Source organism: Rhinolophus sinicus, chromosome 2, assembly GCF_057876585.1.
Source record: "Rhinolophus sinicus isolate RSI-liver-muscle chromosome 2, RSI-T2T, whole genome shotgun sequence".
Classification (NCBI taxonomy): Eukaryota; Metazoa; Chordata; class Mammalia; order Chiroptera; family Rhinolophidae; genus Rhinolophus; species Rhinolophus sinicus.
The window spans coordinates 44,430,030-44,961,869 of record NC_142502.1 but is presented as its reverse complement, the minus strand read 5'-3'; the positions used below and the strand labels follow the sequence as shown (position 1 = coordinate 44,961,869).

General features: G+C 39.0%; 7 protein-coding genes, 1 long non-coding RNA gene and 3 pseudogenes across 28 annotated transcripts; 7 read left to right on the top strand and 4 right to left on the bottom strand.

Annotated features, from left to right (window-relative positions):
• Window positions 1-19,275: 19,275 nt before the first annotated feature.
• GTF3C6 (general transcription factor IIIC subunit 6) lies at window positions 19,276-29,576 on the top strand. Its single transcript, XM_019735067.3, has 6 exons — window positions 19,276-19,434; window positions 19,804-19,884; window positions 21,644-21,707; window positions 21,801-21,845; window positions 23,657-23,770; window positions 27,915-29,576. The coding sequence occupies exons 1-6, from the start codon at window positions 19,381-19,383 to the stop codon at window positions 28,214-28,216; spliced, it is 660 nt and encodes a 219-aa protein (XP_019590626.3). The 5' UTR covers window positions 19,276-19,380; the 3' UTR covers window positions 28,217-29,576.
• A 10,335-nt stretch (window positions 29,577-39,911) lies between these two features.
• Window positions 39,912-74,147, top strand: RPF2 (ribosome production factor 2 homolog). 3 transcript variants are annotated; one of them, XM_019735011.3, is made up of 10 exons: window positions 39,912-40,050; window positions 42,578-42,710; window positions 45,316-45,353; window positions 48,086-48,125; window positions 50,844-50,925; window positions 51,561-51,637; window positions 54,892-54,991; window positions 63,241-63,343; window positions 70,171-70,315; window positions 71,076-74,147. In XM_019735011.3, the coding sequence occupies exons 1-10, from the start codon at window positions 40,028-40,030 to the stop codon at window positions 71,253-71,255; spliced, it is 921 nt and encodes a 306-aa protein (XP_019590570.3). In that variant the 5' UTR covers window positions 39,912-40,027; the 3' UTR covers window positions 71,256-74,147. The 3 variants fall into 3 exon arrangements, with proteins under 3 accessions (XP_019590570.3, XP_019590572.1, XP_074189548.1); XM_019735013.3 differs by having other exon boundaries at window positions 39,968-40,143; XM_074333447.2 differs by lacking the exon at window positions 39,912-40,050 and having other exon boundaries at window positions 42,601-42,710; window positions 45,276-45,353.
• LOC148758773 (POU domain, class 5, transcription factor 1 pseudogene) lies at window positions 55,013-61,067 on the top strand (annotated as a pseudogene).
• Window positions 74,148-90,665: 16,518 nt separating the features above from the next.
• On the bottom strand, window positions 90,666-97,539 carry LOC109449108 (large ribosomal subunit protein eL30 pseudogene; annotated as a pseudogene).
• Window positions 97,540-111,388: 13,849 nt separating this feature from the next.
• On the top strand, window positions 111,389-213,686 carry SLC16A10 (solute carrier family 16 member 10). 2 transcript variants are annotated; one of them, XR_012496715.2, is made up of 7 exons: window positions 111,389-112,062; window positions 168,152-168,296; window positions 171,891-172,353; window positions 194,013-194,156; window positions 202,851-203,079; window positions 205,476-205,959; window positions 206,168-213,686. XR_012496715.2 is itself a non-coding variant. In XM_019734949.3 (6 exons), exons 1-6 carry the CDS (start codon window positions 111,726-111,728, stop codon window positions 205,751-205,753), a joined length of 1,596 nt encoding a protein of 531 aa, XP_019590508.3. In that variant the 5' UTR covers window positions 111,389-111,725; the 3' UTR covers window positions 205,754-213,686. The 2 variants fall into 2 exon arrangements, 1 of the variants encoding a protein (XP_019590508.3); XM_019734949.3 differs by having other exon boundaries at window positions 205,476-213,686.
• LOC141571695 (uncharacterized) lies at window positions 164,581-226,803 on the bottom strand. The gene is made up of 4 exons (XR_012496716.2): window positions 226,609-226,803; window positions 178,608-178,733; window positions 168,119-168,577; window positions 164,581-165,891 (listed from the first exon to the last, which is right to left on the bottom strand). It is a non-coding gene; the product is annotated as an uncharacterized LOC141571695 (long non-coding RNA).
• Window positions 226,804-226,883: 80 nt separating this feature from the next.
• Window positions 226,884-238,939, top strand: SLC60A2 (solute carrier family 60 member 2). The gene is given in 6 exon segments (XM_019734950.3): window positions 226,884-227,263; window positions 228,859-229,027; window positions 230,392-230,508; window positions 231,754-232,756; window positions 232,758-232,968; window positions 232,970-238,939. Coding segments are annotated over 6 exon segments (1,830 nt in total). The 5' UTR covers window positions 226,884-227,092; the 3' UTR covers window positions 233,129-238,939.
• A 10,939-nt stretch (window positions 238,940-249,878) lies between these two features.
• REV3L (REV3 like, DNA directed polymerase zeta catalytic subunit) lies at window positions 249,879-402,663 on the bottom strand. Of its 4 annotated transcripts, none has more exons than XM_019734940.3 (33): window positions 402,007-402,663; window positions 392,494-392,621; window positions 349,315-349,504; window positions 343,712-343,786; window positions 336,349-336,509; window positions 334,368-334,464; window positions 330,218-330,312; window positions 329,342-329,446; window positions 328,241-328,325; window positions 328,007-328,158; window positions 322,847-322,966; window positions 319,780-320,017; window positions 315,173-315,315; window positions 310,310-314,474; window positions 305,518-306,431; window positions 303,714-303,793; window positions 302,276-302,401; window positions 298,110-298,302; window positions 296,572-296,683; window positions 293,349-293,464; window positions 290,948-291,066; window positions 285,207-285,325; window positions 278,388-278,529; window positions 276,720-276,964; window positions 275,628-275,736; window positions 273,622-273,828; window positions 265,984-266,093; window positions 263,587-263,701; window positions 259,936-260,073; window positions 258,370-258,560; window positions 257,488-257,734; window positions 255,839-256,048; window positions 249,879-251,012 (listed from the first exon to the last, which is right to left on the bottom strand). In XM_019734940.3, exons 3-33 carry the CDS (start codon window positions 349,407-349,409, stop codon window positions 250,872-250,874), a joined length of 9,165 nt encoding a protein of 3,054 aa, XP_019590499.3. In that variant the 5' UTR covers window positions 349,410-349,504; window positions 392,494-392,621; window positions 402,007-402,663; the 3' UTR covers window positions 249,879-250,871. The 4 variants fall into 4 exon arrangements, with proteins under 4 accessions (XP_019590499.3, XP_019590501.3, XP_088651633.1 ...); XM_019734942.3 differs by having other exon boundaries at window positions 328,007-328,155; XM_088795507.1 differs by lacking the exon at window positions 392,494-392,621.
• LOC141571891 (rRNA-processing protein FCF1 homolog pseudogene) lies at window positions 356,796-358,827 on the top strand (annotated as a pseudogene).
• On the top strand, window positions 402,649-515,576 carry LOC109449076 (uncharacterized). 12 transcript variants are annotated; one of them, XR_016020207.1, is made up of 5 exons: window positions 402,884-402,985; window positions 501,736-501,985; window positions 503,253-504,772; window positions 506,828-508,258; window positions 508,345-515,576. XR_016020207.1 is itself a non-coding variant. In XM_088795510.1 (3 exons), exons 1-3 carry the CDS (start codon window positions 402,829-402,831, stop codon window positions 413,421-413,423), a joined length of 507 nt encoding a protein of 168 aa, XP_088651636.1. In that variant the 5' UTR covers window positions 402,664-402,828; the 3' UTR covers window positions 413,424-413,759. The 12 variants fall into 12 exon arrangements, 1 of the variants encoding a protein (XP_088651636.1); XR_016020202.1 differs by lacking the exons at window positions 501,736-501,985; window positions 503,253-504,772; window positions 506,828-508,258; window positions 508,345-515,576 and adding exons at window positions 417,131-417,595; window positions 418,244-418,358; window positions 421,617-421,892 and having other exon boundaries at window positions 402,673-402,985; XR_016020200.1 differs by lacking the exons at window positions 501,736-501,985; window positions 503,253-504,772; window positions 506,828-508,258; window positions 508,345-515,576 and adding exons at window positions 417,131-417,670; window positions 418,244-418,358; window positions 421,617-421,892 and having other exon boundaries at window positions 402,675-402,985.
• Window positions 465,914-505,802, bottom strand: TRAF3IP2 (TRAF3 interacting protein 2). 4 transcript variants are annotated; one of them, XM_019734943.3, is made up of 10 exons: window positions 505,773-505,802; window positions 505,088-505,283; window positions 492,705-493,544; window positions 483,145-483,337; window positions 479,628-479,806; window positions 477,438-477,526; window positions 473,567-473,635; window positions 472,425-472,541; window positions 468,925-468,999; window positions 465,914-466,498 (listed from the first exon to the last, which is right to left on the bottom strand). In XM_019734943.3, the coding sequence occupies exons 3-10, from the start codon at window positions 493,534-493,536 to the stop codon at window positions 466,352-466,354; spliced, it is 1,701 nt and encodes a 566-aa protein (XP_019590502.3). In that variant the 5' UTR covers window positions 493,537-493,544; window positions 505,088-505,283; window positions 505,773-505,802; the 3' UTR covers window positions 465,914-466,351. The 4 variants fall into 4 exon arrangements, 3 of the variants coding, with proteins under 3 accessions (XP_019590502.3, XP_019590504.3, XP_088651635.1); XM_019734945.3 differs by lacking the exon at window positions 505,773-505,802 and having other exon boundaries at window positions 483,151-483,337; window positions 505,088-505,422; XR_016020198.1 differs by lacking the exons at window positions 465,914-466,498; window positions 505,773-505,802 and having other exon boundaries at window positions 468,969-468,999; window positions 477,400-477,526; window positions 505,088-505,424.
• Window positions 515,577-531,840: the final 16,264 nt, after the last annotated feature.

The following is a 531,840-nucleotide window of genomic DNA, read 5'->3' as shown; positions in this document are numbered from 1 at the left end:
TAAATCTGTTTTTAAAACCCTGAAAGTTAAAATATATGCAACAAAACTAAGTGTTCAAATCATGGTTTCATCAAATTGGCCATCGTACTTCTGTGAAAGAATGAGGGGGTCTCATGATCCAAATTCTGTTTGAGACTGAGTGGATCATTTCAGATTTGAAGGAGAGTACAAGCTGTCCTGTCAGGGTTAGTTAATTCTACAAGAAAGCACAAAAACCCCGAAGCTTATGGGTGGAGGCTGGCCACCACCTGAACCTGTTTCAACAGAGTGTCTATTGTATGAAGTGAAACTGCCTTGGGTGGTTTTTGAAACCTTATCTAGAGAACTTTGATAGCTGAGGAGTTTTTCCCACATCAGCCAAAAGCCAAAATATTTCAATTACCTTATTTTCACAAACACCAACATTTTTGTTGGTTCCCCTACACTGCATATATGCGGGCGTGGCAGACACACACACACACACACACACACACACTTTCTTTGAATGTTAAATTTGGTAAAAGTTACAACTTGGAGAAAGTGCACTAGTATATAAAACATTAAAAACTTGTGGGATTTTCTTTCGGTATAAAACCTCTATCCATGTGTTTCTGCTTACTATTTTCAAAGCTCAATTTTAAATGAACACTTCTGCATAATATAGTAACTGAATTCATAAAATGCAAATGGTACAAATGGGTATGCATAGGGTGAAAAGTCACTCCCCTACCTCTGTTCTCCACCCACCCAATTCCCCTCCTTAGAGGCATCCAGTTTTGCCAGTTTCTTGTATGAACTGCCAGAAAGTCTGGGCAAATACAAGCAAGTATGTGTGTTTGCATATTCAGGTAAATATATACATACAACACATATAATATGCCTTGGTATATAGCTCAGTCTTATTACTCAGTTTTTTAAAAAATAATTATAACTTTTAAATAGATAACACACCCATGCGTTAAAATCCAATACGATAATACTTGAAGTTTCCCTTATCCGTGCCCCTGCTTCCGTCTTGTTCCCCTTCTAACCAGTGTTGCCAGTTTGTTAACACAATCTTGTCCAATAAGGGCAGGCACTTTGCCTGTTTGGTTCACTGTTTCTTCCCTAGCATGTAACAGCTCCTGCCACATAGTAAATATTCAATTAACATTTTTGGGAAGAAATAATATAAACAGGTATCATCCTTCCCTAATTTCTCTCATCTCCATTTTCAAATATATCTAGCAAGACTGATTAGTTCTCCAATGGGAATTTTTCTCAGTTTCTTCCCTTTTTTGTTTCTTCTGTGGTCATATTCCAAGCTTAGGGTCTAATCATTAGATGCTTCAGACTACTACAACCTCCTAAGGAATCTTCTAGCTCTTTCATGTAGGTAAATAGCTCTGGGGAAAGAGAGGTCATGTCACATAATGGAAACACCAGGTTTAGAATCAGACTGCTCGAATTGATATTCCAGGTCTACTATTTAGAAGCAATGGGACCTTTGGGAAATATGTTTGTTTAACAGATATTTGCCTCAGTTTCGTTGCCTGTACAATAGAAATAACTCTCTTTCATAGGATCATTTTAAGATTAAGTGGGCTAATAATGTAAAGCTCTTACATATATATGTACCTGGCATATGGTAAGTGTTCAGTAAATATTAGCTGTTATCATTATGGCACAATTCATCTTCCTCAAGCACTGTTTTGAATACATCATAAGTCTTTTTTCAGAAACCTTTAAAGCAGCTCCTCATAGAAATGGTACAGTTATTTACACTGAGCCTTAAAGCCTCTTACCAATTTACTTCTTTCAGTTTCTTAACCTGTTGTGAAGTGTGAGCTGCGCTCCAATAATCCAGTCAGCTAAATAGTACTCAAGGTCATCCATACTTTGCCCCAAAAACTTCGCTTAGCACCATCCCTCCTCCCTAGTACCCATTTTCATCTTGCTTTTTCTTCCTTCTTTCCTTCCTCTTTTTGCCTCTTCCCTTCCCTCAGGCCTTCTTTGACTAGTTCTGACTCTAAGTCTAGAGATGAAATTGTTTATATACGATGTTACATTTGTATTTCTACTATATTATACATCACATATCTTCTATTGTGTGTATCCAGATTATTCCATGAAATATAATGTCCTCAAAATCTGCTTGTCTATTCTTTGGTTACCTTTTGTACAGTATGTTCACAATTAACTCATGGAGAAACCTTTTGATTTTTTTTCTTTTCTTTTTTTAACATTTGGTCTTCCTCCAAATCCCCTGACTTTCAGGGAAACGAAGACAATAAAATATGTCTTAGTTTCCTTAGAAGGCCAAGCCTGGGTTTAAGCTGAGACAAGCTGCAGGCGCCTGGAAAGGAGGCGTGTACCCAGGAGCAAAGCTGCCACACCCAAAGCACTTTCCTCATAGAAAACCTGCAGTTAAAATACTTCTGGGTCTGCTATAAGCAACTGATCTTCACAGTAAATCATCACGTAGTATTGATCATTATGATCACTATGATCATCATATATATATAAATATGTAGTTAGCACCTTTTTTGGGAAGGCACCATGCTTACAGGATACTGGAGACCCTGAACTCTTCTTCCCTGTGGTAACCTAAAAGTCTAATGTGATAGACCCAATATGTCACCCAATATGCTAAGCCATCATCATGGGCTGTAACAGCTAATTAATGCTTCATAGAGAAGGATGAACCTGATCTGACCCCTAAAGAAAGGGTCAAAAGTTGAATGAGTATAAGGAAAATCAACTATTTTAGGTGGTAGATACTATATGAATATTATATTCTTTAATGTGAAATGCCATTTAAAAACTAGGTTTCATTATTTATAGACAAAAAGATCATTCAAATAATCTTTTTGAGTGCCTGCTCTCTGCAAAGCACTATGCAAGGTAGGAGTGGGGTATAGATGTGAATGGAATGTGATCCCTGCCTCGCATTAAATTACAATATAATGGAGAACATGAACATGTAAATACCCAACTCATAACTTGCAGTATGAGGGAAGTTCAGAGAGCTGGAATCCCAAGACTCGAACAAAGATTTCCTGACTGCCACACTCTTGTGTAGTCTATCTCTAGAACACAGACAATCCATTTAATGGCAAATTCGTGCAAAATGTTATAATTGTGTATTACATCAGGTGAATAACAGAGTGCCTGGTACAGTGCTACAGAAATCCACTGATATGCATTACCAAATGGTGATACTACTGTATATTATTCTATCCTCATCCTCATCATTATTCTCACAGTAACTAGTTTTTGTTGGTTCCTTATTTCTGCCATGAGACCTTTTTATTCCTGAAAAAGCTTTAAGCAGGGACCTACAATGTTTCCCTAAAAATAAGACCAGGTCTTATATTAATTTTTGCTCCAAAAGATGCATTAGGGCTTATGTTCAGAGGATGTCACCCTGAAAAATCAAGCTAGGGCTTATTTTCTGGTTAGATCTTATTTGCAGGGAAACACAGTAGTAACATCTAGCCCCACTTTCTTGTTTTATAAATGTGGCAGCTGGGACCTGTTAAAGATCTCGCTTACAGATCATGAGGCTTTTTCTTTCACTCACTTCTTTCATGAGAAAGGCACTTATATTTAAGTTTTGTAAATTTGTCATTTGGGGACATTTCTTAAACTTCCTATCTCATGACTAGTCCAGGATGCGACATCTGTGACTGAAAGTTAGCAGTATAATGAAGTACTCAAAGAAACTTCTGCTGCCCATCTCCACATCCCCATCAGGAGATTGTAACGCCTTCTTTCCGTGCCAGTTAAAAAGGAACCTTTGTTACTTTTCCAAAGGGAATATCAATATTATCAAATGCAAAAATACATAAGAAATCCAAGAAATTACTTCTTATTGTAATTTATCTTTTTTTCCAAACTTCAACTTTAAATGACACCCAATAGGATGTGGTAATATACTTTTAAATAGAAATATATGAGGTTTTAATGTTAGGATCATTAGAAGAACTGAGGTTTCTTTGTTCCCCCAAGTCAATCCTTTTTTGCCCTTATGTACTAAACGTTTTCTGCAAACTGGAATTTTGCAATGAATTGTTCCAATTCATCAAATACATATCAATCTCCTACAATGTGTACTGTTTTATGCTTAACACCAAAGGACACAATAGTAAGTCACCCATGGTTCTGTACTCTCAAACAGTGTGTCAGATACTGGGCAGTGTTTCATGGAACACAAGTTCATGAAAGAGGAATAGACGCTGTTAATTTAGCACAATGTGAGTAAAACATTTTTTCTTCTTCCTAAAGTATATCTAAAGTTATCAGGGACTTATTATGTAAAGTCACTAATGATGCCCATTTATTTGTGTTCCTCACCTACCAGAGTAACTTCCACATAGAAAATTGTGATGAATCATTATAGGAATTCAGTGCCACTAAAGCAAGCACCTCTCTCCTTAAACAAACAAACAAAAAAACAAAAAACAAAGTTTAAATAAAACGAACCCAGATGTATGAGTTAATACCTGAGACAATAAACGTAAACTAAAAAACAGAGCATGAGCGAATTCAGTTAAGATGCTACTCAGTGATGTCCATTGCCTATAGGAAAGATGTCATTTTAAACAAAGAACGAGGTGAAAAAATAAAGAAAATACAATGACAACTACTTAATCACTTTCTTTTATTTTAAATGCTGGAAAATTTTTGCTTTATATTAGATGTTCTTATCCTTAACTAGTTGCTGTCCTGCATCATTCAAAATATGCAAAGTAACATTATCTTGTGGAAAAAAATCACAGCCTCAAAAATCATAGCACAATCTAATCAAATTGCATCATCAACTTTAAATTTATTTCCGCATTCATGAATACATAAAAGAGTATCATGTGCCAGAGGAGCTTGATAAATATTCACTGACTACATATCTACAACACGTAATAAGTTAGTTGTGATTTTTTTAAAAAACTTTTTTATGTTTTGACTCTCAGTACAACAAAAATAAAGTGCATTTTACTTGTGTTCACACTATATTTTTCTTCAAACCTTCGTTAACCCAAGCCACTTTGACACCAGAAAGGTGGCAGTGCCCTCACAATATTAGACGTTACTAAATCAGTAAGTCACGTTCTATTCACCTGATAAGAAGCTCTTTCACATCAGGGAGCACAAAATGATGAAATTATAGCTAAAGTTTAGATATGTTTCACACATTTGTCCTCTTAATATGAGAAATAAGTGTGTTCCAAATGCTTGTGCTTAAAACCAGGAATAAAGGTCTGATTGTTGCTTAAAAATTGTTGCTATAAAATTCTCTTGCTCGTAGAGAATGAGCTTGGCTTATAGCAGGCCATTTTGCTCTCTGATTATTTATGCTGATCTATACAGTGATGATAACTAACTTCCTACACAAAGGTGCATTGTTCACAAAGGATATCACTGGAAATCCAAAGTACTTAACTAGATACCAAGTATTATGATGGACACTCTGTCCGCCCCTCCCCCCCCCATTGCTACTCAGCTCTCCTGTGGTAGGTGTTGGTATAAGGGCACCGTGTTAATTGTCCACTGTACCCTTAATATGATCTCACAATATCTATGGCTATTAATGTCAGGTAATCAGGATTCATGTGGAGGTCTAGATAGAGTATGTATTCAAGGAGACAAATGAAAAGATTTCTTTAGTACCGCAAGCATCTATTGCATATTAACGTCATTTGGAGGACAATGCAGTAGAAGCAGGAAAGAAACTGCTTCGTTAAAGACCTATTTGATGACCTCCAGTTTCATTTCAATTCCACAAAAACAGAAACAGCTAATGCAATAAAGAAAGTGCAAAAAACACAACTGAATCCTTGGAGAGTTCAACATTGCTCATTTTCCATCTCTGATTAGAGTTTGTGATCCTTCATCTATGAGCAAATGCAATTTTATTTTAAATCCTCTTCTCACTCTGCAAGAAAATGCTTCAATGTATAAGGGAAAAGTAGGGCAAAGTGAAAAAAGAGAGAGAGAGAGTGAAAAAAAATTTGTTGACCTCAGCAACTCTCAAATGAGCAAAATATGGACACGTTTTATTCTTCTATCCACTAGGACACCAACATACTCTTTAGTAAATATCTATTTAATGAAAAGACTATATTAATTGTTCTTACAGCTAGATTTTTATCTACTATTGTTCAAGTCAGAAGATGCTACAATTTAAAAATGATGCTATTAACCACGATTATTATCTGTCTGAGTGGGTGTTGCTGAAAACACCGATACTGGATTACTCTTCATTTCCTGGGTGTGGTATTATTTTTCCAGTTGCGAATTAAGGTTAGAAGGGCATCATGTCTGCAACTTACTCTTAAATGGCTCGGGAAAAAAAAAGAATATGTATAAATAAATAAATAAACAAACAAACAAACATACATACATACATACATACACACATATATATATATAAAATGTTATAACACGAAGACTGGGGATTCTTTGTACTATTCTCACAACTTTAAAAGAATCAATTCATTAAACATATCAATTAAAATTACGATCCCAAATTATTGTAAAAATATGTATTCAAAGAAACTTTTAAAATTATATGTCTTCAGAGGGTAAGGTGGGTGGAGGGTGGGAGATGAGGGTAAGGGGGATCAAATATATGGCGATGGAAGGAGAACGGACTCTGGGTGGTGAACACACAATGGGATTTATAGATGATGTAATGCAGAATTGTACACCTGAAATCTATGTAATTTTGCTAACAATTGTCACCCCAATAAATTTAAAAAAAGAAAATTCTGTGTCTTACATTTAATAGCAAAGCTTTTATTCTCATTAGATGAAATACCAGAAAATAATTCTTTATGTTTTTATTCAGTAGCTAGATTATCAGAAATAATTAATACCAAAAAGTAAACTACCAGTAGCATTAAAATTTTTCATCTTCAAGCAAAATTCCCCAATTTTAGCTCTTTGTTAAGAGCGATATTAACTAAATTGCACAAGTTTTATTCCTGACCCAACTTTTTGACCTTTAAAGAAGTTTCCCAATCTCTCCGGATCTAGCCTTTTTATAAAAACTTAAGGAGTTATACATAAAATTGTCTTAGAAGTTCCTTCTAGCACTAACATTTATTGTAACTTCCTTTTTACAAATAGGGAAATAGAAATTCTAATCTTAAGTAGCTTTCCAGAAGTCACATGGTAAGAAGAAAGCTTAATTTTCAAAGTCAATGAATCATATCCAGTCTGGATACATACACCAATAAAGAACCTCCTGGAGAGAAACTGTCCTTAAACTTCCCAGGCCCACCTTGCGACAGGGATCTGTCCTCAGGGATCGGTTGCCAAAGCTCATCTCACTCCATGGGGGGGGGGGTGGGGGAGCTATAAACTCTCGGGTTTGGTCTTGGGACTGTTTTCCATCTATCAGAGTCTAGCAAACCTCCTGGAGACAAGAGCAGGAAGGAAGACTAGGCCTGGGAGTCAACACGATCTCCACAGAGACTTGGGACGGGAGATGACTTGGCCACAGGATTGTTGCTACACAGGCTTTGTGTTTTGTTACCCTTTGTAGCTACACAAACGGTTTCTGGTAAGTAAGAAAACACGTTAGACTCTTTGAATCCCTGCCCTTTTTATGTGATTTTAATTATGGGGAAGCTGTACAAGAGATTGAGTACTGATCTCTCTGGCTCATCAACGTGTGGTAAAAGATCTAAGCTTTCCCTGTGCAGGTTTACCCTGCAATAAGGCAGTCTCCTGGTTTGAAGTGTCTGTGTCTCTCAAACAGAAAAGGGGCAAGGAAGAAAGGACAAACTCTGTGGATTAGGTTTTCTATAGTACGACAGGTTTTCTACAGAAAAGTACTGTTTTTGTTGGAAAGTGGATGCTTAGAACTCTGACAATGGCAAACACTTTCTCTTCCAAGCACCTTACATGTACTGACTCATTTAATCCTCATAATAATCTTATGAGATAATTATACTGTTCTTCCCATTGTGTAGATGAGGAAACTGAGGCACAGGGAGGTTGAATAGCATGCCCAGAACATACATTTAGTAAGTTGGAGAGTTTGATAGACCCCAGCAGTCTGGCTCCAAGGTCTAAGCTTTCTGAGCCTCATTTGTTAGTCCTATCTTGTACTTCGGGCAATGTACTCTAGCTAACAGGAGCGTCAGAATCATCTGAGGCTCAGAAAGCTGTTAGAAGTGCATGTTTCTGGCCCTTTACCCACCCACCCATACTCACCCCCACAAAATTCTGATTCCAGTAGGTCTGTGGTGTGGCTGAAGAATCTATATTTTTAACAAGCATCCTAAGTGATTCTAAAACAGGCGGTCCAGTACCACACTGACTCCTAAGAAAGATTCTTCTGAGGGAAAAGCATTTCTCTTTGCAAATGTGTTCATCTACTCAAGGACCGTTTAAGTACCCACTGTAAACTCAGAATTGTGCTAATTCTAAAGTCTGTGTATGTGAGACTACTTCAAATATTGGGTCCTTGACATGAAGGAACTCCTACTCTGATTGCAAAGGCTAAACATAATGCACATGAGTTCATTTTACTAATTCAACAAGCATTTTCTGAACACTTAACTTCTGTCAGTCATTGGGTCAGTTCACTTCTATAGATCAGAAATAATGTAAACAGTCTAAGAGTAAGGGTCAAAAATGAGAGCTCCCAAGCAAAATACTTAGGGAGGAGTGCACAATGCAGAGAGAAGCCACTCAATTGAATCATCTGCAACATAATCTCCAACCCTTAAAGCTGTTTGGAATTAGAATGACTTTGAGATTCTAGTTAAGTGTTTTCCCCCAAATTCTCCTGAGTTAAACCAGTTTCACAGTATTTAATTCATCCATCCATCCATTTATTCAATAACGTTAATGAACCCACAACACTGTACAAACACCCTCAAAAGACATTAACTCAAGGCACTTAAAGTCAAGGTGAGAAAAAAAGACACATATGCAAACTAACAAATACAAAGCAGAATATGAACAATAGGAGTTCACGTTGCAGACAGAAATTCATAGAAAAAGTAGAGGGAGGGCTTGGCAATATGAAGTGCTCAATAAATGTGGGTTTGATGAATGAATGTAAGATTAGAGTAAATTAGTCAGGACAAGTTTCCTGCAGTAAGAGAAGTAATGGGCATGACTGAAAAGAAGCAAAGTTCAGCTTGGTGGAGCAAAAGACATTAGCAAAGGCCCAGTAGCAAAAAGAAAGAAAAGAAAAAAAAAAAGGCAGGATATAGCGTTTCAACAGATTGCCTTGGTTAGAACAAAAGGGTTAGTTGGTGAGTGAAAAGGAAGAGTGTGAGGTTTGATAAGTCATGGTACGTTCTGATACCAGCCAAACTGTCAGAGCCAATTAAAACATTTTGGACACCCCAAGTACAACAGTTTGTTCTTAGAACTTAGACTTCCTTTCTTGAAATGTATCGGTAATAAAACATGAATTCAACGAGACCGAGCTATATAGATACGTAATATTTCGTAAATAGAGTAAAGGGAAATGCCATGAAGAAAACAAAGCAAAATATAATGGTATAGGCAATATCAGGGATGGAAAAAATTGAGAGATGACCTCTTCTGATTTAACCCCTTCTTTACTGGATAAGATGTCAAAGATCCAGACAGGGTGGGATCCTGTCTAAGGTACTGGCATGGCCAGGTGAGTCTGCTGCGTTACCAGCAGACGACGGAACTGTAATGTTTATGACCCTACCTGACTTGCATGATTGTGATTATTCGATGATCAGTATGACAAATCGTGAAACATATAAAGATTAGAAAAATAAAAGATAACGACATCATACATAGAAGATTTTGAAAGCTAAGGGTGGGGCATTTAGACCTGGCTTAGGGCAGTAGCTGAGGGAGGTGAGAGGAGAGGTCAAGAGACCTTCCAGTGGAAAAAGTAATAGTATACGTTTTCAGAGTGGCTGGCTGCATCAGGAAATCAAGTCAACAAAACAAAATGAAACAAATAAACAAACCCAAAAACCAAACTCTTGCATATGAACCTGAACAGCAGACCTGATGGTTAAGTTTGGAAGTTGTTCAGTTGTACAGGGAAAAAGGGAACAGCATGAAAACAAATTTCATCGAAAAGTAATTCTTCAAACAGTGATTTTTTTGCGAGATGAAAGTGTTCTGGGCATTGGTTGCACAACAATGAATATACGTAACTACTGAACTGTATACTTTAAAATGGTTAAGATGGTAAATTTTATTTAAAAAATTTTTTTTTAAAGTGTCCATAATTTTTTTAGGAAAAGGGAATTCTTTCTATTAATTTAAATGTTTGCTCCATTTACTCCAGCTTTTTATGTTTTAGAAACGCAGATTCACTGAGGGCACTTCAGTTAATGGGAAGTCTATTTTAAGGATACACGTGACAATAAAACAGATAAGAATATCATAGGAACCTAAGAATAGCAATATAATTGGGCTTCACTTGGGAACATGGAACTGGACAAATTCCATTCCCACCGAAAAGACTGGGTTAGCTTGCCACGCTTGGCTGCAGCAGCAGTGCAGGTGTCACCATTCCTCTGTCTCTATGACGACCAGCCAACGACTTCACGTGGTTATAGTTTCTGCTTACTCATAATTCCAGCTTCCTCATAGTGTCTCTGTAACCAACTATTTAGCTTTTCTCCCCACCACCAACAGACTGATTCTCTCTGTGTATCCCACTTCCAATTCTTGAAAGGAAAAAAAGAAATCTAACTGACCTAGCTCAATTGTCAACTTAATTGTGCGTCAGAATCACCTGGAGAGTTTGTTAAGCTACAAATTGTTTAGGCGCCATTCCCAGCGTTTCTGATGTAGTACTCTGGATAGGGCCTGAGAATTGGCATTGTAACAGAACCCCAGGCCATTCTGACTCCGCAGGTCTGGGGGTCACACCAGAGAGCCACTGGCCTGCCTAATCACCCTTCTGTCAGTTTGGTCAGAGCAGCTGGGGCTCTACCACAAGGCACCAATAACATACTTCTAAACTGACTCTCAGGCTCATAATTGGGTGATTTTTGAAAACTTCCTTCTCTTTTTGGCCGCCTCATTTATGCAGTCACCCAAGTCCTATTGCTTTTTCAACTGCATATCTCTGACCTCTCCTTTTATTTTTCTCAGTCACTGACCTAATCAAGGGTCTCATCTCCACATACCAAAATATCTATAGAGAAGCTTGCTGTTCCGAGCCACCCTCCCTACACACACACACACACACACACACACACACACACACACACACACCAAATTACCTTTTCTACTGATAGACCTCGAATGCTTTGTGCATTGCCTCCCTTTGCCCATCTCATTAAATTAAACACTGTAACATTTCTAAACATTTTGCTTTTAAGTCAATAATATTTAAATACTTGTTGTTCCACACTGATATTTCCTTTCTGTCATGACTTCCTATTCTTTCCTTTGAGGAACCTACCAATCTGAAATCTCTCAGGACCAGATTTTAGGGAAAAGCTTCAATTTTTTAAATAAAGATGCATCTTGAATTTAACCTGTAAACATTCTCGAGTTTCATGACTACACTTCACCTATTAGCCACTAGCTCCACTTAACTGTGCTTCAAGGAGCTCAAACTCAGTGTCCAAAGCCAACCTCAACATGTATCCCCCTCATACTATTCCTTCTCATGTTTTTCTTATTCCTTTAAACAACAACACCCTTCCTCCCCTCCCCCCCACCCCGCAACCCTTCCATTTAACCAGTCATCCAGTCTCTTAATTGTAGTAATTTGGATTTTTCTCTTGTCTGCTCTTCTTCTCTTTCTTTCTCTCATCCTACTCCATTTAATTAGAAGCTGAGTTTTACAGATTCTATCACATTATCATAGGGGCTGCTGAAATCTCTAACTACAAATGTCATCATGATGTTCCAAGTTGTCATTTACATTTGATTTACACCAGTATTTCTCAAACTTTTCCATGAAAGTATCTCTAACAGCAAACAAAATGTAGACTGTGAAGAGGCGTGCCTTTAGCAACTACAGCCCCAAGCAGCTTTTAAAGCTTTCTCTACCCACTTTGGAGAAATTTCTTGGTAGACTCCTATCATTTAAAAACAATTATGCAGGGCCGGCCCGGTGGCTCAGGCGGTTAGAGCTCCATGCTCCTAACTCTGAAGGCTGCCGGTTCGATTCCCACATGGGCCAGTGGGCTCTCAACCACAAGGTTGCCAGTTCAATCCCTCAAGTCCTGCAAGGGATGGTGGGCTCCGCCCACTGCAACTAAGATTGAACACGGCACCTTGAGCTGAGCTGCCGCTGAGCTCCCGGATGGCTCAGTTGGTTGGAGTGCGTCCTCTGAACCACAAGGTTGCCGGTTCAACTCCCGCAAGAGATGGTGGGTCTGTGCCCCCTGCAACTAGCAACGGTAACTGGACCTGGAGTTGAGCTGCGCCCTCCACAACTAAGACTGAAGGGACAACAACTTGAAGCTGAATGGCACCCTCCACAACTAAGATTGAAAGGACAACAACTTGACTTGGAAAAAAGGCCTAGAAGGTACACACTGTTCCCCAATAAAGTCCTGTTCCCTTTCCCCAATAAACTCTTAAAAAAAACCCCACAATTATGCAGATTTTGCATCCCCTCCATCTATGTTTGTCTTAGCATTAAAGACATGCTTTTAGTTACGTGTCAGTGAGCCAAAATGATGCTTTGGGAGCATTTTCTATGTTTGCCAGGGGCTTCATATAGAGTAGCTGTGCCCCGGGTTGAGAAGGACCCTACAGATTCCACCTGGTCTCTCTGCCCTCAGTGTCTCTCTCCCATCCCATTAAACTTCACCCCTGACTTCACCCCTGCCTAAAACACACTCCAGTAACTTCCAATAGTGCCATGCTGCTACCAAATGATATGTAAACTGCTTTCTTTTAGATTCAAAGTCCTCCAAAAATGATCATTCCAACCTTATTTCCAACACTAACTTACTTTCTTTTTTTTTTTTTAAAGATTTTATTGGGGAAGGGGAACAGGACTTTATTGGGGAACAATGGTCAAATTGTTGTCCTTTCAATCTTAGTTGTGGGGGGTTCTGTTCAGCTTCAAGTTGTTGTTCTTTCAGTCTTAGTTGTGGAGGACGCAGCTCAGCTCCAGGTCCAGTTGCCGTTGCTAGTTGCAGGGGGAGCGGCAGCTCAGCTCAAGGTGCCGTGTTCAATCTTAGTTGCAGGGGGCAGAGCCCACCATCCCTTGCGGGACTCGAGGAATTGAACTGGCAACCTTGTGGTTGAGAGCCCACTGGCCCATGTGGGAATCGAACCGGCAGCCTTCGGAGTTAGGAGCACGGAGCTCTAACCGCCTGAGCCACCGGGCCGGCCCTAACTTACTTTCTAACAAACCGAAATACTTTAGTTAGTATGTTATCAACACTGAATTGAATCTGGTTGCTGGTGAATGGGTTACTTCTATAGTCATCTGGTACAGTGGTTCTCAAAGTGTGTTCCCTGACCAGAAGCATCAGCATTATCTGGGAACTTATTAGAAATGCAGGTTTTCTGTCCTATTCTGTACCAGACCTGCTGAATCTGAAACCCTGGGTTTGGGGCTGAGTCGTCTGCTCTTCAGGTGATTCTGGCGCATCTGAAGTTTGAGGGCCACTGTCCAGCATTTTTTAAAAAGTTTATTGGGGTGACAATTGTTAGTAAAAGTTACATAGATTTCAGGTGCACAGTTCTGTAATACATCATCTATATATCACATTGTGTGTTCACCACCCAGAGTCAGTTCTCTTTCCATCACCATATATTGGAACATTGTCTAGCATTTAGTTTTCAGATCTGAAACAGAGTATGATATGGATTTTAAAAAGACTTTCATGGATATATTGGATAAACTATTATTTAAAGGCAAAATGTTAATTTTTAAAACAAACTGTTAGTACTCACTAAAGGCTCTTGTACTAGAATTCTGCTACTAAATATATTTTTCATGACGCTCTTCTTCATTTAGAAAATGTGTTCTTAAAGGAAGAGCGGATTAAACAATTTTAAGTCGTTTGTCTCCTCCTAGTGGCAGGCTTTTAAATACTGAGCACAACACGCCATTTATATTTCTCAGAAATTATATTCCTGAATTTTTTTCATAAGATTCCACTTATTAACTACAATTAAAAGCAATTGTCCCTCCTCACCAAATTAAATAGATTTTTGTCTATTAGCTCCAACCGTGGCTGCAGAAAACCACATAATTTGTCTCTTACGTGGCTCTTTTTAATCAGACTTGTGAGTTTTCCCTCCTTCTGTTACCCATATCTTCTAAGCAGTAGAACTCCAGTGCTTAGAACGCTTTGAGGTGAGTTTTCTTCCTTTAGAGGATTGCAGGAACGTCCTTTACCCCTCTCAGACCACTCCCTTTCTTGCAATGCCTCACAAGATCGCCAGGGTATTGTCACGGGTCACAAGAGCGACACAAAAGTTCGCCAGGATACTGCCATAGTCACTGTCACCAAATCTCTTCAATGCGAAGGTTGAGCTCTCAGCTCCCAGGCTCTATTGACCTAGCGTGATTCAATTCCTTTGAATCTTGAAACCACCAAGACAAGGTTTATTTTTTTTCCAAAAGAGTTTATTGATGTAGCAGGATAATTCATGGAGATACCAGTGCCTGCCCTACATTTTCTTTTTTATTCCTTCCAAGCAGGTAGCCCAGGCCATTTGTATTCCTTTGTCTGGGATGTGTAAAGAATGGAAAGCTGAAGCTACTTGAAGGTCGTGCCTTTTCCTGTCTATTGTGGGAGCTCACTGAAGAAATTATACTAGATATTTGAGAGGAAAAAGGGGACAGGTACTTTTATTTAAAACGGGAGGAAAAATATAGAGATTTCCTCAGGTTGGGAAAGAGTGTAAACTGGGGTGTCCTCATTCCCAAACCAGCACCCTGGAGAGGTGCCAAGACCTATGGTTTGCTTAGAAAGGCTGGACCTCTAAATATCAAGGTTCCCAAACATAACAGGGATTCCCATGCTCTGTGGAAACAGTTCCTGCACTTCAAGGATCTGTGTGGCTTCAACCCCTGGAATCTCAGCAGTAACCAATGTGAGCTGAAGACTGGAGAGGTCTCTCCAAATACTATGTATGATCTGGGGCTATTAAGGGGAGGAAATTGGCAGAGAGTAAAATTTCCTGCCATTCTCATGTGACAAGGGCTCAGTCAAGTTTAATTTCATTTAAAGAAAATAAGGAAACACCCAAGTTTGTGGTTGCAAGTCACATAACTAGGAAATACAACAAAGAAGAAAGCAGAAAGAAACAGAAAATACAGCAATGGCAAGTAAGTTCGGAGAACAGGGAACCCTGATCAGAATATCACTCAAGTCTTGCAAGATAGAGTGATGTGGCTGACCTAGTCTTCTTAGGTGAGCAGCTCCCTCGTTTTCCCTAGTCTCCCATTTCAACTCTGTTAAGGTTTGCTTCTCCATCTCATTCCTCTAATCCTAGCTAGCCTGATGCAGGTGTTGGCTTCTCTAGGAGAACTGTGAAGGTAACCCTGCTTTCCCAGAAAAGATAACAGAGCGTAGAGGAGTAAGTCAGACAAGCAAGTTTGCTAATTTTCTGTCTCAGTTTCCTAATGTAAAATAGAAGTTAGACTAATGAGGGCTGATATTCAGCTTCTATGCACTGGTAAAACCATACCGGCCGTTAAATTATGGAAACTTCCCTATTAGTCAGTAAAAAAGAAACTTCCTCAAGCCTCTAGCTCGCTCTAGACCTTCTCCAGCTTTCCCACGACCTTACGCCAGTATAGCTGAATACTGTGCCCTAACTAGTCATTAAATATTTTGAACTTCACTCTTCATAGTTATTACCTCTTCAGACTGTCATGAGGCCTAATGTGGTTTCAGTTTAAACAAGCTAATGACATTTGACCCTGACCCACCCCACCCCCCCGACCCCAGACACGGGTCCTCAAGCAATTTTGAGGGGATCAAGGACCACATTATACTTCTGCTATGCAGCTGCCCTGGTATCTGGCCCTGATTTGGCCTTCAAAGATTTTTCCTTAATCAGCCAAGTAATTTTCTTTTCACTGTTCAGTTTAAAACTAGTTGCTTCTACTATTGTTTTTTTAAATAACACTATTAAGATAATTCACAGACCTTATACTTGTAATTTACTCTTAGTATACAATTCAGTGTTTTTTAGTATATTCAGAGTTGTGCAACCATCACCACTAATACTGAACATTTTCATCACCCCCAAAAGAAACCCCATACCCAGTAAGGGTCATTCCCCATGCCCCTCCCCCCCAAGCCCTGGAAAGCCCTAATCTACTTTCTCTATATATAGCCTTGTCTATTCTGGGCATTTCATATAAATGGAATCATTCAATGTGTGATCTTTTGTGTCCGGCTTCTGAATGTTTTCAAGTTGTGGTACATATCCTTTTTATTGCTGAGTAAGATTCCATTATATAGACATACCACATTTTGTTTATTGCTTCTATTTTTTTTTTATTGGGGAATATTGGGGCACAGTGTGTTTCTCCAGGCCCCATCAGCTCCAAGTCATTGTCCTTCAATCTAGTTGTGGAGGGCGCAGCTCACTGGCCCATGTGGGAATTGAACAGGCAAACCTGTTGTTCAGAGCTCACGCTCTAACCAACTGAGCCATCTCGCTGCCCTATTGCTTCTATTTTTAAGTGAACATAATAAAGATAATTTAGTCTTTTTAAGCAGGAATCTGGGCCCTATCTTTTTAAGACTGAAAGTAAAATGTATTAAAAATGGACTCCAATTATAGACCATGAAAATTCCTCCCAATCAACAAAAGACTTCTTTTTCTCCTTCTTTCAAAGATCATGGTGATGGGTTATTCTGCCCAATAAGTTCCTATTTTCTGTCTGAGAGCTATTTTCTGTCTTTCAACCTTTAAACTAATTTTCAAAGGGCATGAGCTCTAAGCCATGGAGCCAATACTGTAATATCTTCTTTCCTCCCAAGGCAATGGTTTTCTAGTCTGTGTGCTACAATATTAAAATTACTTTCCAGATTTTGTATACACACATTTTTGTGTATATAAAAATACATAGACTATTTCTGAAAAGATACATAAGAAACTGGTAAAAATGATTGCCTATGAAAAGGGGAACAAGGGGATAGGAATGGGAGGTTTACTTTTCACTCTATGTCCTTTCGCAAATCATTCAAAATAAATAAAAACAATTACTTCATAAATAGTAAACAATAATAACCTTGACTAGAAGTATGAGGCATGTTTATTTGAAAGGGAAATCTTGAGTTATTGCACTGACCTTGCAAGCACACATATATTTTCATTCCTCAAGCCTTTGCAACTGCTGTTCCCCCAACTTGGATTGTTCTTCTCCTCTTTATCCTCCCTTCACCCCAATAAAATCTGACAATTTAAGTAATTTTTCAGTTTACAAACTACTTTTAGATACATGATCTAATCTTCAAATACAGTAAGTATAAGTCTTTTTATCCTCAATTAGTTAGAACACTGAATTTGAGAAAGTGTAGCAACTTGTCCCAGATCATAATTATGCTTGTCAACGTAAGAAACATCCAAACCTGTAAAGAATTTTTATGAGTTTATTTGAACCAAACTGATGACAATTGCCGGGAAGCAAAATTTCAACAGATATAGAAAATGCTCCAGAGAAGGGCAGTTTTGCAGTTTATTTTATACATTAGAATCAAAGGAGGGGACATAAGAGAGTTACATGAAATCCACTGGTGGTAGGTTAAGGGGGTGGGAGAAAGTAAAGCAGGGAAATCTCTGGGATTGGATAAAAAGTAAAATAGAGACACATACTTCTTTTATATTTTTGAGTACATGAGAGTGAATAATTAACATTTTACAGCACATAGAGATGGTATTCAGGGAACAAGACAACAATGAGGGGTTCTGTGGTCTCGTGCTCTAGTTCTGTGGGTGTGCCCTGGGGGGCCTAGATAAAGGGGATTACTCTGACATTCCAAGGGTATGTTATCTAAAATGCAAAAAGACAACAGACAGGCTCACTTAAGGTAAAGATTAACCTTTGTTAAGGAAGCTACAGGCCTAGCAAGTGACTACCTGCTATGACCTGCTTTTAGTTAGGAATTTTTACGTTCAGACCATCCTATGTGATTACTTTCCTTCTCTGAGTTTGTAAGGCCCACCATGCTGGCCTCCGCTGAGCTTATCAGGTTTAATATGTGGCCCCATTTTTCTCTACATGCTTCAGAGCTAGAATTCAAATCTACAACTTTTAACAGGTCGAGGGCTCTTTCTCATTTAATGGGGCAACTGGGTAAAAATGTACAAAGATGTTTACTGAAGTATTGTGTAGTATCAATATTATACAATAAATACTATGTATGCAGTTACTACAAATTATGATGTAGATCTATATTATGGAAAATATGGAAGAACATCTATGATACTGCGTATCATGAGAAAAACGACTTAAAAACAGATGTACAATTTGAACATATTTTTGTTTAAAAAAGTATATAGAAAGAGCCTGGAAAGATATATATGTGTGTGTGTTGTGTGTGTGTGTATGTATATATACATATATACATATATGTGTATATATATATATATATATGAACGTTTTTTTGAAGTCATAATACTCTCAAATTTTGTGTATTACTACTAATACACATGAAATATGCTTAATATGTGCCGAATACTGGGCTGTTTTATATGTATTATCTCATTTAATCCTTACAAAACCCAACTTGCCTAAGACCTTGCTGCTAATCATGCAGCAGAACCCAAGAAGTATTAGATCCCAAAGCTCATGCTCTTTGGAGTTAGATCATCCTCTCTCACCTACAAAGATCATTTACTTTATAATTAGAAAAATCCATGAGGGTACTATGAGAAAATTCTGTCCAAAACTTCACTTCCCTGGATCTCTTTGAATTTGTATCTCTTGTAGCTCGTAATTGGTTGTGTCCTTTTATCTTCCTCTCCTAGATCCTATGCTCCTGCAGGCCTGAAACACAAACTTTCTAGCGCAAGGATGTTTGGTTGTGGGCGCTAGTTAATCTTAAATGTGCCCTTAATTTGGCTTGGGGAAAACTTGAATGGAGGGTCAGTACGCACACGAGATTAAGAATTTTTTCCAAGAAACGTAGGCTTGGGTCACCACAAGGCCTCTCCATTTATGTCGCATAAGGTGGTTTCCCTGCTTGCACATTCTTTATCCTTTCTCCCTCGCCCGTCCTCTCCTCTCAGGGCACGGAGCCCGCGGGATCTCTAAGTCACAGGACGTCGCCAGGGCGCTGGCGCCTGCTCTCAGGGAAGGAACAGACAGCGGGCCTCCAGGTGTAAGCGCGCTCGGCCATCTCACGTCCTGGCAGGAGCAGTTCGCGCGTCGGCGCCGCGGCCAGACGCCAATACTCAAGATGGCGGCCATGGGCGGGGGTAGCTCGTGACCCGGGGGCCGCGAGGAGGAGCGGGATCATGGCAGCGGCCGAGGAGCGGAGTCCAGGGGACCAGGAAGAAGAGGAAGAGGAGGTAGTCAGTGCTACGGCGGAAGCCTGCGCAACGGGCGGTGGCGGTGATGGCCGCGCGGGCTGTGTGTGGGGAAGGGAGTCGGGATGCGGCCAGGGCCACGGAGGCCTCACGGGCGCAGCGCCCACTTCTTGCCCCGGGACGCGCGGAGCCGGGGAGAGGCCGGCCTCAGCCGTATTTGCCACTCGGTGGTCAGAATGGGGGCAGTAGAGGAAGTTGCTTTAGGCAACGTCGCTTGCTTCCTCTCGTTGAAAGCAGGACCTGGTTTTCACTGAGGTGGGATGGTCGTAATGGGGATTTCTGGGTTCTCTTGTTGACTGCCTCTTCTGCACACTCCCCTGCTAGGATGTTAACCCCTCTTTCTTCCACCAGGAGCAGTTGGTTTTGGTGGAATTGTCGGGAATTATTGATTCAGACTTGCTCTTAAAATGTGAAAATAAATGCAAGATTTTGGTGAGTCTTCTAGAATTGTGGGATGGTTGTAGATTTTCTTAAATTTGGAACAAGAATGAGTGGAGAAATACCTGTCCTCAAAGACTGATATATTAATTCCACGTTACAAAGCAGTGAGTGGACTCTAAGGACAATCATAGAAGTAGAGAGGCTGTGGGAGCAGATGAGAGAAAATGCCTAATGAATGTATGGCTGGAGAGAGTTAAAGATTTGGAGGAGGTAGCGTTTTGATATGGAAATATATATATATATATATATATATATATATATATATATATATATATATATATATGCACACATATATATATGTATATATACTTATTAGTTTTAGGTGTACAAAACAATGTAATAGTTAGACATACCTCACAAAGTGATAACCCTCATCCCCCAATCTCCTACCCCTCTGACATCTTTTGTAGCTGTTACAATTCCACTGACTCTATTCCCTATGCTGTACTCCACAGCCTGTGACCACATTAAATTATAATTGACATTTATTATTATTCAGCTTTAGCTTCAGGTGTACAGTGCGGTTATCAGGCATCTACACCGTCCCTGAAGTGGTCTCCCTAATAAGACAAGTGTCCATTGGATGCTCTACAAAATCTTCACAACATTATTGATTATATTCCCCAAACTATCTTTTGTATTCCCGTGGCAATCTTGTGGTTACCAATTTGTGCTTTCTAATCCCCTGATTTTTTCCCTCATCCCCACCCCCTCCAATCTGGCAACCCTCAGTTTTTTCTCTATATTTCTGACTGTTTCTGATTAGTTTGTTCATTTATTCTATTCTTTAGATTCCACATATCACTGAGATCGTATGTTATTTGTCTTTCTCCATCTGACTTATTCACTTAGCATAATATTCTCTAGGTCCATCCATATTGTTGCAAATGATATTCCATTCTTCTTTATGGCCGAATAATATTCCATTGTATAAATGTACCACAATTTCTTAACCCAGTCATCTACCGATGGGCATTTCTGTTGTAGAACAATATATTTTGAAAAAATACATTTAGGTAGTGAGGTGGGAGAGGGAAACGTGGAGGGAAGGGAAGATAATCAGATACGCACACACAGATTAAACTGTGCAGAAGGGAGAGAAGATACCTAAGAAAAGACTTCGAAGACCTCACACGCTGCTGTTGAGTTGAGCTATGGTATCCAAAGTTACCATCTGTTTTAGCTCTCTTTAAAATCTGAGCTACCTTTGATAAAATTTCCTCTGTTCTTAACTTGAAGAGGATGTTGACTGAAGTAGACCTTGCTACTTGGGTATGAATTAAGTAGTCTTCAGGTTGTAGCTGCAGTCATCAGAGCAGTTTTAGCTTATCTTGGTCTTGCCAGGACAAGAAGCTCTAGAGGTTCTCCAGTTTTGGAGATCTGTCACCTAGGTAGCAAGGTTACATGTGGAAGGCTTTTTCTTTCTTTTTTTAATTGAGGTATAATTGATAATATTAGTTTCAGGTGTACGACATAGTGATTAAATATTGGTGTGTAATTTTAAAATGATCACCCCAATAAGTCTAGTTACCATCTGTCACCACACAGTTATAAATTTTAGCAGTCTTGTGATGAGAACTTTTAAAATTTTCTTAGCAACTTGCAAATATACAGTGCAGTATTACTAACTATAGTCATCCTTCTGTGCAGGGAGTTTGTATCTTTTGACCACCTTCACCAATTTCACCCACTCCTCACCCCGAAGGCTTTTCCTAATGATGATTTTTTATGATCCTATATTCTGATGTAGGGAATTGACACTGAGAGGCCCATTCTGCAAGTGGACAGCTATGTCTTTGCTGGAGAGTATGAAGGTAGGAGAATATCAGATACATGAGACTTTTTTTATATGCTTTTCAAAGTAGCTCTGTTAGTTCTCAACAATTTGTCTTTAAATTTTTCTGCAGACACTCTTGGGACCTGTGTTATATTTGAAGAAAATGTCGAACATGGTAAGTGATTGCTATGCTAACTCTTTTTATTGTGAAATATTTCAACCATATATATATATATATATATATATACTGAATATTAAAATTAAACATTTCATGTACCCATTGTCTAGCTGTATCAAATCCTACCATTTTGCCAGATAGTTAAAAAAAATTCTAGATACATTTGAAGCCCCTCGTATACCCCTCTCCAAATTTATTTCCTTTCTTCTATCTTCAGAGGTAATCATTCACCTGAATTTGGTGTTTGTCTTTCCTATAACTGATTTTATATTACATATGTTTGTATGCACAAAGAGTAGCATTTCTGGTATATTTTCAAACTTGATATAAAATATAGCATATTTTCCATATCATTCTATAGTCTTTTTTCGAATTAGAGATATATTTTCAGATCTATACATCTTGATATGTATAACTCTATTTTCCCTGATTCTTGCTGTTCCAGTTGTGATTCCACCACAATCTATTCTCCAGTTAATGGACATGTTGGTGCTTCCATTTTTTTGTAACCAGCAATTATTAATAACTACTAAAATTTATTGATGCCTTCTATATGTCAGACACTATGCTAGATTCTGTATGTATTAACTCATTTAATCCTCACCACAAACCTTTGAGGTAGATACCATTATCTTCATTTTATATTTGAAGAAACTGAGGCACAGAGAGGTAAACAACATTCCCAAGGTCATACACAAAGTAAGAGGCAGAGTCAGGATTTAAACCCAGGTGGCCTGCTCCAGAACCCATGTTCTTAATTATGCTTATTAACTCACCACAAAAATACTGCCATGGATAGTTTTGTCTTCTTGTGCATATATGTAAAAATGTCTAAGGTATCCCCTTAGAAATGGAATTGCTAGATCGATGATGTGTGTGTTAGGTTCAACAATATGAAATGATGTATTTGGGCTGAATATTGACAATTTCATATAGTTAAAATTACTACCATGTTTCCCAAAAATATGGCCTAGCCGGACCATCAGCTCTAATGGGTCTTTTGGAACAAAAATTAATATAAGACCTGGTATTATATTATATTGTATTATATCCGGTCTTATATAAGACCCAGGCTTATATTATATTATATAAGCCTGGGTCTTATATGATATTAAAATAAGACCGGTTCTTACATTATTTTTTGCTCCAAAAGACGCATTAGAGCTGATGGTCCGGCTAGGTCTTATTTTCGGGGAAACAGCATATGTTGTTTTCTTACGTGCAGTATCAGTTATACTCACAGTAGCAATGTATGGAAGTTTTCAGTGTGCTTCCATCTGTAGCTCAGAGCTTCATCCTTCCCTCCTGACTTTGCCCGCAGTTTTCTATAAAGCTGTAATCCCAGGAAGCAGCTTGGCAGCAGTTTTTTTTCTCAGCCTTTTTTCATGATTAGGAATGTCCTTACTCCAGTCTCTGGCTTCAAGTAGTAAATCTGACTTTGGTCCTTCATTTTGTGTGGTAGAATTTTAGACCTTCTTACCAAATCCCTGGCCCCACTTTCCTGCTTCAGGGTTGGAGCCTAGCAGGCCAATAGCTTCAATCTCACTCCTAGCTTTGTGTCGCTGTCCCCTGGAGATGTTTATCATTTTTGAGTCTCGTTGTGCCTTCAGTTGTTATGCATTTTATCTGTCATTTCTCTGTGCTTGGAGCAGGAGTTATATCTTGAACTTATTCCACTATCTAGACAGGAAGTAGTTTAGTATAATTCCCTAAACTGGCATTATTAAGGCTTAACATTATTTTATTTGCATTATATTTTATTATACTGCATCAAGCAATATAATAATTGAGTTCATTTTATGTTCTAGTGGATGCAGAAGGCAACAATAAAACAGTGCTAAAATATAAATGCCATACGATGAAGAAACTCAGTATGACAAGAACTCTTCTAACAGAAAAGAAGGAAGGAGAAGAAAACATAGGTTAGTTCACTTAGTTCTCTGAAAATAGGTGATTTAATATTGGCTTTGACAGGGACACATTGTTGCCAGGACATTTTTTTGTACTTTGTAGTAATAGCTATATGTAATATGTTAATTATATTATTGAGGGTGCTCCATGAAAGGTACCAAACATAGATTTAAAATTCAGTTGAACTCTAGGGGTGGCTGGTTAGCTCAGTTGGTTAGAGCTTGGTGCTAGTAACAGCAAGGTTGCAGGTTGAATCCCCGCATGGGCCACTGTGAGCTGCTCCCTCCTTAAAAATAAATTAAATAAATAAATAAATAGATAAACAAACGCCCTTCTTAAAAATAAAAGTAAAAAAATAAATAAAACATAGAATTCAATATGTCATTTCTTTCCTTGTATTAGGTTGTTGCAGAAGTAATTGTGGTTTAAAAGGTTAAAAATAATTGCAAAAACCGCAGTTACTTAAAAAAAAATTCAGTTGAACTCTAATATAGCAGAGGGCACTGGGGACATATAAGAAATCTCTATCTGCTTTGTACTGGGAACAGTTGTGAGGAGTTTGTCAAGAAACTTGACGTGATTTCCAACCCTTAAGGATTTCAGCAGTTTCTGTCTTTTTTAAAATTAAAATTCTTTGTAGGGGGCGGCCCGGTGGCTCAGGCGGTTAGCGCTCCATGCTCCTAACCCCGAAGGCTGCCGGTTCAATTCCCACATGGGCCAGTGGGCTCTCAACCACAAAGTTGCCAGTTCAATTCCTCGACTCCCGCAAGAGATGGTGGGCAGCACCCCCTGCAACTGAAAAAAGAAAAAAAAAAATTCTTTGTAAGTGGAGAAGATATGATGATAACAGTTTTGGATTCCCAAGGTGTAACCCCAGAGGATCTCCTGGAAACTTTTGGCAGCTGTGGCACCCTTCCCCAAGAAGTTCAGAGCTGGAAGAAGCTGGCTGTATATGTGAGGGAGGGACTCTAGGACTTCAGTTGTTAGTCCTGAGTCCAGTTCTTTTTCTTTTTCTTTTTTTTTAAATGTACTTTTTTTTTTAACTTTTTATTTATTTTAAGTGTGTTTTTCCAGTACCAATCAGCTCCAAGTCAAGTAATTATTTCAATCTACCAATTTTCCCTGAAAATAAGACCTAGCCAGACCTAGTAGTTGTCTCAATCTACCATGTTTCCCTGAAAAGAAGACCTAGCCGGATCATCAGCTCTAATGCGACTTTTGGAGTAAAAATTAATATAAGACCTGGTCTTATTTTAATATACTACAAGACTGGTCTTATATAATACAATATAATACCCAGTCTTATTTTAATATAATACCCGGACTGGGTCTTTGATATGATATTATATGATTGATATGATATGATATGATATATACAGGGTCTTATTTTAATATAAGACCGGGTATAATATAATATAATATAATATAATATAATAAAATATAATACTGGGTCTTACATTAATTTTTGCTCCACAAGACGCATTAGAGCTGATGGTCCAGCTAGGTCTTATTTTTGGGGAAACATGGTAGTGTGGAGGGCGCAACTCACAGTGGCCCATGTGGGGATGGAACTGGTAACCTTGTTGTTAAGAGCATCGCACTCTAACCAACTGAGCTAACTGGCCACCCCCTGAGTCCAGTTCTTAATTAGCATTCATTTAGCTTTCTCTAGTTGCTGATTGTCCCAGACTAGAGACTTGCACCATAGCAGGGCACATAATTGTGGAGATGAACAAATAATCACTTGATGGTTTAAAAAGTCATATTTGAAACTCTTAAAAATATGACTAGAATGAATATTCATGGCTTGATAGATTTATTGTATTTTAAGAAATAAACATTTGAAGGGACATTAATTATGTGGAAATTAATTATATCAACTACACATAACTACATAACAAATCTTTGTTCTTACCACTCTGTTACCCTGAAAATAAGACCTAGCCGGACCATCAGCTCTAATGAGTCTTTTGGAGCAAAAATTATATTAAAATAAGACCAGGTCTTATACTAATTTTTGCTCCAAAAGACACATTAGAGCTGATGGTCTGGCTAGGTCTTATTTTCGGGGAAACACGGCATGTATATCCCCAAACTATCCCCCTTTTTAGGCATTCTGTGAAAATAACAGGAACAAGGAGATACTTGAAGTTATAGAGTGAACTTGACAGGCAGATACATGTCAGATAAGCTTAGCTATCATATATACTCTATTAAAGGAAATTATAAAGTTTCCTCTCCTGTAGTCTTCAATAATCTGATAGATCTTTGGGAACATTTGGGAGTTTTGGTTAATCAAATAAATTAATAACCAGTTATTTAAGCCTGTATTAGTTATCTGTTGCTGCATTAAAAAATTACCTCTAAATCAGGGGTGTCCAAACTTTTTTCAATGGTTTTCACCAAGGGCCATATGCGGTAAAATACACCAACAGCCAGGCCACTCACTCAAGGTGAAGTACGTATTGCCTCACCTGGTTTATTTAAGTAAACTAAATATATTTTTGGAATTTGCTGCGGGCCAATAAAAAATGGATTGCGGGCCGCAGTTGGCCCGCGGGCCACAATTTGGACACCCCTGCTCTAAAGCTAACGGCTTAAAACAACAACCATAAAAACACTATCTTACACAGTTTTTGTGAATCCAGAATTTGGGAGCAGCGTAGCTAGGCGTTTCTGGCTTGGGGTCAGTTTGTTGGCTGGGCTGGCTGCAATCATCTGAAGGCTTGAGTAAGGCTGGAATGTGTCATGTAAGATGGCCCACTCACATGGCTGGCCTGTTTGTGCTGGTTGTTGGCATGAGGCCTCAGTTCCTTGCCTCCCCATACTACTGTGTGAGTGCCCCTCCTGACATGGCAGCTGGCTTCACCCAGATCAGATGATCCCTGAGAACAAGGTAGAAGCTACGATGTCTTTTATGAACTAGCCTTAGAAGTCATTCTGTCATTTCTACAATATCCTATTCAGTGTGGGAGGGGACTGCCGAGGGGCCTAATACCAGGAAGGTGAGAATTGGGGACCATCTGGAGGCTGGCTGCCAAGTTGGGCAATATGCTGGAGCCAGAACAGAATAGAAAGGAACTGTGGCCCTTACCTTCGAGGAACTTGCACTCTAATGTAAATCACATTGAAGCACATGGCTGAATGTCATGACAGCCACTTCATTCAACTTATTTTAAGTATCTCTTGTGTGACAATATTACGCTGTATGATAGTAAAGGATGGCTTCACAATTTTGAACCTGGGTGACTAGGAGGGCAGTGCTATTGCAAGAAAAAAATGAAAGAACTGGAGAGAAAAGAACTAATCAATTTTTGATGGAGACTTTATAGGAATAACGTATGAAAAGACATGGGGTCAGCAGTTAGAAGTTTTAACAAACAGCTGTATAGAATTAGTTTATGGTGGGGAAAGGAATAGATGGATATGTGAATAGGGCCAAATAGGTTGGGGTATCTTAAAAATCTAATGGAGACTAAACAGCCTGGGCTTGCTATAGAAATTAATGAGGATCCATTGGAAATAATTGGCTGAAAGGGTAACAAGAATAGAAGAAAGAGTCACTAGCATTATTGGAGCAATTCTTAATTATAGGGGTTCATTGAGGGGTTAGGGCTTTGACTATGAGTATGAAATGGAACAAACATTTTTTTCCAAGTTTCCCTTTTTAGAGATGATTTATTTCACAATTGGATCTTCCAACTCAAAATGTCATGAGTCTTGATTTGAGATGATAGAGTAGTACCACTGTCCATGATGTTATGAAAACTAAATGGGAAAGGAGAAAAATTGTAGAGAAGTGACAAAGTTTTCTTTATGGCATAAGATGGCAGTGACAGCTCAGATTATCTCAGGATGAGTTGGGAATTGAACTGTGGGAAAAGCATTGGAATAGTAACTGAAGTAGATTCCTTCTAGTGATTTTGATGATGCATAACCTATAGGCATAACAAGGGCTCCATGTAAGGTGGGAATTATGTGATTATTTATCAGTAGTTACAGGCATCATGTTCCTTGGTTCATGTTGGGGTTTTACTGTGACATATATTCACAGGATGAAAATTTAAAGACAGTGTGCTTAAATAACTAAAATTCCTTTTTCATGTTTCTTTCTTGGTCTGTCCTCCCATCCCTTCCCACCTCCATCGCCATTAGGTGGTGTGGAGTGGCTGCAAATTCAGGATAATGATTTCTCCTATAGACCCAACATGATTTGTAGCTTTCTACAAGAAAACGAAGATGAAGAAGTTGTAGCTCCAGCTCCTGATAAACCTTCGGAGTTAGAAGAGCAAGAGATTCAAATGAAAGATAATTCAGACCTGAGTTACGAACAGGAGAAACCACCGCACGTAGAAATAGAGGATTCTGGACCTAGTGTTGGTATTCCTTCTTCTGAAACAGAAAGTTCTGTTTTGATGGAGACTCAAGATGCTGCCTTAGAAATCACTCCTAGATGAAATGTTTTTCGTTATAATTAGTCATGAACTTTTAAGAGTTTTTATGTAGAATGATTCTGTAGCTTTCAGTTCACTCTTTTATTATTTTTATTGGCTATACACATTTCCAATTATTGCTACAACTTAGTATACCAGAATCATTAAAGGACCAGTTATAAATGGAATTTTTAAAAATATTGTTAAAATGACTATAGGGACCCTTCTCTGATGAGTCCTTTAAATTGGAGGTTTTACTAAGGTAAGTGTATAAGTTTTCTATTGCAGCCATCACAAATTACCACAAACTTAATGGCTTAAAATAACACAAACGTGTTACAGTTTTATAGGTCCGCAGTTTGACACGGTCTCACCTGGGCTAAAATCAAGGTATTGGCAGAACTTGGTTCCTTTCTGGAGTGGGGCGACTGGAGGGTAGAGATGGCATTTCCTTGCTCAGTCGGTTGTTGGCAGAATTCAATTCGTTGAAATTGAAGTATCACGGTCCCATTTCCATTCTGTCAGCTAAGGGCCATTTCCAGCTTCTAAAGGCTGCCTGCATTCCTTGGCTCATGGTCCCCTTCTCTTCAAGGCCAGCAACGGTGGGTCAAATTCCTCTCCTGCTCAAAGTCTATTCTTCTTCTTCCATTATCCTATCTCTGACCAACCTTTCTTGCCTTCCACCTTTAAAGGTCCGTTTGATTACATTGGGCCCACCTGGATGACCTCACTATTTTAAGGTCTATAACCTTAATTCCATCTGCAGAGTCCCTTTTGCCGTGTAACTTAAACAGGTATAAAACTGAAGAGTAGGGCATGAGAATCTTTGGGGGATCATTATCCAGTCCATCACTGTACGTGTTACATATCTGGGAACAGAAAAATAGTGCAGGACAATGGTAAAATTGGTGATATCCTAGCTGTAATTCCATTCCTTTCCCACTCGAGAAAGATTATTGGAATTTCAGCTGTGAGTAGCAGTCATTCTATTATGGTGATAACCTAGATCTGCTCTAATTTGTATTTTTTAATGTAAATTATTCACAGACTTTGATACCTTGTTATGGGTTGAGCTATATATGAAATTGCCAATATTTGATTGTTTCTGACTACAGAAAAACAGGCAATTTTAAATGGTTTAACTTGGTAGTCATAAGTTAAAACACACCTCACATTAACTATGTATCATAACTGTTGGAAGTATAACTGTATGTAATGCTAGGATGAGGATTTTTTTCTTCACTAAGTTTTTGTAACTTTTACCAAAAAAAAATTTACCTTGATTAAAAACGTTTCCAAATCATAAGCATGTATATCTTCCCAATTTTTATATGACTTCTTTAATCTCAGCTTTTGTTTAATAAAAAGCTTATTTTTCCCACCATGTGTATGTGTAGCAGAGATACCTGACCCAGTATCTGTTCTTCCTTTTTTCCCTTTGTAATAGAAGCCCAGAATTTACTCAGGTTATCAGTGTGCCCAGCTTTCCTTGCATATATATGAGTACGTGCTCATAACTTCCCATATCACTAAGTTCTGGCCAGTGACATGGAATTAGAAATGTTGACTGATGGATGATTCTGGGAAGTTTCCTTACAGCTTTAAGGTGTAAAAGGAAATGAGCCAGCTTATTTTCCCTTTCTTCCCTCTGGAACATGGATGTGGTAGCTAGAGCTCCAGAAGGCTTCTTAGACTACAAAGTAACCTTGGACATAGAAGCCATGAGTGGCAGAGCAACAAGACAGAAGATTGGGTCCTGATTTTATGATGAGGTCCTGGACTGCTACAAACAGAAGAATAAAACCCTGTCTCTTTCTCCCTAGTTAATGACCTGAGTTTACCTTTTGGCACTATTTTCTTTGGAAACCTATTAGACAAGATAGTAATAGAACATCAGTTGAGATGCCAGGCAATATTGTTTATGATTAAAAATGACCCCTTACTGGTAAACTCTGGACCAGGGAGACTGTGACAAGAGCTATAAATCGCTATTGGGAAACATGGGCTTTGGACTTATCTTAAGTGCTGTATTTCTTATTACAAAGATCCCTGGAAGCTACACTGATGGCTGTTTCAAGAGATACTGGTTTTTAGGCAGCATAAAGCTTCTAAGACAGTGTGGCTTCTGCACCCACTTAAATGATCTTGTTCCCTTACACCTGAGCTGGCAGCTGGAGTAAAGACTCCTGCTGAATCAGGCCTCATGCTGTTGTGCCACTTCCTATAAAGTTAAGTGAGCCTAGTGCCAGGCTGAGTCCCACAAGGCAATTGGGTCCTGTGAGTGTGAATTTCATTCCAAACCTGTGACTACTGCTGCTATTTATTGAAACAACTTGTTTAAGTCGCTCTGTAATAGCCACACTTAATCCTAATTGATACATTATGCATTTCAGCAAACTTGTGAAATTTAGAAAAGTATCAAGAAGTTGAGTGGAAGATTCTTGAGATTTGTAATCTTGAAAAAGAAATTGATCTAGACTATGAGGTAAGTTATACGTTAAATTGAAGAGAAAAATAAAGTCATAAATTCTGAAGAGAACATGATGTGTTTTAGCTCCTTGTTAAATAAGATTAAATGTTTGAAATTTAGTAAAATAAAATCTGATTTTTCAACTATGAAATATTTTGTAAAACTAGAATTGCTCCACCATTGATCTGCTTACTGACTTACTAGGATTACTTACAAGCTAATCTTGGAGCCAGTGTCTATGCAGCTGTCACACCAAATACTACTTTTATACTGAAGGCAGTAGGTGGATTTTGCTTAAAAATTATATTCTACTCAAAAGGACCATATTGGTAAGGTGCCTCATGGAGAAGTATTCCTTAAGGCCATTATAGAAATGCTCAAAAATCCACCCATTTGTTTATTACATAATAAGTAGCTGATCATAACAAATTTATGATATGCCAGTTTAGTGAAACTTGATATCATGTGCTTTTCAATTCCTGTAGCAGCAGTTTATCATTTTCTACAATCTACTCTTTTCATTTCCTTTTGTTTCAACAGCTCATTTGAAACTGAACGAGCCTCTTAATATAGCAATCTTGCATAGAGTAATCTTCTTGCATAGAGAAATGTTTTTATTGATTCTGGAAATGGATTGCTGTCTATCTTTTATGGCTTCCACCATTATTTTCTTGTGGAATAAGAAAATACTGTTTATAAAATTGTCTAGAAGTACACTTTATTAATACAGAGTGAATATATCTTTTTAATGATAATTTATAGTTTCTAGGTACTGGTATTTTGTATTTTTCTTAAAAAATTTTTTTTCTAATTTTTTTTTTTATATTTGGTGGGGGGCGGGGTTATGATATTTTGTATCAGGGTTTAATGTAGCCATACTTGCATATCATTAATAAGGATGTCAAGGTAGCAGAAGTTCTAGTTTTCTTAGATCCAAGATAACATTTCTTTCACACTCATGTCTTAGCAAGGTCTTATTTCCTACTCATATTTCATGCTCCCAGATTTGTGATTGTGTTAGTGTCCTGCTGCTGTAACAAATTACCACAAACTTAGTGGCTTAAAACAACATAAATTTGTTATCTTATAGTTCTGGAGGTCAAATTACAAGATTTGATCTTATGGGGATAAAATCAAGTTGTTGGTAGGGCTACATTTCTTCTGGAGGCTCCAAGGGAAAATCCATTTCCTTGTCTTTTCCAGCTTCTAGAGGCTTCCTGCATTCCTTGTCTTGAGGTCCCATCTTCCATATTCAAAGCCAGAAACCAATATCCCAATATCTTCAATGTTTCTCTTCTCTCCCTCTCTCCCTCTCTCCCTCTCTCCCTCTCTCCCTCTCTCCCTCTCTCCCTCTCTCCCTCTCTCCCTCCCTCCCTCTCTCCCTCCCTCCCTCCCTCCCTCTCTCTCTCTCTCTCTCTCTCTCTCTCTCTCTCTCTCTCTCTCTCATGCACACACACCTCTACTTCTGTCATAATTTCTCCTCTGACTATTACATGCCTGCCTTCCTCTTAAAATGTCCCTTGTAATTATGTTGGGCTCATCCAGGAAATCCAAGATAATCTTCCTATCTAAAGATCCTTAACTTAATCATATTCACAAAACCCCTTTTACATGTAAAGTAATATTCACAGGTTCTGGGGCTTAGGACATGGCTATTTTAGGGAGCCATTATTCTGTCTGTCACCCTGTCATATACTTTGCTGCGTAAATTGTCCCAGGAAACGAGGTAAGCCCTATGATTGTTTCAGCATACTGCCTGCACAGAGTTTCCAGATCACAGTGTACGGAGAGGGAATCCAGGTAGAGTCCTGCAGACTCTCTGAGTTAAGATAGAACTGATAGTCCCGGGAAACCAAAGGGGCTGGAGTTCGCAGAGCAGAGTATCAGAAAGGGCAGTGTGTACAGAGAAAGCTCCAGAGATTTGCAGAGTCTTCCTCGATTCTTCAGCAGGGTATTGATCACATGTGTATTGGAAAACCACTGGAGGCAGTGAAAAGAACCACCTGAACAATCCCTGGAGTTTACAGTTCCCAGCCAGAGTAGACAATCTCATAATTATGGGGCAAGGATAGAGTACTTAGAAGGATTTTGCCTCAGTAGTGAAGAAAAATTAAATAAGGCTATTGCCCCACTTAACAAAGTTTAAAAGCAAGACCCCCCAAAATCAAACTGTTTCCAACTGCAACCCAGAACAAGACTTAAGAATATTTTAAACATATCCAGCATCCAACAAAGTAAAATACACGATGTGTAGCATTCTATAAAATATTATCAAAGAGACTCCTGGCTTCTGGTCTGGTGTGTAACAAGCTGGAGTTGTCACTCTATCCTAACAACAAGTAAAAAGCAGAACTGAAAAGTCAACAACTCTTCTTAGATCCATCAGAGAAATGAGGTCACAAGGCAATCAGCTGTCCCCAAAATTGGAGAGGCAGACAGATAAGTAAAGAGTACCGACCTACCAGAGCAGAATCCCACGAATACAAACCTCTGCAAGAACCAATGCTAGGATAGGAGAACTTGAACTGTAATTGAATTGCTGGAGACTCAATGTGGACAACTCTGAGAGTTTAAAAACTTCAGTGATCAGGGGCTGCCACACCTTTGTGCAGTTAGACCAGGTTCTTAGTGAATATTGGAGAAAAATCCCCTCATGCTTCCAGCATGAGGAGGGGAAAAGGAATAATTTTGAAATATGTCAGAGTGTTCTATTCTTCTTAACAAGGTTTGCCCTCAGGAGAAGTTATTTAACCAGAGCCTAGCTGACCTGGGGAAAGGGAAATAACTAATTACAGGCCACTCTAGCCATCCTGTTCCACCAAAGAGAAGGAAAACAACAGAGAAGTACGTGTGAAGTCCACAGTATAGAAGTACGGCTCACTGAAAGACTGAGACCTACTCATGGGACTATGGAACATTTCCTCTCTCCACACTTCGCCACCACATTATGAACGACAGTTCCTTCTACCTAATACATCATATCCTAATCTACATTAATAGCAGTTCCTTCTACCTAATACATCATATCCAACTATTAAAAAAAATTTCTAGACATATAAAAGGCAAAAAACACAATTCAGAGAGAGCAAGCATCAGAACCAGACTCAGACATGGCAGGGATGTTGGAATTATCAGACTGGGTATTTAGAACTATGATTAAGATGCTGATGGACCTAATGGATAAAGTATTAATACACAGCATGCAAGAACAGATGGGCAATATAAGAAGAGATTCTAAAACAGAACCAAAAAAATGCTAGAGATCAAAAACACTAATAGAATTGAAGAATACCTTTGGTAAGCTTATTAGTATACTGGACATGGCTGAGGAAAGAATCTCTGAACTTGAGGATATCTCAGTAAAAACCACCAAAACTGAAAAGCAAAGAGAAAAAAGACGGGGGGGGGGGGAAAATCAAAACAAGAATATCAAGAAATGAGGCACAACTACAAAAGATCTAACACATGTGTAATGGGAATTCCAGAAAGAAAGAAAGAAATAGAAGAAATACTTGAAATAATAATGACAGAATTTCCCCAAATTAATGTCAGACACCAAGCCATAGATCCAGGAAGCTCAGAAAACACCAAGAGGAAAAATGCCCAAATCCTACACCCAGGCATATTATTTTCAAACTGCAGAAAGTTGAAGGTAAAGAATAAAATTCTGAAAGACTAGAGGGAAAAAACAGCTAACTAAAGAGGAGCAAAGATAAGAATTACATCTGATTTCTCGGTAATCATGCAGGCAAGACGAGAGTTGAAATGAAATATTTAAAGTCTTGAGAGAAAAAAACCACCTAGAATTCTGTACCCCACGAATTATCCTTTAAAAGTGAGGGAGAAATAAAGGCATTCTCAGGCAAAAAAAAATTGAGGGAATTTGTTGTCAGTAGACTTGCTTTGGAAGAAATGTTTTAAAAAGTTCTGTGAGAGAAGGGAAATGATAAGGGTCAGAAACTTGGATCTATAAAAAGAAAGGAAGAGCATCAGAGAAGAAATAAATGAAGGTAAAATAACTTATTTTTCTTAATTGATCTAACAGATAACAGTTTGTTCACATAATAGCAACAATATATTTGATTATATATGCTTCTGTATATATGGATGGCTATAGACTGAGTGTCTGGGTTTCCTCCCCAAATAGTATGTTGAAATGTTAACCCTCCATGTGATGGTATGAGAAAGTGGGGCCTTGGGAAGTGATTAGGTCATGAGGGTGGAGCCCTCATGAATGCGGTTAATGCCCGTATACACGAGACCACCAAGAGCTTCCTTGTCCCCTGTTCCATGTGCGGACACAATGAAAAGATGGTTTTCCATGAACCAGGAAACGGGCCCTCACCAGACACCACATTTTTTGGTGCCTTAATTTTAGACTTCTAGGTTGCAGAACGGTAAGAAGTACATTTCTATTGTTTATAAGCCAACAAGTACGGTATTCCATTCTAGCAGCCCAAATGGACTAAGACGTGTATGCTTATGTACCAGTGAAATGAATGACAGCAATGATACTCGGGACGGGAAGGAGGAATTAGGATTATTTTGTTATAAGGTATTCCCACAACTCATGAAGTGGTATGTTGTTATTTGAAGGTGGACTTGGATTAGTTGTAAATGTATATTGCAAACTCTAGGGCAGTGTGAAGGAGAGACTTTGCAATGACGTGACTGCTGTGTGACCTGTGAGCTGAACCCAGGCCAGAATGGAGATTGCTTAACACAAACCTCCCTTAAAGACTGATCGTAATTGTTGTTCATTCGGACTTAGATCAGCACCCCTCCCCTACCTCCTGTTATATGCTGGTTCCTGGAACAGGCCGTTGTCCTGACCTGGTCAAGCATGTAATTTCTCATATCTGGTAGCATTCACGTACTAGTAGCCATGTCTGTCTCCCCAACCCCTTTACCCTATGTAATACTTTGGCACCTGCCAAGTAGCACAGGAATCCATTTCATCTTGTAGCTGCCCAAGATGTGCCTCGTTTGTAAGTTTACCTTGATAAACTAGTAATTATCATACTGGAGTGACCAGCCTCTTTTCTTTGGTCTTTTACTGCCCTCCGCTTATGGAGGTAGATTTACAGCCTCGGAGCTTGGAGCCTTTCTCTGGGCCTGCAGAACATAAAATGCAACCACTAAAAAAAAAAAAAAAAAAAAAAGTTTAAAAAGTATCACTAAGTTAAAAAATAAAAAATTATTTAAAATAAGTATAACCAAATATGCTAAAAAGAGAAAGTGGAATCATATAAAATGTTCAATTAAACCACAAAGGACAGAAAAAGAATGGAAGACAAAAATAAGAACAAAGAACAAGCGCAACACACAGAAAATAACATAGATATTAATCCAACTATATAAAAAATCACTTTGAATGTCAATGGTGTAATTGCACCAATTAAAACACAGAGATTGTCAGAGTGAATCAAGAAACAAGACCCAACTCTGTTGTCTACAGGAAACCCTCTTTATATATAAAGACACATATAGTTTAAAAATAAATGGATGACAATTGTTAGTAAAATTACATAGATTTCAGGTGTACAATTTTGTATTACATCATCTATAAATCCCATTGTGTGTTCATCACCCAGAGTCACCCCAATAAATTTAATAAAATAAAATTAAAAAAATAAAATAAATGGATGAACAAAGATGTGCTATGTATAGAAAGTGGAAGTAATTATATTAATTTTAGACAGAACAGACTTCAGACCAAGGAAAGTTACCAGGGCTAAAGAGTGGCATTACATACTGATAAGGGTCAATTCTCCAAGGAGACAAAATGATCCTTAATGTGTGTGTGCCTAACAACAGAGTGTCAAAATACATGAGGCAAAATCTAACAGAACTGTAAGGAGAAATAGATGAATCCAGCATTATATTAGTTTCAGGTATATGACATAATGATTCAATATTTGCATAATATCCATTATATCCAAGAAGACAGCACTACCAAATGCTGGCTAAAACTACACAAAGAAAACGACAGACCAATATCTCTTGTGAACATAGATGCAAAAATCCTCATAAAAATATTAGCAAATTGAATTCAACAATGTGGAAAAAAGAATTACACACCACAACTGAGTGGGATTTATCCCAAATATGCAGTTTGTACAATATTAAAAAATTAATGTAATTTGTCACATCAACAAGCTTAAGAAGAAAAAATCACATGATCATATCAATAGAAGCAGAAAAAGCATTTGACAAAACTCCAACAACCATTCATTATAAAAACTCTTAGCAAACCAGGGATAGAGGGGAACTTTATCAACTTGATAAAGATTATCTGCAAAAAAACCTACAGCTAGTGTCATACTTAATGGTAAGAAACTTGAAGCTTTCCTGCTAAGATCAGGAACAAGACAAGGATATCCCTTTTCACCACTTCTTTTCAAAATCATACTGGAAGTTTTAGTTAAGTCAACAAAACAAGAAAAGGAAATAAAAAATATACAGATTGGGAAGGAAGAAATAAAACTGTCATTGTTCTCAGATGACATGATCGTCTATGTAGAAAATTTGAAAGCATCGACAAAAAATCTGGAACTATAAAGCAATTATAGCAGGGATGCAGGATACAGTTAATACACAAAAGTCAATTGCTTTTCTATATACCAGCAATGAACAAACAAAATTTTAAATCAAACAATACCATTTACATTACACCCCAAAAATGAAATAGTTAATGTATAACGTAACAAAATTGTACAAGAACTATGTGAGGAAAACTACAGAACTGAAGAAACAAAGAAAAGCTAATGAAATGGAGAGACATTCCATATTCATGGATTGGAAGACAATATTGTCTAGATGACAGTTCTTCCCAGCTTGAGTTATAGATTCAGTGCAATCCTAATTAAAATCCTAGCAAGTTACTTTGTGGATATTGACAAACTGATTCTAAATTTTATACGGAGGGGCAAAAGAGGGGCACCCAGAATAGCCAACACAATGTTGAATAAGAATGAGCCAGGAGGACTGACACCATCCGACTTTTAAGACTTACTATAAAACTACAGTAATAGAGACAGTGTTGACCTGGTGAAGGAATAGATAAATAGGTCAGAATAGAGAGCCCAGAAATAGACCCACATAAATATAGTCAATTGATATTAGACCAAGGAACAAAGGCAATACAATGGAGCAAATATAATCTTTTCAACAAATGGTGTTGGGACAACTGGATATCCATATGCAAAAAAATGAAGTGAACCCCTGTCTCACAACACATATAAAGATTAATTCCAAATGAACCAACAGTCTAAATGTAAGAGCTAAAATTATGAAACTGAAGAAAATATGGGTGTAAATCTTTATCATCTTGGATCAGGGAATGACCTCTTAGATACGACATCAAAAGTAAAAGCAACAAAAATGGATAAGTTTGACTTTATCAGAATTGAAAACTTTCTTGCTTCAAAGGCCACTAGAAAATGAAAAGACACAACCTACTCAATGGGAGAAAATATTTGCAAATTATGTATCAGATACAGGACATGTATCTAGAATGTATAGGAACTATTACAAATCACCAGTAAAAAACCCAATTAAAAATGGGCAAAGATTTCAATAGACATTTTCCCAAAGGTACACAAAAATGGCCAATCAGTCCTGAAAAGATGCTCAACATCATTTGCCAGCAGGGAAATGCAAATGAAAACCACAATGATATACCACTTCACACTCACGATGGTGGCTTAAAAAAAAAAAAGAAGGAAAAGGACAATAGCAAGTTTTGGTGAGGAGTAGAGAAATTGGAATCTGTGGTTGATGGATTAAAGCTCCGCCCAAAGATGTCCAGATCCTAAACTCAGCAATCTGTGAATATGTTACCATAACATGCCCCAAGAAAATTTGCTGTATGATTAAGTGAAGGATCTTGAGATGGGGTGATTATCATGGATTATTCAGGTGGGCCCCCATATAATATCACAATAGTCTTATTAAGAGTGAGTCAGTAGTGTCAAAGTCAGAAAAAAGATATGACAATGAAAACAGTTTCAATTGATGCCCTTTGAAGATGGAAGACCACCAAGGAATTCAGACAGCTTCTAGAATCTGGAAAAGGCAAACAGATTATATCCTGGGCTTCCAGGGGGGAATGCAGCCCTAATGCCATCTTAATTTTTGACCTGTAAAACTAATTTCAGACTTTTGACTTCCAGAACTGTAACATGTTAAATTTGTGTTATTTTAAGCCAGTAAATTTTTGGTAATTTGTTAGCAGCAATAGAAAAACCAATACCAAACACTCTTACATGGCTAATGGAAATATAAAATGGTGCAGGCAAAAAATAGTTTGACAGTTCCTGAGAAAGTTAAGCATAGTTACCATATGATCGAGTAATTCAACTCTTACAGAATTGAAAATAAAGTCTACACAAAAACTGTATATGAATGTTCAAAGCAGCATAATTCATAATAGTCGAAAAGTGGAAACAACCCAAATGTCCATAAACTTTTAAACGGGTGAACAAATGTGATAGAGCCATAGAATGGAATGTTATTCAGTCCTTAAAAAAGAAATAAATTATTGATACATACTACAATATATATAAACCTTAAACATGAGCCCAAATGGTCAAAGCAAATGAAACACGCCAGACCCAAAAGGCCATGTATTTTATTGTATGAGTCCATGTATAGATAACGTTCAGATTTGGCAAATCCAGGCAGATATAGATTAATGGTGTGCAGAGGATGGCAGGAGGGGAAAATGTAGAGTGACTACTACTGTATTGGAAAGTAGGTATTTCCTTTTGGTGAGAGAAAATGTTCTGGAATTAGATAGTGGTGATGGTTGCACATCCTTGTGAATTTACTAAAAACCACTGAATTGTATACTTTATGGGGTAAATTTAATGGTCTGTTAAGCATATGACAATTTTAAAATGGAAAAAGTCACAATCATCAGTGTGGTTTCCGTACACCTTTTATGTGCCCGGCACTATGGTCGTTATAAACTGTCTCACTGATCTCACAGTTCAGTCAGTAATGCACATTTCCCATTGATATTTTTAGTGACTACATGGGTACCTATCAACCCTTCTAGCATCCTGGAGTTCCCCAGAAGAATAACACCTGGCCCCTGAATACCTAACTCTGGCATACACTACAGGGCTAGAGGCGATGTTAGAGTGTCAATTTCCGGTACAGAGCCGCGGCAAAACGCCGTAACCAAGGGAACAGAGCGCGATTCCACCCAATAGGCCCACTAGCGCCTCTAGGCGTCCACAGCGCGGCGGCCCCCGGAAGTGGCGTCACGCGCAAGTTCCGGTTCGTCCTGCGCCGGGGCCCAAGCTTGTCGCATTACCGCGCGCTGCACGTGTGCTCGCTCGGTTTGGGTCGCGGTAGCGATGGACGCTTTGGATCGGGTTATGTAAGTTCGCTGGCTCCCTGCCCGGGAAAACGTTAAGAGAGGGACCCCTGTGGAGGAATGGAGTGATGTAGCCTCTGCCTCTCGCTCCTCCTGGTAACCATTCTCCTTCACACCCTTTGCCTGTTGGAGCCGAGTGGGAGCTGGTTGATCCACTGGCCTGGGTCCCCCTGGGTTGGTGCCGCCTGCCCGGAGACGGCTAGCGGGGACGCTTACAGCGGTAACCGCGGGGTGGAGGTGGCAGAGGTGTTGGTCGCTTTTTGTCTTAGCCAGTTAGAAACGTCCTCGTTTCCGAAGAAGTGTGAGGGAGGTGGGAGAGTGGGGTCTTAGGAGCACAGGCCTAGGAGTCTGACAGATCTAGGTCACAGTCCGGGCGCGTCCACCCAAAGCTATGTGACACTGGGCCATTTAGTTTTTCCAAGTCTCACTTTACTCTGTAAAATAGCATTCATAATCGAACCTCATGCAATTATGAGGATTATTTGCAAGAATGTGCCTATGTAAAGCCTTTGCTACAGTTTTTCTTTCCCTCCCAATCTTGTACACTTCTCTGAGTTATCCTTGAGTGATGTCTGTTTTAAATTCGCTCGAAAAATATTTGTTGATCTTCTAAATATTCCTGCGGTTGTTTGTGGTTTTCTTATGATTTAACTGGTTAAAACGTGAACAAATTATTTTAGTAATTAATTTAGAGATGTTTGCGCATCTGTTATATATTCCTCTAGATGGGACTGCAAAGATAAACAAGACTAGTTCACAGTCTAATTGGAGGACAGATAGCTAATAAAACATGTAAGGTGTTACTGGTATCCGTGGCTGGTTAGTGAGAAGTAACAAACCACATGGAATGCAGAGCGCACAGCATTTACATTGCTGTATGTGCACACTGAATATCTATTGATTTGATTTAATAAGTAATGTGTGTATCTTTATCAACCAGTAAATAATTAGAAGCTCTGTGTGTGCTTGATAGGTTATCTGGAGGAAAAATATGCAAGGTAAACTAAAGTATGTGTATCTTTATCAACCAATAAATGATTAGAAGCTCTGTGTGTGCTTGACATTTTATCTGGAAGAAAATTTTTTTTAAAAAATTAGTTTCAGGTGTACAAAACAATGTACTAGACATTAATACCCCTCACAAAGTGATAACCGCCTCCCTCCAGTCTACTGCCTCTGTGACATCCGCTGTTACAGTTCCACTGACTCTATTTCTTATGCTGTACTTCACATTCTGTGTGGAGGAAAATTTTTTAAATATGCGTGGTAAACTAAAGTGTGTGTTATTCTTTTCTTTCTTTTTTTTTTTGGGGGGGGGGAGTGCCCATAGGATTGGAAGAAGGAGGGAGGGAAGATCATAGTTACTTAAGAGAGGAGGAATTCTTTTAGTAGGTGGCAGAGAACTGTTTGGAAAGCAAGATGCTCACTGTAGTGGAAGCAGAGGTGAAGCCCTTTTTTTTTTTCAAATGTATAAAAACATTCTACTCCTGCTGTCATGTCATAAAATCAGAATAATGGATTTGTTTTCCCTTTATATATTGCAGAGTGATTGGTCTAGATCAGGGGTGTCCAAACTTTTTTCAATGTTTTTTACCAAGGGCCATATGCGATAAAATACACAAACAGCCGGGCTACTCACTCGAGGTGAAGTATGTATTGCCTCACCTGGTTTATTTAAGTAAACTAAATATATTTTTGGAATTTGCTGCGGGCCAATTAACAATGGATTGCGGGCTGTAGTTGGCCTGCGGGCCGCAGTTTGGACACCCCTGGTCTAGATGAATTTTTAAATCTAGCCCACTTTGAAAACTTGGCCTGCTTACAAGTTGTGTGGGCAAACTACCTCTCTGGCCTCAGTTGCCTCATCTATAAAATGGAGATAATAATTGTACTGGTCTCCTAGGGTCTTGGTGAAGATTAAGTCTTAATAGAGTGACTCTATAAAAGTGTCATTCATTATTATTCCCTTTGGTGACAATAATGTTTGACTTTCTTAGCAGTGCTGTTGGAGTGGGGTAGTGTATACCTCCTGACAGGCATTGTAGTCTTAAGCCTGGAGGAAAGAGAAGCAATAAAAAATTAGCCTCCCTGTGTTCAGTAACTGCCCATAGGTTGATCAGCAGTTGGTGTGCAATTCTTTGTGTTAGGTTGCAGAGTGCAGTTTGACTGCTCTAAGGTTGAAGGAAATGGGGTGAAAATAGCAACAGTGTTCACTTGAGTCCTTTTGTTTGTTGGTTGGTTTAATAAAAATGGTTTAGAAAGCAGTAATAAAAGAACGAGAATATTAAAATGGAAGCCTTTTTAAAAAACCAACAACTAATAAAATTAACACTTATTTAACAGTAATAATTGAATATCTTACTAATTATCTCCCTAAAAAGTGAGATTTGGTTTAATGGTGGAATCCTAACTGATAAATGTTATGTAATGTTTCTGTTGATTTATAAGATTTTGCACATTAGTCAAGTTATGATTTTGTAGTATGAGGAAAATGTTTTAAGTTGTTATAAATTATGATTTTTCTGAACAGAAAGCCCAAAACAAAAAGGGCCAAGAGATTCCTTGAGAAGAGAGAACCGAAACTCAGTGAAAATATTAAAAATGCCATGCTTATTAAAGGGGGAAATGCAAATTCAACAGTGACACAAGTTCTCAGAGATGTGGTATGTATATATACTTGTTTTTAAAATGGTATTGAAATCATTGAAGGAAATTTTCTACATACGAGTTTGGGCTGCTGGAGAAATAAATACATATGAGTAGATAAGTTTTCCTTGCATTAAGAACTGCTAGCCTTAGAGAAAAGCCGAAGTTGGCATTTATTTGCTTTGTCAAAACACTGACTACAAGTTTTCCTTAAAGCAACTGGTTTTCTTAGTAGATTTCAACTGGTTTCAATTACTAGAATTTGGTTTACTCACATTTAAGGAAATATCTAATTTGTAAAGTGAAATAACTGCACATGACTGTATATTTATTCCTTCACTAACACCAATTAGTGTGCTAGGTGCTGATGATTCATAGTTAGATGAGAGAGTCTCTCCCCTCAGTGAGCTTAGGGAGACAGACAAGGAAAAAATTACAGCATTGTGAATTAAGTGCTGCCCTGGAGGCATGCGCGGGGTGGGATAGGAGGCAGAGTTGGAGTAAGGTCCAAGAGAGGAAGAGAAGGGTATTCATGTTGAGGAAAAAGCTTGTTCTAAAGGAAGTGTGAAGGAGCATGATGCGTTTTGGGAACTACAGATAACTGGGATGGCTAAAGGAGAGTGGGCTAGATGAAACTAGAAGAACAGGCAGAGATCAGATAGTAACATGGAGTTTAAGCTTTATTCTGAAAGCTTGGTGGAACCATTGAAAGATTTTACGTGAGCGGCTTGACTAGAGAGGGTTGAAGCAAATGTAGGAAACTATTTAAGCCTTTGCTGTCAGCCAGGTAACGAGCATCTGGAGTCCAGGCGATGAAAATGAGCAGTGATCAGAGAGAGTGGATGGTGAGGGTAGAAGAGTTTGGGCATAAGTAAGAAGTATGACTTACGAGGTTTCTGGCCTGGATGACTGATGAGCAGTAATGCCAATTAAAGAATGTATCACGTGGAGCTCATTTGGAGGGTCAGTTTAGGGCATACAATTTAAGTGATGAAGGTGAAAGCTCTATGTTTCTTTCTACCTCTATGGCCTCATGTCTAGCTCAGTGTCTGGCACACAGTAGGTACTCAATAAATGTTTAATCAGTGAATGAAAGGCATAGTCTGTAGGGATATCTAATAGTTAGTTGAGTATTTAAGCCCTGAGTACAGCAGATAGAGTTAAATCAACTAAGTATTTGAATAGATTTTTAAACGATTTTTTGTTAGTGATTTTTTTACCCCCTTCTTCTACCTCCCCCCACCTCCCCACCCTGGTTCAAGCAGTGGTTTCTCAGTCTAGTTGTGTAGGACACAGCTCCCTGGCCCATGCTGGTATTATGAGCCTGCGCTCCCTCTGGATGAGGCAGTCGTCTCCAGGCGTCGGTTGTTCACACCAGCTCATGGCAGCACACGGTAGTCCGTGGTAGCACTCAGCAGCCTGCGGCAACTGCAGCCCATCGCAGCTTAAGCCAAACTCTGGCTGCTCCCGGCAGCCCAGCTCCAGGGAAAGTTGTTGTTCACAATCTTAGCTGTAGAGTGTGCAGCTCACTGGCCCACGTGGGAATCGAACCGGCGACCTCGGTGTTAGGAGCACGGCGCTCCAACCATCTGATCCACCAGGCAGGCCCTAGATTCTTAAACTTAACTAAATTCCCTGTGCTTGTTAATAGTCAATTCAGACATCTGAATGTCTAATATATGTTCATCTTTTTTGTTTGAGTGTCATTGTGTTGATGGGATGCTACCCCAGTCCTCCCAATATTCCACCAACACAGTGACTCTACATATTTAAGTAAGCTCTAACAGCAGCACAATATTATAGATTATTACAATAGTTAACATGCATATTGATAACTCTTGAGTTGTCAAGAAAAGGTGGTAATGTCTGTTCCACTGAGGTAGGGAAATATTTGGTCAAGAATCATCGTAAGTTTTAGTACTTAAAAAGATGGATTTTACTGGTTAATTTTTGTTTACCAGCTCTGATAGTTAATGAATGATCATTTCACCTTATTTTACATTGTTTTCCTTCACTTACTCCTTTCTCTAATGCAAAGTAAAGTAGTGCCTTAGATCTTTGTTATTCCCTATGGTAGACCAGTACTGATCATATAATTAATATGTGATTATTAGTCGATGGGTGAAAAGAAGTAAGAAAAAAATGAAAAGAGGGTTGAATAACAGGAATTTTTAAAAGGGCAGTATTTAAACTGGCTAGTATTATGATTGTCATCATTGTGACTTTCTCACTTCTCTTATTTCCAGACAACATTATTTCAATTCCATCAGCCTTCTCTGATAGGATTTATTTTTTCTGTTTTCTTCTCTTTTTTCTACTCTCAAACTGTCTAATTGGAAAGAATGAAATAGGTAGAATTTAAAGTAATGAAGGGAAGCATTTAAGTTGGATAGACTATTGAAAAGGCATAGAAAATTGTCATTGGTAAAGTCCAGTCTAAGTTAGAATATTAAGTTTATGTTGCAAGTTGTTATAAGTGATCAAAAGGAAGCCAAGCAGAAGACACCAGAATAGGATTTGGGGTTCAGAGTAATCTTGTATATTGATTGTTACAATGCTTTGTTTTTACCTCTGCTTTTCAGAATGTATTTTATTTTGAAAGCTATAAATTATGTTTTACAGTATGCACTGAAAAAACCATATGGCGTTCTGTATAAAAAGTAAGTCATAATTTCCTTTACTTTAAATTATATTGTTCCATTACATAAAAGTAACAAACAACCACTTTATGAAAGATTTGGAAAAATATATTTTTGAAAAAAACACTACAGTTCCTTACATAGGTATTTGTATTTTTAAATTTCTTTCTAGTCTGTTTTCATTTGTATTGAATATTCTTACCTAGTTGTAATCATAGCATATATGTTATTTTGAAATAATTATAGACTTACAGAAAAGTTGCAAAAATAGAGTTCCCATGTATCTTTCACCCAGCTTCTCTTAATATTACATCTTGCATGAGCATAATATAATTATCAAAAGTAAGAAATTAGCATTGGTACAATAGTGGTAACTAAATTACAGACTTGATTTGATTTCGATCAGTTTTTCCATTAATATCCTTTTTCTCTTCCAGGGTCCTACATTGCATTTAGTTGTCCTGTCTCCTTAGTTTCCTCCAATTTGTGACAGTTCCTCAGTCTTTCCTTGTCTTTCCTGACCTTGATACTTTTGAAAAGTACTTGCCAGTTATTTTGTAAAACATCCCTCATTTTGGATTTGTCTTAAATGTCTCTTGAATGTTATAGATTGAGGTTATGCATATTTGGCAAGAATACTACAAAAATGATGTGCTTTTCTCAGTAAATCATACCAGAGAGTATATGATGTATTATACTGGTGGCATTGGTTAAAGTGGTGTTGGCTGGGTTTCTCCACTATGAAGTTACTATTTTTCAATCAAGCCCTTCTCCATGGAACCTTGGAGAAACACAGATCTGGGCACTAAGTGTTCTCAGTTGCTCCTGGAATAGTCATTGTCTCTAGGTCTGCTCAGCAGACCGAGCTTGAAAATACATATTATATGTATTAACCTATGCATACATGCACATCTATATTTATTTATATTTATATATTTTAAAACTCTATGAGTTATTTGTATAATTTAGTATATACATAGTTTCAGAATTTCTAACCCTGTAAGAAACAAATGTAAGAGGTAACTAGAGTGTGGAATTTGTGTACAGTACTTTTTGTCTTTAGCCTTACGTTACCTGGTCAAAATACCGTTTTCCAGTGTAACTTAGATTAGGTTTGTTTTGCCCCTTCAATATGATTGTTATTTGTTTATATTATACTCAGGGTCACTTATTACAGTTTATATTCCATTTTGGGTCTTCCACTGAATCCTAGTTATTGTCTTAATGTATATATTTAAAATTTACTCCCTGTGGTATACATTTTTGTGGGTTTGGACAATCATGATATAAAAACAGTTCCATTATCCTGAAAATTCCTGCGTGAGTACTCTTTTTATAGTCCTCCCCCTTTTAACTTGGCATTTTTTATATGTTTCCAACAGATCATATGTGCTTATTTGTGAATTGCTATTAGCTGTTAATCATAAATGCTACAATAATTTTTCCTGGTTTGTTTGCCTTGCAGCATTTTTTAAATATATTTTACTGATTATAAATATATATTATATATATATATATATATATATATATATAATATATATTATTAGATTATTAGGATAATGGAATAATCGCCCATAGATAAACAATGTACATTTTAACATAATTTCTCCTTGTGCATTTTATAACTATACATCTATTTTATTCTTTAAACAAAATTGAGATCATATTGTATATGTGATGTTTTTCTCTTTAAATTCATAAAATTGATGAACTATTTTATAGATACTACATATACATGATTAAAAATCATGTACACTGAAATTACACACTTTCCCCAGAACAACCACCACCGTTAGTTTTTTATATATCTTAACCAGAATTTCTTTATGCATATTTAAGCAAATAAAAAAATACATTCTTATTTCTCTCTCTTCATGAATGATAACATGTTCTACATTTCTCTGCCTACTAATTCTCCATCTCCACTGCAACTGTTCCTGGTCCAGTCCACCATTTGTTTTCTTTCTTTCCTGGATTACTGCTCTGGCTGCTTACTGAATCCTTATTGTTGGCGTACTACATTGCATTTTCCCATAGCAGACAGAGGAATCTTTTAAGAGGAAAACTAGAAGCATAGAGTGATCACATCACTCTATGGCCTAAAATTCTTTAGTGCTTCCTATTACTCTTTTAATATTTACATTCCTTAACCTTGCCCAACAAGGTCCTACCTATCTGGCCATATCCACATCTTTGACCTAATACCGCACCATTACTCCTTTGCTCACTAAGCCCCAGTGACACTTGCCTTCTTTCAGTTTCTTGAGTAGTCTAAGCTTTTTTCCATCTCAGAATCTTTGCTTATTCTATTCCTTCTTCCTACAGTACTCTTAACTTCAAAACTTTTATGTGGCTAACTCTTTTTATCAGGTCTCAGCTCAAATAGGCATTTTTCACACTTCACATTGACACAATACCCGATATTATTTTTGTCACAACAATTATTACTTTTTGAAACTGTTTATTTTTCCACTAAAATGTAATCTCCAAGAAAGCAAGGCTGTTGTTTGACATGGTATTATAGTATCCCTAGCTCCTAGAACAGTGCCTGGCACATAATAGGCATTAAATAAATATTTGAATGAATGATTATCTTTCCAGCTTTGTTTTTTGATCATCTGAATTATATTTACTTACTATGCTGCTTAATTGTTATGGGTAAATTATTAAGATTATTAAAATCAGGCTCACGTTTTTCAGTATTCTTTCTTCATCTTTCCTTCTTGTTTTTCTACATTTTTCAATATTCTTAGGAAAAATATTACAAGACCATTTGAGGATCAGACATCACTGGTAAGTATGAAAATCTTTCTGATTTAAGAGAGCATATAAGTGATTATTCATACTAATTTATTTAGTACTCACAATTTATGATTTTTTAAAATGAGAAATCATCCTATGTGAGGGACTTTTGATGTAAAATGGAGGGGAAGTAAGATTTACACTTTGAAAATATGACTATAGATCTTACATTTCACTATGACTAGTGTGTATTACTCATTGCTTGTAAGTCTATTGGTAGAATTTTTAAAAGTTGAATTGCGTTTTAAGTACGTAATTAATGGATTGTCAAAAGGAAGCTTGTTATGGGTCTTTTTATAAAGCAAGTTTGATTTTTTAAAATCTGACTTTTCTTTCTTTGGATATTTTTACAACAAAGAACTCTACCTGAATTGATTTATTGCTAACAGTTGTCAGTTGCTTTACTAAAGTTAATCAAATTCCTGCTTAAATATGTTGGCAACCAAAATGAAATGAAAAAGCCTAAATGACTGAATTCAGAAGGCAAAAGATGGTATATAGTAATTGGTGAATGGACTTTGAGTATGTGATGATATTGGTTTCTTTCTAAAGAAAATCTTAAGGGAGTAAGTGGTTTGAACTATTTAAATTGATTTTATAAGAAGAATCAGAATGTGATTATGTTCTCTTGATAGGAACACCATTACTTGCTTTTTTTTCTTTTAGTTAGAATTTAAAAGAAGTGCTTTTGAATAAAATTTCAATAATTAATTGGAAGACTAAAATTGAACATCTTATCCTAATGTGGCAACTAACTGCAATAAAAATTATATTAAGAAAAAATACTGGCAAAATAAATATTCAGGTTATTTACAAAATTGCTTTCATTGTAGGCTTGGGTTTTTTTTGCTTTTATAGTCGTTTGTTGATGGGGTCATGAAAATAAAAATATAGGGTTTATTTAACCCAAGATTCTATCTCTTCCATGCACTACTTATCAAGGGCTGGTATTATTTTGTGGCACCATGATGCTTTTAGTTGAGTGACCACTTTATAGAATCTGTAATGTTATAGAATCTGTAACATTCTGTACTTTGTCAGTCCAGTGTTGATATGACAGCTTTTCTTACACTTGAAATTGTGACATTTCCTGTCTTTGATCTCCCATATCTGGAGGTGATATTTCATTGGCCATGATGAATCTCAGACCTCTCAAACTCAAAATGGCTATGGAAACAGTGGTCGTGTTGCATAGGTGGTTAAATTCCTCCTCTTGACCCCCTCCCCAATTTCTTACACTCTAATCTTGGAACTGCTTTAGAATAAGGGTTGGCAAATATACCTTCTATGGGCCAAATCCCTGTTTGTGGGAGGCCCACGAGCTAAGAATGGTTTTTATATTTTTAAAAGTTTTTTTTTTTAAGAAAGCATATAAAAAGCCTAAAATATTTACTATCTGGCCTTTTGCAGATAATTTGACAACCCTTGCTCTAGAATTTTAACAAATAAAAACTGGATTTATGGAGAAGAACAACAGAGATGAGTACTATATATATGTAAAAGGTAGTTTATGGAAAGTTTTGGGGTGTTAATTATAACATGAGAATGTAAAAAAAATTTAACAGAGCATTTTTATTTATTTAAAAAACATTTTCGAAAGTACCTTCGGTACTTTCACATATGAGAAATCATGTGGCCCTTGCAGATTTTTGCAGGAGTTGTTACTGTCTCTGATTTACACATGATAGAAGATTCTCAGAAAGGTTGACCAGACCCCATAGCTTTGCTAGAATTCGTGGGCTTTCTGGTGCATCCTCCACATGGGGAGTGGATAGGCAAGTAGGTAGTTGTTTCCCCACTTGCTTCTATTGAAACACTGGAATGAATGATAACCAAACCATGGCCTATACCTCAGGGAGTCTTGAAACCAATAAAGAAAAGTTGAGGAGTATAGTTGTTTCATCTATTCTTTAATGTTTGTCATTAACTTAAGAAACTTTTCCAACTAGACTAGAACACACTGAATCTAATTTTTGAGCTGAGATCAGGAATCTCAGTAAACTGAACCTATGGGAGGTAGAGAGCATGCACATCAGTATAGAAAGAGCTGTTTCCACTCCTCTCAAATCTGTAATGGAAGGCAGTAACTTGGAGAGCCAAATGGGGAGATATTTCTTATTGGTAGGAACAACATTGATCTGTCAGTCAGCCCTTGCTGGCTGTACAAAGTGGAACTAGTCACAGCTGAGTGGCATGGAGATTCTAGGGCGAGTTTCCTGTGTGGAGGAAGTTTGTAATGAAAAGTAGATATGTGCATTGTAAACTCATGAGTCCAATTTAAACATCTAAAAACACTATTGAATAATTCGTGTAGGTTCCCTATATATATTAAATGTATGCCAAGATGTACCAGTGATGATAGCAATGTTTCATGAGTAAAGGCATTTGTTTAGCAAATGAAATACTTGCTATGCTATTCCAAAATAACTGCATACATAGCTGAAAATAAATGGTCTCACTTCATTAACCCAATAGTTTTTGCATATTTTTGGTCTTGAACTTACATCTTTTCCCTATGAAGCCCGAATCAGAAAATTTAAAGTTAAAAGGTAGAAAAAAATTTCGGTTCCTCTGTTTATTCCTACTTAGTTCATTAAGTCTTCATTCTACTGGGAAAAAAAAAAAAAGAAACTTTTTTAGTTCAGAGGTACAGTTCTTAAGTTTCTTATATTTACTCATTGATTGAATGGGATTTCTTTGGTTTTACAGGAATTCTTTTCAAAGAAGTCCGATTGTTCTTTATTCATGTTTGGCTCCCATAATAAGAAGCGGCCAAATAATCTAGTAATAGGTAAGTATCATTTACTTTTTAATATTTTTACTTACAGAATCACTTCTGTGACTCAGATTAATTTATGGTGTTGAGGATTCGGGAATAACTAGTAAGTTCTAAACTAGTATTTTTATTTCTCTTGTGAGTTTGAATAAAATTTTTTATCAGTCTTCAGGTAAAGAATGAGCATGTAACTATTACCTCAAGTTGTAGATATTTTTCTAATATAAAACATATATCCTAAATCAGCATTAGAGTTAGAAAATAACAAAGTATCATTCCTACCTGCATAAATTAACCCTTCCCTAATAAATACCTGTATAATGAATACATTTGGCAGCCCTTGCCTGGTTGCGTTGAGACTTGGTCTGGCATGCTCACTGACTTAGGTAAGAAGCCCTTTACCCTCTATGGGCCTTTATTTACTTTTCTATAAAATAAGGGAGTTTGGCCAAATGATTTCTAAAATCCTTTCCAGGACCAAGATCACAATCATTTATTCTAGGTAGAGTTGAAAATTTAAGAAACAGAAAACATTTGAGGGGCATAAGGAAAAAGAAAAGAGGCAAATATTAGGACATTTTGAACATGGGTACATATAAGGCGGCTATTTTGGGAAAAATAAATGCTTAAAAAATGTATTTTTATTCTAGGTCGTATGTATGACTACCATGTGCTGGATATGATTGAATTAGGTATCGAGAAGTTTGTCTCTCTAAAAGATATTAAGGTAAGATACTGATCCTAAAAATAAAAAGCATTTTGTAATGTACTCTTGGGTTATAGTGACATCTTGTGGTGAAGAGTGGTGATACAGTTTTGTAGCTACAAGAATTATAGCAAATACGTAATTACTCCTTTTACCAGCCTCCTAAAAAAAGGGACATAACTTCCAGGTTTCCTGTGGGTTTGAAAAAAGGCTCCTATCAGAGCCCCACTAAGCTATACCAGTTTCCTCAGATACAGTGTAGAAAAGTAGCCTGAGATTGGATTTAGACACCAAGCATTTGGTTTTGAGGCTTGTATGGCCGTTTTGATGAGATTTGTGACCTGATAGATCAGTTACTTCCCTGACTCTCAATTGCAATCAAGTATTAAATAGGTATAACAACGTCAAATGAGATAATATATGTGAAAATGCTTATCAATGAATAATGTATTGGAAGGTATTTTGTAAAGTGTGTAAACTCTGATGCTTTATTATGGTGGAAGCCATCATTTTCTTAGTTTCTCTTTGGGACTGTGCACACATCCCTAGGCATGAGCAGCATACCCCCATTTCACCTTTACCACTGCTGCTAGCTGCGTCACCAGTTAGTGGGTGTGAACACTAGCTGATAACTAGCTGATACAGGCATCCCATGCCCTCTACTCTTTCTATAATACTTCACTTCCAAAGCAAAGAAATACTTCTGTCACGGTGCAGCTTGTAAGCCGGATGACAAAACCATTATTGTTTGTCAGATTTCATTCTTACCAAGAATCATTTAAACTGAATACTAAATTTTCACTCATGGAGCATAACCGTAACTATAAAATTCATTAATTGATAAATACGCTTACATTGGCTATCCCTGCATAGACTATTAGTCAGCCCTTCACTTTTTACCCCATTATTTGGTTATGAGCTTGTATTTTTAATTTGTTTTGGAGTTACATGTTTTGTTACACTTTTTCTTCATATTTATTTCCTCTTTACTCTGCCTGCTCATTTTTAAGACAGTTCCACGAGTTACTTCTTTTTTCACTTGCCTACTTTTATTGCCAAATCTCATCCATCTGTTAACTCTTAAGCAACATTAGTTTAGACTCTACCAGGGCATTGACTGATTATTCCAGAAACCTATTTTTTAAGATAGCCAAATATGTAGGGATGGTTTTTCTGCATAAAATAAACCTTAATGAATGAGATAATTAAAATTTAAGGCTAGTTGATTTATTTTAGATAGTATAAAATATATTGCAATGGCTGGCATATTTTATTTGAAAAGTTTGCATATCATTTATAAGAATTCCTGTCCTTTTTTTCTTTATTCATAAGGTTAGCTCAAGGACTTCATAATTACAATATTTTTATATATTTTTTAAAAGATTTTATTGGGGAAGGGGAACAGGACTTTATTGGGTTATTGGGGAACAGTGATGTGATGTGTATTTCCAGGACTTTATTGGGGAACAGTGTGTTTTTACCAGGACCCATCAGCTCCAAGTCAAGTTCTTGTCCTTTCAATCTTAGCTGTGGAGGGCACAGTTCAGCTCCAAGTCCAGATGTCGTTGTTTGATCTTAGTTGCAGGGGGCGCAGCCCACCATCCCTTGCAGGAGTTGAAGGAGCAACCTTGTGGTTGAGAGCACGTTCTCCAACCAACTGAGCCATCTGGCTGCCCAGGAGCTTGGTGGCAGCTCAGCAGCAGCTTGTTGTCTTCATTCCAGTTGCGGAGGGCGCAGCCTGCTGGCCCATGTGGGAATCTAACCGGCAGCCCTGTTGCCCAGTGCTCACGCTTTAACCAACTGAGCCACCCATCTGCCAATATAATATTTTTAGTATATTATAGTATTTGTATGGTATTATAAATCTTTAATGCCTTCTAGACTATTGAAATAAAACTCATCTGCTGTAGTTTCTTTTAGATCAGGGTTTTCACATTATGAAAAATATCAGTGATCTACATGTTAAGTACTGTTTCACATAAATTGTTTAATTATATTTTAATGATATTTTTACGGAGCCATGACGTAAAATAATATTTTTTATTACTATGCATTGTAGTTAGGATGGTTTAAAAGCCAAAGTTATAGTTGGTGTTACCTTCTTTATCTTACTTACTGTATGTAGTAGGTTGGTACAAAAGTAATTGCAGTTTAAAAGGTTAAAAATAATTGCAAAAACCGCAGTTACTTTTGCACGAACCTAATACTTAAAATAACCCCCATAGACCTAGGGGTAGCAGTAGGAGGGTCAGGTAGGACAGATGGAACACATTGTGTCTGGCAAGTCTATTTAGGCCCTTGATCAGACAGATCTTAGGCACGTCTTCTAAGTATAGACAGTTAAGGTTCAGGATCTGGAAGCAGAGAATGTCAACAGGGAAGTGGTCATGGTCAACAGGGAAGCAACAGGTGACCTCTGGTCCTAGAGCAAGTGGGTTTGTTTTTTCTTTCCTTCCTTCCTTCCTTCCTTCCTTCCTTCCTTCCTTCCTTCCTTCCTTCCTTCTTTCTTTCTGTTAGATTTGGACAATCCTTGATTGATGTCAGATCAGAGGCACTAGGATCAATGGGAAGCTCAGACCAACAACTTCGTTTACCTTTCTCCATAAATTAATTCTTCAGTTAAAGAATTGTTTTCCATTTGATTTTCTTTCATTTTGGTGGCTTTTGAATTTAAATCCTCTTATTATATCACATTCTTGTTGGTATAGAAAATCTAGACTGGACAAAATACTTTTTATAATAAGAGATTCAACCCTGCTGAGTGAGGATTAGCCCATACTTTCATATAGCTTGTATAAAGTTATATTGCTTCTCATGTGAATGTCTAGTTTAATTTAGCTTTCACTTAAACATACTGTTTATGTGATATGGTAGGAAAGGCACAGTGGTATAAATAATTCAAAGAAATTAAATTTATTTTGACTCTGGGATGCTGGCTATTGAAGGGCTATGTTTGTATTGTAGCAAGTTTAGCTTTTAATTTTTACTCTTTGCATAGAATAATGTTAAAACGTAGATGACGTCCTTCTTTGACCACTTATTTATTTGACAACGTGAGGGAGTGGAGCAGAAAATTATTTTTAGTGTAAAAATCTGTAAATTTAAAAATACCAACTCTGGTTTTAAGTCTAAACTCAGTATTTGTAGTCATAGTTTTAGGACGCTTAAGAAAATCTTAAAATGAATCATTACATAAATACTGAGTACTTTAAAATCAGCGTGTAAACAGTTTAGACTTGATAATTATATAATTATATATATTTTTCATTTCATAGAATAGTAAATGTCCTGAGGGAACAAAACCCATGTTAATATTTGCTGGTGATGATTTTGATGTAACAGAAGACTACAGGAGGCTGAAGAGTCTTCTCATCGGTAAGTATTTTAATGCTTATCTGCAAGGTAGCTCAGGTAGGCGATCTAAGACTGTCATTAGTGGCACTTGGCCACTTCACTCTAGGTATACAGCTTTTTCTTTTTGATCTCTTTTTTTCCTTTTCATTGTTCCCCACTAGCAGGGGTGAATTAAAAGGATGTTATACTCTGTAGATGATTATTATTTTTTGATGCTATCATAACTTTGGTATCAACTTATATAGCATTTTACACTTTATAAAATGCTTGCTCTCATCTGCCATTACCGACATCATTAAATTAAATTTAGAAAATTGAAAAGTTAAATTTTTAAGATTGTTATACATCATTCACTTCCAACTCAAAAACCTCTACGTACTAGTTTTTCTTAGTCTGATACACAAGGTTTTTTACACTATAACTTGCTTGTTTGATCTCCCCCAATTGCTTTCTTTCCTTTTCCATTAGAAGTGGCTTATTGAAAATATACCTTATGCCTATTCCTGTTATTCTTTTCTGATTTCATTCTTATTCATCTGTCTTTTTTCATTCTTGTAAATTTTCTTTCCCAGGAAACCCTCAGTGACCTTCCTAGCGCCTTGTATTTTATTCATTATCATCATCCTAAGTGCCAAGCATGTACTAGGTTCTTTATATATATTGCTTAATTCTCACAAAAACCTTGTAAGGTTGTTTTATAGATGACTTATTCTTAGTGAACTACACTAGTTCCTAATGATTTATGTAATGACTACATCCTTTTCTATGTATTTACGAGTCGCCATAAAATCCAATATACAGTTGTTGTCATTATCTGGGATTGACATTAATTTTACCAATTTTAAACCACTTTTTCTCCTCGTTTTTGAAAGGCTGGCCTTATTGTTCTCCATGATTTCTTAAATGTTATTAATACTTAATATTCTGTAATCACGTAGGCCAGCTCTTTTCTGTCTGAATAGAAATTTAGTTAGTCTCTAGAGATACGAACACTTCTGATACTCAGCAGCATTACCTGAAGTTTAGATAATTTATTCCATTTGAGCTTTTCATGCACCATTCTTACAAGCTAGGCCACACACTTTTTTGATTGCCCTCCTTTTGGATTTTTATATGCTTTGCTCTAGATCACTTTTGAAAAGCTGGTGGGGTATATGTTATAAATAAATTGTATACATGCTCTTGAGAAATCTGAGTCAACCAAAAAAGGTTTGTGGACAGACACATTGGTTTCATTTTTCCTTCTTAGGATTATTTATGGTCTTATCATTGGGATTACAATTTTCAAAACTTCTCATTTCTCTTCTTAATAATGGCTATTTAAAAAACAAAAAACAAGAAAACAACAACTAAGTACCACTATAACCTGTGTAGTCTTTTCTAAAGCTCTTGAGTTTGGTGAGCCAGAATCGGAATCCAGAGCCTGAACTTTTCTGCCTCTACTACCCATCGTGCTTGTGGTGAACAGTCCCTTGCAGAGTCTTTGCTACATGTTTTTACCTGTATTTTTCATGAATCAAAACAAAAAAATCATATATGAAAGACAGTGATCAACATTTCTTTGTTTCAACATACACACTCCAAAATATCAAAGGTGTTTTTCCTATTATTTCTACTCCATTGGCCTAGATTTCCTGCCCTTTTTTTAAAAAAATTTATTGGGGTGACAATTGTTAGTAAAAATCACATAGATTTCAGGTGTGCAATTCTGTATTACATCATCTATAAATCCCATTGTGTGTTCATCACCCAGAGTCAGTTCTCCTTCCATCACCATGTATTTGATCCCCCTTACCCTCATCTCCCACCCCCCACCCCCCGATTTCCTGCCTTTTAACCCTCAATTCTTCCAATCGATTCTTAATTGTCCGTGAGGATAGTACTGTAGTTTGTTATAACAGAGAGAGCTTTTGTTTGCTTTTGTTGAAATGGTTTTTCTAAGAACTCTCTTATTTGTGCTTCCACTAGATGGCAGAACAACCACATAATGCAGTAATGAGGGGGAGGGAGTGAAAACCATAAAGGAATCTGGGGGAAGAAGAAAAACCAGTAAATATCTATGTTCAGGTTTAGTCCACCCTAATTTTTATGGTTACTTTTTTATATGACTATTCTTTGCATATAAAGATGATGATAAATCAAGTAATAAGTCACTTTTATTAAATGTTCCTCTAAGGCCTACCTAAAATTTAATTAGGTTACTTTGCCTTTATCTACATCAGTGGTCATTGTTTTAATTTTTTTAACCTTTGTCGTTTCCTAATTCTTATTCTACTTGAAAAACACATAATAATAGAAATAACTCATAGATTAGGTCAGGTAATTTATTAAATTTAATCTTTTCTACAGCTCTACAAAGGTCATTGTATCAGTCTGCTGAAGCTTCCATAACAAAGTGTACCATACACTAGGAGGCTAAAACAACAGAAATTTATTTTCTCACAGTTTTAATGGCTAGAAGTTCAAGATCAAAGTTTCTGGTGTGGACTCTCTTTTTGGCTTCTTCCTATGTGCTCACATAGCTTTTCCTTTGTGTGTGGGGGAGGAACGGAGGGATGGAGAGAGACAGAAGAGTGTGCCAGCTTTCTGGTGTCTCTTATAAGGACACCAATCCTGTGGGATCAGGGCCCCACCCTTATAACCTCATTTAACCTTAATACTTCTTAGAGGCCCCATCTCCAAATGTAGCCACACTAGGGGTTAGGGCTTTAAGCTATGAATTTTGGAGGGACACAAACATTCAGGTCGTTACAGTAATATGATTCCTATGTTGTGGATGAAGAAATTCAGACCAGTTAACTTACTGTCCAGCGTGAAGAGCTAAAAGTGGTAGAATCAGGATCTGATCTAGTGTCTGACTCCACAACCCCCGGTCTTTCCCTTCAACACCTTGGTCAATCTCCTGTGTCCTTTGCCAGTGTATTTACTCATGGGCACAGCCACATTTGAGGTCTTATTTTTGCTTGAAATTGATCCATTGCAAAAATGTCCAAACTGGGGCTTTCCTTCTGACTATAACCAATTTATCCTCTACCTCTTCCACCTCCTTCGCTCTGTGTAACCGGGTTTTTATCCTTATTCCCATATTCATAGTATGTCCCATTTTACCTCTGCCCATTGTAAGGTCAGCCTTTTCCTCATTGTTCTGAGGTCCGATACACTTTAATCCATCGCCCCTTGTATGTTTCAGACTCCTCTTGTACTTTTATTGCTCCAATCCTTGAATCAGCTATTTCTCCAAGGAGCCCTGTGGTTTTTTTAAGTGAGAAATTATTTTAGAAAACGCAGTCTAGCCTTTTACCAGGCCTGGGGCACTGTCCTTCCCCATGGCGGGACACCTGGCTTCCGACTTTTCCTTCTTGTCCCCACCAGGTGGTGGAGGTGATGGGCCAGGAGGGTTCGAGCTGGGCTGGCTTGGCCCTCGAACCTGGTTGAGCTTCCAGGGCCCTCCGGGCCGCTCAGGAATTGGGCTGGGGCTTGGCCCTGGCTGAGGTGTGGGGGATTCCGTCGTGCCCTCCGCCGCCGTATGAGTTCTGACGGGGGGTGGCCTCATGTTGGAGTGGAACTGATGCCCCAAGTCGGCCTGGAGACCCCTCAGCCTGAGGGCAATGCAGGAACTGGAGTGGAGAGCAGTTCCTAAGGGACCTCCCCTGAGCCCTGCGCTGCCTCTCCTGGGACGGTGAAGCTGGTCCAGGAGAAGCTGGAGCAGAACCGCAAGGAGGAAGACGTGGAAGCTCTGCAGAAAGGCCTCGAGCAGTTTGCTAAGCTCCTGACCCAGAAGAGGTTCACCTTGGGGTACACCCAGGCCGCGTGGGGCTCACCCTGGGGATTCTCTTTGGGAGGGTGTTCAGCCAAATGACCATCTGCCACCTCCAGGCTCTGCCCCTCAGCTTGAAGAACACGTGTGAGGTGCGGCCCTTGCTGCAGAAGTGGGTGGAGGAAGCTGACAGCGAGAATCTGCAGGAGATATGCAAAGCAGGGACCCTGGTGTAGGCCTGAGAGAGAGTGGACGAGCATCGAGAGCTGAGTAAGGGGCAACCTGGAGAGCATGTTCCTGCAGCGCCGGAAGCCCACCCTGCAGCACGTCAGCCATATTGCCTAGCAGCTTGGGCTTGAGAAGGACCTGGTCCGAGTGTAGTTCTGTAACCGTTCCCAGGAGGGCGAACAATCAGGCAGTGACTGTTCTTAACAACAGGATTTTGAGGCTTCTGGACCTCCTTTCTCAGGGGGACCAGTGTCCTTCCTCTGGCGCAGAGCCCCTTTTTGGTACTGGAGGCTATGTGGGCCCTCACTTCACTATGTTGTACTCCTCAGTCCTTTCCCTGAGGGTGAAGCCTTTCCCTCTGTGTCTGTCACCACTCTGGGCTCTCCCATGCATTCAAACTGAGGTGCTTGCCCTTTGCTGGAAAGGGGAGAGCCAGGGAGAGAACCCTGAGGATTGTATACCAGGGCTTGGAGGTCAAGTTCTTCATTCACTAAGGAATTGGGAACTCAAAGGGTGTGGGGACAGGGAGTTTGGGGGGAACTGGTTGAGGGAAAGTGAAGTTCAGTGATGCTCTTGGTTTTAATCCCTACATCACTCATCACTTTGATCTTAAAGAAACCTGGGACACAGAAAAAAAAAAAGAAATCATAGTCTGGGTGTTATGGATTGTCTCTGGGTTGGTCATTGTTTCTAGGCTCTTTTAGTGGACAGAGCTATGAAATATGTTTGTTTGTTAAGATAAAATGTGTCCTGAGTTCATACTGAAACTTCCAACTCAAATTTAGGACAAAAGGATCTTAAATTCAATGACCTCACATATGTACCTCTTTCATCAATTACAAAAATCCAGGTTCTCAATGACTGCAACATAATTATGCATTTACTTTGTACTGTACTATGCATACAAGAGTCTTAGAATAAAATACCAGTATTACACTGATAATATGAATATTGAGTGCAGTTGAAGGTTTTTTGCTTTTTGGTGTTTTTTTTTTACAGTTATGTTTGTCTATAAGATACATCCTATTGGGAAGACATGGTGAAATTACAGTGTTTTGAAGTCACTTGAAATAGTTCTTTTCTATATGATTATGCCTGCAACTCAATACACAGTTTCATTTTGTTTTCAGTTTTTATGGGTTACTTAACCTTTTTTATCTTAAATTGTTTTTAAAACAACTTTTGAGGTATAATTTACATACAGTTAAGTACAGATATTTAAAGTTTTAAAATTTGATGGATTTTGACATATGTATACACCCATGAAAAGTCCACTGCAATCAAGATACAGATCCTTTCCATCACCTCCCCAAATTGCTCTGTGCTGCTTTACAGTCCATCCTTTTTATCTGTTCTAAACAAACATTGGTCCACGTTCTGTCGTTATAGATTAGTTTGTGTTTTCTAGAATTTTAGATAACTAGAATCATACAGTGTGTACTTTTCTTGGCCTGGCATCCTTCACCCAATTTATTTTGAGATTCAGCCATGTTGTTGTGTGTATCAGTAATCATTTCTTTTTATTGCCGAGCAGTATTCCATTTATAGTTATTCCACAATTTGTTTATCCCTTCATCTGTTGATGGACATTTAGGTTGATTTCAGCTTTTGGCTGTTACCAATAGAGCTGCTATGAACATTTGTATACAAATTTTTGTGAGGGCATTGTTTTCATTTCTAGGGGGTAAATATCTAGGAATGGAATAGTAGAGTCATTTGACGAGTATATGAGTATATTTAACCTTTTAAGAAGCTACCAGACTTCTCTCCATCGTGGTTGTCCCATTTTACGTTCCCGCCAACAGTGTATGAGAGCACCAGTTGCTCCACCCCCTTGCCAATACTCGGTAGACCATTCCTTTTAATTCTAGTTATTTTTATGGGTATTGTATACTGATAATGTGTTTCTAAAGTCAGAGTTACAGAGTAAAATAGTTGTATCATCGCAATTTTAATTTGCATTTTCTAATGACTAATGATGTTGAACATCTTTTCATGTGCTTATTGGCCATTCATACATCTTTGGTGAAGTATCTATTCAAATCTTTGCCTGATTTTTTAATTTGGTCATTTGTCTTCTTACTATTGAAGAATAAGGTGTGTGTGTGTGTGTGTGTGAAGTCCTTGTCTCTTTGTCTGATATATAGTCTTTGAATATTTCCTCCCAGTCTGGCTTGCTTTTTTGTTTTAATGATATCTTTCAAAGAGCAGAAGTATTTCATTTTTGTGAAGTCTCTTTCATCCATTTTTTCTCTAATAGTATGTTCTTACTGTGTTTTGTTTAAGAAACCTTTGCTTATCCCAACATCACAAAGATTCTTATATTTCCTTCTTGAGGTCTTAATAGTTTTAGGTTTTCCATTTAGGTTTATGATATCTTTTGAGTTAATTTTTGTGTGTGGTGTGTAAGGATTGATGTTCTTAAAACTTTCTACCTTCGTTTCTATTTTCCTTTTCATTCTTCAAAGCTTATGGAGAAAGCGCATATGCCTATAAGGTGTGCACTACAGAAACTATTTCAGGGGAGACCGGAATGTACGTATCTTGTTCCCCAGAACGACCCTGACTTCAGTAATGCCCCCACAACAATTAGTGGGGCTTTATTAACTTGGCCACTGAAAGAGAGTCAGGTTTTAGCAAAATCATAGGAAAGCTTGTCTTTAATTATGATCAAAATTTACATCAGAATGCCTTGAAGAAGTACATATTTGGTTTATAAAAATATTCCTGAGGCATTTTGTTTGGTGGAGTAGGGAAGGGTGGTGTATACATGCGCGTGCACACTTGTGTCTGTTTTATGGGTATTAGTGCTGTGATTTTCTTTTAGTTAACCACAAGAAAGAAAAAGCAAACAACAAAAGATGTGTATGTCCATGCACGTGGAGATAATTCCCATCTTATGAGCTAATGGGAAGAGGGAAGAAAAATGCTGGGTGGCTACAGATTGAGACAGAATGAGATTTCCTGTTTACTCCATCTTCTGCCTTGGGGCAGCTCTTCTTAAATATTTAAGTTGGATAAACTTATGTATAAATTTTTCTTGGCTAAGTGTTATTCGTGTTTTCATTTATCCTTCTTGGAGTTCAGTCCTCTTAGCTGTAAAATGAAGGGACCAAACTTGGTCGTAATTTTCTAAACGTCATTCATGTGCTACCTTCATAACTAGCCAAGTCCGTGTAGTAGTCAGTGTTGTACACTGGGGATTTTTCTGTAAACTAACTTCCCTTTTTAAAAGGAAACTTTACTATGTAGGGTGTCAGATTGGTACTACACTTATTGGGGGGATCACTTCATAGATATGTAAATGCCTAACCACTGTGCTGTACACCTGAAACTAATATAAAATAATATTGAATGTCAACTATAATTATATATATATATATATACATATGCATAAATATACATGTATGGTCACAGGATGTAAAATACAGCGTAGGGAATATAGTCAATGGTATTGTAATAGCTATGTGTGGTATCAGATGGGTAGTAGACTTGTTGGGGTTATCACTTTGTGAGGGTTGTGAGTGTCTAATTGTTACGTTGTTTTGTACACCTGAAACTAGTAATAAAATTAAAAAACAGAAAAAAGTAAAAGGAAACTTTATGTCCCTACCGTGAGTGAAAACTATTATTTGATAAAATTTATTATTTGATAAAATAAATAATACATAGCAAATTATATCTGCCTGTATATAATTTAAAATCATCTCATGTGGTAAGATTATTACACTGTGGGAAAACAGCCTGTTCACTGAATCATCTTTATGGTTTTCTTCTGATTTTAACAATTTAGTTTGTTATCCTTTGCTCATGTAACTGTTATTTCTTGTTAGAATTTTCTTGTTTGTGGCCTCTGCCATAAAGCAAAGGCTAATTTGGTTTAATAGTCAAAGGTTGAACAGCCACTTTTATAGAAATTTACCATCTTAACCAGCCTGTCCTAATAGATTAAAATTTTATGCTTTGATTTACATTTTTGAAAAAGCTGATATCCGTGGTAAATATGGTACAGTTCTATGGAGAGCATTGGCTTAGAGGGAGAACTTCAAAAGTGAAAAATTAAAATGTCAGTGAACTAAACACAGAAAATAGAGCCATGAGATTAGCAGGGGATCGGATGGGACAGTCAGACGTTTTTCGGGGATTAGTTTGGTGCTGCCTACCTTATCCTTTAGATAAGTATTGGTTCAAAAGGGGACATTTAGAATGTAGCTCTTCGTAACTGAACTTGAAAAGCATGCTTGTATTTTTTTTTTTTTTTTAACAGTCTAACATGTGCTTTTAGATTTCTTCAGAGGCCCCACGGTGTCAAATATCCGCCTGGCTGGTTTAGAGTACGTTCTGCACTTCACTGCCCTGAATGGGAAGATTTACTTTCGAAGCTATAAGTAAGTGCGTTTCTTAGCATGTTCTTGTTAATCCCTGTGGCTGGCATTTTAGTGTGACTGTTCTCTAGAGCTCAAACTTAGAACTGATGTCTGGCCAAAATTTTGTATGGAGTTTGCAGAATAGCAGTGATACAGCAGCTCTGTGCTACTCTCAAGTCTGTCTCTCATTCCCCTGCTACCGTCTGCGTCTGAACCCCTACTTTTCCAGGGCCCCCGAGGATGTAATGTATACCCCTTCTGAGCTTAGAACATTAATTCAGTCTTGACTCCCCCCCACATTTGTGCAGTATCTTCTTAGTTTTCTTGACTGGATTTAGAGCACCAAGCCACAAGACTTAGGCCAGCCAAAGCAAATCTCAAAATCCTGAGTGTAAAAAATAGAACCCGAGAGGAATAAAGATTCAGTGGTTAGATTCATTTTACCGTCTTCAGCCTATGCCTTCTGCCCCTACCTGCACCACAATATAAATCCTAACAGGCTATTGTTTTGTGTTAAAAAGCTTAATGGCATGCTACAATTGTGCCTTTGAGGTAAGCATGACTTTTCTTACCTAAAGTAAGGTGTTGGCACTGGTTGATACAGCCCACACTTTCCTAGAGAATACATTGACTTGGACAAACTGCCTTCCTTTGAACCTTGAATTCAGGCTGATGTTTACTTTGAGCTGTGGCACCGCCTGAGAGCCAGACAGCTCAGTGTTGAAAGCGTCTTCTGTGTAACAGTGCTGCTTCTGCAACCATTTGTGGACTTCATTTCTTCTATGGTTTTTAATTTTTTTTCTTCATAATGGAATAATACATGGTTGACCAACTTATGTCCAGTGAGCATCCAAATGAAACTAAATATTCACCTCCTTTGTGAATAATTTGCATCTTTGTCTCAACTGTATTGAGTCAGACGTACTCAGTTCTTTTTACTATATGCTAGTACCACTGCTTACGTTTTTCTGTTTTCCTCTTGTTTAATAATAGTAGAAAGCAAAATGCAATAAAAAATTCGCATGACTACAAGATGTAATTAGGGATTTTATAATCATTTTTAGCTCATTGAGATTTAAACTCCCTTAAGTCTGTTGTTTGAATTTCCCAACTTGATTTTGGGGCTTTCAAAAATAGATTTTATTCTAAAGTTGGTAACTCCTATTTAGAGAACAAGAAACAAAAGATGAATAATTGCTAACATAAGTTTGTTTGTTTTTTAAACTTGTTTTAAACAGGGAGACCCTGGGGATGCAAATGAAATGAATAATAACAATCACCTAAACTTTTATGGTGAACAATTTCAAAGAAAGTGTCAGAACTTGTATGAGAGTTAAGAAACATTAATTTGTAAAAAAAAAAAGAAAAAAGAAAGAAGCACAGAGAAAACAAAACAAAATGGACAGAAAATTAGCAAATCAGACTTTGAAACAAAGATAAATTAGCAGTATAACTATACACATCCATCCACTTAACTTTAAGAATACAAGGTATGATCAAAAAATATGGTGAATGTTTAAATTTGAAAATTATTACAGTAAAAGACACATTGCCATTAATCCCCCTCAAAATACTGCCCCTCACTCTGAACACACTTACCCATCATTCTTGCTGCTTTTTGAAGCAGGTCTGGAATTGAGTGTCTATTTCATCCTCCATCATGACAGTGCTCCGTGTCACACCTGGCTTCTGGTATGGCAATTTCTGTCAAATAAAAACATCACAGTGTGTCCTCATCCACCTTATTCACCGGATCTGACACCATGTTGACTTCTGGCCCTTCCCCAAAGTCAAAATGACCATGAAAGAAAAATACATTTTGAATTGATTCAGGACATCGAGGCAGCCACCACAGCACAACTAAAGACACTCACGAAAGAGGACTTCCAGAACTGCTTCAGAAAGTGGCAAGAACAATAGGATAAGTGTATTTGGAGTGAGGGGGATTAATGGCAGTGTGTCTTTTACTGTAGTCTTTTTTTTAAATTGAAACATTCACTGTATTTCTTGATCACACCTCGTATAATTGCTGGAGTCACCATTAGGTTAGTTTGGCAGCTCCTATAATGAAAAAAAACGTTGGAATTTTTAAAATCAGAGACACTAGTGTAGAGTTTTAAAGATGTTTCATGTATGCCTTTTAATGCCTGTTAGCTGTTGAAAGCAAACTGCTCCTAGGAACAGGTCACTAAATACGTGGATCAGCTTAGCCTCCAGGGACTTTGCCGGGCTTGGCAGGGGAAGAAGAGGTAGTCCCGGGAGCGAGCGTCATCTCTGAGCCCGGTGCCTGTCTCTGGGCTGGGGTTTGCCACATGATATGGACAGTTCACTGAGGGTGTCCGTTTTTCATTTGCAAAGTGTAAATACCATTTAGGTAATTTTGAGGTCCCTCTGAGATTGGTCCTTTGTAAGAGGGAGAGGGGAGCCGCTAGAGGTGGGAATATGACAAACTTAGAATTGGGTTGTTTTGCCTTATTCAAGTGGGTATAAATGACAGCGTTTGACTTAGTGCAGCTCCTCAGACATTTGTGCAGCCTGCACTATCGTGTCTTGCCCTCTTTCTTTTACTGTGACTCAGCCCTTAAGCAGTTGGTGAAAGGTAATAGGTAATATTCACGCACATTATTTTTGAAGGTTAGTAAGGCTTATAAAATGGTTTTGAGCTTGGATGAAAGGAATTTTGTACATGAAATTATATTAATACAACCTTTGACCTGACCTTCTAGGGGAAACCAGTGTTACTGATTTCTTTCTGTATAATTTACAATAATTAATTCCTTATATATGAATGGCAATTTGCATTCTTTGGATAACTTTATTCACTACAGGTCTAGAGCCATTAATATGAAACAAAATCTTTAATAACTATATGTCTTTGCAATGGCATTGGTTAAGTTTTAAGGGGCAGAAATATGCAAAACAAAGTTAGCGTTCTTTTAAAAGCAAACAACCTACTAGGAAAGGAGTTTAAATGAGAATAGAATGTCAGCAGAAGAAAGGAATAAGGAATGGAGAAAAATAAGGAAATTACAATTTGAACAAGAGTGGTAATGCCAGTCTTTCTCAAGAAATATGCAAATAATATTTAAAAAGTATATAGAAATTACCAATTAATATATCTAATAGCCTGAGTCCATTTGAGAGGGAAGGAACTGGGTTCTGTTCGCCTTTGTGTCCCTGCATCTGGTGCCATATTCTCTTGCAGAATTGATGAGTGTTACTTTTGATACAGAGCTTATAGGGAAAACAGAACAAATAGAACAAACAAAACAGGGCCAGCCCGATGGCTCAGGCTGTTGGAGCTCCGTGCTCCAAACGCCAAAGACTGCCACATGGACCAGTGGGCTCTCAACCACAAGGTTGCCGGTTCGATTCCTCGACTCCCTCAAGGGATGGTGGGCTCCGCCCCCTGCAGCTAAGATTGAACAGGCATCTTGAGCTGAGATGCCGCTGAGTTCCCCGGATGGCTGGGTTGGAGCACGTCCTCTCATCCACAAGGTTGCTGGTTTCGACTCCTGCAAGGGGCTGCGCCCCCTGCAACTAAAAACGGCAACTGGACCTGGAGCTGAGCTGTGCCCTCCACAACTAAGATCGAAAGGACAACAACTTGACTTGGAAAAAGTCCTGGAAGTACACACTATTCCCCAATAAAGTCCTGTAAAAAAAAAAAAAACTTTAAAAAAACCAAAACAAAACAAATTTGAAGTTAGGATCGGAGATAGAGATTAGGCATATGATGTAAAAGTTCTGGGCAGTAGATATTGGTTGGAGCTAGGAAATCCTGGAATTAAATGTGTACAGTAGTCCCCCCTTTTCCATGGGGCATGTGTTCCAAGACCCCCAGTGGGTGCCTATATCTGAGAATAGTACCAAACCCTAATCAAGTTCTTCGACTTGTCAGTTTCTTCATTGGCAGATGTAGCCTCTCCATTAATTTTTGTGTTTTCAGCCCAAGCTCATTCTTCAATCTATAACCATCCTTCACTTGTAGTAAATGGCTTGGTGTCACTTGTTTTAGTAGATCTCTTACCGAAGTCTTCATTATAGGCTCAATGCTTTCTCGTGTAACACTTTGCTGGCAGTCAGAACACATTTTCTGTTCATGACTTCCACACACAAATTAATATCTTTTTCCGTCTTAACTAAGCACTTACCGTGCACTGTGGCTGTAAATGTGCAGTTTTAGGTATGACAGCAAAACTAGCACAGATCTTTTTTCTTCTTCATAATTTCACGGATAGAAGATTTGTTCTTACCGTAGACCTTAGCAACCTCAGCTTATGATTTTTCGTTGAGAACTTTCACCTTTTCACTTAAAGGAAACACTTTACGGTTAATCTTTGGCATATCTGAATTTCCAGCATCATTACTCTTGCACTTTGGGGCCATTATTAAGTAAAATAAGGGTTACTTGAACATACACACTGTAATACCTTGAGAGTCGACCTGATAACTGAGACAGCTACTAAGTGACTAATGGGTGGGGAGTGTGTACAGTATGGAGACACTGGGCAAAGGGATCATTCATGTCCTGGGCAGGACAGAGTGGGACAGCGTGAGCTTTCATCATGCTACTCAGAACAACATTCAATTTAAAATTTATGAATTGTTTATTTCTAGAATTTTCCATTTAATATTTTTGGACCACTGTGGACCACAGGTAACTGAAACTGTGGAAAGCAATTGCATCTTTAAAAAGAAAAGTTGCGGTGTGTATAATGGGATAAAGGTGAAAGGAATGGTTTTAATTTGTTTCTAATGAGTTTGATGTTTAATAGTCTCTTCCTTTTGCTTAGCATGATCATAAATATTATTTATAAACATACTCAGTGAAGTAATTAAAACTAGACAGTTAAAACCATAGACAGTATGGCACCATAACTTAGTTCTTCGATGAATAATAGCAACATATGTTGTTATTCGAAAATAAGCTTAATTATATATACTACTAAAAAATTATTTTGTTAGGAGGACGCTTCTATAAATAAAAAGGTGCTTTAGAGGAGCTTTGCCATACAGCGGTGGGTGATCTGAATCCATCAGGCATGCTGTGATCTGTTCTGGATTGACAAGTTTCCATTTAGCTGAAAATGAACATTTTAAGCAGTAGGAAATTTTTTGATTAAAATTTTATATATAATTCCCCTGATTTCGTAAGTAGTCAACTGAACACACTTTTTATTGATGTGATCATTAAGAAACTAATCTTGCTATGAATTTAGCATTATAAATATCATTTATTTGGAGGCATTGAAAAAGTGGATGCAAATACAGAAGTATGTGCGATATGATGTAGTCAAATAAATGGTCATTGCCCCCATATGTTTTGAATAGCTCTTTGGGAAGATACCCTGAACCAGTCAACTTTAGCTTCGAAAACTATTTTCCCCCTCAGTGAGTCTGAGGCAGGCATTCTCTCTCAGGTCTCTTCTCCTGGAACCATGTGAAGAGAGTGGCCTTAGAACTCTGTTTTAGGTTCTTTTTCCCTGTGCTTGCTCCCTTCAAGTCCCATACTAATATTTGTTTTATCTTTTTTTTTTTCCATTTAACTTCTTATTTATTTTATTTTATTTAATTAATTAATTTTTTAAAGGAGGGCACAGCTCACAGTTGCCCATGCAGGGATCGAACCGGCGACCTTGGTGTTATCAGCAACACGCTCTAACCAACTGAGCTAACCGGTTACCCCTTGTTTTAGCTTTTCATAGTTTTTTTGTTTGTTAGTTTAACACTTCCGCTCTTTACATATGCTAGACTGGTGTTTTCTTCTTTTTCTTTTTTTTGCCTTGCTCAATTGGGTATAAATTACTGTGTGTGATACAGCATATTTATCACTGTGACTCTTCCTGAAAGTAAGTAAACGAACGCACCTCCTGTGGGTGGACTGTGTTGGTTGACCATCTGTGCGTGAGGCAGTGATGCGCTGCGCTTAGGGACTAATGGGCTGGCAATGAGCTTTTGCACACACACTTCTTCCTGCTGTTTGCTGCTCTCTTGGGTATTCCTTACTGTGCTTTCCTCTTTTTATTCTTCTCTCATGTCATCTATTGCCTCTCACACTCCAGCCTTTGTGTGACAAGGTTGATCTTTTATAAACATTGCTATTCAGTCAGTTGTTTTTTTCCATTTGGAGATCTGGCCACTGTCACAAATTGAGTCATCTTAGACAGTCTTCAGATCTCTCAGCTATTTTTGTGGTACCTATCACTCACAAAAAGAATTTGCCAGTTTTCCCTCTTCCCCATGCTATCCCTCATGTTTCCAGATCCAGAGCTATTTGTTTATGTGGTATCCAGAAAGTTGTGGTTTTTGTTATATTAAGGTTTTAAATTTCATTCCAGTCTGTAGAGATTAGTAAATGTTGGTGCTGTGGAGAAAAGTTGATTCTGAATGGGTCTTAGAGAAACAAGAATTTCTTTTTTTTTTTTTTTTTTTAATTAAATTTATTGAGGTGACAATTGTTAGTAAAATTACATAGATTTCAGGTGTACAATTCTGTATAAATTTCTTAATCATGTAAACATAATGCCTCAAAGACCCAATTAAAATTATTTTTATGCTTATGTAAATCTTAATGTAAGATGAAGAAGTCACATCAAAAGATTCCGTTTCTTAGAAGAATTGTCTATCTCACTTGCTGTTTCTCAATAATACTGTATACTTTGATTTTTAAAACTAAGCAAACCAAAAAATACATTTGGCCTACATGTATAAAGTATTTAAGAAGCTTCATCGTTCTAAAGATTTTTGCCATTTTATGAAACTAATTTTCTTGAACACAAATTTTTGGTGGGGGTACGATTTTGACCAAAGTCAGAGCAACATTTCTTTTTTCCTATTTCATGAAGGTTGCTGTTGAAGAAGTCTGGTTGCAGAACACCACGGATTGAATTGGAAGAGATGGGACCCTCATTGGATCTGGTTCTGAGGAGGACACATCTGGCATCAGATGACCTTTATAAATTATCCATGAAAATGCCAAAAGCCCTTAAGGTACATGACTTGTAGATTGGTGCCATATTTATTTGTATATTCCATTCTTTCCAAAAAGGATTCGCAGCATGCATTTAAAGAATGTAAAGAGATCAATAAAATAGATAAAATTTGGCTCTCAGAGCCAAGAAAAGGAAGAAGAAACAAATTAGCTAACCATGAAGGATAATAAAAGAGTTGCAGAAACCAGGCATCATGTGTGGCTGAGAGCTTTCTGGCAGCCATGACTGCTAGTTTTCAGCAAAAAAGGAGAATTGTTTTGGGCTTTGTGAAGACTGGGAATTCAGAACACAGGATATGTAACTCATACTTGCATAAACTGTATTTTGACTTCTGAATGGTTTTAAAAAACAAGTAGAGATGGCATCTCTGGAATGCCAATAAAGATTGAAATGACAGTCACAATTCCTTAATCTAAACACAGGAAATTCTCTCAGTGCATGTCAAAGGTTAGTGTGGTCTGTACTGTGTCTCAAAGCATGGTCTGACAGTTTACCTGGGAATTGTTAGAAATGCTGGATCTCAGGTCCCACCCTAGGACTACTGAATTAGATCTGCATTTTAACAAGATCCACAAGTGACTTGTATGTACACTTGAGTTTGATAAGAAAGGTCTATAAGGGCTATGTACTCTATCATTGAAGGGGTGCTCACTAGTGGAAATTATTAGTCAGGTACTTGTGCACTAGACTTCTTTCAGTTCATGGCAGTAGAGACCATTAAATACATATATACATATATATATATTCTTGTTTCACAGCCAAAGAAGAAGAAAAATATCTCCCATGATACTTTTGGTACAACTTATGGAAGGATTCATATGCAGAAGCAAGACCTAAGCAAACTACAAACCAGGAAAATGAAGGGGTTGAAGAAACGACCTGCAGAAAGGATAACAGAAGACCAGGAAAAAAAATCAAAGAGAATTAAAAAAAATTGATGGAACTTAGCCAATAACTACAGTTTTATTGTAGTTTGTTAACTTAAGAGAATTATCAAAGCATCAGTCATATCTGAGTTTTTTTACAAGATGTTATTGTATATTTTTATAACATAATTTACCTAACCTGTATGTTATACAATGAATAGTAATATACTATTATTAGGTAGAAATTAAGCCTCTTACTTGAGACATTACGCCCTGGTCTGCCATTTTTTCTCTATGATAAATTTCCCTCTGTCCACCCCTTTGCAAAATCCCCTGTCTCATTGGGTGGGTTGAGTGAGGAGGGATGTCCAGAACTACCACTGGTGTCTCGGCATTTCTCGGTTAAACTTTAGATACAATGAGGAGGCCGTGGAAAGTAGAAATGGCCCAAAGGAACTGTGTGTACACTCAGTATGACCTACCTGGAAAGTTAACCCATCTCCCAACGTAAACCTACAGCCTGGATTTATTTTTTACTTTTCAGTTATTTTGCCTGAAATTTGACTAGTTAGAGATTCATTTGATATTTTAAGCTTTTTGTCATAAAACGTAGGTCTCTAAGAGAGAGCTTCACTACTTGATCATTGACATATTACTTTACTATTGATTGTTTTAAGAGATTCTGCTAGTAAATGGAGCCCTACCCCCTTCTCTGAGAGAAAGGAAATTTTGATAGGGGTAGAAGTAGGAAAGGAGAGAATGAGTAGGTTTTAAGACAGGGCACTTTAGGCTACTGGGTAGGCAGAGGTTGCACAAAGGCCCTGGGTGTTTGCATACCGAGTAGGAGTAAGCAAAAACTTGTTTTGAAATTTTCTTGGAAGACTGGCCCTGTGCCTGGGAAAGTGGGAAGAAGCTTTCTACGTCCTCCTCCTGGTGTTGTATACTTGCTTCCCCTACATGTAAAATGTAGGTTCCTGGATTGAGTCCCTGACAAAGAAGCTCCTTTATACAAGTGCAAGCCAATTCTGTTGTAAAAGCTCAAACATACATAAACCATAATTTGTTACATGATGTAGAAATGCTTTGTTTTCAATTTCCTACCAAGGAGCCTCTCCATGCCTAGATGTGCGTGTGTTTATGGGAGGTTGCTGGCACTAAGCTCAAGTCTCAGTTTTACCTTCCATATCCTTTTCTTTCTCTTGTAAACCCTTAGTCTTCCCTCTCTCCCCATTCCTTTCCAAATGGTTAATATTCTCCTCCATAAAAACGAGGAAGCTGGTATCACTCGTTTATACTTGTTGCTTGCTTATGCATTTGACCAAAACCCACACTGTTGTAGATCTGAAGCAGGCAATTTGCGTTTTATGTCTAAATGAAGAGAAGGCTGAAATGATTCATATTGTGCCATCTGCAAGTAGATGGGCAATAGGTGGAGAGAAGGCAATAGGCCAGTTATAACAGGGGCATCAGAAATGATGGATGCTGCTTAGTCGTTTCCCAGTGCCTGACCCTTGACTGGTCCAGCTGAAGCTAATGGAGGTAGTGATTCAGGAGGCAAGGCAATGAGTCTCTCCAGGCACTTAAAGGAAGGACCCTGCTATGCCTTGACCCTTCACCAGGAAGGATCCACCCCAGCAATGCAATCTTAATGTAAAAATAGCCACATATTCTGTATGTGGGTGTTTTTTGTTGTAATCACTAGCCCTCTTGTTTGAGATTTGGTAATGGATCCTTTGCTTCCTATATAATTTCTATCTCTGATAGAGTGTCTAGTAAGTATTTGAATGCTCTTCACTAAGAGAAGTATTACGTAATGTTACTGAAATCTAATTCAATGACATTGTTGAAAAGTCTTTTTGTTATAGTTGTCAAACCATCTGGAACCCATGATCCACCATTTATATCACTGTTTTTATGGGACGTGCATTTTAAGTGCACTTGTCCTTGAACTTTAGAATACAACATATATAAATTAGAGAATATGTATTCATTTCAAGAAAAGTGATAAATTGTCTTCAGGTTTATATAACTGTGGATTTTGGTAGATGAGGAAAGCAGGTTAGGGTTTCTTTATACCAAACTCCTTGTATTGTTTCTAGGGTGTTAGTATTAATACCAAGCTGTATATGATTTCATGAAATTTGGTTCCTTTTTTTAACTTAAGTGCTGATATTTATTTTCTTGGTATTGAACATAATCCAAAGTAGAGATGTTATTACCCAAGTCAAGAAAGAAAGAAAAAAAAGAACTAACCCCAAGTCAGTTTTCATTCACCTGATTATCTAGCTGCTTCTGATCTCTCTTTTATTTGTATTTTTAGCCGTTTTGCCTCCCTTCCCCACAGTGGGTACGGCCAGGAAAGGATTCAAAGAAGCTTAAAAATGGACGAAGTTAGAACCACTGCTAAAATTTGACCAACGAGGGAAGGTTGGTTTATTTTTTAATAATGAAATTTCAGTTATCGATGCTTTGTCCATCATAAAATTAAGAGCTTGCAAAAATACAGGGTCTTCATTATGTCCTTATGCACTTTTAGTAGATCACAGAAGTGGTCAAAACATCCCATAGCTGCATTGAAGGCAAATATATCCTAGCATATATACATTATAAAATTGTATAGAATATTATTCATATCCCTGGAAATAAGCTACTGTGAACAAGATAAAATGGGTTTGCTGGCTTGAGGTTTATGCTAGCTGTGAGAAGAAAGTAAACTTGCATTTAAATGTATGTTGTTTTCCTCTCATACCAAGAATTTGAGTTCACGTTTAAAAACAGCAAAGATGTCACTGTGTTTCCTGTACCACCCAGAGTGGGCCATGTTAGGAATTTTAACTGCCTTGGTTGAATTGGAGTCATTTAGCACTTGTTCCATTTAAAAACCCTTTGGGAAGAGTTTTAGAATATGGCATAAATGTAAGATAGGCGTTTCTTTGTAGATAACCAACATGCATTTTAATTGTTTTTGTTCTGCTGCTTCCTTTAAACAACTTCCCTTCTCCTGTCCCCAACCCATCTCATCCATACCGCACCCTTCACAGACACTCTGGGCGTGTTCCAAACACTGGGAGAAAGGGCTACTAAGCAGGGATGGGGCCAACATGAAAGAAGGCAGATAAAGAGGAAATGGCACAGCTTCTAGTATTTAGCAGTTAGGGCTTTTGCCAAGCAAAGATCAAAGCTCCTGAGCTTTAGGTACTTTACTGGATTGAGATTGATCCTCCAGCTCAAAACTGGGTGTCTGAGGGCTCAGCTAGAAGCAGAGTGGCAGTTGCTGGCTCCGGGAGGTGTGCCCTCCCACTCAGCTGGAACCCAGGGCTGCAGAGGCACTTCCCCTGAACACCAGATTGGGAAGGGGCCAGCAACTAGCATTCGAGTTGAGGCTGTGTTCAGGTCATGGCTCTGTCCTCTCAAATACCTCAAGTGAGCTCAGAAAGAGGTGCCTGGAAGGCAAAGCAGAGCCTATTGAACTGGTGCATTTGAAAAGAACTTGGAAGAGGCACATTCATCAACTTGAGAGGTTTATTTTCCCAATACTTTATCTAGTTCCCCAGAGTCAAAAAACAGCAAGGTGACCTGACTGAGACATCACTTGAGGTGACAACCTGCAACAGCACCTCTGGCCCAGGCTCTCAGAGGCAGCTTGGGGTTTATGGCATTGGGGAAAAGAGCTTGAGAATTCATTACTGTCCCCACTGGACCTCATTTCCATTCATTTGGCTCACCACTTAAAGCTAGCCTATATCACAGATGTGTCTGAGTTTTACTCCCAGCACCGTCTGCCATACAGGGGGACTTGGAGAAGGGTTAGACAGAATCTTGAAAAAATCATAAACAAAGCTCAAGTGTCATGGGAGCTCCTCAAAAGTGGAATATGTGGGAGGGAGGGACAGCAGGCAGTGGGTTGGGTGGGAAGTTGTGGCATTAAACTGACATCTGATGCTCTCTTGAGAGCTCAGCTAAGATTTAAAAGGACAAGGGCCCAGTTAAAGATGGTACAAAGCCATGGGCAAGACCAGTTAGTGGTATGCTTCTCTAAGAGTAGTGTTTGAAGTGGTACTTCCCAACATTTCTCCCAGAAATGCAAAGGAAAAAAACGAAGTTTTGTTTTGTGGTGGTGGTGGTGGTGGTAGTCGTATCACAAAATTTTTTAAAGGTCCTGATAAGGCAGGTGGTGTACTCCTAGGTGGCAGAATTGTTATGTGATTGCCATGCTTAGAAAATGAGAGGAGCAGAGCCATCATGGTTGAGAAGTGGGGCTCCAGCGAGGATGCCTGTCCTAACCTCAGAGTGGCTGAGAGGTGTATGGAAAGCACCTGGCTGATTGAAATGACTTGGAACCTCAATCCTAGACAAGGACAGTCAGTTAATCTTGAAGAAATTGTGGGGAAGTAGAGTGAGGCAGAGGTAGTTATCGTCTAGATTTGGCTCTGGCAACATTTTGGGAAGAATCATTAGGTGGCTTGTGAGCTCTTAGAAATGGTGGTAGTCATCACTTCCGGCGTGAGTTCTCTGGGAGCGAAGAGTGTCACCTGATTCCCTTGTTTGAAAGGAGTACTTGTGTGGTACATAGGGGAGTAATTGTTCACTCCACATTTCTCTAGCATTATTATGTTTCAAGCATTGTGCTAGAATAATGCTTTACACTGTACATGTTTACAATTTAGAAAACATTTAAAATACAAGTTTGATTTTTCCCTAATTATAAAAAAACAAATAATTTTTCTGATTATTGAAGAGAAAGTTGCAGGGAAAAAAATAAAAATCATCTATAATCTCATCATCCAGAGATAAACACCTGTTAACATTTTGCTGTATTTCTTACCATTTCTTAAAAATGCAGGTTCTTGAGAATATCTTACTATGTTATTCAGAGTTCTGCTTTAAAAAGAATACATTTTTTAAAGTAAATATTTCTTAAATGAATTCCCACAAGCAGGGAAGTACTCAATGAGTAAATGCGATGATATTTTACAAAGTGAACAACACATTGTCTAACCGTTATCAAGATCAAAAAATAGAAATATTAAGACCCGCAGAAGCCTTTTGCACCCCTTCAGTCATTAGCCCATTAGTAGGGTTAACTACTGGGAGCCCTGCTCTTTAAAAATCAGTGTTATAAGGGCCAGCCCGGTGGCTCAGGCGGTTAGAGCTCCGTGCTCCTAACTCTGAAGGCCGGTTCGATTCCCACATGGGCCAGTGGGCTCTCAACCATAAGGTTGCCGGGTTCGATTCCTTGAGTCTCTCAAGGGATGGTGGGCTCTGCCCCCTGCAACTAAGATTGAACACGGCACCTTGAGCTGAGCTGCCGCTGAGCTCCCGGATGGCTCAGTTAGTTGGAATGCGTCCTCTCAACCAGCAGCGGAAACTGGACCTGGAGCTGAACTGCACCCTCCACAACTAAGATTGAAAGGACAACAACTTGACTTGGAAAAAAAAATCAGTGTTATACTATAAGCATTTTTCTGTCATCAATTATAATTTTGAAAATGCCATTTTTGATAGCTATGTATTTCATTATATGGATGTGTTAGATTTTATTTAATTATTCTATTGGGCATTAATGTTTCCTTTTGGCATTGTTATAAATAATGTGATCTATATTTGCACAGAAATATTTTTAGAAAGCATTTTCATGTGCTTATTTGATATTTAAAATATCTTGTAGGAGTTACAGTATAGGTGGTGTTATATATACTTTCTGGTTGATGAAACAGAGGCTCAGAGAGAGTAAGTAACTTGTCAGCAGTTACACAGCTAAAAGAAATAAAGCTGGGCCTAGAACCCGTCTTCTAATTTCTAGTCTAGTGAATTCTCAAGACATCTAAGTCTCTCAAGGTATTCTCGTGAATCAAATGGAGAAATGTGATATAATTGAAAAAGCACTTAGGCCAATTCAAAGCAATTTGAAGGACTGCTGCACCCAAAGAGTTTTGGTGAAGAATGAATAAATCTATGACACCTACAAAGGAAATCCTTATTGGCCAGCCTCAGTACTCTGTCTTTGACCTTTGTCTCCTTAAATAATTTTATTTTCTACTGAAGACAAAGAAGACATTAAATTTGTATATTACACAAAGCAATAAGAATATTAGATGTCATACATATAAAATATCTTGGTATATAAAATATCTTGGCAGGCTGGAAGGTGAACTAAAGCCAAAAGGAGAAATTTAATAAGACAAATGAAAATTTCAGTACCTAGAAGGGATACTATGAACATAGGATAAGAGAGTTGTGGTTCTACAGTTGGGAAACTAATCCAGTATCGGTCATCCGTGTGAGCAGACTTCCAGAAAGGTCTACAGAAATTTGAGCTGCACTGACAGAAGTAGAATATTCAGGTTGACTGATATAGTATACATGAGATAGACAAGAAAGTTTAAAAATAGCAAAGCCTGATAGGAATATATGGTAATAAAAAAGTGGAGGTGACAGAGCCCCAGTGTACTCAGATGTGCTCAAACCATATCTACAGCATTTGTTCCAGTTCTGGGAACCACGCTTGAGCTACCTGGAGTGTGTTCAGAAGACGGTGATAAAGGTGATGAAGCTCTCCAAACCTTGCCAGATGAGGTTATGGGGGGAAAAAGAAACTCTCTTCTACCCTCCTAAGTTCTTCTGGCTGGTCTAATAATTAAATCGACATGAGACAGACTAACAAGAGGAAGTGACCAAATTTAATTACATATATACATATGGGAAACCATATACCGGAGAGAGTCAGAGACCCCATGTGCACGAAAGGTTCAGAGACGGAAAATGGGGTAGTAATTACATTCAGAGCTAAGGATGAGGTAGGATATCTTGGGGAAGGAAGGTCGTTTGCAGGGTAAGAAAAACAAATACTCAGTAATTTAGAAATTTGCTCTGCCCTATAGATAGGTCATAAAAAGTTACTTCTGGTGCTAACTCTTATTATGGGTAAGTCCCCTGATTTAAATTCTTTAAGGAGGAGCTAAAAGTTTCTTGTGAGCCCATGGGGTTCTCGATTGCCTTCAGCTCAAAATAAGTCACATGTCAAAGCGGCACATCTTGGAGAGGTGGGTTCTGAACCCCTTCAAGGCAGAAATAATTTATGGTGGAGGGGGACGGGGGCATGGAGGAAAGGCACAAAAATTTGTTTTTGCCATCTTAAGTGGAATATAATTTATGTACAATAAAGTACATCCATTTGAAGTGTATGATTTGGTGAGTTTTGACATTAAAATATGCCCACAAAAGTACTGGCACAATAAAGATGGGAACATTTTAATTACCCCAGAAAAATTCCTTATACCTCTTTGCAGTGCATTCTTCCTCTACCCCACACCCCAGGCAATCACTGATCTGCATTCTGTCACTATAGATTAATTGACATTTTCTAGAATTTTATATAAATAGAAGAGGAGGACTCTTGGGACTGGAGTCTTTCATTCAGCATGAAGATTTTGAGGTTCATACATCTTTATGCATCTTACCAGTTTATTGCTGAGTAGTATTCCATCATGGATGTACCACACTTTGTTTATTCATCTGTTTGTGGACATTTGGGTTGTTTCCAGATTTGGGCTATTATGAAAGAAAGCTGCTGTGAACATTCATGTTACTAGTTTTTGTGTGGACAAATACTTTTATTTCTTTTGGGTAGATACCTAGGAGTGGAATGGCTGGGTCATATCAAACATGCAATTTTACTAGGAACTGAATGAACAGAGAGATAGGGTTCCAGATGCCAGGAATCTCTAATTCTAGTGGAGGGAAAGGGGCAGTAAAACATGCAAACAAAAAGGATATGTCTACAAAGGGATAAATGATAAAAGGACAATAAAACAGAGTAGATGGAGAGTGACTAAGAAGGCTCTATTTAAACAGAGTGACAAGGGAAGATCTCTCTTAAAGCTGACCTGATGGAACTGAGTCCTGAATTTTGAGCAGGCGGTGTGTGAAGATTTGGGGGAGCACATTCCAGGAACTGGGAACGGCCACTGCAGTCTTTGAAAAAGAGTTTGACTTAAGAAGGACCTAAGAGTTGTCTTCAGATATTTGGAACACAATCAGGAAGAAAAGAGATTACATTTATTCTATGAAATTTCAGAGGCGTCAAGATGACCAACGAGTGGAAGTTAGATGGAGAAAAATTTTGGTTCAGTCCAACCTTTTAGCAGTGGGACAATTAGGGATAGGAAAAATGACCAAGTTTTAAGTTCTTTTCTGTTGTTGAGGTTTTGTTTTCTTTCTCCCCCTTTTTTTGTCTATTTGTTAAGGTATTTCCTACTAATAATGGATAACAACTACAACTAGATAGACCAGGAACCAAACCTCTGACCAACTGCAGTAATATGCACTAATTTTTAAGGCAATTCATAGAGAAATATTTCCTTATCCTACTAAGCCTAGGTTTCACCGTAGGCACTTAGAAAGGCTGGAAAGGAAGGGTTGTCTTCTTTCTTTCAAATAATATCTTCTATAGTTAATGTACAAAGAAGTGTACAAGGAAGTGCGAGAATAGAATAGCAATGGGGATGATCCTTTAAAATTTGTGTACATCTGTCCATTTAAAAATAATAGTGATTTGAAATTAATACCTACCAAAGTATTAGCCCAGATGAAAGATGCAATTACACAATTGAAAATGTATTAGAGACTATATAATTATCATAATTAATGTGCAAACTTATGAACAATAAAGGAGCAAAAGGAGGAGGAGGAAGGAATGGGGAGAGGAGAGGAGGAGAAGGAGGAACTCATCTCACTGTTGTAAGAACTCTGCTGTTTTCATCCTTCCATGATCTCCTTCAGGCCTTGATTATATGCTTCTGTAATCATGAGGTAAGAGTGCAGGTGTATTGTTAGCAGTATATAACTTTGTTGCATGTTAATTCAATAAAGCATATTGTTAATTCTCAATTTCTTATGTAAAACAGCAATAAATTTAGGGTCATCAGCAGGAGGAACTTATTGGCAGCTTTGCCGTGGGAAGGGTACAGAGTAGATAGAAGTAAGATACAAACCCCCAAGCAGGGCTCGCCACGCAGGTCCTAGTTGCCTCCAGGGAGTGTGGTATGGCCTACTTTTGCAGCCCTCGTCATCCTCAGCATCCTCAGTTTGCTCATTTACCAGTGGCAGCAAATAGCTGTTTCTCCACTAACTTGTCAAGGAATATAATCTTGTTTTTACTCTTTACTGAGATATAATTCATATATCAAAATTCACCCTTTTAAAGTGTACCATTCAGTGGTTTTAGTATTTTCATAGTTGTGCAACCATCACCATTATCTAATTTTAGAACATTTTTATCATCCCTCCTCTGACGGATTCACTTCTGTCGCTATGGATTAACCTATTCTGGAAATTTCATGGAGTGGAATGGAATGATACAATATGTGGTCTTTTGTGATTGACCTCTTTCACTTAGCATAAGGTTCTCAAGGTTCATCTATGTTGTAGCATGTGTCAGTATTTTACTGCTTTTTATGCCTGAAGAATATTCCATTTTATAGATATGCCACCTTCCATCCATTCATCTATTGATAGACGTTTGGGTTGTTTTCACCATTTGGCTATTACAAATAGTGCTGCTATGAACATTCATGTACCTATGTTTGTTTGAATACTTGTTTTTAATTCTTTTTGGCATATACCTGTGAGCAGAATAAATGAATGCAGATCATATGGTAATTCTGTTTAACTTTTTGAGGAAAAACGAAAAGTACTTTCCACAACAGCTGTACTATTTTACATTCCCACCAGCAATGTATGAGGGTTCTAATTTCTCTCACCAATACTTTTTATTATAGCCATCATAATGGATGTGAAAATGGCATCTTATGTGTTTTTTTAATGCTATTTAATTTATTTCTCCTGACCAAAAAAGAGATACTTCTTTGTCAGTAAATAACAGGATGTCATAAGCTGTTTTCAGTCAGATTTGTTTTTCATTTGCATTTCTCTGATGACCAGTTATGTTAAGCATCTTTTCATGTGCTTAGTAGCTATTTGTATTATCTTCCTTGGAGAAATGTCTATTTAGATCATTTCTTCATTTTTAATTGGGTTATTTGTCTTTTTATTATTGTTGTAAGTGTTCTTTATATTTTCTAGATACAAGTCCCTTATTACATATATGACAAATATTATCTCCTTTTCTGTGAGCTACTTTTCACTTTTTTGATGTCCTTTGAAAGCACTAAAGTTTCAAATTTTGATGATATCCAATTTGTCAATTTTTTTTTCTTTTGTATATTGTGTTTGGGCATTATGTGTAAGAAACCACTGCCTATTCCAGTGTCACAAAGACTTACTCCTATGTTTTCTTTGAAGATTTTTAGAGTTTTAGCTCTTACAATTAGCTCTTTGATCCATTTTGAGTTAATTTTTGTATATGGTGTGAAGTAGGGTGTCTAACTTTATTCTTTTACATATGGATATCCAGTGTCCCAGCAAGATTTATTGAAAAGACTATCCTTTTACAAATGGTCAAAAATAAATTCACAGCGAATATGAGCATTTATTTCTGTACTTTCAGTTCTATTCCTTTGATCTATATGTCTATCTTTATGCCAGTACCACACTGTCTTGGTTACTGTAGATTTGTAGTGAGTTCTGAAATGAAGAAATGTGAGTCCTCCAACTGTGTGTTCTTTTTTGAGATTATTCTGTTTATTCTGGGGCTCTTGAATTTCCATATGAATTTTAGGAACAACTTGCCAATTTCTGCAAAGATGTCGGCTTCTTTGTGTTGAATCTGTAGATTAATTTGAGGAATATTTCCATTTTAACAATTTTAAGTTTTCCAATCCATGAACATGGGATGTCTTTCCATTTATATAGGTCTTTCTTATTTTCTTTCAGGGATATTTTGTAGTTTTTAGTGTACAAATTTTATGCTTCTTTTGTTAAAGTTAGTCCTAAGTATTTTTTTTATGCTATTGTAAACAGAATTCTTTATTTTATTTTTAGTTGCTCATTGTAACTCGTGTAGAAATACAATTTATATTTGTATGTTGCTCATGTATTCTGCAACCTTGCTAAACTTGTTTATTAGTTCTAATAGTTTTTAGTGGATACCTTAGGATTTTCTATATGCAAGATCACATCATCAGCTAATAGGATAGATTTACTTCTTTTTTTTTTTTTTTTTAAGATTTTATTAGGGAAGGGGAACAGGACTTTATTGGGGAACACTGTGTACTTCCAGGACTTTTTCCAAGTCAAGTTGTTGTTCTTTCAATCTTAGTTGTGGCAGGCACAGCTCAGCTCCAGGTCCAGTTGCGGTTGTTAGTTGCAGGGGGTACAGCCCACCATCCCTTGTGGGAGTCAAACAGTCATCCTTGTGGTTGACAGGAAGTGCTCCAACAGACTGAGCCATCCGGGAGCTCAGCGGAAGCTCAACTCAAGGTGCTGTGTTCAATCTTAGTTGCAGGGGGTGGAGCCCACCATCCCTTGTGGGAGTCAAGGAATCCAACTGGCAACCTTGTGGTTGAGAGCCCACTGGCCCATGTGAGAATCGAACCAGCAGCCTTCGATATTAGGAGCATGGAGCTCCAACCGCCTGAGCTACCGGGCCAGCCCTACTTTTTGTACAATCTGGATGCCTTCTGTATCTTATTCTTGCCTAATTGCCCTGGCTAGAATGTCCTGCACAATGTTGAATTAAAGTGGAGACAGCAGACATCCTGGTCTTGTTCCTCATCTTAGGGAGAAAGCACCCAGTCCTTCACCATTAAGTATGGTGTTAACTATGAGTTTTCTGTAGATGTCCCATATCAGGTTGAAGAAATTACTTTCTATTCCTAGTTTGTTAAGTGTTTATATCATGAAGGGGTCTTGAATTATTGTGAAATGCATTTTCTACCTCTGTTGAGATGATCCTGTGAGATCTGACCTTAAATCTATTTGTGTGATATATTACATTAATTGACTTTTGGATGTTAAGCCAACCTTGGGGATAAATCCTACTTGGTCATGGTATGTAATCCTTTTTAAACTCTATAATACAAACAAATACGAGCCTCAAAAATCTATTTTTACAAAGGTGGAAGAATTAGAAAGTGAATGTTTTCATATTGAACATATTTATTAATATTTTAAATAAAATTCAGTATAAGGATCCCTAAGATAGTTGGCATCTTTAGATATTAGATAATTCCATTTCCAAAAATATTATTTGCACACAATCTTTCAGAAATACAATAGTCTTTTTTAATTGGGGAATATTGGGGAGCAGTGTGTTTCTCCAGGGTCTATCAGCTCCAAGTCATTGTCCTTCAATCTAGTTGTGGAGGGCGCAGCTCAGCTCCAAGTCCAGTCACAGTTTTCAATCTTTAGTTGCAGGGGGCGCAGCCCACCATCCCATGCGGGAATTGAACTGGCAACCTTGTGATGAGAGCTTGCGCTCTAACCAACTGAGCCATCCAGCCGCCCACAATAGTCTTTTAAAATAAGGCACGCTTGTGGTTATAAAATGAGAAAAATGGGAAAGCTAATATTTAGATTTCTTTTAGAGGTAGAGTCCTGATCTAATTATTAGGGTGATTAGCCAGTTCTGTCCATATTTTATTAATTTAGCAGAGATGTACAAACATAAAATTTTGCTCCCCTTAAACATGTTCATAACCCCAGAAACCTTTAGGATAGAAACTGAAAATACCTTTTGAAATAGATTTTATTAATGGAACTCAAGTAATTCAATATATCCTTATTTTTTATTAGGTGGTCTCTCTGCTTTTGCATAAACTTAGATGTTTTGAAATAATATTGCATTATTCCAGCAATCTGTCAGGCATGGATTTTTTTTTGACTAGGAGATATTTAGGGGCAGCTGAGGTAGGGCATTCAGTGCCTTGAATCTCGGTTTTACCTTAGATGTAGAGATTATAACGGACTCTTTTTACTCCTGGCTCTATGATAGAGACTTGGAGCAGATTCCAATTTCCATTTGGTAGTCCTTTGTTGAACAGTTCAGCTTTTGTGATATGTGAAGGTTGGAATAATCTTCCCCTGTACAACACTTTTAAAATACCTTGGGTTTTGATTTTTGTTGTTGGGTTGTTACAAAGGAAACTAGAGGTTAGACATTTGGATGTCTTAATTTAATGAACTAGGTGGGTTTGGAGCAGAGTTAGAAAAGAGCGCACTGAAGTTGATGAAATTCTAACCAGTTTTAAGTCACACGATTACTTCCAACCTCTTCCCTCATCACGTTGTTACTAGAACTACTAACAAGCAAATTGGTTGGAAGATTATCATTTACTCCATGACAGTGAGGTCAGTAAAAGGCATTAAGTGGCTTAAAGGAAGCAGGAGAGTGTCACCCCCCAAGCCCCAGGCATACTTGTGCATGGTGATTGTACCAGCTGTTACCATCTACCATCCATAAAGGCCAGTCTTGGTTTTCCTCCTCTTATTCAACATAGAGTTAAAAATAAATTTAACTAATGGAAAATACCAGACAATATACATCCCATTCACTCTTTCCGAAATTATTTATTGAAAATACAGGATGCGGTAGGCCATAGGGATATAAATATGCTTCTGTCCTCGTAGAGGTTGAGGTCTTCACTGGAAAAGACAAAAAACATGACAGAAGTAAACAAAATTATTACAAGTCATAATAATCTTTCATTAGATCTATGAAAGAAACTTACCAAGGCCTGGGATAGTGACTATCAGGGAGCCACTCCATTCTATGGAATGGTCGGGGAGGCATCTGAGGAAGTGATGTGTGAGCTGAGATGTGTGGGACAAGGAGTTGGGTATTTCAGAAGCATCCGAGAACAGAGCTCTGGGGAGAAGGAAGGGCACATGCAAAGGCCCAGAGACTGACACAGGGCTGTTTCAGTGAGCAAAGGAGAATGGCATCAGAGGGAGCCCAAGGTTAGTGGGGATCCAGGTCATGCTCAAGTCTTCTAAGCAACCATATTAGTTAGCTAGGACTTTGAGATATGTGGTTCCCCACCCCTGTGCCCCAACACTGCCAAACAAGTAACTCAATTCTGAAATTACCTACCTGGAGATAGCATCAGATCCCACAGGTTCAGTCTTACAAGACTGCTTCCCACCCCCCACCCCACTTCAGATGCCAGTCGCAAATCCACATCATCACCTGTGCTTCTGACCAACCCAGCTATAGATTGGAAGTTCCAAAAACCTCCTCCTTGGGTTTGATTAATTTGCTAGAGTGGCTCACAGAACACAGAAACATTTTACTTACTAGATCACTGGTTTATTATAAATGATGTAACTTAGGAATAGCCAGATGGAAGAGATGCATAGGGCAATGTATGTGGGAAGGGGGTACAGAGCTTCCATGCCCTCTGGGCACACCATTTTCCCCAAATCTCCAGATGGTCACCAATCTGGAAGCACTCTGAACTCTGTCCTTTTGAGTTTGTATGGAGGCGTCATTCTATAGGCACAATTGATTAAATCATTGGCTGTCAGTGAATTAACTCAATCTCTAGCCCCTTACCCCTCCCCAGAGATGAAGGTTGGCAGGTGGGACTGAAATTTCCAACCCTCTAAACACATTGTTGGTTCCCCTGGCAACCACCTCCCACCCTTAGGTTACCTAGGGGCTTTCCAAAAGTCTCATTAGCATAACAAAAGACACCTTTCTCAGCTCTCATCACTTTGAAAATGACAAGGGTTTTTAGGAGCTTTGTGCTAGGTATAGAAGACCAAATTTTCTTATTATAAATCACAATATCACAGGTTACCATAACAAAATAACACAGACTAGGTGGCTTAAATAACAGAAATTTATTTTCCCACAGTGGAGAAACGGAGGCTGGAAGACCAAGATGGAGGTGTCAGCAGGTGTGGTTTCTCCTGAGGCCTCCTTGGTTTGCAGATGTCTGCCTTTTCACTGATGGGCATTTCCTCTGTGCCTGTGGCTCCCTGGTATCTCTCTGTAGGTCCTAATCGCCTCTGTTTATAAGGACAGTAGTCAGATTTGAAGAGGACTCACCCTAAAGGCATCCTTTTAACTTAATTACCTCTTTGAAGGCCTTACCTCCAAATGTGGTTACATTCTGAAGAACTAGGATATTGAAAAACGACAACAGGCCCAAAATGGGGTCACTTAGGCTAAGTCCCAAGTCACCAAACTGAGACTTAATTAGTTTCAGCTCTCCCAGAAATGGAATCTTAAACCAGTTAGTCAGGAATCGCCTGATCAGCACCAGTTAAGTAATCTGCCTCATAGGCCACGGCCATCCACTAAAGGAAGTGACGATCCAATAACCAACCTGCTGTTTTGCCTAGCATAACTGCCTTGTTCCTGCTCCCTTCTGCCTATAAAAGTCTTTCATTTTGTACAGCTTCTTGGCACTCTTTTCTATCTGCTTGATTGGATGTGCCCGATTTGAATCAATTTTTGCATAAACCCTTAAAATTTTTAATATGCCTCAGTTTATCTTCTACTGGGATTAGGGCTTCAACGTATAAACTTGGTGGGGGAACCACAATTCAGTGCATACCAGCAACTTGGAGGATTTTAGATTTGCTCTTAAGAGCAGGAGAAAACCATTGAAGGGTTTGAAGCGGAGGCTGTGTTGAAGGGGATGTAGCAGATGCTTCTAGATATCAATTCTTTACTAACAAAAGCCTGTTTTTTGTTTAAGGCATCGATGTGTTCAGCCAAAAATGCAAATTGACTGGTTCCCTTGGCATGAGGGGTGGCCATGTGACAATATAAGTGGTTAATGAGATATATTTTGGAACTCTACTGAGTAGACTTCAGTAGTCGCAGGGATGGGTATTTAACTGATAAAAGGGTACGTCCCTTTGCCTTATACTCTTTCTGCTTTTTTCTATTTGGGAGAAGCTGTAATACTTGGAGGTGCAGCAGCCATCTTGCAACCATGAGGAAGGTTTCGTGCCAAGGATGTAGAGTGGGCAGATAGAAGGAGACTGGTTTTCAGATGACACCCTTGCGTAAACTTGGATCAGCCCACACTCACATTTTTTGTTACATGAGAATAGTAAATCCCTACTTGTTTAAACTACTGAGGTAGGAATTCCTGTTGCAGCTGAACATACTCCAGACTGATAGAGAAGGCTGGAGCAGAAGGAGGAATATAGTTTGGAAGCGTTTGCCAGAGTCCGGATTAGAATGGCAGCAATGGACTTGGAGCAAAGACACAAGATACATTGCCTGAGCAGCCCCCACATGGATAGCAAGAATTTCTCTTCACCTATTCAGGGCCATTGAACCCACCTGTGTTTTAGGTATTGGAGAAACTAAAGGCTGGGGAAGTTTCCTAGAGTATGTGGATTTGCCCAAGTCAGTGAATGTGAGATGGAAAACAACCTTATTTCTGGAGCAAAGTTCACTCTTCCAGTCTTGTCTTCTCTGTATTTTCTGCCTCTATTTATTAACAAGGTACATTCCTGCTTCCTGGGCTTCTGAGGGCTCCCATTCTGTGGGCAGGAGATGGAAATCTCAGACTTCACATTCTTGGTTCACATGGGCAGACCTAGCCATTTGCTTTCTGTCACTTTGGTTCAAGGGAGGGCCCAGCTGCTCCTGAGAGAGCCACTGTTTGTTGCCTCCTAAGCAACTACTTTTCCAATAACTAGAACAAGGCAGCTTTAATTTGGCAATCTGGAACAAGCTCTAAGATACACTGATGAGTGAGAAAAAGAAAATGCGGACACTGCGTTTAATATGCTACCATCAGGGGAGAGGAAGGAAGAATATTTATTTGTAAATACATGTTTGCATATATGTAGACCATCTCTGGAACTGGTATTATGTTTGAGGTGAACTGGGTGGCTGGGAGATAGGGATGGGAGAGACTTGTTTTTCATGTATACCGTTTTTGCATTTTGAATTTTTTATTGGTACATGTTATAACCTATTCAAATATTATTATTTCCAATCAAAGCAATTTATGCAGCTCCCAAAAGTTATATTTGTAAAACATGGATAATAACATATCATTTTAAATGAACCATTATATGTATATATAAGACAAGCAAAAGTAACACTAAGCAAAACCCCAGTGTAATAGAAGACTGGAAGGAGATACACACAAGTTTAATGGTGGTTTCTGAAACTATAGGCATTCTCTCCTTTTTTTTCATTATTTCCAAATTTTGTTTTTTTATTATATCTTTTTTTTTTTTCATAATGGTGAAAAATAAACAAACCTTATAACAAAGAAAATACGAATAAATTGTTTTCCTTCCTAGGTTGCAGCTGCTGAGCTGTCCACAGGGGGACTATTCTGTCCACATGGTCTTGATTCCCCTGTGATTTAAAGGGTTAGATCTGGAGTAGAGGTGAGGCTGAAAGGCAGTGGACAGAGTCAAAGAAAGAAAATCACAGAAGGAATTTCAAATGCCCTCCACCTGAGGGATTTTCAATACTTTCATCACAGATATTTGTCCAGCATCGGAGAGTCAGGTGTTCCTGGCTGGATAGACCTTAAAGCTTTCTTCATCTACTATGTTCCCATCTCTGGGATCACCAGCTTTTCTAAGTTCTTTCTAGTTTGTAGCTCCTAATTTCCTCCTTAACTCCTGTACTGTCAAGTCATGTCCATTTGCTTCTCTCCCTGTGGGTGCATATCCAGCTGTGGGTTTGTCCCTGTCTGTCCTAAAAGTCCCTACCTCCTGTTCTACACTCTTGTATTGTCAGCTGCCTCTTGGGTCTCTTCTCAAAGGCACCTAGGTGCATTACACAGGTTTGAAATGAATGTCTGGTTCCTCTGCCCGACCTGCTGCCTACGCTGTACTCCTCATCTCTGTTAACAGCAGTACCACTCACAGGGGACAAGCCAGAATCTCCCAGTTCCACTTGACTCTCTCCTCCTCTCTTCTGCCAGTTGTTCTCTTCTCTCCATCCCCTTGCCTGTCATCGTTCATCCTTAACCTCCCAGTCGTTAGTCCAATCTATTTTAAAATTAAGATCTCACCAAGCAGCCCTCCTACTGAAATACTCCCAGCAGAGCTCCATTCACATGATCAAATCTAAATGTCTAGCATGGTAGAAAAAGTTCTTCGTAGTGTATTCTCAGCCTGTTTCTCTGGCCACATCCCCTACCACTGCCTAATTTACACCAACCTTCAGTTTCTTAATGTTCCTTGAACAGAATATGTTCTTTACAACTCTGTACTTTAAAACATGCTCTTTCTAATACTTATTTCCTACTCTCCCGGTAGAATTACCTGAATCCCTGAAGCTTTCCCAACTTCTCCAGGCAGTAGCTGCAATTCTCCCCTCTGTGTGCTTTGTACCAGGCCTTAATCTCTAATCCTTGCCATTACACAAGAACAGGGATTGTATATCATTCTTTATATTCCCAGAGGCTTCCTTGCAGAATGCCCAGCACACAGAAGGTGCTCAAACACTGAATTAATAATGAAAGGTTTGCATTTCTTCTGTGCTCCTTCTGTGTTATATTGACCCATAAATGTTGTTAAATAACTGGGTGACACAGAACTGTGGACCAGAAGAGTCTTTAGTAAAGAAAACGTCCCTTTCACCTATTTCCCCGATTCTTCCCCTCCAGCCCTTTCCCCCTTATCTCTCAATCAGCAGACCTGGTCTGTGTGGGTGGTGGTATGCAGAATAAAATACCTCAGCCTTTGATTTGAGTCTGTCCTTAATTTTCACCCTACTCAAGTCTGTTCTTTCCAAAGCTTTCATCAATAAGCATAAATTCTCTCTTGGCATTAGGCTACAAGTGAAGCAAACAGATTCTGTTACAGCGAAGGATCCTCTGGGCAAACAGAGGAAAGGGGAGCATCAAAACTGTGCTGGAAAGAAAATGGCTTTCAGGCTCTTAGAAGAGAGTTGCCCACTCTGATCCTTTGGCTTTGATCTCCAGGGCTGCATTAGAACAAGGTATTATCTTTAACCAGCTCTTTGTGTCCATGCCAGGAATGTAGACCAAGGGTTGTACTTAGAAACAAAAAAAAAACACACACAAAAAAAATAACACCAATAAAATGCTGTCAGAATCAGATGCAACATTAGCAGATGGGTCCTTTCGAACATACTCAAAAAGACTCAAGTGGCTTTGGCTAGAAAAAAGTGACAATGATTTATTAAAGGGGCTTAGGGTCCTGCATTCATAGCCTCTGAATTGTTCTAAGATGCTCATCTTCAGCTATCTGGTGGTCTAAATGATGGAACAATGTCTTCTTGAGGTCATTCAGATGGTCATCTGAGGGTCTGATGTATATTCAGTCATTGACTCAGGATTGGAAAGCTCAGATGTGTAAGTTCAGGCTAATTAAGACAAGAATAGAATTGTTTCCTCATACCTCAGCCTACTTGATTTTAATCATTTAGCAGCTTGACCATAGTGACTCCATTTTATTTCTTCCATCTATTCCTCAGTCCTTATCAAGCAGAGACAAGGAGCAGGACCGGCCTCGGCTGTGACGTAGAAACAGGAGAGGAGGTAATCCCTGGCCACAGTTAACCAGCTTCCTCCAGAGCTGCAACCACTGCTGAGCAGAGGACGTTCAGGCCCACAACTTCCTGAAGGCAGCTGTTATCGCCACTCATCCATAGAGGTCACCACATGGGCAGAGTGGGGACAAAGAAGACACCAAGACTCCTGAATCTTCTCAGGCAGCATCCTCTTCTTCTCCGGGAGAATGGTCATTCCATTCACAGAGCGAGGAGATGCGGGGGTAGGTGGTCTCTCATGTACTGGCTGTGAAACCGTGAGGTCACTTTGGCCCCTTTGATGCACCTTTCCTCTCCCCCGCCACCTGTCATCTAGTCAGTTGCTAAGTGTGCCAAGTCCAGCTCACAGGCTCTCTCTGGCACCTACCAACCCTCTTCGTCCTCACGGCCACGGCAGAGTACGAAAATGGGAGAGGGGACACTGCGACTGTCAACCCCAACTCTCTCACCATGACCTTCTTCCTGTCTGTATTAGTTTTCCAGAGTTGTTGTAACAAGTATCACAAACGAAGTGCCTTACTTAAAACAACAGGAATGTATTCTCTCACAGTTCTGGAGGCTGGAAGTCCCGAATCACAGTGTCGGCAGGGTGGGTTCCTGCGTTAGGCCTTTAAAGAGCATCTGTTTCATGCCTGTCTCCTCGCTTCTGCCGGTTGCCAGCAATGCTTTGTACTGCTCGGTTCTTCCACGCATCACTCCAGTCTCTGCCCGTCTCCGTTTCTGCTCTCTGTGTGTCTCCTTGTCTCTGTTTTCTTATAAGGATGCCAATCATTGGACTTAGGGTCTCCCTAATGCAGTATGACTTCATTTTAACTAATGATGCCTGTCAAAAGCCTATTTCCAAATAAGGTCACACTCTAGGTTCCAGATAGACGTGGACTTTTGGAGGGCACTGTTCCACCCAGTATGGTTTTTCCAGCTCGCACTCTCACTCCCACACTTCCTCTTTTCCCCCATGGGGACCTCCAGTCGCACTGTCTCCCTTTCTCCAAGTGTGTCAGCCCTCTGTTGACCACCGGCATTTCTATCCAACCTTGACCATAAAGTTGATGACCTGAACCTTACCACTCCTTCCTCTGACATTCTGTCGCTCATTCCACGGGACATCAGGCTTCTGTCACTTGCTAAAGGGTACTGCCTACCTGTGGGGACTAGAGCCATAACAAAACCTCTGTCTCCAATCACAGCCGGGCCCTCCGTGCCAGTCCACAGTTTTCAATGACTCTGGCAAATCTTCACCTCCCTTCTGAGCCCCACCTGGCCAAGCCTCCTGTAGTCTCAGGAATGGACTCCCTACTGCATCGAGAAAATTAAGCCACAAAGCTTCAAGGACCTGAACAACTTGCTCCCCCTGCATTTTACCTATATATGTAACTACCTCACCTCTTCTCCCCATGTCACAGGGTGAGCTGACCCCTCTGCGAGCAGAGCTTCCACCATCTCTGCTCTGTCTCTCAACCTGCACCCATGCTCAGGTCACTTCAGTGTTAAAACATGACCACTTCTGATCCTCTGTTTCCTTCTAGCTAAGCCTCCCTCCCTCTCTCTCCCCCCCCTCCATCCCTCTCTCCTTCCGTCTTTCCCTCCTCCCCTCACTTTCTCTTTCTCTCTCTCATCAACTAAGCCACTTGAAAACTTAGCTCTGTGGTTTACATAGTCTCCCTCCCATTCACTCATAAGCCACCCACTGCATGGGGCAGCTCCTCCCTCCTTCCTCTGAATCCCAGTGATACAGAACTGTCCTGTTGGTGTTCTCGCATCTTCCAGATTCAGAGCAGAATGACATTATCTGTGTAAAGACTATAAAGTCAGCCTGTCTGGCCACACTGTGTTCTAAGCCCGTTACAGTGTCCATTTTCCTTAATGTGGCTGGATGAATGGAGTGGGCCACATAGGCTGGAGAGACAGCAACTTAACAGAACAAGGAAATAGACCCTGTCTCCGAGGGGCTCCCCCCTGTGGATGCCCCTGGCTGCCACTGCCTTCAGTGAGCAGCAACTAGTGGCAATTTGGGCAGGCAGATGGGGGAAGGGCACTGAGAGAGTGGCCCTCCCAATGGTGCCACCCTCCTGACCTGCTTACCTCCCTTCTCACCTGAAGCCTCCAGGTGTACAAGATGGCACAGGAAACATGAATTCACGTCATGTGTGGCTTTGTGGGCCCAGTCTTGGCCAGCTCATCCCCTCTCCTGCATTCCATGGTACAGCCCCAGGAGAACCTGTCCTCCCCTCCATGCACAGGTCTTCTCTGTTATTCTCTGAGGGCAATACTAGCTACCGGTTATTAAACACTTGCAATATGTCAGCCTCGGAACGAGGTGCTTTTCAGCTAGTTGCTTTCCTCTTACAGCAACCTAGCGAGGCAGGTATGATTTTTCCCATTTTGGAGGTGACAAATTAAGACTCAGAGAGGTTCAATAACTTGCCCAGAGTCGTGCTGATGGTCAGTAACAGACACTTCCCTAAGCCCTGGTTTGGCTGATGCCAAAGCACACGCGTGTGGCCACTGCCCCAGCCTCCTTCTCTTCTCCAAAGGTCAGCCTTGCTCTCAAGTTTCTCCTGATCTCATGGATAATGGTTCTGGGATGCGTTCACAAGAAGTGAGCTGCCCGAGTGATACAATACTCCCTCTTCCCCTATGGCACGCCCACTAGCTTTCTCTTCCATTCTTTATCATAGAAATACATGAGGGGGATAGGTGGAGAGGGAGTGATTGAAAAGGGAGCAACAGATAGGAGCTCGTACTAGATTCCAGATTCCATCGTACTCTACTAAGGACAAAGATTGGGGTTGCGTTATATCCGTTTTCGTATCTCTAGTGTCCTAAAATGTGTACTGAGTGAGGGAAAACAATTTTACTCCTGATAAAAATCTACAAGCACATTTTTTTGCCTTGGTGTGAAAATGTTGCAGAAGCAGATTCTCATCTTGACTCTCTTCCTGCTGCATTATCAGAATGTCATCTGAACAGCCCTGCTGAGATGAGCTGGCACAGGGACGCCTTTGATGACTGTTGTCAGAGACTTGCAGATGGTTTGGACATAAAGCTTTCACAAAGATTTAATGTGATAATTTAGGTACAACCTGGCACAATCTTCATGAAAAGGAAAGTGTTTAGTAAAGTACAAACCATGCATTGCTATAGCTAATCCTCTAAAGTAGTACCCTAATGAATGAGGCAAAGGGGGTGGTCACTTCCGTGCCACGTTAGCCGGCCATTTTACCTTCATGTTGTTCTTGCCACTGCGTGTGGTACGGATAAAAACACATCACAATCTGTTTCTCTTAGGGTCCCACTTGTCTCAGGGCTCTCCATCATACTCTGAATAAAACCCAACTGCCTCCTCTAACGTCAGGCCCTCCTTCATCTGGCGCCTGCCTCTATTTCGGATCTCATCTTATACATCCTCCCTCTCTGGTCTCTCGGCTGAGGGGGCAGCCCAGAACCTTTTGCTTTAGAAGCTCTGCCTGTGCTGTTCCCTCTCATCCTTCAGGGCTGAGTGGAAGTGCCAGCTTCTTCACTAACCACCCTGCAATGTCCTTTTTTTTAAAAATCACTATATCCCCAAGAATGCTTGACAAATAGATGTTGAATAAATAGTCGACTGAGTTGCATGAAGGAACAGGACCATTGCTCTTTTAGGTGGGACTTGTTTTCTTGGAGTCTTTATCTGTCTGCGGGGCTCTTTCAAGGTGATGCTCTGAAAGGTTTTAAACATTTTGGTTGATCTGAAGGTATTTTTAAAAAATAGGGGAAAAAACGTCTGTTTGTGAGACTAGTAGATAATTACTTGAAGTATTTTTAGCAGTTCCTGGACACCACCGTTTCTTGATTCTGCCTGCTACCCTTACCCTGAGCACTAAATGCACATCAGTGAAGTTTATTGTTTCCACCTCTGTTTTCTAGATTTCTTGATATGTTGCTTTCTTGATTTCTAATCTAACAAGGAAAACCTAGTTTCACAGCTTTTTATCCCAACTAAGTTATTCTACAATAGTAGTAAGAGGAATGACAAAATTTGTATCATTACCAATTGTCCAATTCTTCATTAAGAGTTGATCAGTTTCAAAAAGAGGCCAGAGTGTCCCCTCACCCAGAGACTGTTAGCAGGGTCCCAGCCAAGGGACAGAGGCGGCAGGTTTTGGACTTCTGGGGAGCCAAGGTATTGCCTGTGAGCATCATTAGGAGGTGCTCTCCTGGGGAGAAAGAAGTAAGTAAGGACCAGAAAGCTTTTCCAAGGGAAACAAGAGTTAAGGAGAAAAGTGAATGTTTGACAATTCTATGAAAACAAAAACTAGCACAGACCAGGGATCTGAGGTGTGATCGAAAAATACAGTGAAAGTATTTAAAAAAATACAGTGAAAGAAATAAAAAAAAATTTATTACAGTAAAAGACACATTGCCATTACTCCCCCTCAAAGTACTCCCCCCTCACTTCAAACACACGTATCCCATCATTCTTGCCACTTTCTGAAGCAGGTCTGGAAGTCCTCTTTCGTGAGTGTCTTACTTCATCCTCCATCATGACAATGCTCTGTGTCACACATCACTTCTGGTACAGCAATTTCTGTCAAATAAAAACATCACGGTGTGTCCTCATCCACCTTACTCACCGGATCTGGCACCGTGCAACTTCTGGCTCTTCCCCAAAGTCAAAATGACCATGAAAGGAAAATGTTTTGAATCAATTCAGGACATCGAGGCAGCCACGACAGTGCAACTAAAGACACTCACGAAAGAGGACTTCCAGAACTCCTTCAGAAAGTGGCAAGAATGATGGGATAAGTGTGTTTGAAGTGAAGGGGAGTATTTTGAGGGGGATTAATGTCAATGTGTCTTTTACTGTAATATTTTTTAAAAATTTAAACATTTACCATATTTTCTTATTGCACCTCATATGAGGCTTTATATATGCACTCACTCCTTTATTCTCTCCTGCATTTATGCATCTATTCGACAAACATTTGGTGCACCAAACTAATTCCCAGATGACAACGCAAGGATGAATGAGTCTCGGTTCTTGAGTTTAAATCACTCACATGACATGGCCAAATGATACAGTGTTTATAAAAGTGGCTTTTGAATGGCACCACACTACAATGTGTTGGTTAGTCTTCCAACATTTATTACAGTTGCTGGCATGGAACAGGTGCTGAAAAATGGTTGTTGAGTGAATGAATAAGAAGTGGGATGAAACAACAATAATTTACAATAATTGTGCCAAGTTAACTCCCTCAATTTTTATATCATAAACTGACCATTAATGGGTATAAAATAATAAATAGAAAGTTTTCAAATGCTATTTGACCATCAAAGCCCACATCACTCTTAATTTATACCAGGTCAGGGAAGAAATCCCATAGTGAAATGTGGCCAGAAACCACAGTGCAGAGAAGTTTAACAGTTCCCCCATTCCAGAATGAGTTGGAGAGGAGTCAAAATTTAATCTTACAATCTCATAAATGCTTTATGACTATAATTATTACTTAGAAGCTCAGGTGGTATACACATGCACTACTATTGTGGAAATTGAGTAGTGTGTATGTTTTTCAACGGAGAGATTACTTTGAAGGTAAATTCATTGTAAGTAGTAAAGATCTATTTTTCATTAAAACATTTTTATATATTTCATTGTATGATAAATAAATGTTCATTATTGAAAAATTAGAAAATGTAGATAAGTGAAAAAGAGGAAAAAACACTTAAAATCCTATCCTTTGGGAAAAACTACACACATACTTTTAAAAATTAAAAAATGGAATTATACTATTTGTTAGAGGAAAAATACTCAGAACTTAAGATCAAAACGTCTGTTTTCATGTTTCTGTACTAGAAGCAGCAGCTCCTAGAAAGTGATAAAGGTGGAGGCTGATACTTGTTTAATAAGTTATAAACACAAAGGAAAAGGAAAACTTTGAAAAAAAACGTGATGTTGAAGAAATTTTCATATGTTGCCTTATGTTATATTTGTATAGTATTACTTTAGGTTAGAGAACTTGAGTTCCTTATTTTCTCTGCTTATTCCTCATAAGTGTATATATATATATAGTTAAACCAAGTTCTGGCTAGTTTTATTAAAGAAAAATTTTGCATGATTTACTTTTCACCAGTCTGTTCTGGCCTGCTTCTAATGATATCAGAATCGCCTGGATCAGTGAGAGCCAGTGTGCATGTTTTGTTGTATTTTCCACATGCCGTGCCCAATTCAATATTATTGCCACTGTAACGATGGACACAGTCTTGGCCAACATAGCCTAGTATGCTATTGCAGATTTCTTCAAGGCTGGGCAGTTGTTGGCAAGGATGACCAGTTTCGCTTTGCCTTGTCTAATCATTTTCAGAATCTGCTTGTACCCCAGCAAGTACTTTCCACTTTTCATAACAAGTTGGAGCCTAGAGTTGATCGACTCCAGCAACTTTTTCATCTTCTTTGCGGCCACCATTTTCCTGCCTTAGGTGTGGAACAGCCCCCAACCAAGAGCAGCCACCAAGATGGCCGGGAAGCGAGAAAACTCATAAATGTTTATTGAATTGTTTGCTGACTGGTAATGATCAAGTGTTCCACTTAATTTATTAAGTATTGTAGTGTTCATTACATTCAAATACCAAGATTGCTAGGAGTCAGCCTGGCACAGTGCTTTGTACCCAGGAGGTACTCAATGAGTGTTTGTTGAATAAGTAAATATACGTACAATATTTAAACCATAGTTTCTAATATTATTTGAGAGAACAAACCTAGGATGTTGTACTCACATGAGTTCACAGGTCTTAATCTTCAGAACATTATTTTCTTAAGAGACTTGATTGCCATGCGTAAAGTGCAGACGGACATCATTACAGAGACAAAACGACCTGCTTCATAAAGTGTCCCAGAGTTTGTCTGGAAGCCTGGACCATTTGGCTACTAAGAGAAAATCTTGCTTCATAACAACAATGAATGAACCACAAACTTTTAGGAAAGATTTCTGCCCTTTATCACAAGGAAGAAAGAATAGGTCAAGAGTTCTGGTTTAACAATTCCCCATCAGAAAATGATAGAGTTTATATCATAGGCAAGAAGAATTCCATAGAAGAGGGAATGACTTGCCCAAGATTGTACAGCTAGCTAACAACAGGGATAGGACTACAACCCAGATCCCCTGAATCCTGATTCGTTGCTTGTCTACCACCATGCTCCCTAATCGCATATGTCTACAAATGCTGGGTCACTGGCTTCAATTTTGAATAGTTTCATATCATAATTCTAACTATGAAAAGCAAATGCTTACCATCCTTATGGTAGAATAATGGCCTCCCAAAGAAGTCCACATTCTAATACTCCTCAGGACCTGTGAATCTTCTACCTTACATGGTAAACGTTGATTACATTAAACATTCTAAAATAAAGAGATTATCCTGGATTGTTCTGGATGAGCCAAAAGTAATCACAAGAGTTCTTATAGGAAGAGTGAGGAATGTCAGAGTCAGGAAAGGAACCAAAGATTGGAGTGATGTAGCCATCTCACAAGGAATGCTGGCAGTCTCTAGATATTGGAAGAGGCAAGGAACAGATTTTGCCTTGGAGCCTCCAAAGGGAACCAGCCTTTGATGACACCTTGATTTTAGCCCAGTAACTCATTTCAGATTTCTGACCTTCAAAACCCTAAGAGAATCAATCTGTGTTGTTGTAAGCTACTAAATTTGTAGTAATTTGCTATAGCAACAATAGGAAACTAATACAATCTTCATTTTAATATAGTTCTAGTCTTATTTCTTATTAGAGTATTGAAGGGCTGGAGAGTTGGTAGAGGAAGTCCTTTTTGTGGGTGGTCAAATATTTTCCACTTTGTGTTTCAAAAGCTTTGTAATGTTATGTATTTATCATTTATATCTGTTTTTGTCTCTCCTTTTATCAAGCTCTGTGTTTACATATTCCATTCATGTATTTTCAACTCCTATTTAAGCAAACTGTTTTATAAGCTCTTAGTAGGTCACTTACTGAGTCAGGGAAGCTTTTTTTGTGGGTATCTTTTATCACAAACCTTCCCACACATGTCTCATTCTTTCTCCCCATCCCAATTCTTTCTTTAATTCGTCTTTTTCTCAAGATATACCTTTCCTCCTGCACTTTCTTTTCTGTCCTTCTGCTGTAATTTAATTCCAGTTAAATTGCTTAATCATTCACTTTCTCTCTTTTTCTGTGGAGCGCTTTCTCACCCTGTTATTTCTTGAGTTTCCATCTGATCTTGCTCAAAAAAATAGTCCAGACACTTTCTCTACTTCACCCACTGGCTCTCACCCAGTGGCTGAAAACCAATCAGAGGAGTCAGAGATTCTCAGTTTGAAGGGGTTTCAAAGATCATTTAGTCCAATTACCCATTCATGTTTGAATTCATACCTCCTCCCTGATATACTCAACAAATAACTTCTTTCCTTCCGCAAGTTTTTTTTTGGTTTTGTTTTAAAACCTGTATGCCAGGCATATACTCAGCCTTTGTTTGAACACCCCCAGAATGGAGAGTTCATTCATCAGGAAATTCCAGACTGGTTTAAAGTTGTACTCCTGGGAGAGGCTGGAATTGCAATTAAGTTAGTTATTAAGTTTTGGTTTGGTTACTTGGCTTAGCAAAAGTAACTCCATTTTGGGTCTGCTGTTCCTTTTTAATAGGACTTTAGTATGTGCGTTAGTTTGCTAGGGCTGCTGTAACAAAATATCACAGATTTGGTGGCTCAAACAATAGGAATTAATTTTCTCACAGTTCTGGAGGCTAGAAGTCCAAGATCAAGGTGTCATCAGGTTTGGTTTTTTATGAAGCCTCTCTCCTTGGTTTACAAATGGCTGCCTTCCTCCTGTGTCCTCACATGGCCTTTCCCTGGTCTCCTCTTCTCTTCTCTTCTCTTCTCTTCTCTTCTCTTCTCTTCTCTTCTCTTCTCTTCTCTTCTCTTCTCTTCTCTTCTCTTCTCTTTCCCCTTCCCCTTCCCCTTCCCCTTCTCCTCTTCTTCCTCTTCCTCCTCCCCCTCCTCCTTTCTCTCTGTCCTTGTCTCTTTTTATAAGGACATGAGTCAGATTGGATTAGAGCCCACTTTAATGGCCTCAATCTAACTTAATTACCTTTTTATAGGCGTATCTCCAAATATAGTCACATTCTAAGATCCTGGGCTTCATTGTAGGAATTTTCTTGGGAAAGAGGGGTACACAGTTTAGCCCATAACACTATGATTCTGATTTTATTTAAAAGTACACATTTAAAAAGAAAGAAAAGACTGTAAGGAAATGTAGTAGATTTGTGGCTTTGTGAGTAATTCTGAAGATACATAATATGTGGTAATTGGTAAAAAAAACACACAAAAAAAAACCCACAACTTTGCTGGGGCCGGCCCGGTGGCTCAGGCGGTTTGAGCACCGTGCTCCTAATGCCGAGGTCTCCAGTTCGATTCCCACATGGGCCAGTGAGCTGCACCCTCTATAGCTAAGATTGTGAACAGCTCTCCCTGGAGCTGGGCTGCCATGAGCAGCCAGAGGTCGGCGTGGGCTGCTGAGTGCTGCCGTGGGCTACCGTCTGCGTGAGTGGCCGGCAGCCGGCGAGAGCTGCGGTGAGCTGCTGTGAGCGGCCGACGGACTGCCTCAGCCAGGGGGACTGCAAGGCTTACAATACCAGCATGGGCCAGTGAGCTGTGTCCTACACAACTAGACTGAGAAACAACTTGAACCAGAGTGGGGGGGAGGGAGGTGGAAGAAGGGGGAAAAAAAAACCCAAAGAAACCAACTTTGCTGATGTACAATGTGAATCATATGGCCCAGAGAAGATGGCCTGTAGCAATACCCGCTGGACATTCTCATCTCATTGGGCTTCCTTATGTTTCTTCACTCGTCACCTTGGATGCAGCAACTTTCATTATGGGTTAAAAGAGTCACAGAATTTTTATGGTGATAGTATATCGTAATTTATAGGGGAAATATGCTACAAAAGTATTTACAAAACTGATGCTCTGTCTCCCATAAGTACATAAATAATAAAAATATTAAAGATTAAGAGAGGTTATTTGAGTGGTGTGATAAGTTTTAATTTAACTTTTTTGTGGTATTTGCTATAATGAGCATGTATTACTTTTATAACTGAGAAACAAATTTTTGTTGTTTGAAAAATTTCCACCTGAAAATATAGGCCCAAAATCGATGTGTTCAATTTCATGGTTTGTGATTCTTTACATTTTTTTTTAATCCTATTCAATTTGGTTCAACAAATATTCGTTGTGCAGCTACACTATGTTTGGTGCTATGGTTCAAAGTTTCATAAGACATCATCTGACCTGTCTGAAAATTCTCTAGTTAAGGAGACTGAAAACTACTACCCTGCTGACTGTGAAAACTGCTATGAGTGAAATATGGAAACCTAGAAGAACAATCAATAAAGGCTTCACAGAGGTGACTTCCATTTTAGAGTTAAGCCTTGAAGATAGAGTAAGATTTCACCATTCAGAAAAAGGGAAAGAATGTCATTTCAAAAGTGCAGGGAAGCAGGCGTGGAGGTGTTGATACCTGTTGCTGAAATGAGGAGCAGGCCTAAAGCCTGGAGAATCGTGTTTGGGCAGAGATTCAGTGGAGGATGAATTGGTGGAGGCAGCGTTTTTGGCAGTGAGACTAGTTAGGATGTCATTGTGATGGTCCATGAGGACTGATAAAAAATCATTAGGGAACTAGCAGCTAGACAGAGTAGGGGGGCTCAGAAGACCATCTGCAGCGAGAGTTGGCAGCATTGTATTTGGGGGAACTAGCAAAAAGGTATATCAAGGAAAAGCCCCAGTTTATTTGCCTGGACTCTGGAGGATTAGGGAGAATACTAGGGAAGGAGCAGGTTGAGGGGATTTCTGAAAGCAGTGAGGAAGTGAAAGCTAAAGAGTTAATTGAGTCATTTCTACAGAGCCCATTTTTGCAACAAATTCTTCATGTATCATTTGTACAAGTCAATCTTGAAGAACCTCTGTGCATGTAGTTTTTTTGGTCTCCTCCTTTATTTTTCTTTACTTTTTTATTTTCAATTACAGTTGACATTCAATATTATTTTATATTAGTTTCAGGTGTACAGCATAGTGGTTAGACATTTATATAATTTACAAAATAATAACCCCTTATTAGTCTAGTACCCACCTGGCACCATACATAGTTATTATAGTATCATTGACTATATTCCCAATACTGTACGTTGCATCTCCATCACTGTTTTGTAACTATCACTTTGTACTTCTTAATCCCTTTACTTTTTCACCCTGCTCCCAACCCCACTCCCATCCAGCAACCATCAGTTTGTTCCCTGTATCTAGGAGTCTGTTTCTGTTTCATTTGTTCTTGTATTTTGTTTTTTAGATTCCACATATAAATGAGATCATTTGTCTTTTTTTATTTCACTTATATCACTTAGCATAATACCTTCCAGATCCATCCATGTTGTCGCAGATGGTAAGATTTCATTGTTTTTTATGCTTCAGTAATATTCCATTGTATATACGTAGCACATCTTCATCTAATCGTCTATTGATAGGCATTTAAGTTGTTTCGATATCTTGGCTATTGTAAATAATGCTGCAGTGAACATAGGGATGCATCTTTTTTAATTAGTGCCAGATAAAAACCCAGAAGAGGAATTACTGGGTTATAAGGTAGTTCTATTTTTAATTTTTTGAGGAACCTCCATACTGTGTTACATAGTGGCTGCACCAATTTGCAATCCAACTGATGATATCTGCTTTTGATAATATCTAGTAATCGCTTGGGCCCATCTTAACTTGTGAGTGTTGTGTGTGTATGGGTGTGTGTTTAAATTTTATTTCTGTTGTAGCAATTCAGTACTACTATAGCTTTCTACCAAATAATCACCATTACAGTACTATTCCTATTTAATGATTTGGAGAATAGAGACACAGAATTATGCTTTAGAATTTTTTCCGTAGCCACTAAAGTAATAAAAAGCTATTTTTGGCTACTCGATTTAGAATGTTAATTAAAATGGCAACATAGCTGGTATCATATATTGCATTACATATAGCATACCTGGAATCTAGGCCACATAATTGATCACTTTAGTATTTGGTATATTCAGTTTAATTCAGATGTTTAATGAGCATCTATGCTGAATTGGACTAGATGGAGAAAATTGCTTAGTAGAAAAGTGGTAATATTTAGCTAAACAATGAAATTGTCCTAAGTAGGAAAGACTGGCCTTTCTGAATAGTGTAAGGAGTCACATAAGGATATTTTAGTTAATAAATAGTAAGTTTAAATAATATAAACTACAGATGAAAAGGCCTATATAGATGTGAGGTTACTGTTGGCATTTAGACTTAAAGAAAAATTTTATATTTTTATATTTTATAAATCCTTTTATTTCATTATCTCAAAGTGCTTAATAAATAAGGAACTCATTAAAGAACATACCATGACTATGAAGTAGTTATATATAAACAGTTTTATGTTTTCATATGGAGAAGGTGAGGCAAGAGGTCAATCCAGTATCACAATGTAAGTTAGTTGCAGGTATTGACATTGCTTTATTCAGTAATTTTATGGCACTTGGAAGTAAATATTTTTTTTAAATAAAACATTCAAACAAAAAAATCTGATTTAAGTTTTTCCCTTTGATATTTGCAAAATAAAAATACTAAACACAGGTTTAATACCCTACTGACATCAATGGATAGATCATCCAGACAGAAAATCAATAAGGAAGCAGTGGCCTTAAATGTCATATTTAACCAGACTGACTTAATAGATATTTACAGAACATTTTGTACAAAAGCCGCAGAATATACATTCTTTTCAAGTGTACATGGAACATTCTCCAAGATTGATCATATATTAGGCCACAAAACAAGTCTCACTAATTTGAAGAATATTGATATCATGTCAGTCATCTCTCCCAACTACAATGGCAGGGAACTGGAAATCAACTACAGGAAGAAAACTGGAAAAACACACAAACACATGGAGACTAAACAACATGCTACTTAACAACCAATGGATCAAAGAGGAAATTAAATAGGAAATAAAAAAATACTTTGAGACAAATGAAAATAAAAACACAACTTTCTGAAATTTATGGTATATAGAAAACTGTTCTAAGAGGGAACTTCATAGCTGTCCAGGCCTACCTCAAGAAAAAAAGAAAAATCCCAAATAAACAGCTTAATGTTACACCTCCAGGAACTAGGAAAAGAAGAACAAACAAAACCCAAAGTAAGTAGAAAGAGGGAAACAATAAAGATCAGAGTGGAAATAAACAAAATAGAGACTAACAAACTAGAAAAGATCAATGAAACTAAGAGCCACTTCTTTTAAAGGATAAACAAACTTGACAAAACTTTAGCCAGACTCAAGGAAGGAAAGGAGGGAAGGAGGGAGGGAGGGAGGGAGGGAGGGAGGGAGGGAGGGAGGGAGGGAGGAGGGAAGCCCAAATAAAAATCAGAAATGAATGTGAAGTTACAACTGACACCACAAATACAAAGGATCATTAAAAAATCCTATGAACAATTGTATACTAATAAATTGGAAAACCTAAGAAAAAAATGGATAATTTCTAGAAACATACAATCTTCCAAGGCTGAACCAGGAAGAAACAAAAAAATTGAACAGAATGGTTACTAGCAATGAAATTGAAGTAGTAATCAAAAAACTCCCAAGAAACAAATGTCCAGGACCAGATGGCTTCACAAGTGAATTCTATCAAACATTTAAAGAAGAATTAATTCCTATCCTTTTCAAACTATTCCAAAAAATTGAAGAGGAAGAAATGCTTCCAAACTCATTCTATGAGGCCAGCATTACCCTGATGCCAAAACCAAAGACATTACCAAAAAAAAAAGGAAAATTATAGGCCAACATACCTGAACAACAAAGATGCAAAACTTCTCAATAACATATTAGCAAATTGAATTCAACAGTAGATTAAAAGAATTATACACCAGTATCAAGTGGGATTTATTCCAGGGATACAAGATTTGTTCAACTTCTGTAAATCAATCAATGTGAAACATCAGTAAAACCAAGGATAAAAATCATATACTCATCTAAATACATGCAGATTAGGCATTTGACAAAATTCTTTTTGACCCATTTATAAAAATTCTCAACAAAGTGGGTATAGAGCAAACTTGCCTCAACATAATAAAGGCTATATATGGCAAACCCCCAGCTAACATCATACTCAATGGTGAAAAGTTGAAAGCTTTTCTTCTAAGATCAGGAATAAGACAAGGATGCCTACACTCACTATTTATTATTCAATATAGTATTGGATGTCCTAGCCACAGAAATCAGACAAGGAAAAGAAATAAAAGGTATCCGAATTGGAAAGGAAAAAGGACAACTGTCAGTATTTGCAGATGACGTGATACTATTACATATATATATATATATATATATATATATATATATATATATATATATGACCCTAAATTCTCCACCAGAAACTATTTAATAAATGAATTCAGTAAAGTTGCAGGATATGAAATTAACATAGAGAAATCTGTTGCAGTTCTATACACTAATGATGAACAATCATAAAGAGAAATTAACAAAACCAATCCCTTTTACAGTTGCATCAAAAAGCATAAAATATCTAGGAATGAATTTAACCAAGGAGGTAAAACCTGTACTCTGAAAACTCTGAGTTGCAGAAAGACATTGAAGAGGACATAAATAAATGGAAGGACATACCATGCTCATGGATTGGAAGGTTTAAAATTGTTAAAATGTCCTTATTACCCAAAGCAATATACAGGTTCAATGCAATCCCTATTAAAATACCAATGGCATTCTTCTCAGAATTAGAACAATTAATCCTAAAATTTATATGGTACCATAAAGACCCTGAATAGCCAAAGCAATTTTTTTTCTCTTTTAAAATATAGAACTTTATTTCAGTTGCTGAGATTTTCATAAGCACTTCGTTTACAGAACAAAGCAATCCTGAGAAAACAAAGTGGGTGGTATCACATTCCCTGATTTCAAACTACGTATACTACAAAAGTACAGTAATCAAAACAGTATCGTATTATCATATTGGCACAAAAACTGTTGTATAGATCAATGGGATAGAATCAGGAACTCGGAAATAAATTCTTATATGGTGTGGGGACAGAGTCAGGAGTGCAGTTTCCAGGCTCTCGGCCTCACGTGGAAAGGTGCTGGCTCAGGTAGTAAATGGCCATCAACTGTGATTGGATGGTCATCAGCTGTGGCTAGTTGGCCGTCAGCTGTGACCAGTGAGCCATTGGCCACTAATATAACTGCTGGGGCTACGCTAGCAGCAAAAATGGGGGCTAGCAAGAAGACGGTGGCTGGCAAGCGCGGACTGCAGTTAGCACGGCGGAGTGTGGGTTGCCGATTGCAGAGAAGTAGACAGCAGGTTGCAGATAGTGTGGCTCTTGTTCCCTGTGTCTCCAACCCAGCCGCCAGCGAGACTATAGTGGTATGACTCCCCTATCCATGGCTCCGTGGGAGTTCCTTTTTGGCTTCACCGTGTCCTGAGTTCTTACGTGGGGAGCGGGACCAGAGACCCCGCATGACACCCTGCAAGACAAATAGCGCAATGAGCAGGGTCCCCTGCATGACATATGGTCAATTAATCTATGACAAAGGAGGCAAGAATATGCAATGAGGGGAGGCCGGGTTGTTCAGTAGTTAGAGCGTGGTGCTCACATCACCAAGGTTGCCGGTTCGAGTCCCACATGGGCCAGTGAACTGCGCCCTCCACAACAAGATTGAAAACAATGACTTGACATAGAGCTGAGCTGCACCCCCCACAACTAGATTAAAAAACAACGACTTGACATCCTGGAAAAACACACTGTTCCCCAACATTCCTCAATTAAAAAAAAAAAATTATACAATGAGGTAAAGACAGTCTTTTCAATAAGGCCAGCATTCTGTTGGGAAAACTGGACAGATGCATGCAAAAAGAAATGTAACCGGATCACTCTCTCACACCATATACAAAATGGATTAAAGTCTTAAATGTAAGAGCTGAAACCTTAAAACTCAGAAGAAAACAGAGGCAGTACACGCTTTGATATCATTCCTAGCAGTACTTTTAGATATGTCTCCTCGGGCAAAGGAAACAAAAACAAAAATAAACAAATAGGACTATATAAAACTAAAAAGTTTCTGCACAACAAAGGAAACCATCAAGAAAACAAAAAGACAACCTACTGAGTGAGAGAAGATATTTGCAAATGATAGATCCAATAAGGGGTTAATATCCAAAATATATAAGGAACTCATACAATTCAATATCAAGAAAACAAGTCTAATTTAAAAATGGGCAGAGGACATGACATGAGTAGACATTTCTCCGAAGAAGACATACAGATTGCCCAGAGACAAATGAAAAGATGCTCAATATCACTACTCATCAGGGAAATGCAAATCAAAACCACGAGAAAGCACCTTACACTTGGCAGTATTGGCAGTATCATAAAGTCAACAAATAACAAGTGCTGGCAAGGATGTGGAGGAAAAGGAACCCTTGTACATTCTTGGTGGGTTTGTAAATTGGTGCAGCCACTATGGAAAACAGTATGGAGATGCCTCAAAAAATTAAAAATAGAACTGCCGTATGAGTCAGCCCTAAATTCCATTTCTAGGAATTTATCAGAAGAAAATGAAAACACTAATTTGAAAAGATATATGCACTCCTGTGTTTATTGCTGCACTCAAAACTATTATCTTGGCTATTATTTATAAGTGTCCATCAATAGATAAACAGACAAAGAAGATGTGGTACACACACACACACACACACACGCACGAAAATACTTAGCAATAAATAAAATGAACTCTTGCCATTTGTGACAACATGGATGGATCTAGAGAGTATTGTGCTAAGTGAAATAAGTCAGAGAAAGATAAATACCATATGATTTCATCTGTATGTGGAATCTAAAAAGACAAAAGAAGCGAACAAACAAAACAAAAACAGACTCATAGAAAGAGAACAAACTGATGGTTGCCAGAGGGGAGGGGGATGTAGGAATGGGTGAGAATGGTGAAGTGGAATAAGAGGCACAAACTTCCAATTAGAAAATAAATAAGCCACAGAGATGTAGTGGGTACATGGGGAATATAGTCAGTGATATTGTCATAACTGCACAGTGACAGGTGGGTACTAGACTTAGGGTAGTGATGACATCATGAAGTATATAAATGTCAAATCACTATGGTGTACACCTGAAACTACATAATATTGTATGGCTACTTTAATATTTTTTTTTTTCAAAATGCTAAACACAAACTTGCCTGACTTAATCAGATTTCAGGCCAGAACCCAATTCGGGGTCCAGAATATCATTTTCACGGAGCATAGGAACTTAAAGTAACACTGTTTGAGGCACTTTATAGGTTTCAAAGTGCTTTCATTTTATTATTTTGTTTCACATCATGACTTCTTTTCTTTCACTAACTTAGAAATGTGAGAAAAACAAAGGAAAGCAGTGGAGATGACAGCAAAGCCAATTCCTCGAGTAACTGGACTGGAACTTCACTTTTTATTCGTGAGTTTCAGCATACGTCCTTCGCTCAGACCATAGTCTGGAAGAATACTTTGCCCTGGAGTAATTGAGCCAAACAAATCAAGTTAGTAGTGAGTGTGATTGTTGTATCAGATTTTGTAAGTGGTGCCTTTTGTGAGTTGGGGAAATAATAACTAATGGAAAATAAGTATTTTCTCTTTAAGGAATAGATAACATAACAGTTGAGGAGAAGGATGTCTAAAATCCTAAATATGTTTTTATATCTTAATTTCCTGACCTGATATATTTGTGATTAAAGGTTGTGTTTATAAAAATGTAAACGACCATTTGAATTACTTTGATTTCAATAAAACTGGTTATGAGATGTCATTCGAAAGAAGCCCTGATGTCATCAGTAGTAACAATAAAGTAATAACTGCTAATATTTCCTAAGAGCTTGCTGTGTGCTAAGTGTTTTGTGGGTATTAACTCTTTAATCCCAGAAGTCAGAGCTGCTCCTAAATCAATCGTCCCTGAAAAGTGTCAAACTTGAACTAATCTGAAATTAGGGCACACTATATATAATGTTTAGTAATAATGTTGACACACAATAGGAAAGAATTTTGAGAATGAGTTACATATTTAAAAATAACCTTTCATAGCCACTGTGTACAAATAGGTATAGTACTTATATATGAAATGAAAGTTTAAACGTAAACTATATCGGGGCAGCTGGATGGCTCAGTTGGTTAGAGCTCAAGTTCTGAACAACAGGGTTGCCCGTTCGATTTCCACGTGGGCCAGTGAGCTGCGCCCTCCACAACTAGACTGAAGACAATGAGCTGCCGCTGAGCTTCCAGAGGGGCGGCCGGATGGCTCAGTTGGTTAGAGCCCGAGCTCTCAACAACAAGACTGCCAGTTCAAGGTTTCATGGGATGGTGGGCTGCACCCCCTGCAACTAAGATTGAAAACAGTGACTGGACTTGGAGCTGAGCTGCGCCCTCCACAACTAGATTGAAGGACAACGACTTGGAGCTGATGGGCCCTGGAGAAACACACTGTTCCCCAATATTCCCCCCCAAAAAAACTAAAACCCCCACTATATCATGTTTAATACATTATTTTGCGCACGCACACACACACACACACACACACACACACACACATGCATTTTTACAACAGTGGGATTGTGACACATATACTCTTTTAAAATATAAACTTTAGAATAGTTTTAGATTTATAGAAAAATTGCAAAGATAGTACAGAGAGATTACGTACCCATTCATCTAGTGTCTCCTATTATTCCCATCTTAATTAGTATGTCACATTTGTTGCAAAAAACAATATTAATAAATGAACTGAAGTCCTTATTTTACTTAGCTTTCCTTAGTATTTACCTAATGTCTTTATTGTGTTCCAGGATCCCATCCCAACCTTATATTTAGTCATGTCTCCGGTCCCTCTTGGCTGTGATTTTGCTTGTTTTGTATGTCCTTGACTGTTTTGAGGAGTGCTGGTCAGTTATTTTGTGGAATGTCCCTCAATTGGGATTTGTCTGACTTTTTTTTCATTGTTAGACTGGGGTTATAGGTTTTGGGTTATGCGTTTACCACAGAGGTAAAGTGCCATTTTCATCGCATCATATCAGGGATATATACATGATTATCTGGCTGAAACAGTATTTGTCAGTCTGTGCACCATAAAGGCCTGCCCCCATCCTCCCCTTTTGCATACTGTTCTCTTTGATAGAACGTATGCACGACCCAGTCTAGATGTAAATTATTGGGAATTTTTCTGCAGGAGGGATTTGTCTACTCCCCCTGCCTTTATGTACTTAATCATTTGCTTATATCAGTATTGACTCGTGGATATTTATTTTATATTTTGGCTTAGAGTCGATACTTTTTTTTGATGTGCTTTATTTTGCCAAGTAAAATGTTGTGGACAACTTTTAAAGTCTAGAGGTGAATATCATAAGTTTTAGAGATTATATAGTATGTATGTAACCAATCTACTGATGCACATTTTTGCTTCCCCTTTTTCCTTACTTCCAACAATGATGGAATAACATCCTTGTACCTTCATCCCTAAGACACATTATACTTAAGTTATATTCCCTGCTCCTCAAGCACACCCTACTTTTAAAAAATTTATTTGGGTGACTATTGTCAGTAAAATTACATAGATTTCAGGTGTACAATTCTGTATTACATCATCTATAAATCCCATTGTGTGTTCACCACCCAGAGTCAGTTCTCCTTTCATCACCATATATTTGATCCCCCTTACCCTCATCTCCCAACCCCCACTCCCCTTACGCTCTGGTAACCACTAAACCACACCCCACTTTTCTTAAGCTTACACTATTTTCTCTACCTAGAATTTGCCCACTGAAATTCCCCATTTGATTCAGGGCTCAGCTCAAAGACTACTTGCGTAGAAGCTCTTTTGTACTGTTTTGAAGATAATTTAATGTTTCCATCCCACTTCTCTTTGTTGAACATGTGTTATAACACTTATCATCTGGACCTTCTATTCATCCCAGGACTTCTTCCTACTAGTTTATGAACTGGCAGAAATATCAATCACACTCAACTGTGTGCTCCATCACCGTGGTGGGTACATAAAATAACTAGCATATTTTGACTTTCAGGTGATGAATGAATAACTGAGAAAATTAAATGTCCTCAATATTGCACAGCTGGTTAACTCTTTCTTTCTTTTACATACATTGTTGTTCCATGCTTCAGGGAGACAGGAGTTGCAGATAGTGGCGGTGCTGTATTTTAAAAGTAATGTCTTCTAGATATCCGTCAAAAAGGTTTATTAGAAGACTTTGGTATTGCAGTCTGTCTTCCAAAATGAGCATCTTCAATGTGCTAAGTATTCATAGAAAATTGTATATGAAGGCAGGAGAAATGAAGTAATTAAATAAGGCCTCTGAGCCTTCCGACTTCCTTTTTAAGTAAGCAGGTGGCATAAATGTTTCTTACATGTTATAATTAGTAATTACAAGTGAATGCCAAAAAATAAAACAGAAACAAAAGAGAGACAATGTTTATTTGGTTGTGAGGCTGTTGGTGAGCTGAGACTGAAGATCCCCTACGGTTGTCCTGCTGACCCACCCAGCCTGCACCTAGGAGGCGACGCACCCCTTCCGTTAACACTGTGAGGCGGGGTGACCTACACATCTGTGACCCCCCAGTGGGTAGCAGGAGGCCCCGCAGGAGGCGCGCGCGCAGATACAGCTGCTCGCGGGCACCTGGGTCCCCTCTCCGCTGGGGGTGGGGAGGTGGGCCCCGCCTCCGTTCTCCCGAAGTCCAATCATCTGGAGACTCGGGGCACGTCCCGCTGCCGGCCACGCCCCTAGCCGGTGGGGTGGGGGGCGCCTTTAGGAGCCGGCCACGGGCCGCGGGTTCGTAGGGGTGCGGGGCTGTGGACTGGAGGCCCGAGTGCTGAACCCTGAGACTCCTGCGCGCTCCCGCTTTCCTCGCTGCAGCCTCCGCGCCCTGCGCCGCCCGCCCAACGGGGGCTCTACAGCTCTCGCCTCGGCCTCGCTAGCCGGTCCGCCCGGCTCTAGGCAGCTCCTCCGGGAGCCTCCGAGAACTCGCACCCCTCGCGCTCCCCCGGTGCTCGACGGGGCCGCCTAGGGCATGGTGCCCTCCCCGGCTAAGCGAAACGCTGCCGAGCGGGAGACGGGCGAGACAGAGTCGCTCGACCCCGCACCCATGGGGGCCAATCCGCTGCCCGGCCTGGGCCCCTCAGACGGCCCCGAGGCGGCCGCCGAGAAGCTGGAGGTCGAGTTGGTGGGGCCCACGGGTGCCGAGCCCCCTCAGCCTCCCGAGGGCGGCTGGGGCTGGGTGGTGATGCTGGCGGCCATGTGGTGCAACGGGTCGGTGTTCGGCATCCAGAACGCCTGCGGGGTGCTCTTCGTGGCTATGCTGGACACCTTCGGGTCCCAGGACGATGACCAGATGGTCTTCAAGACAGGTGAGGCGGAGCGCCCGCCGCGGCCAGCCCCGGGGGACAGGCGCGGGCCCCCTGAGCGCATCCCGCGTGCGGAGTGGGTGTCCGCGCCCGCGTGAGCTGCCAGGGGGGCCCCTGTGTGCCGGACGGTGTGAGATGGGGGCTCTGTCCAATTGCAAACGCAGCCTGCCGCTCCCGCGGCCTCGTGAGCCTGTGCTTGTAGTGAATCCAGATGTGTGTTTGGAGACAAGTGGCAGAACTTATTTGCCCAGATCTTCCTGCTTTCCTCTCAGCAGGGCAGTGGCTAAGAGTCTAAGGTAGACGGTCCTCTTAATTTTTGAAAACAAACCTTCCAAACCCAACAACACCGCACTGTCATGTTTACGGTCTGTTTCATGACCACAAGTTGGGGTTTTGTTCCTTTGCCTCTGGCGCTGCAGAGGGGTGTGTGTGCATGCAAGCGTGTGTGTGTGTGTGTGTGTGTGTGTGTGTGTGTGTGTGTGTGTGTGTGTGTGTTGGGGGAAGGCAGGGTTGGCGAGATGAAACAGTTTTATTCTAAGGTACAGGGGAGTTCCGAAGGGAGCCCTCCAAGAGCAACGGTTTCATGTTTTGGGGGGGAAGTGGACTGGAGGGGGGCATTCTGTGCTAAATATAAAAAACATAGGAGGCAGCCAAATTAAGGACTGGGAAGAGGAAGGTAAAGGGTTGCCCTTTCCTGTTGTGTTCTTTGTCGTATTTAACAATTTACCAAACTAGATGAAAAAGATGCAGACTCAACATTTTTCCCCCTGGAGAGTGTTATTCTCTTCACTGATTAGGCAAAAAACCAGCCCAAGGCCTTCTGTATAGCTCTTTTACATACATGTTTCACTTCATCCTGCAAGCGGGTATTGTCAACCCCATGTAGGTGAGCAAACTGAAGCTTGGTGAAATAGTGCCTCGGTGAGTAGCAGAAAGGAGATAGAACACGCATCTGAGGACTGAAAGAGCTAAGTGATTTCCATTACCAAATCAGACTCCCTCCTACAATTTGGGGAACTTTATATGATTAATAGTCTTTTTTTAACCTTAATTTTCTGTTATTTATAGAGTGAATATTCCTTAAGTCTTTAGTGTACATATAATGAATATGCAAGACTGTTATAACAAATTCTAAGGCAGAAGTCATGTTGAGAGTTTTAAAACCTAACATAAATAGTATATAAATGGTATTATACTATATGTATCATTCAGCAATTTGCTTTTCTTTCACTTTTGTCTGATTTATCTGTATAGTGCCTCATTTGATCTGGTAGCTTAAATTCTTTGTTTTAACTCATGGCTTTCCATTGTATAACTATATTATACTATATTTATGCATTCTCCCTTTAGTAGACGTTTAGATTACCTCCAAACTTACTATAAATTATATTGTAATGAATATTCTTATATATTGTCTCTTTATGCATGTATTAAATAAGGTACCATATTTACCCTGGAATTTCTGTTCCATAAATAGCTCTTGAAGCTGCTGTGTTATGCAGGTCATAGGGCTAGATACAAAGTGTTAAAAATATAATATTATATATTTACTTCTTAAAGAAGGCAACCATTATAAAGTTTAGCAGGATAGATATGCATATGTAACAAAAATAATTTTGTTTCTATTCTATATGAGTATCAGGTATCTGGGAGGGAAAGCTCAAAGAGGCTGAATGGACAGAGTTACCATTTCAAGACTAGTTCCTTCAGCATTTAGGAATGCTGCCTAGGATTACAGAGTTTTAATGCAGTCAAAACAGTAAGACAACAGTCTTTCATTTACCACTGTTTTTGCACACTCAGGTAAGTAGATCCATTGGTGTCTGTGGGGTGATTTTTCCCTTCTTCCTTCCTTCTTTTGAGATAGTGAGCAACTGCTGGAGAACGATCACAGCTTTGCCAGGGACCAGAGTTTTGCAGTGTCAAAGCCTCTGCCTACCAAGTTCCTATTGGCTACAATACCCCAATACTATGCCTCACAAAGTGAGGGAAGGGGCAGGAACCTGATCTCCTGAACTTTTTGAAACTCAGTATTTTCAGTTTTGATGCATATCTTTCTCCATTTACTCAATTAAATCCTTGACAACTTTCAGTCATGTTTGAGTATGTGTGTGTGTTTATCATATAAACAGTTATACAGGTATGCCAGTTAAATGCTGAAGGTCTTTATACTTATCTGCATGACTGCAATGTTTGGTTGTGCCCTTGCACACAGGTGCCTAAATCAGGGGAAGCGGAGACTGAAAACCTGTGCCCCCAGCCTGTGCACTGGTGCCCTTTATCTAATTCCTACAAAGGGGCCCTGTGCACTTGTAATAACTATGTATAACACAGCAGCTTGATTGAACATTGGCCTTTACTTGGATGCTGTGTAATACATGTACAGCAGATCAATTTTAAGGAAGAAAACAGCTTTACCCTCATCTGTGAAAAAAAGGTAACAAGATAGTTATCGGGCCAGTTAATGTTGAGATACCTTCTCCCCCCTCCCAAACAGATATTTCATGGCAACCATCATCTATGATAGGCACTGAAGTATTTGAGAACACCTGCTTTGAAGTTTGACTGCTCAGGCTTTCCCACTAATGCTGAGTCATCTGTGGTCACACTTGAAGTTTGACTGCTCAGGCTTTTTCACTAATGCTGAGTCATCTGTGGTCAAACATAAGCAAGCTTCAAGTACAACACAGAAACATATCTGGAATTGTTGAAGGCTTTAATTTTTTAAAGTTTTGGTTCATTTTCTATTACCTTATTTATGATTGATAGTCCCAGCATTCCAGGGCAGTTAATTGTCTCCATATTTTCATTAACTTCTTCACAGCCATCAGCCCAAGGATACACAGGGAGGTGGTGGTGAAATGGAAACTGAGGTTTCTAAGTGATGGTTTACATTTCTTGAGAACTTCCTATGTGCCGGCCCAGTGCTAAGCACCGTACATACATTTCTATTGAATCGTACTGAAGCCCCATGGGATAGGCTTTATTTACTATTGTTCTTTTCAGATGTGGAAACTCAGGTTTACAGAGTTTAGCAAGCAGCGGAGCCAGAATTCAACCTCAGATTTATCTGATTCTAGAAGCTGGGTTTTTAACGATTGATCATATTGAATTGGCTAGATAACATTCTGCTAATCCACTGTTCTTTATGTTGTTGATTAATTCAAACATTAGCAATTAATTGAGTGCTAGACCAGAAATCCTGGGGTTAGAAAAGAAGTCGAAAGATCAGGGTCCCTGTTTCTTGATCTTACTTTGCTGTCAATAAACAATTGCCGATTGTTAATGTCTCCCAGAAATAGATTTTTGAAGTGTTGAGTGACTTCCATAGAGAAACAAGATAATTCCATGTGGCATTCAAGCAGAAGTCTGGGGTTTCCTTTGATCCACAGCAGGACAATGTGTCCAGGCAAAACTGAAGAGAGCCTTTTCCAGGCTCACTTCTCCTTTTCAGGGCTCTCTTAAGTCTTCGGCCTGAAGAAATTCATTGACATTAAGATAAAAGTGAATTTACACATCTTAATGTTAATTCTACATTCTACAAATGTTTACCAAGTATCTGGGCACTGGAGATGGTAACTGAGAGATAGCTGTTCCCAAGGAGCTTTTGATCTGCTGTAGGATGTGAATAAATAAAAAGACAGATAAAATAACTTCCCTGAGGCATTTGCAATATACCAGGACTCAACCTTATTTTAAAAGACTGAAATTCTAAGGAAATTCCAGTGAGTGGTGGGGGCTGGGAAAGGCATTTGATGGCCTCTTTCTCTATGGTAGTAAAAGTCACTTTGTGAAATGAAGACTTTGGAAAGGGAAAGCAAGCTGAACTCCAAGTTAGGCAGTAGAACTAATGAAAAATGTTGAGCGTATTGCAGTCCCTTTATGTATGGTGGTGCTGATGAGACGGCTGGCACTCAGAGATAATGCCTTGCACATACTGCTCTGTGAGTTATGTCCCTCAGAGGAAGCAAGCTGGGCGTGAGTTGTCTCTTTTCAGTTGTTTTTACCTATTCACATGTGCCTGCTTCTTGCCTGGGCAGAGGGACATCAGACACTTTTGGGAAAACTAAAACATACTACAATGAACTGGCATGGTGTTTTCCCTTAGAAACTGCAACTTTGCTTTAACTTTGCTGGATATTGGAAAACCCATTTTTCGTTCCTTCATGGAAGTGATAGAGTCTAGGGTTCTCTCTTTCTTTTCCTCATGCAGTGCCACGGAGGTCTCTGGGATCTAATGAGGGTATTCATCTAGTTTACTTGTCTGCTTTCTTCCTGGAGGAAGAACGATGCTTTAATGGTATATGGACTTTTAAAAAGTATCTATTTAAAACAAGTATGTGTTCAGAGTCAGGATTTAGGGTAGTTAATGACCTCCTTTTGAAGAACTTATGTCTTTGTGGTCCAGAGGTTTGGCCAAGAAGACCCCTTCGACTTTCGGTAATTCCCCAAATGTGTTCTTTAGTAGCCTTTCTTTAAAGTAAAGGTTAAATAAGTTTGGGAAGCAGGCACATTATCTTCCTGTCTTGGATATTTGAAACAACGTTTTAAAAAACTCAGTGGTTTTCAAAAGTGGACTATCAGAAAGGGCCCCCACAGGAGGCTCTCCGCTGCCATCTTCAATGGAACTCCTCCTTCCCCGTGTGGAGGTAGATTGGATTTTAGATGGTTATAATCACAAAGCAGGACTTTGAAGTATCACTTAGGGGTGAATGCATCTTGCAACGCCTCAATATAGTCTTACTAGCACCTTTGAAACTTGAAGTCAGTTAGTGCTTCCTGAAGGTTAAAAAAAAAGTTTTCATATTTACAGTTAATCTGACATCTACACACTGTGCTGTATGCTGCAGCTAAACTGATTATAGCAGGTTTTGTCTATAGTTCAGAGCTGAACTGCCTTGTGTAGGCTTTATGCTAACAGCTTTTTTTTTTTTTTTTTTTGGTGGGGAAAGCTACCTGTATAATTCTCCATTTCTGTGTCTTAGGCAAGTTTTTAGTAATGGTGCTTTGTTGAGCTGCTTACAGTGAATGAATGATTTGCTTCTTGGTCCTGTACGTCTTTTCATTATAAGTAAAATACCTGACTGTTACTTGCCCTGGAAGAGAGGTTGAAAAGCTAGGAGAACTCGCTTATGGCAGATGTTATATTTGGATTTCCTTCATTCTTCCCCATCTTAACACATTCAGTCTTATTTTCTGTGTAAATTCATCTAAACTGTCTGCTAAAATAAGTCATTAGACCACAAAAATTCCAGGATTTTGGAATAATAAAGAAATGCGTATGGTGTATTTCATACTCCATTTTCAGAATGTTCCTGAACTCAGGGCAAGACTGAATAGTATAAATGGCGTATTGTGAATTGTAACTAAATACAATAATACGAATATTGCTGGGGTATTTTTATCATGGGAATTTTATCAATAAAATTAACCACCAAAAGAACCAAATCAAGCAAAAAACAAAAGCATAATAAAATAATTTCAGGAGTGCTTTTGCGGTGTCTTGTAGCATAAATGGTACTCTGCCACGGACTTGCGTCATTTTTCCTGCTTCCCTTGGGTGTGTCACGCCAGATAGCTCTACCCACTATCTTGGGGTTATTTCCAAATCTTTCCTCTGTGTTCAAGACCCATATTTAGTATCTTTGGACAGTTCCATTTGGATGCACAGGTACATCATACTCAACTAAAATGAACTCATTTTTTAGCTACGCAATGTAATCTTCACCTACTACCAAAACCTGCAAAGAGACAAAACATTTCTTCCGAATTCTCTCAGTACGTGACACCTCTGGTTGCTTAAGTCGGAAACCTGGAATTCGTTTCAATTTCTTATTTCTCTTTCCTTACCTATTTTGTTCAATCCGACCAAGTCCTTTTGTGCCTGTCTCCTTAACGCCTCATAAAGCAATGTCTTTTCCTTCAGTGCTGTGCCTTACTTCATTCATGCCTTCACTACTTTTGGCCTCAATTATTGTCATGACCCTTTCACTGGTTTACCTGCCCTTAGTTATACACCTGAATGGTTTTTCTAAAACAGTGGACCATATAATTTTTCTGTTTAAAAGCCATCAGTGATACCCCTTAATTACAGGAAAACATCGAACTCTTTACACCAAAGGCCTTCAAGCTCTGCTCCTGTCTGACCCTCTAGCCTTGACTCTCACCCCTCTCCTTTCTTGCTTTTTATGCTCCCGCCAAGCTGAAGGTCGTGTACTTTCCCGAGTTTGTCCAGCTGCCTTCTGCCTCTCTGCCTTTATCTGTGTCCCTCCTCGCTTCAGTGCTGTTGTCAGTCCTTGTAAGATTTTTATGAAATGAATGGGCATTTTATTCCTTTTGTGACAACTGTGGGACACAACAATGATTTTGTGCAACTTGGGGTGTTATGTTACATTTTTGATCCACCTGGAATGTTTTGGGATAGCATTAATTCAAATGAGTTATTAATTAAGCTTAAAGTGAAAGACAGAGAACCTAATTTCAACCTATTTTAATCTGGCATTCTGTAAAAGGCATTTTTAAGATAATACATATACATTTATGTGATAATTTACATAGCCTTTACCAGAAAGAAAGGGCTTTCATGTACATTATTTTTTGGAGTAGCCTTGTACTGTGTCATTACCTCCATTTATAGATAAGAAAGTTGCAACTTGCACAGTTTAGTGTTGGACCACATGAGATCAAGTGTTTACACACATTAAATTGAATTTAAGAGTGTCTTTTTAGCTGGGTAAAAATATGTACTTAAAGTCTTGAAATGTAGAACCCTGCCTTTTTCCCCCCTTGAAACTATTTTCTGCATATTTACCTGTACATTCTCTAGAACCTGAGGAGTGTTTCCTACCCACATTACTAGAAATCCTGTGAAGTTGCTCTTGCTATAGAATACCAGTTAGTGTTATCACGACCTGACTAAAGATCTGATCTCATATCCAAATTAAACAAACAAACCTTAACAAAACAAACTGTATCCCAAACACTACTGCACTGTCAGCTCACCAGATCTCTGAGCACACAGGGACTGTGGGTGTTTTTATTGGCAGTGATTCAAAATGAGCAACTTCAGCATTCCCAGAGAACGGGGCACACCCACCACGCAGAGCCAGCCCTTCTGAGACTGGAGTGATGGAGGAAAGCAGTACTTTCAGACGGTCGTGCACCAGCTGTGCATCCACCACGCTTTCTTTGCTAAACTGTCTTCATTAACGACAAAAGTAAATCCCCGCTATGCGTATAGGTACTGGAACTACAGAGCTCACGGACTGACTGACTTATTCTCAAGTTGTCGTTTGTAATTTCCCCAATTTTTAATTATGGGATACATACAAAACATCGGATTTAAATAATGTATATGGATCAAAGCAGTGTTTCTAACCTCCTTTGTTCCTTCTTAACAAACTTAAAAAATCTCCTGGTCCTTGAAATGGACACACATCCCGAAAGGTAGTTTTACCTTTTGAGGAAGCAGCTGTCGTGGTCAGGAGGTTAAGCCAAGTATTTACCCACCGGCCAAGATTCTGTCACTTTTATAGTTGTATTTTGCAGATAAGGAGGACTCTATTTTTGTTTTTTAAATACAAAATTATAATGTTGAATATATTTTTTAGACTAAATGTGCCTCTCTGGAGCTTCTGCTATACGTCTTAGTGAGGGGAAACTGCTGCCTTCCTCTTCCACTCCCCTCACTTGAGAATCATTGACTAGAGTTTTAAATTCAATTCAAGGTATGTTTTTCTATCATTAGTTAGTTAAATCTCAGTGAAAAAAATCACTGGCTCAATTAATGGATAAAAGGGAAAGGTGCATTGCTCTGCAGTTCAGCTATTACCCACTTTTTTCTAGAAAGTAAATTGTGTCAACAATGTTCTGTGTATGTTCAGAAAGTCAAAATTTATTCGTGACAAACTTAGACTGGATTCGAAAACCGATTCTGAGATGTGTTTTATAAAAACAGAAAACCACTACTTGTTAAATGGAGATATCTGCTGACTTTTCTGAATGACCCTTTTCCAGAAATGCTGTGAAATGTTTAATAGAAATCTACTTGAATCTTAGTAAAAAGAAATTGTAACAAGTTCAGTTTTATTGGTTTGGAATTTGTAACTATTTGGAGAGGGATTTGGTTTATCTTCAGTTAATTGTCTTTTTCACACACTCCTACAGATATAGCCATTAAGGAGCCTTCCTGAAAGAATACACTCCTTTCAAGAACCTTTTTCTACAACACCCAGGAATACCAAACGTTAACTCTTGTACTTTACATTCATTAATACAACTAATGCACATAAATGCATATGGTGTTACATGTGTATAGATGTCATCACTACAGAGCCACAATCCATTTGAAACTCTTGGGACCATACATGTTTTGGGATTCAGATATTTTTTGGGGATTTTAAAAAAGTAATTTGGTACATACACCTGTATCTTGAACATCCCCCAGGGGAATCTGAAGCAGCATCCTATTATCAAATACGTTGCTATTTCTGCAACAAAATGTATGGCTATTCAGAGTAAGTGAGACATAGAGATCAGTAGTCTCCTGTGAGTTCACATCATGTTTGGTTTCCAACTGAGTATTGATACAATCGTACACAAAACTTTGGGTTTGGGATTTCAGAATTGTAAATACGAGCTCGTAGATGTAAATGTAAAGATTACTTTTGTTTTCTGTTTCTCAGTGAACATTCTGTTTAAGGGACATTTTTCTATATCATGTAGTGTACTTGATGTTTTCGGTAGGCGTGGTGCTCTTTGCTGGGTGTTTGAACCTCAGGCAGTGTGATGCAATGTGAGTACCATGTATGCATACATCTTTGAGCAAATTGTTTTTTCCTCTTTTGGATTGCTTCCTTTGGGTATACGAGTAAAAGTGAGATTACCGGTTCAAAGGGTATGAATGACTTTATGACATTTGTTACACATTGCCAGATCGTTCTTTAGAAAATGTGAACCAGTGTACTGAGCACCAGCAGCACGCTGGCTTCCTGAAAACCCTACCACGTTAGGTTAGGTTTAGTTTTTATCAATAGTGACTCATTTGATAAGTGCCAATGGTATTTTTAAAAATTAGTTTTAAATCATCTTTCATGATTTCAGGGCTGTGTGTTTTCCCAGCTTTTGAGCCCTTTAGAAGCAGCAAATGCCTTGGCAATTATATGTGATATCTAGAAAGACAAGAGGACACACACTAGTGAATATATTACAGTAAGTGTTTGTTACCACAGGTGGGAACACTAGCAAGGCCTGAGATTACCTTAGTCCTTGGGTTCTCACCTGACACACCTTGGCAGGTGGGGCACACCCTGCCTTCCTTTCCTGCTCTCAGCCCAGGTGTTGCTCAAGGCCTTTCTTGGGGTTAGGAGCGGGGATGGAAATGAACCATCTGGAGACTTAGCCATGAGGACTTCGTGACTCTTCCAAGTGACATCTCCTCCTTCGGAGCTCACGCCTGCAAGAGCAGCCCTGTCACATTCTCTCTCTGTCGTCTCACCTTGCATCACCCTCCCCTGGACCTGGCTAATTCTGTTGAAAATAGCTTCAGTTAACTAATCTGGGTGTGTGTGTGTGTGTGTGTGTGTGTGTGTGTGTGTGTGTTTAAAATTAGTTTTTGCTTTTATTGATTTTTAAAAGCGATACAGAGATCATTTAATTTATTGAGCACAAACTATGTACTAGGGGCCATGCAAGAAACATAAATGAATTTGATTTATTCTATACTCTTGAGAGGTTATGGGGGAGACAAAATGCTATGTACGTATATAACTCTAAGGCAGTTTGCTGCACACATGTGTTAAATGCAGTGTGAACAAGATACCGGATTTTAGAGGAAGGCAACGTGACTTCTGACTGAGCTGACCAGGGAAGGTTCATGGAGGTAGCTTTTGAGTTAGGTTTTAAAGAATTGGTTGATTTTCCTCAGGTTTAGCAGAAAAAGGTGAGGGTCCAAGGCCTGGACAAAGGCTAGGAGGCAGTCTAAAAATGAATGTTTTGCTGTGCGTGGCTGTGTATTTTGTATTATCTTGTTTTATCTATTTAACGCTCCTATGACATAACTGGTATTATGGTCCTCCTATTAATTAGATGGGCAACTGATTCCAGTAAGTGGTGGGGCTGGACTTGAACTTAAGTCTCTGGCATCAGGACCCAGGTTCTTTATACTTGACTACACACTGGGCTTATTAAGGGAATGATAAGGAATTTGGTTTGGCGAGCGCCCAGGATATGTAGAGGAAAGTCATGGAAGAGGAGTCTGGAAGAGGGTGGTGGGGCTGGGGAACGGGAGGCTTTCAATGCTGAGTGAAGCAGCTTGGACATTATTTAATAGACAGGCAATAGGGAGATAATGAGGTTTCTGAAGTGTGTCTTAGAAAGATGTGAGTGGGTTGCACAGGGAAAGAAAGAGGAGGATCATCCGTTATGAAGTCCTTGGCTGAGAGCCAGGTGAGATTTGAGGTGCAGCAGTAGAATGGGAAGGAAGGGACACGTGAGCTTTTCCGAGGCTAAACTGAGGGGATTCTGGCAAACGATGGTTGTGGACAGTGACCCAGAAACAGACAGGATGCCTGCGTCTGGAGGCTGCATCTAAATAGTTTCGGGACTGGGAGGCCCCACATTTTCATTCTGTACTGGGTCCTACAGATTATATGGACGGAGCTGGATGGTGCCACAGCTGGGACCCAGAGTCATGAGGACGAGGTGATAGGGAAAGGCTGACGCAGACGTTAGACAAGCGGGTGTTAAATGCCAGCAGAACATCAGGGCATGATGTCAGCTGGATCCCTGGAAACTAAACCTGGAGCCTCAGAGGGAGGCAGAGGTCAGGGGTGGGGCTTTGGAAAGAGTGTGTGTCCCTGAAAGGAACGTGATGTGATAAAAGAAATCTAGGTACTGTCTCAAGCAGACCTGGGATTTTAGTTTCCACCGCAGTCATCTTATCTAAAAGTAACAAAACTTTATTCCTTAAGAAGTCTTTCCAGCATTTAGATTTCTCTAATTCAGATTTGCAACTTTCCAAAGGTGGGATTGTATTTTTCCTATTACTGTCTTAAGTATTTCCAACACTTAGTCCTAAGACTTAGTCATTTTTTCCTGTTTAATTTAACACGACCTCTGAGACTATTGGCATTTATTGTTTCTTTCATGCATAAGGTAATTAATCCAGTCCGTAAATCTTATTTTCGAGATGTGCTGGACTGAGAGACCGTGAGAATAGCTTAGAATCATTTCAGTAAATTTACGTATTTCTAATTTAAATGTAGTGACGGGGTAGAAAACTTGTTCGACAGGCGGGTGATGTTATCTCGTAGACCAGCCTTCAGAGCTTAGTAACCGAGTCCGCGCCTTCATTCACCACTCGGAATGAGAACAGCGAAGTCCTAAGTGTAGGCTCATTCTTAAAAAATTGTCTAGGAAAACTACTAGAACACAAAAATAAATGAAATTAAGTTCTCTTTGGATGAGGACTCGGGCTATGTATGGTTCACTTCGGTAAGAACCATGGCTTGCTGTCGCACGCTCACCCTAGAAGACAGCGGGGGTGTGATGGAGGGGAGATTTCCTTGTGGTGCCTGCTGCCTGGGGAATGCAGTCAGTTCTAACTCGGATAGTAATGACCCGCCTGGTCACACTCGCGGTGTCTTTTGCCTTAGTTCCTTGTCACACCTTGTAAAAGTGAGACTAGAGGAAGAAAACAGAATGTTAAAGTGCTTTGGATGCATAAAGCACAACAGATAAGGCAAACACTATTGTGATTGAGCAAGCTGGCAGTGCCTACGTAGGCGTGTGTGTTGACTCACGTGCAGTGCTGTTATCTCTCAGAACTCAGGTCCCGAGTTGCTTGCTCTCTTGTGATTGAAGCCCAGCCGAAAGGGCTTCGTAGAAGTGCGGTGACCCTGGTGGAAGAACCAGTCAAAGCAGGGGGTGGATGAAAGGGAATTGATAGTTGTGCAAGAGGGTGTCTGCCTTGTTGTGTAAGCCAAGACTCCCTTACCCTTCCAGTAACTGTTTCATCTTTTAATATCATTTGGCTTCATTTACAAGGTCTGTATTAAAGCAGATGTCACGGTTTAAGGCAGTATTTCGACCCTGTTTGTCTGCTGTCCTGCTGGCTGGGACTGACTTGCTAATATGTACATTTGATGTCTAATAATTATGGGGAGAGGAGGAAAAGGGAAGTTTAACTAAAACATTTTTCCTCAGAGTTTGAGAAACAGAAGCCACATAGTTTTTTTTTAAATCCTATGCCAACACACAAGACAGAAAGAGAATCGCTAATACCAAAGGTCAGCAATCACAAAAGAGCAATGTGTGTTTTTTGGTATTCACTTCAAAACACACTGTTTTCCGTAAGTTAGTGTTCATTTGTTATGTGTATGCTGTGGTAATTAGTTTCATATATGTGGTGCTTGTTTTCTGTAACTTTGATTAGGAAACAAATATTGAGCTACTTAAGAGGCAGACTATTATTCTCTTTGGGAAAAAAAAATGGGTAAGAGTAATGCTTAATCCAATTAATCTGTCTTCTTCCTCTAATCCATTGTGATGACTTCAGGTGTCTAGTGGCAACTGAGAATGGGTTATGGAAAAATGTCAGGGCAATGTAATCCCTATTATTTATGGTCACTTAAGAGGATAAATTAATCATCGGTCACTAATCTTTGGATAATTACTCTATTTAGCTGTAAATATCCTGAGGTTTTTGGAAAGCAAGTCAGTGAGTTAGAACTGTCAAAATTGATCAGCTTTTCTAAGTCTAATAATAAGTGAATGGAAGCTAGTTGCCCTCAGCCTTTAGCACGATCATTCTATAACCCTGGAAACTGTATATGGAACAACAGGGAAAATACATTAATACACTCACTGTCTTGTGGTTTTCAGGTAGGTGTTCATACCCTTACCCCAGCTGAGGATTAACAAAGCTGCCTTCACAGGTAAAGGCTTGTGACCTGTGGATGTGTTTTTGGTTATTAAAATTAGTCAGTTAATAACCTTATAAAATGGGTTTGAATATAGATTGTTTAAGATATGACTGCAATTCCATTTATTTGTACATTAAATAAATATTTTGAAGGAGCCAACATTGTTCAAGTACTGTGTTTATTAGATTGGGCATGGCACTAAAGAAAAATACACATTTCAATCCCAAAGAAATTAAAAAAGGAGGACGTCCTTGCCTTGTAGTGACCTCGTGGGTAGAGTGTCTCAAAGGCAGACTAACGTTCATCTTTTGGAGTTTGAGGTCTTCATTCAGGAGGCCCCCAAAGAATCTGTATATTTGAGGGTAAATGAGATTACTATGCAGGTGGAATCAGAGACATACTACTTATTTATCACAATCAAAATACTGCCATTTTTAGCATAGGGAGTTTAATCAATAATGTGCTAATAACTGTATAGTGCCAGGTGGATTCTGTTGAATAACTCTGATATATACCTGAAACTAATATAATGTTGTATGTTAGCTATATTTTAATAAAAATCTTAAAGAAACAAAAACCCTGCTATTTTGATAATAGCAATTCACATGCTTATGTTGTCAACTGTTGCCTTGATACGGTTTCTGGAAATAAAACAGACTTCTGCTATGTATTGTTACCCATCAGTAGGAAGGATTGTGTCCTTATGAGCAACACCGTATTATATATGGGATTGAATTACTGTAGAACAAAAATATAAATTAGGACTTCAGAAAACAAATGCAGATTTAGAAATCTTAGCTAGGACATATTTTAAAAGACTTTAATTTTTAAAAGTCAGCTTTCTTGAGGGATAATTACATACGATAAAATTCACCAGTTTTAAGCCTGCCATTTGATGAGTCCTGACAAATGTGTACAGTCACGTAACCACCACCATGGTCACGATACAGAGTCCTTCTGTCACCCCCAGAAGTTCCCTGTGGCCCTTTGCCATCAGTCTCCTATACCTCAGCCCCTAGTCACCATTCATCTTTCTGTTGTTACCGATTTGCTTTTCTAACATTTTTTGTAAAGGGAATCATACAGTATGTTTTCTTTTGTGTCTGGCTTTCACTCAGCATGATGCTTTTGAGATTCACCCACGTTTTTGCACGTATTGGTAGTTCATTCCTTTTTATTGCTGAGTAGTATTCCACTGTGTGCCTGTACCACAATTTTTTATCCTTTCACTTGTTGGTGGATATTTGGCTTGTTTCCAGTTTTTGTCTTGTGTATATAGTACCACTGTGGACATTTGTGTGCAAGTCTTTGTGTGGACATGTGTTTTCATTTCTCTTGTGCACTTTATTATTATTTTAATTCTGTGTGCTTATCTGTATTTTTAAATTTCACAAGAGGATAATGCTACCGTGTTGCCCCAAAAATAAGACCTAGCCGGACCATTGGCTCTAATGCATCTTTTGGAGCAAAAATTAATATAAGACCTGGTCTTATTTTAATATGAAATCGGGTATAATATAATAAAATATAATACTACCGGGTCTTATATAATATAATGTAAGACCCGGTCTTATGATAATTTTTGCTCCAAAAGACACATTAGAGCTGATGGTCCGGCTAGGTCTTATTTTTGGGGAAACATGGTCTATATGTATGTATATATATATATATATATATATATATATATATATATATATTTTGTTGTTGTTGTTGTTAAAAGAAATTGTGACTGGCTGAGAAGGTGAAATATTGGAAGTGGGAGGACTCTGGAAAGACAGGTTTTTCATTTGGGTGGCGGGGTGAATAGTGGCACTGCCATTCAGTAGTCAGATATAGCTGAGATTTCCTGTTTTTAAAAAAGACTGAAGAGGGTGCATTGAAATGAGTCAGTGGGAAATCACTGATGACTTCGGCCAGTGTACGCTCATTGGCCTGGGTGTGCAGGGAGTGGGGCCTGTCTGCAGTCTGTGGAGCAGTGAATGGCAGGTAGAGATGGAGATGCAGGCTAAGAAGTGAGGACGTGATGTCAAGGGGACAAATAGGGTGGTAGCTACCGTGTTGCCCCAAAAATAAGACTGGGTCTTATATTAAGTTGTGCTCCAGAAGATGCATTAGGGCGCATGTTCGGGGATGTCATCCTGAAAAGTCATGCTAGGGCTTATTTTCTGGTTAGGTCTCATTTTCCGGGAAACATGGTAGAAGAAACACGGCAGTGGAGCAGAGAGGGTGAGGATCAGGACACTGACAGGCCCTCTCTTTTCTCTGAGGAGAGTTTCTGTAAGTGTGGCATGTGGGGTTGAGCAGCAGATGTGAAGAGTGGCAGAGGTTTGGGAGCTGATGAGTGAAAAGGAAATGGATTGATAACAATTCTGAGAACTCAATCAGATTGGAAACCATGAATTGCTGTGAAACCAGTTTCTAAGGCTGTGGCTCCCCCGTCCCACCCCCACCTGTTCTACAGCCTGATATGTGCGAGAGGAAGGGGGACGGTGAACTGAACGATTGTCGTAAAGCTAGGCGAGAACCGAAGCAAACTGACTGCGTGGTTTCTGGCTGTTTTCTGCCCTGTGCTTTACAGCTTCCTCTTCTCTCCACCTTTTGTACACCGTTCTAAGACTTGGAAGGACTCATGTGTCGTTGGTGAAGTTGATTAAACATTTAACAACTGAATGCAATTTTTCACTCTATTTTAAAAATTGTGGTAACGTATGGATAACATAAAATCTACAATTTTAACCATTATAAGTGCCCTTTTCAGTGGCATTAAGTCCATTCACCGTGTTGGCCGTCCATCACCACTAGGCTACAGTTTTAATTGGAAGCCTGCTTTGTCATCTCTTTTCCTCCGCTTGTATCACTCCTGATCTGTAAATTTGACGAAGTCCTTTACTGGCTACAGTATTTGTATTTTTGAAATTGTGGTATTGATAACAGTCTGTACTGAGCTTTAACTTTGGCAGATGCTGTGCCAGGCACAAGCTGTGGCATTAGCTTTCTCACTATTTAGTTGTAATTATTTGTCAACGTCTCTTTTCCTTACTAGACATATAAGCCCTGACGGCAGGGGCTCTCTCTGTCTGCCTTGTTTACAATTATATCTGTACTGTTCAGCGCAGCGCTTGGCACGCGGTAGGCATTCAGTGAAGCTTTTGAATAAATGAAAGTCCTTCACTGAAGAAATTTGTTTGTTGAGTAAGTTCTTTCTGAATGCTTCATATGAGGTAGGCAAAACCTGTATTTACACATTACTACAGATTGTAGGGCATAGCACATTCCGATGTCTAGTTAATTAGTAGAAATCAAAAAGGGTTTATATTTGCAATTTCATCTTGGACGGTATTAGAGCAGACTGTGCATTAAACAAATGGTTGTACAGAATCGGCAGCAGTAATCCCGAAGCTTGAAAGCTAGAGGTTAATTAGTATAACTTGACAGAAAGTGAGTTAATCAAATTTGAGAGTTGAAAGAATGTTCCAATAATTCATGTTCAAACACACTTCAAATATATCAGCAGGAAACAGGAATGTTAGCTGCAGAATACTCCGAAACACGAGCACACAGCGGACTTGATGGTTTACAGTGATGTATTGGAGAAGGAAAAACAATAAAGTGGTTTGGGGCTGTTTCGTTGTATTACCCTACATTAAATAAAATATCCGAAAGTTTAAAATGTTACCTTTGTTAAAGATAAAAAGATACAGTCTATTAATAAATTAATTTAGGAATTCTATTTCTCTTTTACAGTAACATTTATGAATGAATTCAGTAGTAGTTTTATTTGTTTAAAAACACACTTAAATGTGGACCTTTCTCTGTTAACTGGTATTAGGTAAATAAAGCAGTATCATTTTTTTTCCCAACTGGCTTATGGTTAAATAAGGCAAACGGGGAAATTACGCATGTGAGGATTAATTAACAAATAATGAATATATCCTTATAAGAATAATCACAATATGTCCTCTGATTCTGAAAGGTAAGGGCTATGTGTGTACATTTGTAGAAAAATCTATTGAGGCCCTTTAAAAAAAAAATCTGCTTCCAGCAAGGTATTTTTGGATCGTATGGAAAGAAAAAAGAAAACGCAATCAGGAGCTGTATAGTTATATCATTTTCTTGCCCTTTTTAACTCTCCTTAGCTGAAACTGGAATTTGGTTTTAGGAACCAGTAATGGAAAGTTTCTTATGTACCATCAGCAAAATCTAATAGTGGAGGGGCTACTACATATGGTGAGTGTGTGTGTGTGTGTGTGTGTGTGTGTGTGTGTAGGAGAGAGGACAGATGGTGGACCTAGGTCTTTGGAATGACTTCCTCAACTAAAGTAATAGAAAGAGGAATAGAAATGGGCAGGGAGATGGGAGTGGAGAGACGAGGTGAGGTGGAGGGGCGGGGAGAAGCTGGATCAGAGGAAACAAAGACCGAGGCCGCAGTCTTGGTTGTGCGAATGCCATTGCTTTGTCTCTCTCACACCGCGGTCGGCCCTATCGTGATGCTGGTCTTTGGCCCACTTTGCGTGAGTGAGAGGAGTTGGCTGTGTAAAGGCAGGATCTGGGGTCCTCATGCCTGCTTGGCTGACATAAGCACGTTGCACTGCGTCTCTGGCTGGGCTCTGGAGTAGCAACAGCACAGATTTCCAGGAAACAGTTCCTCCAGCCATCATTTGTATCCCTGAGTTATCAGGTCTAGTTGTTCAGATGTCTGCTGTCCCCAGCTACTCACAAATCAAGCTAGCAGCATCTTTCGTTTCTCTTCTTTCCTTCCTTTTTTCCCATCTTGCTTGTTACTCCTTCTCTTTATTTTAGCCACGTGCACATTTGAACATAACGGTTACCATTCCCACTAGTAAGCATAGGACTTCCTCCTTACCTACGTGACGCCTCATCCTGTGGTGTGTAATGGTGGTTAAGACTTTTAAAGATGTTGCATCTAGGTAACAATATTGGTATATCTCAAGAAAGCTAGTATTGAGTGAAAATACAAAGTTGAATGTCTAATATGATACCATGTGCATTTCATTGAAAAAAACTGTGTAAAACAGTGCTACCACATTTCATGGAATCTAAAATACTATGAAGCTGAGATACACCATTATGTTAATACACACTGAGAAAGGGGGAAACCTGCTGATTAAATTGTGATATAATGCTTCATTATGGATTGTAAGATGCATCCCAATTTTAGAGATGTTACAGTGTGAAGAAAATATGATCTAGAATTGAAAACATAAGGTAAATGTATTGTATTGAAACACCTATATAATAAAAATATAAAAACATGATAGAAATGTGGTTTATCTCTATGAAAGGAGGGAGGGAAATAGAGGACAGGGCCATGCCAGGGCCTCAACTCTATAATTTATTTTTAAAAATTTGAAGCAATTATTGCAAAAGCTTAAGATTAGACAAAGCTCGTTGGTGAGTTCCTATAATTTTCTATATTTTGTAAATATTTCATAATGAAAAGTGTATATTTAAAAGCTACATAAAAAGTAAGTTGCAAAAGCCTATTTTATTTTCTAGTAGTATTTGATTTTGTGTTCTTTCAGACTTTTTCTTATGTCCGTCATACCATAGCAGTGGGTTTTTTGTTGTTGGAAGGTGGGGTGCTTTCTAAGTCTCCATTTTTGTGTATGAAATAAAAGATGTATTATGTATTAGTAATGATAATAAGAGGAGAAAGTATTTGAGATCAAGATGGTCACAGAATGAATAGGATTGGCTGGCATTATTTCTTGCTGTTAATAGTAAGAAGTAAGTAACTAAGCGGTAAGAAAATGTTTCTATTATGTTTCTTTGAAGCCATTTTTCTGGTTGCTCCCTTATTCATTCTTGACTCATTCATTCATTCATTCATTCATTCATGACTAAGAGTCATATGGTGTCTAGAGAGGAGCCAGATCTTGAGAAAAATAATTATTGTGCAAGTTGAACAAAAATAAGTACTATCATGCCTAGAAAGCTGATTGACACTTTTAAAGTAGGGTCATGAAACTTACAAACTCTTTTTTTTTTTTTTCACCCTTTCACTGAAACCTCAAGAGTGTTTCAGCTTGGCCCTGGTACCACCAGATAAAAGTACTGTAGTAGAATGTTTGCTTGTTATGCCTCAAGCAATGAGGAATCGAGGGACTGAAAAGGGTATTTGTTTTATCGCACTACTTTTAGAGACCTTTCACCTTCTATATCCATGAAAAAGGAATATGTCTCATATCCCATAATATTATTTTACTATCACACTTGATGTTTTATAGTACGTAAGTTAAAAAATAAGTTGGCGAAATGTATGTAAAAATGCCAAATATAGCCACGCCATTTGACTTAGCGTATCACTCCCTAGGATCTTGCCTAATGACTCATAACAACAACAACAAAATTATATGCATGAAGATCCTCACTGTACCATTACTGTAAGAAAGTAAAGCTTTGGAGGGAATTTAAATGCCTTCCAATACAGAATGGGGACATAGATAATGAATATCTCCTTTATGGATTATGTTACAACTGTAAATGACAACTATTCCTATGTAGCACTGTGGAAAATGTTTGATGGTGAAAAGAGCAGGACGTACCTCATGACTATGAGTAAAGAGTCATGAGTGTGAATAAAGATGAAGGAAATATGGAAAAACAACAAAAAAAGTTATATTGGAATGGTAGAATTTTGCGTGAATTTCTTGCCTCACCATTTGTAAAAAAATTTGTATTTACTCTTTTGGGGAGCCAGATCCTTTAAAGAAAAACTTGAATTCCTCATTAAGAAAATGGCAGATGGTAGGATGGGGGATATTAGAAAACTAAAAGTAGTGGCTCTTTTGAAGATAAAACTAAAACATTTCAAAAGAGGATTGCTTTAGCAATGCACATATTGATTATGTAATTTTACGTTTTAGAGGAAAGTTGGCCTCACGCAGTTGTGTGGAAATCAGAATATTGAAGAGGATTGGTAAAACAAAAAGTGGGAGGATCAAAGCCACTGTGGCTGGCTTATTCTTTTGCACTACCAAATAAACCAAAATTTTGGACTGTATCTGCTTTACTCAATATTTGGTTATTTGCTTTGAAGCTATTTTTTTGCATAATCTCATTAACATCCTCAACGGAGCCAAAGTCTGACCCTGAGACGGTAGAATCTTAACTAGTTTTATTATTTCAGATTTCCCCCCTTATCCTTGGTTTCTCTTTTTATGGTTTTAGTTACCCCCAGTCAACCATGGTCCAAAAATATTGAAGAAAAACTCTGGAAATAAACAACACATAGGTTTTAAATTGTGCACCGTTTTGAGTAGCAGGATGACATCTCATGCCACCTCGTCCTGTCCCGCCTGGGACCTGAATCATCCCTGTGTCCAGCATAGCCTTGCTGGGTATGCGACCCGCCCGTTGGTCACTTAGCCGTCTTGGTTATCAGATGACGGTCAGGGTATTGCAGTATTGTGTTCAAGTAACCCATACAGTAGCTTAACACTACATTACAATGCTTACGTCTTTCACTCACTTCATCTCATCATGCAGGCATGGTATCATCTCACATCATCATAAGAAGGGTGAGTACAGTACAAGCTGAGTACAATAAGATGTCCTGAGAGAGACCACGTTCACATGACTTATTGTAATATAACATTGTTATAATATGTTATAATATAATGTAATATTGTTATAATATGTTATAATATAACATGTTGTTATAATTATTCTGTTTTATTAGTTATTGTTAATCTCTTACTATGCCTAATTTATAAATTAAACTACCTGAATTATGTATATATAGGGAAAAAACATAGTATGTGTAGGGTTCAGTATTATCTGTGATTTCAGGCATCCACTGGAGGTCTTGGAGTATATCCCCCGCGGATAGGGGGACTGCTGTATATAGAAACCAGATCTTTTGAGGACATGGGATCAATCATTTCTCCATATTTCTTTTTGATTTTCACATCACCACTGATTTATAGCTATCAAATAAAAAGTCCCATAATTAACTCATAGTTAAATCATCTTACCGTCATAGGAAGAATGGGCCTGGTAATGATTGGGAAGAAAATAGAAAAAGACTAGTAAACTGAAAGAATTTTAGACCTCTAGGCCCTTGCTGACCAATTAATCCAGCTCCTTCACTTTACGGGTAAGTCCTACCGTGTTTCCCCGAAAATAAGACTTAGCCGGACCATCAGCTCTAATGCGTCTTTTGGAGAAAAAAATTAATATAAGACCCGGTCTTATTTTAATGTAAAATAAGACCGGGTATAATATAATATAATATAATATAATATAATATAATATAATATAATATAATATACCAGGTCTTATGTAATGTAAGACCGGGCTTTATATTAATTTTTGCTCCAAAAGACGCGTTAGAGCTGATGGTCCGGCTAGGTCTTACTTTCAGGGAAACATGGTAGAGACTCAGGTAATGAATCTGTGACTTAGTACTCCAAATCTAGCCCTTTCCATTGTACTGAAAGGAGAAAAGGAAGGAAAAGGAGAGCCGAGCCAAATTATTGACATTTTAGGGGCTACTTTTTCAGGAAGGACAGAATGTTGGACTTGATGTCATTATCATCCTAAGTTACAGTTTTTATAAAGACTACCTTCCTACAACAGAAATAGGTAAAAGACATGAACAGACAATTCAAAGCAGAAATTTAATAAACATGAAAAATATGCAATGTAATTGAAGAAATGTAAATAATAAAATAAATGCATATTGCTACCTCCAAGTAAAATATTCATATACAAACTTTGTTGTTTACATTGGCCCAGTAGGGCTTCTTACTGACAATCAACTTTAATTTTAGAAAATATACTTACAATGGGAAGAAGCTGATGCAAATGGTAAAAGACAAAGTACAACCTGGTCAATAAATTTCATGAAAGTTGTGGTAGCTTTAAACAAACCTCTTTCTGTTCATTCATTCAGTCCTGTCTGGCACCCACTGATGAATGATGGATCTCAGATAGTGTTTGCTGACAATGAGCCACTACGAAGGAAGCTGTGAAGGGCTCAAAGCGATTGAGAATAGAGATCAGCGCCCAATTTTACTTTCCTCTCCTCACCCACACAACCAGAGCAGCTGGTTTAGATCTGACTAAGGAAATGTCCTCATCCCTGTTCAGAAGCTACTGCAGGGTCCCAGGAAGACAAAGTCAAGGAATGAGAATAATCCAAACAGGATGGTACCAACAGCAAGCCGTTCATGGAGGGCGTCATGCTGAAAAAGACAGGGATGGGGCTTGGCCTTGAGTCTGGAGCCAAGTGCGGTTCAGTGAAGCTAAGATACAGGGGACTGAGTGGGTTATCTGTCCTTGGAAAAAATTGCGTGTTTTTACAAACAATGTTACAGTGAATTTTTATACATAGAAATTATTAACATATGTTGATAAATTTGTAGCTACGTTCCCTAAAAGTGAAAATTCTGAGTCAAAAGGCACTTGCATTTTTTCAGTTTCAAAAACTTTTTATTCAGAAATAAAGTTGCAAGAATAAGAATAGGATAAAGAATACCTGTAAATTCTTTACCACCACTTGTTAACATTTCACTCCGTTTGCTTTCTTATACGTGCTTGTTCTTTTGTTGTGTTTGTGTGTATGCATATACACACATATATTTGAGAAAAAAAATTTTCTGAACCATTTAAGAATAAATTGAGCATACATGTATTATGGCTCTTTCCTCCAAATGCTTAAATGTGTATTTCTTGAAAATAAGAATATTCTCTTATATAACCGCAGTAAATTATCAACTTCAATGAATTGAACATGGATACATTTCTCTAATATATACTATCCATATTCCAATTTTGTTATTTAACCCAAAAGTGTCCTTTTTGGTCGATGTTTCTAATTTTAATGAAAAATTACCATATTTTCTCCATAGAAGTGGTGTTGCTTTACATTCCCAAGAGTAGTATACGAGAATGCGTGATTTACCCTCAACTTCACCAACACAGCATGTTAACACTTTTTGACAATAGCTGTTAGAAGAAGAATGATATTAATTATAACTCGAATTTCTCTTATTACGGGTAAGGTTGAAGAGTTACTTATTTGTATTTTCTTTTTGCGAGCCATGTGTTATATGCTTTGTCTCTTTTTGTACTGGAATGTTAGCTTTTAAAAAATTGATTTGTAGAGATTACTAATTTATTGAGAAACTCAACCATTCGTCAGTGATATGAGTTGCAAATATTTCCCCCAGTTTGTCATTTGCTTTTTGTCCTTGTTTATGGTGTTTCTTTGCATTTGGGGCATTTTAAAACCATGATGTGCTGACAAGATGAATTGCGAATATTTTGTGTTATAATTTAGATTTCATAATCAAATCCACAAATGTGTATAAGGTATCAGCAGAGCAATATAAGAAAGGAAGAGGCAGGTTTTCACCTCTCGGTATAAAAGGGTGAATAAACCAAATAAAACAGGACACATTTATCTTGAACTTAAATAATTGCTACTATCTCCACTGTGCCAGGGCTGTTATCTCTGGCTCTCAAAGAAAAAACAAGCAAAACAGAACAGTTACAGTGAATACATTTAATGTCTGAAACTTGATCATATCCAGGCCCTACCTAGGACTTGGAAGTTTGGAAACTCAACAATACTGCAGGAGGACACTGTAACCTTATTGGTTTGGAAACCACGTATTGGTATGATTTATGGTCTTTATTTTTATTATTTTGGATGTGTTCCTTCAATATTTTATGCATCCAAACTCATAATTTCTATGAAAAGGGAATTCCTTTTAGAGCTGATCAGCTGCAGTTTTTAAATATGAAGTTAATTTAAGCCATTAAGTAATATTAATGGGGACATCCATCATAGAAATAAACTTAAAATACTTAGATGTATAAAAAAATGTGCTCATAATTATAATGCCTATGTATTTCGGTAAAAGGTGATTTATGCGTGTATTCACATTGCTGAATCATACTGGTATTCAGAGAAGCATGCTGACATTGTTCTTCCAACATCCCTAGTTTGGGTTTCACCAAGCTTTTTTTTTTTTTTCCCTCTTCTCCTTTTCGTGTGTGTAATACTTTCTCAAAATCTCGGAAAAATAATCAAGTCATTTCCTCTGAGTCTAATTATAATCATAGGCATTTACCCAGTGTGAAAAGTGCTTATCGATATTATTTTAAAATAATACGTAAGTACACAAAAATGGGCCCCTGAATCAGAGGTTACTGTTGATAAATGGTAGTTTTCTTACATGTCACTCTTTTAGAGGTTTAATTTAGTTTATGGACTAATTTCGGGCTAAATAACTTTGGCAGCCTTTGCATTTTCAAAATATGCTTTCTGTAGTTAAGAGTTTCTACATAATATATTTTATACCTTAAATGGAAGTAAAATGCTAGTTGGAATCTATTATTGTATGCATATCTCCAGTCCAGAATTACTAAAAAAGAAAAAGCAGACATGATGAGTTTGGATTTGTATTACACATTGTTAGATTTATCAGACATAAAATTACCCTTTGAAATTGCTTATAAACATTTTGAAACACTCAGTTTCTTTGGTTATTGTGTGAACTGGCAATCAATAGTTCACAGAGCGACCCCTGTCCGTGGACCACTTTAAGCGTGGGTCTTGATGACTTTATGCTGTGAGCCAATAGATACTGTAGATTATTTGACAGCCTTTTAAAAAGAAGTTGAACATCATGTCTTTGTGCTGATTATTAGTATTTGAACAAGATATTAGGGTTGTCTCAATCACTGTAGAGTGATCAATGTGAGATTTAAAAAAGAAGAATTGATTTGATAGTATCTATTTTAGGGTGTTGGGGTCATTTTTAGTCTTCAGAACTTGTGGTATTAACTGAACAGGTCTGAAATAAAGCATATTGTGTGGGGAATAATTTTTTAAGTGTGTGTATATGGAAATGAGACAAGTAGGAATTTTATTTCCCTAATGGAAAAAAAATACAAAGTGTTTTATCAAATCTTTCTGTTGTTTATTCATTCAGCGTATATTTGGCATGTTTATTGCCAAGTGATCTTAGAGTATATAATACAACTGGCTTTTTAAAAGTCCAGTTTAAATGAGGCATGGGGTCAAATAGCGTTACCTGTAAAATATAATGACGCACATCCTTCCCACCCGTGTCGGGGATTGAGACACCCTGGTTACCCCGTAGACCTGGATTAGTTTAGTTTATGGCACCAGCATCATCAAGATTTCACCGTATTTGGAGGAACATAGTTTTCAGAGAAACTGTTATTCATCTATTTCCATGTAAACATAGTTTAAAGAAACTTTGTGGAAAGCTACAGACTAACCCTTTTCCTTTGATTTTCATGTTGTAGCAGAGAACCAGGTAGGGCCAGCTTCCTGTGCAGTCACGCAGGGCTCTGTGCTCAGAAGGGGCTCATGCTTGGTTTAGTTCCTTGCGTTCAGAATCTTGAAATCCTTAATGATTTGATATTTGATCTTGTTGTGTAAGTGAAGTCCGATGGGACCTTGGAGCGTGTGCTTGGAGTTTGGGGCCGCGGCTCACCTGCAATGCTGCCTCTATCCCTCCCCAGGCCCTGCCTCACATCCACTGCTGCCCAGCACCGAGGTGGCCACAGGGTCATGTTGGGGAGGAGGAGGCCAGTGTTGCTGTCACCCTTCACCTCCTGTTGGGACGTAGGTGCAGGCTTAGTGACGGAGGGTTGGGGTCAGGTGTCTAAGTCTTGCAGTGTTGTGGGGAGTGGTGGCAGCCGAGTCCGTTCCAGTCGGGCATGTTCGGTAGGTCAGCGTCTAGCTCACCCTCAATCCAGGGACCTACTGTGTCCAGGTGTAGAAGTTTCAAGACCCGAGAGTGTTCCTCGTTTGCTATGGATTGCGATGGCCAGCCAGCGGGCATGGAGATGCCTGGCTCTGCTTCCCCACAAGCTTGGCCTAGTGGGTGGTGAGAAGGGAAAACCCAGCAGCCATCAGGCCTGAACATAGATGTGCAGGAGAACCCCACACCCCACCCTGCCCCTGAGCATCTGCGCTTTTCTCAGGAGTGTCCTGTGTCCAAAGGAGTGCTCCACTGGGTCGGCTACCTGCAGGGGACGCCCTCTGTTCCCCCTTCCAACCTTCTTGGGTCTGGCATGAATTTGTCTCCTCTGGCTGGCTTCAGGTACCTCTGGGGATGAGCTATGAAGTACAAATTGGGTAATTTAGGTGATTCCGCATAGGAATTAAATGCTCTTATATTGGCATTTAAAACTAGCATTGCACAGTATAAAGGTGATGGTAAAGTCCAAGTCAAGTTGTTGTCCTTTCAATCTTAGTTGTGGAGGGTGCAGCTCAGCTCCAGGTCCAGTTGCCGTTTTCTAGTTGCAGGGGGCACAGCCCACCATCCCTTGCAGGAGTTGAACTGGCAACCTTGTGGTTGAGAGGACACACTCCAACCAACTGAGCCATTCGGGAGGCAACTCAGCTCAAGGTTCCATGTTCAATCTTAGTTGCAGGGGGCGGAGCCCACCATCCCTTGCGGGACTCGAGGAGTTGAACCAGCAACTTTGTGGTTGAGAGCCCACTGGCCCATGTGGGAATAGAACTGGCAGCCTTTGGAGTTAGGAGCACGGAGCTCTAACTGCCTGAGCCACTGGGCCGGACCGATTATACATTTTTTAATTGTGACTACATAGTGTCAGTGGCTTCTGCTGATTTATTTCAAACAGAAAGAAGTCTCTCTTCATAATTGGATCAAACAAACATGCATAAAATCTGACATGTGCTAAAGTAGACCTTTAAAGCGTTTTGGTTAGAAGAGTAATCCCACTGAATACACTATATTCCCACTGTATAGGGTACTTTCTGCCAGCACACATCTTTATTACACTAAGCATGTGATTTTTATGTGAGCATGTAATGCCAGGAATGATGTTTGCTCCCACCTGAGTGTCTTTTCTGTCCCTGTGTCTGTCAGCTTCCTGGTGTCTGACCTTTTGACCATGGCTTGCCCTTATTGTTGCTTGTGAGTCCCCCAACTTAGATAGCTAGGGCCCTTCATTCATTCATTCCACTCACTGACCCGGCATCCCGCCCGCGGACCTGACTCCGTCCCTTGGCTTTGGTCTAGTCCACATCTCAGCATCCCCTCAAAACCCACCTCAGCTACGTGGACAAAGAAGGGGATGCTTTGGGATTGTAACGATGGACCCCAGTGTGCTGACTGTCAGAAAGGAGTACAGATTCTGGCTGGACGGGGTCACTGATTTTCCAGGCAAGAGAAACTTGAGTACTTGTTGGACTGCCCACTAGTAAGAACTGCTTTCTCCACAGTATGCCGGCTGGAACGAACCCTGGCCTTTTATCTCACTGTGCTCTTTAAAGTTTCCAGGGTACAATTGAGATTCTTTCCGCTGCAGCTCTTCCACGTAGACTCAGCACCTGGTTTAAGTAAGGGCTCTTGTTACCCAGCTCTTATCAAGGTCTTATCACACTCAGCACAGCGCCTGCTTCCTGCTTCCCCAGAGAGAACTGCGAGGCTCTGTTTTAGGCCGTTCTGCATGAGCGGAGCCTGTCACCCATCTCCTGGGAGAGGAGTGCTCCGCGGGATCGCTAGGCACTGCTGTTTATTACTAGCTCATCATTACTGGGACCCATTCCATTTGGAAAGCAAACACTGCCTCGCCTGTTCATGGTATAATATTTTTACACTTGCCTTTCACTCACGTGTTGCATATTACCTTTCCTTCTGGAAAGAGGCGTGTGCTCCCGGAACCTGGTATGAGCTGGAAGCTCTCACCACGTATGTTTTTATCATCAGGTGCTTTTTCGGACTCTAGCTCATTCCTCCCACCTGTCATCATCAAATCAGTCCTGGTCCCACAGTAACTTTGCTTTCGATTTTCATTTCTTCTCCTTACCTCCTCTTGTTTCTCCTGTCACATGTAATTCTCTCAGGAGCCACTGTGCCTGATAATCCCAAAAGTAAAGGCCCAGGATGTTGTAATGCTTGCGAGGAAGTCTCTGCAGATTACGGCAGCGTAAACAAATCCTTTCCCTTCCAGCCTCTTGTCGCTTACTGGATCAATTATGTATTGCCTTGTGCAGTTCATGTCCATGCTCAGGTATGTGTAGTGTAGCTCTGAGACTGTGGTTCTCTCTGGAGAAGGATCTGTGTCTGGTGTTAGCCTCCTTCCTCTGGCTGAGACTTGCTGCTTCCTGTTATTTCGTTCACTGTTTGAGCCCCAGAGCCAGGAGGTGATGATAACTTTGTCTGCTTCTGTTGTGTTCCAGTACACTTACTAGCAACCAGGAAAAGTTCCTAAATATTCTGAATTAGGTCTATTGGAGCCTGAGTCTGAGCCTTTTGTCAGAGATGGTTCCCCTGCGGTAATAGATTTGAGTCTGTTCTCCTTACTAACTTGTGTGACACTCAGCTCAAGGGGTCCTTTCTCACCTAAATGCCGTCTTGAAAGAGGTGCCAATATTCATCAGAAAAAGAGCAGTAGAGTTTGCATGATATTGTCATCAGGGAGACACTGGCTTGAACCCTGTCCCCCGCCCTTTTTTCCTTTTTAAATCTCCATGAAGTCCCAGAGCTGGGGGTCAGTAGAAGCAAGGAAGTTAACCAGTCAGAGGTGAGAAAGGGCCACAGGCTCCAGTGTTCTACTCCAGGCCATGTTGGGAGGCCACAGTAAGAGCCACACAAACACTCGGAGGTCGTAAGAGAACACTGCTCTAAATCTAGGATGATTTATTTGATCCTATGTCATAAGGGGGACGGGTTCTTGATTGATTAGCAGTGGGTTTTTTAGTTGCCACAAAGTAAGTAAACTTGGGGTGACAGGATTGGCCGTAGAAATACAAAGGATCTTATGCTTTCAACTCTTCTTAAGTTAGAGACTTTAATCTGCGTATTCCAAACCTAATTATTTGGGGTTAGTTGATGGCTGAGAAATGGACTTTTGTACTTACAGTTTGAAAAAAAAATTTTTTTTAAGTTTATTTTCCCCAATAGAGTGCTTTTCCTTCATTGAATCCCTAAAACTTTATTCTGGCTTAGGTTATTGAGTAGGAATGGTAGGGAGTAATAATTTTTCAGTATGATCTTCAGTTGTGATGTAAAAATAAATCTCTGAAAATATGAAGTAGAAAATGTTCTTTACAGACTTTCTGTAGGAAAAGCAAATATTTATGAAGTGTTTATCAACTGTTTGTTTTTCCTACCTCTGCAATTTTATCCATTAATAACTGTCAGAGTTCAAGTTCAGTTCATTACACAAATTTTCCTCACTGTTAATTAGTGGGACTTTGAATCGTATGTGCTGTGCTGATGGCTAAATGGCATCAGCATTCTGCTATACTGGGAAGATAAAATACAATTAGAAAATATTTTATTAAAATATTTTAAATTTTGTTAGTAAGATTAATTTAAACCCTGAGTTAATCTTTATTTTTGTTTCTAAATTCCTCAGCTAGATCTCAACAGATTGTGAAATCTGCAGAGACTTATTTTACTCCAGAGTTCTTCCTGCTTTTAGAACTAACCCCACTAAAGCTTACATTATCAACCTTAAAAGCAGGGTTATTAAGTTACAGATAATTTATTAGTTCAACTCCAGGGCTAATGGGAGTAGTTTGGGGTCGACCTTTGTAGAAATGGTAGCGTGTTTTAAGAAAGGATGTGTATCGGCATGGAGAGGTTATCACTTACCTCCCGTGAAATTTCTGGAAAGGCCTCTTTTAGAAAACCAGGACACTTACAGTAAGATGTTAAGATTAAGACTGTTGAAAAACTGTCTGACTTGGTGAGTTCACCAAAAATCTACTGTCTCCATGTCTCATCAAATTGCCCTAGAAATCTCAGCAAATCGCCCTTGAAATCCCTTTGCCTCTGTTAACTTTTTCTAGATGGTCTGAATAAGGGAGTGTAATTTCTTGGATAGCTCTATGGTTCAATAGTATTTCTTAACAACTGTCTTCAACCCTGAATATCAATAAAAGTTTATATTCATACTTGTGTATATACGTATTGTTAGAATTGCTGTCAATTGCTGTATGAAAAATGTAAAGTCTGTTTACTGCTTTATAGTTTTTGGTGTATTTTACATAAATAGCACCCTTAATCCTAACTCAACCAACATGTAGGATGGATATAATCATTATTGTTATTCTCCGCACTGTACGGGTGAGGAAGCTGAGGCTCAGATTGATTAGATCAAACAGGAGGTACCGGGAGGACTTAGGACGCAAACCTAGATCTTTGGACTTCAAACTCCACGTTATGGCCACTGCTCTGCCCTGAATACTGTTGTATTCTGATTTACATTATAAATTCCTAGGGAAGCAGGCATGACAATGACTACTCAAATTGGTAGTGGCTTTATTCCGACACAGGCAGATGCATAGTTTATCGTATGTGCTTGTATGTATGTAGTATTCATGTTACATGTCAGCATCAATAGTGCCTGATTTTTAAATTTATAGTTGAGAACCACTCACTATTTTAGTGGGAATTATCTGAAAGTCCTAGAATAAGAGGTAGTTAAGACTATTCAAAACAGTGTTGCAGATTGGTTATTATCTCATTTTTTCCATGTTGAGTGAGCAGCCAGTGTACTGATATTTAGTTATGAAGTTGAAGCTGATGTCACAGGAGTATTTTCTTGGTTTTTGTAGGTCCTCGTTTTGACTCTCATCCTTCTTACTTATGTAGTTGCTACTGAAGGGTAGGTGCGTAAAACATGGATTGACTTCCATTGAAATATATGTAGGAGTGTCATATTTACACTAGTGATGACAGCTGTGCCAGGAATGAAGTGTTAGATTAAAGAACTTTCTTGCTTATTACATTTCTTTTTGATCTAGTTAGATTCCTGTTAGGCCGTCCGCAACTCTCTTAGGATATTGTAATAGATCTGCATAGCACTTTATAGTTTTCGATCTGTTTTTATATATTTGGTCTTCATAAGAAACTTGAACGTCAAGTAAAATGACACAGTTATTATCATATTACAAATGAAGAAATCTGAGCTGGAGACAGTATAGCCCCGTGGTTTATATTCTTATATATTCTTGTATGAATCAGACCAGAATCCTGGCTCTGCCAGTCACTACCTGAGTGAGCTTACAGCAAGTTGATCTGTCTAAGCCTTGGCATTCTAATCTGTAAAATGGGGTACCTTATGAGGTTGTTGGATGGTTTAAATGAGATAATGAGTGGAAAGTGTTTAGAACAGTGGGGGCATATAGTAGGCACTCAGTACATAGTGGTAGCATTATCATCTCCAGAGGTTGCTACTCATTTAACTCAACGAAAATGGAGAGTCCCTGCTACGTGCTAGTCACTGGAATTGGCCCAGGGACGTGATGGTGAACTAGACAGACAGGGTCCTTACTCTAATAGAATTTACATGTTAGTGGTAGAAATGGTGAATGAGTCACTGAGAAGCTCATGGAGTGAAAGGACTTTGAAGAAAGTAAAACGGGACAATGCTTGCAAAGGGGATTCTTAGTGTAGGAAGTCCTGTTGGAGAAAGTGGCATTTTATCTGAGACTCGAGTGGCCATGACCAACATGAAGATCTGGGGGAATCCCTTTCCAGGAGGAGGAAAACAGAAGTGCCAAGGCAGAGAGGCAGCATAAGGGTGGCTCAGAACCGGAAGACATGGTCCAGTGTGGAGAGACCAGATGGTTTAGGGTTTGTAGGCCAGAGTGAAGAGCTTGGGTTTCTTCCACGTGTGGGGTGTTGAGGAGGGTGGGGATAGGTCCCACTCTGGGCATGCACAAGGCCAGGTGCAGTGAAGGAAACAAAGGTACAGGTGAAACATTCCTTTCTTCCTGTCATTTAGAGGCTTCGGCGTCATAAAACCAGTGCGCGGCAGACGAGCAGTTACCGTTTTGCAGGGTTCCTGCTGGTGTACTCCTGACCTGCTAATGGATGCCGTTTGTCACGTCCACTCACAGCGGTCACCTCAGCCACGTTACAGTTCTTGTGTTCTATTGACGATCTGTTTCTCTAATAGTCTAAAGGGCGTGGTGGGTGGAGGCAGAGTGGGGGGAAAGGATAAAGAGGCTATTTCTGAACACTGGACACAAAATGGAGACTAGTGAGTAGGAGAGAAGGGAGAAAGCAAGGTCCTTTAGTGCAGAGATAAGGGATGCTCTTTAAGCTGTGGTTCCTTAAGGTGGCACGGGTGGGGCCTGCGTGGGCTGGGTCCTCTCTCTCCCAGGCTCACTGTGAATCCAGACAGTGCAACCCCACATGCTGCCACCTGGGCTCTGTCACCTCAGACTTTATTAGCAGCTTTTCTCATCTCCACCGAGGACAAAAGGGGCAGTGAAACCCTTGTGTTTTCAACTCCGAACAGGGTTCCAGTCCCTTGGAAGTCCGTTTCTTTGAATCATCCAGTCAGTTTAATGTTAACCAATTACCATTATAATAATTATATGTAATTGTTATAGTAGCTAACATTTATTGAGTGCTTATGGAGACCTACCGTGTTTCCCCAAAAATAAGACCTAGCCGGACAATCAGCTCTAATGCGTCTTTTGGAGCAAAAATTAATATAAGACCCAGTTTTATATTACATTATATAAGACCCGGTCTTAGAGTATATTATATTATATAAGACTGGGTCTTATATTATACCCGGTATTATGTATTGTATTATATTGTATTGTATTATGTTATATTAAAGGCACAGTCTTATATTATAGTAAAATAAGACCAGGTGTTATATTAATTTTTGCTCCAAAAGACGCATTAGAGCTGATTGCTATTTTCGGGGAACAGGGTGGTTACAAGCTCTTTTACCTACATTATTTTACTAATCCTTAAGTCTTCTGCGGTAAGTGCTACTATCCCTCCTATTTTACTGAGGAGGAAAATGAGGCACACAGATGTTAATCAATCTGTTCATGGTCCCAGAGCTGGTCAGAGAAGCCAGGGTTCAAACCAATGCTTTACTCTAGACTCCAGACTATGCTCTTCATTGTTTTTTCACACTCTAATGTGTTTCACAGTTACTTCTTGGTTACTTACGGTCTGATAAGAAGGGGGAGGAGTTGTGGCACTCTTTTATTGAGGAAAGTAGACTAGTGGATTGAGACAATACCAGTTGGTTTTAAGGAGAAACATGGAAGTTAATTGCATTGCACCATGCTATAAACCTTTGCGTTCTGGAGAGTTCCACCTGTATCCCATTAAGTGAAATACATTAAGGGAGGCTATTTGTTGAGGAAAGAATGAAGTGCTGTCCCTTATAGAAAGAGGCTTACCCGTGACAGGTTGTGATTAGTACCTCTTTAGCAGTATTTTATTGTGCGAACAATACAATATTAATAATAATTATTATTATTATTTATAAATCAAGAAAAACTTTACCCACTACATTAACTTTTATTTTTTCACATTCACTTCTAGTTCTTGTGTTTATTTGTGTACAATTTATACATACTTTTAGAGTATTTGTTAATTTTTCATTTAACATTATGTGAAAATAGGTTTTAAAGTTAAACGGTAAGTCTCCAGTGAAATGGAAAATATTGGACTATGAAAAGGCTACAAGGCATTAATAATCGATTGGAGGTGATGTCTACCAGGGCAGCCACATCAGTTTTGGATCTGACCTTGGAAGGAGCAGCTGTGTGTTTGGACCTTGGAAAGTCTTCATCTTTCCATGCATTCTGTCAGGTTTCCAAGAAAGTCAGGAGGGAAATGGAAAAATACAGTGATTTGGAACCGATGTGAAACTAACAAGCTGCTTGAGTTCAGCGTGGCAAAAGAGGAAAAACATTCCCTACCTGATATGGTACTTCAACTGAGGGGGAAGCTTTAGTGAATCGGCAGTACGTCATTGTTTCTCAGAATTATCAATAGTTTGCTTTTTTCAGTGATTTTAATAGTTACCTACTGGTTATAAAACCAGTTTTATCAGAGTGGAAGAACAAAGTACTTGACAAATACTATTTTAGTGATAAAGCTGTTATTCTGTATTTAAGGTGAGTTTAATTCAAAGTGGTTTTTAAGTTTCAAATTTGTGTAAGGATAGACTAGTCACATGGCACTGAAAGACCTCTGTGATCAAATACCCTGAGGATGGAATCTCACATTCAGGATCTTTACTGATAGCTCCCCCATCCCAATTGCTCTTTTCCTCTTCTGTCTCTGGGTGTGACTAGAGGTAACTTGAGTGAAAGGCAATGGGACAAAGTAGAAATCCTGTTAAACTTGTTTGGAGAAGGCCTCGTAAAACAGTTAATAGACAATTTCTTCTTCTTTTCTCCTTTATAAAATAAGCAAAATTCAATGTACTTTTTTTTTTTTTGGGGGGGGGCTTTGTCTTTGGCACATTGGATTTGATCTGATTGAGGTCATCTTACACAGCAAATCCCTGGGAAAATAATTTACACAAATTAGAATTCCAAAATCAGGTTTTATGTTAAGTTCAGGCCATCATACTTTAAATTAAGAAAACCCGCATTTGAATTATGAACTGGAATATTTAATTATGAGACACATCATTATCTCAAAATATGTAGTTTGCTCTAAAACACTTTTTTGTGTGTGCTCTAAGACCTTGCCCCCTTACTTTCATCATAACAAAAATGTGACAGCTGTTGGTACTGGAATATGAATCAATACACACGCACGCACGCATGCACGCGCGCACACACACACACACACACACACACACACACCAGGGGGAATGTGTTCTCAATAAAATGCCACTACACTGGAGTCAGCACAGTGATATTTCCGGGGGAGCAGGTCTTCCTGTTAAATTCACATAAAAGCTTTCTTCTCTACTGCGGAAACTTGTTTTTGTGACAGTCTTCAGTGAATCTGTTCACTGACTCGTGGCCATTTCCTTTGTGTTTACATATAAATAGTACATGGAACTGAGCATCTTTCCCCAAGCGGTTATTTTTATTGGTGGCCTCTACCTTTTCCGGTGTGCTCCAGTTGAATGACTATTGTGATGCTCTCAGCTCCGGACATCCTGTTGTGTGTGCAAATGTTACATCTGCTCACAGGGATGCTGCAGCCCCACCGGCAGAGAGGCCACAGGTACTTGCGGCTGCTGTTTGCCAGGTACCTGTTTCTGAGAGTGCATATCCTCCCTGCTTCCCTCCCTGGGCCCCAGATTTGGATTCCGTTCAACCGTCATCCATGCTTCCACCTGCCCACTTTGGTGCTGATGGAATGCACCTCCCCTTTACCCATGAGGAGAATCTGTTTTTTAATAAACAGGCAGCAGTGTATAGTAGGTAAGAGCCCGATTTAAACTGCCTGGCTGGGTTGCTTAATAGGTGTGTCATCTTGGGCAAGTTACTTAATCTCTCCGTGCCTTGGTTTCCTTAAGTAAAAAGGGGGAGACTAGTAATGCCCTCCTCACAGGTTGTTTTGAGGATTAAATGAGTCCATGTTTATAAAACGGAACTATGTCTGGCACGTGCTAAACATTATAGAAGGTAAACTTGGAGAATTCAGAAAAGTTGTATTACTTAGTACACGTTGGAAGTAAGAAATAAATGGGATCGTCAGGATGGCAGGGAGGTGTGTGAGGTCAGGGAGCTGGGGCTAGAGTCTGGTCTTTGAACCCCTAGCCTGGTGGTCTTGTGCATCGTCATGGTTCGTGTGTCTTTCCAATTCCTAGATCTTTCTTCCACTGTTGATAAATCAATGAATTTGTTATATTTGGTGAATGAATCTTCGGTGAGCTGGCCTTGAGCCAGCTCTCAACTAACTAGCTCTGTGGCCTTTTGGAGAGTTACTTAATCTTTGTGAGCTTCAGGTTTCCTCCCAGTGAAATGGAGTTACAGTATTCCCTCTCTGGCAGAGCTGCAAGGATTAAATGACATTTGTATGTGGAAAACTCTTGGCCCTGTGTGTAGCTGTCTGCCAGGGGTGCTGTTTGGATATTCTTTTCCCATGATTCCTTCCCAGCTCTTCTGACAGTACTGGCATTGAGATTTATAGAAGGGCCCTGGTTGCCTCCGGGAGGCGTATCCTTCAGAGTTGCATGGCTCAACTCCAGCCCTCCGAAAGTTGAATTCATATATAAACAAAGTGAGTATATTGACTCTACCTCACCCATACTTTATACCAATTTTAGTGTCCATCAGGGTTACATATTGTGACCTGAGGTGTTTTTTCCTTTTCCTTTTCTCCTTCTTTTACTGTGAAATGTAACCTATGTACAGAAAAGTGCAAAAACACGCCTGTATCCTATGAATACCCTTATGAAGAAACACAACACTGCCAACCCAGCCTGCTTTTGAAGTGTTAGGTTGGTGCAAAAGTAATTGTGGTTTAAAAGGTTAAAAATAATTGCAGAAAATGCAGTTATTTTTGCACCAACCTAATACAAATGGAGTTCTACATACCTTATGTCTAAAAACTGTTAAAATATGCTCTCTACCTGGACAAATAAACCTTCATAGCAACAAAATTAGGAAATATGTAAAGTTATAGTTTTAAATAATTAAAGATTAGCAAACTATCAAAGATGACTAAATTATTATTTCACATATCTTAGTATTCTTTTGATAGGCCTGCGATGTTTGGATAAATAATAAAGTGAAATAAAGACATATTCATAAATTACTATGTGATTGTTCTATAAAATGATTTACCTTTATTTCAGCAAAACCACTCTGTTATAATCTAGATATTTTGGTGTACTAGCAACATGGGCTAGTCACAGTAATGATTTAAGGATTTAAAAATGATGTAATTGTATTCGAACTACCATATTTGAATAATTCTCAATAAAGATTTAAATGTAAAAGTAAAAAAATGCATATTGTATGATTTCATTTGTATAAAAGTCTAGACAATGCAAACTAATCTGTAGTGACAGAAAATGAATCATTAGTTATGTGGGAGGTACAGGAGAGAGGAATTATAATGAGGAAACTTTTGGAGTGATAGAAATGTTCATTATCTTGATTGTGGCAATGGTTGCACCAATGTATACACTTGTCAAAGTGTCTCATTGAGCACTTTACGTACAGTTTATGCATAACAGTTATGTCTGTAAAACTGCAAAAAATGAATGAAAATTGTTTTTTAAATGCATTTTCTTCTAAATATTAAAAATTATTAAGATAGAAAAGCAAGCCAAGACAATTCAATGGAGGAAAGAATAGTCTTTTAAACTAGTGGTGTTGGGACAACTGAATAGCCACATGAAGAAGAATGAAGTTGGACATTTGTTTCACACCGTATACAAAAATTAACTCAAAATGGATCAAAGATTTAACTATAAGAGCTAAAACTCTAAAACTTTCAGAAGAAAACATGGGCATTAATCTTCATGACCTTGGATTAGGCATTCGTTTCTTAACTATGACAGCAGATGCACAAGCACAAAAGAGCTTCATCAAAATTAAAAACGTTTGTGTTTCAAAGGACACCATCAAAGAAATGAAAAGAGAACCTACAGAATGGGAGGAAATTTTATGCAAATCATATATCTTAAAGGACTAGTATCCAGAATATATAAAGAAGCAACTCAACAATAAAAAGACAAGTAACACAATTTGAAAATGGGCAAAGCATTTGAATAGACTCTTCTCCAAAAAAGATAAACAGATGTCCAATGAGCATCTGAAAAGATGCTCAATAATCATTAGTCATTAGGGACATACAAATAGATATCACAATGAGATACCATTTCACTGCCACCAGAATAGCTATAATAAAGGATGAACAGTAACAAATGTTGGCAAGGATGTGGAAAAATTAGAACCTTCCTACCTTACTGGTGGGAATTTTTAAATGGTGTAGCCACTTTGGAAAACAGTCTGGTAGTTCCTCAAAAAGTTACCATATGACACAGCAATTCTACCCAAGAGAATTGAAAAGATATGTGCACGCAGAGCCTTGTACACAAACATTTATAGCAGCATTATTCATAATAACTGAAAAATGAAAACAACCTAAATGTCTATCAGTGAGTGAATGGATGAACAAAACGTGGGTATCCATAAAGGGACTGCTGCTCGGCCACAAAAAGGAAGACTGACTCATACGTCCGAGGTACAACTTGGGTGAACTTTGAAAACGTTGTACTAAGTGAAAGAACCTGGACACAAAATGGAAGCATTATATAAAATGTCCAAAAGACAGAAGTAGATTAGTGGTTGCCAGTAACGGGGGCTGCGCAGGGAAGGAATAGGGGTGACTGCTAATGGGTACAGGGTTTCTTTTCGGGGTGAAGAAAATATTCTGTAATTAGATAATGATGACGGCTGCACAACTTTGTGAATATACGGAAAACCACTGGCTTGTTTTTTTTAAAGGTGAAATGGTATGGTATATGGATTAGATCTTATTAAAATAGTTACATGAGAAAAAATATCAAAAGGCAAAATACGGAATACAAATCAAGAATTTTAATTTTTTAAATACAAAGTATTTATAGCTGAACTTATTTTTGAAATTTAATAAAGTCTTTATAAAATCAAAACCATCCCAGCATTCAGTGTCTATTTGCAGTATAATCAACCAGTGTCATGTTTCACTCATATTGGGTCCACCAACATATGTATGTATTTAAGAGTAACGTGAATTGTTTAATACTGCCAGATGTTTCTCTCCCTGTGCCGTGGCTGGGGATCCAATGCCCCTTAGTGAGTGCCACCAGCACCAGGAATTGGAATAGGAAGAAAAGCAAGAAGATGAATACTCAGCTCTACTTGGAAGTGAAACTTCATTATGCAGGAACCCATAGCAGCCATGCTCTCGGAGAGCAAGGACGTACTGCCTTCATTTGTTTTTCTCTTACTTAAGTGCTTCCGCTGCTCGTGTCCTCCGCACGCAATCAATCCTCTTCGGTGCCAGCCTCTGACTTGGGCAGTGGCACAGCCACAGCTTCCTCGCCTTTAGATGAGATCCCCTTTTGTTTTTAGGATGTAGGACAGCAGATGTGGAGATGGGCTTCTCTGAGGCCTGAACAAAAACAAGTGTTCTGAGTTACCAGTCTGTGTCTGTGCTGAGCATCCAGTGTGTTCTTTCATAAGATGTGTATGAGAGTGTGCGTCTGTGATCTGCAGTGGTCCCGCCGTGGGGCTCTAAGGGGGTGCTGCTGATCACCTCACACTCCCCTGTAGGCCTTTCTTGATCGTCAGTCTGTCTTTTTACTGTTAGACTCTCAAATAATAAATACCTGTGATTTGAGATCAAACAGAATGGCAGACATAATTTTGATTTGGCTAAGATAAATCTTTCCTTTCATGCACAAGATCAAGATTTCTGGAACATAGTAGAACAGAGCAAAAGATGACTGGTTTTGTATCCTTTCTTTTAAGCTAGTCTTTTTTCCTTCTCAACGTCATCAACTCATTTTAATACGTTCTCTTACATAAAAGCTGGTCTAGATCCAGTATCCACTGTTGGGGAGAAATGTGAGACGCTTGGCTCGCAACCCAGCCGGTATATGCCACTGATGATTTATCTTGGCAGTTTAAATGTTATCTCTTAATTTTCTGCTATCCAATAGTCAGTAACTCCCTGGCAGAATTACTTGTGGCTAGGAATGCTGTAATGAGGGCATTTTTATTTAGTTGGTACTTAGGACAGGGCAAGGAGGTATTTGATTCATGGAGATAGAAATCTACCTGTTTGGTTGAAACTTATCTGTGTGGCTTGATGCTTCCTTAGAATATCAAGACTTGTTTGTATGGGATCCTTTTTAGGATCCCAGAGTGTCTGCAAAGGTTTGCTGTGGCCGTTCACAGGGGTGGGCTGCTCCTGGTACACATGGTGGATAAGAACATAGCCTCCAGACTGTCTGGGCTCCCTTCCCCCCCCTCTGTAGCCTTATGGCCTTGGGCATGTTGTTTTACCGTTCTTTGCCTCAGTTTGCTCCTCTGTAGAAGCCTAGTAAGAGTACTTCAATCAGGGTAGTTTAAAGATTAAACGAGGAATGCATATAACGCACCTAAACAGTGCCTGGCACATAGCAAGCGCTTAATGTTACTTAGCACAGAACTCAACAGGAAATACGTATAACAAAGTTCTGTGTTGGGTTACCGAAGGGTGGCAGTTTGAGATTAACTGGAATTTTCCTCTTGGAGCTTGTCCGAGACCTACCTGAATTACTTGTACCTAGATATATATCCCTTCAAATGAAGTTAAATGGAATAGAGAGTTCTTTATTCCCTCTTGAAGGGAGCGGGGATATTGTAGATGTCTAGAATGATCTTTAGTACTCTGAGCTCCGTGAAGTATAACACTCCTTTTTACTTTTTAAAACAACACGTGCTGCTCTTAAGTGTGAAATGAAATAGTAAGATAAAGCTTTATGATTTAAATCACTTTTAAGTTCTCTAAAATCTCACAAAGGATGTTTCTGAAGTACTCGCCTTCCTCTACCTGTGCTGGCCTGATGTTTACCTTCCTTGGCAGAACTGATGCCGCGAGGCAAAGCCACCTCTCACGGCTCTACCCTTCTTCTCTAGTTTGCTTTGCACCAATTACTTTAGTCTTCCATTTCCCCTTCGCGTTGTAAATATTCTCGTTGTTAAAGGAAGGGTAGTTGTCTTTATGCTTTCAAGGGTTGAATGTTCTGGCAAGTTAGTAGTTGAGCTAGGTTTCTAGCTGAGACAAAACTAGTTAGAAGCGTAATACTGTTTTTTATTGCCCCCTTCCCCGCCCAGCCCGAAATCAGGAGAAGCTGTGTTTTGACTGGGCTTGGGAATCCTACCTCTAACTTTGCTATCTGACCCACAGATTCAATCTATTCCTAGGAATTTGGGTCAGACTTCTCCGATCTTGAGCCTGGCCACACCACCATCGTGACTCTCCTGTTCCGGTGGTATCATTTGCAGCTTAGGCTCTTTGCTGCATAGTTTTAGTAAGTTATTTTATCATTATGGGGTCATATGGCTTTTAAAAGCAGGGACCTGGCATATGCCCCTGATTCATTCTTACAAAGTTGGTATCAATTTTCTTTCTACAATTAGTTTTTATGATCATCCAAGTTATGTATGCATTGAGTATAAGAGGTCAGATTTCTGTAAGGCTTGTAACCAAAGGGAGCCTTCTTCCCCTGTCCCACTCCCCTCCCACCCTGGGCGCCCTGCTCCAAAGGCAGCTGCTTTCAACTCTTATAGCTGCTGCTGCTGATTTATGTTTCTAAACAAAATGCTTACATGGCTATATTTTGAATTTTTAAACTTACCTACAGGCTTCCTTCAATGAAAGATGAAGATTTAACTCTTTTATATTACCCCTTTTCTTGTCCTCTTAATATAGGCTGTATTACAATATTTGGTTAAATCGCTTCCAAGGCAGGATAGCATAGCGGCTAAGAGAGAGGGCTCCGGGCTCAAATTCCAGCCTCACCACCCACTCACTAGATTTGTATGATTTTGAGCAAGTTTTTCATCTCAGTGCCTCAGTTGCCTCCAGAATAACCTACCTCATAGAATTGTGTGGCTATCAAATGACTTAATATATATGAAGCATCTATAGTTTCTGGCGTGCAGTGAGTTTTAAATAAATTCCAGCTATCGTCATTAACAATATCACCATGATCTATGGCCATCTAATACCTCCCTCTGCATTTTAAAGGACGAGCTGGTGTGGCAGTCACAGGTGAGCTGGTTACTGTAATCTCTCCTTCAGACGTTGCCCTGCAAACGTATACATGAATGATCAGAGAATTTGGACCTTCTGAGCACAGGCCACCACTAAGGGGGAGAGAAGCCCAGAAGGGGCCGCCTGACATGCTCAGTTCCTTCTGTCAGACGCACCAAGCAGATAGTCATCTTCCCCCAGGAGCAGTCGCTGACAGGCCTTGAGTTGTCTCCACTGGGAAGTCCCTGAATGGAAACAAGAGGCCAGGGAATGAGGAAGCTTCGCTGTGACAAGTCTCGACTCGCACAGTATTAGCACAGATGTTTTTGTCCTGTGGGTGCCTATTGGTGATCGCTACAAAACAACTGCTTACTCACTGTGCTGTTTTTTGAAATTTGTAACATCCAACCATGCCTGTGTGAGGCGTGCTCCCAGGAAAACTATAAATCCGTGTTAAATTTCTTTGCTACTTTTTAACCAATTTCATCCATCCGGTTACCTCTAGTAGCATCTAAACCTGGCAATAGTCAAGGTAGTTATTTGTCTTCCCCCAAAATAATTTGTTCAAAATATAGACATTGAGACAATACCCCATGATATGGAAGCTTCTGAAAGAGAAATGAATATCAAGCAGCTCCTTCTTCCCTGAGGAATAATTTTGGAAAAATAAACTTGCCTCACTTTCAGGCATATTGAGTAAGTTGCTGGTATTTTCAAACAAACTGATCATCTTTCCCTTTCCCCACTCCCCAGACCCAGTCATTTCTTTATTCCTAGACTCTGCCTCTCCTCCACTTTGTCACCTGCTTCTATCTTTTGAGAGTCAACCTTATTTCCTCTCCCTTCATCTTTACATAGCTAATGAATCACAAGTGCTGTTGATTTCGCTATTCGTAGCTCTCTAATCTGTTTCTTGGGCTACGCTGCTCCTTCTGAGTTTAGATCATTGTCATTTGTCAGTTGTAGCTAAGCCTTCCAACTGCCTCCCTAGCAATCGCCCCCATGAAGAGTCCACTCTCCAAACTGTTCGCAGATTGAAATTTCTTTTTTTTTTTTTTAAAGAAATGTACCCTTTCTTTTTTTTTTAAATTTGCCTTTTTTTTTCTTTTTTTTCTTTTTTTTTAAAGATTTTTATTGGGGAAGGTGAACAGGACTTTATTGGGGAACAGTGTGCACTTCCAGGACTTTTTTTCCAAGTCAAGTTGTTGTTCTTTCAATTTCAGTTGTGGAGGGTGCTGTTCAGCTTCAAGTTGTTGTTCTTTCAGTCTTAGTTGTGGAGGGCACAGCTCAGCTCCAGGTCCAGTTGCAGTTGCTAGTTGCAGGGGATGCAGCCCACCATCCCTTGCAGGAGTCGAGGAATTGAACTGGCAACCTTGTGGTTGAGAGCCCGTGCTCCAACCAACTGAGCCGTCTGGGAGGCAGCTCAGCTCAAGGTGCTGTGTTCAACCTTAGTTGCAGGGGGCGGAGCCCACCATCCCTTGTGGGACTCGAGGAGTTGAACTGGCAGCCTTGTGGTTGAGAGCCCACTGGCCCATGTGGGAATCAAACCGGCAGCCTTCGGAGTTAGGAGCATGGAGCTCTAACCGCCTGAGCCACCGGGCCGGCCCAAAATTTCTAAAATACCATCTGATCATGTACTTCCCAGGCTAAAACCCAATGATGACTCTTTACCATCTAAAGGTTAAAGTCTGTATTTCTGAGAATGACAGAGAAGGCTATGCTGTGATTCTGGCTACACCCTGTAGACAGCCTCTTACAGGCGTTAATTTCGTACATGCGGTATCCTCTACATCGAATGTTCCTGCCTCGTCTTTCCCCTGTCCTTGCCTGATTAAGGACTGTTCGTCCTTCAAGACAGTTTGGGTGTGACCTGGAGGAAAGAGTGACAGCTCCTTCCCTCCCACGTCTGAGGTGGGTACCGCTCGTGAGGGGTCGGTCCCATAGTACCCAGTTCCCACCTTGGTCAGTCAGCACCCTGTACACTGTTCTGTTCTTGTAAGTCTGCCTCTCCTTTTCTAAAATTTTATTTTTATTTATTAGTTTCAAGTTGTTTGTCTCTCTTGATTCTGAGCTTCTTGGGATGAGCAACTTGAGATCCCCAGTGCCCAGAAGAGTCTATGATTCAATACGTACTTATTGCATGAATATATATATATATATATGTATATGTATATATATGTATATATGTATGTGTGTGTGTGTGTATATATATATATATATGAAGAGAAGACTGAAAGCAGCAAAATCAAATTTAATGGAGAAAAAATATGGCATCTTACACACAGAGTCCAGGAAATTAAATGGACAAATATAAATGGGAAGAGGACATACAGCTTTATTCATGCAATAAGTACGTATTGAATCATAGACTCTTCTGGGCACTGGGGATCTCAAGTTGCTCATCCCAAGAAGCTCAGAATCAAGAGAGACAAACAACTTGAAACTAATAAATAAAAATAAAATTTTAGAAAAGGAGAGGCAGACTTACAAGAACAGAACAGTGTACAGGGTGCTGACTGACCAAGGTGGGAACTGGGTACTATGGGACCGACCCCTCACGAGCGGTACCCACCTCAGACGTGGGAGGGAAGGAGCTGTCACTCTTTCCTCCAGGTCACACCCAAACTGTCTTGAAGGACGAACAGTCCTTAATCAGGCAAGGACAGGGGAAAGACGAGGCAGGAACATTCGATGTAGAGGATACCGCATGTACGAAATTAACGCCTGTAAGAGGCTGTCTACAGGGTGTAGCCAGAATCACAGCATAGCCTTCTCTGTCATTCTCAGAAATACAGACTTTAACCTTTAGATGGTAAAGAGTCATCATTGGGTTTTAGCGTGGGAAGTATATGATCAGATGGTATTTTAGAAATTTCAATCTGCCAACAGTTTGGAGAGTGGACTCTTCATGGGGGCGATTGCTAGGGAGGCAGTTGGAAGGCTTAGCTACAACTGACAAATGACAATGATCTAAACTCAGAAGTAGCAGCGTAACCCAAGAAACAGATTAGAGAGCTACGAATAGCGAAATCAACAGCACTTGTGATTCATTAGCTATGTAAAGATGAAGGGAGAGGAAATATATATATATATATATATATATATATATATATATATATATATATATATATATATATATATATATGTCTATGTCTATGTCTATGTCTATGTCTATGTCTATGTATATATATATATGACTTTTTTTAAACTTTTATTTATTTAAGTGTGTTTTTCCAAGACCCATCAGCTCCAAGTCAAGTAGTTGTTCCAATATAGCTGTGGAGGGCGCAGCTCACTGGCCCATGTGGGAATCAAACTAGCAATCTGTTGTTAAGAGCTCACACTCTAACCAACTGAGCTAACCAGCTGCCCCTCTTTATATGGTTTTTGAGTCCTGATTTTGCCAACTGGCATATCAACCGTCTTTTCTAGATATATATATTTTTGTCACCCAGTAGGATGACAGTTCCATGAGGGCAGGGATTCCTGTCTGCTTTGTTCCCTGCTGTCTCCTCAGCACTTAGAACAGTAATGGCACATACATTATAGGCATTCAACAAATATTTGTTGAATGCAAAAATGTGTCACATACACATTTGATAAACGGAACTTATGTTTTCTTCCAGGTCTTGGTCCTTACCTTCGTTAGCTATAGTCTAGTCAACATTTTTATTAGAGTTAACTTTTAAAAAATTCCTTCATTGTTACATTGGACTTAGTTCTGTGAATCTTAGGGCAGAACAAGGCTATACTGAGAAATTCAAGGAAAACCTAATGAATCAGGGCTCTTTCATTGTGGGAGAAGTAAAGTAGTACAGAAATGGTTAATACCATGCTGTAAGTAGTTTTGGTTTTATGTGCAGGAACTCCTTTCTGGCTTCTCAGAAAGCATGTTGCCAGAGTAGGGGAGGCACATTTACTGAGGTCACAGGAGGTGGATTTGGATCCCGCCCTCTTTGAGGAAGATAGAAGGTCTGATATTATGTATCCAGCAGTAATTTCTCTTCCAAGGATAGAATGTTTCCATTCATTCATTTACTTGATACTTTTTGAGTTTTTACTATGATATGAAGATAGAAGGGGAGAAAGCAGATATAAAATATGGTGGTGACATTTTAGAAATTTAGACGTGTGTGTGTGTGTGTGTGTGTGTGTGTGTCTAAAGACAACACACAGGATGAAGAACCTTGGGTCAGTGACAATAGGTGGCATCAACAAAAAGTACTAGAGAAGTTCAGAGGAAGGGGAAAACTCTGAGGGCCAGTATGGTAGAACATTTTTAGAAGAGCTTGGTTCTGACATGCTCCATAGAAAAGGCATTTTAAGAGCTTGACTGGGTCCTTATCATCCTGTTGAAAGGGTTACTGACTTGTCCTCCTAGCTTTAAAAGGTTCCCCAGCTCAGGTGCACGGACAAGAAGTTATAAAGGCAGTATGGTGTTTACAAGGGGTGAAGGAATGGACAGAGCAGAGCTTTGGACCACAAAGTACAGAGTATAAATCCAAAGGCTTCCACTTTAATAACTGGGTACCGTCTGGCAAATTACTTAGTAGCTGCGCTTTGGCTACTTCAGACACTACAACGTAGGGATATTGTCTGTCTCCTGGGGTTGCTGTGAAGATTGAATGAAGTGGTTTATATAAAGTGCCCACATATTGTCTGCCACATGGTAGGTGCTCAATAAATGTTAGTTTTCCTTTCTCCTTACAAAGACAAGATGCTTGCTCTGAGTAAAATGGATTCTATCAGGGAGTTTCTCTAAGTGTCTCTTTTTTTGTTTATCAAATGTATTGGGGTGACATTGGTTAGTAGAATTATAAGTTTCAAGTGTACAGTTCTGTAATACATCATCTACATGTTGCATTGTGCGCTCACCACCCAAAGTCAATTCTCCTCTCGTCACCATATATTTGATCCTCTTTATCCACTTCTAAGTGTCTCCTGATGAAAGCTGAGGCTGTGACATCAAGAGCCAGCTGTGAAAGCAGTTCTACCAGGGGGCAGTGAGATCTGGCCCAGGTGCACAGGTTCCAGGTCGGGCCTCGTCCAAGGGTAACGTGGAGCGTGTACTGCACCGTTTCCCCGTCTTCTTTAAATATCATTGCTTTCAACAGGGCTTTCAGTAAGAGCTGCCCAGGCGCTTAGGACCTGTACTGTGGGTGTTTTATTGTTGAATTACACTGCATTCACCTCCTTTCAAGATCAAACTAGCGGACTATCAGGGTGTCATCCTCATGGAAACTGAGAAGCCTAATCAGGACTCACATTTAGCCACACAACACGCTGCCTTATTGACATGGGCTGGAGGATTTTATCTTCTACTTTGAACAGTTGTAAGGTTAGAAAATGTTGGGGCGGCTGGTTAGCTCAGTTGGTTGGAGCACGGTGCTCTTAACAACAAGGTTGCCGGTTTGATCCCCGCATGGGCCTCTGTGAGCTGCACCCTCCACAACTACCGTGTTTCCCTGAAAGGAAGACCTAGTCGGGCCATCAGCTCTAATGCGTCTTTTGGAGCCAAAATAAATATAAGACCCGGTCTTATATTATACCCAGTATTATATTATGTTATGTTATATTATACCAGGTATTATATTATATTGCATTATATTAATATTATTTATATTATAAGACCCGGTCTTATATTAAAATAAGACCGGGTCTTATATTAATTTTTGCTCCAAAAGACGCATTAAAGCTGATGGTCCGGCAAGGTCTTATTTTCGGGGAAAAACAGTAGATTGAAACAACTACTTGACTTGGAGCTGATGGGTCCTGGAAAAACACACTTAAATAAATAAAAGTTTAAAAGAAAAAAGAAAGAAAGAAAATATTCATTATTCTTAGTGTGAGCTTTAATAAATAAGTGAGAAGCTTTGCATTACAGGCCAGAACTGTGAATCTAAGTTAGGAGTCAAAAAAAAAATCCCCCAAACTCAAGACCAAACGTATACTACTTTGAATACCTGAGAGCTGTAAATGAAAGGTGAACCCTGGCAGTTGATATGGGTACAATGTATTGGGATTGTTTTTAACCTCAGACGGTATGTTATTGTTCATGTTTTAGGTGTAGTATAGGATACATAATTCCAGAAATCTCTGTAGTCGTTAGAGCCACGTTCCTTCAGCTCAGTGCCTCCCAAGTGAGGTGAGTGGTGACAGGTGAGCATCAGCGCTGGCCCATCAGCACTCCTGAGGCTCAAGTCTGAGCGAGTCATTGCCTCCGGCCATGAGCAAACTTGTCCATTTCACGTCAGTGGGCTGTTCCAGAGTTATTCTTCTCTATGTGTGCTGTGACCTGGAAAGTATTGGAGAGTGAAGCTTTAATTCACTTTGTATCTGGGTGATCTTAGCATTGCTTTGAAGTTCTTTATAGGTCTTGATATTATGAACAAAGCAGAAAAATATGGTTATTTGGAGACGTGACTGCCTCTCAAAGCATAAGTTCATTTCTCCTTTAACTTGTGTAATTTTCTGAGGCATAGAGTAGGAGAGTCTCAGAGTTTTTACTATAGGAATGGAAGGTTACAGACGAGCAAGGGAGAAGGCTAGAATGACCTGTGATAATGGATTAGAATTGAAGACATCAGTGTGAATTCATGTTTAGTGTAATATGGATATGGAGGCTTACATGTAGAAAATATTGATAGATATGTGTATATACATGGCTTCATGTGCGTGTATGTATTGCCTAGCTCTGTCAGCTAAGAGGGACAAACTGTCACAGTCAAGAGGAACCTAAGGGGACATGATGACTAAATGTAATGTGGTGTCCTGGATGGGATTCTAGAACAGAAAAAAGAGCATTAGGTAAAAACTAATAAAATCTGAATCAAGTATGGACTTCAGTATAGATTGAATAATGTATCAGTATAGGTTCATTAGTTGTGACCAATGTACGGCACTGACATAAGATGCCAGTACGTTAGGGGAAGCTGGATTGGAGCACGTGGGTACCACTCTCGGCATTGTCACAGTTTTTCTGTAAATCTAACACTATTCTAAAACAAAGCCGAGGGGTCTCAAGTTTTGATCTGATTGTTGAGATAAGACTTGGGTGTTTTTATCTGAGAGTGAGGTTTCTGAGAACTGTAGATACCAGTTAGCCAGGCAGCCAGTCTCCCTGAAACCACGGAATGGAACCTCACACTCCCTGTAGTGTAAGGCGGCCCTCTGCCGTGTGGAGGGTCAGCACTGTGATCCTACCTGCCAGCTCCTGGGAACGTGTAGCCAGAACAGCTGCCTTTCTCCTCGGTAAGCATCATGAAGTCCTATCAATAATATAACACACGCATGTTCTGTGTGCCCACTACTCGGTACCACTCGGATTCTAAGATTTTCTCCTTTTCAAAAGGTGTAAAACATTATAAACTCAGTTGTCGTCCTGCTGTACCTTTCTCCGTTTCTAATCTTCATGCCTTCCCAGAGGTAATAACTATCCGGAATGGCTTTTATCATTCCCATCATGTTTTCTCCTTTTCCTACATATCCCACTGTATGTAATGCCAGCGTTTCTTTATTTCTTCTAGTGCCGGTAGGCATTTGTGGTATTTCCAGTTTTCTACCGTTACAAACAGTGCTTCAGTGAACATTCTTATTTATGTCTCCTTGTGTGAGGTTTCTCTGGAGCACATACTTGGAAGTGGAAGTGCTAGAATGTGGGTTATGCACAGCTTTGGCTTTTCTAGATGTTACCAAATTGCTGTTTACAATGATTATTTCCATTTATGTGGGTATGTGGGTATGCATAAGAGTACCCATTTCCCCATAGTTTTACTAAAAGTTGATATGGTCAGATTTCTTAATTTTTGGCAAATTATGATTTATTCTTTTCAATTTGCATTTTTCTGACTTCTAATGAGCATCTTTGTAAATGTCAATTGGCCGTTGTTTTTGTTTTTTTTTTTTAGTTAAAGTGTATTGGGGTGACAATTGTTAGTAAAGTTACATAGATTTCAGGTGTACAATTCTGTAATACATCATCTATAAATCCCATTGTGTGTTCACCACCCAGAGTCAGTTCTCCTTCCATCACCATATATTTGTTCCCCTTTACCCTCACCTACCACCCCCACCTCCCTGACCCTCTGGTAACCACTGAACTATTGTCTGTGTCTATGAGTTTTTGTTTCTTCATTTGTTTGTCTCATTCTTTTGTTGTTTGTGGTTCATATACCACATATCAGTGAAATAATATGGTTCTCTGCTTTTTCTGTCTGACTTATTTCGCTTAGCATTATAATCTCCAGATCCACCCATGTTGGGGTTTTCTCTTTGTATATTTTCTCTCAACTCTTTTGCCCATTTTTCTGTTGGGTTGTCTTCCCCCCCCCCAATCTGCCATCTTGGAACTCTTGGGTTGTCTTTTTCTGATTGATTCTTAGGCTATCTTTATAAATGCTAGATGCTAATTTACTAGTTATATGCACTGCTATAATGGTCTTCCATTCTGTGGCTCATCTCTTTTTGCTTTGATTCTAGGGTCTTCTATTGCATAGAAGTTATACATTTTAATGAGGTCACATCTCATCCATATTTTCCTTCATGGTTTGTGCTTATGTCTTGAAAAACCTTTCTATCATGAGGTCAGGATATTCTCCTTTATTTTAAAATCCTGACTTTTTTTCGTATTTAGCTTTGTAATCTGTAATCTAGAATAAAGTTTTCTTCATCTATTGAATTTTTTTTATTTCAGTGACTATTTTTTCATAACCAGGCTTTCTGATGAATACTCTTTTTAATGTATTTGCCCTTGTTCTATTTTTGCTTGTTTCATAATTTTTTAAATAAAAATTGTTCTTTATTTCTTTGAAAGTTCTAAACATACTGATTTTAGAGTGGTGGTCAGACTGCTCTATAGAATTAATTTCTTCTGGAGTGACTATTTGCTAATTGGTGATTTTGTTGCTTGTCTTTCTTAGCATTGGATTGGCTTCAGCTTTTTGGAATTTGACTTTACAGGATCATTCTGAATGGGAGGCATATTGCTTTGTTTGTTTGATTCTCTCCTTCCTCATCCTCCCTATCTAAAGGTTTGCACTTTCTTCCACGTGACTCCTTGAATTATCCATTTAGAACCAGGTCTTTTAAGTTCTGTGCTCGTAGTAACACTGAAAACCTCAGACCCAGCCAGAGGGCCTGGTCATGAGGCTGAATCTGTATCTCCCTCCTCCCCTCGAGGCTGGTAGCATTCTAAATCTTTAATCTGTGTAGAAATCATTGCGTTCCCTCCAACTCACACTCCTCCAGCCTCCTGTCACAAGGTGTGGAGCTGTTCCAGCTCTGGCCTCAGTGAATGGGTTCATCTCCTTTTCTGGCCCACAGGCAGCACTTTTAGTCCTCTTTACAATCGCCAGTGCCTGCTTCCGGCCCTGGACCCTAGAAGGTAGGCCCAGCCTAGCCCATCCCTTTTTGCAGCTACTCTTAGCTGATGACCGGGTCTTTGTTTTTTTTTTTTTGTTTTTTTTTTCAAATACTTGAACTGTATTGTTACTTTGTATTTGGAACAGCGGATGATGCATGGAAGTGTGAATTCACTGTCATCTTGAGGTCTGGATTTTGTCTTAATTTAGCTGGATTGTGAGCTTCTCCAGGGAGGTATGGCTTTGTATCAACATCAAGTGTGGTGCCTGGCTGTTAATAAAGGACTCTCGGGCATGTCTTCTTATCCCTGTTTGCACCTGGAATGTTTAGTTTGAATCCCACTAAAGTTGCATAACCTTGGCAAGTTGCTTGACATCTCTAATGTTTTATCCGCCATCTTTAAAATGAAGATCGTGTACCTCACAGCGTTGCTTGACGATCTAAGACAGTTCTGTGTGGGTCCTTCCCGTGGGTTAGGAGGCATTGCAGACATGTTCTCTCTTCCATTTGTCCCCATCCCACCCTCCTCAGTGATGAACAATTTCGCTGGCAGAGCAGTTTTCTGCAATCGTTGGACATAGAGTTCTCTAATATGTCAATTAGGTTAAGATGGTTGATAGTGTCATCCAGACTTGTAAATTTTACTGATTTTTTTTGGTCTTCTGGTTCTATTAATTACTGAGAGAGATGTGCTGAAATATACAACTATGATTGTGGATTTGTCTAGTTCTCCCATTAGTTCTGTCAGTTTTGTTTGGTGTATTTGTTTTTTTAATGACATCTATTTTTGTTGTTGAAACCTTCCATATAGGTTCATTTTTTTTTAACCGGCATTATTGAGGTATAATTGGCATGTAATAAACTATATGTTTCAGGCATGTAATTTGATGAGTTTTGTCATATGTATACACATCAATGAAACGACTACTATAATTAACAAAATGAACATATCCATCACCTTCAAAAGTTTCTTTGTGCCCCTTGGTAATCCCTTTTTCCAGCTCAACCAACACTCCCCCCCACCCCCCAGGTAAACACTGATATGCTTTCTGTCACTATAGATTAATTTGTATTTTTTAAAATTTTATATAAATGGAATCATACTTTATATACTCCTTTGTGGTCTGGCTTCTTTCACTGAGCGTGATTTTTTTTTGTTTTTTGGTTTTTATCCTTGTTGTATCTTGTTGTATTTATCAATAATTCACTGCTGTTTATTGCTGGGTAGTATTCCATGGTATGAATACACAAAAATTTGTTTATGCAGTCACTTATTTATGGATGTTTGGATTCTTTCCAGTTTTTGACTTTAGCAATAAAGCAGCTATAAATGACTGTATAAGAGATTTTGTATGAAGAACATACTCTTGTTTTTCTTAGGTAAATACCTAGGAGTGGAAATACCTAGGCTGAGTCATATGGTAAAGGTATGGTAGGAATCTTTAAAAAAATTCCTGAAGTGTTTTCCAATGTGGTTGTACAATTTTATTTTATTTTATTATTATTTTTAAAAGTTTTATGGGGGAGCAGTGTGTTTTTCCAGGACCCATCAACTCCATGTCAAGTCGTTGTTTTCAATCTAGTTGTGGGGGCCACAGCTCAGCTCCAGGTCAAGTTGTTGTTGTTTTTTTTCAATCTAGTTGTGGAGGGTGCAGCTCACTGGCCCATTGTTGTGCAATTCTATATTCCCAGGGGCAGTGTATGACGGATCCCATTTCACTACATCCTTTTACCAGCACTAGGTATGATAAGTACTTTTTTTTAAAAAAAATTTTATTGGGGAATATTGGGGAACAGTGTGTTTTTCCAGGACCCATCAGCTCCAAGTCAAGTCGTTGTTTCACTCTAGTTGTAGAGGGCGCACCTCACTGGCCCATGTGGGAATCGAACCAGCCATGCTGTTGTTCAGAGCTCATGCTCTAACCAACTGAGCCATCTGGCCACCCCATGATAAGTACTTTTCATGTTAGCCATTCTAATAGGTATGGGTGGTTTTTTATTGTTATTTATTTATTTATTTATTTTTAGATTTTTTACTGGGAAAGGGGAACAGGACTTTATTGGGGAACAGTGTGTACTTCCAGGCCTTTTTTCCAAGTCAAGTTGTTGTCCTTTCAATCTTAGTTGTGGAGGGCGCAGCTCAGCTCCAGGTCCAGTTGCTGTTGCTAGTTGCAGGGGGCACAGCCCACCATCCCTTGTGGGAGTCGAACCGGCAACCTTGTGGTTGAGAGGACGCGCTCCAACCAACTGAGTCATCCGGGAGCTCAGCGGCAGCTCAGGTCAAGGTGCCGTGTTCAATTTTAGTTGCAGGGGTCGCTGCCCACCATCCCTTGCAGGAGTCAAGGAATCAAACTGGCAACCTTGTGGTTGAGAGCCCACTGGCCCATGTGAGAATCGAACCAGCCTTCAGAGTTAGGAGCATGGAGCTCTAACCACCTGAACCACCGGACAGGCCCTTATTGTTATTTTAATTCACATTTCCTTTATGACTAATGATGTTGAATATCTTTTCATATGTGTATTTTCCATTTGTATATCTTTTTTGTGAAGTGACTTTTGCCCTTTTTTAAAAAAAAATTGGGTTGCTCGGTTTTTATTGAGTTTCAAGAATTCTTTACATAATCTGGATAAAAGTTCTTTATTAGATATATAATTTGCCAATCTTTCCTCCCAATTTGTGGATTGTCTTTTCATTCTCTTAACAGTGTCTTTCAAAGAGAAGTTGTTAGTTTTGATGAAGTTTAGCTTGCTCCTATGGCAAGAGCTATCCAAGACGTGGCTGTGTTGGAATTTGCCTCCACTTCAGTGTTTGTCAGAGCAAAGGAAAGAGGAGTGTTTCAGCGGCAGGCCTAGTGGAGAAGAGGGGCAGCCTGGAGCTGTTTGACTCCTGCCCAAATAAAGCGTCTAGAAGGGCAATGAGGCTCCAACAGCAAGTCTTTTAAGTGATAGCCTGAAAGCCAGGAGGAGAATGAATTATCCATGTCAGTGGAGCTACAGCTGGAAGGAACTCTGAGGAAACCACAAAAGTGCATCTGAGAAAAAAGAGATTGAAACATCATCAGACAGTCTTTTTGGCAGGACCACTTTAGTCAGAATCTCCTTGCCTTCCTTCTCCCAGCGTACCTCTCTTGTATGCCCACTTTGGAGAGAATGACAGCTAGGGAGGGGAAGAGGAGGTCCTGGAAAAGAGACAAAGCTGATCTTCTCCCTGCTAGGGTTGGGGGAAAAAGCTTTGATTGCCAAGTGAAAGTTGGTTTGTTACCTGACATTACCGTAGGTCTGTTGTTTAACACTGGCTGGAAATCATGTGGGCCTGCTGAGTGGTCGCCCAGTGGCAGGGGAACATCTCTGTCCCCCGCATATATTGTAAGAGGATAGTAGAGACAAAAATAAAGGTGTGTTTGGTTATATCCTGCAGTTTGTGCTTGTTCAGTGCACATAGAAATCTATAAAAGTGTTCATATTTGGTATAGCAGATCAAACTCTAAATGCATAAAGAATTGCTTTTATTCTTCAAAATGCCTTGACTTACTTGTATGATCATTACATGCAATATATTGTAGGTATATGCCCTTGGGTTTCTTAATGTGGTCTCCAATTTAGTGTTGGCATTTTACTTAATTGCAAAAGTACAATTAAGTAAACATCTGTTTTATCCAAAAGTAACATCTATTTTATCCAAAATAGTCTGCCTCGGTTGTTTAGATTGTTTCATAAACATGAGAGATGACTAAAGTCATTTTCGAATGAGATTAAATTATTATAAATTGGTGTTGTCTTTATATGGGATAGCAGACTAAAAAGTTCTTCTCAAGCAGCGCCATACTGAACAGCTCTGCACATGTGGGGCAGAGGCCGTGCTAACCTGCCTGGGCCGTGCGTCTCCACTGCCCACTTCTGAATCCCCCACTAACACCTGACTCAGGATTGCATTGTTAGTATAGTCTCTTCATTGAATTTTGTTTTAAGATCACAGTCTCCCTGCTTTCTGGTAAGGGAAGCAAGGAAATAGAAATATGGCTGATTAAAATATACATAGTTAAAAAAAATAACTCAAAATGTAAGAAGGCAAATAAATAAATGAAATTGTCAGTGTGGTCAAGTTTCTTTTGGACCTCGTTATTAAGTGATCACTGCAGGGGGTCTAGACTTAGTTCCTTTTGCTGAGGAAATAGAGGAACATACTAGCCTTCCAGAGTTTGACGGAGCTCTGTGGAATACCTATTTCATTTTATAAGACAATTTGTTGTTGTTGTTAAAATTCTAAATTATTAAGTGCTTCTGTGCTAGATACTGAGGTTTAGATACATTTTCTCTAATCCTTAGTGATTCTGGAAAGGTATGTGTTTGGCTTGCTTTTGAGATAAGAAAACAGGGGAAGTGACTTGCCCATGAATGTATTATAGTTACAGAGTTGGGGGATTTGGACCCAAATCTGTTTTATAGCCCATGTCCCCTTTGGCTCCATTATTTTATACTTTTTAAGAAGAATGTATAGACTTGATATTCTATGAGTTCACTTATTTCTTTGGCACAAAATTGTGATAATTTGTACTCAGTATTTATCTCTGTCTCTTTTGGCTTTCTTTTGTTTTGGTTTTTACAGAATCAGGACAGAAAATTATGACTTATGATTCTTAATTTTTTTATTGTCAAAGATATGATACTTTCAGAAAAGAAGGTAACGTATGTATGGTTTTATAAATAAAGTGAATACCCAGTAACTATTATCCAGGTCACCAAATAGTCTACCTGTGTATGGCTTGACTCCCTTAGCCAAAGAACTAAGTCCAGACTCTAGGCAAATGTTTAGTTCTTAACCACTGGGTCCAAACGGTTATAATTCTCTTTCCTCCCTGCAATGGTTAACTACTATCCTGATTTCAGCGGTCATAATTTCTTTGCAGTTTGACCAGCTAGGCATGCATTCTTAAATGTATCATTATTTTTTTAAAATGAATTTTTCCCCATAGATTAGAAGTTGCTTAAAACCATAGAAATCAGGGTTGACATTAATAGTGTTTGCATAGAAGAATGTCTGATTTATTTAAGAACAAACTTTTCAAGAACTTGATTAAACACCAATAAATGCTATACTAATTACAATTAGTATTGGCCAATCCCTTGAGCTATAATTCAGTTTTGTTACTAATTTATTCCAACTTCCCCCCATTCATCAGTCTGGGTAATACCCTTTCTGCATTAATATCTTCCTAAATAGGTATTATGTCTTATGGAATAAGTACAAATATAATTTACCATGTCATAATGTCCCCCTTTTTCTCTTTACAGCATGGGTAGGTTCTCTCTCCATGGGGATGATTTTCTTTTGCTGCCCAATAGTCAGCGTCTTCACGGACCTATTTGGTTGTCGGAAAACAGCTGTTGTGGGAGCTGCTGTTGGATTCATTGGACTCATGTCCAGTTCTTTTGTGAGGTAAGGACTTGGTTTCTTTATGTTGTTTTTCAAGAACTGTTAGATGCCTGAAAGTTTTTCTTTCAGAAACGGCTGTTTAGAAGAAAAAAATCTTTGGGAACCCCCTTCTATTTGCAAGATGGGATGCTGCCCGATTCATGAATTGTTCAGTTAAACCAATTAGATCTTTAAGGAAAAAATCTTCCTTTTCATTGCTGACGCTGTAGGCAATCCAACTTCTACACTGTCGTCTGCAGCAGCCGATCAGAGCTTGAGAAATCGAATGCTTTCACCTGCAGAATCTAAGAGGTAGACATCGGTCAGGATATATATGTTCCCCGGAGCCAAGAAAAACGTTTCTCCTTTTGTTTTTTTCTATTCACATAAACATCCTTAAAGAACTCAAGTTATAAGTCAGTTGTCTAAAGCAACGGCATGAATTTAAGGTCAGCTCAGCCTGAGACCCAAAGAGTACATACAATAGTGGCTGAAGCAGTTGTTCGTAGGCTCCATATGAAATATTTTTATTAATGAGATCAAAACTTTACTATTTATTTCAACTCAGGTAGAGAGTTCCTATGTATTTTTTTTAAAGAACATGCTAAAATTTTAAAAGATTGTGGCAAAATAAAATGGTCAAATGCAGCTTAAAAGAAAACTTCATATCAATACACTTGCCCTGTGTCTGTTAAAAGATGGAGTGCACTGACGAGGAACTAACTGCAAAGAGCTGATGGGCACATTTCTGTGTGAAGCTCCAATTCTCCTAGTAATCTCCTTGCATTGTCAGAATAATCCCGTTAGAAAAACACTGGTTTAATGTGTATCTCTGGTTAACAGGAGGCGATTAACAAGAAAACCTCTTAAGCGATTTCCATCCTGTGTCTCTATTTTAGTGGTTTATCTTCATTTCCTGCCTCTTTCCCTTCCCTATCTTCATGCACTAGTTGAAAAGTATTATTGAAGTCATTAGGGAAAAAAACCAAACTTACGCTTCCTGCCCTGATTACTTTTAAATATTTGCGATTTAATCAACAGGATTCTTGGTTTACTCATTTTACCCCCACCCCCTCCCACCTACACGCCTTCCTCCATTCTACAGTGAGCCTTTGTTTCACCTGACTTAGACGTTTTACTTGGATTCTAAACAATTATTTTTATTTCTTGACAGAAAATATATATTCCATCTTTAAAATGTCTTTATGATTTTTTTCTTTTAAAGTTTTTTTTTAAGAAACTAAAAACAATTTTGTTTGAAATGAGATTCTGCTTAGATCATTTACTTTTAGTTCTTTTTTAGCAGTAACATAACGTTGTGCTAGTACCGCCTTGTTAGACACCTGCTTCGGCCTGGAAGCCTCCAGGTACCCATGGTCAGTACCTGTGGCCCCAGCACTTGCTGGATGGATTAACACTCAGGCTTTGGTGGAGAGAGGGTCAAGAGGTAGAAAACCCATGGAACTTACTACCTAGTCTGGTAGACAAAACACATATACAAACCTACTTATTGCAAACAGTGTTTTTCAAACTTTTTTTTACCAGTGAGAAATAAAAATTATGAAATATATTTTACATTGTGATCCAGCTCTCTCTCTCCTCTCCCTTAACGGAAACAAAATGTCTTGAAACCATATTTACCTTACTACTTGTAATGTTTTCATATTTTCTATTCAGTTTCACTATTTAACTCACTGATCAAAAGCTACCAAACATTCAAAGCAATATATAGGAGCAAGGGGGAAAGGTAGTATAAGTTCCAAGTGTTAAACAGTGGACCCACTTTTCCTAAAGCCGAGTTCTGCATCTGTAGGAAAGCCTTCTCTGGCAGCCCCAGGTCACGTCACTGTCCTTGCTGCACACGTGACTGGTATGTTATTGATTTACTTGCTGATTTACACTGCACTTAATTCAGTTGTCAAACTTCCAACAACGTGAACCACCTGTGACTGAGGTGAAACTTCAGAAGCGAAAAATGCTCAGCAGCAATGAAAATGCTGTCACGAAGTCTATGTACTTTAACCTTACCCAGCACTTGGCATTTAAAATGGTATGCAGAAGAACATTTCCAATTTATATCCGCGGCTCCCTGGTTTTCCAAATGACGGCTTTACAGTACTGTAGTGTAACTGTATAGAAATCAATGCTGCTGATGACACTGTGTTGTCAATACTACTTTAAATATACGCTTTGAAGAAGGCAGAGAAATGTATAATAGATTTAGATTTCGCCTTTAAAACTGTTAGATAAAAATGAATTAGTACCTTAAGAAGTAAGCTGCAGTTATCTGGAACACTACTTATGTGGACAAACGGATGCAAATAAATGAAGTATTATTTACAGATTGTCCTATGTCATGTGGGGTCTATGTCTTGTTTCACTAAGCAGATATGAGAATATTTTTGATATTTTTTCCACCGAGTGCCTGGAACACCGTAGCTGCTAAATATGTTTATTGAATAGAGTGGAGATTCAGTAAAAGGTAGTCAGAGTGAGCTAAAGTTAATCTGGGAAAGCCGGGGAATGACTCTTGAGCTTGCCTGAAAGACCGAGCTGTAGCAGGGAAGTAATAGAGGAGGAAGGGCCTGTGAGAGAGGGTTGCAAACATGCATTAATTTTATCAGATTCTGCAGTTCCTGTGATTACCTCAGCATATTGCTAGACGAGTGTGATTGTCCAAAATTTAATTATTAACCAACTTTGTCTGTCTTAGCTTCTAATAAATAATTTGACTTTACTCTCTTGATAAGTAGCCTCTTGAATTGCACATTTCAAAAGAAAAAACTTTCAGTTTTCTTTTACTCCTTACCTTGTTTTAAAGAATGCAATGATATGATCCTTTTATAAGAGATGTGTGATTATATGGTTAAACTATAAAATTCTTAATCCTTTATTATTCTTTTGAGATACACATGGCCATAAAGTGTACAAATGGGGGTCACTGATGAACCTACTTCATTTAGTGGTTATGCAATCAGAAATATGATTTCTTGTTATCTTGCCCAACTCTGAGAACACGGCAGTACAGGGCAAGGGTTGGTCTGCAGCCCTTAAGCTGCCAAAGTGAGACACACCTCTCTTCTGTGTGAATATTCTTGACAGAACCTTGGGGAGAAAATATAAAATGCAGACTTTTCTTTGAGTAGATTGCTTAGTATGTTCCTGGGGAAACTCCATAAAATAATGAGTTTTCTTAGAAAATTATCATTTTTAAAAACCTTTTATTGAGACTAAGTCTTTTGTTTGTTAGTTTAATCACTGTCTCTTTTACTGAGGCCCTTCCTGGCATTGTCCTGTGTGAGCTGTGGGACGCACACAGTTCTCACCCAGTGCTGCGTGGTTCATGAAATCCACGGAAAGACAAGGAGGAACAAAATCACGGATGACCGCAGGGGCCATTTTTCACATAGTTGAGGCATTTTTATTATCCATTCAGATTAAATTATTTTTAATGCTACATTTTTGGTTTATTAAGTTTTTCACCTCTGCTTTTGGTTAAATTTCATTTATAGAAAACAGACTGATTCACTAAAACCCACTTTTATGCCAAGGTTTTATTCTGCCAAGCACATGATAAAAATAATGACATTTCTTTCCCTCTTTTTCACCTTCACACAGTTCCATCGAACCCCTGTATCTCACCTATGGGATCATATTTGCCTGTGGCTGTTCCTTCGCCTACCAGCCTTCACTGGTCATTTTGGGACACTACTTCAAGAAGCGCCTCGGCCTGGTGAATGGCATCGTCACCGCCGGCAGCAGCGTCTTCACAATTCTGCTGCCTTTCCTTTTGAGGGTTCTGACTGACAGCGTGGGCCTCTTCTACACACTGAGGGTCCTCTGCATCTTCATGTTTGTTCTCTTCCTGGCCGGCTTTACTTACCGACCTCTTGCTACCAGGGCCAAAGATAAAGAGAGTGGAACCAAAGGAGGCAACAGATTCTCCCTCTTTTCCAGGAGAAAAATCAGTCCTCCAAAAAAAATTTTCAATTTTGCCATCTTCAAAGTGACAGCTTATGCCGTGTGGGCAGTTGGAATACCACTTGCGCTGTTTGGATACTTTGTGCCTTATGTTCACTTGGTGAGTGTGCTTTCTTTTCTTTGCTGGTAACAGATATTATTATTTCCTACAGGAAAACTTAGAAGAGCAAAATAGAGGAGGTTGAAATTGGCCTTAAACATTATGCTGGTTGCCATTTAGGACTCTTGAAGTTCAAGGCCTCTTAGCACAAGGTCAGCACATCCATCAGATCCTTAAACAGAGGATATGTTTCAGGGTGTGCTTTTGTGTTTTAAAAATCACAAAAGAAAGCAACTTTTAATAAAAGGAACAAATGGCATCAGTACAAGAGACTGGACAGGTTACTGCTGCTTCAAATGACTTATAAATCTTCAGGGACAAAGATGGCACAACGATTTTACCAACATCAGTAAACTCTTTTTCAACCAAAGGGTGCAGAAGTTAGGTAAGTAGTAAAAGTCAGTGGCCTTGACACAAAGAAGCATCGCGTCCACTTATGGGATACTTCGGGGAAAATGGGAATTCTGTTCCGAGATTATTTGGGAAATGTTCACAAGTTCCAAGCGAGGGGAAAGTGTAAGGGTTTCATAGGAAAAGAGGATTTCAAGTGCTCAAGCAATTTATATTGTTTATCTTTGCTTCAAAGGCAAATTTCAGCCTCTTTATACTGAATCAAGAATAAGGAGTGCCTAAAGTATTTGCCCCTGGCAGAATTTGCTCAATAGTGCTTATCATGTTTCTTCCTTTTTAATTATTATTGTGGCTGGAAATGTATGTATAGTTCAACATAGTTGATAAACAAAAATGATGCTAGGATAACTTTTTCTTTTGTATGTGTACTATGTGTGTGAACCTGGACCTTTTCTAGCTTTCAGTCTATTTTTGGCTGTTCGGGCAATTTTTCTTTAGTTAGAAGTTTTGGTGAAAGTTCGTAATGCAATTTAAAGAATTACTGGGCTCAAGCAGTCAGCTAGTAAACTGCATGAACAGTGTGGGTTCCAATGCGCAGTTCAGAGAGGAATTAGGTCAAGAAGAGAGATGGTAGGCATGTCCTGGATCTAAGAATAATCTTGATTTCTCAATTCTCCTTATTCTCTTTTTGCCAGAGGTGTTGAGGAAACATCTGGCATGATCAATGGGGAGATAAGGAGAAGGGCTGGGGTTTAGTTCTCTGATCCACTTGGCATTTTGCAGAGAATGAGGTACTAGGTAAAATTCCCTAGTGTGTGACCCCTGTCACATATGCAGTACGTGGCTACATCTTGAGCTAATAGTCCATTTTCACACTTTGTAGGAAGGCATATTGAAAGCTATTTTTTGTTGGACTATAGGAAGGATCAACTTTACCATCTACCTCTTCCGTAGCTTCGGTAGTTACGATAACGTTTGTTGTGTTCTTCTCAAAAAGAGTAGATTTTTAAAAAAATTATCTCTGGTGGGCTGGGCCGATGGCTCAGGTGGTTGGAAGAGCGCTGGGCTCCTAACGCCAAGGTCACCGGTTGGATTCCCACATGTGCCAGTGAGCTGCGCCCTCTACAGCTAAGATTGTGAACAACAGCTCTCCCTGTAGCTGGGCTGTCATGAGCAGCCGGGGGTTGGGTGAGCTGCCCTGGGCTGCCAGGAGCGGCCGGTGGCCAGCGTGAGTGGCCGCCAGCCGGCGAGAGCTGCCGTGAGCTCCTGTGAGCGACGACTGGCAACCGACTGCAAGGCTCCTAATACCAGCATGGGCCAGGGAGCTGTGTCCTACACAACTAGACTGAGAAACACCGCTTGAACCGGAGTGGTGGGGGTGTGGAAGAAGGGGGGAAATTCCCTTTGGTACTATAAAGTGAACACACCCAGAGAAATCAGTATCTCAGCTTTGCTAATACCAGACATTTACCAGAGGACAAGTAGTAGGTGATTATCTAATTATTGCTGGCAATATATTTATAATTTGTAAATTAGTTTAACATATTTCATTTGACCTTCACAATAAATCTGTGAAGTAGGCAAAATCAGTAATACTAGCCTACGTTTTTACAGACTGGAAAACTGACCCATCATAGACAAAGATGTTAAGTGACTTCCCAAGAATCACGTAACAGCAGAGCAGGGGTTGGTTCCCTTCCACTGTGCTTCCTGGTAGCAAATCTAATAGCCTTACTTTGGGGTATATCGGGCCACTTCCCTGGACATACCATCAGATACGCCCATCTTATGGAGGGAAGGGAGATGAGTATGCCTAAAGAAATTTAATAAATATGTTATGGGTCTTAGCCATGTTCATAGTAGTGCTGAGTGAGGATTATACTGTTGTCACCAGGAGGCTATAAATCAGCTAGTACACTGGACAGTAAGGTCTCTGTTAACTCTGATCACCTGGGCCTTTTTCCTGCTCTCCCTCTTTCTAGGAATGTTTTCTTACAGAAGGTGTTGGTATTTTTCATTTGGGATTTAATCTGTCGAACTGTTATGGCACTGAAAGCCACACTGAAGAGGAAACACCCATTTAAATGCCATGCAGGCTGTTCAAATCTTGTGTTTGATGGGTGCACTGAGTTTGTCACTGGGTTGTAGTTTAGGGCTTGGATTATGGGTACCTAATCCAGGCTTCATGGCCTGGGGCTCCACTTTCCTCTGTAGTGGGGGAAACGGTGTCTCCGATCTTTCCAAAGACGAGGAGATGATGTTCAATTCATATTAAACCCCTTAGTGGGTGTTGGGCAAACGCCATGTAAGGCGTAAGAACCTGCCGTGAAGGGGCAGAAAATCTAGTAATGAAATAAAAATTGTTATGGTTTATAAAGGACTTTTACGTACATTACCTTCTTTAATCTTCCCAGAGGTGCAGTACTTGCGATGTGTCGTCCCCATGTCAGGGACTGAGGCCCTGAGAGACTTGGTACCTGGCCTGGGACCCACGGAGATGGTGCCTGGCAGTGTAGGACTTCTGCACCCCAGGCGGTGTTGCATAGTGGGCAGAGGGAGAGGCTCTGAAGCAAGACAGATCTGGGTTTCAGTCCTGGTTGTGTCCCTCACTCGTCGCACCACCTTGGGTAACCTCTCTGAGCGTTAGTTTCTTCATCGATAAAATAGGGATAAACCCAGTTTTGTAAAGTAGTAAGGCTCAGAGAAAACATATAAAGCATCCATCAAGTTCTGGTAGAAAGGTGTGAGTCTTTTAAGACAATATGATTGCTGACTGAGCAGTTGTGTGTGTCTATGTGGGGGGGGGGCGGGAGGGGTACTATAGCGTCAAAGGAGAAAGATGATATCCATTTGGAAAAGTGGGTAGTAAAAGTGTCACAGGATTGGAATTGGGCCTTCACATGAGATTTAGTGTTAAAACCAGATCCTTAATCAACTAGGGAACTAATTTATCCATGTAGGTCTTTAAAGATTTGAAATGAAGTGCTCTTGTGGTTATGTTAAAAATTCTAAGATCTTTACTTGGTTATCAGACCACACAGAATGATTTGAGAGAATCCGTATGCTTTATGGCAGGCAGTCTTGCTCTCAAAGCAGGGTTAGAGGTGTTATCTTTTAGTAGTTGACTTCTAAAAATGAAGAATCATACTGCCTCTTGGAAGCTGTCAAACGATCCCTTTTAGACCCATTCACTTATATTCTCTACTGTAAGGGTATAGACCTTACAGATCAATTTAGGTGAGACCTAACTTTCTAAGTAACCATTTCTAGTAGCAGCTGCTTCCGTTTTTTTTTAGTTGCCTCTTTTCCCTGAGAGTTTTGTTTTGTTTTCTGGGTTAGGTTTTTATGGCTCCTCCTTATCCAGTTTTTCTTCATTCGCTTCCAAAAGTATAACATTCTCTTAATTTTCCTCCTACTTCTCTCCCTCACTCTTTCTTTGCTGGTTCCTTCTTTTCCACCCTGACCCCTGACTATCAGTGTGTCTCTCCTGTGTCTTGCCCCTGGATCTTCTTATCTACTCATTCCACTGGTGGTTTCACAAAAGTGATTTATTTTCTCACCATCTTAACCTTAAAAATTCTCTGCTTTGATGCCATGATCTTTCTTTCACATTTTGTACTTATAGGACACGTTGATATTCAGTCATTAAACACTTAAAAAATAAGCTTCAACTCAGCAAACCTCAGAATAATTAAATAACACGGATGCCCATCTGTTGATGGAGGAAAGAATTGATGTGTTTTGCTTTGAACCACAGCTTCATATACCTATGTTGAAATTATAACCTGATAAACAGAAGAAATTTGTGTGCCTGTCATTATTATACGTATATGGAAGGAGAGAAAAATAATTCTTGGGGCCCATCCCCGTTAACAAGCACAGCTAAGCAATGGGTGTCTGCCCTACTATGTAGCAATGGAAAACCTTTAAGAGCTGTTGGTGGTGTGTGTAATAAGATGAGGAGGCAGGAGCCGCAGCCGAAGGGGCTTTGGTAGAGCTCCGACTACAGGGCTGTGACAGTGTGATGTCACTTTTCTTAGTGGCACGAAATGCTCCATCCTCAAAGAGGATGATGATTCAGCTTGAATTGCTTCACATCTCTCCACCACTAAGCTTTGAAAACAGCTATTTAGTACCTGTGTTCTTTGACTCTATACCATAACGATAGTTGGGCAGTTTTAGTTTTTAAGCTTTAAACCCACGTAGTTCTTCAAAGACAAGATGACTGACTCATGTGTTGAAATCTGCAGGATAAGTGTTTATTAGCTTGTTTTCAAAAATCTTCATGATAAGATGATAGGATGTAAGTGTATCATGTCAGTTTTATGGCAGATAGTAATTGCCTGTTCTCAAAAGAAACTTTGACCTGGTCGGAGGATCTGATTGGCCTGATGCTATGATTAAAGACAATCATTTGCCTGCTGACAGGGCAATTAAGTGGACATAAAGTCGAGTTGTAATCGGGGAACAACTTAGTTGTATTTTTAAATTAGAAATGAAATTTTGAGGCAGACAAGCCAGTACGTGGGGCATGGAGGGCCTCGAGATATTTTATAGCTTTGATTAACGTCAAATTATCTCATGGGTCAGTGATGGACTATAGCTGTTAGACCTCACTAGCCAGGGCACCTCTGTTGTGGCCAAAGCAGGAATACTGCTTCAAGCCAGGAGCTCAGGGCCCTGAGACGGGCAAATAGGAATAGCACATATGCTTTCATCTTTGTGGCTTCATCAGAGGGAGATTCAGGTAACACTTGTGAAGACGCTATTATGTGTCAAGCATTTTCACAGAATCTTACATAACCATCACAAGGGTGAGTATAGTGAGTATAATAAATAACTACATATTTAGAGCCAAGCTACACTTGTTCAAGGTCACTCACTGAGTTATGCCCAGAGCTGGGATTTGAACTCAGGTCCCTCATTCTAAGTCTCATGTTCTTTCTATGAAAGAGTCTGCTGTTTGTCATCGGCTCACCTCAGTGACAGAATGCTGCCTATTATAAGCCACACTGGACTTAGAGCAAAGTTTTTGTTGCCTTTCAAGTTTCCCTTCTGTTCTCTCAGGGGCCCTCTGGGAAATCTCAAAGTTAGTTCGAGGTCCAAAAAGACTTCTTTTAGAATTTGATTTTGGGAGGTTTGTCAAAAATACCGAAAGATTGGGACACTTGACTAAATAAGTAAGGATCACAGGTTATTATGAGACAATGTTTAATTATTTATTTGACCAAAGAGACGAAAAGATTTTAAAGGCAAATACTGAGAAGATTGTTTTCTTAAGTAATCAAACACTTGATTTAGACAATATAAAACACAGAAAAGTCTTTTGATAAAACACAGAATTTTATCAAAACACTTGATTTAGACAATATAAAACACAGAAAATTCTTTTGATAAAACACAGAATTTTGCTTTCTTGGCAGATTAATCAAAAAGAAAAACCTTTAGCAGATGACAGGAAATTAAGTTTTGGTTTTATGTAAGTACACCATTGATATTAAAGCTTAATTTGAAAAACGCTTATAATAATTCAATTTTCAGCTAGCTTAATTACATAAGGTAAAATTCTCTTTTTCTCTTCACTCTTTGTATACATTTAGTTTGTCCTTCATAACCAGAAATTCTAGTTTAGACAAAAACTGATTCTCATGTCCCTTAACAAAAAGACATCTTCATTTCTCATACCTCCTCGTAACTGAAACATCCTACTTTCCCTGCTGTCTGAAGGCTAGAGCCGTGGCTCTGGGTAGAATCATCTGCCAACTCAACTGGCTCCAGGCAGAGCTAGCTCAGTTGGCTCCAGGTAGAATAGTCTCCTAGCTCAATCTGACCTGCCCTGTAAAGGACTGTTTAGATTGGGAGCTCATCTCACAGAGAGAAGAGTGAACATGAAAGGGACTTACCGACAGCCTGAGCGGAAATAGCGAGAAAGGCGGCGAACTCACAATGGGGTGTGCGGGCTCTGCGCCTGTTTCTCATCGTCTCGCTGCCGTCAGAAGTTCCCTTTGGTTCAGATGCTGTCACCAAACCTGGTAAAGAACAAAATTCAACTGACTAAATTAGAAGGTCAATTTGGCTTTATTAAGTGGTTCGTGAATTGTGCAGCATCCCATCCAGCAACTAGAAGGAGTTGTACAAAATGGAAGGTTTTTATAGGCAGAAAGAGGGTGGGACTAAGAAGTTAAAAGAGTGGATTATTGGGGCGGTCGGTTGGCTCTATGGTTAGAGCCCAGTGCTCATAACACTAAGATTGCCAGTTCGATCCCCACATGGGCCAGTGAGCTGCGCCCTCCACAACTAGATTGAAAATAACGACTTGACTTGGAGCTGATGGGTCCTGGAAAAATACACTGTTCCTCAACATTTCCCAATAAAAGTTTAAATAAATAAATAAATAAATAAATAAATAAATAAATAAATAAATAAATAAATAGGTTATTTCAGGGAAGTCCACTCTCCCTTAGGGGAAGGCAGGGGTAGTGTTCTTATCAGGCAGATTTCCTCACTAGTGTTGATCAGGAGATTTCAGGCTGATTGGTTTAAAATTGGGAGAGGCAGTTAGTTTTGGTTTGGTGACTTGCTTAGCAGAAGTGACTCCATTTTGGCCTGTTGTTTCTTTTTTTTTTTAGCTGGGTGGTAAGAGTACTCGCTAGGAGTTGCAAGACTGGTAACTGGTGTCTGCCAGGGCTTGAGCCTGGGTCTTCTTAAGAGTGTGACTTGTAAATAAAATATTTAAATGGCTGAAGAAAAGGTATAACAATATTTTAGGAGTTGAAAAGGACTGTACAGGTCATTCAGTTCCTTTTTTTTTTTTTTTAGACTGGTAAAGGAACTTAGGCACAGAAAGCTTAGGTTGCTTGCCAAAAGTCACATAGTTATAAAAGTGGCAGAACTGGGTATAAAATCCAAGAATATCCATGGGAAATAAATGGAAGCTTGTCGTAGCCTAAATGTAAATGTGTACATAGTAGAAACAGAATTATGTATTAGAGGAATGAAATTGTTTCCTCACTTAACATAACCCTCATAGGGTTTATTTTCCAATCAGGAGATTGATTGCTCTGTCATTTTGACAAAGTCCAGTTCTTCAAAGTTGCCAGGAGCTGTTGTACTGGCTTTGTTGTCTTTCTTTTTGTGGATATATTTGGAGCTCAGGGTCAAGAGCCCTGAGAATGCAGGGCTCACAGGGAATCCCTGTGAACCAGAAGTTGTATATTGGGCCAGGACTGAGCCACTGAGATGACCTCTCCCGCTGCTTATCTCTCTGTTCACTGTAAGATTGTGACAGGAGAAAAGCCTTGGGACCCATTACATGTCCCCAGGCTTAGGGACGATGGGTGCAGAGTTTGGAAACATTTAAAAACTGATTTATAGTGGAGCTGAATCATCTGAAGAGCTGCCCTATCTCAGTCTTCTTAGCACTACAACCAGATTAAAGAGGCAGAGTTAACAATTTTTAGTTTTTAGCCTGGAGGCTAATTTAGCCACTAGAGGCTAAATACTAGGGACTAACAGTTTCATTTTGTCCCTCCCATCTTTCCTTCTTTTTATTTTTTATTCTTGGGTTTGTCTTATTATTCTAATTATGTTTATGTTGATTGTTACTTTGATATTTATTAGCTATACATAATGTTTTGGTACAGTAGTCCCCCCATTATAATGTAGGGGTGCATTCCAAGATCCCCAGTGGATGCATGAAACCAGATAAAGTACCAAACCCTATATATACTATGTTTTTTCCTATACATAGATACCTATGATAAAGTTTAATTTGCACATTAGACACAGTAAGAGGCTAATAATAACTAATAATAAAATAGAACAATTATAACAATATGCTGTAATAAAAGTTATATGAATGTGGTCTCTCTCTCAGCAAACTAGCATGAATTTCTTTTTTCTTCACTATTTCAGAGAAGATTTGGTTTTAGCAGATCTTAGCAACCTCAGCATATCATCTACGTAAGAAACGTCCAAACTTGTAGACAATTTTTACAAGAGTTTATTTGAGCCCAAACTGACAAAAATTGACAGGAAGCAAGATCTTTATGGTTTGAGGATGACAGCTTTATAATTTCTTTTATGCATTTGAAATGAGGGAGGAAACATGAGGAAGATTAAATGAAGGTGGGAGAAAGCAAGGCAGGGATTAAACTAGTACAGGATAATTAAGAGATTATGTGCTTTCTTGAGGGTGGTTAGGGCTTATTTCAAAGGTATGTTAACCTGGATGCACAGAAACAATGGCTTAAGGCAAAGATAGACCTTTTACATATACCTGGGGCATAACTATCCACCTGACCTGCCCAGTTAGGAATTTATGATCAGATCACCCTGTGAAGTTACTTTCTGTAGAATCCCCCCCTTTTTTTTGTCCACAATATATTTTTTCCTAACTTATGAACTTTCACTACTTCACTTAAATAAGGAAGCACTTTGTGACTTCTCATTAGCATATTCAAATTGCCAGCATTACTACTTTTGCACTTTGGCGCCATTATTAAATATTGACAAAATAAGGGTTACTTGAACACAAGAACTGTGGTACCATGACCGTTCATCTGATAACTGAGATGGCTACTGACTAGCATGGAGGGTACCATACAGTGTGGATATGTTATGGGAGTCTCTGTTCTTCTTGCCCAAGCAGTGATTCTCGGAAGAGAATGGGCGTAGCCGAGGGGGGAGAGAGAGGCATAGGCCTCTGGTATTAGTGAACCAAGGAGGGAGAGAGGGAGAAAGAGAGAGCTAGAGAGAGACAGTGAGAGACCTAGGCCCCTTGTCCTGAGGACTTAGAGTTTGCTGGGTGGGGTGAGTAAGTTACATATTGATTTGGCAGGAAAAGGTGGTGCATGCTTTTCCATGGGAGGGCATGACCTCCTAGGAAGGGTGGAGGTCTGTGGACTCTATCCTTATCTTGCGCCAGACCACCTGTTGTCATCTGTTGTAAAAACAGATACGGGGCTGGAGGCAGTTAATCAAAGCTATTTGTGAGCTTTTTCTGTAGGCACCATGGACCCCCTTCCGCCCTTCCTCCTTCTACATTTTCTTAACTTCTACCTAACAGATACATTGGACAAAGCGATGATTCACGTCCCAAGCAGGATGGTGTGAGAGTTCATCACACTACTGGGAACGGCATGCAAGTTAAAACTTATGAATTCTTTTTTTCTGAAATTTTCTATGTAATATTTTTGGATCACGGTTTACGGCGGGTAATTGAAACCACAGGAAGTGAAACCGCAGACAGCGGGCCCTGCTGTACTTTACACAATAAAAAGTAATCATATTGCTTTTTCACCAAGGTTTTCCTAGGAAAGTAACTGTTGTTTTTCTATTTTTCATTCAAAAGTAGGCTTATAAAAATTTATTTGACACATGGGTATGTCTTTGTACAGTGTATTAATTTAGATAATCAGAATTTACCCATTGAGATTCACTGTGTGCTGATTGTATGCCCACGTACAACTCCTACATCATACATTTCTTTTTGTTGTTGTTGTTCTGTGGTCTGGAAGTGTTTCGTCCATTCATTCATTTCATCCATTCATTTCCTTCCCAACTAACTTCAAAAAAGGATATGAAGGCATTTACTTTACATGCACATTTTCTGATTCAATTCTCACAGCAGCCTTTTCTGAGGAAAGCAGTACTGATTGATACTGGTTCTCCCATTAATAGATAAGAACCTAGAGGATCAGAGAGGTTTCATTTTGTTCAGGGCTGCACAGTAAGTGGCAGGGTGTTATCAGAATAGAATTAGAATGGGTTATTACATTCTGTCCCTGTTTTCTTCTTGCATGTGTGTGACTTCCTCTAATTACAATTCAGTTGAACAGATTCAAGCATTCACTCAACAAATATTCACTAGCATTCCCGGTGTGGGGACACAGTGGTGAGAACAGATGTAGTCTCTGTTTTCACAGAGCTCAGTAAATAAGTAAACACATAAATAAAGTAGTTTTCAAATAGTGACCTTTTCTTTGAAGAAAATAAATGAGATAGGAGTTATGGTGGGAGGTAACTTCAATTTGGGGACTCAGGGACAACCTGTTTGAGGGGGTGACAGTTAGTGCATTGTATGCATTATATGGGTGAAGAGCAGTATTTGATATTTGGAAGACAGTTTCCTATTACCCTTGGGAAGCCTATGCCGTAGAATGTCTTTAGTTTCTATCTTTAAGACCAGCCAACAGTTGATGAATTTTTTATCCAATTTATTTTTTACCTGTTGTATTATATTAAAATTTGCATGTTGAAAATTAAAAATTCTCCCATAGGACCCCAAGCATCGCTTTTTCTTCAGATACTTTATTCGCTACTTAGATGTTCTAATAACACACTGCTGTCTCTCAGTTCTCTGTGGTTGTTACGTGAATGATTAGAAATCCTCTCTGCTTCGCTTTAGCCCCACTGTTTTCAGATTTTTTCCAGTGGTGCCCATGCTTTTCTTGCTTTTCTAACCTTGCATTTATTTCCCCGCAGATCTCAACATCTGCTGCAATTTGACTACTCAGGTTAGTGAAAATTTGTCCATTTATCAGTTTTGTCTGCAGGCAGTATTCACCAGCATTCTCCTACTTTACATGAATAAGGATCTCAACTTCTCGGCCACTTGTGACTCATTAATGGTGAAATTAAATATCTACAGGATACTTTCCTCAAAAACAGGCTAGTTTGTTTTTTTTTCCCCCCTGATTTTTTCCCCCTCCAAATTGTAATATACTATAATAGAAATTGATAGAAGGACAGGACATAATTAATGTATAAGAAATCTAGAAAACTAATCATTTACAAATAATTAAACTAAAACGGCACTGCTGCTTTCCGTAAGGCAGAGTAAGTTTGTCACGTGTTTCAAATTATATTTAGTTAGCCGAAAATAAGTACTTGTAGATAATTCAATAGTTTTAAAAAAAATGATGCATGGTTTATTCAGGCACGAAAATGATCCCTAGAATGTAGGCCCCAAACCACTACAAGATTTAAAATTTGCAGGAGAGAAAGAAATCCACCAACATTTAAAAATATCTAATTTTAACTTACTTTGAAAAGTAGCAGTAGTGTGTTTTTGTTGGGCCCTTACACTGTATTCAATATAATAATATAAGTATGGGAAAGGCTGGTGAAAACTGTGGATTTACCTACAAAACACACTGGGGAGTTTTATGTTGGAAGTGGTTTAGCACCTCAGGCAATGATGAAGAAACAGGTAAGGCAGACTGGACGCTTCATGAGGGGAGGGACAGAGCCCCTCCTCGTCGCTCCACCCCCAGCCTCTAGCATGTGCCAGGCACTCAGATTGTTGTGACCATTTTGAGGCTGAGCTTATAGCTTGGTTGAATTGCTGAAATATGAGGTCTACTAATTTTCCTGCTGATGACTACTTTCCATTCTAATAGCACTTTGTCTCTTCAAGGTCTTTCTTTCTTTGATCTTTAATATATAGAGGGCGCCAAAGAAATGTATACACATTTTAAGAAAGGAAAACTGTACTAAAATTGTAATACTCCATATATACCGATAACAAAAGATGAATACAAGTAACGTTTGACTTCTGCAAATACAAGAGGTGCTCAAAGTGGTTACCATCAGTGTGCAGACACTTCTGATTATGGCGAGATACTGCTTGAGCAACGTGGACCAAAGTGTCCACTTGTATACATTTTTGGCACCCCCAGTATAACCCTGAAAGCGAGAACAGCTTTATTTCCATCTTACCAGGAAAGGAGTTGGTTTAGAGACTTTCTCTGGTCACACACATAGTTAGTGACAGGGTGAGTTTTAAAGCAGCTTAAATGATAGAAATCAAAGTATGCTTATCTACACTGACACATACTCAGCCCTTTGCCTTGTACCTTCTCCCAGCTGCTTCCGGAAGAATGGGATGGGTGAGGGTACCCACAGCCTAGCAAGTAGGCTGACACATGCCCTGTCTTTCTTGACCCACATACACATCTGTGGAATTTAAAATGCTGCCATATATTGGTTACTGAATTTATAAAGCATTATAATAGCCACAACGTAAACCCGTGTCCCTGTCCCTACTTAATGAACTGTATCTCTGCTTCTGTGGACACGTGGTTTTCTTTCACAAGTTTCTGATGCCTCAGGAGCTAATCAGAGACTGGTCATAATTGTCTGCCAGGTGTCTCCTTGCTCCTCCTGCTCTTTGGTTCCAGGGCTGCTCTGAATCCTGGGGTTGGGATGGGCCAGTCCTAGTGTCCCTGGCCCACCTCTTTCTTGTGAGGAGCTTTCTAAGCTCTGCAGCCCTGTCATGTATCGAGAGCAGTGTGGCAGACCCAGGGGCCTCCTTTTCGCTCCTGAAATAAAATTCCTAGATCATAAAATCTATGTATACACATAAGTCTTGAAAAAGAAAAAACAATATTGCCCCACCTGTAACATAAAGGAGAATTAAAAGAAGTGATTTTTGAATCAAATATGTATTTTAAAAGGTAATGCTATATGGTGATGGAAGGAGAACTGACTCTGGGTAGTGAACACACAATGGGATTTATAGATGATATAATACAGAATTGTACACCTGAAATCTATGTAATTTCACTAAAAATTGTCACCCCAATAAATTAAAAAAAAGAAAAAGAAAAAGGTAATACTGGTAATACTTGGGACACATGCTACAATGTGGATGGACCTTGAAGAGATGCTAAGGGAACTAAGCCAGACAGTGTATGATTCCACTTAGATGAGGTACCTAAAGTACTCAGACGCATAGAGACAGAAAGTAGAATGGGGGTTGCAAGGGGCTTGGGGAAGGGAGAAAACTGGGAGTTATTGTTTAATCGGTGCAGAGGTTAAGTTTGAGAAAATGAAAAAGTTCTGGAGATGGTGGTGATGGTTGCACAAGAACTTAAATGTACTTATGACACTGAACGGTACACTTCAAAATGGTTAAAATGGTAAATGTTATATGATATAAATTTTATTAAAATAAAAAAATTTTAAAGGTAATTCTTGGCCACAACTATGTAAGAAAGATAAAAAGAGCCTCCACTAATTTCCGAAACACCCCAGGGGGATGGTACTGCCCATATTGTGAACGAATGTGCAGTATCTATGGTCAGGAAACTGATCCCCAAGATATTAGAATCAGTAAGGAGTAGAGCTCATAATTTGACTCCAAAGACATTTTTTCTCCTACGATGCCTGGGCCTTCCAACTCTCAGTCTACAAAAGTGTTCTCTGCTGTGGCAGTTGCCTTCATTCAGACCACTCAGAACTTCCACTTTTTTTTTTAAAAAATCCTCCTATAGGGGTAATGGTCTTTTTCTTACTAAACACTGTGAAAATCACAAGACAGAACTGCATATGTTTAAAATAACGTTAATCACATCTTCCTACCCTCGGACTCCAAAATAATCTTATTCTTAAGAAAGGGTGAAAGATTGGGGTAGACAATCTCAGAAGTGTGTGGAAATGACCATAGTGGAAGGAAAATTGATATCTAGGCCTAATCCTAACAATGTGTCATCTTCTACCAGACAAACATAGTTTTGAATTTGATGTAACACTAGGGAGAGTCAGCAATTAGATAACTCAACATTAATAGAAAGACTCAACACTGTATGCCTTACCAAGACTGCAGGAGGAAGGGGGTGGGAGACTTCCGTAAAGGAGTTCTCTAGTCAACGTCACAGGTCCAATGGACTCTTAGTGAGGAGAGGTTAGAAGGCAGAATATTTATAAAAGGATCAGTCTTTCTTCGCTTTACAATTAAGGGCAAAATTAAGAAGCTGAACAAGAACGAATGCTCCATTTCTCTGCTTCTTTCAGAAATCAGATCAACCTTAAAGTAAATAAATTAAAATTTCGATAAACTACCACTCTACACATCTTTCATTGTTCAAGAAGAAATAGAACCAATTTTGATCATTTAAAAAATATCTGGCATCGTGACATTCTAGCCAGAGCCATTAAATAAGTAAAGAAATCAAGTTACCCCAAATCTTTAAATAATACTTTCTGAGATTATCCCTTCCTATTTTAAGATGAAGTTTATCTTAAATTTCTAAAATTTAAGCTTAGTTGAACTAGCCTGTTGTTGGGTGCATTTGTCATTTTGGACTACTTTTCCAAATTCATGAAATTTATCTATTGATTAGAGATGCTATAGCTCATGCCTACCTATTTATTTGCATGCACATTTAGCCAATAAGTGACTTTATCTCCAGATAAATCCAGGAGGAAGTTTAACAGAGCATATCCTTTAAAAAAAAGCAAACATGGAAACACATGATGCCTCATAAGAGCGTTGATCATATCTGCAAAAGCCTTGGCAACCACCGTGTATCCTGCAAGTGTTCTGCTGCAGATTGAGTCAGTTAGGCAGGCAGGCTGCGGGCGACGGCAGAGGCCACCGGAGCCGTCTTGACCAGAGCAGACACGGTCTAACTTCTCAGATAAGACAGACCCTGGGGAATTCGTATTCCATTGTGTTCAGCTAAACTAGCCAGGAATCAAGGGGGACAGAGTGGTGACTCTGGTGTGCCAAAAATGAGACTCCAAGAAAGAAACTGTTCAGAATCAAATTTGGATTTAGGTGTATTAAAATAAAATTTAAACAAACCAACAGATTAAACACCTTTCATTGTTCAGGAAGGACTAGTATAGTTTTTGGTAATTTGTGACACAGAAATTATTGTCAGGGTCACTAAATAATTTCAAGTTACCTATAAATCCTAGTGAGTTATTTTCTGTTTTAAGATGAAGTCCATCTTACCTTCTGAAATTCGAGATTATTTGAACTGGCATCTAAATCCAAATTGGTTTTCATTGATAACGACTCTAGAACATTTTGCCAAATCTTGGCCTGATTTAAATGATGCTATGTCAAGGATGGACTATTTTGTTTTGTTTTAATCTAAGGAAAATTGTTTTTTAGAAAAGGAAAAGTAAAGGCTTTATGGAATTTTTAGAGTTAGAAAATGTTTTCAAAATTAGAACATTCTTGAACCATCAGCCATCTTTCTTCCTTCTGAACTCTTCTTTTTCTTCCCCTTGGTGGCTGTTAAATAATCTTTACTCTGGAAACTTTCCTCTTTTTTCTCAATCCTGACTTGTATGTGTCTTACCAGTGCCGTGTATGATTACACACCACGGACACCCATCTGAATGAAATGGAAAGACTGGCCATTTAAAAACACAAACAGAACCAACTACCCCTACTTCCTAGAGTCCTGTTAGGCCAAAGGTCTGCTCTCCATTTCGTCAGCTGCTGAGGAAGCAGTAGGTACCTGTACCACGAATTTAGTCACAACGGAAATATCTTATTAGTAAATAGACATTGAGCTGCCTAAAGATGTTCGTCCTTAAAAATGCTGGCAGGCAAATAAATTTTGTTTGCACTTCAGGCATACCTTATAGCTGTTTTATTCTCAGAGCACAGTTGATCAAATTTGACAAGCGAAAATGACATTTTAAGGCTGACCTAATCAACATCTTCATGGACATAAGGTCCTATTTAACATTATTTGATGTAAAGGGCTTAATTGTCTGTACCCAAATCGATGTAGTTTTCTTCTTTTAATCACCTCACGGGCTTGCTGGTGTGCGGCGCTCATGTAAAACTTCCGAAGGGAATTCCCCGCTTTTTAAAATTTACTTCCTTTTCTTAGCAACCACAGAGATAGAGAAAACACAGATGTTTAAAAAAGAAAAAAAACAAACCAAACCTTCATTCCATTCAGAAGATTTGTTCCTCCTACTTTGAAGTCAAAGGGTGGTGTAAAGTTTTGATTTGCAACCAATCCTGAGATTATTCATTAACCAAATCTAACAGGCTTTCTACTCCCTTTCAAATGTACGTCTGATTTTTAAAGGGGCCAGGCCCTTTCCCTTGAGTTTACCTTTTAAAGAGTATGTTTAGGCAGAATGCTCTTTTAGAGTTATGGAATAGCGTTTTACATGTTGAATGGATATAGTCTTAGAAATTGAACTGCAAACAAGTGAGAGGCAACAAGCTGAAGCTGCTAATCTCCGAAGTGCTCGGAACCCAGTATCCCTGTGAGAAAGTCAGAAGCTGCAGAAATCATTCTGAATTCCAAAACCACTGCAAATATTGTGTACCATTTATTACCCTGTTTTTGGATGTGCCATGCAAAGGTAAAAGATACAGGTCCCCTGCTGTGGCCATAAGCGTTTATTCCCCTAGCACAGGCTACTTGTGGTCCTCTTTTCGGTTTGATGACATGTATCTGAAGAGGAAGGGCATGGGACCAGGGAATCGCAATCACCATAGACAAGAGCAGCTGAGGGCTGTGTGTGCGCCTGGAATCTGTTTATCTCCCAGAGGGCATAGTAACTGCAACAACAATGGATGATAAATATGGCTGACTTTTTCCCCCTCCATTCTGCAAATGCAATTGTTGTTCCATTAGTTCCATAGCCTGCAGTGCTCTGTTGGGCCTGTTTTTGCCCTGCCTTCCTAGCGTCCCTAAAATACTGCCTTTGTTGGCACTTGCTACTTGAGTCAGTCAGGCTGTTCCTTCAAGTGCACTGTCAGAAGTAAAGTTATCTTTGGTTTAAGTCTCCTGTAGTTCGTTTCCCTTCTTCTTGAACTACTGTTTCCCACAAAAATATACAAGAACACCTCACTTTCTGGCACTTCACAATTGCGTTTTCTATAAACCGAAGGCAAGACCCTCCACCAGCAGAGATTTCTACTTGCTTTATTGCGGTGGTCTGGGACTGAGCCTACAATATCCGCAAGGTGTGCCTGTGGTTTAACTTGTGTGCACCAAAGATTTTAAACAATCATTTTTAATGTAATAAGTTACATAAGCATTACATAAAGGACATTAAGCAAAAACCAGCCATCCTCTTAAAGGGGGGGGGGGTGGAAGAGGGAAGTTGAGGCTAATGACTATCAGACATGACCTAATAACATTATCTTAGAAAACAATACTCCAGGGAATGAATGGGCTTTTTGACCAGTGACCTCCTTGCTTTGCAGGTGTGTACCACCACTGGGTGTCAAGGACTTCTATAAATAAAGTGATTTGGGGTTCCCATCTGCTAGGCATTCTTCTACTGTGAAACCATTTGCTAAAGAGAAAAGAAACTTGAGTTTCTGATGTACTTATGTCAGCTTTATTGGAGCTGACTTTCTACTATGGCCACCCATTTAACTTTCTTTATGGTTGACTGAGAGCTAGAAGACTCGGCCTGGATTCTCAGTGGAAGAACATTATCCGACGTCTCCAAGTGGCTGGCACTGTGGCTCCCCTGTAGGGGAGAGGTGGAGACGGGAGAAGCGGGGGCTGAGGCTAATTTAATGAGACGATCGCTTTCGCTTTCTTAGGTTGCTGCCCCCAAACTCTCAAAAGGGGTCTGCCTCTGGGCTCTAGTGAGGAGAGAGGAACCTCTTCCAAATACCAGATTTGCTCAATATTCACGCTTTTGCTAAACTGAAGTACATGCCAGTCTCCAGAGGATGAGAGATGGTCAGGGATTTGTAAAATAGTTGGCAGCAAGCACTGGAGGCCCTGGTGATCTCCCGAGTACTACCACCTCCAGGAGGAAAGACCTCTAGGACCCAGAGATCCAGCATCCCCAGGTCCCTTACTTAATGACCAAAGAAACTTAGACTTTGCAGATTTTGGCTGAAGTTGAGGATGGAGTGTTAGAAGCTGAAGTTCTTGCTTTATTTAAACAATGACAACAATAACAAAAGTCAATGAAATAGTGCCCCTTATATTTGAAGAGGTAAGTTTCCACTTAAGCATAATTTGAATTAACCAAATGTACCTTTTTTCAAAAGACCCAAAACATTTCACTGTATTCTTTTTAAGGATTATAAAGTAGAGCAGGGGAAAAAAACACAACCCACTAATAAAGGATAGCAGCTGTTTGGCAGGCAGGTGTTCTTAGTTTCATCAGAAGAATGACTCATAAATTCAGTCTTTTTTGAATACTAAAGGTGGTTTATTTAAAAGTGTTAGTAGACCTTTGGGTGCTTCCTGGAGTGGGTTAAATACATTAGAGTCTGGATTCAAATTCCAAATAAAGCTCGAGTACACATAATTATATCCCACCTGCCTTAGATCAGGTTATTCATTTTCTTCAAAATTGAGCTGGAATCCATCTCCTCCTTTATCTAATCTCACTTGATGGAGCACTAGTGATAAGGGCCTGCAGGTATAAGCCAGTTTTGAGGTCACCTTTATCGACAGCTGGCTTATCTTTGCAGCCAAAGAAACTTAGACTTTGCAGTATATTTCTTGGACCAGTACTGTTCAATAAATATAATGCAAGCCACGTGTGGAATTAAAAAGTTTGTAGTAGCCATATTTTAAAAAGTAAAAATAAATAAACAAAATGAGATTAGCTTCATAATATATTTTATTTAACCAATGTAGCCTAAAATGTTGTTTCAACATGGTGTCAATATTTAAAAATTATTAATGAGATCTTTTGTGGGGTGTTTTTTTTTACTAAGTTTTCTATATTTGCTGTGTGTCTATTTTGCTGTGTGTTTATAGCACATCTCAATTCGAAGTAGCCCTAGTACGTGCTCAGTAGCCCATGTGTAGCTCGTAGCTACCACATTGGACAACAGAATGTTAACATGGTGACTACAAGGAGGCAGCTGGAGGTGAGCTGCATTCCCAAGGCAGGAAGGCTTGATCTGTCAAACCAGGAGTTCGAGCTTTGCCCTGAAGTCTGTGAGAGCCATCAGAGGATCTTAGGCAGAGAAACGTTATTTTTAATTTTGAACTTAATCTGCTAGTCTCAGGGAATATGGGTTAGAGACTTAGGAGTGGGGGCTCGAGCAGGAAGCATGTTAGAGGGCTGTTGTGGTGGTCCAGGCGAGGAGCAGTAAGGACCTGAACTAAAACACTGTGGGGAAAGTGGACCAACAGAAGGGTGTCTGAGAGAGATTAGGAGGTAAGAAGCATCCGGATTGGGTGCTGACTGTCGGCTTTGGAGAGAGGGAGGGAATGATCTAGGATGGTTGTCAGGTTTCTACGTGGGGTTAGTTGGGCCAGTAGTAGTGTTACGTGCCATGGAGGGAGGGCAAGGTGTGGAGGGATACGAGTTCCATGGGGCATGTCCAGTCTGACATGGAAGAGTTACTCACGAGTGTGTGCAGAGTTAGAAGCTGTACAGGCTGGGTGGGAGCTCTCAGGGCTTAAGATGCCCACGGAAACTTTCGGCAGTAACAACAAGGGGGTGTAAGGCTAAGATAATCAAGGGCAGCTTTATAGAAAAGGTGGGATTTAGGCAGAGTGTTAAAGAATGGGTAGGATTTAGAAAGTCAAAGAAGGTAGAAGAGGCAGCAGAAATGCAGAGAGGTGAGAATGTTTCAGACACTGGATGAACCCATTGTGCTGGGCCAGATGGGATTTGGGCTGAGCTCCAAGCTGGCCCTAATGCAGGGTGCAGACATGGATTGTTTGGCTTGCATGGGTGAGGCTGGATCACGCAGTGCTCTAAATGTAAGTTAGGTGCCAACATCTTCACACAATCCAGATTTCTCACTTCTCCTTAAAATAAAAGGGGGCCGGGAGGTGGATTTGGCCACACTGGTGGCCCTATATGGTAATAATCAACTTAACTGTATGCTCCCCCTCTCCACTAGTCTGTTTTCCTCCATGAATGCTATTTGCCTGAATCCTGTAGACATTTGAGTTTGTGCTTCTGGGTCAAGGACCAGCAAGTAATAAAGGTACAAAGGTACACTGGTTACAGATTAAGGAGGGCTTTTAATACCAAACTAAGGAGTGGAAATGGAGGCAGTGGGCAACTGATGAAGAAGGGATTGATGAGATTAAAGCCATATTTAGGAGGATTATTCTGGACCAGTGTGAAAATACAGAAGTGAAGGAGAACCGTTAACCAGTTTTGAAAGAGGAAAGACAGATGTGATGGTGCTGGCATAACCAAGTGGGCTTTCAAATGCAAAATGGACGTGTCTTATTAGGTGTCACCTGCAACGTGCTACATGGGAACCATCTGGGCCTTTGAGCTCACTGGGAAATCTGCTTTGCAGGCTTCCAGAAGTCAGGCCGGTGTTTGGTGTAGGGGACAGTGAGGTCTGATTGCTTGAAACAACTCTTTATGTTTGTTCGAACATTTCAGTGATTTCAGAGAAAGCAGGAGGAGTGTAGACATGCTAGTTCTTGCCATGAGACGGTCAGTGATCCCAGGAAGGTGATCACTGAGAAAATGGACATGTTAAGAAAGGGTGGCAAACCGAAACCCGGACTGTGGGAACAAAGCTTGTATTAGACGATGGGTGCTGAGCTGCGTGCTGTGTCACCCAGCATAACAGCTGCCTGGTCACGCTGCCTGGTCACGCTGCCTGGTCACGCTGCCTGGTCACGCTGCCTGGTCACGCTGCCTGGTCACGCTGCCTTCTTAAACACTGTCAGGTTGTGGGTTTGCAGTCATTGTCCTACGTACGCTGTAAATTAGAGGAAAAGGCCCCTTAAAGAAAATAGGCTAAAATTAGTATCTGACCGTTATTAACGGTGTGTCGGGCACTCTTCTAAGTTCTGTATACAGATATTTAATCCTCACAACTACCCTCTTGAAGTATTAGGTTGCTGCAAAAGTAATTGTGGTTTTTGCAATTGTTTTTAACCTTTTAAACCTGCACCAACCTAATACTATTGCTACCTCCATTTGCCAACAAGGAAACTGAGGCCCTAGAAGTTCAGAACTGCCCCAGGGTCATAGGCTACTAAGGGATGGAAGCAGGGCTTGGACCCCAGCGTCTCTCAGAGGCCTTTCCTTTAACTACTACGTTAACCTGACTTGGTATCGGTATCTCTGCTGACATCATACAAATAGGCAAATTCACAGGTAGAGAAACGATGCTTTTATCCTGGAAGCGCCAGTACAACTTAATTCAGGGGTGTCCGTTTGGTTCAGGCCCTTCTAGAAGAAACTCCAGAGTGGCTTCTTAAACTGCCTCACTGGGGAGGAGATAACGTGCCGGACCCTTGGGTTTCCTGGAGAGAGCGTGGTTGTGTGGTGGGTTCACATTTCTGTGCTCTTCCGTTAGTTAATGGCTCGATGTCAACGTATTAAGTGTGTGTGGGTAGCCCTTTATTTAAAAAAAAAAAAAAGCACCTCTTGTAAAACTTCTTTCTTTCATGCAAGCTAAATCCTGTTAACTTTTCTTCATATGTTCTCACAGAGCACCTTTTATAAACAGTTGCATTTGGAAGGGGATGGGAGTCCATAACATTGTAGAGACCGAAAGGCATTCGTGCACAGCCTCAAACCTTGTCCGGGTTTCCTACCATATTCAGTGTGGCTTCTTTCTCTTCGGGCTACAGATGAAACACGTGAATGAGCGGTTTCAAGATGAGAACAACAAAGAGGTGCTGCTCATGTGCATTGGCATCACGTCAGGCGTCGGGCGGCTGCTCTTCGGGCGGATTGCAGACTACGTGCCTGGCGTGAAGAAGGTTTATCTTCAGGTACTGCTTTCAGCAAAGTTATTCTTATTGTCTAATGGCTCCTTATATGCGTATGTACGTATTTGCTTAAATTCTTCTGTAAAAATGAGAAGTATTTTCTAGAACCTAACTTCTGCAAGCAGTTTTTCAAGGGCAAGATCAGTTGAGAGTTTTGGGTTTTCAACATGAAAAACTGGCGCTCAAACAACGATCTCCTTTGTTTCATCATGGAACTCCACCAAGCCGAAGTGTTTTTTTGCCTATTGCTTTTTCTAAGCAGAATGTTTTCGTTTCAGCATAGTTCTCATAGTCACGTACCTTTGCAACATCTGTGGAACTCAGGGTGTGTGTGCCTTTCGGAGATTCTTTATTGAAATTGCCGTCTGGGTGTCGTGGAGTACACACAAATCAAATGCTCGTTCTAAGATCGTTTGGACCTCATTTGACAAGTATCGAAGTGACTCTTCCATGCCAGACCCTGTGTTAATGCTGCAGATGAAACATGGTCTGTACCCACAGTCAGTAGCTGATGGTCTCCTGGGAGATAATGTGGAAACAGTGGTATAATGGGTATGTTAGATGGGTGCCATGGCAACATGCCAGGCACCAAGCTTCTGAATCACTAGTGAGGATCTGAGCCGGCCACCTGGGCTGGCAGAGTGGTAAGAGGTGAGTAGCAGTTAGATAGATCGGAAGACAGAGGCAGGTGTTCCAAGCAGAGAAGACCTGGGCAGAGGGGTGGAGGTGTGACATAGTACGTTACGTCCAGAAAACTGAATGTTTGAATGGAATACAGAGAGAACAGATTGATTGGCTGAGCGGGTAGGCAGGAGCCAGGTTGGGAAGGGCCTTTATAAACACAAAAGAGGACGAACTCTATCTTGAAATCTACTAGGTACCATTAAAGGATTTTAAGTAAGGGACTACTCTGACATGGGTTGTATTTGATTAAGTTTAACCCAGTAACTATGAAGGGTGGAATGAGGTGGAGAGTGGGTAAGAGTTGTAACAGCCCAAAAGGCCACATGTTGAAGGTTCCATTTCTGTGAGGTCCAAATTGGGGAGCTCCACAGAGGCAGAAAGTATGTTAGTGGTTTCCAGGAGTGGAGGGGGGAGGGAATGGGGGTGACTGCTGTTAGGTATGGGGTTTCTTTTTGGGGTGATACAAATATTCTGAAATTAGACAGTAGTGATAGTTGTACAAACTTATTAATGACCTGAAAGCCACTGAATTGTCTACTTTAAATGGGTGAGTTTCATGGTACGTGAATTTATATCTCAATAAAACTGTTATTTAAAAAAAAAAAAAGTGGAGACAGAGGGACCCGTTGGAGCCCGTTGGAGTTCTCTGGGCAGGAAGAAGCAAGGCAGAGATGCTGGCATCAGACAAGGAGTAAAACAGGGGTACGGAGAATGGGAGGTCGGTGGAGTGACCCAATCTGGGTGTGAGATTTACGGCTCGGATAACAGAGCAGATGGTTTTGCTGTTTTATCAAGATCAGTAAGTCAGTAAATTGGAGGAAGATGATGAGCTCATTTTTGCCACGCTAAGTTTGTGGTGCTTGTGGGAAAGCCAGGTTGAGTTTGGAGTTCCTGAGAGACCTGGGAAAGAGACCTGAGGACCTGGCGTTCCTGGGCTGGATGGGGCAAAAACGACAGAACTGAAGCCATCCTACTTCGGGGACATCATGGGAAGGCAGGGTTCTTTGGGAAAGACGACAATGCTGGGGAAAACAGAAGGCAGCAGGAAAAGAGGAAGACCAAATATGAGGTGGAGTGACTCCATAAAGGAAGCCACGGGTATGAGCCTACGGGAGCTGAGCAGGGCTGCGAGGACAGGCCACTGCGGACGTCACTAGTCACCGGGGTCGGAGCTGACTCAATGGCACAGAACACACAAAGTAACTTCCGTTGGTTGCTGTGCAGTAGTGACGACCACCATATACTGAGCTCTTCCACATGCCGACGAATAGTGCTCTACGGGCCGTGTCTCCTTTACTCCTTGCGCCAGCACCTTGAGGGCGTTATTTCCCCATAGAGACGCAAACACTGAGGGACGGAGAGGCTCCCTCACTATGCGTGTGTGTGTCCAGGTAGACAGCTGCAGGGAGTCTGGGCGTACAGCCAGGAGGAGGTGGACATAGCTGGAGAGTGCCACTTCAATTTAAAGCATTTATTGTACTGTGATCATCCCCCCTTTTATTAATGCCTGTGGATATCGTCACACATTTAGCAGACCATTTGGTCTTTTTCCCAAGTGTCAAGGGAGCCCTCTAACGGACACTTGTTGCCTTACACACTTTCCAGCTGCCTTTCATTCCTTCAAAAAATTCTGAGCGCTTACTGGGACCCAAGTACATGCCTAGACCCTGGTGGGGTGACACAAACCAGACAGATATGGTCGCTGAGTCCCTGGAGCAAGACTGGAGGCTGGAAAAAGCTGGGTATGTTGGGAGCTCAAGAAGACAGGGGGAGTGGCACGGAAAGAGTTCGGAAAGCTAGGAGGGGCCAGATTACACAGGGCCTTGCAAGCCCAGGTGAAGAGATTTTACTTTAAATGTCATAGGTCTTTGTTGGAGAACAACATGGTCTGATTTTACATTTTAAAGGCCCTGTGTGTGGCCAAGGGATTACTGGGAGGGAAGCAAGGGGGCAGGAAGAACAGTCAGGAGATGAGCGCAGTGGTCCAGGTGAGACATGATGGCGGTCCAGACGAAGGTGCCACAATGGATGAAGTCATCGTCTATTTGATTCATCAACATTTTACTCCAAAACAGCTTTTGAAAATTTCCCCATGACATTGGGCAATGAGGTCAGTCACATTTTGGGTGGCACATTTTAGTACATAGTACATGTAATTTACAAAAGAAAAGACAGACTTTCCTAGCTTGTCCCATGTTTGGTCTGCAGTTACACAGCAGTGAGTTAATAGTAATTTCATGTTGGATGGAAGGTTCATCGCAACCTCTTAGGTCATCTTTTAAGTCTGTTTTCCTTCCTTCAAATGCGGTGCAGTGTCTGTGGCACCCAGTGGTACATGCGGAGTCACAGGTGACATGACTGCATCTCAGAGAGACCCATGAAGGAGAAGGCAGGCCTTCAGTGTGTCCTGAGCCAGCCATGGGCTCCAGCTTGTCAACACGCAGTGGCACCGGGGCCAGCGCACGCCCGGCCCACGCAGGCTACTGGACCTGCCCCTTCGCATAACTCCCCACTCTGTGCCTTTTTCCTGGCCTCCCTGCCCAACTCCCAAATGTCTGGTGTGGTTTTTCATTCTTGGCTCTTCTCTACCATGACCAACTCCAGCTCTGCCTGTTCACTCATTCGTCTTTCTCTCTACGGCTCTCCATCCCTGGCTGTCTGCCTCAGGCCCAGCCTCTAAGGGCTGGATGCTCCTGCTGCCTCCCTCTCTTCCCTTCCCTTTGTTGGGGCGTGTTCCGGGACATACCTGCTCTCTGCTTTCGTCTGTTCTATCCCAGCCTTATGGGGCTATGACAGTTCTCTTCCTTCTGTGTCCCCCTGAAGCCAGCTCTGAGCAGCAGCCGGGCACAGAATACACTTCACAACCTCCCACACGGTCTGATTTCTGGTCATGGGCATCTTGGGTATGCGAGGCTGCAGAGCGGAGAAGCCCAAGCTCTGAAAATAAGACATGAGTTCACACCAGTCCTGCCACCAATTTGTATGCAGAATTGGCAGAGGGCTATGATGAGAATTCATGGTGACAGCTTACGTCAAGTGTCGGTCCAGAGTAGACAATTGATAGTCCTTGCTTTACTATGTTTGAATATTCTATTAAATGCTGAAGCAGATCCTGATTGGGAACGCGTCTCAAGAAAGGAGACCTTGGTTATCCTGAACAAAAGACTTTGCTCATAGGTAGCAAAGAGTTTAGGAGTATGCCTCCCACTTTTGCTAAAGAGTTCTGAATTTAAACTTCCAGAAAGGTCCTGGGTTCCAGGTATTTTCAGCCCAACAATTTTAAATGCTAAGTGAAGAGATGACTGAACTTCATTATACAGAATAATAATGTAAAGAAAATCTTTGCACAGGTTCCTAGAATATGTACTTTAGTGGGAGAGGAAAGGCTGTGTCCTGGTATCTTCTTCCCATCTTTCTTCACAGGCCTGTCTTTCTACTCACCATTACATTACAACAGATTGTGTGTTTAATATGTAAGTGTTCCAGAAGTGTGAGTGTTTCAAAGGTCTGGAAGTTGCCACTCCGTGGTGAAAGAATCAGAAACTTTGGATTTAGATCACTGTCCGTTATGTCCTATTTCTGTGTGACGTGGGCATATTGAAGCATGGACATCATATCCATCTGTGTAAAGCAGACAGACCCCAACAAGCTGTGTGCGTGCCTAGGAAGGGTGTAGGAGGACGCAAACCAAACCATTGAGTGGTTATTCCACTCAATGGAAAGTGGGCATGAGTTGAGGGCTGGGAGGGGTTGAAGGGAGACTTCCATATATCACTGTATGCACTTTTATAAGGTTCAAACTTTGAAAAGAAGGTACTCATGAGTTACTTTGGTCGTGAAGCAAAGTTCACCGCTTTCATAGCCATCTTCTTGTGTCAACTTCCTCTTCTGACTGAGGTAGAACGAACTGATCAGTGTTGCCCAGTTTCCCGTTCCATTTTACATTTTCCTAAAGATACCTCGGGATAAGAGCCTATGCTTTATCAACGTAAGCTATTTCCGAAACACTCCAAGCACTGAGCAGTCCCCCCCTTGCATAAGGAATAGGGCCATGGGGCCCCTGCTGTCACCTCTGCCAGGGCACTGGGGCCCGTGCCTCCCTCAGGCAGCAATGGCCGTACTCATGTGCTGTCGGGAAAGTGGAACAGACTCCCTGTGAAGCATTTGAAAGGCCTGTGGCCTCTGTGTGCTTCAGAAGCAGCCAGCCACTTGGCTGTGGCTGGACACTCCCCTTCAGTTTGTGATGGACTGGCAGAGCTCTGCTGCCAACTGCTTTCTGCCCTGGGTTCCCAGCCAGAGACTCGAAAGTCTGGAAATGTTATATTGAAAACATTTATAGGAGGAACACTTGGCTCTTAACTGTGGGCAATTGTGTGTCTGCCTCCATCCGAAAAGGCCTTCTGCTTACCCAGGTGCAGCTCGTTTTTCCTTTTGAACTATACTTAGATTCCTGAGCAAAAAGACGGACATTTCTCCAAGAATGCTCTCTTTGTGATAGAAATGGGAAAGGTAACAGCAAAAGAAAAAAAAAATTTGTTCTTAGGTACATAAACTAACTGAAGCAGGGGGTTATTCTAGAGCCTGTAATATTATGACAGAAGATATTTCCTTGCATGAGTCTAAGAAAACAAAAGCAAGAAAGCCATCTCAACTGTCAATGCCTTATTAAATGTCAGTGGCGGAGCCCAGAAGAGAATCAGAGACCTTTGAATCCCTTACTTAAATCTAACCAGAGCTCCTATGTTTGCAGAAAGAAAAAAAGATTGCATGTAATACTACATTTATTTTCCTTTCAAACATTGGGGCCCAGTAGCTACAGATGAATCAATATGTGATGTACGGATCAGTATTTGTCCTGGGAAGTGATGACGTCCTGAACCTCCCCTACGAGCGAGCAGTTTGCTAAACCTCGACATGCGCTCCTTCTCGCTGTGTGTGAGGACGAGGTGTGTCCGCCAGCTGGCCTGCTCCCCCCAATGGAGCTCCATTTTGGGGAGTGACACCTGCCGGGAAAGAGCATCGTTTCTCACCGCTGTAGCTACAAATAAGGTCGAAACAGCTAGTTAGTTTCTGAGAAATGCTAAAGAGTAAATGTGTAAATTTCTATGTACTCAATTCTTAAAGAAAAACTGAGAAATTTTACTTTGAAATAATTTAAATTTGACAAGTTATTAAAATTTAATAAAGAAAAACTAACAATGATTGTCAAATTATGGAAAAAGAGAGAAAATATAAATCTAGTTTGAATTGAGAAAAGGAGAACTTGCAGTCAGGTTAAGTATTGAGAGGAAATATGCCCAAAATACGTAGTAATACATTTGAAACTCTTAAGTGGATTTCTTACAACACTGACCAAAGAACAAAAATTTGCAGGGGCCAAAAGTGGACAGAAAAATGAGGATAACTACTAAAAGTGAAGTGCCTGGTTATCATGCTATGTAAATTAGCCCAAAAAACCATTTTTTCATTGAGCAAAAGTTACTTTGTGCCAAATAGTATGCTAGGCTTTCAACAGTTCATTCTGGTTCTGTTATCTTGGAAGAGAACAAAATAGTAAAAGAGTAGGATGCACATTCAAAGAAGAGAATCTATTTCTGAAAGCTAACCTAGTGTAATTACAATGTGTGTTTAGGAATGTTTGGTCTGTGGCTTTCCTAACTAAGCCCATTGAATCTGGCCCCATACTGTCCTGAAAATTTATTCTGGATTCTCTGGAGTGTGTGGTGATACTTATGTTTCTAAGAGTCAAATGACTCTCCATATTTACCTCCTTTTATGTTTGTAGGTAGAGTTAATTCTATAATTGAGAATATTAGTGTTTTTCTGGTTAGTTTTTCAATTAAAAAAAAAACTCCTTAAACCTTTACTTACTTGTTAATTTCAAACCACTTTGTACATTTTGCTTTATCTTTAGATCTCTTTTGACATGGATGGGAAGCCTCAGGAAGTCTTTTTAGTTGCCTGGGGTTACAGAGAGTTAGAACCTGGTCCCTCTGAGGTTCTTTCCAACCTACCAGGCTGCAAACTCAATAATTACCCACCGCCAAGAAATTACACTTGTGCTTTCTTGGAAGTTGAGTTGGCTTGGGGAAAAAGATATTTAAGTAGAAAATTTTAAAATCAGGAGAATGGGGAGATTGTGTTCTTTAGAAGATGTGAGGTGCCAGACTTATTTTTCAAATAGCCAACTCAGTCTTAAACTAATTATCATTTCTACCATAAACCAATGTTAGTAATGAAAAATATACTCAGCTATATGGTCTGATAGTGTCAAAGAGAGACCTAACCTGGAGTGTGAAACCTTTTTCAAGAGCATGTTTTTGACCATGACTGTGGTCCAGTGACCTGGGGAGCCGGTGAAACGGCCATTCCTGGGTCTCCACGCACACGCTGCCTCTTCAGGGGCTCCTCAGGGGACCTGGGTGCACGTTAAGGTGACGGGCTGCCCTGACGCATGCCACCAAGCTCGGGGAGCCACAGCCGTGCCTAGCGGGACATGGGCAGACAGGACACATGAACTGTGATCAGCGTGGCCGCTGGACGTGGTCCCCCCCTTCCTGCCCATCGCCCGGCTCTGGAGGTCCCTCTGGGAACAGCCCCGTCAGCTCCCTGCGACCGCGCACACAGACCACGGACCAGGCTGCTCCCTCTGTGCTTCGGGCACGTTACCAAACCTCCCAGTATCACCGTCCTCTGTACAATGGGGCTACCATCAGTACCCACCTCCTAAAGTTGGCATGGGGAGCACATCGACAGCTTAGAACAATGCCTGGCATTTAATAAACGGGAAAGAAATGCAAGTTGCCATTATACTTTTTAAAAAACCAGATGCTTTTGAAGACATTCTGCTGATTAATGAATTGTCCAGTTTTTATTCTCTGACTAAAAAAGTTGTTGAACTGTCTGCTTCTTTCCTTCTTTTGTACCCACCACACTTTGAATATACAACTATGGTAGCATCTAGAACACTTCATGTAAACGTATTCACATGTTCGTCTCCCCACAACCCATGAGTAGGAACCAGGTCTTATTCACACAGCACAGTACCTACCAAATGGCAGGCAAACCAGGTGTTAGATCCTGTCTACTACTCTAACTCTAAACGGAAAGTGTTCAGTGTCTCAAAATATTTCTCAGCCTTAACTCTGGGTACTTAAGTCAAACATATCTGCACTGTGTCACCAGAAGACATAATGTTTGAAAAGACTCTTTGATGATAATAATCATACTGATTTACACTATGAGTAAAATTGGATTACCTAAATTAGTTCTTAGGGTGTAGTATAGACTACTGTTTTCATTATAGTTTATGCATCATATATTTCCTATGACAGAGTCAAAATATAATTGGAATGTGAAGAATGAGAATTCAGTACATATTTATATAACACATATCAAATCATAGTTACTTATTTTAATCTCTCTCACTTGGTCTGAATATGCTCATCAAATCTGGAATATTAGCAGGTATCACATTCTAAATTGATTATTTAAATATCTAAAACTTACATCACCACATTCCCCAAACTGGAAACTCTACCATGTGAAGATCTGATCTTGTTGGCGTATTTTCAATTTGCAAAGGACTCATACCAATAAAGTATAATTTCAAAGGTAAAATTTTAAAAATCAAATATTTGATGAATGAATTTGAGCTCATATTCACAGAACTCATATTTATTGAGCACTGGCCAGGTATAAGATCCTTAAACCTTATGAATATCTAGTCCAAAGCTGACTCGTACAGAGTCTGACCTCGAAGAGCTTACAGGCTGGAAGGGAAAGTAAGTATGTAAAAGTAATGACTTTCTTCCTGTCCCTTACTGGAAATATTGAGAAAGTGCTAGGGGAACTCCGGGGAGATGATTATGGAAATGGATTATGTGTATAAAATCAAGCTGACCTGGCCTGGGAGGCGACTAACCATTAACCACTAAAATGCCCGAGGAAAGTTGCCCAGGAGCGCACGGCTCACTCCTGACGGCAGCGCTGACGTGGTGGTGTCTGTCCTAGGTGCTGTCCTTCGTCTTCATCGGTGTGATGTCCATGATGATTCCCCTGTGCAGCGTCTTCGGGGCCCTCATCGCCGTCTGTCTCATTATGGGCCTCTTCGATGGATGCTTCATTTCCATTATGGCCCCCATTGCCTTTGAGTTAGTCGGTGCCCAGGATGTCTCCCAAGCAATTGGATTTCTGCTCGGACTCATGTCTGTACCCATGACTGTGGGCCCACCCATTGCAGGTAAATATAGTGATTCTCCAGGAATTATATTAAGTCAGAGTATTTTCTACTATAGGTCCTAGGTCTCACTTAGGTGTAAATATGTTACAATTTATTAGTGACGGGACTTTTGTTTTTGTGTGGACCTTATCTGTAATATTTCTATTGATATGACCAGCTATAGATGGCCATGTTGAAAAAGTCTGCTGAGGAGTCTCTCTTATCCTTATTGATATCTAAAACACTTAATAAAATGTGGAACGGTAAGCTTCTGGGCCTCAAGCTTTCACAATTCCTCAATTTCACTTAGTGTGAGGAATGGGAACACTGTTTCTTTTTAAAAAGAGATGAAGATTCTGAAAGATTTCAAAATATGTGTGCTTTGTGTAAGAGATCATATTCCCGAGAAATAATTAATGAAAAATAACATTTATTGGAAACAACCCAAATGTCTATTAGCAGATGAATAAACAAAATGTGGTCTATCCATACAATGGATTCAGCCATAAAAAGGAAGGAAGTACTTACTGAGACACGCTACCAGGTGGATGAACATTACACTAAGAGGCAAATACCAAGTGTCACATATTGCATGATGCCATTTATGTGAACTATCCAGAATAGGTAAATCCATAGAGATGGGCAGTAGAGTGGTGGTTGTCAGGGGCTGGAGGGAAGGGTGATTAAGGCGTAACTACTTACTGGGTATGGAGTTTCCTTCTGGTTTGATGAAAATATTTTGGAACTACATAGAGGTGGTGATTACACAACACTGGGAATGGACTAAATGCCACTAAAATGGTTAATTCTATGTTGTGTGAATTTCACCTTTAGAAATCTTCTGAATGATAGTAGAAAGATGTCTCATGTTCAGTATTACTTGGGTGCCAGTGTGCATTATTATAAGAAGATTTGATAAAATTATGATACAATTTAAAAGTATGCACTGTTATCTGCATCAGTGAAAGTTCAGCTTAACACGTTGCGTACGGATCACGAGAATCTTCACAAGGGATTTAAACCCCACCATACGCAACGTGTTAATTCATTCTCAGACCCAGAACCACACACATCTGGCAACTTTGCCAGTTGGGAACCTAGTCATGAATCAAGCAAGCAGAGTCATTACTGCACAGACCAAATACAATTTCAGTTCTGAAGGTCACAGTCTCCTTGTAGGAGAGCCCTCCAGCCCTTCCCTTCTCCCACTAGTCATACTATTTTTACACCTCACAAGCGTAGTTTCAAGGGTTTCCAAGTCTACAATAGATTATGAGCAGCACTTTAGTAGAAGTGGTACTTGCCACTACAAGTACCTGATAACAGACTAAGAATAAAGGAGGTAACAGGAAACTTGCAAAGCAGGGAGAACCACACAGCCACTGGCTGCAGAAGGCCCCCGGCTCAGCAGCAGGTCTGAGGGCGCTGCAGCTAAAGCCCAGTAATTAGTGCTCATGACAAGGAGAGGTCTGGGTGTATGTGGGACATTCTGGTCCAGCGGGAAGGAAAACCACCTCCTTAGGTAGGTACACTGTGTACTGCAGGTTTCTATCCAGAACGACTGTGCCCTTCTGTAACATATTGGTACTTAACACGTTGCGTACGGCGGGGTTTAAATCCCTCATGAAGATTCTCGTGATCCGTACGCAACATGTTAACTGGGCAAATCCTCGCCAGTCACATGTTCAGCACGGCCTGCTCCCAGGACAGTTCAGATCACTGAGGTTGTACAGGAAAAGTTACAAAAGTTTAAAAACACTACGGTAACTATGAAAATTTGGATTTTGTTAGAGAAATTAGATATAAGGAGTACTCCAAGTAACGGGTTCAGAAGCAGAGCCCGAGATCTATTAGAGTGCCACACAGATGCTCGTATTTTCCTCTCGTGTGCTGACAAACATGAGTATCTTTCCAAAATGTATTTAACAACTGTTTTCTTCCTAACTTAAGAATTACAATGTTTCATGATTTTGAATTATGATTTTAAATAGTTTCACATTATTTTATTAAAAATATACCCAAGAAAGCTTTGAAATGTAGACATGTTGAGGTAAGTGTGTACGAGAAGCTTCCGTTTGGTGGTCTGTCCACCTCTGTGTCGGGATGCCCCAGATGGCTCCTGAAGGGTTTTGAGGAAGCCAGAGCTTGGCTGCAGTATTTTCTCCAGGTAATATCTTGGTCTGAAAACCCAGTGGCCTGTAGTCTGTGACAAGATTACAGATATGAGAGCTTTTCCTTCCTCGTATCAGAAAAGGTTTGTATTTTAGACACATTTCCTAAAAAATGTCTTATAGTCTGAGATGTTTGAACTAGCGCTATGAAGTTACCAGATTGGGACTAGGTCATCACTGTGACTGATTTGAGACCCCTAAGAGCCACACTTGTTCTCTCTTGGTGACAGTTCTTTCCCTTCCCAGGGTTACTTCGTGAAAAGCTGGGCTCCTACGATGTGTCATTCTACCTCGCCGGAGTCCCTCCCCTTATTGGAGGTGCTGTCCTTTGTTTCATCCCATGGATCCATAGTAAGAAGCAAAGAGAGGTCAATAAAACCACTGGAGGAGAAAAGACAGAGAAAATGCTGGAGAACCAGAACTCTTTGCTGTCAAACTCACCTGAAATCTTTAAGAAAGAATCTGAGTCTTCTTTTAATGTCCAACATACCTCCACCAGACTGGACTTGCCTTCAGAAGTTTAAGCAAATTTTCCTTTTATATGAATTGCAAATTTCTTATTTTTTTAATCACATCCTAAAAACAATAGCACAATAATTGGGAAATAGAACACTTATTACACAAGAACCATTTTCTGCCACTTAATAGCTGTCTGATATTTCCATGAGTCTGAGGGCAGAGACTGGTACATGAAAACATGTCTGAAAGTCAAATATTGTGAGAATTTGAAGCTACTGTGTTTCCCAGAAAATAAGACCTAGCTGGACAATCAGCTCTAATGGGTCTTTTGGAGCAAAAATTAATATAAGACCTGATCTTATATTATATTATATAAGATAGGGTCTTATAGTAAAATAAGACTGGGTATTATATTAATTTTTACTCCAAAAGACGCATTAGAGCTGATTGTCTGCTAGGTCTTATTTTCGTGGAAACAGGGTATTTCAGTAAAAAGTACCTTTGGAAACTGTGAATGCTATTCAGCTTCTACAAATATTTAAAAATACCTCAAGCTGTACTGAAAGGTTTGCAGTTTGATTAGGACTGGAAATATTGTTTGTTGTCTTACGTGCTTGTTTTTAATTCTGGTATCTGTATTTTAATGTCTTCTGCTATTTGGAAACTTGTTATAAAATTTAAGTCTCAATTCTAGATAATGTGAGATCCAGCTACACCTCAAGTTTATGTTCAAGTTGCTTGCTTGCTGTTAAACAAGCTATGAAATTCAGTTGTTCGCACTTGCTCTAGTGTCAGGGCCCTTCTTGGAGCAGATGTTAACAGTGTATTCAGAATGAATACATGCGATGAGAAGGATGCTGTTCGTAAGGGCAGAGCAGTTCAAAAATCAGGCTTTTCTTCCATTTACGTGTGTTCCTTTTGGGTTTGCAGTGCATTTTGCTCAAGTAGCCAAATTCTAACAATGAAGTAAAATAGAATGAATGAAAGATATTCTAGCAATTTTAACACACAATTTTTCTAACTACTGAATTTGTTTGCACTGGGACCTGGTATTCAAACTAGTCTTATTGAGCATGTATCAAGTTGTAGTTTCAGGCATAAACGGGGGGAAAAAATTTTGTTTGTGATAATAATATCTATTTCTAATAGAAACAGTTGCTCAAATTGGTTTATGAAATTACTGGGTCGTGAAAGGTTAATAATATTTATAAAGAGAAACAACTCCTACATTTCCAAAACTTTCTGGCAGGAAATTGCATTCATATGTTTTTATCCTAGTGTGCCCCCATAACATTCCCAGTATTTTTTCTGTCTATCCATAGACAATTGTAAGAAAGCCATTAGAGTTTTAAATACCTAAAATTAAAACCAAAGTCATGTCATGACCCATACTCATGTACAAAAAATAGGAACACTTTCCTCATCCCTGAAATTATACTTTAGTACATTTTTGTTTCTTATTTAGGTCTTAAATAGTTAATAATATGTGAAGTATATTTAAATATTAAATATATTTAAATCTTAAATAGGGATGTGAAGTATATTTAAATCTTAAATATTTCAAATGTATCTTGTTCACCTGGGGAAAATGTCCTTTTCTAAAGCACCTCCAAGATCCATCTGTTTCTAAATTCTCCTTAAGGAAAGAAAGTTAGTGTGTTATCTCCCTACTTTACTTCTCAGCTTCTGTTGTTTCCGAAAGGCAAAGTCCGTCCATTCCTCGTCTCTAGCTAAGGATGGAGATACCTGGAAAGCATATGGATTTATAGTTGCTAGGGGGTGAGGAGTGGCTCGCAGGGGACTGGAGGGAAGTGAGGCTGTTAGTTAAACAGCTAGAAAACCCAGTAACTTTTCCTTTCAGTATCAGCTTTCTTATCTGCAACCTTGAAAGTTCAAAGTGGGAACACTAAATGTGGAATCTATTTTTAATAGGATTTAAATAATTTTGATTGTGAAGACATTCAGCAATTTACTATGTCATACGCACAGTTGCAACTTACTACTTCCAATACTTCCATATTTCATACTGAGGAGACTTAGGTAATTTGTTTTTTTGGAAGGGTCAATAAAAAAAACAAAACAAAACACCCCCTACATTTGACCACACTGCCCTTTCATGTTCTTATTTTAAACTTTTAGAAAATGACTTAGAAATGATAATGTAATACATTATTAGGTTCTTCATTTATTCTTGCCAAGTTATAAAAACATTATTTCCTGGTTATTATCAGTGCTTTTGAGATCAGCAAAAACATACAACTAAGACCAATCATCAAACCTGCCATTATAACATTTTTTTTTACAGTTTTAGCAGACTCCTAAGACTACCCCCTCCCCCAATTTTACAGAACGAGTAATTCTGAAATAGAATGCTTACTCTGTAAAGACCTCCAAAGTGTCTTCCCTTTCAAAATTTGGTCGATTTTAGGGGGAAAAAGGTAATAATCTGAAACTCAAAGATTTGATCTTGCTTTGTGAGTTTCCATATTAAAAGAGCAACATGACTTAAGTATTTATAATAAAACTTAGATCTCATAATATTACACAATATATTGCAAATATGTCGTTTTCAGTCTAATGGAATGAATCAAATAGGGTCTATAACATCAAAAAAGCTCCACTGTAGGAGACTCTTATGAAGAATACTGTGCTGTAATATAAAATTAAAAAGAAAAACTATAAAAGGTACAATATTAAGTTCCATAAAACGCATATTTAGTAATATGTTTGATACAAAAGTTCTGTAAGCCTAAAGTTCTAAAAGATCTACAAACTAAGAAAATGAAAAATACTAATATCCATCAAGATGTGTTGCAGACCAAGAAATATTACAGACCAATAAAATATTTTATTTTCCTCAAAGTAAATCCTTTTTAATTTCTGAACAGAGTGTTACTTTGCCATAAAGTGATCTGATAGGCCTAAATTTTGTTTGTTTAATCCAGATACTTTCTTGCGAGGAAAAGAATAGGGTCGGATCTCTGTATTCTGTTTCATTATCCTAATTCTGATAAGACTTAGCAAATTCTCACATTCAAAAGGTTGTGGTATCCGAGGCCAACAATAACATAAGAAGGGAACAATTAGTATTCCTCCTAGAAACTCTGGATCAGATACACTTGTAACTGGTGTTCAGTGGTCTTCCAGAAACACTTTGGTTACATGTCACTGCAGTGGTTATTATTGGGATCCATCCATTTCAGTAATAAACCACCCAGATTATTGATATTTTATTCAAAATTTATAAATCTCTTTGATCACAGTTGCAATGCTTAGTCTATAGCCCTACTACAAGACTTGTAATTTCCACTGGAAATTGCATAGTGATTGCATTGTTTCCAATTCTATTCATAAATAGAAACGACCTCATTTACATTTCATGCTCCATGTATTATCTGTTTATACATATTTGCAGATGATCACATGGGCTCTGCCCAAGTATGGAGACACCTTTAATGCTATTAGCTTCAACTGCTTCTTATACTTTTAAAGTAAATGTACACTTAGTTGGAAAGTAAACATGTATATTTACTCTTTTCATATTATGTTTATCCTTACCATTCTATTTCTCTTTAATTCCCCCTATCCTTCGAAAACCTGCTGGAGAGTCCAATTAACATCCTCGCATAGTTCTAAGGGCTGTCCAGCTGTCCTGCTCACTGGTCGTTATAGTTTCAGAGGATAGAACCCCATCCACTTTCGTGTATCTTGGAGAATGGTTTGTTCTCAGCCTTCAACTTCGAGTTCCAATGGTCTATATTGAGAAAGTTTTTTTAATTATATGCTGAAAATTTGGAAGGGAAGTCCTAAGTTTCATATAATTGGGTCTTTTGTGCTAACATATAAAACTTTAAATGTTTTGAGGTAAATGCTTTGAGAGAAAAAACTGTCAAGTTCTCAGCATAAATATTTTCGGAGCGTAATTTTCTTACTTTGATTTTCCTATTCCTTTAAAGTTTTGCCAAATCTTAGTCCTGAGAGCACATCATGGAGGATGGCATGGAATGTAGCGGGCCTCTTGGATGCAGCACCTAAGAACCGGCCTTAGGCTGGGTCGCACTTCATGGTGAGTCTAGAGCAGGGGTGTCCAAACTGCGGCCTGCGGGCCAACTGCGGCCCACAATCCATTGTTAATTGGCCTGCAGCAAATTCCAAAAATATGTTTAGTTTACTTAAATAAACCAGAGGAGGCAATACGTACTTCACCTCGAGTGAGTGGCCCAGCTGTTTGTGTATTTTACCGCATATGGCCCTTGGTAAAAAACATTGAAAAAAGTTTGGACACCCCTGGTCCAGAGGTACAAGTGGAAAGGATAAGCTAATTAGCTCCAATTTTTATATATGGAAGCAATTTAAATAAATATGTAAAACTTATTTAAACTCTTTAGGAAATTTTGAACACTGAAAACGTCATCATTGCTGGCATTAAACCATAAGGAGCAATTTCTATATTAGGTTAGATTGTTGCTTTTTTCCAATGTGTCAAAAGTAGGAGGAAGTTAAACTTTATTACTTTCTTCTTGCATCTATGTTATTTTTTAATTTGAAAGACAAGTGGTGTCTTGGAGAATAGAAACATGCATCATCGATAACAGTTTAACTCTTAAAAACACAAACTTTTTGCCTTGTAATCAAAACAAAAACCAATTTGCCATTCATCATGGTGAAGTGGAAGGAGAACACACTACAGAAGGAAGGCGTGCTACTTTCCTGACAATCATGAGTGCTGCTCAGATTATACTCGCTGACTTGTGTTGATGATTTAGTGGAAGGGAAATAAAAAGACCCTCCAGAGAGAAGTCTGAGAATGGTTCAGGGAACCGTAAGGCTGGAGCAGCATCAGGCAGCTCCTGGGCTCAAAATCAGCTCACAGCCACAGCCACGTTTATTGTTTATTTGTGGGTAGAGGCTAGTGCTTTGTTTTATCCATATAAAACAGAGTGATAGGTTACAGTTCTCAAGAATAAAGGGCCAAATGCCTGTAACTAAATGTGAAACCTGCATATAACTTAGAATCACAATTGTTGAACTATCCTAAACGTGGACTTTATCAGATGATTTCTGAAACAATAAAGACCCATGAAACAATTCATTGCCACATCTTGAATCACTCAAAGAAACCTTGCAATTTGGGACATATATTACTTTGTTTGTCCTTTTTAAAATTATCAATTTTTAAATAGTCAACATGGATAATCTTGACCTTTGTATATTCACAGAAATCCCCCATGGTACTATTTTCTTGACAGATATAACATAGGAGGCTACCTCATTTAGGACACAATAGACTTTAATGTTTTACTAGTATGTTGGAAAGACATTGGGAATGAAATAAAACCTTTCTAAGTACTTGATCATGACAGTCCACCTACCTCAGCTTTCAGTGTCCAACTAAAAGCCTTGCTTAATCAACTCTTGTCTAATCAGAAGGAAGCTAATGGCGCTTTGGGGATTAAAAGGCGAGGGAATGCAAGTTGTTAAGGGGTCAGAATATCAGTAGAAGTGCTGAAGTGCTTTGTTCTGGTAAATGGATAAAAAAGAACAAAAGAGAAATATTAACTTATGTGCCCTGTGGATAATCTCAAAAAAGGAAAAAAAAAACCCCTGAAGAAATGTATAATCCGTGCATAAAAATGAACACTTACTAAAATGCTTTACCAGTGGCTTTTCAAATTATACTGGCAGCTTGACGATGAGGTCTTGTTTTCATTTGTTGTCTTTGGCAAGAAGATGGAGGACCACTGACAAGAGATGGTATGCTTGTGCCTTAACCTTACAGCTTACATGTGGAACTCCTGGGAGAGGCTTCCCTTTCCTAGTGGTAATGGGTTTTCTGTCTCCCTGGAGTTTTTGAAAAGGCTGTTGTTAAGTGTGGCAACAGTACAGGAGTCAACCCACAAGTTCCCAATCTATAAAGATATTTTTAGCCTTTCAATATGAGTGCTGTAAGAAGAGTATTTTGGAGTTGAGTGTCACTAAGCATGTAAGGGATAGGAACTATCTATAACTTTTAGAAATCAAATCATATGTGATATTATTTTGGAGACTCTGATATGTATGACTTTTATTCTTTACCAGATAATACTTTTTAGTTTTATCAGAAGAGTGGACTTTAAAAATATTTTAAATGTGTATAAACACAAACCTTTTCTACTGTGATCTTCCCTAAATGTAGTCTTTTATAGTATGTTCTAATATGCTAGAAAGTAATGGGTAAATGTGTCTTTTATAATTCAGCCTATACTGGAATATTAATTCAGGGATAGAGGGCTTGTTAGCAAGGTGCTGTACTTTGACCCAAGGCTCTGAACGAGCAGACTGTGTATTTGGTGACTTGTTTCCTACCAAAGAAAGATTAGATCAAGATTGGTGCTAAATTTCATGTTCCCTTCAAAATTATTTTTTTCTTTTAAGTATATATAACACAATAGGAAATGTATAGACCCAGCAGTATTATGTATGTTGCATTTTGTATATGTATGTAAGGGGAAAAACCTCACATACAAAGCAATTATTGAGTTCAAATATTACTTAGAGGTATGTAATTTTTGTTAACATATAAGGCTTTAGAGTATACTCACAAGAAAATGATCACCAAATGAAAACTTCATGATAAACAGAGCCCCCAAGGTAAACTGTAAAGAAAAAGTCCCTGGTCAATGTTTCTAGCACGACGTTAGCTATTCCAAGTATTCTGTAAGTCTGAGGGTATGTGACAAAAAATTATATATATTTTATTATATAGTTATAGATGCACAAATTGCTTTCTGTTGTGCTTATTTAAGCAGATATTGTAAACTATTTTTCAGGCTGAAATTGGAGTTCTGGGAGTCATCAATTTTAAAACCTGGATAATGAGTTACGTACTTTAAAAAAAAAATTCACACTGAAAATATCATCGTTTATCTTTCAGATTTAACAGAAAGATTTAAATTAGTAAGGACTGTGTCTAGGTCAGTGTTGGCCAATCTCAGACTTGTGATTTATGGAGGGCTCCCAGCTTTGTGGTTGTGGTTGTGTGACACTCACCTGAAATGCCACCCAAAATTCCATGTGGGTTTCTGAGTCCCCATGTACCTGTAAGTAGGATTCAGATGAAGAGGGGACCACACGCTTTTATTTAACCCTGCTGTCTTTATAGACTTTGCCTTAACTCTATTTTCTGATGATTTTGTAAATATACATTAGGAAAATGATATACGCTATCAGACTATACATTCAGAATCTACTCCTGGATTCTCTGTTAACCGATTGATAATTCTTTTCTACTGTTAACATGGTTAACGTGGGAGGGAGAATGGGGGGCTTGTTAATCAGCAGTTACAGTAGGGTGAGATTAAATATCCCTTTAAGAATAACTTCTGATGTAACTGTTACTATAGTGTGGTTTGAGAAATGTAAGACTGGACAGGCATTGCACAATGCTTGATAAATTTGCCTTTTGTCAGTTTGTTCTCCTAACGTCTATTTTAGCCTGAGCGTTACCGCTATCACAGACTGAACCCTGCAGTATTATTAAGAGAGAGCTTGGGTATTTTAAGTAGCTCCTAGTATAATATGACCTTTTTCATGCCAACTTATTTTAATGTTTATCTGAAAAATAATATTTAAATTATTTTGCATATTTTCAAAGTTAGAAAAACATGCTTTATCTTGGACATGAAAACCAAATTATTCCACGAGCACGCTGCCCACCGCAGTGTCACGCTGCTTCTCTACCTCCCCGGGATGCCATTTTTGGCACAAGAGTTGTTTAAATATAGATCTCCATGTGAAATGATTATGCTGGATTTGATCAGTATGCAGTATTTTAGTATGTGCCTTTCAAAATTTTTATGTTTCTTTTTAAAGGGTATAATTTATAATTGATTTTTATAATGTGAAATTTAATATAGATACCCAAAAGAGCTGTGTAATCATTGGGAGGATAAGATCATTTTATGTGGAACAATGTGATATTCTCGGTAAATACAATAAAAGCATTTTAGCAAATTCCTATATGGCTTTGTGATTGTATTTATAGAATTCCTGGGGAGAAGGGGGGAAGAAAAAGTTACTAAAGTTAAGGAAAACAGTCTGTGTTGAGTAAAAGAAATAAGCTGTGTGCTTTCTAAGCGGCATATATGTACTCCAAGTGTGTTTGGGTACTGTTACACATTAATATGTTTCTGAAACAAAGAACAGGGATAGAAATGACCCACAAGCACTGGATAGTCCAAAATCTATTTCTGTTTGACACTCTTTTCTTTGTTGTTGTAGTTGACTTACACTACTGTTTCTTTTACTTACACTGATTATACTTATTAAATTCAGCGGGTACTTGGTGACCTACTCATGGACAATTTCAGGAGATGATCAAGAACCAGGCTGGAATTGTACAAAGCACTGCGTTATTATGCGTTACCCACAGTTGGAGGGTGGTTATTGTTTGATGAGCCCTGACTACAGAGCAAATCATTGTTTATGTTTAAGGGTGCTAAAGAGATTTTTTTCTATTAAACTCAAGAATTTATCATATATCATCTAATCCAATAATTATTTACATGCCTGCACGTGGGTGCCTGAATGTACAGGCCACTGGAGGGCTTTTGAAAAAACCAGGAAAGAATGGATCTGACAGATTGTTACTGATCATGAGCAAGACAAAATTCATTCTCCTGAAAAAGTAATTTTTATGGAAAAAATTAGAAGAATTCTAATCAGAAAACCTAATTTTTCTAGAGGCATAACTCAATTATCGTAAGTATCAGACTTTTAGGGTTTAAAGTTCTCGCCTCATAGTCTCCTACAGAGGAACCTAAAACTTTCAGTCCAAGAGTTCTTCTTTTAGATCCTCAACTCCAGTGTTGCCAGTGCCCTCTTGACTCCTCCCAGGGACAGGAGGCTCACGACCTCCCCAGCTGGGCCCGCGGCCTCCCACGCTCCCCCCATACAGCTCGCCCACCCTTTGCCTCCCTGGTCACTCCCACACATCCATCAGTTAGTTACTCCAGCAAATGGCTTTGGGTCCATGTGGAGCAACTTTCTTTCCACTCACACTGAACAGCGACACTTGGAACCTTGTCATCTCTGGAAATGGCTTCGTCTTTGAAATCTGAGATACTAACACCCCTCTCGCTTAGCACAGCTTCCTATCACTTTATTCCCTGCTCCTCACGTCCATTGGGTTTGCTCTTCAACTTGGAGACCACCTCCCATTGACGCCTCCATTCCCTCCCAATGCCCAGTCTGTCTTCATTGATCAGGTCTCTTCAGTCTTTACTTTGGTCCCTAACCCTTAACTCTGTGATCTACAAAACTCTGATCAGCTCTCTGACTATTCAGCTCACTAGTAGCTCCTGCATCACCTCCCCCACCCCAATTAAACACTTCCAGCTTCCTCGACTGTCTTCTCTCGCATCATCAATTTTTCCCTCTCTATTGGATCATTCCTATCAGCCTCTATACACGCTATCACTCCTCCCATTTTGAGAGGCAGTGGGGGGGCGGGGGGGGGGGGGAGAAAGGCCTCTTTTAAACCCACATGTCCCTTGCAGCTACTGCCTCATTTCCTTCCATCCATTTGAAAAAGAAAAAAAAATCTTAAATTTCTACTTACTCTCTCCTATTTTATCTGCTCCCATTCTCTCTCGAGTCTGCTCCACTGAAACTGTCCTTCCCAGGTCACCACTGACCCCACATTGCTAATCCCCGTGCTCCTCCAGTCCTCAGGTGAATGACCAGCACTGGGGACAGCGAATCAGTTCCTGATTTTCTGAGTCTGGCTCCCCACACACCTGCCTGATTTTCCTCCATTCCTTCAAGCCGCTGCCTCTCAGTCTGCTTTGCTGGGTCCTGCCCACCTCCTAACCTTTAACTATTGGGAGTACATCAGGGCTTAGTTTTTGAACCCCTTCTCTAGTCATCAGCACTCACTCCCTCTGTGATCTCATCCTATCTCATGACTTGAATTACATCCTAGATGCTGATGGAGCACGTTCCTCTCCCTTAAACGCCAGACCCCTGTATCTAACACCTCTAACTGGATGACTGAAAACAATCTCTCAGCTTAACACCCCTAAAACTGACCTCCTGACAGTCCCTCCTAAATGGGCATCCTTTGCAGCTCTCCTCATGTCAGTTAATGGCGACCTCCTCTTCTGGCTGTACGGATCCCAAACCTTGGAGTTACCCTTAACCCCTCTTCTTCTCTCACAGCCACTTCCAGTCTGCCCGCAAATCCTGCCGGCCCTGCTTCCGAATTATATCAGGATCTCTCCCCACTCCCCTCCCCCCAGCCAAGCCATCCGGATCTCTTTGTTCTCTGCCCTTCTTCCCCTCCATCTATTCTTGACAGAACAGCCAGCAGGATCCTGTCAAAACGTGTCAGATGAGATCAGTCCTCTGCTCAGAATCTTCCTGTGCCCCCCTGCCACCCCCCAAAAAAAAGTCCTCGTTGTGACCAGCCAACTTCACACGTCCTGGCACCTGTTGCGTCTCTGGCTGTACCGCCTACTCTCTTCCTGACCCACTCTGCCTTCTTTCATTTCATCCTGGCACAGCTGTCCTTTCCTGGGCTACTCTTCCCCAGCTCTCCACCGGGATTGCTCTCTTCCATCCTTTAGGGCTTTACGCAAAAGCCGCTTTCTCTGCGACCCCTTCCCTAACGTTTAAAATTTAATCCTGTTAATGCTTCATATCCCCCTTCCCACCTTAATTTTTTTCTCCTTAGCTAGCAGTTATCACTGGCATATGATATATTTCAGTTATCCTGTTTACTGTGTGGCTTCCTCACTAGACTGTAAGTTCACAAAGGTAAGCTTTTTTTTCTATCGTTTTATCTCTAACACTTAGAAAAGTGCCTGACATAGAGTAGGTGGTCAATAATTATTTGTTGACTAAATGAATGGTTCCCAAACTTGTCAGCATTAGCAATATGGACTTTCTCTATCTGGGGAACACTTCTCTAGGGAACTTAATTAGCCAGTGCAGCTGGAGCGAGTCCAGTAGCAAGGTCAGGACTGGGGCGCACTTGGCTCGCATGGCTGCTCCAGGGCTGAGGAGAGGGTCACAGAGTCAGGAGATTCATTCCATACCTGGGGCTTGAACAGAGAACTATACTGAAGGTAATGGGAACAAGTGTCCACTACTGGATTAGGGAGGTACATATAGGGAAGGTGTAAAGCTAAAATAAACACTATGGTGATGGACTGAATTGGAAAATGTGGTGTGAATATACAGACATATATATGTAGGTGTGTTCACACATACATTTCCTAGCTCTGTCCACTGAGGGCCTAGAAGCATCGACATTTCAGTAGCAATGAGTATACCTCCACATCCAACCTTGTAACAGCAGGGGATCAAATGACAGATATTTGACTAAAGAGAAGCCCCTGTATATATTTTAAATTTAAAATATAATGCTAGTATCATGAAGCTAAAGGGGACACTATTGGAAATCCTACATCTTCTAATTTTACAAAGAGAGAAAAGCTTGTCTTGAGACATTAACCACCAAGAAATAAAAAGCAACCATCATCCCATCATCCAGAGATAATTGCCTTTATCATTACAAATGTATCCCTTAAGACTATATCTTTATAAAAGTGAGGGAATGCTACACATACTATTCTGGAACATGCTTTTTCACTTAATACTTGTAAATATCGTCACATATTGTATTCATTGTGACTTTTACTGTTGTTAGTGGTAAAAAGCTTTCAAGCTTGGGAACAAAGGGAATACCTCTGAATTTCTTATCCTATATGAACTTTTATTATGAAGCAAATTAGAACGTGCCACCGTGCCCTTGTACTGGCAGCGCTGTACAAACAGCTCAGTGAGGTTTCATAACCTTGGTGTGTCAGTGTCTCACAGCTGTGTTCCTGTCAATGGGTGGCGATGTCTTGCTGAGTGGCGTTCATTATTGTTGTTACGTGTTTTTATGTGCTGTCATGAGAATGTCTGAGCTTGAATTAGAGCAACAAACATTAAATTTCTTGTTAAACTTGGCAACAGTGGAAGTGAAATCAGGGGCATGTTAGTCGAAATTTATGGGGATAATGCCATGAAGGAAATGGCAGTGTACAAATGGATTAAACGTTTTTCTGAGGGGAGAGAACACGTCACTGATAAAGAGAGGTCAGGGCGGCCAGTAAGGAGAAAACATTGCAAAAATTTGTTGAATCGTTGGCTGACTGTGAGAAGCATAGCAGACCAAGTAAACATTGAAAAGAAACAGTTAGGAAAATCTTAACTGAAAATCTTGGCATGAGAAAGGTGTGTGCAAAAGTGGTCCCGAAGGAGCTCGCCAGTGAACAAAAGCAAAGGAGCACTGAAGTTTGCCAAGAACTTTTGGCCCGTGTTATCACTGGTGATGAAACATGGTGATGAAAAACAATATGACCCTGAAACAAAGTGTCGAAGTGCACTTTGGAAGTCAGCTAATTCTCCACGACCAAAAAGTTCCATCAGTCCAAATCAAGAGTCAAAACAATGTTGCTAACCTTTTTTGATATCAAAGGGATTATTCATTATGAATTTGTACCAACTGAACAAACAGTTAACCAAGTTTACTATTTGGAAGTGCTGAAAAGGCTGTGTGAAAAAGTTAAGACGACCTGAACTTTTTGCCAAGAATTCATGGCTCTTGCATCACGACAATGCACCAGCTCACACGGCACTGTCTGTGAGGGAGTTTCTCTCCAGTAAACAAATAACTGTATTGGAACACCCTCCCTACTCACCTGATCTGGCCCCCAATGACTTCTTTCTTTACCTGAAGATATTGAAAGGAAGACCTTTTGATGACATCAAGGGTAATACGATGACAGCCCTGATGCCCATTCCAGAAAAAGAGTTCCAAAATTGCTTTGAAGGGTGGACTAGGCACTGGCATCAGTGTGTAGCTTCCCAAGGGGAGTACTTCAAAGGTGACCATAGTGATATTCAGCAATGAGGTAGGTAGCACTTTTTCTAGGATGAGTTCTCAAACTTAATTGTCAGACCTCACATGGTCAATAATGTTGTAATGACCATATATGGTGCCAGATGGATACTAGACTTGTTGAGGGATCACTTCATAAGTTATATAAATATTTAATCACTATGCTGTACACCTGAAACTATATAATATTGAATGTCAACTGTATTTGAAAAAAAGAAGAATTTTAAAATATCATAATCTTAACACGTTCAACTTGAATTCTTGATTTTCTTTAATTTCCCTGGAGAATTCATGCTCCTTCCTTTTCCATCTAAATAAATAGGACCACTAAACCAGGTGTTTAGGAGACAAATAATCTCTCCCTGACCAAACTTTAGTCAGGCTCTTCTGAATCCTCTTCCCAACAAGGCCTTGACTTTTGGACTTTCATGTCCATCTTTGTATTGCCCAATTTCAGCAAGAATCTCGCTAAGTTGATTTACCCAGAATTCCCCATCTTTGATATATGATCACACTTGAATCTGATTGGGTTCCTCTCTTCCACTATCCCTCTGGTAATGTCTGATCACTCTGGTCTGCCTTCAGCAAGAATCCTGTTAGGTTGGTTTAGCCAGAATCCCCCCTTATTTCTGATATCTCCTCTTACTAATTTTCTGGGTGGCTCAGGTGGTTGGAGCGTCATGCTTCTAACACCGAAGTCTCTGGTTCGATTCCCAGATAGGCCAGTGAGCGGCGCTCTCTACAACTAAGATTGTGAACAACAGCTCTCCTAGGAGCTGGGCTGTGGTGAGCAGCCGGAGGTTGGCGTGAGCTGCCACAGGCTGCCGTGGGCTGCAGTGTGCTGCCATGAGCGGCCAGTGGCCAGCGTGAGCGGCCGGCAGCCGGCAAGAGCGGCTGTGAGCAGCCGACCCATGACTGGCGCCCGACTGCCTCAGCCAGGGTCGGGGGGAGGGCAAGGCTCATAACACCAGCATGGGCCAGGGAGCCGTGTCCTACAAAACTAGACTGAGAAACAACGGCTTGAACCAGAGTTGGGGGTGGGGTGAGGCAGAAGAAGGGGAAAAAAATTAAAAAAAAATAATTTTCTATCCACTGCCTGCCCTGCCCTTGTCTATAAATTCCCACTTTTCCTTGTTGTTTTCAAAATTGAGCCCAGTTCTATGCTGAGGCCTCTGGTCCCCCCCTCCTTCTTCCGCCTCCCGTGTAGGACACAGCTGCCTGGCCCATGCTGCTATTATGAGCCTTGCGCTCCCCGGCTGAGGCAGTCGGTCGCCAGTCATGGGTCAGCCGCTCACGGCAGCCCTCGCACGCTGCCGGCCACTCACGCTGGCTGCCGGCCACTGAGGTCTCTTTTCCCCTATTGCAGTTCCTGAGTAAAATCTGTGTACGGTTCTGGTTTTTCTGTGACATAGGTCAAAGTCCTTGAAGTCATTTTTTATATTCTTTCTCTTATATACTCAGTCCATTAATAAATATTGTTTTTATCTTCAACATATTTCCCAAATCTGATCATTCTCACCATCTATACAAATCTGGCCTAATCAAATAACCTCCTAATTAGATCTCTGTTCTCTCTGCTCTCTAATCCCGCCCCCCTCTAGTGTATTATTCTGACATATCCAGAAAGTCTTTAACATAAGGCTGCCACAATTAGGGACCCTGTTCACTCCCGGTCCTCACTTTCTACCAACTTTCCCTTCATTCATGCTGCTCCAGCTGCTCTGGTCTTTTTTATTTCTCCAATGCACCAAGCTCGCTCCTGCTTCAGATTCTTACACCTGCTGTTCTCTCTGGAATGCTCTTCCTGCCTGAGTGGTTCCCTCACTTCAGTTAGGGTCCTGTTCAAATGTCAGTCACAGGAGCTTTCCCCAACACTACCTTAACTTAACCCCCTTCCATCACTCTATTCCCTTTATTCTGCTTTATATTTCTGTACATTTTATTATCTGACAGACTACAAATTAGTCTGTTCTTTGTCTTGTCCATGAGAGAAGGGTTGTTTTCAGTGTTAGAACAATGCCCGGCACATACTAGGTATTTCATAACTAAAAACTGAATCAAGGTAGGCTTACTTAAAAAGAAATACTGCCACTCCTGCTTGTTCCTAGTTTAGCAACACAACCATCCTTGTCGTTATGGGGATTTCTGCAAAGGTTTTGGACAGTCTCCAAGCACATAGTATCAAGTGTAGTAATAGATGGCAGTGATCAAAGAAGAATGGCTAAAAGCCATCTGTAACTTCCAGCTTTTCCTTAGTTCCAGGGCAAAGCAGGCTCTAGCTCTGGCTAAGTGGCTATCTAAGTACAACTGGAGGAAGACCATCTTGCTTACAGAGCACCTAAAGTGGTTTCCTTTTTTATGCAGATGGCTCTAATTGCTTCTGAAGCACTTAGTACTTTAAGAAATGCTAGTCTATTTTTGTACTCTGCAGAGCCTACACTAGCCAAGCTCTCACTTTTGGTTGCTTTGTTTCTATGCTCTTGATAAGCTGATTTTGGCTGATAATGGCACAGCACAACAAAGATTTTATTGATCAGTACAGCAAAGGAGACCAGTATGATGGTAGATTCAGAGTCCTGCAGTCTTCCATGTTACAATGACTACAGTTAAAGGAAATTCTAATTTTACTGTTTTTAAAAAGAAAATTTAATTTAAAAATCAGTAATTTTTTTTAATAAGATAAAAAATTTCGTCAAACAGACACTGATGTTAGATTCTTTCAATATTAGTTCTAACTTTTCAAAGTACGTAGCACAAACATAAAAGTATTCTTACTGAAATCAAATCTTTGTGAGTTGGTTTTAACAGACTGGGCTTTTAGCAATGAGGTTAAAGAATGACCGTTTAATATACTGATAAAAATAGTTATGATACACAGTTTTTCCATGATGTACTTTAAGCATTAGGCATTATCTGATAGGTAAGGAGGATGATCCCTCCAGAGAATAAAAATGAAATAGGTCCTAACAGTGACGTGCAGTCACCAAGCATCGTCCAGCTAACTTCTCACTCTCACCCAAAGTAAAATTTCAAATTGAAGGATGAAAAATCTGCTTCCTTGTTGCCATTTCACAAATATGCCAAGATATTACCATTTTAGCGACTAAGATCCAGATACTTTCTTTTGAGATTGTCATAGAGGTTGTAAAATATCCGTTTTTCAAGCTAATGTAACAGAGTGAAAGGCTCAGCCTCGCTGACTCCATCTTTGTTTCCAGGCCTTCAGGCTAATAGCTTCTGCTTATTCTTGCAGGTAGACATGCTAATCATTAGAGGAATTCTGCCCGAGGCTTGAGAAGATAAGGGACGTTTGTATTGTTTACCAAAGATTTGCAGGAACCACCTAACCCGGATTCACATCAACGAGCACCACCTTCCTCAGACCCCTGCTGGCACCCAGAAGTCTGCAGTGGCCAGTCACCTCTTGCCCCTCCCGTTTCCCCTCCCCTTGACATAAAAGAAGCCTGAACTCTGTTCTTTCTTAGGACGGACTTGAGGTACGACTGGAGTTCCCATCTTCTCAGTTGGCGCTTCCTCAATCAATAAACCTTGCCTTACTCCAAGCTGTGACGTTTTGGCCTTTTGAAGCATCAGGCACATGGACGGGCAACAGTAATCAATAAAGCTATATTTATTTTCAATTTAAAAAATGGCCCATCAACATTTTTATTTCTCCTAGATTGCCTCACGAAAAAAAAAATTATCCTCACTAATGGCCTAAAGAGAAGCCTGCATGAAATAATGCCCTGTTTTAATCAACTGGCCCCCTTTTTTAGAAGGTGGTGAGTGACCTCTGGAGGCAATTAGAAGAAGTATCCTGCTGCTTTCAGGAGTGAAGTGGGGAGAATGAGAAAGTTGGCCTTTCCATTTAGAAAAGATTTTTTTGACATTTAATCAGTGTGAATTAAAACATTTAATTTTAAAATTTGTTTATGGAACTTCAAAATTCAGTTAAATAATATGTATTAGTTTATTAATGTAATGCTACAGGGGAGACAAAAACATAAGACCTATCATTTCCATCTCATTGAGCTTACAATCTACTAGGGAACTAAACATAAGTGCAAAAATAATTATAATATAAACTAGAATATGTGAGAAAATTTAGGAGTAACATAACTACATAGGAATTCAGATTTTTAGGTTTGGATGTTCACAGAAAGTCTATTACATTCAATAAACATTTACTGAAGACACACTGTGTGCCAGGGACTAAATAAGACACAGTACCTTTCCATCTGGCACTCTCAGTATCGTAGGGAAGGTGTCACATAAATAAGAAAATTCTGTATGAAGTACTAAGTGGACTATTAGAATTATGCACAAAGGAGGGAAACTAAAACTGCTCCGAGAATGAGAAAAGGGCTGGAAAAGGCTTCCTAGAGAAGTAACACTTAGGCTGATTCTCAAAAAATAGGAATAATTCTGGTTCAGCTTTGCATGGTAAGCCTACACTAGCCCTTCTCTCCCACTGGTTACAACTAAAACTCATGACAAAATACAATTAGCAACTACCTGAGGACTCTGAAAAGTAAATAAAGCTTGTGAAGGGAGGTCAAAACTCAGAAAAGAAAGCTGCAAGGGGATAAGTTTCCTGGCTTTTTTCCTTCTTTTATTATGGTTTCGTCCGGAGGAGAGGCCCCCTTTGGGAACAGTTTGGTGGCAAGGTTAGATCTTTCTGGTCCAAGGAACCGAGAAAAGGAGCCTTTGTGAGTTGGAAAGTGAATGTGGCAGGAGGAGGAAGAGGTGAGAACTAAAGAAGGTGATCCCTAATTTTGTGTCTGAACCACACAAGTCTTGGGTTCACTCCTGAGTTGCACTTGTGTGCAACAGACCCAAAGCAGCCTAGCAAAGGTTTAAGAGTCAACCCGTGGGCCAAGTCTCAGCTTAACTCGTGAGTGGTACATGTTCAGGACAGACCCAGGGCAGCATACACAGGCTTTAAAAACTGAACTGAGATTGCAACCCTCACCCACAGAAGGCGATAGAAAACTTGCAGTGTGAACTTAACCAGCCTGATTGCCTGCTTTAAAAAACATACATTCTCCAGAGAAAGATTTTAACAGGATCCGCAGTCTGCACAATGTAACTGTCACAATGTTCAAGATAGAACAGAAAATTACCTATCATACAAAGAACCAGGAAAATGTGACCAAATCCCATTGGAAAAGACAACAAATACTAACCCTGAGATAATGCTGATGTACTTTTCCGATGAAGACTTTAGTTACTGCATATTCCAGGAGGTAAAGTTAAACACATTTGAGATGTAAAGGTAGACCTTTTCAGCAGAGAAACAGAAACTGAAAAAGAATCAAGTAGAAATTTCAAACTGACAGGTACAATATCTGAAGTAAAAAAATTCACTGGATAGGTGCAATAGCAAAATGGGGATGACAAATGAAAGAGGCAGTGAACTTGCTGAAGGCAGATAAATCAACAAATTATCCAAACTGAAGAGCAGAGGGGGGAAAAGACTGGAAACAAATAGAACATATGAACATCATGGACTCCTGCAATAATATCAAAAGGTCTAACATATATGTCATTAGAGTCCGGAAAGATAGGAGAAAGACATTGAGGCAGAAGAATCATTTGAAAAGTAATTTTGAAAAGGCCAAAAACTTCCCAAATTTGGTGAAAGACATATATTAATATTTATGGATTCCAGAAGCTTGGTGAACTTCAACAGCAAATTCAAAGAACACCATGCCTAGATACAGAAACTTTAAAATTAAACTGCTGTAAGCCAAAGATGAAGAAAACCTTGAAAGAAGCTAGAGAAAAACGAAACATCACACAGAGAGGAGCCATGACTTGAATGACCACAGTCCAGAAAAGCCAGAAGACACTGAAACAACATCTTTAAGTGCTGAAACAAAAGTACCGTGAACTCAGAAGCCTGTATTATCCAGTGAAAATATTTTCAGGTGAAATAACGACCTTCTCAGATGAAGGAAAACTTAGAAAGCTGTGGTCAGCAGACCTGCCCACAAAGAAATGCTGAAGAAAGTTCTTTATGACGAAGGGGAAGGATCCCAAAAGGAAACCTACATGTTCAGGAATGAAGGAAGAGCAACAGAAAATGTAACGGCCTAAAGACATATAAAAGACTATTATTTTCTTCAATTCTTTAAATTAGGTATGATTTTTGAAAGACAGGCAGGTGATGAGACAAAGCTACGGTAACAAAAATGTGGTGCTTTACAAAACAGATTTTTTTCAGAGGGGAGCATTCCAGGATAACAGGTAGGGCAGCTCCACTCCACACATTATTTACAGACCCCAGCTCCTTCCATATTATGGGTCTGCAGTGTCCTAGGGCTTTGTTAGCATCCATTTGACTGAAATTCTGTCACAGCCGTGTCCAGGTTCCAGCTGAGGAAGCTGTAAGATGGCAGAGGAAGAACCTCCAGTGTTATAAGGTCCCAGGCCGTTCTGCTTACATTCTGTTGACATCCCTAACTGCAAATTCAGCTTGGAGTGGGGAGGTCTTGCCTGGGGTTATAACAGTCACTTAGGAAGAAAGAGAAAATAGATTTTGATGAATAGCTAGCAGCTTCTAGAAAGGGGGCATTTTTAACAGGGGACAATATGATCAAAGGTAAAGAAGTGAGCAATAACATGTGATGTGTAAAGACCTAATAGCAATTTTAATGTTAGAATGTAAATAATGAGATAGGGATAACAAGAGATGAAGCTAGAGCGGTGGGAAGCAGCAGATGAAGTTAGCAGATTTTATTCTCAAGGAATTGAAAGGTTTTATGTAGATTTGCATTTCGGTTAGACATTTAGGGGTGGAAGTTTTAAAAATAGGCTGTGATAATAGTATAGAGGCCTGATTTTAGAAGTATGTATGGAAATAAAATTGGCAGGACTTGGTGATAAACTAAGAAGAGAGAAAGAAGGGAACATTAAGGCAGGACCTCACCTTATAGAGATGGCTGCGGCAATGGTGGTACCAGCGCGGAATATCAGAGTAAGAGCAGATTTATTGAGGAAAAAGATGAGTTCAGTTTTAGGTGATAAAGGTGAAATATTGTGAAGCTTGAATTCCCATAAAACATTTTTTATTTTATTAAATCTACGCGTGCCAGTGGAAATGTGTTGCTCAAGTCCAAACTCCATTGTACGGCATACAACGCCCTGTACAATTTGGATCTAACCTACCTCTTCCATATCATCTCCCATTTTCTTTAATATATGTACCTTTTGTTTTAACCGCATCAAACTTTTCTCAAAGAGACCTTTCCTGACTCTGAAATCTAAAACAGAGTCCCTTAAGTCACAGCATCCTACTTTCCCAGGTAAATTGTGAAAGGACTGTGGCTGGGGCTAGAGAGATGGGGCAAAGGAAATGATACTGAGACTCAGGTTTGCAATCTGGAAGCCTCAATGGACGCGAGAGAATCAGATGGAGAAGAACATGTCAGATAGACGATAAAGAAAGCTATTTATACATTTTGAGGCTGTGGTCTGTTTGGTCAAAGAGCAAAAGGAAACAAAAAGCTGGAGTTGGATAAAGAAGGCCTTTCCTTCTCGGCGGGCATAACGTTACTCAGGAATTCTGCAAATCGACGCCCTGCTCCACTTCCCTACAGCGATGGAATTATGTGCAGGGATTAGGAAGCCAGTGTGTTTGAAACCGCAGCTCTGGTTCCAGATTCTTTTCCTTGAGTTCCTGTTAACAGTGTTCACGTCCAGCCACTGATTTGCTGCCTGACCTTGGGCAACTTGCTACTTATGCTCTATGACTTGATCCTCTTATCTGTACAACGAGGATAACTTAGAATTTGCAGTGCTGTTATGACGAATAAATGAGATAATACACGTGAGAGCTTTCATGTGAGGTTCAACAACTGTTACGTGACAGATAAACGACAGATCAATAGACGACAGATCTCGAAAGAGTGAAGGAAGGAATTTCAGAAAGTTGTAGAAGGGACTCCCTTTGCTTCCCCAAAGACGCGGGGAGCGGGCGCGAAGCCATACCTTGCAATTCTTGGCCCGTATTTCCTCATAACGGTTCGGCCGCAGCTCACCTAGCGATTCATCGGATCCCAGGCTGCAGCTTCGGCTCGCTCCGCCACGGGGCGCCAGCGCGCCGGCCTCTGAGAGCTCAGCTGTGTGCGATGCTGTGGTCCGAGCGCGATGGCCAGTCTCCTAGGCAACCATATCAACTTCCGGTTTGTGAGGCGGCCTTGGTTGGCAAGAGACCATATTTCCGCTACGTGATCTGCGCAGGCGCCGTGCGCGCAGGAGGCCGAGCGTCCGCAACTTCCAATAACCTGGCGTGTCCCAAAGTTCGACTTCCCGGCCTTCACTACGGGCCGCCCCCGGGGAGGTGGCGCCAGCCGGGACGGCCAGGTCCGCAGGAGTCGCGGAGCCGGGACTCGGCTCGGAGTTACGGAATCTCAGTTGCGAAGCCGGGCGGCCTCAAGACCGCTTCTCCCGAGCCGCCGAGCTGGAGTTGGAAATGGAACTCCGTGCGGCCGGGGCTCCGGCTGCCGGACAGCGGCTCCTCCAGGCCGATGCCCCCGCAGAGAATGAGCCGAAGGCGGTGGCGGGCTCCGGGCGGAGCGGCGGGGCTGGGAATCGGCTGCGCTGGTTCACCACCGTGATCCTGTGTGCATCCTTTCTGGGGCTGGTGAGAGCCGGGGCTGGAACCCTCCCAGGCCGGGGCGTGAGCAGGCGTCCTGTAGAGAAAGAACAGTGCAAGTCTCGCCTCCCCCAGTTGCAAACTGTGTGACCTGGGGCGCGTTAATCCAACTGAGCCTCAGTTTCGTAATCTGGGAAATGGGCACAATTCGAATCTTGGAGGGTTATTGTCACGTGCGAAATTGATTTTCCTAATATATTTACCAGCTCCAGCAAACCTTCCTACCTCTCTTCCGTGGGTGGGGTGATGCAAAAGGTGTTGTCAGATCTATAGCCGCCATTGCCTACCCCCAAATTATTTACACAAAGTTGCTTTTCTGGGATTTCCTTTTCCTCTTCTCACCAAATTCATCCAACCCCTTATTTTTGCAGATAGAGAAGTAGAGTCAGAGAGGGAAAATGACTTTTCAGGATGACACAGCAGGTTAGGTTGTAGAGCCAGGAATAATATATCACTTATTCTGCCCACAGTCCTATGTAAAACAAACCTTCAGATCCTTCAGTGATTTTCTTAGAGCAGACTGGAAGGCTCCAAGCTCCTTTTGCCAAACCCTTTGCCCTCCTTGCGATTCCCTTATGTCTGGAAACCTCTGCCTCGTCACTTGTCTTGACTATTGAGGAGCTGGGGAGTAGGGAGAGTGAATCCTCTGAGGAGAGTCACGGCCGGGCATTTGGAGTATTTCTCTGAGCCACAACTAATTCTTAGAATATTTTTGATTTGAAAAAAGAAAAATTATTGAAGATGCTTGGTGAACCCTGACAGTGTGTGCCAGGTCCTGTTAAGTGTTTTGAAGGCAGGCTCAGCCTTCCTTCCACGGTGCTTGCTCCGCACCTGTGCCCCAGCTTGGGCGTGGGGCGCACCCAAGCGTTTAGAGCAGAGCAATGCAATTAGAATCAATTACTCTTGAAATGTAGACCAATTAGAAATATTTTTAAAGTGTCCAACGGATTTCCTCTGAAAACCAGCAGTAGCTCTTTAATTCTTGCTAACGCTACATTGTCTTGGAGTAGAATTTTATTTTTAAAGTCATTGCATATACGTGTGTGTAATATTTTCTAAGAAAGCCTTACATACTGTATTCCTGAGGGCTTGGGCAAGTCTTTGAAGAAAAACATAGGTTTAGAAACTTTTACATTATTTATCTCTTGTATGTTTTATATGTGTAATTCAGAGGAAGGACCCCACTTGCATCCAGAAATACTTGATAAAATGTTTAACATCTAAATTCTTGTGTTACTTGTGAATGTGGTGTATTTCAAAGTGCACAAAACAATCAAAAATTATTTTAATGTTACAAGTTCCTAACTGTTAATACAAAATAGTCTTTTACAGTATTGTTCAAAAAGGAAACAATTGTAGCAAAACACCAAAAGAAATACTTTTTTAAATATTGAGAGTTGTTAAAACTAGAACAGTAGGAGGTGGCACACCAGAACACATTGTCATCGTGAATTTTTCCTGACTGTGGAACTTAAAGTAATCCCTACGTTACATTGGAGTCCCCTCATCCCTTTGTAATAGTGAGATAGACATTATTTTAATGACTGTATTAATAAATAAAACCTTTTGTCTTAAAATTTTAGGGATTGAGTGTCGCTATACTGGGACCCACGTTTCAAGATTTGGCAACAAATGTGAACCGCAATATCAGCAGTCTTTCTCTGATTTTCGTGGGCCGTTCCTTTGGCTATTTGAGTGGCTCTGTGATTGGTGGAGTTCTTTTTGACTATATGAACCATTTTCTACTTTTGGGTAAGTAAACACTACTTTTACCTTCTTTATGACTTTTAAGGAATTTATAATTTGTTTTTAATTGGGGGAGGGGAACAGGACTTCATTGGGGAACAGTGTGTACTTCCAGGCCTTTTTTTCCAAGTCAAGATGTTGTCCTTTCAGTCTTAGTTGTGGAGGGTGCAGCTCAGCTCCAGGTCCAGTTGCTGTTGTTAGTCGCAGGGGGTGCAGCCCCCATCCCTTGCGGGAGTTGAGGAATTGAACTGGCAATCTTGTGGTTGAGAGCCCACTGGCCCATGTGGGAATCGAACCGGCAGCTTTCAGAGTTAGGAGCATGGAGCTCTAACTGCCTGAGCCACCGGGCCGGCCCTATAATTTGTTTTTAAATATGAAACGTACTAGCTAGCAGAATGGTTGACAGCTTAGTTGGGTAATGTTGGGTGTCCTAAATGGAACTCAGGTTTGCCTAGGGCCTGCTTTCATCTTGGCAGTTACAGGGAATCTATGTTGGAGCACTCTGGAAATTTAGATTAACCCTAAAGTGTGCTAGTGATCCTTAGCCTTCCCGACTGTCACTGTAATTTAGGCACCACCCCTGAATCACATACTAATTGTCCAAAGAGCTCTGCTTGTCAGAGTTCAGGGCAGATCTGGGGTCACCATAAGTCAAAATAAACTTGAACCTGCCTAAGCCAAAGCCTGGACTGAAAATGAAGGGTGGGGGTGTTGAAATGATGTAGGCTAAATGTTTGTCCCTGCTGCCCAATGTCAATGATGACCCGGACCTTTGTACCTCACCCTTGAAATTGTAAAGTAAATTGACGTGTTTAAAGAAAGTTTGGATGAATGTGATAAAACTGCTTTGGAAGTAAGGAGAATAATTTACTATTGTTGATGAATACATAAACAATCCTCTGATTTCCAAAGTGGGTTGAAAGAATATATTCCTTTCATTTCCCTCCCTATTCCCCAAACTAACTTATTTAATACATTTGTACTACTAACTACTATAGTAATTGCATTTTATTTATTTTTATCTTTTTACCTCATATCTAAAATCTCTTCTGGTTCTTAAATATGAAACATTTAAATAATTTTTGAGCTGTCTGTTTTGCTATAAAACTTTGCCTTGTGATATAATTTATAGTTTGATTCTTAGCAGTGCTATAAATGTATTCATATTAGAATAACTTTTATAGTCCATAAAGATTATAAAAGCTTTTAAGTGTAATAACCATTTGTAGAAGATGAATCTCTCATTTCCTGATTATTACTCAGTTTTAATTTGACCTGTTGTGCATTTTGGGGGAGTTTGTATGATGTCGATTCGATCCATGACTGCACGAATCCTGTTTCTTACTGCTGACTTTCACCCTTCTTCTCAGGGGTGTCATTGTTGGCTACCACGATTGGCCTTCATCTTGTTCCATTTTGTAAGACAGCAGTGTTACTGACTGTCATGATGGCCGTCTTTGGTGTTTCCATTGGCATTATGGACACAGGTTAGTGAGCCTTTCAGTGTCATCTCTGGGAGTAGGGACTTTCTACCAGAAAAAAGTAGAGCAGGTGATATTGTCATTCGCAGACACTGACCTACTGAGTTGGTTATGGGGTCACCCCATCAGAACCACCCTTCTGGCAACTACTGTTTGTCAAGTAGGGTACCTGTTGTTGAGTAGCTACAGAATGAATTTAAAGAATTTTGTTCTAGGAGAGATTGTTGATTTATAGTATCCAAACAGGGAGGGGCCCACCCCCCATGTGGGTAATTACAGTGCAGGTGAGTGGGCTTTCGTTTCAGGATAAAACTTTATCATTATCGTATGGGAAGAATTGATGAGTTAATAGGTCAAACGAAGTTTGGAACCATTTTTTGGCTGAGGAATCATAGAAGCACTCTGCCTTTTGAGCTAAGAGAAACCTGTGCTGTATATTATCTTCCTTTTCTTTCAAAAGTTCCTGCCCTCCTGTAGGACATCCTGTCCATGTATCTTGATATCTTTTAAAACCTACTAAGTAACGTACATGACATTTGTTCACCCCTAAATCCAGCTTTGTCCCCCTCTTCCCTGCTCTACTATTATTTCATAGATTGGGGAAATATTTTATAATTTACGCTTAGTTTGGTTGTGAAATTACAAGGTAAAATTGTATGCTTATCTGCAAATGTGTTAAAAAGAAAGAAAGAAAACCCAAGCCTTGCTGCTTCTTGCCCTTCACCTTGCAGGTGTATAGATAGTATAAGTGTAGAGCTAGACATATCCTTGTTTCCTGTAATGGGCGCAGCAGAATCCTGTAGCGTTCAGATTCCCGAACATGTGTTTTGCATCTGCTGTATACATACATAATTTTCCTCAAGTGGCTACCAATTGCAAGTACAGAAAGATTTGGTAATTTGGCCACTATCTGATGGTAATACATATTTAAAATATTTATAAATAAATATATAAACATCCCTCACCCCTAGCCTGGTATTAGAACTGTAGTATAAAAAGCCTTGCGTGAAGGTGCCTGGCTCGAGGAGGTAGTGGTTCACTAGCTTGTAGAATTCCATGTGAGTATTTGATGTTACAGTGCTTAGTTGTCTGGTGGGCTCCTTAGTCACAGAATTGGCTTAATTGCAACATTTAATAACTCAGAATATTATCGTCCTTGTGCCGTGTAAAACAGACTCATCTTTCTGATAGTAATGCACTTTTTTTCTAAGTTATTATGATGAAATAACTTTCCCCATCTTTCGTTGGTAGGTGGTAACGTCTTAATCTTGGCTATTTGGGGGGACAAAGGAGCCCCACATATGCAGGCCTTACACTTCAGTTTCGCCTTGGGAGCCTTTTTGGCTCCACTGCTGGCTAAGTTGGCACTGGGCACAGCGGTGTCTGCTGAAAACCACGCAGAGGCTGACTTGAACCATTCTGCCCTCCACCAGGCATCTGGAGCTGACTCAGAATCTCTATTTGGAGTACCTGACAATATGAATTTACTGTGGGCTTATGCTGTTATCGGTGCTTATATGTTTATAGTTTCTGTCTTTCTTTTTGCTCTGTTCTTAAAGAAAGGCTCAAGGCGGGAAAAAGCAAAATCATCTGCTCAGAGGTCTCGAAGAGCTAAATATCACAATGCCCTTCTTTGTCTCCTTTTTCTGTTCTTTTTTTTTTATGTTGGAGCTGAGGTAACTTACGGCTCTTACATTTTCTCATTTGCAATCACCCATGCCAGCATGACCGAAAGTGAAGCGGCTGGGTTGAACTCCCTCTTCTGGGGGACCTTTGCAGCCGTCAGAGGCCTGGCAATCTTTTTTGCTACATGTTTACAACCTGGAACCATGATTGTGTTGAGCAACATTGCCAGCGTGGCATCATCTTTATTTCTGGTGCTTTTCGATAAGAGCCCAACTTGTCTGTGGGCAGCAACGTCAGTGTACGGGGCCTCCATGGCAACCACGTTTCCCAGTGGTATCTCTTGGATTGAGCAGTACACGACCATCCATGGGAAAGCTGCAGCATTTTTTGTAGTCGGTGCTGCCCTGGGAGAAATGGCTATTCCTGCAGTGGTTGGAATTCTTCAAGGAGAATATCCTGACTTACCTGTGGTTTTGTACACCTCTTTGGGGGCAGCAGTAGCCACTGCTGTTTTATTTCCCGTGATGTATAAATTAGCCACCTTACCTCTTGGTCGTCAGCAAAAAGAACACAGAAAAAGTGAAGACCAGAAAGCTTTGCTCTCTAGCTCTGGGCTAAATGACTGTGAGGGAGAATGAAGGAGAAGATGCCAAAAAATGGAATGAAATGGATATTGAAGTGATTGAAATGAATGATACAATGAGGAATTCTGTAATAGAGACATCTAGGAATATTTTGATGGAGCCCACAGCAGAAGTCTCCAGCCAACTCCACTCAAATACGTTAGTGTTTGAGTCCTCTCCACTGAATACTGGCAAGCCCCCTGCGAATCACCTTGCGAGAAACCGGGACAAAAGGGACTAACAGAGAAGATGGATTATTCACTGACCTCCGTGAAATAATCGCCAGCTCTAAAGAGGCCGGTCAGAGGAGAGCATTAGCAGATTTTCAGCATGCTTTGGAGATCAGCATTTCTAGGTCAGAGAATAGCAAATGCTAAAGAGTTTTGCGATGTTCTGTAATTCCCAGAGTCTTTCATAAAGAACCAGCGGTCTCACAGCAGGATCTGGTGGTGATGCTCGTGTTTGGCATGTGGCAGATTAGGTAACATTTTGCGGTCTCCACGTGTCAGCATGCAAAGAAGGCGTCTGTTTTGGGTACTGCCTTAGTAGGATGAAACCATCTAATTGACTCCATTAGCTGATCAATGATCAGCCATCAGTATTCTGCCAGGGAAGTTGATGAGAGTCATTTCATAAAAGAACATTTTTGAAAATAGATAGATTTTTATAAATTGCTTGACCCCGTCTATAGCATTGGTCCAAAGAATGTTAATGTCTCATTTGGTTTCGGATTTCTATGAAGAGGACACAGAACAGGGCCCCAGAGACCTGGCTCATGCCTCCAACTGATGCTCACTGGCCTTCTGGCCCTGCACTCATGCACTGAACTTAGGCCGCTCTCGTTTGTCTCATCTGACCTGTGATTCTATGAGTAAAAATGAGATGATTTTCAAACTTGGAATCCATAAATTTTAAAGTTTGTGTAAGATGTCTGCTAGAAATGAATATGTGTCATTCCAGTCTTCATTTCAAATGAGAAGTGAAACAAAATTGATAGCTTTAAGAATGTGCTACTGATTTTGAATATGGGTCAAATTAAGAGACTTGATGTTTAATACTTTATTTGAATAATTATTGGAAGAATACATTTTTACTACTGTACTTCACTGATTCTGAGATGTACCTATTCTCATATGTTTAACATTTCTGAAATCAGAATATGTCTTAAAGTCAATCGTTTAATGTTGTGATAAAATATGATTGACAGTTTTTTCCATATACATATATAATGTTGCATTTTACAATCAGTATCTTAGATTTAGTAATTCATTCAATTATGGAGATTATTTTTACAGACATTTAAAAAGGAAAAGTTATTTTTATATGCTCATTTCCTCTATGTTCACCTGAGATTTGGAGATGCTATATTCCGACTTCCAGGGCTGTTTGGGAGTCACTTCATAAATAGTAGGGCTGTGGATGAGGTCTCTTGAGGTCCTCTGCTTCCCTCAGTGGCAGAGTCTGGGTCTGCGCCTGCTGTTCCAGGATTCGCTCCTCATTGAGTCTGCTTAGTAATCATACTTCAAGCCCTGTAAACCAGACTGCTAGTTGCATTTACAATGAGGCATAGTCTTTTTTTCAGCGACTGGTATCACATATCCAGGGCTCCTTTCTGAGTTTGAATACCTAGGAAGCCAAAGTAATGATTAGAAAGTGGCTTGGTGCCTAGGAGTCAGGGATCACAAAGGCTGCATCATCTGAGTATGGCAAAGCTGGTGTGTGCTATCCTTTGGTAAATGACTAGCACTGATGACAGATTTTCTCCACTTTTCCTTATCAGATTTTATGCTGAATAACATCTGATTTCTACCTGATTGCAGTATATCTGCTTTCTCTTATGTAATATCCAGAAATTTGCCTTTGTTTTTTCTTAAGTGAAGTACAGTACCTTTCTTGACCACTGTCCATTCACCTCATATACCTGCCACAATATTGGTTCGTAATAATTATCTAACAGTTTAGGACAGGGCTACTGGAGAAATTAACAGTAAAAAGCCTATTCTTCTTGCTCTTTTTATACTGTATTTTCTCTTAGCCAGAACTTGGAGATTACCTCTGCTTCATTTATTACGTTTCCTCAGGTTGTTGGAATTTAGGCAGTAGCAGTGTTTGGCAGCTGGGAAGTTTGCTTAGAACAGGGATTCTACCTGCAGCATCTACGTTTAAGGGGTAGAAGATGCAGCTCAGGGAGGTCAGGGTGGTAATGAGAACATGACAAAATTTAGAAATCCACACTGGAAAATCCACTAGCATTCTGCACACCAAAATGTGAATGGCCATATGAGATTATAGGCCTTGTTCAAGTTTGATCGTGTATTTCCATATTGGAAGGATAAGACTTAGTACGATTCCAAGAATTAGCATTCATCCTAATAATCAGTTTGTAAGAAAGTGTCTACTGCTATACAAGTAACCAATACGGAAGTTTTCTTATTACTGTGTAACAAATTACCACAAATTTAGCAGCTTAACATAGCAGACTTTTATTTCACAGTTTCCTTGGTCAGGAATTTGGGTACAGCTTCACTGGGGTTGTCAAGGGCTGCAGTCAAGCTGCTGGGGAGAGCTGTGCTCCTTTCTGGAGCTCAGGGCTCTCTTCAGGCCCGTGTGGTTATTATAGGATCCAGTTCCTTGCTGTGGTAGACCGACGTCCCATGTTTCGCTGGCTGTCACTTGGCACCAGTCTCATGTCCTAGGACCTCCCTCAGTTCCTTGCCATGTGGCCATCTCATGGATCCTCTCACAACCTGGCAGCTTCTCTCTTCAAAGCTAGCAGGAAAATCTCTTGCCAGGCTGGTAAGCTGGAGGCTCATAGACGATAATGTAAATACAGGAGTGACATCACCTTTGCCATATCCTGTTGGCTAGAAACAAGTCACAGGTTCTGCCTACACTCAAGGGGAGAGTGTGATTCATTGGGGGTTATCTTAGGATGTCTCTGTACTCAGGGACCTGCAAAATCAAGGTTCAGGAGAGCTAAAAAGTTTGAGCTGGGGAGAAACCCCTTCAGCAGTCACTGAAAGTGGTTGTAGGTACAGCCCACTGAGTGTACTTGTGTGGGGCTGGGGGCTCCCCATAGGCCAGGCTGACACTCCTGATAGGGGAGAATCTTTCTCATGTGTGGGTTACCTCAGAATTATACTTGTTTTTCCTTGACATTTTATTGTATGTGCTTTACCACTATGTTTTTAACCTGTTCAAATGCAGCTTAGTATGAAGCAAATAGGTAAATTTCAGTTTAATTGTATATTCATAGTAAAGTGCATAGACACTCTGAGAGCATTTTTCAATTACTGTTGTTTTTCCAAGAAAGATCTTTTTAAAAAATCAGTTTTTATTATAATGAAGGTATTTTAAAAAGGTCATGGTAGAGTGGTAGAAAATCAGGGAAATACATAAAAATATAAGGAAAAAGTGTAACTAATTCATAATCCTAAACACCTAGAAAAGTTCTTAGATTTCTCCTCATTTTAATTTCCTAAGTAAAGGGTAAAGGGGTAAAAAAATTTCCTCCTACCAGATACAGTGTCAGAAACAACTTGAATTTTGTGTCTAGGGAACGTTACCACTGTAGTTGCTGGACAGGTTATTAGTTTAGTTTGAGTCTTGAAAAATGTGTAAGACCCAGATTATACATAAAATAATTTTTTTCCGGGTAGATTCATTGTATAATCAGGATTGCTTTCTCATAACCAGAACTCTGGGTTTACCACGGCAGTGTTATCACTCAATCTTGCCACTTACTAGTTATTAGTAAAATAGAGCTTAAAATTCCTAATGGAAATAGACGTATTCTTCTGGGCTGCCCTCTGTGTTTAAGTGCCGCTTGTTTTGTTCATTAGTGTTATGAGCAGGTGTGCATATGTGAACCCATAGAGATTATGTGTGTTTGATATTTTCTGATACGGAGGGGGCGCAGTGGGGTTTGAGGTGGTAGGAAAGGGATTAAAAAAAGCTTAAGGTGTGATTCGAAGTTTGTGAGAAATGTTCCTTTATTGAGATGATTGTAAATTTACGTGCAGTTGTACATGGCATTTTATTCCAATTTGCTAAGCGAGGGATACTTGCTCAGAGGTAAGGTAAGAGCTAGACTAGTGCTCTGCATACTTTAATGTGCGTTAGAACTGCTTGTTAACATACGTGTTCTAATTCAGTAGGACTGGGGTAGAGGCTGAGAGTCTGCATTTCTCGAGTTCCTAGGTAACGGGGTGCTGCTGGCCCAGGGACTGACCACACTCTGGAGAGTAAGGTCCATTTTTTGGGAGTGTCGAATTCTTTAGTACTTTTGGGAATTTGGTGTGTTTTGTTTTAGCCTTTCTAAATCTGACCCTATGTCTTTGGGAGTGTGTACCCCCTGCTCTCACTCACGCGCCAGGATTCTATTCTGCGTTCTCTTCAGTTCTCTCCATTTGCCATGTTGGCCGTTACGTATTTATTTCACATGTATTGATTGCTTCCTGTCTGGCAGTTTCTGTGGGAGGTGCTAGGTATACACTGGTGAAAAGATCAGAAGGTCCCTGCCTTCACGGAACTTACCCTCCAGTGTGTTCCTGAACTGTCCAACGGGACTTCCCATGATGATGGAAATGTTCTACATCTGCATTGCCCAGTAGCCACTGGCCGCCTCTGGTGAATTGAGCCCTTAAAATATGGCTAGTATGACAAAGAGAATGAATAATTTAAATACAAATTTATCTACATTGGCCGGTGGCTTCATATTGAATAGCACATGTCTAGTGGGAGAAACAAGATGTTAAACAAGTAATCACACAAGACATTTCCAGGAAGGCTTTATTTCCTGTTGTACTAGAAGTTAATACCTGTCTGGGGTCAGACAGGTTGTGAGAGATACCTTGTCAAATAGTGCAATATAAATTATCATGGCTCTTAAGAAATGCCTGGTTTTATGGGTCGTGATGGTAGACAGTGGTGCTTAGTGACCTAAAAGAGAAAGTTTGGGCCTGCCTTGTGTGTCAAGGAAGCAAACCGCGGCTGGTGACTTTGGTTGTCAGGAGGATTTCAGCTCTTTCTCTTAATGCACTTTGGCCAGTTGGCATTTGAGCTAGGTTGAGCTTGAATTTGATTTTTATCCATGCGTAAACAGTTTCCTATTTAATGATTTAAAATTTTGTAACACCGTTTTTACAGTCAAAGAGAATTGTTCTTTATTTTCCAACATTTTTCTGTGATTATTTTAGTTATGTCTTCTCTTGTCCTCTATTTCTGCCCGGCTTATTTCTTTTAATTCTTTCAAAGATGATCCCATAGCTTCTTGCACTGTGGCTGTTAATTCTTGTGCATTGTTTCCATATCTTCCTTTTAGCTTATATTTTAATTGCAGAATGCTGTTAGTGTCTGGTCTCTACATTTAGTGCAGCGTGCCTTCGATGCATTGGGTTGTGTAAGTTAATGGAGGGCCTGGAGAATTGTTTCGAAGTTGTTTGATGGTATGAGTAGCTTAAGGGATTGGGCTTTTTAGCTTCCTAACAACTTGTTGAGTTTATAAGGTGCTTTTAAAACATTATTTATTTTTAATTGAGACAAAATATACAGAACAAAATTTTTTATTTTAACCGTTTTAAGTGTATAGTTCAGTGGCATTAAGTACGTTCACATTATTGTGCAGCTTCACTGACGTCAACCACAGAGCGTTTTGCATCTTGCGAAAGTGAAACTCTGGCCCCATTAAACAGGAACTCCTCGTCCCTTCCTCAGCCCCTGACAACTGTCACTGTACTTTCTGTGTTTACAATTTTTTTTATCTGAAAGATCAGTGATTTTTAGTTTATTTTTTAATTTTTTAATTTCAGTATAGTTGGTATACAGTCTTATATTGGTTATATTAGTTTCAGGGGTGGGATATAGTGATTCGACATTTGTATACCTTATACTGTGATCACCCCACTAATTCTAGTATCATCTTTATGAATTTGACTACTCTAAGTACCTCATGTAAGTAGAATCACATAGTATTTGTCCTTTTATGACTGGCCTGTTTCACTTAGCATAATGTTTTCAAGGTTCATCCATGTTGTAGCATGTGTCAGAATTTCCTTTGTAAGGCTAAGTAATATTCCATTGTATGTATATTTTGTTTATCCATTTATTTGTCGATGGAAACTTGTATTACATCCACCTTTTGGCAATTGTGAATAATGCTGCTATAAACATTAATGTACAAATAACTGTTTCAGTCTCTGCTTTCAATCCTTTTGGGTATATTCCCATAAGTGAAATTACTGGATCCTATGTTAATTCTATTTTTAATTTTTGGGGATACTTTCTTTTTATTATTGAATTAGATAGTGTCCTAATCCAGTTTTTCCAGAAAAGACCTGCTATAGGAAGAAGATAGAGAAACACAACTTTTGTTAGTATTGCTTCAAACTCTAGGCAGATTTTTGGTCCATTATAATCAGCTCAGTATCAAGTAAGTATTAATAAACTTCTTGTCCTGTCCTTGGAGGACCACGTATCATTATCATGTGTTTTGGAGTTTTGATGCCAGTTTTCTGCTAAACCAGTTGTCTTGTGTCATGTGCTCCTTTGTTTATAAACTCTGGCCACCTTGGAACCATATGGTGTGTGGTCGGTGACCCATGAGCTAGAATGGGCCTGAAGCCCTCAGGAGGTGGGGCCAGCTGCTCCACGCCTGTTTCTCACAGCAGCTCTGCCCCTCGGTGGGATTCCTCCTCTACCTTCTTTCTGGCCCATGCTCTGTATCTCTCTAGCCCGGAATCTAGAAGGAGCCTGTCAGATGACTTGAGCAGTTGCCATTGTTCTTACTGGGCAGAGCCCAGGTCAGGATTTGCGGGTCGTCCTATAAATGGGCCTCCTTCAGATTGGTGCTTGCTACCCCCATCCATCTGCACTCCTCCCCACACTGTTCTGAGGCAGGAGCTGCTGCAACCAAAAGGGATGTTCCCCTGTCCGTTCTGTATTTAGGTGGTGCTGGGCTTAATCACTGTGTGCTGGCGGATGCCTGAATGGGATGCGCGTTGTCAGGCCCTGGCACTGATGGGCTGGTTCATGTTTTCAATCGGAATTGGAAAAACAGAATCACACCAAATTGCAGACCCTTTTTGAAGACCTTATTAGACAAGGTTAGTAGTGGACCATTTGATTTCCACTAAGGAGGAAAGCTCTGTCCTCAGGGCAGCATTTATACTTCAGTGAGGTACAAGAGGATTTGCAGTTTGTGAGAGCTCTGTTACAGCTCTAATATCTGTGGACCAGCAGGTGTCCGAGTGCACGCATTTCAGTCTTTAACAGGTATCTAGGAAACACTTACCACGTTCAGTGCTAACTCTAGGAATACAACACAGGACAAGGCAGATGAGGTCCTTGCTTTCACTGAGCTTGTATTTTACTATTTCAGGTAAGATTTGCTATGACAACTTTTCTGTTAGCTGAAAAGCCAGTAAAGCTTATTGTCATAGGTTTTACCCAGTTCCAGAAATGTCATTAAAGTAGCCATACTCTTGTTTCTGTGGTGTGTGTTTTTGTCTGTACATTTCCAGTATTTTTTCATGTAGTTTTTGGGGTCATTCGTGATTTAGAATTTTGTAAAACTTACTTAGCCTAATGTACTTGAAGTTAATGTAGTGAAAACCTGCTTAAGAAGGCTACAGCACGAGAGTCTGACACCAACCTGCCCGGGGATTTGTTGGCACAGCCAAAGGGCACGCTTATGGTTGGACTGCATCTTGGGTTTCACGTGTGGGCTGAGCAGGTTCTCATTTGTCAGCCCTTTCACTTACCACTTATCACTTGCAGAGAACTTTCTACCCTCAGGAGGAGATTACCCATTTCTGACTCTAAGCACTCTTTGGGTCTTTACCCTTGATGAAGACAGACTTAGAGACAGAAGCGTTTAGGAAAGGAAAAGTTGGCCTACAAAGAGAGCAAGAGAAGGACTGGCTTGCCAAATAAAAACACAAGTATTTAAAGGGAAAAAGCAAGACCTACCAAGGCTTCCAAGTGTGCATTAGTCTGTTCCTGGTGGGAAAACACGAACTCAACCACATAATTATCATAACAAAGGTTGTGATAAGTCTTCTGTCAGCACAGCAAAAACCAGGGGTAAAACTGCTTTGCTAGGGAGTCCACGTTTATGGGAAATGTTCAAGGTTTTATTGGTTTTGAGATCGGAACCAGTTAAATGACTTTATTGCTTTTGGTTTATCTCAGGGTGTGAAGTGTGTCCCAACTGTGATGTGGGAAGTGTTTATAAAGCAGTACAAAGTGACATTTTGCTTTTACATTCTCCAGAATCTATCAGCTCCAGGATGAAAAAGGTCCCAAGGGAAAAACGTGATTACAGAACATATTCTTGTCCCCTGGTCAAATTATAAGCCTGGTGATTTGTTCTCTCTCTCTCTCTCTCTCTCTCTCTCTCTCTCTATATATATATATATATATATATATATATATATATATATATATATATATATATATATATAATATCTATATATATATATATATATATATATAATCAGTTATATCTATATATGTAAAATCAAGGAGACACAGAACACTAGCTGTTAGTGCTGCTGTTACATTACATAGTCACAAAAAGTATACTGCTTGTTTTACAAATTTTAAATCTTAAGGCTCATCTATGTGCCTTGAGGTTAGATTTTAGCAGCAGATACCTCAGTGAGTCAAGTTTCAAAGTAGTTGTGTTATCATTTTCATCTGTTTACCTGTGTTCAGGCCGACAGCTTGCAGGATGATAATCTCTTGTCTAGTTGTAGCTAGATTCCTCCCTGAGGTGGACCACGTCTTGCATCGTGAGCAAACCGCGGCCCTCGTGGTCTTCTCAGTATCCACACGACTAGGGCCTATGTGTCTCCTTCCCCGGGACTGTCCAGCACGGTTTCTGTGGCGCAGTGTTCACTGCTCTGTGGCAGCCGTCACTGGGTGACCTGCAGGAGGTACTCCTCCTGGAAGCCTTTCAGTCTGACCGCCCCTCACACCACGTTTCATCTCTTCTGTAAGCCAATCTGGGGTGCGAACCAAGGATGACGGGCTTAGGACGCATGGTCGTTTGCCGAGAGTGAGTCCCAGCGGTCCCCGGGTGGACGCCGTGGCGTTGGGTTGCACTTCCATCTCTAGACAGCATTGGCCTCAGTCCGGCCGGACGGTGCGGGCTCCAGGGCGGGCTCCGGGTCCTGCCGGCACGCAGCTCCCACGGCTGGTTAGCGGCCTGGTCTGCGTGGGCCCAGGGGCGCGACGCAGGGACCTCGTCCATGGGATGGTCCGCGCGTCGCCGGGCTCCAGGCTGCCACTCTGCTCTGCTGGGTTTTAACCCTGGCTGCCGTTAGAATCACCGGGGAGTGTTCAAAAACGGATGCCCAGCATTTTTACTTAATAAGAATTTAATCGGTGTGGAGTGGAGCCCGAGTATTGCTATTTTTAAAAGCACCCCCGTCATTGTAATAGGCAGGCGAGGTTGAGAACCACTGCTTTTATCAGCAGAGAACTGGAGCCTCTGCTAGTTACAGTGGTTTTCAAAGGCTGATTTGCAGCTTGGGTAAGTCACTCTGCTTTTGTAGATGCTTGAAATTCTGTGCACTTTCTCTGAAGGAAAACGGGAGAGAAAGAGCTTCCTTCCCTATTTCCTGTTCCCTCTGCTGCTGCCGCTTGGTCAGTTAGAGCGGGTAATCAGTACTGTTGTTTGACATCCTGCCCAAAATGCAACCAAACCTGGACATTTTGGAAGGTTGCCTTTCTAGACAGGTTTTCACTAATCAATTTTGATTTTGGAGACTTAAAAGAGTAGAGGTCATCTCATAGTTTTATTACATCGGCACGTAAGACTCCTCACATGGCTTTGTATGGCGTAGAAGCTTGTTTGAATAAAATATTGGTATAAACATTGATGTGGTTTACGGTAAGATTCCTGTCTTATTTCTTGGCTGTTTAAGAAGTAATTTTGCGTCTCTCCAGAAATTAGTCAAGAATATTTCCAGATTTTAGATTTTGAGTACTCCAAAATGTGATAGTTGTATTGGGTTCCTAAAATGTGAATAGTATTTTATTTTCACTTCACAGATATTTTAGAAATGACATCTAACATCTTTGATGACATCTGATATTTTTGGCTCTTCAGGCTTCTCCTAAATTTGTGATCTAATTTTTAAACTTACAACTTCACCGAAGAAGCTGTTACTAGCTGGATATCTTAGTTAATGTTTTACTTGAATAATAATTCCCTAAGTAAGGTGATTACGGATATGTGTGTTTCAGAATGGAAAAGAGGGTTTCAGAATTGCAGAAACTGGGATGCTTCTCCTTGCTTCTTCTGTGCAGGGCCCAGCAGCTGAAAGCCTGTGGTTGGTGACCACAGCCTTTTTGTGTGTTTTTAACTTGTTTGAAACAACTGTAGTGCTAATCTGGTCAAATGCTTCTAACTTGGAGCAAGATTCAGGTGTATAGCAACCTCCCCACCCCCTTCACACTTTGTTGGAGTCTTGGGAACATGGTTAAAAGTAGGAAAGTTTAAGCTGAGAGAAACTAAATGACTACACTCTCCCTCATCCTATCTGAGTGATTGTAAACGACACTCCAGGTGTCCTTCTTTGGCTACTACCATCTGTGAGCTCAGTGACCTGAGTTTGCCACTATGCATTCCACTCTGGGCGAAACTTTGCCCTATGCCAGGGACTCCAGGCAAAGTTTGGCCTTTAATGGCTCCTACACGAGGTCTGGCAATTAAGTTCATTAACTTGTTGCAACGATGTTGCTAACCTTTTTTGATATCAGAGGGATTTTTCATTATGAGTTTGTACTAACTGGACAAACAGTTCACCAAGGTTACTGTTTGGAAGTGCTGAAAAGGCTGCATGAAAAAGTTGGCCGACCTGAACTTTTCACCAACAATTTATGGCTCTTGCATCACAACAATGCACCAGCTCACACGGCACTGTCTGTGAGGGAGTTTTTAGCCAGCAAACAAATAATTGTATTGGAACACCCTCCCTACTCACCTGATGTGGCCTCCAGTGACTTCTTTCTTTACCTGAAGATAAAGGAAATATTGAAAGGAAGACATCTGATGACATTCAGGACATCAAGGGTAATACGATGACAGCTCTGATGGCTATGCCAGAAAAAGTTCCAAAATTGCTTTGGAGGGTGGGCTAGGCGCTGGTGTCAGTGCATAGCTTCCCAAGGAGAGTACTTTGAAGGTGACTGTAGTGATATTCAGCAATGAGGTATGTAGCACTTTTTCTAGGATGAGTTCGCGAACTTAATTGTCTGACCTCATATTATCTATCGTTCCATGTGTGTTTGAGAATAATGTGTATTCTGCTGCTTTTGGATGGAATGTTCTGTAAATTTCTGTGAAGTCCGTCCGGTCTAGCATGTCATTTTCAGAGAATTAGAACAAACAATTCTAAAATTTATATGGAACTACAAAAGATCTCAAATAGCCAAAGCAATCTTGAGAAAGAACATGCTGGAGGCATCATGCTCCTGGACTTCAAACTATATTACAAAGCTATCGTAATCAAAACAGCATGGTACTGGCATAAAAACAGACACATAGATCAATGGAACAGAATAGAGAGCCCAGGAACAAACCTGTGCATATCAATGGCCATATCCTACAGACAGTAATGTGAATATTGGTCTGCTTGATGTTGTATAAATCCCTTAGGCTACCTTCACTCTTTTTCATTCTTTTTTCTTTTTGCTCCTCTGATTGGATGAATTCAACTACCCTGTCTTTGATTTTGCTTATCCTTTCTTCTGCTTCGTCTAGAAGTTGCTAAACACTTCTATTGTAGTTTTCAGCTCTGTGATTTCTCCTTGGTGCTTTCTTACATTTTCTGTCTCTGTTGAAATTCTCACTTTGTTCATGCATTGTTCTCCTGACTTCGGTGAACGTCTTTATGACCATTATTTTGAACTCTTTATCAGGTAAACCACTTATTTCCATTTCATTAAGGTCTGTTTTTCTGAGATTGTATCTTGCTCTTTTGCTTGAAACACATTCCTCCCTTCATTTTCCTTGACTCTCTGTGTTGGTTTCTATGCGTTAGATAAAACAGCCACTGCTTCCAGTCTTGAAGGAGCAGTCTTCTGTAGGAAATGAACCCTAGAGTTCAACCCTGCCTGGTTCTTGGTTGTCTCTCACACCTGTTGCTTGTCCAAGCCGCCTTCTTTGTTGTTAGTGGCTCCTGGTAGTTGAGGGTGTGCCAAGACCTGTCAATGTCTCAAAGGGGAGGATCTCAGTCAGCACAGAGATGCCGGCTGATTAGAAGCCAGACACTCACACTGCAGCTTTTAAAGTATACCGAGATACCTGTTTCAGAGGCAGACCGGTAGGTGGATGTTTCTGTCCGATTCTTCTGCACTGAGCCCTGGGGTGACAGCCTAAAACTGTTTTGCTAAAATCTCGTTGAACCTGAGAACACAAGCCCACTGACCACCAGAGCCAGGCGGTCAGGGGTGTCCTCTGGGTGGCAGGTGCCACATGTGTGTACAAGCTCCTTCCCGAGAGAGAGCAGCAACCTGGAGCGAGGCAGAGGGAGTGGGAAAAAGGCACCCACTGGCCTTCCCCGTCGCTGGGGAGTACGGCGATCAGCCCCTTGATGTGTGTTCAATTAGAAGCCTGCCCCTCAGGTGTTGTCAATTAAGAGAAACTCATAGGCCTCTTTCCCAGGCCTGGTTTTATTCTGCTGCCTCATGGGCCCCAGGGGCTTCACCACGGTGAGAGCACAGAGCCCTGTAAAAAGTTTGTTCACCTTGTGGGTCTTGTGGATACAAACCCCGCTGGCTTTCAAAGCTAGGTTTTTGCGGAGGGGGAGGGAGGGGGAGACAAAGGCAGGGGGGCCTCCTCTCTCAGGTGCAGGTCTTAAAAGATGGGGTGCCAGATGTGGAGTCCAGATCCTTTGCTCCTCAGGGGGAAACTGGGAGTGGTGAATTCCCTCCCAGTTGTGTGTCACTGCGCTGGGGGTGGGGTTCATGGTGAGACTGTGTCAGCCTCTCCTACCCTCTCTGGTGGGTTATTTCCCTTGCCTGGTGTATAGGACTCACTCAGCTTGTTGCTGGGTTTCCTTCAGAGATAATTGCTCTGGATGTAGCCGTAGACTCGGTGCTCCATGGGAATAGGTGAGTTCAGGAGGCTCTTGTCACCATCTTGAACTGGAACCTACTTATTTTAAAATATGGATTATTGTTATTAGTACCGTGTTTCCCCGAAAATAAGACCTAGCTGGACAATCAGCTCTAATGCATCTTTTGGAGCAAAAATTAATATAAGACCCGATCATAAGACCGGTCTTATATTAATTTATGCTCCAAAAGACGCGTTATCCGGCTAGGTCGTATTTTTGGGGAAACATGGTACATATAAAGCATATTTGAAAAAACAACAACAAACTATTGTACTCTCTAACCCTCCTTTTAACTGAATATTTTGACCTACTGAGGTGCCCAGGTATCTCACTTTATATATTAGGTTCCGGCTATTAGAAGGGCCCAAAATCAGGAACTGTGCTGTTTTCAGTAGAAGAGGCTATAAAAATACGTCAGCCCGCGAACAACTTCTTTATAATAGTAGCTCTTTCTGCACACACACTATGCTAGTGTCTTTCATCATCTCCTTGAACCCTCAACAACCTGAGGAGGTAGGTGGTATTAGTCCTGTTTTATAGATGAGCCTATGGGCTTAGATGCTTTTTTCTTCCTTAAGGCCTACAGCCCACCCTCCCCCCAACCAAAACAAAATGGAGCTTGAGTTCAAATTGAGGTTTGTTCAAATTGAGGACTCCAGAGCCGAGTCCTTTTCACTAAGCTGCGTTACCTCTGCACTGAAGGTTCCCACATGAAAACTGATCTCGACGAAGGTGGGTCATTTAACCCCCTCATTCACTTTTGGTCCACTGTCACCGGGCTTCAGTCCCCACCTGTCCACAGAACTGCTGTGGCTCCAGTGACAACACTGGTTGCTACACCCTGTAATTTATTCCGTCATTTGTTTTTATCAGTAACACGAGTGACCTCCACAAGCCAGGCATCCTGCTGATGCTGGGAGATGTTGGGGAATACGTCAGACATGATCTCTGACTTCATCTGTAGAATTTAATGGAAAGATTGATGTTGAAGGGCACAAAGAATCAACTATAACTGTTGCGTCAAAGAACACAATGATACGGGATCACAGGCTTGGCTCCTGGCGTTTGTGCCTTGGCAAGGCGTGGGGCAGGGGTTCTCACTACTATTCAGGATGCAGATTTCCCCTTATTCTGTGAGTGGCGTAGCTCATCCTGCCCTCCTGTGCCCAGGCTCTCCAAGTTCAGTGCTTCTATGGTGCTCATCTCTGTGGAATAAACCTAAATCAACCGTGTGAGGTGGGGACAGGGTCTACACCTGAGTATGCGGAGTCAAGCTGGCCTGTGAGGCTAACTACTCCTTTTAGGCCATCAGTTCCCACCTGGATCTTTTGCTCCTAAGCCTTTATGGAGTTCTCTAATGAGCAGTTTTGGCCTTCTCTTTCTTATTTTTGCGCTCCTTCACCAGAGGAGGGGGTGGCAAAGACATCTTCATCATCTTGAAGCCAATGTCGATTTACTTACCTGTCTCTCCCCAACAGACTGTCACGTACTTGAGGACGGGATTATTTTGGTATTCCTGGAGGAGCAAAATGCAGGGCACATCTTAGATGCTCAGCAAATATTTATTGAATTACTAATATGTTACATTTGCGTTAACTATTTTGCACTCACCCATATTTGCATTCGTAAAACCTCTATCAGATGATCAGGGCAGGTGGCATTCTGTTTTCAAAGAGTATTTTTAAACTTAGTATTTATGACCAAATTAGTTGCTTTTCCAAAGGGTCGCCTTCTCATCAGTGATCATGAGAAAGCCCAGGGCACTGGGTTTCCTTATTCTTATCCCATTAGTATGTCCTTGAAATCTCCTTGCCCTTCCCTCTAATGAAAGGCGCCTGTGGTGGCATCAGTAGCAAGTCGGGTAAAGACTCATAGGCAGTAAGATGGTATTTTGATTTAAAAATGCCTTCATCTGCCTTCCTGGTCATATTCTCTTCTCCCCAAATACACACAGAACCTGATTTATAAATCAAAGTTTCCTCTACAAAATATTTCGCAGTGTATGCCACTCTTGTGGGCTTGGCCAGAGAGACTAAACAGCTTTGGGTGAGGGTGTGGTGATGAGACAGACGCAATGGGTTTAAGCTGTGTCTTGACTTCCTCCTCAGACCCCAAATGCTAGAAACAATCCACAATTATTTTCTATTTAGAATTACTCATTATGCAGAACTGGAGCATTACGGTATCAGATTTTATTCACTTTTATAAAACCCAAAATGGTTAAAGGTAACAAGTCTCATTACATTAGGGGAAAGACAGAGCTATTATGGGGTAACCGTGAGTACGCTTGGCAGACTGCCCTGCAAGAGGTGGTCTCGCTAAGAGAGAGGGCACATCCAGCCTAAAAATAGCTACTTGGGCTCTACTGCCTTCCTCCTCTTTTCCCTCTGTTCACGGCACAGCCCTAACAATGTCGTTTAGAACCAGGCTTATTTTTACTTTATAAAATCAAATATGTGAGTATTTTGAGAAACACTATTCTGAAATCGGTATCAAATTAAAACTTTATTTGCTAGGCCCTAAAGGTTTAGCTATTATGAAAATGAACAGCAGACTAGACAAAAAGCTCAAGATGACACAGCTACGAGATTTCATTAGTATAACATACAGCTCTGGAAGGGAAGTTTAGGTCATCAGGGCAAGGTGTTTGATGGCAGGGAACGTCTCACCCAAGACTAATGAGGCTATGGGCCTGTAACAATTGGCAGGGCTGAAAACTCTCTGGGTGGCCTGCTCTAGTCCTCGCAAGACTACAAGAATTCTATCTGCTCCGTTCAGATTTGTATCTGCTTTTCCCAATATATTGGCCTTTCCCACAGATGCTATTAGAACATTGAATTTCATATAGAACTGAGTATTACACGGCCAGCATTTGTTTCTCACTGTTCATTGGGATCTCTGGGATGAGATGGAGAGGTAGAATTTTAAGTAGCTTTTGTTACTGTTTCACATCTAGGGAAAGGCACTGATGGGAAGTGGGCAGAATGAGAGAAAATGTTTTAACAAGCTAAAGGGAATGTTTAATGAAACTGTTCTTCAGCATTATTCAGGAAATGGAGTTTGTTAATTTTTGTGCTCTGGGTGAAAAGACAAAACCTTATTAATAGCGAATTTAAAAGGGAGGAAAAATAATTAATGGAAGTATACTGAAAGCTACTTACAAAATATTGTTTTTTGGTAAAATAGGTCCAAGTTTCAGTACCCTCACAAGTGACACTCACTAGAAAAGCAAATGAAGCTCATTGAAGGCAGTTAGGTTCCAGCCTCCGAGGACTGTTCTGACAAAGGCGCTTCCCTGCAGGAAAGGGAAGCAGAGACATGCTGTGCGCCTAAAACTGAGCTCGTTTGGGTCACTTGTGTTCAATAACCATTTGTTAGTTTAGTTGTGCCTAATTATAAAGAAGAATGGTTATTCTGTTGAGAAAACTGTGTCCAGTTACCATGATGAGAATTAAGTGGAAGTCCTGATAGCTCAGAACTTAGGAGAGTGATGGAGAAAACGTCATCCATGGCCACCCCCGCAAGGGTAAGAAAACCCTAATTTTGAGGACTAGCTCCAGTCTTCCAAACAAAAAAAGATCCCCCAGAAGTGGGGATTTAGGATGTCTGTAGGACTTAGGAGAAACAGGTGCAGAGACATGACTTGTATCTTTTTTATTGTATTTTTTAAATTGGCATTTTAAGTTTTTTCACTTTCCCACTATTAAGTCCTGGTTTTAAGATTAATTATGTCTAAATGAGAATGAACACAGAAGATCTACTAACAACTCAATTCTTAGAACTCTGAAAAAAATGAGAGCTGAATTTTTCCTAGACTACTTTTGCTGCCTTATTTTTTTAGTCCTGAAGTTTAGGTAAGCGATCACTAACACCAGTTAGGACATAACGATTAGTTGAACTTACTTCATGAAAATTCAGAAAAGGATAGAGTAATATGTAACCAACGTAGGCTTATAAAACAGATGAAGATAATACCAGTTATAACAAAATAAAATAACACTGCCGTATTTAATATTTTATTCAATTTTAATATGGTTTCCATTATTAACTTTTAAAACAAAATGATTTCCAGTTTAGAAAACAATGCACTGACCACATAATTCCTTTTTCATTTTATACAGTTATACAAATATTCTAAATACACATTTTGTGTTCAACATGATGGCAAATAAGATTAACTGTACAGTAAATAAGGAAAGAAAATATTTAAGCATATTTAGAAGCAATAGAAATGTCTATACAAAACAAGCAAAAATGGAATAAAACTTTTTATTTTTAAAGTATTGCAACAGGCCCACAGGTTTGTAACAAAAATGTCTTTGCACAGTTCCTCACAATGCCCCATTAATAGCTAAAGCAAGACAGCGGTTTTAGAAAATAATGTTTCAAAATGCTACACATGGTACTATTGTTTGCACAGTTTGATCAGAATAACAACTCTACTCTGAGTCAAGCAAAACCTAGAGGAAATATACCAAACAACTTGAAAATCATTTGTATAAAATTCATTGCACATTTTACTCAGTTGTTTGAAAAGTAAAAAAGTGTATTTACAAAATATTTCGCAGTCAAAATTATAAAGTGAATGGATATCTCTAAGTAACACGTCCTGATACAGACAGTTCAAGGAAAACACACGAATGGTTTTTTTTAAAGAGGTTTTCAGTGCTCCTTCCACAGGGAAGTAAATATGATCTACTCAAATGGATTTACAAGATGTTACACATACTGGAGCAAATTCAACACCGGCATTATAAAACAATGTTAAAAAGGTGAAAGAATGAGGAATTTGTACATTGTAAGAAGTGAGCTATTCAGAGATCAACAAGTACAATTTTTAATTCAGTTAGCATAAAAGTCTTCATAGTCTTCAGATAATAGACAGACAATGAACATACTTGACTCGATGAAAGTTGAAAAAGCACCATGCACGACAGTTTAGTGGTAAACACTGAAAAAAAAATAGCACCTGGAATTCTGTGATATTGAGAATTTAAAACTGGTCTAGTAATTGCCGGAGATATGGTGCCTTGGATAATTCTCTATTTACTCGGGAGAGTTTGAAAAGTACTGGGCAGTTCAGAGAAACACACGGAATATGACGATCAAAGCAACCTGTACAGTTCTTGCATATCTGAAAGTAGAAAAAGAATACATAAAACAATAGGAAAATTTCTATGTGTATGTGTAAACATCAAACTTTTAATCCCTCCTTTCCGACCCACCGCAGATTACTGGTAGACATATGACACATAATACATTATAGAAGTTTCATTAATTATCATCTCTTTAAGGCCTAGGCTACCCTACGTTGAGACATTTCTAAAGGATATTAGAAATAGCCACAAAACAGAGCACAAAATTCCGTAAGGATTAATTTCATCGTCGTCGAGATCAACTTTCGTTTGTAGTATTTATAGTATTAGATTGTTGCAAAAGTAAATGCGGTTTTTGCAACTATTAACCTTTTTAACCACAATTACTTTTGCACCAACCTAATAGAATCCTATTATATGAAGATCCACATAATCAGCTACCCAATTACCTTTCAAAGACTGTCTCTTAAATGAGCTATAAACACTTTTTTCAGTTACTCAGATTTATCTTTTTATATGACAATCATAGCTATTCATTTTATTTCAGAAGAGAAAATGTCAGTAAAAAAAAAAAAAAAAAATCAAAGAATGTGATTTTGAAAGTGGTAGTCTCGACCAGTGGTTCTCAACCCTGGTTATACATAAGCTTAAAAACATACTAATGCCTGAGCCCCATCCCAGACCAATGAATCAGAATCAGGGCACAAGAGCCTAAGAATTTGTACTTTTTAGGACTTCCGGATGGTTCTGATGTGTAAGATCTGATCTGAAGGAAAATAATAAACCATAAAGTAATTTTTAAAGAGAAGCGTTACTTCTTACACAATGATCAGGTTTTCAACAATAGGGTAAAAACTTAAGTCACAAATAGTTTTTTAAAAGATTATGAAACATGAGAAACATCAAAAAATTAAAAAGGATAATAGTGAGGACCCCAGGGGGCAAGAAAACACAGGCAGACGTTTTTTTTACTTGGACAGTGTATCCAAGGGATTTAAAAAAGGAATAGCAAATAGTAGCTACTACTCTAGATTGTTTTCTAAGAGAAATTAAATCTGCTCTGGTTTCTTCTCTGACCCATTTCAAAGAGCTTCTGCTTTAAAGACGTCTCCCAGGGCAGTACATTTTTTTCGTTCGCGCTAGTATCTTCCAACGAATGGAAGGGCATGTTTTTCTGAGCCAATAGTCTGATACTGCCACAAGCAGACTGCTGAGAAACGTGTGCTTCAGAGTGCTCTGCAGACTGCGTATGCTGTTCTTCTATGATGCCTTTCACTAATTAGATCTCTGCCAAGAGACTCAAATCTATTCCCAAATATAGAATTTCTGTATTACAGTTCTCTGTACTGCAGGTGCCAGGACAAACTGATAAATATTTATGCACTCTCTGTGCCGTCTGACAGATAAGGCAGGATGGAATTACTTGGCTCACTAAATTTAACTCAATGTTTAGTTTCAAGGTCCTTTACTGGTGATTTAAACCCTGAGCACTAGAGCTCAATTCTGCTTACATTTAAAAATTTAACCACCACAACCTGGACACTTAGTTTTTAGCTCATAAGGAGGCAGACATTTAAAAAAATATATCTGCTTTAATCTTTATTGATTCTTTCTTTCTGCTATCCTTTGGCTGGCTTTCTTATTTTTTCAAAAGTTTTCAGTCAGATGCTTGATCTACTTATTTTCATTCTTTCACATCCACTATTAAAAGTGTTTGAGGTGATGAATCTTTCTGAGATCTGCCGTGTCTACAATCTTAGAGGTAATGTTTGTTTAATAGGTAGTGTTAGGATTTTCATTCTGTTTTCTGAGCTTATAATTATTACTATCTTTATAGAATTGTATAATAAAATATTTGTAATATTTCTACTTTCTGAAATTTATATTAAGGTTTTCTTTACAGAAATAAGACATGGTCAATTTTTTAACATCCCATAAACACTTGAAAAGAAGGCATATTCTCTAATATTGGGTTTACAGAGTTTGAGATATAATTATAAGATCTACCTTATAATGTTTAGATCTTCCATAACTGTTCTTATTTCTGATCACTTGGTTGGTCTTAGGCTGAGAGAGGTATATCAAAATCTCCTATTACTAATGTTTCTCACCATTTCTCATTACATCTCCTGTAATTTCTGCTTTATGAAAATTCCTACAGATTGTTTCGTGTACAAGAGACACACATTTTAATTCTTCAAAAAAACCACAAAAACTTTAAAGTTAAAAATATCTCTTGAAAGATGAACCCTCCTTATTTATAACCAGAACCACTTCTTTTAAGTTGCATTTTTGTACGAAATAAGACCTAACATTGAAGGAGGGCTCTGGTTAAATTGATGGCACCGACTTACGCAGTGCATATTGCTGAGGGCAGAAGATAGGAAGGTCTGGGAAGACCGCTCTCAGCCTCCGACTTCAGGGGAGCTCTGAGGTCCTGCTCACATCTGTGCTTCGTAATAGAAGCCCACAAGGGAATTTTCTATGAGGGCTCATTGCTGCCATTGGGAGAGCAACCTATAAAATAGAAGCTGGGAATGCCCAGTGACTTCAGTGGTTGTACTGACTAGAACTACAAAACTAGTACGAAGTGGCTAAAAACTGGTTGGTACTCACTCCAGTGACACATTGCTGCTTTAACAGCGGAAGTTTTTAATTCATTTCAGTACATATTCACAGGCCACCAGCACAGGCTGGACTGTGCCAGGCAAAGCCGCCTCAGCCACGAGCAGGGGCAGGGCAGCCCTCATGGGGCCCGCTTGCTGTCTAATGGGGAAGACGGACACTCACACAATCACGTAAAGTAGGAGAGGTTATGGCAGGAGCCCCCGCAGGGAAGGCTCCACCTGGCGTGGGGGGCTAAGCTGATTCCGCTCAGTGATGACCAGTGGGGGCAGAGGAAAGCATTCCAGGCAGAGGGAACAGGGTGTGACGGGCCAGGACATGAGAGAAAGATTGAGTGCATTCACAGACCTACAAAGTTCAGTGCTGTGTGGGTGGAGGGCAGAGTGTGACAGGGAGAAGGGAAGAAACGGTGAGGTAGCAGGTAGGGGCCAGAATAGAGAACTCAGGAAGCATCTAAGGAGCGTGACTATTACCAGAGAGCTGAGGGGAGGAGAGAAGTGCACTAGGATGGTAACAGAAGGGAAGGAGAAAAGAAAGAGTATTTAAGAACTATTTAGGAGATGGAAGAGGAGAGGGAAAAGTCAACTTCTTTCAACAAGTTAGGCTTCTGTGGTTGCATCAAAATATTTGCACCTTTTAGATTCTACCATCCTTTCTGAGCGCTGTTTAAATGTGTTGTAGATGACTGGCTATATTCTCTAAAACTTAAGACTTTTTCTGCCACTACAAACTGTACTAGCGAGAGTAGTGTGGGTGAAATAGTATATACTTACCAGTTCTTAATCACCTTTCTATAATCATTTGAATTCTTAAAAGCCTAGTCTCCTAGAGATGGTCCTCTCCCTGTTCACCTATGTGTCAGCTAAGTTCTCCTACCAAGAGGCTGTGGACAGGTCCTGTGGACTCAAAGCTCCTTTACTTTGAGGACCAGCGGCAGAGCCTGGCCTCCACACACTGGGGGCCGGGTAAGCAGAGGCACTGGCGGGATGATATGTGTGAGGCTGTACAACGTCAGAGCCTGATGGGACGCACGAGAGAGCACCGGGTCACCTCTGCATTCTGATGACACTGAGGCCAAGGGACGTGGCCTGTTATCAAGTGCAGACTAGACCCCTGATGTCCTTATTACCCGCAGGATTCATTTTCCAATAAATCACACTGCCTCTCAGTTATTTGGTTGGCTTTAAAACATTTCAATAACCTTATATACATTGCTCTTTTAAAACAAGACAAAGCAAAATCCACCCCAAAACTGTTCTCTGTACAGTCTGAAAGATGAAAATGTAACTTGAAATATGATGGTATGATATAATCACTCTTCTAAGTAATATACTACTTTATTTTTTAAAAATGTGCTCTGATAATTTAAATTTAATTTTCCAACTTATTTCAAGACATTTCTGTTGTTTATTTCTGCTAGAATTCCTGCGTTTGAAAAATCACCTGTGCATTTTGTATCGGTATCTCAGTTCAGCCACTTATAGCAGTGTAACATGGGGCAAATTACTTAACCCCTTTGTGTTGGTTCACTCATCTGTAAGAGGGTCTAGAACAGTCTCTGTCATACAGTAAGACTCAATCATGTTAACTATTAATTTTCTATCTGGTCTCTTAGAATTGCAAACCTACCAAGTATACTAGCAATTCTCTAGGACAACCATATTTTTACGAGAATGGTAAGCAGATATGGTAGATAGAGCAACTGGTACTTTTCTTTGTTTCTTTTTTAATACTACTTTAAGATATTGTACTTCTAGGTTTTAATAAACATAACATGTACTATTCCATAAAAACAAAAAGTGAGTTATAAGACAGAATCTTTACTCCACGTTTTACACCAATGTCGTATCTCACACCGTGTTTCCCCAAAAATAAGACCTAACCGGAAAAGAAGCCCTAGCATGATTTTTCAGGATGACATCCCCTGAACGTAAGCCCTAATATGTCTTTTAGAGCAAGAATTAATGTAAGACCCGGTATTCTGTTCTATTATGTTCTATTCTATTCTATATTATATAAGACCCAGTCTTATATTATATTATATTATAATAGAATAGAATCCTGGGTCTTATATTATATAAGACCGGGTCTTATTAATTTTTGCTCCAAAAGACGCATTAGAACTGATGGTCCAGCTAGGTCTTATTTTCGGGGAAACAGGGTACACTGCCAGAGCTGACAACATTTCCCTGAAGAATTCGATTGCCTGGGATGGTGGGTGCATCAAACAAGGCCGTACCTTTCCAAGTTGCTCCTGCTTCCGTTCCATCTCTCGGATTTCCTGGTTGAGGATGACGGCGACATGCTGCGGCTGGCTCCGACACTTACTGCAGACGCCGTGCTGAGTCAGGTCGTCACACACAGGACAGTGCAAGGTAGTGAAATACTGTGAAATAGTGCCTTTCCGCCCTTCAGCTTCACTCCGAGAGGAACTGGTGGCTCTCTGGATCTATAAAAACATCAATTCAGAAATAAGTCTGAGCCAGCTTCAGAGCAGAGCTATTCTCATGGCTATTACAGACTTACTAAGACATTATTTCATTCATTCAACATATACTGAGCAGCTACTATGTCAGGCACTGTTCTAGAGAATGGAGCTATGGAAATGAACCAAGTCCTTCCCTGCCCAGAGCTTACATCTTAGTATCCTCAGCTATATTGGTTTTTTTCTTTTTGAAAAAAAGACTGTCTCCTGCTACTGTTTTCTGGTTGAGACACACAGATGTATGAGATCATCCAGAGCAATGGGGATCGGAGGGGACAGTGGAAGAAATCCAGGTTGAGAGTGGATCCTGTTTCAGGCTGCACATGTGAGCCATGGAAACAAGGCAAGTGGAGGGTTAAAAATAACTCAGGCAGTAGGGTACAAAATTCAAGTAAAGTAAACCTGGAGTGTTTTAAATGTAATTGGATATGTGTCACCTATTCTTCATTTGAAGTTAATACTGCTTTCAAAGATCTATCTTCTGGTACTCTCTTTACATGGAAATAACATTATCCTATTATTATTCTACCCTCGGCATATTCTCCTGGTGTCTTATAAATCATTTTGCATGAAAGTCATGAGGTCAGCTTCTTACAAATGCCAGTGGTTTAACCTTCTTGCTAGTGATGAAATGGGAAAGTCACAGCTTTCCGGCATGGAGCCAGGATCCAGCACTACCTGTGCTGCCAGCAGGGGCCGTGTGAGGAACAGCTTCAACTGCAGCTTGCTTGCTGGTTCTTTTCCTTGAGGCCATAAGTGCTTACTGAGAAAGTAACAATAACTTAAGTAGCAACTTTTATCAGTTTGCCTGAATACTATCAGCCTTTCCTAGTCTGAGATAACAGCAAATGAGCGAGCAGATCTAATTCTAAACGGTAGATAAAAACTACCACTGTCCTAGAGTCATGTATCCCAGATTATTACAGAATCACAGATCGTTCCTTCTAATGAGTAAACAAATAGCTAAGATTCCACATTGCATGGTTTACTTTAGTATAATACTAGTTTTTTTAACATTATTTCCTTAGTCTGGTTTCTTCAGGACTGTGTCTAGAAACTACAACCTATACATTTCTTAAACATCCGTTTTGAAGGAATTTTTGCTCTCCATTTATTTTCTATTAGCTGTTTTATTGTGAGTTATTTTGTAGTTAAGTGTTTATCATTGATGTAGCTGTGGGATTTATTTTAATATTCTATAATTTGGCCAATCTGACAGAAGCTGGGAAGGTGTCTGTAGAAAACTTTCTTTTATGGAACCAGAAGAGTGTGGCATCTTTGCCAGGTGAGGATAACAGTGCATGTGCTTTGCCTCTTACAGCACGTAAAAAATTTAGTTCCACTGGAAATTTTAAGTGAGTTCTCTCTATAGTGACACCACAGGTACGACTTAGTAGGCTTACCCTTGGTAATTCGTGATACCAGTTGAAGACATCAATGCCAATAAGTGAGAAAATTCTGGCCAGAGGTGGGAGGATCTGTTTGGTGATGTAGTACGTGGCGTTCAATCTCAGTGTCGGGTCCTGCAGGACTTCCACAGGGCGCCTTACCAGCTGGATAAGTGGTACTCCGGGGGTCCCATAAATGATGACATAAGGCACTCGCTCCCCAACTCGAGGCTCCGAGCGCCGGTCATAAGTGAGCATTTTCCTATTTAAATCCAAATAAAGTACACACTCAAAGACTGTCATGGAAGGCATCTTTCCAGAAAATTAAATGAGAAACAATAAAGAAACCATGAGAAATCTACAAGGGGTATCTTCAAGTTAGTTACAGCTTTTTTGAGAGCTGTATATGCTTCACTTAGTTGGCACCAAGTGGATATGCTGTAAGTGTTTAAAACTTACTCTGTAAATCATTGCTACCTGGAAAACAATATGAGTTGGCAGATATCAACTAGCTAAAAGTGTTTTCTATCCCCTAAGAGTGAGAACTAAAAATCATAAATCTAACAATGAAATGTAAGAAAGTTTAGCTGGTTTGCTTATCTTATTCCAGAATGACACTGAGTCCTTGGGTAGCTCATACTAAGGATCACCTAGTGAATCTGACGTGAGACAAACAAACGAGTCGAGCTCTGTACCAGATTACAACCGCACTGAATTTAAAAAGTAAACCCAGAAGAGAAGTGCCTTTTTCCTCTTCAGAGCTCACAAGTACAGGGCAGCCTCCATGCACCAGCAGGGAGGCTTCATGTGGGCAGTGTCTGTGCCTGGGGGCCGGGCGTCTGTTCAGAACCTCAGACTCCAGCTTTGCTCGGTACTGAGAGTTGTACGCATCGTTACCTTGTAAGTTCAAGGGCTGGCACACAAGCTCCAGGTTTATAAGAGGAACTTCCTCTGTATTCCTTGGCAAAGATAAAATCTTGTATGCTGGCCTTTCCTTCCAGAAGCTTCATACATTGTCGCTGAACATACTGTTTAATTAAACTTATGTCTCTTGTTTCAAATAGCAGTTTTAGAGAACGCTCAAGTATCTTTAAAAGAACAAAAAAGGATATGGTCATAAAGATAAAATATCCCCTGGCATTATCATCATTATTGTTATATTTTCAATTATGTAACTACCGGGTAACTTGCTGATCTACCTAAACAATCTCCTATTTACGAAGATTGGATAATAAAAATTATTGGAAATTGGAAAATATGTTGGAGACTTTATATAGCTTGCTATTTCTAAAAATAGAATATCATGTAGTTTGAAGAAAATGGTATCAGAATGACATGCAGATGAAACATTTGCTATGTGATGAGCAACATGAAACATTTAAGTTTTCAGTTTTCTTAAACAGGCAGAAGCACTGTAGGCACAGTAAGCCAGACATAATTTCATGATTTGTTTTTTATTTACCCTCTTATAGAAAGGGCTGATTCAGGTGGAGAGAAGTTTAAATATCACGAAGCAGTAAAATCAAAATTAGTCTTTTTATAGTGTCAGTATCCTAACTGTGACAGAATTATCTGTGCTGGAAATATTTCTATTAGGAAGTGACCGACATACAGTGGATTTATGGAGTAGATTGAATTTAAGTTAGTTGTAGGTGAAACTTCTGTATTTATTCTGAGTATTGGAACCCATACTTATTTACACAAAAAGTTTGCTAATTTAGCCCAGGTACCATTCTGCCCTCAGAGAAAGAGGAAGAATGCACTGGATGGTTATCTTTTCCAGAAACTACTATTAAATAACATCTCAAATTCACATAACATATATGACATAATATACTGACATATTGACATAATAATCTATTATGCTTTTAAAAATCTCATAAAACTCAGTGTGTAGTGTTTCCTATTTATACCATTTATTTTTGGTTTGTTATAGGACGACTCTGGGCCTGAGTAAAGAAAAAATAAATATATAAAATACTGTGGTTGAGCTCACATTAAAATTACTATGGTTGAGAAGTTTAGGTCATTTGTAGTACCACTGTTCGGAAATTTTCCTAACTTACATTTGATAACCCAAGTAAACTTTCAGTTAATTCAGGATGGATTATATTGCTTATGAAATATCTCTGTTTCTAGTTTCTCTTCTTTACCTGGCTCCCTAGCTTTTGGGTGTTGTCAGACAATAGCATATCATATCATCTCCAGATGATAGGCAGGAAATTCTTATCAAGTTCATGTGTTGCTTTTAGCAAATGTGATAAAAGGGAAGAAGTTAGAAACTAAGGATTAAAATCATATAAGTTGTTTAATTACAAATGAAATTCTCAAAGATCATTTAGTTCCTATTATATATAGTCATATAGGCTACAGCTCCTCCACATAGATGTGTACTTAAGGATTTTCACCAGCTTCTTTAGCCACTTATTTCTTAATGATGAAAACAAGATAGGTAAAACTTACCTTAGAAACAGCAGGGCAGGAATCTCTTCTGACTGTTTCTATTCCTTTTGCATCAAATACTGGGTCCTTTTGATCCAGTGTTTCATACATGTAACCCACATACCTCTTTTTTGTTTGTAAGACACAGGGCAAATATACCTGTGATGAAATTAACAAAATGCCTCTCAATAACCATTTTTTTCCTTACCATGAATATCTTATTTTTATGTCTTTTTCTCCCTTTAACCAAATGCCAATCATAGAAAAATTCTAAATGTGGCTGAGGGCCCAACAAATTCGTGATACAAAACTTAGAAGTGAAAGCATACAAAGTGAGCTGTCTTTACTTCTTCATTACTCACTCCTTTATTGTACTATCAATTTTGCTCCTTCCTCAACTGACTCTTTATAATTAAAAGTCATTAATTATATCTTTTTAAACAATTAAAGAATTACTTTAAGTAACACCTACACAATGTGCAAAATTAAAAAGTTATAAGAGAATATACAATGAAAAGTCCTGGTCCCCCAAGCTCTATTTTCCCCTCCCTGGAGGCATCTTCTGTTATTGATTTCCTGTGTATCCTCCCAGAGATATTCTATGCAAATACATGTACTTAAACACATAATGGCAGCTTACCATATACATCACTCTGCACTTTGTTTACTTCATTTAATAATTTATTGTGGAGAGAGTAGTCCATTATGTGAGGGTATCATAATTTATGTAACCAGTTACCAACTATGGATCATTTAGGATGTTTACAATCTTTTACGATAACAAATAAGTGTTTCAGTGAACAACCTTGCATGGATTAATCCACAGGAAAATTCCTTGAAGTGGAATTCCTAGATCATTGGGTATGTGCTCTCTCCCTTTTTTTGTGTTACCAAATTGTGTTATTTTCCTCTGCCCCCAAGCTTTATCAATAATCACACTAAATATAAATAGTCTAAACATCCCAGTTAAAAGGCAGAAATTATCAGATTGGATCTGATCAAAAAGTGAGGTTCAACTCTAAGCTATCTACTGGAAATCCACTTTAAATATAAGACATTGAAAGGTTAAAAATAAAAAAATGGAAAAAGATACACATGCTAATGCTAATCAAAACAATGCTGCTATAGCTATTATTTGTACCAGAAAAGTAGATTTCAAGACAAGGAATATTATCAAAGATAAAAGTATCAATTCATCAAGAAGTTACACAATCCTAAATGTGTATGCACCTAATAAGAAACTTCAAAATGTTAGAAACTGACAGAACTAAAAGGAGAGGAAAGGCATATCCATGATTATACTTGGAGATTTTAGCACCTCTTTCTTAGAAATTGACAGAAAATCATTAAGAATATAGAAGGCTTCAACATTATCAAGTAAGTGACATTTATAGAGCATTGCACCCAATAACCAGAATACACATGGCTTTTCGAGGTCACATGGGAACATTCACTAAGACATACCATATGCTGGACTAAATAACAAATTTCAATAAACTTAAAAGCACTAAAGTCATACAGAGCATGTTCTTTGACCATAATGAAATTAAATTAGGAGTAATTACAAAAAGATTTCTGGAATATCCTTAAATATTTGGAACTTAACACACTTTTAAATACGTCTAGGTCATTATTGAAGCAAATGATTAATAATGAAAACACAAGTATCAAAATTTGAAGCTAAAGTAGTATTTAGAGGGAATGTTGTATCTTTAAACCTTTTATTAAAAAATATGTTTGTTTGAAATCAGTGATTCAAGCTTCTTAATTAAGAAGTAAGGAAAAGAAAAGAAAACTAAACCCAAAGTACGTATAAGAAAGGAAATAATAAAGAGGGGAAGTTAATGAAATGGTTCTCCAAAAGGTTCAATAAGTGAATAAACCTCTAGCTAGAATGATCAAAAGAGAAAAATTATTAATATCAAAAATGGAAAGAAGGATGTCACTAAAAATGCACAGATATCAAAATCACAATAAAGTATAAATAATTCATGCCAATGAATTTGACAACTTAGGAGAAATGGACAAATTCCTTGACAACCACAAGTTATCAAAACTGACACAAGAAGAAAACTTGAATAATTCAATATGTATTAAAGATGTTTATTTGTAATTAACCCCCCCCCCTAAAATTTCAGGGGACCAGATGGCTTCACTGGTCAATTCTATCAACCATTTAAGAAAGAAATAATTGTACTGATCTTACACAAGTTTTCTTTCTGGAAATAGAAGAGGGAACACTTCCACCTCATTTTATGAGGCCGGCCTTTTTTTTTTTTTTGGTCCCAAAAGCAGACAAAGACAATACAAGGCCAAAAAAAAAAAAAAGAAAACCAACACAGACCAATAGTCATCATGAACATAAGCATCACAAACCTTAACAAATGTCTGCTTTCTTTGAGAAGTTTTGCAGTTTTTACTTTTTATGTTGAGGTGTGTGACCTAGTTGAGGTAAAATTTCCTGTCTGGTGTTATTTTCTAAGCATAGCAGCTCTTCACTTTGCCAGGCGGGCTGAGTGTCCACAGCACCACACACATACTTCTAGGACAGCACTCATTATCACTTTGTTTTCTCATTTTTCTCTCCTCTCTCCCCGATTAGAATGCCCTCTCTTCAGGACAGATACATATCCAAGTCCTCTCTGAATCTCTTCTAGCATAATTCTTGCTTTGGAGTAGGTACACGATAAACATTTGGGAGTCATGTTTGATTCTTTTCCCCCCCTTTATCCTTTCCATCCCAGCGCTCCTAAACCAACCACCTCTAACTCCTGCCCATCCTTCTTTCTCAGCATCTCTTGAATTGTCCTTTATTTTCGTTAGTTCATCTCACTAGTTGAGGCTACACAGGTTACAAAAGGCATCCTGCCTTGAGATTCTCCTCTTCCCAACCCATCTCCTAGATCACCAGGAGGCCAGTCCGCCCCAAAGAGCTCTGCTCAAGTCATGCTCTTGTTTGATAAACTTTCCTGAATGCAGTTTAAACACTTTACCTGGGAATTCAAGATACTCTACAATCTGGTTTTAACTTTATTTTCCCAGACATCTCTCCTGCTACTCCGTATTCCCACATTGTCCTTTTCCAACTCCATATCCTGTTTCTCTTTGGGATAGTCATTCCTAGAACTCAACCATCACGCTGTGAGGAAGAACAAGTAGTCCCAGGGAAAGACTATGTGTAGGTGTTCCAGCCGACAGCCCCAACTGATGTCCCAAAAAGCAGCTAGCGTCAACCCCCAGACATGAGAGTGAGCAAGCTGCAGGTGATTTCAAGCCCTTAGCTGCCAGGTGGGTCACCTCCCCCTCTAAGTTTACTGAGCTGAGGACCCAGACATTATGGAGCAGAGACATGCCACCCCTGTTGCAACCTTTCTAAATTTCTGACCCAAAAAACCTGTCAGAATAATAAAATGGTGATTGTTTTACATCACTACCTTTGGGGTAGTCTGTTACATAGCAGTAGTTAAGTGGAACAATCTTTTCATTTCGTTATATAAAGCCATTACTAAAAAAATTTGAGAAAATTACATAACACTAAGGGAATCCATTTTAAATATAACACTTACTAGACCCATGTACTGTTACTGATTCTGAAAATATATTGAACAAATCAGAAATGTCTAGAAGGTATGTGAATTTGATAAGGGATCATTAGTATTACATTTCTCTTACCTTTTCAAATTTCAGTTTCACTGGTTTTGGATTAGTAGCAGTTACAGCTTCAGCAATTTCCTGACCAATTTTAAAAGACTGCTCCTTAGTAGCTCCTTTCAGTAGCACAAACATACTAGAGGATTGAAAATAGAGCAGGGTAATGAAGAAGTCATTCGTAAGAAAAAAATTTCATCAAGAATAACTTTCCTGGCTAACACTCTGTCCAATACCAAAGAAACCTTCCCTCGCCCCTTACTCTTCCTTATTAAGTTGCTTCCTATCTAAGCTTTCTTGTTTTTGATAAAGGAAAGTGTGATCACTTTCCTTGTGTCCTCATGCTATATCTTGTTACAGCTCTTTAAGACATCTAATATTTCTAGTTTAGTTACACACAGATCAGCTCAGTTATCATAGCTGTCAAGCAGGTCCTCAATCATTCCTAGACATTTACGGATTTGTGTGAAACACAACTGGTCAATCATAAAATAAGACAAAAAGTGAGTATAAAGAAAGAAAAATTTACTTGTGATGTGGGAGGAAATTTCCTTCCAGAACCACCCAACTTAAAAAAGACACACATACATTTTGTAATATATGTTTACTGAAGAACAGTTAGAAAATGCAAAAAGGCACAAAGAAAAACAGCCATCTATATAATCTTACCATTCAGAAAAAAGACAAACCAAACCTTTTGTATATATCTGTAAACCTTTTCTCATTTGGGATCACAGATTGTACTATTTGGTAATTTTCTCCTTTCATTTGGTAACTGTCTCCTTTCATTTAGTGGTATAGTGGGGACACTTTCCGTATCACTTAGTTGTTTCACATTATTTTTACAGTTGTACTGTATTTCAGTGTATAGATATAATTTAACCAAATTATCATTGAAAATTTAGCTTATTAACATTTTTTTGCTTACATTTCACATATAAGAATTTGGCACACCTCTAATTGTGACTTCAGAATAAATTCCTCGAAGTGAAATTTCTTGGTAAAGGGTGTACACTAAAATATTTTAATGTACAATAAAAATATTTTTTGAAAGATACTGTAAAACTGAATTTCAAAAAGGTATTTCTGATGTACAATCTCACCAGCAATATATGCAGGTCAAGAGGAAAAAGAATTTCTAATATGGACAAAATATTCCAATACAAAAAATACTCAAAAATAACTCATAAAACAAAAGTATTGGGCATGTTTTCCTAATATAATCCAGTTAACTTTATAATAGCACTTTACATTTTATGTACCACAATCTGAGACCAACAGAAATAATGATTAATAAATATATTTAACAAAGAGAGATTATAAAATTGATCCTTCACTTATAATTTTAGTAGAAAGACATTAAATAGTGGCACTGGACAACATCTTAAAACATGACTTTAAGATTTTTTGTTTTTAATCTTAGAGCTACATAAACCAAGCTCATATTTCTTAAGTGTTTTTATAGTGTTTTAAAGTCTCATTTGGTTTCTTTGGAAAAGCTCTTTCTCTACCAGTAATGGAGACAGTACTTGTCTTAGACCCTGATATGAAAAGCTTAAGAAAAGGAGTATTTATTCATTATGATTTAGGTTTTTAAAATAAAAATGGTGGGCTGTTCCCACTTTCTTAATCTGAATTAATTTTAACATTCACTAAGGCAAAACAAACAGGCCATAGATAGTCATTTATACCTCTAAGGTAGTCTGTATTTTGAACCCCTTGAAGCTTTTTATACCGTGTTACCCCAAAAATAAGACTGGGTCTTGTATTAATTTTTGCTCCAAAAGACTCATTAGGGCTTATGTTCAGGGGACGTCATCCTGAAAAATCATGCTAGGGCTTATCTTCTGGTTAGGTCTTGTTTTCGGGGAAACATGGTAATGTATGTTTTTTTAGGCCCATCTGATACATATTACACCAACATAGCCTTACTTTTAAAAAATAGGTTATAAAATTTCCTTTTGAAAGATTATTTTTAACAACAGATTTTGGGACCTAGTAAAAAGTGAACTACTCACAGCTTTGGCAACTGTCTTTCAAAAACAGTTTGATTATTTTAAGATGTATATTTAAATTTGACAGCTGCAACTATACGAGGAATTCTTCACATTAAAAACTGTTTCTTTAAACAGACTAGACTCCTGTGTATACAGTTTTTTTACAGATCACGATATACATGTCTCCTGGAGGGTTGCCATGGGAATCCTCACAGTCTGTGGCTCAGGACACATACATTTTCTCCTGAGATCACATCTGGTAAGTCAAGACCTGTGCTAACTCTGATCATGAGATCCTAAGAACTGGAAAGGACAGAGGCAGAACTCTTGTTTTTAGGTCAGATCACCCTGAAGCCATTCCAAACATTGAAATGAGTATCTGAAGAGATGCAAAAAGACAACTGTAAAATAGAAGGTTTATTACCTGTCAGTATCACCATATACAACCCTTGCACCCCATTTCTTGGTATCATTCACCAGTTTAATAGCTCGTTCCAAAGTCTCTCTGGCTTTGTGAACAATACTGTCACCAACCTGTTGGTACAAACACATTGGAAATAATGTTTTAACATAGCTGAGTAAAGTTAATAGACTTTAACATATAATACTTAATTTTAATTACTGAATATTTCTAAAAATGAAACAAAGAACATAAAAAAACAAAAGTAGTCATCACTGTCGTCATTCTATAAGTCCTCAAGAAGAAAATGAGACAGATGAGGAATTTAAAAGGAACCCATCAATATAGAGACTTGCCTGTAAGCGTCTCAGTAAGTACAATGGACTGCACTTTCTACAAGGACTTTCCTATATGCCTTTGTATCCAATTAGGCAGGAAATTACTATGTGTATATGCATAAGTATGTGTATCTTTCAAAATTTTGTTGGAATGTTGATAATTTCTTTCAGTATCATTAGAGGTGATACTGACCTGAAATTTTAGTGATTGGTTATACATAATTTTTACTAAATTATACTAAAAAACAAAGAAAAGTATAGAATTATATGATGGAAAAATATATTACAAGTGTTCAATTTAAGTCAAGTAGGCAGATCTATGTCTAACAAGGGTTCTTTTATTGGTGAGTGGGGAGTTTAACAATGATTGTGGCAAAAATGACAAAACAAAAAGATGGTAGGGCTTGACAAAACTATGAGAAACAAGCTAATTATGTTTCATAGTTAAGTAAATTAAGTAACACTGCTGCTTCATTTATTAAACTTGTTAAAGCTAAGACTTGGGGTAAATTGCCCTTTAGCACAAATGGAGCATTCTTTTTAAAATTTTAAAATAAGAATTATGTACTTTTTCTTTCATGTTAAGGAGCAAACAGTAGTTATAATGATCCTTCTCCTTTTACTGTAAATTTGAATTACGTGAACTAAATGTAGGATTAAATACTATTTAAAAGGCTGTTTAAAGTTGCTTTACAAAGAAAATATTAGGTGTATGAACAAAGGCATAAACTAAAAAATCTTATAGCAGAAACTTAATTTGGCTTTTAAATTAAGATCATGAATTCTGTTGAAAACTTTAGTGCATCAGTAAAATTTGAGAATGTGAACTATAACCTAATACATTAAAAAAATCATGTTATCTAATTGAAATCCAACTTTTAATAAATGTTTAATCTGTCATCTGTTCCCACTTTCAAACAAGATAAACTTTAAAATATGTGATGGCCAATAAGCTGCACGAGTGAGCCATCCAGTGGCAGAGCCGAATGTGCTTTTGAGACACATGCACACATTGATCCTAAATGCCTGTCTCCTGCTGCCCCCTCTGACTCACGGGGACACCTGGGAGTCAGAACCCTGCAGCTACCCCTGAGGACATGCAGTGGGAAGGATTCAGGGGCGTGAGGGTGAGGGGGAAGCGGGAAAGAGTGGCAAGTAAGTTAAAATTGATTCTGATACCTTGTGCCATGGTTTCTAATTTGAAAAACCATCATTCCATTAAAGGAATAAGAGATTGGATATAAAAAGAGGAAAATAATTGGTTTCACAATTTAAGCAATGGCTGGGATCCTGAAAAGTCATAATAAGAAAAATATTAAAGTAAAAATTCTCTGAAAAGAAACAGTGTTGGCAAGGATGTGGAGACAAGGGAAGCCTTGTGTCTAGTCTGGATCTTTCACTTCACGTAAACTTTAGAATCAGTTTGTTAATATCCATAAAAAACAAGTTGCTGGGATTTTGACTGGGTTTGAATTGAATCTATAGATCAAGTGACATCTTGACAATATTGAGTCTTTTTACCCATCAAAATGGGACATCTTTTCATTTATTTAGTAGTTCTTTGATTTCTTTTATCAGAGTTTTGTAGTTTTCCTCATATAAATCTTATACATATTCTGTTTGATTTATACCAAAGTATTTCATTTTGAGGGGTGTTAATATAAATGGTACTGTGTTTTTAATTTCAAATTCTACTTGTTCATTGCTGGTATATAGGAAAGTGCTTGACCTTTGTGTACAGCAGTCGCCCCTCATCTGCGAGGATATGCTCCAAGAACCCCAGTGGATGCCTGAAATCATGGATAGTACTGAATGCTATATATACTATGTTTTTTCCATACATACATACCTATGATAAAGTTTAATTTATAAATTAGGCACAGTAAGAGATTAAGAACAATAATAATAGAACAATTATAATATACTGTAATGAAAGTTATATGAATATGGTCTCTCAAAATCTTATTGTACTGTACTCACCCTTCTTAGGGCGGTACAATGCCTATGTGATGAGATGAAGTGAGATGGACAGAAACACTGTGACGTAGTGTTAGTAACCCTTCTGATGATGGTGGTTACTTGAACACAGGCACTGTGCTACTATGACAGTTCATTGATAACTGAGATGGCTACTGAGTGACTAGCCCAGAGGGTACCATACACACAGTGGATACACGGGATAAAGGGATGATGCACGTCCCAGCTGTGGGGGCGGTGAGCGGTACAGTGTCCTGCTACTCAGAATGTTCGCAATTGAAAACTTATCAATTGTTTATTTCCGGAATTTTCAATTTAGTATTTTTGGACTGTGGTTGACGGTGGGTATCTGAAACCATAGAAAGTGAAAACTGGATAATGGGGGAGTACTGTATTAACCTTGTATCCTGAAACCCTGCTATAATGGCTTATTAGTTTCAGGAGGTTTTTTGTCAATCCTTTTAGATTTTCTACACAGAGGTTATTTCATCTATAAACAAAGACAGTTTTATCTCTTCCCTCCCAATCTGTATGCCTTTTATTTCCTTGACTTCTCTTACTGCATTAGCTAGGACCTCCAGAATGATGCTGACAAGCAGTGGTGAAAGGGGACATCTTTGCCTGGTTCCCGATCTTAGTGGGAAAGCTTCAAGTTTTTCATGAAGTGTGATGTTAGCTGTAGGTTTTTTTGTGAATGTTCTTTACCAAGCTGAGGAAACTCCCCTCCATTCCTAGTTTACTCAGAGTTTTTATCATGAATAGGTATTGGATACTATCATATGCTTTTTCTGCATCTATTGATACGATCATTGAATTTTTCTGACTTAGCCTGTATGTGAAGTAGTGGATCTCATTAACTGATTTTTGAATGTTGAATTAGCCTTGCATACCTGGGATAAATCCTACTTGGCTATAGTGTATAACTGTTTTTATACATTGTTGGATTCGATTTGCTAATACTTGTTGAGGTTTTTTGCATCTCTGTGAGAGATATTGGTTTAGATTTTGTTTTGTTTTTCTTGGTATTAGTGTAACTAATGCTGGCCTCATTGAATGAGTTAGGAGTATTCCCTCTGCTTGTATCTATGAAAGAGATTGTAGAGAATTAGTATAATTTCTTTAAAAAATGTTTAGTAGAATTCACCAGTGAACCCATCTGGGTCAGGTACTTTCTGTTTGGAAAGTTATTAATTATTGATTCAATTTCTTTAATAGATACAGATCTATTCAGATTGTCTATTTCTTCTTGTGAGTTCAGGGTGATTGTCTTTCAAGTAATTGGTCCGTTTCATCTAGGTTATCAAATTTGTGTTCATAGTCCTCTTTTATTATCCTTTTAATGTCCATTAAAATGTCCAGGGAACTGAAGTGATGTTCTCTCTTTTATTTCTGATATTAGCAATATGTGTTCTCTTTTTTTCTTGGTGAAGCTGGCTAGAGGTTTATCAATTTTATTGCTCTTATCCAAGAACTAGCTTTTGGGTTGATTTCCTCAATTGATTTCTTGTTTTTAATTCCATTGGTTTCTGCTGTCACTTTTATTATTTCTTTTCTTCCGCTTACTTTGTATGTAATTTGCTCTTCTTTTTTTAGTAGTTTCCTAAGTTGGAAGCTTACATGACTACTTTTAGATCTTTTTTTCTAATATATGCATTCAATACTATAAATTTCCTTCTAAGCATTGCTTTCACTGTTTCCCACAAATTGTGATAAGTTGTATTTTCATTTAGTTCAGAAGTTAGATTGATTGATAGATTTTTAAAGGAGGGCACAGCTCACAGTAGCCCATGTGGGGATCGAACCGGCAACCTTGGTGTTACCAGCACCACGCTCCAACCAACTAACTAACCTGCCACCCCTAGTTCAGAAGATTTTTAAATTTATTTTCAAATTTCTTCTTCAACCCATGTGTTATTTATAAGTGTGTTGCTTAATCTCTAAGCATTTTGGTTTTTTCCAGCTCTGTTATTGATTTCTAGTTTAATTCTATTGTTATCTGAGAGTAGACACTGTAGAATTTATATTCTTTTAAATTTGTTAAGGTATGCTTGATGGCCCAGAATGTTGTCCATCTTGGTGCACATTCCATGCAAATTTGAGAAGAATATGTATTTTGCAAATGTTGAGTGAAGTAGTCTATAAACGTCCTTACATCCAGTTGACTGATTGTGTTGTTGAATTCAACTATAACCTTACTGATTTTCTTTATTGGTTTTTATTTGTTGCCCTTGTTTTTTGTTCCATTTTTGTTTTCTACTCTTTTTCTGCCTTGTGTTTGGTTTTTCCTGTTTTATGATTCCATTTTCTCTTTTTTACATATCAATTCTATTTCTTTTTTTTACTTTTTATAATGGTTGCCTTAGAATATATATCCAAAAATTGTGCCAAAAAATGTATATACATGCTTTGTATTCATCTTTTGTTATCGGTACATATTGAGCATTACAATTTTAATACAGTTTTTTCCTTACTTAAAATGTATATACATTTTTTTGGCACCCTCTGTATTTACTTCCCATATACCACTTTCAAATACCACTATACCACTTTCTGGGTAATGCGAGTACTTTATAATGAAATTATCCTAGTTACTCCCTCTCATCCCTTGTATCATTTCTTTCATTCTACTTATATATAAGCATACATATATTCATAAACATACATAATATCTAATACATTGTTGCTATTATTTTGAATAAACTTATCTGTTAAATTAAGAATAAGAAAAATAAGTGTTTATTTTACCTTCACTTATTCCTTCTCTGATACTCTTCCATTCTATACGTAGATCTCAATTTCCTTCTCTCTAAAGAGCTTCTTAATATTTCTTGCGAGGCAGATCAATAAATTCCCTCAACTTTTTTTTGTCTGAGAAATTCTTTCTCCTTCACTTTTTTTTTAAAAAAACTTTTATTTATTTTAAGTGTGTTTTTCCAGGACCCATCAAGTCAAGCAGTTGTTCCAATCTAGTTGTGGAGGGCACAGTTCACATTGGCCCACGTGGGGATTGAACCGGCAACCTTGTTGTTAAGAGCACCACGCTCTAACCAACTGAGCTAACCGGCTGCCCTCTCCTTCACTTTCGAACGATAATTTTGCAGGGTACAGAATTTTAGGTTGGAGAATTTTTTTCCTCTCAACACTAAATATTTAACTCCATTTTCTTCTTGCTTACATGGTTTCCAAGGAAAAGTTGAATGTAATTCATATTTTTATTGCTCTACAAGTAAGGTGTTTTTATCTTCTGGCTTCTTTAAGGATTTTAAATCAATTTTAATAAATATAATTTTGGTGTCTAACGTTAATTTGAGGACATTCTGTCAATAGTTTCAAATTTATTTCTTCTGTTCCTTTCTTTCTTCTCATTCTGGAATTCCTATTACATGTATGTTACACTTTCTCTAATTGTCCCACAGCTTTAGGATATTGTTTTTTGTCTTTTTTTCATCTTTATTTTTTAGTTTTGGGAGTTTCTATTGTGATTTCCTTGAGGTCAGATATTCTTTTCTCAGTCATGTCCAGTATAAATATGCCCATCAAAGGAAGTCTTTATTTCTGCTAGTGTTTTTTATCTCTAGTATTTTGTTTTGGTTCTTAAGAGTTTCCATCTTTCTGCTTACATTGTCCATCTGTTCTTGCATGCTGTCTACTTTATCCATTAGAGCTCTTGTCCTAATCACAGTTGTTTTAAATTCATAGTCTGATAATTTCAACATCCCTGCCATATGAGAGTCTGGTTCTGACGCTTGCTCTGTCTCTTCAAACTGTGCCTTTTGGCTTTTAGTAGGTCTTGTCATTTTGTTTATACCTGTGCACGATGCATTGGGTAAAAGGAACTGCTTGCTATAAGTGGCCAGTGGGAAATGTGGTGGTGAGGTGTGGAGAGGAGAAGTGTTCCATAGTCCCATGAGTCCGTCTCAGTCTTTCAGTGAGTCGTACTTCTGGACTGTAGACTTCATGTGCTTCTCAGTTTTTTCCCCCTTTTGGTGGGACAGGATGGCTAGAGTGGAGTGGAGTCTTTCCCTTCCTCTACGTGGAAGACTAGAGCAGTTGGAGTCAGGTATTTCCTTTCCCCACGTTAATTAGGCTGATACAATTCCAGCAGGTCAGGTTCTGGTTAAACAGTTTCTCCTGAGGGCAGATCTTGTTAAGAAGAAGAGAATGCTCTGGCATGTTTCAAAATGATTTCTTTCCCCTCCCAGTGCCAGAAACACAAGGGAATCTTTCTCCAATTCCAGTTCTCACTGTTGAGAATATGGTTGAGCTCTTAGAGGCAAAATTCACAAAAGTGTGGGGGGCCTCGATGACTGGGTCCTCTGGAGTTTCTCTCTCAGCCTTGTTCATGGTGAGCCTCCAGCAATTCATCATGTATAGTTTGGGTTTCTCTACCTTGGCATTGGTTCCTGTGGTAGTTTGTGCTCTAGTAAGCTGTGATTTCTTTATCATTCATTTGTTGGTCTCTTCAATTTCAGGGGCAGCATTTTGCCCTGTGCCCTCATTTCTCTGATGGATCTAAGAAGAGCTGTTGACTTTTCAGTTTGTTGTAGCTTTTCACTTGTGAGGACAGAGTGGTGACTTCTAGCTTCTTACATGCTGGACCTGAAACTGGAGTCCCTTGCACAGGTTTTTGGAGTTCACTTTGCCTACTGTGAGCTGTGTGGGGACTTTATTCTTCCACTGCTTTTTCGTTGTTGAACTACTACAGCTATGGTGTACCACATGTTCTGGCCTTCATTTGACATGAAAAGATCATCAACAAAACAAACTTGCTTTGTTCTTTCCTCAATCACTAGTAAGTTATTTTATTTTTGTTTCATTATATTGTATTCATGTCAAATTAACACACTAATTTAGTAAATAACAAGAAATTACTCTTATTCTATGAAAAGTATCTTTCAATTGCAACTACCACTACAAAAGAAAGGTTTGCGTTATATCTACTGGTACACTAGTAAATATGCAATGATTGTTGTTCATTCTGACATTTGGAGAAGCAACCCAACTATCATCCGATCTCTATCAATACATTAAAAAGAATTATTTAGTACCAAGGTTGTTGTAAACATTGCTATAAATGTGGCACTGAAATTTCATGCTAATAGTTGGTTACAATATGGTCATCCAGATTTCTAAAGTTATCATTGAAATGAAGATACAAAGAGTCTTCATTGAGCAAACCCACAAATGCCTAAGAGTATGCATGTATATAAGACCTGGTTTGAGAAAAACTGATCATATGCCATGGACATGAACGCTTTCATAACAAACAAACTGCTTTAATAAAAAGGTACTCATTTAATGCTGGCTTTAGTCTCTTTTGAAAGAATGACAGAACTGTATCACTTACCTCAATGCATGGCATTCTCCCAGAAAAATTAGCAGCTGTATAGCCAAATGTGACATTTGCTATAAGTTTAAGTCCTAGCTGACGTGCATCGAGCATTCGTGAAAGGGCTCTGTCTTGCTTGTAAGCCTTCATTGACTGCTTCACCATGAGTCTAGTCTTCAAAATTTCTTCGAGCATCCGTGGTAGCACACCCTTTCTGACTGAAGGCTATCATAAAGGGAAAAAAAATGTTTAAGATCTCTCAAACATTACAGATTTAGATAATTAAGAAGGAAACACAAAGTATAACAATGGCCAACTGTCATGAATTGAAACATACTAAAAATAGAGTGGCCATCAATACAAAATCATCACATTTTCTTTCTTTTGAAGAGGACTTTTCTCCTAAAAGATTCCTGTAATGTTTATAAATCTAATGAAGCACTATTTTGTGAGTTCAAAGACCTCCAGGGAGGAGGATGTCAACTAGTGCATAAGAGACCATACAATACGTTCAGAGGGAAATTTTGTTCGAAACTTTGATCCAAACCCCCACTTTTTCAGAAAGGCACATGGGATTTGTATCATTCATAACAAACCTCAGTTTTTAAAGACCTCATCCTAATGACCCCAGTAATCTGCATGGAACTCCATTTATCTACCTTGGAAGAATGATGAGCTGGGTTGACTCTGCTGACATTCAAACCTGCAGTTCCAGGAACTCTAGGTATTTCAAATCTGATGCTTAGACCACTAAGCCATCCCCTCCGGCCTATATTTATTAGCAATCTGGAAGAGGGGATGAATAGTGAGGTGATAAAATTTGTTGATGCCAAAAAAAAAATCATTTGTATTAATCAAGACTAGGGAGAATTTATGAGAACTCCAGTAGGAATGAAAACCACAAAACAGTATTAACTTTGAAGATGATTCACAGACACGTGCAAAGTAATAGTGCATGTCAGACTGAACAATTAAAAACTCAGGTACAGGATAGTCACACTCCTGAATATTTAAAAAAAAATCTTATTTTTATTAAACAACTATTGGGTCAAAATGTAGATGCAAGTTTTAAAAATGCTGGCTGTTGAAGGGAATATAATAAACTGCTAGATATGTTACAATGAAAACGTATTCTAACCTCTAATTCATTCTGCGTACCTTCTGAAGAAGCCATAATGTTTATGTTAGGATATAATATATGTTATAATGGGAAGACATACTATTTCCCCAAAAGGACTATATCATGAACTCTCTGGTAAAAATTTTCCTCATATCTACATGGCTACTATTAGCCAAACAGCATCCTCTTATTGGTGAAGAATGCTGCAACTTTTGCTAAGTATACCAGAATGAATCTGAGGGCTAGTAAGGTCCCTGCTGTCATCAACCAACCTGCTGTCCCATGGTTCTAGTACAGACTCATTGCTAAACTAGAAAAGAAGGAATGAAGTTGGCATATGAGAGGTAATGTAATTTTCTCCTAGATCTCTCCTTTTTGTCTATTCATTTATGTGGCTATCCTCAATCTCTTTTGAGGGGAGATAAGGTAGAGTGAAAAAGAGATCCTATTATGAATTTGGATATCTTCTTTAAAATGCAATTAATAAGTAAGAGTATCATTATTTCTGATAGTCTTAATTCAATTTAAAATAATGTAGAATATTTAGAGTTTACACATTAAAGCAATTTACATCTTTATAAGTTAACATATTATCATCAAATAGCTATTTAAGCCTGCCAGATTCTAATAGAAGGCAGAAGGTATATGTGTACATTATTTCTTTCAATATTTCATTAAAAACTAAAATCTAGCAAGTAAAAGATTTTAAACCTAAATTCATGTAAAACAAGATGACTGATTTTTTTGATTTTTTTCTTAGAAGATTCCTATATCCTGGACTTTTTGAGATAATATATTCAAGCAAACTTAATATTTTTTCTCCTGTATTATAGGCCAACGACATCTAAACCATTAGTTCTCCATAAGCCACAGTTGATACCTTTCATTTACAAGAGAGTATTACCTTGACAAAAGCTATTCCATTGGGGGACACTGTGATATCATGCCTAATTTGGTAAAGTAAATCTGGAGGTACTCTTAGAGAGGTACAGCCAAATTTGAACTCATCATACCTGTTAAGAAAGAAAACATTAAATACTTCCTCAAATCACACAAAAGAGACTCTAAGCAATTTCAGAATCTAATTCCATTAGAAATTCATTTTCAAACATCTACACATGAATTCGTGTACTTAGTAATATGTTTATTTGTCTCATTACCAAAAAGCAGTTCTTTAAATATCCACAATTTGTTAAAATGAGTATTTCTTAAATGGCACTACCCTAAAATTTATGGGTAAAAAAATCTGTGTCGAAATGCCAAATTTTAGCTCAACACACGATTACCTTAAACTAAGTTCCTTAAAGAAAGCCTTAAATAAAAAGATTGTAAGTAACTTTCTAAATTTCTGTTCTTAATAAAAAGAATTACCAATACAATTTCTACAAATGCTTTCTATGAAGGAGTGAGTATAGTCTAGATAAAACTGTAACGCTTGGTTTTAAATACATAAAAATCATTATTGAGGAAGACTGTATTTCTTATGAGAAAAATACCTACTCCTTTGAGTATTTAAAATGTTTTTCTCATTTAGCTTATAAAATGCATTGAAATGAATAACTAAAACCTAACATTTAACAATATAACTTTTTGGAAAAATCATAAACTATTTCTAAGAAAAGTCAAGAGAAGGTGACAGCTGGAGTTTTAAGATCATAATCCTCATACTGTTCCACCGAAAGGTGATTTATATCAACAAATTAAATATAACTCTCATTTAAAAAGAGACCATAGATATAGAGGGAGAGTGAAACAGATAGTTGCAAGGCGGATCTATTGACAATCTTCTTCATGTGTGTCAGCCATCCATGACGCTGAATTAGTCATATGGTGATCCATTCAATTGGTAAGGTAACTAAAAATAACAAATTATCTGTGCTACAGCCCATTCATCTTGCTCATTAAGACAGTCTCAAGTTTAGAGACACTCAAAGTCTAATTTTAGTTAAGAAGTACAAAGCCCAACAACATAGTTGTAAATATGAAAAAAGCTTACTTTCCCAAGTTCTCCACATGGCCAAGGCAGGTGGAAAAACAGTAGTTGTATGCAATCACAATAGAAGGATACAGTGACTGAAAATCCAGAACAAGAACAGAGTTGCTATAGAAGCGAGATTCAGGCTCCATAATTAGGGGAACACACTGCGGGGCTCTCATCTGGGATCTCTGCTGTACACTAGGTGTCACAGGAATATAGTTCATTGGTTTAGCAATACGCAACATCATTGATTCCACACGGTACTGTGGGCAGAGAGGGAAAGGTAGGAAAAGAAGAAAAAGTTTAAATATAAATATACTGGTCTTGTGAATATGTGACAATCATCCGGGAATGTTTTGCTCTTCAGAATAAAGCTGCATGACATTTGTACAATACAGTAACATAGTATTGGTTATTTAGTCAGCTTTTAGGTGCCTGAAGGGGACATTTGTAAATCCTTTTCCTATTCCTGTAACTTTTATAAAAACTGCAAAAATGTCAAAATGCTTACACCATAAGTCAATATTGAAAAGACAGACACAATTAGATTTCTTTTTATATTTAAGTACAGCTATATCACAACAAACAGATGAAGGAGAAACAGCTGTACAGTTTGTCAATTTAAAAAGTTGGCCAATAATCTTTGAGAAATTGATTTGAAAAAAATTAGAGAACGAAAGTTAGGAGACTCGAGATGGATAAATATTATCTTAATTTTTCAAGAAGGAAACACAAGGACTCCAGAATTGAAAGGAATTTTGCAAGCTTAATACTTGCAAAATTGAATCAAGCAATTACTAATTGTTTACAATACTGCTAATAAGCAGATGGTTTGGTATATTAGAAAAAAAGCACTTGCAATAATCAACATGGGTTCACTGAAAGGTTCTCAAGTGGTTTTCAGGTATTCAACTTTTTTTTTTAAAATTATAAGCCAGTTCAAATAGTTTTTAAAACATATGGGGGTATAAATAAATAAAGTAGCTTACAAGCAATAAAATTAAATAAACAAACAGGTAATGCCAAAGTAGTTACAGCTCTATTTTTGCTATATTTACTGAATTCATAGATTGGGGGAATGTTACAGACATAAAGTGATTGAAATAATTAAAATAATTTTCAGCAAGGCATTTGATGAAATCTCTCATTATATCCTTGGGAAATTAGTTAGAAAGATATTAATTAAATGGCTTCTAAGGTCTCACTTTTCTTTAACATTAAAAAGAAATGATAGAGTCCACTTACGTTGATTTCCAAATCCTTTTTTATTTTATTTTTTTAATTTTAAAGTTATCTGTTGGGAGTTGAATCAAGCCAAAATCAGGAATGTAAAACCAAAGAGACACGGACTTTCTTCGCTGCTTCCCCAGTTCTAAGGGGCCTTTACAGGCATCCTTAATCACACTGACAATATTCAGGAACATAACGTTATCATCATTTTCTTAATAACATGAAAAACTTGGCAGTGGCCAGAAAGTTGGTATGGAGAAAAAATTAAGAAGTGAAGCTATTAAGTGAAATTAAAGCTTTTCCAGAAAATAAAATGACAAGATTCGATCAACCAGCTATATGTATTAGATGGTACTAGATAGAAAGCTGAAAAAAATCAAATCACCTCAAACATCTCAAACATAAGTATATCACTCACATAGAACTTTCAAGTGTGCAAAAAAACGGATTTTCTACCTGTGAACCTCTTGTCAGTACATGTAAAAACTGAATGCCAAAAAGTCTAGCCATTTCACTGGTTTTCCCAATCAGGTCCAGCTGTTCTAACATTTGGAGATTTCCACGGACACGACTGATGTAATGATCAACCATTTTCCATCTGTTAAAAGAGAATCCATGCTATGAACGTTAGGGAAAAATTTGGACACTTGAAATTAGTACTGTTTTCATTTTGCCAAAACATACACATTAAAAGTGAGGTTATTTAAGGAAGGAGTAATGATGTAAGTATGTTAAAGTATATTAAGCAGTTAAACATTAGAAAATTTCACATATTTCAAAGGCATAAAACTTAGTGGAAATATTCCAAGTTTAAAATAGTGCTTGTAATAAGGTGGTAACACTAAGAATAATTATTTTAGACAATTTTCTTGATTTACTCTTTGTTATAAAATATTAAAATTCTCTCTTAAGACACCACTGCTGACGATGCAGTAATTGTACAATTATAATTTATCATACCTATAGGTTTTTTTTTAACAATACGGAAGCTTTGGGCTATCATTGTAAATACCAGTCTTAAAAAAAAGCATGTACAATCTTATGGGAAGAAACAGAGTAATTTGAAGATTTAGAAAAATCAGGAAAATAATTTTAATGAGACCATCCATGGGGTAAATGTATGTCAAATTAGTATTTCCTGTGAAAATGTAAATATTCTGTTCTTTGATTTAAACTTAAAAAAAAAAAAATTAACCTCTTTACCCTACCTTTTTTGGTAAGAAAACAAGCAAACAACCCTCACCAGAGCCATGAAAGTTTTCATTTAATATTGTTATATTATTAAAATGTAAAAATGATCCAAAGGTATACTATAAAGAATAAAATTTATTCACTTAAAGAATAGTAAGGTTCAAATATATTGCAACCTTTAATTTTATGGCTTTTAGAACAATATAGTCATATAACTGTTAAATCTAAAAGGTTAAAAAACCTGTTCCTATGATACGTGACTAATGCATTTAGAAAAACTAGAAAATAAATATGAAAAGAAAAAAAATCACCTCATAAAGAAAAGACAGATAATAATCAGTGTTAGGATGTGGAGAAATTATAACCCTCGTATACTGCTGGTGGGAATGTAAAATAGTGCAGGTGCACTGAGAAACAGTACGGCAATTCCTCAAATTGTTAACAACAGAGTTACCATATAATCCATCAATTCCACTTATAGGTATACACCCAAGGGGAATGAAAACATGTCTGCACAAAAACTTGTACATGATGTTCCTAACAGCATTATTCATAATTAGCCACAAAGTGGAAATAACCCAAAATAATCCGCCGACTGATGAATGGATAAACAAAATGTAGTATATACCTATACAGTGGAATATTATTTGGCAACAAAAAAAAATTAAGTACTGACACATGAATAAATCTAGACAGCATATGCTAAGAAAAGCCAGTCACAAAAGGCAACATATATTTCATTTATATGAAATGTACAGAATAGGCAAATCTATGGAGATAGATTAGTGGGTGCCTACGGTGGGAGGCAGGGAGGTAGAAAAAGGAGGTTTGGAGGGTGATTGTTAAGAGATGCAGGGTTTCTTTTTGGAGTAATGAAAATACTCTAAAATTTATTGTGGTAATGGTTACACAACTCTGAATATATTAAAAACCATTCATTGTAGACTTTCTTTTTTATGTTTATTTTATTTATTTAATTAGTTTCAGGTGTAACTGTACACTTTAAATGGGTGAGTTGTATGGCATGTGAATTATATCTGAATAAAACTGTTAAAAAGAATTAGGCAAACATAAAAAACCATCCTAAACTTTATACTCAATTTTTAAACCAAATAGACAAATACTATTGCATAACTTGCATTTTTAACTTAATATAGTGTGACTATTTCCCCATATTTGTACATTTTTTTTGGTATCAAGTATACTGCTGTATGATTATAACATAATTTATGTAATGGATCCGTTACTGAGTATCTTTTATTACAGACCTATCTGGGAGATATTGTGGGTTTGGTTCCAAACCACCACAATAAAGTGAGTATTGCAATAAAGTGAGCTGTAATCTTTTTGCTAGTAGAGGGTCTTGCCATCAATTAAAAAAAACAAACACATGAAGCATAATAAAGTGAAGTGCAATAAAACGAGGTATGCCTGTACTATAAACAATGCTGTGATGAACATCTTTACAGCTAAGTCTATGTACAGATGCTTAAATATTTCCTTAAGATAAATTCCTAGATTTGATCAAAGGGTTTGCTATGATTTAGTTTTAATACATAATGACACTCTGCTTTTCCAGAAGGTTTTAATAATTTAAATTCATACTAATGATGATAAAATGCTGGTTTGCTTACATCATTGTCAACTCTGGGGATTATAATTTTTATAAGTATTACTAGTTTCAAAGGCAAAAAAATTATATCACATTTTTATATTTTTGGTTATATAGAGTATTAATGTAATCCTTCAATACAGATTTGACAAATGTAAATCTGAGACAATACATTATGTGTATACTCAATCAGTCCCTTTAAAATAAAACAAAATGGATTTAACAGCTCATCCTTTTTGTGGATCTGTCTTGGGAGTTTACTGATCCTTTTTTCTGCTTGAGCTAGTCTATTGTTGAACCCTTCTAGTGAATTGTTCAGTTCAGTTATTGTGTTTTTCAGTTCCATTTTAGTTTTTTTTTAAAACATTTTCTGTCTCTGTTGAAATCCTCACTTTGTGCATTGTTCTCTTGACCTTGATGAACAGCTTTATGACAATTATTCTGACTTTTCTATCAGGTAAATCATATAACTGTTTCAGTATGGCAAACTTCTGGAGGTTTATCTTGTTCCTTTGTCTGGAATATCTTTGCCTGATTCTTCAGTTTCCTTGACTCTCCGTGTTGGTGCCCTGCAGACAAAGCCTATACTTCTCCCAGTCTTCATGGACTGGCTCTGTACAAGAGAAGATTTCCATCACTCAGCCCAGTCAGAGATTCTCGGGGCCTTTACCAGCTCCTCCCCTGGGAAGGAGTATATTCATTCCTATTGAATATACTCTCTGGAATGAATAGGAATATTCATTCATTCCTATTCATTCCAGGGAGAAGCAGACAACTGTGGTTTTTGTCCACTCACTCTGTGCTGAGCAAGAAGGGGGAGTTATGGTCTGCTGGTCCAAACCACTGTCCCTCCAGCCCCCAGATAGCTACTGTGTAGGACCTGTTGGAAAGACAGATGCCAGTTCTTTGGGTAGCCTGGGAGGAGTCGGGGCACTAGATGCATGGATCAACTCTTCCTCTCCCCAGGGATAAGCTAAGAGCTTGGATTTTTCATCCCTTTGATCTGTGCTGAGCAGCAGGGGAGGATTCATAGCATCTACCAGCCCACATCTCCATTTGGCTCCGCCAGCTAGAGACTCTGTTGGACCTGGCAGAGCTCCCTCTCGGAAAAGATGGAGCACTAGACACCAAACCAAGCCTTTCCTCTCCCAGGAGAAGTTAGGAGCTAGGGTCCTTTTCCTGATCATATGACTCTGGGTCAGGGGCATGACTCTGGCAAGAGGGTGTCCTGAATCTCCCTACCAGCTTTGGTGAGTCTGGTTCTGTGTTCGTCCACGGGGCAGGAGCCTTTCAATTACTTTTTGGACTTTTCACAAAGGAAATTCGTGTGTAAACTGTTGCTGAATCAGTGTTTTTGGGACGGGGGTGGGAAGGAAAGGAGGATGCTGGCCTTCCTACTCCGCCATCTTGCTGACATCACTCCATATCTTTCCTAATATATTTTAGTATTTAAAGTATTTAAAAAGTGGACTGTTTAAATTACAAATGTAATATTTTTGAAATAAGATCACAATCATTCTTATTTTTTTGGTCCTATCTGGCTAGCCATGTAATATTAAAAAAGAATGGGTAATTGTGGCCTTTAAAAAATAAACATAGCATGACAAAGCTGAATTTTGTTAGGTAATTTGTTGTTGTAATAAGGAAATACAAGTTTTGATTTGGGGTGGAGGAAGGGAAGTATAATTATAAGGCATAACCCACTGAGGACAGGACTGGAGAGGTGCTGAAATGGTTGAACTTAGAGCATCTTGAATGCTCCGGTATTTTGGTGGATAGAGCATCTGGGAGGAAGTTGACAAAAACAGACACACAAAAATTCCAAGTACAAACTCACTTATTCTGAACTTCTTCTAAGGATTGACTCTACACCCAGGAAATGAAGCAGAGAATTTCTAATACTATCTTCCTGAGCCACGGGACATAGTGTTTAATAACTATTCCTTGGATAGCAGATGAAATCAGGACGCTATTGTGAGTTCTCAGATTTTAGTAATATTAGGGATTAGGAAAGGTTTTACAGGCTGATTTAGGGATCTAGGCATGAGACATAACATTTTATGGAAAAATGTGTTCTAAGTCACAAGCAGTAATACTTTAGGAACGTAACTCATTCATGTAAAAATGAAGGGCTTCCTGGAGATCCAAATCTGAGTTTACAAAAACAAAATAATAATAATCAGGGCACTTTAGTGCTTTACAAACAGATTTAATACAAGAAATCTTTGGCTAGCAAGTTCCTCTCATTCCTGAGTTAATTTACAAATATATGTATTTCCTTAAAACATTGTAGAAAGCAAAAGCAAATTGAAAAGTATGACTTACTTTCCTAGTAAAAATTCACTTAAGTTTAAAAATAAAATTGTCTGATCTTTCAAAGTATCTCCAAAGAAAGAGTGCATGGTCTCTCCATGTAATACAATCCATTTAGCATAAATAGTGTAATGTACAGTCCAAGTCCCTTATGTAGTATGTTAGGTCCAGTTCTCTATTTCACTTGGCAAAAACAGAATTACTTATCATCTTAGATAACACCTAATTAGAAGTAGCAAAAATATGATTTAGAGCATTCTAGGGTTTATAAACAAACCACTGAATGTCATTTTTAATGTTAAGATTAAGACCAAATTTCGTTTTATTTATGGGTATATAATTTCTCCTAAGCAGCCCAGAAAAAAAAATTACAGAGTTCTGCTTTGGATGTAGAAAGTTCCATTGTCAGACTTTACTCCAGTCTGACAATGATAGAACACTGGATAATTTACAAAATTATACCTTTTTTGAAGGTCACCAGGAAGTTGAGGTTACAAGAGAATCAGATGTTCTAAATTTCATTGGGTGACAAACCCATCTATGGACAGATAGGACACATAAACTATTTCACCTTTGGCAGAGTGTAGGAGGGAGAGGCAGTTGCCATAAAATAAAAGCAGGGAAGAAAGAAACAGTTAAAATGTTGATAAATTATTAAAGGTCATATATGGGCTAGCATGACAATTTAGAATCACCGGGAGCCTAGACCGCAGGGGAGTCTTTTTTGCATAGGCCCCCACCAAGTGCTTTTGAGAAAGACAGGGCAGGCAGGGCAGGGCACACAACTTCCTCCGACCCTTCTCTCATATGAGCAAAGTCTTGAGCTGCTGTGGGACTGGCAGGAAATTCCAATCCGCAGGGTTTTTGCAAGGATCCACTATCTCTGGGGGAAACAAAAGATGCAAAAGATGTCTGCTGCTGGGAGGTGGGCAGTAGGAAAAGCTGCATAGGAGGGAAGGGCAGGAAACTTCCCCTGTTCCAACCATGGGCATAGTACTAAGTAACAAGCAAAGGCTGTCTACCACTGGGGAAGGGGCAGAAAACTTTCCCAGAAACATTGCTGCTAAGGAAGGAATAGAAGCAAAAGCCATCTTCCCCTGGCAGAGAGTTAGGAAACCTGCTTGAGGCCAGGACTGGCAGTGGTACAAAGCAGAGGCCAATCACCACTGTGGGAAGAGCAGGCGTGCTGAGAAAGCCTCATCCGTGAGCCCCAGGAGGACAAGACTTCCGAAGACTCCGAACTAGAACCAAGTAACTCCCTGCCTCCACTATAAGCCTCACACAGAGTAGCAACAACAGCAGTGAACCGTTCATTAACCCTGACTCTGGAAAAAAACGCATTGCACACACTGGAAAAATGAGGAGAACGACTGTTGATTTCTCATCAGAAACAATGGAGGTTGGGAGTAAAGGGAATGAAATCTTTATAGTGGTAAAAGACAAAAAAAATCTCAATCCTAGAATTAGACAAGTGAAAATATTCAGAAATAAAGGTGAGAAAAAGATAGATTCAGATAAATAAAGGCTGAGAGAATTGCTGACAGCAGACTTGCACTAGAATTACCAAAGAAAACAATTTAGCAGTTTCTTAAAATGTTAAACAAGTAATCACGTGACCTGGCAATTCCACACCTAGGAAAATGAAAATGTATGTTCACACAAAGACTTGCATACAGTTTTATTCATAATAGCCTCAAACTAGAAATAACTCAATTGTCCATCAACAGGTGACTTGATAAATAAATTGTGGTATATTCATATAATTGAATATTATTTAGTAATAAAAATAAACTACTGGATTATGCAACATGGTCGAATCTCAAAAAATGTTATACTAAATTTCTTGATATAAGCCAGACACAAAGGGGTAGACTGTAAATAATTCTATTTATACAAAATTCTAGAACTGCAAAACTAATCTATAACAACATAAATTCAATTAATACTTACCTGGGAAGTTAAGGAATAGGTTGGCTGACTGCAAAGTTGTATAAAGGGAATTTTCTGGATGTTAGAAATGTTTATCTTGATTGGGGTAATGGTTACCGGGTGTATACATTTTTCAAAGTCATCACCCAATACACTTTATTGTATATAAATTATATTCCAATAATACTGATTTAAAAAAAGATATCCTCTTCCGAGTTACAGAACATTACCTGTATAGGTCTGTCTTGTTATCAAACCAATCCGATAAGACTCGAAAGGTAAAGAGGGGAAAACGCTGATGAAGAATGTGAAAGCTCACATTTTCAAAGGTATAGTTAGTTAGAGCCACCTAAAACAAAACAAAACAAAACAAGACTCCATTATAATGATGTTTGAATTTATATGCAAATTTGGTTCTAAGATTTTAAATATTACTTCTAACTTTTCATAGTAGATACGAAAGCTCCTTGCAATAATGATTTGTGTTACAACTGAGTCATAATTAATTTAAAACTACATATATACAGCCTACTGGACAGAAATGTTCATAATAAATTAATATTTAATTGGGAAAAAAGACCTGATGAGATTCAATGTGGTCATTTACTACTTAAGAGATCCCAGTTCTTATCACTTCTTTTTACGAGTATGCTTTATGTCAATACAAATACTGACACACAGAAGCACTGTTAATTTTTTGTTCTTTCCATACTTACTTTTTGGTCCTAATGACACGCTGATTAACAGGCTCCCACTGATTCGAGGCTGAGTTACCTAGTTTAAGGCAGGCATTCATCCTGTTCCCAAGAATTACATCAGTACTAAGACCCAATACATGGACATTATGGAGTCACTTAATTTCATTCCAAAAGCAAAAGATTAAAAGGATATGGCAGAAATGTTTCCCCATCTTCAAAACATGTAGGTAAAAGCTGTGTTAATGGGAAAAGAATACTGAAAAAGGGTTCAAATTTATGAAACATACGTCTAGCTAGATAGTCTTTCAGGAATACCCATGAGACACGAGCAATTTAGACAACAGCAGGCATTTCAATGAAAAATGGAAATAAGGAACCAGCAGTCCCGATACGTAGGTCACGTTGGGATTCTGGGGAATAGTTCAAACAGCACTTCACATATATTATCCCAGAATTTTAAAATATTTCATTTCCCACATACACAATCCAGCAAGTACGAAATAGAGATTGAATATTAAGCTCATATTAGTGTAGTGACCCAAACTAGTCTTACTTTATCTACAATTTCTATCAATCTCCAGAATGAGAGAATGTAGTCATACTTCAGAGTGTGCGTACACACATACACACACACACACACACACTCTCTCTCTCTCTCTCTCTCTCTCTCTCTCTCTCTCACGTTTAAACTTTGGAATGAGCCTATTCTAGAGTCACTAGTATAAAGTAGATACTAACCCATTATCTTGGAAGTAAATTACCATTTATTTTCCAAAAATCAGTATCTGCTTACTCTGTATCCTAATACACACCAATTATTTGCTGACAAGTCTATCTCCTTTTCTTGCATGTTTTCTAGCGTGTCTGAGTGTTCTCTGACAGTAAGTACACCTTTGTACCTACTCCCACTCCCTCCTCACTCCCCACAAGACTCAGCAGTGATCTCTCTTTCCTCTAAACGCATATACTATTTATATCTCATTTAGCTCTTGTACGGTGCCTGCAGTGTTAGTGATAGATGCCCCATCAAAGCCACATAATATATATGGGAACACATCACACACACACACACACACAAAATGAACAATGTCTTTGACCATAAAGAACTTATCATATATTTTATACATATTTTTATTTTATATATACTGAAAATATATACCGCGCTCTCTGAGGACAGACAGCATACCTACAATGAGCCTCAGTCTGACCCCTTACTAGCTATGCGGCTTTATAGGCAAGTCATTCAACCTCTGTGAACTTCAGTTTCCTCATGTAGAACAATACCTTACTGTTGTCTTACTTATGCTGCAAGCTCGTCAGTGTCAACATTTAAAAATGACAAGTCTGTAAAATGCCTTATAAATGATAAGACATATGAATGCAAGGGAGTATATTATTTTACTTTTTTACATACATAATCTTCATTGCCCACTGCTTTGTCTTACATTGAAAAGCACCTGACACATGCTTATTGACAGACGGCAATTGTAATGGGGAACATGAGAACCAGATTCTAACGCTGCCACACTGAGATAATGGGAGGCTTATGTGCTTGTGTGGAAGCCTCTGACCCTCCTAAGTGACTGCTGGGCGTGTTCTCTGCTGTTTCTTCACTGTCTTAGCTGTCTGCTCCTTCTTAGGATCTGATTACTCTGTCTACTCTTCATAAGGTTTTCGTTCACAAAAATGTGTCTTTGGCTCAATCTTGATCACTCACTCCCTCTGCCACTTTCATGTGACTACCAAGGCTGTATCTCTAATCCAGACCCCTACCCCATATTTGGGACTCCCTATTTAAATGCTTGTGGGGTACTTTCACATGGATATCTGACCAATAACTCATGTTCTATAGTCTTAAAACATCATCTTCCCACCTACAAATGATCTTAAACCATCTATGCCAGAACCATGATAATCATTCTTGACATCTCTTCCTCTTCATTTTTTTGTACATCCAGTTCTTGCGGACTAACCCTCTAGGTTGTTTTTTGAATCTCTATACGACTGCCAACTTTCATGTGAGCTACCCAATAATCTTCTCTCTGGTTTCCTTACCTCTGCCCTTGTCCTCTGTATACTGTTAGACAGCTCTCAGATGTCAATTCACGTCACTGCCTCCATCCCACCTGAGCCACCCACTTCCACACTCATACTCCAAGATCTATTATTCCAATACTTGCACCCCCTCCATAACCTCATGCATCCCATTTTCTGACCACCATCTCCTATCTCCAGTTTACTCCCTCTAGTGCCTGGACCTCTCCCCTTAATCTAGCACAAATTCCAGTCAGTCATTATAATCACAACCTTGCACATACCATTCAGTTCGTTGCCCCTCTCCTGCTTCATTTGTAATTAATTGGTTAGTTAAATTTTAGCAAAGCCATAACCCTTTGCTTATGAAGTGCAGTCAAATATAGCCCTCTGTTACTCTGCCCTTATATCTATGAATTTGAACATAGCTGGCAGGTATCACTTTAATTTCCTGGTGCAAATCTGAAATGGGTTCTCAATGCTGCCTAGCTCTCGTGCTGTATTTTCTTAATTATCCACTCTCAAATGTTCCTAGATGACTATTTCATACTTTTCTTTCCTCAAACCCCAGAAGCCTATTACACTGAGAAAACTGAAGCAATCAGAAGACAACTTCCATAGATTTGCATTGCCATATCTACCCACCTTCCAACATCTGCACCCACATAATCTGCCTCCCGTCCTGTTAAAACAGAGACAGCTGCAGTCTTACTTGATCTAAACCCAGGCCCAAATTTGTGCACTTGAGATGATACTTAATAAACATTTGTTGAAATGAATCAGATCTGTTTCCAACCTGCTTGGCAAATTCTTAAAAGGCCTGAACTAAGTTGATATCTAGAAAGGCTCTAAATATAATTTTCCGGGAAAGAGAAATTTATTCTTTCATTCAAGCAGTCAACAAATGTGTCATGAGCACTATTTAACAGGCAGCGTATTACTGAGGATTCAAAGTCCAGAGCGATCAGCAGTAATTCTGTGTTAAAGTTAAGCAGCAGAATAAAAACTAGCATATTAAAAAATAAATAAATTTTTAAAAACCCAAACTAGGTATAGAAGAAAAGACATCCATTCAACTCTAAATTGTGTGTGTGTGTGTGTGTGTGTGTATACACGTGCATGCGCGCACAACTGTTGAGTAGATGTCCTAGAGAGAACAAGGGGATTTCACTTTCATTTTATATACTTTTCTGAATTTATTTTTTATAGTGAATATAAACTATTCTTTTCAAAGGCATATTGTAAAACAAACTATGAAGATTAAAAAAAGCAGTAACAAGTTAGAAACTGCTGTCATGAGGGAGACACAGATAAAAGAAATAAAGATAAAAAAGAGCCTCTGGAACTGTTTAAATCCAGAAAAAAAAGCTTGAGGGCCTTTAATATGAAGAAAATTCTCAGGGCCAGCTTCTGTACAGTCATAACCCTTAAGTTCCAGAACAGACTGAGATACAAGACAGTCCTTCCCACAGGTTCATTCACAATTTCATGGAAATTTCCAAATTGCCAGGAGTACTTGGAGTTAGAAAAATAAGTAACAATCTAAACTGGCCCATCTAGGGAGTGGGGGGTAAATTATCCAACTCATAATTTTCTCACAGTTGTTCCCCACATTTACAAATAAAGAACAGAGATGCTATATATTCAGCCTAGAATTACAGAAAGCCTTTGACCCTGAATTTTCATTAAGGACTAATGAAAGCTCTAAACTTGTTTACTCTCTAATTTGTGATTTTAAATAATGGGTAATTGCTACAGCTGCCTTTTGGATCCTTCTTGGATAATAAGACTCCTGAAACTAAGATTCAAAAATTGAATTTTATATCATGTACTATATTTATGTGTTCGTTCCAGGCAAAATCTGAGACTGCAGTTTGAAATATAATATGGAATATACAAACCAAACACACCATAGTCTCTGTACCCTTTATATCCTATGCTGTGTCACTAGAAATTATTTTAGAGTCATTGGGGGTTCTTTTTGCTCTGATAATATTTTAAGAAGACAACAACAGAATACAGTTATTTTTGAGCAGCTACATATATCATACATTTTCAAATTAGATGAAATGTGAGCATAACTTTAGGCTCACAGTGCAGAGGGGAAATTGGAAAAAAAAATGGGGATACCTGAATTTAATATAAAGAACATATTTTCTTATCTGAAAGAATTACTGTGCAATAATAATGCCCAAAAGAATTACAGAGGGCGTGCTTACAAAGTCAAATGTTTTATATAAATCTAGAAGAGCCAGAATCATCATAGTGAATGAGTATATAACAGAAAATGCATAACGAGAAAGTAGTTTCAAAGATGAAAAGCAATTGAAGAACAGAGCTTTCTTTTAAATACAAACATTTTATCTGATATTATCCAGTCTGATATCTGACAATAAACCAATTTATAGTGGGTGTCATTTTTACATTTCAATAAGAGAAATCAGTCAACTTCAAGGACATAATATGATCAAGAATCCTATATAATCTTACATTTTTCTTGAAAGAATTATTTCTCTGAGTGACTGCAAATTAATGAGATAGTGTGTAGAAATTCATACTACAAAAAAACCCTTACCTGAGCTCCCAAAGCCTCAGCTGGATGCTAATATTAACTATTTCCAAGTATTGTCTTTCCGATATACCTTATTTGTTTGACCCAATTTTTAAATATCCTTAGTTTGAAAATTTCCTTCCTTCCTAGACTACATTTTTCTTACTGTAATAAATAAAAAAAGGCCAACTGAATTCATCTGGCCTTAAGTGCTAAAATAATTTCAGTGCAAAAAATGGTAAAATTATACAACATTCAACACATATAATATTTAGATACCTACAGACTTTTCTAGCTACTGCTACCTTAAGCACAAATAGAAAAAAAATTAAAATTCATCAATAACATTAAAGTTAAATACTTATGCAACTTTGTATTTTATTTAATTTAATTAATTTTTTTTTTTTTAAGAAGGGCGCAGCTCACAGTGGCCCATGCGGGGATCAAACTGGCAACCTTGGTGGTACAGCACCATGCTCTAACCAACTGAGCTAATCGGCCCCCGCCCCCTGCAATTTTATATTTTAGAAAGTGGTATTTATTTTTGTAACTCTACTTAAGTATAATAAAAATAATTCACAAAGAAGTGTAAGTTACACAGTAAGCTATACAGATATTCTCTAATGATTAAAATTGTTATTGAGCTAATCTCTTATTTCCAAACAAAATTTTAGCTAAAGCACCTTACCTCATTTCTCATGATTCTCCAAAGATTTAGAGTAATTCGGCCAACAATGTTTATCTCACTCATTGTATCTGATCCATAGTCATCTCTTTCAGCTGCAAATCTGTTCTCAATTTTATCATCTATAGAAATTAATATAGATTTCATCAAGACTCACAGAAACCAAATTTCCAAGCAAATTATGTCAAAGAAAATGAGAATAAAAATTAAAGATGAAGACTAAAGATGAAATGTAATTCAGTCTATTTTGTTTAGACTTAGAGAATAATCATTTTGACTAATAAAAATAATTTTTCTTTCCTCTTTAAATTATGAAAGCATTTTGTTAAATACGTCTGAAAACTATGTATTTTTAACGATAAAAAGTGTGTGTACACATATATATATATGTGTACACACACACACACACACACACAAACACACACATTATTAAAAACTAATAAATTATTCTCTCTTCAAATCTGGCAATTCCTGGTGCTATTTTTATGAATACCTAATGCTATAGCATTTGTTTGGTGCTACAATGAAAAATATCTGCTGTTAAACTGGTCTTTTTTGAAAAAATGGTCGTTTTCAATCTAAACAATTCTCTGAAAATGTGTTGATATCAATTAATGATGTTCACATTAAGGATGAAAGTCTCTTAACTGTATAGGGAGCTGGAGAGTTCCTCTTATAGCAAATAGAGTTCTGAGTCTAGTTTCTTAAGTGATGATTTTACCTCAAATAGAAATTAAAATGTTTTTTCTTTTATAGCATTGTGTATATACAAGTGTTCATCAGAGGCTCTGGAATATTAAGTATATTTACCCTATGTTGAATGTCTACTATATTCTAAGAACTGTACTAACACTATTTCTTTAATTTTAATACAAACACTTTTTATGTTAGTGTACTTTTTACTTTGCATTGCAGTAATTCTACTTAGAAATGTTTTATCTTGCCCCAGGTCACAGAGTAATAGAACCAGTACTGTAAACCAGGATTATCTAATTCCAAAGACCATGTACACATAGCTCCCCACTCTTCTTTCTTTATTTTAAAGAGATAACGTTTGAAAGATTTTTTTTCATTTAACAAACACTACAAACACCGGCCACTCCCTGCAACGCGCAGGGTGTTTGCTATGTTCTCATGTTCTAAGTACTTCACAATTGCCCTGAGATAAGTTCTGTTATCATCCCCATTTTACAGATGAACAAACTGAGGTACGGATAGGTTAAGTAACATGCTTAATATCATATAGCTATTTAACAGCATAGCCAGGATTTGAACCTAGACAGTCTTTCTCCAGAATCTATGCTTTTATTATAGGACCCTCTGTCACCGAGTCCTTTCTATTGTACCATGAATGTTGCCTCATAAAAATGGTTTCAGCAGTGATTTTAAAAGGACAAAGCTTTCATTCACTCTTCTGATTCTTCTGATCTGAAGTCAAAGACCTTACCTGTTACAACTAATTAATAAGTGCACCTGAATACTCATGCTGCCTCTCTTGAATATTTAGAAACCCATCCCAAATGAGATGTTGGAAAAATTGAGACATACCACTATTCCTATCACTCAAGGGACACAGAAGCTACAAAAAATTCGTGCAATGAAAAACTAAATGTAAAGTACCTCTGCCTTTTTATTTAAAGCTTTTGCAAAGCTCAAAATTTTATTGTTCTGAATTTTCTAGCTTCAACTTTTCCCTTTAAGTTTACCAACAGTTAAAGACATTTTACTGAAGTCAGAACCTCTCCCAGAAGGTCTCTTGATTCGTTTTTACCAATTAGTATTTGGTCTTCTAGCCTCTCAAAGTATATGCTACTTTGTCCTAGTCAGACTTGTGGGAGCCTTTAAAACAGAGTTATTAAAAATTCTGTGGTTATATAAAAATACAATTTTAAAAAGTGCTTAATAAACTGTAATTTTGACATGAATATCATTATTTCCCCCCTTTTCACTCAGAATCAGACTTGGGGAACAGCTTAAAACATAAACCAGACAAACAAAATAAAATTAATAGTATATCAAGTAAAAGAAATGTTATGTGCCTCATAATGATTATGAAGACTATCTCATAATACAGAAAAATACTTATGATAAGATGCGAGATGAAAGAAGCATAATAAAAATGAGGTATATGTATGATTAGAGTTATATGAAAAATAAAGACCAATAAATGTATACAAAAACGACTAAAAGAAAACAAACAAACATACTAAAGGTATATACAGTAGTGAGATTGGGGTACATTTTCTTAATTTAAACTTTTTCTATAATGGACTTATCTATCTAGGACTTACACAATTTAGTATTAAAAATTAGGCTAGAACAATCGTACTTTTTAACATCTTGTCTTTGTTTACTTTTAATTTCTTCTGTAGTTGAACCCTAAAATATTCACAATGCTACATACCTGGCACCCGAGAGATCATCTGACATAGGTCAACACTTAAAGCAGCAGCCCTCTGTAAGAGGTAACCCCAGGAATGCATCTGAACCTCATATCCTAGCAGGATATCAGGATCATACCTAAAGAATAAATAAAAATGTTAAACAACACACACATTTGAACCTTTCACCAGAAGACCTGTTTCTTCATAAAAAATAAAAATAAAAATCTATGTTCTGTTTCTCAGATGGGGAAGGGATAGTACAATGGTTACCTACAAAATTACTATACAGGATGGAATGGGGCAATTAGAGCTCTTATTTGGAGGTATTTTTGTAAAGTAAGCATAGTTTTTACTTAGATTGTGTATTTATTTGCTGTAACTTGGGAAACTGGGGTGGGAGGAGGCATTACCACTGAAGGATAAGAGAGAGTATGATTGAGAATAATGCAGGTGGAGGCAGGGTGAAAAGTGAGGGCGTGAGTGGATACCGTATTTTGAAAAGATCCCCAGGTCATTGTGTTGCCACTTCTCTACCCCTCTGGCCTATACTGTCCTTAAATAGTTTTAATGCTGAGAAAGAAAATGAAAATGCCTTCCGTTTCCTACTCTATTTTATCAATGACTTGGTTCTCACATGAAGGCCTCAGTAATGACAAGTTTGTCCTCTAAACTTAAGAGGAAGGTGACTCAGTTTCATGGGAGACTGAACTATTAATACTAGGGGGACGATTACTGTGGGGAAGGTAAGCATCAGAAACTCGGAGGAAAATGTGCTCATTGTGGTCAGAGTTGCACTGGTAAATTGAACTGACAATCTGCATCCAACTCAGAAGGAACCTGTTTGTGGCTCCTCTTAGGATTTCCACGGTGATCACCACAGAAAAATGTGTAGGGAAGAGAGGAACTGATTAGTCATAAATTGAGAGCAAAAGTACAGTAACACTATCAAAATAGAAGCTCCAAATCATTCTGATTATTGTATTGTTTATAAAAGCCAAAAAGCAGAGAGAAAGATCACAAAAACTTATAAAGTTGGGTTTTACATAACTGCTTGAGAAGTCACTCTGAGTTGTGGGATGTGCAGTCTGTCCAAATTATATCATTTAAAAACTGAAGTATAATCCGACGTGTGCAGGATAGAATGACACTAATTTTCTGATATACGCTATAGATGACTACTCTGCAAGTCTGTGGTGTAACAATAGATCACGAGCAGATCATCCGATATAGTTTTAGAACCGGTTTGCTAATATTTTATCACAGTTCCATAGCTATTTTCTTAAAATAGATGTTGACTGGCTTTAGTTTTTACTTATAACGTCATAAAAATATCTCCTTATTTTTTATCCTGGAGGATTTAAATGGGTATGTCAGAAGAACTAGGTTCAAACTTCTGCACTAGCATTCTTTTTATTTTTCCTATTTGTTACTTAAAGGCCTTATGAAAATACATTCCATATTGTAAATTTAATATCTGGCGATCTGCTGGTGATTCACTGTTGTACCAAAGACTTACAGAGCAGACCTCAACTTGTCAGGAGAAAAAGATAATGTGTATATTATCTATGTGCTTTTTCTCTATATAAATAGGGTTGAAATTTCTAAGAAAACGGCTTAATTTAATAATAGTTATTGCTTAACTTAATATAACAGCCAAATGGACCTTTTCACCCACCTAAGTGTTTTCTTGGTAGAAAGTGCCACGTGGCTGGTAATTTCGGAAGAAAGAGCAGGATTACGGCATGAACATGGAGAAGCAAAAGAAAGCACGACAATATGCAACAATGAGGCAAATTCTCAGTTTCAGAACTTAAGGGCTAAAATGGTAGATTAAGTCTTAAAAAGGAAGTTCAGCTAGATCCTAGGGCACTAAAGAAAGGTTTCCCAACATTAAAGTGAAATTCTTCTCAGAGTGGTCAAATATGAACTATCTGCATGACAAGTGTATCTGCCTATAAAACTAACTATGTACTGTTCAAGTTATCCAGTGGCTCTAAGGACTGTCGAGATAAGAGATTTGAAGGATTCCTATACACACACAAACGAATCCATGTCGTTGACTGCTGGCACTCAAAATACAATTGACTGAAACTTATATTTTCCTTTTGCCCACACTTTTATTATTGAAATAAAAGTGTGGGCAAAAGGAAAATTGAAATAAAAGTGTTGGCATGAAAGCATCTGACATGTTGATGCCAACTTCTGGGAAAAGATAAAAGGTAGAACTGGCAATGACAAGACTCAGATGGATGGAAATGCATCCAGTCACCAGTGCTATAAATAGTACAAATTCTTTTTTCCTCCCTACAGTGGTGGATAGTACCATATCATTTTTGATGCTCTGACATCTAATTTAATTTTGTTTTGTTTAAAACATTTTCTGGTTTTCTAATTTCAAAATGGTTTATGTTAACCCATTTGGGATTCAATCAGATGTTGAGTGGGTAGAATATCATCCTGATCGTTAATGAAGAGTATCATCTCAGTTTTACAGGCTTTATAAGAGTTCAACTCTAGACTAAAGTTCAACTCAGTTTTACAAGAGTTCCACTACAGAAAGCAGAACAGAAAGGGCTGTATATACAATATGCTCAAGGACAGCTTTTATCCATACATCAGGATCCAGTGAGTATTTTCTAGCCTGCGTTAAGCATTTTAAAACTTATACCTAGCAATGGGCAGACATTTTAAGTTTCTAGAAAAGTGATGCATTTAATAAGAGTCCATGGCTACCAAGAGTTAGACTCTTGAGAAAATGCAAAAGATTCACTTAATTATTTTATTTTTAAATTAAATTTAGGAACAGATAGCACTTCAAAGGTTTTTGGAAATACTGGTTTGTTTAGAACTCAGAAAACATTTTCTTAAAAAAAAAAAAAAAGTACTGAAATAGTAACCGGCCTCCAAGGTAAAAGCCTATTTAATGAATAACTTTAGTGGTTCCCCATTATTTCACTATTGCAGAAAAATCATCCTGAAATCCAACTGGGAAAGCGAGAGGCTAAGTTAATATTGCTCTTTCACTGACCCCTCAATCTTGAGAATAGAATATTCTTTTTTCTATCCCTAACCTTACGGAGGTGGTAGAAGGTGAGGGCCAAATCTTTCCAAGGATAACTCTATTTTCAAGGAAGGGATTCTCTTCCTCTTTCCTACCTTCACCTATATTAATCAGCAACAGCATGAAAGGATTCTTTGAACAAAAACTGGAAAAAAAAAAAATCAGAAAATACAAAACAATACCTCTTTATTATATCTGTAATTTCTTGAAAAAGTGCCTTCTCATCAGCAGCATAGGTAACTTCTAGTCTTGTAATCCCAGATCTAATAAGTAATGGGGTCTGATATCTGTTATCTAAGAAATAAACAAAATGTTTACTATACATAAGTGTGTAAGTAATACTATTCCTTACTTTTGACTGAAATTATGCTAGTGAAATACTTCAAATTTAGAGAGTTTTCCCCAAAGTAAATACATAATTAACCAGTCTTGAAAAATTTCTTAACATTTTTCTAGTTTAATATGCAAATGACAATTCAAATTTCATATTTTCAGTTATTTTCCTGAAAAGTCTACATTCACAAAATTCCAGATAATTACATGTCACCTGAAAAGAAATGTTATTACTTTGTTTCTCTCTTACTCTTCCTACAGGAAGAGCTTTGCTTAGTAGAGAATATTTTAATCAGTGGTATGATGGAAAATGTTTACAATCACCTCTTTGGGGGCGGGGGTGAAGCCCTGATTTGTAGTGCTTGCCTATTTCCATGATGTAAAGACTTCCCACCATGGCTGATATCAAACAACCAACGTGAAATCAACTAGTTCAAAAAATTCATGAAAATGCCATGAAAAAAGCTGTGAAATATTCACTGGCTTGTGAGATGGTACAAGCCAGCTCAAGCACACCACTGATTAAACTGCAAGTTCTTATATGGTTTTGTTTTGTGCTAAGACTTCCTTCACAGTTGACTGAATTCATGTATTACCTTTTGAAACTGCAGAGGGACATTTGGTATTTTGTAAAATGCCTTATATGGCATATTGCCATGTTTCCCCGAAAATAAGACTTAGCCGGACAATCAGCTCTAATGCGTCCTTTGGAGTAAAAATTAATATAAGACCCGGTCTTACGTTATATTACACTATATAAGACCGGGTCTTATATTATAGTAAAATAAGACCTTGTCTTATAGTAAAATAAGACCGGGTCTTATATTAATTTTTACTCTAAAAGACGCATTAGAGCTCATTGTCCGGCTAGGTCTTATTTTCGGGGAAACACGGTATATAAAGAATCTCTGAACTGAAAGTGTACATATTTAGGAAGGGCTATAAACAAAATTAGAATATGTCTTAAAGTCTCTTATAAACCGTTAACTTCATAGCAGTAACCTAACTTCTTAAAGCAAAGAGAAATTCTGCATTAGCAGCAAAATACCAACACTACATATATAAGATTGCCCACCCAACCTAGAGATACCTATCATTTGATTTTAGTATTAACAATTAGTATTTTACACAGTATTTAGAAGAAATTAGATATGCTAATGGGAAATTTTATTAAGATCTTTATAATATACTGCTTCTGACTTCTGATCATTATTTAAGAATAATGAATCTAGGACAAAGCTATACACAACACTTCCTACCGCCAACATCTCAGCAAACAATTTAGAACGGAGTTCTTTAGGCTTGTTTGGTTCAGAGATCACCAGCACAGACATTCAAGGTTTGTGTTAGGGTGCAGAGGTATAAAATCAATATAAATGAACATTACCTTGGCTGGAGACTGTCTTGTCTTTATCAATCACTATGACGCCTGTGAGCTCTGTTTTGTCTGTGTCTGGTAGTGGAGTATCAGACGAGATGCAGTAGAACAGAGCACAAATTGGGTCAAATTCAGGATCTGGTTCTAAGTCTCGTCTAGTTCGAGCATGTAACTCCACACTAATTAGGGTAAGATTCTGTATCTATAAAAGGAAAAAAATATATGCTTTTAGACACTTTTAAAGACATGCTGAAAAAAGTGTGTTTCACTAAGACTCCAAGGAAGTAACGTAAAACTGAAAACAGAAAGCATGGCCACGAAGGACAGAGTTTAACACTCTACAGATTAAAACTAAAGATTTTTACATCTAAGATTAGATTAATCAATTTATTTTTTATTTTAGAAAATCTGCTTATACTGTAATTTCTCAATGTCGATACATATTTAAAACTATTTATCTAAAATACATGCAGTGCCTCTCATTTTCTGTTTGAGAAAGAGAATGATTAATCCAAGTGGTTGTAAATTCAAACCAAAGTTTGTTACTTTTTATTTTCTACCCAGTTAACTAACCTATAGTTTTACTTATGGTTTAAATGGAGAAGAGGGGTATTTTTTAGTTTGAAACTCTTAGTTATTAATTATTTACTACTTGAGGGCTACTTCAATTTAGACTTTTGTATGTACTAGACAGATTTTTAATTATAGTTTTTCCTGAAAAAAATAATGAGAATTGCATGGTATTAACTACATAAAAGCCAGAGTTTTGCCCATACACATTTTCTCGTTGACATATAATGCAAAAAATGAAGTATTTTTCTTTTTAAACGTATTTTCCTATGCTAATAAAAACTCTTAACTGTAATCCTTAGTTCTCTTTCTAAAATCAAGACATTTTAAGTAAAAACTCTGGGTACAAAAAAACAAAATGTAGGATGGATTGATGATTATAGCTGGAATTCTAGCCATCATTGTACCAGCAATGTACACGTATCTGGCAACGGAAAACAGCAGACTGCTGTTACAATATTGGTAATTATTCAGATCATATAAATTTAATAAAGGGTACGTATTTTGTATTTATCTTGCAATGCCAACTGTTGAAGAAATATAAATGCAAAGTTCTCACTAATAATGGGACTAGAATTTGGTAAATCTCTATGGAGGACAATTTAGAAATATCTATCAAAATTTAAAATGGACACATCCTTTGATCTAGCAATTCTACTCCTGAGAATATATTCTGCAGATATGCTGATACTCATACGTATAATCAAATTACATGCACAAAAATGTTCACTAAAGATTATACTTCCAGTTTTTATAAATTATAAAAGACTAAAAATCAAAATGTCTATCAGTTGGAGAATAGTTTCATAAATTATGTGATATTCATAAAGACTACATACAATGGAATACTCTGTAATCTTTAAAATTTTCAAAAGAACGAGCCAGATCTATATGTCCTAATATGGAAAGATCACCATAAAACATTGATAAATGGAACCAGAGAGTGCTTTTATGTATGCAAAAAAGGTTAATAAGCATATGCATAGAAAATTTCTGCAGAGACATGAAAAAACGTAGAATTGCTTATTGCTTGTGGGGAAGGAGACTCTTAGTCTGGGGTGAAAGGAAAACTTACTTTTCATTGTAAATCTTTTTGTGCTGATTGAATGTTTTATCATGTATAAGTAATAATGCATGCATCCATTAGTAAATTTGTTAATAAGTATTTTTTTAAATATAAAAATACATGAATTATGCATGTAAAGGCATAAGGAATAATAAAACCAATATCCACAAACCAATACTTTCCTTAGGAAGTATATGTTGCTATTTCTAGTAAAAATGAAAATACGAAACAAATAAGATTAGGAAAAAAAATCAAATCATTAGGGGGACCTCAGGGAAAGAACTTTTATTTTAAATGTTTACTCTTTAGGACTGTTTGAAATGGAAAATGGAAAACGTCTCCCTAAACCCAAGCAAAACAAAACCAAGAAACCAGTTTAATTAGAAAAAGATGAACATGTAGAAAGACTACAGAGAAGACTGAAGACAATTTCATGTCAAAAGAATCTTGGAGGCTAAATTATTTATTTAGTGGGCCAAACTTCACACTCAAGTTTTGCCCTTCTATTCTTTGATATAAAATGCATTACTAATGTTAGGGACATTTTTTTGCAAACATGGAATGAAGAGATTTACTGAGTGTGACTAGGAAAGAGGTAGGTGAGAAAGGGGGACAAGGTTACAACTTTTTCCTTCTGCATATGCAGTAGAGAGAGATTAGCCCAGGGTAATGGGAAACAGAAGAAAATTGCTATGGGCACAATTTCTGGGAAAAAGGAACAAAGCATAGTGCAGATTTTTTTGGTTCATTCCCTATTTGACCAGCAGGTGGCTTTTTGGAGTGTGACTTGAGATGAAGAAAGCCTGTGTTAGGAAGAAGCTATAAACAACTTGCCAGACCTTGGAAGTGATTTCTACTTCAAGAGGGCCCATGATTCTGAAATGGGGTTACACAGAATAAAGTAACAGTATAAGAAGAAATTTATATTTTTCAAATAATATAAAAGTAATCAAAGGTAACAAGTCTTTTTGCTAAGGTCTATCAAAGTTGCTTTAATAAACATTTTTAACAAAGTGTTTTCTTTAATTTTCTAATTTCAGGTATGTACTTGATAAGAACTGTATTCCTGAGTTTATTACTTAATTTATCTGGGATTCAGGATATCACAGGGCTAGGTGTAAAGCAGGAACTAAATGAATGCTGTTGAATGAAAACACGTACAATAATTAGGGAGTTAGGCTATGTTCCAATGTAATTCCACAAAAGTACAATTCTTAGTTCAAATTTAGGGTAAAAATGAGGACATCATTTAAATTTTTCTTAGTCAATGCTTGTCCAATCCTTAGAACAGTTTAAGACAAAATTGACTTGAGAGAAAAAAAAATTAAAAATTGAATTCTCTGCTCTTTCAAGCGCAAAGACATAAAACGACTGTATAAACCAGCATTGTCTAATAGAAATATAATGAAAGTCACATATGTAATTTTAAATTTTATAGTAGTCACATTTAAAGAAAGTAAAAATAGCTTAAATTAATTTTAAAATATTTTCATTAATCTACTATATCTAACATATTACTCTTTCAACATCTAATCAATATAAAGTTACTAATGAGCTAAATTTTTAATAAAAATACTTGATCTGTAGTTAGATATCAAATTTACAGTTGAAAAAGTAGTTTTACATACCTAAGTTGTTCCAAACATACTTAAAGTTTTCTAGTAAGTCTAGTATACTTCTAAAATTGAATAAAATTTAAAACTTAGTTTCTAGATGTGGAAGCCAAATGTTAAGTTCTTAATAGTCACATTGCTAATGGCTACCGTAGTGATAGCACAGGTATAAACAATGAGAACATACTCTAATTTCCACCTTATTGCCAGTCAGATATATGCTCTGAGTTGTGTTTTCTTTAATAGACCCATTCACACATATTCTTCCATCTGTCCTGTGAGTGATGTGTATTTTTAAAGACAGCTTCCAAATCTTACTTATGGTCTGTGAAGGTAACTGGTTTATATAGAGAATATATGGGTTATTTAGAGAATTGTAGCTAGCACTAATCCACTGAACCAATCAATCAAATAGAAAATACAAGTAAGTATCACAGTTGGGATGTGATAACATCCTAATATAACAATCCCAGAATAACAGAGATTTTCTAATAGTTAAAAACTATTTTCTAATTTTAGCTTCTAGAAACTGTGTTTCAGTTTTATAAGATTTCACAGTTGGGATGTGATAACATCCTAATATAACAATCCCAGAATAACAGAGAGATTTTCTAATAGTTAAAAACTATTTTCTAATTTTAGCTTCTATAAACTGTGTTTCAGTTTTACAAGATTTGTAGAAACTGTGAAACCACAAAGCAGTCTCAGTAACTGATGGTTCCTCTTATTATAATAAGAGGAACTTTAAAAGTTACTCTTATTTTATATAAATATATGAATACATAAAATACTAATAATAATCAGAACAGAATGAAGATTAACAGGCATAGAATTTAGTGTATTACTCCTTCAGTAAAAAATTTCCACACTTGTTCCACAGAATAAAGAGTTAAACAGCATATGTGTCCTTACTGTTGCAGTTTTACCTCATGTAAAGCTTTTGCCTCCTGTAAATTTTGTATGCTGACTTTGAAACCATAAGTGTTGTTTAAAGATGGTCCATCAATCTGAGAAGTTTCTTTCTTTGGAGTATTTACTGCTGCAAATTGATTCTATTAAAAAAAAAACATAGCCAGAAAAAGATAAATGAGCAATCATTTTTTCTTTTGATTACTTATTCCTACTTAGGTAATATATGTTTTAATAATACATGACAAACTAATATCATCTCTTTAAGTCCAAAAAGAAACCGTAAGTATTTTATTAACATTCTTTTCATGCTAGTAATTCAAGGAATCAGAACTAAACATATGTAGAAACATCTGATATCATCTGTAAGCAAACCATATGTTGATCTTTGAGTTTAAAGCCCCAAATACTGAAAATAATAGTCTTTTGAGACTTGACATTTATAACACATGGACATTTATCTTGACCTTTCTTAGAAGTATGGCAAGCAAGCAAGCAAGCAAGCAATGTATTTGTAACGAGTTTGGCTAAAGTTTGTAAAAGATCTGAAATTCTGACTTGTATTTTACCCTAACACAACATGAGTGTGAAAGATGAATTAAAACATAAATAATCTTCAAGGGTTTAGAAATAGAATCTTTCTATTTTTAAAAAAGTATTTTTTCTGATTTCCAAATCCATTAACCATTTTCCCCAAAATGTTGATTTATGTTAACAATATACTAGTATTTGTTTTTAATATAAATGGCTTATAATTCAACAATAGTACTGCTTTAAAAATAAGTATTAAAAATGTATCTACAATATCAAATTATAAATATTAAAATACTATATGTAGTACATGATATTTATGAGAAGTGGACAATATGGAACTGATTTCTAGTATACATTTCCAAGGATACATGTCTAATGTATACTTTTTTCACATAACCATGTATTTTAAGTTGTTTTACCATATTTTTATTTGAATAAAGATATTTGTGATTTTTCAGAGTTTCAATAGTAAATAATGTTGTATACCTTTGTTATTTAGTAAGATAAACTGAAAAAATCAATTATGTTATATTTGAGAAAAAATAAACCAAGAAAAAGGATATATTTTTGGTGGGATCAAAAATCACTTACTTGAGCTCTGCTGTCATTGGACTGTTCTGATTTTGCCAGTTATCAGTTAATGTATTTGTATCCTCATAATCCACATATTGGCTATCATATTCACTTTCTCTGTAATATTTGTATTTACATATAAGAATCTTTTAGATCCCAACACAAAAAAAAAAACCTAAAAAAAAATTAGGCAATTTCTTGTTGTCTCAAAGATATGTAAATAAAATGATGCAAAAGTATAATAAAAATTTTTTTTTAATTGAGACACAAAGTTATCAATTATCTAACTGAAATCTAAGCATAAGACTGGATCTTCCACTGATTTTTAAATATGATTAACATAGTTACCTTTGCTTGTGTTAAGAATATTCTTCTACGAGTATCAATATTACTTCCTTTCTTATGACTCAGTTTCTGGGTTTTTGGTTCTGTAGAAAGAAATTTCATATTTAACATAGACATCAAAATTACCTATTTATTTTTTCTAATTTTTTGATATTCCAAATTCTTAATTACTATTTGTATTATCCTATAAATTCTCCCCAAAGTCTTCATAAGGGAAACTAATTCAATTCAAACTTCTGATCCCCACCAAAATAACTTTAAAGTTTTGGGTTTTTAAATAAAAACATTTAGATTTTAATTATTGTTTTATTCCTCAGTCAATTATCTTAGGGAATTATTTAATAATTCTAGACCCTCACGGGGTCTAGAGAGAATTAGATATTCATCAAATACATATAGAAAAATAAAATTATAACTGAGGTAAATACAACAAAAGGGAATATAATTGGGAATTTTTATAGTTGGGGAGGCTATGAAGGCTTTTTGAGCTGAAACAGGAAGAGTAACTAGGAAGGAGGAATTAATCAGATTACTGAGCAAAAGGCCTAGAAATTGCTAAGAAGGTTAGGGTAGATGGTAGGTGAGCTATGATGACAGCTTGGCCTAAGGTTATGGTGGTAGACAGAGGTAGACAGATTTGGATAATCTAGGAAACAAAAAGGTGACAGGCCTTGGTACTGGACTGAAAAACTACAGGATGGGCAGTGAGGGAATCAGGTGGGTGTTACAAATAAATCCCACGTTTCTGACCTGTGTAACTCCGTGACACGGGTGGTTGTACTATTCATTGAAGTGAGGAAAACTGAGGGGACCAGATAGGTTTCTATGTGTGAGTGTGTGCTTTGCTGGGTGGTTGGTGGTGAATGTAAGCAGTAAGATCATGAATTGAGTTTAAAAAATATTGACCTTGTGGTACCTTTGAGCGTTCAAGTAGAAACATCAAATAGGCAGCTGTGTACAGTGTTCTGAAGCTTAAAAGACAGTTGTGAATGGAAATTTACATTTGTGAGTTATATGTAAAAATCCTGTGGGCAGCAATTAGATAATTCGGGCAGAGAATATAGAATAAAGAAGACTAAGCCTTAATAAATCCCAACACATAAATAACTGAGAATGTGAGATAAAGGAAAGCAGGAAGAAACAGAAGAGTAGGAGAAAAATCAAGGGGGAAGAAGCTCCAAGAAGGAAGGTGTGGACAATAGGACAAGGGCTGCTTAGAGGGCATTTGATAGAAAGACTGAAAAACATCCACTGGCTTTAGCTACATGAAGGTGATTGAGAATCTTTGCAAGAGATGTACTGGTGAAAGGGTGGGGAGCAGAATCCAGTTCAGAGTAGGCTGAGAAATGATTAGGAGGTAAACAAATGGAGTTGTCCAATTAAGAGAAATCTTTCAAGAAATTTGGCTTTAAAGAAGAAAAAAGAGTAGAAGCTGGCAGATGTATGGTCAAAGTAGTTGTTAGGCTTTACTTCTATTTTAAAAGGTGGGAGAGAGCTGGGTATATATTAATGGGAGAATGGGAATGGGAAAAATCGAGTTGAGAAGAAGGTAAGGTTTCTGAGAGGGCTCCTGTAGTTCACCCAGAAGCCAGAAGATAAGATGAAAGCAGATGTCAGTAGATTTCACAGCAAAAAGATAAGTTTCCATGTGATGATGTCTTTCCAAGACATGATAAAATAACAAGACTCTCATTAGCTGAACTAAAATTTCATTTAAAAAGCTCTTACTTTCATTGACATAGTCTAATGTTGTTTCCATTTCTAATCTTTGAAGAACAATTATGGAGTCTATTATTTATTAACTTACTTGTTGATAAAGGGCTAACGCCAGTTGCTTCAGGAAGCCTTTCCAGATGTTTTCTCTGTATGATTGGTGTACTATGAAGGCAAAGTGATTCACATATCCCAGTTCTTGCCCTAACGTTAATTGGAGATATCACTCGCGGCTCCCGAGGCTCACTGCAGGGGCTTTTCTGTACATCATCTTTTAACGGCTTTAAGAAGTTCTCAACAGTCAGGGAACATAGTTCCGCTACTGGTGATGAGGGTCTGTCATCTCCATTCAGTGTTTTGGAATCTGAGGATGTTACTTGTTGCCAAGGCGGAATTACTGGAGAATCAGGGGAGCTACAACTAAAATAATAGTCGTCATCATCATCTTCATCTTTTTCAGGATTATTTGCAAAAGCAACTGGTGGCAGCTTCTGACTTTCACTTGCAGTTTGACTGCACCCTGTGGTTGGCACTTGTAAAGCACTCTGAGACTTATCAACATCTTCCTTGGTATGTGCTGTAGTGGGGAGTATCTGTGGAGTTGTATCCATTTTTGGAGGCACTACAGGTTTGTCATCTGGGTTAACTGAAGAGCTGAAGTTCTCAGCAGATTTTACAACTCCAGTTGGCTCAGTTTTAGACAGTTTCTTGGAACGGTCGTATTCTTCTTTGGCTTGAAGCCATGCTTGAACCAGTTGTCGACTTGGGGCACATTTGCAAGGCATAATCACAATTTTTTTATCTTCAACCATTTTATGGCCATTACTTAACCCTTTATTGACAAATGCTTGGCCATTGCGAAGGGGTGACCCTGGTCTTGGATTCTGAGTCATTGCTGAGAATGCTGTTTTCCACAGATGAAGTCCTTCCAAGGAAAAGTCTCCCTCAAACTCAGCTAGATCATTTGGGAGCCGAGTTTCTACCATGAGAAGCCGTCCGCCGATCTCCCTATAAACAACATATTTTAGAACAACTGTTTTGTTTTAAAGAGCAATTACCAAAATATTTAGCTCCCTATCCTACAGACTTTTAAAGTCCCTTTTGGAGGCTTAAAAATACCCATCTCTTTCTATCCTTTCCACACCCCACTACACACACGTATTTTATGCAAGTACACTCTATCTTTAGTCTCAATACGCTTCTCCTCACTACAGGGATTTGGCGGGAATCCCCAGGGCCCCAACCCAATGCCCCCAAGGCCCAAGCCCACAGCAACCCAAAGTGGCCATTCCACTGCACATCCCCAGGGCCAAGTGGTTCTCCCAGAAGCTTCGAGGTGTCCACCTACATCCAATGAATTACACTTTAAAAGTGAAAGGGAAATAAAGACCTTCACAGCCACACAAACACTGGGAGAATTCATTATCAGCAGACCTTCCCTCAAAGAAATGGAACAGAATTCAAGGAAGAAATAGACAGCTCTACAACAATACTTGGAAACTTCAATATCCCCAATCTAAATAATTGATAGAACAGCCAGACAGAAGATAAGCAGGGAAACAGAGGGCCTGAACAACACAATAAACCAACTAGAAAAAATAATAATAATTTCCTTTGGAAAATCATCAATACTAGGGAAAGAAGGTATTTTTTTTTTAAGTACTCAATGAAGCCTTCTTTTCTTCAAGGAGATAGCACAAACTCATCAGATTCCTTTCATCAACTCATTTTAAATAACTTTCCACTATCACCACAAATGAATAGAAACAATGGAAGGATTTATCCTCCGGGACCAGATCCCTGGATTTTATCTATAGCCTCTTTTTATATTCCCTAGTATTATAGCAGTTTAGTAAAGCCAGTCAGTTCAAACAAATCTTTGTGCTTCCCCCAAATTCCCTCAAACTTAAAAGTCACACACAATTGAGGTAAATTACCATAATTCTTTCTCCCCTTTTTACAGCAAGGTTGAACACTAACATAATTATGAACTTAGGAGTTGGCAGAGACCACAGAATGCATAGTTTAAATGCTAATAATGTATGTGTATGTGGAGAATCACTAATTAAATGGTAGCTTGGTTTTGTTTCCAGTAGTTATAAATATTAAGCTTAATCTCTTTATTTAACATGTATCCATTGGTACTATTTGTTTTCTGCAGCAACATACAAGAACTCTAGTTTTTCTTCGTTATGGTATGTGTTTCATGGATATGAAGACAATTTTTCATTTTTTCAATTACTTCTCTTAGGGCATGGTTCCTCAAATGTCCTGGTCATTCTCTAAATAAAACTCAACGACCTCGCTTCATGTTTTCTGATTTGGAGCTGATGGAAGAGCATCAGGGTTCCCACATTTCCTTTTCCCCTAAAGATTTTGCCTCCTACTAGTTAATTCCATAACCAGGGTCTAGCGTCTTCCCTGCACCTACCTCCCAGCTATATGAAAAATTAAAAGCAGAATTATTGCTATTAGCGGAAATAAGTATGTATGTCATGTGACCATACTCAACTTAATATTTTGATAGAGAAATCATACAGAACCCAAAAATAAAAATTGGTGAGATGTGGTAAATTCAGCTTTCTTGAATATTGTCAGCAGCATAGTATTTGCTACAACTCATGTCATCATATATATGAAGAGCCTTAAATCATGTAGCAATCCTATTGTCAGGACTATAAGGAAAAACTCCAAAATACAAGCAATGCTTTATGAAGAAGATGCTAATCCCCTAATTACCTATAGTGGTAAAATAAGGAACAATTTTTCTGTCCAATAATATACATGATAGAATATTATGCAGTCATTAAAATGTTTCAAGAAACTCACAAATTTAGAAAATGTTATAAATACGTTAAGTGAATAATAATAAATAATAAATCTAGATATAATATGGTTTCTACAGTAAGATCAGATTTTATAAAAAACAAAAAACTATATACATTTAAAAAAACTATATACATATAAGAAAACACATTAAAATATTATTGATTGTCGCTAGGTGGCGAAATGATGTGATTTTTGTCCTTTTATACTTCCCAAACTTTATATAATGAATACATAGATTTATATTAGAAAACATTGTTTTTAAAAAATAATGACTATTATCCTTCTATTTCAGCTGCAGAACAAGTATCAGAGTTAGACAACTAACAGTAACAAAAAGTTAATGACTAGCACATGATAAATTAACTAAGTAAGTCTAAGGGTAGAAAAAATATTTTGATTAAAAATAAAAAATATACCATAACGACTACTGATAAAGTCAAAGCTCCCAAAATAATGGAAACTAATGTCTAAGGAACAGACATTCATATAAGCTGGCAGTGAAATAGAATCCCATTCATGTTAAAAGACTACATGTGGATACTAAGCAAAACAAAAAAACCTGTTAACACAAGTGTCTTAGGAAGGCGGGGGGTTGTTTCTGTCCTTCACTTCAAGTCCTTAAAGGAGGGAACTTCTACCTTAAACTTATGATCTCTGACCTCTTTCTTAACTGGACTCCTGCAGACATTACTGCTAATCTCCTGGGTAAAAGCCTGGCATTCGTTGTGTCTTTTTCACTAGGGTCAGGAACATGGGGCTGCTAAACGTCAGAGCTTACATGCAGTGTGACCTCTCGCCTGAGGTGGCTCTTCATATCTCTTTCCACCATTTAGATTAAGCCGTCTGCCTTGGCAGTGCTAGCCAACCTCCTCTGCTTCTGACTGGATGGCTCAAATGAACTGCCTCTTTCTGAGACTGGTTAGGTAAATAGGACCAAAGACACAGGAGGCAGGAGAAAGAAGCATCACTTAAATCTCCTGGGTAAAGGCATGCTCCCCAATTTAGCTCTTATTAGATATGCTCTACCTTGGTAATGCAGGTGGTAGAGGACACCTACTTTACTAGTTTATAAATAAACCAGTACTGTGATTCCTGCCCATTTTGCTATTGGTGTGTGTGTGTGTGTGTGTGTGTGTACACACACGTGCGTGTGCATGTACACGTGTCTGTCTATCACTTCTCTGAAAAGATTCCTAAAAGAAAGAAGAGATAATGGGAGGCTAAGTCCATCTTGCACCCTTAATAATTATATAAACTAACAAAAGTAATAATATGACCGAAGATATTAGCAACATGAACAAAAATGGTATATAACAGAAATAATTTTCATTTAGAGATACATCATAAAGAGTATTTAAAATATATGTATACTCATTTTCAAACACTTAAAAAATGAAGTTTTTTTAAAATTGTAAAAATTTACCCTTTTAGAAATAAATACCATTTTTAAAGTGATAATTATAATACTTTTAAAGTATTATGACAGCCTTCTTAATTTGGCATCACGTGATAGTGAGTCTTTGCAGCTCTACTCTTTTAGGGAGACACCGTGTAATAGATCCAAGACCAACAGCATAATTGTCTTGTTATGCTCAAGGGAAACTTAAATAAATTTCTCCATGTGCAATCATCAACTACCGCATTTTCCGGAAAACAAGACCTAGCCGGACAATCAGCATTAATGCGTCTTTTGGAGCAAAAATTTATATAAGACCTGGTCTTTATTATTTTAGTATAAGACCGGGTCTTATATAATATAAAACCGGGTCTTATGTAATAAAATATGAGACCGGGCATAATATAATATAGTATCTGGTCTTATGTTAATTTTTGCTCGAAGAGATGCATTAGAGTTGATTGTCCGGCTAGGTCTTATTTTTGGGGAAACACAGTAGTCTGTGAATTTTCTTAATAAGTCCATAATTATGAATAGTTTTCACACTGATATACTTACAAATACAGAGTCATAGTCAGAAAAGTAGCAAGCAGTCAGGTAACAAATGTTATATACATTATAATTATTCAGAGTGACACAAGGGGAAAAGATAACTGATTACCTAGGCTTGTCTGGTACATCAGAAGGATTACTGCAAAACGGTTCCTGGTAAATAGTTTCTGAAAGGTCGTGATCCAACAAAGTTGCCATAATTTCTTCCCTACTTGGTGGGGACATAAGTGGTTTCAGAATGTGAGCAGTTCGAGGGGTGAAACTGCCATTTTTAGATTGTGAGGGAGAGCTGGCAGACCTTGGTGAACTGTCAGGAGTTGGTGTCAATATATCATTATTTCTTGAAACATACAATTCTAAATCTTCAGAGGCTACATCCACAAGTTCACCATCAGGGGAGGATAGTATTGTAGTAAAAGAGGTATTGACTGAGTCAAGAGACTGTCCCATTTCCTTTCTGGTATGACCTTGAATCCAGTCTGAAGTGCCAGGCTGTGAGAGGCTAAAGAACACTTCTTTGCTTACTGAGCTCCGACTCAATCTGGATTTTTCATTTAGACAGTCCTCTGCCTGCTGGACACAGATAGAATCCATTATTGAATTAGACCGAGTTGTTAGAGGATGAAAGCTGTTTTTCCACTGGTTGTGGCGATGGCTCTCATTGCTCTCTAGGGATGATTTCTCAAACAGTTCTGGACTCAGAGTACCAGATTTAATCCATGAGGTTGAGTCTGAGGCTGGATGTTTGTCTTCATCACACTTCTGGTTATCGTGACTTAAAAACTCAGTTTTGTCGATCGTTTGTCCTGGGAAAAGATCCTGGACAGCATCACTTAAGAATTTCTGAGGCAAATTCTGATCAGCGGGGACAAACTGACTGCCAGAATAAAAACTACAAAATCCAGTTTGACCAATTGTATTAATATCGAAATTGTAATTATGTTCAGGAGACAAGCTATCTTCAAGTGAGTAACAACTTTCAAAACCTGGATCTGAAAAAAAGATGGGACTGTCATCCGATTGGGAGTTCTCCACCTGGCCAGAGTTTTGTAAATTTAGGGAGTCTACTTTAAGTTTGGGGATTTTTTCTTTAGGTTTTGTACTTCTGGGGGTTCGAGGTTTTCTTGGATATGTTACTGATCGTGTTCGTTTAATTGTCTTGTTATGCTCAAGAGAAACAGACATATTTTTGTTTGGTTGGTGTTTATTAGGTAATGGGTCTTGCATAATACTTGCATTTTGTGCTTTCTGCTGTCTTTTCTGTAACAATTCTTTTAAAACTGCCAGTCCAGACTGTCCTTCACCAAATGCTGAAGGTGTTGACACACTTTGATTTTTACACTGAGAAAGTGCTTTGGTTTGTGAAATTGCTTCTGCCAATGTCCTCTGTCTTACCCTTTCAGGTTTAAAATTTGACATACCTAAAATAAAGCCCCTTTGTTTTTGTTCCCATGCTATTTGTTTGATTGGACTTCTCAAGGAAGTTACAAAGCAATTATTAGGCATCTGGCTTTCCTCTGAAGCTGCATTTCCTGGAGAACAAGTTTCACTGTGCTTTGACTGTTCTGCCATGCACACAATCTGCTGCTGACTGTCTTTGCAATGCAAAAAGTTAGGGGCATACGCTGGGTCAGTCTTTGATTCTAGGGAATTATGAAATTCACCTAACTTTCCAATAGATGACAAATAGTTCTTTTGTATATTTGCATTCTCTTCTGTCTTTGGAGACATTACACCTGAAGATATCTGTGAATTCTGTGCTACCTGAGACAAATGGTTGGAAAGGTCAAATATATTTTTTTGAATCAAGGTTGATTCCTTTAGAGTAAACATAGCACTTTGACTATGAGACCTCTGAACATTAATTTTTGAGATTCCAGGTCCCAAAGAATTACAAACAGCGGATGAATGCAAATCATCTCGGGAACTGGGGAATGTCTGCAAATCTACAGGTTTCTTGCTTTCTAAGAAAGAAGAAAAGCAGCCGGATGAATTCTGTTGTGCATGAATTCCAGTGGTTTGGGGAACAGAAATGGGATGATCCATAGCAGAGCCCATCAGTGACACATCTTTCTGTTTAAAAAGTAGTTGAGAGCCTCCAGAACTATTTGAGGGCTCAGACACATTCTGATGTTTCAGCACAAACTTAACTTCAGCAGACTGAGATTTTATTTTTTCATCTTTAAGTGTTATGTGCTTTCTTGACGTACCTTTCTCATTTGTTTTTTGTTTCTGTTTTGCCCTCGGTTTCTTTTTTCCATCATCAACTAGTTTATTTGTCTGATTTCGTTTGTTCCTCTTCTTAGTAACGGCAGAGGGATTATTAACAAGCTTTGTTTTTGATTTCTTCACCTGTGCTCTTGCTCGACTATTTTTTTCTATACGGGAATTAACAGTCTTGCTATTATATGCATTGGGACCCTTAAAAATCATTGATTCTTTATTTGCAGCAGCCATAATTTCTTCAGCTCTTGGATCTGTGGGAGACCAGCAGCGAGGTGGAGAAGAATTTATGGGACTTGTGCTTCTCTCAGAAAGAAAACCTAGTTTAGACATTACATCACTATAATTCAAGTCACAGTCTTCAGTTTCAGCATTATAAGATGGCGAAGGAGGAGAAAGAATAGCATGTGACCGTTTTTTCCTGAAAGACAAAGTTCTTTTAATATTTTCACTATTTGTCCTTTGATGCTTACCAGTTTTTTTCTTAGCAGACTTGTGTTTCGTTTTTCTTCTGTGACTTTTCTTTGGTGTTAATGGATAAATGGGATATTTGGTTGCAGGGGAGTCAGGAACTTTTGGCCAAAAATCCTTCAAAGGTGCAAGCTTTTTATATAGTTCCATTTTTTCCTCTGTTAATATTACTTGTTTTTCTTTAGAGTCTATTTTTCCTAGCTTCACAAGCATATTTTTTCTCCCTCTAAATCTATTAATAATAATATACTTTATGATGACAGGGGGCAGCTTTTTAGACATTTTTCTTCGTTTTCGTGATTTGAGAGTCCCATCTAAACTTTCACCAATTTCCATAGGATGAGGTAGGCTAATTTTTGAGTTTTGTGTTACAAAACTTGATTCACTATCTTCAGTCTCATAATTTACCTTGCGTTTGGCTCTTAGTGTGTATTTATTTCCATACAATCCAAAGGACTGCTCAGTTTCTAAGGTTCCATCTCCAAAGTGACAGTCTATAAAACTGTCCGTAGGTGTTTTATTTTCAAAAGCTCCACGGGTGACTTTAATTAAATCACTGGCCAATACATTATTCTTCTCAGAATTACTATTACAAGAATTATTTTGTATACAATTATCTTTTGTGGATCCACTCTCACTAGTTTTGGTAGAAGTCTCTTGATGACCTACAAGTTTCTTTTTATTCATTTTTAACCGGGACTGTTTATTACTGGGTTGTAGTTTGTATGTGACAGGAGAGAGTTTCTGTGGTCTACTGAGACAATTAGAAAGAACAACACTGGGAAAAAACATATAATGTGCTGCTTGCTGGCTGAGGTTCGGCTTTTCTGTTTTATGTTCTTGAAATTCTTCGTATCTAATTTTAAGTTTATTTAGTCCGCTTTCATCAGCAATGCTATCAAGAGAATGTACCATAGTTCTATTCTCCCCTGAGCATGACAACAATTCACAATTTTCTGTTAACGATGAAGGGAATAAACTATTCAGAGCTGTGCTGTTTCCTTTTTCATTTCCTTCACAAGATAATTTATTTTTTGAATGACTTAAGTCAGAAAAGTTGAAAGAATTTTTGCTCAATGTACTTTCGCTAGTGTGACGGTTCATATGTATAAAAGGGGCATCCTTATCAATTTTTCTGATGTTTGTATACTTTCTACTTGGTGCTTGTCTTGTAACAGATGGAATATCTTCTTCATAATCAAAAATATTACTTTCACAGGAAGATACTGGGAGGATATCTTTCTTAGTACTTTCTTTATGAGAGTTTTCTGAATGGACAGTACTGCTTAAAGATCCAGGGTATTTCATAGAGTAAGTGCTTTCATTTGTAAAAGAAGCAACTGAATGATCTAGACCTTTTTCTACGTTGTTTGGCTGTGAATGGTCTTCAATTAAATCTTCCTTGTTCAAAACATGGGAAGAAAGGGCACTTGTGTGTTTACACTGAAAGGTAATCTTAGCAGAAGATGGGGGTTCTAATGTAGCAGCATCTTTGTGAAAGATGGAAGGTTTTACTGATAGCTTGCTTGTTGCAATCATAGAAGAGTGGGTTCTAGAATTTTCGTTGTTCAATGGATTGTCTGAAAAGGGGGGGAAAAGAATTTATTTGACTTCCACTCTTAATTTTAAAAATATTTTCCCACACAATGATACTCTCATCATAAAAGAAATGATATGAAGTGTATGTTTAATACGGTTATCTCAACAAAATGATTACACCTATCATTGGGATAATGACTCAATCTAAACAAACAAGAATTACATTTAATTATTAGTCATTATTTTAAACATACATTCTTTTGATCAGAAATAGATTATATTACTATTCAATGCCTTTTAGGAGAATAAGGAAAAAATATTGTCACCTTGAAAAATTTTCATAATATGCTTCTTTACATTTTCACTTCAAATAAGCTGAGCATATTTCTTAGTTTCTGATGCTAGTTAAACATTAACACTATAAACTGATTAAAGTTTATGAAGCTTTAAATCAGTGATTAACAAATATAGATCCTCTTAAAAATGAGAATCATATGTCCACAATCCCTCAAAAGAAAATATTCTAGAGGACAAAACATTCCAGTATTGTTACAGACTCAATTAGCGAACTAACTACATAGGAAATGTAATTATATTAGGTTGGTGCAAAAGTAATTGCGGTTTAAAAAGATTAAATTGCATAAATCTCAATTACTTTTGCACCAACCTAACAGCTTCAGATTCAAATATATTTGGGCCTCTAAATTATGAAATGCTTACAGTAGACTTGTTTACTTACCACTATTTTCATCTGCGGTTCCATCTAACTGAGGTATAGAAAGATTGGCTAGAAACAAACTGTTATTACTCCATTCCATTTCTTCTTCTGAAGATGAATCATCTTCTTCGGTTGAGCTTCTATGGGTATTTCTGCACAGTGATCTAGAGTATATTAAGATTCACTAATGAGTATGGTCATTAGGAAAAAGCATGTCAGTCTCAAATAATTTGCCTAATTTGATGCTATAGTAGTAAAATTTAATAAAATGATCTGAAAATTACAACTTTAAAAAGGCATGTTTAGTTTGCTTTAATATCATGTCCTACAGAAACTTATCATGAATAGATTTTATAATCACTTTGATAAGACACCACCATTTCTATACGCAAAGCTCTACAATATCCTGGATCATATCTAATCGTGTTCTTTTCATATTCTCCCCTTCAGCCTTCATTAGATAGCTATACATACAACAGCTTGGGTGAGAGAGAACCCAGTAATTTCTAAAAAGGTGGCATCTGACATGTCTCCATAAACACACAATCACTACATTATGAATTGGAAAAAACAAACAAAAAGGTGGGCAAAGGAGTATTCAGGTCAGGGCTGAAAGAAAAATAACGGATCAGAGAGTGGCTAGGAAGCAGTTAAGGTGTTGAGTCAATCCAGCAGTGGCTATCAAGTAGTGTTACAGAGAAATTCAGGTGCCCTGTTAAGTCCAGATGGATACTCTTTAAGTTTTAACTTTTTTTTTTACTAGAGCCTAGCTTGATACTTTCTCTTCTATCTGGCTAGGCGAACTTTCTTTCTATCCATACCATATCCATAATTAGTCATTCTCTTGTTTTCAAAATTTGAAAATATCCCTTTATCATACATGCAGCAGTTTCTCCATCAAGCCTTTCCCAAATCACAGTTTGTCCTAAAATCATTCTTTTAAGAGCTTAGAGAATTAGAGGTCATCTGGTCCAACTTTCTATCCACGGCAAAACCTTCCTTTTTAACAGACTTCACACAATTTCTGCTTTTACATTCTCAGCATAAGGGGCTTACTGCCTCACAGGGTAATCTTTTTCATTGTTAATGGCTCCAATTGTTAGTAATTTTCTTCCTATATTATACACAAAAACCTTTCTTTCCAACTTCCATACATTCCTCCTGCTTTTGTCCTCTGGAGCCATATATAGCAGCAGGTCTATGCCATTTTCCGCATGACAATGTTTAAAATATTTGAAGGCATTTATCATTTTGTCCCATAATTCCTCTCTAATCAGACCAAACGTTATCTATTTTTTCCTACTGTTCTTTAAAAGTGACATAATTCACAGATCCTTCGTTGTCTTCCTCTTTTCTTTTACTGTCTTAGTATTCTTAAAATATGGTACGTTCTCAGGGTAGAACGTAAAGTCCAATACACAAGTAGAATTAAATGACTCCTTTTCTAGACACTAAACTTCTGTTATTTAATCTCTCTCTAATCTACATTTATGAAATGTTTGGGTTTGTTTTCGCAAGGTTAATCTGCACATGGTTTTCACAGAACTGGTCCAGTCATTCATTAATCATGGGATACACCATGCCTATTATTTTAAACAGGCTGACACTACTGGTAACAAGTAGATAGTGACTTTATATTAATTTTATACTGCATATGTGAATGCATGTCAAGTATAAAAGTATAAACTAAATAAGATATACTCTAAGAAACTGTAGAAGAAATGCTAATGATACGTTGAAGGTGAAATCAAGGGGTAATACCAAAATAAAACAATTAGAGAATAATAAGGAAAAAAATTCAAATAAGAAAAAGTAAAATGCCGCAAAATCAAATACAAATATCAGTCAATAAACTTTGCTAAAATATGAAAGAAGTAATCCAATTTATTACAGAAAGGCTTAAATAATCAAATAAATACTATAATTATTCTATTAATAAAATCCAAAATCTGTTAGAATAATAAATGTTGCCCAAAGTATAGCTGGTATCCAATAATAAAATTTACCATTTTGGCAATCGTACAACACTACATACTTATTGTGCTCTTAATAAAGTAATATCCATGGTTTTCCCACAGAAACTGTTAAGACCAGAATGAACTGAAGGTCTATCTAGTCTGTAATTGTGAAGCCAACTGATTGACCCTAAACATATCACGATATACTTTATTTGACATCACTTATTTACTTTCAAGATATTTTTGAATCTGTATTCTGTTATCCAATGAGTTACCAATGTCTAATATTTACGACAATTTCAGTCCAATCTAGCATGATAGTTGGCACACACTAAGCATTTAAGTGGTTTTTGATTGTAAAATCATGTAAATTCTCTGTGAACCTACGTAATCCGTCACTACTGCCATGTATCCTTATCCACACGAATGTTATGTAAGACTTTGTTAAATGTCTGTCTGAAATTAAGACTCAATACGATTATTACATTCCCCTAAATAACCATATTTTAAAAAGATATAAAGATAGTAGAGCATGACTTGAATTCACAAAGGGTCCTGATATTCTCTGCTTCCCATTCTAAGTGCCCACAAAGTAAGTAATTTAACTATAATATCACCCCCTAGCAGAACAGGACTGGAAGCAAGGAGACCAGCTGCAAAGTGAATCACAGTATTCTAGATAAATGGTAATGAGGCCTAAACTAGGACATCACCTTGGAAAAGAAGGGGACAGAGGGCAGAACAGAGGCTACGGAAATAGAGTTGACTGATAGGGCTCAAGGACAAAGAGCTAGGGATGTAAAGGAAGGCAAATCAAATGACATTAAGTTGTAAATTGCTAGAAGTTGGGGAAGAAAGTGCTATCATTACAGAAATAAGGAACAGAGAAACAAGAACAAAACCATATTACAGCATTCATTTAGGCTTGCCCATGCTCTGAAGGAGGCTGATGTTATTGAGGCATTTCCAATAGGCTAGTTCATGAAAAGATTTATAAGGTTTATAGAAAAATAAAATGGACAGAACAATTTATAGAACAGCTACAAAGATTAGGAAATAATAGCAAAAGACATTTTATGACACTGCTGAGGGTCAAATTGATCAATTAATCAAACCTATGCTGTCTGGACTAGGTAAAATTAGGTCTTCAAAGGTCAAGGAGCTGAGTCTTTGAAGGATTTATCACTGGACACCAAAGGGAACTGAGTATGTGAAACTAGGAAGAAAGTATGAAATATTTTGCAGTTTTGGTATTTCCTACTTATAGAATGAAAATAAAATCTTTGTTGGAGCATACTTTAAAAAGAGGGCTCTGATTTATACCCAAATAACAGGAGAAGGGATCAGAAATTTCAGTTTTTATATTAGGTAGTGTTGAGAAACTAGAGAAATATTACATACATATATATTAACATGTATGTATATATGTAATGTACCATGTTTCCCCGAAAATAAGACCTACCTGGACAATCAGCTCTAATGCATCTTTTGGAGCAAAAATTAATATAAAACCCGGTATTATATATTATATCCAGTCTTATATTATATTATATATTATACCCGGTATTATACATTTTATATTATATATCACATTATATCATATTATATAATGTAAGACCCGGTCTTACATTAGAGTAAAGTAAGACTGGGTCTTATATTAATTTTTGTTCCAGAGGTCGCATTAAAGCTGATTGTCCGGCTAGGTCTTATTTTTGGGGAAACATGGTATATACCGGGGATGCCAAAAAAAGGTATACAAGTGGACACTTTGGTCAGAGTTGCTCAAGCAGTAATTCCCTGCAATCAGAAGTGTCTGGATGCAGATGGTAACCCCTTTGAGCACCTCTTGTAATTGCAGGAGTCAAACGTGACTTGTATTCATCTTTTGTTATCGGTATATATTGAGTATTACAATTATAATAGTTTTCCTTTCTTAAAATGTATATACATTTTTTTTGGCACCGTGTGTGTGTGTGTGTGTGTGTGTGTGTATGTATGTATGTATGTCAATATAATATATGGATTAACCTCTTTTACCTGTCAACAATGGCTCTGGGGGTGACAATTTAAAACATAGACTTCTGATGTTTTAGTATTACCTACAGAAGTTTAAAGGAGAGCATACTCAGTGTCAGGCTCAGAGGCCTAATTTTTTCTACACACAGAGCATACAGCTCAAGGGCAGATGCAAACCAATCAAGCTCACAAGATACTGATCTAGAAAAGAACAGTGCCATCTTATTCCTTTACCATGAAAAATGAACCGGAATACTAGTATCTGCTTCTAAGACTCATTTTTTATTTATTTTTAACATTTAAATCATTCAGTCTAATCAGAAATAGAAGCCATTCCTTGTCTTTAAATTGACTCCATAACTTGTTCCAACCCATAACAGTTTAACTCTGAGGACATTCTTTTTTCCAAGTTCCAGGATACAGAGGCACGTCTACTTTGTCCCATTTATGACCCACACATATTAATACTACATATATATAAATAGATTTCTGAAAGTTAGGTTTGTGGGGAAGGGGGAACTGGAAGAAGGTGGTCGAAAGGTACAAACTTCCAGTTACAAGGTAAGTAAGTACTAGGGATGTGACATACAACATGATGACTATAGTTACCACTGCTTTATGATATATGAAACTAATGGAAATAACGCAAGTTACCTCTTTTTGGCACAATGCTCTTCAATATTGCTGTCCCATCTCTGAGACATAATCAAACTAAGCTCCATTTCTTCTTTTTCAATCTGTGGTTCATTTTCTTCATCATCACTATTTTGGGGATTTTTAGTGTTTCCAAAGGAACAACATGGCGATGGCATCCTATTTCTTTCCCTCTGATATCCATCATTTTCCAAACCAGCAAGAAGATGTACCAGAGCCTCATCAGGACTACTGTCCACTATAAAACAAGTGAAGCATCACCAACGAATAACTTAAGTTTTCTAAATAATTCAACAGTTCAGATCAATTATAAAACAACAACAAAATCATAGCCACTGGCACATGCTGAAAGAATACAGCTGGTACAAAGACTTATATGTGTTAATGCAGCTCTTCCATCAAAGTGTTATCCTTGGACCATCTGCATTAGAATGATTTTGTATCCTTATTAAAAAGAAGATTCCCAGACCCCATGCCATATCTACTGAATCAGAACTTTTGAGGTAGGACCCAGGAATTTGCATTTTAATAAGCTACCCAAGCTCTTATTGCACAATTAAGCTTGAGGAGCACTAAACCAATATAGCCCCAAGGGTTCAATGTTACGAGTATATATAAAATATATAATAAACATATGAATTAATGCTAAGAAAATGCCTTAGAAACAATACATGTGAACACCTTATCCCTTACTAAAGCTTTATTTAGCTCACAGGATAGTCAAACAAAACCTGTAGACGAATAACACAAGAGAGCTTCAAAAGTGGTAAATAACATTACTTAAAACACCTTGAAGACCACAAAGAGATACCACCTCATATGCACTAGGGTTGCTAAAATCAAAGACATAATAACAAGTGCTGGTAAACATGTGAAGAAATTGTCAACCTCAAACATTGTTGGTCACAATGTAAAATGATACAGCTGCTTTGGAAAAAATTTTGGCAGTTGCTCTAAATGTTAAACATAGAGTGTTACAATATGACGCAGCAATTCCACTCCTAGGTATATACCCAAGAGAACTGAAAACATATGTCCTCACAAAAACCTATACGTGAATAATCAATGCAGCATATTCACAATAGACCAAAAAGTGGAAACAACCCCAATATCCATCAACTGAAGAATGGATAAATGAAATGTAGCATATTGATATCATGAATTATTCAGCAGTAAAAAGGAATAGAATATGATACATGCTACAACACAGATGAACCTTAAAAACATTATGCTAAATAAAAGATGCCAGAATAAAAAGGTTACATGGTTCCTTTTTATGTGAAATGCCCCAAATAGGTTAATCAAGAGAAAATAGGTTACTGGTTGCCAGGGGCTAAAAGGAGGGAAGAATGGGGAGTGTGAATGGATAAGGAATGTCTTTTTGGGGTGATGAAAATGTCCTGGAATTAGATAGTGGTAATCGTTGCATACATGAAAATACTAAAAATCACTGAACTGTATATGTTAGAAGGTGAAAGTTATGGTATGTGAATTATATCTTAATAAAAGCTACTGTTAAAAGAATCATGAAGATGGTTTGTTCAATCTAGTACACAATCTTTTTTCTCTATAAAATGAGATAATGCATTCCCCATTTACTAAAATATCAAGTTTCAGGTTTTCTTTGTTGACATTAAAGAAATTGGTTCAATCATGCTACCAGATATAAGACAAAAATGTAGATATTTGCTTATAAGGGCCATTTTGACAAAAATCCATTTCTTAAATCTAGAATTGCAGTACGTTTTATTTCTCCTGCTATACTTAAAACTATATATTATTAGCAAATGATATTATAGATATTTGACTCTCAGATCTTTGAATAACACTGAGACTGCATTTTGAAAACTTGGGCAAGGTGAAATTATATCTGCTGATGACACATTATATTTCTCTAATGTAATGAAATAAGGATATCCCTCTCCCTCTCTTTTTCAATTCCTTAACTTTCTCTAAGTTCCTCTCTTTTAAGTGTTTATTTTTTATAACTAGAATGTAATTTAGGGTTTTAAAGTGATCAGACTGAGCAGAGGTTCAACCTAAACCCTCTGTCTCTTACATTGAGACCTGCTTTCCAGGAAGGGCCACTATTGGCCACCATGTGAAGTTCTCTGTGTGTGTGTGTGTGTGTGTGTGTCTATATACACATATAGACACACACACACACATATATATTCTGATGGAGGAACAAAAACATTTTAGATTTAAACTTCAAATTAATTTTTAATATGGTCTTTTGACCATTTCTTTATGCACATGCCATTCACTTAAAAGAGAAAAAAGTTCCCATTCCTGTCTAAAATGTTCTTGAAATATGACTGTGTACAATAATTTTGGTTTTGTCCCTGTCAGTCAATTTGTGTTTCATTCAAAGAAAATGTAGATAACAGAGAGAGGAAGGACCCAGTAGAGAGCTACGATCACATTTGATGCTGTATTTTATTTGATACAATAAGAACAAAAAAATAGAAGGTGAGCAAGGAAAGAAACATAAAATCCCTATACTAAACAAAATAAGAAGCATGAAGTTCAATGATATCTTACATTTTGCAATAAAATTTTAAATACATTTTTGAAAAAGATGTCATTTAAATTATTGAAATGAAAACTAGCAAATGGCATTTAAGAAGATGCAAGGACACTCAGAAATAACTGTCGTGTTCTACACTAGCCAAAAATTAACTGCTTTAAAGGAATTGTCCAGGTAAATTTCTGATACTCACCAAAAAAGAGTCTATTATGGTATGTGCTTATATTTGGAGAATTTTAATTCAACATAAGCACATTTTACCCCTAAAGCAATATGGTTTTCCTCCAACCAAAGTGAAGTTTAAAAAAAATTATTATTTTCTTTCACAATTTGTTTCTTAGAGAAAGCTGCGCAGAAAATGAAAAACAAAGCTACTTCATTTAATGGAAGGTTTCATTTTTATACTAAGTAGAGCAAGGATTTATTGAACATGCAACATTAACCTCTTCAAATCAAAGGGGGAAAGAATAGCCTCTTTACATACAAACTTTCATTGATTTGAAACACTGAAAATTTATTGGTACAATTGTTACTTACAGAAAACTGGTGACTCACTCAGTCTTTGGGTTAAAGGCTGAAAAGTCTGACTAGATTCCATGAGGTTCAAAATTGCTTCTTCATTAATAAGAGCTTCCTCCACTTTGTGTCTAGTGTGACCTTAAGATGATAAATAATACACAAACATTAAAGCAATGGCCTAAATTTGTTTAGAATTTGTGTAAATCAAGAAACATTACAATGTAAATCTACTTAAAATTTTGAAGTGTTAGTGATATATGTTACATAAAAACATACTAAAACTTAATAAAAGCCACAGGAATAGCTAAGCAGTCACATGGGGGTAATTTAAAAACAAAATACCTTGAATCTGTGAATCACTAAATATTTACAATCTCTATCTAGCTTTTTCAATCCTACCTAGTTTGTACAGTTGTATTACTTTGATAAAAATCACTGCACATTAAAATATATGAAGGGAAAAGAAAAGACAAACTGTCTCATTTGAATAATAAAATTCTTTATTCTCTATGGCTTAAAATTACAAATAAATTCATTTTACAATCATTTTATATTTCTCAGGAAGTTTTCACTTCATGATCTAAAATTGTCTTTCAACATGTGATTTTAATAGAAATTCTAATGTACAGAGGAATTCAAGTTTTAAGAACAAATACAAAATGAATCTTACAATCTAGTCAAAGGGGAGAGACAGAATAAAAGCACATAGCAGCAGGGGAAAAACGGTTATATGGCAAAAAAAATGGCAGGCAGTTATAAGAGCTAACTGGAAAATAGTTCTATTTTCTGCTTCTAGTATTCACATTTAAAATTAAGTGCTTTCAACAATTTTTAAAAGGGAGTTGAAAGCTACAGAAGTTTTTTTAACACATCCTAGGACATAGCTGGGCTAACAGAGTGTATAATCAAAATGAACAAACAAACAAAAAACTGAAAAATAGCTCATCCCAAAAACAAGACAATTGAGAGGATCAGTAAAAATAAAAGCTGGTTCTCTGCATCTAACATAATAGATAAAACTGGCAAGAATGATCAAAATAAAATAGAAAGCATAAATAAATTACGTTAGAAATAAAAGGGGAAATACCATAAAGTAAAACAGATGTTAAATACTGTGAACAACTTTATACCACACACAAGGAAAAATCAGATAAAGTGGATAATTTCTTAGGAAAGATGAGACTTAAAACAGAAATAGAAAGGTTGAGTATACCTATAATCATGGAAATTCAATTAGTAGTTTAAAATCCATTCCCTTTACCTATCACCCCCCAACACAAAAACTACCCACAAAAAAATAAGACTAAGTCTGGCTGGTTTTACAGATGAGATCTGCCAAATCTCCAAGAAATATATTATACCAACGTAATAAAAACTGTTGAAAAAGAGGGAAAGTTCCACAACTCATTTAAACTAGGAGCAAACTATGGATATTTCTCGATTATTAAAAAAAAAGTTAAACTTCTAAACAAAATAGCAAAGTAGATATACCAATGCTTAAAAAAACAAAAACACCATACCACATAGTGACAAAGAATGGTTTATTTCAGGAGTGCAAGAATAGTTTAACAGAAAATAAAAATTATTTTAAACACCACATTAATAGTAAAAGAGAAAAATTGTGATTATTTCAATAAATTCAGAAAAGAACATTTGGTAAAATTTAATTTAATACACATTCCTGATTTTAAAAAGCCCAAACTTTTTAGCAAACAAGAAATAGAAGAAATATTAACCTAATTAGAGTTTACCTATGTCCTGTAGTAAATCTCATACTTAATGATAAAATATTAGAAGCATTCTCTTTAAAGCTAAGAAAAAGACTATTACCATTTCTACTTAATAATATCCTAGAGTTCTTAAGCAGTGCATTAAAACATTTAAAGAAATGTATGAGAATGGGGAAAGAAGTAAAATTGTTATTTGCAGTTGATGACTCCATACACAGAAAATTCAAGGGATAAGACATATAAACTATTAGCACTTAATAAAAGTTGAATATAAGACTGATATACAAAGGTCAGTGAAGTTCCTAAATAGGAGCAATTAGAAGACGTAATTTTTGAAAGATAAAACTTACTGAAATAATCATAAGACACCTGGAATATATCTAAACAAAAGATACAAAAACTATTTTACAAAGAAAATCGCAAAACTTTACTGAAAGACATGAAAGAAGACCAAATATAATGAGAACTATGTTCATAGTTGAAATGATATAAAGATTACAAATGTTCTTAAATTAGTCTATACATTCATTGAATTCCTAATAAAATCTCAACAGGGTTCTTCCCAGGAAAGAAACAATGGGATCCTAAAATTAACACAGGAGAGATTTTTTAAAAGATCAAGAGTAGATAAGACAATTTTGAAACTGAATAAGGGAATTTCTGCCCTTGATGTACACCAATACTTATAAAGCAACCAGAATTACAACTGTATATTAACATAGGGGAACATGACTGAAGTGGGGGCAATTGAGTGGAAAAAAAAAAAAGCTTTTCAATAAATATGTTGGAACAACTAGGTATTTGTATTTAGAAAAAGAGATACAATTAGATCCTAATTGTAAGCACATACAAGACTTAAGGATGAAAACTTTCATTATATCAGGGTAGGGAAGGACTCATAAACCAGGTATGAAAACCAAACCATAAAGAAAAAAAAAAAATCGTTAAATTTGACATTAAAACTGAAGATATGCAAAACACCTCAAAAAAAAAAAAAAAAAAAAAGGAAAGAACGATGGGAAAGAAAGCTAAATATGTATTTTTTGAAGACTTCTAAAGTATAAGTCTAGATGGGGAAAAATATCTTTATTAATACATATAACTGACAAAGGCTTAATTATCAAGAAAAATTAGGAACTACAAATGAGTAAGAAAAAGACTAGTGATCTAATAGAAAATGAGCAAAGAACATGAACAAGCAATTTTCAGATAAAGAAACCCAAATGCTCAAACTTATTAGTAATTAGAAAATGTAGATTAAACTAAGGATATACCACTTCAAAGAATCAGAATGGCAACAAGTTTTTACATCTGATACTATTAAATGTTGTTGAGGATGTAAGGAAATATAAGCTCTAATATATTGTGGGAAGATAAACTTGGATACAATCATTTTGCAGAGCAATTTTGTAATACTGGCATTACTACTATAATGTGACATTTTTATTATGAACACACCTCAAAATCTGAAAAATTAAGCACTATAAATAACAGGGCTGATAGGGGGGGAAATGGTTAAGCCAAAATTTATACAGCTTTGTAACCAGAGCACTAAAAAAATCAATAATTGGTACCTAGGGAGATAATTCTGATCAGTCAGGAAGGCAGCTCAGTGTAGCTGGAGGCTGTCATAATGGATATTAAAAATGCACAGAAAATAATAGTATGGAAAGGCTGGGTACATTTTGATTAGAGTGCAGCTGGCAGATGCCAAGACAGAGCTCTGAGCCAGTAGGCTGCCATAAAGGTGAGCTCAGGTGATAGTGCAACTTGCCACGAGTCAGAGACGGCACCATGCTGGGAGGAAGCCCTGGGTGAAGGTACTCATTTTCAGTTGTTGCTGTTGTTTAATACAGTCAAAAGAGTCCCTGCTGCCAGTGCAGCAGTGAAAAGAGGGCTTCTCCTTTTGTGCTAAAGACTGCAATTCTATTCCTGCTATTCTGGCTCCCCTGGCCTAGAAAAACTGCATATGAAACAACATGACTTCTGAGTAAAACTTCCAGTATTCTCTTATTTCCCAATCACGCATAAGCTAATTGTATTACAGAAACCCTGCTAGTACAGATGCTATCTAGGCGGAGTACAATATATATAACTTAAGACCCAGCAAATTACTCTTCTATGTATCTTCTGTGGAGAAACTCTTGCACATAGCCACAAGATGGCAGATACAACACTGTTACTAACAGTGCAAAAGTGAAAACCATCTAACAGTTGTAAGGTAAACTTGTTTAGTCTTACAATGGAGCACTAATCAGCCGCTAAAACCAATGACCTAGAAACCTGTGAACAAAGACAGATTTCAAAGTTATAATGTTGACATAAAAATAATCAGTATCATTAGTAATGAGACAACTGATAATTAAATCCATAATGAGATGCCATTTCACACACACCAGGATAGCTATATAAAAAAGACAGACAATAATAAGTGTCAGTGAGGATGTGGGGTACTGGAACCCTCACATATTACTGGTAGGAATATAAAACCATACAGTCACTTTGCGAAACAGTTTGGTAGTTTGCTAAGAAATTAAACACAAATTTACCAAATGACCCAGCAATTCCACTCCTTGGTATCCACTCAAGAGAAATGAAAATATATATCCACACAAAGACTTATACACAAATGTTCACAGCATTATTAAGAGCCAAAAAGTGAAAACAACTTAAATATCACAACTGAGGGATGAATTAAGAAAATATGGTACATCCATACAATGCAATGCAGTCATAAAAAAAGTAATGGAATACTGATAGGTACTGATAGATGCAATATGGATGAACCTGAAAATATTACGCTAAGTGAAAGAAGCAAGACACGGAAGATCACATATTGTATGATTTCATTTATATGACAGATCCAGAAAAAGGCAAATCTTGAGAGACAAGAAAGTAAATCAGTGGTTAATTGGGGCTGGAGGTGAGAACAGGTATGACTATAAATGGACACAAAGAATCTTTTGAGGTGAAGAAAATGTTCTAAAACTGAATTATGAGGATGTTTGTAGAACTGTAAATTTAGTATAAATCACTGAATTATACACTTAAAGTGAGTGAATTTTGTGTTATGTAAATTATACCTCAATTAAGGTGTTAAAAAAATATAATGTTGAATGAAAAAAGCAAGTTGTTTAATCTACGCCAAGTAGGACACCACTTACGTAAAATTTAAAACCTAAAATAACAGTATATGTTGTACACGTACATATATAAGAAAATATAAAATCATACATAGATGGTGACAGTTTGTACCAACTTCAGAATAGTGCTCACCTCTAGAGATGACGAAAAGGGAAAGGAATGGGAGAGATTTTTGCTCTATCAATGATATTTATTTCTAAGGAAAAAAATACTGAGCAAACTCAACCAAACACTAATTATCTTAGTGCTAGATATACAGAAATCTGTTAGGGTATTTTCTGTATACCTGAAAAGAAAACCTCACCTTTGCTCAACTCTGTGTCTTTGTGGACTTCCACCATATTAGCCGGTGTACACTGAAGAATTTCAGGAGACAGAACCTCAGAGTGCAATGTTAACTCAGCAGAGAACTCCTGGGATCCATCACTGTAGCCCACAGATCCTGATAACGTTCTGCTTAATTAAAACATATCCTTTATAACAAACTAGATAACAAATCAACGAAATAGTTCTGAGATCAATAATAATAATCACTTACACAGAGAAATCATTCTGTTTGAGAATTTCCTGTAGTCTCTTCTGAAATTTTTTTTCACTTTCTGTTGCTGGCACAAACCTGCGATCTTTGAATTTTAAAAATGCATTAAACAGATGTAGATAACAAATGAAGTATTTCCTTTTTTAAAATAGTAGCAATTTCCTATCCTTCTCTTGATACATATAACACCACCTAAAAGTAGTTCTATTATGTAAAATCAAACAAAAGAGAAATGATTGTTACTGAAGCTATAAAATTAAGCACTTAAAGTCAGTTCAAGTTTAAGTTCTGTAACTTAAATCTAACACAGAAAAACACTGTTCTCTATCTAGAAATTATCTGAATACTCTGAAACTAGAAATTATCCCCTTATAAAATACAGTATTTCTACTTTAAAAGGCATTCAAAATTTATCAAAGCATTTTTAATGTCCAAGACACTGTAATACGAATTGTAAACTTTAATTGGACTTCAATATAGGCTTACTACTGTATTTCAAATAAATTTGCCTTTTGAATTATGTCTTTTATGCTTTTACTTTTCTGTTAGTATTTTCATTGTGTCCATGTCATTTATTTAAGCCCCCTCAAATTCCTTTTAAATGTAGCGGGGTTTAATAATAAATGAGTGTTTTCTTCAGAGCTGTATAAGATAATCAAAGTGAGAGTTTTTATGACATAATCCAAAAAATAATTTGGGGGCAGTATTTCACGGGTTACATTTTCAAAGCTTTAGCAATTACACACCATGTTTCTAAATTGAGATTCATGATCTTCTCTGAGTATTCTATAGCTTATTTGGAAATACAGATGGTTAGAACATACTAGAGAGTGAAAAAGGAGCATAAATGTGGGGCAAGAGGACCAAGTATGGTGAAAACCAAGGACAATGACGATGTCAGTTTTTTATTGGAAGAAAGACAATGAGTGACACTGGAGGTAAAGAATTACTGGTTCAGAGCAGAGTGAAAAATATATATACAGAAAAATTAAAGGTGATTTAAAAAGTAAAATCTAAGGTCAAGGTAAAAACTCAGTGACTTAAACGTTTCTATTAAAATATCTTGTTTAAAAAATCTTTCGAGTACTATTTGGTTTATACCTTGTGATTCAGGTTGGCTAATCTGAGAAGTTTCATTTCTGTTTCTTCGCCGTTGCTTTTCATCTTCCCATATGGCCTGTAGACCAGGGTTTCCACCAATTTGAGCTGTAATCACAACAATACTTCACTACCACAAGGTCAAAGTGAAAAGTACTTGCTTAAAAAAAGAAATCCAAACTTTAAAAAAAATATTGCTTCTTAAGAAAAACACTTACCTACTTTGTTTATCAAAGCAGACAAACTATCCCAACCTACATTTCTTTTTCAGCTTTTATTATTATTTTCCGATTTACAGAAAACAACATAGTGACATTTACACACCTCACAAAGTCTACTACCCATCTGACACCATACATAGCTATTACAATACCACTGATTTTATTCCTCCCTATGTTGTACTTTACATCCTTTCACAACATATTGTTTTAATTATAGTTGACATTCAATACTATAACCTACATTTCTTATGCTACTCCTTTTTGAGTTTTCTTCCCCGTGCTTCCCCAAAACCCACCAAATAAATGAGATTCAAACACCTGATGACAGCTAATAGACTCCCCTCCCAGTATATAAACTGAAAATTAAAAAATTGAAAGTCAGAGTATATTAAGTTTTCTTATATTGGCTAATTTATTTAGTGTTATACTTACTTTAGCTTCATGACTGTGCAAACATACTCATATGAATGAAAATATAAATGAAAAAAAAAATGACTATCTCATCAGAGGTACAGAAGCAATCTTCCTAACATTTTGCATCCTCCTTCTATAACATCTTACTTTCTTAGTAATGTTTTTTTCCCCTACTTTTTGCACTCTACTTTGGTCATTAATTCTTAAAAATAAAAACAAGTATTAAGAATAATTGTGTATATACCTTCAATGTCCAGCCGATTTAAGATATCAGCAGCTACAGCATCTACTTCTAATTCACACGTACTCTGTGGTTTAACACCTTCCAGTATTAAAGAGCTGAATTAAAAATATATTAAAAAAATAACAATAATTAGGTAAGAGCAAATTTTCTGAAGATTTTTCTTATACAATTTTTCATGTTTAGGTGGTAAGCAGAAAAGCCAGTGATATATTAATCCACAATTATTCATGACATAATTGATTCTGTGTATATACAGATAAAAAATGAAAAACAGAAAGAGAAAAATATGAAAATACTATGATATTGACAATTCCATTGAGATCCTTTCGCAGTACATACTATATATTTTGGCTCATTATATTTTATACTGTGTTTCCCTGAAAATTAATGTAAGACTCGGTCTTATGTTACATTATATTATATAAGACCCGGTCTTACATTATAGTAAAATAAGACTGGGTCTTATATTAATTTTTGCTCCAAAAGATGCACTAGAGCTGATGGTCCAGCTAGGTCTTATTTTTGGTGAAACACAGTATATAAGGGGTGTACAATGTTTTAGCATGTGGGTCACATCCAGGACAGAATGGGATAAGATAACAGAGGGACAACTGAGACACGGATCAAAAACCATACACATATGCAATCATTTGCCCAGAGGCATCTTTCTCAGCAATCACAGACAAAATGAGGAGAGAATATATAACAAGAGATGAGGTGAGGCGAGCATATTAAAAAGAGAGCAAATAATACTATTCTCCTTGTCCCCAACTGCTGCTAAGCTGGAGAACACTGTTAAAATTCTCCATAGCTACAGAATTGAGAAACCACATGTGTTCAACAGTGGGATCATAAGTGGTGACAGCACAAGGTCATTAATTTTTATCAGAACTACAGCGGGCTGTTCCCACTAATGCTCTTTGACTCAAACGTGTTTTGTTTTTCATCAGAGCCACAAAAAAGAAAGATTAGGAAACTGTGTAACTGTTCCTACTTGATAGAATGAACATGCATCATCTAGGGTGAATCCCAGTTGACTCATCCCAAAATTTAGATAGCCTACCAATGTGGACATCGAATGAAAAGGAGAGAACTATGATTTTATTAGAAAGTGGGTAATGGCAGATTTCATTAACACTTTTATTTGAAACATTTTTAATGCTTTAAGAGAAACCTATTATTAGCAAAACCTCATTTTCCATTGTCTATCCCCTAAGGAAATTTTGATGGGACATTAGAAATTAATTTGTTAAACCATAATTTTTACAATTCAACTATATACACATGTATACATATATGCACACATGTTAGAAACACATACACACACATATCCTTTTTACCATTGATAGATAAGAAACATATTAGTCAGCCTCTCACAATATATCCCTTTCACTTCAGAAAAAATAATTCTCAATGTAATTTGTCTTCTTCATTCATATAATTTAACAAAATCAGTTTTGCCATGAAATGAATTACCAGAAAAAATAATTTATGGTCAACAATTTTTTCCTTATACTAAAAAGTTTCACAATTTTTTGAAAAATTATATTGTAAATTTCAAGGGTGCATTTTCTAGAAGTGACACATTTGTGACAAAGGAGGGAAACAATATCAAAAAAATACAATCTCATAGAAGAAATTCACAACTATTTCTTGCCTTTATTACAAAACTACTTCAGACATTCAGGGCAGGTGTTCCTAGGGAAAGGAAGTAGGTTTCAGAACTAAACATTTGTTTCCAGTAAATAGAAAAAGCATGAGTAAAAAATTTGAGTTAGCAAGTACATGCAGACCATTCATTTTAGTCATGAAAGGTAGGTAAGAGATACAATGATAGACAATTGTGCCTCTCTGAACATTTCTGTTCACAGCTTAACAAAACAGACATATTATTTTGAATCACTGAGGGTGGAGCTCAGACATCTATAATTTAAAAAAATCTCTTCAGATCATTCTGATGCGCAGCCAGAGTTGAGATTACACTGTAGCAGACTCACAACTTTTGTGGATTCAACACTCCAGTAAATGACCAGGAAGGTCCATGATATGTGGGAATTTATACGAGCTAGCAAGTAAGGTTAGTAGAGCTGCTAACACAGCACTCTCATCTCATTAAGAGTTTGTTGCTCTCTATTTGTTATGGCCCTTGCAATAATGTTTGTGATAGGATATAAAACATTTCTTTGTTAAAAACGGTACCCAGAAGAAGGTGCTAGCACTGGGGATAGAAATGAGACTAATAAAATCTAAGAGTATTGATCTACGGCAAAATTTTTTAACATTACGTTACTTGTACTTCATTCAAGTATGGATTTTCATGTTTAATACAGTATGAGCATTCCCAAAATACAAAATACGGGATAATCTGAGACAAAAATATATAGCTATCCTATATTTGTTTTAAATTCTAATTCTGAATACCTTGTCTAATTTTGCTAGTTTATCTATTCACATCTTTGCTTATAATTTGTCAATTCTTAAAAGTAATACAATAGGCTCCTTAAAAACATTCTAAAATTCAAACTTTTTATTATAATACATAGGGCTTCCCGAAACTTACTCCTAACTAGTGAAGCTTTACTACAGTCTTATAACCTAACCAGAAAGTTGTCTGTTCAAACAGGCTTCAAATAAAAATAAATTTTGACTTTAACTGAGCATGCAAAGAACTAGTTACTAACTGCACAACTTTGAAAACCAAGTGATGTATTGCATAGGTAAAATGCTTGGGTCAAGCTGATTTGCTCCAACTTTAGAGAGATACAGGGACTGTATTACAGGCATAAAAAATGAGAAAAATAGCTTGTTGGTCATTTTGCTCTGGACTGATTAGAACTTGAATTTGATGTGGTAAATAAAATTCTCTCTAAATTTAATACCATTTCAACATGATTCTAAAAACAATTCTGCTGCGTCTAAGAAGGAACTAAGAAGTACATGTGTATGTGTACGTGTGTACGTTTATCAAGAAGTCCCAATACTTGTTAAGATGAATCACGAGGTAAGGCAAGTCACTGTCCATATCACTTTGAAGTCTTATAAATCTCACTCTGGCATAACATTCCAATCATAAAACAATGTATTTCTATCATTAATTAGTGAGGTTCTTTCTTAATTTTAGGTATTAGAAAAAGCCCAAGTAATTCTATAATATGAAAATTCTGTCAAGTACATATTAGGATCCTAAACTACATAAATTAAGCTCTAAACAAATATTTTGAGTTTATCTTCAATTGATTAATAAATTCACATTTTCTTTTCATGAAATAGAAAATAAAGTCATTTAAATTAAGCACTTTTTTCACCTTGCATTTCTCATAAAAAATACCTACTTAAAAAGCATCAGGTAACATATGTATAGTGAAAAGAGGAAAACCATAACCACCCTGCCAATACCCAAGTGATTAATAAAAGAACTGAGAAAGCTTAGGCAACACATTGTGGTATAAAACAGAAATCTGCCTAAGTTCCATGTAGATGAAGCTATACTATTAATAATTTTTATCGATAGTACACATCTGCTCTATGGTAGGAAAATCTAAATATTTAGAATATGTTATCTCCCCCAAAATAAATTAATAAAATAGTCTAATAAATAATAAAAGTCAAAAGAAATCACAAATTATATTATTCATACTCAGCATGTCAACCCACTTCCTTCCATAAATATTTTATTTTTTTGTGTGAGGTAGAGGAGAAAAGATTTTTAATAAAGCAAAAGTACAGCTCTCTTATGAGAGGGGGTACCCGAAACTGGGATGCCCACTCCATAAATATTTAATATTTAGAAATTTAAAGGGTTATTTTTACTGAAAATATTTGCTATTTAGGTTTTAAGTTGAAATTTTATTGTGTGATTTTTACTTGACAAATTATAGGATATCAATTTGGAATACACAATGAAGATGAATGTTGGAGTGAAGTATAAAAATTTATACCCAGATTCCTTTTATTAATTAGGTGGTAACTAGGAATATTTTTATGGTCTCTTTTTTTAATTTATGTTTCCATGTAACACACTAATGTTGAGATTTGCTTTTCTGATAAACTTGTATCAAAAGATTAAAATCACCAAATGTAAGGTAAAAAATAAATTATAGTAACCACTGAATACAGTAACTCAGTTTTCTTCTCCTTTACATTAACTGACCTTGGTATTTCATTTTCTTCCCACCAGAATAAGGTACCAGTAAGAGAATTTCCTGGTAGCCGATCCTTGCAAGAGCCAGCTGCACGCAATGGATCACCTAGGAATAGAAAGGTAAAGGGTGGTAAGTTCTAAGTTTAACTTACCCTTTAAGTAAAATAATGTACAACCTATACGACTAATTCTGAAAATTGTGTCCTAAAAATTCATACACACACAGGAATGTATATGCTCAGCTGAAAGTAATGGTTCAAAATTAAGAGGGGGAAAAAATATTTGCAATATATACTTGTGAGAGAGAAATGGCTACAAGACTTTCATACTAGAATAAAAGTATGATACATTTAAATGTGCTATTGTAATAGGTATGCTTAAAATCTCATTTTATAAATAAAGAGGAATTAAGAAGTTTTGTAGACTTTAATCCAAATTCCTAGGGTATTCTGTATGAGCCTCAATTAAAATTCTAATGGAAATCAGATTCCACATAAAATTCAAAACATACTTTAATACTAATCCCTGAACAAAAAGAAAATACACAATGCATTCCAGAAGAAATGCATAAGCAGTGACTGGAAACCTAGGGCAAATGCAAATACAAATTTACCAGCAGCTGAAGAGAAGACTATACATGTTTGCTTAGTTGTCCCAGTTTCAGAAACTGAGTCCTAGGGTTAATGCTTTGGAAGTAGTCTCTAAATTTTAGCAACTTTTCTGCAATCTCTTGTGGAAATTTAATTTTCAGATAAGAGAAAGCTTACAGAAAAGAATCCTAACACTAAGACAGATATTAAATTTGCAATCCTCTCCAGCTAAATTTAATATTTTCATTTTCTTACTTGGTTAGCTTGATCACAAAATTATGTACTCAGACTGAGATCAGGTATTACCATCTTTGCTATTTCAATAAAACACATGCCAAAACATGTAGCTGATTGTTACCTACACTTTATGTATTGTTTTAGCATATTTCCCTGAAGAACATGGAAATTCTCTAAATGTGTGTATGTGTGTGTGTGTGTGTGGTGTTCTGTTCATCTGTGGATGTCAAACAATGCAATATAAAATGACTCTGTGGTCCTCAAAATGTTTACTCTCTATGTAAATACTTCTATATACTTCACCTTACAACTATAATAATTAGTAATTTCCATTTCATTGGAAAACTGGTTATATAACTGAATATGGAGATAAAAATCTCTAAATCTTTTCACTTTAAAATGTACCCCACTTTCAAAAGACTACATTACTTATTACATTAATTTTTATAACATAAAATGTTAAGTTATGCACATATATGTAATATATAAATTTACCATAAAGTTTACCATCAGTTTACATGCAATGAGTCTGAGATACCATGACAAAATAAAATACAAAAAATTATTAACCTATTCTTTCCATGATTTCAGTATAACCTTTTATTTTATACAAAACAAACAAAACAAAAACCTGAGGAGTATTTAGTATAATAAATTTAAGACATAAATTTTATTTCCTCATACTTGCAATTTCCCTGCTTTTAACTTAACCCAATTAAATTTCATATATTTCTGTCTTCAAATTGTAAAAATTTTCTATATTTTGAAAAAAAAATCCCTTCTAATTACCATTCCAATACTCATTTAACTTTTATAACTAAAATAAATGACTTATATTTACTAATTCAAATTTTTCTCATGCTTTTCCACTGATTAGAAACAAACTTTTGTAGTGTTTCTTTTAGAGGTATTGAAAATGTTCTATATTAAAAATCACTGAATTTTCCATTTTAAATGAATGGTGTGGTATGTGAAACATAGCTCAATAAGCTGTTACAAAAAATTTTCTGATATTCTTTTCCTAATAAACTCTAATACCACTTTGTATATTTTATTCTTTATCCATTTTGCACTTATTTTCTAAATATATATTATTTTATATATCAACAATTACATAACACTTGTTTCAAAGTTTTAATTTGAACTTGAGAAATTAACCTTACTTTTCCTTCTTGCTTTTCGGAATTTGACAGCAGCCAGATTTATTAAATTCATTCCATACAGATTATAGTCAATGAAGAGCTGTAGGAGGTAGGGAATATGCGCTTCATGAGGCTGGTAAAATTTATTCATTATGGCTCCACTTTGCAAAAGTTCACATATCCTAAATTAGGGAAAAAAAAGTTATATCAAAATTGTTTCCTAGAATGCTAAGTGAAACAATGATTACACTAATATAGAGAATAAAATACATTATATTAGCATAAGAATGTTTTACTTTGATTTTACTGGAAATTTGTATTTTGTTAAAAATTAAAAGTTTAAATCAAGTTTTAAAGTAAGCCACAAGCTTTGATAGAAAATTACAAAAAACTTCTTGGATGTATGGTATTTTGACTTCTAAAGCCAATTTAATACTAACTATATTGAAAAAGCCAAAATGTCAAAAAGGTTTTAAAATATAAGCTTTTTCTCTTAAAAATTCAGAAAATTGCTTGAATAGATTATACAAAAATTCTGAAAAAGGAAATATGACCCAATCCACTACTCAGAGATGTTACCATTTTAATAGTTTTCTTCTGAGTTGTTTTCCTTCATGATGAGGAATACAAATAATAGGCAATTATAAATAGTACAAGTGCTATGCAGGGGGAAGTATATGAAACATCTAGAACGGACACTAGTCATATAAAGGTACACAGGTAGTTCCTGCAAAGCTTTCTTGAAGAGAAGTCTCTAAGCAGGAAACTAAACTGGTGATATTTTCCTCAGAAGAGAGGGAAGAGTAATTGCACATGCAAAGGGTCATGAGAAAACATGGCTTATTCGGGAACTGAAACCACTGAGTGAGGTCTAGTGACAGAACTGTGGTGAGGGGAGGACTAGCGAGGTAATGAGAAGTCAGATCATGCAGAGCCTATTAAGACATTTGGAAAAAAAAAAAAAAAAAAGACATTTGAGAGGTAGTGGAATTTGCTTGTGAAGTGAACAGCAGGAAAGTGAAATGACCAGGTAAACTAGAGAATGCACACGACTAGAGACAGGGAATGAGAAGGCTACCATGGAAAAATTAAAATGAAAGCAACTTCAACAAGGACCATGGAAATGTGTTGATTCAGGAGACCCAAAAATAGTCAGGCCTTGGCAACTAACTAGATGTGGAGGGTAAGGTAGAACACGAGTTGGAGGTAATGCCTAGATTTCTTTCTAAGCAGCTAGTTGGTGGTGCTGCATATACTGAAATAGAAAGGATTGTTAAGAAAACAGGTTTGTTTTGAGATGTTTTTTGGAGGGGGAATAAAGATAAACTGAGTTTTAGACACACTGGGGTTTAGGTATAATGGGATATTCAGGTAGACATCTACGAAAATATTGGAAATGAATGATAACGAAGATGAAGATAAGAATAATTTTTTATCACAGCAGAGGCAGCTAACATACTTTTAAGCATTACCATGTTTCCCTGAAAATAAGACCTAACCGGAAAATAAGCCCTAGCATGGTTTTTCAGGATGACAGTCCCCTGAACATAAGCCCCAGTGAGTCTTCTGGAGCAAAAATTAATATAAGACCCGGTTGTATTTCCAGGGAACCACGGTATGTACTAGATACTGTGTTAGGTGCTTTAAATGCTTCATCTCAAGTAATCCTCACTACAAACCTACGGTACTATCATCACGATTTTATAACTAGAGAAACTGAATCTTAGAGAGATTAAAAAATTGTCTAAAATCATACAAATAAAAAGTAGGAGAGTTAAAATTCAAACCAAATTGTCTCTGACCTGTGAGCCCTTACTCTTAATTATAGTGCTATTCTATTTATCCAAAAGATGGTTTGATATATTGATCAGGAGCTCTGAAGGGAAATTTAGGCTATTGACACACATTTGGAAGTCAAATACATACAGATTAACAAAAACAAAAACGAAACAAAACCATGAGAGTAGATAAGGCTGTAGAGTGAGGAGAAAGAATAGAGAGAAAAGATAAAAGCCTAAGACAGAATCCCAAGGAAAACCACAGATCTTAAAAGAAGAACCAACAAAATGGCAAAATATGAATAATCAGATAAGTATGGGGAAAACCATGAGGTTTATATCAAAGAAATCAACGTTTGAGATTTTAAGGCACTGTAAGCATTGACATAAGGTCAAAAGCTAAGGACAGAAAGGTCTTCATTTAATTTAGCAACATTAGTGAAAGCAGTTTCAGTGGAATGGTTGGGGGTGGAGTAAGTTGGTGGAGGTAGAAATTGGATATACAAAATATGGATAAATCCTTCAGGGAGAACAACTATGAATATCACTGTATATGTCATGAGTATGAATATATTATGTGTAAGATTAACAGTCTTACTAATATTTAAATGGTGTGCGGAAAGGAGCTGGGGATAAGTAATAGATGGAAGAAAAGGTCAAAGAGGGTGGGTCTTGAGCTTTGGAGGTGAGGGGGGAATCTCACAGTAATAGGCAGGCAGCAAAGAGAGAATGCATGTGAATAGAGTTTAAGGATCTTTGATAGGAAATTAAGAGAGCTTCATTTCAATGGTTCTCAAACATTTTAGTCCCCAAAACCTTTTTCACTCTTAAAAATTATTTGTTGCTGTTGTGTGTTTTATATTCATTGATATTTATAATATTTAAAGTTAAAACTGAGAAATTTTCAAGAAACTTATTTGCTAATTTTAAAATAACAATAAACCCATGTTAACATAAATAACAGTTTATTAAAAAATACCTATATTTTCCAAAACAAAAATAATTTAGTGAAAAAAGAATTATTTTACACGTTTGCAAATTTCTGTTCTAACAGAAGACAGCTGGATTCTCACATCTGCTTCTGCTCAGTCTATTGTGATATTTTGTTTTTGTTGACGCTTATGAAGAAAATCCAGCTTCCTAACAGATATGTAGTTGGAAATTGAAGAGTAGCTGAATAACCTTTTCACATAAATGTTGATTTTCTTTGATACTACATGGAAATGAAGTGGAGTGGTAGTTTCTTAAAGGTTAGCAACAATGTGAAATTTGAAACCATATCAATAACCTTTTTGTACTCTGTTACATTAAAATCTACTGGTCTATCTTACTAAATATTTTTACCCATGCATGATTTTCTAATATCACGCACTGGTCATTTGGAAAATATTGATCTACTCATTTAGATAGATCTTCTAAATATGGATATATTTCATTAAACAATATAAAAAATTATTTAATATTATCATTTATCTCATCAGAAAAATCTTAAGCACAAGAAAGCTGTTCAAGTTCACAGTACCTATAAAATATTCCCAAATCCTAATGTTTGCTTGAAAACTCAAATTTTATCATTGGCAACACAAACATTATGAGTTTTCTTCTTTAAGAGATAGGCTCATTTTGTTCATTTTTTCAGAAGATATCTCTCAAATAGGCAAATCATGATAACTTGTTTTCTCTGTCAGTTGTTCTTTCAAGTAAAAATGGTGTTCCATTAACAAAAACAGTGGTTAGTTCGGCTTGCAACTAAAAACAATCATAAAAGTGCTTTTTTCCTTGAGACATTCACAGCACTTCAGCACAAAGAAGATGTGTTTCATGCTTACTTTTATTTTGTCACATAAAAAATTAAGATGCATACCCACAGGTCAAGATTTAATAAAATTAACCATTTTTACCATAACCATTTAAATACTCTTAGGTAAAATTAGCTTTCATTTTTTTATTTGTATTTAGCTGTGAAAAATACAACTAGTACAGTAGTCCTCCCATATCCACAGTTTCGCTTTCCACAGTTTCAGTTACCTGAGGTGAACCATGGTCCAAATATGTCAAATGAACATTCCAGAAACAAACAATTCTTAAGTTTTAAACTGGGTATCACTCTTAGTAATGTGATGAAATTTCTCATTGTCCTGCTCCATCCTGCACAGGACGTAAATCACCCCTTTGTCTAGTGTATCCACACTGTACAAGCTACCTGCCTGTTAGTCATTTAATAGCTGTCTCAGTGATCAGATTGGTTGTCACGGTGTCACAGTGTTTGTGTGCAAGTAACCCTTATTTTACTTAATAGGAGCCCCAAAGCACAAGAGTGGTGATGCTGGCCATTCAGCTATGCCAAAGCGAAGCCATCAAGTATCTGTATAGACAGGGTTCAGTCCTAGCCGCAGTGTCAGGCACCCACGGGGGTCTCGGAATGTACCCCTATGGATAAGGGAGGACTATGTAGTTTGATGCCGTTACCCTGATTTGGGCCAAGGTGCCAGCAGTTCTATCCACCACCGCTGAAAAAGGCAAATCACACCTTAGAATTATTATGAAAATAATTTTGACTATGCAGATCCCCTGAAAGGGTCTCAGAAATCCCTAATCCACACTTTTGAAAATCACTGTTCTAGACTGACGGGTTCTATTTTCTATATGAGGTAAAAGGCAAAGCTTCAGGACTTAACATTTGAATAAAGAGGATGGAGAATGGTAAGGAGATATTTAATTAGAAAACAGTAGAAGTAAGGCAGGTCAGGGAAGGGCCCAGGTGAAGTTGAAGAGCATGAATTTACAGTGGACCAATTTGTTGTGATTTTTTTTTTTGTATCTCGCAGTAATCAGAAACCAGAGTTTAGCAAAGAGAAAGTAAATAAATAGATTAATCCAGAATTGATGGTTTTACCTGCCAGGAAAGGGGACTTGAGAAAATACAGAATCTAAGATGGAAAGGAAAGAGCAGGCTATAAAATGGGGCAGCTGTAGTCGGGCCAGAGAGTTTGAAGCCTAAAAACAGGGAGAGTGGAAGTAGTAACTCAGGGACATAGTCAAAAAGACAAAAAGCAGACAAAGAATCTTACTGTGACCATGAAAAGGTTCTAATACTGAACTATAATGATAGGTGCACAACTCAGCAAATTTCCCAAAAATCATCAAATTGTGTATACTTAAAATGTGTGAATTCTGTGGCATGTAAATTATATCTCAAAAAATTTTTTATTTATTTTTTATTTTTTAAAAAAGACACAGAAGATTGTAGCCAAAAACCAAGATGTTTACATTTAAAATATCAGAGCTAGGACAAGTTCTAGGGTGTGATCAAAAGAGTAGGTAGTTTAAGAAGAATGGAAGTCAAGATCACAGAAGATGAACAAGTAGAGGAATCAAGAGGCCAGTCCCAAACAATATGTATAATGTTCATTCATACCACCAACAGCTACTGACTCACTATTAATAATATGTACCAGACACTATTCTAAAAACTATGGATTCAGCAGCAAACATAGCAGGAAAAATCTCTGCCCTTGTGGACTTACATTCTAGTATGACACCAGTTTTACATGGGAATTTAAAAAAGAGAATGTGTGCATATATGTACATATATATGTATGAAAAATAGAAGGACATACACCAATCTCTTAAAAGTGACTGCCTCCAGGAAAGAGAGTTAGGCGTGAGGGTAAGGTCCAGAAGTTGCACTTTAACACTTTACATATATACTATAGCCAATATTTACACAGCACTTACAGTATGCCAGGCACTATTCTGAGTGATTTATAGATATTAACATATTTGATTATCAGAACAGTGTGTACCAATATCAACACTGTACAGATGAAAAAGCTAAGGCACAGAGAGATTATAAATAACTTGCCTAAAATCATCCAGCTAGTAAGTAGCAGAACCAGGCCACATGGTTTGAGAGTCTGGGCTCTTAACCACCACATTATGTATCAGTCAAATACTATAACAAATAAGTTATGTATAAAGGTAAAAAGAGAGAAAGTGTTTTCTATCACAGAACCCTGTTCTTTTCCTTCTCTGCATGTATTATAATTTTTGGTCAGACATTTAGGTTACTTGTTTACTGTCTGTCTCCCCTGCTAGACTATAAGATCCTTAAATGGCAGAAACCATGCAAACTTTGTTCACCCATGTTTACCCAGAAAATTCTACAGTGCATCAAATAATGCAGGCATTTTTAAGTATTAAAAATAGATAAATGAATGAAAATATCAATAAATCGAGGCATTTCAGATAGGCACGTTGATAGCTAACTACATAATTTAAAGTGGACTTATTGGAAATACCGGGGGTGCCAAAAAAATGTATACAAATAACTTGTATTTATCTTTTGTTATGGGTATTACAATTTTAATACAGTTTTCTCCTTTCTTAAAATGTGTATACATTTTTTGGCACTCTCTGTAGTTTAAAAAGTACTTCATCGCAATGGTCACAAAAAAAAAAACAGATTATACTTACCTGTCAAGTAAAACTACAGTTCATAAGTTATTTATAAAAGACTTCTTCAGATTTCATTCATGGTTCCCTCTTAGCACAATTAGGGATGAAAAAGAGAAAAAATGATTTAGGTTTACTCTTACCACTGTGTATGTGTGAGAGGTAAGAATCCACAGGGATTGCTCCACGGGTATGAGAACGTACGACTACAGGGGCACTGGTACGGAAAACAGCATGGTCTTTAAGCACCTATTCTGGAAGATTGTTTTGGTACTGTACGTTACAGACGTTGTTTGGGGTTAGGTCGGGGACAGGTTATAGAGAAAATGAGTTTGTACTGGTTACCCAGAGAAGGGAATAAGCACTGTGATGCAGTGAAGTATTCAGTGGCCTAACTTAGAGTCAACATCGTCTCCTTGGTGGCTGTGCTTGTCTTGGTGCCTAAATCCACTCCAGAGAAATCTCCAATTTGTGTCTTACCAGAGGTACCATTTGGAACCTCGTACCTACTGGCAGAGAGGAGCTTCTGAAAAACAACACTCAGCACTTTGCCGAGGCTACTTTTACTCTGGCTTGTCACCACATAGAGGGAAAACACCTGTTTTGAACTCTAGAGGATGACTGAAGCTTTCTATGTCCCTTTCCTGCCTTCAATAACTAGAGCTCCAGGATGACTGACAGAATAAGCTATAGGAAGAGAGACGTAAGAAGAAAAACAAAACAAAACAGGATAAAAATGTGTAACAAGGAATCAACAGGATTCTGAGATCTCAGAAGCCCTCCCACTCTCGTCTCACTCTCACACATTTCTCTTTGAAACTCAAGAGCAAATTTCTCTTGTATTGAACATCTGGTCTGGCCAACAGGGCACCACGATCAGACATGGCAGCCATCACGTCTCCATATCTACTCCCTACTCCCTAAACCTAAGACAAATAAGCAGTTAGGGGTATGAACGAAGGTCCCTTCACCCTTAAAATATCCTTCTTAGAATCCAAGCCATGGGTCTCTCTGTTTATGTATATGTGTACATATTATGGTCTCTTTCTTTAATAACGCTACAAACGATATAAGCCTTTTTTCTAGATTTCTTTTTTTATGAAAATACTTAAGTGACAGTTACTCATATTTTATTTCATTTATCTTTGTACCTTTTCACCATTGCAGGATTGTAAAGATAGATCTTCATAAAGTGTCTTTCCTTCTCATGATAACCATAAAAAGGCCTGAAATAAAAGAAAAAATATATCAAATTATTTTCATCATTCGGAGATGAAATAATGTAACTTATTGCCCTAATTCAACTCCGCTGGCCTAAATTCAGTCTTCCTTATATTAAATATTACCAAAACCCATCCCACAAAAATCAAACAAACAAAAACTCAAAGACCTTTCCAATTAAACCACAGGTTAACATATAAAATATTGAAATCTGGTTGTTTCTTTTAAAAAGTTTAAAAATACCACTTTAAGAAAATTAGGGACAAAAATGGAGCAGCAAACTATTTACACATTAATCATGTGTAAATATCATCATGACTATTTAAAAAATGGCTTTTTTCCCTTTACTCTGCCCATGTATGACAAAAACAGACCTTTCAGGTACCTTATCCTATTTCCCACTTTTTTCTGTCAAAAACTAAAGCTCTTCATCAAAGTCCTTTAATTAATGGCATTTATATCACTTATTACCAACTTTGCAAGTTCATTAGGCAGAGACAGTTTACCTATTTTACATATATATATATATCACATCCAAACCAAATGAAGCCTGTGAAAACTGTGTAGAGAGGAACTTAAGAGACTGAAAAAACACGTGGACTTACTTAAAGACCCTAATTATGCTGAGGCTGGGTTTTTCTTTGGGCATCAACTGGAATAGGGAAAGGAAGAAACAAAAATCTACATGATAGGGAGAGAAACAAGTCCTCAATGTAAGATGAAATAAGTTGGGCTATCATGTTATATCATTTCAAGAGGACATGAAATTAAACCAGTACACCTGATATACACACCACCATTTTCAAAGATGATATAATTAGAAACAATACGTGAACAAGTATGAATTTGTAGAGTAAATATAAAGTTTTGTATCTGCTTAGAGTCTATAAACAAGAGGCTGAGCAAATCTTTTAGGTGGATGAACCCAATCACCTTTCATTTAAAAACTCCTGTCCCCTTACGAAGAACACTAGGCAGCACTTCCTCTCGTTAGGACAGTGCCTCTCTCTGTCACGTCTGTCCGTAGAGTGGACATCAAATACAGGAGTAATTCAGCAGTGGAATCGTTATTTGGGGTATATTTAAACAATATACATTAAACAATATATATTAAACATTTCTCCCTGGATGTTTCAAAGCCTTAGGTCAGAGCCATCTGTCTGACTGCTTGCTATAAAGCAATTTCTATTTTTAAAAAAATCCAACTATTTACTGAGGTCTAAAAGGTTCTTTATGTCATCCTTGCCACTCATTCCAATCTTGTGTCATACCTCTCCTCCTTTTTTCTCCAGCCATTCTAAACATTTCAGCCCCTTCAACTTGATCCGCTTTCCAGTACCGTGCCCTTCTCTCTGCCTGGACAGCGCTGCCCTGATCCTTTGCATGGCCTGCTTTCCATCTTTATTCAGGTCTCTGCTTAAACTCACCTCTTCAGAAAGGCTTTCTCTGACCTTCACGCCCTTACCCTTCACCTTTGTTTACTTTAAAAAAAAAAAAAAAAAAACATTTACCACTTCCTGTTCACCCCATTTTTGCTGCTGTAAAGAAAGGGGTGAAAGAAAGATTACATGAATGATCTCATTCTCTCTCATTGGCAAAATTCAACTCTCTATTCCTCCTGCTACTGTATTTTTAATATACCCAGGGGTGCCAAAAAAATGTATACACATGACTTGTATTCATCTTTTGATACCGGTATATATTATTATAATTTTAATACAGTTTTTACTTTGTTAAAATGTGTATACATTTTTTTTTGCACCCTCTCTATATAAATATAGCTCTATGTCTGGAGATATGAGTTATCTTTAGTCAGATAAATGGGGGAAAAAGGAATTAAAACTACATTGGTGTGGTCCATGTTATCTTTGCTTTGTTTTGCTTTTGTTAACAATCTTTAGGTTTTTACATATAGAATCTCATAATTTAAAAAACTGAATATAAGTTAAGACTATCAAACCTCTAAAAATTATTTGTAAATCTAGGATTCTGTTTTCTTATCTACTGCCTCAAAATACAGCCTGAAAACTCTAAATTCAGTTTTCTGTTTCTTCTGGCCAAGAAGTCTCTGTATAACTCACTTCCTGCTGTTGGCCGTTGTCTCAACAGAGAGACTCTTTAGAGAAGGTAGAACGGAGCAGAGTTTGAGGGTAGATGTTTTTATGCTTAAAAAATTATATGCAATAATTACAGTTAGTTCTTTAATATAATAATGAGAAGGAAAATAAGCACAAATAGGGAAAAATCTCAGTTAATTAACTTAGATTAACTTAGAATCTCTTTATAGGATATTTTCTAGAATCGTGGCAGCTAAGTATCAAAACTGATGCCCTAATTTGGGCACATCACGAGAAGGCAGGGTTCTTTGGAAAAGACAATGATGCTGGGAAAAACAGAAGGCAGCAGGAAAAGAGGAAGAACAAATATGAGGTGGAGTGACTCCATAAAGGAAGCCACGGGTATGAGCCTACGGGAGCTGAGCAGGGCTGCGAGGACAGGACACTGCGGACGTCACTAGTCACAGGTCGTCAGGAGTCCAAACCAACTCAATTGTCCCTAACACACAAGTGGCAAGGAATCCCAGAAATGAGCCTGAGGTCATGTCATGGTCCTATGTCTTAACGCAGGCTCAGGAGAATGCACAGTCTAGGAGGACTGGAATCAAACCTTGTACAAATTATAATTTGGTAGCTAGAGGCAACCTTGTCTAGCTTAAAGAAGGAGGGAATATTGAAGGAGTAAAGGACTCACAGAAGCTAGAATGTATGGTAAGGGAAAGGAGATCTAGGTAAGAAAAAAACAACAACAAAATATTGGAATAGGAGAAAAAGGAGAATGGCAGCCATAAATTAGATTGAACAGCTCATCTTTTGCCCCAGGTATAAATTCAAAATATGGCAATGCCTTTAACAAACAGCCATCAAAAATACAAAATGATTGGTGACTAATTATTCATTTCACTACACTGTTTGGAGATTCAACTTTGAAATGAGAATATGTATAACAAAGTTTTTAGAAAATATTAAACATAAAACATTTAGAAAGCTGATGATTCTCTTTAACATAATAACTGTTGCTGTCATAGATGGGTGTGAACTTTCACCTCATTCAACCAAATATTAGGTTGGTGCAAAAGTAACTGCGGTTTTTGCAATTACTTTTAACCTTTTAAACCTCAATTACTTTTGCACCAACCTATTAGTTATTGAGCACTAACTATCTGCTAAGTGTCCAACACCATACAGGTGCGAGACATATAATGACGAACAAGACAAACCTGGTCCTTTTTCTCATGACCCTAACCTGCTGGTGGGAGAAATACATAAAAATTAAGTAAATAAAACATTAAAATAATTACAAATTAAATTAAGTGCTAAAGGAAACAAAGGATGGGCTGAGATACAGAATAACAACAAGCTCTTTTAAGTAGAGAAGTCAGAGAAAAAGTCTGGCGGGGTGAAGGATTTGAAGGATTGGAGAAGGGCAGAGCACTCAAGGAAAGGAAGCTGCATGTACAAAGGTGGGAAAGAGCTTGGCGCATCGAGAAGCTGAAAGACCAGTGTTTCTGGATGGAACACAGTGAGCAAAGTTACAGACAGCAGGGGTCAGATCACATAGGCTGTGGTTAGAATTTTATTTTATGAACAATAGGAAGTCACTGAAGGCTTTTAAATGATTTTAAAAGGATCCATTGTACATTATCTGAAGAGTACTTTTGTGGCTCTGAAGTGAGACCAGAATAGAAGAACAGAATCAATTAAAAGGGTACTGTGTGGGTCCAGAAGTAAATCTAGATTAAGGTGGAAAAGCATACAGATTTAAGATCTCTACTTGCATTTCATACAGATATCAATTCAGTATGTTCCAGTATGAGCTCCAAATCTTTCTTGCCAGCCTGCTCTACCTACACCTTCTATCCTTGCAGCAACACACTCAAACTTTTGTAGTTATCCTTGAATGCTCTCACAACCGTCATCCACTGAGACAGCAAATCTTGACTCAGCTCTCAGCAAAGACCCAGCAGCTGACCACTTCTCACTACTCCCCTGCTATTACCCTAGTACAAGCCACTGTATTTTCTCACCCAGATTAATGAAACAGAGTCCTAATGCTTTCCGTGTGTCTACGCTCCTTCCCCCTATGATCTATTCTTAACACAGCTGCTAAAGTAATCCTTTTCAACTTAAGCTAGATTTGGCTGCTCAAAATCACGCACTAGCTCCGAGTAAAAGCCAAAGTCCTTAGTAAGAACAGACTATGGTGGTGGTCCTCAAACTTTCGTATGCAACAGAATCATCAGAAAGGCTTATTAAAACACACATTGCTGGGTCCTGCCGCTGAAGTTTCTGATTCATTAGGTCTGGGGTTGGACCCAAAGAATGTATTTTGACTAAGTTCCCAGGTGTATCAGTCCAAGTCTTCTGAGAAGTAGATGCCAAAATATGCAAGAAATTTATTAGGGGAAACACCTGTGAGAGAAAATCAAGAGGGACCCAGGAGAGACCCAAGAACAGACACCAGACTTAGATACAGTCTGATCCCCAGTGAAGGAGGGACAGAAGGGAGAGTAGTAAGTATCGATTGCAGTGGGACTGTAATGAAAGTTCAGAAAGGCTGTCCGAGTCCTCCAGTGCCTCCCAGGGCTGCCTCAGTATCCGTGCCGTGCATAGGCCTGGGCTGGGGCAGTCTATGGAAAGCAGCTTTGCTGCTATGCGTTGCTAGATGGATTTCAGAGCAGTAGCTGGACTGTTGTTCAATTATGTTCCCTGTGTTTGGAGATCTGAGAGGTACATTCTCATGGCGGTCAAACCAGATAAAGCTGATGCTGGTGATCCTGGAAACTAAAGTACAGAAACCATATTTTGGAAGCACTGTCCAACATGATCGCCATCCTCTCATCTCTTTAACCTCATTTTGTCCTACTCTCCTTGACTCCCTCCACTCTACCACCTGCCTCCATGCTGTTCCTACTCCCTCACCTTCACGTCTTTGCTCCAGTGTCAAACTGCTTGTCAATGAGACCTTCCCAGATTATATAAAATTGTCAGCCGTCTACTTCCCCACCCACTACTGATCCTTCTAATCCTGTTCTACATCTTTGGTTCTATAGCACTGATTATCATGTAACAAATAAATAAATAACTTTATTTCATGTTTTATCTATTGGTTGTTTTCTGTTTCCCATTACTAGACTGTAACCTCCATGGGTGGAGGGGTCTTTGTTTTGTTCACCAATATATCCCAAATGCCTAGAACAGTGCCTGGCACACAGAAGTTGCTCAATAACTATTTTTAGAATGAATTACATGAAGTTCTACAGTTCTAGAGAACAGAGAAATGGAAAGGGTTAAAACAAAAATCACTGGTCACCATCTATCTTTCACTGCAATAAAAATTTACTTTAAAACGTTCCGTCAGACTAGAAATAAAAGAAAAATGAGAGTATATTTGAATTGAATATTTTTCTTCTCATTAGAATGGCAAGAGAAATACAGATAAATAGAAATTTTAAAAGATGGTATCATATACTTACATTCCCGATACTAATGACACTTTGAACACGTGCTGAGCCGTGGAAGATGGATTGCCTAAAGCCACATTAAGTGCTCTGTCGATACTCAATGCCATCTGAGAAAGATAGCTTTCTGGCTGCTGTCCATAACCATCGTATGGCACATAGAGGTAAGGAAAGATGCCATGTAGATGAAGACATGTCTTCTGACCTAAAATGTAACACATTATAAAGTTTAGTCTTGAGATGCATTTAAAAATTTTAACATTACAAGCTCAGAATGCAAGTCATTTAAATGTTCTAATGACAACATAGCTTATCCAGGGAAAAGGCTGAAGAAAATTAACCCATAGTTAAAGCCACCTGTATTAACTATATTTTACAACAAAATATTTAGGAGCATGTTATAAATATAAGCGTTATAGTATTATTTAAATAGTGGTTTTGGTAGAAACAGTAGGAAATATGTTTGAATATTTATTTCACCCTCACCAGCTGACTAGCTTATGTACTTCACTGAATCATCCTGTAATACCAGTCAGCACAGGGTTATGAAGCTTACTGAAGGTTTCACTGAAGGTTTACTAAACAAATCAATAAATGTCTGTCTTGGCATATATGTTTTCAAACAAGAGACTTCCTCCTAAAGACAGAGACAGCTCAGGGTGAAAGGAGAGGGTAAAAGCAGTTTCAGTGTGTGAATTTTGCTACTAGGAGGGTGGGGATGGGGGTGGGGTAAAAATGAAATTTTGCTATTAGAAAAAAAACAGACAAAAACAAATCAAAAGAAAATCTCTACAGATCCTTGTCTGTAATGGACTTCTGGATATCGAAATTGCACATTTGGTGGAGTGGGACATGGGGAGACACATGAGAGGGGAAAAACAAACATGTACACTTCCCAGGAAGCCATTACATCAGGCAAGGTGCGGAAGGGGTAAAGCGTGCTGACGTGCCAACAGACAATCCAGCACAGCCGTGATAAAGAAAGTAATATGAGGAAGAACCCACAAAAGAAGTGCCACAGAAACGGTAATGTATCCACGACAAGGTTAAGTGACAACAGCACCAACAAAGAGCAGATGCATCATTACGCTCATGAACCTGGCAGGGCCGTATGGAAGTGGTTCCTGTCCTCTGAGCATTGTCCCCAGTTCCCTTTGGGCCCACGCCATTTGTCTAATTCAAACAGAGAGGAGAGCAGCAGTGATGGAAGAACACATCCATTTTTCTCATGCTGTCACTATCTCTGCACTCTCCTGCCAACACCAGCCTCGGCTTCTTCCGCACCCCTTATCCCACTCTGCTTCACTAGGCTTTTTCCTTTTGGTAGGAAAGGAACTATTTGTGTGGTTACTATTTCCTATTTATAATTTAGAATGATTTACATAAAACGTATAGAAAATAGTTCTATGTTCTGTGGGTAACTTGTGTACACACGTTTTATATGAACAACATCAGCTTCTCTTACACTCTGAAGGTACAGTTAGAAGAGAATTAACAAAGAATCTGCAAATTATTACATAAATGTAGCAAAATTAGAAAGATCAGTCACATAATGGAATAAGATCCATACTATACTCCTGAATGCAGTATTCTGATTTGAACTACCAACTTTCACACTTTTGAAGAATTACTAATTGTGTTGCTGTTAGACAAATTTTGGTTTCTATTTTTAGCAACAGTTGTGCTACTTAGTACCAAAGGAATAAAAAAATAGTTTCAGTTAAAAGCAAACTCGGCTATTTAGTTTCATTTCTAAATACAACATGGTACTATTTCCTAAACACTGCCCTTTTTTCAATTCTTCAAATAGAAAAAATTCAAATTGTAGTGATGAGTGAGTCTTAAGAAAATATATAATCAATTTACTAATGATCTACTTGAGTGCTTTTTAAACATCTCATACACGGTTATAACCATTACCCTTCTGGACATAAACTATAATTCAACTTGGTCTAAAGCAACTGGCATGCTAAACCACAGAGTGAGGGAGGTGGGGAGACAGAGATGTATTCCCCCTTAAGATTTATTTTAAGACAAATAAATCTAAGATCCGTAATTACAGAATTACTAGTATAACAGCATATTTACAAGATATATTGTAAGTTTCTAAGATATTAATTTTACAGTCCATATATATTAATAATGGAAATTTGGGTAAATTTATGAGACTCAATTATAAAATCTGAGTTTTACTAATAGTTCCTTCAGAGGGATGGTATTCACAAAGTTCATAAAATATTTTAAATATCCATTTTTCACATCTCCTCTGCAGTAGGGGCCAGAGAAATTATCTTTCTATTTACAGGCTTTGAACTATAATAATTTGTGGCATATGATTTAAAAAAAAAAAAAGCAGAAATGAATTATTCAGCAGGCACTGGACTAACTCTTTTCCATACATTTTTTTAAAAATAACCTTGCAAGTATCACAGAGTTTAACTTTCCCAAAGCTAGCTATTCAGTAATTGAATCAGGATTTGAAAACAGAACAACAAAATCTACAACTGATGCTCTTTCCATTTAACCATGCTAGTTCAATTTTAAAAAGTTAATGTTGGATTCCTTACACTTTCCTATTTTGTACTGTAAACACCTGTTTCCTTACCTGACTATCCCATTTGACTGCAAATTCTTTGGGAGCTAGTGCTGTTTGAATGATCATAATATCCCCAGGACCCAGCACACACAGCATGTGTTAAACAAACATTTATTAAATGAATGAACAAACCCTCAGCAAAACAGAGTAACTTCTTAAGGGCAAATGAATGAATAAGGTGAAGGCTTTTGAATATCTGAAAAAGAAATCTATGAAAACGGAGGGACTCTGATACAACTAATGGAAATACCATCAGGGTTACAGAAGGACACGGGTCCCCAGCTTATTGCACTTTCCTACCCTGAATGACCCAAAGTCCCGTGCAAAGCTGTAGTCGCTATATCCACACAGATGCACCTTCCTCTGGTTCTCCAGAACCTAGCAACCGTTCAGTGTCTTACTCACCACCCTTCCTTCCTCAAGAACAAGCTCCTGAAGAACAAGCACAGCACAAAGAATTCTTGGCATAGCACTAACGGCTCTAATACAGAACAGAATCACAGAAAAAAAAATGAGAAGACAAAATAAGAAACTCAAAAAGTTAAATAAGGAAATGTGCAAAAATGAATGTGAAAGGCAATTTCTTTTTAGCAACAGTATGTCTTATTATTGTAAAATTTGTAGTTCTGTAATAGCATTGCTTTAGCTTGACAAGACATAAACCACTTCTATTTATTTCCCTCCATCAGCTCTACTCCACAAAAATGTGTGGAGCCACACAGCTGTGCAATCCCAGAGATAAAATACCTCGACAGCCATCAGTCAGGATTAGGTTTGGCTATAAGAAAACACCCTAAATTTAATGGCTAAGGGACTAAATTAGTGGCTTTTCTCGCATAAAATTAAGTCCCCAGGTAGGTACTTGGAACTTGGGACTCAGTTTTAGTGGCCTAGTTAAGAGGAACTTGTGTCTTCAGTCTAGAGTCTTTTCTTCTATGCTCCAAGCAGTTCCACACACAGGATTTTTTAAAGGATGTTTTTACAAAATTAGTGAAATATCCTTAAAGGGTTTAGGATATTAGCTATGTCTAGGTAACATGTGGGTCCAAAGAAAGAAAATATCCCTACTTTTGGAATGTACCCCCTTATTGTCATCTCAAACTGAATTAAGGCAACAAGTCCAGGAGGAATAAAGATTGCCTTTGGGAGAATAAGCCTATGTACATAGGTTTTGAAAATTTTATTTTTATTTTTTATAAATTTATTTATTGGGGAATATTGGGGGACAGTGTGTTTCTCCAGGGTCCATCAGCTTCAAGTTGTTGTCCCTCAATCTAGTTGTGGAGGGTGCAGCTCAGCTCCAAGTCCAGTCACTGTTTTCAATCTTTAGTTGCAGGGGGCACAGCCCACCATCCCATTCGGGAATCGAACCAGCAACCCTGTTGTTCAGAGTTTGCATGCTCTAACCAACTGAGCCATCCAGCTGCCCCCGAAAATTTTTAAGAGTTTGAATTTTCCAATTTAACTGGTGTTGCCTAATTCAGAAATTGCAAGAAAGTTGTTTCAAGAAAGCTCCGTGGAAACTTGTCACAGTGTGACTGCTGGCTTTTAAAGACTCCATGGCAAAACTCTGCAGAGTTGGTTACTTTCCAACTGTGTGTTAAGTAGGGCTTCTAAACTAAGACAGGTGCTCTGGAATAGCCAGTACTTGGGTGCTCTGAATCTAATCTTTCACAGAATTTAGAATTACACCAAACATTAAGTCCTCTGTATTCCAACATTTCTATGTTTTCCCCCCATATTTTCTTCTATATTTCAAGTGTCTGGATTTGGTCTCTTAATTAATTGCACATCTAAAATCTTGTTAGTTGATTTGTAGCATAATTACCTGTATTTTTGTAGATCCATTTCCGATAAACAGAAAGACTAACACATACCATTACTCTAATTCTGGAGTCTGCAAGTTTTTTTTCTGTAAAGTGGCAGACAGCAAATATTTTAGGCTTTACGGGCCACACTGTCTTTGATAGAACGACTTAGCTCTGCCGCTACAGCCTGAAAGCAGCCATAGGCGGTACTTAAGTGAATGGGCATGGCTGTGTTCCAATAAAATTTCATTTACCAAAACAGGCAATGGTCCATGGATAGCAGTTTGCCAATTTCTGCTCTAATTGATTAGACTTCATCATCATCCAGAATGGAAAAGTCTAATGTCCTCTTCTTTTTCTTTTTTTAAAACAGGCTGATTGGTAGCCATAATCAAAATCATGCTGGCCTAAGAGTATTTCAGGAGATTGAATAAGAAATGCTTATTTGATAATTTGCAAACCCCATCTCCCAAATCTCAAACTCAATCTACACAAGATTTTAAATAAAACTCTACAGAACTACCAAACAAAAAAGCTTGGTATGTGAATAGGACATTTTGTATTTATGGAATTTTTCGTATTTTCTTCTTCCTAGAATATCTTTTTAAGTTTTATATTACTATCATTAACTCAAGCTGCTTCCGTCCAGTCTTTGTTTCTGTCTTTCTAAATTTTCACTCCATCTCCCCCACATACAGACACACAAAACCACAAAATAAACCAAACAAAACTCTTCATAGTCACGATTAGAAAGCAAGTACTATACCACCTATTCTCAATTTAAAAGTCTTAAGTATGTACTCTTAGCCCTAGAAATTACTTTTCAGAATTTATCCTAAGCAAAAAATTAAGAATATACATGAAGATTTCGATCGTAAGATGCTAAGATAGTATTACTAACAATGGTGAAAAAATTGAAGACAATATAAATTTCCAAAAATAGATTAAGTAATTATGGTATACCGGTATCATGGAATAGATTTATGGCTCTCATACCAAATCCTGCTTGCTGTCTGTTTTTGTAAATAAGGTTTCACCAGAATACACCACACCCATTTGGAATAGTCTGGGGCTACTTCTGCTATAGGCAGGTTGAGTATTTGCAACAGAAACCTTATAGCCCTAAAAACCTAAAACATACACCATGTGGCCCTTTACAGAAAAAGTTTGCTGACCTCAGCAACAGGCAGTGACGAAGTATTTTTCTAGCATGAAGCAATGTTTCTGATATATTTATTTCAGGTGACATTCAAGTTTATTTCAGTTATAAAACTATAAATAATACATTAAACCAGATAATGGGTGATCTTTTTCTTTTTGCGTACAAAATTTTCTAAACCTTATACAATTTGCGTAAGAGAAAAGCAAGAAGTTATCTACTTCTAAATGACCTAGAAGTTCGAAGAAATCAAAAACTAAGTATAATCGCTAACTTTACAAAGGGCATATGGATATAATCTTCCTGTTGAAGAGCCTCTCTTCATTTTCTCCTTTAATTTGTAAATAATGCGTTGGGGTTATTTCACACCATTTAATTTCTTCAACTAAAGTATACAGGACTTTATTTAGAATCATTGGCTTTAAGTTACTAATCCCATATTACTAACAGAACTAGAGCCCGCAAACACCAGCTGTTTCAAAGGTCTATTTTACACATACATTTGTCTAATATATCTTTGTATTATTTCCAGTGCTGAACATGGGTGGTTCCTTCGTTCATAAATGTAGGCAAGTTCTCTGTTCACTGAATAATTTGTGCAAGCTCGATGTTAGGAGCTAGACCACAGGCTGCTCATAATATAGTCCCTAATCCCATGGACTTTACATTCTACCTAGAGATAAAGATGAGTACATAGGGAATTACAGCATGGCAATTCTATATCCAGAAGTATCTAACTAAGATTTGTAAGAATACAGGAAGGCTGCCCAGAGGTAGCAACAAAAGAGCAAAGTGAGAAAGAATGCTGCGATACATACAGAAACCTGAAAGCAAAACAGAACATGTCATTGTTTGGGAAGAGGGAAAATGTAATCAGGAGTGAGCAAGGTGTGCAATGGATAAAAAGATTGAGTGAGTGAATGAGTGAATTTTGTGACCTGTGTGGATTTGTATTTTATAAAGATCCCTGTGGACACACTGTGGGGAAGCTGGGGACAGAACTACAATAGAAGACCTGTTTAGGAGGCGAGTGGAGTAATTCCGGTGAGATGTATCAGTAGAGACAGTGAAAACATCAAGAAGGATTTACAGCATAGAATAACGAGATAACTGGTATTTGGGCACAGGGTAAAGAAGGAAAAAAATCAAAGATGACCCAAATTTTTGGTTAGGCAACTCGATGAAAGGGAATGTCAAAGAAAACTGAGAACGAAGAGTAGGTTGATTTGTTTTGAAGTCGTGGAATTTTAAATGGAGATTTACATTAAGCACAATTAGGTACACAGATGTGGAGCTTAACAGAGAGATTTGGCTAGAGAAAAAAGATTTGAAAATATGCCCAACAATTGGTAAGACTGTTCAGGGAGAACAGGCAGACAAAAGAAGGGGCCTAGGCCAGGAACTTGACGAGTACTAATATCTAAGGGAGGAGCAGAGGATGTTGATTTATGTGGGATGTGAGAGAATGAGCCTGAGAGGGCTGCCTGGCGAGAAAGGGAGGCAACAGTTAGTGAATAATTGAGCATATAAGTATGTTAGCCACGGAACCAGAGTTCCAAGGGGCCAGTAGAAATGTTTAAGAGAAAGGCAAGCAACGAGAGGCGGGGTCAAAGACTGGAAGCAGGACACAGATTCAAGCAGCACATAAGAATGGGAGGAGGCACTTCCAGAATGGCAGAGGAAGGACCTTTGTAAGCCAGAGGCTCCATAAAAGCAACAAGAACAATGGCACATACTGTGAAAATCAACTTTTTTCACGCTTCTAGGAATTAACTAAAGGCTTGTGCCAATCCAAGTAGTGCTTATTAAAAAAAGAAAAACCAGTTGACTCTTAGCAAGAACAGCAAGCTTTGTGGTGTTTTAACTTGCCCTAACCCAACCCCCCCTCACCTTCCCAACTCCAGGGTAGCCTTGAAAACCAAAGCCTTGTAACTACAGTAGCTGTGCAAACCAACAGCCGAGCAGGCACTGGAGAGGCCAGAATAGATTTGGAGGTCTCCAAAAGCCCCACCCTCAGAAAACTGCCACTATTTGACTTGCCTGGCAGCTTGCTACAAAGCTCTTCTCAGGGCTTCTCTTTATTTGATCAGACTCAGACCAGACTTCATGCTATGTGAATAGTCCTATCCACAGCATTTTTGCTAAAAACTATCAGCAGCAATTGTTTAACATCACAGTTGCCTGAGGGAGTTTTACCTGTAGCAGCTAACAACTGGATGACCGAAAAACTTAAAAGGAAAAACTGAGGAATGAAATGTCTATAATGGGCTTTGAAAGCTCTGGCACCGCCCTGGGAATTTAGAAGGCTATACACACGTGTGGAGCTGTGTGCATGCTCAGGAAGTCCTGAAAAGGTCCTAATCTTTTACTTCCGGCTGACCTTGCAGTTCAGCTCCATCACACAAACACAGAGCCCCTCGGCAAAAGCTGGAAGGAGACCTATTGGTTCACGGCTTGTAAAGAAATCTCTGGCCAGTCATCAACTGATCACTAAGCTAGCTGAACAGAGACATGAAAGAATAGACTGTAGAGAACTAGGCCAGGAAATCACTAAAGCGAAAACACCACCACCAACAACAAAAATAAATCCTGGGGGTAGAGAGGAATATGAATTCCATTACTGTCATATTATTTAAAATATCTAGTGTTCAACAAAAAAATTCTAATGCATACAAAGAAAAAGGAAAGTATGGCCCATACATAGGAAAAAGGTAGTCAACAGAAACTGTCCCTGAAGAAGTCCAGGCATTTGTTTTATAAGACGAAGACTTTAAACAAGTATTACATTTTAAAGAACTAAAGGTGGTCATGTCTAAAGAATTAAAGGAAAGTTTGAGAATGTTTTACCTAATAGAGACTATAAATGAAGAGAGAGATTTTGAGCCTGAAGAGATAAGAGAAGAGCATGAACATGGGGAAGCAAAAGAAAACAAGGAAGTATGCGACCTTGAAATGAACACTTACTCTCAGAGATCAGAGGCTTAAAGAAAAGGATGGATTAAAACCTAAAAAAAAAAAAAAAAAAAAAAAAAAGATCCCAGTGCACACAAGGAAAGAGAACACCCTCCCTGCCTATTCTTCCAGGATAACACACAGCGGGGCCACCTTACCACACCCTGGTTGATACCAACTGTATCAACTTTTCCGTTAAAAACCAAACTACACTTAGTGCAGTCAATGATGGACTGTTTGTATGCCACGTGTATCCCTGTATAACTGACTATGTAATGGTTGAAATTGAGAAATTGGGGCAAAAGTATCCAGTGCTCTAAGGTTTGCCAAGGATCCAAGATGTGAACCGCTACCATGCACACACAAAGGAACCTCTGCAGATGACTGCTTGGTACAGAGAGTTACTCAGCACACGTGTTACCTTGTGGCCACGTTTGACTGGGACCTTAAGCGAAGAATCAGGAAGATCCCTCGAGTTCCCACTGTGTACATTCCTAACCACAGGTACCACAATGAGCGGATGCCAGATGATTATGGAGCCCCTGGATTCCAATTCTTAAAAGACAAAAATTCCTCTGCTTTCCTTCAACCAACTTTCTCTGTTGCCAGTTTATGAAACCTGCTACAGCATGAATTATTCTTCCACTAACCCATTTGCTCTGTTATGAACTGAGTATGGTTAAAGACATTCTTTGATGTTGTTTTGAAAATGAAATTTTTGTATCATTTTAAATTTTTGCAACTTTTTATAAATCCGATGACTGCTCAAACACAAAAATAGATCTTGATAAAAAGAATCAAATAGAAATTTTAGTGTTGAAAAGCACAAGACTTAAATTTAAAATTTTATTAGAGGGGGTCAACAGCACATTTGAACTGGAAGAAGAAACAATCGGAACTTGATAACAGGTGAGTTGAGACTCTCCAATCTGAGGAATAAGAATGAAGAAACATTAACAGAGCCTCAGAGATCTGCAGGAGTCCATCGAGCATATGAACATACACATAGTGTGAGTCTTAGAAGCAAAAAATGGTAAAAGAATATTTTTTAAATGGTCAAAAACTTCCCAAATTTGATGGAAAATATTAATCAGCATATGCAAGAAGCTCAACAAACTCCAAGTAGATAAAGCTTGAACAGTTTCCTCAATAAGATAAATAGCTGACTTCTCTTTAGGCCAGAAAAGGCTATGGAATAATACAGTTAAAGTGATGAAAGAAAAACACTGTCAACCAAGAAGGTTATATCTAGCAAATCTGCCCTTCACAAACAGAAAGTTGGGAGAGGTGGGGGAAAAAGAAGTTAAGACAGTCCCACATAAATAAAAATTGAGAGAATTTGTCACCAGCAGACCTGTCCTACAAGAAATACTAAAGGGTATTTAATTCTAGACTCAAATAAAAGGACAATATCCAAATTCAAAGTAATTCAAATCCACACTAAGCAATAAACACCAGTAAAGGTAAATACGTAAGTAAATAGTTTTCATATGCTATTAAAATTAAATTGGGATTAATCTAAACTATACTGTTTTAAGTTAAAATGCTAAGTGTAATCTCCAGAGCAACCACTTAATAACTTAAGTTATTTTCTTAAGTTATTTAAGAAAATAACTTAAAAAAAATTATACAAGACCATAATAGAATTAAAATAGTATAAAAAGATCTATTTAGCATAAAAAGCTGTAATGGAAGAACAGAGCAACAAAAAAGCATCAGACAGACAAAAAACAAATAACAAAATGGCAGATGTAAAACTACAGAACTGTGTAAGTAGCTGAAGAACACATCATGTTTTGACCTATAGCTCTCTACTCAATGGAGAAAATCAATTTTCCCATTTTCACATCCACCAGTACAATTTGGGTACTATGCAAATGAGAATTTATGGAAGCATCACAAACCAAAGCAACTCTGGGAATTAGAATCCTTTGCCTCAGCACATTGCCTCAGATGTGCTCATACAGTTCCTTGAATTAATTAATATACTCTACAACCAGAAGAACCATCACTGAGGAAACAGGAAAAAAACTGATATAGAGTATTTTTTGAAAACAAAACAAAGAATATGATGAGTATTTAGATGAAAAACACTGTAACTGCATCTCATTCTTTTTTTTTTTTTTTAAAGATTTTATTGGATTTTATTGGGGAACAGCGTGAACTTCCATGACTTTAAGTCACGTTGTTGTCCTTTCAATCTTAGTTGTGGAGGGTGCCATTCAGCTGCAAGTTGTTATCCTTTCAGTCTTAGTTGTGGAGGGTGCAGCTCAACTCCAGGTCCAGTTGCCGTTGCTAGTTGAAGGGGGCACAGCCCACCATCCCTTGTGGGAGTCGAACCCGCAACCCTGTGGTTGAGAGGATGCGCTCCAACCAACTGAGCCATCCGGGAGCTCAGCGGCAGCTCAGCTCAAGGTGCCGTGTTCAATCTTAGTTGCAGGGGGTGCTGCCCACCATCCCTTGCGGGAATCGAGGAATGGAACTGGCAACCTTGTGGTTGAGAGGCCACTGGCCCATGTGGGAATCGAACCTGCAGACTTCGGAGTTAGGAGCATGGAGCTCTAACCGCCTGAGCCACCGGGCCGGCCTGCATCTCATTCTTGAAGGACCAGTTCACTTGCTAATTCAACTATACACACCTTCCTTCACCTACAAAAGTAAGTTTAAAAGCTGTTCCCTTATTTATGTCCTAACAGAACCTGTATAAATCTATTACGGGACTTATCATGTTATACTACACATATGTTTATACACAGTAGAATCACATCATATGTACATCTTACTTACTGGATAGGAAAGGACTGACAGGAATGGGAAGACACAGGTAGAGACAGACACAGAGACTGAATGAATGACTATGAAAACACAGTTAAATGACGCTAGTGTGTCCAGTCAATACATGTACGCCCCCGTGCTGTGAGGCGGGGTATATACAACTGTTGTTCTTTAGTCTCAGTTCCTTTGTGCCTCTAACAGTGGAAGCCTCTCCTACTGAGAGAGGAAACTAAGTGTGATTCTACTGTTTAAAAGATACAGTTCAGTTTTCATGACTGGGCCAACTATTTCAACTAGAGCTCAACTGCGGAAACAGTGATTATGTCCATAACTGAGGAAAATTAAGCTGCTGGGTTTATTCAAAGAGTATGGTAGATTTATTGAAAGACAGTGTGGTAGATTTCACGCAATTTAAAATATTGTCAAGGAAAATGGTGTATGAGGTTTTAATCTCATACCTTCACTTCAGAACCTAATCCCCACGTAAGATGCAACGTCACTGTCTTTGTCTCCATAACTGCAGTGTGAATTCCCTGGACACACGTCTTCTAATTCTTCCTATTCTCAATGCCTGGCAGAGAGCCTGGAATATAGTGGGCGTTTGATACATGCTGGATAAGGACGTGTAGTACAATACACATATATTGGCCTTTGTGCCTGCTTCCTGGCACAGAGCTCCTAAAACCCTTAGAATGTCCTGAGTGACGAGTATTTTTTTTGTTACTCAGAACAAACCCCCTTTGATCATACCTGAATTTATGCTAACGAGGTGACTCTTGGTACAGCCTTTAGATAGCTTCAGAATGGGGGCTGGCTGCCAGAGGAATCAACGACATGACGAGAGGGTTGGCACTTTCCACTTTATTCCCCCCAACCTCACCTCCAGGGCGGGAAGACGGTCTTAAGATTTAGTTCAATCACCAATGGCCCATGATTTCATCAATAATGCCTTTGTAATGAAACTTCAATAAAAACTCTTGTACAATGAGGTCTGGAGAAACTTCCTGGATGGTGAACTTACTGATGAAGCAAGAGGATGGTGCATCATGACTCCAGAGGCACAGAGGCATCTGAGCTCAGGACCCTTCTGAACTTTGCCCTACGTACCTCTTCATTTGACTGTTCATTTATATCCTTAATACACTGGGTAAGTATAGTACTTTATTAAGTTCTGTGAGTTGTTCTAGCAATTATCAAACCTGGGGTGGGGGAAGGGGTTGTGGGAATCCCCAAATCTGTAGTTGGCAGGCAGAAGTGTAGGTAGCCTGGGGACCCCACTTGTGGCTGTTATCTGAAGTGAATAAAAGCAGTCTTGTGGGACTGACCCCTTACCCTGTGGAGTCTGCACTAACTTCGGGTAATTACTGTTACAACTGAATCAAATTATAGAATACCCATCACTGACGTCAGAGAACTGATAGTTGGAAAACTGACACAACAGGATGTCTTTTTCATACTCATTAAATCCTAAGAGGGCTTTCAACTGAGTCTAGTAGAAAATTTGACTGCTTTTAAAACTTTATTTTCTCCTTGTAAATAATTTCTTTATAAATGCTAATGAGATATTTATAATGAATGCCCTATCTTCCCCTATTTGCAAGAGGACTAATGGGACTGAATTAAGGACCAACATTCCATGTTAAAAAGTAAAATAAACAGCAAAATATAACATACAAATTCTTTTATGATTAATATGTCAAGAATCTGATGAAATGACATTTCCAAAGTTCATACTTTAGTTTGCAATTATTATTATAGAAAGTAAATCAGTAATTACCTTGCCTTTCACAGTGACCGTGAAGCTCAGTTTGGGTGCTAATTAAAGGTCCACCACCGTGGTGTACCATCGTTGTTTCTAAAAAGTCTAGCCTTAAATAATTAAACTGCTACTAGTAGTTTTAAGCCAGAATCTTAAAAAAAAAAAAAAAAAAGTGCACCTTTCAGACTAAATGTCATAAAAATAACTAATGTTTAATTAACCTTAGCTGAAAAAAAAAATAAAATCTGGTTTGTAAAACACATACTGTTTTAGTTACAGACATTTTAGCCAGAATGATTACACATATTAATCTTTGGTATTTCAATTGAAAGGCAAGTAATCCACGGTCCTGAAGTAAATTTAATAACCTGATTACAATGTGAAAATTCACCTCAGACAACTTAAAGCAATATTAATTGCTAATCAAGATAAATTTACTGTCTAGTCAAATTTGTATATAAATGCCTGAGTTTTCTTTCAAAGACACACATATAAAATGTTATATAGGTAATTGTATTATGCAAATCTAGTGAATTGTTTTGCTATACTTTCTGGTAGCTGAACACTAAGAGCTCTTAAAATTTTACCTATCCATAAGAAAGTAAAAAGACAACCCATAGAAGAAGAGAAACTATTTGGAAATCATATTTGATAAGGGATTTGTATCTAGAATAAACAACTCTTACAACTCAATAATAAAAAGACAACGCAATTTTAAAACGGAAAAAGATCTGAATAGACATTTCTCCAAGAATATACACAAATGGCCAATGAGTAAACGAAAAGATACTCAACATCAGTAGCTACATATCAGTTAAACACAATTCAAAACCACAATGAAATACCATTTCCCAGCTACTAAGATGACTATAATCAAAAAGTCAGACAATAACAAGTGTTGTGGAGAAACTGGAAACCTCATACACTGCTAGTGGGGATGTTACATGGTGTAGCTGCTTTGGAAAATAGTCTGGTAGCTACTCAAAAGGTTAAACATAGAATTATCATATGACCAACAATTCTACTCTTAGAAATGTGCCCAAGACAAGTGCAAATATACTTCCTCACAAAAACTTGTACAAGAATGGCCCATAGCAGCATTATTCATAATAGACAAAAGGTGGTAATAACCCAAATGTTTATCATCTGATGAATGGATAAATGTAATGTAGAATATCCATACAGTGGAATATTTATTCTGCCATAAAAAGGACTGAAATACTGACACACGCTACAACATGGATGAACCCTGGAAACATAATGCTAAGTTAAAGAAGCCTGTCACAAAAGGTCACATACTGTTTGATTCCATTTATGTGAAATATCCAGAATAAGTGTATAGGGACAGAAAAGCTAGTGGCTGTAAGAGCTAACGGTGTTGGGTGGAATGGGTAGTAACTCTATTGGATATGGCATTTCTTCTTAGAGCGCTAAAATTGTTCTAAAACTGTCTGTGGTGATAGGTGCACAATTGTGGCTATACTAAAAATTACTGAATTGCACACTTTAAATATGTAAGTTGTATGGTATGTGAACTATGTCTGAATAAAGCTGTTATATAATTTGGTAACCTGTCTATACTTATTTTCTTTGGAGGTCTCTAATGAGAAGACTTAATTTTGAATATACCAGCAGAGTCAATATATTTACTAAAATGAATGATTGGCTTTGTAAATAGAAATAAATTATGAACTAATTGAGAGAAATATAAACATTAGCCACTAAAACCACTTATATACTTGAATTCCATTTAATGACGCACTAAGTATAGTGTTTTTAAACTTTGAATCACATTAAGATATTTTGTCAAATTAAAGATGTTTCATTTACAGTAAAGTTATTACCAAAAAAAGGATCAAGATTAAGAAAGAACTGTTATTATAAAATATAGAAACTTAATGACAATAAACCTAAATTACTACACTGTATTTAATACTTGCTCTGCCAAAAGGTAGAAGCAGCACAGACTCCTTCAACCCCTTCCCCGTCTCCCCCTGCCCCCCAAATATCCTACAACTTTTATATATGAATTAAAGGAAAGTTTCCTTAGGACTATGTGTAGTCACGTAGAGTACCAGACTGACGTGACCAGTGGTTCCACCAAGCATACAATTGGTCACAGGGGGGCCTGAATAGGGCAGAGGGATAAACCATGAAAGTGAGAAGTACATACAAAGTTTTGGGCAGAAACATACTGCCAGCCAAACCTATCAAAAACAAAGCAAACCAGAAGTCAGTGGAGTGACACCTTTAAGTGGGTGCTCTCGAGTCTGCAGTACACATATGTGTATACATCTAATCTGCGTCCTCTGTCAAGAAACTCTGCTGCGTGTTACAGGTAGCACAGGTACTTTACGTATTCCAAATTCTGCCCTCCTGTCCCTTACAGCACTGCTAGTATTCATTTCGCTTATCCATAAATTATCAGCACCCAAAACCTCATTTCTATTATTTTAAAGTTATTGTATCAATTAAGAAAACAAAAGGTTTTATTTTACCTTTATTTATTCTTTCTCTAATGCTTTTTCTTTTTGTAGATCTAAGTTTCTAACTTATATCTATTTTCCTTTTCTCTTTAGAACTTTAAACATTTCTTACAAGGCAAGTAACATTTCTTACCACCGTGTTTCCCTGAAAACAAGACCTAACAGGAAAATGAGCCCTAGCAGATTTTTCAGGATGACATCCCCGGAACATAAGCCCTAATGTGTCTTTTGGAGCAAAAATTAAGATAAGACCTGGTCTTATTTTCGGGGAAACAAGGTAGCAATAGATTTCTTCAATTTTTGTCTGTGAAAGTTTTTAATTTTTCTTTACTTTTGAAAGAAAATTTCAAAGTATAGAGAATTCGAAGTTGGTGATTTTTCTATCAAGATGAAACATTTCACTGCACTCTCTTCTTGCTTGCATGGTTTGTGAAGAGCAGTCCAATGTAATCCTTAGCCTCTTTCTGTATAGGTAAGGTGCTTTTTAACCCTCTGGATTCTTTCAAGATTTTTTCTGTCTTTACTTTTCTATAGTTTTAATGTGATATGCCTAGGTGTAGGTTTGGTATTTATCTTATCTGATATCCTCTGAGCTTCCTCCTGGACCAGTAGTTTGGTGTCTGCCATAAAATTTTGAAAAATTTTCAGCCATTATTCAAATATTTCTTTTGTTCCCTCCTCTCTTCTCCTTCTGATGAGCCCATCAAAGGCATTTTTCATTTCTGTTACAGGGCTTTTGGATTTCTATTTTTTCCTTTTGATTCTTTCTTAAAATTTCAATCTCTCTGCTTATATTAGTGATCTGGTCTTGCATATTGTCTGCTTTTTAAATTACAGCACTCAGCATATTAATCACAGTTATTTTAAATTCACAGTCTGACAATTCCAAAATCTCTGCCATATCTGACTGGGAGTTAGGCTGTATTTAGTGTAGCTATAGGTATCAGGGGCTAAAATTTCCTCTAGTATCCTTATTTTTGTCTCTCCTGTTATCTCTGGGTTTCTCTAGAAACTCCTTAAATAGAGGACAAAGAGTGGCAGTTCTTTCATTCATTTGTAATCCTGTTATTATACAGGAGCCCTGTCGATGTGGTGGTAAACTGGGGGGGGGGGGGGGAAGGGCGTCATGGAAGGTTCCATAACCTTGTGATTAGGTCTGGGGCTTTCAGGGGGTCTGCAGCCCTGGGCTGTGGCCTTCACAAGCACCTCTCAGCTTCTTCCCCTGACCCTCACCTGCTTAGATGAGACAGAAAGACTAGAAGGAGCTGGACTTGGGTACTTCCCTTCCCCATGTTGGTTAGGTTCTGGTAGTTTCCCTGTGGGCAGGTGGAGAACAGAATGCTCTGAGCATATTTGGTTACTATTCAAAATGGTTACCATTCCTCTCCTACTGGAAGCATGAGATTTCCTGCCCCCCTCCCCCCACAATCTTCACTGTGAGAACCCATTGGAGCTTATAGAGAAAAAACTCATGAATGTGTGGGAGCCCCCGTAAGACTGGGCCCCCAGGAATTTTTAACTGTCAAGCTAATCCACACTCAGCTTCTGGCAGTTCATTAGTTACAGTTTAAGTTTTACTGCCCATTCCTGGCTCCATGAGCTTCTGCTCCCAGTAAACTGTGATTCTCTGTGTACACCTGTCTCTCTGGTCTGGGGGCAGCGATTTGCGCTGTGACCTCAATTCTCTGATGGATCCAAGAAGAGTTGTTGATTTTCAGTTTGTTCAACTTTGTTCTTATTGTGAGGACTTCCAATTTGTTTCATGTCTGAGTGGAAACCAGAACTCCTGTGTCCTTCTGGTATGTTCCCATCATTCTTTGAACACTTCCTTGTTTTTGGAACAATAAGATATTCCAGGCTCCTCTTGTACTTTCTCTACCCCAGTCATGGAATCAGTTCTCTCTCAAAGAAGTCTTGGTTGTTTCAGTCGAGAATGGTATTTAGAAATGGAGACCTGGACACAAAGTGTACTCATTGCTACGGGGGTATCATTACTTCTAGAACCTCTAAGCACACAGTGTTGGAAAAACATATATTTACACACACACACACCCCTATATTTATTTCCCCATCCATCCATCCATCCATCCTTCTCTATACATAATAGAAACTAGGCGTTCATACTGATACCTCTAATTCCAACCCAATACCCCAGAGACAATCTACTTGTCCCCATTTCTATGTTTCTCTCTGTCCAACAGTGAGAAACCTGACTCTTACTATCCTAAATATGTTTACTCATTTACACAAATCTAGAAAACATAAAAAGTAATTTTAGAATTACTAACCACTACCACTGAGAAAGGCATATCTATTAACTAGAATTCAGTATTTGTTTACTGTTCTTTCCTGAAGGTGGTGGGAATGAGTGATACATTTTCCATGTATTGAAATGTATAAATACTAACTATACTTTTTTTTTTGGACAGATTTCTGTTATCTTTATGGAACATTCCCATTTCTATTGCCCCCCAAAACTCCCTTTAATGGCTTTTCAGTCAATCCTCACCTCCCTGAGGCAATCACCATTCTGATTTTTCACAGCTTTGTCTAGCACTTCATAAAAATGGAATCATACTGTACATATTCTTTTGTGCCTGAATTCTTTCACCCGGTACAGTGATACTGATGTTTATCCATGATGTCACAAGTATTGTAGTTCATTCCTTTTTACTGTTTCATAATAACTCCTTGTATGAACATATTACCGTTTGTTTAGCCATTTTACATATGAGAGAGGAGAGGAGGTTAGAGCACCTAAAGTCCCGTAATTAAATGAATGAGAAGAATTCCACGGACCTCAAAAGGAGAAGCACTCGAAGCTCTTTATTCTTAGTCTGGTGCTCTTTTCATTCTACCAAAGTACCACTCCAAACAAGCTTGAAAAAAAACCCTCCAGGGATACACTTTTTATCAAATAAAAGTAGTAATTTATAAAAAAGTACCTATTTATAATCACAGACTTTAAAAAAATCACCACTATGACGCTCTCCAATGAATTCTTAATAGGAAAGAAGAAACATCCAAAATTAAAAAGTCATTGCATCAAATACAAATTTAAAAATCTTTAAGAATATCTGTACCATTAACAATACTGACATTTCTTCCATTATCCATATTCCTTCCTAATCCTTGCTTCTGCCAATGCTGATTCCAAATTTACTCGGGTTTCTCAAATAACATCTCCTAAACATTTACTTTACATTCTGTCTTAAATGAAAATAATCTATATGTTTACCAATTTTTCCTGTTTAATCTTACAAACTGCCAAGAGGAGTCCTCTCCTAATTCTAGCATTTCTAAACACCTTTTAACCTCTGAGTCTCTTCTTAATTCTGCCAAATCATCCATTTCGAATCCCCTATTTAGAAAATCTATCCATCTATTTCTCCTAAAACATAAGACAGTTCTTCAACCCATAACCTTTAAGCTAGTTGTCAGACCATAATTAATTTAGTTATTCAGACTTAAGGATGAGACTTTTTCTGTACTACAAATACTACTACCTTCCTCCCAGTATGAAAGTGTATGGGGGCACCATTCAAGGTGACCCTAAGTTATCACCACAGACTGAAGGGCCAAAAGTAGTGAAACACCACAGACTGAAGTTATCACCACAGACTGAAGGGCCAAAAGTGAGACTGCCATTTGCTTGGCTTATCCTACCACCTTCCCCATCGCCCCAAACATACGCATACATACCCTGCCTCTCAGCCAAATCTAGATGAATTTCCCAAAGTTGAAGTAACTGGGAGAATTCAATGTCTCTTCTGCAGAGACTATGAACCAATCTATGGATCTATTAATTTGATGTAAGCCCCACAGTAAGGTTCCCCTCTAATAGGCTTCCAGAGCTCTCAGGTATTCCGAAACAACATCTGTCTCACAAAAACATAGTGAAATATAGTGCACTTGCTGAGCACTTGAAGATGCTCTATTAATTTGAAATGTTCCCACAATAAGTCAGGGATAGGAAATAGTACAGCCTTTGTGTTATAATCCTAATTCTCCTACATGAGAACAGATTAACTTTAGACTTAATCTATCACATACGTGATGACCCAAGAACTTAGTCTATAACACAAATGAGGTATATGAGACCAAGTGACTTATCCTGTTTCATTTACAAGTTGCAATCCTTAGCTCATAGTTTATGTGAAATAAAATGTCAATTGTAAAAGTAAAAGTTTAAGATGTGACCAAAGCACTGAACAGAATTCTGTAACAACACTTCTCAACTGCCTGTCACTAACTGGGTCAAGCACAAGTGATAGTTTGATTATTAACAGCTATGGCAACGACAGCTGTTTAGAATTTGGCTTCACCTTTTGGTTTTAGGTTCTGAAAATTCCTGTGAACTTGTACATTCACCCAAAACAAAATACCAAATTTCGATACGGCCAAGATAACACGCCTAAGGAGCTAGCTGCGGGCTTCCCCTACTCCCAGTCTAATGAAATTAGACTTTACTTGAAAGAAAAAAATGCCAAGGCTGTTAGGTCACCTGCTCGCTTTCCCTTTTGCCATTAGAAAAATTTTACAAAGCAGATTAATGTTTAAGGTGTACTTCCTACTTCTTCCCCAGAAACATAGCGGCCAAAGAGTGGCAGATTTATGGAAGGCGATGATTAACCCAGAGAACTCACTTACATAGTCAGGCAACAGATCATCTCATCATTTTCAAGAATTAACTGAATGATTTTGGAAACATGGAGGAAAAACAGAGGGTTGCTAGAGGGGCGGGGGGGTGGGGATAAGGGGAAGGTGAGAGGTTTTGGGAACGTACAGAGGGATAGTGGATGGGGGGAGGGGGGTTCACACAGTGTGAGGGATATAAATGATAAATGTCTAAGTTTTGCTTTGTCTTGTGCACCTGAAACTAATTAAAAAAAAAAAAAAAATGTAAAAAAAAAAAAAAAATTACCATTACAATAAAAAAAATCTTACCAAAAAAAAAAAAAAATATATAAGTATATAGAGTCACGGGATGTGGAGTACAACATAGGGAAGATAGTCGATGGTATTGTAACAGCTATATAAGATGTCAGAGGGGTAGTAGCTTGAGGGGTCGGTTATCACTTTATGAGGGGTTTCAATGTCTAACTATTACTTTGTTTTGTACACCTGAAACTAATAAAAAAATTTTTTTTAAGTTAAAAAAAAAAAAAAAAAAGAATTAACTGAATGAGACGGCCATGAGAAAAGAACATGGGATATGGCAAACTGCCTTGGAAGGAAGAAAAAATAGAAACTTTTGGTCCTAATTAAAATGTCAATGAGAATATACTTCTACCTGAAGAAACGGTGCTAACAAGAACGCAGATTAAACAAAGAAAGGAAAATTAAAGTTATTAAATAAATTTAGAAAGTGACGTATTAAAGTTACCCTTACCAAGCAAGCTTACAAAGAAAATCTCTTTCTAAAATACTTTCTGGCCTAAGTTGTTCTAAAGAAATTAGGGGAACATGACCATACATTTTTACTGAACACTTAGTATATAAAAGGCTTTGTATCAGTAATGTGGATTTTAAAATGAATTAAACACAGTCTTCTCTTGACTTTAAAGACCTGGGAATGATGTTGGGGCACCAAGTTACAGTATAAGACATAACAGAGATGGAAACAAAATGCTTAGGAAACCCAGAGAAAAGAGAATCAGAATGGCAGTGTGGCCAAAAAAAAAAGGCTTCATGGAAGTGATATTTGCACTAGACTTTAAAGGATGGGTAGAAATTTAATAGGCACAGAGAGGAAAAGGACACTAGAAAAGGCAGAGCAGGGAAAAATGGAGGGAACAATTTAAGAAAGGCATGGACGTTAGAAAAAGTAGAGGATATGTTTAGGAAAATCCAAGTATATAAGTGGGGCTGAAATATGGAGCTCATGGTAAAGAGAAAAATGGGAAAAGGAAAGCCTAAAGACTGGAGAGAGATTAAGTCCCTACACACTACTCAAAAAATTAATTTTTAGCAGTGGGGATTCAAATGATTTTGAGCCATAAAGACACACATAATCTAGGTTCTTAATATCAGATAAGCCTGTGTACGAGTCATGTTTCACTTTAACAACTGTGTTGTTTTGCAGCCATCGATCCACCAATTCTCCTGTGAGATTTAGAATCACAATAAATGCTGAGGATGCTTAAATGCTAAATGTTAAAGCTGCTCAACAGTCAACATGGTTATAGGTAAATAGGGTGACCACATAATTTGTCATCCAAATTAGAATTTTTGAGAATAAAGAGAGACACTATTAATAATTATGCTAGTGTAAATTAGGATCATCCCAGCAACACTGGGATGGTTATCTTAGTTATAATAAACTCCCCAAATCACAGGGACTCTTTTTTTCTTTCTTAGCTTCTCTTTAGCAGGAATCTCCTACTGTGGAGCAGGAGAATCTAGCATTTGATATTAAGATCGGTCGCTACTGCATTTTAGAGATAGGCACATGTTAAAAATGAATAACAGATCTTTTTATAGTAGCAGAGATGCGAAGGGTGAATAACTTCATGCAAAACAAATCTGTATAATACTTCTTTGCCATAACTAATGACAATCATGAACACAGAGGAACTACACTCTGATCACTAACCTCATAAGCACCTTTAGATTCAGATGGTATTTCCCGAGCTTTTAATTTTTATACTTGAAAACAAGTTAATTTTCAACTATACCTACCATTTCAAAAGCATATTACTTTTTGTTTTAACATACTACAGGGAAAAACCTGTTTTTATTGCTAAAATTACAGAAAACACTTGATGGTTTGCAAAAGATTGTTATGTGGGTGGTTGCAACACTTGGCCTTTAGCCTCTTGCAAAACACCACACCACATGTGCTCTGAATCAGCAGTAAACCCAGATGCCCTCGTGTGAGACATTTCAAATCTGACCAGAATTAATTAAGAAACAAAACAATGCTATGGTCTTAATGAATGAATCCAAGAATTTTTAATGTCAGGACTTTAGTAAAGTAATTCAACCTCTTCTAAATATTAATTTTGGTCAAAGTCTAAGACCTGATTAAAAAGAACTCAAGGGGGGAGTGGTGTGTGTGTGTGTGTGTGAGAGAGAGAGAGAGAGAGAGAGAGAGAGAGAGAGAGAGAGAGAGAGAGAGAGAAATCACCCTATGCCAGGGGTCAGCAAACTTTTTCCGTAATAGGACAAATAGTAAAATTTTAGGCTTTGGGGGTCATAGGGTCTTTACTGTAACTAGTTATATCCTATTGAAGCATGAAAACAACCACAAATAATACAAAAACGAATAGGAGTGGCTATGATCCAATAAAACTTTAGTTACAAAAACAGAGAATAGAGTTGGGTTTGGCTCTCAGGGCTGTAGTTTGCAAAACCCTTTTCTAGAGTATAATCTCCTTTGTTTCACTAGTTCTTTGGACAGTGTCTGGTACATAATATGTGATCTATAAATTTTTATAGATGAATCATATTATTTAATAATTAAAAAACAGGGGTGGCCTGTTAGCTCAGTGGGTTAGAGCATGGTGCTAATAACACCAAGGTTGCAGGTTCGATCACTGCCTGGGCCACTGTGAGCTGCGCCCTCCTTAAAAGAATAAATAAATAAAATAATAATAATAATAATAAACAAAATGTTTGAGCTACTTTTGTATAAACATTGTGTTTACTGAGTATTATCTGAGCCTTTAACTTCCTACTTAGAATTTATAGGTTGGTATTTCACATAAAACACTTATTTAAAAAATTTTTTTAATTAAAAGTTTTTACTTTAATTATATTATTAATCATGGTCATGTCACTACTGAACTCTGCTTATCCAAGATTAATATTAATTTTCTGGCTCCTTAGGGCCATTCACATAAATAGTTAATCTGATGACATAGTATAAGGACTAGAACTGAAAGGTCACGTTGAATTAAGGCCAGAGTTAATACCCTGGCAAATGAGAGTCAAAGGCGAGTGGAAAGAACCCTGCAGATGAAACTGGTGTGCAGGAGAGAATGGAAGAGAAGCCAGACCTGTTTGTACCATGCAATGAAGATCTGAGAGATTTCTCTGCATTATAATAATAAATCTCCTTTTTATTAGAGCTTCTTTGAAAGGGCTTCTGTTCTCTGCAACTAAATGTTCCTGACTAGAAAATGGATTATAAAACATTTTGGAAAGGATTTAATGCTTGTGCTGAATCTTTAAAAAATGAATAGACAGGGCTTCCAGTCTAGATGGAGAAATAGGGAACGGATTTACCCTCCCGCCTAAAACTAAGAAAATAGAGAAATATAAGAAACAATGGTTTTCAGACATTGGACAATGGCTGGTATAGGAGAATAATCCCCAAGAGAAGGGAAACAAAGTGAGCCCCCCTCCAACAGCTCCTTTCTCAGAGAGTTTCCGAGAGGGGGAAGAAACCCAGGTGGAAACCAGCAATCTCCCTGAGTTGAGGAAATTGGGAGGTCAAGCTTGCTAGACTTTGACTGGTAGACTACCCTCAGAGAGGAGAGAGTTCAGACAGGGTGGAACAGATCGCAAAAGAACCCCCTCAAATCTTCACTGAGTAATATCAGCATATGCTTGTAAATAATCTACCCGAAGCAAGAAAAGAATTAAAAGGAGCAGAGGGAACAATCCAGGGGCTCACACAGTGGCAGGAATAATTTGTGTTTCATTCAGAAAAGAAAAAAAATCTCATACTTCACAGCACATCAGGTAGAATAATTATACCTGATATTGCCTCAGCAGTGGAATACAATTAGCCCTAGACAACGTTTGCTCTGGTCCAACCTAACCAAGCATAAAAATAAGCATTGAAAGCATTAAACTATTCCCAAATAACTCAAACAGTGTCCCAAAATAAAACTCAGGAATATTTCTAGAAATACAGAAACATCCAGAACACAACAAGGTAAAATTCACAATGTCTGGCATCCAAATAAAAAATTATCAGGCATGTAAAGAAATAGGAAAATATGACCCATAGTGAGAGGGAAAAACAGCAATAGAAACAGGCCAAGAAATGATAGATATTAGAGTTAGCAAAGACATCAGATAGTTATTATAACTTCCGCATGTTGAAGTAGAGGAACACTTAAGCAGAGACACAGGCAATACAAGAATGTAAATCAAAATTTTCATCTCCTAAAAGATGAAAACTAAATGTTCGAGATGAAAAATACAATTGATGATGTTAATAGCACATCAGCAATGCCAGAATTAAAGATTAATGAACTTGAAAGCACAGCAATAGAAACTATCCAAAATGAAGCGCAGAAAGAAACAGTCCTGAAAAAAATGAACAAAACATTAGGAACCGACGTGACAACTTCAAACGGACTCATAGAGTCTACCAGTGGAGCATAAGTGCTCCAACTCCAAAAGAAAAACAACGTAGTAAAGTATGGGTTTAAAGCAGTACTCAAGAGCAAACTATTATAGATGATGGAGAGGAAGAAAGAAATGAGAAGAGCTGTGTGTTTGGACCATTAATCCAACAATGACAAAGAGCATAGCTAGAAACTTGCCTCTAAGAATGACGTAATAAGGATCCAAACTAGGATGTGACAGTAGGAAGAGAGAGAATTCAAGGTATTTAAAAGGAAGAATAGGAACTAGTGATTAAGGGGAAGGAGAACCTAAGAGAAAAGGACAAGACCGAGTTTGAATCTCAGCTTCTCTACTTAGTGTGTGTGTGTATATATATATATATATAAATATTTACCATATTAGAAATTTAAACTGAGAAATATATAAAGTATTGACATTTTCATTCATTAAAAATAGACCTATTAGGGCCAGCCCGGTGGCTCGGGCGGTTGGGGCTCCATGCTCCTAACTCCGAGGGCTGCTGGTTCGATTCCCACATGGGCCAGTGGGCTCTCAACCACAGGGTTGCTGGTTTGGCTCCTCGAGTCCCGCAAGGGATGGTGGGCTGTGCCCCCGGCAACTAAGATTGAACACAGCACCTTTAGCTGAGCTCCGGGATGGCTCAGTTGGTTGGAGCGCATCCTCTCAACCACAAGGTTGCTTGTTTGATTCTTCGACTCCCGCAAGGGATGGTGGGCTGTGCCCTCTGCAATTAGCAACGGCAACTAGACCTGGAGCTGAGCTGCGCCCTCCATAACTAAGACTGAAAGGACAACAACTTGAGGCTGAACGGCACCCTCCGTGGCTAGGGTTGAAGGGACAACAACTTGACTTGGAGGAGAGGCCTGGAAGTGCACACTGTTCCCCAATAAAGTCCTGTTCCCCTTCCCCAATAAAATCTTTAAAAAAAAAAATAGACCTATTGGATGATAACACCCTATTACTTGATAACACAAACACAGTTCACTTTGTTTTCCAAAAGAAAAAAAATTAGTGTGAAGATAGAAACTTTTTACGTTTTTGTAGATCTCTCTAATGCCTGGCTTAATAAAAGAAAGCTGAGTTCTCATACGTGCTTCTGCTCATTTTGTTGCTTATGTTGTTTTGGCTGGGAAAGTCAATCAACCAATGTGTGTTATGCAGAAACTAATACACCCAAGAAACCTGAGATAATACCTCTTGAGTAGAACAACTAAGTATAAAAAGGATACAGGATAGTATTTGTACTGCAAATCTTACGAGTGCTAAAGAGTGCAATGAGGTATTACCTATAAACTATCCTTATCAGCTCACAAGACAAAAAGCCAAAGAAACTTTAATTTGTTTATTAAATTTATCCCACATGAATTACAAGAACTCCAGAAAGGAAAGGGAATCATAAAGATCTCCCATATAAAATACTACAGATTCATATTTCTTCATGAAGATTAAGGAAATGCCTTGGGCCTGAGCTGGGAGTTTGGAAAGTGTCTCCCAAGGACACAGAGAAAAAGAGATGAAGGCCAAGTAGCGGAATCTCAAGAGGGGCAGGGGAGAGAACCAGTGCAGAGTTGTGTCTTGTCCTGAGTTCCTCACACATTTTTATACAGTCCGATGTACTGCAAGTTGAACCAATTAACATTTCAACTGGTTTTGTGACTCATATTTGTTGTACAAATTCATCCAACTTCTAGACTGTAAATTCCCCAACAAAGGGGGCATTCTCATTCATAATCTCCTTAACATCTGATTGACATAAGACCTGTGTTCACATTAGTAACTCAGAAAATGACTGAGAGAGCACTTACAAACATTTCCGACAGACCGGCTTAAATGTGAGAAGTGTGTTACCATAACAGCAGTTATCCCTAGGGAGATACCAACTATTACCTAGAAATTAAAGTCAGAAATTAAAATCCTAGGGCACAAAATGGCTCTGAAAGTCTACGCATATTTAAACCAAAGTTTTGACGAAATTCAAGCTTAAAAATTTCAGGAGGAAAACTTTATAAGGACACCTCAAAGCCAGAAAGATCTTGACCAAAATAATCTCCATTAATACTTTTAAAATGAGGTACCTCATAATAGTTTAGAATTTTGAATATTTTATACCACAACCTATTTAAAAACAGGGCATAGAACTTCTATAAGAAAACACAGAAACTATATAAGACTTTAGGTTAAAGATTTCTTAGTTCACAAAAAGCACGAATTATAAAGGAAAAAATAATAAATTAAACTATCACAAGTAAAAACTCTTATTCTTCAAAAGACACATTAGGAAAACAAAAAGACAAGTCATAGATTAGGAGAAAACATCTGCCAAACATCTGATAAAGAATGTACGTCCACAATAGATAAATAACCCTTTCAATTCAATAAGAAGGACAACAACTTAATTTTTTTTTTTAAGATTTGAACAGACACTTCACTAAAGATATGGGACCAGCAAATAGGCACATAAAAAGATGTTCAGGACCCTTAGTCCTTAGAAATGAAATTAAAACAGTAAGATATAACTACACTCCCACTAGAAAGGATACAATTTTAAAAAGACTAAACTTCAACCAAATGTTGATGAGGGTATGGAGAAAGTAGACTGCCCATACCCTGCTGGAGGTAATGCAAAATGGTACAGCTACTTTGGAAAAGAGTTTGGTGGTTTCTTATAAATTTACCATATGACCCAGCAATCCCACTCGTAAGTATTTAGAAGAGAAATGAAAATATATATTCACACAAAGACTTAAACATGAGTACTCACAACAGCTTTATTCATAATATCCCAAACTGTAAACAACCCAAACGTCCATCTCCTAGTGACTGGTATGTCCGTACAATGGAATATGACTCTACAATATGAAGGACACACTGCTGAGACATGCAACATGGATAAAGACACAAAGGTCTACATACTGTATGATTCCATTTATGTGACATTACAAAAAGTCAAAACTATACGGGGTTTGCCCGAAAATAAGACCTGGCCGGACAATCAGCTCTAATGCGTCTTTTGAAGCAAAAATTAATATAAGACCCGGTCTTGTTTTACTATCATGTAAGACCAGGTATAATACAATACAATATAATAGTGGGTCTTATATTAATTTTTGTTCCAAAAGATGCATTCGAGCTGACTGTCCAGCTAGGTCTTATTTTCGGGGAAACACGGTAGTAATTACAGTCAAGCAGATCAGTGGTTGCTGGCGGTGGGATGGGAGGTTTGACTAAAAAGGGCACAAGGAAACTTTTTAGGGTGATAGAAATGTTCTGTATGTCATGATTGTGGCGGTAGCGGTTAACTGGCTATGTACATTTGTCAAAACCCATGTACATACACATTGTTCTATCCCATTTCATAAAAGGGACTTGAGCATCTGAGGAGTTTGGTATAATCCCCTTTGTATATCAAGGGACAACTTAAGTTTTTTGGGAGTCAAAAGTTACGTGCAGATTTTTGACTGCATGGGGGTGGGGGGCGGTGCCCCTTCACTGTTCAAGGATCTGCTGTGATTGTATACTTAAAATTAGTCAATTTTGTTGTATGTAAATTATACCTCAATAAAACTAATTTAAAAATACAGTGGAATTAATGTATTATCTTCCCTTCATCTTACCTGTCACTCACGAGGATTTATCAACCCCTGACAGAAAAATGGCAGTAGGTGGCAAAGTAGAGATGTGGAGATCATTGTCAAGAAAGAACAGGAAGCTGAGAGGAATAATGCAGTCATAAGGAGGAACAACAGGCCATTCTTATTAGATTTTAACCATTCCAATAATGAGAACATTCTGCTTCTAAAACAGACCTTGACCACTACAAAATGTCATGCTTTGTCAAAATAGTATTTCTTACATTGTGTTGTAAGGGCTATCTACATCGGAAGCATCCCAAATCTTCTCTACAGACACTCTAGGTGAAAAGTCCCCAAATCTACCTTTTAAATTGTTCACAAAGAAATTATTTTGCAAACTGAGAGACCACTGTACTGGAAGGAGTACTCATGTGCATGTAAACACACAGACATCAGCTGGGTTTGCAATGGCTCCAGGTCAATATATTGAATAGCACATATGCTTTCCTTGCAGGAGCACAGAATCATCGCTACTTCATGGAGGTGTAAGGGGCTCAACTGAGCTCATCTACAAAAACCACTTAGGACAGTTCCAAGGTACTCAATGTTGTATCACTTGCTAATCATCCTGTACTTGAGTAGGAAGACAATTCTAAGCAGAGAAAAAAAGACCCTTTGACCTTAAAAAGTTTGAAGTTCCATGATGCCACATTGCTTCTGCTTCACCACTATACATTAGTTAGTAGCAGGTGACAGACACTTACATTTTAATTACTATTTGTAACATCACAATATTTAAGTATGTGATTTTTAAAGGTGTATGCTATGTTTCCCTCTTTACTTTATAAATTCTGTTGATTTGTTATAGAATTTCCTATGGGCTTTCTCTGTACACTTCACTTAATTTCAAACACCTTTAAAATCCAGTACTACAATGTCCAAAAAACCCACAAATTATCAATGAAACGAAACAATGTTAGAAACTGTACAGAACAAAGCTGAGTGAATAGGTCAAGGTCTTTACCTTCATGAAGCTTTTGTTTTTTAATTGTGCTAAAATATACATTACGTGAAATTTACCATTAACTCTTTTTGAGTATACAATTCGGTAGCATTACATACATTCACATTGCTGTGCAACCATTACCACCATCCATCTCTAGAACATTTCCATCATTCGAAGATGAAACTCTGTACCCATTAAATAATAAATCCCCATTTCCCCCAGCCCGATAACCACAAATCTACTTTCTCTACGAATTTGACTCCAAGGTACCTCATATAATTGGAATCATACAATAATTGTCCTTTCACTGTGAGTTTTTTCCACTGATTTTTATTCCATGTCTAAGCACCAAGCACTGAAGACACACAGACTGACAGCACACCAATCTGCCCTCATGGAACTTACACTCTAAAGAGGGAAGTCAGACAAGTAAGAAACAAAACTTGCAAGTTAATGTGGTAACTGCTCTAACAGAAGTACAAAGTGCAATGGTGGCACCGAGGACTGATTCTAAGGAAAGTCAGGATAGCTACACAATGGAAGTGATGTCTCAGGACAATTCTGAAAAATGAGGAAGTCACCGAATAGACATGGTCATTCCATCCAGAGGAACAGCATACATGCATCTTTTCATTCATCAAACATTTAATGAGGGACAACATTATGTCAGGCACTACACATCTAGAACAGCCAGAGTTCCTGCTTTCCTTAAGCTAAAAGATAATGCAGAGCCATGAAAAATGCATTTGAGCAAAAGCAAGCAGTTCAGACTAAAGAGCAAAATGCTTCGGGAGGAAGATGATGAGGTTGGAAATTCATGCAGGTGTCAGACTGCGGAAAAGCTTTATGTCGTCCTGAGTTTTACTTTATATGATAGGCCAGTTTGAGAACTTTAGAATATATAAGAATCATTGGTGATACCTGCTGTAAGTACACATTCCTAGCACAAACCCAAAGTGTTGATTTCACATGTCAGGGGTGGACTACAGGAACGTGTATTTTTAATGAGTACCCCAGGTGATTCTAAAGCAGATATATCCATGGACTACTTTTTAGGAAATCCTCTGTAGAATGTAGGAATCTAATGATGGCTTCACATGGGAGAATAATGTGAACAGATTATATGTTTTGGTGTATTAATTCTTTTCCCTAATTATAAAGTAATACATGTTTTTATTTAAAAGATACAAAAGAGACAGGATGTGAAGTACAGCATAGGAAATATAGCCAATGGTATTTTAACAGCTACTCGTATATAAGATGTCAGAGGAGTAGTAGACTTGGGGGGGGGTATTACTTCATTAGGGGTGTAAATGTCTAGTCATTATATTGTTTTGTACACCTGAGACTAATATAAAAAATAAATAAATATACATTCACTAATGCCCTGAAAAAAATAAGATACAAAAGAGCACAAAAAGAAAACACTACTTATATCTACCACTTAGAGATAAATACTTCACATTCTGGCATACTTTACTTTTATCTTTGTTTACATATACATTTTTAAATAGAAGAATCACATTGTACAAATTATTTTGAAGCCTATTTTCCTCACTTAAGTCATGCAAGTGAGCATTTCCTCTTTTTATTATTTAGTAAGATTTCTGATGACTGCATTGCGGACCATATGTACCATATAGATGTAACTACCCCTCATTTTTGAAACTTTAGTTTATTAGCACCTATTGTCCTGTACCATTGTCAATATGCCAACATTTGGGTAAGTCTGAGTTTTAGAACGATCACTCTACGGCTATTCTAAGCGCTGAATTTGGAAAGAGATGTAGAGGTATGGTGAGAGGCTATTATGACGGTCCAAGCAAAAATAATGAGATCTAAATTAAAGTAGTAACAATGGAAACAGAGAATGAATTAAAGTCCACAAACTACATGTAAGGATGTTTCATCTGTTTTAAGATTATATTCAAAGAAATAATTCCTCTTCTTTTCTTCAATAAATATTTACCAAAGTCCTACAATGTAGCAAAGAATAATTATTGAGAAAAACATATTTGAAAAACATTCCTTTTCACTTTTCTCTGTATATGTGTATTTGTAGGATCAGGGTTCCAATTGCATTTAAGTAATTTAGAGCCTTCCTTTTTATCAGAGGAAAAACAATTCCCTGTTCTGGATCTACAATTACAAACGTAGAGCCAGGAAGTCACAGTTGTCAACAGAAGCTTGACTCTGTTCTTGGGCGTACGCTGGGAATGTAGTGGGAATTTCACACACTAAAAAAGAACTGCCCAGGACCAGGTTTACTTCAATTTTTAAAAAGAATCTGTACGTACTGGGGTTTTCCACCAAATAAGCAAATGCTTCATGCATTTGGCTTCTCGTCCTTTTACGTGGCTAATCTCCAGTATCAACAGGGAGATGTCCCCATTTCAAAACCTGCCAGCTACTGAAACATGGGTCACACAAAACACTTCTTTTCTCTATGTGAAAAAGTATAATTATCATGACAAGGTATCTTACTAGGTAAAGCTGAGCTCACATAAAAATGCTTACAATAAACCAGTTTGACCTAAACAACTTTTTAAAAGATACCAATACCCATTCCACAATACTAAGCTTCAGAATTCAAATGCAAGTATTTTTTATGATTAAACTTTGAGACACTTGAATCAGACATATCCAAATACTCTTTATTTAGTAAACCTAACACATCTCAACTGATGTAAATGAGATTCACTCAGCAAATATTACAAACCAAAAAAATAAAAAATAACATCATGAAATAGAGGTACAAAACCCCGTTAGGCCTAACCAGACATTGAGACTCACAAGACCCAAACAGGCCAAACTAGGCACTAGTTATACTTAGCAGGATATAACATGAAACAACAGGCCAGCAAGGCAGTATCAGGTAGTTACTCTTCAGCGAGAGTCATCACAGCAAATTCAGGGGATAATCTCTTTGGCACCCCCAGGTGGCAGGTCAAGTGCAAGACACTGCGATTACAAAGATGGGAGGAGGAGCTGCCCTAGCTTAGAAGTACCAAATAGCTACCAGTATCTCCAGTCCCATAGACACAGCTTCCTCAGCCTCAAAGCAGAACTTGCTCAGTTATAAGAGTTATCACACTCAGGGAAGCCCAAAGCTATAGAATCCCACCAGTATTTATGATTCATTCACAGTCCTCCCACTCCATATTTTGATTTGGTTTTTTTTTTGTTCCCTCAAAGCCTATATGTAATTTACTAATCATGAGTGATTTTTACCAAAGGGAACACACTAGGTGACACAACTGACATTCTATCTTTATCAGGTTTCCAGGTGAATAAAATAGGAAGTTAACCCAAGGCCAAACTTGTCCAGAGAAAAGGAAAGCTAATATTACTAACTCTACTCACAACAGGGAGATTTAATTTAGAATGGTTTTAACAAACATCTATTAATATATTTCATTAAATCTAAGATGCCAATAACTGTAAGACATCATTAATTTCTGCACTACTAAGAAAGAAAAAAATGCTGCTAGACTGTAAGATACACCCAATTACTGAGAGATAAAAATGGGAGGGAATTGTACTTCTTAGGATCACTGAAAACAGAATAAGCCTTCTCCCAATGTTTCAGGAAAATATTTTTAACATATACAACCCTATTCTCTATTTTTGGAGAAACAGTCTGCTCCAAAATAAACCAGCTGCCTACTAAAAACTTTCTAAGATGTCTAAGGTTGTATTCTCTTAATACCTCTCTTTATCTATTCTAAAAAAAAACAACTCCCAGTTTCAAGATTAACTGATGGGGCACAACTCTCCATCCTGGATGTTAAATTAGCTTCCACCATTAATGAAATCACCAAAAGTCCTAAGGTAATAAGGGCTTTTACCTGGAGACTTTCCTGTAATGCTCTGATAAAAACAAACAAACACCACACTGTCTCAGGTTATCCAGGAATAAATCCATTCCCACAGGACAGAGACTGTAGACAGTGTAGTGAGAACAGGGGAAAAAACTCTTAAACCTCAATCCAGAAGTGGCACAAGAGATGAATGTTTTCATCTAAGTAGGGTGCATACAATGATTAGCTTTGTATATCTGGGAGGGCAATTCTATCAGTTTATGAGTGGAAAATGAAGACAACTAAATGGACTTTCCATACTGTGCCTACTGGCAAAACACCAGAAATGGATAAACAGCCTGTTGTTCATAGATGGACGAGCATGGGACACATACGAACATTCAGCCTCTTGTTCATAAATGGATAAGCATGGGACTTATATGAGCATTAATAGATAAAACATCTTAAAATGCCAATGAAAACAATCTGGGTAAGTTACACTGGGAAATAAAAGAAATGTAGAAAGTATCTGCTGTGTGTTCTCACTAAGATACAAGAGAAAAAAAGAATCAATATTGTAGAAAAACACATCAGTAATGAAGATGAAAATGAAAATGTTCACCAAAAATATGAAAGGACAAAGTTAAAAATAAAAGGGAAGACAATGACATCATCAAAATGGCGGCGTGAAGTGAGCCTCTGTAAAGCTGCCCTGGAATTTACAACTAATCGAACAACTATAACTCCACAAAGGACTCCCTGCGCAGCAGACAGGCAAGATGAAGAGGCCACTAAAGGTGGGCAAATTGCGCGAGCGGGGGAGGAGGGAAGGGAGAAGTGTGGAGACAGAGCCGAGCCGGAACAGGATGCAGACCTAGCTCAGTGCTCCGAGCTCGCTGCTTCCCGGAACCACCGCAGCTGCGGGAGAGGGAAGAACTCGGACTGCTAGGGCTCCGCTTATGGCCCACAGGGCTGAGGGGGCAGCATATAACACGGCTGAACCCAATGCTCACAGCAGAGACCTTGGAGAAAAGACTGAGGGAAGAAGGCTGAAAACGGTGGTTTAAGCCCTCACTGCCGAGCAGAGAACAGAAGCCTTAGGCACTGAGACTAGCTGCCCCCTCCCTCCCCTCCCAGAGCTCGCCCCGCCCCACCTGCCCGGTGCTAGAAGCGTAACAGTAGCAGTGTCAGATCAAAAGAACAGAATATTTGCTGTTCTGAGAACTGTGGACCGCAGACACAGATTCGGAGCCCAACTAGTTCCGGCAAAGGGGAGGGAGCTGTGGAAGCAGGACCGGCTGTGGTGGTGGTCGCCGCCATTGCTCTGGGCCACCTCTCACAACTTACCCCGCCCCTGGCCCCACCTATCTGGCAGATCCCTGCAGGAGTAAACAGAGCTGCTGAAACATACCGGCTCTGAATCTGGTGCAGGAAGAGCTTTGGAACTTCAAAAGCTCTCCACATCTGCCCCCATAGAGGCCCCACCCTATGACCCAGGCAGACTGTTCACATGGAGAAGCCTGAATTCCAGGGAATCCCCTCATTGTGTGAGAAGCCAGAATAGTGCAGAGAAAACATAACACTACAGTGTGTGAGACTAAAAGGCTGCAGTCAGAGAGAAAATAAAACATTCTACACCTATTGGAAAACAAAAGAAAGATCTCTATCAACCTGTTGCAGAACCCATTCCTGTAGATGTCTAGGAAGAGAAATAATAAATCAGTAATTGCCATGAATAACCAACGTAACAAGACAGCTCAGGAAGAAAAGGATAAGTCTCCAGAAAATGAACTTAAAGACATGGAAATATGTGACTTAAATAACAGAGAATTCAAGATTGCAGTTCTTAAAAAACTCAACGAGATGCAAGAAAACACAGACAGGCAGTTTAATGTACTCAAAAACACAATCAAAGAACAAAATGAACATTTTACCAAACAATTTTTTTAAAGGAACCAAATAGAATTTCTGGAGATGAAGAACTCAATAAAAGAAATGAAGAATGAAATAGCCAGCTTAGGTAGTAGAGTTGACCAGATGGAGAAAAGAATCAGTGACATCAAAGACAGAAATCTGGAAATGACATGGATGGAAGAAGAAAGAGACTTGAGACTTAAAAGAAATGAAAGAACTCTACAACAACTTTCTGACTCCACCAGAAAGAGCAATATAAGAATAATGGGCATACCAAAAGGAGAAGAAAGAGAGAAGAGAACAGAGAATATATTCAAACAAATTGTTGATGAGAACTTCCCAAACTTGTGGACAGAACTGGATCCTTGAATCCAAGAAGCAAATAGAACACCTAATTACCTCAATCCCAACAGGCCTTCTCCAAGGCACATTGTATTGAAGCTGTCAAAATTAACAACAAAGAAAGAATCCTCAAGGCAGCCAGGAAAAAGAAGACGGTAACCGACAAGGGAAAGCCCATTAGATTATCATCAGATTTTTCAGCAGAAACTCTATAAGCCAAGAGGGAGTGGAATCAAATATTCAAACCATTGAAAGAGAGAAATTATGAGCCAAGAATAATATATCCAACAAAGACACATCCTTTAGATACGAAGGAATAAAGACTTTTCCAGACATACAGAAACTGAGGGAATTTTCTAACACACAACCTGCACTACAAAAAATACTGAAAGAGGCTATTTGACCAGCATAAATAGGGATAATCTGTGGCAACCAAAACATAAAAGGTGGGAGAGTAAAGGCCTGAACCGTAATATGGGAATGGAGAAAGTAAGCGTGCTGAAGAAAATAGAATACTCTAAATATGAAACTTTCTTTTACATAAACTTAATGGTAACCACACACTAAAAATCCAGAACTGAAATATATAATGTAATAAAAGAAGAAACAGAGGGAAACATCATAGAATACCACCACACAGAAATAACAGACAACAATGAAAAGACAAAGAAACAATGGAGACACAGTCTTACCAGAAAACCAAAGATAGAGTGATAGGAAATCCTCATATATCAATAATCACCCTAAATGTAAATGGACTAAAGTCACCAATAAAAAGGCACAGAGTAGCAGATTGGATCAAAAAACTAAACCCAACAAAATATGCTGCCTCCAAGAGGCACATCTCAGCTACAAGGACAAGCATAGACTCAAAGTGAAAGAGTGGAAATTGACACTCCAAGCAAATGGTACACAGAGAAAATCAGGTGTAGTCATACTGATATGAGATGAAACAGACTTCAGGATAAAAAAAAAAGTAACAAGAGACAAAGATGGACATTTCATAATGATAAATGGGAGTATATAATAAGAAGAAATAACAGTCATCAATATTTATGCCCCCAATCAGGGAGCACCAAAATATACCAAGCAAGTACTAACAGAACTAAAGGGAGAAATTGACCAAAACACAATTATAGTAGGGGACCTAAATACATCATTGACAGCTATGGATAGATCATCCAAACAGAAAATAAAGCAATAGCAGCCCTAAATGACACATTAGACGAAGTGGACATAATTGACATGTATAGAGCACTTCATTCTAAAACATCAGACTATACATTCTTTTCTAGTGTACATGGAACATTCTCAAGGATAGACCATATATTGGGACATAAAACTAGCCTCAGAAAATTTAAGAAGATTGAAATCATACCAATCATAGTCTCTGATCACAAGGTTTTGAAATTGGGTATCAACTGCAAAATGAAAGCAGGAAAAGCCACAAATATGTGGAAATTAAACAACATACTTTTAAAGAACGACCTGGTCAAAGAAGAAATAAGAGGAGAGATCAAAAGATACATAGAAACAAATGAGAACGAAAATACATCCTACCAAAATTTTTAGGATGCAGCGAAAGCAGTTTTAAGAGGGAAATTTATACCATTACAGGCCTATCTCAAGAAACAAGAAAAATCCCAGATAAATAACCTCACGTTACACCTTAAATAACTAGAAAAAGAAGAACAAATGAAACCCAAGGTCAGCAGAAGAAAGAAAATAACAAAAATCAGAGTAGAACTAAATGAAATAGAGAAAAAGACAATAGAAAAAAATAATGTGACAAAGAGCTAGTTCTTTGAAAAGATTAATAAAATTGACAAACCCTTGGCTAGACTCACTAAGATAAAAAGAAAAAACACACTAATAAGCAAAATCAGAAATGAAAGAGGGGAAGTCATCACAGATGCCACAGAAATACAAAGGATCATCCAAAATACTATGAAGGACTGTATGCCACCAAATTCAATAACCTAGAAGACATGGACAAGTTCTCAAAAACATATAGCCTTCCTAGGCTGAAACATGAAGAACTGGAAAATCTAAACAGACTGATCACCAGTAAGGAAATTGAATCAGTCATCTGAAACCTTCCCAAAAGCAAAAGTCCAGGACCAGATGGCTTCACTAGTGAATTCTACCAAACCTTCAAAGAGGATCTAATACGTGTCCTACTCAAAATTCTTCCAAAAAACTGAAGAAGAGACAGTACTCCCTAACTCATTTTACGAGGCCAACATTACCCTGATACCAAAACCTGGTAAAGATAACACACACAAAAAAAAAACTACAGACCAGTATCTCTGATGAACACAGATGCAAGAATCCTAAACAAAATTCTAGCAAATCGAATGCAACAATGTATTAAAAAGATTATTCATCACGACCAAGTGGGGTTCATTCCAGGGAACAAGGATGGTTCAACATCCGCAAATCCATCAATGTGATACATTACATGGACAAAATAAAGGACAAAAATCATATGATTATATCAATTGATGCAGAAAAAGCATTTGACAAGATACAACATCCATTTATGATTAAAACACTTAACAAGACAAATAATAACAAGTGTTGGAGAGGCTGTGGAGAAAAAGGAACCCTCATACACTGTTGGTGGGAATGCAGACTGGTGCAGCTGCTATGGAAGGCAGTGTGGAGGTTCCTCAAAAATTAATAATAGAATTACCATATGACCCAGCAATCCCTCTCTTGGGTATCTACCAAAAAAACCTGAAAACACTTATCCATAAAGATATATGTGCTCCGATGTTCACTGCAGCTTTATTCACAGTGGCCAAGACATGGAAACAGCCAAAGTGTCCTTCGATAGATGATGGGATAAAGATGTGGTATAGATACACAATGGAATACTACTCTGTCATAGGAAAAGATGAAATAGTGCCATTTGTGACAACACGGATGGATCTTGAGATTATTATGCTAAGCGAAGTAAGTCAGACAGAAAAACTCAAAAAGCGTATGATTTCACTGATGTGTGGGATAAAAAACTGAAAGCAACAAAGGAACAAGACAAAGAAACAAAACTCACAGGCACAGACAATAGTTTAGTATTTACCAGAGGGTAAGGGGGTAAGAGGGTGGTAGAAGAGGGTAAACAGGGTCAAATATATGGTGATGAAAGGAAAACTGACTCTGGGTGGTGAATATACAATATGATATATAGATGATGTGTTACAGAACTGTACACTTGAAATCTATGTAATTTTACTAACCACTGTCACCCCAATAAATTTTAATTAAAAAAACAAAACAGGAATAATAATTTTGACATGGGACAAGTAGGATTCAAGAAAAGAATTAATGGGTCTCTAGATTGATGAAAGATACCTATGGTGATATTCAAATGTAGTCAGTGAACTATTAGGGTGGTGCAAAAGTAATTGCGGTTTTTGCAATTATTTTTAACCTTTTAAATCACAATTACTTTTGCACCAACCTAATAGCTGTAATAGGTCTGCAACTAGACAAGTATAAAACTTGAAAGTATTTAGAAAGTCTTATAGCAATCTGACTGGAGAAAACTATACCTGTTTAATATAATAATAAAAAAGGGAACTTATATTTCGCTTATTGGTTTTCTTGTTTCATTTTTCTAGTAATTACTTTTAATGTATTTTAAAGAAGTATCAGACAAAAATTGATTCTTCACCACAAATAGTTTGAAGAACACCTCAATAACTTTGAAAAATTAAAACTATGTAAAGTATGGCAAAAACTATTATTTCAACCATTCCCTTCTTAAATCACTTAAGGATTCCTGGTTGTTTTCTTTCTTTTTTTTCTTTTTTTGATGCTGACAGGTAAAATTACATATGAAGAAAGGGTCTGTCAATTTTAAAGACTTCTGAGAAGTACATTAAATTACTCAAAACATTCTAATCTGTCCAAGCATCACAATTTTCTGATCTCTTTTTTTCAGAGAAGTCGAAGTGTTTCATCATGTCAAATGCTGTACAGATCACAGATGCCTCTGCTACCCTCTTCCTAGCTCACTACCATCTTACTATGTTTTATAGAATATTACTGGGGCAGTGGGTAGCATTATTGCTTTCTAAAACATTGCTTTCTCTTTCTCTTTCTTCTATGGGGCTCACTGGGTAAATAAAGACTAGCCTAATCTAGCCACCCTAATATAGCTACACGGTTGATTAGGTAAAGGCTGGCTGAATCGGTAGAGGGTTATAGATGAGTTAGAGCATTTCTGGAGCCACTACCACTATATGTGTTGTATGACGCAAAGCAGCATTATTAACAATTTATTCTAAGTGACAAAGTATTTTCCACAGTCCTCCAAAGGATGATGCTACTTCTTGGACTGTGTCAAAAGGAGTGGTCTCATGACAGAACTAAACCTAGAAGAGAAAAAAGTAAATCAAAGATAGTATCCCTTGGAAACTGTTCCTTTTAAGCCACAGAGTTTTAAAAGGTAAATTCTCTAAATAAGACGTGATAAAGTCAGGATCTTTTTCTTCCATTCCCATGCCTAATATTTAAATCTAACTTCAACTAACCGTGATCTGAAAGCCTCATTTAAGATATAAAGGCTCTTTGTAATGTAAGTTTTTTAAATAAAAGGTATTTACCATAAGAATAAACAAAATGGGGAAAAATGTTGCAACTCAATTCACAGAGCCAGACCAATTTTTCTAATATATGAAGAGCTCCTTGGAATTAATAAGCAAAAGACCAAGATTGGCAATAGGAAAATGGGTTAAAGTAGTACAGTGAAAAGAAAACACAAATGACTTTCAAGCATATGAAAACACTCATTCTCACTTACAATATATAAGAAATGCAAATTAAAACTACACTGAGACCCACGTTTTTATCTGTTAAACTGGCAAAGGTCAAAAAATATAAGAATATAATCTTGATGCAGACATGAAAAAAGTCTCATTGCTGGTGGGAGTACAGATCAAAACAACCTTGTATTAGTTTTTCTCACTTGTTGAAATCCTTATAAGACATTTTAAAAATGTAGAACACAAGAGATACTCAACCTGGTATGGGCTGTTGGTCATTTTTAAAAAACTGGTATAACTTTCTGCTTTTATAGAATTCTGTCCATATAACAACGCAGGTAGGTAGGCAAGTTTAAGAAACTTGGGTAATGAACACAGCAGTCTTGCTCCATCTGCTGCTCACTTCATATCTTACTGTGCACTTAGTGGGTGCTCAGCAGATATTTGTTGAGTTTATGGGGCCAGGAATGACGCTCAAGGATGATGAGAATGGAATAAAACGAGAACAGCAAATTAACTAAATTTACCTGAATTGTTGAATAAATTGCTTACATAAACACTATACTTTTTCAAGATCAGGGCACCATCACAATGACAAATGTTTTCCTGAAAAATGAATCAGCCAGCAACAATGGTATAGTAAATTGCTGCAATAATAACCCCATAATGAGTCAAACACTCAGGAAACCCCTCCCACTCTGACTCTGGGAGGGGCCATGTGACTTGCTTGGGCCCGTAGTACAACAAAAAATACATGGTGCTTGCCTTCACTTGCTGCTCCTGTAAACCCTACTACTGCCTCCAGATGAAGGACAGCCTGCTAAAGACACATGGCCCACCACTGCCCCCGCCAACAGCCAGTACCAATATCCAGACATATGAGTGAAGCCATGGTAGACGAATTAGCTTCCAGCTGACTGCAGCCACAAAAGCCAACCCAGCAGAAGCAGAGCTTAACTGAGCCAAGCCCAGAATCATGAGTAACAAATGGTTATTGTTTTACACCACTAAGTTTTGGAGACATTTGTTATATAAAAACTGATACAAGTGGGGGAGGGGAATAGAATTAGTGGTCAAGGAAAATTTTTGCTTTACCTGTTTGTTTTTCAAATTTCACAATGAGAATATATTCGTATAGTAGTCTAAACTAATTAAAATATTTTATATCAAACTGATATTACAGTAAAGTCCTACTATCATCTTATAAACACATATACATAAAACGAAATAATTTAGTCCAAATGGGAACATGAATTTGAGAGGAGACATTAATATTGCTCAGAAAAAAATGGGTCAGTACAGAGTACCATGGTATATCATCTCCAAAAAAAGTAGTAAGAATACATTCATGGTCATTGTCACATCTCAATAATGGCTACTATCAAATTCTGGAAGTGTTAAGAGACATATACACTTCATATTGCTCCTCTGCTTCTTCTGTTTAGGCAGGTAATGACCTAATGCTGAATAACTTTGGGCAAAAGTAAATTAACCTCTCATGCCTTATTTCCTCAACTGTAAAATGGGGATAATAGTACCTATTTTATAGAGTTGTTATGATGATTAAATCACTTAGAAGAGGGCACATAGTAAGGGCTCAATAAATGGTTTACCACCTCTGTTAGTAAAATGATGTAAAATTAAGGTCTTTTAACTAACTTGTGGCTTCTATTTTAAAAATCACATCAACCAAGGTGTGATCCATCAAAATTAATTTGAAAATCTTTCTAATGACTACATGAAAAAAAATGGAAAGACACAGTTACCAAAAAACAACACAAATTAATACCTGGAAATATATGTAGAAAAAACATGGTGAAGAGAACTGAAACTCCAGGCAATAATGAATTCATTTGGTCCGCATCACACAATCCTAAATAGGTTTAAAAACCACTAGCTTCAATTTTTGTGCATGTTACGAATTCACAAAAGGCAAAAACAATAAGAGAGCAATTAATCCTACTGTTATCTTTACTGTGACCTCTGGTGCACACACTTTCAACACGTTCTACCATCATGTAAAATAAAAAGGGAGGGAGAATACTGAAAGCTTTGGAAAATAAGGCTCTTTCACAAGAAATTACACTCAACCTAATCTGCAGCACTGAAAAACTATAGTTACTCCTTGATCAATGGTTTAGCACTGCCCTTTTGCAAGGCAAGATTGGTCTGGACACTTTTGTGTCTCTATATACACACATCAACAGTTTAAAAAGAAAACTCGGGCCTGGGTGAGATACTTACAAAAAATTGTCAATTTTTTTAAAAAGTTTTTTAAACAGGTAATTACATAGCCTATAAAGGCATGTGTGTCAGTGGCCAACTGTAAAACGTCTTTGTACCACAATGTGCAGGTATTTTAGTTTGTCCTATTGTGAGGAATGAATAAATGCTACAAAAATTCAATTTTTCATTTTAATTTTATAATGCTTACTATATACAGAAGTAATGTGGCAGAGTCTGGCATTGGGTAAAGTAACACTTATGTTACTGTAGTATATCAAACATTTACTGGGAATTGTGTTTAATCATTATAATCCAATGAGGTAGAAATTTACTCATTTTACAGAGGAGGAAATTAAGGCTCAGAGAAGTAAAATAACTTGCCCAGTGTCACTCAGCAATAGACAGCAGTGTGGAGAGTATTGAGGGGTACAGGAGGCACGTGAGGGTAGTGCCATGGGAGTTAGTCCTACAGACAAACACAACACTTCGTGTATTAAAGCCCTTTATCAGTAATGTGAAGGGCGCTATGGGAAACCAAAGGGGTCATCTTTTTTTAGGAACGGGCAAAGGAGTCACAGAAGGCTTTCAAGAGGTTGATATCTCAGTTGTCACTTTAAGGATGAGTAGGATTTATCAACTTCAATGCCAAGGCTCACCCCCACCCCCCTCGTCCCCAATATATTAACCAAAATAAATTACTTACTTGAAATTGAGAAAAACAATTTTGAGAGAAATCTTCCTCAGATATATTATTCCATAGTTTTAAAACAAATAATATGATGACAGTTTAATTTTTAAGTTGCTTTTATGTGGCTTGTCTTGGTTTTTATTCTGAAATGAAATTTAGATTAGTCATTTTCTTGTTCTGAGAAACTAGGAGTATGCGAACATGTTTTAACTTCACATTTTTTCACATATCAACATGTATTCTTACAAAGTCTTTCATTTCATCATTTCAAACAAAACCTAATTTAATATATAAATCACTTTGAAGTGTAAATATATATGCAGAATAAGATATTTTTTAATTCTGGTTATACTTCCTTGGTATATGTAATAAATGGAAGAAAAATAGAAAACTCTTGGTATACTGTTATATATTACACAAGCATTTTTGAGGTAACACGCTTTCTTTTGTTTTTTGAATCATTTATATAATAAATGCTCTTGCAACCCCAAAAAATTTAAAAACTGCCCCGAAGGAAAATTGACCTCAAATTCTTAGTATTTCCCACAACTATCATCTAAAAAGAAAACAGAATTGGACAAAAAAGAAAAACCCTAAATTTTCCAATGACAATTATGACCCTTTTTTCTCAGAATTTACTTTGCTAGGCGTATATTCAATTTCTGCTGCAGAAAACAGTCCAGTTTGCCAGTACTAATTAAGCAACAAAACATTTTTCATTAAAAATATTAAATGTTTAAAAATCTAGAGAACTGGAAGAAACACAGATCATCATCTAGAAAACTTAAAGGAATGACCCCCCACCACCCCCACCCCCAAAACATAACAAAACACCACCCATACACCAAAAGGTTAAATAGACTGTTATTAAGAGGATTTTACTTATAATTCTTTTATTGTCTCAAAAATGCATCCATGTTATTGTTGGACAGTAGAGTTTGTTGTTTTTTTAACCGCCTAAGACACCTACTCCTGCCTTATGTTATCTTACCTGGAAACTATAAGTTAACACAATTTTACCCAAAGTTTACTGTACCTTAACTCCTATTATTTTCTCTCTTATTTAGTATTACTGTGGTATTAAAATGGCAGCCAGGTACCAAAGTGACATATACCATACCTTATCTTATATTTTAATAAGTGTCTAAGTATTTCTTTAAAATATGTGGGGTAATGGTAACATATTTTGAAACCTATTTAATCTCAACCTACTTAAACATGAATCATTTTTCACTCATATTTTTAATTGAACAAATTCTAATCCAATCAATAGCAAGACAAGAGAAAATGTAATTATAGCACCAGAGGAACTTGAAAGGTCTCCTGATACAGTCCCTTTTTCTTTGGAAAAATTTATACATACAATTCTAGTATCAATTTTTGTTTTTATCTCTCCCAAATTCCTCTTGCTATAATCTAACCTTTATTATTATTTTTTAAAGGAGATAGCTACAATAATCATAAAACAAATCCTACTATTACCTATTGTATAGGAAGATCTTAAGCGCTATTGGACACTGTAGGCCCTCAAAGATTTCTAAGCTCCGTACATGCAATTTCTAAAATAATCCTCTAAAGTTCCGTATGTTCGTCTTTCAGTTATATCAATGCCTTCCTCCAATTTTCCCTCAGGTTTGGGAGGCCTGTGTGAGGCAGTGCAAGCTGAAAGTTAGGATCCCCAGTTTTCAGACCCAGCCCCACAGCAACCAACTATAGGGCACTGGGCTAATCTGTGAGGTTACGTTATCTAGATTTCAATTTTCTTTACATAAAATGAGAGGATTTGACCAGAACACTGTTTCTTAACCTTTTTCACACTGTAAATAATATTTGTTCAGCACACTAGCCAACAGGAGGGCATCTGGAGGCATTGACATAGTGGTTGGTGAAAATTTTTTTACATTTTCTTTATATAATTATAGGAAAAAAAACTAAAGTTTGTAATAATATAAATGAATTTCAAATCCAACCTTTTCCACATCAGGAACAATATCACAAAATAATACTGCTTCATTTTTGCAGAGCGCACATGCACCATTAGGCAGTCACCTCGCAGCAAGCTAAATGGCACAACAGACACACGTCGCTAGGGGGATCCAATACAGGAGAACACAGAGATGCAGGCCAAGAGCCGGGCACCCCCTGGGCTACATCCCTGCTATACAAGATTCACTGATGTCCTCTCATCATCAGTGGGCTGCGCGAAGCGCTGGGTGACATGCTCCTCGGGCACCGGAACACAGACTCCAGTAGTAACTCCAAAGTAGATTCCAAGAAGTAAAGTACTTTTTAAAATGCATTTGAAACGCTAAAAGGAGCAGTAACTGCTAGTTGTTGCTCACCATGCTGTCTGCTAACAAGAACCCCACAACAGCCTTCCTTCTGGCCCCACTCCATTAGAGTCACCCTCCAGCAAGACATCTAACATCAACTGGAAGCTCGGAATTAGAAGACCGATAGCAAAACCGAAAATTAAACAGTAAAGCAGTAACCATGTAACAATTGTTTACAACTACCACTGCCTTTTATTTTCGTTCTTCCTTACCAGTTCCTGCAAACACAACATAGCTTAAAAAATTAAGCTAGAATAACTATTGTGGTAAAGAATGTTCAAAAATTACCAAACAGTATACTAAAAATAATTTAGTCTCCCACCTTTGTCCTCTAGGCCACCAGTTCCCCTCACTATTACCAAACTCTCATGTACCCTTCCAGAAAAAAATAAAAAAAATAAAATAAAATAAAATAAATATATATATATATAAAATATATATATTTATATGTAAATATATACACTACATACATTTTTTAAATCACACAAATGGCAACATATTATACATGGAGTCTTGTGTCTGGCTTTTTTTCTCTTAATGTATCTTTAGAGATGGCATCATGGCATCAGTGTTGCCTCATCATTTTTTTAGGAATACTGCCTAGTATTCCATTGAACAGATATACCATCATTTACTTACCCACTCCAATACTGATTTATGTTTAGGTTGTTTCCAATCTTTTGCAATAATAAATAATGCTGCCGCAAATATTCTTACATGTTCATTTGACACACATATAAAATCTTTTAGAGGATAAAATTCTTGAATGAAATTGCTAGTTCAAAATATATGTACATTTTTAATTTTGAAAATGATTTCCAAATTGCTTTTCATAGAAAATGAACACTTTACAAGTATATTCCCACCAGCAATGTATGAGAATGACCATTACCACTATTTACCACCCTCCCCAAGTTATACTATGTGATAAGTAATAAATGGTATGCTGTAGCTTTAATTTACATCTTCATTATAAATAAAATTGCACATCTTTTTATATGAATTCTCTTTGCTTATTTTTTCTACTGGACTATTTTCTAGGAGCTCTTTGTATATTAGAGGAAATTAATCCTCTGTGAAAAGTGTACATATAAGATTTCTCCTTTAACTTTGTTTATAGTTTTTTTCCTCTATACAGAATTTTATTTGTATGTTGTAAAATTAAGCAATCTGGCTTTGGTTCTGTTTCATACTTTGAAAGGCCTTCACCATTCCTAGACTATATTAGAATAATTATCTTACCTTTTTTGCTTGTTTGTTTTCTTATTTAAATCTTCTGACACATTTGGAAGCCAACTTTTATTTTTCCAGATGACTAAACTGACCATCTCAACATTGTTTAATAATTCTTCTTTTCCCTACTAATAAGTAACGGCAGTAGCACCCATTATCATATACTAAGTTCTTATATATATCTGAGTCCATTTCTGGTCTCTGCTCTGTTTTGTTGCTGTCATGTGCCAAAACCACACTACTTTTCAAAACATTTTAAAATTAAAATCAGTTTACATACAAATGGGTATAATAAAACCAGAAATTACTGGCTTGCTTTAATATAAGAATCATTTTGCAGTTCCTGAATTGAATTTATATAATCAAGTTCAATACCATCATCACGCAATTATTCATTTTGGTTGATACTTATTTTGGAGCTCAAGATGAACCTCAAGTCTTTTTACTGTATTTCTGAGCCATATCTAGAAAGCCGATTGTTCCTTAACTTTTTACATGGTGAGTTTTTGTTTTTTTTTCAAATTATAAAATCAATATATGTTCTCTGTAGAAAATCTGAAAAATACAAAACACACCTGTCAGAGATAAACAACCTTTATATTTTGGTATATTTTTCTGTATATTTAATAAATGACTATTTTATAAACTGATTTTTTTCACATAATATATTGACAGCATTTTCCCATATTTAATATTCTTCTAAAATATCATTTTAATGATATCAATTTTACTATGTGAATATGCCCAACTTATGTAACCATTTCCCAGTTGTTGGACATTTGGGGTTGTTCTCTGTGATGACTATCATCTGTTGATTCATTCTTGCAACACACGTTTATGTTTCAAGCACTACAGTAAGTACTGGCTCTATAATGGTGAGCAAAAATGAACATAACCAGCATTTATGGAGGTTATTGGGAAAAACAAATGTTAATCTCCAACATACATAAAATAACAATGATAGCAAGTGTTATGAAGGAGAGTTTATGGAGTTTTCAGAGTCTATGATAGGGAAGGCTTCCCTGAGGAAAGATAAATCAAAGTTCAGGTGAAGAAAAAGGCAAAACATTCTAGGCAGAGGGAACAGCAGGTACAAAGGCCTCATTGTGGGAGGGAGCATGGCAAGAATAAGGGACTGAAATAAGGCCAATATGGCTGGAACACAGAGCAAGGCAAGAAGAACACGGCTCAAGCCATGACTAGACAGAAAGGTAGGGGCCAGACTATGCAAGACCTTGTAAGACATGTAGATGCCACCACATAAGACATGTAGCTTTGTCCTTATCCTAAATGCAATGGAAAGCTACTGAAGCATATCAAGTGGTAGGGTGATATAATTTGGTTTGTATTTGAAAAGATCCCTCTCATTACAGTGTAGAAAACAGATTAGAAGGGAACAAAGTGGCTTGGGGTAGGCCAAGATTAGGAGGCTACTGTTGCAAATGTATCAAAAAATGCTAGTAGTTTAGACTAGGGTGGTGATGATTAATGAAAAGAAGTAGATGGATTCAAAAGATAATCAGATTTTGCCAAAAGATTTACATTCATAGATTAAAATCCCTAAAACTGGAATTATTGGGTCAAAAAAGAACATTTTAAGGACTCTGATAATGCATTGCCAAGCTGCCCTGCCAAGAGCAGTTTTCTTTTCTTTTGTGAATTACCTTGTATCTGTTCCTCTATCAGAATTTTAAAATTCTTTTAAAATTCCTTTAAAATGACTTAATCCATACTTCCTTCATGAAGCCTTCCCTGGCTCCCCTTTTCACCACCTAGGTGGTCACTGAACATGTCCTTTGAGGCCTGGCTCTTACACACATTTCTATTATACTTAATTCAAACTACGTTTGACTTATGTTTATACGTCTATCATCCCTACCACACTGGGAGTTTCTGGAAGGTAAAAAATTCTTCGTAACGACCGCACCTAAACAACAGCTCATTATTGCATAGAAAGTTCTCATTAAGTGTTCACTGAATGAATGGAATCACATATTACCAGATTCTACTGTGTCCACAGATTTAAAAGGGCTCCAGCTTAAGCTTCTGATTTACTGACTATCATTTTAAATCAAATATAATACAGAAAGCTAAAAAAATTTTCTACCCAGAACTTCAAATACCTACTAAAGTGATTAACTCCGTTCATGGTAGATCACTAAATCTCAGTAGTGCTCCTGAAAAATCTAATTATATCAAATAGGTATTATGTAATGTTAAAATATTTTTAATGGTTTAACAAAAAAGGATATGAACAAACAAGACTTTTATTAGAGAAATTATTTGTAATCTGAGTTGTTAAATGTCTTCAAAATTATACTCATCTCAAACTTATTTAATAACCCACAAATTTACCAAAAAAGGTTAAGCAACTACATAATTTTATAAAGCGTTTCAGAATTCTCAATTTCTTATGTGGAAATATGCGATTTCATGTTTTACAGTTAGTATCTAGAACAGCCTACTAAAATTTTCACTAGCTGGAGAGAGAGAGGGGACTGGCAGAGTTCCCTACCGTAATCTTAAAGACAAGCAGCTCCCTCTATAGTCTGTTTGGCCTACTTTGTTTAATTACTCGCTTTGTGAACATCTCACTCACACTCTTCTATTTACTCCTACTCTGCATCTCAGCAGGGAAGCTTTTTGAAAGGGTAATTCTGTTTAACCTGGTGCTGAGAAAACTGAGAGAGCCATCTAAGCTCTCACAAAGTGAGTTACATCAAGCAACTAAGCAAGAGTTGGGATGTGGAAACTTGATAGTTTCCCAGATCCACCTGAATCAGGTCCTCAGGATGAAGGTTTAGGATTTTATTTGAAGTGAATTCCCAGAGCAGTCACACCCATTTTCCAATTTAAGTGAAAAAACAAACAAACAAACAAAAAAAACCCGACTGTCCTATACTTAGTAATTACCTTATTTTCCCTCCATTAAAACAAGTTACCAAAATGTTATTATATCGCTCAATACATTGTTATGTCAAAACAATGTTCAAGACATTTTAAAAAAGGAGTTAAAGCAGAAGAGGTTTTCCGTTTTTTTTTTTAAAAAAATTCCATCACACACATGTAGAAAATTTTACTGATTCTCTCAGAAATCAATATCCTCAGTCAACAAGGAATTACATCAGTCAGTCAGGATTTACCATACAAATTGAATATGCCAATTTTTTTATACCTTTTCAAATTTCACCAAGTTAAGATATGAGAGCTTTTAAAACTAAGACAATTTATTTCTTAAATTACTCAAGATATGCCCTCAAAACACAGTACAATCAGAAGTCAACTGGACTGTTTTCTAAAGCAGAAAAGTACTTTTCACGCAATAACAGAAAAACTGAACTAGTAAAAATGTAATAAACCAATCAGTTCAGAATTTATAATATAAATCTGAAGTGACCACTTTTGGGGGGAGAAAATTTCTTCTGCTGCTATTTTTCAGAATCTCATTTGTAAAGCAAACAGTTTTAAAACATCTTTTCTCCAAACCAAGATAAAGAATTAAGACTTCCAAAATTAATTACTATATATGAAAGACTTAAGTTTATGGTACTTTATTATCATGTGTTACAATTTTTCATTAATTTATTTTACTAATTAGTAAATCTATAAACATAGTTTGTACTTTCAAACAGTAAGTCTGTTTTCATTAAATTCTAGCATTCATACTTTTACTAAGCCAGATTGACCTCTAATTTACATTAATTATTTTCAAGTTTTATTGGGTGGACTGGAGTAGTTTTCTTTGGTGAGAGAATTCAGAAGCAAATAATTGTCCAGTTTTTGTTTATGATTAATTAACACTAATTTTACTGGGAGTTTCTGACATGCTAAAAATGCTGGCTTGATTTCTGACAGCTGTAAACTCTAAATGTATGCCAGTGACTTCAAAATTTTTCACCTGTTGGGGAAACACAGAATTTTTTGTCTAAATATGAACTACACTTACAGCAAACTCAATGTGATAATCTTTAAGAACTTGAGGTTTGGGTTTCTGTGTAGCAAGTTTTATATTCTCAATGTATGTACAAAAGTCTTACTTTTATATTCATTTACATTATTCATTTCAGATATATTACAAAAAGTTTGGGCTTTTGTGGAGGGGAGGGGCTGGTAATTTATTTTAAGATGTCCAGGAGGGAAGAAATAAACATTTTCATAGAATAGTTCGTGTCTTTTTTTAAATAGTGAGAAACACAAAAGTACATCATATTTTTTATTTTTTTAAAGAATCTTTTCTCACATAATAGAATTCTTGCAAGCTCACAGTGAAATTCATTTCCACAAACAAAACTTTCCTATAAAACAGACCTTGAAAATCACTCAGGGATACATATTTAATGACTTGTGTAGAGAAGAAAAAAACTGTATGTAGAAAATCACCCAAATCATACAAACTGTAATAACACACAGAAATGCCACAGTATATCCTATGAACATGTCAATTTATAATTTGGAAATCTCACTGAACAGAGCTATATCAACGTCACTGTCTTACTCTTTCTCTGCACCTGAACTGAGAACAAGCAGTATATTACAGTGAAATTCCAATTAGAAACAAAGACAGCAGCACTATATTAAAAAGGCAGAAAACCTATCCTTCAGAACACTTATTGCCTCTTATTTTCCAGCCCCCAAAGTTTCAAGTGTTAATTATACTTCCAATAAATTGTTAACAACAGTCAAATTCCCCATCTTACAAGGTCCATATCCTCAAAATCTTTTGCACTATTTTAAAAAGAAGTACTCTATCAGATCTCACTAACAACATTGAAATTTTAACAAAGAGAATTCACATTAAAAGATAACTGCTTGGAATGAATGCTTGTGTTTGGGAAAGTAGCACTATTATCGTGTAGTCCCCAGAAACTGACTGTAGTAATAAGATGCATGGTGATTAGGGCAAGGAGCATCAAGTGGGAAATGCTATCTAAAATCCCACAGGACAACACACAGCTGGAGTAAAAGCATCCCTTTCTGGAGGCAGCTCCATTATTTCATGTAGGCAGTTCAAAGCGTGTAGAAAAGCAAAACTGAAAAACACCTTGTAAATTTGGCCACTATCCTGTTTATATTATAAATCCCCAAGAGCTTTTGAGAACATAGCTTCTGTCACTGCTGTCCCCCCACCTCGTCCTTCAAAACAGTTTGTTTTAAATATACGTGTATTTAAAACGCAACTCTACAACCCAGCATAGGGGCATTTAAAAATGTGCTGCTCAGTTTAGCTGTAGACGTTTGGCACCGTAAACACGCATTTCCTACTTGCATGGACGCACATTTCCCTAAAAGCATTGCACCTGAGGGACGCTGCCCAGTCCCCAGACTCCGAGGCTGTAAACTCTAAGGAGTCACGACCTGCACTCACAGCAAGCCGAACCACACGGTCACTTCAATTAGAAAGATTATCTGGCCCCGGGCGCCACTCTTCAGCCTACGGCATCTCCGGAAGGGGCAGAGGAGAGCGCTGGTAGGAGGCGAGGAGGAGCGACTGACAACAGAGCTGACACTTCCCCACTCCTCTTAAAGCCATTTCCAGAAAGGGGCACTTGGGAGACGCACGGGGTGTCCGTGGTCCCACTATCCACCGACCTCAGAGCGAGACCCTACGAACCCGTTCAAGCGGGACACGGCGCAGCGACCTGGCCCAGCCTCCGGGGCGAGAGCGCTGCTCACAGGCGCTCAACCCCCCACCCCCCGCCCGCGACCCGGGAGTGCGGGTCCCGCTTTCCGCCGCCGCACGCAGTGTAAACACACGGCGCCCGCCGCCTCCCCGCCGGCGGGGCGCAGCGCTAGCTCGGACCCACATTTTTGCTCCTCGTCACGCGCGGGAAGGGAAGGGAAGGCGAGAGGGGAGGGAGACGCGGCAGCGATTCACCCAGAGGGCCCGCGGCGTGCGCGCGTGTGCGCGGCGAAGAGGGCAGCCCCGCCGGCTCCCGCCCGCGCGCGCCCTGCGCCCGCTTACCTGCCGGGGTCGCTCCGAAGACTCGCACCACCGGCACCTTCTTGACAGGGGCCTGGGTGAGGGGGGATTGGCAGATATCCAGCCCCTGCAGCGGGCTGGCCATGTAGTAGTCGGCAGTCACTATCCTCACTGAAAACATGTTCGCTGCCGCCGCCACCGCCTCCTCTTCACTAGCGACCTGGCAGCGGCAGCAGCCGCGGCGGCTCCTACCGCAGCGGCGGCCCCACAGCGGCGGTGGCGCCCCCTCCCCTCCTCGGCTTGTCCCCCTCCCCTTACACACAGACACCGTAGGCAGCGGCGGCGGGCGGGGCGGTATGAGCAAGACTGCCGCCGCCTTCTCAGGAGCACCCGGCGAGGGGCGACAGGAGAGAAGCCCTCGCGCTTTCGTCGGTGCTGTTGCTGGTGCTGCCGCCACTGCTGCGGCCGCCGCCGGGAATCACACGGGCTCCTCGGTCCCAGGCTGCAGCTCTTGTTGCCATGATGATGATGTCACGGACGCAACCACTGGGGGAGGGGAGGAGGTTTTGTGTGAGTGTGAGTGTGTGTGTGTGTGTGTGTGTGTGTGTGTGTGTGTGTGGCGGAGGGAGGGCTGTGAGCAGTTGGGGGAGGGGACGCGGCGGGAAAGGGAGGGAGCAGGGCAGGCGCCCGGGCAAGACACCCCGGCCGAGGTGTTTTCGCCCCCGCCCCCGGGCAAGCAGCGAGGGAGTAGGGCTGGCAGAAAGCCGGGCCCGCGCTCGGCGCGGCGGATCGATGACTCGGCCAGTGGGCACGGCCACCTGGGTGAGGGGCAGCGGAGGGGGCGGCGGAGCGCCGATGTCATAGATGGTCTCGGAGGGGCGTGCGGGAATGGGGGCGCCAGCGCCGTTTTGGCGGTTAGGCGGGATTGGCCAGAGCTGCGGTTCTCGCGCTCGCCGCGCCGACCGCCATTTCACATCCCGCAGCAAAGGCGGGGGCAGCCGCGGAGACGGCTTTTTACAAGGTAAGGAAACCCACCCGCGGGAGGCGGCAGCGGAGGCGCAGATCTCGTGCCGCCGCGGCCTCGCGGGAGGGCGGGCGGCGGAACAGGCGGGGCCGGTGCGGACGCGGCCGGCCCTTTTCAGGGAACGCCGCGGCTCCGCGCGTGGCCCGGGGGCGGCGCGAGGGGCGGGGGCGCGCGAGCGCGGGCTCAGTCCTATAAAAAGGCGGCCCCTGCGCTCTTTCCAGAACGTGCCGCGCACTTCCCCGCTTTTTCTCCTCCTCCTCTTCTGCTGTGCTTTGGCGTCTGCGCCCGGCCACCTAAAGAGATTTATTCAGACATGGCTCTGCTCAGCTTTGCCCAGGCTTGGCCGACCCAGTGCACAGGATTTCCCACCATGGTGTTTTTCTCCCGCCCCTTTCCTTCCTCTCGCCCTAATGTACCCTTCCTCGGTTTCCGCCTCGGGCCCCGCGCGCGTGTACTTGTAAGGACTTGTCAGCTCTCTGTGACTTCCCTCCTCTCCCTCCCCCAGAGGAGTGTAGGATTAACAGCCTTTCAGAGAAATTTTCCGCCAAAGAAAAAGGCCGGTGAGAGGCACCGCGTTAGATGTGGACTCCCAGTGTTATTCATTAACAGGTTGTGCTGGGTTTTGCTATCCGAAGGCATTAAAGCACAAGGTGGTGGGGAAGGACCGTTAGGCAAAACAACTTTATTCAAAAAGGGCGGAAGTAGGACTGCAGTTGTGAAATCGAAAATAATGGTAGTAACAGATGCAGCTGGGTTGGCCATTATATTGGAACCGATGGGTTTTCGTCTGACTTGGTTACTAATATTGGGTGTGACCTTGAACAAATAATTTGGTTTTATGGGACCTCAGTTTCCTCATGTGTGAAACGAGTTTCACTTAGAAATCCATAAGGGTTTCTTCCCAACAAGAAGATTTAAGCAGTAGGAGGCAGAAACCATGGTTTCAAAATCGAAATATGCCACTGAATTAGGACTTTTGACAATCATTTTCAGCCAAATAAGAAACCATTCTTTCACATTTATGTATTATACAGGTGTATTTTAATAGTAGGTTGTCATTTGAAGTGGTGTTAGAGATTTCTCGTGTGGAACCATTGTGGTTCTTCAAATAGAAAAATCAAAAGGCTCAAAGGGACAGATCACTGGTGAGAAGCTGTCTATAAATTCTATAACATAATGCTAATAAGAATTTGTGCTCCAAGGGGTTTAAGACTGATTACCACAGTAAATTAGCCTGCAGTTTTCAACCTCAGAGCACAATTATAAATATAGGTGGCAAGATTTCTACTAATGTGCAGGAAATTGCCTAATATTATTTTTAAGAGGCAAATTCTTTTAAATTGATTTAAGTTTTAGAAGGCTATGGAAGTGATTTAAAAACAGGACTAACATGCTAACGTGTATTGTCTGTTAAAATAAGTATTTTGTCAGGCTGAATGTCATGCACAACGTCAGATGCACATAGCATTCTTTGGCACTAGAGCGTTCTATAATGTTTTGGCCCTTACTAAATCGCATTTTTTTGGGATGGGGCCTAGAAATCTGTATTGTTAGCAACGCCGCCCACCACTCGCATGATTCTTAAGTAATATATAATTGAGACTCCCTCTACTATAGTATAATCACCCATAATATTTATACTATTCCTAACTAGAAAAAGGCAAAAGCATCAAATTCACATGTTAGCTATTTCTAGAAAAGGGTTTCTTTCCTCTTGAATCAATATCATTTACTTTTGAGAAAAGGGAATTGCAACCACAATTCAAATCCTTCTATAACTAGGAAGAAACCCGAAAAATAGTTGCAGCATGAAATTGGGATATTGTGTCTATTGCATGTATTTGAGTTCAAGTTGATGCTCAATTGAAAACTTGACAATACTCCTAATTAATCACTATCAAATGCTTTTATAAATATATTCTCTTGAAGTAAGAAAGAGCTCTGGAATTTTGAGTCAGAATGAAAATTTTTAAGCCATCATTTACTAGCTAAATGAATTTGGACAGAGCACTTTATTTTTTGGAGTTTCCTCATCTAGGAAATGGATAGTCATTCCTGTTTTAACTTCTCAGGGATAAGTCCCAAATGAGATAATGTGTGTGAAAGTATAATAAACTGTTGACATCCAGAAGTTTAACTCATCTAAAAACAGTAAAATCACTTGGAGTTGTCTTCATACAATATGAGAAATGCCAAAATTGAACTCTATACTTAATATCCTTAAAACATCTCTTTTTGTTGTTGTTGTTATTGTTGAGTGGCTTCTATTTGCCAGGTGATCTGAGATACAGTGAGAAGCAAAACAAACATGGTCCCTGCCTTTATAGAGCTTACAGTCTAGCATCTTAGAAATGTATTTTAGTCACATCAACTGACATTTTATCGTCTTTTCTAGTTCATTGACCTATACTCATCATGTCATGCCTTTAGTAAAGGCCTGTCCACCCTCCTGTACTAATACTGTTCAGTATCTGTTAGCATCTACATGTTAGCAATTTATAATCTAGAACAGAAAGCTATGGCTACCCTAATTTTTTGGTAGATATTATAAAATGGCTTACTCAACGCTCATTCAACCCTTTTCTAGCTTGCTTTTCTGTACTTTAGAAGCTAGAAAATTAAAAACTACAAGTCTCCAGATTCCCTTGTGGCAAGAGTTCTGGCATGAGATAAATGTGCGGTGCAGGTAAAGTTTAAGAATAAGGGGGACGGAAAAGACCCTGATTTGTAACATTGGCCAGTTTTCATGGTGCGAGTGAATACTTCTAAGCTACCAAAGTGACTTCACTGTATGTGGAGTTAGTGGCAGGAGATGCTAACAATCAACAATCTGGCTTCAGCATATCACTACGTATGACCTAGTTTCCAGCAATCAGAGGCACACATTTAAGATGTGGATGTGAAAGTGAGCAACATGATGCCTCAACTGCACTCAGGGAGATGGGATTTTCTGGCAAACGGCATGTGGAGGTGTCTGGTTCTGGGCAGCTGGGGAGGAGCTGTGGCATACACTTTTAGTCATAGGTGCTGACTGGCAGCTGGTGCTGGGATGTGTTTCCGCTAGAATAGCCCTGTGATGTGAGATGAATGTTCCTGAGTTTCCTGGATGTTGTTTCTAACAATGTATTATCCATGCCTGGTTCTCTGGTCCTCTCAGAGATCTGTGAGCTAAATACTACCCTTTAATTCCTTTTTGCTTAAACTAGCTCAGTCTCAGCCAGCTACATCATTTGTGAGGTTAAGAGCAAAATGAAACATGTGGGGCCCTTTGTTAAAAATGCAGGAAAAACGTGCCATTATATGACTATGCACTAAAATATAAAGCTTTTTCTGTCTTCTGTCATCTCTCCTTGACTTTTTATGATTTCCCATTGGCTTTTTAATGTCATTCTAAGTAAAGAAAAATTAGAATTTTTAAATTATTAGAATGAATTTTATTCATCTTTATATTGTACAATGCCATTTATAAATGCAAATACAAGAACATTTAACTCTTGCATGGTATCACCAAAATGACACAATTCATTGCATAGCGTGCGTGTGCATATGTATTTCAGGCTTACCAGAACAGTGTAAATGCGGCAGAAGACCAGCTCGACTGTTTCTGTTTCCTTTCTTGGTACGCATGCATTCTACCAAGCTGAGGAAAGAAAGACGGAAAGGAAAAGGAACTATGGATTGCCCTACCTTTCCCCTTCCTTCTGTGTCATCATTTGTAGTGGAAGTCGTCGTACTGGGAAGTAACACCCACTAGTAAGAAAGGATATGATGGGGTTCTTTGGTCACTTGTATTTCTTAGGCTGCCGTTGCCTTCTTTCTGCTCCTTCTGAAGCAAGTTCTGGTTCAGATGGAAAGCATAGCCTCTTGGAGCTGTCACCACCTCTACTAAATCAGTCATAGATGTGACATGCTTGCCTTGTACTCATTTTGTGACTCTCTGAGTTCCTATGCGTCATAGGTCCACCAGAATCCTGAGCTTATGAGGCATCACGAAGACTATGCAAACGGGATGGCAAGGAAGAAAGGACACACACACTGCCTCCTCTGCTTGTGTGAATGATGCATTGTACCACTGGACTTCTTTTATAAAATAGACATTCACACATAAAAGTATTAAGATTTTCAAAATGGTGACTGCAGAGCATTAAACCAGGGCCCTGTCTGACTACACAGTTGGCATGCCTGTGAGGTTGACCCCGGGCTCTGTGTTTCTCAAGGGGCCTCCTGATATTTTGAGTGAAATAGTTCTTCATTGTGCAGGATATTTAACATCCCTGGCGCCTAGGCACTACATGCCACTGTGACTGAAATGCCCCCGTACATTTCTAAATGCCCCCAAAGAGGAGTTACTGCTCTCCACTGTATTCCTAACTGCCTGCAGCTAGGAACCACGATCATTCCAGATCTAAGAAAGGCCATGTGCAGTTTTTGCTAGTGATTCTCAAGAAGAGCAAAATACATAGTGGAGTTGAAAAGAGTTCAAATTTCTCATACCTAGGAGAGTAGAATTATGGTGACTTTCCCCCCATTGTCAGAAAAAATGATACCACCTACCTTGGTGATGAACAAATATTTGGGATGAAGTTTAAAGGTGATCAGTGGGTTTTATGTGTCATATGCATATAAATGGTAGTTGAATCCAGATAAATGGCAATTTCTGGTAGGTGAGAACCACAGAAAAGCAGAACGATTTTACATTCATCATCTTCATCAGTACGCTGAAGAGGGGAAAAGCCTGGAAGGAAAAACTAAGAAAGTTGTCGTAAGAAACTATGATACTCTTAATATATTAGACTTTGAGCTTAATTTCATTGTCTCTTTTTAAGTTTAGTTCTTGATTTAAAAATATTAACATCATAGCATATTAGAGCTGAAAAAAGATATCCCAAATTGTTTCCTTTATCACTATACTAATAGCCATGTAGAGATTAAAAGCTCTATAGACCTGGCCTTGCCTTTGCTAACTCTGAACCTCAGTTTCTACGAACCTCAGTGTTCTCCTCAATTAAATGGGGATAATAGTATATTATCTTAGGTTCTAAGTCATTTCACCAAAAACCAATTCATTAAAAAGTAATTTTTACAAAGAATACATTTGTTAAATTCAAGACGAATATTCCCTAAAACAAGTATTTGGTAACTGATTCTTTGGCAAATTAACTTTTAGCAAAATCTACTGTTTTCCATCCTTATCAGGCAAAACTTAAGGATTAAATGATGTATTAAAAAAAAAGTGCTTAGCAAAATGCTCAATAAATCTTAAGTTCTAACCCCCTAACATTCTGACTTTAAGTATTGCCCATTCTGTCTCCTGAATATGCCCATTCCTGTCCATATAATTATTGTCCTCTGTAGGCTTAACTAACTTTTACGTGGACATTGCAGTAGTCATTTGATTGGTCTCTTGGTTCATTTTCTTCCAAACTTATTTAACACACTACTGCAAGGGTGATCTGCCTACCACATACATTTTAAATTATAATGTCTCATGTCACCTTCTCCATTTACCCTCTAGCACTACTGAAGTACTTGTAGTTTCTTAAATATACCATTCTTTTGAGAAAAGCATCAAATCTCTGTGCCTTTGCCTTTCTAACTGGAATATCTTCCCCGTTACATCTCCTGTCAAAATTCTTATTCGCCTTTCAAGTGTTGGCTAAAATGCCACTTCCCTTGTAAAAGTTTCCCTGATTTCCCCAGGCAAATTTCAGTGCCTCTCTAGGCTTTCACTGCTTTTTGTACATGCTTCTGTTACAACTTGCAGATTGTAGTAGTTGTTTGTTAGTCTCTCATTCTAATAGATGGTTATCTCCTTGAAGGAGGGGACCATGCCTCTTCATCTTTCATATACTAGCACCAAGGATAGTGCCTAAAATATGTCTTCAACATTTATTGAATTAAAAAATTAAAAGACCTATTTACAGTCCTCTCCAGTGCCTTCCCGCCATACCTCCATTTTATGGATCAGGAAGCTGAGGCCCAAAGAAATGAAGCTATTTAGTGAGAACCTGTGCCTTCTAACTCCAGCCCTGTTACTTTTACTCCTATGATGTAGAGACTCTTCTGAGTAGTGTCTGTATACTAGTCATAGTTGTTGTAGGAAACAACCCGTCTTTGTCAGTGTCTTTCTATTCATCTGTAATCTAGAGAATAGGCAGAAGGGCATAATGATTTGGCAAGATTCATATTTTCTTCCTTATTCAATTGTCTGTTTTCTAGTACAGTAGTACCTTGGTTTTCGAACGTCTCCATTTACGAACATTTTGGTTTACTAATGCCGTAAACCCGGAAATAAATGCTTCGGTTTTCGAACATGCCTCGGAAGTCCAATATGTCATGCAGCTTCGGCTGAGTGCAAGATCCTGAGGCCTAGCTGTTTTCAGATGTTTCAGAACGCGAACGGTCTCCAGAACAGATTACGTTCGAAAACCAAGGTACCACTGTAAATTCAGTGAACTGCAAAGTAAATTATTCTTTATTGCTTTACCTTTATAGACCTCAGTTTTCTATACTACTGGAGGGTTGAATGTCTGATGCATTTAGATCTGTGGTCCAGAACCAGGGCAGTTTGGGCCCCCAGGGGACATTTGGTGAAATATCTGGAGACATTTGTGATTATCACATCTGAAGGAGTGCTACTGGTATCAAATAGATACGAACCCAGGGATGCAGCTCAACATCTTACAATGCATAGGACAGCACCCACAGCAGAAAGAATGATCTGGTCCAAAGTGTCAATAGTGCCGAGGTTAAAAAAACCCTGATCTAGTCTAAAGGAAATTTTTACCCAGCCCTTCATCCAGCATCTTGCCGCTATGAAACCATGATGGAGAAGAAACTTCCCAGAAGGGACTGGAAGCCCTAAGTAAGTGGGGGAAAACTCTGGAGGTAAATGCTATCAATTCTACCTGCTCTCAGAAGACTTCATGCAGGTTTCCCCAATTTATTCATAGCACCTGCCTGTGTAGAAGATAGGCACATAAATATGTATTGCCTGAATGATTAATAAAATATTTTCTGGCTAAAAGAATGGAGTTTTATTTCTCTTTTAAGCTAAAAGGAAGTCAAATTAATCATTGTGGTGAGAGATGAATTTCTCGCTGTTCTTATCTTTTTAACCAATTAATCTTCTCAGTTACAGGGAAAAGGGAAACTTTTTAAAAACAACTCTCAACTCTCCCACTTCCATAAATTAACAGTAATAATTTTAAGGGAGAGAGAGAGAGACCAATGAGCCTATAAATTAAAGATGATATTTGAGGAACAAAGAATGAAAGAAGTTTTCAGAATAGAGCAATATTAGAACTGATGCTTGAGCCCTCCAGGACCCTCATTTAAATTAGTTATTTAGAATTGATATTGGAGCATTTCCCATGGATTATGGCTGGGAAGGAAGAGACCAAACACACAGAGTAAGGTCAAATAAAGTTCCCAATTTAATCAAGATATAAAATCTCAGAAACAAGGTGTCTATATAGAGGAACATATCTCAGGGTAGTTTTCCCTGGCCTCAAAGCCCTCACTGCACTTTTATATTCATAGCTTAAATCACATTCCAGGAAAAGTTCCGCTAATCATCTTTGTTACTGATAGTGAACTCGCTGGGTTTTGATCCTCGTTTTACACCCTCATTCCAGGGGCCAGGAAAGACTATTCTTAGATGTGTAGATACAGATCAACACTTAAATTTCCTTACTTTCTCAATAAAATGTAATTTTTCAATCTTAAAGGTTTTAAATGCATAGCATAGAAAATACGGAAAACCATAAAGAAAATATGGACTCTCAATCCCACTCAGAGGCAGTCATGATTAACATTTTAGTCCACTTTTTTTCTAGAAAATTTTTCTAGAAATACATAGTGAAAATAATGCTCTGATTTTGTTTTTGGGTTTGTTTCTTTTTTCTTTATATTATAGCAGAAGCATTACCCATGAATGTTAAAATTCCATTCAATTATTTTAATGGATGCAGAATATGCTGTGCTGTGGACATTCGATAGTGTACTGTTTTCCCTGTGGGCCAACAGAATGTTTTGAATTTTATATCCCGCTGAGCAGTTGCTCCGTTTTGGATCCTACCCTTACCTCATCAAAGAACTTACTTTACTTGACAGCATCAGTTCCCAGTACGTGCCACGTGTCTTCTCTCAGAGAAGACAGAATTGTGTGTGATATTCCTTCTGTCTGGTCTGCTCTTCCTCCATCCACCTCTATTTGCCCAGTTAATTCACTCTTTAGATTTCAGGTCAAAGGTCACTTCCTCAGGGAAGCCTTCCTAAACTCTATATTTGATAATGGTTCTCTGTTTCATACTCTAATTTTACTGTGTTCCTTTTTTCTATAGCACTTGCCTCCGGTTGTGGTAATCCATTCATTTGTGTAGTATTTGATTAATTTCTGTTTTCCCCCCTTGACTAGAATACTACAATCATCATCTGGATAAGCAGTGATTATAAGGCTGTTTATAATGCATTTTAAGGCCGATCAATGTAATCTTATTCATATCACTGACAAGATAGGTTAATGCTGAGGACTGAAGTACAATTAGTCCAAAAATACTTATGTGCAAGACATTATGCTAGGTGCTGAGAATATAGAAGTGAAAACAACAGGCATGATTTCAGCCTTCGTGGTGCTTATAGCCTAGTTTGGCAAACTGTTTCTGTAAAGGGACAGATAAATATTTGGCTTTTCAAGCTATATTGTCTCTCACAACTACTCAACTTTGCCGATGACACAGAAGAAATCATCAACAATCCATAAATGAAAGTGTGTGTCTGGGTTCCAATAAAACTTTATTTAAAAAGCAGGCAGGGGGGTTGGATTTGACCCATGGCCTGTTGTTTACTGAGGCCTGGTCTAATAGACAAGACAGCCATTAAACAGATCATTTGAGATGATGAATACTTCAAAAGAAAAGGACAGAGTGCAATAAGGTCACGTGGTAGAACTGTCTAACCTAGTCTAGGGAGAGGAATAAAGACTTCCTTAAAGAACATGACCTTAAACTAAGATTTAAGGAAGAAGAGAGTTATCTGGATAAAACTAGGTGCAACAGACTTAGTGAAGACCTAAAAGCATGGAAAGGGCAAGACTAGAAAAAAATTCAGTCTTAAGCTTGGCACTTGACAGAGAGTGGGAGATGAAATTGTGTAAGGATAAAGAGTGAAAAGAAAGACTCAGAGTATTGAAATTTTTTCAGAACCCAATATTTCATTAGAGGAAGAGATGGCAGCAGGAAAAGACAGAAGGTGTAGCAGTAGCAGGAAGTTTAAGACCTTAACAGGCACTCTAGCCTCCTCTTCCACCTGGATGTGTAGGCTATGTATGTTGGGAGATATTATCCTAAAGGCTATGGGAACCTCAGAGAACTGACAGACTCTCTGAGGGAATATATATATATGTATCTGTGGGCTGAGCACAGGGTGAAGGGGAGTAGTAGGGTAGAGAATGAAAAGGTAGTGAAGGAATCAGAAATAATAGAGATAGGAAAGATAGGAACACTTTGCTGTTATGGTATATATATATATACCATACATAATTTTTTTGATAAATGAATAGAAGGATAACAATATAAGAGCAAAGAATCCAAGAAGGAAAGGGTTTCACTAACAAGTTGGTTAATAGTTTTGCATGCTTAAAAGAGCTCTTGATGGAGACTAGTTTCCTTGGCTAGCTGGGAAAGGATACAGGTAAGGGCTCAGCCACTCGTGATGCCCTAGCGCAGGATTAGCCTGACCTCTTCTTCCTGCCTCTAGGAAAAGCTGGCCTGATTCTTTTCTTCCCCAACGGTTTCAGGAGTAGGAATAGAGACCTTCCTATGTCAGTACATGCTCAAAATAAAAATATAAAATTAGAATAGGAGCAAGATTTTTCATAGATTACAGTAATACCAGCTCAACTGTTACCTCTTCTTTCAGTCATTTATACTAAATGTGTATTTTATTACTTAATTCTAAACTTTTTGTGTTAATGTTTTAACTTTTTATTAACTTCTTGTTGCTATCTATAAACTGCTATGTAAGGTACTGTGGGTGATTCAAAAAATGTAAGATAGGACTCAAGTATTATGTAATTGACCAATAAGTTGTAAGCTTCTTGACATTAGAATCATATTTGATGTTTCCTCTTTTTTTCCTTGCACAGTGTCAGACATATGGTTGGTACTGCAGAAATCAGTTTCCCCTGCCCTTTGTATTGCACTATTTGGTGACCGCCAAATGGTGTCCATCTAGACACTTCTGTATGACGTGGACAAAACCTGCTGCTTTCTCGGAGCCGGCCCAGTGGCCAAGGTGGTTGGAGCTCTGTGCTCCTAACGCCAAAGGCTGCCAGTTCAATTCCCACATGGGCCAGTGGGCTCTCAACCGCAAGGTTGCCAGTTCAATTCCTCGAGTCCTACAAGGGATGGTGGGCAGCGCCCCCTGCAACTAAGATTGAACACTGGCACCGGAACTAAAATTGAACACGGCACCTTGAGCTGAGCTGCCACTGAGCTCCCAGATGGCTCAGTTGGTTGGAATGCGTCCTCTCAACTATAAGGTTGCCGGTTTGACTCCCGCAAGGGATGGTGGGCTGTGCCCCCTGCAACTACTAATGGCACTGGACCTGGAGCTGAGCTGCGCCCTCCACAACTAAGACTGAAAGGACAACAACTTGACTTAGATGGAACTGATGAGTCCTGGGAAAAACACACTACTGTTCCCCAATAAAGTCCTGTTCCCCTTCCCCAATAAAATCTTTTTAAAAAATAATAAATAAATAAACCAACTTAGCATGATTCTTTACAAAACAAACAAACAAAAAAACCCTGCTGCTTTCTGAGGCAGACGATGACATTCTGAAGGTATCAGTGACAGTAATTTCAGCTTGTTGAAGGTGGAGGTTCTTTGTGTGAAGGTCAGCCTGTCAGTAACTAACATACCACCCCATTCTTTTAAGATTATAAGAAACCTTTTAATGTGTGTGTTTTTACACTAAAAAAAAAAAAAAAAAAGACTATTGGAGTACTATACCCAGTGGTCTCACCAGATGTTTTAAAAATCAGAACTGGGTGGGGTAATGGAGTTGTAATTTATTTTGAAAACATTTATTTTCACAGATTTATGAGAGAGGGGAAACAAGATTTTTCTTGCCTGAATCAGCAGTTAATTTCATTCTCCATTCAACTTTGGTAGAAAAGACCTAGCCTTAGGATGAAAATGTGAAGCTAAGGTTCTTACCGAGTCTGAAAAGTGATACAAAGATTAGTCTTAAGACTTAAGGGCAACATTACTCATTTTTCTTAAGCTAATGCCTATTTTTGTAGTAGTATGAACTGTTTCTAGACTAAAAGCTCATAAGGAAGGGGGAAATATCCCCTTTCTGGAATAAACAGTCCCCTTTACAAAGCATATCCACAGTCTTTCAAGACTTAATGTTTTCAAGACTGTGGCACATGCCTTACAGTCTTCCTTCCTCTTTACCTTAACTCCTGCCCTCATCCTGAGTGAATTCGTCACCCAAGTAGAGAGCCCACTAGCCCCAGCCTCAGAGTTCCTTGACATGCTTGTCTGGGGTGATCTTCAGCCATTTGTTTCTATTGTCACCCCCTGTAACTTGTCATACACCCAATCTGTTTCACCTCTAACCTTGTAAATGTAGACTTCACATTCTCTGCCAGAACTTCATTCTAGCTTTCACTCAGTGACTCACAACCATTCTGTTTCCTGACATCTCATTTCCAGTGCTCACTCTACCTCGGCCTCTCACCCTTCTCAGATTTCTCTGACTTGGGACCTCCAATCCACAGACCACTCTTTTTTTCTCCTCATCAGCCTTCTCCTGCCTTCCCTTCCTTTGATCTCCCACTGCATTCTATTTTCAATTACTTTACCACTCTCTTGCCAGGAACCACATCTCCTTAGTCTTGTTGACTTCCTATCACTCGTACCTGGCAAAACACCATCTCTAACTGGGTGCCCGCACCCAGATTGCTGCATGCATCCAGATAGAAAAAGTAGCATTGCTGTGTAGCTTGGCATTTAACACTGTACATACAGGACCACAGACTTGAGCTAGATCACTCTCCATACTGTTGGGAGGGGAAGGTTATCCTTATAATGTATTGTCTCTGCCATCTGAACCTCATACTACACGTGCCAGGGTAGAATGTTATAAGTTCTGCTTTGTATACCCAAAATTAGAGATAGGCTGACTCATTCAATTATCATTACCCTCTCTCTGACTCTTCCTTAGCTTTTGTGCTACTTACCTGTTTTACTTTATAGTTTTGGATCTAGTTTATCCAATCAGGTAAATTTCTAATGTTTTTTAAATTAATATTTCACCAGTTAGAAAGAAATGTCTCAAGCATAATACAATGAAATGATAACTGAAGGAAAATCACTCCTAGGGATATTTACCCTTTTCAGTGAATCTGAGTGGTCTCTAGCTGTAACTCATTGCCGGGGGTCTTAGGCTTAGCTCCCTGGAGTCATTTCATTCTTGCTTTTCCCAGCTTCTGCCTTCCATCATTTCTGATCCCACAAATTTTCTAAAACCACATCCTCCCACCCCCCTCAGCCCCCCTCTAAAGTAGCAAGGAAAGCAGTGCTACTTGGGTGGGGAAGAGTGGTGGGCACTGTTTGTATGTATAGGTCATTTATTGAATGACAGTGTAGCATACTGGTTAAGAATTTAGGCTCTTATGGTCCAGTTTCCCTACTTACCTGCTCTGTGACTTTGGGCAAATTACTTTCTGTGCTTCCGTTTTCCCATCTGTAATATACTGATACCTATCTCACAGTGTTTTCAGGATTGAATGACTTATATTAAATGAGTTAATACTTTAGAACTGGTAAACACTCAGTAACTGTAAGCTACTCATAATTTAGAGGCAGCTTGTCTATTTCCTAAAATACATTTATTCATTAACAAGAAGAGAGTAATGATGAAAGCTAGGAGCTATTAAAATTCCATTGATTGGATGTAAAAAGTACACTTAGAATTGCAAAAGACCCAAGAAATTATTTAGACCATTGGTTCTTAACCAGTAATATGCATCAGAATCACGTAGGAAGTTTTGTAAAGTTCCCCAGGCCCTCCCTTCTCACATCTAACAAGCAAAAATATCCACAGGCAATTCCAAGGCAGTTTTCCTAGCAAGAATCACTGAAATTTTATGTCTTTAGGTTTTTATGATGAGGAAATTGAGACTTAGAATAAATCTAAGACCCCACAGGGTAAATGTGGTCCTGGTCACCTAGCTCCTTGCTAAGTGATTTTCCTATTTTTCTATGTTGCTTGCCAAATATATTAATTTTTAAAGACACTAATATGGTAGTTTATCGTCTCAGTAATATCAGGAAGAATGATACAGGCTTTAAAAGTGTACATTATTCGGCATTTAATTAAATTCAAAATAACAAAATTTATTTTACAATTCATGCAGAGGACTAGTGCACATTTACAAAAGGATTTAAAGTGAATTTTGCTGTGCTTTTCATGTGGACATTAGTCTTTGCCACAATGCTTGCTGCTAATTAGTTCAAGGAAACACTGTGTGTGGCAGAGAGCTATTCAACCCAACCTCACAGGTTGACAGGCAAACGAATGATTTTTGGGGCAAGGTAGCTGTAGGAATTATACTCTTTAGAACTCTCAATAATAAAATATGCATTTTTTAATATATTTATAAATTTATATATTATATATATATTTTGTGTGTGTGTGTGTGTGTGTGTGTTACATTTGTAACTTAAAAAAAAACTGTAAAATATTCTTGGAATCTTTCCAGTCTATGAATAGTTAATTTAGAAAAATCAGAATTTATTACTACAATGTTCTTATTATAGCTTTACTGATTGGTAGATTAAAAGTCTAAAAAATAAGGCAAAACAAATTTCTGAGTTTTGCTATTTGGTATCAGGTAATATGATATAGCTCTTAAAATATTTTTTGTTTATCCATAATATAGAGGAATAAAAAAATATATTAGAACTTGAATGTGAACTTGTGCAAATATGTGAAACAAATTAAGGTGACAGGTCAGAAGCAAGAAAATGGAGCTCAGATTAAATCTACCTCTCAAAGCAGGTCTATATACATTTCACTGTATTTGCTATTACAAATTTATTTCTATGTATGTGTTTCTTTTCTAGAAATGATAAATGGCTGCCAACACAACTTCTGATTCTTAGACAACTCCATTTTACCAGCAAACCACTCATTTTGATTTGGTAAATGCTATGCGCAAGCCCTAAAGAAGTCTACCATCCCAGGTCCCCATCAACCTATTATTGAACCGCTTCGACTGTGTCTTTGCCTGATTCCATTCCTACCCTTCACTCTGCACTTCATCGCAGGTTCAACTTTTGGATCTTTTTACTTGATGCTTATGTTGGCTTCCCAGCATCTAACTCTCTTCTCAACCTGATCATCTTTGGTTTAGACTCACCTTCCAGTTCCAAGCTGCCAAGATTTGTACTCCTTAATTCCAACAGTTCAGGAATTCCTGACACAGCCACTGACTGCTACCTCAAGGCGACCAGCCCCAAACACTAGCCCCACATGATAAACAGCCATTTATTCATCTGTTCAATGGATTTTAGTCATCACTACTCTGTGTAAGGCACTAAACTCCTGGTGAATACAAAGATTAATCAGTGACAAATAATACAAGTATATAATAATTTAAAATGGTATGTATTTAATTCATATGAAGTGTGTATATAAAATAACACATTAATTAACAAAAGCTTCAAATAGAAAGATCCTTAACCAGGGAGTTAAGGGGAATGGTACAAGGGAAAATGACCAATAAGAACCTAGGATGGTGGGTCATGGATTTAAAAAGATTGAGAACATTGGCAGGTGTTAACTAGACTTTTCATGTGGGTAGGATAGACACCATGGAAGAAAGACTTTCCAAATAGTGAAACCAAACCAACCGGATCAGAAAAAGTAAGTTATGTTAAAAAAAACTTAATTGTTTAGATTGGTTGACGGTATAAGTAGGGAGTCGAAGAAAGCCTAGGAAAATTTGTTGGAACCAGGTTATGGGAGGCTTTGAATACTGAGGAGTTGAGAGTGGGCAAGCGTGTATTGGGGAGTCAGAAGGTTTTGAGCGGGAAATGATTTACTAGCAGTGGTATACAGTAAGGATTTGGTACTAAGGAGATAGGCAGGCAGAGACTGCAGACCAGCAAATCAGGAGACTAATCCAGTACAGGCATTCCTTGTTTTATTGTGCTTCGCTTTATTGTGCTTCACAGATGTTGCATTTTTTACAAATTGAAGGCAGGACCCTCCACCAGCAAAAAGATTGACACTTGCTTTATTGCGATACTTTACTGTGGTGTCTGGAACCAAACCCGCAATATCTCTGAGGTATGCCTGTAATCTAACGTAGGCAGGGCCTGGAGATGAAACTTTATTCATTTTATTAAGTGAGCTATTAAGGTGCCGGTGATAAAATGAGGACTAGGTCCTTGTCATGAGTGAATTTTCAGTCTAGTGAGACATTGATCTCTTAAAGGCTCCTAGAGGGGTCTTTATGCAAAACTTTGGGACCACTTCTGACCCTTGCCCTGTTACCAAGGAATGAGGTCCTGATTTAACAATGGGATGTATTTCCTACCTTCTAAAACTACGTTTCCATTTTATTAGTCTGTTAAGGTAAAACTATCCCAACCACTTGTACATAAAGGAAAGCAATTTATTACTTAAAACAAGAAAAGACAGGAATACTACACCAGACAAGGCAAAAAAGAAAATGACACATGTTTGAAAGAGAACTGAAGATGATGTGGAGATTGAATTGGAGGTTAGATTCGGGGCAGGACAACCAGGGAAGAGGTTATTGTAGTAATCCACCCGCTTGATTATGAGGGCCTGAACTAGAGGAGCAGGAGAGAAGAGGAGTCCTTGGTGGCTACTTCCCGCCACAATCCCTCCTATCACTTCTGTCTGGCACAACTAAGGGATGGGAGGGGACTCTCATTTGGAATTGAATCTTGAACAAAGAGGGACTCAACACAAGAAATGCTGTTTACTTTTTCAGACTTAGAGGTAAGGCTCCTACTGTCAAATAGTCTCTTTGCTGGTTCCTTTCTTATTTGGACCGTAGTTTATCAGCCTTGACATTGATCCTGTGAACTTCTTCATAAATTCTTGTTTTTGCTTTAATTAGCCCAAATTGGTTCCTAGAGCTTACGATAAAAGGGGGAAAGAAAAAAAAAAAAGCCTAATTGACTCTGTATGTGATGTTTGAGGTGCCTGCGGATAACCAAGTAGAGACAGATGGTTGGAAATACGAAACTAGGATAGTGGTTCTCAAAGTGATGCCCCAGCATCCCTGAGAACTCATTAGAAATGAAAATTCTTGGGCCCCACCCCAGATTACCGGGGCTCTAGCCATCTGAATATGAGTAAGCCCCCTGGGTGATTGTAATGCATGCTATAGTTTGAGAACCAGCTGAACTAGAAGCTCAGAAGGGAGATTGGGAGGGGAGGTAAAGATGTGGAATGAAGAATGACAGAGAGAAGGTGAGCCCCTGAAGTAGACGAAACAAACAGACTGGGACAACCGCAGTGCAATTAAGGAGGGGGAGATTTAACCAAGGTGTCAGGTGATCTACAGTGTCAGGTACAGAAGTCAAGGTGGAAGAGGACAGAGCCAAAGCTATATGACAGACCATTAGGAGGTGTTTGGTGTCATTTAAGAGAGAAGTGGTATAGATAACAAGAATAGGTCATGAGAGAGCAGAGGCCAAAAAATAAAGGAAACTTGTAGCTGTTTGGGAATGCAAGAAAGAAAGTTTCCATAGTAAGGCCAAGAAGAGTTTTTTTCAGATTAGGTGTTTCCTTTAGCTTTTGCTGTATAACACTCTAAAACACAGTGGCTTAAAACAGTAATTATTATTATAGTTCACATGTCTGAGGGTTGGCTGATGTCAGCTGGGCTTACTTGTTCATCTGCAAGCATACTGGGGGCTCTACTCTAGACTGGACTCTTAGTACCTATCTGTCATCCTCTTCCTGGACTATCTGGCTTGCCTGGGCATACCTTTCTCATGGAAATGGAAGAAGAGTTTTAAGAGGACAAGCAGAAACATCCAAGGCCTAGATTCCAAACTGACACTGGCGCGTCTGCCTCATTCTATTGGCCAGAGCCTGTAATGCGGCCAAGCCCAGATGAAAAGATCGGGGAAATTGAATTCACCGCCTTAGACAAATAGCAAAGTGACGTGCCAAAGGGCATGGGTTCATGGAGAGGTGAAGAATTGGGACCATCAATAGCCTAGTAGGGATGACCTGGGCGTGCTTGAAAGTAGAAGGGAAGCAATATGTAGAACGAAGAAAGTGAAGTAAGGAGAAAGATCAATACCTTAGCTCAGAGAATTAACCTTTGACAAAAGGAAGGGCACTCCTAAGAATGGAAAGGGAATTTGAATTAGATTTAGCAGATTAAAACACAGCATGCCCAGTGAAATTTGAATTTCAGGTAAACAATAAGTTTTTAGTAGTAAGTGTGTTCTATATAACATTTGGTAGGCACTCAGTACATAGATTGCTATGTTTTTATTATTTTAAATACCATTTAAATATTTCTGTAATGCAATATTTGGGACATACTTGTACTAAAATATGATTCCTTGTTTATGTGAAATTCAAATTTAACTGGGCACCCTGTATTTTATCTGGCAACCCTACTTTAGATGAATTTTAGATAACTCCATGGTAAGATAATCAATAAAGGGATAGATGTGTGGATTTGGGGATTTAATCCTGGCGGAGGTTTGGAACAGCTGCTGTGGATGCTGCGAAGTGTCAATGAAAGGACTGCTGAGCAGCAGCGCAGGCCCACTTAACAGGCAGCATGCCTTTTCCTTGGATTAAATCAGCAGTAATGTTTCACTGCTGGAAAGCAGGAGCAGTCACAGAGATTGCTGGTGCTGGCAACACCTTGGCTTGACTTCAGCAAGAGACGCCTGCGCGGGAGTTTGGGCGTCATTGAAATGACAAGGGGTCCAGATTAGACAGGGAAGCAGGTGAAAGCAGAAGGTGAACGAGTCAGAGGGGTGGAAGTTCACTGAGAAGCAGCAGAATTTACAATCTGGGGAGAATAGTTGTATGATCATGGGAGTTAAAATCCGATTTCACATTACACAACTGGAGCGAAATTAAAAGCAAGAGCTCAAGAGACAAGCTACCTGGTTTTAAGTGAACTAAATCATGAAGTACCTAGAACAGTATGTCTAGTACACAGTAAGTCCTCAAATGTTTGCTATGTTTTAGTATTTTAAATACCACTTACATGTATATCTGTGATCAATAAGTGAGAGTGCTTTAGAGAATATTATTTTAAAGACAAATGGCAAGTATCCTTGTGTGTTTTCCGCTTTAGTTATTAGGTTGGTGCAAAAGTAATTGCGGTTTAGAATGTTAAAAATAATCGCAAGAACCGCAATTACTTTTGCACCAACCTAATAACATCCTATGTTTGGTAAATATATATATATATATAATTAGCTACCTGTTGAAGTTGGAGCTCACGCACCTTTACCATATAAGGTTGTTTTCTTTACTATTACGAGAAAATAATAATCATGCTCAAGTCATATCTTTCTCCTCATTTCCCTCTAGGTGACCATGCTTTGGGATTTTCATAGTTTGAGTAATTCCTCTGGGCTCTGCCACCCAGCAAGTTTCCTCCCCGGGATTGTGGTTCTGGGAATGTGAGCAGCTTGTTTTCATGAGATCTGCACCCTGACCTGGGCTACTGTTGTGTTGGTGGTTGTGTTGTTTTTAGTTATTTCTTCCATCTTACACAACTTTTTGTATATAAAGACTTTTGAAAAGTGAACATTTTATGGGGATGTTTTCCTTATACAAAGAAAAATTAAAACTCTTTTAAAGTAATTACTCGTGTCTTATATTTTTCTCTTTTGAAATAAATAAAAGTATTAATTGATACTGCCTAGAAAGAAAATAGCCAAGGAAATGGTGTGCTCTTAATGTTTTAAAAGAAGGTAATATTATTCTCTGTTTGAATGGAGCCTTCTAAGGAATTATTACAGTCTCATGCTCAATCGACTTAAATGCATTCTTTATCTTTAAAAGGAAGCAGAATAGAATCATTGAGTAAATCACATGTGTTCACAGTCTTGTCTGGTGTAATCATATACTACACAAACACATTATTCTCTAGTCAGGAGGCTAAGCGGACATTTGAAGCAGGATTTGCCCTTGCAGAGACCTTTTTTTGTTTAAAGAATAGTGCAGTGAAAGACCACACAGTAGAAGATAACAGAAAATATCTTCCATGCCTTCCTCCACCTTTACACTTTCTCATTCTCCTTTGTTCTCTAAGGACATCTGTTGTAATGATTATTCTGTAAAACTCACAGGTACATAGCAGAAAGCATATCATATTTCATTTATTTTTTCTACTATAATTATTGCTCTCTTTATATCATGCCATTGTAGGTTTTTAAAATATTTTGTTTATAAATGATATGAAAGGATGTTGTAGAAAATTTATTAGTTGATTCTATAGATCTAAAAAGTAAATGTTTTAACATTTTTAATAAATGTTAATAAATTTATTAAATTTAATAAAATTATCTTAGGAATTCGAATAGACTTTTATTAAACTACATCTTAAAGAGGTAAATATACTAAAAAGGCATGCTTAAAAAGATGAATTTAATTTTCCTTTTTATATTAATTGCAATGGATTTTTAAAAAATGTTATAGGCATTTGAAAGACATTCTTAATTATGAACAACAGTGATGTGAGACTTTGGATGTTTCAAAATAGGTCCATTATTTCAAATGTTTTGAACATTTTGATAGCTGGTTTGCTGTCTATATTATAGATGCAATTCAAAATTCAACTTTTTACTTCTTATTAGGGGTTCTTATACTGCCTCCCTATTTTGCCCTGGATTGATCCTTCAGGGATTTTTGAAATTTATGTCTGAAGATTTTTTTATTATGAAAAATTTCAAACATATACCTAAGTAGAGCAACTAGTATGATGAACCCCCAAGTTATGTCTGAGCTTTAGTGCAGGTACTACATTTGTTAATGCAGCAGATGTCCAGGAACTCATGAAATGCTTGTGGCTTAATGCACACTTGAAACAATTTGTGTAAATCAAAATTTTAAAAATATCCTACCATTTCCCAATCTATGACAGATTGTATTTCAAATGTTTGTTGGTGGTCAGCCAATTTTTTGGACCTATAAATGTGTTTCTCATAGAAATAATCTTAAAATGGCTATGGGATTTTCAGGCCAACTCTTAGTAAACTATCTAATTCGCAATTAAGGGAAACCCACACACCATTTTTAACATCGTTTCAAAGAAAAAAATGTTTCCTTTGCAGTTGGAATACAAGGGAACCACCACAACCATCTTCCTTTCTACTAAGAATGAGGGATAAGACATTGGGAAGTCAAGTTCTCCTGTAATGGAGATTTGTGCCTATATAGGTCCTTACTTCTTTCAGTAAAACTAACAGGAACTGAGAAGACAGCAGGATGGTGTGGGGGGATGGGAGTGCACTCTGTACATACCATTCTGAAATTATTTACCATTTCCTCTGTTAGTGGAGTTTTAAAACAAGGCCTATTTATAAAAATAAAAATAAAAGAAGGAAAAAGAAACCTTCCTTTAGAAAACAAATACTGCATGTTGTATCTAAAGTGTACATTTTATAGACTTTTGAAAAAGTATGCTTCTGATTATTTTCTTTGAGTAAGTCTCTGGCATAGGGGGGAAATTATTTTCATTGGCTGAGATACGCCTAAGACGACAAGAAAACATTCCTATTAAAACATAAAATTGGAATATAAACATAGGTACTAAACAGCCAACCAGCTAAAATGAGGTTGTTGGAATAATGTTTATAGCGAAACTATAAGTAGTATTTACCGTTTAGAGTATCTGGGAATGACATGAAAGCATGAAGATGAAGATTGGTTCCAGTGCTTTTGTCAGGCCAATCCATACTCTCACTCTTCCAACTTGACCTGAAATTTCTACTCATCCAACATCCTTCTCTAAACAGAACTTGGAGCCACAGAACTGTGCTAATTGACTTCTTATTTTGTACACAAAATATATATATATAATAAAAAGGGAAATAAAGCAAGTGCTTTATGGATAGAGCAACAGGGGCAAGATTTAGAAAGGGTGCAATAGCTGAAAACAAGGCGAGCTCAGAGTTAGGAACTCTATTCCAATTTTCTCTGACCCTGAGATGGTCAGTTAACCTCCTAGGATAATTCGTAAAAGGAATGATTGAAATGAATCAGTCCTTATTCCTTCTAGTTCTAAAAGTCCCGTCAGTGAATAGTCACCCTAGATCCTGGAAAGTCTTCAAGGGTTTGTACAGTGTGGCTATTATCCTGTCAGCTAATGTAGGCTCCCATCTTAGCCCCGCCCCACACAAACACACAGAGTGTGTATGCTTGTGAGTGACTTGACAGTAGGTCCCCAATACTATAGCGACCTGCATTTTCCAGAGGGAGTAAAAACAGAACCAGGCATACTTTGTGATGAGTCCACTGAAGGACCCACAGCACGGTGGGCCACAGCTTCACTACTGCCCCGTGCCCCCATTAGATAAAGAGAGGCCTTCTGTGTTCGGTACCGCATTACCGAGGTACTTTATGTATATTACTGTATCAATCCTCACAGGCATCCTGAGAAAAGGGACGATCGTTCTCATTTTACAGCTGAGGAAATTTCCCAAGAATGTTAGTGATGGAGCTAGTGAAAGTAAAACAGGATTCAAACCTGCCATGAGGGGAATGAACCACAGATCACTTATTTGACCCTGCCCACCAGAGTAGCTAAGGGAAGGAAACCAAAAAACCCTCTCTGCAGTTAGCTGTACACTCCCCGGCAAATCTAGGGTGAGCATGCCCCCTCCAGCCTTTTTAGTCTCTGGGTGAATGCCCTGCAGCTTTCACAAGGCTCCTGCAGCTGGAAACCCAGTCACTTCTAACCCACATGAGGAAACTTTGAGCTTGTTACTAAGACACTGCTCCAGAAAGAACCCTTCAAGTGTGAAGTCCCTCCCCGCTGTCCGGTGGTGCTGAAAGTGCCAGGGTTCAAGTTCCCCTGACAACCAGTGTAACTCAGGGAAGAAACAGCATGACGATAGTAGCTCAAGAAGACTAGAAATAAACTCCGAGGAACTGGAGTTGTCAGGTGTTCCTATAAAGGAGCGTCTAGGGCCACAGGAGTCACCAAGAACTTCTCCAATATCTTCGAAGATACCTACTTCTCGATCTCTGAATTTCTAACTGCTGATGAAAGAGAGCCCAGATTTAAGAAATTCAGGCTCAGAAACTCCCAGAAATAGCATAGGGAAGATCTCAAAGTATGTCCCTGGGACCAGCAGCATTAGCCTTACGAGGGAACTGGTTAAAAGTGCCAATCACTGGGCTCCCTCACAGACCTACTGAATCAGAAGTGGGGGTCAGGAATCTGTTTTAACTGCCCTCCAGCTGATCCTGATATACACTCAAGTTTGGAAACCACTGGCCTAGAAACATGAAGGATGTTCCGGGTTCTCCACCTTCACCTAGAATGAACCTTCAGCAGCTGCCTGGGGCTAGATTCTGACCCCTCCCGTCTTTCCCCTCTCCTGCCAACTTTAACTAAAGCTGTGGGTACAATTAGGTGACTCTCCAACCAAGACTACTGCCTATTCGCTGGTTTTTTCCCTTGAAAACTAGGAAAATTGGGGGCAGATAGCAGATGACCAGTAATGATTGAATTGAAATTTTAAAACTAATTGGTTGTGATAAGGAAATTGGAAATAAATGTCTATCAATAGGGATTTGATTAAAAACAAATTCTCTGAGGATTGGGACCAACATTGAGCAACACTATAGTTACTATATTCTCATTGCCTAATACAGGGTCAGTACTTAATATTTGTTGATGAAATGAATAAATGAATATATATTCATATACATTCAAGTCCTGAAGTACAATGCAGCCATTAATGAAGATGCTTTCTAAAAGAATTTGACTCCTACATATTTACCCAAAAACCTGAAAGTCAATGTTTACAGCAACTGTATTCATAATTGCCAAAAACTGGAAATGTTCTTCACCTGCTGAATGGATCAAGCTAGGACTGCATTTGGGGAAGTAATTAAGGGGATCTTATTTTATGTTACTGTTTGAATTATTTATTTATAAGAATTTATTATGTAATTAAGAAATAAACAACATTTTAGAGACAGGCAGATAAACACCCAAAACGTCAATAGTAGTTATCTCTGGTTGGTAGGATGACAAGTGGTTTTATTTCCTTTTGTTCTTATTTGTAGTTTCTAATTTTTCTGTATAAACAAGTTAGGCTTTTACAACTAGATAAAAACAGGTTATTAAAAACATTGGTGGGGCCGGGGGTGGGGGTTGGAGAGCCAGGAAGCATACTGACTCCTAAAACATTTATACAAATTAGAAATGTAAAAGTTACAAAAATCTTAAAAATAAAGTTTCACTGGAAAAAGAATTAGGATACTCCCTCTAGAAGAGTGCTTCTCAAACTTAATGTCCACACAATCACCTATTGTTTGTTGAGATGGAGATTCTGATTCCGAGGGCTTGCATTTCTAACCAGCTCCTGGTCCACCGAGCACTTCCAGCGTCAGGCTCTAAAGCTACACTGTCAAGAGAGCAGCCACTTAACCAGCCACATATGACTATTACGCAATTGAAATGTGGCTAGTCCCAAATGAGATGTGCAACTATAAAATACACACTGGAGTTTGAAGACTTAACACACAAAAAAGATTGTAAAATATCTTCACAATTGTTTTACATTAAAGTTGAAATGATATTTTTGGACATATAGTGTTAAGTAAAATATATTATTAAAATTAATTTCACCTGGTTCTTTTTTACTGTTTTAATGTGGCTACCAGAAAATTTTAAGTTACATTTGTGGTTTGCATTTTTGGCTTGCATTATATTTTTATTGGACAGCACTGATCTAGAATAACTATTAACAGGATTTTACTTCACTCTCGGTCTTAAATTACCAACATAATGCCGGAAAAGGATTAACAGTCCATTAATGACCAAATTGGCAACTTTTGTATATTCCCATAAACATTCCTAGTTTTTAAAATCCATAGGCGGCGGTTGAGACAAATCATAGAAATCACAGAATTTAGATCAGGAAAGAAACTTTGAGGTTATCAAGTTCAAAACCCTTGTCTTCTGGAATTATTTATCAAGTTGACAAAGATGTATTCAGTGCTTCATTTCTGTAAGCAACGCAAAGTAAGTGAGTAAGGGGAGGTGCCTACCCTGGAGAAGTCACGAATGGTGGCAGTGGTCTGTAACAGCACCCGATGAGGCATGTTGATAGAATGCTCTCGAACACAGAAGCAGAGGCCAGCACCGACTGCATCTTCCTGAGGAAGAACCAGACAAGCTCTACACAATGGGCTTATTTGGGCTGGCTCCAAGTTTCCCCAGGTTTTGCAGCTTCTGTTTGATATTAATTATGCAAATATGACTTTAGGATTAACTTTATTTAAATAATCAATGTAAGGCATGCTGTCCTTTCTCACACAAAATAGATACACTACTGTCAGTAAGCAAAGAAATTGAGACCTGAGACACAGAAAGTTTGAACGTGGTTGATGTGAGCAGAATGAAATTTGGCGTGTAGCAGTAGCACAGTCAACCCTCAATTATATGTGCAAATGAGGGGCAAGAATTGCTGAGATGATTAAAAGCTATGAGTAAAACAAAAAGCTTATGTTAGCGATTATTTTTTTAAACTTATCAGGAATATCTTATGCCAGAGGTATTATGACTGAAATTAGTTATTATTTGAGTTCCATTTCCTTTCTGTGAGGGAATGAAAAGACAAATTTAGGATAAACAATAAAGCATTTCAGTGAATTATGATCATTTTTGTTACTTTAAGAGGTGGTCTGGACTGAAAATACGAATAGTCCTTTAAAATTTTTTTAACTTAAAATCTGGGTCCTCTCCATGTTTCAACCATTTATAGTGTAGTAGTAAAGGAATCCAGGTTGCTGTGGTATGCATTCTTAACCTGTGAGAAAAAGCGTCAGAGGAGAAGCTTCCCTCATTGCCTGCACAGACCCAGAGGCTCTGGTGATCATGGATTGGATCTAATCTGAACATTTGTATTATTCATTTTCAACCAATATTTTTTAAATTGCCCATCTGGAAAAAAATCAAACCTACCTGAGAATGGCTGGATGGGCCTTGCCCAAGAGTGAAAAACTGCCTAAAGTCATTCAAAACTGAACTTGAATAAGCAGAATAAATGATTCTGCCTAAGAATTGTAACTGCTTTCCTCTGTCTTTAGAGTAATTGGAACAGCATTTTTAGAACTTTAAATGTTTGCTAGGAACCAGGGTGTTAAGTTTAATTTTCACTCATATCAAAAAGTAGTGTGTGTTGAGTTTGGTTGGTTTTAAATATTCCTAATGATTTTTTTTTTAACGTCTCATTCGCAAATATGAGCAGTAATTGTTTATAGGAAGCAACTTAATTTTCGTTAAATAATAATCTGCCATCGCGTGCGCACACACGAAAGGAAAAACCATTACGGCCAATGCTAAAAATGTGTTAGTTAGAAAGAATCTTCCCTTTGGATCAGCACCTTAGGAGGCCCAGGAGATTCCTTTCTTAGAATACCTGTCCAAAAGATTTCATAATAGGGGGATTGGGGCTGATGAAACATTTACAAAAGGTTTAGATTCTGGAAATATATACTTGGCTTCAAAATGATGCGTTCTTCATGTACATAGATTCAGGACCAAAATGTTTAGAGAACTGTTTAAACAATACCTGGGGTTGAAAAGATCAACCATGGCAAATGTAATCTATTCATTCTCTTATTCTCCGAACCCACTGTTTCATACCTTCTTTTCTTCAAGCCACCAATACCTCCTCCCCTATCTTCCTTTTCAGCCCTCATTTCCTGTTTTCCTAAGAAATGGGAGTGATCAGAAAAGAACTTCCACAGACCACCCCCATCACCACCACCACAGCCACCCACTGGTATCTGTGCCCACGTTCTCTCACCTCCTTCCTGTAACTATGAATGAAAAGTCACTAGCTCTGAATCCCTGTGGCTTGTACACTAGATCCCATCCCTTCTCCTACTCAAAGATAGCAACTTCCTCCTCTCTGCATCATCGTCGTTCCCACCCTCTCGGAGCATTCCCATTCACATAAACTACGGCCACTGTGGTGGAAGCAGCTCTCGGCTCTCTCCTGGATTCTCACCGTAGCCTCCTAACTGGTGTCCTTTCAGCCCCTGCTCCCCTTCAATCTGTACTCATCACAACAGTCAGAATGATTCTGTGACAATGCAAGAAGATCGTGTCATTCTTTTGCTAAAAACCCTACGGAGGGCTCACATCTCACTAAGTGTAGAAGCTGAAGTCCCTACGAAGGCTTTCGAGGCGCTGTTTGGCTTCCCTGCCCTCCTCCTCCCCTTGCCACTCTGTCTTAATCTACTTGTCTCCCTGGGCTCTTCCTGCACCAGCCACACTGACTATTTCTCCTTAAACACCCAGGCACCCTCCTGCCACTTACCCCGGAATTCACATGGTTTGTTCCCTTACTTTCTTTTGATCTTTTCTCAAATGTCAACTTCTCAATAGGCCTTTCCTTCTCACTCTTTAAAATTATAACCCCCCACCTCCCTTGCTCTATTTTTCTCCATTACACTTCTCTCCCTATGGTGAAATAATATATATTTTTACTTATTAATTGTTTATAGTATGTCTCCCTGAGTCCCCTACCTTAAGTGAGATCCATGAGTGGTGGGATTTTTTTTTTTCCTGTTTACCTCCCTCCTGTATTACTGGAATGTAGTAAATGTACAATAAATATTAGTTGAAAGAATGAATCTATCTTTAGAGAGTGTAACTGGAAAACTACACAGGAGTCTCAGTTGTGCTGATGAAATTTCTTTAATCTATTTCATTAATTCTGCTTTATAGACATAATTTAAATACACTTTTAGCTTTACTTTGGTCTCTATAGGCTTTTCTCTTTCTATAGCGGAATTGTGGGACTGTCTTCTTGTGTACTTGAAGAGAAATATACTGTAAGAAAAAGTACATATCTTAATTCCTTTTGAACTTTTGTACTTTCAATAACTTGCTATTTAAAAATTTTTAAATTCAATTCAGACATTCAGATATTTATACTTATTCCTATTCAAAGATGATCTGCTACAAATTTCCCTCTAAGCACTGCTTTATCTACATTACACAAATTTTGATGTTGTGTTTTCATTATCATTCATTTCAAAATATTTTCTTGTAATTTTCCTTGTAATTTCTTCTTTGACCTATGGGCTACTTAAAAATATGTAACTTAATTTTCTAATATTTGGGATTTTTGCTGATATATTTTTTTATTGATTTCTAATATAACTCCATTTTGTAGTCAGAAAGTGTATTTGCATAATATAAATCCTTTTAAATTATTTGAGACTTGCTTTATGGCCCAGCAATCATCTTTTTGGCAAATGATCTGTGTGCAATTGAAAAGAAATATGTATCTACAGTTTACAGATAAAGTGTTCTATTGTTTAGACTAAGTTGATTGATAGAGTTGTAAAAGTCATCCATATCTTCGCTGACTTTCCATCTACTTGTTTTGTCAATTTATCACTCAAAGAGGAATTGAGATCTCTATTATTGTGAATTTGTCTGTATCTCCCTTTAGTTGTACTAGGTTCCACTTCTTGTATTTTGAAGGTCTATTATTGAGTGCATACATATTTAGAATTGTTATTTCTTCCTGATAATTGACCCTTTAATTATTATGAAATGTCCCTTTGGTTCTGCTAATAATTTTTTACCTAAAGTCTATCTTGTCTAATATTAATATAGCCATTTCAGTTTTCTTATGATTGGTGTTTTATTATATATCTTTTTCAATCCTTTTACTATCTCTATCTTTATGCTTAAAATGTATTTCTTCTAGACAATATACAGTTAAGTCTTCCTTTATTATCCAATCATATGATTTCTGCCTTTTAATTAGTGTGCTTAGTCCATTTACAGTAATATAATTACTGACATGGTTGGATTTAATTCTGCTATCTTGCTATTTGTTTTCTATTTCTTCCATCTATTCTTAGTTCGTTTTTCTTCTTTTCCCGCCATCTTTTGGGGTATTTGAGTATTTTAAATCATTTTCTCTTCCCTATTTATTAGCTGTGTCTTTTTGTTTTTGCTGTTTAATGGTTACTCTAGGGTTTACAACATGAATCTATAACTTATCGCAGTGTACCTTCAAATAATGTTATACTGTTCACCTTACACAACAATGTACTTCCGTTTCTCCCCTCTAATTTTTTTGTGTTACTATTTTCAGACATTTTACTTCTACATATATTTTATACACGTACAGTACATTGTTATTATTTTTGTTTTAAGCAGTCAGTAATCTTTTTAAAATTTATTTTATATTTATCAACATATATAATATTATTTCCAGTGTTTATTCCTTGGTGTTATTTGATTTTTCCTCTGCAATTATTTTCTTCAGCCTGAAGAATTTTCTTTACCATTTCTTGTAGTCCAGATCTGCTGGCAACAAATATTCTTACTTTTGTTTGTCTAAAAGTGTCTTTCTTTTGCTTTCATTTTTGAAGGTTGTATTTTCTGGATAAAGAATTCTAAGTTTAAAATATTTTTTTGTTGTTTCTTTATTTCAACAATTGTCTTCTGGTTTGTGTTGTTTCTGATGAAAAATCAGCAGTCATTCTTATCTCTATTCCCCTGTATGTAATAGGTCTTCCCCCACCTCCCATCCCCTCCCTGCTGCTCTCAATATTTTCTCTTTATCATTGGTTTTCAGCAACTCAATTATGATATTCCTCGGTGTGGTGGTCCTGTGTTTATCCCTTTCATGGTTTGTTGAGTTTCTTGGATCTGTGCGTTTAGAGTTCTCATCTAATTTGGGAACATTTCAACCTCTCTCTCTTCTGAATTATATTCCTTGATATTGTCCCACTGGTCACTGGGTCTCTGTTCTTTTTCTTCTCTTCTGTACTTCAGGTTGTATAATTCCCATTGCCTATGTTTCAGGATCAGTGATCGTCTGTAATATCTAATCTGCTGCTGTTAAGCCCATCCAATGAAATTTAAAATTTTTATTTCAGATAATGTATTTTTCTACCGTAGAAGTTATACATGATTCTTTTTAAAGTTACTGTCTCGATTGAGATACTTTACATCCTTGAACATACTTATAATAGCTATTTTAAAGTTATTTTCTATCAATTCTACCATCTCTGTCAATTCTGTTTTATTTGTATTGATTAATTTTATCCTGGTTATGAGTTACATCTCTTTGCTTCTTTATGTGCCTAATAACTTTTTATTGGTGCTGGACATTGTGATTATCATGCTGTTGATTGTCTAGATTTTCTTGTCTTCCTTTCAAGAACATTTTGTTCCAGCAGGCAGTTAATTTACTTGCAAATCAGCTTGATCCTTTCAAGGCTTGTTTTTAAGCCATGTTAAGATGGTCTAGAGCAGAAGTAGACAAATTTTTTCCTTTAAAGGGCCCGGTAGTAAGTATTTTAGGTCCTATAGGCCATGTATGGTCTCTTTTCCATATTCTTATTTGTTTTTTACAACCCTTTAAAAATGTTAAAAAAAAAATTATTTGTCTGAAAGCCATGCAAAACCAGACTATGTGTCAATTTGACCTGTGGGACAGACCTGCCAACTAACACCTGTTCTAAAGAATTCTTTACTGTAGAGTAACTTTAATCATATAGTTACAGCATGGCTTTTCTGAGGTCTCTATTAAATGCCTGCTGTCAAGTCAGGGACTATTCAGTGCCCGAAATGTTACCCCACTTGCAAGCCAGCAGGTGAGCCTACAACAGCTACCTAGATGCTTGCAGAAGACGTGAGACTCCTAGGTCAGACACAAAGAACTTTATTACTCACAGCATAACAGGCAACGTGAGCTCCGTGTTCTTATTGGTTTCCCTTGTCCCCCAAACCCAGCAGCAATGCAGACTGGGTCCAAGTGGACATTATACACACAACAGATCTGTATCACGAATGAAGAACCCTGAGTTTAGAAAACTTTAGATCTTATTAGACAGTTGCTAGTAAATCTGCCCTTTGTCCTAGAGGGCAATGATATACCTTCCAAAGGCTGTTGGCTGTACAAAAATCATTGGAAAGATAGTCCGGGACAAAAGGTGTCACAAGACATGTAGAAATGCCGTAGAAGATAGTCTGTTAGCACCCACATGTTTAAGAGGTCTCAGGGCTTACTGAGAAGCTGGTTGGAACTCAACTGCCTCTCAGCCCTGTGGAAGTGTTGCTCAAGTCTTAGATCCCCAGTAGTTCTTTCTCTGAGAGTTGTTCTCCCAGTAGTTGTTCTTTCCCTGGCCTTATGGAGTCCTACCTTATGCATGTGCATCTTAGTATTCAAACAAACACTCAGGTTGACCTTTATGCAAATTTCTAGAGCTCTGTTTCTGTACATCTGTTTCTGTACATCCCTTTTTGGTATTCTGTTTCTCAAATTGCAGTCTCCTTCCTGAATTCCAGTGTATCTTAAGCGCAGCAAAACTACTGTGCTCTGCTTGAGTTCTCCCTCTTTGTGTGTCCGTCCCCACAGTGCCTTACGCAAAAAGCTGGGGCATTTGTGGAACTCATCTGATTTGTTTTCTTCCTCTCAGGGATCACAGTCCATGCTGCCTGTTGTTCAACTTCTGAAGATGCTTGTTTTATATACTTTGTCTATTTAAAAAAACATTTTATAGCCGGAGAGCTAGTCTGGTACCAGTTATTCCATCATTGCCCAACTGCCTTTTTTAGCATTAAATTCTTTATATGTTTTGGATTTTGATTTGCATAATCACTTTGAGTGGAAGACATTTTAGTTGACATCCTTTCTTACCCCATCTCCAATATGCTGAATATTTCCATCTTCCTTTATCCCCAACCCATACCGCAGTCTGGAACAAGATCTTAAAATGGTTTTAGAGCAGGGGTGTCCAAACTGTGGCCCGAGGGCCAACCACGGCCCACCATCCATTTTTTATTGGCCTGCAGCAAATTCCAAAAATATATTTAGTTTACTTAAATAAACCAGGTGAGGCAATATGTACTTCACCTCGAGTGAGTGGCCCGGCTGTTTGTGTATTTTACCGAATATGGCCCTTGGTGGAAAACGTTGAGAAAAGTTTGGACACCCCTGCTTTAGAGGATGTCTACTCCTTATTGATTTGGGGAATATAACCAGTCTAGTAACTGAGCTAGCTGATATCTCAGTTCTGTTGCTGTAGTGATGTTTTTCTTTTGTCCTTTTGCTTACCTGGGTCCACTGCTTCCCATAAATTCACAGCTTTAGGCAGTATATTGGCAGCAGTTTCATTCAGCCTCTTTTTATGGGGTTGGGGAAAGTCCCGTTGACCAACCATTGTTGTTTGCCAAGAACTAAGGGGTTTCAAGGGACTTGGGGTTTCAGTGCTAAAAAAGGGAGAGACTCCTGGGAAAATCAGGCTGGTTGGTCTGCTCCAGATCCTGGCTTTCAGATGTTGGCTTTGGTATCATCTTGAGTAGAGCTATTTAGTTTCAGTATTCCACAAGAGCTGAATTTCCAATTGCCACCAGCTGCTTCAAGGCCAAGATCTTGATAAGCTGCAGCTTTAGCCCAGCTCGCTGCTTCACATTTCTGTCATGTTTCTGGTCCACAAAAATATTTATCTTGTTTTTTGAGCCCAGCAATGACTTTTTGTTTTCCTCTTTTATCTGTCATTACCACGTGTTTAGAGCCTACAGGATGACTCGAAGCATGAATTCCCTGTGCCTCTTTGACTGGAAATTCTACTGATTCTTTTTTTCAGTTTGATATTGTCTTCGTCTCAGAAATAATGTCATTTAACAGCTTGCTTTACTTAGAAACTCTCCCAGACCTTCCAGTCATTCTGAGGGACCACAAATCCCAGAAATTTAGGTGAAATATAGTCACTATCCATATAGTGGTTCCATTCTTTTTTTGAGGGTATGATAACTTAGTTAGACTAGAACAAAGGAGAAACAACACCTTACCTTTTCTCCAGCCTACATCTTTAATGATTTTGAGAACATGTGGATTTTCAGACCATTTGTAATAACGTTGGAGCCCTCCCAAAGAATTGCTACCCCTCAAATTGGGCAAAAGGAGTGGGAAAAGTCTTTCCACTTCCTGGTTTCTTTGCCTTAAACTATGCTCTATCTATATTCTTTTAGATTTTACGATTTTTTAAAAAAACAATTTTCATTCTTTGCTACTTCATTCTGTGGTCAATAACAATCCAATTAACTGTCTTGGAGATTTGTATTGTGATTTATAGTAATCATCTTAAATATTTCTACTGAATTAAAGAGTTTTTGAACATAAGGTTTTTCACATTTCAAAGCCAAGTATCTAAATATCATGCAAACCAAGCTTCTGTCATAGTACAAACTAGTGAAGTAGCAAAAACACTTCCTACACTTACTAGAGCAAAATAGTTCACACCAACTATCTTAGCTCTACTTAGAAAAATATTCCCATCACTCAGCTTCGGTCTTCTGTTTGTAATTGAAATGGTAGAAATGCGTACGTGGCCATTCTCATTGAGACATTTAACAACTGTTATTGCGTAGTATCATCTTTAAGAGCCAGTCTATTTTTAACAAAAATAAAATAAATATGTGAGTTAACTGTTCACATGATGGAATTAAATGTTTTCTGGGAGGTAATTTAGTAAAAACCAAATGGTTCAAGAAATGATTATCGTACTGTTTGTTTTGTTAAAGAAACTAGGAAAAACACCTTGTTGGAGAATCTTAAAATAACTCCATAGGTAGCTGGTCTGTGATTCCTGGGGTGGAAAAGTTACAAAATGAAATGGAGAGCTACCATTTAGTAATTGAGAACACACTTTGCTTATTTAACTAAGACTAAATACTGCAGGATCAAGTTTTGTGCTAAAATTAGACATTGGGGTTGGTCCAATAACAGCACAAGTTATAATCCTTTAGAAATCATAGTCTGTTGGTTCAAATCAGGACACTGTAATGTGAGCATATAAATCACTTATGCCATGTTCTTATGAAGCCATTATACCACAGTTACCTCTATGATAGGACAATAAGGTTACCAAAGCTAGAACTACTTCTAACCAAAGGTTGAGTTTTGTTTTATTTTGTTTTTGCTTTTTTGCTTTTTCACATATGGGAAGACCCTTTGAAAATGATATTTGACTTCCTAATGCTCTGGCTCCATGACCCCTCATGAATATTATAGTATATTGCTATTATATTATATTATATTATATATGTACTATATATGGAAGCATGTAACAGGTAAGTACTGTGGACAGTATACTAGAGCCTATAGGTTTGAGAAAATTAATGGGAAAGGTCAAGTAGTAGAATGAGAATGGGTCTTGGAGTCAGACAGACCTGCCTATGAATCCCAGCTCCACCATACTCTCTATAACTTAGTGAAATTATTTGATTTCTACAGGCCTCAGCTTCCTTAACTGGTTAAAAAATAAACACACAAACAAATAAACAAACAAAGCAGAAAATGTCAGGTGCTGAGAAAATGTCTCCCTCCTCCCAACCTTATCACCACCATCAGAAGACATTTACATAGATAGGTAGGCAGAATTTTGTTAACTTAAGGTTTATTATGTGCCAGGCGTTGTGCTACACATGATTTATGTAATGTGTCACGCAGTGTGTTACACACGATCACACCCATGAAGTACTAGAGCTTATACAGCCTTTATATATGTCTTCAGGTTTTGCTTGTCTGCAAGTACATGGCTAGAAGGTGGCAGCACTAAGACTAGAACCCAGGTGCTCTTAACCATTCTGGTTTCAGCCTCACAAAAATCGAAACCTCTTAGCAACATCCTACCAATTTAATGCTGTCAGAAATGTAATGGTAAACCATTAGTTTCTCACTATACTTAATTTTTTAAATCAAATTCAATTTTGATGCATATATTAGTTTGTTAGGGCCGCCATCACTAAATACCACAGATTGGGAGGTTTAAACAACAAAAGATTATTTTCTCACAATTCTGGAGGCTAGAAGTCCCAGCTCAAGCTGTCATCAGGTTTGGGGTCCTCTGAGGCCTGTCTCTGTGGCTAGCAGATGGCTGCCTTCTCTCTGTGTCCTCACATGGTCACCCCGCTGTCTATGCTGTTGTATCCTTATCTCCTCTTCTTATAAGGACACTAGTCATTTTGGATTAATGACCCCATTTTAACTTAATTACCTCCTTCAAGGCCTTATCTCCAAGTATAGTCACATTCTGAGGTCTTGGACATTAGGGCTTCAACATATGAATTTGAAGGGACACAATTCAGCCCGTAACAATGCATGTGTAGCATAAACCACGTGACGCCAGATAAAAAAAGTGAAGCCTACTTAGGAGAAAAACCATAAGTGAAGCTTGTGTGTCATAGGTTGTCAAATAGTAATACTTCACTGTGGTTACTATTAAATAACTAACCTTTATAGAGAGCTCACTATGTGTCAACGCCGTTCACAACACTTTACACGTCTTCATTTAATCCATATGAGCTTGGTACTATTCTTATCCCCATTTGGTACTGACAGGTTCAGTCGTTTGTCCAGAGTCATATAACCAGTAAGTGGTAGAGTAGGATTTGAATCCACACATTCTGATCCTATCCACTGTACTATACTGCCCCTCGCAAAAAGAAGCATCCTGTTTGGACCAAAGGACAAAAAAACACAGTGATATTATACCTAATTAAGGTAAAATTATGATTAACTTCAAAAGTCTGTGTTTTGTTAGCAATTACTAGGCTGTCAGAGATAAAAAATTATGAAGTCACTTTCATTCATTTCTTTATTATGGCACAATTAATACATCAGAGTCACTTAGAAAATGGCAAAGAAAATTATAAGTAAATTTCTAGCATTCTACTCTATGTAATAAAAGTTAATGCGAAGTATTTTTCTTCTAAATCTTCAAAAGCAAATAGTACCCACAATGAAGTATTAATGTTGAAGAGCTAAGACACACATGCCTCATTTCTGTTTTTTTCTCCTCAGCGGACATCGCTCCTGCTTCAGCCCATTTTACTGAAGCAGAAAAAGGAGCCAAGTTCCATGTCTGGAGCCCTTGGGCTCAGGGACAGCAATATATTCCTTCCATCACTGAACTAAGTCTACAGAAGCAAGAACTTTGAGCCAGAGGTGACTAGGAAAAAAAATTGTAAACCACCCCATCCTATCCACTTCGAGAATCCCCAGTTAGGAAGGAACGTAGGGCTCCCACTGAACAAAGAAATGGGATTTGAGCCCATTTAGTTGAGTCTCAAAGGACAGCGTTCCATTGCTTATATCTGGTTTAACCCCAAAGTTAAAAAAAAAAAAAAGAATAGATTGAGGGGGCTCTCTCTGCCAGTCATTTCAGTATGTCAGCAGAGCCTCTGCCTTCGAGGTGCTTATAGTTTAATGAATGGGGTGTGGGGGGGGGAGGGGGGACTTACAAAGATGAGATTATGAGAGTTTACAGAGCACTCACGGTCAGGTTCCAAGTTGAACATAATCAAATATGAGAATGAAGCTGGAGACACTATTACGGCTGTCCAGCGTTTTAGAGGCCATTGCTGACTGGAGTTATTAAGACAAACTCAGTGGAAAAATGGGCCTCGAAAGATGGGGTAGGATTTGCTGGGTGTGGAGAAGTAAAGGCATTTTAGGCAGAAGATTCAATAGCATCTGGGACATGAAGGGAGGAATGAGGGAAGCATGTGGGAACAACGAAGAAACATCCCCCTGGAACAGACAGATTTGGGGGTGTAATGGGATATACTCTAGGATTATACAGAATGAGGTGAGATTATGAATATGGCTTCATGCTAGAGGGCAGCATTATTATTCTGTTAGTTAAATTGCTCATTGAAATTATCTCGATTATTTAAACATGCTCTAAGAACACACCTCAACAGAACTAAGTGCTTTGCATTTAGTAGCATGCTTGTTATTCTTAAGACTGTTCAGACTAGAACAATACACTCCATGAACAGCTGTCCCTTCCAGAACTGTGTCATGCCTAATTGAGCTGGGAGATATGCAACTGTTCGCCTTAGGTCTCCATAGACTCAAGCCTGGCTGGAGGCCTTGGAGCAAGCTTAAGGGTTCCAAGTGCCTGGCTGGATCGGAGGAGAGGACACATTCTCTGTCTGCATTTTATACCGTTTAAGAGGAAAGAGGTCTACAGAATTCTGAGAGCTCCATGATGTCTTGTGGTAATAAAAATAAGTTTGAGAGGCTCACAGACCTTTATTTGACTTCTGACCCTCCTGTGTGACTTCAGACAAATTACTTCATCTTCATGAGCCTATTTTATTTTTTAATCTGTAAAACAGCCCGGTAACTATGCAGTTACTGTTAATTCTCTTCCTCCTCTTTTGTGACTTCTCTCAGTCCCTGACATTTTTGAAGCACATCTTTTTCTGGTCATACATGCTCTCTTCTATCAAGGACATGAAAACTATTTTTTAGGATGCCTGTAGTCCTGAAGAACATGTGACGGTGGATAGAGTTGGCCTGTCCATGTCCCCCCTGTCCCCAACCGTGTATTCATTTCCTCAGGATAGAATTTCAAGTCAACCAGAGCCAATCCTTAGGAGTTCAATAGGGTCCAGAGTTTTTGAAAATCATCTCCGAGTAGCGGGATCAACTACCCTTACTTGTGTTGGGTTTAAAACAAGAAATAATGACTTAAAGCCATTATGTGGCCTAAAGCATATAAAAGTTAAGATTACACGTGACAATACATTTTATAAGTTCAGAAACAGTTGGGTAAGGCTATAAACTATCATATTACTAAATTACTACCATTTCTAATGTTCCAGGCTCCAACTAAGTACAAGTTTGTCCTTGGAAATTGCAACGTGCTCTCAGTAATCTGGGAGTACCCATTTGTGCTTGCAGCTAAGAAGCACATAGGGTTTGCTGGTTAGTATTTTGCCTATATTTGAATCCTAAAAATAACCATCTCATGAGAACAGGATGAGCTTTGTGAAGATTATATTCCAGTTGGTTAGAAATGGAAGGTACATTTTTCCTATCCCTCCTTGCCTTTCATTTCTAAACACATTTGCCTCTGCTCTGAAGCAGAGGAGACTATTAGAGCAGCTGCAGCGAGCAGCTGTAGAATCTTCTATGTCATCTGCTCCTCAGCTTTGCAGACTTCATCCCATCCTCTCTTCCAGTTGTCTTTTTGCTCTTTTCAAAATGGCCTATTGCCCTCTTCTGCCAGTGCCCGCCTGGGTTCTTGCTTTTTCCCTGAAATGATTTCAGGGGATTTTGTCTTGTGTCCCCTTGCTTTTGTCATTCTTTGTGATAAAAAGATCATTGGCAAACATGTTTTTATCTTTATTGAAAAACAACTAGAAAGGAATAAAAAGTCTATCACCCAATATATATAGCTGCTTGCTGCTGCCTCCGCACGGTCTGCTGGTTGTTTGTGGTGGTGCCTTCTTCAATGTGCTGCCCTATCAGTACGATAGAAAGCTGCAGGCATACATTTGCATTCAGAGGACCGACGATTATGACTCTTTGAGGAGAAGCCCATCACAGGATTACCTTGAGAGAAATGATTTATCTGTCCTATGCCCAGTAACTTCGCAGACAGTGTTTGGGGAGTGGCTCAACTTCTCTCTAAGGTGGACTGGGAACTAGTGCAGGACAAGTTTCTTAGCACAATATGTTAATGGAATTTATGTTCCATGGCTTTAAGGAAGAGCCAGCTCCTTTCGACTGGTCCTTTTAATGTTGATTTTGAACATTTTGAAAATGGCTTGCCTTCTTTATCTTTTTTTGAAAAAGCTATTATGTTGTTTTAAAAATACATATTTTAGACCTCAGGTAATATATTATCAAATACTAATTTAAAACAGTATTATTTAATATACTTGATTTATAACACATTACATGCACTAAGCATAGAAAGCAGGTAAAAAACAAATTATATGTTTTATTTTACTATGTTGGCAACAGAATAGTCTGCCTTAAAAAAACAATATAAATCATCTTTACCACTGTTCTCTGAAAATAATTTGGGGTTAACAAAATCTAAATTGTACTTGTCAGAACTGCCAGTAATGTCTTCAATTTTCACTGACTCTACTCTCCCTTTTCTCTCTCCAGATGTTTAAAGTAATGGAATAGCAGCAGTTTCCACAATAAAAACAAAAATCAAAAAAAGGAAAGGAAGAATTTATAAAATTTCTTTTGGATCTGTAATAAGATGGATCCTAGCATGAACAGCATATTAGGTATATAGGCAAAATATACCTAAAATAAGACAGTACACATGCGCTAAACTAGATAAGAGGGGATATGTATGCACGTGTGCACGTGTCAAACTGCCGGTTTTATCACATAAATATGGCAGTTTCAGTACCTAGAGGTAAATACTATATTAATGCTTTATGTGAGAAAGGAAAAACCATTCAATTGTATTTTTAAATGATATTGTGATCAACATACATGAAGTATACCTTTGCTTAGATATGTAAAAATAGTGTGCTTGCAAATGCTAATTAACTAGAACTGAGAGTAAATACTTTGCAAAGAATAGAAACTAGAACAATTAGACCTCAGTTGGCCCAAGCTAACAGTGGAAATATAGACTCACAGCAGCTCTGAGCTGGAGGGATTTGATTAGGCCTCTATAATCCAAATCTTATTAGAGGCATGAATCCCCTTGGTAACAATCCAGTGAAGTGGTCATTTTGCCCTGGTTTTAAATACTTTGGTGTAGGGATACTCACTATTTACCCATGCAATCAGCCCCAGTTTCATCTTATTTAGGGAAGATATACTTAACTGTACCTATATCTTCACTTGGTGCTTATTCTTCCCCTTCAAAACACATAGAATAAATCTAATCCCTCCTACCACCTTTCGAATATTTGACTTCTAACTGTCCTGTAACCTAGCTGTCACTAACCAAGACTTGGCTCCTCCAGGAGTCAGAGCCAGGATCTTTATCCACCCACACCACTCGCAGCTGAAAGATACTCGTCCCTGGCGTAGATGGTGGTGGTGCCTCTCAGGTGAGGCGCCTGTGATGTGGTTGTGCTGTGTTGATGAGTTCCTGCTGAGCACACTGGAGCCAGAGAGGGGAGATGCGGAGCCTAGGGAGCCCCAGGGAATGCCCTGAGTCTCGACTAAGTCGGTGGCAGAAAGGCAGGACGTGTGGTGCTTCATCTGTGCCTAAAAACAAAACTATTGATTCATGTCACTGACATTCAGCCAAGCTCCTGTAATTTTGGAGCTCCAGTTCCACCAACACCTCTGCCACGGGCCAGTTGCATGCCCTTGAGCAATGCTCCCCTCCGTTCCAGAGTCACTTCTGTGTTATTCAAAGGCACATGCTGCTTTTCTACCTAGGAGGGCGCTCCCACCCCTGACCTCAGCTTTGGTGTCATTTCTCCAGGAATGCTTCCCTGACTCCCACCCCCACCCACCCTGAGACTGGCCTCTGTCCTCCATTGGTCACCTCTACTGCAGCAAGTACTTCATTGTGTTGTAATCACCTGTTCACTTGTCTGTCTCTGCAACACTGGAAGTTAAGGCTAAAGCCTCAGTTCGTCCCCAACGCTTAGCTCAGTGTCTGGTTCATACCAGAACTCAAAGTATTTGTTGAGAAAAGGAAGAAAGGAAAGAGAAGACAAAGAGGGAGAAGATAAAATGAAGAACTTGGAATACATGATCAAAACAGCCTCTTACAGCTAAAACTCTACAATTCCTTGTGCTTAAGTTCCATCTTTAATGTCAACCTCAGGTTTTTCAAATTCAAAATTGAGAGGATGAGTTTCAAGAGGTTATACCAAATTAGAAAAACTATAAATATATACACGTATTCATGCATAAAACTTTAGGACTGAGATTTAAAGTTCGTTTAATAAACCCGAATCTTTTTTTGTATATGAATAAACTGAAGCACATTGAGATCAAGTTGTCTGCCCAAACCTACCTGGTTAATGGGAAGACCAGGTTTCAAATTCTACTGATCTCTCTTGCCCCTAAACCAGGGTAGCTGGTCTCTAGTCTTCTGCCCTTTTGAAAGAGCTGCTGCAAACTTGGCTGCCAATGGAAGTGACAGACGTTTTCCCCTTTTATGTGAGGGTTGTATCATTCCACAACTTTCTGGCTATAAATTAAACTTCGAGAAACACCCTTCTCTGCTCCTGCACAAGCTGATGAAAATTAATCCTCTTTTCTCCCAGAAATGTCAGAGGGTACCAAAATGCTATGCTAGGTGACTCCTGTAAGTTGTTTGCGTCTGTGAGTTGCAGTCATGTGAGCTGCTTTCAGCCAGGTCGGGTGTCCAGGCTCAGTGTTCTGGTGGTAAGCCACAGGGTCGTCTGCCATGAGACCAGCTTCTTGGCGAGTGGCCCCGAGGTGCAGCTGTAAGGTGACCCAGTGCAGGCTTAAGGCCAGGCCCAGGGCTCGGTGCCAGAAACCTGAGCCAAACATTGCAACAGATTCCCAGGGCCCTGAATTGGTCTCAATTAAAATCTTAGATAAAATGATTTTTTTGTTTGCCTCAAAGAACCACGTCAATGATAAGCTCTCAGGAAAACTGAATGTTTGGTTATTATACTAAATATTTTTCAGAAGCCAAACTTAGGAGAAGGAGGAAAAGGAGGAGAAGGAGGGGGTGGGGAGAAGGAAAGGGAGAGAGAGAGGGAGAGGGAGAAGAAGTCCTTAGATTATTTAAGAAGTCATGAAATATTTCTTGAAAGCAACAGTTTTTATAAGGTGCTGACTAGAGAACCTTTCTTTTTCTATGCCTTTGAATAGCTGTGTAAGTTGTAAAAGTACTTCAAATGTAAGGTGGTATTGGAGTGGAAATGGTAGAAGCAATGGTCAAGGTTATGGTATTGATTGAACCAAACTCTGGACCCACGCAGATTTAAATTCAGAACCCAGCTCCACCACTTACTCGCAGCTGACCTCGGGTAGTGTACTTGAGCATAGAGCCTGTGTTATATTTTGGAGTTTTCAACCTTGCTGTGGTAGAATCACCTGGATGCTTTTAAAAAGTATCCCTGCCTGGGCCCCAGTCAAGACCAATTAGACTCTCTGAGGGTGGAACCCAGACGTGATTATTATTTTAATGCTCCCTGGTGATTCTAATGTTAAAGACTAATGACATCGTGATTAAAACTTTGGATCTGGAGTCAAACTGCTTGGGCTCAATCTACAGATGTGCCATTTTGTGGTATTTGAACAATTTACTCAATCTGCCTGAGCCTCAATGTTCTCATATGTGCAATGGGTTAATAAGAGTTTAGTGTAGGGTTACCTGAGGATTAAGTTAAATAAGTCATATAAAATACAGCAGAGGACCTGTAATGCAGGGACTCAGCTCCCGCTCCCCGCACAAGAACACAGGATATGGTGAGGCCAAAAAGGAACAACGGAGCCATAGATGGGGGAGTCATACCACTATATTCTCGATGGCGGCTGGTCAAGACATGAAAGCAAACATCTGCCAGTACCCCAACAGGGGGGTCTTCCTGCACCCCAGTCTCGCTGGCGGCCGGGTGAGACACAGGAAGTAGGATCCACACGATCCGCAATCCGCCATCCACACTTGCTAACCCAATTTACTAGCTGCAATCTGCCGTCTGCTTTTCTGCCAACCAACCAACCTTTGCGAGTATAGCCAAGGCAGTTATATTGGTGGCTAATGGCTAACCAGTAACAGCTGATGGCCACCCAGACACAGTGGACGGCCATCTGATTACAGCTGATGGCCATCTAATAACCAAGCCAGCACATTTCCACATAAAGCCGAGAGCCTGGAAACTGCTCTCTGGGACTCTGTCCCCGCAGTACCCATGACATAGTGAATGTTCAATTATAGCTGCTCAATAGCTGCCCAGATTACTGGGCCGCACCTCCAGAGATTCTGGGAGTAGGTCTGGGATGAGGCCTAAGAATTTACATTTCTAATGAGTTCCCAGGTGATGCTGATTCTGCTGGCCCAGGGACCACACTTTGAGAACCTCTGCTGGCTAGACACGTAGCTCTTGGTAATCTGGGTGCTCTGAGACCATGTTGGTTGTTCAGGTTGCTTTGCCATCTGCACCTATACAGAGTTGGTGGGCACCCCAAAATCTCTCTCTCCTGATGACCAAGATACTGCCATAGAACAGGGTGTTGGTGTTCTGCTCAGCAGTCTCTTCTTGGCCTTGAGTCTTGAACTGCGCTTTCTTCTGCGCCTTAAAAGTTGCTTGTTGTGCAGTCTTCAGGTCCAACAATAGAATTCCATAGTTCACTTCAGAGAATGTTTGGGTATACATCTTTGCCCGCTGCTCAGCCGCACACCACCTCATTCCCAGTTCCTCCAGAGCTCCTGCATATCAAGCCAGAGCCCAGAGCCAGCGGCACAGAGTGACTGTCCTTCCCCAGAGGGCCTGCCTAGCACACTCCTAACTGGCACAGGTCAAACTCAAAAATCTGGGATATTTGGTTAAGGTCTCAACTTTTTTATTTAAAGGACATCGGGGCACATCATAGGAAATTAGAAAAGTAAGCCCAGGAGGAAGACACATTTAAAAAGCCTGCTGAAGTGTCAGATAAAGATACTTAACATCTAAAGGCAACACAGCAAGCTATTTAAAAGCCTTCCCATTGTTGTATGTCCCACAGTCAGTTACTTAAGAATTTGATCTTCTCTATTTGACAGAAGACTGCTTTGCTTCTTATCTAGTATCCTAATTCTCATTGTTCGTACAAATACATCTTTGTTTGCATAAAAAAAAAAAAAAAAAAAAAGCAAATCCAGACCACCATTCCCCAAGGCAAATCCAGACCACCATTCCCCAAGGCAAATCCAGACCACCATTCTCCAAGGCAAACATACAGATCAAACTTTGTAACAATCCTGGCTCACATGTTATTAGAAACTTGGGATGATAAAGGGCTAATAACTCAATATACCCACACTGAATCTTGCCTCAAGACCATATTATCCTTCCAACTTCACAGTTTCTATTAATATCATTTTTTTTATCATAGTTACCCAGATTCAAAACTTGGGTATAGCGATCCCTAGTATTTATTGAGTACTTATCCTTACAACAACTGTATGAATGGATACTATTCTATCCATTTTATGCATAAGGAAATTGAGGCTTAGCAAGGTTAAGACATAGCTAGAATATCAACTCCAGAATCTTCGTCAATTTTATTCTCTGATATAGTCCAAGTGCCTAGAACAGTGTCTGGCTCATACTGATGTTCAATAAATACTCATTGAATGAATGAAGGGTCATACAACAAGCACGTGGGATGTAGGATTTGAAACCATATCCGTCGTAACAACTGTACCACACTTGCGTTTTCTTCAGTTTTGGCCTTCCTTTTATCATTCCATAAACTCACCCATCTAAGTCAGTTACGAGACCTAGCAAGTCCATTATCACGATGGTTCTTGCGTTTAGTTTCTTTTTTCCATTTCTCCTGTCACCAACCTAATTAATGTGATTGCTATTTATTTCCTGAACTATTGCTATCCTTTCCTCACCTACAGTCTTTGCAGGCCCCTGTGTTGCCTACACAACTTGTACCTTAAAAGCACATTCAATATATATCATACTTCTGTTCAAAGACCAGGATGGTAGTGTGATACCTTTCATTCCACCACAGGAACTAAGAAAACCAGGGTTCTGGTCTCAATTCTGTGGTCTTGGACAAGTTCTGTATCTCTCCTAGATTTCCATCTCCCCTTTAATAACATTAGGAAGTTGGATTGGGTGATCTTTTTCCACTCTAACTTTGTCTGGTGGTTAGATGCCGAGGATGTTAACCTTGTCAGTGGAATCCTACCTGGAATCAGGAAAAAGGACAGTTGTGCCTCCAAGGGGTTTAGACTAAGACAAATACATACATTTTTATCAAACAAAGCCGAGCAGTGTAAGTGCCATCAAAGAAGTAAAATGAGGAGCTATGGCCATTCGGGAGGGAGAGCTCACATCCGGTCACTGATGGGGGGTATGGATGGGGCACAGATACTGCTCTTCCTCGGTTGTCAGCCCAGCCCTAGTGTGCACGTCCTCACCTCACTCATGAGAGGAGGAGAGGCTGCTGAGATTCCAATAGCTTTAGGCCAACGGCTGTAAGCTCTTGCAGAAATCCATCATGAACACTAACTCTCTAATTCAGAAGTTGTTGGCTCAAGACATACAAATAGGTCTAATGCTTAGGAAACTGCTTACAGGGGCAAAGAGAACATGAAAGTGGTTGTCAGGTTCCTGATAAATGCTCCATGTCTTGCTCTGGCAGTTGTGAGTCAGGTGGCCTTGGGCAGGTCGCTTATCCTCTCTGAGCCTTGATTTTACCTCAGTTCCTCATCTAGAGATTGGGGATACTAATATCGACCCTGTAGGATCCTTGTGAGGAATAAATTAGATGGATTATGTGAAGCCCCTAGAGTCACGCCTGGAGCACAGTAGGCAGGACATCTTTAGCTTCCATCTTACCTCCTGCCCTTATAAACATGGCCATGTGTAGAAACACTGTTTTAAAATCCCTGGTGGGGCGGAGTGGGAGGGAAGAGAGACAGAGAGATTGTTCCACAGTAATAACATATAGTATTTTATGTACTCTGCTTTTGCATACATTCAAATTTTGGAAATTATGTGCCATGTTTACTGAAGAAGCTTTCCCACCCCGTTACGGCTATGGAAAGGACAGGATGGCAAGGACAAATCAGAAGTTGTCCCTGGTTTATTTGTGCCTGAAGGAGGAAGTACGGAGGTCCAGCAAGCAGCATTATTTCTTCCTCCAGGGGAACTGATGAAGACTTAGAGGAGGCAACTGCATCGTGTCCAGCGTGACCTGACTTTCTTTTCACTTTCATTCTACCGTTATCAGGCCTTTAAGGAGTGGTTGTTGCTGTATCTATGGTTGACCGTCATCATGGCAACCAAGGAAAATTTATGTGGCAAAAAATCCCATTTCGTTAAACTTTGGAATGAGGAAATATACATATATGTATAGGATAGAGATTAAGGAAAATCATCTATTCATTCAGCCTTTAACTATTTATTGACAACTATTATTGTGACAAACACAGTTCTAGGCCCTGAGGATACAGTGCCTAAACAATGACTAAAATAAAAACCTCTGCTTTCTTGGAGTTTATATTCTGGTGGGAAATGTAAAAATAAACAACTAGAGTAGTAAGATATACAGTATATTAGAAAGTAGTTAGTGCTAAGGGGGAAAATAAGGCAGGAAAGGGGACTATAAAATGTCAGTGGCGATGAGGTGTTGAAATGTTAGGTGATAGTCCAGGGAAAGGCTCATTGATAAGGTGCTTTTGAAGTAAAGACCTGAAGGCAGTGACAGAGCCAGGGGGGACAGTAACTGTAAAGTTCCTGAGATGGAAGGGTACCTAGCGTGTCTGAGGAACAGCCAATGGGCCAGTATGCTGGGCTGAGGGAGGGAGGGAGGGAAAGCAGTCAGATACTTGGTCAGAGAGAAAACAGGTGGTTGTGTGGGGCCTTATAGGACATGGTAAGGACTTGGGTTTTCACTCTGAATAAGAAGAGAAGCCGCCAGGGACTTTGGGCGGAGGAATGATAAGATATTATATAATCCATTTTTATTGCGTGCTTACTCTGTTCAATTCTATTTTAAAATGCCTTATTTGTAATCCTCACAGTAACATTATGAGATAGGACTCACTACTTCCCCATTTTACAGCTAAGGAAACTGAGGCCCAAAGAAGTTAAGTGACTTGTCTGAGGTCACACAGCTAGTAGGGACTTGGCCAAAATTTAGACCCAGATGAACGCTTAACCACCTTGTTGTCTTGACTCCCTAGATGCTTAAGAGATAGAGACTGAGTTCCCTTTTTTCTTTCTTGATTTTTGTATTTCCAGAGCACACTTATAATGAAATTACTTCATAGCCATTCATAAATACAGAACTTTTTCACTTAAACTGATAAATATTCCCAGTATTTTGCTTTATGATTTCATGTTTTTTTAAAGCCCTCATATTAGCATATTAACAAGCATGTTGGCATGTCGCTCTTTAATTATGCAGACAGCTTTTTTTTTTTTTTTTTTTTTGCTCCTAATGTAGAGGTTGATTGGGAAAATTTTTATTTTACTGCTTACAACATTACCTTAGTGCTACCTAAATCACTGCTATATGATTTGGCATCTATAATATATCATTTTCCTCTGCTATTTGATGAAATGCCCTTTAAAGCATTCCACAGCAAGGTGAACACAAGTCAAGCTTGCAAAGTTCTAGAAAAAAGAATTGCAGAGTCATTAAAGTATAATGAAAGTTGATTTATATAGCATACAATATCAGGGCTGCCCAGTTTAACAAATATAATTATTCCAAGTCATTTTCAGAAGGCATCTAATTTTCATCATCTTCTAAGGAATAACAATAAAAAAATACCTTATTTATGTAAAGATTCTAAAAGCAAAATCTTTAATTCATTTATCTGGATTTCATGAAAGCTAAGGCTGAAACAATAGACATTTAAAAATATACGAAACCCAGATTCCTTTTACAGTTGTGTGGCTTTAACATTCTACTGCTGTAGCCAAGAGTCCTTGGGTTCTGGGGCCAATTGCCTTTAGCATGCTGATTTTCCAGAGACAGTCTCTCAGGAATTATTACTTTTGAGTAGCATCTACCATAACTTCAGTGCCTGCAGGAAGTGGGGGTAGCAGAGTTTGGGAATGAAAACTTTGAGGGGAAAAAGCTCTCCCAGTAGAACCATTAACTCATTGCAATTTTAGTTTTCAGGCAGACTCCTTAGCTGTACCTTCAGCTAACATATACCTCTCAGGTTCCCATCATTGAAGGACTATAACAGGCCTTAAAGAAAAACAATCAAGTTTTCTATCATAATATTTTTCAGTAAAACAGGTGATGTGTGAAAGAGTGTGTGTATGTATGTGTGTGTGTGTGTGAGTGTGTGTCTGTGTGTGTGTGTACGCATGCATGCAAACCATGTACAGGTACATCCACACTCAAGTATTCATGGCATTCAGAATAGGGAGATGGTCCAAAAGGGTTTCTTTCTGTTTTTCATAAACTCTAATTTTTCCTTCCACCACCTCATAACCAAAAGGACTAATAGTTTCGGACTCAACACCTCAGAAACCATATTAGTGAGTTTTGTGAAATAGGAATAGGAGACATTTTGGGTAATAAATTTTATGTGGTAGCTATTTTGATATTGAAACAACTAAATCAAACCTTGCAAAGGTCTTTTGAGAGGAAATGGTTAAAAGGGCACATCTCGTTGCCAGGAAAACCACAGCAAAGTATTCCAATTAAAAATAAATAAGAGAGTGCTACACTTTTCTGGAAAGGTCAGAAAGTCAAACTCTTGGCCTTGAGCTGCCTCTCACCTCCACCCCTGCTGACCCTGAGAACAAGTCACTCCCATCTCTGTGTGAACTCAAGCCTTGCTGCCAAGTCTTGCCATTTCTCTGCAGCAAAGAGCCAAGGGTGTTTCACCAGCGGCTACCGGCCAGCAGCAGAGTCAGAAGGAGGCTGTGAGGTACCTAGGGCTCTCTATAGGGTCCCAACGCCAATGCTAGCTTTCTGCCTACAAAGGAAAACTCACTACACTCACTAAAGCCAAATCCAACATATTTTAAAGTCTCCAAAAGAAGTTTGGAGTCGAGTCTCCAAAAGAAGTAAGCTCTTTCGCTACTAGAAGATGAAGCTCTCGTTTCCCAGATAATATTTTCCATTTTCCTGAAATTCAGCAGCACATTTAATCCACAACAGTCACTGGTATACAAAAAAAAAACAATTCTGCTGTCTTCATAATCAGTTTAAAGCTCACAGCTGTGATCTCTTGGTACTTTATGTTGTGATTAACCGCCTTATACTAACATCTGATTAATATTTTTCTAATGTTCCTTAGACAACCTGTGCGGTTGACGTGTGGTTACTTGGGAAACTGGGCCTATGAAGTGAGGTGCCCAAAACAGATGAATTTGATGAAGATGTCACACACTCTCGACCTCTTTAATAGTATTTTGCTCTTTTGACAGCATCTAAAACCTACCGGGCCTTCAAGATGTAGCTTAGTTCCTGCCCCCTGCCCAAAGCCTTGCTTGACAATTTAAGTTCTCACTGAGATCTCTCCTCTGGGACCACCTAAAGCCCTGTTTTCTGTGCAGCGACTATTTGGATATATCATTGTATGCCATCATTTATTCACTGACTTTTTTTCAAGTCACGGGCCACGTGCTCTGTCTCTTTAACTCCCTGCTCGGTGTAGAGCACATCAGGACCCCCCGTGGAAGAAATGAATTGGATCGACTTGCAACCTTTTCCATCATTTCCCCTATTATTATATCTAGGGCTAGAGTTTGCATTATTGCCTCTTATTTCTCTGTTCACTATCTGTTCCTTAGTGACCCAGAAGCATCCAGAGTGAGCTGCACGTTGAACCACTCATGGGTTCGTCACTTGTGTTTTTAGGCTTAGACATTCCTACTCTGCACCACCCATAGAAAATGGATGACAAGTTATATTCCTTATGATTGTAGTCCTTAGGGAATTACCAATGAGTATAAAGAGAAAAAAATAAGCTAGTGGAGCAGAGAAAGAAAAGAAATATTTTAAAAGGTGAAAGGAAAAGAGATGGGGAATGTCCCAGTGGTTGTGGTGACGTTGCATTCTCCCCGGCCGGGCAGAAGCTGTGCCAGGGAAAAAAGAAAAAAAAGAGAGAGAGAGAGAGATGGGGTAGAGGCAAAACAACAACAAAAATAAACCCCCCAAACCCAGCTATTCTGCTCTCTGATGTAAATATATGTTTCCTTTTTTAATGACAAAACATAAAGCCTCCTTGCAAGTGTGTTTCATGGAGGATTATTGGGCATCTTAATGATTGCTCTTTAGGGAATTGTATGCAGAAAAAACTGTCTTTCAAATTTGAGTTAGGAATAAACTGGAAAGGCAGTGACTTTGGGGGAAAGTAAAAGCCTAGTAACACTGGCGCATTGTATGCGGCAATAAGAAATGACAACTCAGAATGAGGTAGACTTCTCTCTTATGTGATCAGCTTGCTGTGCCCTCAATGAGTCCATGAGATTTTGCATTTTATGGGTTGAGCTTCCCACTGGCAGCAACTGAAGCAGTTCATTATGCACATCTGTCACGTGATCCACTTCATCAACCAAATGGAGCTGGGAGAATAAGTCACCCTAACAAGATCCTTCAGTACACGCTTTAAAACTACTTACAGATGTACTCTTCCTCTGAAGGGGTACAATGAGTTTCCTTGTACTGTGCCACATGATACAGGAAATGCATTATCCCCATCCAAATTCAGGCCTACCAGGAGGAAGCACATGAAAAGAAAGCAGCTCACAAAAGCACACACAGCTTTTGCAAAAGTCCTGAGAGGAGCTCATACACCAATTTATGATAACAGCAGATAAAATCCCAGGCCTCGGAAGCTCAGTTCATTACAAATGCTAATGTCCACACAGGGAAAGGAAACCACATCAGCATTCAGCATTGACACAAACACTGCTGATGCTTCTTATTTATGGTTGTCACTGAGTCCCCTCAGCAGTATGCCAGATCTCCATTTGTGCTGTAACTTTAGCTACTTTATGTGCTTTCATGACTAGCTATGTTTTGTACCCACAGGCGATTGTGCTTTCAAACTGTGTCTGGTGAGATATAAACAATCACACTTCTGATCTTGAATCAGGAATGATTTTGTTCACATTCTGTTCAGGTACAATGAATGTTTTTGCAGATGAGTCCAAGAGTAGATTCACCTGGTATTGTTAAATCTTTCCATTTCATTTGGTGTGATCCATTTATCATTCATTCAGGCAGTCAACACATTTATTGAATACCTACCGTGTGCCAGGCATTGTTTTAGGTCCTGGAGATATAACAGTGAATAGTGTCCTCGTCCTACCATCATAAAGATTACATTCTAGACGGATCAGGGGAGACAGTAAAGAAATCAGGATGTAATATGTCGGTCAGGATAGGCTAGATTATTTGTAGCAATAAACCCAATATCTCAGTGTCTTGAAATAAACAACAAAGTTTGTTTCTCACTTCCACTGCATGTTCACTGCAGGTCGGCTGGGGGCTGTGCTCTGTGCATCTCCACTCTGGGACCCAGGCTGCCTGGAGGACCAACCTCTGGAGTATGGTCATCTCTGAGGGAGATGAGGGACAGGGAGAGGATAATGCTGTAAATTGCACCATGGCTCTTACAGTTTATGCCTGGAAGTCACACAGGGCACTTCAAGTCACACAGGGCACTTCTACTCACATGTCATTGGGAAAAGCAAGTCACATGGCTGCACTCAACTTCAAACGGTGAGGGAGTACAATCATACCAAGTGTTTAGGAAAGTTGTACACACTTGGTGGACAGAACCATCCTGGATGATGAGGACCGCTATGAAAGAAAAAAGCCAAGTAAAGGAGACTGTCTGGGTAGGTGATTTCTACTTGACATTGATGGTCAGGAAAGGTCTCCCTGGTAAGGTGACATGTGAGGAGAGATTCTAAGGGTGAGAGAAAGAGCCATTTGGATGGGGCGGGACAACTTCTTGCAGAGGACAGAGCAAGGGCAAATTGTGCCTGGCATGTTTGAGGAACAACAAGAAAGTCAAGCTGGCTAGAGCGGAGTGAGCAAGGGGAAAGCTGTAGAAAATTAGGTCAAAGAGATAACAGAGTCATGGGATTCGAGGTAGCACCTTTTATTCAGGGCTATGGCAAGACCTGAGTAAGGTTTTTAAAGGATCCTTGTTACTGCCATGTGGAAAATATACCAGAAGGCCAATGATTGAAGCAGGGAGTAGTTAAGAGGCTCTTTCAACAGTCCAAGTGAGGGAAGAGAGGGCAGTGGTCAGATTCTAGTTTGAGGGTAGAATCAACAGAATTTGCTAATGTACCAGCATGCATCTAAGAGAAAGAGAGGAATCGAGGATGACTTCAGAGGTCTGCTTCTTCTAGTGATCCCTGAATACGCGCTAGGACGATTTCGTGTGATGTTTGAGAATCTTCAAATTTGGCAATATCCTTCTAGCATAATATAAATGAGTAGAGAGTTGGACAGCCAAGTGGCGACGTGGGTGCTGGGCAGTCAGCTTGATTCATGAACCAGCTAAGGGACTTCTGTACTCACATTGGCCTCATATATGGTCCCTCTTAGGGTTTATGATCCAAGTTCATTTATAATACCAGAGAAATGAGCGCTATCATTGCAAGCTAAATAGGAGCTATGACTGAAGCATCCCAGCATCATCCCACCCCTCCATTCTTCTGTGAACCACCTATAGCAATCTTAAGAAACCCAGCTATTGATAGCATGAAGCCTATCCTGAATGGGTACAGTGACAGTGATGTGTCAGCCCCAAGTCTCCTGGAAATTAGTTGAGTAAAAGTCTTAATAAATACAATAAAACATTGTGGTGTCCTTCTAAACAGTGGGTCCCCTCTTTCTGCTCACCCTGTTTTTCTGCAGCATTGCTCTCCCCATCACCTCCACCCAGTAAATGGCAACTGGAACTCCCTACTGTGCTGGGCCTTCGCTTAGGGCCGCTCCATCGTAGGAGAGCATTGGCTGAATGCAAAGTTTGCCAACTACCCTAAGGTAATGAATAAGTAAAGGTCAATGCTGCTTTTAAAAACTATATTTTGGGGGGTATTTATACTCAAAAGCATGCCTTCATTCAACAAATCCTCTTCAACTCCTACTATGTGTCAGGTACTCTTCTAAGCACTGAAGACCCAGCCATGAATAGAATATATAAGTAATACATATTGTTGAAAACTGGGATAGCATAGTAGTAAGAGAAGATAAAATTTCCACTAACTCACCACTGACACATAACTGTTGGTAACATTTTGGTGCCCAGTCTTTTTCTAAGCATATATAATCTTCCTTCTTGATTTTTTAAGTATAACTTACAACTTTGGATTTATACTGCACATTTTTTTAATTTAAAATTGTTTTCTTCTTATAAAAATGAACCAGACGCTAATACTTGTTGAATGAATGAAAGAAGTAATTATAGGAACTTAATAAATTACAGAGAGGCAAAATTTTTAAAATGAAAATCAGCACTAATATCACTTCTAAGAGATAATGTCACTATTAATAGTTGTTTGTTCAGTATGGTTTTGAGTAATCAGCATATTTTTACAACATTACTCCATAACAAATGGTTTACTTTTTAAATGACAACTTTCTTTTTTTTCTTATTATAACAGCAATATGCCATGGTGGATATTTTGGAAAATATTGAAAACTATAGAAGGAAAATCTAAAAGCCATTTAGTCTCACTGCCCAGAGACTATTGCTAATAACATTTTGGGTATTTTTTCCACTCTTCTCTGAGCAGTACCATAGGTTAGCTAAAAACTTGAGCAAGTTACTTACCCTCTCTGACCCTCAGATTCCTCATCTGTAAAATAAAACTAGTAACACCTACTTTGTAAGACTGGTGTGAAGTTTAAATAAGATAAAATATACAAACTGTGTAGTCCAGTATCTCACACATAATAAGTGCTCAATATGGGAACTCTTACTATTTTGCAAGATATTTCTATGTAGTTGGTCATACTTTATATATGAATTTTTCTTTTTTTAAAAAACGTAACATTATATCATTATATTTTAAATTATGAGACAATCTCAAATTTTCAGAAAAGTTGCAAGTACAAAGACCTTTTCTAACCCAGACCATTTGAAAATAAGTTGCCAATCTGATTCCCCCTGAATATCTTAGTGTACATTTCCGCAGAGACATTCCCCTACATAACTCCAGTCCAAACAGCAAAATTGGGAAGTTAATATTGATATATCGGGTCTCATCCTCAGATTCCAGTCAAGTTTCTCCATGACCTAGTAATGTACTTTATAGCAAAAGGATTCCAGTTCAGAACCACACCATGCAATTAACTATTTCTCATGTCTCCTGAGTCTCCTTTAATCTGAAATAGTTCCTCCGTCTTTCCTTGACTTTCCTGTCCTTGACACTTTTAAAGAATATAGGACAGTCATTATGTAGAATGTCCCTCTATTTGTATTTGTCTGATGTTTTCTCCTGATTAAGTTATGTGTCTTTGTAGGAAGATCACATGTGTTTATCAGGAATATCAGATGCTCTGTTATTAGGTAGCACACCCGCTTTGACTATAACGTGTGCTAGACCACCTTCCTACATCAACACTCCCCTCACCTCACCTGGGGCTCTGAAGTCCCAAACAATCCACCTCTCTACAGGGGTACCCTCTTCATCCCTCAGGACTCTGACACCCTTCACTAGGCTATTTGCAAGAACACTCCCCTCACCCCATGTGAGTTCTGAAACACCATGGCAGGCTGACCCTCCCATCCTCAACCCACTTGGGACTCAACACTAAGCCGTTGTCTCAGCTGCTTTGGTTCTGACACTGAGCCATGCTGACCCTCTGCAGGGGTGCCCCTCACGTCTGTCCTGCTTGGGCCCGACACCCTGCACTAGGCCTCCCTCGTGTGGACGCCCTCCTTATCCCACTTTTCTGGTGCACTAATTCCTTAAAGATTTGTATTATCTGTATATAAAACCAGGTTTTCCTCAAACTAGGGAAGTCTGTGTGTATATTATTGATGGTCTATCAGTAATATGTTTTCATTTCAATAATGATCTAAAAACTATAATACAATAAAAGCTTATCTGGCTCACCTGGGATGTTCATTTTATAACCACATATTTTTAGTATCAGTGCTTTGTGTTTAAAATTGGTTTGGCACCACGTGACCATTAATGTGGCAAAAATTTAACTTTTCATGTATTGGGAGTCTCTTTTTCTTTCTGTCTTTTTCTTTTAGATTTACTCTCTTAGCAACTTTCAAATGTGTAATACAGTTTTATTAACTATAGCCAGCATGCTGTACATTACAGTGCTGGCAGTTTTTAGACTGGCATTCCTGGTGTCAAAACAAAAACCATCTTGCTTTCTGTTCGGTAAAGATTACATTGAATTATCTTAAAAGTTATAAAGCTAAAGCTAAAACTGCTCTTATTCAGTGATATAAGATGCAATTAAGTTTAAGCTCTTTATTTAATAAATTAATTTTTATTTTTTCAGCATAAAAATAACCATGCTATTTGAATTGTCATCATCTAATGAGAAAGAACCAGGTGGACCTAATACACTAATGATGCTTTCATGCAAAGTGAAGGCCAAATGAATGATGGCACCAATATAAATGAAGTTTTATACTTTACAGTAGTTTACATAGAGGAAAACAGTGAGAAAATTGAGTCATTACAGATCTCATGGTAGCATAGTTTGAATTCAAAAGAAAGTAAGAAAAGCAGTCACTTTATTCAGGTTATAAGCAGATGTATTGGTTTGATTCTGTGTTTATATGACATACCACCTTGTAAATATTCTCCATGAATAACTTTTCATTAGAAGTTTTTAAGAAATTATTTGTCAATATTATATTTTGGAGAGCACCATTTTTAAATCAGTTGGTCCAATCAAAATAATCAGTTGATCATTTCAAATGAGTAACCTGATAGGAGGAAAAATTATAATAACGATAATTGTGATTCAAATGACTGTCCATCATACCCCAAATCAAATATCTCAGTCAACAATTGAAACATAAAATGCATAAAAGCATTTTATGCATTTTATTATGCATCTTATTATGCTTTTATAAATTACATGTATAAATTGTAATTAAACCCAGCATTGACTATTTAGTTTCAGCAAAATGTTACTGACTTTACACTAAATTAATGTATTTTATTTGAATTTATCTGGTGATTTTGTTTTTATTTAATTTGTAAATTTAAGTTCTTCTTTTGTTTTTTTCAATTGTGGTAAAAACCATAAAACGTACCATCATAACCATGTGTAAGTATGCGAGTTGGTAGTGTTCAGTATATTCACGTTGTTGGGCAACAGATCTCCAGAACTTTTTCATTTTGTGTTCTTATAGTTTTTAAGGAGGTACAAGCATAAAGCACTTATACCTAATTATATAATTTTGTACATATTTAAAGAATATAATGAAAGTTATTTAAGTCAACATAGGGGGCGTTCCAAGAAAACTTTTTTCCTTTTGAAAACAAAAAAAGAAGTTTGGGAAACACCAAGGAGTATGATAACTCTATTTCAATTTAAATGTTTGCGTAACCAGCCCTCCCCCTTTTTCCTCTGTGGCTTGATAGTTCTGAGTGGGCTCTGTTGGAGGTGACAGCGATATCTCTTTTTTTTTTTTTTTTGGAAAAGCAGAGCCAGGGGAAAGCATAGCAGTTTTCCAACCTGAAATCAAAATTTCCTTTTTAACAATAGGTATAATAGGAACACGATATTGCCTTTAAATTACTTTTCAAAATACTTTCAAATCCATTATCCTATTTTTGAGGCCCCATTGGGAAGCACTAAAGTTAAGTTTCCTTTCAAGTCACACATGATGGCCAGGTTTGATAGGTTCTACGTTCATCATTCCAGTCAGTGCTGCTGGAGTCTGGCTCCTTAGCAAGATGTGAGAGGAAAGAAGGTTGCCTCCAAATGCTGTGATTGTTTTGTGAGTGGGCCATGTCCTCTCGCAGGCCTCAGTAAGAAAACAAACTCTGCTGATTCTCTAAACCTAGATGGAAGTTTAGAGCTTCAAAGCTCCTGTTGACCCCTTCTAAGTCTTTGTTTTGAAAATGAAAGAGTTTTTCGGTTAGGATTTTTTACATACCTCTTTGGAAGGAAGAAAATATTACAATCCCCATAAATAATCATTAATTACGAGGTAGAAAGCAAGAAGGAAAGGGCAAGAAAGGAACAGGTACTGAGTATTTACTACGTGCCTGCCAGGCACTATCATAGAAGCTTTCGATCATCATCCATCCTACTTTATCCTGACAGCTTCCCTGGGATGCGGTTCTGTTGTCCCCATTTTATGGCTGAGACTCTGAGACGGAAGGCAACGTGCCTAAGGTCACGTAACGTTTAAGTAAGTGAACTGGGATTCAAACTCAGGTTTGTCTGATTACAAAGCTACACTGCATGCACATGTGAGAAACAAGTTAAGGCACATCGCAGACTCAGCTTGATCAGTGTTTTCCACCACAGATTTTGTTTGGGGATATTGGATAATGCCAATCCTCATTCATGGAGACAGTCTCTTTGCCCAAGCCAGCAAATGATCATTTTCTGCTTTCTCCCTCAGTTATTTGTATATTTAGCCAACGGGCTCAACTTCAAACTAGCAGAGTGTAGAAATCCATTTGCTCTCTCCCAGCTGATCCCAGCACTGGCCAGGTTTCTGCCTTCCCAGATGTGGAAGCCAGTGTAAAAAGCACATCCTCACCTTCCCCCAACATTATCTGGCCCTTTTTGAGGCATGGAGCTTGGCTGCTCTTTGCAGAGGGCTGCTGTATGCCCTGTGGGCTGCATTGCCATTTATTGGTTTAATATGCATACTCTGCAGTGCTTTTTCCCATTTCCAACATTCTGTCTCCTAATCTCAGATCTCATTTACATGGTGATTTATAGGTACTTTGAATATTATCATCTAAAAGGTATACGTGGGGAGGAGGAGAGAGCAGGTCTTCTGTTTATTAGGAAAAATCTCCAGTCGTCTGCTTCTTTGAAGATCTGACCTTCAAACTGCAAACATGTGAGCTCAGTCCGGGGTCACAGGGAGGGTCAGGGAAAAGGGACCAGCTGGCCCTTGCTTAGCACTTACTGTGTGCTGCCTTGGGTTTGGCCTTTTCACATGTGGTGTCCTCTCTCCCCAACTAGAGTTTAAATAATTGGAGGGTAAGTGCATGTATCGCTCATCTTTGTGCCAAGCTTAGTACCTGGCACACAGTAGGCATTTAGTAAGTAATCGGTGATTGGTTGCTGATCTGTAGCTGCTGCTGACCTCCCACTCTGTGATCTTTCTGGGATTAGCTTTTGACTGACAGTTTCCTTAGAGATGGTAGCATGATAGAACCAGCACTTTCCTGCTCCCCGTGGGGTGTCAGGCACTTGGGCTTCACGTGTCTTTTCAAAGAAGAACTATATGCTGGTATCCAAAGAGCTAGTCTAGAATCTTGAGTTTTAAAAACCTGAATGTGGACCGGCCTTCCCTGCCCACCCCCTTTGGAATGTCCCCCGCCTTAAATTCACCTCACAGCACGGTTTAATGCTTGAACTTTGTGATACTATTTTTCCTGCTTGAGTTAGTTCAAGAAACCTTTTCACCAGCGACACCGGAGCTTTGATGAGGTTGTCAAGCACCCATTTTTTTTCTTTTTTCTCATTAGGATCAAAGGGAAGGTGATACGTGAAGGGGCAGCCAGGATATCTCTGGGAGGCTGGGGCTCCAAGCAAGGGCAGGAGGGGTGGTGCTGGGCATCTTGTTGGAGGAAAGGAGCACAGATGGAAGTAGGGCAGGGGTTTTGCTGAGCAGTGCCTGCTCTTGGCCAGTTTTGCATGGAGGTAGCCAACTGTGGCTGCACAAGCGCTCTGCAATTTGGTTGTTTTGCCACAGCCTCATTCAGAATCGTCTGTACTCTAGGAGCTCGGTGTGAATGAGTATCTTGTTTTGAGAATCAGTTTGAAGCTAGAGTGGAAGAAGTTTTCATGTAATCATAAAGTGAGAACAATGAAAACAGGACTATCCTACTTTATCATTATTTTTGGCCTTATGACAATGAAAAATAAACTTTTCTTTTTACCTTGGGAGGATGGTATAAACTCTCCACATTTTGTGTACATTTCAGACAAGAGCATCAATTGCCCCAGAACCTGTTTGAAAGGGATTTGAAAAACAGGGAAACAGCAGCTCTCTGCAAGTTTCTGAATAGCTGAACTTGGTAGGTAACAACAGATTGGAAGACAGAATCAGTTAATCCCTGAACTCAAGGACCCCTTGGCCCATATCCCAGATAACACAGGATGCTGAAAACTGGCCAGGTCCCAGCCTCACCTAAACACGATTCTCCTCCCTTAAGAAGAATGCAGCTTTTGACTACTGCCCACGGGAGAGCTGGGCCTCACCGTCACGCCTCGATGGATGTGTGAACAAGAGGCTTTCTGTGGAGGACATTGCCTGGAAGGTGCAAAGGCCAGACAGGTACCTGCGGCCCAGCTGCTGCTCAGGGACAAGGCTGGCAGCCAAGCTGAGCGCCAGCTTTTCAAAAGCAGCCCTTTTGATAACACTGATTACATTTCCCTCGCTAGAGCCTTGGGCTGATTGGGCAACAGCCAACTTCTCCGGGTAACAAAGAGGAGGGGAAAGTAATCCAAACACAGGTTTTATTATAAAAACCAGCGAGTGAGAGAAGTATGTTTATTCTGTAAGATAACACACCTGCTCCGTGCTGGGAGGCTCATTTCCATCAGTTGCCATGGCAAACTCGTTATACTTCAAGGCCATGTGGCTTTGTTTCCTTTTGAGATCTGGTCCTTGTCCTACCTTTTCTAACAACTCCAACACAATGACATGGAAGCCTGCGACAGCATAATTGATTTCTCCTTCCCTCTATCAACGGTTCCCATTTGTTTGGCGCAGGACCGAGGCTGCCTCCTCCTTTGAACTCCTAGCTAACCGTGAAGGCATGCTTCAGAGAGCCGTCCTCATTAAAATTCCAGGTCCCCCTTCCCTGTCAGCGATAAACAAGCCCAGCATCAATGGCCTTCTTCCTTCCAGTTTTACAAATGAGTGGCTCAGTTCCACGTTTGGCTACAGATCCAGGTGCCCAGGCGTGCTATGCGGGGCTAAGAAGCCTGCGGGAGAGACTAAAAATAGAACGGCAGTTTTGGAAGCGTACCAGAGCAGCTACTTCATCTCAACTTGCTTTGCACACTAAGCCTAATGGGATCCATCAGGCATGAAGCCCCCCCGCCCTCCCTCTCCCCTTCTCCCCTCTCTCCCCAGCTGCCTGTCTACCATCAGCGACTTCCTGGTGAAGGGAGCAAAGGGAGGTCAGACAAGGGACAAGAAATTTGTGCCCTCATGGCTTTAGTTTACAAGTCCTGGGAGAGCTGAGGGCTGCAATTACTCCTTCCACAGGCGTGTTTCTAGAAAAGAGCAGGCAGGCCCAGAACATGGTCACCTTTGCCCAGGTGCACTCTGGTCCAAGACTCTCATTATTTAGCAAAAGCTCAAATATCACTTCCTAAATACCAGGGTAGGTGTGACCCAGACCTATACTCATACGCTCTTTGAAAGTTAGAAAACTAAACGACCCTGTGTGTTCCTCTTCCAGCCTGCTTGGCTTGCGGCTAAGAATTTGGGAACAAGTGCACAGTCACAGATGGAGGGACTGTGTCACACATGCGTGAGCTGGCAGCAGGTGACAGCCCAGGGTCTGTGAAAGCCTCCCACCTGCCACCAAGTGTCCTGTGATTCTATCTGAAAGCGTTTTCCAATAGAAGAGAGGACAAAGAAGTAGGAAGTGAAGAACGTGCCATTCTGCCAGGGCTCAAGGCCTCCCCTAAAGCTAGCTGTACTGATTGAGCTGGGCTCCACTGTGTTGTTCACGCGCCTCTTGGTGAAAGGTACCCTTCCTGCAGCCTCCACACCCAAAGGAGAGGCTGCATGCCCCATACAGTTCTCATTTCTTCCTCTGGAAGGCAATGCAGATGTTTCAAACTGCTAAGTATCATTCCAACAAGTGCCACTCTTGCAGAACCCGAAGTGTGAGGGAAAGATGAAGAGAACATAGTTAAAAATTAAAACCTTATTTTTCTTTTTTTTTGGAGATTGGCTGAATAAAACTAACAGAAATTGATCTGACTAGTAGGAGGTTTTGTCTACAAACTTCAGGGAAGTGTCAAGGTCTTTTAAATTGTGCCTTGGTTTCGTAGAATACCAGTGTAAAATAACTATGCCAAACTACTTCAAGAAAAGTCACTCCATATAATCACAGCAATAATTAATTCCCCAAAGAACAAGTTACAACACGATCATTTAATCCTCCAGGCACCAGAGCCCGGAGGTGCATCTGCCCTTAGGCCTCCTATGTTCATGAGGCTCAGTTTACCTTTGGGAGATACTGGGTCAGTTGTTGAACAAACCTGCCATCAAAAACCAGAAAGGTTTCTAGGTTCACCAAATACATGCCTGGAAACCAGAATACCTAGGTTCCAGCCAGGGTGAACTTAGACAAGCTACGGTTACGGGAGGCCCCACTATGCATAAAAAGAAAATCGGTAGAGGTGTAGGATTTCTAGGGTCCTTTCCAGAATGAAAATTCCTTGACAGAAATAAAGGACACGAGAATTAAATTGATTTTGGTGCTTTCTTTCTTCCTGCGTGGTTCTTGTTGTTTACTCGGTTGGTGGGCTCAAGTAGAACTATTTTATCTTGAAAACGAGTGCATAATTCTTCAGGGTGAGTGGTATTTCTACTTTGTCGTATTTTCCCATAGTCTAACCTTCCTTCTCTTTTCAGTTGCCATTTGGAGGTGGGTCTCACTGGTTCTTCTTGGTTCATTAAGAAGAGACAGAAAGATCTTGTGTTTGAGACACTCTTTCTGGATCATTTCCCAATGATCATAAGACTGTAATCCACTTGGCAAAGGTGGTGGTGACAACAGGGTGTGTGACGAAGTGGATGAGGTGGTTGATGGAATTAAGAAGAATGCAATTGGCAAGACTTCACGAAACAAGGCCTGGAATATTCACAACAGAGATCTTGCCACCCTTGTTGAGATGACTGAGAAAAATCCAATCATTAAATAGGTGATTTATTTTAGAGGCAAAAAGAGAAAAGGTATCAACTACAATAATTTTTCTGAGCACTGAGCTGAGAAATAGCTAGTCTAATACTTTGATTATAGCCACGAATGGAGATGTTTGAACAATACAGAAGTTAAATTGAACTAAACAGGCAGATATTTTGAAACCAGTCACTGAAATTCAGAATTGTATTTTAAATTTTAAGTTAGTCACTAAATATTAGACAAGACTCTAACCTTGCACTCTGCACACCTCACCCCTAAAATCAGGTTAGGTCCGAATAAAGCCTGAGGCGAAGAGGTTATTTTTACCATGTCAGCCCTACCTCACCTCCACCCCCAAAATATCTCCTGATGAATGCGTGAGGACCAGGGGACTGTCTAAATAAACCAAGTGTTAATCTTAGTGTTGGTGCTCTGAAATGGTTGTTACAAGTCCTGTGATGTGCGCCGTCATCAGATTTCAGAGAAACTTCAGGGGTCAGACTTTCATCACTCAGCCAGGTGTCGTGTGTGCACTCGTGCTTTTTATTTTTTTTTTGCTACCAGTGCTATCAGCTGCAGCACTTTAATGACTATTTGTGGAACACCAGGGACCTTCCGTCATCGTTCACCTGGGGTAGAAATAGTGGCTGAACGCTCAGGACAGGTCTCTGAGGGGAGGAAGAGCTAATAACATATTATTAAATCGTTGTAAGCTAGAAACATTTCAGAGTAATAATTGCTGAGGTCACTTTATTTACAGCTGTGTGTAGAATTTTTAATGATGGTGTCACCTTCCAAAAAAGAGAAGAAGAGAGAAAGAAGACTTGGAAGTTTGTGTTTGGGGTGTTTTCCAGGTATTTTGAGTTACTAAAACAAGTAAGTCAGTACTACCAGGTCTCAAATACTATGGAACTAAAGGGACTTGGCATTGAGTATTACAAATGTATTTCAGGCATACTAACTTTTCTTTTCTTTTTTAAACAAACAAAAAACAACAACAAAGACATTCTCCTTAACCAGTAGACATCTACCTGTTTTCCCAAAAATAAGATCTAGCTGGACAATCAGCTCTAATGCATCTTTTGGAGCAAAAATTACATTATATTATATATTATATTGTACTATACCTGGTCTTATAGTAAAATAAGACTGAGTCTTATATTAATTTTTGCTCCAAAAGACGCATTAGAGCTGATTGTCCAGCAAGGTCCTTATTTTCAGGGAAACACGGTAGGTTATAATGTAAATAAAACTAGTGTTCTTTGTGATTGATTAGCGAAGTTCCTTAGTTATTTTATAGTTAATAAGTATTTGTCTTCCCTATGGTGACATATAAAGGTTGAATTATCTCATCTTCCAATTGAGCCTTGTTTAAGAGGTTAGGTAGACAGATATAGTAGAATATGAATACATATATATGTGTGTACATATATATGTATATTCTTTTTTTATACCAGATGAACAAGATATATATTTTTTCTAAAATTGTTAATGTGAGGGTATTGTTGATAATACTTTAAAAACAGAGAAGAAAATGTCCCTGTTCAGAAAATGTAACTTCATCACTTCATCCTCTGGGAAATACAACTATGAAAATGAAAACTCAGTCATTCCTGAAGAGTATTTAGAATTTAGATCCTAGACCTTAAACCTTTTAGGGTCATTAGAGATACTTTTTTGTCCATGTCGTTTTATAAATGAGTTCTGTTTCGGAAAAGTGAAAGGAGTTGCTTAAAGTTGCACAGCAGTTAGTGGTAGAACCCAGACTAGAACCCAGGTCTCCCAAAACACCATTCTAGGCTGTATTATACATCCCGTCTCTTTATACAATATACAAATATTTTTACATATATAGCCACACCCTAAAAACTGTAATTCTATTTAGAATCATAGTCATGTGTTGTACAAAGTTGTTTCATTAAAAAGTTCTACTGCACGAATAAAACTTTCAAGATTATGTCAAAAAGGATTGTTTAACTATCTGGCTTTAATCCTTTAATATAAAGTAGTCTGTTACATTTATCTAATATTGTATCTAAGGAGCTTTCTTGATGTCCCTGGAAGCAACTGCCCATATTGTTATAAATTAATATACATCTGTCTCCTTTGAGATAAGTGAAACACAATCTTACAAAAGAGTAAACATTTTATTATTTGTACATGAATCCATTTGGTCTGCGGCCACACAAGCATCTGCCGAAATCAGAAAAGTAGGCTTAAGCACGGGCAGGTGTTTGTGGTCATTTACATTGATTGCAACCTCACTTATATGATCTACCTGCTAAGCAGTGAGAGGCCCAGAATGGATGCACTAGCCTGTCTGGAGGAACAGGCAGTGGGTGTAAGAAGCAGAGAATACAGAGCAGCCATGACCATTTCAAAGACAGGGTGTGTGGAGGTCTCAGGAGGAAGAGTACTTTGCAGAACAGGTCTTCTGGGGTTGGATGGCCCCTCAAGGGAGAGACTGAAAACAGCCATGAATGCTGCCAACCAGCCTCAGCTAGAAGAGTGTCTGTCAGCACTGGGCCACAGACGTGGCATGGCCCCAGAGATCTGGGGATGAAGGGTGTCACAAGGGTATCACCTGCAGGGTGGGCAGAGGCCCCCGGGGAGGAGCCACATACTCTTCCTCTCTGAGCAGCCGCAAAAGGATGTTTTTTTTATTCTTAGGCCAGCTGTAGACATGAGTGTTCTGGAGCCAGGTGGGCACATGCTCCTGTGGGAGAGAGAATGACGGGAGCAAAGGCCATTAGAGAAAAACCTGGATTCCAGATCCCCCAGTTCCCAAACATCTATGTCTTTCCCTTCAGGGGTGTTTCTGACCAAACGATCCTGGGTGTTGTGCTATTTTGCTTTTGGAAGGGGCTAGCCTGTGACCTGCTCTTGGCTTCGGGTGCAAGCTGTAGATCTCATTATGGAAACCACATGTGCACAGCATTTTCTGTCAGTCTCCCAGACTACCTGCCCTTTGCATTTCAACGTGCTTTTCACCACCCTCACATAAAAGGGGTAGGACGGAGGTCATGCAGAGTGATGCGAATTCCCCTGTGTCTTCGTAAGAAGTATGCCAAGGCTGTGGGCTTAATCTAATTCATTATTCTTTCACTTCAGCCACAGGTCTGGCCTGCAGTAGAAGGAGCCCACACTGCATCAGGCAAAGGCAGAAACCATGAGCTGGGCGTTGTGGGGGTGCAGTTTCAGACTGCCCTCACGGAGCGGACATTCTGTGGGGGAAAGAGATAATGAACGGGTAAAAGGTATAGCGTGTTCATTGGTGATACATGCTGTGGAGAAAAGTAAAACAGAGAGAGGCTAGGCAGTGCTGGGGATGGGATGAAAGGTTTGCGATTTTAAATAGAGTGTTTAGGAAAAGAGTGGATGTAGGGAGCAAGCTTTATGGAGGTCTGCGTGCAGGCAGACAGAAGAGCCAGTGCAAAGACACTGGTGGGAGAGTGCCTGGCCTGCTTATGGAGAAATAAAGCCAGTATAGCTAGAGAGGAGTGAGTGAGAGCAGGTGAGGGGGTCTGGAAGTAGAGGGGCTGTGTCAGATAGGGCCTTGCAGGTTTTTCTCTGAGGAGATGGTACTCCTTTGGAGACTGCAAGAGAGCCTAGAAGTGCTACCTGCTCTGTGTCAGGTATCTTGCTGGGGATCGATGACACCCAAATGAAAAAGACACAGTTACTGCCTTGAAGAGTTCGGAGTCTTATGATGGAGTCCAAATATAAAGAAAAAGAAACTATTTTCTAGGCAATGGCGTACCCAGGGGCCAGGCGGTAGGGAGCAGTCTGCCTCAGCACAGGCAACAAAAGGGATTGTCTGAAGAAGTTTTAAAAATGTTAATAAAACTAACCGAAAGTTGGTCTGCTTTTCCTATCACCATGCTCTAGTGATTCTAAACAATTACTTCCAGCACTTCTACCCCAACCACATACCACTGACTCAAGGTATAAAGAGCCTCAAGAGAGGGACAATTCAATCTACGGCATGGGGAAGAGCAGAAGAGGCTAGAGAGATTGGATAATATCACGATAAGCAAGAGTTCACTAGACAGATAAGAGCATTGCAAGCAGAGGGAACAGAAAGTGCCAAGGCACAGAAACATGAAAGAACATGGTGTGTGTGAGGGCATGCTGAGATAGTCCAGTACGACCAAAATACAGTCATCTGTGCACATGGGCGTAAGGCAGAGAAGGCTGAGCAAGTGGGCACGGCCCCCTTCTAAGGGCCTCCCTCATATGTGATACTAAGAAAGGTGGATATGATCTTGTAGTCAGTGGGAAACCACCACGAAATTTCTAAGCTGGGGAGAGAGAGATCAGATCTACATTTTGGATGTTCCCCTCTGATGGCAGAGCAGAGGCTGGCTAGTGTACGGTCAGGGTGGAGATAGGGAACTCAGTAAGATCTTACAGTGAGAGCAGTGAGAGCCTGAGCAAAGGACAGAAAGGCACACAGTGTGCAGGTTGTGAACTGTGCAACCCTAGTGTCCCAGTCACATACATGGAACCCTCCCTCGTCCAGGGCGGAAGGCTCAACGCAGCCCTGACATCTCGGGTTCCTCCAGGCTGAGGCTGGGCCTGAGCCGAGGGTGTTGTGCTCTGACTCTCCAGACATTTACAACACCAGTTTCCCTCTGCCAAGCTTGGTGCATGGCCTCAGAAGGGTTTTGCCCCCAAATCTGCTGGCAAACCCTTCTGGTGCAAAATCCCTCCTATGAACCACAGCAAAGTTCACTTTGGTAACTGTGTAGATGCAATTCCTGTATTCTACAGCTCTGAGAGCTGAGCTAGATGCAATGAAATACTTCTGTGGAACAGCCAGCAAAAAATGTACACATCTTGACTTTTATGTACAAGAGATAAGAAGTATCAGATGAACAGCCTTTTGCTCTCTCACGAGTTGAAACGCAAACTACTTCTTTATGTGTAACCGCTGTTTGAACAATTAGGCCCAGAGATGGGCTATCAGATAATGCTTTAAAACCTTCCCGATTCACGCTGCTGAACTGAGTGCTACAACTTGTTGATCTTTCTGGCAACACTGTTATCTCTAAGAAGAGATACAGAGTTGACAAGATTTTCCACTTAAAATCCCAGATGCCAAACAAAGCAGAGCTTGAATTCTAACGTTTGTTTGTTTACCTTCTTAGCATTTGGGAAGAGCACAGGGATGAATCTGAAATTCATGCTTCCTTGTTTTATGAACTCAATCTGCATCTGGAACAGAACAAATTGAAGGTTTAATTTCAGGAACGAAGATGAAGAGTTAACGGTACCCACAATCATGCAAGCCTGTCCAGTATCTTTATTCTGATTTCCTCATTTGAGTGCCACGCACTTATAATTTTAAGCTCTCCCAATTACACATCTATGCCACGCACTCATTCCTTCATTGAAGGCCTATTAAAGTCACTCTCTGTGCTAGACTTTGGGTTTCAAGGATTAGGATACCTTCCAGGGTCTACTGAGCTGGCTGGCATCAGCTCACAAAAGCCTCATAAGCATCCCTCTTCCCGATTGTGTGTTCAGGGACTTCACATTGGTAGCTTGAAATTGGCCAGGGTGCGAGTAGTTATACCATGGAAATTGACAAATGCTACCAATCAGGATTTTCTTATTTTTCATTTTGGAGAACCAGTTTACCAGAACACCGCTGATACAATCCCTACCCTCATAAACCCAGCAGTTTAGCAATCAATCAGAAAGGTAAATTGCCAACCACAGTGCAGTGCGAAAAGTATGAACAAATTGCTGTGGAAGCCCAAAATGGGGGCCATCCATTGCACATGAGTGCTTTGAAGGACCGTTACCAAGGAGGTATCATTTGAATACCGAAAGAAGAATTTGGTCAGGCCGGGAAAATGGGGGTGAGGAAGAACGTTCGCAGCAGAGAGGGAAGAGCATGAGCAAATGTGTGGGGGTCTGAAAGCATGTTAGTGGGTCGGGAACAGCCAGCAGTGCACCGCAGCTAGCGCACAGAATAGGCTTGGGAGGGAGTGGAAGACAAGGCCGGGAGGTCAGCTGTGAAGAGCTCTGTCTGCCAAGCTGTAGGTTTTCCACACCAGTTCCAATGGGCTCTGACACTGCAGTGGTCCAAAAAGATTTAACTGCCAAGAACTCTATCAAAACCAGAATTTTCATCTGAGAGGAGTCAGAGTCTTCCAAATCCTGTGACCAGTACAAAGTTTTCAGTCCTCTGATGACACGGAGATGAGGAATGATGTGTTCCCAACTATTTCATCTTCCCATTGATTTTTATTACCGCGGCGTCTTCTTCGGGCATGGGAATAAAAACAGAACCGAGAAGAATGTGCCAGTGGTGATGACTTGTTATTGAAATCACCACAGAAACCGCTTGTAAAAGCACACTCTTACACTCACACTTACTTGCATACACGCACATCCATACAGCGCACACAAACCCTCCACAGGGTGCTTTCTCAGAACCACCTCCCTTTACAAATCAGAAGGCAACACCAAAAGCATGTTTCAAAATGACCCAGGTACTGTGCAACTAAAAGCACAACCACACTGGTACAAACACATGAAAGGAAGGGCATAGGGCTTATAGGTTAAAAGTGAAGAACTGCATTTAGTTTCTGACTTCCAGGACACTATATACTGTAAAATTTTTATTTGTTCACTAAGCTACTCAATCTGTGGAAGGGCCAGCCAGCCAGCAGCAGTGCGTGTTTATATTTCCAGATAGACTGGCTTTCTGTGAAGTCGTTGGCTCTGTGATGCAGTTACTCGTGGGCATCTCTTCACTCCCTCTGTCTTGCAGTTTTCTGCGGCCTGGAGCGGACCAGGCAGGCAGCTCGGTAGGCAGAAGGCACGTCTGTATCTGGCCTCTTCAACTCCTTTAGTGATGAGCAAGGGCCCAAGCCATCATTGCCCTAATTAACCAAGTTTGGACAATCTGGTTCATAGCTGGGCACAGGCAGACAAGCTCTGGGGTTGAGCTGTGTAGTACTGCCTGGCATTGCCACACACCAACAGAGCTTGACAAGTTTCCTTAGAAACTGGCAGGGACCTGGAACCCTTCCCACACATCAGCTGTCAGCTCCCGTTACTGGCACTTCCTAGAGATGCAGACAGGACATCCAGTGCTTTGGGACCATGCAGACATGCAGCAGACAGCCAAGGGATGGCAGCACCCAGAGACAGGTGTGACCTTTTAGGGCAGAAATGGTACCTTTTCTGGGCTGTCAGACTGGGTGAGGATGGAATGGGAGGGAGCCGTCTCCTGACTGCTTGGCCTTACTCTTCGACTGTACTACCTTGTCTCGGTTTTTACTTTGGGTTGGTTCTGAGCTCAAATAAGTGGTTGGCACTTGGTAGAAGAGGAGACAGAGACCCTAAAGACCCAGATGGGGAACCCACCCTACCTTTTTCCTGTGCTTCTGACCCACAGCACAGATGTGATTTAAGTCAGCTTCCCTCAAGGTAAAGCGGCAAATCCCTTGACTACTTGCCTCCCTCCTGCCCTGTGCTGCTTGCTTACTCCACTTGGACCACTTTTGCTTCCTGCCCCATCTTCCTGGCCTAGTCAGTGGTCCTTTCTGCCCGTGCCAGGTGCCTTCCCCCACGCCGTGCAATGTTAGGGCTGAAAGGAAGCTTACAAGTACTAGTCCAGTAATTTTCAAGCCTTTTTAAATCTCAGGTTCCTTGGTAAACAAACAAGCATGAGAAAGGCAGACCAGCTCTGGGGTGGGAGGCCCAGAGCACCTGCACCCCCAGCACATACAGGCACCCAAGAGAGACTCCACAGGAGAGTCTGAAAGTCACAAGTCTAGTCCGGCATCCTAGTCAATCAGGAACTGTCTCCATCGTGTTTCTATGATCACGGAAAGCAGGATGATTGCCAACCCATAAAACAGCCAGTTCCAAAGAAGGGTGATATTTTCAGAATGTTCTATCCGATGCTGAGTATGTCTAACTCCCTATAAATTTCTCCCACTGGTTTTAGTTTGACCGCGCCCATAGTTTAGTGTCGCAATGGACTGACACTCACCTGTCATGAGCTAAGAACAATTGCTTCCCTTGATTGAGCATCTGATACATACCGTACACGTCACATTTATTTCATTTACTCTTCACAGCAGCACGATAAGTGTTAGTGACTCATTTTAGGAATAGGGACATGGAGGCACAAGAGGTTTAAGCAGCCGGCCCATGGTCACACCTATACGTGAGCAAGCTGAATTTGAGCGAAGTCTCTCCCACACAACGGCATGAGTCCCTTTCACTAGGCTGTTGCGCCTCTCTGCACGGGCAGGGCACAGGATATGATACAGACGCAGGAGCCCCGCTGTCAGGAGCCTCCAGCCTTGTCTCCCACCCCTCCCAGGACTTCGTACTTGTTGGTAAACGGCCAAGCTGCTTTCCAGAACCTGGGAACTTAGAGACCACAGGTTAAACTCCCCTTGTTACTGATAGGAACACTGAATCCCAGAGGTGCGGTGGCTTGCCCAAAGCCCCAAAGGGAGACAGAGCAGAGCCAACAGCTCCCTCCCTGCCTGGGCTTCTTCACGCATCATCATGCCCCTTCAGGTGGTCTCTAGTGAAGGACAGGCCTTCACAGAAGAAAGAACCGGTGTCTCCAAGGGCCAGCAAGGGGCTGCCGTGCGCTCGCCACTCACCATCCGATGAATGTATTTAGTATGTAAGCCATGCTCATCCTCATCCAGCTGCGACTCCGCGCCTTCCACATCCTGTTTGTATTTGGGGCTGATTGCTACGATTATCATCACTGTCTTCTGTTAATGAGAAGGAGAAAGCATGTTTATGAAAGTGTAAAGTGTGGTCCATTTGGTGATGGCAGGCTGGAACCTGACCAGCAGGGCTGTAAGCATTCCCTGACACACGTGAGGATGGAGGGCCAGGCTCGCTCTCCAGGGAAAGTGAAAGGCACTGGCCCCTACTTGGGCAGATGTCTGTCTCCCCTTCTCCCCTCCATCTCCCTCCCTGGTTCCCTTCAAACGCGCAGAGCAAATGGCTCCAAGAAGAGCTCTCCTAAATGGATGAGGTTTTGCCCACCATCTTCCACAACCAACCACCACTAATAAATGTCTAATGAAAGCCTGATTCACTAAGTGATTCTGCATCGTGGCAGAAAGGCTCAGCAACGCCAGTGATGGAACACCCCTCCCTCCCGCAGCTGGATCTGAGCTGCCAGGCACTGCACTCCTGACTGCCAGGCTTGTGGCACGTGCGTCAGCAATCAGGAGGACCCGACCCTTCAGCACAAAGCAAACATCAGGCTGCAGACAAAAGGAAAAGCCACACAACCCCAGCCTGCTGAGACTCTGTCCCCCACCGCTCCCTCCGAAAGAAGCAGCCAGAAGCCGCCGAAGCGCCGACATGGACACGCTGGCAGCAATCAATTTCTATCTTGTTAAAGCACAAAGTGCCCGGGAAAGCTCTTCAGCCCAATCCTACGAAACACTTGGGGTGGCCTCAGATTAAATTGAATTCTGCCGCTTCCTTCCCACTCCTGCCTTCCTTTCCTCCTTTCTTATTCTAGTCAAAAAATTGTTTGCTCTGATTGTTATCAACCACCTGTGTCTGGGTTGACCATTTATTTCCTGCCTGTGCATGTCCAGGAAGGCGACCCAATCTTTCCTTTCCAATTCTTTGCACTGCTGCCAACAAGGGAGGCTCTGTTGGGACTTTCTCAGCTTTGGACTTGGTGGGTATGCCAGTGCTTCTTTCATAAAATAACTTCATAAGCTCATTGTCTTTCTCACTGGAAGCTGAGCTCAGAATTTTGGAAAGTACTTACATCTCTAAGGTAGCGTTCCATCCACTTGATGATATCAATGCCTCGAATTCTATCCTCAAATATGTCAATCTAAAAAAAAGAAAAAAAAAAGAAAAAGAAAAAGATGTGGGAGGTGGCTCTTAATGAGAAGCTTTCTCTAGATGCAGTGCTAAAACACAAGATACTATGTACATTTAAAACTGAAAACGTTATAAATGCATTTTGCAGGAAGGCGCATGTTAAGTCTAAAAAACAAAATAAAATTTTATTAAAATGTGCCCTATTTCAACATTAGCAGGCATTTAAGTATTTAATATCTATAATTAGGATATAGTGATGGTATGCATCAAAATGTATCGTTGCCTACACAATAATTATGTTTTAAAAATCTGAGAGACATAGATCACCAAGTTGGATATAAGCCATTAATATACTATATACAATATACTATATATATCTATATATACACAATATACTACATTATATATTATATATATTATATAATATATATCTGTAATTTGAAAGGCAAACGTGATTCTGGAACATTTTAATGGATGCATGGTGTGTGAGTACTGACATACAATTGTACTTTACTTGCATTAGCCGGGTCATTATTATGGTATTATGTCCAGTTTCAATCTATATGTTTAAAAAGGATTGTATGAAACTTGGAGCAAATCCAAGGAACAGTCACAAAAACAATTACTGAGATGGTGGGGTAAAGGTTTACGATGAAAATCAAGAAGCAGAACTCTTGGGTCTTGAATAGACAATATTAAATATCAAGTCTTTGAAGGAATGTTGGAAGGGAAAAAAGCCAGATATTTTCTGTTTTACAGAAGACCAAATAAGAAGGCCTTTCTTGGGTTCAGGTTTGTCCTGCAACCAGAGAACAGTGGGTGTGTACCAGGTGCTCTTGATTGGAAGGGGGACTATCTACTGGGATGGGTGACTCAGGGAGAGTGTCTCTGAGGAAGGGTCATTTGATTTAGCCGCACTGCTCCCAGATCAGTCGTCCTAAATAGCCCTCCAATTTTTAGGACTGATTAAGTGCTAATCATTCAGCAAGCTTTCCATGCCATCTGTGCTCCAGCCTTACCTCTCTCCCTCACATGCCCTGCCTACTTTACTCCCCACATGGGTATCCCTGTACTGCACCCTAAAAGCACGACACAGCCTCCCCACTCTCTGAATCGTCCCGGTACACGGACTTCCTCCTGCTTACCCCACCACACTCTACCCCACCGTGACCACTAGTGGTACTGGACAATTCACACATTATAACATTCTTCCATTTACTAAATGTCTCACGTATGCCTGCCTGATCTCTTCAGTCTGGTTCTAAGCTTCTTATGGAATGAGATTGTGCTTCGTGTACACCAAACTCTCAAATACATACAGTACATAATATGAGTTCAGACTATGCTTCTTCACTAATGGGACACGAAAATGGAATGGCATTCCTTTTGGTTTGGATGACCATGTCTTACTTTAAAGCGTTGATGACCACTGACTACGTCAAGTAACTTTGAGAAAGCTTTGGTAGCTCTCTGGGACTGTGTCAGTAACCCCCTTTCTGTCATACAAGACAGAAGCACTGTAATGTTGGGTCTGAGAAGAGACAACTTGGCTCTACTCTTGGTTCCACTGTTGGCTTCTGCACTTTCCATTTACATGACTTTGGAAACATTACTACAACTCTCTAAGTCTCATTATCTTCATTTGTAATATGTGGTTAATAAGCCTACTTCCTAGGGTGGATGTCAGGATTAAAATGAGTTAACATGGAAAAGGCCTATCATAATGCCAGGCATGATGTAAGTACTCAATAACTGGTTATTAGTATTATTATCCCAGCACCTAAATTATTCCCTGCTGCTGAGGTGAACATTCTGGGAGGCGCAGTGTGCTTGATATCTTCCCTTTGTCTCTCCATATCTCTGCCCAAGTCCACAGCTTCTGTCAGGCCGACTTCTCCACGTAGCTATTATTATGGGCCAAATTGTATCCCTCAAAATTTGTAAGTTGAAGTTTTAACCCCACTGCCTCAGAATGTGAATCTATTTGGAGATAGGGCCTCTAAAGAAATAATTATGGTAAAAGTGGTCCTGTGGGTGGGCCCTGATCCAAAACGACTGGTGTCCTTATAAAACGAAGATTAGGACGCACACAGGAAAGAACCAGGTGGAGACAGAAGGAGAAGACGGTCATCTACAAGCCAAGGAAGAAGCCTCAGAATGAAATCAATCCTGCCAAAACCTTGATCTTGAACATCTAGCCTCCAGAACTGTGAGGAAATAAATTTCTCTTGTTTAAGCCCCGCAGCCTGTGGTACTTTACGGCAGCCGTAGCAAACCAACACAGCTGCCCTCTTCAGGCTGCAGTAACCACTGGTCCCTTGCTTCTTTAGACGGATGGATGCTAGCAGCAACCTGTTTTCGCTTGTCCCAGGACAGAGCACGATTCCCTGTGAATCCCCTAAACTTACCGAGAGCTTTGAAAATAGTCCCTTTTTAAAACTCTCCTTAAATTACCCATTAAGTTTTTTCTCCACTAAGGGGATCTTCATGTATCAATCTAGTAACTTAGCTGTCAGGACTGGACTCTGTCATTCTACCACAAGGCTTCATAGTGAGGAGTGGTAAGGAGAGATTTCAACTGTGCCCAAGCAGCCCGATTGTTAGGGTCACAACAACCTGTCTTCTTGTCCAAGGGCAATCAGTATGCTTATTTGGAAATCACCAAAACTGAGATATTTTCGGAAATGTTGGCCTTTTGTCCTATAATTTGATTTTATGTCATGGTTACCGCAGTGCTTTCTTATTCCAGAAATGAGAAATTGAAATGTTGGTCTCTATGTAGTAATGAAGTTGGAGTGTATAAATGGGATGCTTTTTAAAAATTTCTAGAAACTCCCATTTAAAAAAAAAATTATAGAATTAAAATATTCAAATAAAAACTCCTGTTAATGTCAAGTAATCTTTAAAATTGACGTTTAGTTACGAAGTATTCCCTCTTTATCCTTCAACATTCCTATTCATAGCTATTTCCCTTAAATTTTCACCACTGTCTAGAATTCACTGTCACTAAATCCCCCAAGGAAGCCTCTGGGAAGGAAAAGAAGTGATCTCAGTGTTTGAGTAAAGCCCGTCCTCCATATAGGCTCCTGTGGAATTTTATTTATCCTAAAGGAAAACTTACACAGGTTTAAGGGGTGCTGTTGCAAAACACTGCAGGGGTGCTTGAGGCCTGTGTGCTTCCTGATATTTCTTGAGCCAAGATCACAGTGAACTGCAGGGTCGGGGTGTCTACCTCACCTAGAACTAGACTAGACCAGCCGAGAACCTGGCTATGTAGTCCCTATCGAGAAGTGTGTCTGCTGTCCAACATGTGGAATGGCATCCAGGCACGGTGGGGGACCCAGGCTGCAGGGATGCTGCTTCAAACCTCATAGCACAGTGCCCAACAAAGGACTCTGTGAAATAAACAGGGGGCCTGGTAAAGCCTGCAGCTTCCTGCATCGCAGGAAGCACAGCCAAAGCAGGCATGATTGATGAAAAAAGGGGAACGGCCCAAAGTGCAGCAAAAGGCTGGCGTTTCCTTCAGGCCAGGGACTAACTACGTATGTGGTCGGCATTAACACCCTTCTGGCTGTTCAGAGGTACTCGGGATCACTCAAAAAGTATGCAGGAAAAACATGTTGGCGACGGGATAGTTTCATATCTAGAAAATAATTACCTAAAGTCATAAGCTTTTAGTTCATAACCACATACATCAAATACTATAGTTTAAAACATCAACAAGTAGTTATACTTTTTCTCCTTTTGTTTTGTTTTTCTTCTCCTAGTACTCACTTTAATCGTTCAGTCTTCTCTTTGGATGAAATACTTACTGCAGTTTGGAAGCCATTTACCAACAAAAAGTTCACGAATTTCACCACCTCCATGGCTGTGTCCATAGAATAAGTGATAAAGACTTTCCCTAAGAGAGATTTTTTTCACATTAGAAACTAGTGAAATAATAATTGCATTCTGAACAACACTTGTAAATAGTATGCAATGTCTTTTGTTTTCAAGAATAGTGAAGGGAAACCTCTGGACTGGGTTATGCCCGCAGCAGTGTGGATTACTGTCATTGGGACAGTGACCCGCAGGCCACAGGGGGTCTGCCCAAGGGCATGCAGACTGCGCAGGTGCATGGCAAGAAGAGGCACGGGGGAGAATGCTGGCAGTCTGAGTCAGGCCAAGGAGGCCTTCTGAAAAACCCCATGAAGTGTTAACGAAAAATCCATCACCCAGAACCTGTGGGTCCTTAAGCTCAGGCGCCTCGCCACCTGGTTTCTTAGAGACACTTGGCCCTGTGCCTAAGGAATGCTCGCACAGCAGGCCAAGAAGCTGAGTTTTAGGAAGGGACCAACTGCAGTGTCTGTCCTCTTTTGATCTCATGATGCTCTAGCTGCCATGAACTCTTGCTTGACAACGAGCAAGAGGGGGTGACGGCAAGTGGTTTCCCACCCTCTCCTCCCCGCATCCAGTCACAGGTAGGGGAAAGGCCAGGAAGTTGGAGTAGACGAAAGCACAACTGAGAAATGGTAGTAAAACTGCAGCAGCTGGAAGGACAGACACTGCCTCTGGGCGCTCATCACTGACTCCCTCGCTTCTCCCTAGGTCAGCTTAGAGCACAGACAGAAGGGTGCTCACACACTTGACCCAGGCAGCAGGAGAACCCATGTTTCCTCAAGCTTCAGCCTTGGGGAAACTGTCTGGCTAGCGTGTTAATGTGCTAGATGAATAATCTCTGTCTGTTGGTTTTTAGTCTGGAAGAGATCCGCTAAATCTCAGAAAGCCCCTGGGGCAGAGGGTGGAGAAGAAAGGGGAGCTGGAGAGAAAATATGAATCTGTCTGTATTCATGCATGCTTCAGTCTTGGTTTTTGAAACACACCTCTTATAAATATGTATTTTCTGTTAAAAAAAAAAAAGAAACACACCTTTCAAATTGAAGCGTGTACAATGGTCATATCGGCTCATTACAAGCAATCAGACATATTGATGGCACCCAAGTTATTTTCTTCTCAACACCTAATATTCAACCAATTCCTATGGAAGAATTTTAGGACTCTCTTTGTAGATTATGGTAAGATAAATGTGATCTATAAATTGACACCAGAACTATATCCTATGCAGGGTAGTATCCATTCTGTAGAAATGCTCAAATTAAAATGTGGAAGACTTTAAGATTAAAAACATTTTTATGACTGCAAAACAACAAAGGATCTTTGTAACAGAAATCTTTCGAGTCCTAACTGACTTAAGAGCATAGATCCACAATAGGAATTAGCAAATGGAAAGGGCTTCATTTTCAAGTTTGGTTCAAAGCAGTGCCCAGATTTGGACAGGACTTCTTAGAATTACCTGAGTTTCTCTAGCAAGCGCCACAGAATATAACAAGCAGTGGCTGTTTTCTTAAGATTTCTGGAACTTACTGTCCTGGCTAACCTTAGCAAGAGAACATTTTGGTGATATTTCAACATTTCTGTTTCTGGCTAAAAAAATGTGGAAAACGAATCATCACCTGATACTTAGCCGAATGTTTCTTTAAATAAAAGGCTTAGTTTGCATCTGGTTGTAAGACAGTATGGAGAATGTGAGACCACTTTTTCCCCAAAAGATTGCTCATTCCTACAGGAAATGACCTTGTTCTCTATGGCTGCTGCTAATTTATGGTGAGATGCTAGGTCCCCGGCCAATACCACATGATCATCCGATCAATTTACCCAGGGACAAGTCCGCTGAGAAGCATCATTTAGAAGAGGGAAAAAGCACTGGGGTTATTTGTTGTTGAAGTGTATGCTTAAGAAAAATCTAGTGGGAAGCAGTTTGTGAGTATCTCTGGCAGTGTTAGAATCACTAAAAACATTCATTCATACAAAACGCTGCTTACATTTTTCAGCAAAAGGTAATTTTGTTGAAATTTGTATATGAGAAATATCCAAGGTTACGGATGAATAATCACGAAGTACTCTCCAAGTATAAGACCGGACAAGAAGAAGGAAAGAAAAAAACAACATTGCAAACAACTTACGCAATTCTTCGGGCAAATTGCTTATTTTCAGAGTTCCTCTGGCTGGAGGGTTACTAAGAGGTCTAGGGACAGCAGCTGGGGATGGAGCCTGGGGACCCTGTGGTCTCAAGTCTGCAGGACACTCCAAGGAATCCCTGGGAGCTCCAGTTCTATTAGGTGGCTGGTGAAACAGCTGGTCCCTGGAAAGGAATACATTTACAATAAAATTTTCATTTTTAACACAAGGTACATCTTGCAGAACAGAAATGGTTAAGAGCTATGGGAAGACACTGGTGAGCTATTTCTCTCCTCTGCTTCCATTTCTTTTCTGAGCCAGAGGGACAAGGGTTGCGCGATGGAGTTACAGTCAATGAGCAAACAATTCGGCCGCTGCCATCAGTAAGGGCTTGTGCTAGGGGTGAAAGAGGGAAGCAGGATTTGATCTCTTGATTCAAGAACTGTGTAATTGGGAAGACAAATCTCTTGCAAGGGCAGATAAAGTCACTAGGAAAACACTATAACGGGTGACATACAAGGTTGGTGTTATAGGCATTTGGATAAAAAAATAGGACTTTTAGCTCGTAATAGATAACATTTAATTATGTATCAAAAAGTAGAAAAGCTCATGTAGTTTTAAAAATATTTATGTTACTAGATGGATGAAACTCTGATTTTGAAAACCCTTTACGAAAGTTTCTACCACATGGCTAGACGGCATCTTTATCATTGTTTTAGTCATCAGTATTCCTGTAAGAATAGTCGGACTCAATCATGAGAGATTTAGAAGGCTGACGGAAATGGAAACCATGCTTCTGTCACTTTTGTGGTTTTTGTCTGTAAGAGCCGTCAAAAGGTGCTGAGTTCCTCAGGAAGCATCCCAGCGTCCCATTACTAGCTTCACAGTGTCAAGGTCAGGGCATGGGCATCCAGTTTTGGCCAGTGCAGATCTAGCAGGCACAAAATGGATCCAATAGTTGCAGTGCTGGTGGCTACGTGATCCTGGATTGTCCTAGGGCAATGTGGCCTAGAATGGAGCGTTCCAGAGTGGCTTTCTGATCTCGGCCTCTGACGGTGACAGAGGCAGCAGCCTCGTGGTGGACTGTTCTGTTACGTTGCTCTGGGATCATTTCTAGAAGCAGCCCAGTCCAAAGCTCGCTCTTCCAACCTCCCACAATTTTGTAAGCACCCAGGTCCCAAATTAAATTCCTTCTGCTTCAAATAACTAGAGTTGTTTCTGTTTTCTGTAACTGAATCCTAACTGATAAGGGGACTACAATTGTGTCTGTAATGTTTTATTTCTTTAAAAAAAACGCTCTGAAGCAAATGTGGCACTATGTAAACATTTATTAAAAATCCAGGTAGTGGGAACGTGGATGTTTGCTATTTGTTGTGTATTTGAGATTATTTTATATTTTAAATTTAAAAAAATGTTTTGATTACAAAATGTATGTGTCTATGCCAAGTTTTTATAGATTGTTGCTTGTGGTTTCATAGTTTTACCCAAAAGAGTAGAGATTCTGAAAGTCTTATGTAATAAAATTTTAAATAAAATTACACAGAATCTCAACTACACTATATTTCTAAAATGTGCATATTTGAGGAAGTTATTTTTATTAGTGTATACCAAAAAATCCTATAAAACATGCCTTCATCTAATAGGGATCCAGTTCCATATCCTTTTTGCATTAAATTCCTTTATACCCCAAATTGCTTAGTTATAAAAGATAACTGCTCATTTGATAAAGAAATGTTAAGGCCTTCATAATATTCAAAAACTTCCATATAAAAACAGTATCATGAAGATTAATGACAGAGTAAACTTCCTGTATTAAGGTTCTCTTTCAAATTATCAGTAGGAAGAGAATTAGCTTCAATACCTGACCTTGTTTTTCATTATCCTAAAATGATAAAAATAAATCCAAGGAGACCATAGCAGGCTTACACTGATGTTACAGAAGTAATTACTCTGTGCTTTATTTACAATTCTCCTATAAATCTAAAATTATTTCAAAATAAGTGTTTATTTTAAAAATTACTATTGCCTCTCCTGTTCAATATCAAACATGTTTCATAAAGATGCTTAAATTTTATTTGCTTTCTTAGAATTCTAGATATTTCTTCTGCAACAATACTTATCTGGTTGTAAATCACCTTTTGCCTAATTCCATTATTCAAACCCTATGCGATTTTGTTTTTTAAAAAATAAAGTTTTTATCTGGAAAGAAAATCTGAGGGCTTGTGGGCTTTTGAGTAAAGGGGAAAACAGGGTGGGCTTTTGTAAAGAGCCCTCATTGTAAAGAGGGTGGGCTTTTTTTCTTTCAATAAAGTTTTTAAGCTAATTACTAATTTCTGTATTTCTGAAAAATCTGCTTTAATAAGAGCTTTATATCTCATTCTATTCTCAAAACAAAATACAGTTTTACTGGGGCCGGCCCGGTGGCTCAGGTGGTTGGAGCTTCGTGCTCCTAACACCGAAGGCTACCTGTTCGATTCCCACATGGGCCAGTGCCAGATGGCTCAGTTGGTTGGAGCGCGGGCTCTCAACCACAAAGCTGCCAGTTCGATTCCTCAACTCCCGCAAGGGATGGTGGGCTGCGCCCCCTGCAACTAACAACAGCAACTAGACCTGGAGCTGAGCTGTTCCCTCTACAACTAAGACTGAAAGGACAACAACTTGTCTTGGAAAACAGCCCTGGAAGTACATACTGTTCCCCAATAAAGTCCTGTTCCCTTTCCCCAAATAAAAAAATAATAAAAAAAGCAAAACTGGAGTTACCTAGTAAAAAAAAGAATACAGTTTTACTTTGAGTGGTATATAAAATTTGTGCCTTCATCAAAGCAAACATTCCATTCACTCTCTTTCCTGTCATAAATTAGGAGGCTCCATTTATGAGTTTTTCCTATGTATTTTAGATCCATAAATTAAGAGAAAAGGAAAACCTGAGGAAGAGTCAAAGGAGAACAGTGAGGAGAAAAATGATTAAAGGGTTCGACAACTGAATCAAGAAAAACCAGAATTGTTGTTCTGGAAGAAGTATAGGAAAGACCAGATAATGGCATTCAACAAGTATGAATGCTTTTGTCACAAAACTAACAGGTTATTTTAAATTTCTATTGGGAACGAATTGAAATTTAAAATTCCAAAGTAAGAAATGGCTTTAAACAGGTCTACAGAAATGAGGAATATAAAAAAGAACTCCCTAGAGGTGGAAGTCAGTCATAATAAAAATAAGAAATCTAATTTCATGGGTTAAAAGACCCGGTGATCTGAAAGTAAAAGCAGGAGTGTGACTCAGCATCTTATTTGCTTCAAGAGAATTTTGACTAGTCATCAGTGGCTTTATATGTCTGGTAAAGAGATTCTTGTCAACCACCTTCCATTTCCTCCTGACCTGCAACGTCTATGTGGAGGGTCGCACTGTGTGACCCGGCCACCAACCTGGGTAGTAAACCAACAGAGTTCTGATACATCGTGACTGCATCGGCAGCATGCTTTTTCATGTTAAAACTGTCTGCAAGTTGGCCACATTGTACTTACTGATACCTCGGGGCCCCAGGGGAGGAATAATCCCTTTGTGCGGGCCTTTCTTCTTGGTCCCAGGGGCTGGGATAATTTAGGATGACCTTCTGCACAGGGTGCAGGCCCCTCACACTGGCTCCAGGCAGGGGCTGCCCAGGCAGAGCCGGCTGGATCACTTGCTGGTAGGCTGCTCGAGGGTAGTCATGGCCATCTGCAGGTGAAGACAGCAAAGAGAACAGGGAAAACTGACTTGACTCCTTTGTGTGAAAAGAGAGGTAAACTCAGTGCAAATTTTTGTCTCGATACCAACTAAGGGTTCCAGATATCGGTTACCGCCTCCATGATGTCTGCCATATTTCTGTACTATCATTTACTTGATAGTTTTCATTAAATTGAGTCACTGGTTTTTTTTCATTCCTAAATAAAAACATCTGTGAAATCATGAGTTCGGTGTTCTAACTTAAAAGTGCAAAGCTTCAGACAGGTCCCTATTTTAATAAGATACTTAGGATAATCCAACCATGAAGAACCTCTCCCATACCACCATTCCAACCATAATTCCCCAAGTTTCTAGAACCCAAGGCTAGGAGAAATTGTCCCCATGACAGACACAGAATCACTATTCTTTCCTTTCCTTCCAAGTACACACATGCACTTTCTCTTATGGAGAAATAAATGAATTAAAACTTGGCTCATACTTCTGGGAAGTAGCCAACCAGCTGGCAACACCACCCAACTTTCTTGGTCCTCTCTTGCTAAATCGTACGTGCAGTTGGGACCAGGCAGTTAGAAGAAGGCAGGGCTCGGCGCACAGCCAGGGCTGGCAGTGTCTTATGTTAATGTGTAAGCTGGGAGAAAGTTGGTCGCAGCCAAGCCCAGGAGCAGCAAGGTCCCAAGGGACGGAGGGCAGCCTGTCTGATCAGCGGAGAGAAGAGCACTGAGGCCGGAGGAGGGATGCAGGGAGCCCAGTAAGGGTGAGAGAGGAAGGATCTGAGGGAATTGTGCAGGCCCAAAGGGGCTCAAGTGTTGGAACTCTGAGAGGAGGGGATGTGCCTTAGGGGTGGGCCCAGCCTCTGAGGGAACTAGAGAGCCAAGTGGGTCACTCTGCAAAATGAATTTGATGATCCAGGAGGCAAAGCTAGGTAGGGCAAGAAGGAACCTTGTTTTTCTAAAAAAATTTATTGGTTTTTATTCTTTTTTTCTGATTATAAAAGTAATAATCAAGCCTTCCCAGTGTAGGTAGGATACTTCCAGGGAAATAAAACTCACAAGCAAGCAAGAAAGTAACAGATAAGGTGCACTGGACCCAGAATGTCGAGCGTAAGAATGTGGCTAAGAATTAACTGTATTCTTACTTTGGCAAGTAGACAGGGGCCATATAAGTTTTCAGGGGAACAACGGCCTCAAATACAGAACAGAAGACAAATAATGTGTGTGTTCACTAGTGTGGCTGCCTCTAGGTCTCCACTGTCTGGACACAGGCAACTTAGCTGGGTGACCCTGGAAAAATGCTCAAGCCAGTCTCTCAAGCGTAGTCTGATTCCCTGCATTCAATCTATTGTCTGATTTGACCCGTGACACCAGCCAGGTCCTCCCTGTCATGCTTCCTCTGGCAAAAGGGACCATCCCCACCAACCCAGGTTGTCTTCTGGCCCTGACTGTAACCCTTGCCCTACTATGCTTAGGCCTGCTCATGGTATTATGAAAGGGGAGGAGGAGAGAAGGATCTGCCTGGGCCTATCCCAGCCCTCTGGCTGATAAAGGATACCATGATTCAGAGGGCATCTCTAAGAATGGGGAGACAGGACCGTAAAAATCCTTTTGGTCTAGGACAAGATACACTACATAGGTTTTGCTTTTATAGCCTTCCTGGGGCAGGTCAGATATATTCCAAGGTGTCCAGATTGCCAGTTGGGTTTTCAGGCCAACAGGTCAGGTCACCACTGCTGCTTCTTTTCCCCAGCTAGAAAAGGGCAAAAAAGTGCCACTGCTATCAGGTCACCAGGCAGGGGCCAGCCCTGCTTTGAAATGAGTCTTGCATGCATGGACCATTTACAAAGCCAACTGTGGATACAACCCTCCAGAGATCTCCCATTGCACTTAAAATCCACCATGCATGACGGGGTCTCTGCCCTTCCTCATCTCATCTCCTAGGACACTTTCACACGCTCACCAAGCTCCAGCTAGCCTGGCCGTCTTTCCTCATCTCGAACACCCCAATCTTGTCCTTACCTCTCGGACCCAGAGTTTGCCAACCTCTCTGCCCAGAATAGTTTGCTTTATATCTCTACAGATCAACTTCTTGTCACTCAGGGCTCAGCTCAGATATCACCTGTTCAAAGAGGCCCCACCCTTTGATCCAGTTGCCATATCCCATCCTCTTTCTCACCATTTTATTTTCTTCATGGCGCTTATCATGTGTTTGTGTAAGTAAGCATGACTCTTGTTAACTCCTTGTCTGTCTTCCCTTCTAGCATCCAAGCTCTGTGGAAGCACACACCATGTCTGTTTGCCATGATGTCTCCAAGCAGTCATGGCACCAGGGTATGCCCAGTGAATGAATGAATGAATGATGATTAAATAGTTACAAAGCCAACTCCACATACACACACAAGAGAAGCCATTTAGGACTGCACAATCTGCTTGCTCGGTGTTGGGTTTTCTAGATTATTTCTCATCTGCTGCCCATTTGTTGTTGTTGTTGTTGTTATTTTTTCCCCCAGTGTCTCTCTCTTAAAGTAGGAAGATGAAAGACAAGGTAAAAGAGGAGAAACTTGGCTAGTGGCTTTGAATGTTTTTAATGTTCGAAGCAAGTTTTGCTTCCCATATCCTTTAATAAGTGGTTAATGATGTTTTATTTGCTTTAAAAGGGCTACTAAACTCTAATCATAGGGTTTGTTTCTTTTCCAGAAAGCGGATATTAGTGTTGTTAATCAAAAGCCTTTAAATCAAGGTCATATGATTTCTAACACATTATTTCCCAAACAACATGTTTTTGTCTCATAGCAACTAATCTTATCATTAAAATCACCAAGTCTTGTGGGCTAAGTGTTTGATTAGCTGAAACTTTCAATTCTGAAATGGCCACCTGTGGTAAAAACTTACACCAGTTTATGTGAGCAGATGAAATGATCCACCTCATTTATTTTTAAAATTAGGGTACCGACAATATAGCCCTCGATGCTATCCTTTGATTGTTTAAAACAAAGAAATACTGAATATCATGGGATCAATCAAACATAAGCTTTCCCTTTTGTAAGTGGAATTTAACTGGGTTTTGTCTGGAATTTGGTTGGTTGTGGAGAAAAGTTGCTAAATTAAAACTGTGCTTATCAGGTAAATGAATATCTTTTCATTGTTCATGTTTTGATCATTCCATTCTACTAATCTGACCAAGCCTTGCTAGTTTAGTTGGGTTTGACATATATAATAACGGCTAACATTTATGGAGTACTTGTTACATGCCAAGTACAATCCTAAGTTCTTTATTCAGGAGTATGGATTCAATTTTCTGCTTTCCTGAATAAGTTTAACTTAAAATAAGGTCCCAATTCCTTACCATGGCCCTTGCATCTGCACCTTCTAGCGTATCATTCTCTCCCTGGTCATCGTGCTCCAGACCCAGTGGCTTGCTTTTGGTACCTTAACTATACCAAGCTCCGTGCTTCCTAGATCCCCTCATCCTTTACGTTTCAGCTCACTGTATCCTCCTCAAAAAGGCCCCTCTGGCCACCCCATCTATTAATGTCTGTTCTAACACCCAGTTATTTCCCTGATAGCACTTATACTTTGTTATTTTGTTTGCTGATTTCTACTTATCTGTCTCCCCAGTAGACTGTGAATTCCACAAAGACAAGACCATGTGTTGTATTCACCACTGTATACCCAGTGCCTAGCATAGGACTGGGCAAATATTTATTGAATAAATTGATAAATGAATGGGCAAGTTCTGTTTCCAAAACCCACTGACCTCCCTCCATTCTGTCCCTCTCCCACAGACAATTAAAAATGGACTTTCCAAGGCTTGATATCACAAAGGCTCTACTCATGATTAGGGATCACTGCTTTTTCCAGAAAGTAGGGAACAGATTTCTTTTTATTCATTCAACAAATATTTATTGAACTTCTAGGGCTAGGTACTCAATGAACAGAGATAAATAGGATTCAGTTCCCTTAAGTAGCTCAAAATAAATGGAGAGAGAAAGAAAGAAAATCTGTGTGTCTGTGGGTGTCTTGTTTTGAAACACAAACCCATACGCGTTGGTGTGTGAGGAGAGGCATGCAAATCAGCAGCCACCTACATGGTAGACTTAAAAATTACTGCCCCAAAATATCTCCCCCACTGACTTGTCCCTGGTGCCTAAAATTCCATCAAGAGAGTTTATTCTGTAGATGAAGAATAAGAAGGTTGTGGGTGATGTGATAGACAAATGATTTGTTAGGATGGTAACTTTGATTCTGAGACAATGTTAATCATAAAACAAAAATAAAAATCTTACACAATCATAAAGAGATGTCCAGAATAGTGTGTTAATTTGTCAATATTATGATTCTTTTGGCCTGCGTATACACAGTCTTCATATTACTGGGTTTTTACCACTTGGAATTTGTAAACCAAATCCTAAATGAGGTTTTCCACTTATCAGTCAAAACATTCAACATTTTTCTTCCTTATTAAGAATGGTACTAAAAGAGTTTATGAGAGAGATAATAAAATCTGATTTTCAAGTTGTCAAAAAAATCACGGCATAATGCAGTTTAGCCAGGAAACCAAATGGTCAACATAAACTGTTAGAAGAACTTTCACAGCTGTAAGCAGCTGTGGTTCCTGAAAAGCAACTCCCTTCTTGATCATTGTTCCATCTGGTTTGTTTCTCCCTTATTTTTAATTGTGCATGCATTCTAGCACACAAATAGTCACTTTTTGGAGTCCACGTGAGCAACAGTAAGCATGTGTCCAGTTTTATTTGATTCAGTCTTCTTGGTAGAGAAAGCAAGAATTTTATAGTAAAGATAAGGGCTCTTTAGATTTAATATGTTCTTTTTTTTTTTACAATTTATTTGCTTCATAGGTTTTATTTGATTGCATAGCCATGATTTCTGTCCTGGTGATCCCTGGAAGGATTTGGAGGCCACCTTCTCCAGGGGGTGGTGGGAGGAGGAGGAAACATAGACTCATCCCACGTCTCAGTTTCACCTGCTTTGAAAACTTTTTTTTTTTTTTAAACATGAAAGGGGTGACCAGTAACCATTTTTGCTTTAACTTGCAAAGGCTAAGACATGCTATAGGCACGGGGATCATTATTTATTTATATTTTCATTAGCGGATGAAGAAGTAATGCTCTTCTAAACCACGTAGCCATGGTTTCCAACTGCACGAGCATCCCTTAGGTGAATGGCTCTTTTGAAGTGGTTTTGTTGGCAATTAAGTGCAGTTATAGCCCTGCCATGAAACTAAGCATTTGCACACCTGCTTTGAATACTTAAAATCTGTACCAGCAGGAGAGATCTGGAAATAGAGGGGCACTCTCCACGGCTGGGCTGCAGGATTTTAATTTAAATAATATTTAAATAATAGTAACTAAGAGTGGCTCATAAACTCGTTTAATACCATTTTTTAATAAGGAAGAAAAATGTTGAGGACTCACTACAAGCCAGCCACTTTCCTAGTGTCTTTAATACATTATCTCATTTAATCTCACAGCAGCCTTCACGGGAGCCATTGCTATTGGAGGCCTTATGAAATATACTGGGCTTGCAGTGTCCCAGAGAAAAACCACAAGCACCGGGATTCCTTGACAAAACAGACCCAACCCTGACCCTCTACCCTATGATTAGATGCCCTCAGGAGCCAGGGCCAAGGCATAGGCAGGGTGAGCCTGCCTACTCATTTCCCCTTACTTTTCTTTCTAACTTTTAGTTACTTTTTAATTATAAAAGTAATACCTGTTTGCTATAACAAATTTAACACAAGCATATAAAGTTAGAAGAAAAATCTCTCTATCTCTTCTTAATTCCCTGTCCATTTTCTTCTATGATTACTGTTAATAATTGGGGCCTGATTTTTTAATGTATAGTTTTTAAACATGGTTTTTAAAGGTAATATGTATGGGACCAAGACTGCATGCTGTCCCACTTAATCTTTTTTATGGCAGAATGTGTATTTTACTTTGTGTAATAGGGGCCTCATAGTCCACTGTAGAAGCAAATCACAGATTACTTATCTGTCCTCTTACTGACAGGCATTTTAGTTTGCATTTTTACTCTAATGCAGCAATATTTTAATAAACATGCTTGATGATGTGTTTTTACATGCTTGTTCAATGTTTCTATAGGAGAGATTCCTACAAGTGAGACTGCTGGGCCAAAGAAGAATAAATAATGAGAATTGCCTTCTGGAAGACTGTACCAATTCACACTTCTATCGTGTTTCCCCGAAAATAAGACCCACCCCGAAAATAAGCCCCAGTTAAGATTGTCAGCCAGTCAGACGCATTTAGTACGTTATGACGATGTTCCAGAAGAAGATGACATGACTGTATTTGAATAAATGTAGATTGTGTACATGAAAAAATACGCCATAATGTGTCTTTTGGAGCAAAAATTAATATAAGACCCAGTCTTATTTTCGGGGAAATACGGTATAAAACCTGGTCTTAGTTTTGGGGAAACATAGTACACCAAGAGTAGATGGGAGTGTTCCTTTCTCCAAAACCCCACTAACACCGGATGTTGTTCAAAGTTTTTCATTTTTGCACTCCTAATTAGGCAAAAAGGTATCTTTAAAAATTGAGCATATATAACTTTTCTTAAATGTAGTCATGTAAAGCCTGGCTTCATATGCTTATTGGCTATTTGTACATCTTCTGTGAATTGTTTCCCTTTCCTGTGTAAGTGCTCTCCTCTCTGCCCTTCCTCACCTCTCTTCACTCCCAGGACCCTAAGCGTCTCCTGTCTCCCCTCCCCTTCAGTAGAAGGAAATGCTATAGAGGGCAAGGAGAGGGACCTGCTGAAAGAAAACAGGTCATGAGGTATTAGAGGCTAAAAGCGCTCCCAGTGAGGAGTGTTTGGATTTTAAAAGAGTCTGCCCAGACAGGGCAACGCTTACCTCCAAAGACTGGACTGCTAATGGTGCTACTTTAGGCTTCAACAGGAAAGATATTTTCAAGTAGAAAGATTTTCCTGGGACCCTCATATTATAATGAGTCAATGCTTTCTCTGTCTGGCACCATGAGGCTTTCTCTTATTAGTAGATATGGGCAATTGCTTGGGACTTAGTATCACAAAGCCCTTGACTAAGTATTCACACCCTCGATATATTATTAAGGAATTAAGCAGAAATGCAGATAAAACGTTAGGTGCATCATGTTTGTCATATCATTTCTTATTAGATAAAAAACTGGAAACAACTAAAAATGTCCAACAATAGAGAATAAAACAATTTGGTAGGTCCACCTGATGAAATACTTGCAGCACTTTAAAATGATGCTAGAAGATGTGCACTGGATGTCACCGGAAAGTATTTAAATCTACATGAAATGTATATGCAAAGAAAAAAGAAACAGAAGTAAATATGTCAAAAACTCAAGAAGGAATTATATTTGGGCGATGGAAATAGGAACTGAACTTTTGGGCATATTTCAATTTTGAAAGTACACAAATATTACTGTTATGATAAGAAAAATTATCTTTAAGTGCAGATAGTAAATATTAAAAAAGTAGTTTATAGTATTATTCTCACAAAGTATTCCCTTCTGCCCTGGAAATCATTGAGAAACAAAATCAACCCTGACCTTGCCAAGGTTCATGTTCTCTGTGAGTCACACTTAAGGAATTTGGCCACCACACCCATCCTAGTCCTGGGCACCCAGAGCAGGCAGTGGTGTCCTCCACTCCCATCAGTTGATGTCCCAATTTCCAACAGCCTGGATCCTAGTTTTAGGCTTCAGGGGCTCTTTCTTCCCAATCCCTACTGTTTCTACATCTGGCCTTACTCCTAATCTCACCTTCATCCTTACCTGTGTTTTCTAAGTTAAATTCCTCTACCTCCTTCCTTTTTAAAAAAATAAAAAACAAAAAAAATTAATTACTGTTTGCTCCATTCACTTTAGGAAGCTTTATATTAGGTTGGTGCAAAAGTAATTGCAGTTTATAAGGTTAAAAATACTTGTAAAAACCGCAATTACTTTTGCACCAACCTAATACTATGTATGCCTGTACAATACAGTAATTGTGATTGATTACACCATTTGTAATTATTTCTATAATTTATTTTAAAGGTAGGCAGTAGGCTTTTGGTCAGACTCTTCTTATACCATTTGAACTGCTTTGTTACAGTGTTTATTTGCTTAGAAAAGTATCATATCTCACAGTCTTGTGTTTGATCTGTAAAGCTCTATAGTTACATTCCTGGGACCTTGGTGGAGATTTCATCAAGAATTGTGATGGACCTGTTATCTCAATCTAAGACTTTATCACTTTCAGAGATTTTTAATGCACTAATGTGCATTATTCATTCATTCATTCAGAAATAATTTATTGCGAGTCTAGTATATGCTGGCCACTGTGCTAAATGCTGGGGAATTGTGAATTAAAAATACATCTTTGCTGATGTGCCAAAGTTTGCATTCTGGAAGGAGAGTTAGAGAAGTCCATAAGTAGATGCAACACTGGTTATTAGGTGCCCTGACAGGCAGAAAACAAGGAAACAGAGAGCCTGAAGGAGGGCAGATCTAAGGTTCCCTGAGGGACACTTGAGCTAAGTTTTAAAAGATGTATATGGTGATAGTTGTTTAACTCTGTAAATATACTACAATTCATTGAACTGTACACTTAAAATGAGTAAACGGTGAACTTTACAGTATGTAAATTAGATCTCAATAATGCTGTTAAAGAAAAAGAAGAGGTGTAGAACCGGGTCAAATGCCGAGAAGGGGAAGAACATCCTGGATAGAGAGAAGAGCGTTGGCAAATGCTTGGAGAGGTGAAATAGCTAGACAAGTTAGGGGGCCTGCCAGGCCTCGGGTGTGGCTAGAATGTACGGTAGAGATGGATGGCTCAAGTCTCTAAATGGGTTTAAGCAACAGAATCACAGGAGAATTTCATCTCCATATAATGGCACGAATCCAGAATCTCAATGACATTCTAGGCACCTTCTGATTTTTTGACTGAAGGCCCCTTTCTCCGCCAAATCTAAGTTGGGAAAGAAGCACGCAGAGAAGGAAGAACCGAGATGCCCAAGAATTAAGATAATAAACAAGCTTTCCGAAGTCCTGTGGCCCATCTCCTTGCCTCTGGGCAGGTTTCCGTTAAACTAACCTAGACAGAGGAATCTGTTCTGTCCTTAAGTTTCCTAGAGAAGGAGGTTCCCAGTGGAACAGGTTTTTGGCTAAGATAAAGCCTTCTCCTAAGGCCCCTTGCAAATCCAACTACCCATGAAAAGCTCTATGGGAAGCAGAATGCCCTTCCTGTATTCTGACCTGCCTGCGCTGGTCTGCTGATGACCAGGCATTGACACGAGGCTCTTGCTTACTTAGTTACCCAGCCCAGAATGTCCAGAAGAGGGAAAGTTCACTTACGTGGCCCTTGGTGGTCGGCACCTCCAGGACAATGGTAATGATAGTTCCACTGAGCGTGTGGGGAAGGGTTGGGACGCAGCATCTGTGCACACACTGGATACCTCTGAGGTTCAAACTGATGGAAATCCCTGGACCTGAGAGGTCTGGGGAGGTCCTGGGGGTAACACACAGAAGTGAGTGGCAGGGGCCTTTCCAGCTGCCTGATGCCCAGGACATCCTGGGGTTGGGAATCATACCCCGTGTCTATCGTAGGCAGGTCTGGGGCTGCTCGGTTCCTGTGGGGCTGGGGCTGGGGCCGTTGCACAGTTTCTTGGCTATTGCTGGAGGAGTCTGCTGCGGCATTAGTTAAACTTTGGTCTGATTTGTCTGAGTCATGGCCAGTGTCAGGAGAAGCTGCTGAAAGCTGAGATCCCAGCCATTGATTGCGTTTTTCCATAAATGAAAACGGATGCTGTGGGGGGAGGGCTCCGACCACAGACTCGGGCTTAGGCTTGCTGGCTGCAGAAGAGCCTGAGGGCACAGCTCTGCCTGGGTCGGGGTATCTCCTGCAGAAGCTGTCTTCACTCTCCAGACCTTGAATGCGCAGGCAGGTGAGCTGCTGGGACACAGGCTGCTGGTGACTTGGAAGTTTCAGGTGTGGGTGAGCCCGAGCAAAGTCTCCTAAGGAACAGTTAGGGGTTTGGGGCGCAGACAAGCTGTTGGGTGCCATGTTCCCTATATTTGGAGCAGGTGGTTCTGATTCGTCCTCCAAGGAATATTCTGGGATTGGTCTCAGTAACTGACTTGGGTATGGTTCTGATTCATCAACCTCCACAGGAATGCTTCGGCTCATTCTAGTTTCTGGAACAAGAGAAAACATGCCACACACTTAGAAGACAGATCATTTCTTGGAGTCCCCACTTTATGACCCGAAGGGACCTCGTTCAAGATATGGTTTAAATTAATAGTAGTGTGACACCCATGTGCTTGCGGAGCCCCCATCACATAAAGTCGTTTACTTACCCTCCAGGCAGAAGCACTCGTACTTATTAAGATGTTTGTATCTGGAAGGAGATTCAAAGAATGCGATTGGACTATCATGTGGCAGACAGCACAAGGGGAAGACACAGATAAAAATTATCGGCAAAGTACTGAGGAAAGAGAAATTATCACGATGTGGGCTACTTCATGTGTGCTTGTCCACATATAAAACGTGTGTGGAGGAAACATAAGACATGGCTATAATGGTTGCCTCTGAAGATGGAATCAAGCTGGGGGAGAGAATTTTCACCTTTTAAACTTTAAAAATTTTGCTCTGTGGGACTATTGCCCAATAATAATTAAAAAAAAGAAAGCCTGATTTTAAAAGCACTGAAAAAAGGTCCTAGTGACATTTTCCACTTAACAGCTACAGGTTGTTTAGAGGACTTAATTTCCTCGAGCGTTATGCCTGCCAGAAGACAGCCACAGCCCTCTGCTCTGTGATATACTGGCTGAACTAGCAAGGTTTGCTAAACTAGCCTTTAGCCCACACAGCAGTTAGCCCACAGGTCAGGTACTATTAGTTTGATCTGCAAAAATAGAACTTTGAATCAACATGACAGAATGAAAAAGAAAATGAGCCTCCTCTTATAATTAGATTGGTTGAGCTGATGCCTCAGGATACCTAGGAGCCAGGGGAAGGAAGAAAGCACGGGGGTGGCTGCTCCTTCTGAAGCAGGTGTAGTGGGAGGGCAGGAGGGAGTGAAAAAGAAAAAGACCCTGAAGGTTTGCGCGATGCAGGCCTTGTACATAGCACACTTCAAATACCATACAGAGAAAGGGGTGGTGCCGGCCATGGTGGATTTTTAAATTCATATTTTGGATCCATGTAGAATTTCAACCACAAACATTTACTGAGAGCTGACTGTGCCTAAAATCACGATGTACATCAATTATTGTTCTAAGACAAATCTTGAAAAATATGAATTCACCTTCTCTGGAGCCATGTATCCAAGCCAATGACAACATGACAGCCCGCATTTTGAAATGCTCTCCCTCAGAGCAGAGGTGGGGCTAGCAGTTTCCTACCCAATTTATCTTCACTGCCTATAGAAAGATAACTCAATTTGCCTCTCCACTGCCTGCCTGCCAAATGAATGCTCTCTAATACTTCTCTTGCCTGCACTTGGTAACAAACTTGCCCCACTGCTGCAAACAACCTTTGTACTCTTTTCTGCCACAACAGAAAACTCCTTCAGCTTCTAATTTCCAACTGGCCCTCCTCCCCCATCCAAGTCTCTACTTCTGCTGTCTCCTTTCCAGACTGCTGTCCAGGCTGTGTGTGTCTGTTAACCCCTTGGCTCTGCAGAAGAGACCTCATCACCTAAATTGATTAGATCCTGTAAAAATGAACAGGAAACTACCCAACACAAATATTTCAACTATTATTTTTAAATGGTCACCATAGTTTTCCTTTCTTTCTTACAATTTTTCTACAGCTATGAAATTGGATATGCCATACAACACGCTCTTCAGCCGGTCAGGAAACAAAAGTATTTTCTGAAGGGATGGCTGAGTGTTTGTGTAATCTCCTGCAAGCATCTGGGGGCCCACAGGTGAAGGGGAGGGCAAAGGGAAGCATCAAGTGAGCCAACTTGCAACAGGACTACATTCTGTCAACTACTTCTTGTCATGTGATTCACTTTCATTGCCCACACTACAGAGACCACTGTTTACATTCTCCCTGGGTCTTCAAACGTGAATACCTTAGAAGTGCTTCCCTAAACAACAAGCAAAAAAAGTCACAAATTCTACTCTCTAGAGAAGAGCCTTCAGGGGCTTGGAGGAAGCTAATAAAAAAGGTGACAAGTGCAGTCATCTCATGTAACTAGAAAGCAGAAGTCCATCTTATGGTGGGAATTGTACAGTCAAAACTGGTCTGAAAGGGACCAGTTTTTACTGCTCTTCGGGTGGCAGTAAACAAACCCGGGATGTCAATGAATCACCTTTCAGGACAGCTATGGGATTAGCAACCCTTCAAAAACAAAATGGACCCTGATGTTTTAAATATGTCATTAGCAAATATTTAAACAGCAAATATTTACTGAACCCTGGTATGTGTCCAGCTCTATGCTGTGAATCCTCCTTCTGAGGCATAAGCCTAATTAAAAATTTATTTACAAGTGATACAAAATTCAAGAGTAAAAAAAATTATACAGTGAAAAGTAATCAAAATTATTTCTAAAGACATATAAAACATTATTCCTACCTTCGAGTTGCTTATGATCCAGATCAAGAGAGAAAATATAGGAAATCAAAGGCCCTACCTCAGGGCCTTTGCACTTGCTTTTCCTGTGTAGCTTTCTTCCATTCTCCTTCAGGTCTTTACTGAGTTGTCACTTTCTCAGTGAGGCCTCCCTCGTCACCTTCTTTCAAATTTTTATACACTCCTCTTACTCCCTGTCTCTTTTCCCTGCTTTACTGTCCTCTCTAGCAGTTAGCATCACTGTATACCACAATATGTATATTATAAATCCAAATATCTAATACATTCTTTGCTTGTTTATTGTCTCCTCCTCCCCCCAGAATTTAAACTGCACAAGAGTGTGATTCTCGACTATTCTATTCACAGCTATATTCTTAGCACCTAGAACTGTACCTGGCACATAGTAGGTTCTCAATAAATATTTGTTGAATGAATAAATGATTGATGCCTGTTTTGGAGTGGGCACAAGTCTGTGTAGTTGGCAGGGTCACTGACAGTGTGAACATCAGGCTCCATGAGGGGTGGCAAAGAGCATTTGGTGGACCAAGTCCTCAGGGTTCTTAAAATTACATCACATGGGTACTCTTCCCCCTTCCTCTCTTTCGTCCTCTCAGACATTCATTAAGTGCCTACTCAGTGTAAAACCCCGAGGAGAGCGTGGGCCATACCTAAGAGGTCCTGCTCTTAGGCAGAGTTGATTATGACCCTCACTTGCCAAATAAAGGTGATTCAACCACGCAGTGTGATGGGAACATCTGCTACTCTGTTCCAGATGGGGAGGCAGCTGGTCTAGTCATGTATCCTCAGAGCTTTGCCTAGAACAGCAGAGGGTGGGGTGTGCCTGCAGCTACCATGTGGGCCCCTCCCAGCCCTAAACCCTTCTGAGGGTGTCACTGACAACAGTTACACAAAAGTGCCACATCAGAGGGCCATGAACAGATGAATGGGTAATGTCGGAAACAGCAGTTTTATTTTTTGGTCTTTAATGTCAATATGGTAAAAATACTACAGATTAAAAAAAAAAAAACCAATCACTCAGTATCTCACCACTCTTAACCGTTTCCATTGTTCCCTCTTTCATGCCAGGGTGTCTCCACGTGATGTCCACCTGACATGGCCTGTGCTCCAGTCCCTAACAACGGTGGCACTTGGATCAAAGTGGAAAAACCCAGATTTCTAGCTATGGCCCAGAGAAGACTCTGACCCCTGAAGGGGACAGAAGACCTGCCAGCTAGGACCCTATGAGCCCCAGTACTGGCAGTGCCTTGGACAGTCTCAGGCTCAACAGCACGAATGCCAGAGCTCAGGAAGCCTGGGAGAAGCTGAGGCTGCCAGGCCTGGGAGACAACAGCCACGTCTGCCTGACCTTGGCAAAAGCCTAGGGGAAGGGAGAGGCTAGAGGGCGAGGGGACCCAAGGGAGCTTCTGGCTCAAAATCACTTTCTGAGGTCCACAGTACAGATGACCAGGCCCCACACCCATAGATTCTGAGGTCGGACCAGGCCTCCTGTGTATTTTTATTTGAGTCCCACTGGTAAACGGATTCTCTCATGCTTTGCGAAAGGAAGTGTAATCTGTACAATTTGGCAGCAACTACCAAATTTTGAAAAGCTTATGCCCTTTGACCTAGTAATTTTGCTTCAAAGAATTTCCTCTGCAGAGATATGTGCATATTGTGTGAAACGAAGAGGACACAAAGATAGGCAACTGCAAGGATGTTTCTAATAGCAAAGACCAGAAACAACCCACATATACAAAAAGGTTTTTTAAATGGTGGTCCAGTCCTACAGTGGATACTCTGCATCTTTTTAAAAAGACGGAGGAAATGCTGTGTGAACTGATGTGGAACTATTTCCAAGATGTACTGTGAAATTAAAAAAAGTAAAGAGCAGAATGGTGCATAGATGATGCTACGTGTCGTACGACCTGTTATTGTCTATGCGAATGCCACCCGTCAGAAATCCAGAACAGCCTCTGTAAAGGGAACTGGATGGCTGGGAACAGGGGCAGGAGGGGGACTTGCTTTTCAGAGTATTTTATCCCTTTTAAATTTTGCACCAAGTGCCTGTGTATCTACTTAAAAGATAAAAAAAGAAAAGAAAAGGAATTAATCGGGGGGGGGGGGCACTTCTTAAATTATATAAATGTCTAAACACTATGCTGTACACCTGAAATTAACAGAAAATAATTTTAAAAAAGAAAAGAAAAAGCTCCACTAGCGATTCTGATGTTCACAAAGATTAAGAACCTATGAGGGGGCCGGCCCGGTGGCTCAGGCGGTTAGAACTCCGTGCTCCTAACTCCGAAGGCTGCCGGTTCGATTCCCACATGGGCCAGTGGGCTCTCAACCAGGTTGCCAGTTCAATTCCTCGAGTCCCGCAAGGGATGGTGGGCTCTGCCCCCTGCAACTAAGATTGAACACGGCACCTTGAGCTGAGCTGCCTCCTGGATGGCTCAGTTGTTGGTTGGAGCGCGGGCTCTCAACCACAAGGTTGCCAGTTCAATTCCTCGACTCCCGCAAGGGATGGTGGGCAGCGCCCCCTGCAACTAAAAAATTGAACACGGCACCTTGAGCTGAGCTGCCGCTGAGCTCCCGGATGGCTCAGTTGGTTGGAGCGCATCCTCTCAACCACACGGTTGCCGGTTCGACTCCCGCAAGGGATGGTGGGCTGTGCCCCCTGCAACTAGCAACGGCAACTGGACCTGGAGTTGAGCTGCGCCCTCCACAACTAAGACTGAAAGGACAACAACTTGAAGCTGAACAGAACCCCCTACAACTAAGATTGAAAGGACAACAATTTGACCATTGTTCCCCCAATAAAGTCCTGTTCCCCTTCCCCAATAAAATCTTTTAAAAAAAAAAAAAAAAAAAAGAACCTATGAGGATGAGGCACTCCTGAGATCACCCGGGAGAGTGACTATGTTCCTTAAAATACAAAAGACCATTCAGCAAAGGGTGAGAATATTTATGGGGGTGGGGAGGACACAGCTAAGAACCAGGGCTAGTCCCAAGTACACACAAGTAGGCTGACACAGTGATGCATGCAGTTCTGACTCACTCTAATCTGACCCAAGAGACTCTAGTTTTCCTTCTCTGTCATCTCTCACTGCCCTTTGGGCTGTGAGCTGTGGTTCTAACTCTTAGATTCTGACTGCACCTTTCTTCAAATCTCCCTGTCGGTTTTCTCTGCTTACATGTCTCTGTCTCTGGCTTCCTTTTTGCCTCCTCAGGCCTGACACCTTTCCCTTAGCTCCTCTACTCTACCCTGGGTATCTGGTTTTGCAGGTAAGATCTTACCCAGATGGCAGCAGTTGTGACATCCCATAGGACAATGCTCCCTGGTGTCTTATTCACGGAACTCCCCTCCATCCCGTTTCCTGCATACAGCTCTCAGTCAAACCGCCTGAGCTGCCTCCAACTCTTTGCTCTTGTCTATTCCCAGCACCCTTTTTCTCCTTATAGCGCATCCTACCTTAAATTAGTCGTTTCTTGAAACAAAGCCTATTAGTCTTCACAACACTACCTTTCTGATCTCACAGTTGATCAAAAAGCTTCTTTTCCTCCCATCAACCCCACCTCCCTTTCTGCATGTCCATGAGATCCCACTTGTCCAGAGTGGGGAAACAAATCTCCCTCAGAGCACATATTAATAGATCTAATGTCCACGTTCACAGTTAACTGTGTCTGCTGCCTTCCAGATGGACTTAACCCTGAATCAACATATATTTCTAATGCATATTTAAATGCACAGGCTCCAGATTCCAACCCTGTAGGTTTAAATTCTTTCTCTGCCAGATGCATGATTACGTGTGACCTTGAGAAAATTACTTAACTTCTCTGGGCCTCACTTTTCTCATCTGTAAAACGGGAAAATAACAACACTTTCCCCCTAGGCGTATTGTGAAGATAAACGAAGAAAATATAAATAAAGTGCTTACTGTAGTGCCTAGACCATGTAAAGCTCTCAGAAAAAACCAAGGTTACAGTATTTTGTTATTGTTTTTACAATAAGTGATTTGGCTTTGGAACTCTTTCTAGACTATGTTCACTGTTTGTATACCTGGATGCTAACACCATTATGTGAACCTAATGTTTGGAGACCATATCTTTTCAACCAACATGTGTATTTCCGGCACATTTGATACACATCATCTCATTTGGTCCTTAAAACAATTGGGGCCACAGGCAGGGTACGTGGTATCACTCTACCATTCCTATTTCACAGAGACTTAGACACATAAAGGAGCTTTTCCAAAGGCACAGCCGAATCTAGACTATAGATCTCCTCTTTCCATTAAAACCACAGAGATGGGTGGAGGGGGTTAACAAACTTTTTCTGTAAAGGTCCAGAGAGTAAATGGTTCATGCTTTGTGGACACATATGGTCTCTGTCTCATACTGTTTTTGTTTGTTTTTAAACAACACTTAAAAAATATAAAAACTATCCTTAATAATATGCCAGTGAAAAATAGACCATGGGCTACCTTTGGCCGGAGAGTTGTAGTTTACCAACCTCTGATTATTGATTATGCTGATAACTCAAAATATAAACCTAATGAAATGGATATACTAAGAAACCGTACCCTTTGTTAGTAATAATTGTTTATATTTATTGAATGTTTATTATGTGCTAAATATTGTTCCAAGTGTTTTGTTTGCATGTATTAAGTTATTTCATCCTCACAGCCACCATATTTGATAGGTACCATTGTCAGCCCCATTATATAGAAGGGGAAACTGAGGCATGGGGAGGTTAAGTAACTTTCCCTCACTTTACTGAGGCCAGTAAGTAGCACAGATGGGATTCAAATCCAAGCAGTTCAGCACCTAAGCTGTTCACGTGACCATTTTGTATCTAGGTTGGGAGCATTAACTTATACAGCTATTTGAGGGAGGCGGGGAAGGGATGGGGGGAGTTGAGCAACCCCTAGAAGCTTCTGGAATAAATATGTTTTAGAACCCTTCTCTTTGAAGCTCAGGAGTCATGGATATAGGCAACCTGTGTTGTACAAAGAATCGCCAGCCTGGAAATCTGTGGTGGCTTGCCTTCACGCCGTGACAATAGTGGATCGGATATGGATGAGATTGCAGAGGCATCTTGATTTGAGAAAAGCACTTGATTGGATCTCATTAAATTTTAATCATAAACTGAATTCAAAATAAATTGAAAACTGGTTGACAGAGCATAAACAAAGGATGATGATAAATGGTGATACGTCTAGAGAGGGGATATCTTCCAGGGGACATGTCTGAGGCAAGGACGGATGGGATTTAATGAAGGTGTTATGTCCCTGGAAGAAGACAAATAGCAGAGCAAGAAACACAGGAAGGGCAGGAGCGAGCAGCCTGAGTAATTAATAAACCACATTACCAGCTCTGAGCAATCAAGGCTCGCTGCTGCAGTTCACCAACTGCTTGGAATTTTTTTTAAAGCACTCTTTGGGTCAACAGTAAGGTTGAAGGGTCCTAGAAACACAGCATGAATATTTCAGGGGGTCATCAGAAATAAATATATAAATTTACAGCTAGGAAGACCCTCATCCAATTTGGATCAGATACTTTCAATTACAGATTCTCAAGGTCTGAACTTCATCCTTCGGGGAGTAATTTTTTTTTTTTTTTAATGTGTCTAAAAGTCATGGATTTAAAAAAAAAAATCTTTAAACTCATTAATGTTCTTTGTTTATTGCCCAAATGCATGCGAACTTTCACAACATCAGTTTGCTTAGTGGAAGTTGGTTTTGAGTGAACTGTTTGGCTCAGGGTCAAATTCCAGTGAATAAATACTTCCAACTTTACTTGCAGAATTTCCCAGACAGAGCAGTTCTTCCATTTGATTTGCCAGAGGATTGGAAGCAGTGGTGAGCCCTGGAGACAAGGGAGCATTTACTGGCTCTTGTTCCTACCCCTTCACAGTACGACTCAGGTCAGGCCAAAGGCAGCACAGCGTGACCTGACCTGATTTGAAGAAGTCCGCTCTGGAACGTCTCTGAGCCGCTAAACAAGGAGGAGAGGGCCTAACGGGAACAGACTGACTCGGCCACGTTGGAAGTTGGTAATAAACACTTAGAGAACAACCTCACAACAGCCCAGGGGTTGTTTGCTTGTTTCAGATAAGCACACACATCGGTGATTCTTAATTCAGTCCAGACCCCAGCGTGAAGGAGAGGAAGGAGCGGACAGGAAAACTCAGGAGAGAAAGGAGAAGGGACGAGAGAAGCAAGGAAAGTTACAAAAACTTGAAGAAGATTTTTAAAAATTTGCCCTTAATTGGTGTAGTAGGAGAAGGACTTATTTAAATTGTGATTTTGATGTCTTCTTGGGCGTGAGAAGGGGCAGTTGGAAGGAAAGGAAAGAATGAATCCAGGTGAAAGGCAAGAGTGGTATCGGTAAGCTGGTAAGCCAGGAATAGTCTGGGAAGACATCACAGAGGAGGAAGCGAGTTCAGAGATGAAGGGAGACCTGGTGACCCTGGGAGGGAAAGAAGGAAAAACACCGGAACCCTGAGCATGGGAAAACAATGAGACAGATAAGAGCCAAGTTTCCCTCATCACTGAGGGAGCTGCCAAGACCCCAGCCAGTCTGCGGGGTGGAAGGAAGGGGGACATGTGGGCTGGGGGGCTCCAATCAGTCCCAAACAGCTTGATTTCAGCTGCCTTCTCAAGGAAACAAGCCAAACTGGCACAGGTCTCAGGGTCATAGGGTAGAAGAAAGCCCACCCTCCTCCCTCAGCCAGTTCATAACTTCTGGTCTCCAGGAAGGTCTGTGTACAAATCTGTACACGCACACACAGCCGAGCAGTCAGACATGGAAGCACATGAATGCTAGTAGGAACCTAGCGGGACAAGAGATGTGAAGAATGTCAGAGGGAGAAAGGATAGCCTGGGTCTCAGGAACTAAAAATATCTTGGTGACAAAACACTGGGAAGAAAGGAGAGAGGCCCAGGGGAAGAGCTTCTTGATTCCAATCCTCAGATGCTTTCTCACCAAAGGAAGGATTACAGGATTGTTTTGATAAAGAAATGTAATTAAACATTAGGGGTCATTTCGTGGGATCTGAAAGGAATTTATAGCGTTTAATATGCCTCATCTGTATTCTTTTCTGCATCAGTTGCCTTCAATTCATATGTGTGTTTTTTAAGGTTAATCTAAAATAGCCAACAGCAGAAAAGTGATTTGAATTAAGAATATTTCCGAGACTTCGATTCTGCGATGGGTAAAATAGATTTAAGTTAGACCAACTACCCACATAGTCTATCTTTCTGAGTGCCTGTTACAGAATGCCTGCAAATATGATTGCCTTCCCCTGTAACTCATCACAGGTGAAACGCCTTGAAATTCCTGACCTCTCATCCCAGGGGGACAGAGACAGCTGTCAAAAAAAACATGATGGAGGACTATACCAAGACTTCGATATTCCACAGAAAGTTTGGCAATACCAAAAGCTGTGAGTTAGCCCATCCCAATCAGCCAGGGCTTGTATGAACTATTCTGACAGAGCGTAATTGCCCAAAAGAAACAATAACAGCAAAAGTAATGGTTCGGAAAAGGTTAAGGATTCTGTGTGTCTGCCATCTAATAATGCTTCCAATCATAGTCATCACCCTTACATGGTATCAGGATGTGCTTCACAGCTTCCTTTCACCTCCCATGAAAGCACCCTCCCCACCCACAACAGCGATTAGTCTAGCTGAGGAGTGATTTCCAGCTCCAGCTAAGTCAGTAATGCAGCCTTCTGGAACCAGGCTTGTCTGCCAGTTCTTTGGCCTGCCTTGACTCAGTGGGCAAGTGCACAGGACAGTTCTTCCTGTGTGACCCAAATGGGACATGAACTAATTCAAGAAACCCCCGGTTTCTCCTAGTTAGCCAGAGCCAATAAAAACGCCGAAATTCCAGGTAGCCCTCCCCCAGAGCCCTGTGGCTGCCCAGCCTCCTTTAACCTTTCTCCCAGACTATGGGTTTACCTTTTGCCTTTACAGCAGGTGAGTGAAACAGAAATCAGAGCAGCTTAAGTGAAAAGGTCCTGAGCACTTAGAAGTGTTTGATAGTACACTGGGAGCTCCGGCATAAAAAAAGATTAAGAAACAAAGTCCTTTTCCTCCATGGACTAACCATCTAGTAACAGAAGGTAAAATTAATATATTTGAAAAAAATCAACATACAAGTCTTTCAAAGACCACCCACTACGGCTCCTCCCTGGGACTCCTGTTACCCTCGCCTTATTTTGTTAGAAGGGAATTTAGACAAAAATCATGTTAGTTCACTATCCCCACCCCCCACCCCCACACATTTTATTGATGAAGAAATCTCCAGGCCTAGAGACACCAAAGTGAATTGCCTAAGTCTTAGAGCCAGCGAGAAGGGGAGTGAAAACTTGAAACCAAGTTTCTTGTCCTCTTTTTTTAATTCATCATTTGGTCTCATTTTTCTCCTGCTCATTAACAATATTCCCCTCTTCTAAAAGGCTATCTTGAACTTGAAAGTCCCATGAAGCTTGATCAGCTTCTAAGATAATGTAATAAATAGCATTTCTCCCTTGTTTTCCCTAAACACTCTGTCCAGTGCCAGCAAATGTCTGGGCTGCGGGGAGAGGCGGAGGGCCGCGGGGGCGGGGCGGAGAAGGCAGCCCCCCGCCAGCCCCGAGCGAGCCCATCTTCCCGGCCCAAGAATGTGGTGTTGATTTTTTCCCAGCATGAAACAGGGATCAAGCACACTTGGGAGTTCGCTTCCATCTCTGCCACTGACGCGTCCTGGGGCTGGAAGCCAATTACTTAATCTTTGCCATCCCCAGCACCCTCGGAGAAGTGGGGCTTCTATTCTTAATTGAAACTCGTAGAGACGCGTAAGTACTCAAACAGATGGTTCCCGGGCAGCGCGCACCGGACCCGGTGTGGGTGCCTCCAGCTCCTCAAAGAGCTAATCTCGGCTCGCCCGTCTGAAATACTAAACCACCACCACTTTCTCGCAGTAGAAACTTAACTGTCATTTTTCTCAGCCCGAGTTGGTCTCTACACGTTCAAGTGAAAGGTGGGGCGAGGGAGGTGGGGGGAAAAGGAAGGCAAAACTTGTCAGTAAAGGAGAAAACAAGAGTGTTTTGAAAATGGGCCACTGGTTAAGAAGTAAGGCTAGGCAGGCGAGGTAAGTCTAAACAACTTACCGTAGACCCACTACGGACAGACCAGGCCACGGGTGGTCGCGCTCTCTCCTTCCTGTGTCACTCCACCTTGGGTCGCTCCGGCTGCCCTCCAACCTCTCCGGGGCCCAGGTAAGCAGTAGAACAGGCTCTGAAGCAGGAAGTGGAAGTTGTATGCAAATTTCTACTGAGGCTAGGAAGCCTCCGCTTAAAAATCTCCCTGTGGGCAGTGAATCAACAGCCGAGAAGTCACTTTATTTCTTAAAACAGAAACCTCCTTCATTCACTAGAAAAGGCTACTGACCAATTAGGCTGCATTTTGGTTTCCACCATCCAGCTAAATAACTGCCGAGGAATGTATCCCCTGGCCCTCAGCGTTATCGCAGCTCCCTAGCCTGAGAGGTGCCTGGGGAGGGGGTTGAATTGGGGTGTTAAGATTGGTTATTCATTAGCAGTTCCAAAGGAGAAGACTGGGGGTAGATAGTGAGTGGGAGTGTAAAATAATAGCTTCTTCATATTTCTAATTGCTTAAAACATTAGCGTTTACTGCCCTTAACCCGTTGCCCTGTAAGCACGTACACATAAATACACACACACACACACACACACACACACACACACACACACACACACATCCTCCTCTGGCTGCATTTTTCATGACCTCAAGTTTATTTTCTCCCCCTCCCTTCTTGTTCAATCGGTAGCCTACAGAATTTATTGCTGAAGGAGATCTGGAGACAGGATGACTGGGGCAGCAGAGTGTGATGGGAGATGTTGTGCCCGGAGCTCTGGACTCAGAGGGAGCTGGGTGTGAGCTCAGTTTTGCCACGGGCCAGCTGGACACCACATCGGGGTCCTGGCAGGCACACACTGTGCTCCTGGTGCTGGCCTTGCCTGCCTGTTGTCGAGGCCCAAGGATCAGCCACGCGGCAGACCGGCTCTCCACCCTTGGGCAGGGGACAGTCCCCAGAGCATTCCCAGCCAGACTGCCAGGTTCTGTTCAAACGGGCCACACCAAGCGGGTTGCTCTATATTCTACAAGCAGAGGGAATGCAGCTTGTTTTTAAAACAGCGTATACAGATTGTACACGTTTTTGGTATATCCTTACAATGGAATTTACACAGCTGTTAACAATCATAAATATTTATGACTATATTTATTTCTATGTACTAAAATGGAAAAGTGGATATAATTTATTGAAAAACATGATCTCATTTTTGCCAATGTATGCGACAGATAAACACACGTACATACATAGGTTTATGTTTGTTCACCACTGGTCCCAGCACCTAGCACATTACACAGAACATAGTAGGTAATCACTATATCTCTGTCAAATGACCAAAAATGACAATGACAGAAATTTCTGGAAGAATGCATGCCATACTGTTAAATGGTTGTTAGCTCCAGTGAATGGGATTGAGGGGAATGAATGAGAATGGATGGCTTTTATGCTATACACACATATGGACTCTTTGACTCCCCCCCCTTCAACAAGCATATAGTACTTTATTCATTAAGAATAATAAAGGTTTTTGTTTTTTTTTAATAGTAAGGCCTTGGACTTTCTGCCTCAAAATTATTATTATAATAATCTTTTTTTAGGGTAGGGTAAAATAGCATTCCCTACGGAGTGGTTGGTACCAGGATACTTTTGGTGTGAGGAGATGAGAACAGAAAAGAGAAGAAGCATGGCAAGGGGAGGAAAAGAGAGGGAGAGCAAAGAAAAAGGCGGGATGAAAAATATTTTTCATTTCTTTTAGATGCCCTTAAATGGATTGGGAAAAGCCTGGAAGATGCTTCTGTCAAGTACTGCCTTTGGAATACAATCCATCAGGAAGAACAAGGGGAATCTTTTTTTTTCCCTCCTTTTTTCCCATTTTCCCAGATGTGAGAGGCTTAAGGATCCTGTAGGAAAAACACCAAGTGCTGAAGTGCTCCTTTCAATTGCTGTGACCTGGGCCTTCCTCCCGTCCCAACTTATCCTAAGCAGAAAGGCAGGCACTTGGGGGAATGAGTTAATGGTCCGCCTTTGCTGGGGCCCCTTCTGAGAAACAGCCTAAGGATGTAAACTGTTTAGAGAGGGTGCCCTAAACGTGAGAAATTTCCATCAGAACATGCTCGAGGGAGTTACAGTGAAATATGATTACAGGGGAAGTGGCAGAGAGTCTGGGAAAAGGACACTTCTGGCCCCCAGGAGTTCCCACTGGGAGCTAGTTTTCAGGCTCACACACACACCCGTTTAGCTGTCATCACAGGAGGGAAATCTTCACTGAGGACCTATCATACACTACCTGTTAGCACACTTAATTCTCCAAATAGTCTCATGAGCTGCACTTACTGTCATTCTCACTGTACCTTTGAGGAATCCCAGGCTCAGAGACATTGAGTAACTTCTCCAAGGTCACACAGCCAGACTGGGGAGAAGGATTCCAGAACTGTTTCACTTCCAGGTGGACGTTACTTCCCCTCCCCCCATAGCCCTCTTGTAGTCTGTCCTTGCTACATGTTTGGGTGGAACACAGGTAGTAACTTTGTTATTTTGCACAACTCTTGACAACTTCAAGTGGGAAAAAAAGGTTTAGGCAATACAAGGGTGTGGCTGAGACTATGCCAGTTACCATGGTGCTGTGTTTATATGGTGATGGCTGCTGTATAAATAATAGGTAGAGTAGTCAAGATGTAGGTCAGCTCTCTTCCTCCAGTTAAAAGTCTAAGAAGGAAGCATTTATGTTTGCCAGATTCTAGAGTTTGTTCAGTATTCTTGCAAAAGGAATAATTAGATAAAGGTCAGTTTTTCCCCTCTCTGTAAACAAAACAAAACAAAACCATTTGGACCTAATGCTCAGAAACTCTCCATTCCACAGCACTAATCTATGAAAAAAAAGGGGGGAAAAATGGGAAGATTCATTCCTTGGACAAACCTTGATTTTCCATTTTTAAATGCTATAATTTCAAATGCTGAAAGGGCAGAATAAAACTATGACACATCATGAGAAAGAGAATACTCCCATCATGCACTGCCCTGGGAATGGGCCTTGTTCAAAGGGTCCCCAGCACCTAGACATGGCTGGATAACTCCCCACAACTTCTGATAGTGGAGTCACTTTGGGGACAGAGGCAGGAAGAGGAGACGCCTAGTCTACTAGTGCCCGGTTCTGCCCTTTCTGGTTACTTCAGTACCACAACCTTCAGTGAGTGCTTGCCTCATTCCAGACATTGGCTAGGTGCTAGGCATGTGAGCTGAAAGAGTCTTAACATGTTCTTGTGTCTCTTTCAGAAGCAAAAGCTGGAGATGCAGGCAGCTCCAAACCAACTAGCCACTAGACAAGCTGCGAGTCCGCCCGTGTCTTCTCCACTGCTTTGGTGCGCTGCTTCTAGTCCAGAGGGGCTGCCAGGCCCAGGCAGAAGCCAGAACCCATCACTACCCTCCTCCAATCCCTGGCGAGTTCTGCTCTGGAACTGTTTCCAGTTCTATCTGCAGAATCAGTCAGGACCTAAAGAATCTAACCAAGAGGTCCTGGTAATACGAACTCTCACAAGGAAAGGGCTAACTTATTCTTTCCCCCCCCAGGAGGTTCCTTGAGCCAGTACAGATTTACACCCCTTCTTCCACTACTGAGGGACTATTGAGAACAGTGGCTTCATGAGGTACAAAAGGTCCTGTCATGCCATTTTCCTAGGGCCATGGTGTGTCTCTTCACCTGACATTTGCATACCGAAAGCGGAGCAGTCCAAAGTTCTGAGAAAATCCAAAGGTTATCTGGGCCAAGGTGACTCCCCTCAGATCAACTGGACCCAAAGTTGTTGGCAGCTCCTCTCGCTAAAAAATGATGAAGTCCTAACCCAGGGATCCTCGTTACTACCAGCCCAATAATAGCTAACGTTCAAAGAGTGCCTATTAAGTGTCAGCGGTGTGCCAAGAACTTTGCATGCATAAACTCATTTAATGTTCACAATACCTCTCTGAGGTACGTACTGTAAGATTAGCTACCATTTATTGAGTATCTACTATGTGCCAAGTGGTTTTCATGATCTGTATAACGAAGTAGAGAAATTCACCAGATAGCCGCTTCCCGAGAGAGAGAAGAGCAGAGAGAGACCAGATTCTGCTTCCTATGGGGGCTGCCCTTCAGGGTACGTCAGATGAGAGGAATGTTTGGAAAGGGACGCTGAGGAAGTGGCACAAGCCCAGCAGGATGTGGAAGAGACACAGCGGGGTGGCAGTGAGGGCCTTTGTCCTTTGGGGAGAAATGTGGTGGTGAAAGAGCAGGAGGGATCCTTGTGCCCCTTCAAGAAAATCTATGATAAATAATCTTACATTATTCTCCAAGTCTCTAGTTGGATGTACTCAATTGTTTGACTTTTGGACATGTACGCTCATACATGGGTGGCTTTATTTAGGTTACATTTAAAAATTAGGATGGTTACTACAGAAAAATAGAAACTAAGTGTTGGCGAGGATGTGGAGAAATTGGAACCCTTGTATACTGTTGGGAATGTAAAACGGTGCAGCCTCTATGGAAAACAGTATGGTGGTTCCTCAAAAATTTTAAAATAGAATTACTGTATGAACCAGAAATCCCACGCCTGGATATATACCTGAAAGAAGTGAAAACAGAGTCTAGAAGAGATATTTGTGTATCATGGTTCTAGCAGCATTATTCACGAAAGGCAAAAGGTAGAAGCAACCTAAGTGTTGGATGAATGAATGGGTAAACAAAATGTGGTATATACATACAATGTAATATTATTCAGCTTAAAAAAGGAAGGAAATTCTGACATGTGTGTTACCACATGGATGTACCTGGAGGACGTTATGGTAAGTGAAACAAGCAGTCATAAAAGGACAAATACCGAATAATTTCACTTATATGAGCTACCTAGAATAGTCAGATTTATAGAGATAGAAATTGGAACGGTGGTTGCCAGGAGCTGGAGAGAGGGAGGAAAGGGGAGTTATTGTTTAATGGGTACAGAGTTTCAGTTTTGCAAGATGAAAAGATTTCTGGAGATGGATGGTGGGGATAGTTGCACAATATGTGAATGTACTTAATGTCACTGAACTGTACACTTAAAAATGGTTAAAACGGTAAATTTTATGTTATGTGTATATCACCACAATTAAAATAAAAATCCCCAAAGCAGCTCTGCACAATAGATTTTATTAACCTCATTTTACAGATGAAGAAATTAAGATGTAGAAAAATCAGGTAGCTTGCTAGGGCTGGGTTTCAAACCAGATCTGACTCCCTAAGAATGGCACGCCTCTCCCCTGCACCATGCTGGCTGGTACCCACTTGAGGGGTGGCCAGGAGGACAGTGGGCATATGCTGAAACCACCCATAGACTGCCCTTCCTCTAGCACTGCTTTTTCTAGTGTCCTTATTCTCTCCTCTGCCTTTCCTTCATCAAAAGGTGCTCTCAGGAAAAAATCTGATCACTCATTTATACCTAAGTTACATGGTGTGAATTTAAATCAATGTGCCACCTCTCAGAGGGGTGCTTGCATTTTAAGCCTCATCACCCTCTATGAAATGAAAGCCTTTGTTCCATATTAAAGGAATTTCAGGCATCAGGAAGCAAGCAGGGAGGAATTGGAGGGTGGTAGTGGCAGGTAGGGCAAGCATAACCCAAAGACATGCATTAGATGGTGGAAACTTTAGGCACAAAGTTAGAAGGGAGATCAATTTTACGGACAGACTGAGTTTTCAAGGCTCCACAAAGATGTGAGGTGTGGAAGTAAGGGAGCTAAATGGACAGTTCACGTGAACCCTCCCCTTTGAGCAAACTTGGCTGCCTGGCTTCCAGGCTCCAAAGTCTTGTTTTGTCATGAAAACTGTGCACATCCCAGAAAAGAGCCTCTAGAAGGTTGATTTCCTCAGGGTGTCATTTCCCTGACAATTCTCAATGCCTCTTCTCTTCCCATCACATTGTGAAATTCGGTATAGAGCAGCGGGGTGCAATAGCTGGAGATCTCTGTCCAAAGAATCTGAACAGCCATCCCTTTGGTGTCAGGAATACACTCTATGTACTCACAGACAGAGTGTGGTGTACAGAACCTAAGGCAAATCACAGAGAGGCGAATACCTGTTTCTGGTCTTCGGGGAGTGGAATACCTGAGACAGGGCAGTTGGGGAGTGGAAAAGACATTATGCCAAGAGCATCCGTGCTAAGAGCCTGGGCTCTGTCAGATTTCTGGTTTGAGTGCCTACTCACCTCCTGCCAGGTGTGTGACCTTAGGAAGTTTCTTAACTTCTTTGTGCTCTGTACCTCGGTTTCTTAATCCAGGTAATGAGAATAGTAAGGTATCTCTTTCATGGGTAAACAAGGCTCCAAATGCCGCCTTTAAGTGAAGGAAATGAAAGTTCTCCCCCAGCATAGAGCTTGGTGAGTGGGGACCAGGGTCTATTTGAGCCCCACTTGCCTCCTCAGCCAGGTGCGAAGTGCCCAACTATATACAACCCTGTGGGACTGTATGGAAATTAGATTAAATGACCTATGTGCAGTGTCTGGCATTGTGCTCAATAAATATTAGCTACTATTATAATAATAAATATGAAATACTATGTAAATGCATAACTCAGTGTACCAAGAATTAGTTATCAGTCAATACTAATACTGTAAGGGAAAGAAGTCAACAAAGTAGTAGACAATACAAACATTCATATGTAACAAGATGTATTTTTATGCTAACAAATAAGGGTTATTGTATGTTAGAGAGTTTACTGCAAATCAGAGATTCTAACCACATGTAAGGATCCAGTTGAGGAAAATCCAAGGTTTGAACCACATACCACGTGAGGGCTTTTGCCTGCCCTGTTCTGCTCTCTGTTCTGGGGACAGACTGACCACTTCTCCTCCCAGACCCTAAGGAAGCTCATGTAGAAGCAGAGCTGTCTTCTTTCTCTAAGCTTGCTGCCTTGATGCTCACACCCTCCTGGAAGAAGAAAAAAATTACGTATTCTTTTCATTTAGAAGATCTTCCTTTCAGCTCTGCCTTGTTGGCAGAATGCATATAGGAAGAAGTGAAAGGAAACAGGGATACAGATGCTATCTATAAGAAAGATGTTCTTAGAATTGCATCTTAAAAACAATTTACTGTGTGCCAGAAAAAGACCAGTTGGGAGCCGTCACAGGCAGTGCTTCCGAGATTTTGCTACATAGAATCACCTGAGAGTTCTGGCAGTGAGCTACAAGTGTTTCCTAGGTACAGCCAAAGTTGCAGACTGACGCTCTAAAACATGTCTTATCAAACTTGAGTGTACATGCAAACTGCCAGGGGATTTTTTTTTAAATGACAGAATCTGAGGCCCGAGATTCTGCATTTTAACAAGCTCCCAGGTGCTACTGACGCTAGTTCTGTGGACCACAATTTGAGTAGCAAGAGTCTACAGAACAGGGCCCAAGGGTGGTGCTGCTATTCTGAGGACCCTCAGCTTTGCCTGTCATGGAGAATTTCTCACTGGAGTGACCTTTCTCCTGATGCCCTGATCTTGCCATTTTTTGAGCCTATTCTGATATCTTTTATGCTATTCTGGGTTTGGATCATCAGTCTCCCTTGATGCCTGGGGAAAAATCCCCAAATTCCTGCTTTTTCATTATGCAGATCACTTCCGGTCTCCTTCCAGACTGTGCTGGGAGGCTGGCCTTTTGTAACCCAAGAGGTGTTTTTCTCAACAATCAAGTCACGTTCCTTCTGCTCCCCACCCCCTCCATCCTACACCTCTAGAATTCAGACGCACAACTACAGTGATTTCTTTCTTGTATCAATTGTTTTCCTTCCCTGTTACATCGGCAAAGACTGAGAGTGCTGAGGGCCGTGACGCGGGGGTGACGAGTTGCACAGAGCAGAGATGCAGGATGAGAGCTAGACATCATGTGCTGAAGAGGGGCCAGACGGAGGTTAATCCCTTAGTCACACAGGCTGTTATCTGCAGACCCCTAGTGAAGAGAAACACAGGACTTTCCTCAGTACTAAAATGATACTGAATCTTTCACAGTTTGTTGCATAGAAGTGTGACTAGAGAGGATTAAATCTACGCCTGATTCTTCCTACAGAGTGTGGATTCAGTCACTACCAAGTCTTTTGTTACTTCAAGTCTTGATTAAAGAAATCTCATCTGTGTCTCTGTAGGTGGAGCTCTAGACAGAGATGACTCTACCTGACAATCAGAATCGAGGTTCTGATACCCACGATGGCCGTTCCGAGGCCACTGGCACGTTGCAAGCTACTATCTCAGGGAGGGGCGGTTCTGTCTGAACAAGTTCATGTTCCAAGGCCAGTTCCTGCTCCACAGCGCTCAGGGCGGGCCTGCCCCAGAGAGCCTCATTTGGGGATGGTCCTCAGAGTGATGAGAAGTTAGATCGAATCTAAGCTGCCCAGTGTCCCCCAGCTCCCTGCCACTCAGAGTTCTGTTTCATAGGCTGTGCATTTTGCCACAACCAGTCTCTGAGAGGGTGAGTCTCATTGTCCGGCCTGCTGGAACATTCACTAAGCAGGGCTTTTCTGCTCAGCAGATGATGCTGGGCTTTCCCTCACGGGGGTCTGGCTTTCCTGCTCAAAGGCACGAGGTTCTCAGGATAACCCAGAAAGCCCAAGTCCTCTGTTGTGTGCACTCCCTTTTCCTTTAATATTGATTTCAGGTGGCTGCAGTCCCACTTCATTTCCTGTAGGATTTCTGAAGGACTCCACAGCCAATGTGCACTCTTGAGTTTCTGCTCACGCTGGACATGGGTGCAGCTGATTTCCCTCTACATTGGAGAGCCCCGCCTCCACCTCTCTGTCTCGCTTATTCTCCCTGTTTGCTCAAAGGGCCACTATCGCAACTCCCTTGCACATAACCGATTTTAGCTGAAGGTTTAGGGTCAATGGAAGGGAATTACAGCCCAGGGCAGACCAAGAAAGCAATTTAAAATGAACTATGAGGCATTCAAGCTTCACTGGCCATCTTTGCCTGGTGCATATCTCGTTGGTCATCTTTCACCCTAGGACCCCCAGACCTTCATGGTGCCAAGCTTGGCCCCCTCTCTCCAGAGACTTCTTCTCTTCCTCCTTTCAGAGCTCTAGATCCTTATCTCAGCACCACCCAGGGAAGACAAGAGTCTTGCAATTCTCTTAGGCAGTACCGTCTAGTTCCTTTTATTGCTGGTAAGTTTCTCCCTCCTGATCATTGCAGCGGACCTCACCTTTCACAGCCAACCATGTCCCTTCCAGGTCATTCCATAAACAGCCAGGATCTGCCAGCAAGATGCCTAAATGCCAAAAGTGACCATCATTTTATATTTTTATAATGGTTATTTTTCCGTTACATCAGAAATTTTACAAGTATTAAGATGAAATTAGGAAACAGTTTGGGGATTCCTTAAAAAGTGAAATATATGATCCAGCCATTCTTTACTCCTGGGTATATACCCAGAAGAATTGAAAGCAGGAGCTTGAACAGATATTTGTACACCCATGTTTATTGCAGCACTACTTACAGTAGTCAAAAGGTGAAAATAACCCAAATGTCCATCAGTAGATGAATAAACGAAACATGGTCTATCCATAAAACAGAATATTATAGAGTCTTAAGAAGGAATGAAATACTGATACACGCCACAACATGAATGAACCTTGAAAACATTATGCTAAGTGAAAGAAGCCAGACATAAAAGGACAAATATTGTACAATCCACTTATATGAGGTCAAATGAGAGAGCAAGTAGAAGAGAGGTTATCAGGGGCTGGGAGAGGGAAGAATGGGGAGCTACTATTTAATGGGCACAGAGTTCCTGTTTGGGATGATGAAAACATTCTGGAAATTGATAGTGGTGATAGTGACACAACAATGTGAATATACTTAATGCCACTGAATTATATGTATACTTGGAAATGGTTAAAATGGTAAATTTTATGTTATGTATATCTTACCACAATAAAAACAATTGGGAGTCTTGGCTCTTTCATCTTCCATATCCTCAGGCAAGACCCTTCTCCATACAAGTCCCTGGAGAGCTCTAGAGGGGACATGTGAGGGCTGAGGGCAGGCCGAGCTGGTTATTACAGCACATCTGTGTCTTTAAAGCAGGAGGGGCTGTTTTTTCATATTCTGCTTCTCTTTGGGACTCAGCATCAAAGCTTGGCTCTCAGGTAAGCCTTCCCTCTAAAGATCCCAAATGTTTTGCTGTTTTCAGTTTTCACCTGTCTTTTGATTGGGTTGAAGCCAGCTCCATCCCTGGGATTAATATTCACAACAAGCAGTGAGCGATTAATTTAACCAGTTGAAATTTATTGTGCATTCGCCTTAACTCAAAGCTGGCTTCTGCTGGGTGTTTATTTTTCACCGTTGATGCATTGCACATGACAGCCCTAAGCATCTGAATTTAAAGCACACCATTGTACAGAATTCCTGCTGCCCCCCCTTCCTCTCTCCCGACCCCCTGAAACCTACAGAACTGAGTTCCACACCATGTCTCAGAGAAGGTAATTCTTGATTGCTGGCCTATGGGAACAGTTGGGAGCCTTAAGGCAATTTGAGATTTGGATTTCATGCCCAGCACATGGAGCTGGTGACTCATTTCATTTCAGGGGCTGCAGTCAATAAATTCTGACTCTAGCTTACAAGCGCATATCCCATCCCACCCCCGGCCATCACAGAAACAACCAGAGCCAGAGCCTGTCTCTCAAACGGAACACGAAACCCTTTCTGCAGGTCCATCCTCACTCAGGGTTACACGTGTGCCATCAGGCATTGTGTAGCTCATCCAGCCCCCAACCCCTCTCCTGCCTCACCTCGCTTCATCTCACCCCACTGGCCCTCCCTGCAAAGTGACTGTCTAGAGAGGACTCTAACTGCTGGTGCCTAACAAGGCAGAACAAAAGCCCTCATGCTCACGGAGTTCCATTTGGAGTGCATGACAATTTCAGAGCACAAATGGAAAAAGAAAAAAAGATGGTTTGAAATCTGTAGCTAGCTTTTATCAAACCAGGACTTGTAGCTCTCAGCTGACAATCATCCAATAGCTAAAACCCACGAGGGACGGTTCTTTCTCGCAGCTTCTGGCTGGCTATTAACTATCAGCAGCCTTCTGACCCTTTTTCTAGGGAAGTAACAGCTGGCAGCTGACAAAGGCGCTGGCAGAGGGGGCAACTTTTGCTTCTCTGGAAACGGATGTAAGATTGGCAGGAAACAAGGCATTTAAAATATGACGACTATAAGCATTTTCACTTGCCTTTTTTTTATTATGCTTTTGGATTCTGGCTCTGATTGCTAAAATGTATTATGTGCTAAGGAGTTTTGATGGCATTTTTTTTTGCAAAGTAGATGTCCCAACTCTTTCCCTGTCACTAACACCAACCCAGATAAAGGTGCATTCGATGAGTGTTGTCTACTTAGCTGTCTTTAAAATAATTGTTAATAAACAAAGATGGTAGACTAGTGGTCACGAGATTATAGGAGCTTAAGTGTGGTGCTGCTGACTAATTAAAACACGGCGTTAGTTTGTCTGAGCCTGTTGGCCCGGGCCTTCTGTGGTGTTGCAGCAGGTGGGGAGAAGTGAAAATGGGGTGAAGTGAAGTATATAGATGAATTAACTAGCAGTGGTTTGAACAAAGATCAATGTAGCCTAATTTCCCTGTTCTGTGCACCACCCAACCCTCCATTTTTCTGTCAGAAAGAAAGAAGAGGTGGGATGATAGCAGGAGGCCCCAGCTGAGGAGTGAGCGACTGTGAGATGGGATAACCACCCTTGGAAGAGTGGCAGGACACAGTACAGCCCACACCACAGCCACTTTGGTTCTAGCTACTTGGCTGCTCTGTCTCCCGTCGCAGGGCATAGCACTTTGGGTTGTAGCCAATATACTATTCACAATATTGCTCTTTTAATTCTGATAATAATATTACAATCTGCTATTGTCACAGTTGTCCTATATCAAAAGTTTTAATTAAGGTAATGTTTATCCAAGGAGCACCAGATGGAGGAGGACAAAAAGCCTGGGTTCTGAACCCAAGTGGCCAACAGGAGAGAGAAATATCTAGAAGGCCAAAAGGACTAGACTAGCTGGAAGAAGTATGTTTCCTTAACAGGCTTAAAGGACACACACACACACACACACACACACACCCACACACATGCATTTTAACTTGGAGGCAGAGAATTTTCAGAACACTGAAAATTCTTATGTTCTTGCCTAAGCAAAAAATGAGTAAATGAGAGGAAGGCTGTTTTTCAAGATGGTGGGCTGGGCACATGGATTTCTATCTGCTCCCTCCCAGAGACCTATTAAAATGATAAAGAAAGAGTATGAAAGAGGTAACCCCCCAACATGAAGAGAACTGAGGAACAGGAATCAGTGGATGTGGGAGAAGGAAGGTAAGAGAGAGGAGAGCTGATTTTCTTAATAAATCCCCTGTGCCAAAAGTTTTTTAAATTGTGTAGATATATTACTCTGATAAAAAAAATATTTTAAGTTGGAATGGATCTTTGTTGTCTTGTTCTTCCTATTCTAGTTTTTAATCAAGTCCACACTTACACCACCCTAAAGACAAAAGCTGCCATCCTATTTTTAACAACCCCCAGAGAAGGGAAACACTAGCCTCTCCTTAACTGAGCCATTTTATTGTCTGACAATCCTTGTGGTTTTGATTCATGTTTTCCTTGCAGCCTTAAGGTGATAATGTCCTGTCTGAAGGAGCTGATGTACACCCAGGGAGTAGCCTGGCTCTATCCAAAGAAATAAAATGTCCAGAGCTGTCCTGGTTATGTTTTATATGGCAACCCATTTTTATGTGTGATTAAGAAACAAAACAAAGGGAAGAATGTACTGAACTTATCAAAGTACGAGAGTTACTACTTCACCAGAAAAACTGGTGCTTTCATTCTATTTCTGGTGCCAATAGGCTGACCCAGGGAACCAGAGATGTGTTGCATTAAAATAAAGATTAACACTTAACTATAGTCAGCCCATGGCAAAACTATGAAATAGGCAAAGTTTGTCATTGGGATTTTTCTATTATCCCTTGCTGGGCCTTCCTTTCAACTGTCCCCTTTCTTAGCAACAAGGTACCTACTACTCTCTAGGTGCCAGGAAAACAAGACAAACTATTTTACACTAAAGTGTCATTGGCTTCTTGTGAGTTCTACCCCAAGGACATTTGCATTCCGTATCATTCTGGATCCAATCAAGAGAGAGAATCTACACAGTAATGTGGACAAGGGAAGTATAACATAAAGAATTAGTAATTATAGCAGGGGATTAAATAACAAAGACTGAGAAGTAAAGAGAACTCTAAAGGATATAGGAATGGCAGCTAAGGAACAACAGGTACCCTTAGGGCTGAGATAGAATGTCCAAGGAAGAGTCCTCCCAGGTTGAGAGTCAGACCTTATTGAAAAGGGCACAGTTGTGGCTCACAGGATGGTAAAGTAGACTCTGGGATACTGCACTGGTGGAACTTGCTGGAAATCTGCTTTCTAGGGTGTCAGGAAAAGCTGATCCTAGAGAGATATTTCACCAGAGGTACTCCGCTACAAAACCCCCTGAGGTGGGGAAGTGTCAGGGGAGCTGGCCATTGGGTGCTGGTGGCCACCATGCCTTATAGAAACTAGGCACTAAAGCAGCCATTGGTGCTGCAGGAGCCTGGTAGCCTTCAGGAGTTGGCCAAACAAGCATAAGGGAACCAGGACAGAAAACCCCTTCCTCCTGCAGTGTCTCTCCACCCTCTGTTGACAAAGTTTAACACTGTGCCAGATGCAAAAGGAAACATATTTAAGGGGAACAGGTCTATTTTTGAAGAGCAGGCAATGAAGGGTGAATTTGGAGCCAAGAGGCAATAAATTGATCACTGGCACACATTTTAAAAGAGAAAAGAAAGATCAAGATAATGTTGAATCCAGTGGGATTTTCTAGGGGTAGAGTTCCAGAATAGGTAAGCTAGAGAAGATATACTGGAGCAGGAGAGCTTCCTAACAGTTCAGAAATCACACTATGTAGTTGATATAAATGTACCTCTGGATTGAATGGGATTAGTAAATATTACTTCCAGGTAGGACAAGGAAGCTATCAGGTCTTGAGCTCTTAGTCCAGGTTCACTGCCATTGCTAGATGTAGCTGAGACTGGCTTGAGTCCCAGTAATTCTATTTCTTCTTTTAAGCACATGAGGAGAAACATTTCCCAGGCTTCTTGCTCCAAGGTAAAACATGCAATGAGTTTTTGTCAATGGAATGTGAGAAGAAATAATAAATGCTATTTCCAGATCTGACCCCTAAAATGTTCCATTAGGACCATCCCTTCACTGATGTCTGCATGAATGCAGAAGATCCAGTAGAAGGTTCCACAGAAGTTTTAGGGGATGGTGGTGTCATAAGGTGGAACGAGTCTGAGTTATAGCTCAGAGGAGAGGTACTGGGGACAGCTGCTCAAGGACTGGCACATGACTAAATTGTGTTAAACCTCTGAGACTTCTGGGGTTTTTGTTACTGCAGCTAGTGTTAATTTCTCTAACCAATACACTGGGCCAATTGGAGCCTTAGGAGAGCCTTGGTCTTAAACTTAAACAGCAGAGAGACCGTACCCATCATTCCTTTTGTTTGAGTTTGTCAAAATGAGGAAGCTGGAGCACATAGTCTGTTGGGTTCTATGTCTCATCAGTGTGAGATATCAGAGTCCCCAAATAATTGCCCATGATCCACTGTGGAGGGCAAAGCATGGCAACTAGGTTTCTTTGATGAACAGAACTGAAGGTAAACATCGGGGTACTTTCTTTTCTCACTTCTGGGAGTTAGTTTTTGGTGCAAACAACCAAGTTAGTTGTTGACATGGCGGCCCACAGTTAGCCTCAGTGCGCAGAGAACGTGGTGCAAGCTCAGACTCAGCTGTGTCACTCCTCGTCCACACCGTGTGTCCCTGGAAGAGGCTCAAAGTCTGGGTTCCACTCTTCTTTCCATTATTCACTGAAGAGCAGAGGCAGATTTGGTCCCCTCTACAAATATTTAAAAAATGCTCTCTCTCTCTCTCTCTCTCTCTCTCTCTCTCTCTCTCTCTCTCTCTCTCTGTCTGTCTCTCTCACACACACTCACACACACACACACACACTTTTTTCCCCTTCAATATGCACAGACTCTTCGGGGATGTATATCAGTTAAAAAAGAAGACTGTTACGCCTGGGTTTTCTGCCATCCGTAAAAACAAGTGAGATCTACTTCCGTGGCCTCTTCTATTTTCTAGCCGTCAAGCTTCAAAGCCAACCAGGAAGCTCCTCTGCCACCTCAGCCTCAGGGAAGCCTCACCCCAGACCTCTCTGATTCATGGCCCTCCAGAGAACTGCTCTGACCCGCAGGTGGTGTCTTTCTGTGATGCCAGCGGGGCCGGCACAAATCTCCTGAAGGTCTGCCTCCTGCGATTGGACACCTCGTGAGGGAATCACTTTCGGCAGCATGGCGCTGTATACAGTTCATGTAGGATGGATGTAAATTTGGGTCTGGAAGGAGCACAGTGTCCTGTGGTGACAGACAGGGAGGCTGCTGTGCTTTAAGGTCTACTCATCCCTTTATTGGGCTGCAAATTAGGTCAGCCTGAGACCTTAGTAGCATCACAGATCACAGGCTGAGGGTCTGGGGAGGGTCCACCAGACTGAACTGGCACCGGCACCACATCCAAACTCAGAAAGGCTTTTTGTACTGTGAGCTTTGCTTGGTGTAGGAAACCAATTACACGAAAGGCAGTGCCCTCCAACCCCAGACACCTTTGTGGAGGTTATGATGAACTCTTGAGAAACCAAAGAATTAGAAAGGCAGGATGGGGGGCAACGGTTTAATTCTCTGACATGTAGTTACTTTAGAATTCTGGTTTGGGACAAAGAATCTCCAAAAGAAGTCACCGAATCAAACACTGAAATCTGCATCAGCCCCCCAGATTTGCTGCAGGATCCACATTTCCAACTTCGTCTTTGGTTCTGTAGGGTTGCACAGGGACCCTGGAGTCTACAGAGCTGCGCGGTTTTTCACGCACCTGTGGACAAAAAAGGAGCCACATACTACACCTGACAAGCTCAGGGGAGGCCTGCTTGAAAGGCCCTACAAACTCAGAGACCAAAAGTAACCACATAAGATGGTCTGAACATAAAAATTCCTAACTAAAAGCAGGACATGGCCAGTAGTCACATCCTCGGCCTGTACTTTCCTTGGCAAAGGTCAATCTTTACCTTAAGTGAGCCTGTCTATTGTCTTTTTGCATCTAAGATAACATAGCCTTGGAATGTCAGAGTATCCCCTTTTTCTGAGCCCCTCAGGGCACACCTCACTGCACCAGAGACCACAGAACCCCTCATTGTTGTCTTTCTCTCTGAATACCATCTCTATGTGCTGTAAATGTTAACTATTAATTATCTTGTACCCACCAATGTAAAAGAAGTATGTCTCTCCATTTTACTTTTTATCCAATCCCAGAGATTTCCCCGCTTTGCTTAATCTACCAGCAATGGATTTCATGTAACCCTCTTATGTCTCCTCTTTTGATTCTAATGTATAAAATAAGCTCCAAAACTGCAATTCTCTGGAGCATTTGCTTCATCTGTTGAGATTTTGCTGCCCGGTCATTGTTGTCAGTTTGGGTCCAATAATCGCATTACAGTTCTCTATAGGTTTAAACGTTTCTTCAGTTGACACACCTAAGCCACATGAGCCCTGACAGACTGACTCATGGCAACTGCTAGGCTACCCATGATGTTACAAATCATTGTTCTTTAGAAGAAGGTGGATGTTGGGCTTGGGAAGGGAAGGAGAGTCCATGAGTCAGACAGGTGTTGGAGGAAGGGAGTGTCATACTTTACAAATGTGAAGTCTGGGTTACACCTCGAGCATCCCTGCTGCCAGACAGCTGAGGCAGCTTTGGAACTAAAAGAGGCCACAGAGGAAGCTGAGTGCCCTGTGGGATGCAAATCCTGCTCTGGTGAAGACCTGGCACACTAATGTGCCTGTGGCTCCTTCAATGCCCAGAAAGGACGTGGAGAAGGGAGGAGGCAAAGGGCTTCAAGGAGGGATTTATGATGGAGAAAGGTTTCCACACAAACTGAGCCTGCACCAGAGGAGGTGTAGCCGTGCAGAGATTAGGAGAGAAGATTCCGGCACCAGACAGCCTGTACTCAGTTCCTGGCTCCTCCCTACTTATTAGATTGTGACCTGGGGCAAGTCATTTAGCCACCTTGTTCTCTCAACTATGAAATGGGGATAACAGCCCAATTGCTTGTAAACTGTTTCGAAGAGAAGATGGCATATCAGGGGTTAATTTAGGAGTAGCAGTCATTGTCTAAGCACCTGTAGGGGAAGAAAAGGAGATGGAAGTCCCTCTCCTCCTCCATGAGGCCACCTTATGTTTCCTGAACACAGAAACTCTATTGGCAGACACAGACGGCCATGTACATAGAAGTCAACGCAGAATCAATACTTCCTCAGATTCCTCCCTTTTATTTAGGTAATGTGGGTTGGTGGAAAGACCTCTGGTGGGGAGTCAAGGGACCCGGGTTACCCTCTCAGCCCTGTCACAAGAGTCATAGGCCATCTATGGCCTCAATCTTCCTGGCTTTCATTTATTCATAGGCAACTACAGCAGCTGGGGCCTTGCAGTTAATCTAGTCCATATTCGTAATGTTGACAACAGCAGCGACAACTGATACTAGCAGCATTTATTGAAAGCTTCCTGTGTCAGACACTGTTCTTAGTGCTTTATGTGAATTAGCTTCTGATACGAGATAGTTACTACTTTTATACCCATTTTAGAGATGGGAAACCCATTTTAGAGATGGGAAAACTGAGGACATATTTTATATATATTATCTCATTATCAAATGAATATACAGGAGGTAGGTATTATTTCTATTTACAGATGAGAAGCGGAGGCTCAGAGAAGTTAAACATTCCATCTGCACCCCCACCCCCAAAAGAGAGCAGACTGAAAATCAAGTCATTAAAAAGCCTCTTGTATATGAGCAGTCTTTCTCAATTATTTTATTTTGTATTGAGGAATAACTTACATTCAGTAATGTGCACTAGTTTTAAGTATACAGCTCAGTGGATTTTTACTTATGTATACACCAATGTAACTACCAATTCAATCAAGATTCAGAACAGTTCCTTCACTCCAGAGGTTTCTTCTGTGCCCTCTCCAAGTTAATGTCCCCCAACTCCAAGATAATCATTAGGCTAACTTCTATCACCATTGATTAGTTCAGTTTGTTTTTGAACTTCTTAAATGGAGTTATACAGAATGTACTCTTTTGTGTCTGGTTCCTTTCACTCAACATTATAATTTTGAGATTTTATCCATGTATCAATAGTTTGTTCTTTTTTATTGCTGTGTAGTATATTCCACTGCATGAATTTATCCACAATTCACCAACCCAATCTGTTGATCAATATTTGGATTATTTCCAGTTTGGGGCTATTATGAATAAAGTTGTTTGCTAGAAATATTCATGTACAAGTCTTTTTGTAGGCATATGCACTAATTTCTCTTGGCTATATACCTACCCTGTTTCCCCAAAAATAAGACCTAGCCGGACCATCAGCTCTAATGCGTCTTTTGAGCAAAAATTAATATAAGACCTGGTCCGTCAAATAAGACCGGGTCTTATATTAATATTTGCTCCAAAAGATGCATTAGAGCAGATGGTCCGGCTAGGTCTTATTTTTGGGGAAACACAGTAAGAGTGGAATTGCTGGGACATAGGGGAGTAGGCATATGCTTAACTTTCCTGCCAATTTTCCAAAGTGGTGGAATACATTTACATTCAAAGGCAATGAATGACCTTTCAGTTGCTCCACGTCCAACACTGGCATTGTCAGACCTTTTGTTGTTGGCTGTTCAATGCTATACCACTGTGATTTTAATTTGTATTTCCTTGAAGAGTAGTGTTAAGTATCTTTTCCTATGTTTATTGGCCATCTGGATATCCTCTTCTGTGAAGGGCCTGTTCAGGTCTTTTGCCCATTTTGAAATGAATTGTCTTTTTCTTATAGATTTGTAGCTCTTTATATATTCTGGCTATGAGTACTTTGTAAGAAATACATGTTGCAAATACATTCTCCAAGTCTGTGGCTTGCCTACTCGATTAATGGTGTTTTTGATGAATGTAAGTTCTTATTTTTAATAAGTGTCAGTCTCTCATACTTTCATAGTTGAAATCTTCTAAAGAAATCGCTGTGTACTCTGTGGTCATGAAGATTTTATTCTACTTTCCTCTAAAGGCCTATTGTTTTATTTTTCATATTTAGGAATCTAATCTACCCTCGAATTAATTTTTATATATTGTGTAAGTGTGAAAGTTCATTTATTGTCTCATGGATTTGCAAATGATTTGGCACCATTATATTGAAAAGAGCATTCTTTTCATGTTAGATTTCATTGGTGCTTCCATTGCAAATCAAAGGACTATATGTGTATGGGTCTATATTCTGGGTCTATATGTGTATGGGTCTATATTCTGGGTCTATATGTGTATGGGTCTATTTCTGGAGTCTCTATTCTGTTCCATTTGTCCACTGTTTATCCTTGCCCCCCAAACCCGTCTATTTTAGAATTTTATAGTAAATCTTCAAGTCTGGTATTATAAGTTTTCCAACTTTGTTATTCTTAGCCAAAATGATTTTGTCCATTCTAAGTCTTTTGTATTTCCTTATAAATTTAGAATTTTGTTGTCAACGTCCATAAAAGTTTCTGCAGGGTTTGAATGGGATTGCCTTGACACTATAGATCAGTGCAGAGAGCGCTGACATCTTAATAGCATTAAGGTCTCTAATACATGAAAATGGAATCTCTCTCCTTGATTGCTTGAGTAACAATAATTTGAATAAAACTTTAGTACTTTCAGATGGTCAAGACTAGAGTTACCATACGATCCAGTAACTCCATGCCTAGGTATATACCCAAGAGAATTGAAAATATATGTCCACACAAAAACTTGCACATGAATAGTCATAGTAGCATTATTCACAATAGGCAAAAAATGGAAATAATTCAAATGTTTATCAACTGATGAATGGATAAATAAAATGTGGTATATCCACACAATGGGATATTATTTGACAATTAAAAAAAAAGTACCAATAAATGCTATAGCATGGATGAAACTTGAAAACACTATCCGAAGTGAAGGAAGCCAGTCACAAATGACCACAGATAGTATGACTTCATTTAAATGAAATGTCCAGAATAGGCTAACCTATAGAGACAGAACGTAGATTAGTGGTTGCCTTTGGCTGAGGGAATGGGGGAATGATGGCTAATCGGTATGGAGTTTCTTTTGGGGTAAGAAAAATGTTCTCAAATTGAGTGTGGTGATGGTTATACAACTCTGTGAATCTACAAAAAACTACTAAATGTACACATTATTTACTTTTCAATTACAGTTGACATACATGATTATATTAGTTTCAGGTATACAAAACAATAGTGATCAGACATTTATATAACTTATGAAGCCATCACTTCCATAAATCTAGTAGCCATCTGACACTATACATAGTTATTACAGTATTATTGACTATATTCCATATGCTGTATTTTACATCCATGTGACTATTTTTATAACTGCCGATTTGCAAATTGTACACTTTAAATAGAGGGAAGTGTATAGTGTGTGCATTATGTCTCAATAGAGCTTTAAAAAAAATTTTTTAAAAAGTTATTTTGTCCATAATCTATTGTTATGGGTTTAGACACTTTCTAACACACATTATGTTTCGTCTGAGGTACTTGCAGTTAGGGCTTCAACATATGAATTTTGGACACTTGTGTCATTAAAAAGAAAAAAGTTATGTCTTTATAAATTTAGATTTCTGGGTCTTGCCCCAGGATCAGAAGAGTCCAGGAATCTGCACGTAACTAAAATTTCAGACCCCCTTCTCTTATTTGCCTGAGTCAGCAGTGAGCTCAAGTTCACAAGGAGGCAGCCAGCCAGGGTAAGAGCTGGTAACTTGACTAGCCAGGGCCAAAAACAAGCTGCAGGATTTCCCCTGTAAGCGGGAGGTAGAGGCAACTTTGCCTGACGTTTTTCAGTTTGAAGGAAACCAAATAGGGCATGAAAGCTCTAGAGTCCTTCCACTTCTGGAGAAAGTAGTTGCTAGAATCCCCTCTATACGGCAGTGCTTCTCCATCCCACCCTGGACCCGTCCCAACCTCTGGGGGAGGATATTTGAATCTCTGAAGGAAGAGTGAGGGGATGTACTTGAGAGAGTTACATCGATCTAAAGAAGGCGTAAGAGTGAGCTTGAGGGCATCCCAGGGACAGGGCATTGGAGACCATTCCACGTGGGGACACCCTCACGATGAAAAGGACAAGGTAAAGGGCAGGAATAAAGCCAATGGGAGTTTACACTGTATTTTTTGACCAGCCTCAGCCATAAAACCAGGATCTTGCCCTGTCCCCTATGAGTCTGTGATCTTCTGGGACTCTGCTGGAGATCAAGTTCATCAAACCTGACAGGGCGGCTCCTCCTTGAAGTGCTGATGTGGAGGTCCCGGACGAAGCTCTGTGTTGTGGCTTCATATAAAAGGAAAGACGAGTGCCAGCTGGTCATCGCACCCTGGTACAATGGCAGTCTGCTTATCCTGCTCCCCAGATCTCAGTCCAACTTCATGCTGGCTCCCAGGAGACTGACCACAGGTCACTTGAAGCTGGGACTTGCTTTCCCAGGGGTTAAGTCAGGTCAAGGCCACCTGGCCTGGCCTGGTTAGCTTCTCTCAAAGCTGAAGCCCCGTGGCTAAGACTACCCAGTGCCTGGCCTGGAGGGGAGCGCCTGCGGCTGTGGCCTGGGGTGCTTTCATCACCAGCCCCTTTGGTGTCCCTTCTCACCAGCAGGGCCAGGCCAGGGCTTCCTGGATCACAGTTGAGGCTGGGCCACTGGAGCTGAGGCAAGTGGGACTTAAAAGGATCCCAAAGAAGTACGCCATGCAATTGTTTTGCTGCCACATGTTTCTAGTGGGAGGAAGGTGAGAGGAGAAAAGGGCATACATACTCAATGACAAATTCCTGGGCCTTATGCCCAAGCAAGTCTGATTCAGCAAGTCTGGGGAAAGGCCCAGAAACCTGCATTTTAAAAGATACTTTTAAGTCCTATACAGTCAGGTTTGGGAACTGTGGTTTTAGCTTACCCTGGTTGGAGTTTGTTCAGAACATGTGGAAAGGGTCAGAGGGCAGTGTGAGAAAATGGACTTTGCTTTAGGTTTTGGGAACCTCCCTCTCTTCTTGGGCTCGGAGCCAAAGGCTTGGCTCACCCCATGACCTAGAACCCCAAACCCAGTCCCCTCGACCAGGAGGAGCCTGGGGCATTCAGATATGGAGTGGTTCAGGCTGCGAGTGTGCCAGGTAGAGCAAGCCCTGGGCTGAGCCCCAGGGGGGCCCGGGAGGAGCCTCCCAGCCGAAAGCTGCAGTCAACTTTCTGATCTTCCGATCACGAAATTCTCACACATTTGCAAAACGCAGCTGTCATGTCAAGCTATGGTCTGCATGAGCAGCTCTTTCTATTCTAGAAACGGGTCCATAGACTCTTGAGCCTGAGTGGACATGTGTCCACATGGCGGTACAGCCACACCCTCTCCTGATATATTTGAAGCTGGGTGTGCCGGTAACTCCAACTAACGGCCCAGCTCTGCAGGTTCGACGTCCACAAGGGAAGCTTCTTCTAAGTTTGGCCTTCCGGATTTACTAGCCAGTTTCAGCAGTAGGCATGGGTGCTTTAATTGTAGACAAGGACAATCCGAACACAGTAAAGAGGCTACAGACTTTCCACCAGGCTAAAAGTTTCAGAAACGTTTCTATTACGGCACCAAATCCAGTGTTTTGGTTCTAATCAAATCAGGAAATAAAATGCCTATAATTTATTTGGGTCCCTAAGACTCAGGACTCCTGGCCAAAACTGTGCCCTTTGATTTTTATCCCTTTAATTGGAAGCATTCTCTAAATGCACTTCCATTTTAACAAACAATGCCCTATATTGGCATAAAACTCTTTATTGAAGCAACTTATAACGTACTTTAGGATATCAACTGTTGGATTGAATTTAGTGTGATATCCGAGCGCCTAATGTCCAAGTTCCTACCCTCAGTAAGTACAGAGGCAAGGAGGAAAACTCAAGGAGCTGTGGGCAGTGAATGCCACAGAGAGAAGTCTCATGCGGGGAGTTTTTAGGAGGGAGCTGTCACTTATGACTGATGGATCAGAGAGAGCTGTATGAGGAAAGAGACGTTTGAGTTGGACCTCAAAGGGTAGATGGGCTTAAGAAGAGGAGAGAGGGCAAGTGAATATTCCAGGCCCGGGGAAAAGGCTGGAGCACTGCAGAGCATACTTGAGGAGTTATAGACAATTCAGTGTAGTCAGGATCCAGGGCAGGGGTGATGGTAGAAGCGAGGGGAGAGAAGAGGCTGGCAAAACATGGAGCTGGACTACAGGAGCCTAAACTACCTTGAATTAGCTCAAGTGACCAGATAGTGTACTGCAAGGGTTTGAGAAATCTCACGGAAAGGGAGTGTGGACAACAGCGGTGCTGAGCTCTAACTCTCTCTCTCTCTGGTGGCCCATGATCTCCAACCACTGCTCCCCTCTGAAGACTGTGTCCTGTTTCCCTACATGGCCAACTCTGGCCCTGACTCAGCCTACACTGTAGACCAAGATAGCCTCTTGCTTCTTGATTCCAGATGAAGGGAGACAATTCCATTACGTGGCCAGTCAATGGACGGGTTCTGCCAGGTCAGGCATCTGCCCATGGGATCATCCGCTGTTGTGGTGGGAGGAGGGTTACATGGTAAAAACATGGCCTTCAGTAGAGAGTGTGGGTTGTATGTGGGAATTTAAAGAAAGGGGTTATTCTCTGGGCAGGCCCTTCCCTCATGTTTCCTTTCACTAGTGGGGGTCAGTGGGAACCATCACAGTTTTTGAAGAGGAGAAAACACAATCAAAGCTGTGATTTTTAGGTTACTGTCCACCGTGTGAAGGATAGACTGACGATGAAGGGGAAATTGCCCACACGGGTCAAACGTCTACCATGTACCAAGCACTGTGCTGAATGATGTATGAGTATTACTTTAGTTAGTTTTCACAAGAGCCCATTTTACTTATGAGGAAACTGAAGCCAAGAGGCTTGGAGATACGAAGTGATTTACCCAAAATCACACAGTCAGTAAGTGGTGAAACTGTGATTTGAACCTAAAATTGATCCAGACTTGAAATCCATGCCTTTCCACCACGCCAAGCAGGAAATCAGCCACGACAGCCTTCTGTGGGTGTCCACGGTGCCTGATGTGCTGTGAGGCCACACTGAGTCTGTCCTCTCCTGCCTATTGTCTGTTCCTGCTCCTCGGTCTTTTATCTCTGTGGATGCTGTCACCATCTACCGAGCCCCCCAAGCCCAAATCTCTCTAAATCTCAGTTTCCTTCTCTGTGAGAAAGAGACCATAGGGACATATTGTTATGGTCTCTGAGAGGATCCCCTTGAAGAGCTCAGATGCGAGCCTGGAGCTCGGCACACGGTGTATGCAGACCTGACTGACGGTGATTCCTACATGTGGGGGACAGCAGGAGTGTGACTCGGCGTTTCATTTGTCTAATGCAGGAGTTGGCAAACTTTTTCTGCAAAAGGCCAGATAGAAAATATTTTCAGCTCTGTGGGTCATACAGTCTCTGTCATAAGTACTCAACGTTGCCATTGTAGGGGAAAACCAGCAACAGAAAAGACATAAGTGAATGGGCACAGCTGTGATCCAAGAAAGCTTTTATACACGAAAAAAGTGGGGGCCGATTTGGCCCTTGGCCTGCAGTTTGCTGTCTCCTGGTCTTTTTCCTTGCTCTGCCCGTGAGGGCGGGGCCGTGACTGCTTAGTTCATAGATATTTCTTCAGCATCTAGCACGATGCCTGGCACATAGTAGGTACTCTATAGGTACTTGTTAAAGGGATGTTTAAATGAGAAAAAGCAAGCAAGTCAGCAAGAACAAAGGAATGGCAGAGACGGGAAAGAACTTTGGGGATCACCCAGGTATCACGGGCAAGGTTCAGTAGAGGAATTCGAAACCACACTAGGGTTTTTAAGCAAAAGGGCATTTAATATGGGGAATTACAAACTTGTTGGAAGGGCTGGAAGAAAGGGCTCTGTGCTGGACCTTGGGAATGCCTCTCAGAATGTGGCAGAACTGATGTGCCAGGAGAGCTGCCACCTCTGCCACAGTCAGGAAGGTGGAACTTGAGAAGCTGCCACTGGCACTATTGACCTCAAGAAACCCCAGAGCTGCAATACAATGGTCAGGAGGTGGCCAGAAGGCCGGGAACAGTGTGCCACTGCTGCTGCCACCACATCTGCCAGCATGATGGGATGTGGAGCCTCGCCACTGCCACCTCTCCAAATGATTCTTGATGCCCAGGGAGCTGGAGACGGGACCTCAGTGGCTCCAAGACTTTGTTTTCCAGCATTAAACAGCCCAAAGCTGCAGGAAATTGGCTTCTGTCTTACGTCTGCCTTCCTAGCTTTGTGCAAGACTGTCTAATAGGCACAGCCTAACGGACACCGTGGTCCTAATGCATTTTTTAGCTTCTTCAACTCTGCGTCATCGGGAAGCATCCGAGAAAGAGGTGGGAATGCATTCACACCACATTCAGCCCGACCTGTACACTCTGGTGAAATGTTGCTGCAAAACAAATCATCCCAAATGTTAGTGGCTTAAAACCACAGTCTTTTATTTTGCTCAGAAATGTGAGATTTGGGCAGGACTTGGTGGGGGCCGTTTGTCTCTGCTCCACAGGAGTCATCTGGGGGGAGTTCAACTGGTGGCTTCACATGGGCTCCGCCATGTGAGCAAGCCCACGAGCCACCTGGGAGCCCAAGTGGAGAAGCAGCAAAGCCCTCACTGATATCACCAACAGCCGCAGGCGAGCTCGTGGGCAGAAGCCAGCCTCAAATTGCCAGCCATGGGCATGAGCCATTGTGAAAGCGGATCCTTCAGCCACAGGCGAGCTCCCCAGCGGATGCTGGTCCCTCCTGGGCCCGGCCCAAAACGGAGACTCTTGAGCAAAATAAATGACCATTTCTGTACCTGCCACTAAGTTTTGGGGTGGTTTGTTTTGCAGCAAGAGATCACCAGACCAGGCAGGTTGTGCTGAATGTGAAGGCGGGAGGGGACCAGATGGGACAATCAATAAGAAATGAAGAAGCCATTCCCAGGGAGGCGTAATGGTTGACCAACATATAAGCCAAGCCCCCTTCCCCACCTCACCCCCAACATTCAGACTAAGCAGCTTTCTACCTTTGATGCTTCCTAAAAATCCACCCAGTGTGGTTTGGGCTATATCTACCCAGCCAGCAGGCCAAATCTTCTCAGTACTGCAGCCTGGGGGCTCTTTGTCTCTTCCAGAAACTGTCCCTCAGCAATTTGTGATCATGGCTGAAAGATTTCGATTTTGAAATTGCAAATTGTCATGAAAAGGCGAGGCTGACCTACTATGGCTCTGATTTTTACACAGCCTTCCAAGATAGCTCAAGTGACTTCCAACTACAGGAATGCCACATACAGTTGTGCCGGTTGTACACTGCACAATTCCAGGGCGGCACCATTCACATCATCTTTTGGCATATTTATTAGAATAGTTTTCTGGCAGATGGCGGCAAAGTGTCTTGAGGTAGGGTGGTTTTGTCTAATTTGCAAAAAGGCAATTTATAGCTAGTAGCAGGAGGCATACGGACAAAACTAGTGTCTAATAAATCTTAGGCCAGTGGGCAGGGGTTGGTGGGAGAGCAGGAAGGAGTGGGGC

Coding starts and splice junctions, on each gene's coding strand:
- GTF3C6 (XM_019735067.3), top strand. CDS start 19,381: ATGGCAGCGGCCGAGGAGCGGAGTCCAGGGGACCAGGAAGAAGAGGAA. Junction 19,885..21,643: donor AAAATAAATGCAAGATTTTG/GTGAGTCTTCTA, acceptor ATTCTGATGTAG/GGAATTGACACTGAGAGGCC. Junction 21,708..21,800: donor CTTTGCTGGAGAGTATGAAG/GTAGGAGAATAT, acceptor ATTTTTCTGCAG/ACACTCTTGGGACCTGTGTT.
- RPF2 (XM_019735011.3), top strand. CDS start 40,028: ATGGACGCTTTGGATCGGGTTAT. Junction 45,354..48,085: donor TATGGCGTTCTGTATAAAAA/GTAAGTCATAAT, acceptor CAATATTCTTAG/GAAAAATATTACAAGACCAT. Junction 70,316..71,075: donor AAATGCCAAAAGCCCTTAAG/GTACATGACTTG, acceptor CTTGTTTCACAG/CCAAAGAAGAAGAAAAATAT.
- SLC16A10 (XM_019734949.3), top strand. CDS start 111,726: ATGGTGCCCTCCCCGGCTAAGCGAAACGCTGCCGAGCGGGAGACGGGC. Junction 112,063..168,151: donor CCAGATGGTCTTCAAGACAG/GTGAGGCGGAGC, acceptor TTCTCTTTACAG/CATGGGTAGGTTCTCTCTCC. Junction 168,297..171,890: donor ATGTCCAGTTCTTTTGTGAG/GTAAGGACTTGG, acceptor ACCTTCACACAG/TTCCATCGAACCCCTGTATC.
- REV3L (XM_088795507.1), bottom strand. CDS start 402,145: ATGTTTTCAGTGAGGATAGTGACTGCCGACTACTACATGGCCAGCCCG. Junction 329,447..330,217: donor AAATCGGCTGGACATTGAAG/GTATATACACAA, acceptor TTGTGATTACAG/CTCAAATTGGTGGAAACCCT. Junction 263,702..265,983: donor GTATATGGTGATACTGACAG/GTAATAAACCTT, acceptor TCAATCCTCTAG/TATGTTTGTGCTACTGAAAG.
- LOC109449076 (XM_088795510.1), top strand. CDS start 402,829: ATGGTCTCGGAGGGGCGTGCGGGAATGGGGGCGCCAGCGCCGTTTTGG. Junction 402,986..406,545: donor CGGAGACGGCTTTTTACAAG/GTAAGGAAACCC, acceptor TATGTATTTCAG/GCTTACCAGAACAGTGTAAA. Junction 406,608..413,135: donor TGTTTCTGTTTCCTTTCTTG/GTACGCATGCAT, acceptor TTCCTTGCACAG/TGTCAGACATATGGTTGGTA.
- TRAF3IP2 (XM_019734943.3), bottom strand. CDS start 493,536: ATGAGCCGAAGCATTCCTGTGGAGGTTGATGAATCAGAACCATACCCA. Junction 483,338..492,704: donor TGCCGACCACCAAGGGCCAC/GTAAGTGAACTT, acceptor CTTCACCTGCAG/ATGGCCATGACTACCCTCGA. Junction 472,542..473,566: donor TGGAACGCTACCTTAGAGAT/GTAAGTACTTTC, acceptor TCTCATTAACAG/AAGACAGTGATGATAATCGT.